The 576716-nt window shown below is 44.4% G+C and overlaps 3 protein-coding genes across 9 annotated transcripts; 1 reads left to right on the top strand and 2 right to left on the bottom strand.

Annotated features, from left to right (window-relative positions):
• Positions 1 to 37207: 37207 nt before the first annotated feature.
• PROKR1 (prokineticin receptor 1) lies at positions 37208 to 45349 on the bottom strand. 3 transcript variants are annotated; one of them, XM_045008327.1, is made up of 3 exons: positions 45198 to 45349; positions 42972 to 43632; positions 37208 to 38511 (listed from the first exon to the last, which is right to left on the bottom strand). In XM_045008327.1, exons 2-3 carry the CDS (start codon positions 43457 to 43459, stop codon positions 37815 to 37817), a joined length of 1185 nt encoding a protein of 394 aa, XP_044864262.1. In that variant the 5' UTR covers positions 43460 to 43632; positions 45198 to 45349; the 3' UTR covers positions 37208 to 37814. The 3 variants fall into 3 exon arrangements, with proteins under 3 accessions (XP_044864262.1, XP_044864263.1, XP_044864264.1); XM_045008328.1 differs by having other exon boundaries at positions 42972 to 43605; XM_045008329.1 differs by having other exon boundaries at positions 42972 to 43514.
• A 142230-nt stretch (positions 45350 to 187579) lies between these two features.
• BFSP1 (beaded filament structural protein 1) lies at positions 187580 to 318616 on the top strand. Of its 5 annotated transcripts, none has more exons than XM_045008325.1 (9): positions 187580 to 187598; positions 201436 to 201550; positions 284112 to 284172; positions 302873 to 302968; positions 304033 to 304125; positions 306831 to 306938; positions 311442 to 311662; positions 315474 to 315559; positions 317277 to 318616. In XM_045008325.1, the coding sequence occupies exons 3-9, from the start codon at positions 284140 to 284142 to the stop codon at positions 318197 to 318199; spliced, it is 1560 nt and encodes a 519-aa protein (XP_044864260.1). In that variant the 5' UTR covers positions 187580 to 187598; positions 201436 to 201550; positions 284112 to 284139; the 3' UTR covers positions 318200 to 318616. The 5 variants fall into 5 exon arrangements, with proteins under 5 accessions (XP_044864260.1, XP_044864256.1, XP_044864257.1 ...); XM_045008321.1 differs by lacking the exon at positions 187580 to 187598 and adding an exon at positions 200440 to 200595; XM_045008322.1 differs by lacking the exon at positions 187580 to 187598 and adding an exon at positions 201015 to 201139.
• A 3832-nt stretch (positions 318617 to 322448) lies between these two features.
• On the bottom strand, positions 322449 to 515021 carry PCSK2 (proprotein convertase subtilisin/kexin type 2). Its single transcript, XM_045011505.1, has 12 exons — positions 514604 to 515021; positions 483100 to 483204; positions 422749 to 422862; positions 420680 to 420788; positions 416990 to 417027; positions 372921 to 372997; positions 365529 to 365617; positions 358420 to 358595; positions 337699 to 337914; positions 335879 to 335979; positions 333829 to 334056; positions 322449 to 326085 (listed from the first exon to the last, which is right to left on the bottom strand). Exons 1-12 carry the CDS (start codon positions 514778 to 514780, stop codon positions 325599 to 325601), a joined length of 1917 nt encoding a protein of 638 aa, XP_044867440.1. The 5' UTR covers positions 514781 to 515021; the 3' UTR covers positions 322449 to 325598.
• Positions 515022 to 576716: the final 61695 nt, after the last annotated feature.

Genomic DNA, 576716 nt, shown 5'->3' with positions numbered 1-576716 from the left:
CACCAGTCTGGGATCCCAGCCACGGGAAAAGGTTCAGAAAAGGGCAACAAAAATGATTAGGGATCTGGAACGGCTGCCTTATGAGGAGAGATTAATAAGACTGGGACTTTTCAGCTTGGAAAAGAGACGGCTAAAGGGAGATATGATTGAGGTCTATAAAATTATGACTGGTGAAGAGAAAGTAGATAAGGAAGCGTTGTTTACTACTTCTCATAACACAAGAACTAGGGGCCACCAAATTAAATTAATAGGCAGCAGGTTTAAAACAAATAAAAGGAAGTATTTCTTCACACACACAACGCTCAGTCAACCTGTGGAACTCCTTGCCAGAGGATGTTGTGAAGGCCAAGACCATAATAGCGTTCAAAAAAGAACTAGATAAATTCATGGAGGATAGGTCCATTAATGACTATTAGCCAGGAAGGGCAGGAATGGTGTCCCTAGCCTCTGTTTGCCAGAAGCTGGGAATGAGTGACAGGGGATGGATCACTTGATGATTCCCTGTTCTGTTCATTCCCTCTGGGGCACCTGGCACTGGCCACTGTCAGAAGACAGGATACCGGGCTAGATGGACCTTTGGTCGGACCCAATAGGGCCGTTCTTATGTTCTTATGTACAAACCGCAGCCTCCTCTTTGTGACTTGGCCTTCTGGACAGATCACTCTTGTGGTTTGCCTGTTCGGAGGGGGTGGGGTAGGAAAGTCTCTTCTCACAAGCAGGCCCAGGCAGTCTTCTTACTCACTGCTCTCCCGTCCTTCTCTGGATCTGCCAGTTTCACCGCTCCCTCCTCCCAGGGAGCAACTGCAGCTTACACATATCAGCAGCCTCCAAACACTCCTCTCTCTTCCCAGGGAATGACTGCAGTCTTTCCAAGCAGTCTCTTCTGTTGCCAGCTTCCTGGCTTATATAGACCCCGTCTCTTCCTACACAGGTGAGCTTCTTCTAATGAAGGTTTCTCTCCCCGTCTTAATTCCCCCTAGCTTGCCGCCTAATATGCTAATTGGCCCATCTAGTCTGCCTTAACCCTTTCAGGGCAAGTGAGGGGAGGACACCCCATCACAAGGTCCATTTAAAATGTTAACATAATTAACACTTTTACTGCTGATCCCACAATCCCAAACTGTCCTTACACATCCCAAAGAGCTAAAATCTCCAATTGCCCCCAACTGCCAAATCTTCAAGTTTCCCCTCCTCCCCCTGGCCAAATTGCCACCATCTCCCCTGACGCTGTGTCAGAAGAGACCTTGCACACTGCCCTAGTAGCTAAGGCATACCCAGTGGATTGGCAAGCGGATGGATGCAGTGGATGGATGTTTTTTAAATGAAGAGGTGATCTGGCAAATCAATATTCAGAAACACAAGAGCAAAAGCAAAGTTGAAAAAATGTTCAGCTACGATACCACTAAAATCCTTTAATTCCTTACTTTCTTTCAAGTCACAAGCGATATTACACGATTCTGAATTAAAATGATCATTCTGCTTTCTGGGAATAAAACTGCAAAGACGGAAAGACATAATCTCATTGTCTGAATAATGCAATCGGAGCCTCTCTGAATTCCCAGTTTTATCAGGAGCTTATCAGTTTTGTTCTTGGTCTAGAAAATGAATATGAGTAGCATTCATATTAAAGTGCAACACCGATGAGCTAAATTTGCCCAGCAAGGGACCATCTTCAAGGAAAAATGAGAGTGGATCTATTTATTGCTTTCCAAAAAGACTAAAACATCTGGCTTGGGGAAAAAAAACAAATCAAGTTAGGGATCAGGAGAACCTAGAATTTATTGAGATTTTGTTTCTATTGTTAACTGAAAGTCCTGAGGTAAAAGCCAAATTTGCGTTTACCTGAACTTGCACATTTTGCCCAGTGCTGCGACCGAACAAAGAATTAAAATCACCTACAGGTAGGTTAAAGGAGAGAACAGGCTATAGAAGATTGAAAATTACATATAACATGAATATTGTGGGCCAACCTGGCTATCCTGTGCCAGTATATTATGGTGAGCTATCATCCTCAGGTCTTGGGCTCAGTTGGGGGAATTTTATCTTGGATGTTACAAGCCACCCGGAGAACGGCGTTCACTGGAAAATCTTGTGTCATCCTTGCGATATGTCCGAGAAGTATATGGAGCTGCTTGCAGACAATGGCCCCAGTAGTCTGTAGACCCAAACGACCATAAACATCTGCATTACAGATGAAGTCATTCCACTTAATACCCCATATACAACGCTGACATTTTGTGTGGAAAGCCTCCAATTTTATCCAGTCTGCATGGAGTAGTGTCCGTGTTTTGCAGCCGTACAACAATATGGGAAGGATACAGCTTGAATAAATCCTAAATTTAGTTGTCATACTAAGATTATGTTGATTCCATATCCGTTGTAAATGACCTATGGCAGATGTGGCAATGCCAATCCGATGGAGAACCTCTGTGTGAGAACTGGAGGAGCTGGTAAGTACAGAACCCAGATAGCAAAAGCTGGAAACTGATTTGACAGTTTCATTGTTCAAAGAGATTGGAGTCGTGGGTGGACCTGGTCCTAGATTTTGCAGTTTTGTCTTTGAGCATGAAACATAGAGACCAATCTTGGCTGACTCCTCCTTCATATGCTGGAGTGCCTCATGAAACCTGTTGGGGCGCTGTACTAAAAGAACGACATCATCAGCGTTGATCTCAATGCCTGTGGACCTGACGGAATGTTGCGTTATGAAATCCATCGCCTGATAAAAGAGTGCAGGGGCCAGAACGCAACCCTGCCTAATACCAGATACTGGTTTAAAAGGCGCTGACATCCGGTTCCCCAGATGAACACTTGCAGTGGTTCCATTATGCAGCTCTCCAATCAAATACAGCAGTGTGGTAGAAACACCTATGCACTTTAAGACCTTCCATGACAAGACACGGTCTACTGAATCAAATGCAGCCTTCAGATCAATATACACTACGTGCAGAGGTTTCCTGAACTTGTGATGTATCTCTGACAACAAGCGAAGGGCCAAAATGGCATCTAATGTGGACCTGTTCTTTGTAAAGCCTGACTTTTGGGAACAACACTTCCAACATAGCAAAGGCTCCAGGCGTGCCAGCAAACACCTTCCCTGGAATGGAGAACAAGGTGATTGGCCTGTAGCTCTTACATTCACTGCGTGGTCCCTTGCCCTTATAGAGTGAGATCACAATACCGTCCTTCCTGGCCGTTGGCAGGGTTCCAGTTCTCCACACCAGACAAAAGATGGCCAGAAGTGATTCTGCTACAGGATCAATAGCACATTTTAGAAGCTCTGAAGGGATACCATAAGCACCATCTGTGCATCCGTTTTTCAGTTTAGAGATGGCACACTTCACTTCATCCAGTGTTGGTGCATCAGTACAAATGTCTGGATCCAGAACCACAGTGACAAGCGGCAGTTGGAGGATGGTTCAGGACATTGTGATAATGTTCCACCCAGCGTGAGAGAATGTCAGCATCCAATTTACATGGATGGCCTTGGCCGTTGTTCAGGATGCCATCTGTAGTGACTACCAGTTGACCGCTGAGGTTGCGAATGGCACGGACTGCTGGCTTCAAGTTGCCCTGGCTAAGCCAAATTCAACGACATCAACCACGTGGTTATAATATGCCTCACGATCATGGAGTGCCAGGGTGTTAAATTTTTGCTTCATATGATTACGAGTGCGCTTATCACCACGCTGGTGGACTGTGGCTTTCAGATTAATTACGTAGAAGGCCTCCTCCGATAGCCATGGTCGGCGTGCTGGATACTTATAGCTAGTAATAAAGGTAATAATTGGAGATATACCAATCTCCTAGAACTGGAAGGGACCTTGAAAGGTCATTGAGTCCAGCCCCCCACCTTCACTAGCAGGACCAATTTTTGCCCCAGATCCCTAAGTGGCCCCCTCAAGGATTGAACTCACAACCCTGGGTTTAGCAGGCCAATGCTCAAATCACTGAGCTATCCCTCCCTCAGCTAATCATCTGCTCAGGGGATTGGTTGAGGGTAGAAGTGAACAGGGACCAGGCAACCTCCACATCGTCTGGCAGATTATCTAGAGCCAAGAATCTGTTGCTGACATCCATACAAAACCTGTTGGCTAAACCTGGCACACAGAGCGCGTCAATGTCAAACTTTTTCATCATTGCAGAAGGCTTACCTGCTCATTGGCGCATCAACAACATATGGGCAACCACTAGATGGTGATCTGTGTTCACCGCACATTCCGAACCAAGATATACTCTACAGGAAGCAGAGACGCCTATCACATGAAATGATGTGGTCCAATACCCTCTGAGTGACACCATCATGAGAGATCCATGACATCTGGTGTATGCATCACCGCTTGAACCATGAGCCAAGAATGGAAAGATTCTGGGAGGCACAGAGTGTAAGCAAGCAGTGAGAGTTATCATTGGGTGTGCCTGAACCATTATGACCTGTTCAAACCCAGTTTGTAGGGAGCCAGTAACTGCATTTAGGTCACCCAGGATCACGAGATTATCTTGTGGAGGGACTGTGCATACTAGATGTTCCACTTGATCATAGAAATGATCTTTAACTGAGTCAACAGATTCCTCTGTCGGAGCATAGACTACTATGACAGTGAGGTAACCATGCCAATGTTTAAGACGTGCAATAAGTAAACGAGGAGATATGGGCATAAAGGTTGTCAGGGAGGACTTGGCCTCACCTTGCAGTAGTACTGCTACCCCATATAAATGGTTGGGGCTGCCAGAATACAGAAGTAAAGAATCTTTCACCTCGTGATGTCCGTGATCTATCAGCACCCCTCCTGAACCTCAAATCCCTCATCCATGGCCCCAGCCCAGAGCTCATACCTCCTCCCACACTGCAACCCCCTGCCTCAGCCCAGAGCCCCCTCCCATACTCTGAAAGCCTCAACTCCACCCCCACCAGCCCGAAGCCTCCTCCTGCACCCCAAACATCTCATCCCTGGCCCCATCCTCAACCCCTCCTGCAACCGAACCCACTGACTCAGCCTGGAGCCCCCTCCCACACCCTGAGCTCCTCATTTCTGGAGTCCACCCCCCCCCAGCCAGAGTCCTCACCCCCTCCCACACCGCAATCTCCTGAGCCAGCCCGGTGAAAATGAGCAAGTGAGTGAGGGTGGTGATAGCAAGTGACAGAGGGAACGGGGGAATGAAGTGAGCGGGAGTGGAGCCCCAGAGAAGGAGCGGGGCAGGGGAATGGCCTCACGGGAGGGGCAGGACAAGGGTGTTCGGTTTTGTGCAAATAGAAAGTTGGCAATCCTGTTTCCAATACTTCTACTTGTCACTACTTGAATCTCAGTCTTTGTTAAATAAACTTATACATGACTTCACTGTAAACATACCTAATTGCTGTGTGTTAAGCTGAGCAGTGATCTGAATGGGAACTGGTAAGCTGAGGGGTTCTCTTTCTTTGGAAGCTGCGGATCAGTGAATACTGTGAATGTCCAGAGGCCCAGCGGCTCGACAGTCCAGGGGCAGACATTTGGAGGGCTCGCAGATTGGGGTGTGCCAATCACTAACCTGTAGAACATAAGAACGGCCATACTGGGTCAGACCAAAGGTCCATCTAGCCCAGTATCCTGTCTTCTGACAGTGCCCAATGCCAGGCGCCCCAGAGGGAATGAACAGAGCAGGTAATCATCAGGTGATCCATCCCCTGTCGCCCATTCCCAGAGTAACAGCAGGGCCTGTGAGGCCTAGGGGAAGTGATTGTGTTGCCTGTGGTGAGTGGAATTGGGGAGCTGACCCAAGGCAGGCACAGAAAATGCTTCCTCATGTTAATGGCAGGTGGTAGTGAGCTACCACACAACTCTGGGTAGCCCCAGGAAGTATAACACACTCATCTCCTGGGACAGGAGGGTGGGAGAGAGGGGGCAAGAGGATCTGAAAGGAAACTGTGTGGGAGGGGGAAGTATCTCAATGCATTTAATTTGCACAAAACATCCACATGAAGCTACATAAGACTGAGCAGCTTTTGGAGTGATGTGGGGGGATTTGTGCTGTAGAATGTTTGTATGGTTTGCCCATGGTTGCCATGTGGTGTGAGGTCAAAGGGTGATTGGTTGGGGAGGTAGGACAGAAGTGGAAGGGTTAGAAAGCAAGGTAGGACTGTGTGCAATGCTGGTCTCTCATGTTTAAGAAAGATAAATTCAAATGGCAACGGGTGCCTAGACAGGATACTAGAACGATGAGGGGAATGGCAAACCTATCTTACAAGAAGAGACTTAAGGAGATTTGCTTGTTTAGCCTAGCAAAACGAAGGCTGAGGGGAGATATGATTGTGTGCTATACATACACCAAAGGGATAAACACCAGGAAGGGAAAGCAATTATTTAAGTTAAGAACAAATGGATATAAACTAGCCATCAATAAGTTTAGGCTTGAAATTAGATGAAGGTTTCTAACCATGAGAGGCGTGAAGTTCTGGAAGAAGTCTTCCAAGGGGAGTAGTGGGTGCAAAAAAGACTAATTTGTTTTAAGTCTGAGATTGACAAATTTATGGAGGGGATGGTAATGATGAGATTGGCTCCAATGGCATGTTGGCCACCTGCAGCTACTATTAGTGAATAACTCCAAAGGCCAGACATGGGACCCTAGATGGGGAGGTCTCTAAGTTACTACAGAGAATTCTTTCCCAGGTGTCTGGGTGTTGGGTTTCACCTACATGCTCAGGGTCTAACTTGTCACCAGAGTCTAACTGGGCTCAGGAAGAAATTTTCACCCAGGTCAGTTTGGCAGGGACCCTGAGAGGTTTTCACCTTTCTCTGCTGTGTGGGGCATGGGACACTTTCTGCTTTTAACTAGAGTAAATGGTAGATTCTCTGTAACTTGAACACTTTAAATCAAGATTTGAGGCCTTCAGTAACTCAGACAGAGGATATGGACCTACTATAGGAGTGGGTGGGTGAAGTTCTATGGCCTGCAAAGTGCAGGAGGTCAGACTAGATGACGCTGGTGGTCCTTTCTGGCCTTAAAGGCTCTGAGTCATTGAGAGAGGGTTAGAATGAATCCTTTTGTCTCTCACTTCAGGGGAAATATAATCTTCACCCAGTGCAGCTGGAGAAAACATTTAAATACAATTAAAAGCCCAGACCAGGTTAGTATTCACAGTTTAGTGAACCACCGTTCACCATACGTTTTCAACATTTCCAAGTTCTTTTAGTATCAAGCTTCAGGTCCCACAGGAACTTCTTGATGACAATCATAATACTTCTTCATGAAGGTGACTAATACATTATATTTCATAACATATAAAACTTTCAATTGAGGCCTTTGTAATGTTGACCTGTGACCCCTGACCAGAACTAGAAAAGGTCTTTATGCAGGATTAAACTAGAATTCATTTGCTAAAGAATGCTAAAATATTTTAAATAGTAATAACAGAAGCCATTAAAGCTGTAATGCAGGCAGAGAAACATATTTACATTTACAGTAGGCTTTCCAAAAGGTGTGAGACCTATGGGGCCTTGTAGTTAGCATAAGGTCTAAATATTTAGCATGAATGCTCGCCCTAGGGTTATGAGATTTAGCAAGCTGTATCTTGTGTCAGACAAATAAACTGCACAAGAACAGTTTATGCCTCAAATCATTGAATTTTAGGGGCTTTTTTGGTATTGTAACCATGGAGCAAAATCACATTAACATATCAAAACCATTGGAAAATGTGTTGGCGCAAATAGCTTATGATAACAGTGGGAACCCTAATTATGGTCTCCCAGAACAGAAAACATGGGCAAAGGGCTGAGTGTCATGTCCTGCTCAGGACATCTTGAACTGGGAGCGACTGTGCTACCACTCTGCTTAGCAAGAGTGAGTGCTTTGCTGCTGCTAAGCGGTGTTTCAGTTCCCTGGTACACCAGCCTGTCTGCCTTGTCAGCAAATTCCTCAAGATTCTACCCATCTATACCTTGCCTGGTAGTAACAACCAGTGAACCCCAGTTCCCGAATTCCCCAGAGACGTCTTCCTGCAGTGTCCAGTCCCTGTCACAGTCCCTGTCCCTGTAACCTGTCAGGTTACAATCTTTTGCCTCATCAGTTTCTTGCATAATGTGACCAGTATCCCTAGCTCTCCAAACAGGGAGATCTAACTTTCACAGCTCAAAGGGTGCTGTACCCTATGTCCCTTCAGTGAAGGATAATTAAAAGGTCTTTTTGCTTCCCTTATATTACTCAACGTTCATTGTCTTTGCCTCAAGAGCCAGGAAGGTTTCCTGGGGTGCAGATTCTGTCCCCTGGTATGAGCATGAAACAGTCTTTTCCGCTGCTTGTTTAGGTCGATGGCTTTGTTTACCTTATATGTAAATGGACTTTTATTGTCCTTTGCCCGCAATTGGACCAGTTAGACATGTAAATACATATTCCTTTGCCTAGGGCAGGCTGTTTTTTTGCACTCTTTCCCAAACACATATTTCCAGCAGACATATATAAATGTGTGCCACTGTACACACATCACCTAATGATTTGGGGGACCAGTTTGTCACCAGTTTACATATGACACCTGAAAAGCACACCTTTGAGATACATATTATGACAACAGTGTGTTGTGGCAATGAGTGTGTCAGGCCTGATGCGAGTTACAATATGTGGGGGGGCTCTCTGCCAGTTGGGACACTGAGACCAAATCAAATATGGTCCCAGATATAAGGAGGTGTAAGAACAATAGAGTTATAGAAACTTGGCAGACCAACCCTAGATGGGGACATTTGGATGACAGAATGGTGAAATCTGGATTGTCATGCACACCTATTGTGTTTCCTCCACTGACTGTTTTTCTGTCTTCACTTCAGTGGTCTCTAAAGAACGGTGAGTATGCAAGATTCAGTGGTGGTTACTTTAGGCTTGATTGCTCGGCTATATTTATTCCAATATCTATATTTCTATAATTGCAATTATGCTTGTTAGTGAGGAACTGAATGTCGTCTTGTCTCTATTTGTGTGATTCACCAAGTTCAATATCTATTGTAATTTTTGTGTAGCTGTCTGAGTAAGAACCCATTATTAATGACTTGTGCAATTTTCACTCTAAATTAATCAAAGCCTACAGTAAGCTTAAGTGCAACACTGAGCCATATATAATTTTTGAGAGATGATGAATGCAGTGACTAAATACTTGGGTGCTCTCTGGAGACCAACAGATTCTTTAAAAGATTTTGATAAAAACAATGCTTTGATTCAAGGAATTTAGTTGATATTTTGTGGGGGTGAAAGGATTAAAAAACAATTCACAGCTGTTTTAGTAATGTCTTCGCAGTGTCTTGAGTAACTAGGAAACTCAGATGATTTGCAATGGAAGATGGAGATTTTCATTGCCAAGTTGCTGGCCTGAATCTAGTTCAGAATGATAGTGACCAAAAGTGGATAAGTATTTGGTGGTACATGAAATGAACTATGCTCTACCCCTTATAGGGAGAATTCCAGTTAAGGACTGGGGCACACTTGGGTTCAGTGTGAGAAAGTTTGCATTGCTTCTAAGGGTATGTCTACACTACGAAATTAGGTCGATTTTATAGAAGTCGATTTTTAGAAATCGATTTAATACAGTCGATTACGTATGTCCACACTAAGTGCATTAAGTCAGTGGAGTGTGTCCTCACTACCGTGGCTAGCATCGACTTACGGAGCGGTGCACTGTGGGTAGCTATCCCACAGTTCCCGCAGTCTCCGCCACCCATTGGAATTCTGAGTTAAGCTCCCAATGCTTGATGGGGAAAAAACATTGTCATGGGTGGTTTTGGGTACGTGTCGTCAGTCACCCCTCCCTCCATGAAAGCAACCACAGACAATTGTTTTGCACCTTTTTTCCTGGGTGCAAAGCATGGAGCCCGCTCAGATCACCATCACCGCTGCTGTTGTGGGCAAGTTTACTGTGGGGGCTGCTGTGATCCAAGTAGCTAATGCAATCATTGACATTCTGTTATCAAGGGTAGTGACTCTGGGAAATGTGCGGGCCTTTTTAGATTTTAGGTGCATCATATTCCTGTCCTTTGCCACTGGTGAAGAAGTCTTGCAGCTGTACATTCCAGTCTGGTTGGCACAGTAACACCCTATATAGCACTTCTGTGGTTGACACATGTAACAGCTCCAGGGCTCTTGCTCTTTTGCCTTGGCCGAGGTGTCTTGCCCTACCTAGACTTCCAAGCATTCGACACAGAAGCACCTGCAGCAGCTGGCATTGCTACACAGCAGCAGTTCCTTGCCTTCACAGCAGACGGTGCAGTAGGACTGCTAACCATCCTCGTCGGACATGTAGCTTGGCCGGGGGTTCTGGGAACGTCTTCCCTGCCCGGCTCCTAGCAACCTCCAGGGCATGGTGTACAGCTCCACCACTTCCGCTGCAACTCTGCTCTCCTGCAACTCTGCTCTCCTACTCCCCAGCGACAAGCTCAGGGGATCCGTTCTGGTCCTCCTGGGTGCTGCTGGCAGCAGACGGTGCAGTAGGACTGCTAACAGTCCTTGTCCACCGCTTCCGCTGCAATTCTGCTCTCCTGCTCCGGAGATCTGTTCATGAAGCTTCGACAGTAGTAAGGAGCAGTTCAACTGTAGGCTGAGCAAGTGCAGAATGGTGGTAGAATGTGCCTTTGCACATTTAAAAGCTCACTGGCGCTGTTGGTCAGACCTCAGAGCAACCAACATTCCCATAGTTATTGCTGCTTGCTGTGTGCTCCATAATATCTGTGAGAGTAAGGGAGAGACGTTTATGGTGAGGTGGGAGGTTGAGGCAAATCGCCTGGTGTCCGATTTTGAGCAGCCAGACACTAGGGCGATTAGAAGAGCACAGCAAAGTGTGCTGCGCATCAGAGAGGCTTTGAAAACCAGTTTCATGACTGGCCAGGTTTTGTGTGTGTTTCTCCTTGATGCAATTCCCTGTAAACCAACCACCCTCCCCCCTTTGAAATAAAGTCACTATTGTTTTGAAGCCATGCATTATTTCTTTATTAATTAAAAAAAATGAGGTAATGGACAAGGTAACCTGGGTGGGGTGGGGGAGGAGGGAAGGACAAGGCCACATTGCTTATTGTAGCCACACTAAAAATCAAACTGTTTGAATGACAGCCTTCTGTTGCTTGGGCCATCCCCTGGAGTTGAGTGGCAGGGTGTCTGGAGCCTCCCCCCGCCCCCATTCTTGGGCGTCTGGGTGAGGCGGCTATGGAACATGTGGAGGAGGGTAGGAGTGGATGCAGCGGGGGTCTGTGCTCTTGTTGGCTTTCCTGCAGCGCCAACAGATGCTTCATCATGTCAGTTTTCTCCCCCAACAGATTCATAGACTTTAAGGTCAGAAGGGACCATTATGATTATCTAGTCTGACCTCCTGCACAATGCAGGCCACAGAATCTCACCCACCCACTTCTATAACAAACCCTTAACCTATGTCTGAGTTATTGAAGTCCTCAAATTGTGGTTTGAAGACCTCAAGCTCCAGAGAATCCTCCAGCAAGTGACCCGTGCCCCATGCTGCAGAGGAAGGCGAAAAACCTCCAGGGCCTCTGCCAATCTGCCCTGGAGGAAAATTCCTTCCTGACCCCAAATATGGCGATCAGTTAAACCCTGAGCATTTCGGCAAGACTCACCAGCCAGCACCCAGGAAAGAATTCTCTGTGGTAACTCAGATCCCACCCCATCTAACATCCCATCACAGACCACTGGGCATACAGACGCTTCATCATGTCCGTTTGCTCCCCCATTAGCCTCAGCATCGCGTCCTGCCTCTCCTCTTCGCACTCACTTAATTATTTCCTGGCCTCTGCCACTGAATGCCCCCATGCATTAGGCTGTGCCCTATCATTGTGGGAGGACTGCATGAGCTCGGAAAACATGTCATTGCGAGTGCATTTTTTTTGCCTTCTAATCTGTGATAACCTCAGGGACAGAGATGATAGGGGGAGCATAGAAACATTCTATGCTCTACGATTCTGGGGGGACTGCACGGTCACCTGTGCTGCTGAGTTTGCCATGCTGACCAAACAGGAAATGAAATTAAAAAGTTCCCGAGGCTTTTCCTGTGTACCTGGCTAGTGCATCAGAGTTCAAAGTGCTGTCCAGAGCAGTCACAATGGAGCACTCTGGGATAGCTCCAGGAGGCCAATACCGTCGATTTGCGTCTGCACTTCCCCAAATTTGACCCAGCAAAGTCGATTTTAGCACTACTCCCCTCACTGGGGAGGAGTATAGAAGTTGATTATAAGAGCCCTTTAGGTCAACAGAATGGGGTTGGTTGTGTGGATGCATTCATTTTTAAATTGACCTAACGCGGCTAAATTCGACCTAACCCTATAGTGTAGACCAGGCCTAACTGTGGTGTACTTCACTGTTGTCTAGATAGAGGACTGCATTCACTCCAGATGTGGCCTCACCAGTGCCGAATAGAGGGGAATAATCACTTCCCTAGATCTGCAGGAAATGCTCCTACTAATGCTGCCCAATATTCCATTAGCCTTCTTGGCAACAAGGGCACACTGCTGACTCATATCCAGCTGCTTGTCCAGTGTAATCCCCAGGTCCTTTTCTGCAGAACTGCTGCTTAGCCAGTCGGTCCCCAGCCTGTAGCAGTGCATGGAATTCATCCATCTTAAGTGCAGGACTCTGCGCTTGTCCTTGTTTAACCTCATCAGATTTCTTTTAGCCCAATCCTCCAATTTGTCTAGGTCACTCTTGACCCTATCCCTACCCTCCAGTGTATCTACCTCTCCCCCCAGCTTAGTGTATCCACGAACTTGCTGAGAGTGAAATCCATCCCATCATCCAGATCATTAATGAAGAGGTTGAACAAAACCGGCCCCAAGACCGGCTCCTGATACCGGCTGCCAACTAGACATCGAGCCGTTGATCACTACCCGTTGAGCCCAACAATCTAGCCAACATTCTATCCACCTTATAGTCCATTCATCCAATCCATACTTCTTTAACTTGATGGAAAGAATACAGTATCAAAAGCTTTGCTAAAATTAAGGTATATCATGTCCACTACTTTCCCCATATCCACAGAACCAGTTATCTCATCATAGAAGGCAATCAGGTTGTTCAGGCATTACTAGCCCTTGGTGAATCCATGTTGACTGTTCCTAATCACCTTCCTCTCCTCCAAGTGCTTCAAAATGGATTCCTTGAGGACCTGCTCCATGATTTTTATGGGGACTGAGGTGAGGCTGTAGTTTCCTGGATTCTCCTTCCCTTTTTTAAAGATGGGCACTATATTTGCTTTTTTTCAATCGACTGGGACCTCCCCCAATTGCCATGAGTTTTCAGAGACAATGGACAATGGCTCTGCAATCACATCAGCCAATTCCCTCAACACCTTTGGATGCATTAGATCCTGCCCCATGGACTTGTGCATGTCCAGCTTTTCTAAATAGTCTTTAACCTGTTCTTTCACCATGGAGGGCTGCTCAGCTCCTCCCCACACTGTGCCACCCGGTGCAGCAGTCTGGGAGCTGACCTTGTCTGTGAAGACTGAGGCTAAAAAAGTATTGAGTACTTCAGCTTTTTCCACATCATCTGTCACTAGGTTGCCTCCCCCATTCAGTAAGGATCCCACACTTTCCCTGACCACCTTCTTGTTGCTAACATAACTGTAGAAACCCTTCTTGTTACCCTTCACATCCCTTGCTAGCTGCAACTCCAGTTGTGCTTTGGCCTTCCTGATTACACCCCTGCATGCTTGAGCAATATTTTTATACTCCTCCCTAGTCATCTGTCCAAGTTTCCGCTTCTTGTAAGCTTCCTTTTTGTGTTTAAGCTCACCAAAAATTTCTCTGTTAAGCCAAGCTGGTTGCTTGCCATATTTGCTATTTTTTCTGCACATCAGGATGGTTTGTTCCTACACCCTCAATACAGCTTCTTTAAAAAACAGCCAGCTCTCCTCGACTCCTTTGCCCCTCATATTAGCCTGCCAGGGGATCCTGCCCATCAGTTCCCTGAGAGAGTCAAATCCTTTAGACAGCTCTGACAATCTGAGCCATGAAGTATTAGTTATTTGGTAAATTATCTAATCTTTTCCTCCTTTTTATGGTTCTTTGACTATAAAAGCTCCTTCTCCCTCCTGCCTATTGCTACAAGCTAAACTGCCTTTTTCAGTAGAGCAGGGGAAAATGTTTCAACCAAAAAATTTTCAGCCAAAAATCCAGATTTGGGTCGACTGAAACATTTCACAAATTCACGTTGATTTTGCTGAATTGTTTTGGTAGAATACAAACAAACAAACAAAAAATCCCTAAATATCTAAGCATTTCATTTTGGTATTTTTCAAACAAAGCATTTTGATCTTTTGATTCAAAATGGCTTTATGTTTTGCAACTTCCTTCAATATTAGGAAAAAAGAGAAAAACAAAAGCAGAAAAAAGAAAAGCTCAAAATTGAAACTAGACTTTTTTTTAACTTCATCCCAGAACTTTAGGTGATCTTTTAGTATACAGGGACCAAATCTTCGAGTGCCTTAAACATCAGGGTGGAGTCACTGAATTTGGCATGATACTCTATGGAAATCTAGTGTAGTGGGGAGCAGGTTTGATGAGCTCATGGGAGCCTGGGCTGCTGAGGAGACAGACGATGATGGAATTTACACTGCCTAAGGAGCTGGCCCTGTATATTTGTTGTTATATTTTAAAAAATGAATTGGTGGTGTCCTTTTTAAAGCTGGACTTTAGGACTGACTCTTTGGCCATCACTCATGAGTGGAGGTCAGATTGTGTGTCAGCTTGGATTTTCAGCACAGATTTTCAACAATTCTTACTTTGAGTTTTAGTCATCCCCTTAACATTACTTAAGCAAACACACACACACACACACACATTCATGGCTGAATAGAAGAGAAGCATTTGAATGAGGTTTATGTAACCTTGTCATCGTCAGATAAAATATGTGGATATAACCTGTCAGACAGTCTAAAGTATGCTTTGGGCACACAATGTTTAAGGACCATATGTGCACTGAATTATGTACAAGCTGAACAAAAATTCAACTCACAATTGATGCACAGTGTTCTGTCAGAAGGGGGGAAGCATCATCCCAAGAGGAGTCTGTCATATCACTAGGCTAATTATTTCTGTCAAGAATTCATCCTTTCATTTTATAGGGAAAAGTCTGTGGTTTAATGTCTAAAATAAATTGTTTCTCATCAAAGTGACATGGCAGGTTTTTGACAGAATAATGAGTTATGTTTGGTGCCAGTCAGTTTGCCTGGACACCTTCTGATGCTATCTAATCACAGCAGAGCCCAGGAAATGTTGTGTATGACGAACAATATAGCCATGAATATTCAGGACATAAAGTGTGAAATGAAAGCAGCAAAATATGAAATGTACTGTACATGGCTAAGCCTTGTTTCAGCAATATAGCACATAGCCACTGCCTGTCATGGAAACATTGGTCTCAACAAAAGGTGATGAAATTCCCCCTCCAATGCCTAACAGCACATTATCTGGAAAATGTGAAGTCTAACAGCTATGTTAGCATCTATTATTTGGTGTAAGTCTCTCTTCTTCCCATTCTACAACTGGCATTTTGGACTGGTGAGAGCACAGTGCAGTAAAGAAGGCAACATAAAGTGAGGTGCGAGAGAGAGATGGAGGAAAGGCATGCACGAGTGCAGGAATAGTCCACTTAAGGAGTATGGCGGCACAGGGTAGCAGGGAGATGGGATCTTGATTAGAGAGGCAGGTGAGGTTGAAGGACAGTTTCATCAAGAAGAGGGCCGTTAGGATGAGACTCCCCAAGGAAAGGGAGGGATTGGTGAGCACACAAGGGAAATCAAGGAGTGGGAGTGAATGAGATGAAACAAAAAGTCTCTATGGACTTAGAGGAGCACAGCAAGAGAGAGAGAGATGGGAGTCCCATAGATGGGGACAAGGATCCTGTGGAGGAAGTAGGGGAGTAAGGGTCCGCAAGGGAGGAAGGAAGAGAAAGAAGATAGTTTCTGCCAAGTGGTATTGATTTTACCCTTGAAGTCCATCTACTGAGCAGAGGAATAGAGAATTTGAGATAAATCTCGGTCATACTGTCCATTCTTAACAAAATGCTGTCCTGCTGATTTCACAAAAGATTTTAGCATGAAAATTGACTACTCCATATTAGTAAGTTAATGGCCAAGCTGAGGCTTTAAGCCACCGGCCACACTGCTTGTGGTGTGATGGAGCTGAGCTGCAGGAGTCTTTGGAGGGATTCGGGCTGATTCAGACATACTTCTCGAAATGACCTGTAGGAAGTGGAGTTCCAGCACTATGTTACAGTGTGCAGATTGGGTTTCTCAAGGCTGGCTCAATGCCATTGGCAGAAGAAAAGGGTAAAGCTGGGGCTGTGATGCCACACTCATGCCAACTCTTCCAGTTCAAGAAGGGGGGACACTAGTGTCACTATTGGTGCCAGCCTAGCACAGCTCCTTTGCATCCCCCGTTGATTGCACCTGTTCTCTCCATAGGAGTGGCAAGAAGAGGGAGAGATAATCCTTGCAGCAAAGCTCTTTGCTTCTTTTCAGTGACTAAGTAATACACTTTGAAATCTTCCTCATTTGATACCATATAGATACTATCATTGAAATTGGAATTGTGAGGATTTAAAACACAGGCTCAGACAAACACCTGTCAGGGATGGTCTAGGTACACTTGGCCCTGCCTGGGCATGGGAGGCTGGACTTAACTTTTCGCAGCCCCTTCCAGCCCTACATTTCTATGATTCTATGGTTGTATTGTACATTGTTATAAAGATTTGTTAGAAACATACAATTCTGCTTTCAGTGCTATGTGATTTCTAAGAGTCTCATTCTGCCCTTGCCCTTAACCCATACTGAGTGTTTCCTTATTGTGCAAGTGGTCCCATTCATTTTAATGGGACAGCTCCCAGAGACAGGTGCTACTACTCAGCATGATTAAAGGTGGCAACATTTAGCCCAGTACTATGATATGTGAACAGTTCTATTTTAAAGAATGTTATAAATATATTGAGGAGTGTTCATCTTTATTGCAGTTAGTTTTCCATCCCAGTCACTGTGTGTAGTTTGTGATGCTTACAATCAGTGTGGCTCAGCCATACAATAAGTGACCTTGAGCCTTCGTTGCTAATTAAGTTGTTTCATTTTGAACTGAACGGATTTATTTTTTTCAGAGCACAGAGTCATGATGTGACCTATGTCAGGAGATTACATATTATTTTTTTTCCAGGCCCATGGCTCTAGCATTTTCTATTGTGCTGTTTTTAGATATTGTGAATGGGACAGCAGTCTTTGAGTTTAGGCATACTTCTTTAACTTGCTGGAAAGAATACTGTGGGAGACTGTATCAAAAGCTTTGCTAAAATCAAGGTATATCACATCCACTGCTTTCCCCATATCCACAGATCCAGTTATCTCATCACAGAAGGCAATCAGATTGTTCAGGCATGACTTGCCCTTGGTGAATCCATGTTGACTGTTCCTAATCACCTTCCTCTTCTCCAAGTGCTATAAAATGGATTCCTTGAGGAGCTGCTCCATGAATTTTATGGGGACTGAGGTGAGGCTGTAGTTTCCCGGATTCTCCTTCTTCCCTTTTTTAAAGATGGGCACTATATTTGCCTTTTTTCAATCGTCTGGGACCTCCTCCGCTCACCACGAGTTTTCAAAGACAATGGACAATGGCTCCGCAATTTTGGGGCATTTAGGAAAATTGAGTGACTTAGGCCTTGTCTACACTACAAGACTATTTCGAATCTACTTAAGTCGAATTTGTGGATTCGACCTTATGAAGTCGAATTTGTGTATCCACAGTAAATACACTAATTCGAATTTCCGAGTCCACATTAACAGGGCCGGCATCGACTTTCGAAGCGGTGCACTGTGGGAAGCTATCCCACAGTTCCCGCAGTCCCCGCTGCCCATTGGAATGCTGGGTAGAGCTCCCAATGCCTGCTGGGGGAAAAAATGTGTCGAGGGTGGTTTTGGGTAACTGTCATCATCGAACCGTCAATCACGCCCTCCCTCCATGAAAGCGCCGGCGGGAAATCTATTCGCGCACTTTTCTGGTCGGTTACAGCGCGGACGCCACAGCACTGCGAGCATGGAGCCCGCTGCGATCATCGCTGCACTTATGGCCGTTGTCAACTCCTCGCACCTTATGGTCCACCTCTTCCACAGTCAGCTGCTGAGAAATCGGGCGAGGAGGCTCCGGCAGCGCGGTGAGGAGAGTGGCGCAGACCTCTCAGAAAGCAGGGTACGCCGCGCAGTGGAGATCATGGTGGCAATGGGTCAAGTTCATGGTGTGGAACGGCGATTCTGGGCCTGGGAAACAAGCACGGACTGGTGGGACCGCATAGTGCTGCAGGTCTGGGATGAATCACAGTGGCTGCGAAACTTCAGGATGCGTAAGGGCACTTTCCTTGAACTCTGTGACTTGCTGGCCCCTGCCCTGAAGCGCCAGGACACACGGATGCGAGCAGCCCTGAGTGTGCAGAAGCGAGTGGCCATAGCCCTCTGGAAACTTGCAACGCCAGACAGCTACCGGTCAGTAGCAAACCACTTTGGCGTGGGCAAATCTACCGTGGGGGTTGCTGTGATTCAAGTAGCCCACGCAATCGTTGAGCAACTGCTCTCAAAGGTAGTGACTCTGGGAAACGTCCACGTCGTCATAGATGGCTTCGCCGCGATGGGATTCCCAAACTGCGATGGGGCTATAGATGGGACTCACATCCCTATCCTGGCACCAGCCCACCAGGCCAGCGAGTACATTAACCGAAAGGGCTACTTTTCAATGGTGCTGCAAGCACTGATGGACCATAGGGGACGTTTTACCAACATCTTCGTCGGGTGGGCGGGCAAGGTTCATGACGCGCGTGTGTTCAGGAACTGTGGTCTGTTTAGACGCCTCCAGGCAGGAACTTTCTTCCCGGACCACAAAATAACGGTTGGGGATGTGCAGATGCCTACAGTGATCCTCGGGGACCCAGCCTACCCGCTAATGCCCTGGCTCATGAAGCCCTATACAGGCGCCTTGGACAGTGAGAAGGAACTCTTCAACTACCGGCTGAGCAAGTGCAGAATGGTGGTGGAGTGTGCTTTCGGACGTCTTAAGGGGAGGTGGCGGAGCTTACTGACTCGCTCGGACATCAGCGAAAAGAATATCCCCGTAGTTATTGCTGCTTGCTGTGTGCTCCACAATGTCTGTGAGAGCAAGGGCGAGACCTTTTTGGCCGGATGGGAGGTTGAGGCAAATCGCCTGGCTGCTGTTTACGCTCAGCCAGACACCCGTGCCGAAAGAATATCCCAGCGGGAAGCGCTGTGTATCCGGGAGGCTTTGAAAGCAAGTTTCTTCGGAGAGCAGGGTAACCTATGACTCTCCACTTGATTTTAAGAGAAGCTGATCCTGGGCCTGTGTCTCTATGAGTTGAGTGAGATCTGCGGTTACATACAGTGATGAGCTGCCAAATTTTTAACAACGGGTTCCCTCCTCCCTCCAAAATTTTAACAACGGGTTCCCTCCTTCCCCCCCCCCCTCCGGGGGGGGCGTGCCCCATCCAACCCCTCATGTTCCTTGACACACACACTCCAAGACCCCTGACCCATCCCCCCCTTCCCTGTCCCCTGACTGCCCCTTGCCGCCCCACCCAACCCCTCCTCTCATTCTCAATGGCCCCCCAGAACCCCTACCCCATACAACTACCCCTTCTCTCTGTCCCTGAGTGCCCCCACCACCTCATCCAACCCTGCTCTTTCCTGACTGCTCCCCCGGACCCTTGCCCCCATTCAATCCCCCTGTTCCCTGCCCTCTGACCCCCCCACCCCCAAACTCCCCTACCCTCTCTCCAACACCCCCTCCCTGCCCCCTTACCGCACTGCCTGGACGTGGCTGGGCCAGGACAGGAGTCGCGCGGCCGGAGCCGGAGGATGCGGCGGGAGCCCAGCGGCCGGAGCCAAGTGGCTGGCCGGGTGGAGCCAGGGAGGGCTGCGGCCAGAGCTGGAGCTGGGCAGCCGGGGCCGCCGCCATGCCCAGACCCGCGCTGCCGGAGCCAGGCCCCCTGGCAAAACAGCAGGGGCGGCTGGAGCCCTGGGCCAGGCCGGGCTGGAGGTGGGGGGCCGTGTCCAGAGCCGAGCATCCCGGTAGGTGGGGGCACGGCAGGGCCGGGGAGGGGTTCGGGGGGGGTCGGGGACGCGGGGCCGTGCCGCAGCCGGTGAGGGTCGGGCGGGGACCCGGGTGGGGGGGGAGGGGCTGGGCAGGGCCGCGAACGCGGGGGCGTGGGGGGGGACCCAGGGACGGGGGGGGGCGGGTGGCCGGGCAGGGTCCCGGCCGGGAACGCGGGGGCGGGACGCGGCCCGGGAGGGTCGGGCGGGGACCCGGGCAGGGGGGGGGCAGGGCAGGGCCGCGGGGGGGTATGCGGCCAGGGAGGGTCGGGCGGGGACCCGGGGAGGGGGGGGGGCCGGGCAGGGCCGCGGGGGGGGGTAGGCGGCCAGGGAGGGTCGGGCGGGAACCCGGGGACGGGGGGGGGGGGTGGCCGGGCAGGGTCCCGGCCGGGAACGCGGGGGGGGGGGGGGCCGCGGCCGGGGCGGATCGGGCGGGGACCCGGGGACGGGGGGGGCGGGTGGCCGGGCAGGGTCCCGGCCGGGAACGGGGGGGGGGGACACGCGGCCAGGGAGGGTCGGGCGGGGACCCGGGGCCGGGGGGGGGGGCCGGGCCAGGCTGCGGGGGGGGGATGCGGCCAGGGAGGGTCAGGCGGGGACCCGGGGAGGGCGGGTGGCCGGGCAGGGTCGCGGCCGGGAACGCGGGGGGGGAGGCGGCCAGGGAGGCCGGTGAGGGTCGGGCGGGGACCAGGGGCGGGGGGGGGCGGGCAGGGTCGCGGCCGGGAACGCGGGGCCGGGAACGCGGGGGGGGGGGGAGGCGGCCAGGGAGGGTCGGGCGGGGACCCGGGGACGGTAGGTGGGGGCTCGGCAGGGCCGGGGGGGGTGTGGGTGCGGCCGGAGCCGGGCGGCCGGGGAGGGGTTCGGGGGGAGTCGGGGACGCAGGGCCGGGCAGGGTCGCGGCTGGGGAGGCGGGGACGGGCCGCGGCCAGGGACTGGCCGGGGCACACACCTCCCCCTAGTTTCCTACCTTAGGGTCGTCTTCCTGGGCCGGGGAAGCCTGCTTGCTTCTCAGCCCTCCCAGGCTTCCCGCGCGAACAGCTGATTCGCGGGAAGCGGTGGGGGAGGAGAAGCAAGGAGGAGCTTCATGGCAGGAGGTGGAGGTAGAATTCGCAACGGTTGGCACGAACCGTTTGCTAAAATTAGACGCCGGACAGAGAACTTTAGGATCCGGTTCTCTGTCCGGCGTCTAATTTTAGCAAACGGTTCGCACGAACCGTTGCGAACCGTCTGCAGCTCACCCCTGGTTACATACCCCGTTCTCCAAGTTTCCCCCACTTCCAAAACACGTTTTAAAACAAATTAAACGGAACAGTTATTGTTAATAAATCTTTCTTTTACTTTGCATTTCTGTTCAGGGTTTGAAACATGGACGCATACTGTGCTGGGTACGGTGTGCACTGATGTACAGACCGCTTGTACAATACGGGACGGACAGCCTCCTGCTCCTACATAGGTCTCTGGGGTGGGGGACGGTTTCAAGTGGTTGTGCATGTAGGGGTGGGTTTGCAGGAAGGGACGAGTGGTGCCGTCTTTGGATAGGGATTTGGATGCAGGCTCTGGGCTGTGGGTTTGGGCGTAGGAAGGGGTGAGGGGTGTGGGGGAAGGGTGAGTATCTGTCCGTGGATGAGGGCTCTTGTTGGGGCTCAGGGCAGCGGAGAGGATCGCGCCTACGGTGGAAGTGCATGGTAAGGGCAGCATGCCTTAACATTAGGGGGTGGCAGGCGCTAGGACCGTGGACAAGCGTACACATCACAGAATGACCCGGGGCACCATACACCACACAGAGTGACCCTGGTGACTACTGACTGCAGTCTGTGTGTGCCCTGCAGTTGATCCTGCCCCCGATAGTCTGTACCCTGCTAATGTAGGCTATCCCGTGCAATTATAAATCCCCTGCCCCCCCCCCCCCACATACACAGTCTTCTGACACGAAAGACGTGACGGAAAGAGTGAACAACAGCAAACAGCTTTTATTAATCTACTACATAGTGGGGTGATGAAACTTGGATTTGGGACTGGGTGATCCTGTAAGGGAAGCGCTTCTACACAGTTATAGCGTCAGAGGTGTGTGGTACATTAGCGCTCAGCTGTGGTGCAGTGACAGTTCTCACGGCCCCTACAGCCCCTCCGTCTTGTAATTTTCGGTGAGGGGGGGACAGGACTTCTTGGCGTTGGAGGGTGGTTGCAGATACAGTGCAGGGGGGCTCTCTCCTCCTGCCTGCGGTCCTGCAGAACATCAACAAGGCGCCGGAGCGTGTCCGTTTGCTCCCTCATTAGCCCAAGCAGCGTTTGAGTCGCCTGCTGGTCTTCCTGCCGCCACCTGTCCTCCCGTTCGCTGTGTGAGCGCTGCTGCTGAGAGAGGGTCTCCCTCCACTGGCTCTGCTGGGCCGCCTCGGCTCTGGAGCAGGCCATCAGTTCCGCGAACATCTCGTCCCGAGTCTTTTTCTTTCGCCGCCTAATCTGAGCCAGCCTCTGCGAGGGGGATGCCGGGGCAGTCCGGGAAAGAGCAGAAGCTGTGTGATGGGAAACAGTAAGTGATTTCCTTGAACAGATACATGTTTGCGAACAGTGAACACAGTCTAGTCAGTTTCTCTGAACAAGACCATACAGGGCACCAAGTTCCACGAGATCTCAGGACAAGTTCGAGATTTCGGAATACGCTCTCATTGGTGGCGCCATTGCACAGGAGAGTGGACAAGCGGGGAGAGACAGCTGAATCCGTCTTGCAGACAGTCCTGGTAAGCCTTAAAGTAGATAATGCTTATCAGTTAGTGGATAGCTGTGCTCTCCTGCTAAAGGCAATCTGGAAAGCAGAAAGGCTGAGCCTTTTCCAGCCCCTCCCGCCAGTGCACGGGAAAGATCAATGTATGCTTGTTCTCTGTGGCCTCCAGCACGTGGCTGTTAAGCGAGGGTCGTTGTTATGCAACCTAATTTTAAACCATTAACAATAGTAACAATACACTAATTGCCCTACTTAGATGCAGCCTGTCCAGAACGACATCACCCTGAGGTGGGTCACTCGGAGTCAGAGAGAGCGGATGCTAATGGAAGCCCTGCACAGACCAGGACCATATGCAGCAATGCTGGTGGAGGCAATGATTCCTCTCTACATTAGGATGTCCTGGCGCGGAAGAGTGTGCTTCCACGGAGCACCCAATAAGGCACCTCTCCCCAGGAACCTCCTGCGGAGGCTTTTTGAGCAGCTCTCTGAGAGCTTTGTTGAACTGTCCCAAGAGGATTATTGTTCAATCCCTATATGTGTGGACCTACTATTTATATAGTTTGACATTTAAAATTTTGTATATAGTATTTCTATTTTTTCTATACCTGTTTTTTAAAAAATAAATGTTTCCATGTTTATAGCACTTACTGCCTGATCCTTCCCCTGATTCTGAGTCCGGGTTAACGGGCGGGGATGGTTGGTAGGGGATCTCTGTGAGGGTGATGAAGAGATCCTGGCTGTCAGGGCAAGCGGTATTGTGTTCGCTGTCGCCTGCGCCGTCCTCCACAAACCCTTCCTCATCTTCCCCATCGGCGAACATCGCCGAGGAACTGTCCAGGTACACTATGCCATCCTCAGAGTCCACGGTCACTGGTGGGGCAGTGGTGGCAGACCCACCGAGAATGGCATGCAGTGCCTCGTAGAAGCGGCATGTCTGGGGCTGTGCTCCGGAGCGTCCGTTTGCTGCTCTGACTTTTTGGTAACCTTGTCTCAGGTCCTTGACTTTCACGCGGCACTGCATCGCATCCCGGCTGTATCCTTTGTCTATCATGGCTTTGGAGACCTTCTCGAAGGTCTTTGCATTCCGCTTGTTGGAGCGCAGCTCCGAGAGCACAGACTCCTCGCCCCACACAGCGATCAGATCCATGACTTCCCAGTCAGTCCATGCTGGGGACCTCTTTCTATTCTTGGATTGCCCGGACTCCTCTGCTGGAGAGCTCTGCATCGTTGCAGGTGCTGCGGAGCTCGCCCCGATGTCCAACCAGGACGTCAGATTCAAAGTGCCCAGACAGGAAAAGGAATTCAAATTTTCCCGGGTCGTTTCCTGTGTGGCTGGTCAGAGCATCCAAGCTCGGACTGCTGTCCAGAGCGTCAACAGAGTGGTGCAGTGTGGGATAGCTCCCGGAGCTACTAAGTTCGATTAGCATCCACACCTAGCCTAATTCGAGCTAGCCATGTCGAATTTAGCACTACTCCACCTGTCGGGGTGGAGTACCAAATTCGAACTAAAGAGCCCTCTAGTTCGAATTAAATGGCTTCCTGGTGTGGACGGTTGAGTGGTTAGTTCGAATTAACGCTGCTAAATTCGACTTAAAGTCTTAGTGTAGACCAGGCCTTACTTAAGGGAGTGTGGGGGAACCACAGGATACTAGATTAGAATGATTTTCAATGTTTAGATTTAAAGTAAAGCTCTCATGTGGATTCATTTGTAATGGATGATATTCATAAATAGAAGATTGCAGTGGTATTTTATCATTAATATTCCATGAATGGAAACCACTCTCTCATACATGAATCAAGAACAGAATTGGTAAGAAGGGACCTGATCCTCAGTTGACTTCAATGGCGCTACACCAGTGTACACCCATTGAAACTCTGGTCCATTCTAGGTCAGTGTACTGAAAGCAAAATTTGAATAAATCTATGCTGTGATTTTCAAATTAGTCTAAGGAATTAGTCGCCCAAATCCCCCTGGATTTCAGCTGAAATTGTTGCCCAACCCTCTGAGGCTCCTTTGAAAATTCTAGGCTATAGCTTGTGTTTTGCCTGATTTGTTGTGTGGTTATTGATTATAATGACTGTTAAGACTTTCCAATTAGCCACTGGTTCCATTTCTGCGGTTTGAAAGGTTCTAATCCCAGGATCAGGCACAACAGAATTCAGGTTATTAAATTCAATGTCTGGTTAGGAACCCCCACATGCACAATGGTGACACTCTCACTGAAGGCAAAGCAAAGCTTTCCAATACTTTTATTAGCATAATCAGTGAAAACACAAACGTTCCAAACCAAATGAGAAAGTCGCTATAGTGTAATATCAGACTGATGTCCTGCACCACCCCTTACCCATACTCACATCCCTCTCACAGAGACCTAGTGGTGGAAGGCAGACTGTGACCCAAAGGATTCCTACCCTGTCTCGGGAATGCCAAGCAAGTCCGATAGTCAAAATCTTGAGGCTTGATGGCGGTTGGGCTTATTATAGGGGTTGGTGGCTGCTATGAACATTCATATAAATGCCTGGCCTCTTTTGTTCATACCTGACTTTCTCACCCTAATAGTGTCAGGGTGTACTTATTCTATAGATTAATATATTATTAATCTCAATTTATCATATATGTAAACTTGTTGCCCAGGCAAGTTTGTGATTATACATTTGTGGATGTTCTTATACCAAAATATCCAAAGCTGGCATCAGTTTGATTTCCTGCAGTAACCTGGTATCATTTTATATAAGCTTTTAGCAAAAATTATGTAAGCAAAATATTCCCAGTAGCTCCGGGTTACCACTGAGTAACTCACTTATGCTAAGAATATAAGAACAGCCATACTGGGTCAGACCAATAGTCCATCTAGCCCAGTATCCTGTCTTCCAACAGTAGTGAATGCCAGGTGCTTCACAGGGAATGAACAGAACAGGTAATCATCAAGTGGTCCATCCCCTGTTGCCCGTTCCCAGAGGCTAGCAATGCCATCCCTGCCCATCCTGGCTAGTAGCCATTGATGGACCTATCCTCCATGAATTTAGCTAGTTTTTTTAACCCTGTTAATGTCTTGACCTTCATGACATCCTCTGGCAAGCAGTTCCACAGGTTGACTTTGTGTTGTATGAAGAAATACTTCCTTTTGTTTGTTTTAAACCTGATGCCTATTAATTTAATTTGGTGACCCCTAGTTCTTGTGTGATGGAATAAATAACACTTCCTTATTTACTTTCTCCACAACAGTAATGATTTTATAGATCTCTATCATATCCCCCCTTAGTCATCTCTTTTCCAAGCTGAAAAGTCCTAGTCTTATTAATCTTTCCTCATATGGAAGCTGTTCCATACCCCTAATAATTTTTGTTGCCAGTTCCAATATATCTTTTTTGAGATGGAGTAACCACATCTACATGCAGTATTCAAGATGTGGGCATATCATGGATTTATATAGTGGCAATATGATATTTTCTGTCTTATCTATGCCTTTCCTAATGATTCCTAACATTTTGTTTGCTTTTTTGACTGCCGCTGCACATTGAGTGGATGTTTTCAGAGAACTATCCACAATGACTTCACAACTCAAGAAAGTTCTTATTAGCTAATTTAGATCTTTGTAACACTTTGCAGTCTGCTTTGGACTTAACTATCTTGAGTAGTTTTGCATCATCTGCAAATTTTGCCACCTGTTTACCCCTTTTTCCAGATCATTTATGAATATATTGAATAGGACTGGCCCCAGTACATACCCCTGGGGGACACCACTATTTACCTCTCTCTTTTCTGAAAACTGACCATTTATTCCTACCCTTTGTTTCCTATCTTTTAAGCAGTTACTGATCCAGGAGAAGACCTTCCCTCTTATCCCATGAGAGCTTACTTTGTTTAAGAGCCTTTGGTGAGGGACCTTGTCAAAGGCTTTCTGAAAATTTAAGTACACTATGTCCACTGGATCCCCCTTGTCCACATGCTTGTTGATGCACTCAAAGAATTCTAATAGATTGGTGAGGCATGATTTCACTTTACAAAAGCCATGTTGACTCTTCCTCAATAAATCATGTTCATCTCTGTGTCTGATAATTCTGTTCTTTACTAAGGCTCATAGGCCTTAAAACCTTACGCTAACTACTTAAGCTAATGTCTTATAGCGTGTTGGCCTGTAGGTTTCTTGTGTTTCTGCTAAATAAAATACATTTAAACTAGCTTTATGAACTATACTCTTGGGTTGGAGACTGAAAAAGCTGAATTCTGGTATTAGCCTCCTGAGAGCAAGAATTGCTCTTTCCCTGTTTCAGAGTCCTTTGCAGTCACACACGTTTTAATGTGATCTGCCAGGATTTATATTATTTAAATGTGCAAAAGCATTCAGGAAGAGATCCAGGGGAAAGCTTGATAAGCTTGGCTTCTGCCCTAATCCCTTCTCCTGTGTCCACTTCCACACTAGGGGCAGTGAGTATAAAAATGACTCCTCTTCCTAAAGTAGTTGCTGCTGCTGCCCACCAAAAGAGGAGCAAGAGCTTAGATCTGTGGGGCTTCCTTGAATGCTAATCTCTGAAGTTGCTTCCTGCCATGATCTGCATCGCCTCACCAATTCACCCTTGAGAATCAGTTGGAAAGGGGAGTTCACAACGCCAAGGCTCTGTACGCCATTTCTGTGTCATACATCTGCCTTCCCCCGCATGTCATTTCTGCTTGGGAGCAAGAATGTGCTTCAGAAATTGGATTGATCTTATATTACTGAAGTCAATGGTAATTTTGCCATGGATTTCAATGGATGCAGACTCAGACCCTGGAAAGGGGTGGGGATCTGATGTTAGTAAATACAGTGGATTTCATGAATGTTATTGTGGTGTATTGAAAACTTTGTTAAAATTGTGATCTATCACTTTAACATCTATGGGGTTTTCCTGGTCCTGCTTGCAGGCTAGTGGGCTCTCTAGGGAAGCATGCAATCAGTCAATTCAGCTGACAGACAACTTAGAGTAAGGTGGGGTAAGTTGTGGCTCTGTTTTAGGGAACAGCCTGCTTTCTCTCTCTGATTTGTGTGTTATTGGTCTGAATTCTATGAAATAAACCTTCCAGGAAGAATATTCATGTTTTCATCCAACATCTCTGTGTTTATGCCATGAGTATAACAGCTATGAATTTGGTTGTTTAGAAGTTCCCATGGTTTTGTGTTGTGGTATTGAATTGTTGCTGGAGTTGGCTATAAACAAGGCTTGACTTTTCTTTTTCTATCAAAGCTCCTGCTCTATCGGCTTTTTCACTTTGAGTTATGATGTCTCGGGTAGTCCTTAAGGCTTGATTAGTTTAATTACTGGGCATAAAGTTTCTGTTTTTTGGAATATTTGTGGCTGTTATGATGGGGTGCTGAAGGGAGCCCAAATAAGACAGAAGTAGGAGCAGGGAACTCTGGCACAGTCATTCCTGCCTGGGGACCTAGCACAGTGCTAAAAGGAGAGGCAATCACGAAGGAGATTCCTCGCCTTCCCCATTGTAGGCCATTTTCAAAACCTGGGCTACAAGAGGACGCTGTCTCTAGGTGTGACTGCAAGCAGCAACTCTGGCAAGTTTCTCCTTGAAATGCTACTTCCGAATATTAAAGCACTTGAGAATCTAAAAATAGCAACACTGGAATATAAACTAGGTGCTCTAGCTCCTCAGCTGAGCGCAATAGATTTTTTTTTAAAGTGCTCGAAGAGCAAATAGAAATACTCCCTTACTGTTAATATTCATCAGTCTGAGATTGCCAGCACCTCTCTGCTGCCTTGATTAAGGATGGTGATTTGCTTTATAGGAAGGCTGAAGTCCTTGAAAACTTGATGAGAAAATTCTTCCCTTAGGGCATAAGGCCTCCACAAAGAAGCTTTCCTGTATGGGGTTTGTTTATACCCTTATGGGAAAATGTGTTACTTTTCTGAGAGTTAATACAGGTTTTTTAAATTCTATTTCTACACAGAGTAAGAAGCCTGTGTTTTTCTTTCAGGTGTATAACCGTTTAGGCCTGGGATATCTCTGGGATTATTGGGGGGCCCCGTTGTGCAAGGCAATGGATACCTCTGAGAGGTGCTGAGCAGTTTAAACTTCTGTTAACTTCAGTGGGAGTTGAGAGCCCTCCAGGAGGCTCTGAGAACCTGGCAGGATTGGGCTTCAATTGTGTCCATTGTTTCTGCTTGTGACAGAGAATGTGACAAGGACCTGCTCCTGCTCCCATTGAAGTCAGTAGCAAAACTCCAGTTAACTATCAATCCCTCAAAGGCAGAAGGATCCAGACATAGATTTGGAGGACTGGGTCCAGAAAAAGAAGTGTGGAGATTTTTATCAGTGCTTACATGGACAAGAGTTATGCACCTGACAGTAAATTGTCCATTGGACCTGCCATCCCGACCTGACAATTCAGTGCAAAGGTGGACTCTTGCTGTTATCTAGCCACCCCTAACAGAAAGGGTGCTTACACGGCAACACCTTTTCAGTAATATCTTTGCCATTCAGGTACTCAGACTTCTCCGGTAGTTTGGGGCCATCCAGCACAAAACCAAACACTACCCTGGTTTATCTTTGAACCCAAACAGTGAATCTTGGTGTACACGTAATCCAGTTCTCGATCTGAACACTGCCTTGTCAGCCCTGCCCTACTGGAAAATGATTGGAATATTTGTGTTAATTAATGTTTGAAAATTGTACTGTTTCACGAGAGCGGAGTATCAGTATTTGATTTAGGTCTAAATAGCATGGAATCGGATGTAAAGCTTGGTGTCATTTGTGAAGATCCTTTTGCACTGAGATAGTTTAAGTTGAGGCAGATGTAAAGAGGACAGATGCAAATGCCTCATGTACCAGAAACTAGACTATTCTGAATATAGTCTGACCTCATTAATGTGTCCTTGGTATATCCAGATGTCTGGGTATCTGTTAGACTTATAGTATGCATGAATTGTTGCCTAGTTGAAGGGACACTGTGTCAAGTCTATTTTAGTCCCAGAGTTTAAACAACTTACTTTTTTTTTTCTTTCTTGTAAGGTTTAAGTTCCTTATTTTCTCTCTCTCTCTCTCACACACACACCCTTTTAACTAATCCTCAGTAGATCCAAAATTTTTGTTAACACCCATGAGTTGTGATAATAAAGGCAGTTGGTGATTGATGTAGCACAGCTGCATTAGTGGTGACACAAACTTTCAAGATGATTAGAAAGAGAATCTGTCTCGTATGTCCCATGCATCCGACAAAGTGGGTATTCACCCACGAAAGCTCATGCTCCAATACGTCTGTTAGTCTATAAGGTGCCACAGGACTCTTTGCTGCTTTTACAGATCCAGACTAACATGGCTACCCCTCTGATACTTGTCTCGTATTGGAGATTGCGTGGTCTAATCAGAACAATGAAGGCCTAATGGTATGAGAGTATATTCCAGGGCCCCAGGAAGGTAGTGGCCATGATGGTGAGGTTGAGCTTAGCTTAAGGAAGTTCCCAAGGGACAACTCAAAATTGGAAAGTCAGAAAATGGTGGCAAACTCACTGCATCAAGATTACCTAATCAAAACATATTGCTGGTGATCACAAATATAAACATTTCCTTCCATTTCTAAAATCCGTCAGCTCATTATTATGCCAATCTATCATCTTATCAGACCCCATATCAGTTATTTTATCTCAAATCGATCCAGTTTATACCATTCTTACTGCCACAGTTTTTTTCTCATTTTATCAATAATTATATATAATGGGCTTTTGTTGAATTTCACCTACTTTAGATAACAGAATATAATAGGCCACTGCACAACAGAGACAGCTGAGGGGAGTTGTGGGGGAAGTGGGTTTTTGAAATGGGAAGGGGAAATGGGCTGGAATGGTAAACTTAAGTGGAGGAGACTTGGGTGAGTACATGTGTGAGGGGGTGGATGTTGCGAGAGTGCTCTATGGATTTGTTTTGGTAATGTGCTGGTACATGGCACTCAATAGGTAGCATTGTTCCAGGGGTTTATAGGACCAAACTTGTTATACAATGGAAATGGTTTCCTCTGTGCAACTCTTTACACTTACTGGTGGAGAATGGGGAGAGTATGGAATGTGTGTGAGAAGGGTGTAGGGGAGAAGAAAGTATGAAGAGAACAGACGATTAGAGCATGACTGGAAGAAGGAAAAAAGAGAGATGAGGTCTCGAAGGGATGAATACATTGTGGTGGGAGAGAGAAGAGGTGGTACCCTCCCCGTGATACCTCATTGATCACCCCCAACCCATGCCCCAATTTTATCATTTTAAAATTTGGCCAATCTCTAGGGGAAGAATGGTGGGTGTGTGTGTGAGGTGGAAGGTTCCTGCAGCCCCACTGCTTATTTTAGGACATCAGCTACCTCTGATTCAGTTGCTATGGAGGAAATATTTTTTCTTTCTAAGGGTGGCCACTGCAGTCAGAGGTGTTACTGCCGCACCTGTAGACAGGCCTGAGCTTCCTTTGATCTAGCTAGCCTGAATAACAAGAAGTTTGGACTGGCCCCTTGAGGGTTCTAAGTGGGCGTGTACAGCCTGTGCTGCCTCGGCTTCGTTGCTATTGTTATTCAATCTAGCTAGACCAAAGGTAACGCAGGTATGTCTACCCGGGCTGCAGTCACATCTCCACTGCAGTGGAGCTGTGCCCTAAACTAAGACCTATGTCCCCAAATTATGTCATCAAATGATAGAGGCATTGAGATACTGTGCCACTTCTCTGCACACCAATGGTTATCCTTAGAAGCAGTGTTTAAAAGCTACAGGATTCTAACAAGTATTCAATTCAAAAACCGCACTCTTCTGTGCCATTGTCTTCCCTACAATTGCACCAATGGGAGAGAGAATAATTGGATATTACAGTTATCTTAAATTATTACTTTCAGCTCACCCATCAGCATGACTGATCGCAAAGTGTTATAGTAGGCACTTTTTTGCAGAGGGTACTTGTCATAAACAGATAGTTAAGGGTTAAAGTCTGTTTTACCTGTAAAGGGTTAACATGCAGTACCTGGAGACCACCTGACCAGAGGACCAATCAGAGATGAGATAATTTCAAATCTCTGTGGAGGGAAGCTTTTGTCTGTGTTCTGTGTGAGAACTCTTTTGAATCCAAACGAGACCAGTCATGTCTCCAAGTTCTCCTGGAGTAGTTTCTACTAATTAATAGTGAGTATTAATTAGAAAGGCGAATTAGTCTTATGATTTGATTTCTATATTTGCAATTGTGTGTTTGCTAAAGGAAATGCTTTATTCCTGTTTGCTGATATTGCTTTTACTGAGAAAAGGGGGAGAGGGGATTCTCTCCAGAGATTGATAAGGTTATACCCTATGAGTGTCCAGCTTGGGCTCATAGAGATTCTGTACTTTCTTTTTGTTCTCTTAATAAATTCTTTTCTATTAAGGACTTGTTGGTCTTTCCTTGGGTGGATTCTCAGGGAAAGGGGAGGGGGAGGTATCCCTCTGTAGTTGGATCCCGGTATCTCTCCTAGGAAAAGGGAGGGGGGGGAGGAAGCAGGGGGAATGGTTTGTTTCTCCTGGGTGTGAGAACTCCATGGATTTGGGGCTCTTGGAATCCCCTAGGATTTTGGGGAAGGACTGTGTCTCAATCCACATTTCTTGATTGAGTGGTGGCAGCGAGAAGGAACCCCACCCTAAGGGTTAGGGTGGTGGCAGAATACATGCGGGTCCCCATCTTTGAACCCACAAGCTCAAAGTGGGGGTGAGATCCCATGACATTGGATATTACAGTTATCTTAAATTATTACTTTCAGCTCACCCATCAGCATGACTGATCGCAAAGTGTTATAGTAGGCACTTTTTTGCAGAGGGTACTGTAATATAAAAATGTATTACAGGTACGGCAATGTAGATGCTTTCTGTCATCTCAAAACAGTGACATGACATGCTGGAAAGCTGTCTTATTTGGCATAGATTGTTTTTTTACTTCCGCCAAATAGAGATGTCCTTAGTGCATGTAGCATGAAGACACAAGATCCCATATTACATTGTAGAAATTCACAGCCTGGCTTCTCATGGAAAAAGCAATCAGAACTATCCTTTTAAAAAAATCTAAGTAATTCAGTTCTATTCTGGCCTGTAGAGTGTTTTGTATACAAAGAAGTACTGCTAGAAAAAACACCAACAGTTTGAGCAGAGAAAGATATGATTGTGCCAGATTCTGTTCACATTTACACCACTGTAAATCAAGAGTACCTTCACTATAATAAAGGGAGTCTCTACAGATTTATACCCAGTGTGAATTACAATCATATTACAACAGAGTTTTAGCTGCCTAAAGAGTTGAATTAAATAAGAGAGGCAGATGTTTGGCCAGTTGAACTTTCCAGATTTTTTGTGTCAGTGTAAATCAACATAATTTTTCTAAGTGTATGCAAAGTTTCCAGGCTGGGATCTTCAAAGGGGCCTATAGGAATAAGGCACCCAACTACCATTGACTTTCAAGAGGTGTTGGGTCCCTAATGCCTCTAAGTGTAGAAGGTTGGAATGTTGTTACTTTGGTAACACTGTACAGTGCATCTGTCCTTGGAGCTCCAGTGTGCAGTGCAGCCTGCTAATTCAGCAGACCTCGATGTTAATCAAAGAAAGACCTCAGGCACAGTTTGGTGACAAATGCACTCAATCAGGTTTATTGCCTTCAAGGCATAATCCTAGCATCCTGGCTCGGTGGTTACACATGTGCCCAGTGGTAAGGAGTGACGCGTTACCCCACTATGTAAAGAAGCCCTAAGTAATGAAATCAATATACATTTGTTGTCAAGCTATCTTTTTGGATCCCGCACTGGAACAATTATGGGTTAAGAACTTACTCTGTCCTACTGTAACTACTCCACAGTAAAGGTTGAAGCTTCTAATGTAACCCAAATTTTCAACTCCATCTGCTCCAATTTATGCTAGGGATTGGATACAGAATTTGGGAGTTGGCTTTTGTGTCCTCACCCAGCTCTGACCGATTAAACTCCACCACTTGAATAATACCTTCAAGAGCCAGGGCCAGAGATTCTAAATTACCCCGCCTATGATTGTCTCCTCTTGCCGGGGTAAGTATGGACACAGCTTGGATTTTCTGGAATGTTTCCAGTGCAAATATCCCAGAAGAACGTCATTAGCAGGCTTGGTAGAAGGTTCCTGGAGCCTACTCAGAGGGGATGCACTACCTGCCAGAATTCACTGACATTGTTGGGCCTAGTGTTCAGGTGCAGGGTGGTGTTGGTGGCCTGTGATGTACAGGAGGTCAGACTAGATCAGTGATACTCAGACTGAGGCTTGCAAGCTGCAAACAGCTCTTTAATGTGTCTCCTACTGGCTCTTTGCAGCACATGATATTAAAACGCTTTTTGATTTTTAATTATTAACCAGTCAGGATAATAATTATACTTGGTCGGTCATTTTGCTCTGAGAATACACACACACACCCCTAAATACTTCCCTTGTCATACTGTTTAAATATGAATATATATAGTACTATAGTAAATGAAACAATTAATTCACTCTACTGTGGCTCTTTTGGGTAATGTTGATTGCTAATTTGGTTCCTGAACCCACTGAGGTCTGAATATCACTAGACTAGATGATCGGATGATTCCTTCTGGCCTTATAGTCCGATTCTATAAACATAATATGGAAACTCTCAGGTTTTTAGTTAGCTAATAAACAATCCCCATCCCTTCAGATTTCTATGCAGGTCTGTGAAATAAATAGATTTAATACATTTCTAAGTCATAAACTGTACCTTAAAAAGTGAGTTTAATAAGTTTTCATACTAAAACCATGTGAACATGGCTGTAAGGCCCTCTATAGCACTCAGCCTTTAATAAGTGCAGATAATTATAGGAGAATTTGAATACCTTGGGTATTTTTTGCCTTCCTCTGCAGCATGACATGTTTGTCACTTGCTGGGATTATATGGGTATGTCTCACTTTATCAATTCCTTGCCATTGCAGGGGCCTCAAGGCTCTTGGCCCCTCCTATTCTCTATGTGGCACACAATAGTTTAGTGTCCTGCACCCTGTAATACTTTGGTCTAATTTTGGTTGTTGGGTTTAGTATGTTGGTGCTAGGGGGTGTTGGTGGCCTGTGATGCAGGAAGTTAGATTAGATGGCCTTAAACCCTTCTGGCCTTAAACTCTGTATTCCATATTACTTCCATTAGACATAATTGTTCACACTTGTAATGGCCTGGCACTCACCTCTTGCAAGTTTCTGCTTCTGGTCGGGTGTGTCTTCACTTCTCTGCTTATGGTAACCTCTTCTGGCAGTTTCTCTGGTAGTTTCCTGTGACTCAGCCCTCCAGTCGAGTCACTCTCAGTCTGTACAGAACACAATTCAAACAGACCCCTTCTGGGATATTAGTCCAACAAGTCTGTAAGCGCTCCTGACCCTGGTAGGAGGCCATGCTCCCAGGGCTTCCTCCTGGAGACTTTTTGCCCACTCTGGTCTGTTCTGTCCCCAGATCTCCAGCTGGTCCTCTTAACAGTTCAGATCCCCTTCTGGGGATTTATCATTGTCCAATTGGGGGGAGACCCAGGTCCACCCATTACTCTGGATCCCAGCCCAAGGACCCTAAGAATAGCACCTTCATATCCCTTTAACTCTGTGGTTCTCAACACATGGCCCAATCAGCACACAGCTGTGATATCAACAGGGCCATACAGGTAGTATATATAGTGTGGATGTGGCCCACATATGCAGCCCACAATGGTAAATAGGTTGAGAACCACTGCTCTCACTAAACTGCTTTCAGTTCCTTGGGCCACTTCCCTATGGCCCCTGCCTTCACCAATGCATCAACCCTCAGGGCTCTTCTGTGTTCAGGCCCAGCAGCCAGCCAGAAGATCTTTCTTGCTCCCCCAGACCCTCCCAGCACTGAGCTGTCTGTGGTGCACCATCTGCGCTCCTTTGACTCCAACAAATAACTGACTGATCTGCACTGCAGCTCCTTTTATACTATCCTGCAACCCTCTGATTGGCTAGCTCCTTGAAGCCTTCCCCAGATTGGCTACTTCCTGTGCAGTCTGATCTAGGCAGCTTGGAGAATTTAGCTCCACTGCTCCTTTCCTGGGTTCGTTGTGGCAGGACCCTGAGACCTCCAGCAGGGGCCTCTGGGCCTTCTCCACCCCATCACATCACCACTGATCTTTGCTACCAAAATGGTATTATTGACATTTTAGTCCAGTCTTTGATGTAAAAAAATTTGAGTGTGAAAAGCAGTTTTCTTAAAAATAATCTTGAATGCGGCTCAGATTCCCACATTTATTGTTTTATTAAGTAACAGACATTTCTGCTCACTTTAAATTCACAAATAGACGAATTATTTACAAACGCGGTTTCCTTCAGAGGCAGGCAGTATCACACACACAGAAAGGACAAGCGTTCTGCAGCTCAGTAGAAAAGCCTTGATTTCAATACATGAAAATTCATGAAGTGTAGTGACTGGGACTTAAATGAATGTACTTCACTGACAGTATCTGTATAATCACAGTTACTAATTAAACGAAACACTGATCCTTGTGCTATACAAAAACGGAATGATAAAGATGGAATTAAAGGCGATTACACAGAATTCATCTGGACGTGTTGCATGGTGCATGATTTTGCTACATTTCCACGGACATCAAGTGACAGTCAAACAGCAAATCAGTGACAGGTTCATTGAGGGCCAGATTCTCTCTCTCTTACTCACAGTGGGTGAACTTCACCCTTTTGCAGGGCGCCAGCACAAGCCCTAGCCACTATATATGTCCCACTTGAACCCTATTTGAAGGGCGTATGTGGAACTTAGGCAATGTGCACAAGGGTGAATTTTAACCACTAAATAGCTCCTTACTCAGAAAGCAGTCCCATTGAAATGAATGGGCCTGCTCTTGGAGTATGATGGTCATAGCATCAGTGAGAGTGACAGAATCTGGCCCTAAGTAGGCGAGGAGGAACTCCTCTGTGCCAGCGGGAAAATGGAGCCATTCCATTTTCAAGTACCCAAGAGCAAAGTAACATTCTGCATAAATGTACAAAGGGGGATGAGATCAAAGTGTTCTATACAGGATGCCTCAGTAAAGGACGTAAAGGTCTTTGCTAGAGGAGGAAATGGTAGAAAACGGGCCCGGAGGCAAGCAGGGGCGGCTCTAGTGATTTCGCCACCCCAAGCAGGGCGGCACGCCGTGGGGGGAGCTCTGCCGGTCGCTGATCCCGTGGCTTCGGTGGACCTCCTGCAGACGTGCCTGCGGAGGGTCCACTGGTCCCGTGGCTCCGGTGGACCTCCCGCAGGCAATGCGGATGCTCCACTGAAGACGCGGGACCAGCGGACCCTCCGCAGGCACGTCTGCGGGAGGTCCACTGGAGCCGCCTGCCGCCCTCCCGGCGACCGGCAGAGCGCCCCCCGCGGCATGCCACCCCAAGCACGCGCTTGGTGTGCTGGGGCCTGGAGGCGCCCCTGGTGGCAAGGGGCTATGCTGTGGATCAGAAGGCTGTGTGGGGCTGAAATGTCAGTAGGTTGTTAGGCGCTTGGGCACTTGAAGGAGTCTGGACATTTTGAGAGGGTAAAGAGTACCATAAAGCAGCAAAGGCTTGCTTCCCACCTTAGCGAGGTGGAGAGGAAGTGGGGGGCAGGGGGGAAGGATGAGTGCCTTAAAGGCAAGGGTCATGGGCTGGAAGAGGGCAAAGGTCACACCCAGAGTTAAAGGGAAATGGTGGGAATTCTCAGCATCGTTGCTAGGAGAGATGGGGGAATTTCAGACCCAGACAATACAACCTTGCTCTTATATAGAACTTTCCATTCCTAAATCTCAAAGGGATTTACAAAAGAGAAGTGTCAGTGTTCCAGTTTTACAGACGGGGAAACTGAGGCAAAGAGCGTTGGGACAGCAGGTCACTGGTATAGTCAGGAATAGAGTCATGGTCTACTGACTCATAGTCCAGTATTCTCTCCATTAGTTCATATCATCACAGAAAAAGATAATTTTCTGAGGCAACACCCCCTCCTCCCCACGGAATATACATGTCATGACAATAGAACCACAAGAGATTACTTTAATTTTATGCAGTCTACCTCTTCTGTGACAGGCATTGCACTAGTTTTAATGTCTAAATCTACACTAGATTTGCTGCTGTTATATGTAGATCTCCACCTAAGCAACATGATCTTCTTCAAATACTTCATAGTGTTATTCTTTACAGTTACAAAGCACATGGTGTTGATCATGCTGTTGCTCATGGCAATGCACTCAACTATGTAAAAGGCTGTAAGGTAATGCTTCTCTTTCACAAAGACAGTAGGGAAAAAGTCACGGACGATAGTGAAGCCATAGAATGGGGCCCAGCAGAGGACATAGGCAGTTAGGATACACATAAGTACCATGACTGTTTTTCTTCTGCACCGGAGCCTCTTTCTGATCTGCTCTGTCTGGAACCCTGGGACAGTTTTAAACCAAAGCTCTCTGGAGATCCTGGCATAACACAGGGTCATTGTGATTACGGGTCCAACAAATTCAATGCCAAAGATGAAGAGGAAGTAGGATTTATAATACATTTGCTGGTCAACTGGCCAAATCTGGCCACAAAAAATTTTCTCCTGATTTTTTACTATGAATATTACAGTTTCAGTAGCGAAATATGCAGATGGTATCGCAATGAGTATGGAGACTATCCAGACCAAGGCAATTAGGAAAGTAGCTGTTTGATAATTCATACGTGGTTTGAGTGGGTGGACAATGGCCAGATACCTACAAAAGATAAATAACACACTCAGAACAAAGTCAGGAAAGCTTATTAACTAAAGCACATTTCTGAATCCAAGCAGGGTGATTTACTGAGGCGGGGACAGAAATTGTCATCGTTTTAAACAGGGAGAACTTGACAGACATTTGCTTTCTTGAGGGAGCAAGAGGTGAAGAGAAGTCAAAAACGAAGCAGCCTAAAATTGGGCTCCTAAATCCATAAATAAGCATCTGACTGAGTGGCTGGACTTCCTGAGTGGCCCTCTTGTTATTGCTCAGCACTTTGAAGATGTGGCTGTCTAGGTGCCTATGGATTTAGGAGCCAAAGTTTTAGGCTCCTGTTTTTTAAAAATCATGGCTTCATTTCCTCTCAATATGGAAACATTCTTTCTTTAACCCTGATCCCAAGTTATGAGAGAGAGGATGAAAAGAAACTGTACACATTTCTAAGGGTTATTAGGTAACACAGATACAGTACACAGTGATTGATTTGTGTAGTTCTTAGATGGACTAGCTGCACATGCATCTGTGTGAGAATTGAAAGCACTCAGTAATACATCTTTAGAGGACAAAGGAGGAAAATACATTCCTTGGCTGAGAAGTACTTGAATATGTAGGATTAGGGAAGGTTCGGTTACTACCATTGAAACTCTGTGTAAAGACATTTAAAATAATGGAAACACAAATATTTTATAGGGTAATAAAGGTTTGAATTGAAATCAGACCTACTGATGCTTTTAAATATTTACATCTCAGGATGTTTTCATGTAATTGATAAAGGGCTTTATATATAAAGCCTGGCAGTTTACTCTAATGTGGATTTTTGTTTAGTGTGTAGCAAGAGACTATTGGTAATAGGATCTTAAATTTTCTATGCCCATTTAGCTGCCAAATTACTTAGCATGACGGCAGCTGCTTGCACTCATTATTACAATCAATTTGCTGCTGCCATTTACCACGCAGAAGTTAACAAAAGGTAAGGAGAAACCTTAGTATTTTATATGCCAGATGAATCAATTGTTATTGATTCAATTAAGTTAAAAAAGCACAAGGGGCCATATTATACCATTTGTTTTCACTCAGATCTTGATGGGGAGCTCTGCTTAATTGAGGGCACAATTTGGCACAAGAAGATTTGAACCTTCTTTACCACATAAGGAATATTTTGATCAAATGTACTCACAAAATGTGTCTCCCCTCCCAAGCTATCTGTAGTTTTCTATTCCACATCAAGGTGTAACAACTGTTTAAAATAGTGCAATTTATCATTCATTAGAAGGATTTTATGCCTGTATAATATATATCATTGGATCGCTCATTCATAAATAAATGAAGTGTCAGTCAAGTTACTTGGGTGCCCCATCAGGGTTCAAATGCATACCTCAAAGATCTTCTTGGTACAGACAAGGTCCCATGGAATGGCAAAAGTGCTCTCCCCCATAGGAGTGCAATGGAATGGACAACTGTATTTTATTATTAACTGAGTGCTGCTTCTCTTTCCACTAAGTGAAAAGTTCCCCATTTTCAATAAATGCCAGTAAAACAGAAGAATACACCAGCCCAGCTTCTCAGTGCTGGCTGAGAAGTATTTGGCAGAACTAAGGAGGCATAGGTACAAAGGTGACTTAAGCCACCTTCCTGTCCCCTTGATCCTGGGGCTTCTCTGCCTTAATACCATCTCCTTGCACATGGTAGAGCACCCTTCAGGCTGCTCCAAATTGCACTACGTAATCATGGCTGCCATTATGGAAGCTGGAGATTGTGTGGTTACAAGAATGTATGTGCATTATTATGTATCTAGCATTATTATTCCCATCTAGGGTGTCCCAGGGATGCAAGATGGGCTCAAAATGTTGGCCAGAAAAAAATGGAGAGGTCAACATACTGCATTGCCAAATCTCCAGAACTTTGTTCCAAAAATAGTGAACGCTAAGTATATGTATGTTTGTACTTTAGAGTATCTTACTGAAAAAACCTTTTCCTGAAATATCTTTTTAAATAGTGCATCTTAAGCTTGCTTATCACATGATTATCCAAGCTCTCAGATAAACAGAATGTGCACATTCTGTATCTCAATATTAGCAATTTCTTCTTCTTCAGTTAACAATTTTGAACAAAAGAGATATGAATGAATTATAGACCGACATCTGCCCACTCACAGAAATAACCACAGGGGGTTTAGTTGATTGCTATTGGGCAAAAGGAGCTTTTATCATTTTTAAAAAAAAATGTAACCCTCTTACAAAAATAGAGAACATTTAGGCTTTAAAATTGAATATGGATTTATATTAATGTTGTGGCTTAGTTTTGCAATAACTTTTTAAAAATTCTTTTCCAGGATCATTTTAGTAGATGGACTGGGAGAGATGCTGGAAAATCTTTTGGCAGGCACAAGGACTTGATGACAAGTACCTCCTACTGTCTGTTTGGGAACAACTTTGTGTGAGGTGGTGGGACAGAGGAGGTGACTGAATAGGGCTGTCCAAACCATTCGTTATGATCTAAGAACAATTAAATCAAATAGAAAACAGTAATATGCTCAAAACAAAGACATAAAACCAGCTCCTGAACTGGTGCACACAGACTACACTGGAGCTATGCCAATTTACACCAGCTGAAGAGCTGGCTCATAGGGGCTGGTTCGTCTCCTGCTTAAGCCAGTGAAAAGGCTTGATCCAGTTGCCACTGGAGCTAGTGGAAAGACTCTCATTGATTTCAGTGGAGGCTGGATCAATAGTAACTACACTACAGTCAGTGGAGTTAAATCAGTGTTAAACTGGCATGAGAGGAGAATCAGGCCCCCCAAACTGCATAAGTGAGATTATAACTTAAAATGGCATAGAAAGGAAATAGGATAAATTGCAAATATTAAGGGAAAAGAACAATAATACTAATACACTGAGCTGTCCTAAGTCTTCAAAGGTAGTCATGTGGCACTGTGCTATAGGGAATGACTTGTGTTGTGTGATCTTTCTGCCTGGAAACAGTCTTTTGTGATTTGCCTTCCATGGGTCAATTGTAACAGCCTTAACTTTGGTGTCAAACTGGGTCCAGGTATCTGAGTCAGTGGTGCACAGGACCAATAAAACAAAAAGTGGGAGGAAAGAGCAGTAACCACTTGATGTGAGCAGGGCTGGCGCAACTCAGTAGGTGACTGGGCGCTAACATTTGGGGGCGGCGGCCACCCTGGTCGTTGTTGGTATTTCAGGGACGGGACTGTCCGCCACCTCTGTCGGGGGCGCCATTTCGGGGGCGGGACCTTCTACCGCCTAGGGTGCCAAAAAAGCTGGGGGTGCTCCTGGATGTGAGGTCATTGATTATATTTTAAAAATTCCTACAGGGAGAGAAACGCCATACAAAGGTCTCAGGGATGCAAAGTGAAGCAAATTGTGTGGGATCTGGGCATTGTGAGGCACCCATGGTCTCAGAACCCAGTTTGCAGAGGCTCCTTTAATGGAACTGGGGCTTAAACTAGGTGTCATTTTCATAACGGCATGAAAAATGCAAGTGTCTCTGGTTTGATGTCCATATGGGTTCCTATAGGACCTTGATATAGTCCTTTGCCTGGGAAAATATTTGGTATGTGACAGTGCCAATAAATAGGAGAGGATAGTGAGTTATTGATGATTTAGACCCAGAGAGAAGATTTTTGGATGCCTAAAGCTTAGCACCTAATTCTATATTTAAATGTCCAGCTTAGTGCTGCCAAGTGCTTGATTGAGTGGCAGAGGTGGGATCTCAATAGGGCTGGCTGGAAAACAAGAATTCTGGTTCATAACATTTTTTGAAGTGCTGCCATTCATTTTCTTTCCACATCAGAATGAAAACCAGACGTTTTGAAATACTTTACAAGAGAGACCAAGACCCCAAAATAACCAATCGCCCAGTGATCACCAGGTGAGTACCCTAAGCAGTGGACTACAGAGTAAGACTCTCTCTGGCCCAATGAATATGTAATTATATATGAAAAGTGGAATAGCTTCCACAGAGGAGACTGAGAGAAAGTGACTGTATAGTTTAGTGGCTAGGGCTCTCACCTTGGATATGGAAGATCCAGGTTTAAGTCCCTGCTTTAAATCAGGTAGAGCAGGAACTTGAACTTGGGTCTCTCACATAAGTGACCTAACGAGTAGGCTTTTGGCTATTCTGGGATGGTTCTCTTCTCCAACATTCCATCCTGGACCCGAGGAAGTTTTCCTCAAAACTGACAAAAAAATCCCACAACCCAACATTTCATCAAAGAATTCCTGAACTGTGCTTGGCACCTCCCAGGACCAAGCTTTTAAGTGGCCTGATTTTTACAAATCTGCTGGATATCAATAGGGCCCATAGGTGCTCAGCACCTCTAAACATTAAGCCACTTATGTAGGTGGCACCAACACTTGAAAACCTTGGCCGTTGAGAGGGACAGGGATCCCTGGTTTCCTCTCCCCGTATAAATCAAACCATCCATTTCCCTCGCTTACCTGTCTACAGCTATAGCCAGGAGAGCATTGGTAGAGACGTACAGAGAGACGGTGCGTAGGTAATTGACGGAGGCACAGAGCACATGGCCGTGTTCCCAGGACAGCTGCCGCACCACATAGTAGTCCATCTCAAAGGGACAGCAGACAATGGCCACGATGAAGTCTGAGATGGCCAGGTTAGCAATCAGTAGGTTGGTGAGGTTGCGCAGCTTCTTGTAGCGGGCCAGGGCAGCGATGAAGATAAAGTTGCCGATGCCACAGACCAGCATGATGCCGATGAGCGCCACCCCAATCACAATCTTGGCCGCAAAGAAGGTGCGGGTTTTGGTCACATCATCCTCCCTGTCCAGGGGCAAGTCATAATCGCTGTAGCTGAAATTGAATGGGAAGGAGAAATTTCGGAAAGAGGTGAAGTCCCCACTGTGGAGGTTGTAGATGGCAGCGAAGTTGATGTCGAGGGTGGTGGAGTTACGCTCTTCCTGCCCCATGGTGGTGTGTCTGCTCTTTCCAGACAGGCAACTGTGCTGGGCTTGTTAATATCACCTGGAGAGTGGGAGAGGAAGTGGCAGGAGACCTTGCCTGATGCTTTCCCCAAGGAGCAAGTCACCTTCTCCTCCTCATCATCGCTGTGAGGCTGAAGAGCAACAGTAACATTTGTCACCTTTTTATGGGAACAAAAAAGAAGGAAACATATATAGAGAACAAAAGGTGACAAAATTGCTGAGCTGCAGGGAGAGCGTCTTCTCTTCATTAGCACTGCTCCCCTTCCCTCTGGTGATCTGCAGCTGCCTGTACAGATCTGCCCGGAGAGAAAGTGCCCTGGTATGGAAAGATTTCTTTGTGATTACTGTCAAATCTGGTGAAGTCTGACCACATGTTGGATTTTGATCTTAATTCAGCAGCAGCATTTTATTTACTAGGCAGTTGCATTTGCACAGACTGAAATGACGTGGCAGGACTGTGAAATTCATGTTAAACCTCCACTAGCCTCTCTGCCCACAGGCTGTCATATAGCTGAGTGAATATGAGAACTCCTTAGTTTGCTGCGAAACACTCGATGTACCTTTGGATACAGAGGCTTTGTACTCTGCCTAGGGGTCTCTGAAGGGCAGCATTACAGGATAGAAAAGTGGGGGAACTGCCTCACTAGCTTCTAAATACATTAGCTAATTAAATAAGAGCCTCTAGGACACATGAGGGGTGGAGCAGCTAGAAGATTTCTTTTGGGCAACATTTAATTGAGTACAGAGTGCCAAATCCTCAGCTAGTATAAATTGGTGCCGCTCTGCTGAAGTCATGAGCACCTCACCAATTTACACCAGCTGACGATATTGCTCAGTTTTGCTGATCAGAAAGGTCTAATATATGGACAAATGTATCTCTAGGACTGAGGACCCCCTTGAACAAAGAGGGACTTTATTTACATGAAAAGGAACATCTTTCTGACTTGGAGAACAAATGTTCAGAACTGTTGAAAGGAAAGGAAACCCCGTCCATCTCTTTTCTTATCATTTCTACAAAAGATACCGAAGGAACTTCCAATAATTCTGTACACTTTGAAGTGCACCACATACAAACAACCCCCTCAGCTCCCATGCCCATGTGTGCTTTCTGCACCAGGATGCTAACAGAGATGTCTCCTAGAATCCTCTCAACTCACTGCTGGAAGTGATCCAGCCCTCCAGTTACTTATAGTTAGAGGCTCAAAGCGGCACATAGTACTGGGATGAAATTGGCAGGAGCTGCTGCTTCGTTGCATTAAAGCACCAAGTCCCCACAATGTCAAATGTCATCATGCAGGCCCTACTTTGACTGCAGAGGACAATCTGCACAGCGGAGCTGTCCTCCTAAGCTGCATTTTCCACAAAACTGGCCACAGGCTGCGGGGCACTGATGCTGATGGGTTTGTGAGAGGAACGCTCAGGCAAAACTTTCATTTCCAATTGCACTTGGACTAAAAGAGTTGCAAAATGACACGCGCTGTCTAGAACAGCAAAGAAAGTAGATTATCATTTCAAACAGCCAACCGCATCATACAATGCTGCACCCAGCCGCCTGGCAACTGTGCAAATTCAACCCCCCGACCCCAATACAAGAAACAGAAACAATCCAGGTGCACCTGAACAACATGCTTTACAGTGAAAGTGATGATACATATTTCAAACAGTTTTCCTGCAAATAGCAGAGGAACTCCTAAAACAAGACAACCCAGCAACAACTGACTACCTGTGATAGGGCTCAGCTTCATCATGGTCTCTGATGCTCTGGGGGTCGCTTCCAGGGTCAGTCCCTCTTGCAGTCACTGGAACTCAGGCAGAATCACTAGGAACACAGCAGAGAGAGTTAAATAAATGACACTTGATTGCCAGAGCTGGAACAGTGTGTCAGCCCCGGAGCTCAACAAGGAGCAGGACTCCTTTGTCTGCGTGCCTGCATCTAAAGCCTTTTCTTAGTGGGAGGCACCTTGATGCTGGCCGTGCATATGTAATTTTAAAGAGGCAGTACACAATACCACATGACAGCCCCTATGGTACTTTAAGGCTCCCCGACTGAACTGAACACACACAGTGTCCTTGTCACCAAGCTTGTCGTAGGAATGTTGCTGCCGCCCTGGTTGCTGCATGCTGTTTGATCTTTGTTTGTATTGGTCAGTGGTTACTTACCCCAGGAGTGAATGAAGGGCTGGATCCAAGCCCCCACGTTGGGAGGGGACCCTCGAAAGACCTATCTAAACTAAGACCTTCCTAGCCAATTTCCTCGACATGCGACATGGTATGAGAGGAGTGCTAAGCACTGCTGGGACACAGCAATAGCAGCATAGCTCCTTCAGCAGCTGTCCCCCCCTGCTTGCAGTCAAGTAGCCCTGCAGCAGGAGTGGAAGCTGTTCAATAGCTGAAAAATAAGAGGCAGGCTTCATGCAACTGGTGGCAGCCTTGATTCTCTTGTGATTCTGCTGAACCTTCCATTGCCAAGATATAGGACAGGAAAAGAACTTGAGCTACTGTCCACGGAAACCACACTGGGGGAGGGAAATAAATTGAAAAAGAAACTCCACTCCTTGGGTTTGAAACTGTGGCTGTGACAAGGTGTTCATTGATGTGATAAGTTTTGCATTTTTGTGGGAAGTTAGCAAATACACGTGTGAAGGTATGAGAGACACCATTCGACTGAGGTCAGAGGCCAGCAGCTGGCTGGCTGGCTGATTAGCCCCACCTGCTGCACCTGGGAAAAGACCTGCAGCTTAACCGGCTGACTGATAAAAGGAAGAGCAGGAAATGAAGAGGAGTAGCTGTAGTACTTGCCAGAGGCTGGAGGAACTGCTTCCACAAACAAAATGGACAGAAAGGAGACTATGGGGAAGTTCTATTATCAAAAGGCTCTGAGGTAAGAACCAGGAACTTTGGGTTGAGGAACTTATGGGGGAGCGAGGGACAGACTTGGGGAAGTTTTGATCCTGCTTGTTGAGGAGACTTGAAATAAAAGAAAAAGAAACCACAACAACTGACCCTGCTGGAAATTGCCTTCCCTGGACTCAGTGAGAAGGTTCCAGGTAGAAGTCTCCCATGGAGGGCACTGGCTCAGTAAGAACAAGTTGGGTTCCAGTCAGAAGAGGGCGCTATAAGACAGATCCCAATCTCTTACAAGAAGTTGCAGTTCAGGGGAATTGCACCTGTATTTCCCCTCTATGGTCCAGCAAGGGCACCCACTCTAGGCTCCCAGCTCCTCAGCCATTACCTCTCTTGGGTCTGGTCTACACTGGGGGGGGGGTCGATCTAAGGTACGCAACTTCAGCTACGTGAATAACATAGCTGAAGTCAAAGTACCTTAGCTCGAATTACTTACCGTCCTCACGACGCGGGATCGACGTCCGCGGCTCCCCATGTCGACTCCGTACCGCCATTCGCGTTGGTGGAGTTCCGGAGTCGACAGGAGCACGTTCGGGGTTTGATATATCGCGTCTAGATGAGACACGATATATCGAACTCCGAGAAATCGATTGCTACCCGCCGATCCGGCGGGTAGTGAAGACGTACCCTCGGGCAGAGACCTGCATCACTTCCCCTCCTAACCGGGGTTTTTCCAGGCTATGCAATTCCTTGCCTAAACTGTGTTATTCCCAGCAAGCCAAACTGTCTGAACAGGCTAGCACCTGTGCTTTGTTCTCTCTCCAGAGGCTAGCAACAGCATACTGGACAGCTGCTGTAAGTTACCACATAGCCCTTTATAAGCAAGCACATTTATTCTTAAGGGGAAAGCATTACAGAGAAAACATATTAAAAACAATAAAAGAACCTACACGCCAACTGAAAGCTTACCAGAGGTCACCCCAACTGCAACATCAGGCTCTGGCAGGTGTCAGTCCTTCCAACATTTCCCTAAGGACTGGGGTCCCCCATTCAACAGAAAATCCTGTCTGTTTGCTGGCTCTGAAAGAAGACCCTGAATTAGTTTAACAGGGGATAATTATCTAAAAGTCCTTTCTTTGTCTGTTGGTCCTGGAGATTCCAGTTTGAACAAGTAGATGCACATCATTTTGTGGTGCTACCTCTTGAGCGGTGTTACAGCTTGAGTGAATTTGCCTAATCACCCCTCCTGCACCTGTTCCTGAAGGGCTGTGGTCCCTCCACCCGCAAGGAATTACATACAATCTCCATAGGCACAGATTTTATGCAGGGTGCTGGATGCCAGCCCTGCTCTGGGCTGCGGGCGGGGTCCCAGCTGCCAGCTCCACTCCCAGCCATGCATGCAGGGTCCCGCATCATGGCTGCTGGGCCTGCATCTGGCCCCACACACAGGGTTCCAGCTGCTGGCCCTGCACGTGGGGCTCCACTACTGGCCCCACGCCTGCTTCCAGCCTCGCCCCTCTTATCTCTGTCCTTGTCCCCAACTCCTGGAGTCACAGCCTTGCTCCTGGCCTCAGCTCTGAGGGGAAAGCGGGGGACAAGGTAAAAAGTTTGAGGACAGTTTTGCTGGCTTTCAGCTCCCCCACTATAAAAAGCGTTCCAGCGTCACTGATGATCCCTGGCCCTCAATGATATATAAACATAATACAATAAGATCTCCCAAAAGTATTGCAGGAAATTGCTTGCTCTCTCTCTCTCTCTCTCTCTCTCTCACACACACACATTTATTATTGCAAGTAAAATATTTCACGGGGCCTTAATTATAATACTCAGTGTAATAAGTCAAAAGGCATAGGACGGTTTGCTGTTATTACTGTCCTGAAAACATGCAACCAAATAAGGCACAATGAAATTAGATACACTGTATTTTGCCACAAAGCATTACAACTTTCTGTTGTAAAATGTCAGTGCCATGTGTATGAACAAATATAGGGAAAATAAAGCAAAGTTATAATGTACAATGGAATAAGACATCAAACATCCTGACATAAAATAGGATACATGAACCTTGATGAGCTCAAATAAAGATTATTACTGCATAAGGAACTGTTTGGAGCTTTACATTAGAAAGATAATTCTTCTGATTAATATTTTGCTTTAATCTCTTAAATAAAATTGTATAGGATCTCAAATCAAGGCAGGATCCAAATATTTATTTTCCTTTGGTCCAGATCCTCAGTTGGTGTAAATCTGTTTATCCCCAGTGACTAAAAACATTACACCAATGGAGCTATGCCAGCTTTTATAAGCTTAGGATCTGGCCCATTTCTCTCTTGAGCTTACACTGATCTTCCGCTGTATACAGATTAACATTGCCAGTCTAAGTAGGGGTGTGTGTGTGTGTGTGTGTATAAAAGTTAAATCCTTTGAAACTGCCAGTAATAGTGCAATATTACCTTATTTAGAATGCAGAAGAGGAGTGGAGCATTGCCAATATTAAGCAATATTTTGTTGCTCATTAGATAGCAACATTATTGATGCTGAATTACAAATTTAAAAATTAAGCAGGAAAGTGAAAATCAAGTGCTGGGTCTCATTCTTGGGGTACGTCTACACTACGGGACTATTCTGAATTTGCATAAACCGGTTTTGTAAAACAGATTTTATAAAATCGATTGCGCGCAGCCACACTAAGCACATTAATTCGGTGGTGTGCGTCCGCGGTCCGAGGCTAGCGTCGGCTTCTGGAGCGTTGCACTGTGGGTAGCTATTCCCTAGCTATCCCACAGTTCCCGCAGCCTCCCCCGCCGCCCCTTGGAACTTCCGGGTTGAGATCCCAGTGCCTGATGGGGCAAAAATCATTGTCACGGGTGGTTCTGGGTAAATGTCATTAGTCACTCCTTCCTCTGGGAAAGCAACGGCAGACAAGCATTTCGCGCCTTTTTCCCCTGGATTGCCCTGGCAGATGCCATAGCATGGCAATCATGGAGCTTGTTTTGCCTTTTGTGACTCTCACCGTATGTGTACTAGATGCCGCTCACAGAGGCGATTCAGCAGCGCTACACAGAAGCATGCTTTTGCTTTTGCATGACAGCAGAGATGGTTACCAGCCATATTGCACCATCCAAACCCTTCCATAAATTGGAACTAAGATGATCATGGCTACCAGTCCTTTTGTACCATTTGCTGCTGTCATAAGTGCCCCTGGCTGCTCTTAGCCAGGGGCGCAAAAGCCAAAATTGGGAATGACTCCCTGAGTCAATCCCTCCTTTTTGGTATCTAAAAATAGAATCAGTCCTGCCTAGAATATAGGCAAGTGTACTAGAGAACCACTGTATCATAGAACCAGAGAGCACAGCTGCTCTGTGTCAGATCCTGCAGAAATTATGATCTGTATGCTATTCACAGGGGGTGCTCCTGTAACAACACCACCTGTTCATTCCGTTCTTACCCCAGCCTTCCTGGGCTACCATACCATTGTCCCCCCACTTGTGTGATGAAGTAATAAAGAATGCAGGAATAAGACATGGTGACTTGTTAGTGAGAAATGAGTGGAAGGCAGCCTCCAGCTGCTATGATAGTCCAGACAGGACATTAAGCAGTGTGTAGGAGAGAAGCCCAGCATCCCTCTGCTAGTCCAGGGGCAACTGAATCTTTTCTTTACACATGAAGGGTGGGGGCTGATGGAGCTCAGCCCCCTGTTGCTATGATGACGATGGTTACCAGCCATATTGCACCATCCACCACCAGAAAAAATTAGGGCCAGGTGCCCTTGATCGACCTGACGGATGCTAGTCAGCATGGTTACTGCCCCATGTGCCAATAGGCTGATGACGAGGACGGTTACCAGTCCTTTTGTACCATCAGCCACCCATGGCAGGGGGGGAGTGATGATGTTGGTGTTGACGGCTGCAGCATCGTGTCTATCTGCAGCATTCAGTAAAGATAGGGTGACATGTAAAAGAGTCAGAGGATTGTTTTCCCTTTCGCTTCTGGGGGTGTGTGTGGGGTGAGTAGATTGCCAAGCTATGCCCTGACCCACCGCGGACACTGTGTTTGACCCTAGAAGAATTTGGAGCTCGGCCAAGATTGCAAATACTTTTCGGAGGCTGCAGGAACTGTGGGATAGCTTCAGTCCTCCAGTCCATGAGCGTCCATTTGATTCTTTGGCTTTCCGTTATGCTTGTCACGCTGCAGTGCGCTGAGTCCCTGCTATGGCGTCTGTCTGGAGATTTTTAAAAAAGGATTCTGAATTTCATCTTCTGTAACGGAGCACTGATAGAACAGATTTGCCTGCCCTTACAGCGATCACATCCGCATGGTCCGTGCTGGAGCTCTTTTTTTATTTTGATTTCGGACTGCATCGCCACCCGTGCTGATCGGAGCTCCACGCTGGGCAAACAGGAAATATTCAAAAGTTCGCAGGGCTTTTCCTGTCTACCTGACCACTGCATCCGAGTTCAGATTGCGGTCCAGAGCGGTCACTGGTGCACTGTGGGATAGCTCCCGGAGGCCAATGCCGTCGATCAGCGTCCACACTAACCCTAATCCGATATGTTAATACCGATACTAGCGTTACTCCTCTCGTTAGGGAGGAGTACAGAAACCGGTTTAAAGAGCCATTAAAATCGATATAAGGTGCCTCCTAGTGTGGACGGTTGTGCCGTTAAATCGGTTTTACGCTCCTAAAACCGGTTTAAACGCCTAGTGTAGACCAGGCCTTGGTCTACACTACAGAGTTAGGGCAATGGAACGCAGCTTACATTGACATAACTGTGTAAGCTTCTACACTAAAATTTCACTTCCTCTGACGTAACTTGCCTGCTACGCGGACTTAATGCCACCTCTGTGCGAGGTGTAGGGCTTAGGTCGATGCAGTGTCAGTGTAGACACTGTGTTGCATCGACTTTAGTGGTCTCCAGGAAATGTCCCACAATGCCCCACCTTGACCACTCTGGTCACTGTTTTGCACTCTGCTGTCCAGTGGCCAGGTTTTCCCCATTAAAACCATGCAAATTTTTGAAATTCTATTTCCTGTTTGCCTGGTGTGGAGAGCTCACCTAGCAACTCGCGAACATGCCTAGCAACTGCCCAGGTGCCCAAGCCGACTACAAGCCGCAGACACACTCTTGCCTGGAGTACACAGGAGATATTGGATCTCCTGGGCCTGTTGGGAGAAGAGGATGAGCAGGTACAGCTCTGATCCATCTGTAGCAATGTCAATATTTACGAGTAGATCACTCGGGGCTTGGAGGAGAAGGGCTACAAGAGGGACACACAGCAGTGCTGCGTGAAAGCCAAGGAGCTGAGGCAAGCATACCAGAAGGCAAGGGCGGCTAACAGTCACTCTGGTGTGGAGCCACAGACATACCGCTTTTACAAAGAGCTGCATGCCATCCTTGGCAGAGGCCCAATCCCCTCCCCAAGAGCCTGTGGATACCTTGGGGGAGCAGAAGTTACAGGGCCCTGCCGTGAACAATGATGAGGAGGCAAGCAACCAGGGGATCCAGTGGCACGGCAAGAAGGATCTGATTTTGACTCCTGGACAGTCCAGCCAGTCCCTAAAGTCCAACTTACCAGGGGAAGGAACCTCTGGTAAATATGTAGTTTGCTTTGAAATTGCAGGAACACGTCTGTTGATTTAGTCTTTTTTATTTATGCTAGAAGAGGTAGCGAAACAACCAAGAGAGGTAGAGTTATCTGCTTCTCATTCACCTGTACAGTTAGGAAAAGGGGGTCCCGCAGAACAGTTTGTTTATATGCAGCAGGATCTCCTGTGAATCCTCTGTAGAGATCTCAAGGAAATTTTCCTGGATGTAGTCTGCAATCCTCTGCTGAAGGTTTCTAGGGAGGGCTGCCTTATTTTTTCCACCTCAGTAGGATGCTTTCCCATGCCACTCTGCAATTACTTCAGCAGGCACCATTGCAGATCACAGGCTAGCAGTATACAGCCTCAGTCTGCATCTGGACATCTGCAGGAGCTGTTCCCTTTCAGCCTCTGTTACCCTCAGGAGTGACATGTCGGCTAAAATCACCACTGACTGGAAAACAGTGCCAATACTCAGCTCAATTGCCCTACACGCATATACTCATGGCCGTGAGCGACCTCCCCCTTCTTATGGTTCCCCAACTTGCCCCCACACCGTCGCTGGGACTGCCGCCATGTTCTCTGAATCCCAAGAAGAAGTGAGAACGAACTATTTGCAAATTGTGTGGGTCAAAGGGAATGATTTATGCATACCTACTTTCCATTTATCTTGTGAATACACCCACAATGCACAGAAGTACTACTGTATCTTTTGCAGCCGGAAATGTGGCCTTGAGGGTCTCTCCGTCCACACCAGCAGAGTTGCTCAGCCAGATAAGGAGGAGAAGGAAGAGGACGTGGGATGACATGTTCCAGGGGATCCTGCAAGCCTCTGCTCCTTTGGATACCAAGGACAGGGCTTGGAGGATCACCCTCCTGGACAGCATGGCCAGCGATAGGGCGGAGAAGAGACAAGTTCAGGTAAAGGAGAGAGACATGCAGCAGGAGATGCAAATCTCACAGAATAGGGCTCACGCCTTGTGATGATTCGCTCCTTAGGGGTGAATTTCAACCCCGGAGAACAAATTGTGAAAGATGACATAGCTCTGTGGGATCCTTAGGTAACAAAATATAAACCAGTTCCTAATCCAGTCAGAAGAAACCTTTAATCTTTCATTCTAAACAATGAACATTTTGTTTAAAAAAACCAAACGGGCTGTTATAGTTGCTCATGCAGTATTAAAGCAGGGGTCAAAACTGGTCGATAGTCCCGTAGAAGGGTCTTCCCCCAGCAGTGCCACACGTGGAGATTTTAGCAAGATGGGCAGCTCTACAAGGCCAGCGTCAGTTGCAGTCACAAACTTTGTCAACTTGATTTCTCATTGTTTGTGAGAAGTGCTTCTCATTCACAACTGCTGGGTTGAGCAAAGTGAGGGCCGTTTTCTTGTGTGACCCGAAATGATGACTGGGGAGGAAGAAAATAGGGAACAGAATAAAAGAATTTGGAAGAAAATGTTCTGTGGCAGGTTATTAAATTCTTTTCGGTCACCTCGACCGTCTCATCTTCATACAGTGCAGCTCAGTTCAACTCTTTTTCATTTTCCTGCATAATCTCCACATGCTTCGTCGTTCAGTTATAAACCTCAGAAAGATTGAATGGACAAGAGCTGATGACGTTGTTATACTTATTGCCATTTTGCTCTAACCAGTGATGTCAGCAACCCTCACTGTGTGTCCCTCTGCTGTTGCTGACCTACCTCGCCCTTAGATGCTCCGTTCAGACACAGTCAAACAGTGGTGTGTCTGACCCATCGGTAAGTGGATGTGATATAAATGCCTCACAGGCCCAGTGGTACCACAGTATGAAAGGGCAGACACCGAGCAATGTGTCTACACTCAGAGTTCAGGAGTCCCGGGTGAATCTTGGGTGCTCCTGGTCGTCTTCAGTGCCAGTAAACTTTCCCCAACAGACGCCTCCGGTTTCCTCTTCTGCCACTTGCCGCAAAACCACACAGCGCGACAACTCCCCACTTAGCTAGTGACAGCCTCCCTCCTTATTCCCAATGCAAGGTGACGAGCCCCAGTACTAACAGCCCCATACAGCTCTGGGCAGCAGGGATACTAGGTCCAGCTCTGGTTTGTCCTTCTTGGGTGATCCCTCCCTGGCACAGTGCTCCTCCTGGCTCCTGGCCTGGGATGTTCCCTGTCAGCTACTCTGTCCTTCCCTGGCTTAGGGAAAGTTCTTGGATGCTTCACTGTGTGAAGCCCTCCTGTCTGGAGCTCCAGAGACACAGGCCCTGTCACTCTCCCTCTCTCCTTGCCCCTGGAACAATCAGCACTTCCTCTGCCTCAGGACGAGGTTTTAAAGGGGCCATGCTCTCTTAACCCCAGGGAGGTTAAAAAAAAGTAAGGGCCTGCTCCTGGAAACTGTCTGCATGTTAGTAAGTCTCACTGAATTCAATGGGACTATTCCTGTGTGCAAGTGTCTACAGAACTGTGTCATAAGTGATCTATGTAGGACACAGTTCTGCAGACTTGCACACAGGAGCAGTATGGTGAATCGTCACCTAATATACAACTATAGCCCTGTTTTAATAAACAGTATGTAAGCCATGTGTTCTTTTGTACATTGCTAATAGTAACAATGGCCCAGATTCAGCAAACCACATAGCAAAGTTCAAGAGACTGGGTGAAATCCAGACCTCCATTGGGAGTTAGTTTTGCCATTGTCTTCACTGGGATCAAGATTTCACAGTTAACTTTAAGCAGAAGCTATTGCATCTCAGTGAAGTTAATGAGTACTTTGCTGAATCGGGATCTTAGGGTATGTCTACACTGCGGTTAAACACCCATGGCTGGTCCGGGTCAGCTGACTTGGGCTCACGGGGCTCAGGTTAAGGGGCTGTTTAATTGTGGTATAGATGTTATGGCTTGGGCTGGAACCCAAGCTCTAGAACTCTCCCCTTGTAGGGTCCCAGAACCCAGGTTCCAGCCTGACCCCAAATGTCTATACCACAATTAAACAATCCCTTAGCCCGAATCAGCTGACACAGGGCAGCCAGAGGTGTTTAACTGTAGTGTAGACATACCCGTAGAGTGTAAGCTCTTTGGAGCCAGTCGATCTTCTATGAACATGTACAGCACACGGGTACCATGATCTTGATTGGGACTTCTGGGCACTACTTGCAGCCTCATTGCGTCCTCTAGAAATGTCAGCAATATATTTATACCTGTTCTGATCACTGCTTTGTATTAGTTTTCTATAAAACTTCTAGGATGAAATGCAAAATGCAGCTGGATTTTACTGAGAACTTACTGTAAGTTCCTTATGGTTAAATATGTAGCCCAAAGCTTAATACAACACAACAAAAATTAGATAAAATCTGATTGAATTTACAGCTTTAAAACAAAAAGGACAGATCCCACACCATTTCCCAGGTAAATATTAGTGGCAGCATATCATTATTTTAAAGCAATGAAGTACCACTTCCTATGTTACAGCAGCCACCTTCTACATGGATTTCCACAGAGCCCTTTTAGCTTTACTTGAAAGTTTAAAAATAAACTTCTTTGGAGGCGAAAGGTTCAAATCTGTAACCTAGAGCTCAGAAAATGCCTGTTCAAAATATCATAGCAATGAAAGGAAAGTCACAGTAACACAATCAAGGCTCTGGGTGTGAAACCCAGACCTTTGCACAGAGCCAGCATTCTGTAAGCCCCGCTTTGGCCCTCCAAATACAGCATAAGTGGGATTTCAGAGGTGCGAAGGCCTTTTGTGCCCGATGCCCTCACAGCCCAGGGAGAGGACAGGCTAAGTGCCTTTAAGCCACCGTTGTGCCCCACAGATCCGGAGGCGTCTGTTGGGGAAAGTTTACTGGCAATGAAGACGACCAGGAGCGCCCAAGATTCACCCGGGACTCCTGAACTCTGAGTGTAGACACATTGCTCGGTGTCTGCCCTTTCATATTGTGGTACCACTGGGCCTGTGCGGCATTTATATCACATCCACTTACCGATGGGTCAGATACACCACTGTTTGACTGCGTCTGAATGGAGCATCTAAGGGCGAGGTAGGTCAGCAACAGCAGAGGGACACACAGTGAGGGTTGCTGACATCACTGGTTAGAGCAAAATGGCAATAAGTATAACAACATCATCAGCTCTTGTCCATTCAACCTTTCTGAGGTTTATAACTGGACAACGAAGCATGGGGAGATTATGCAGGAAAATGAAAAGGAGTTGAACTGAGCTGCACTGTATGAAGATGAGACGGTCGAGGTGACCGAAAAGAATTTAATAACCTGCCGCAGAACATTTTCTTCCAAATTCTTTTATTCTGTTCCCTATGTTCTTCCTCCCCAGTCATCATTTTGGGTCACACAAGAAAACGGCCCTCACTTTGCTCAACCCAGCAGTTGTGAATGAGAAGCACTTCTCACAAACAATGAGAAATCAAGTTGACAAAGTTTGTGACTGCAACTGACACTGGCCTTGTAGAGCTGCCCATCTTGCTAAAATCTCCTCGTGTGGCATTGCTGGGGGAAGACCCTTCTACGGGACTATCGACCAGTTTTGACCCCTGCTTTAATACTGATGAGCAACCATAACAGCCCATTTGGTTTTTTTTAAACAAAATGTTCATTGTTTAGAATGAAAGATTAAAGGTTTCTTCTGACTGGATTAGGAACTGGTTTATATGTTGTTACCTAGGGATCCCACAGAGCTATGTCATCTTTCACAATTTGTTCTCTGGGGTTGAAATTCGCCCCTAAGGAGCGAATCATCACAAGGCGTGAGCCCTATTCTGTGGGATTTAAGTGGTGCCAAGGTCTTGTAGAGGCTTTCCCCATGGGGGTGAAGGAAGTGATTATCACATCAGTGTGCTGCAGTGGCCTCAGAACTGATTTTGCCATTACCAGGCACCTGGCTTCACTTGTTACACACCTCCTAGCAGAACTGGACTGCAGCAGAAAGTTCCCACTCCATTCTCTTAATGGGGGGGTGTATGGGGTAAGCCATGGGCATAAGCTTTCACGGGTCAAAAACCTCACTTCTTCGGATGCATCCCACAAAACCCACGAGAGCTTATGCCCAAATAAATCTGTTAGTCTTTAAGGTGCCACCAGACTCCTTGTTAACTTTGTCAATGTTTCCCATTACTTTAAGTATTCCAGCTCTTTTTATTTGTATTCTCTCTTCAACTTCTTATTTTATCTGCCTCTGTTATTCAATTACTTTTTGTTTTTTATCCATTATTCAGAGTGAAGTACTGGCCCCATTGAAGTCAGTGGGAGTTTTGCCCTTGACTTTAATGGGGCCAGGATTTTACCCTGTATTTTTATCTCAGCCATAATTCTTCCAACAACTCCCTTCTCTGCAACTTCCAGACCAGTGTTCATACATAAATGGCACAGCTCCCTTTTCTCATTTGTATCCCTTCTCACCCATTCATAACATACGTTACATTATTTAAATCTCCCTTTACAAAGTACCTTTCACAATGCAAAGAGCAGACAGTAGTCAAGAAAATAGGACTGTTCAATAACCAGAACCAACCTGCTGCATTACTTTGAAATTTAACAGTACAGTCTTCTATGGAATGTAAGTAGCAGCCTCTGTGCAGTAACAATGTAAGAAAGGGATTAATTTACAGTGAAAGCCCTGTTGCAAGTAAAGGTTCAAGCCAATATTTCTGTATGTGCTTGAAACAGATCCAACAGAACGCTGTCTTATAACAATCTCATTTGAAAGTCATCAAAACGTGGAACCTCAGTCGTGGTAACAGCTTTTCTTGACTCATGCTAACAACATTTTACCTCTTTTCCAAGACAAGAAGATTCACAACCCCTTTGATATGGCATCCAAAATATACAGCCAAGTCAACCCTTTCTTCACAGTAGTTTTTGATGCATGAAGCTGGAACAGTTGTAGTCATTGTGAAAACATGCCCCTAAAGAAGTCTGAGCAAATGGACGGATTCAGTTTTGTGAATTAATTGTGTGGATGAACCGAGTAATTCTTCCGCTTAAAGGGTGGCGGGGGGGCAGTGCAATGCAATCCTTTCAGAAATGTTCTTTGGAGTAAATTTGGATTTAAATGAGTCTGAAAGTGTAAATCCAAAGCACTCCAAGCAGCAATACTTCATTTAAACCAAGCTGGCCTTTGATGAAATTATTTATTAACTATTTTTGCCATTAAACATCAAGAGTATCAATTGTTCAGATCTCTCTGAACTTGTAGAATAGTGTCTTTCTTTCAGCCCTGTTAGTTATTTGTTTTTGCTGCAGGAAATTCATTTTTTCTTAAGTGAGGGAGGTGACATTCAGAGATCAACCACATGCCTGAACATCAGGCAGTGGGTTTCTTCATCTCATCCCCTCCTTTTTTAAACCTTCTAACCTCCTCCCATTTGGGCATCATATGGCAGAGTGTCTTCCAGTTAGCATCTGGAACACATGGTGTAACTTGAAACTGATAGTGATGCATCTTCATAGACTGAATACACTATACTTTTGGCCCAGGCTGCTCTAACTTGTACTAGGAGATGGTTCAATCCCTGTCCAACCTCAGGATTGGTGGACTTGGTTGTAGAAAGGTGGTGGAAAGCCACCTGTGCCCCTCCCTACCACACTCCTCAGGTGAGCTGAGTGTAGCACCTGGAATCTGCCCCTAGAGGTTTAGGAGCATCATCCAAACAGGTGCAGCACAAAGTGCTGTTACCAAGATATGTGGGTTCAGCAACCGTGGGGCCCAATCCTGCAGTCCTACTCAGACAAAGCTCTCATTTAAGAATCATGGGGATTATTGGGTTAAAAAGGACTGCAGCGTTGGGCCCAGAGTTGCCAGTAAGTAGCACCCCTCTGCAAAGATGTATGGATCATCTGGGCATCACACACTGGTTTCCTATCTAGAAGGATGTTTTTTATCACTGGTTTGATTTTCCTTTTTAGTTTTCAGATGCAGACTGGCCTACCAGAGAATTTACTCTTGACCTTCAAACCACCTGAGATGGATCAGGGAAGGGACACACAAGTGGGCTAATTCCCTGGCTGTATGTCTGCATGTGTGTGTGTGTGCATCTGATGATGTCACTCTCTCTAATAGGTGACTCTCAGATGGAATAAAGGCCCTACTAGTGCTGCCAGTTAAGGAAGGTTTTTCTTTACCTCAAATTGTGTTTCTGGAACTGTATGACCAGGGTTCCCCAGAATATAGTAATGGCCTGTTGTCTAAAGCACGTGGACTTGTAACAGTGGGTCTTGGCATCTTTCCTTTCTGCCCATCCCCTCCTCCTCCCGATCTTCCTGAAGAGATTGTCATGAAGTGAAGCAGTCCACATAACTTAGAGAGAGATTTAACTGTATGATCTGCTCTGATTGGTGGCTCCTCTTTGGATGCAGTTCTACCAGCTATACAAGAATTTGTGGCTATATCTGACATTTCTGCCTCCATTTTAGTGCAATTAACACTGAAGAGAAGATTGAGAGGTGAATCTTCAGTTGTTCCACAGTCATGCTCTAAGCCACTTTTCCGCTCCCCCAATTCTAGGGCTAAAACAGCTTCTGGCATAACTTGGAGCACTCTAAGGGCTATTCTAAGTTGTACCAATTGGAGCAATCCCATAGAGACCCCTCCTGCAGCTGAAGCTCAACAGAATACTGTGCACTATAGCCCTCCCGCCTCGTGCCCATGCAACATTCCCTCCTTACCTCTTTATGCCCCCTGTGTGGGAGGGGAGCAGTTGGCTACAGAAGCTTCATGCCATTCAAGGATTCTCTGATGTAGGGAAATCCTCAGCTGCCCCTGTAGGGTAGCTTTACAGCTACTTTGCACTTCTGAACAGGAACCCAGACTCTGGCCCTACAGCTTCAAAACAAGAAACTAAAACATATGCAGGTTGCTGGCTGTCTCTGGTGAAACCAACACTTCACTTGACCATAAAGTTGAGATACTGGAAAAGATTAGTAAGCAATGTAATATTGACCTCATAGAAGCACCTGGGTTTGATCAAAGGAGATAATCCACTAAGGAATTCACCCATGGTATTTAATACTATATTTGAAACCAAATCTGAGCCTTCTTTTGTCTATAAGCTCTGTCAAATTCTGCCAAAGCAAGTGATCAAATCCCTGCACTTTTAGAAAATGATTGTGACTTTTAAATTAAAAGGGAGTTTTATCCTTTAATCAGCAAAAATGCCATATTGTATTTCAAGGATGATGCCAACATGCTCTCCTTGATATTGCCTGATCTACTCAGGCATGAAGAAAACACTTGACTTCTTTAAAATCAGAATTTTGCAATACTGGACTGACTATTTCTGTGTATCAGCTCTAATGAGCAAGCTGTATTTTTTAGAATGATGATACTTATCAGCTCCTGACAGCTCATTTGGTGAACAAAAAAGAGCTGATGGAATTGGGATTGAGAGCCCATCAGGTTCCAATATGAACTGTTTAGAAATGTAATTGCCCCAGGGGTCTAATGAAATTCTCAGAACATTGATTTCAATATTCAATTTTTCTGAGGAATAATGCTCTTCTTTCTCTTTTTCTTTTTTCCCCCTTGAGACCAGTGCAAAATAAAGACCCTGGGAAAAATCCTGCAGTCCTTTATTCACGTTAAGATTCCAGGCTGAGATTTTGAAAAGCAACTAGTGATTTTGAGAGCCTCCATTTTTGGATGCTCAGTGTGAGATACCTCAAAGGGTTCTAATGTACAGAGGGTAGTTCTGCACTTTCTGAAAGGTCAGGTGCTTTTAACTTGGGTGCCTGCAAACTGAGACACCCAAAATTACGAGTCCCTTTTGAAAAATCTTGGCCCTATTACCTTCAGGAGGACTTTTGACTTCAGTGTGGAGTGCTGTACTTGCCCCTTGGACTGGAAATGAGTATGAGGACTCTTAATCATGTCTTCTTGTTCTATGGTATTAAATCTGTTGATGAAGTGATAAGTGGGAAGGCAGCTTTTGTGTGCAACTGGTACCACAATTTTGTACATCCTTCTTTCTGGATAATTAACTTTCCCTCCCCTCATGGCTTGAGAATCTTGGTCTGGATTCTCGTGCTCTGGGGACATACCACAGGAGGGGGCAAAGGGTAAGAAAAAAGCTCTGAGGTTCCCCTCACAAGGTTGACTTCAAGTCATGCCATGGAGGGGATGGGGTTTGCCCTCCATGTTGAGTCTTCCCCCAAACCACAGATCAAGCAGAGTCTTGGCGATACAAAGGCCCCTTGTAAGGAAGCCTCTGTTCACACTTTGGGAGCCCAGTACGCATTTCCTAATCATGGGCAGGGTAACACCATTGACTTTAACTTAATTACTCTGGATTTCTAGCAGTGTAAATGAGAGTAGAATTTGACCCTACAGAGCTACGCTAACAGGGAGTTTCAAGAGGGATTTTGGAAGGGGAGTGGGAAGGGGGTGAGGATCACTTGCTATTCTTTAACACCTTTAAACTAAACTATAATCAAAACTTCTTGATTTAAACAAAAACCCTACCATTAACCTAGGTCGTTGTAGGAGAGAATGCAGGCAGAAGCCCAGCAACAGAGTGGGGGCTATCCTGTTCATTGCGCTCAGTGTAGCATGTATGATTATCTGCCTTGTGGATGGGTGGCGTATGTGTGCATTCGGTGCAAGGAGCTCCTGGCCCTCAGAGACCGAGTAGGGGCTTTGGACGCCAGGGTGGTGGAACTGGAGGAGCTAAGGGAGGCAGAGAGGTATGTTGATGAGGCTTTCCGGGACACTGTAGATTTGTCCCACCTCCAGTCAGACAGCCCCTGCGCTGTTGAGGAGGATGAAAGGCTCAGGGAAGGAGAACAGTCAACAGGAGCAGAGGGAAACCTTCTGATAGTTGGGACCGTCCTTCCAGATGGTGTTGGGGTTGCCTCTTGCACTGAGGTTACCTCTCCGGGGGAGGGAACTCCAGTCACTAGGAAAAGGCAAGTGTCAGTAATGGGAGATTCAATCATTAGAGACATAGATAGCTGGGTTTGTGGTGACCGGGAGAACCTTATGGTGACTTGCCTGCCTGGTGCAAAGGTTGTGGATCTCTCTAGGCATCTAGATAGACTTATGTGCAGTGCTGGGGAGGAGCCGGTGGTTGTGGTACATGTAGGTACCAATGACATAGGGAAGGGTAGGAGACATGTCCTGGAGGCCAAATTTAGGCTGCTAGGAAAGAGACTGAAATCCAGGATCTCTATGGTGGCATTCTCAGAAATGCTTCCAGTTCCACGGGCAGGGTCAGGTAGGCAGGCAGAGCTTCAGAGTCTCAATGCATGGATGAGACGATGGTGTAGGGAGGAAGGGTTTAGATTTATTAGGAACTGGGGAAACTTTTGGGATAGGGGGAGCCTATACAGGAAGGATGGGCTCCACCTAAACCAAAGTGGAACCAGACTGCGGGCACTTAACATTAAAAAGGTTGCAGAGCAGTTTTTAAACTAAGAGATGGGGGGAAAGCTGACTGCTGCAGAGAAGCACGTGGATCGGACACAGACTTCTCTTAGGGGAGTGTCTATTGATAGAGATTCTCTAGGTTTTAGTCAGGAGGAGAGGATGGAAGAGGATAAAGTGTGGGACAGATTAGATGAGAAAAATTCACATAAAAAGGTATCTGACACATCAGAAAAGGGCAGACAAATAAACAGTGACAAGTTTTTAAAGTGCTTGTACACAAATGCTAGAAGTCTAAATAATAAGATGGGTGAAATAGAGTGCCTTGTGATAAAGGAGGATATCAATATCCTCTATCCTGTTGGAGTGAGGACAATCAATGGGACACAATCATTCCAAGGTACAAAATATATCAGAAGGACAGAACAAGTCATGTGAGGTGTGGGGGAGTGGCACTGTATGTGAAAGAAAATGTATCCACATGTTCCATAGAATCTCTATGGATAGTAATTCCATGCTCTATTAGAATATAACATTAGGGATCTATTATCGACCAACCGACCAGGACAGTGATAGTGGCTATGAAATGCTAAGGGAGATTATAGAGGCTATCAAAATAAAGAACTCAATAATAATGGGGGATTTCAATTATCCCCATATTGACTGGGTACGTCACCTCAGGATGAAATGCAGAGACAAAATTTCTCGATATTTTAAATGACTGCTTCTTGGAGCAGCTCATACAGGAACCCACAAGGAGAGAGGCAATTCTCAGTTTAGTCCTGAGTGGAGCACAGAATTTGGTCCAAGAGGTAACTATAACAGGACCGCTTGGAAATAGTGACCATAATATAATGTGGTGGGAAGAACACCTCAGCAGCCCAACACTGTGGCATTTAATTTCAGAAAGGAGAACTATGGAAAAATAAGGAGGTTAGTTAAACAAAAATTAAAAGGTACAGTGACTAGAGTGCAATCCCTGCAAGCTGCATGGACACTTTTCAAAGACACCATAATAGAGGCCCAACTTAAATGTATACCCCAAATTAAAAAAAATAGTAAAAGAACTAAAAAAGAGCCACCATGGCTTAACAACCATGTAAAAGAATCAGTGAGAGATAAAAAGGTATCTTTTAAAAAGTGGAAGTCAAATCCAAGTGGGGTAAATAGAAAGGAGCCTAAACACTGCCAAATTAAGTGTAAAAAATGTAATAAGAAAAGCCAAAACGGAGTTTGAAGAACAGCTAGTCTAAAACTCCAAAGGTAATAACAAAATGCTTTTTAAGTACATCAGAAGCAGGAAGCCTGCTAAACAATCCTGGATGATTGAGGTAAAAAAAGAGCATTTAAAGACGATAAAGTCATTGCGGAGAAACTAAATGGATTCTTTGCTTCAGTCTTCACGGCTGAGGATGTTAGGGAGATTCCCAAACCTGAGACGTCCTTTGTAGGTGACAAATCTGAGGAATTGTCACAGATTGAAGTGTCACTAGAGGAGGTTTTGGAATTGATTGATAAACTTAACAGTAACAATTCACCAGGACCAGATGGCATTCACCCAAGAGTTCTGAAAGAACTCAAATGTGAAATTGAGGAACTATTAATTATGGTTTGTAACCTGTTCTTTACATCTGTACCCAATGATTGGAAAATAGCTAATGTAACGCCAATATTTAAAAAGGGCTCTAGAGATGATCCCGGAAATTATAGACTGGTAAGTCTAATGTCAGTTCCGGGCAAATTAGTTGAAACAATAGTAAAGAATAAAATTGTCAGACACACAGAAGAATATAAATTGTTGGACAAAAGTCAACATGGTTTCTGTAAAGGGAAATCATGTCTTACTAATCTATTAGAGTTCTTTGCATGGGTCAACAAACATGTGGACAAGGGGGATCCAGTGACATAGTGTACTTAGATTTCCAGAAAGCCTTTGACAAGGTCCCTCACCAAAGGCTCTTATGTAAATTAAGTTGTCATGGGATAAGAGGGACGATCCTTCCATGGATTGAGAACTGGTTAAAAGACAGGGAACAAAGGGTAGGAATAAATGGTAAATTTTGAGAATGGAGATTGGTAACTAGTGGTGTTCCCCAAGGGTCAGTCCTAGGACCAATCCTATTCAACTTATTCATAAATGATCTGGAGATAGGGGTAAACAGTGAGGTGGCAAAGTCTGCAGACGATACTAAACTGCTCAAGATAGTTAAGACCAAAGCAGACTGTGACGAACTTCAAAAAGATCTCACAAAACTAAGTAATTGGGCAGCAAAATGGCAAATGAAATTTAATGTGGATAAATGTGAAGTAATGCACATTGGAAAAAATAACCCCAACTATACATACAATATGATGGGGGCTAATTTAGCTACAACTAATCAGGAAAGAGATCTTGGAGTCATTGTGGATAGTTCTCTGAAGATGTCCACACAGTGTGCGGCGGCAGTCAAAAAAGCACACAGGATGTTAGGAATCATTAAAAAAGGATTAGAGAATAAGACAGAGAATATCTTATTGCCCTTATATAAATCCAAGGTATGCCCACATCTCGAATACTGTGTACAGATGTGGTCTCCTCATCTCAAAAAAGATATACTGGCATTAGAAAAGGTTCAGAGAACGGCAACAAAATGATTAGGGTTTGGAACAGGTCCCATATGAGGAGAGATTAAAGAGGCTAGGACTTTTCAGCTTGGAAAAGAGGAGACTAAGGGGGGATATGATAGAGGTATATAAAATCATGAGTGGTGTGGAGAAAGTGAATAAGGAAAAGTTATTTACTTGTTCCCATAATATAAGAACTAGAGGCCACCAAATGAATTTTAATGGGCAGCAGGTTTAAAACAAATAAAAGGAAGTTCTTTTTCACACAGCGCACAGTCAACTTGTGGAACTCCTTGCCTGAGGAGGTTGTGAAGGCTAGGACTATAACAGGGTTTAAAAGAGAACTGGATAAATTCATGGAGGTTAAGTCCATTAATGGCTATTAGCCAGGATGGGTAAGGAATGGTGTCCCTAGCCTCTGTTTGTCAGAGGGTGGAGATGGATGGCAGGAGAGAGATCACTTGATAATTACCTGTTAGGTTCACTCCCTCTGGGGCACCTGGCATTGGCCACTGTTGGCAGACAGGATACTGGGCTGGATGGACCTTTGGTCTGACCCAGTATGGCCATTCTTATGTTCTTATACAAGTTGTTAAATATTCTTTTGACTCTAATCTTGGAACTAACATGATGTTTGCTGCCATCACATTGTTCACTCTGCTTGTGTGTTCTACCTCTTTCCCCACATGGTCTCTGTCTGGTCTATTTAGGTGGCAAGTTCTTCAGGGCATAGACCATCTTTTTGTTCTATTCGTACAGCGCCTAGCACAGTAAGGTCCTGGTCCATGAGTAGGATTGAATAAATCCTATTCAATTTATTCATAAATGATCTGGAGAAAGGGGTAAACAGTGAGGTGGCCAAGTTTGCAGATGATACTAAACTTCTCAAGATAGTTAAGACCAAAGCAGATTGTGAAGAACTTCAAAAAGATCTCACAAAACTAAGTGATTGGGCAACAAAATGGCAAATGAAATTTAATGTGGATAAATGTAAAGTAATGCACATTGGAAAAAATAACCCCAACTATACATACAACATGATGGGGGCTAACTTAGCTACAACAAGTCAGGAAAAAGATCTTGGCGTCATCGTGGATAGTTCTCTGAAGATGTCCACGCAGTGTTCAGAGGCGGTCAAAAAAGCAAATAGGATGTTAGGAATCATTAAAAAGGGGATAGAGAATAAGACTGAGAATATATTATTGCCCTTATATAAATCCATGGTACGCCCACATCTCGAATACTGTGTACAGATGTGGTCTCCTCACCTCAAAAAAGATATTCTAGCACTAGAAAAGGTTAAGAAAAGGGCAACTAAAATGATTAGGGGTTTAGAGAGGGTCCCATACGAGGAAAGATTAAAGAGGCTAGGACTCTTCAGCTTGGAAAAGAGAAGACTAAGGGGGGACATGATAGAGGTATATAAAATCATGAGTGATGTTGAGAAAGTGGATAAGGAAAAGTTATTTACTTATTCCCATAATACAAGAACTAGGGGTCACCAAATGAAATTAATAGGCAGCAGGTTTAAAACAAATAAAAGGAAGTTCTTCTTCACGCAGCGCACAGTCAACTTGTGGAACTCCTTACCTGAGGAGGTTGTGAAGGCTAGGACTATAACAATGTTTAAAAGGGGACTGGATAAATTCATGGTGGCTAAGTCCATAAATGGCTATTAGCCATAATGGGTAAGAATGGTGTCCCTAGCCTCTGTTCGTCAGAGGATGGAGATGGATGGCAGGAGAGAGATCACTTGAGGGAGGGACTTTGAGATATCATCTAGTTCTCCCCAAGCACCAAAGCAGGACCAAGTATACCTATATCGTCCCTGACAGGTGTTTGTCCAACCTGTTCTTAACAGCCTCCATTGACAGGGATTTTCTCAGAAGCCTATTCCCGTGCTTAACTAGCCTAACTAGTTATATTAGCTGGTCTTTCTCACCAACAGAAGTTGGTCCAACGAAAGATATCACCTCACCCCCTTGTCTCTCTAATTCCATATTTGTTAATTATGGGTGAAAAACACAGACATTTATTAGATTATTAATTATTATTATTTGTGCTGCAGTAGCACCTAGGAGCCCTAAGAACATAAGAAAGGCCGTACTGGGTCAGACCAAAGGTCCATCTAGCCCAGTATCTGTCTACCGACAGTGGCCAATGCCAGGTGCCCCAGAGGGAGTGAATCTAACAGGCAATGATCAAGTGATCTCTCTCCTGCCATCCATCTCCATCCTCTGACGAACAGAGGCTAGGGACACCATTCTTACCCATTATGGCTAATAGCCATTTATGGACTTAGCCACCATGAATTTATCCAGTCCCCTTTTAAACATTGTTATAGTCCTAGCCTTCACAACCTCCTCAGGTAAGGAGTTCCACAAGTTGACTGTGCGCTGCGTGAAGAAGAACTTCCTTTTATTTGTTTTAAACCTGCTGCCTATTAATTTCATTTGGTGACCCCTAGTTCTTGTATTATGGGAATAAGTAAATAACTTTTCCTTATCCACTTTCTCAACATCACTCATGATTTTATATACCTCTATCATGTCCCCCCTTAGTCTCCTCTTTTCCAAACTGAAGAGTCCTAGCCTCTTTAATCTTTCCTCATATGGGACCCTCTCTAAACCCCTAATCATTTTAGTTGCTCTTTTCTGAACCTTTTCTAGTGCTAGAATATCTTTTTTGAGGTGAGGAGACCACATCTGTACACAGTATTCGAGATGTGGGCGTACCATGGATTTATATAAGGGCAATAATATATTCTCAGTCTTATTCTCTATCCCCTTTTTAATGATTCCTAACATCCTGTTTGCTTTTTTGACCGCCTCTGCACACTGCGTGGACATCTTCAGAGAACTATCCACGATAACTCCAAGATCTTTTTCCTAAGGGTAACATGTTGCAGCAGCCTAGCTTTGAGCTAATGGAGACATGAATAATCATAATGAGATCTGCATTATAGAAGCCAGGATTATAGCTTTGGACTAGGACACAGGAGACCCAGGTTAAATTCAGTTCCCAGCTCTTCTGTGCAGGGGCACTGGAACAGCAGGGTCAGGGGGCCATGGCCCCACCACTTTTTACCAGCTATAAGGACGGGCCATGGGGCAGGGGCAGGGCCCCGGGGGAAGAGGTGGTGTGAGGGTGGGGCCTTCGACGGGGACAGACAGTGAGAGTGTTGGGGCTTGTGAAGAAGGGGCAATGCAAGGGCTGGGGCGGCGGGGGTGGGGCAACAGTTCGGGTGCCAGTGCCCCCCCCCAAACACTGCTAGGAAGCTTCCACCACCCCTGCCTCTGTATGACCTTGGACAACCTTTCATATAGTCTCTCTGTGGCATAGCTGCCCGTCTCTAAAATGGAGATAATAATACTACCTTTTCCTATGGTAGCAAAATAGGGTCCTGCCTACAATCAGAGGAAGTATTTATAGCCACCCTAGCTATCTGGGGATCCAAGAGCAGAGAAGAGTCTAGGAACATCCGCAAATTGGAAATCTCTTTGATAACAGGAAAGCAGACAACCCCAAATGAGGGAGTGGTCACAAACTTGAGCAAAGGGGATCATTAACTGGCAACCATCTGACCCTCCTAGTCTAATCTGCCCTGAACTAAAGTCAGCCAGCTTTCTTCCAGGCTCATGTTATATCCTTGGGGGCAGCTGGTTTAGGAAGAAATCACTTGAGGCCAGACAGCAGACAGCTAACAAAACTCCCATTTTATTTACAGTCACAGAGCTCACCCAACCGGCCGAAGCCGGCTGGGCTATCCCCTAATAATCTAACTCAGTTGCCGTAGGAACAAAAACCATGACAACCAAATACACAACATATTCCTCCCCCTCTAATAAGAACATCCCCTAAATAAAACACACACTAGACTAGAGAAGGATGGTAGACTGCCTCCATTCCTGGCTAAACCCTGGGGATTATTTTGCCCCATATCCGTGGGTTCGCCCTAGCTAAAGATCCAGCCGATGAAGAGGCCTTCTGTCTCTAGGTGGATTACAGAGAGCTTCTGGTATTGCACCCGAAAGTACCATGGGCTCAGGGTCTGCAGCACGAACAGGTGAGGAGGTGGTATCAGCTTGTGCTTGTCAAAGGGGTATCTCAGCTACCGGCAGTAATGGAGGAGAACAGTCAGGAACAGGTGATTCGGTGTCTCACCAGAAGAGGTGAAGTCAGACCACTCAACTGCAGATGTGTCCTGAGGACTGGCATGACCTGGCAACAGCTGATCTACATGTCGCCGCCAGATAAGATTCTCTGCAGTCCGGACTGTGTAGGAAACAGGTCCGGTTTGAGTGATGATTGTGGCAGGGACACATTTAGCTCTGGAAGTATAATTCCGAGCCAAAACTAGCTGTCCCGGGCTAAAGGTTCGGTCTTTTGCTCTGGGTGCCCATCTGATGACTTGATATTGCTGCTGATGTTGCACAATTTGTCGGGGTTCAGAAGGTTTCAGCAGATCAAAGCAAGTGCGCAGCTGTCATCCCATCATTAGAAAGGCCGGGGATGCCTGGGTCGTAGCGTGAGGTGTGTTTCTGTAGGAAAGTAAGAAGATATCCAGACGTTTTTGAATGGAGTGTTGTCCTCTTGCTGATTTCAAAGCGTGTTTCATTGTCTGCACAAGTCTTTCAGCTAATCCGTTGGTGGATGGATGATATGGTGCTGACGTGATGTAGTGTATCCCATTTGCCTTCATAAAATTTTGAAACTCCTGAGATACGAACTGCGGTCCGTTGTCACTCACAAGTTGTTCTGGCAGACCAAAATGACTAAAGAGTCCTCGTAGTTTTTGGATAGTACTCTCTGCAGTAGTGGACTGCATTATAGAGACTTCTGGCCATTTAGAATGGGCATCTACTGCCACCAAGAACATACTTCCTTCAAGGGGGCCAGCGAAGTCAATGTGAATACGTTGCCACAGGTTTTCAGGCCAGTCCCATGGGTGTAGGGGTGCCCACTGGGGTGCATTCCTCACACCCTGACATGACATACAAGCTTTTGCCTTCTCTTCAATAGCACTGTCCAATCCAGGCCACCAAAAATAGTTTTGTGCAATTTCCTTCATGCGCACTATTCCACAGTGACCAGAATATAGCTGTTCTAACATCTGTGATCTCAGTGGTGGTGGAATAATGACATGTCTCCCCCACAACAAACAACTAGATTGGACTGATAACTCCGTCCTCCTGGACATGTAGGTAACAAGGTCGGGTGAGACCGAAGAGGTTTGTCGAGATTTTCCATGCATCACCAGGTCCATAACTTGGGACAATACTGGGTCAACACAAGTTGCCTTCTTTATCAGAGTAGCAGTGATGGGTGTATTCTCTACCTGTTCAAAGTAGAAGATTTCCTTTTGGGCACTATCTTGATGTTTGACCGGCAAAGGCAACCTTGAGAGTCCATCTGCATTGCCATGCAGAGTAGATTTCCGATATTTGATTTCATATGTGTGTGCTGAAAGTAACAATGCCCAACGTTGCATACGACTAGCAGCTAATGGGGGAATGCCTGTGTAGGGTCTAAAAATTGATGTCAGAGGTCGATGGTCTGTGAGAAGAGTAAATTTTCGCCCAGACAGGTACTGATGAAACTTCCGAATTCCAAAAACAATTCCTAATGCCTCACGTTCGATTTGGGCGTAGTTAGTTTCTGCTTTGCTTAGACTGCGTGAAGCAAAAGCAATAGGTCTCTCTTCTCCCGAAGGCATAATATGTGACACGACTGCTCCCACTCCATAAGGGGAGGCATCGCAGGCCAATTGTAGGGGTAAGGGTAGATCAAAGTGCGTTAGAACTTCAGAATTTAGCAATGCATCCTTAGCTTTGTTAAATGCAACATCACAGGCTTCAGTCCACTTCCAGGCCTTGTTCTTCCCAAGGAGCTCATGAACTGGTTTTAGCAGTGTGGCTAACTGTGAGATGAACTTTCCATAATAGTTCAGTAGTCCTAGAAACGAGCGCAGCTGGCTTACATTTCGAGGTGGGGGAGCCTCCACAATAGCTTTAACTTTTGCAGGGGCCTTATGAAGACCTGCAGAATCAATGATGTGTCCCAAATATTCAACAGAGGGCTTGAAGAATTCACACTTGTCTTTGCGAACTCATAGGCCATACTCTTCCAGTCTTTGTAGGGTAGCCTCTAAATTCTTTAGGTGATCCTCTTCATTTCTTCCAGTGACCAGGATATCATCCAGATAGCACTGAACTCCTGACAAGCCACACAAGATCTGGTCCATAGCCCTCTGGAACAGGGCGGGAGCAGATGTTATTCCAAAGGGTAGGCGACAGTATCGATAAAGCCCCTTATGAGTCACAATAGTCAACAGCTCTTGGAACTTTTCATCGACGTGCATCTGTAAATATGCTTGACTCAGATCAATCTTACTGAACTTTTGTCCCCCAGCCAGGCCTGCGAAGAGGTCATCGATGCGGGGAAGCGGGTATTGCTCTGCACACAACACTGGGTTGACAGTGACTTTAAAATCACCGCAAATCCGGAGAGAGCCATCTTTCTTCACTATTGGAACGATAGGAGTGGCCCATGAGCTATGGGTAACTGGTATTAGGACTCCATTGGTGACCAGGCGCTCCAGGTCTGCTTCAACTTTTGGCCTGATGGCATATGGCACAGTTCGGGCTTTTAGATATTTTGGTGGACTGTCAGGTTTAATGTTCAGTGTCACAGTGATTCCCTTCATACTGCCCAAATCATCTCCAAAACCAGCAGCATGTTTCCTTAGTATAGGGGTTAGACTGGTTTCTTCTTTAGTCATCCGGTGCACTTCTGCCCAGTTCAGTTGAATCTTCCCAAGCCAAGACCTACCCATTAAGGCTGGGTAGTTACCTCTCACCACAAAGAGTGGCAATTTAGCAGCCTGTCCATTGAGCTCCACCTTAACATCAATAGTGCCCAACATGGGCACAGCTTCTCCCGTATACGTCTTCAGAACAGTTTTTGTTGCCTTAAGCGGAAGATGCTGTAGCTTTTCTTTATACACAGTCTCAGAGACCAGCGAGATGGCTGCACTGGTGTCCAGTTCCATGCGTATAGATTTGCCATCCAACAACGGGGTTACCCAGTATTCATGTGAGCCCACTGCCAAAGACAAAACATGCAGTGGCACTTCCTCTTGCGATGAGGTGTCACCTTGATCATCCTGGGTCTGCTCTAGGGTATGTAGGGTTCCTCTTTTTGTCGGCCAGACCACAGGCCTCTTTTTCTTTTGTTTACAGGCACACTCAATGTGTCCCTTTTTGGCACAGTGTCAACACACCAGGTCCTTACACCAGCATTCTGATGCCTGGTGACCTGGCTTACCACAGCGGTAACATTCTTGACTCTGCACAGTTTTGTGGGTCGGTTCTTGTGACACTTTTTGCACCCTAGGGGATGAACCGATGTATTGCGCCTCCCTTATAGCCAGTTCCATGGAGACAGCAATATCAACAGCCTTCTGTAATGTAAGCTGAGCCTCTGTCAGTAGGCGCTTCCATATAGCTTCACTGTAGAGGCCACACACTAACCTGTCACGCAGGGCATCATTTAACATCTCTTTAAATTCACAGTGTTCTGCTAGCTTTTTTAAAATTGCTACAAATTGTACAACTGTTTCATCTTCCTTTTGGTCTCTTTTGTGGAACCTATATCTTTCAGCAATTACCAGTGGTTTTGGGGAAAAATGGGACCCCAGGATTTCCACAATGTCACTGTAAGATTTAGTCTCAGGCTTAACAGGGTGTAGTAAGCTGCGTAGCAGGGAGTAGGTTTTAGCCCCTACAACACTTAAGAATATTGGCACCTTCTTCGCTTCTGTAATGTCATTTGCAATAACGAAAAGCTCAAAACGCTCAGTATACACATGCCACTGCTCTATATTCTCATCAAAAGGTTCCAGTGGCCTGGTCAGAGTAGCCATGATTTTTAGTTTCACTTTTACAGTCAGTGCAAACAAGCAGTATTTTTGTTTGTTTATTCTTTACCTTGACTTCTACTTCCTTCTGTTACTGGAGCAGCACCGGAATCCCATCCATCGTCGCCACTTGTTATATCCTTTTCGGCAGCCGGTTTAGGAAGCAATCACTTGAGGCCAGACAGCAGACAGCTAACAAAACTACCATTTTATTTACAGACACAGAGCTCACCCAACCGGCCGAAGCTGGCTGGGCTATCCCCTAATAATCTAACTCAGTTGCCATAGGAACAAAAACTATGACAACCAAATACACAACAGCTCATAATTCATCACGAGAGCAAGGGCACCGCTCCATGCCAGATCCAGTAAAAAGGAGATGTGGCGCTGCTGCTGCTGCTGCTGTTGCTCATGCTGTATCATGACTCCTGAGATGTCAAGGAAATGTTGAACAAGAGGCTTGAGAAGATTAATTTTTAGAGCCCTCAGGGAGGAAGAACTGCTGCCCTGTACCACCCTCTGCTTTAGATATTTAGCTTTGTTCAAAGGAAATGTGTGTTGTCACTTTAAAGTTACTCCAGCCTCCCTTGCCAGATTCCACACTCAGCAACAGCTCAAGATCAATAGTTATATTGCTTAAACCAAAGCTCATGGAAGCCTGGGAGTCTTTCCACTGACTTCAATGAACTTTAGATCAAGCCCTATGAGAACACTGATAGATCTAATAGCATGGACATCTGGCATCTGTTCCTTGCCCTTGGCCAACCACTTGATTTATGCATCAGTACACAAAGTTGTATATTTTTGGAAACTTTATCCTCTTTGTCACACAGGCTTTTAATTCAATCTGGGCTGTATTTCTGCCTCTTGGCACAATCACATGACAGACTATGACAGTATCAAGTAAAAGTGTTGTACTGAGTCTACCACAGGAATTACTAACCTTTTTTGTTATTTCTATGTGTCATATACTTCTGTATATTTTCATGCGTAATACTACTGCACCAAGCACCTGTTCTTGCCTGGTTATAAACCTTCACGTAAAATCAATGTACTCATCGGTGTGTTCTACATTTATTGCAGTGATCTGTGCATTGCATTTACAACCACTATCCCTATGAGACACAATATAAAATATGGAATTTGAAGCACCTGAACCTTTTTCCATTGAGATCAATAGTAAAATTTCCCCTGATGGCAACATTGGGATTACATATTATAGGAAAGTTTATTTTCCTGACAGGAAATGATTGTTCTAAAAATTATTGATGTCATTTTAAAACAATGACTAATTCTATATTTGTATGCAGTATTGTTGTAGCTATGTTAGACCAGGTTATTAGAAAGGCAAGAGGGGTGAGGTAGTATCTTTTATTGGATGAACTTCTGTTGGTGACAGGGACAAGCTACATGATTGGTGACTCCCTACTAAGAAGAACAGACAGGCCTGTCACCAGAGCTGATCCAGAAAACAGAAAGGTGTGCTGTCTGCCGGGAGCTAAGATATGGGATGTGGACCTGAGGCTAAGGAGGATCCTAATGGGAGCAGGAAAGAATCCACGTATAGTCCTTCACATGGGAACAAATGATAGAGCTAGGTTCTCTCTGGGACATATCATGGAAGACTATGACAGGATGAGGAAGACACTTAAATAAATGGAGACTCAGATGATCTTCAGTGGGATTCTACCTGTCCCTAGAGGAGAAGAATGAAGATAAGATTATGATGATCAACAGATGGCTCAGGCAGTGGTACTATAAGAAGGGCTTTGAGATGTTTGACCACTGGGAGATATTCATGGACAGAAGACTGTTCTCATGGGATAAATAGGGAGGGAAATAGACTTCTGGGATGGAAGATGGCACAACTGATTAAAAGATCTTTAAACTAGGAACTCAGGGGAGAGAGATGCTTGTGTAATCTCCACGCCTGATTCTAATATTGACCAGTAGGAAAATCAAGAAAGAAAGGATACAGCAGTGAGAAAGGAACAGCAGATGGTAGGAGAATGAACATTAAGAGGAAAGATTATGCCAGTACTAACGACGCTAACAATCAGGTAGGCGATACTGGCAGTAGAATGACTGTACCCAATTGGGCAAGGAAAATGGGCGAAGTCAAGCAGCGACAACTAAACTGTTTGTATATCAATGCAAGAAGCCTGTGTAACAAAATGGCGGAACTAGAATTACTGGTGCAGGAAGTGAAGCCAGATATTATAGGGATAACAGAAACAGGGTGGAACAATAGTCATGACTAGAGCACAGCTACTGAAGGATATGTGCTGTTCAGGAAAGACAGAAATAAAGGTAAAGGCGGTGGAGTAGCATTGTATATTAATGATGAGGTAGACTATAAAGAAATTATATGCGATGGAATAGGTAAAACAGAAGCTGCTTAGGTCAAAATCACTTTGGGGAAGAATGCTACCAGAGGTTCCCCAGGGATAGTGCTTGGAGTAGGCTACAGACCGTCATGATCCGATTTGGATTTCAGTAGCGACCTCTGTAATATTTTTAATGAAATAAATACTACTTGGAATTGTATGATTATGAGAGACTTTAATTTCTCAACTATAGACTGGAGGACAAGTGCTATTAATAACCGGAAGGCCCAGATTTTCCTAGATGTGATAGCTGACTGATTTCTTCATCAAATAGGCACCAAACCAACAAGGTTTCAGCTGGAGTATTGTGTCCAGTTCTGGGTGCTATATTTCAGGAAAGATGTGGACAAATTGGAGGAAGTCCAGAGAAGAGCAACAAAAATGATTAACGGTCTAGAAAACATGACCTATGAGGGAAGATTGAAAAAATTGGGTTTGTTTAGTCTGGAAAAGAGAAGACTCAGAGGGGACATGATAACAGTTTTCAAGTACATAAAAAGTTGTTACAAGGAGGAGGGAGAAGAATTTTTCTTCTTAACCTTGGAGTATAGAACAAGAAGCAATGGGCTTAAATTGCAGTAAAGGAAGTTTAAGTTGGATATTAGGAAAAAATTCCTGTCAGGTGGTTAAGCACTGGAATAAAATTGGCTAGGGATGTTGTGGAATCTCTGTCACTGGAGATTTTTAAGAGTGGGTTAGACAAACACCCGTCAGGGATGGTCTAGGTAATACTTAGTCCTGCCACGAGTGCAGGGGGCTGGACTAGATGGCCTCTTGAGGTCCCTCCCAGTCCTATGATTCTATAAGAGGTGATGCCATTTTAGATTTAGTATTGGTGAGTAGTGAGGACTTCATAGAAGAACTGGTTGTAGAGGACAGCGTTGGATTGAGTGATCATGAGATAATTCAGTTTAAATTGAATGGAAGGATAAACAAAAACAGCTTTGGAACTAGGGTCTCTGATTTTTAAAGGGCTAATTTTAAAAAAATAATGCAACTACTTAGGGAAGTGGACTGGACTGAAGAACTCAATTATCTGAATGTGGAGGAGGCTTGGAGTTACTTTAAGTCAAAGTTGCAGAAGCCATCTGAAATGTCTCAAACAAAGGGAAAACATTCATAGGGAAGGGCTGCAGACCAAGCTGGATGAGCAAGCATCTTGAACAGGTTATTAAGAGAAAGCAGAAAGACTACAAGGAATGAAAGATGGGATGGATCAGCAAAGAAAGCTACCTCTTGGAGGTCAGAAAGTGTAGTGAAAAAATGAGAACTGCCAAAAGCCAAGCAGCATTGGACCTTGCAAAGGAGATTAAAACCAACGGTAAAAGATTCTATAGCCATATAAATAAGAAAATAAAGAAAGAAGTGGGATCGCTAAACATTGAAGAAGGGATGGAGATTAAAGATAATTTAGGTTGCCTCAGCTTTTAATAAGGCTAATAAAGAGCTTAGGGATAGTGGCAGGGTGGCTAATTGGAACGAGGATATGGAAGTGGAAATTATCATATCTGAGGTGGAAGTCAAACTCAAACAGTTTAATGGGACTAAATGAGGATGCCTAGATAATCTTGATCCAAGAATATTAAAGGAACTGGCACATAGAACTGTAAGCCCAATAGAAAGAATTTTTACAGAAATGTAGAGGTCATACCCTATGACTGGGCAATTTCTAATATAATACCTATTTTTAAGAAAGGAAAAAAAATGATCCAGGAAACTACTGGCCTGGTAGTTTGACCTCAATTGTATGCAAGGTCATGGAACAAATATTGAAAGAGAAAGTAGTTAAGGACATAGAGGTAAATGATAATTGCACAAGCGTCAGCTTCCTCCTTTCCCCGGGGATGCTCAACCCCCACTCTGCCCCAGGCCCCGCCCCCACTCCACCCCTTCCCACAAGGCCCCGCCCTGCCTATTCCCACCCTGTTCCACAAGTGCAACCCGTCCCCGGTTCTCCCCCTCCCCCCAGTGCCTCTTGCATGCTTTTGCCCACATGCTCAGGGTCTAACTGAGCACCATATTTGGGATTGGGAAGGAATTTTCCCCTGGGTCAGACTGGTAGTGATCATTGGGGAGGGAGAGCTGGGGGATTCGCCTTCCTCCGCAGCATGGGGCACAGGTCGCTTGCAGGTTTAAATTAGCATACAGGGTGGATTCTCTGTAACTTGAAGTCTTTAAATCATGATTTGAGGACTTCAGTTACTCTGCCAGAGGCTGAAGCAGCTCTCCTGCTGATGTGGCACTGTGCACGTGAGCGCTTATGTCGGGGTAACTTATGTCACTCAAGGGGCTGGTTTATTCACATCCCTGAGCTACATACATTATGCCAAAATAGGCTGTAGTGTAGACATAACCTAAAAATCATGGACCGAATTGGGAAACTGCATTTATGGCTTATTACAACCATCTGTATCCCACTAACAACCCCTCAGTTTGGGCTCTCCAAAGATGTACCGGTAGTTGGTAGCACGCACTACCTTGTGTAAAACTTGACGAATTGAGACCATTTTGATCTGCAGCTCATCAATAGTTTGCTCTCTATCACTGTGCAAAAAACAAACACACACCAAAAAAAAAAAAAGCCACTTTTAAAAATGACCATTTTTGTGGCTTATATCTTCGGAACCCTGACTCAAATGACACTAAATTTAGGTAACTAACTCTGTCCTGCACCTTCCGGAGACACACCAAATTTGAAGGAAATCCAACTAAGCATGTTGATTTTAGAAGACTTAAAAACATCAATCTTTAAACAGATGTCATGATGCAACCTTAACTACAGAGATGATGGTGGGGGGCACGCAGCATCAAGTGCCACCCCAGATTGGCCTGCTGGGGGTGGGGAGGGAGAGGGGCTCTGTCCTTGTCTCCCTGCGCCTCTCCTCTAGCATGTGGAGCGGGAGGCAGCCACTTCTGCCTGAGAGAGTCTGGTTGGGAGGCAGCAGCGGCCTGCTCCCTTCCTGGGCTTGGCTGCCGGGGGAGGTGGGGAGGGAAGATCCATCTCACTCAGCCCCTGTCCCCGGCAACAGGGCCCAATTGTGGGGTCGCCTGCTGCTGCTCCAGCTGCCGGGGACAGGGGCCAAGTGAGCAGGAAACATGCCAGGGGAGGAGAGGGGACTCCAGCTCACTTGGGCCCTGTCCCCGGCATCTGGGGTGGCAGCGGGCCGCCCCGTGGCCAGGCCCTGTTGCTGGGGACAGGGGCTGAATGAGCCCGAGTCCCCCCTCCTTCCAGGCATGCTCAGCCCCTGTTCCCAGCAGCCGAGCCCGTGCAGGGAGCAGGCTGCTGCTCCAACCCAGTCAGGCTCTCACATAGAAGCGGCTCCATCCCAGTCCCTGCCCAGCTGCCAGGGAAAGCGGCCGAACGAGAGGGGGAAGCACAGGGAGAGAAGGAGAGGACCCGCCCTTTGCTCCCGCTGGTAATGTGAGGTGAGGAGAGCACGGCAGCCCCAGGCTGGGCACAGGGCAGAAGGTCACTGAGCAAGGGAGACATTAGGGTGACCAGAGCCCCCTCCCACATCCTGAACCTCTCTGCCCGACCCCCCAGCCTGGAGCCCCCTCCTACACCCCAAACCCCTCATCCCCGGCCACACCCCAGAGCCTGCACCCCCAGACCGAGCCCGCACCCCGTGCACCCCAACCCCCCGCCTCAACCCACAGCCCCTTCCTGCACCCTGAACCCCTCATCCCCGGCCACACCCCAGATCCTGCACCCCCAGTTAGAGCCCTCACCCCCTCCCACATCCAACCCCCCATGCCCCAGCCCAGGGAAAGTGAGTGAGGGTGGGAGAAAGCGAGCCACTGAGGGAGGGGGAATGTAGTGAGCGGGGAGCAGGGCCTCAGGGAAGGGGTGGGGGCATGGCCTCGGGGAAGGGGCGGGGCTAGGGTGTTTGGTTTTGTGCGATTAACAAGTTGGCAACCCTAGGAGACATGTGGGGCGGTTACATGTCCTCCCCTTTAGATTGTGCCCCCTCCCCCTCACCGCGGTATGAAGAGGCACCTGTCGTCTATGCTTAATGATAGTGGCACTCCCACACCACTGTAATAACTGATCTAAGTTACAGAAGAATTAGGGTCCCATGTACCTGGGTTATTCCACAATGTAATATAGAAGAATGGGTTGCATTAACTTCTATAAATGTATAGTATATGTTTAGATTACAGGGACTGTCTTTTTTTATTGTTTGTGAGTGCTGGGCCTCACACAATGGAGACCTCCAATGGGGCTTGATTACCTAAGGGGGGCCTCCTGCTGTTGCAGTAATGATAATAATTAATAATATAATTACTGAGCAAAATAGATTTTCATGAAAAGGAAGTATGATCACAGTGTAACTCGGAGGAATTTGTCCAGGGCTGTAAATGACACTGAGTTCAAGCAATCTTTGAATGTTCTCTGTCTTTTTAATCATTTTTTCCAGGTGCAGCTGGTCGGGCAGCTATATTTATTATCCCTATGGCAAGACAAGTCAACCTGTAAGGTAGTGACTTATTGTGTGACATACCATAGCTCAGTCTTGACAGCACTGTAATATAAGTGTCAAAAAAATGAATTGTTTTGGACTGTTAAGACATAAAAATAAAGGAATGAGTGCTGGACAATTGCTGAATAATCAATATAACAGTGATCTATCTATCTATCTATCTATGAAGTATATCAGTCTGTAAAGTCTTAGGTCGTCAAATGCAAGATTGCGCTGAGAGATCATTTTAAATTGATGGATCATTTCGTTTCTATTCATTTACTAACACAGCAGCCAGAAATATCTCATTATTTCTCTTCTAGATTTATTTTTCTAGGATATTATTTTACTCTTAGTATTCAATCCTTGTGTCATAATATGTCTGTGTGATTTGTTTTTTTCTTTTAAAAATTAGCTACTTGGAAAGTGCTGTGCCATAGCTGTTTCTACAAGCAGTGCAGTTCATATTCCTGAGAATAGGGCAAGAATTAGTCTACTGAAGTTTGGCAAAATAGCATCATCATAATTTCCTTACCAAGAAATTATTTAACATACCTGACCATAATCTTGGGAAATCTTCATTAAGATGTTATAAAATAATGAATAAATAGCTGATAAATGAAACTTCTTGACATAGTTCAACATCTGGTAGTATTCTGAGACGAGCAGAGAAGGAATTAGTTTTCCCATTTTGTGAGAGTTTTCAAGATTTAAAAAATATTTCCCCATCTCAAAAGGCACAAACAGTTGCAGTCTTGAAAATTTAAGAAGTGCAAGAGTGAGTTCTCCACCCCATCTCTCACCTTTTTTACATCTCCCCCCACACACATTTTTTCTAGTGCAAAAACTGGTTATGAGTTAAAAAAAACAGTGAGAGGAAGTTGGAATTTGACTACTATTTCTGTTTTTTGAAAAAACAAACTTTTTATGCAATAAATTTTGTTTATTTAAATCACATTTTTTGTTGAGGAAAACTTTTTTCATCAAGTGAGCCCTGATGTTGACTGGGGACTTTACGCACTACTGTAATACAAATAAAATAATAGGACAGTGTGACAATAAAATGGAAGTTGGACTCGGTCAAATGACCAGAAAAGACTGAGCACAAGAAAAATCTATTATCGTCTACTTTTTGTGATACAGACACATACATGTTAATCTCTTTTCTGAAGGATTTTACTAAAGATGGATGATTTTGTTTGTAAAATAGCAATTAGTTTTTTGTTTGTTTTTTTTTAAATCCACAAATTAAATGTAAAGAAACCTTCAACCCAAGCACTACCATTTGACAGTTAATAATTTCATGAATTTGCCCCAGTGGTCATCAAACTTCTCATTCTGCAACTCGCTATGTCAAAGTGATCCTCTGGCAGGTCTCTCTACATCACATCCTTCCTTCAGCGTCTTCTGTCACTTCTGGTGGTCTCTGGATGAGACTTTGATAACCTCTGCTTTGGGCTTAATCCATGGCTGAATTCTCATTGGCGTAAATGAGAACAGCATACATGGACTGAAAGTAGTGAGTATCCTAGTCTATAGAGGCTACAGTTTCAGTGCTGCCCTGAGGCAGTGTCAAGAAAGGTTTGGAGAACCCATGTAAACAGAATGAGCTCAGTGTGTCTTCTAGAAATCATTCTACCAATCTAGAGAAAAGTCTATAAAGGATTTGAAAGGAAATTGCAGTGTGGGAAATCTTGCTTTAAATAAAATTGTCAGTTACACAGATACATATTATTTAAATTAAACCAATTTTTAGTAACTGGTGAAAAATACAAGGGTAATATCCCTGGAGAGTAGAGATCGCTATGCACAGAACTTCTCCATTATTATAAACACATTTGCTAAACACAAACAATGTGTTTTGCGCTGGACAAGACCTAAATATAGTCGTTCCCTTCTACAAGGAGTTTACAATCTAGACAAAGATAGACATATGGATCTGATTGTCTGCTGGTGTAATCACCACAACTCCTCTGATGTTATACCTATTTGCATCAGCCAAGGACCCAGCCCATATGGCCTGATTCTTCAGAGCTGCTGACTACCCCTCTATTTGCTTGAAGTCAATGGGAGCTACAGATGCCCAGCTCCTTTGAAAATCAGTCCAGAAGAGTTAAATGTATTAACAAGCCTGGACGAATGTACCAGCCCTAGCCTCACTAGAGTTTAGTTCAGTCTCCATATCTATTCCAGGAAGGGTGTCGTCTAGAATGGGACTGACTGCCCCAAACCACATAGGCCACTAAACAACAATCACATATTAGCAGAGAGTCATTTTAAAATGTTGGTTTAAAGGTGCAAGGAGTTGAAGAAAACTGGCTGATATTGTATCTTGTCCAAAAGCTCTACTCTAGGCAATACAAGTGAAAGTCAAGGACCAGGGCCGTATAGAGAGGATAGACACGAAGTGTCAGTTGCAGAAGGTGACTTGACGACAAATGCACTATAGTGCAGGTAAATGTTGAATACTGGGCCTGAGCATAGCCTGGAGAGGGGGATACAATACAGTATGTGCTAAACAATCAGAACAGACTTAGGCATGCTATCCACAGAAGATATTTTCAAACTTTCATAGATTAGAATGTACAGCATGCTGCCCCAGCACCATTAGACATGGCAAACAGAGTAGAGGTTTTAGTGCTATCTAAGGTACTGTGGTGATCTCATTTACAATAACCAGTAATATAATATTTTAGGAACAATATAATGTAATTGCTCTTGAGATTTGTGGTATAGAACCAATGCTGTAATAGCTTTCATCTTAGTCAGGTGGCCCTTAGAATTCCAAATGTCAGGAAAACAACACTGCAGGCCTTTCGCTCAAGAACCTGACCTTTCATGCTGTTTTCCCTATGCTGCCCACTGTGTATCATCCTGGCACTCACACACATGCCAAGAGTGCAGAACAGAAAGCTTAGGGGCCTGTTCTTCCACTTGTGTGCAAATTAATTCACAGAGCTGCATTTACACCACTAGGGCTTCAGCCTCCGCAGCCCTGCATTATTCCCATCTGCATCTGGCCAGGAAGCTGTGACCTTTTCTCTTGAGGAAAGACTTAGGCCTGGTCTACACTAGGCGATTAAACCGGTTTTAGGAGCGTAAAACCGATTTAACGCCACACCCGTCCACACTAGGAGGCACCTTATATCGATTTTAATGGCTCTTTAAATCGGTTTCTGTACTCCTCCCCGACGAGAGGAGTAGCGCTAATATCGGGATTAACATATTGGAATAGGGTTAGTGTGGCCGCAAATCGACGGTATTGGCCTCCGGGCGGTATCCCACAGTGCACCACTGGACAGTGCTCTGGACAGCATTCTGAACTCGGATGCACTGGCCAGGTAGACAGGAAAAGCCCCGCGAACTTTTGAAATTCATTTCCTGCTTCCCCAGCGTGCAGAGCTCATCAGCACAGGTGACCACGCACAGCTCATCTGCACAGGTAACAATGCAGTCTCCTGAGAATCGAAAAAGAGCCCCAGCATGGACTGCACGGGAGGTACTGGATCTGATTGCTATATGGGGAGAGGATTCAGTGCTAACAGAACTGCGTTCCAAAAGACGAAATGAAAAAGTATTTGAAAGAATTTCTAAGGCTATGACAGATAAAGGCCACAGCAGGGACTCAGTGCAGTGCAGAGTGAAAGTTAAGGAGCTCAGACAAGCCTACCAGAAAACCAAAGAAGCAAATGGAAGGTCCGGGGCAGGTCGAAAAACATGCCGCTTCTATGCTGAGCTGCATGCAATTTTAGGGGGCTGCGCCACAAGTACCCCACCCCTGACCGTGGATTCCGAGGTGGGGGTTGTAATCTCTGCCATGGCTGAGGATTATGCAGACGGGGAAGATGAAGATGAAGAAGAGGAGGACGACCTAGCAGAGAGCACACAGCACTCCGTGAGCCCAAGCAGCCAGGAGCTTTTTATCACCCTGACGGAATTACCCTCCTCCCAGCCCTCCCAAGCAACTATCCCAGACAATGATGCCATGGAAGGGACCTCTGGTGAGTGTACCTTTGCAAATAGCAAACATTTTTTTTAAGCAAGCGTTTTTTAATGATTGATTTGCCCTGAGGACTTGGGATGCATTCGCAGACAGTATAGTTACTTAGAAAAGTTTGTTAACATGTCCGGGGATTGAGAGGAAATCCTCCAGGGACATCTCGATGAAGTGCTCCTGTAGGTACTCCAGAAGCCTTTGCAGAAGGTTTCTGGGCAAGGCAGCCTTGTTCCGCCCACCATGGTAGGACACTTTACCACGCCATGCATGTAGCAAGTAATCAGGTATCATTGCATGGCAAAGCATAGCAGCGTATGGTCCCGGTGATTGCTGGCATTCAAGAAGCATCCGTTCTTTATCTCGCTGTGTTATCCTCAGCAAAGTGATATTGTTCAGGGTAACCTGGTTAAAAATCAGGAATTTAAGTAAGGGGGATGGCCATTTTCCTACTGGGTTCGTGGACTGCAGCAGCTTAAAAAAAAATCCTTTCCTGCACGTAGCCAAGCGGGGGGAGGGGAGGAGTGAAATGCCGATGATCTTTTTTGTGTTTGGTAAGCGGGGCTTCCCCAAGCTACCAGCCACGCAGTGGGGTGGGGGGGGGGAAGGGTGTTGATTAGCAGGGAGCTAGCGTGGTATTAGCCATGCGTTGGGGGGAGGGGTAAATCACTACAGAAGCCGAAAGACAGTGGCTTACCATGGCCGCATGCAAGCTGAATTCTGATGCCCGGACCTGTGTCTGTGAGATCTGTAACTCCAGAGCTGCAGGCACTCAGTATTAAGATGAAAAATGCGACCTTGTAGGGAAATCACATGTGCTATGTAAGGTGAATAGTGCTGTTCACTGTGAAAGAGTATAACCATTGTTCTGTAAAATGTATCTTTTTAAATATTTCTCTCCCTCATGCAGCTGCAAATTTTTCAAGCGTCCCTCCTCCATCCCAAAGGCTAGCACAGATAAGGCGGAGGAAAAAGAAGACGCGAGATGAAATGTTCTCGGATATTATGGAAGTTACACGCAATGAAAGAGCTCATCTGAATGAGTGGAAGGACGTGGTATCAAATTACAGGAAAGATGCCAGTGAACGTGAGGACAGGAGGGACACCCAAGATGAGAGGTGGCGGCAGGAAGATCAGCGGTGGCGGGATGCAACTCTGGGGCTGCTGCGTGATCAAACTGACATGCTCCGGCGTCTGGTGGAGCTTCAGGAACGGCAGCAGGATCACAGAGTGCCGCTGCAGCCCCTGTATAACCACCCTCAACCCTCACCATGTTCCACATCCTCCTCACCCAGACGTGTAAGAACGCGTGGGGGGAGGCTCCGTGCACCCGCCCACTCCACCCCCGTGGACAGCCCAACCAGAAGGCTGTGATTACTGTGAAATTTTTTTAATGGCCTTCTCCATCCCTCCTATCCTCCTCCCAAACCACACCCTTACTTCTCTCCCTCTTTTTATAATGAATTAATAAAGAATTCATGATTTTTAAACGAGAGTGACTTTATTTGCATAAGTAAGCTGTACTCGAAGGGGAAGGGTGAGTTGCTAACAGGGAATGAGTCAATCAAGGGGGGGTGGGTGTTCATCAACAAACACAGCAGTCACACTGTACCCTGGCCATTGATGAAGCTCGTTTTCAAAGCTTCTCTGATGCGCACCGCTTCCTGGTGTGCTCTTCTAATCTCCCTGGTGTCTGGCTGCGCGTAATCAGCGGCCAGGTGATTTGCCTCAGCCTCCCACCCCGCCATAAAGGTCTCCCCCTTACTCTCACAGAGATTGTGGAGAATACAGCAAGCAGCAATAACATAGGGGACATTGGTTTGGCTGAGGTCTGAGCGAGTCAGTAATGTGCGCCAGCGCGCCTTTAAACGGCCAAATGCACATTCCACCACCATTCTGCACTTGCTCAGCCTGTAATTGAACAGATCCTGACCACTGTCCAGGCTGCCTGTGTATGGCTTCATGAGCCATGGCATCAAGGGGTAGGCTGGGTCCCCCAGGATAATGACAGGCATTTCAACATCCCCAACTGTTATTTTCTGGTCTGGGAAGTAATTCCCTTGCCGCAGCCGTTTAAACAGAGTAGTGCTTCTGAATACGCGAGCGTCATGAACCCTCCCTGGCCATCCCACGTGGATGTTTGTGAAACGTCCCTTGTGATCCACCAGTGCTTGCAGCACCATTGAAAAGTACCCCTTCCGGTTTACGTACTGGGTGCCCTGGCATTCCGGTGCCAAGATAGGGATATGGGTTCCATCTATCGCCCCCCCACAGTTAGGGAATCCCAGTGCAGCAAAGCCATCCACTATGGCCTGCACGTTTCCCAGAGTCACAACCTTTCGTAGCAGCAGCTTAGTGATTGCTTTGGCTACTTGCATCACAGCAGCCCCCACAGTAGATTTTCCAACTCCAAATTGATTCCCGACTGACCGGTAGCTGTCTGGCGTTGCAAGCTTCCACAGGGCTATCGCCACTCGCTTCACAACTGTGAGGGCTGCTCTCATCTTGGTATTATGGCGTTTCAGGGCAGGGGCAAGCAAGTCACAAAGTTCCATGAAAGTGCCCTTACGCATGCGAAAGTTTCGCAGCCACTGGGAATCGTCCCACACCTGCAACACAATGCGGTCCCACCAGTCAGTGCTTGTTTCCCGGGCCCAAAATCAGCGTTCAATGGATAGAATCTGCCCCATTACCATCAGGATCTCCAAAGCGCAGGGGCCCGCGGTTTGAGAGAATTCTGTGTCTATGTCCTCATCACTGTCATCGCCGCGCTGCCGTATCCGCCTCCTCCTCGCCTCGGTTTGAAGGTCCTGGTTAAACATATACTGCACGAGAGTGCGCGAGGTGTTTAAAACATCCACGATTGCGGTATTGAGCTGAGCAGGGTCCATGCTTGCTGTGCTATGGCGTCTGCACAGTTCACCAAGCAAAAAAGGCGCGAAACGGTTGTCTGCTGCTTTCAGGGAGGGAGGGGTGAGGCTGTACCCAGAACCACCCGCGACAATGATTTTTGCCCCATCAGGCACTGGGATCTCAACCTGGAAATTCCAAGAGGCGGGGGAGGCTGCGGGAACTATGGGATAGCTACGGGATAGCTACCCACAGTGCAACGCTCCAGAAATCGACGCTAGCCTCGGACCGTGGACGCACACCACCGATTTAATGTGTTTAGTGTGGCCGCGCGCAATCGATTTTATACAATCTGTTTTGCTAAACCGGTTTATGTAAATTCGGAATAATCCCGTAGTGTAGACGTACCCTTAGAGTAGTCATTTACACCAGTGCATTGTGGCTATGAAATGCTACCAGATCAGACTGTTAGCATTTTGCACTCAGTTTGTGCTCATTTTTCTCAGGCATAAATAACCAAACAAGGTAAAGGCCTATGGAGAAAGAGTCCTGAGTGCCAGAAACTCATCTCTATGAATTAATTTGTGAGGGTTGCCAGGAATGTTTACAGCACCGTGCTCGCACCCTGGAGAGCAAATAAATCCACACTGTGATGTCTTAATTTTAAAGCAAGCTATACTCAAGCCAGTGGAAAAAGGGTTTTGTAATGCAGCCTTTGGGTGTGAGATGGTAGTGACAGGGGTGCTATTTAAAATCTCCTCAATTGTCTAAAATAACTAAGGTTTGGAGTTAGCTAATCTCAGTAGTTACAGTGTTCTAGGTGAAGCACAAGAGAATAATGCAGATACTCAGATAACCAGATCTGTTTATCTTAGGAAGAACTGGTAAGTTTTTCAATAAAACCAATGTAAACCATTGAGTCCTTGGCCTCTGAGATATGCCAGTGTTAATTACTGTCAGTAATCGTGGTGGTTTGGGGACGCGGTTGCCTATGTCTTGGGGGTGGATTGACACCACCAGTTCACACTGTCAAACGGCTATGAGAGGGTAATAGCTTTTGGTTGCTACTGACTATGGTTGTATTGGAACCATAGCATGGAACCAGCAAAGCCCATACCTGTTTTTCAGCCTTAATTTAGTGAGTTAGTTTAACCTCCTTTGCCACTCAAAGTGCAATGTGCAAACCCAAGCCCCTTGTGAAAAGGCTGTTTAGCTTTCCCTTTGCCTAGCCAGCCTGAGCTGTGCTTGCTGGGGATGTGACTTACTGCCCAGCTTTTGCACCTTTGCAAGGGTGGCATTTAACATGTTGTGCTTTTCAGTTTCTAAATCCCTAAAAAAAATGCTGCACTTTGACAGAATTAGTCAAAGCATTAACTGGTTGAACTTCTAATTCCCTGAAATCTTTTGCATGGGCTATTTTAAACTCTATATACCAGATTATTTGGCCAGTCTGGAGAAATAGTGCATTTCCATTTCTAATGGCCCTGATCCTGTCCACTCAGACTCTCATGAGCAGTCGCTGTTCACGTGAACAGTCCCATCGACTCCTTGTGTCAGAAGTAAGTCTGCCCCACATGAACACAGCTTGGCAGGATCTAATGTATTCCAATTACACAATTTAGAAATATAAAACAAAAATATTATAATAGTTCTTCAACTCAGTGGCTGAATTCATGCAGTACCTAGCTTTGGTTTGACATTGAGAAACACTGAGTTGCTTGGTATACTAAATTTATATTGTGATTGTGAGTTTAATTTTGGGTGCCAAAAATATCTTCGGGAATATTAGAGCAGTAAAATTAACTTGCAAATACACAGAGTTCCTTCACTGACAAAAACAGAATAATAATAGTGCATTGTTCCTTTATTAATCCATAGTTCAGTGCACTTTAACTCCCTCTGCTAATTTTTAAAACAGTTAATGAGAGGAAACATATTGCTTTGGTTTTTGCTTTAAGGATTGGATCTATTCTGTATCTCCGAGATGTCCTCTAAGATTATTGAACGGTTAATCAGAGCAGGAGCTTAGCATTTCAGCTCCAGATGTTTGCAGCAGAAAATACTAGAGGGTCATCAAAAGTGCTCAGCCTAGATAAATGTTCCTTAAAGTGATTCTATTTGATTGTTGAGAAAACAGTTCTCATTTGTCGGAGTTTATTTTGTGTTTTTAGCCCTCATTCCTTGTACCCTGGAGGTGGTGTAGAGCTGAACTGCACCCCGCAATCCGCCCCACGGATAACATATAATTTAATAGACACAACAAGAAATGTTCTTATACATCTGAATATGGGAGCCAGATCTTCAGTTGGTGTAAATCAGCATAGTTTCAATGACTAAAGAGGAACTATGTTGATTTACTCCAATGATTTACCTACCCCTGGGTATACGCACAACCCTAAGCATAATGGTGTAGTTTTATATCCTTTTTTTTTTTTTTACCATTTTTATCCATTCTTTTGTACCTAGTCATAGTGCTTTCATCTCTCCTCTGGCTTCGATGTAATTTCCAGAAGTACAAACTGTAGAAGGGGTGACCCTGATTAGTCCACAACTCCCACTGGATGTTCACTTGAACATTTGCTGCTGTTTTCCAGATATAACTCTTGCTGGAGGTGAACGTTTCAGCTTGTTAATGCATACTAGTAGGTTACTGACAAGAAAACGATGAAACAGGGTAACTCAATACTTGCTCATTTCTAATCTTTGAGGAAGCTAAGGTTCAGATATGTGACATCATTCCCCAGCATTACCACGCTAAGGTGAGCGAGAACAGGACCTCCGTCACCCAACCATCCCCCGCAAAGAATTCCACATTGGCTACTGAAAACAATTGAAATGAGAACTGATTTTTTTACAGTACTTTTCACATTTTTAGAGGTTTGCCCTATCTTTTTGTTGACATTTCACTCCATGTTCCCACCGACCACAATATTCTTGTATAGATCAAAGCAAGAAAATAGCATGGGGTGAAAACCATAAATACTGAACCAATTAATTTGTAGATTTTACCGGGCATGTGATTACATATTATTTAACACTATATAACACTCCAAATTATTTTTTGTGTGTGAGAATTTGGATGATGGGTTACCTGATAAGGCATTTGTGAAACTGAAAATCCTTTAGCAGATCAACTTGCTCCAAGAAAAACGACAAGCTTAGCATGATTTACAAATGGCGGTTATGCTGCTAGGTAAAGAACTATACTTGACTGTGAGGATTTGACTCAATGATGTATATATTGTAATGTGTCAGAGTCCATGTGATATTGACAGAACGCTTGTTAGGATTCTTTGAATATTTATCAAACGACTTCCAAAATTTGGCTATCAACAGTTACCACAAAGAGATCTCCCTGTACTTTGCAATTTGGAAATAACTGTGCAACTTCAGATATGAATGCTTGGTAACTGTTGTTTTTCAATGGAAACCATTGTAAGTGTTCCGTCCCTAACAGCAAGTTTGTCTATTTTGCATTATGTTCACACTCCTCAGATTTTGTTTGGCACGGCTCTTTTGTTTTTCATAAATTGTGGAAATTCATTCCAAGCCACTTTAGCAATAACATTACAGCATTGGATGGCTTAGATTTCTTGTTGTTGAGCTAATCCTTAATAAAGTACCATCTATTAGAGATGGCATTTCATTAATAGATATTAAAAACATAGTGACTGTCTGTTAGTTCAGTGGAATTTGCAAGTATTCTTAGGTAACCTGAGTGCTCCTGCTGTCACACGGGCATTTGCATACCCACTTAACACTAGTTTTATATTCATTTTCTACTAATGCTGGAGATAATTTCATATAAATACCTAGTACATGCTTTGAAATGAAATGTTATTGCCTATCACACTTTCAAATTCTTCACTGTTAAAAACCTGTTTATGGCTCCTCTGCTCTTGAGTTTTCCTCTTTAATTATGGATGAAAATTAGGTTGAGAGAGGAAGCAGTAATTTAGGAACATCTTAGATTCCTGAGAGAGGAGGTAGGAATTACTGAGATGTGGTTATTAAGCTCTCAGAGTGTGTGTATTTGCAAAGATGTCATTTGCTGAAGTTCAGTGAATTGTAAATTGTTTAAAAACTACAGAAAGCACCATTAAGAATACAATTTGAATTAAAAAAATGTAGGTGATTGTTTTTTTCACTCAGTTTTTATGTTTGAATTGTGGTGCATATTTTAAACCTCATTAAAACTGAAAGACATAAGAAGTCGCACAGGGGCAGAGTAACATATGGCTGGGGTTCAGGTTGGCATAGCATTGTGCATTACCTGTAAGAAAAAGAAAAATAGTACCAAGGCAGAAATACCACTTCATTTGATAGACAGCAACGTGAGAGTTATTGTGAACCCTGGGAGATGGTGGATTTTGCCCCAGAAGAGTTTGTGTAACCATTTATATCTCTTTTGAACTATGCAGATTTGCAGCTCTGGAGTGCAGGATTGAACAAACCCAGATCTCAAAATGAAACTCATTTGAAACAGCTGAATTTCATGCCACAACCATGGCAAGCTGCAAATTTTAAGTAATTGCATTTAGAGAAGTGCCACTTTATTAATCTATAGTTATGTGCATCTGATCCTTGGTCCTCAGGGCTGCTCTCAGCTGGCAAGCTACAACAGCCCCTAAGGCATTCGTCAGACACCTGGAGACCCTCAGAGTGCAGCTGCACTCCCACCATGCCATCTTCCCGCTGGCAAAAGCTCCTATATAGCAAGCTTTAAGTTTGCTTTGTATTACCAGAGTTCTGCAAAGCCGACTTAACAGTGCTGAGGATCATGGCCCAGGGTCTATTGCAAGGACATGGGGAGGGGTGGGGATGGTACTAGAGTATTGTGTTGCAGAGTTGGAGTCATACAGTGCTCCCAAAAATTCAGATATTTTGTTTATCTGAACCAGACCTTTGCACCTTTTGATGTTCACCCATTCGCATTCCAGATTCTGCATAACACAAGCGATAGAATTTCACCTAGTAATTCTTGCATCTAACCCAATAACTTGTCATTGAGCTAAAGGATATTTCTTAGAAAGACATAATCTTGACATGAAGACTCCAAGTGATGGAGAATCTACCACATCCTTTTATAAAATTGTTCAATGGTTAATTATCCTTATTGTTAAAAAATTGAGTCTTATTTTAAGTTTGAATTTTTCTGACCAGCCACTGGCTCTTCATATCATAGAATCATAGAATATTAGAGTTGGAAGGGACCTCAGGAAGTCATCTAGTCCAACCCCCAGCTCAAAGCAGAACAAACACCAACTAAAACTAAATCATCCCAGCTAGGGCTTTGTCAAGCCGGGCCTTAAAAACCTCTAAGGATGGAGATTCCACCACCTCCCTAGGTAACCCATTCCAGTGCTTCACCACCCTCCTAGTGAAATAGCATTTCCTAATATCCAAGCTAGACCAACCCCACTGCAACTTGAGACCATTGCTCCTTGTTCTGTCATCTGCCACCACTGAGACCAGCTGAGCTCCATCCTCTTTGGAACCCCCCCTTTAGGTAGTTGAAGGCTGCTATCAAATCCCCCCTCACTCTTCTCTTCTGCAGATTAAATAACCCCAGTCCCCTCAGCCTCTCCTCGTAAGTCATGTGCCCCAGCCCCCTAATCATTTTCTTTGCCCTCCGCTGGACTCTCTCCAATTTGTCCACATCCCTTCTGTAGTGGGGGAACCAAAACTGGATGCAGTACTCCAGATGTGGACTCACCAGTGCCGAATAGAGGGGAATAATCACTTTCCTTGATCTGCTGGCAATGCTCCTACTAATGCAGCCCAATATGCCATTGGCTTTCTTGGCAACAAGGGCACACTGCTGACTCATATCCAGCTTCTCATCCACTGTAATCCCCAGGTCCTTTTCTGCAGAACTTCTGCTTAGCAGGTCCCCAGCATGTAGCAGTGCATGGGATTCTTCCTTCCTAAGTACAGGTCTCTGCACTTGACCTTGTTGAACCTCATCAGATTTCTTTTGGCCCAAACCTCCAATTTGTCTAGGTCACTATGGACCTTATCCCTACCATCCAGTGTATCTACCTCTCCCCCCATCTTAGTGTCATATGCAAACTTGCTGAGGGTGCAATTAGTAGAGTTCCCACCCCCAGAGAGGTATCCTCAGTGTGAGAAGATACCATGACATCATCTGGAAGGAGGGTCCCAACTATGGATCGTTTCCCTCTGCTCCAGTTTGATGCTCTCCTTCCCTGAGACTTTCATCCTCCTGAACAGCACAGAGGCCTGAACAGCACAGAGGGGGACCATCCTCCTGAACAGTACACAGGTGGGACCATTCTACTGTGTCCCAGAAAGTCTCATCTATGTACTTCTCTGTCTCCCTTAGCTCCTCCAGTTCAGCCACTCTGGTCTCCAAAGCCCGTACACAGTCTCTGAGGGCCAGGAGCTCCTTGCACTGAATGCACACAGATGCCACCTGCCGTAGGGCAGGTAATCATATATGCTGCATTGGGTGCAATAAACTGGATAGCCCCCACTCTGCTGCTGGACTTCTGCCTGCATTTTCTACTTACTCCAGCAGCTCGTTCCTTTGTTGATGTCTTTTTTTTATGAGAGGGTATTTTTGGCTTTAAGTTGAAAGAATATTAAGTGTATCTAGCCCCCCGTCACGCTCACCCTGTAAACTCCCTCACAAAACTCCCATTAGCCACTCCTGTTCACTAGTTCCTCTGGTCGCTTAGGAGTGGGCTTTTTAAAGCTCTGGTCTTCCTGAGTAGCCCCACCCCCTGGTTATGGGTTGATGGGTGCTAAAGGGCTTAGGGGCCAAAGCCTTGTTAAGAAGCTCTCAGCCTTGCCTAGCAGGCTGCTAGGCTCAGCACATGGTCCCCCAAACAAACAGACCACACAGCCACAAACACAGACACTACAGACAACAAACTTACCCCAAGGATCACGTAATCGCTCCTCCGTCACCCGAAGAACTCCCTCACAAAACTCCCCTGTTAGCTGCTCCTGTTCGCTAGCAAATATGCCATGGTTTACCCTTTTGAAAAATATGATTGTCCCTGGAGATGCTCACATCTTTGGATTATAAGTATTCTGCCCTAATCTGTTCATGTTCTCTTGTAGCAACCATCAACATCTGTCAATTTTGGGAAAATATATAAATCATTGGAGCCACTTGGCTTGTTTTTATATTTTAATTGTAAACTCAGCTTCTGTTTGTTCTGATTCACTGCAGATTACAAATTGTTTGGCTATATAGTGACTCAGTACCTCTACTAATTTGAATCTGTTTATTGCTTTTGACATATGCTTGTAACACTGCACTGCACATTTTTCTTTTAAGCCTTTTAGGCATACTGAATTTGGGGGAGAATTAAGTAAATTGAGTGATCCAATTGAGATTGAAGCTTGTTGGCTTAAAATGACAAATTTTCTTCCATTCCTTTGTTTCCATTTTTGATATATTAGTCTTGACACATTCCAGGCATTAGTCTTATACTGCCTGAAGTGGAGGTTGACAGACAGCTGTGGACTAATCTAATCATAATTATTATACAGGATCTCTATTTTATTTGGGCAAAGTTATTTGAAATTATCATATAAAAACAATTTTTCATAATCGTGATTCTTTTGCATATTCTTTACAACATTCAGATGGCAGAAGCCAACTTTGTCTGCCATCCTCTCTATCTGTCTAGGAATTTTCATGGTCCCTGTCATGCTATAGAGCAGTGGTTCTCAACCTGCGGTCCATGGGCCACTTGTGGCCCAATCAGCACACAGCTGGCACGTGAGCCAGCCCCAGTGTTGAGGAGGTCTGGATGCTGGAGGGACAGTCCCATGGAGATTGGATTATGGGGGGGGGCAGTCCCTGGCTGGGGGGAGGGTGCCCCGCACCTATCTTTGCAGGCAGGCTCAGCAGCCGCACTCTCTGTGTGCTCAGCCCTCCCACACCACCGGCAGCAGTGCGGAAGTGAGGGTGACGATACACCATGCCATGCCACCCTTACAGTAAATTAATTAATTTTAAAAGTTGACTTATTTTGCTAATTTAAAATGCCCATGGTAGACATATGCCAGTGTTGAAATGAAAGGTGCTGTATCAATTTTAATTGTATTGCTGTCATCACAAATACTAAACTTTATTTTTTTGTAGCTGTACAGCTAGCGTATATATTGTTGGAAGCAGCCCACATAACACTTAGAGATCTGCATATGTGCCCCACAATGCTGAATAGGTTGTCAACCACTGCTAAGGAGAATCATAGTGTGTTTTAAACAGGAGGCGTTTATTTAAGAACACTACTAGGACAACAAGCTTCCAGACCCATCAAGTTCTAGCTTTGTAATAAGGGACCACACCCTATCTGGAACTCTTTACAGCACAGCTACATCTAGTGGCAGAATAAGGTACTACAAGTAAATCCATCATTACAGGTCCCAATACTGTAGTGTCTGTCTATTTAACAAGAGACTGTACAGGCACTGTGCTTGGAGCTGTTTCTGATGATTTATTAGCAAAAGCATAAGCTTCCATGCATGTGTTTTATTAACCATTTTATTAGTGACCCTCTTTAATGTGGTGTTTTAGGTTGTGTTTAGAGATGGGTCTGCCATTATCTAAAAGCTTTACGCTCCGTATGTTGAAATTTCACGGACAACAAATAAACAAAAATCAAGTTACATTTCTGACTACAGTAGAAGAAAATAAGTATCATGTCCCACAAGTGTGGTGATTTATTATTAGAGCACATGAGCAATGCTTTCAAGAACTTCAGAGAGCCTCTGGAATATATGAAAGGGAAACAGATTTCAGTAGTTTAAAATTCTAGAAGGTCTTAATTATGTGGTAATAATTAGAGCTGGTTCATATTTTTGGTTCACAATTTGTGATGAAAAATGGCTTTTCAACAAAATGAAAAATTTTGCATTTCACAGAAATTTTTCATTTTAGTTGGAAACTTCCGTTTTTTCCCCCAATGACAAGCCAGACACTGAAAACTGAAGATTTTACAGTAAAAATTTGACTTTTAGAAAACCAAAATTTGTACTAAAGCCCATTTTAAAACCAAAAACAATATATGAAAACAAAAATAGTTTCATTTTTTCAGTTTTTTTAAAGAACAAAGTTCAATGTTTTCTAAATTAAAAAAATTTTCTGTGAAAAATATTTTTTTTCAATCAGCTGTAGCAATAAGGCTGAAATAGTGTATCAAAAGGACTATTTTTCCATATTGGGATCACTTTACATTTTGGCCTGTTTTATAGATAGTGGGTCAAATTTTTCTCATTCACACCGGTGTATATCTGCTATAACTCCAGTGAAACCAAATGATGTAACAAGTGCTTTGAAGTCAAGGGAGTTACTCCAGATATACAGCAATATAACTGCAAGCAGAATTTGACAACGGTGTATGAAATGTAGGATGCTTTCTGCTGTATCACTTTAACATGTTCTGTAGGACAAGGATATGCCATCTTTAGATTATAAATGCCTCAGATCAGAGGCCATCCAACGTTTATTCAAAGGGGAAACCCAGGAGGTAAAGTCTGCCATGACTCTGAAAATCAAAAGCACTCAAAATATGCAGCCAACAAAACTGTTAGAGAAACATCAGTGAAACTGCTTAAGCAGTTCTATACCTTGCCATCAAAGCTAAACACCACTGATAGCTCACACTCACCAAACTGCTTGGGATGTGAACACTTGGGTGTTGTGAGAAATTTTCAGAATGCATAGAAGTAACTAAGAAATAAATGCAAAACAGTATAGATTTGATTCTATCCCTCACTTCAGTGACTAGATCTTATAGAAGTTTCTTGGGGAAATAGCCTGGAATAGCTATTCCACATCAGCACCCTGTCTGGATACTCTTATTGTATGTCTTGGGTATGTCTATACAGGAGCTAGAGGTGTAATTTCTAGCACGGGCAGACATACCCACGCTGGCTTTGACTGAGCCAGCGTACTAAAAATAGCAGAGTAGCTGTGGCTGTGTGAGTGGTGGAATGGGTCTAGCCATCTGAGTATGTATTTAGGCCAGTGTTTCTCAAACTGGGGTCGCCGCTTGTGTAGGGAAAGGCCCTGGCAGACCGGGCCGGTGTGTTTACCTGCCCTGTCAGCAGGTCTGGCTGATCGCGGCTCCCACTGGCCACGGTTCACCACTGCAGGCCAATGGGAGCTGCTGGAAGCAGCAGCCAGTATGCAGCAGCAGCTCCAGGCACCAGCACTCCAAGCGCGTGCCTGGGGGTGCCCTGCCGGTCGCTGTGAGGGTAGCAGTCAGGTTGCATTTGACAGCTTGCCTATGGGAGGTCCGCCGGTCCCGTGGATTCGATGGTAATTTGGCGGCGGGTACGCTGAAGCCATGTGACCAGCAGACCTCCTGCAGGCGCGCCGCTGAAGGCATCCTGCCTGCCGTGCTTGGGGCGGCAAAAAAGCTAGAGCCGCCCCTGCTAGTATGTCCCTTGGCCCACGCCGCTCCCAGCAGCTCCCATTGGCCCGGAGCAGCGAACCCCAGCCAGTGGGAGCCACGATCGGCCAGACCTGCGGACGGGGCAGGTAAACAAACCGGCCTGGCCCGCCAGGGGCTTTCCCAAACAAGTGGCTACCCCAGTTTGAGAAACACTGATTTAGGGTTTCAGCTGGGATTGTACTTGTGTAGCTAGGCCGTCCCATCACCCATGCAGCCGCGGAACTGCACAAAAGCACTCATAAGGTATGTCTGTACTGGAGGTGGAGGGATCATCAAACCTAGCATGGGTTTGTCTACCTGAGCTGAAAATTATCCCTCCACCTCCAGTATAGACATATACCTTATAAGTGCTTTTGTCCACATTGGAACTTGAGCTGAACAAAGACAATGTTAGTGAGGAATAAGAGTGAGCGCAGAATAGCTATTGTGCTTTAAATTCACACCCTAGCTTATTTCAGCAGAGTGTCCTTGTGTAGACAGGTTGTGATAAATAAAGGGTGGGATAGCTCCCTTTGATGGACACCCAGCCAGCCAGTTAGCTGTAAAATCCCTCTTGGTAGCTGTTCTTTACTTGCTATACCTTTAAAGGGTTAAAAAGTCCCTGGGTAAAAAAAAGAAGTGGGCACCTGATCAAAAGAGCCAATGGGAAGGCTAGAACTTTTTAAGCTGGGGAAAGAAACTTTCCCTTTGTCTGTTGTTCTCTGGGCTGAAGGGATAGAGCAGCCATGCTGTGAGCTGCTTAAGCCAGGTATGAACATAAATCATCAGATAATACCTAGAACTTCTTATCTGAACTTCAAATGTGTAAGTAGATCAGAATGTTTAGCTAGATGCAATTAGGGTTATTTCTTGTATTTCTTATTGACTTGTGGACTTCTCGGTGCTAACCCCAGATGCTTTTGTTTGCTTGTAACCTTTAAGCTGAACCCCGATGAAAGCAATTTTGGGTGCTTGATTTTTGAAATTGCTCTTTTTTAAAATCTAGCAAAAGCCTAAGTTCCAGATGTATTTTCTTTCTTTCTGTTTTTAATAAAACTTACCTTTTTTCAAGAACAGGATTGGATTTTTGGTGTCCTAAGAGGTTTGTGCATGTTGTTTGATTAGCTGGTAGCCACAGCTACTTTCCTTTGTTTTCTTTCTCAGTTCTTCCCCAGGGGGCATGAAAGGGCTTGAGGATACCCTGCATGAAGGAATTCCCAAGTGCCCCTTCCTGAGTTCAAAGGTTTATTTATTTATATATTTATTTTATGTGTTTGTTTATGCATGTGGGTGGTGGCAGCGTTTACCAAGGCAAGGTCAGAGAAAAGCTGTAACCATGGGAGTTTAATACAAGCCTGGAGTGGCAAGTATTATTTTTTTTAAATACTTGCGGGCCCCACTTCTGCACTCAGAGTGACAGAGTTGGGATTCAGTCTTGACATAGGTTCTAAGCAAATTATCTTTTAATAATTTCCTGAGATCATGTGCCAATAAATGGATGTAAACAATCTGTGGCCAGGGCAGTAAGTTACAGTCAGGTCCTGAGAACACCAAGAAGTTTGCAGTTTGGTCTGTTCTCCAGTGCAGTTATCTCAGGAGGTCTATAAATAGATCAGTGGGTACAGATAACTTGTGTCACTTGCTGTCCAGACAGCAGTTTGGGGTCCTTGCATTGGATGGTGCCTTTGGAAAAATTGATAACCATTCCTGATTTAAAATAGAATCAGAGAGGTTAGCTAGGATTTCAGAAATAAAGGGGCCCCAGTCTTCCTTGTTTTACATTTTATACAGAAGGCCTAGGAGTACGAGTGAAAATGAGAGGGCATTATTGCTCTCCAACCTCCAATAACGTCTTCATGGATGGGAGCTGCAGGAAGTTTTCCAAGTGTAAAAATGCTACAGTTGCACTTAGTAAGATATGGACATGCTGCAATCTGCAGGCAAAGTGGCTCGCAGGCAAATCTCCTACTCAATGGTTATGTATGGTAGCACCCACTTCACGCTGAACTTTTTTCCTGTGAGGATTCTTTTAATGGGCTATTTGGTGGGTGTGATTGTAACCCACACACCTTCGGGGTGTGGTGTTCTGTCCCATCTAGTGGGGGTGGGGGGAGAGAGAGACAATGAAAATGAGTCTGCTCTACAGCCTTAGCTAAGAGCCAGTTGTCTTTTAGCTCATGCACTAAGCTCCAGAGGTCCCAGATTCAATCCTGCCCACCAACGACCGGGGTCTGTCCGCGTTACACGATGTCTTAGCTGGAGCTAGGAATAGAACAGTACATTAAACCCAATGCCTCGCCAATGTGCAGGGTACAAGGAGTCTTCTCCTAATTTGTGTGCCCCTGTGCTGGTGCCAGACATAGCTTATGTCTACATAACAGTTTAGGCCTGGGTCTGAGCTTGGTCTCAAGCCAACCCTCCCCTCCCCCTTGCATCCACAATGCAAATGTGCTAACCTAGGTCTCAGACCAAGGGTCCCAACACTCTGAAGGGCTGGAGGATCCAAGCCAGTGTTAAGCTGGGACCTAGAGTTTGAGACCTATTGCTTTCCTCTGTGCACGTGGCCTTGGCATCACTTGGGCCCTGGAAGCCCTCTGGATGTATCCCAGAGACTAGTTCCCGGCAGCAGAACTGCAGGCAGCCAGCGCAGCAGCCAAAAGCGCCTTTACAGCCTGGCTGAGCGCATGCCCCCTTCCTATTCCTCCTGTGATGGCAACAGTGGCTCCAGCTCATCCTCGCTGCTGCACGGAACTTGCCCAGAGCAGGGAGCAAAGCTGACAGGCGGCAGGCAGCTGCCAGGATGTTGGGGGTCATCCCTCGGCCGTGCTGAGCCAGGAGCCCTGCCTCTCACCCTCCCTGCAGGGCAGCAACTTGCTCCCACTCTGCTCTCCGTTCCTAGCACCTGCTCCCTCCCGCACCGTCCCTGGGGCTGTGTGTGCAGGAGCGCCCAGGCAATGTGCTCTGTTAGGGCAGTGAGTGAGAGCCAGCCCCCAAACTTCCCAACAGCATCCCGAGGATCTCTTATTCCTGCCTCCCTGGGGATGCACTTCACCACTCCTCAGCTGGCAGCCAGGCTGGGGTGTGTGTGTTTTTCCTCTGTAACCTACATTTGCTGTCAAAACAGACAAAAATAAATAAAAATAAAAACAACCAAACAAAAGCACCTTCCTTGAACATCCCGTTTTAAAAATTAAGAATTGCAAAGTTTCATTTTAAAAGTTTGACAGCCATGGACACCAATGTCCTAATTATTCTCAGAACAGGGGCAGATGGGCATTTTCCTGCCAATGTGACTCCTAGAGGTGGAGAGCCCAATTCTCAGATTAGATCCGTGGTCCCCAAACTTTTTCTGTCACACCCTTGCCCGTAATGAAATCTGGAGCCACAGTTGGGAGCTGGGTTGGGAGGAGGGCTGTGGTCCAGGCTGGGCCAGGGCCACGGCCAGGAGCAGAGCTGGGAGCCGGGGCTGGGAGCGGAGCCACGGCTAGGTCCTGAGACTGGGGGCTGAGGCCAGGGCCGGAGCTGCAGATGGGGCCACACCTGGGGCCGAGGGCAGGAGCTGGGGGCTGAAGCCGGAGCCAGAGCTGCAGCTGGGGCCGCGGCTGGGAGCAGAGTCACAGTCGGAACTAGGGGCCGCAGCCGAGGCCGGGGCCAGAGCGGGGCTGAGGCCGGAGTGGAGCTGAGTGGCATTTCCTCCCCATCCCCCAGGGGGCTGACCTGGACCATGCTGCACCCCCCGAACATTCCTCCCACCCCACAGTTTGGGGACCACTGGATTAGATGGTAGTTCAGTATAAAGCCTTCTCATACTGCAGTCATTCTACTGAGACAACCACCAAAGAGCTCATTATACAGTTTATGTACTCATGTGCTCCTTATGGGCACCTGAGTCCCATCAATAGCACCTCCACAGTTAGGAAACACGGTGGACAATAGAGTTTTTTTCCCCACAGTGCACCATGTTTCTAGGGCTACAGTGCTGACAGTGGGGCTGAGGGGCTAGGCACTTTGGGATATGTTTACTTTGACTTGGGTCTGTGCTCTGCAGCGTGGGCGCCAGAGCCCTAGGTTCGAGCACAGGTCAAAAAATTCTTAACTTAGGGTTAAAATGCAGTGTAGACGCTCAAGCCCAGGGTTCCCTGACACAGGTCAGCTGACGCAAGTCCCACTAACTCTAGGCTTACATTGCTGTGTAGACACAAGCCATAGTTGTAGTTAGTCCCTGCATATTTATGCAGGTAGGGACTGCTCCCTGCTAATGCCCCCTGGGGTGGGACATAGACAAGTCGAGCTGGATGGCCAAGAAGGGAAGTGAATTGTGAACCCCATAAGAGATGATGCAGACAGTCTACGTCTCTGCACTATCATCACAGAGGGCAGTGCCTGTTCGTATTAGGCACAGTTTGCCTCTAACCCCAGGCCATCTTTGTTACATCCCTATTCTGTAGATCAGTCATTGGGGTTTTCCCCTCTTTCCTTACTCAGAGCTTGCAGTGGAAGAACAAAGCCCCTGCTGTATCTGTCCTCTTTAGAATCTTGGCCCAGAAGAACCTTTGGATTCGGATGCTGCTGTTACTGCAGCCCTCCCTCCTGCTTCTTCAGTGATTCTTCCATGAAAATCTCTTTCTCGGTCTCGTGCAGCTGGGGCCCAGTTCTTCTCCCCCTCCGGATACAAGTAGCTTGCACTGATCTCAGTGATAGTAACTCGTATCCTGCAAGGCAGGAAGAGGCCCTGGGAAGGGCAGAAATAATTGATGAATTTGGGCAGACAAAAATGCTTAGTTTTGCTGCAAAAATGACATGAAAAAGAGAGCATTTATGGCCCCACTGTCTACATTTTATGATGTCTGAGTCCAAGTATTTATTTCCATTGTACTCATTAGTCATCAGTCCCATGGTTGCATATTAGAGATAATCTTTGAGACCAAAGGTACCAGATTATTTATGCCTTTGGGTGTGGGATGCCTTGTAAATATATGTTATTAACAAATAGGGTTTGATGTAGGAAGCATAAATTAGTCTGCAGCAAAAACCTCCAATGGCAATTTCAGAAATTTAATGCCATAAGGTATATGAGGCACGGGTGCTCTTTAATCCCTTCAGCAACCCCGACTTTCTGAAGAACCTTGGTTATTTTATCTGTAGCTAAACTAAGGCTCCGATCCTGCATTAAGCTTCACCCAGACAGAAGCCAGTGCCAGCACTCAACCCCACTGACGTCAATGGTGCTCCCTGCAGATCCAGGCTTCTACTCTTACGTGACTGCGTTGCAGGATTGGGGCCCAAAACATTTAAATGACTTCAGAGAATCAGCCCATGCAGCAGGAGAAGTGGCTATAAGAGGCAGAAAGCTGCCCCGCAATGCACTTTAAAAGCATCCCAAAGCCCAACTGACTTCTCTGAATGTATATGTGATTGACTGTTACTAGTGATAGGTTCAAGAAACATTAGTAGTAGAAATCTGGCAGTTCATAGAATATCAGGGTTGGTGAATCCATGCTGACTGTTTCTGATCACTTTCCTCTCCTCTGAGTGCTTCAGAATTGATTCCTTGAGGACCTGCTCCATGATTTTTCCAGGGACTGAGGTGAGGCTGACTGGCCTGTAGTTCCCCGGATCCTCCTCCTTCCCTTTTTTAAAGATGGGCACAACATTAGCCTTTTTCCAGTCATCCGGGACCTCCCCCGTTCACCATGAGTTTTCAAAGATAATGGCCAATGGCTCTGCAATCACATCCGCCAGCTCCTTTAGCACCCTTGGATGCAGTGCATCCGGCCCCATGGACTTGTGCTTGTCCAGTTTTTCTAAATAGTCCCGAACCACTTCTTTCTCCACAGAGAGCTGGTCACCTTCTCCCCATACTGTGCTGCCCAGTGCAGCAGTCTGGGAGCTGACCTTGTTTGTGAAGACAGAGGCAAAAAAAGCATTGAGTACATTAGCTTTTTCCACATCCTCTGTCACTAGGTTACCTCCCTCATTCAGTAAGGGGCCCACACTTTCCTTGAATTTTTTCTTGTTGCTAACATACCTGAAGAAACCCTTCTTGTTACTCTTAACATCTCTTGCTAGCTGCAACTCCAAGTGTGATTTGGCCTTCCTGATTTCACTCCTGCATGCCTGAGCAATATTTTTATACTCCTCCCTGGTCATTTGTCCAATCTTCCACTTCTTGTAAGCTTCTTTTTTGCGTTTAAGATCAGCAAGGATTTCACTCTTAAGCCAAGCTGGTCGCCTGCCATATTTACTATTCTTCCTACACATTGGGATGGTTTTTTCCTGCAACCTCAATAAGGATTCTTTAAAATACAGCCAGCTCTCCTGGACTCCTTTCCCCCTCATGTTATTTTCCCAGGGGATCCTGCCCATCAGTTCCCTGAGGGAGTCAAAGTCTGCTTTTCTGAAGTCCAGGGTCCGTATTCTGCTGCTCTCCTTTCTTCCTTGTGTCAGGATCCTGAACTCGACCATCTCATGGTCACTGCCTCCCAGGTTCCCATCCACTTTTGCTTCCCCTACTAACTCTTCTCTGTTTGTGAGCAGCAGGTCAAGTAGAGCTCTGCCCCTAGTTGGTTCCTCCAGCACTTGGACCAGGAAATTGTCCCCTACACTTTCCAAAAACTTCCTGGATTGTCTGTGCACCGCTGTATTGCTCTCCCAGCAGATATCAGGGTGATTAAAGTCTCCCATGAGAACCAGGGCCTGCGATCTAGTAACTTCTGCTAGTTGCCGGAAGAAAGCCTCGTCCACCTCATCCCCCTGGTCTGGCGGTCTGTAGCAGACTCCCACCACAACATCAACCTTCTTGCTCACACTTCTAAATTTAATCCAGAGACTCTCAGGTTTTTCTGCAGTTTCATACCGGAGCTCTGAGCAGTCACACTGCTCTCTTACATACAATGCAACTCCCCCACCTTTTCTGCCCTGCCTGTCCTTCCTGAACAGTTTATATCCATCCATGACAGTAATCCAGTCATGTGAGTTATTCCACCAAGTCTCTGTTGTTCCAATCACATCATAGTTCCTTGACTGTGTCAGGACTTCCAGTTCTCCCTGCTTGTTTCCCATGCTTCTTGCATTTGTATATAGGCACTTAAGATAACTCGCTGATTGTCCTGCTTTCTTCGTCTGAGACAGGAGTCCTCCCCTCTTGCGCTCTCCTGCTCGTGCTTCCTCCCGGTATCCCATTTCCCCACTTACCTCAGGGCTTTGGTCTCCTTCCCCCAGTGAACCTAGTTTAAAGCCCTCCTCACTAAGTTAGCCAGTCTGCTTGCAAAGATGCTGTTCCCTCTCTTTGTTAGGTGGAGCCCGTCTCTGCCTAGCACTCCTCCTTCTTGGAACACCCTCCTTCTCTCCGACACCACCTGCGTAGCCATTCATTGACTTCCACAATTCAACGTTCAGAACATAGCAAACCCCATGAGAACCAGACTACAACCACACTGGGCAGATTCTCAACTGGTAAATTAAATACATTCCATGTACTTTAGGAAGTAGCTTCTCCTGCTAATATCCACTGTAGTCAGCCTCAGCTGTGGCATTTTTAGATAGATTAGATTTCTGACTACTACAAAAATACATGCTTTGAGTTAATTTTGAAACATCCATTATTAGTGACTGTCTCACCTTAAAATAAGAGGTTGCTTTCTGTAAGCGTGGCCAATTTAAGCCACTGAGTTCAGCTTGCTTCCAGCACACATTCTCTTTGGCAAACGGAAACTAACTTCAGAACTGCAGGAATGTACATTGTTGTCAGGGCCGGCTCTAGGTTTTTTGCCGCCCCAAGCAAAAATTTTTTTGGCTGCCCCCCCCCCCGCCCCCAGACATGAGCCTCCCCCGCCCACCAGTACCCCCCACTCACACCCCCTGTTGCCCCAGCACTGGCCTCCCCCCCAAATGTGGGATCCGCTACCAGCACACTGCAGCCGAGCCCTGGCCCAGCTGCGACTCTGTCCCCATGCGGGTGGAGCTGCTGGGCAGCACGGAGCGGGAGTACTTCCAGGTGGCGGCGCGGCTACGGGATGGCGCAAAGAACACGGCCCCCTCCCTGGGCTTCGCAGCACTGCTGGTGGCCAAGGTGGATCAGTTCGTGCTCACCGCCCTCACCCTCGACATGCTGGCGGCCAAAGACCTGGAGAGCCCCCTGGACCTGCTGCTCTTCAGCCTCACGGTGCCCTGGCCCAGCCCTGGCAGGAGGGAAGGCGAGGATCTCCGGCTGCGGGGCTACCTGCTCAGCACCGACGAACCCAGTCGGCTGCTCACCTCCTCACACACTCCAGGAGCCCCTCACCGCCATCGCAGCCCGGGCTCGGCTCCAGGGGACCCCGTTTCCCTCCCTCCCCGGCTCCTCACACACACTGGGTAGGGCCGCCCAGAGGATTTAGGGCAAAGCAATTTTGGGGGCCCCTTCCATAAAAAAAAGTTGCAATACTATAGTAACATGTATTTGGAAATGTAAAAAATAACTAGTGAAAATTAATTTGTAATAATTTGAAAATACACCAAATACATTATTTAAAAACATTAAATGCTTTACTGGTCTGTCTACATTTGCAATTACAAAATGGGCTGTTGCTGGGTGATGGTGATGGTTGGTGCCAATGGGCTGTCACTGCCTGGAGGTGGTGCTGCTGTTGCCCAGGGCTGGGTGGGGAGCTGGGCTCTGGGGGGTGCCCGGCTCACAGGGGCTGGGCTCAGGACTGTGAGGAGATGGGGTCGGAGGTTGTCTGGCTCAGAGGGGCTCGCCTCAGAGCGGGGGGTCTGGGGTGGGGGGATGGAGCCGGAGGGTGCCCACCTCAGAGCAGCTGGGCTCAGAGCTGGGGGTCAGGGCAGTGGGGGATGGGGTCGGGGGTGTCCGGATCAGAGGGGCTGGGCTCAGAGCTAGGGGTCAGGGCTGTGGGGGTGATGGGGTGAGGTAGCTTACCGGATCAGTGGGCCTGGGCTCGGAGCTGGGGGGCTGGGCTGTGTGGGGAATGGGGTGAGGGGGGTGTCTGGATCAGAGGGGCTGGGCTCGGAGCTGGGGGTCAGGGCTGTGGGGGGAATGGGGTCAGGGGGTGCCCAGCTCAGAGGGGCTGGGCTCAGAGCTGGGGGTCAGGGCTGTGGGGGGAATGGGGTCAGGGGGGTGTCCGGATCAGAGGGGCTGGGCTCGGAGCTGGGAGTCAGGGCTGTGGGGGGAATGGGGTGAGGGGGGTGTCTGGATCAGAGGGGCTGGGCTCAGAGCTGGGGGTCAGGGCTGTGAGGGGGATGGGGCTGTGGGGGTGCCCAGGTCCTAGGGGCTGGGCTTGGAGCTGGGGGTCAGGGCTGTGAGGGGGATGGGGCTGTGGGGGTGCCCAGGTCCTAGGGGCTGGGCTTGGAGCTGGGGGTCAGGGCTGTGAGGGGGATGGGGCTGGGGGGGTGCCCAGGTCCTAGGGGCTGGGCTTGGAGCTGGGGGTCAGGGCTGGGCCTGGGGGGTAATGGGGTCAGGGGGTGCCTGACAAACACCTCCCTGAGACCCCCCCAATCCAACCCCCCTTCCCTGGCCCCTGACCGCCCCCCCCCCCACAGAACCTCTGCCCCCTCGACTCCGTGCCCCTTAGCCAGCCCCGCCCGCCCCGGCTGCTTACCCCCGGCTCACCGCGCGGCAGCCGCATGGCTCCGGACGGGGCTGAGAGCCGCGTGGGGAGGGGGCGGGGCCGCGAGCTCCAGGCTCAGCCCAGCTGCCTCCGCTCGGCCCGGAGCTTGTAGCCCCGCCCCCTGACCATGCGGCTCTGAGCAGGGCGGGGCTCAGCCCCCCCAGCCAAGCTGCTGCTGGGCTGTTTAGGCCCCGGGGAACAAGCGGAGGAGGAGCGGCCCGTCCCCTGCAGCCAGGCGGGGCCGCGCTACCGGTAAGGGGCCCCCCCTCTCCCCCAAGCGGAGCCGGTAGCGCGGCCCTGCCCGGCTGCAGGGGACGGGCCACTCCTCGGCTCGCAGCGGCAGGATGAGCTGGGGCCCCAGCCCCAGCCTTTTGCCACCCCCTATATTTTGCCGCCCTAGGCAGCAGCTTGTTTTGCTGGTGCCTAGAGCCGCCCCTGATTGTTGTGCCAACCTTCCCGCGATATTATCTGTTTTGGTTATGTTATCTTTCTAAGCAGCAGATGCTTTTCTAGCAAAAGGCACATACGTGCATTCTGCACATGTATGCTATCATAAATAACTAGGTGAACATAAACTGAATTCTGCTCTTGTGTTAAAAACCCCTGTGTATAAAAAAGCTACTTTCCAGTGATGGGTTCTGGTGACAGCTACAATTATGCAAGCAAAGCTTAAGTGGTTCATAATGTCACCAGAACACAGAGACAAATGAAAACAACTCTATGGGTAAATTAATATGAGAGATTTAAAAAAAAAAAGAAAAAAGAAAAACTTCAAGAAGGAAAACTGCATCAAAATGAAAACCTTAATATTGTGATGCACCATAGCTTTTATGAAACACATTGCATTGTTCAGATTCTAACACCAGCTATGATGATTGTATAGTAGTTTAATGCATTTAGTTGTAGTCTACCTTTTGCATTAGAGAAGTTCATTGAAGCTGTGCTTGAAAATCAAAACAAATGTACTCTACATAATTTATTTAATTGTGCCACCTATTTCCCCTGACAGGGTCTATGCTCTGAAGAGAATCAAATGTAGTGTACCTAAAAATGCTTTACTTACTCTGTTGCATACATTTGTCATTCTTCTTACCTGCTAAGGAGCATGAGGGAAGGCAAGCTGATATCTAACAATTGCTCTTCTTTAATTGATTTTTATATATTTTTTTATTGCCGGTGGGATTCTCTTCAGATGGGTTCTTCTTATTCAGGGAACATTCAAAGCAAATGGACCATTCTTCTCCTTACTCATGCTAATATCAAGTGGGTGGCAGGAGACATTTCTTTAACCTCATCACTTCAGTGTTCCTGCACTCTGACTTATCTGTGATCACAGCAGTACAACCAACTTCCAAGCACTTCAGTTAGTCTTACCTATAGCACAACACATAGGTAGAGAGGGGATGTACTGTGCTTTTACTGCCTTCCAGAACTGGAGAGTTAGCTTTTTGCCATGCTAATGTTCTGGCATGGCAGATAAACACTCCAGATATGATCTTATGAACTAGGCATGGTTTACTCCTATACTGATCCTGAATCTGGGCAAACTTTCCACTTTGCGTACTCCAGCTACTTCTGCATTTCCACCTAGCTTCATGGTTGCTATTATGAACTGTAACCAGGAGCGCTGGAAGCTCCCTACTAGTAGAGAGGCTACTGGTTCCTGAACTATGGCTCTGTCCCTGTTCTGCCCCTGAGGCCCTGCACTCGCTTGCTCCACCCCTTCCCCATTGCTCCGCCCACCCTTCCCCTCAGGGCCTGCCATTGTTTCGCCTCTTCCCCCAACGCCCTTCCTCCTTTTAAAAGTGATGAGGCAATGGCCCATGTCCATCTCCCCCCCCCCCCCCCCCCCCCCCGTTCTGGTGTCGCTGACTGTAACTAGTATAGATCTTTCAGGATTGTATTGAATTATTAAAATTAAGGGTGAGATTTTTCAGAGCTGCCTGTGGATTTGGATGCCTAATTCTCATTTATTTTAATTATTTACATTATTAATTGAAAAACCTTGACCTATATTTTTACCTGAAAAAACAAATACTATTCACCTTGTCCCCCCCCCCCCCCCCGGAAAAAAAAAAGCATTTGATTGCAGGGGTGCATACTGCTATTTGGATTGTGAAAAGAGGAGCCTATAGCTTTGAGATTAGGTGATTCACCCTCAAATAAATCCATGAGAGCTTGCAGTTTGTACTAGTTTGCAGATAGGTTTGAGGAGATTCATTCTAATCACATTTGATAATCTGTGACTTTATCATGGAAGTAACATTACCTGATGCTGCCATTCGTATGTGTGTTACTGCAACAGAATGACATGTTGTGTGACGGTGCTGCCATGTGCTTCTGACATTCTAAGCAAATACATGTGGCTCTGCTCTGTATTTATCTCTGGACCAAAAGAGGTTATCTGTGGTTTCCCCTGGCAGAAGTTAGAGAAGCCCTAAGGCACTTGCGAAATAGCCAGGGTATGCCTGGGATTTATAGATGTACTCCCATCTACAGATATGTTGACCATGTTAAGAAATTCATGAGCACTCAAAATTCTGGACCCTTAAATTCCTTCTGTCCTGGAGGAAGTCAAGTTTTTTTGGTGTGTGTGTGTTTTTGACAGGATCTCAATGTTTTTCAATGGGATTCATCCTAGAATGCAAACCTGCTGAAGTACAACTGAGATCCTAAGGCCTGGGGCCTGTTCATGGATTACTAATTTTTTTTCCCCACTATGGAGAGAAAAGCACAGGAGACCATGTCTACACTACTGAATTAAGTCAAATTAAGTTATGTCAACAATCATAAACCGCTGTAATTACATTGCTTGTGCATATTCACACAACACGCCTTGTGTCAATAGAGTGCATCCGCAGTTGGTGCTCTCTCACCAACAGAGAGAGCAGTGCACCGGGGTAGCTATCCCACTGTGCAAATTGCCGCCTTTTGCTGCTAAGAGTTCTGAGAATGGATCGCAGAGCATCATGGGGGCAGGCTCACTGTCCCATGATGCAGTTTTCTCCGTCTCATCATTCCATGGGCATCCAACTATGTTTTGTGTCATTTTTCAACTGCTCCTATAAACTGTGCGTCCGCCATTTCTGCCTGAAATCATGGATCCTGCACTGCTCTCCAGTCTTGTGATGAGTGTTATGAACACAACACAGCTGATCCTGTAGTATTTCATGAGCAGCAAATCTGAAAATGAATCCATGGTGCCTGCCTTGCTGTGTGCCATGGAAAGAAACAATTCCAGATTGATGTTGGCATTCATGGAACAGCTGCACATGGTGGACTATCGCTCAGGAAACAAGCCCTGAGTGGTGGGATCGCATCATTATGCAGGTATGAGATGATGAACAGTGCCTGCAGAACTTTCAGATGCATAAAGCCACCTTCTTGGCCTGTGTGCAGAGCACACCCCTGCCCTCTAGCATCAGGACACCAAAATGAGAGCTGCCCTCTCAGTGGAGAAGTGTGTGGTGATCGCTGTGTGGAAGCTGGCAATACCAGACTGCTACTGACCAGCCATGAATCAGTTTGGAGTTGGGAAATCCACCATGGGGGTTGTGGTCATGCAAGTGTGCAGGGACATTAAATGCCTGCTGCTAAGAAGGACTGTGACTCTGGGCAGTGCGTGTGAAATAGTGGATGGCGTTGCGACAGTGGGATTTCCTAACTGTGGCAGGGCGATAGATGGAACTCATATCCCAATTTTGGCCCCAAACCATCTTGCAACGGAGTACATCAACAGAAAGTGGAACCTCTCTATGGTATTGCAGGCTCTTGTGAATCACTGGAGTTGGTTCACTGACATCAACTTGGTGTGGGCAGGGAACGCACATGACACACGCATCTTCAGGAACACTGGCATGTACAAAAAGCTGCAAGCAGGAGCTTTCTTTCCAGACCAGAAGATTCCAATGTGGGATGTTAAAATGCCCATAGTGATCCTGGAGGACCCAGAGTACCCCTTACTCCCGTGACTCATGAAGCCTTACACTGGAAACCTGGACAGCAGCAAGGAGTGCTTCAACAATAGGTTGAGCAGGTGCAGAATGACTGTAGAATGTGTGTTTGGCAGATTAAAGGATCACTGGTGCTGCCTTTTTGGCAGGCTAGACCTCAGTGAGGAAAATATTCCCATGGTCATAGCAGCCTGCTTTGCTCCGGATAACATTTGTGAAGCTAAGGAGGAAAAGTTTCCCTGGGGTAGAGCGTTGAGGCTGATTTTGAGCAGCCATACACCAAGGCTATTAGAGGGGCTCAACGGGGAGCTATTTGAATTGGGGAAGCTTTGAAGCAGCATTTTGCCAACGAGTCCCAGTAATGTGTCTTTCTGTAATGCATTCAGCCAGGCATTGTTTACTTGCCGCCTTGAATGACCCTTGTAATGATTGCTGCCTGAGCATTAATTGTAGTCTGCAAATGTGCTGATTGCCACTGTGTATGAATTTCTGCGGCAATCACCCGTGTGTGGGGCACAAATAAAGAATAATTGTATTTCTAAGACTGATTTTTTTATTAAACAGCAATACACAGATTTCCATTTCTTACAAGGACATGGCATTGAGCAGCACTCTCTCAAATGAGGCTCTCACAGCTGTGTGTAAATCCAGATATCATTATGAAACATGTCCCTAGGGGTGGAATGCAAGGGGTACTGATATGGGCCGGGAACATGAGAGGAATGTGTGTGGGGAGTTTGGGGAGGTCATGGAACACAGTTCTGTATGGGCTGCAGGGGGAGTCAAGCATGGATGTTTTATGAGTGTAGCACAATCAGAAACCTCAGCATCTCTGTTTGGTCCTCCATCTTCTTTATCATCCTCTCCTGCCCCTGTCTCCTCTCTTGCCTATCCATTATGAGTTTTTCATGTATTGTCTCTCCCCACGCTCTATGCCTGCTATCTGCATGATCAGATGATTGCAGCACTTCTCCAAACACGTCCTCCTTACTTCTCCTCATTCGCCTCCTTATCTGATGGAGGTGCTCTGCCGGTGTGTAGGAGCTGGCCATCAAGGTCACATCTGCAGAAGCAAAAGAAACAGTCACTCACAGCCTTGAATCATAAAAGTTACATACACCCCTTTCTCACTTTCTCTTGGCAAGCACGCAGCACAGTGAGAGCCCTAAACATGATGAGTGTGGCCCAGGGATGGGGAGGGAGGGAGGGAAGATGCCAGATGGGACAAGGGGTCTGGGTGGTTTCAGAAGGGGATCAGTACAAATGCCTAGGGACACTATTCTGAATACTGGTACCGTTTTCCACAGGTGGCGGTGAGCTAAGTTGATATCTCACTACTGAGGGTAACCGAATATGCAAGGGTGCATCTCCTGCATGTATGTGACTTTAGACTGCGTACGTATGCTGCCCGCCTGTATGCTGCTTTGGCTTCTGCAGAAGTAACTGCCGATTGGCGCGGCAAAGTTTCCTACAGCAGGGGAAGAAACAAAGCAGTTCTGCCAAAGAATTGCAGAGTAACTTCAGGAAAGTTTCCTAGAGATCTCTATGGAGGATTCCCGGGAGATCCTGGTGTGCATTTAAAAACCTTTTCCGCAGGGCCCCCACTACATAGCTGCACAAGGGAATGAGAAGTAGATGCAAACAGTACCCGGTGTTGTTAATTTCTATCCCTTCTCCCACTTGCACCATATAACAAAATAAAGGACACCATGCAATATCAAAGCAAAATGAGTACTCACTGGCGCTCCCCGTTCCTGCTTCAGGCACACAAGAGATGGAGTACTGGGACCGGCTAGACCCCTCTGGAGTCAAAAATTGGTCCTGGCTCACCACGCCACCAGACGACCCTATCCCCTGTCCCACATCCTCCAGCAACTCAACCTCCTTCTCCACCACTTTGTCCTTGGCTTGATTCAGTTGGCTGCTGCCTCCAGACCCCTGAAGTATCCATGGGGCTTTTGGCAGTGGAGGTGGGTTCACCGCCGAGGATGGCATGCAACTCCTTGTAGAAGCGACATGTCTGTGGCACCGCACCAGAGCGACGGTTGGCCTCACTTGCCTTCTGGTAAAACTGCCTCAGGTCCTTGACCTTAGCACGGAACTACTGTTTGTTCCTTTTGTGCCTGTAGCAAAGCAACAACTTACCAGTGCAGTGCCTCCTGCTGGTCATCCTGGGAATTAGCTCTCCAGATCTGGAGCACCCTCTGCTGGCCAATGTCCTGCTTGCCGCTGGCCCCCTTGTCCCTCCCGGACTGCGGTGCCCCTTCCCTTGGGGTTCTGCCCTCTGCAGTACCCCCGCAGTCTCTGGGCCTCCCCTCCCAGGGGAACCCCCAACCCTCTATCCCCACCTGGCCGCAGTGGCTACTGCCATTCATCGTCTAGCCCCTGTTCCCTGGGGCAGACTGCAGTCTGTAATCCACTCATCACTGGCAAGGAGGGTTTGGACCTGCTGCCTTTGCCTAACCTGCACTTCTGCCACCCTAGTACCTGATTTAGGCCTTTAGCCAAGCCTGGAGCTCCCCCAGCCCTGCTCTACCTCAGGCCCCTGCTCAGCTCCCAGGCAGCCAAGTCCTTCTCTCTCCTCCGCTAGAGGGAGACTCTCTGAGCTGTTGCCTCACAGCCCTTTTATAGGGCCAGCTGCGGCCTGATTGAGGTGTGGCCCCAACTGTGGCTGTTTCCCCAATCAGCCTACTTTTAACCCCTTCCGGGCCAGAGCAGGGTAACCGCCCCGCCACAGTGCAGGGCCACGAGCAATATGCTTGTGGTTATCAAAGTTACATCGGCTGCATCGGAGCTGTGACTGCACAGCCTCCTCGCCCCACAGACCCAACAACTCTGGAGTACTCCAGATGGGAGTGCATTTGCTGAGTAAAGCTGGCGTGGTCATGTGGAAAGATGCTGTGTGAACTGTCCACGGAACGCAAACAGGAAGTGGAATTTCAAAAATTCCTGGAACTTTAAAGGGGGAGGAGTGCATGGGGAAGGAGTACCTGGCTGCGGGGCAGCAGAGCTGAAACGGATGACCAGAGTGGTTATGATGGGCATTGTGGGACACCTCCTGGAGGCCACTTAGGGCAACATAAACAAGCGCAGTGTCAACACTGACACTGCATTGCACTAACTTCGTTGCAAAAAGCGCTATGCCTCTCATCAAGATGGTTTCATTATGTCAGCATAGTCAGAGAGTTAAATCAGTGGGAATAGCATTGCAGTGTATATACCTCCACTGTTCTGTCAAGGAAAGCTGACTTTTGTCGACAAAACTGAGTAGTGTAGACAAGGCCTCATCACTTTCACTTGATAAACCCTGAAAAAGGATTGAACTGTACTAATTAAAATGCTGGCAAGTCACTGAGATCTCACTTTAGACCACATCCTTGCCCTGATCCTACAAACTGCTGAGCTCCACAGGTGAGGTGCTGTGCACCCTAAAATCACACTGAAATAATGGGGAAATGAGAGTGCTCAGTACCTTGCAGAACTGGTCCTATGGTTGGAACAGAAATTTCTGGTCTTCCCTGCTCAAAAATTCTGACTCCAGGGCATTCTAAACAGCACAGGCCACTGGGCTTCACATTTCTCATTAAAAACTTTTTTTTGTTGTTAGAAGATAAGATGAGAACTTAGAAAAAATTCAAAACTTGAAACAAGGCAAGTTTGCTGGGAGCTCTTCCCTGGAGCACAGAGCAAGGATAATTTTACAGTGGCACAATTTAACGGCTGACAGTGTTTTTAATTAACAACAAAAATTGGTTTAAAAAGATAAACAGGGTTCTTTGGTGCTACAGGCCTGTTTTTTCTTATAGCCTGAGAAATCTCCTTTCTTCACAGATCAGAATATTGATCTGTGAGTTGTCTAGCTTTCTTCTAGGTTTTGCAATATGCTTAGCTGGGTTTTCTAAAACCTGCTGTTCTGAAATGACTTAACTGGGAATTTCAGTACACACTATTACAGCACTCCTGCCCTTTCAGCGACTCTCAGCCTTGATGTCCTTTTATATTAATAAGGTAGATGAGCTTTCTTTGCTTATTGCCTGCATGTCTTTTATTATAAGAACAAACAGTTCCTCTTGAGTAATTTTAAGAGTATTTATGTTGTTCATTTATCTTTGCCATCACTCCAGACTCTGACTATTCAACACACCTATAATATTGGAACACTACTGTCTAGTTACTTTGTATATCTGTAAACAGCAAGTGTATTTTTAGTTCTCTGTCCTGATGACATTTCTAGTTAAAAGATAGATACAAATAAACCTGTGAAACAAGAGATTAGTTAGTTTTTTATCATTAATATCTTGAGGATTTTTTGACACTTTGGAATCCTATGTATAGGAAGGTCTTAATTAAAATTAAACAGGATATTGTTTGTGAAATCTTATTGTTATTTTAAGGTGTCCTTTTGTGTTTTCTACAATGCTGCAAAAATATAAATTGAGTATTGATAAGGCGAAAAAGATACTAGTCAAGTTTGAATTTCATTGGAGTTGTACAGGGACTCCACATCCCTGAGAGGTGGTGGTTATGTCATTGGGAGAAGCCCTCCTGTTGACATAGCACTATCTACATGGTGGGGGGAGAGGTTAGGTCGATATAACTATTTCATTCATGGTGGTATGGCTTTTCCACACCCCGAGAGACATAGTTACACCACCCTAAGTCTGTAGTGTAGACCAATTCTTACACTGCAAGTGATGGAGAATCCATCCCATCCCTAGGTAAGTTGTCCCAATATTTAATTACCCTCATTTAAAATTTTATGTTAACTTAAAGAAATATAATTGGAGTTTGGGTTCATAAGCTTTTCTTAAAGGTTTTATTTACTTAACAATAAATTAATTAAACCAGTTTTTGTGCAATCTGAGGATGTAGAAAACAAACCAGAAACTAATCTGGACGATTAGCTGTTTAGCGGTTAATCAGAATCACTAGCTGAGATCCCCCATCATTCATTCAGCAAATATGAAGTACCCAAATATTGAGCTGGAGGGAGATTATTCTCCTTCTGGGATATTTGAATTTGTGCAAGCTTCTGAAAACTTGGTCCCTAGTAACCACTAGAAGCTTCAGATTCATGATTCTTTCCAAAGGTAAGCGATTACAGTTGTAAATGTAAAGTCTATTAAAGCAATGTTCACAAAATGCATAAATAATATATTTTCTTGGTTTTAAAGGAAACAAGCCACCAGCTGATACTTGAACAAGCGAAAGAGCTAACATCTAAATAATTTCTTCTCAGAGACAAGTGGTTGGCTGTTTCAACTGGTTAAGCTCTTTCACAGGTAATGTAGTATAGTTAGCAATCCATTCTATGATATCTTATTCCAAGCTAGGATTTAGGCAGCTCCTGTGTGGTGACACTGGGGGGGTTCTCGTCACTACCGGCGTAAGTTGACCTAAGTTACGCTACTCCAGCTGTGTCAATAACATAGCTGGAGTTGGCTTAGCTTAGGTCGACTTACCCCGGTGTCTTCACTGTGCTGCGTCGATGGGAGATGCTCTCCGGTTGACTTCTCTTACTCTTCTGGAGGAGTTGGAGTACCGGAGTCAACTGTAGAGTGCTCTACCATCGATTTAGTCGTCTTCACTAGACCTGCTAAATCGACACGTGCTGCATCAGTTGCAGCATCATTGATCTCCCCGGTAGTGAAGACAAGCCGTGGGTATGTCTATCCTTTGAGCTGGGAGCATGATTCTCATCTTGAGGAGAGATACTCGAGTGTTGGCGGCAGATAGGGGAGGCTTTGCGAGGCTGTGACTCCCCAAAAAGCCAGGCATGGCCCTGCCCACACTTCACTGCCAGGGCACTGCTTCAGCGGTGCTGCTAGGCTCCAGGGGCTGGGGCCATGCCACCCACCTTCTTGGGGCTGGAGGGGCTGCGGCGGCACCACACGCTCTCCCTCCCGGCACTCCAGGGCTGGGGCAGGGCCACCCAGAGGATTCAGGGGGCTTGGGGCAAAGCAATTTCGGGGGGCCCTTCCATAAAAAAAAGTTGCAATATTATAGAATACTATATTCTCCAGGGGGTCTGGGGCAAATTGCCCCACTTGCCCCCACCCCGGGCGGCCCTGGGCTGGGGGGGGCTGCAGGCACTAGTCAGCCTGACGTGAGGGCTGGCATCCACAATGTGGGGGGGGCTCTGGGTTCTGGGGCGCTTGGAAGGGGCGGGGCCTCGAGTGGAAGGGGCAGGGTTGGGTGCTAGCATCCCCCAGACAGCGGTTCACACACCACCCATGTACTCAAGCTAGTTCTGATCAAACTAGCATGGTAAAAATAGAGTGTAGTCTTAGTGGCGGCCAAGTTAGCCACCCTGAGTATGTGCCTATGGTATTGGGTAGGTTACGTATTTGGGGCAGCTGGGTCCTGCAGCTGCTTGCTCAATGAGAGCTAATACCAGTATGTCTCCTCAGGATGGGAATTACACCCTGGGCTTGAGGTGCAAGCCATGTCCACTGTGCTGCACGGGCTTGGTCTACACTACAGACTTACGTTGGTATAACTATCTAACTTTGTCAGTCAGGAGTGTAGAAAATCTGTTTTATTTAGGTGCCTAAATATGGATGTAGAACCTTTAGGCCCCCATTTTTTTAAACAATTGGCAATTTTTTTTTAAATTATGTTTACAAAGTTCTCTTGTAAGCTGGGCAAATAGCAAATTTCAATTCAGGCACAGTGTCAACTCTACAATCTCTATCATCTGGTCTAGTAGTTTTTACATCTCCCTTCTTCAATGAGCTGTATGTGCATTCGCACTAAAATATACTGCATGGTCCTATGGTTACATATTGTGAGGTGCCAATTACTTGATTTGAAACCTCTCTTGCATATACATTTTTCTAGAGTACAGATTGATTATAGACTTAATGTTTCTCAATCATCTCTCTAATGTCTTAACAGTTACATTGAAATCTACCCGTTCTGTATTCCTGTTGTCAGTACATTTCCTGTAGCAGACAACCCATCATTTTAAAATTAGCTCCCTGAAATATGTCCCGCTCCCACCCCTTTTGTATGGAAAGGTACTTACAAGAGTAATGAAGTCGGTGCACTGGAAGGTTCCTTTATAATGAATATCAAATGTCAAGCATGCCAACTGGCAAGCCAGTTACGCAACAATACAAAAACATCCTTTCACAATTTTTAAAAAAATACTTGATCTTAATGTATTAAATAAAGACCGTAAAAGTCACCTGTTGACTACACTTTACTAATGATTAATTGATTGCTTTCTGGAATCATTAAGTAGTTATTTAAATGTGTTTTCAGTGACTAGTTCAAATCTGTTTCCTAATGACAAATGATAAATGTCATAGCTTTGTTATGGACTCGGTTAAAAGTTGTTGTTGTTGTTATTGGTCGGGTCTCAGGATAAAGGTGAAGATGCCATTGCAGTCTGGTAGCTGAAATAGGTTAAGTAGCCTTTGCTCCAAATGCAGGCCCATGTTTGGCTAACCTTAAGGCAGATCCAAGGCCCCTCAAGAATTTGAACAATGTGAGTAGGCCTCCATTGGGTAAGGGTGCATGTGCATGTGCGAGTGAGGAGTAGGATAGAGAGACAAAAGCAGTAGGAAAGCTAATCAGACAGTAACAGAAGTGTTGGTAATGTGACCTTGAGAGAAAGCTAAGAGAGAACGCTTTTGGGGGCATAGATCGCTGGCTGGAAAGGCAGGTTTGGAACAACAAGTAAAGGGATTGTTTTCTGCTGTTTGATTCTTACTGTGTTCAGGTAAACAAGTCTTTGAAAAAAACCCAAGATTGCATCAGAGAAATACCTGACTCCATCACCAGTTTCTCCTCCTAACTGGAATAAACTAAAATAGTGGTTCTCTACCTTTTTGGGCTCAGGATCCATTTTTTAAAGTGGATGGCCTGTCACAACCCAGTAAATAGTCTGGGGATGGAGGCCCTCAGGTGGTTTTGGTCAGATCCTGCCCAGCACTCACCCCACAGTAGCAGCTCCTGTGCTGTGGGGCTGTCTGGGCTTGGCTCTCTGCTCCAGGCGTTGTAACCTCTGGGGTTGCAGTGCTGCTCACGTAAGGCCCTGCCCTTTCCCTTGATGCCTGTCATATTATTTTAATAGTTTACATTTAACACAATGCTTTTTTTTAAAAAAATTGATCTCTGCTGCTGCCTGATTGCATACTTCTGGTTCCAAATAAGGTGTGTGGTTGACCGGTGAGTTTTTGTAACTCTAAGGTTCTACTGCACTATCGAAGGCACTGATGTAGCTCCTGTTACCATAGTATCCGAGTGCCTGACAACACCCCTGTGAGGTAGAGCAATGCTATTATTCCCTTTTTTTTTCAGATGGGAAGCTGAGGCAAAGTCACACAGGCAGTCTATGGCAGATCATGGACATACATCCAGGTCTTTCAAGTCTTAGGTAACTGCCTTAACCACTGAACCATCCTTTCTCTCTAAGAGAAAATAGGGAATGGAAGAGGCCCGGTGGATGGCTCAGGGAACTCAGAAGAATATACTGTTGTCTTTGTATGAGTGAGGATTTGGTATTTATTCGGGGAGCCTCTGTGAGATGTAGAATGGAGGTTACGTAGAATATGGGGAACAGAACTTGTAAGATGGCCACTAATTAAACCCAGCCTAAAGTTTTAAGTCATAGATTTTAAGACCAGAAGGGACTATTATGATCATCTAGTCAGTCTGATCTTGTGCATAACATGGGTCACAGAATTTCACCCAGTGACTTCTGCATCTAGTCCAATCATTCGTGGTAGAAAAGAACATACCATTTAGGAAGACATCCAGTCTTGGGTTGTGGAGTTCAGCCTGACCTCTAAATATAACAGGTACACATTTGTATTTGTGCATCTTGGAGCAGATGCCCATCTGGTGTAATAAATCAGCATAGCTCTTTTAACATCCAAGGAGCTACACTGATTCATCCCAACTGAGATTCCAGTTCCTTATCTTCACTAGGCTGTACAAATTAGGGAGGCATTTGTGTGAGAGCCCCAGTTTAGGTGTATAAATGTAGGAGCACAAATCTGATTTATTGCACACACAATGTGGGTGTGGAAAACTGCACATGAAAGAGCCATGAGCATGCAAATTAGGTACACAAGCATTCTTGTTTTAGAGCTCTCTTGAGAATTTGGTTTCACGTGTCTCTGTACACTTGAGAAATGGGGCTAACCTGAGTGTCTCTACACAACTCTCCCCGGTGCCCATTAGTCTTCCTCTCCTATCTTGCCTCTTTCCATGCTACCTCCTATGCCTGGAATGCCCTCCTAATGATAGCTTGCCAACCAACCACCCTGTCTGCTTCAAAGTCCTTCCAAGAATTCATTTCTGCTCTGATGCCCAAGGTGGGAGAGAGAAATATAACTCAGTTAATCCTTCCTCTGGGATTTCAAGAGCTTCTTGTCTTCAATTTAATCTTTTAGAGATTGTAAACTCTTCAGAGCAGGAACTGCCTTCATTTTGAGGCTTTCAAAAAAGCATATTGGTTCTTCCTGACAAAGATAAAAGCAAAGAAATCCAGAGAATAAAGATGCCTCATTTTTGTACCTATTGCTTTGCACACAGACACCTCCTTTTCAGTGTGTTTCATGTCAGTGTACTGCGGATGCTTTAAGATATGCTAAAGATACGATGTGGAGCAGTTCAATGTTTATTTGAAGCATCACGGCATATATTAAAACACTAACCAAAGCAGACTTTAGCAGCTGTTTCATCACTAGAATGGGTGGGTAGTACTTTCTGCTTTGGCCTCACAGAAAGATTGTTTTCCACAGGAACAATGCCTTGCTGGGCCTGGTCCAACTCCAATTTTAGTCAATGAGAGACCTGCCGTTGACTTTAATGGGAATTAACATATTAGGAGCCCAGTGGGCCCTGTTCTTAATCCTACTATGCTACATACTCCCAGCAGAATAAGAGTTGTTCCTGAGGGTGTATGAATGAAAGAAAACAAAAGCACTCCAAGAAATCAGATCGAAACATCAGACTATGTAATGAAAGAACCAGGAAAGAACAGTAGTGGGCTCGAGAATGATGGTTGATTAAGGTGTTCCACTACTTTTCTAAGGAGACAAAAATGTGAAAAAAACTAGGCAAAAAATAAGTCCCTGCCCTTCTGTTCTCTTTTTTGGCAGAGTTTTTTGGATCCTTTGGAGAGTGAACTTCCATAATTAGTTCATTTTCTCTAGTCAGTATAGAAAGTAAAGTATTATTGAAGTTTTAATAAAATTTGCAACAAGCTGAAAGCAAGCCGAGAGTTGGAAATAGAGCTGGCCAATGGTGGAAAGAAATATTTAGGAATAATAAATAGGTATTGGCAAACTGGATCAGTGCAGGAGTCAGGGAGGACAGGGGGCTGAGGGTGTGTGGGAGGTGCAGGAGTCAGGGAGGGCAGGGGGCTGAGGGCGTTTGAGGGGGTACAGGAGTCATGGCAGGGAGTGTGTGAGGGGGTGCAGGAGTCAGGGCTGTTGGTGTGTGAAGGGGGTGGTCAGGGCCAGGGAGGTCAGGGGGCTGGGTGTGAGAGGGGTACAGGAGGCATGGCTGGGAGTGTGTGAGGGGTTACAGGAGTCAGGGAGGGCAGGGGGCTGGGGTGTCTGTGAGGGGGTGCAGGAGTCTCAGCTGGGGGTGCAGGGTCTGGCCAGGAGTTAGGATGCAGGAGGGGGCTCAGGGTTGGGGCAAGAAGTTGGGGTGCGGAGCGCTTACCTCAGCTCCCATTTGGTGTGAGGGGTGCAGGTGGGAATGTGAAGTGGGTCCAAGAGCCCTGTTTGGTGCTCAGCGTGGGGGTGGGGATGTGGGGGGTGCAGGAGTCAGGGCATGGGGTGTCGGGGGGCTGGGTATGTGTTGGTGGTGCAGGAGTCAGGGCAGGGGGCTGGGGGGCAATGTGTAGGGGGAGTGCAGGGGCCCCACCTTTGTTCTGCCCCACCCCCTTCCCCAAGGCTCTGCCCCACCTCTTCTCTACCTCCACCTCTGAGTGTGCTGCAGCCCTGCTCCTCCCCCTCCCTCCGGGAGTGACCTGAGCACAGGCAAACAGCTGTTTGGCAGTGGGGGAGGGGCGGGAATGCGGCATGCTTGGGGGAGGAGGCGGGGGCGGGAGGAGCTTGGCTGCTGGTGGGGGCGGAGCCTGCAGCAGGAGCCAACAGGACCAAGCTTCTGCCCTCATGCCAGAGTACCCTGTGTTTTACTGTAAATCCGCTTCTGGCCCATATATTATTGGCCTTTGAAAAAGCCTTTAATTAGGTCCCCAACAAGGGACTACTGTGGAAATGAATACTCCTCGAGTGAGAGGTCAGGTACTGCCTAGAAATGGAAGCTGGCTAAGAAACAGGAGACAAAGAGTAGGAAAAAGTTTGCAATATCACAAACAGAGCCCCAAGTTTCAGTATCTATTATACTTATATAGTCCCCAATACTATAATATCTGAGCACCGTACAATCTTTAATGTATTTATCCTCTCAACAGCCCCATGAGTAGGGCAGTGCTATCATCCCCATTTCACACATGGGGAGTTGAGGCAGACAGAGACTAAGGCTCAGTTTTTAAATGTATTTAGGTACTTATTTTTAAGGTATTTAAAGGTATAAAGGTCCCATAGACTTATGAAAATGATATTTAGGTTCCTAAATCAGTGAAATATTGCAATGTTGAATGCAGAATATCATAGAAGAATCATAGGGTTGGAAGAGACCTCAGGAGGTCATCTAGTCCAACGCCCTGCTCAAAGCAGGACCAACACCAACTAAATCATCCCAGCCAGGGCTTTGTCGCGCCGGGCCTTAAAAACCTCTAAGAATGGAGATTCCACCACCTCCCTAGGTAACCCATTCCAGTGCTTCACCACCCTCCTAGTGAAATAGTGTTTCCTAATATCCAACTTAGACCAACCCCAGTGCAACTTGAGACCATTGCTTCTTGTTCTGTCATCTGCCACCACTGAGAACAGCCAAGCGCCATCCTCTTTGGAAGCCCCCATCAGGTAGTTGAAGGCTGCTATCAAATCCCCCCTCACTTTTATCTTCTGCAGGCTAAACAAGCCCAGTTCCCTTAGCATCTCCTCGTAAGTCATGTGCCCCAGCCCCCTGATCATTTTCGTTGCCCTCCACTGGACTCTGTCCAATTTATCCACATCCTTCTTGTAGTGTGGGGCCCAAAACTGGACACAGTACTCCAAATGAGGCCTCACCAGTGCTGAATAGAGGGGAATGATCACTTACCTCGATCTACTGGAAATGCTCCTACTAATGCAGCCCAATATACAGTTAGCTCACTTGGCAACAAGGGCACACTGCTGACTCATATCCAGCTTCTCATCCAGGTCCTTTTCTGCAGAACTGCTGCTTGGCCAGTCGGTCCCCAGCCTGTAGTGGTGCATGGGATTCTTCCGTCCTAAGTGCAGGACTCTGCACTTGTCCTTGTTGAACCTCATCAGATTTCTTTTGGCCCAATCCTCAATATATGTCTAGGTCACTCTGGACCCTATCCTTACCCTCCAGTGTATCTACCTCTCCCCCCAGCTTAGTGTCGTCCGTAAACTTGCTGAGGGTGCAATCTATCCTATCGTCCAGATCATTAATAATGACGTTGAACAAAACCGTCCCCAGGACCGATCCCTGGGGCACTCTGCTTGATACCGGCTGCCAACTAGACATTGAGCGATTGATCGCTACCCGTTGAGCCTGACAATCTAGCCAGCTTTCTATCCACCATATATTCCATTCATCCAATCCATACTTTTTTAACTTGCTGGCAAGAATACTGTGGGAGACTGTATCAAAAGCTTTGCTAAAGTCAAGATATATCACATCCACCACTTTCTCCATATCCACAGAGCCAGTTATCTCATCATAGAAGGCAATCAGGTTGGTCGGGCATGACTTGCTCTTGGTGAATCCATGTTGGCTGTTCCTGATCACCTTCCTCTCCTCCAAGTGCTTCAAAATGGTTTCCTTGAGGACCTGCTCCATGATTTTTCCAGGGACTGAGGTGAGGCTGACCGGTCTGTAGTTCCCCAGATTCTCCTTCTTCCCTTTTCTAAAGATGGAAACTATATTTGTCTTTTTCCAATCGTCTGGGACCTCCCCCTATTGCCTCGAGTTTTCAGTGATAATGGCTGTTGTGATTGTAGAGCCATTGGCAAATTCTTCCAGCACCCTCAGATGCATCCCAAATAGCTTTAGGTTCTTTAGGCCTGCATGACTGATGCAAGTCACACAGGATGGCCAGGACACAGCAGGTTTTGAACATGGGTCGACCAACTCCTACATGAGTGCCCTACCCACTGCACCATTCTTCCTCTCTGGGCCCACCTTAAATGCATTTATTAGTGAACTGGAAAAGAAGGGCATTGGTAACAACTGCAGATGACATAAAATTATTTAGGTTAGTACCGTTTAAAGAAGAGTGTTAGGAACTTCAAGGGGAAATTCCCTCCAATAGGTGAATGGATGGCACCGTAGTAAATGCCATTTAAAATTCAGTGATGGCACATGTAAGGCAGTGTTCACTGGAATAAATCACTTCAGCTACTTGTACACCTCACTGGTTCTACATTGAATGGTAAGACGTGGGTGTTACAGAAGCCAGCTCAACGAAAATTCATGCCCAGTGTTTAGGGGCAGCTAAATGCAAACAAAACAGAAAGATGCATAAGGAGTGGGATGGAATACACCACATTTCTGTCTCAATTCAAACAAATGCATTCAAAATATAGTTACATAAAAAACATTTTCCCCCTCATAATTTAAAACTTGAATAATGAGAAGCTGCAGTTTCTGTAAACCAGTTAGAAGATAAATAATAGACCAGAATGCATTTGCTCTACTCTCAAGAAGGGACACGATTTTAACTTTAAAATTAGAGTTAGACATCTGTCTATTCAGGGGAAAAAATGTAAACTGAGGCCCCTTTACGTTTAGACAGAAAGGCCGGACCTTTCACTGGTGTAGTTTGGCATAGCTCCATTAACTTCAAGGAAGCTATTCCAATTTATACCAGTTGAGCAACTGGAATATTTTACTGCAGCTTTTAGCCCTGGCTAAAAGGCCAATGATTCAAAGGTCATGGAGAGTCAACTCTCCTCCCAGGGATTATCCATCCAGGACAGAGTTAAGACATAGTGTAGAGTTGAAATGAAACTTTCACTATTATTGCCTATGCTGTCCTTGCTCTGTAGACAGACTGGTTATTTCAGTTTCTAGTGCTGACAATCCATAATTCATTTTATTATTTGGGGCGGGGGAGCAAAGGGAGACTTTGGAAATAAGGCTCTACCTTGTTTGATTCTTAATTATGTGCCAAGCTTCAGTTTGGGGAGAAACTTTAAAATGAGTTAATATACTTTAAATCCCCTAAAAACAAAGATTTTAATGAAACACCTGGTATCTAATTATGGCAGCCTAGAGAAATTTTTGCAGGACAATGTGAGACAATCCCATTTCACCTACTTCCCTTGCCCAATGGTGAGTGATCAGTTAAAAAATATAAATACCTAAAACCTACATGTTGCCAGTGCTTTAAGGAGACCTACATTGTGAGACCAAATGTCTCTAGAAAATCTACACGTACTCTCTGATTCAGATAAAAAAGACCATCCAAGTCTTTATCTATTAGATCTAGAACACACAAGATTTAAATCTCAACCACCCTGAACTTTGTGTTCGAAATCCAGATCCTAATTTGGCAGATAGCAGAGGTGCCCCTGGAAATTTGTCACCCGGAATGCACAAATCCCACCACCCCTCTCCCAACTAGCTCTCCTGTGCGGGCACTCGCTGAGGCTTCCCTCCCTGTACTTGTAGCTGGTCTTGAGGCTATTGCCGAGTGAGTCTTGCGGGCAGAGCAGCGGGGACATGGACTGCTGGAAGCAGGGTGAGGCCGGGCAGGCCCCCAGGTGGGAGTCCTGGTGCAGGAGCTTGCCCCACAGCAGCGGCAAGAAAGAGAAGTGCTGGCTGCCGCACTACTGACTCAGGTTTGGACCAGCAGCCCCTCCATCATGGCAGAGGGGTGATGGGGCCAAACCTGATCAGGCAGTGGGGCCTCCAGCACTCCCCCTCCTTGCTGCTGCCGTGGGGCCGGTTGCTCCACCAATACCTGACCAGTTGCAGCCAGAGCTCAGGTTGGGGCTCCCCACCCCCACGAATTGGGCTTTGGCTGGGAGGGCCCAACCTGATGACTTGGCAACCCTGCCAAGGGTACATAACGTGTATGGCTGCAGGTGTCACTGGCAGCTAGAATCTGTCTCTAATCAAAGCACATTGGACAGCTGTTTCCTCTGAACATTTATGTCTCTCCTCGCTATGTCTGAAATGTCATCACCTATTTCTGCAGCCACGAGCCTAGCACTTTCCGTGTGTGCAAAACCACGCGGACTAGAGCAACGAGCCTTAACTGTATAGAATTTAGTTTGTATTCTCATTCCTGAAGCTTTGGTAACTCACATACAAGTAGTCATGTCTGCTGGTCCATAGCAGAGCTGAGTTTGCCTTCGCTAAACAGAAAAAATAGAGGCCTGTGTGCCTTTCTTTCCATGGAAAATGCTCTGCACCCTTTTCCCCCCTCACTCCAGTGCTCTTTCCTACCTATGACAGTTACGGACCCCAGCACTGTCGTATCTGAATACCTCATAGTCTTTAATGGATCTATCCTCACAACACTCCTCCAGTCCAAGCCCATGACCAGTGCTCTAACCACTGGACCAGCCTGGAGAAGCCAAGCTGCTTCTCAGTTTCTTCTCACTTTCCTATCTTGTTGCATTGTAGCTATTCTGTGTTTACCTTCAATACACATACACTGTTTAGAATTAACTCTGGTCTGGTAGGTTCACGTCTACTGTAATTTCTCAGATTTCAGAGAAATCTGCCAGGCCCTTTGCAGTGATATAATTTATTTCCAGGCCATGAAACACCCCCCTGCCTCCAAACATACAAACAAAAACAGAACAGGCTGGCCCGATGTGCAGAACAGCAGTAATGAGGTGTAGGTGGATCTGGTACTGTAATTAGCAGCTAATCAAAAGTTTATTTCACTTAGTTTAAAATTCTCAGCCAGGCATCTTCCCACTACACAACAATTGAACCGTTAAAGAGACGCTTCCTTGGCAAAACTTAAATAAACATTTATTTGTGTAGTTCTCAGCAATTACAGGCTGACAGCAAACTACATAGGAAGTGGGTTTATTAGATGTGAAAACTATATTTCATGTTTAAGAGCACATGGTAAATTTTCCTTTCCATTAGGTACATGATATTTACCTCTCATTTCTCTGAGCTATGATGATTTTTTTTTGTATGCTACCATACAGTCTGAAGTGGCTTATTTTTAACTGAACTTGTTTTCGTCTTCAACCTATTACTAAATACCACTAAAATGCAGAAACCAGAAAAAGCAATATGCAGCAACGTCTGGCATATAAATCCTGCTTGTTTGTTCAGCAGCCAAAGGCTCTTCTATTGTAAACAGCATATACCACCGCAAAAAGGCCAACCATTGTAAAGGAAATTGCTTTCAGTTGCCACCTCTTATACAGTAGGATGGGAAAGCTTTTATAGCCATTCCCACTGAAGCTTAAAGGCAGGACTTATAATTAAATTGTAGTGTCAAGTTGCTAATTTCTCAACTTTTGCTGCTAACAAACCACTCATACAGAGCCTTTATTCCTTTAGCATATTCCTGCTAATGGCCTGGTCATTTTTTTCATATTTAATAGGCAAGATATCCCACCTGGTGATCTCAGCACAAAGTTGTGCCAAATAAAGTGCTTTAATGGCCTATTACCTCAGCTGAACGATACTGGCCCAAAGCGCTCAAAGGATGTACATGAATGGAATCAGTCCTCAAAGCTGGACATAATGACATCTCCCACATGGGTTCTAAAAATATTTTGCACCCTGAATATTTGACTCCAGGTGCTAGGGAAAGCATCAAATGGTCTCTTGTTTACCTTGCAGTAGTGTGGAGCACAGAAGAAGATATTTTGGGCCATCTGTTTCACATGGTGGTGCAGGCAGGAGCTAGGAGCATGGACATGGACATATGTGGCTGCAGCAAAGGTAAATGCTTTATGAGTAATAACCTGGAATCGGCACAAGTAAGCGGCATTATTCCTGGGTGTAGAGAGATCTGGATTAGCTGTTTAAGTGCTTTCCAGCACATCATCCTTCTTTTAGCCTGAGAAACACGCGGGCCTAGTTTCGTTGATACTAGGCTTTATATGCAGCTCTGGCTCTGTAAAGTGACCTTAAAGTGGGCATAAATTACATTTACACACACTCTATATTCCCTTTATGCTGCCAGAGCCTGAGACTATTTATAATCACAATACATTGGTATTAAAAAGCCCAATGAGACCTACACTTTTAATTCCAACTAGGAAAACAGGATAGCTGCCTGAACCTTGGAGCCTGCTGAAAGGAATATTCCGTCTCTCATCCATCCTGTCTCTCTTAATATTCTGTGCTTTGCTCTGCTCTGGAGCTTCATTTTTGTCTTGTCTTTGACTCCAGCTTGGCATTTTCTTCCTCCTCCTCCTTGACCTTAATCTTGCCCTTTACAGGGAATAAAGTTTGGCCTCTTTCCTCCTCCTTTTAATGTTCATCCTGGCTTCCTTTCTCTTTGGCTCTAGATTTAGCCTTTTCCTCTCTTTTTCTCTTGTTTTGTTTCTTTCTTTTCCTACCTTCTCTATATTTGCTAGTTCAGGCCACACACAAGGTGCTGGCTCACCGGTTAGAATTTCTTCACAAGAGTGACCACTTGGATCATTTTCTTCTGCATCAGCCAGTCTACCAACAATATGATTTGTTGATGGCAACTCTAAAGCTTTTAGTACAGCTAGAACCTTGTGCTGGGGTCTTCGGAAAGAAAGCTCATTCTTTGCTTCATCAACAGTCTGTGAACTCTGCAGTGAGCTGACGTGTTTAAACACAGAATGGGGCCATGCTCTTTGTTGGGAGACTCCACATTGTTGATGAGCTGACTTTGCAAACTTTTAATGCAAATTTCCTGCAGATTTTAAAGACCAGATGCGGGTGCCTTATTCCATAGATCCTACAAATACATTAGTTCCCCAATTTCATCAATTAATCTTGCACACTGAAGTCACGACACAGTTTTCTTGCCATTGTTAAACCTGTAAAATTGTCAGACAGACAAGTGTTCAGTTATGGCAAACAAGTGTTCAGTAGAGAATAACCCTGCAGCCTGTGCACTCTGGCTCCCACCAGTCGAGCACCTGCCATCCATTGCAGATCAGCCCTGGACTATATGGCGTGACCTTCATCGACTCCACACTGGACTTGGCTTGTCTAGAGATGTGACAGCCAAGTGATGCTTCATCACTGGCCCCAATACCTGTGACTGCAACAGAGAGCCTCAAAATATGAAGCAGCTCCTGTAATGCCAGCTGTTTGAGCACAAATGCTCTTCCAGTGACTTGGTGGAGTGCAATGATTGGGTAAACACGTGCACAGATGGGGTGGGAAGCAGTATGAGGAGATGACAAGATGATCCCCCATATGTACATCAATCATCTCTGTGTGTTACACCAATTGTCCCCACTGCACATCCTCTCTCCCACTCTAATTGCTTCATCTCCCCCATCCCAGTTGATTAATTATCTCCCCTTGCAATTCCGCCCTTCCAACAGTCCATGATCAATTCCTGTTCTATCAGTCCACCTCTATTCCATTACTAGTCCTCTCCCTATCCCAGTACCTCACACACACACAGACTGGGCTGCTTCTCCATAGCACTCTCCTTCTTCCTTCCCTTGCCTCCTCTCCTAACTGCCTTGGGGTCCCTCACTGGAGGATATGAGAGGTGCTGAGGCTGGGGAGGACACTCTTTGGTTGACAAGGGAACAGATTTGCTCCACAATGGTGAAATCTCTGGGGTGTGGGTGAGGATGAGATGGGAAGGAGGAAACAGTGGAAGAGGTTGTGATTGGTGAATCCACAGAGAGGGAGATCCCAGCTGCTGCTCAGCCCATGCATTGTTGGAGGAGCAGTGGACAACCTCTCCGTCCCAATCCACCAGAAAGAGGTGAGGATTCCTGTCCCATCTAAACTGTCTTAGAAGGGCTTAGCGTGGTGTGTCTACAAACTTTTGTTATGTTTATCATATACAAACAGATAAAATAGATAACATAAATGCTCTTGCTAGAAGGTTGCATTGTAACACTACTTCATTTCTTGAAATCCAGGGCCTTAGCAAACAAGAACCACCAGTAGAGAGAGAAAGCAGGCTGCTCCCTAAGGCAGAGAGGCACAACTCATACACCTTGCTCTAGGCTGGATTTTTGCAGACTGTCTGCTGATTGCTGAAAGACCCAGACTGCATGCTTCCCTACTGAGCCCCTTAACCTGTAATCAGGACCAGGAAACCCCTTATAAGTTAAAATGATAGCTTATCATTTTAACAGAATTTTCAATATACCACACTTTGTGCTGGAGGGGTGGGAATTTGGCCCTGAGCTAGCAATTTTCCTTATGAGGGAGCTGCTTTAGCTATAGCCAAACTAGGCAGCTGCCTAGGGCGATAAGTTTCTGTGCACCAGGATAGGGTGGCAGATCTGGCCTGACACTCCTCCATCATGACAGAGGGGTGGCTGGGTCAAACCGAGTGGCATTCTGACCCCGTGCACCAGGTTGTAACACCATTCACTCAGATTCGGCCTGCTGGCCAGGCCAAATCTGCTGCTCTACGCCTATGAGGAAGGGCACACTGACATTTTGCATAGGGTGGCAGATGGTTGTAAGTGGCCTCTGAATAGACTACAACTTGTTCTACTGCAGCACAATTGGCCCTGTAGTGGGGACAACAATACACATTTTTGTCAAATCCTCAACAGATTAATTGGAATGAAACACAGGGAGCAGGTGTGTTGTAGTAACAGGGAAGCAGCTTTAGAGTCATTCTACTGCCCATAAAAACCACATGGGAAGTTCTTTGAAACCCTAGCACACCCAGAAATGTACCTCCCTGGGGGAATAAAACAAGAGAGAGCGTCTAAAAGAAATGGGAATATGGTGAGATTGCAGTGCCCTGCTGTTGGCATTCCTAGCACATTTCTATATTGGAAGAGGACAGGAGAAGTAAATAAAGTGTGTGTGTGTTCAAATGTGTAATGCACCTGGCAGAAACACCGGCAGGAGCAAATAAAAGTTTGACCGGGTTTGTGAGGTTGGCAAATATTGAGCTGTTTGCTGTTATATTGTGGAACATATTCAGAAGAGCTAGTGAAGGACTTAGTTGAGGCAGCTCTTTTTCGTGACAGTGGAATAAATAATATTTTATGTAGTTTTTCTCGCTTTATACTGTAGTGTACAATATTCCCTTGTTAGGTCATTTGCATCAGAGGGCTTAATTATTTGTTGTTGCTTAGCAAAGTATCTGGGGTGGTGAATCAGGCTGGGATGCTACTTAAATGGTTGGCTTTTCTATGCAATAGCAAAAAATGAGCCACTTTGTTTTTGGCTGTCGTCTATACTACTGTTATTGTGACTCTAGTTCTACCTAGTACTGATGTACTTCCCCTGCCTCTAAAGAAAAGCAGTCTTTTCAAACAAATAAATAGTGCACAGAAATAATAGATCAGGAGCTATTCATATTCACCAGACATATAACACAGAAACAAAGTATAGTACATTTTCCACAATGATTATGTCCAATATTATTGGTAGGTTATTTTAACTAAAATAAAAAAAAAATCTCAACTTCAGATGGTTTCAGATACTGGAAATATGTGAGCTGCTGGGGAGCCTGTGTGGGACAGGCAACATGGGGGATGAGGGAGCTAAGATTCTGTCCAAAACCATCTGAAGGAAAGTGCCATTGGAGAGCTCATGAGCAGCGATGTGATAGTGGGAGCAGAAAAGGAGGACGCAAATTCCATTGGGGATCTCTGGAGAGAATGGGAAGCCATTCATTGGGAACTACAGGGGAGGAACATGGCATTTGGAATAAGACACTCCAGGGGATCCAAAATGAAGGAGAAGAGAAGGTGAAGAGTGAGGAAGTGTAGCAGGAAGACACACCTTTAGGATTATGAGCCTGATCCAAAGCTCACTGATGTAAGTGGAACTCTTTCCATTGACTTCAATGGTCAGTGTATCAAGCCTTACAATGATGGGGTAGAAAAGTACTATGGGACTGAGAATGGATGAGTCAAGAAGCTGTCGTGTGAGAGAAATGGCCATTAGAATCTTTGCGGTGAGAAAGTCTGACCTCCTGCACATTGCAGGCCACAGAACCTCACCCACCCACCCTTGTAATAGACCCCTAATCTCTGGCTGAGGTACTGAAGTCCTCAAATCATGATTTAAAGACTTCAAGTTACAGAGAATCCAACATTTACACTAGTTTAAACCTGCAAGTGCCCCATGCCCCAGGGTCTCTGCCTCTCTGACCTGAGGGAAAATTCCTTCCCGACTCCAATTAGCCCACATGCTCAGGTTCTAACTGATACCAGGGTCAAGACCCACCAGCCAGACACCTCTGAAAGAATTCTCTGTAATAACTCAGAGTGCCGCCCTTGTCCCCTACCTATTGTTCCAGCTCTGACCATTGGAAATATTTGCTGATAGCAGTTGCAGATCAACTACATGCCATTGTCTGCAGTCTCATCACACCATCCTTGCCATAAACTTATTAAGCTCAGTCTTGAAGCCAGTTAGGTTTTTTGCCTCCACTGCTCCCCTTGGAAGGCTGTTCCAGAACTTCACTCCTTTGATGGTTAGGAACCTTCATCTAATTTCAAGCCTAAGCTTGTTGATGGCCAGTTTATATCAATTTGTTCTTATGTCCACACTGGCACTTAACTTAAATAACTTCTCTCCCTCCCTGGTATTTATCCCTTTGATGTATTTATAGAGAGCAGTCATATCTCCCCTCAGCCTTCTTTTGGTTACTCTAAACAAGCCAAACTGTTTGAGTCTCCTCTCGTAAGGCAGGTTTTCCATTCCTCTGATCATCCTAGGAGCCCTTCTCTGCGGTATTTCAGAGAAGGTCTCACCAGTGCCTTGTATAATGGTACTAACACTTCCCTATCTCTACTGGAAATACCTCGCCTGATGCATCACATTGGCAGCTCATAGTTGTCATGTGATCAACCAATACGCATAGGTCTTTCTCCTCCTCTGTCACTTCCAACTGATAAATCCCCAGCTAATAGCAAAAAAAATCTTCTTGTTGGTCCCTAAGTGCATAACTTTGCACTATTAAATTTCATCCCTTTTCTATTACTCCAGTTTTCAAGGTCATCTAGATCTTCCTGCATGATATTCCAGTCCTCCTCCGTATTGGCAATACCTCCCAACTTTGTGTCATCCACAAATTTTATTAGCACACTCCCACTTTTTGTGCCAAAGCCGTTAATAAAAATGTTAAATAAGATTGGACCCAAGATGATCTCTGAGGAACTCCATTAGTAACCTCCCTCCAGCCTGACAGTTCACCCACCTTTCAGTATGACCTGTTGTAATTTCCCCTTTAACCAGTTCCTTATCTACCTTTCAATTCTCATATTAGTCCCCATCTTCTCCAATTTAAGTAATAATTTCCCGTGTGGAACTGTATTAAATGTCTTACTGAAATCCAGGTAGATTAGATCTACTGCATTTTCTTTGTCTAAAAAGAGATCAAGCTGCTCTGACATAATCTACCTTTTGTAAAACTGTTATATTTTATCCCAATTAGCATTTACCTCTATGTCCTTAAATAGTTTCTCTTTCAAAATGTGTTCCAACACTCTGCATACAGACTTTTAGTTCCCAGATCAGCTTTTTTCACTTTCTTAAAAATAGGTACTATTTTAGCAATTCTCCAGTCATAAGGTATGGCCCCTGAGTTTACAGATTCATTAAAATCCTTGCTATTACGCTTACAATTTCATGTGCCAATTCCTTTAATCTTCTTGGATCGATATTATCCGGGCCCCCTGATTTAGTCCCATTAAGACTTCCACCTCAGATGTGGTAATTTCTACTTCCATATCTTCATTCCCATTAGCCGCTCTGCCAGTACCCCTAAACTCTTCATTAGCCTTATTAAAAGCTGAGGCAAAGTATTTGGTTAGGTATTGGGACATGCCTGGGTTATCTTTAATCTCCACCCCATCCTCAATGCTTAGTGGTCCCACTTCTATCCTTGTTTCCTTTTTCTTTTTATGTCTGTAGAACCTTTCACTATTGGTTTTAATTTCCTTTGCAAGGTCCAGCTCTGCTGGGCTTTTGACAGTTCTCACTTTATCCCTACACTTTCTGACCTCCAAGAGGTAACTTTCCTCTGTCTCAAGAATTCACTAAAAGAAAGGCAATGATTGAGAACTGTCATAAACTCTGTTGTGCTTGGTCATCCAGGAAAAATTGATAGTTGGTCAGCTGCCTGAACAGGTTAGCTAGAAATCGAGCAGAATCTAAAACAGTTTTTTCCATCACTTCAGGGTTCTTCAGGGTTCCATTTTTAAAAACTTCTATTTTTTCTGGTTCTTATAGAGAATAGAATAAGAGCTCAGCCTTCTTGCCTGAAATGCCTCCTAACCTAAGGCCTGGTCCTGCTTCTGAAGTCAGTGGAAGCTTCGCTGTTAACTCCACTAAAAACTGGTTAAGGATTAGGATTAATAATTACTGAGCTGGTCAGCACCAGGAACCTAGATTAAAGAGGCTGCAAATTTGGTGCTTAATTCCACCATCATAACTAGACTTTTACAATTAAAAACTGCAATTAATAGAATTAAGTAAGTGTGAACATACAGCTTGTGCTGTCTTTGAAATTTGTTAGGAATGAAATAACTGATAAAAATCATCAAAGTCTTCTTTAATTAGCTCATCTTTAAACATGAACCCAAACCCCAGTTCTGAATATCCTGAAATATTGGAGGAGAGGGTGCTTGGAGAATTCACAGATCTAGATCCATATTTTACTAATGTACCATATCTCTATAAGGGGCCAGATCTGCAGTTCCAAACTCTTCCAGGCTTTGGGGAGTGGAGATGAAATCAAAACCCAGATTGTGGTCTGAATGTTGAGGATCTGGGCACAAGGATGAACCCTGGATCTGAATACCTCCAAACTACTAGCCCCAGAACAGCTGTTCTTAATCCCAACTGTATTTATTTTAATAGGCTTGCATGGACTTGCAGCATGGATGGACAGAACAGTAGAACACAAAATGTGATGGGCTCATTTTATTAATGCTTGCAGCACACTTACAGTTAGGGACACTTATTCTGTTGTGCCACTTTGTTAATTAAAAGTTTCTGACTGAGTGAATTTAGTACACGTCAGGGAGTTGTTAACAGCATTGGCTTGATCCTGAGACGGAGCATGTGAAAGCTTCTCCTGTCTGACTATGCCAATGGAACTCAGTTTTAATCTGAAGCAACATCCCCATCCTAGTCTCACTCGAGCAAAGCCTGATAGTTGTGCTGAGTGATGGGATGCTTTTACATAGTAGATTAGGGTGAAACCACCAGATTCATTTTCATCTGTGACTTGAAGTAAGAGTTTAATGCTGATCTCCACTGGAAATGGATAGCATGCACCTTCTAGAACATACCTTCTCAAGGAAATTTTGATGAACTCAAATGGCTTTCATCTGAAGTATGACCCCCAAAATGCATTTAATTGCCTTTGACAATGTTTGTCATTATGTGTCTTATACTGAGAGCATTTGCAAACATGTTGAGCAATTTTGTTTTTTCAGAATACCAGGTGCACTAAATCAGAATAATTATCCCCATTACATTTATGATTTAAGAAGTGTAATTAGGGGTCTAAAGAATAATCTGACAGGAATTCAGCAAAATGTAGTATCAAAATTCCAGTGCTCATCTGCAGTGGAGAATAGCCAGCCTTTAACATTCTTAACATGGAAAGCACCTCTGGCTTCTTTTCACAGGCTGGCAGGCAAAATAACAATTTTCAAATCAATGTCTTGCTTCTGCTGGGGTTTGTTACTGTCAGTGTGGCTGCTAAGAACTTGACAGAGAACTAAGCATGCTAATCAAGAAAGGGAAAGGAAAAACTGCAAATTGTGATGCACAATTTACATACAAAATTGAAAACTTGAGTGCATGTCGCTTAATCTAGAGCTCCTCAGCCTATTGTAGTGAGCAGTAAAATCATGGAGATATAATGGTGTAGTCATGAACTCTGTGACTGCTATTCTCCCAGTACGCTCAGACTGTCCTTTAAGACAGACTTGTTTTAATTAGTACAGTGATGTTTACGTGTTTAATTAGTACAGTGCGTGTTTACTTCTCTGCTTTTTACCCGGGAATATATTCAGTGATGTGTGCTGCAAAACTTTAATAAGAGATATTGCACCTCAGCTGGCAATACAAGAAACATTCCTTAGGTAAAGTAATCTATTCTTCCTCCGCCATCAAAAATAAAACTTGGTCATTTCCATACTCTTTCCCCAGATCCCCAAATCCATCTATCTCTCTACCTCGTCTAGTGCCCCTACAGTACGGAATGGCTGGACTTTTTTTTAGGATGAGGAAAAATCATTCCTATATTAAATACTGCGGTCCTGTGTTTCGTCTAACTTCAGTAGAAACACTAAGTTGATCTCTTCTAAATAAAGATTTGAAATTATTTTATTTCAAAGGGCCTTTTGCATGGCACATGAATAGTTTTAATTTTCTTTATGATTTTAATCTGCATGTACAGATTCTGTGTGGATACCTAGACTATGGGAGATACTTACCTTTAAAATAACATAATTATTATTGACACTGATTATTTTTAATTTACCCAGTTCCAGCATTAAAATATGCAAGTGCTGCTTCAAAAATACATTAAACAACTTTGGTAGGTGAAAAGGATCAGATAGCATATGATACATTATTAACACTCTTCACAGTCACAGGCTCTTCTGTTTGCTCCAAACTATTTACCCCATTTCTAAATGTATCTCTAGAAAATAAATGTCTCTCTTATAGATAGTGGTGTTTTGATTGAGCAGTCCTAATGCCAAGGGTACATTGACTTTTAAAATGTGTCCAGTACTTTGGAGAGGTAGCTGTGGATGTGCTTGTGGAGGGATGGTGTATTTGGCTTTCAGTGGTAAACTGTTCTCTACAGGTTTCAGAGTAGCAGCCGTATTAGTCTGTATCCGCAAAAGGAACAGGAGTAGTTGTGGCACCTTACAGACTAACAAATTTGTGCTCAAATAAATTTGTTAGTCTCTAAGGTGCCACAAGTACTCCTGTTCTCTACAGTTACTCAGTGCATGGCTTGGCAAATGGGCTCTAAAGAAGCCATCTACATTCTCTAATTTGCCAGTCATCCCATGAGCTGTACACTGGTGGAACATATGAGAGTGCTGTAATATCAGTCAGTTAGGACGCATTGTGAAAAATGAAACAATTACAGCTTAGAATGAAAAGGTCTGTAAATGCCCAGTACTTCTGAGAGTCTGCCACTAAATTAACGGTCCAAACTTTATCTTAGCAAGTTGCAAAATATTTTTTCACTGTCGATATGTAAATTCACTTCTTACCAAGAGATAACTGCTATCTCAAACCTGATTGAATGGAAAGTGATTATAATTATAACAAGGCTTTACAAACGCAGCGTTTACCATTGACTTCAATGGGATCAGAGTTTGGCCAATGCTGAATGCTTTAGAAAACCGCACCCCAAATCCTGGAGGTATCAGTTCAGAGAAGGGTTATTACAGTGGAGCACTAGCACCACTATAATTAAGGTTGAGATTAGTTTACTGTTTAACAGCTGATTTTTCTGAGTGCTCTAAAAGCTACATGCTTACTCAGACTGTCTTGAAAATTGCTTTGTCTCATGGAATCTGGACTAGATTTAGTGATCCAAAGTTTGAGGATGTTTGAGTAAGGGGTTCCCAATTTACAGCACCCATAAAAATCATGTGACATACATTTTACTGGTCTCTTTTTTGGAGTGGTCAGAGCAGGCTAAGACTATGGCACTGATCCTTCCCAAATAAATATCACCTGCTTGGGATTCATCTCAGCTAATATCCTGCCTACTCCTTTGGGAAGCAATATTTCACATGCTGTTCAGGGTAAGTTCGAAACTACAATGAGGCTAAGCTGATGAGCCACAGAAAGTCATTTACGCATGTACAGCAGCATGGGGGCTCTGTTGCAAGCCAGAGTGTTTGCAGGCAGCCTTATAGCACAGTAACTAGAATGACAAGCTCAGAATGACATGCGGTGGCCCTTGAACTAAAGCAGTACTTATGTATTATGAGTCTGAATCATGGCTTTCTGAGAATGTGTGTTAGTTGTTCTTTGTATTCAGTAGTAACAGTAGTGTAACAGCAATGGCCTGTTACTGCTGAAAACTTGTGCAGCACATGACCTTCTGATCACCAATACGGTCTTCTGCCTCCCTAACCGTAACAGGACTTCGTGGATGCATCCCCGTTCCAAGCACTGGCATCTGATCGACTATGTCATCATCAGGAGAAGGGACAGACAAGATGTCAGGGTTACAAAAGCTATGTGCGGCGCTGACTGTTGGACGGATCACAGGCTCATAGTATCTAAAATGAAGCTCTGTATCATGCCGAAGAGACGACCACAAGGCTGTAAGGCTCTCAAAAGGATCAACATGTCGAAGCTGAAGAATAGCCGCATCACTGAAAATGTAGCGGAAGTCCTAGAGAATGAGCTTGCTGATCTTCGTATTGAGGATGACGCTGAGAAAGACTGGGACCGATTCCGCAACACTGTCCATACAGCTGCATCGAAGGTATTGGGGCCCTCCACACGCAGGCGGCAAAACTGGTTTGACGAAAATGATGCAGAAATCCAGACCCTACTTGCTGAGAAGCACCGCCTGCATCGTGCATATCAGAACGACCCATCCTCAGCGGCAAAGAAGACCGCCTTTATCAACGCTCGCAGAACAGTACAGAACCGACTGCGCAAAATGCTGGACTTGTGGCTGAGCGCCAAAGCAGATGAAATACAAGCATATGCGGACAGGAACGACTATAAGCAGTTCTATGAAGCCCTCAACACACTCTATGGTCCGCAGTCTTCTGGGAGCATTCCCCTCCTGAACTCTGATGGCACTGTGCTCCTTACAGAGAAGACGCAGATTCTCCAGAGATGGGCTAAGCATTTTGAAGCTGTTCTCAACTGCCCCTCAGTCATCAGTGATGAGGCCATTGACAAGATGCCCCAGGTTGCAGTCAATGACTCCATGGATGCTTCACCAGAAGAGGACGAAGTGAAGAAAGCCATCAACCAGCTGTCAAGTGGCAAAGCCCCAGGGTCAGATGCCATACCAGCAGAGGTGTACAAAGTCGGTGGACCCGTGCTGCTACGGAAACTCACTGAGCTGTTTCAGTCCTTCTGGAAGCAGGGATCCATTCCACAGGAATTTAGAGACACGTCCATCGTGCACCTCTATAAGACGAAGGGCAATCGCCAGGTATGCGACAATCACCGTGGAATCTCACTGCTCTCTACAGCGGGGAAAATTCTTGCACGGGTTCTGTTGAACCGATTGATCGCTCACCTGGAGCAGGGCTTACTGCCTGAATCACAGTGCGGCTTCCACAAGGGACGTGGGACTATTGACATGATCTTCGCTGCGTGTCAGCTACAGGAGAAATGTCAAGAACAGAATCGTGAACTCTACACAACTTTTGTGGACCTCACGAAAGCGTTCGACTCTGTCAGTCGCCAGGGCCTGTGGAGGATCATGTCGAAATTCGGCTGTCCAGACAGATTCATATGAATGGTACGTCAATTTCATCACGGTATGATGGCTTGTGTCCTGGATGACGGTGAAACATCTGAGGCCTTCCCAGTCACCAACGGCGTCAAGCAAGGGTGTGTTTTAGCACCAACTTTGTTCAGCATGATATTCTCTGCCACTCTGACTGATGCCTTTCAACACTGCACTGAAGGAGTAGGCCTGAAGTACAGAACTGATGGGAAACTATTCAATCTGAGGCGACTGCATGCCATCACCAAGGTGAAGGAAACTGTACTTTGAGACTTTCTCTTTGCCAATGATTGTGCTCTGAATGCTAGTACAGAACCAGAAATGCAAGCCAGTATGGACAAGTTTTCATCTGCATGCAACAACTTTGGTCTCACCATTAACATCAAGAAGACTGAGGTCATGCACCAGCCAGCTCCCCACGCGCCGTACTCAGAACCGTCCGTCACTGTAAATGGACAGAGACTCCAGGCAGTGGACCACTTCACATACCTGGGCAGTACCCTTTCCCGAGCAGTGTCAGTCGATGATGAAGTAAACTGCAGAATTGCTAAAGCCAGCTCTGCATTTGGCCGATTGCGCTCCAACGTCTGGGAACGTCGAGGGATCAGCCTACCAACGAAGCTGAAGGTCTACCAAGCAGTGGTGCTTCCAACTCTGCTGTACGCCTGCGAGACATGGACTGTCTATCAGAGTCATGCACGAAGGCTCAATCACGTCCACATTTCCTGTCTGCAAAAGCTTCTAAAAATCAGATGACAGGACAAAGTGCCCGATACTGAAGTCCTTATCAGAGCCAGTCTGCCGTCAGTTCACACACTGCTGATGAGAGCCCAGGCCAGATGGGCCGGACATGTCGTGAGAATGTCAGACGAGCGCATTCCTAAACAGCTCTTCTACGGAGAACTCACCCAGGGAAAGCGCTCCCATGGAGGACAAAAGAAGCGGTTCAAGGACACACTGAAGACCTCTCTGAAGTCCCTCGAGATCAACTCTGCCACATGGGAAACCCTCGCACTGAACCGTCCAGCATGGCGCAGCCTCATTCACACAGGCAGTAATACCTCTGAGGCGAGGCGTACTGCTGAGGCTGAAAGAAAGCGTGAGCTGTGCAAGTCCAGAGCTGCCCGCACATCATCGACAGTGCCATCACATGTCTGTCCGATGTGTGACAGGACGTTCCACGCCCGAATCCGAATCAGTCATCTTCGGACGCACAGAGTCTGGTCATCGAACGAATGAGTTGTTGAGGTCTTCATCGACAACGATGGATGAACATCATTCAGTAGTAGGGGGCTTCTTGTGGAAATTTTTCTTTGCCAGCAAAGCTTCTGGTTTCAGAACTGCCATTTCAAGGTGCTCTAAAAATCCACTAACAAACTCTGATTTACTTCAGAAGTATTGGCATGCTCTTCACCCATTTCTTGAACAATGGGACTGAGTGTGATTAAAGAAAAGCAACTAGCTGTGACTCTCATCCATGTCAATGTGTTCAAAGGGGTAGCTGAACATCAGAAATGCATCCATAATAAAGAGCTGTATTCTTGAATCACTTGACGATTACCTATTCTCTTCATTTCCTCTGAAGCACCTGGCATTGGCCACTGTTGGATGACAGGATACTGGGCCAGATGGGCCTTTGGTCTGACCCAGTGTGGCCGTTCTCATGTTCTAAGAACCGGCACGAAGTCTATATTGACTAATGCAGCACTATTGTCAGTAAATCCAATAACTGATGATTGTCATAAAAAATAATTCCTCCGGTATACACAAACCAAGGGATGACACCAATTGATTTCACCCTTCCAAATGCTGTAATTATTTGAAAAAAAGGAAGTGTCAAATACTAGAAAATGTAAGTCACCTGGCCCTTTTAAACACAATCATAGCAAGCCTCAAATGATATATCCCTTCCACAAACTTGTATGCTACAGTAAGGTCAGAGATAGAGTTTGTGATGCAAATTTGGGCTCATTTTATTAACAGATTACTTTTTTAGATCTCTTCCCACCTTATGACTCTCAGACTTGATGATCACAATGGTCCGTCCTGGGTATGGTGTCTGATTTACTTTTAATTTTACTGAGTTTCTTTTAATTTTCAAAGTGCTGTAAAATTTTCATGAGTTCTGAGATTTCTTGAATATTGTTGTGCAACAACAGGGGCATACTTCTTGATGCAAATTTGGGGTCATTTGGTCAAGAGATTCCTTAGATAAAACTCTCCAAATAAGGAGCTGGTTTTAATATTTTCCAATTATCTAAAACCCATTTGAGATTGTCTTGAAAACTGGTATGCTAAAACAGGAGTTGAGATAAAGGGAGAAGAAGCCCCACTGAGATGAATGGGCGGGTCACACCTCTTTGAGCTATTGTGTCAGGCTGCATTCATCTCCACTGGGTGTTCTGATTCACTTGAGAACATCCGATTTCAATGAATCGACCACTTCACACATTTGCAATTTTCCAGTGCTTCAAAGGGTGTGCAGAGCTCCTCCCTCCTACACTAGCTGCAAAGTGGAAGATGAAGTCTGGGACAAGCTCTCCATTGTCCCTTGCTTCCTCCAGCTGGTAGTTATGCTTCTCACATCCAATCAGTTATCACCTTCCTCCCTCCCTCCCTAAACCCCTTCCAGCACTATTAGAGTCATGGAGGGGCCAGAAGGCTGGCATAAGAACATAAGAATAGCCATATGGGGTCAGACCAAAAGTCCATCTAGCTCAATATCCTGACTTCCAACAGTGGCCAGGTGCCCCAGAGGGAATGAACAGAACAGATAATCATCCTATGATCCATCCCCAGTCCTCCATTCCCAGCTTCTGAGAAACAGATGCTAGGGATGCCATTGACCTTGGCCTTCACAACACCCTCTGACAAAGAGTTCAACAGGCTGACTGTGTGTTGTGTGAAGAAATACTTCCTTTTGTTTGTTTTAAACCTGCTGCCTATTAATTTCATTTGGTGACCTTTAGTTCATGTGTTATGAGGCGTAAATAAAACTTCCTTTATTTACTTTCTCCAGACCAATCATGATTTTATAGACCTCTACCATATCTCCCCTTAGTCTCTTTTCCTGGTTTTATTAATCTCTCCTCAGATGGCAGCCGTTCCATACACCTAATCATTTTTGTTGCCCTTTTCTGAACCTTTTCCAATTCCAATATATCTTTTTTGAGATGGGGTGACCACATCTGCACGCAGTATTCAAGATGTGGGTGTACCATGGATTTATACAGAGGCAATATGCTATTTTCTGTCTTATTATCTATCCCTTTCTTAATGATTCCCAACATTCTTTTCATTTTTTTTACTGCCACTGCACATTGAGTGGATGTTTTCAGAGAACTATCCACAGTGACTCCAAAATCTCTTTCTTAATGGGTAATTTAGACCCCATCATTTTTTATATATAGTTGGGATTATGTTTTCCAATCTGTATTACTTTGCATTTATCGACATTGAATTTCATCTGCCATTTTGTTGCCCAGTCACCCAGTTTTGAGAGATCCCTTTTTAACTCTTTGCAGTTTTCCTGGGACTTAACTATCTTGAGTAGTTTTGGATTATCTGCAAATTTTGCCACCTCACTTTTTACCTCTTTTTCCAGATCATTTATGAATATGTTCAACAGCACTGGTCCCAGTACAGACCCCTGGGAGACACCACTATTTATCTGTCTCCTTTCTGAAAACGGAGCATTTATTCCTGCCCTTTGTTTCCTATCATTTAACCAGTTACCAATCCATGATAGGACCTTCCCTCATATCCCATATTCCTTTGCTTAAGAGCCTTTGGTGAGGGACCTTGTCAAATGCTTTCTGAAAATCTAAGTACACTATATCCATTGGATCCCCCTTGTCCACATGCTTGTTGATCCCCTCAAAGAATTCTAGTAGATTGGTGAGGTATGATTTTCATTTACAAAATCCATGTTGGCTCTTCACCAACAAATTATGTTTGTCTAATTGGGGAGGAGGGATAGCTCAGTGGTTTGAGCATTGGCCTGCTAAACTCAGGGTTTGTGAGTTCAATTCTTAAGGGGGCCACTTAGAGATCAAGGCAAAAAATTGGTCCTGCTAGTGAAGGCAGGGGACTGGACTCAATGACCTTTCAAGGTCCCTTCCAGTTCTAGGAGATTGGTATATCTCCAATTATTATCTTTATGTGTCTGACAATTTTGTTCTTTATTATAGTTTCAACCAGTTTTCCTGGTACGGAAGTCAGGCTTACTGGCCTGTAATTACCAGGATCCCCTCTAGAGCCCTTTTCAAAAATTGGTGTCACATTAGCTATTCTCCAGTCATTTGGTACAGAAGCTGATTTAAATGTTAGGTTACAGACTACACAGCAATTTCACATTTGAGTTCCTTCAGAACTCTTGGTGAATACCATCTGATCTTGGTGACTTATTACTGTTTAGTTGATCAATTTGTTCCAAAACCTCCTCTAATGATACCTCAATCTGGGACAGTTCCTCAGATTTGTCACCTAAAAAGAATGGCTCAGGTTTGGGAATCTCCCTTACATCCTCAGCCATGAAGACAGATGCAAAGAATCCATTTAGTTTCTCTGCAATGGCCTTATCGTCCTTGAGTGCTCCTTTAGCATCTCGATCATCCAGTGGCCCCAATGGTTGTTTAGCAGACTTCCTGCTTCTGATGTACTTACATTTTTTTTTTTTACTATTACATTTTGAGTCTTTGGCTAGCTGTTCTTCAACTTCTTTTTTGGCCTTCTTAATTATAGTTTTACACTTCATTTGCCAGATTTTATGCTCCTTTCAATTTTACTCACTGGGATTTAACTTCTGCTTTTTAAAGGATGCCTTTTTGCATCTCACTGCTTCTTTTAATTTGTTGTTTAGCCTCAGTGGTACTTTTTTTGTTCTATTACTATGTTTTTTTTAATTTGGGGTATACATTTAAGTTGTGCCTCTATTATGGTGTCTTTAACAAGTTTCCATGCAGCTTGCAGGGATTTCACTGTTGGCGCTGTACCTTTTAATTTCTGTTTTACTAACTTCCTCATTTTTGTGTAGTTCCCCTTTCTGAAATTAAATGCTACCATTTTTGGGAGCTGTGGTGTTTTCCCCACCACAGGGATGTTAAATTTAATTATATTATGGTCACTATTACCAAGCAGTCCAGCTATATTCACCTCTTGGACCAGATCCCATGCCCCACTTAGGACTGAATCAAGAATTGCCTCTCCTCTTGTGAGTTCCAGGACCAGCTGCTCCAAGAAGCAGTCATTTAAGGTGTCGAGAAACTTTATCTCTTCATCCCGTCCTGAGGTGACATGTACCCAGTCAATATGGGGATAGTTGAAATCCTCCATTATTATTGAGTTTTTTATTGCTACTCTGAAACCTGTCATTATTATTGAGTTTTTTATTTTTATTGGCTCTCTAATCTCCCAGAGCATTTCAGTCATTGGCAACATCCCGGTCAGGTGGTCAGTAATATTTCCCTACTACTGGCAGAAGTGGTAGCTTGAGTAACAATGAGATGTTCTCATGAAGCCTCTGTATGCTGCCCCCAATCATATCTCCCTTTTTACTACCACTTCTTTACAAAACAAGGAGAATTCACTGCCCAAACACTTTGTTAATGCAGAATTTATACTGAATGGCAGTATCGCATGCCCTTCCAGAATGTCCGATGTCACTTATCCTTAAACCTTGGAAAACTAGGAAATACAGAGTGAAGGTACACACCAGCAAATTGATCAGCAAACATCCAGTGCTTGGATTAGACGTCTAAATCTCTATAAACACCAGGAATGGGGTAGCTCAGAGAGCCTGTAATAATTCTCTACTTCCTTGCGTTAATTCCATCAGATGGGGACCCCTGTATGAGAACTCTCCCTCCAAAGTGCTCTTCTCAGTGCCATATCCTCTGTCACATCACATGCTAACATCTCTTCCTTTATGACATCCCACCACTTCTACTTGGCCTTGGCCTCTCTTTTTCCTTCAGTCTTGATCTGTTGGACTGTCTCACCCACCGGGGGGGGTGGGGGGGAAGGGTAGGGCTGGCTTGGGGGCAGGGGGAAATCTCCCCCCAGCACTCACTGGCAGCGCAGCTGGGGCCGGGTCACTGCACTTCCCACCGCCGGTGAGTGCAGGCCCAGCTCTGCTGCAGTCCTCAGGGGAGTGGGGGCGGGACTTGGGTGGAGCACGGGTGGGGCAGGGGCAGAGCAGGGCAGGGTAGGAACTTTGGAGAAGGGGTGGAGTGGGGGTGGGAAGAGGCGGGGTTGGGGCAGAGCAGGGGCGGGGGCTTTGGAGAAAGGGTGGAGTGGGGGCGGAGCAGGGGTGGGAAAAGGCGAGGCTGGGACTGGAGCAGCACACAGATGCGCACTTTGCGTATGGGCAGGGATGGCCCTGTCCGGGATACTGCATGTCTTGCAATTTGTGGTTGCTCTGAATCCAAAACTCCAAGTGGCTTTAAATGGTGATTTGAGGGCTGACAATCTGGCAAACTACCATCCATCCCTGTTTTGGTTGGAAGAACTAGTGTGGACTGGTGTGTTTCTCACTGCTCTTGATATGGAGTCAAATTCAGAGGTGATGCACATGTTGCTTTAAAATTCATAATAGTAAGTCGTCATAAGCAGGTGTAAATTATGAGCTGAGGGGCAGCAGTGCAGTGTAAGACGGTATACCAGGGCCTCAAATGAACCGGACTTTATTCCACAGGGGCCCATGGTGGCTTGCACTTGTTTACATGTCTCTGTTAGCTGCATTTTCTACACTCCTCTCAGAGAGTAACTTAAACCAATTGCCACGCCCACTTACCCTCATGCCAATTTGCCAACTATGAGGGCAGATATTAAACTTCATTAACTTCAATGGATCTATGCCAGTTTACACCAGCTGAGGATCTAGTCCATTTTAACTGATATCATCATTCACATCACCTCTGAATTTTCCCCTGCCCACAAAGCAGGTAACATTATGGAAGCTGGATTTATCCCTTCTTACTCTGATTTAAATTCTGAACAGACTGGCCAATCGATAGAAAGATTTTTTATTTGCCAGGGGAAACTTGACAAAAGTTATTATTTTGTAGTTTTTTTCTAGTCTCCTTTATTTAAAAAAATACTGCCTATTTTGTTGGGAGAACACATCAGCAATTCAGTATGGACCTGAGTACCCACTGGCCTGCTGTTTGTGAACCAGGCAGCAGAGGGCACTGTTGCATGAAGCAATTTGCTTTCATCTCTTGCTCTGAAAGCTGAATCTATCCCTGTGAACCCAAGTTAGGGTGATCAGATGTCCCGATTTTATAGGGACAGTCCCGATTTTGGGGTATTTTTCTTCTATAGGCTCCTATTACCCCCACCCCCTGTCCCAACTTTTCACACTTGCTGTATGGTCACCCTAACCCAAGTACCAAAGGACCATAATATCAAGGGCACTGACCTTACAGAGGTGTGTGCAAGTACTATTACCATGGCCTTCCAAATACAATTCAATATTAATCTGAGAAAGAGGCATCTCTTTCTGTTGTGTTACTAAGCATTAGCATGTGCAGTGTATGCTCATCATCACAGGTTTGTTCAGGGATGAAGAGTAGCTAAACACCCTTTTTTAACATAGCTGAAAGGGGTGTTTGTTGATTGATAAAACATTCCCAGGAATCAGAGTAGCAGCTGTGTTAGTCTGTATCCAGAAAAAGAACAGGAGTACTTGTGGCACCTTAGAGACTAACAAATTTATTTGAGCATGAATGTGGGGAGTACTTCAGAGGCTTCTTCGCTCATCTCATGTCAGCTGTGAAAAGTTTTAGCCAATGCCTATTGATCTGTAGGGTCCCATGGTAAATCTCTCATATTCATGTACAAGGAGCAAAATTTTCAGAAGCACCTAAGTGACTTTAGGAGTTAGTCATTGACAATGAGTCTCCTTCTGGTTAAAATGCCAGACTAAACACACTCATCCATCATTAGTCTACAGAGAAAGTGAATGATTTGGTTTGAGCACTATGTGTGCTGGATTAGAGCTCAAGACTTTTCAGGACCCAGGTCTGTATTCCAGCCACTACAGTTGTCTCCGCTCCATTGTAATTAGCAGGCAGATGCCAATCTTACTGTAAATAAGAACTTGTCCACATGGGGAATGTAGCTTTACAAAGGCGACTTTACATCTCGAGAGCACACAGGCAGGGGTTTCATGCACTTTAACTTATATACATTAACTTCACACCTTTAGCTGATTTGTCTTAACTTCCCTGAGTGCCCCATTTAGACAAGCCCTGAGGAATGTTATAGCTGCAAAGTGATCACTGTCAGATGTTCATATGACAGAGTGCAATATAACAGGTAAAGTGCTTGCAAGGCTTGGATGGCAATATCACCAGTTTCTGTAACAGCATGAAGAGAAGCTACAGAAATGACTGACCCAGCACTAGTTTTCTAGTTCAAAGCAAATTTGAGCTCCTGCACAATCAGTATTGGAAGTGGTATAACTTTTTGGCAATACAGCCGCATCTAGTACCAGCCTCAGACTTGTTGAGGGTAATTAAATACCTTTCAAGTCCCTATGTATTTCATGGATCTTTCTGTGTTGCCTCTGGCAGAACCGGTGCAACGCAACAGAGGTTGCAGACTCCGGTTTCATGCGGCAACCTTAGTGACTTGGGACTCAAGAGAAAGTAATTTCAGTTCCTGGCTCTGCTAATCTTCCTCTGTGACCCTGGGCAAGTCATTTGGGGTCAGATTCTTAAAGGTATTTAGGTGTTGCTCTGCTCAGTGTTAAAATGCCTACCTGATGTAGGAGCCTGTCTAATTTTCAAAAGAGATTTAGGCACTTCAGAGCCTAAAGCCTATTGACAGTCACTGGGATTTTGGCTCCTAAGTGTCTAAATCCCTTTTGAAAACAAGATATAAGCTCCTACATCCATTAGGCATTGAAATGCTGAGCGCAACAATGCCTAAATATCTTTACAAATCTGGCCCTCTGCGCCTCAGCTCCCTGCTTTGTGGAATAAAAATAACAATCCTTCCTTTCTCGCACCCTTTGTCTGGCTTGGGGATGGCTCATTTGATGATTACCTGTTCTGTTCATTTCTCTGAAGCACCTGGCACTGCCACTGTCAGAAGTCAGGATACTGGGCTAGATGGTCCATTGGTCTGACCCAGTATGGCTGTTCTTATGTTCTTATGCTTGTCTATTTAGATTGTAGGTTCTTTTGGACAGGGACTGGCTCTTACTGTGTATATGTTCAGTGTCCAGTACAATGGAGCTTCAAACTCAATTAGAGCCTCTAAATGCTACTATGAATAATCATGTAAAAATTCCTGGACCATTACAACGTTTCCATACCCAGCACCTGCACTTTTATGGGCTAGTCAAACACCTGAAAGTCCAGCCTCCATTGAAGTCAGTGACAAATGACAATGTTTTTCTTCTAGGGGGTTTCGGGTATGAAGAGAGAATGTCACAAGCAGTCTTATTCATTTTTTATAACATACTGAAAACTGCGACAGCAGGCAAACAAACAATACAGTCTGTATCAATGGGAATGCATTTGCTGTGTGAAATACACATACTGTTACTCCCCAAGTTGTCTTTCAAGCTACTGAAATTATTTATCAGGAAAATATCTTCCTACATGGCAACTTCTGTTCCTGTCCTTCCTAGCTTGCGGGGAGTGGGGGGAGGAGACTTCTTTCACCATCTGTGTAAGTCAGAAATAGGAAAGCAAGTATTGGTCTTATATAGACCTCTCTGCTTTGAGGAGCCCCTGCCAGCACCACAGCAAGTGAGGGGGAAGGGCCACAGGACCCCACATGACCAGGTGTGCCTAGGGCCCTACAGATGGTCTTAGTCCCTCCCTGTGTGGGACCATTCATCCTAGTGAGGATGACCCAGCAGAAAAGAACCCAGCTGACTCTGAGCTCAGGCTGAGTTTGCTGGACAGATAGAGAAACAGCTTGTTACACTTTCAAACATGAGCCTGTTTGTTTGGGGGCTCATTGAGAGATGATCAACATAGCACCCCACAACTCCATTTGTGCAGAGTTGCTTTTCAGAGCAGAACTTCACTTTAAACACTTGCTCCCCTTGTCTATGGAAGTAGCTGAACTTGTCTTTGTGAAGCAGGTTTTTTTAAATGTCGCAATAAATCCCTGGCTAATATAATCAGTAGGTCTGTCTCAAAGCCATCATTTTCCATACTGGCATACTGTGGGGCCATGCGGGTACCCATAGCAGTGCCGCTGATTTGAAGGTATACGTTGTCCCCAAATTTGGAATAGTTATGGGTGAGGACAAAGTCACAAAGTTCTGCCACCAGGTTTGCCGTGACATTATCGGGGATGCTGTTCCTGATGGCTTGTAGTCCATCTTTGTGTGGAATGTTGGTGTAGAGGGCTTCTACATCCATAGTGGCTAGGATGGTGTTTTCAGGAAGATCACCAATGGATTGTAGTTTCCTCAGGAAGTCAGTCATGTCTCGAAGATAGCTAGGAGTGCTGGTAGCGTAGGGCCTGAGGAGGGAATCTACCTAGCCGGACAATCCTGCTGTCAGGGTGCCAATGCCTGAGATGATGGGGCATCCAGGATTTCCAGGTTTATGGATCTTGGGTAACAGATAGAATACCCCTGCTCGGGGTTCTAGGGGTGTGCCTCTGAGTAAAAGAATAAATGGACACAAATCAGACATCAAGAATTATAACATTCAAAAACCAGTCAGAGAACACTTCAATCTCCCTGGTCACTCAATTACAGACCTAAAAGTCGCAGTATTACAACAAAAAAAGTCAAAAACAGACTCCAGCAAGAGACTGCTGAATTGGAATTAATTTGCAAAATGGACACCATTAAATTAGGCTTGAATAAAGACTGGGAGTGAATGGGTCATTACACAAAGTAAAACTATTTCCCTATGTTCCCCCACACACCACTGTTCCTCACACCTTCTTGTCAACTGGTGCAAATGGACCATTTTGATTACCACTACAAAAAGTTTTTTTTCTCTCCTGCTGGTAATAGCTCACCTTAACTGATCACTCTCGTTAGAGTGTGTATGGTAACACCCATTGTTTCATGTTCTCTGTGTATATATATTTCTTCCTACTGTATTTTCCACTGCATGCATCCAATGAAGTGGGCTGTAGCCCACGAAAGCTTATGCCCAAATAAATTTGTTAGTCTCTAAGGTGCCACAAGTACTCCTCTTCTTTTTGCGGATACAGACTAACAAGGCTGCTACTCTGAAACCTGTGTAAGCATGATATCAGGGGTCACAGTGTGAAATGGTTTGACAGGGAAGCGACTGCAACTCTCAGTGGGAAACTACATGTATCAACACTAAATTAACTGGGGGAAGGACAACACTTATCATCTCGATGTCGCTTTAAGTTTCCAGTGCAGTCTGCAGATGTGAACTAATCATTCTTTTTGCACATCTTTATGAAATATGGTAATTGCTATTAAAAGAATCATAACATTCAAAAACCAGTGGGAGAACACTTCAACCTCTCTAACCACTCAGTGACAGACTTGAAGGTGGCAATTTTGCAACAAAAAAAACTTCAAAAACAGACTCCAAAGAGAGATTGTTGAACTCAAATTAATATGCAATTTAGATACAATTAAATTAGGTTTAAACAGAGACTGGGAATGGTTGGGTCATTACACTAATTGAATCTATTTCCCTATGTTAAGTTCTCCCCATATCTTCTATGGGTCATCTCAATTATCACTTCAAAGGTTTTTTTTCTCCTGATGATGATAGCTCATCTCAATTGATTAGACTCTTCCAGTTGGTATGCGTACTTCCACCTTTTCATGTTCTCTGTATGTATAAATATCTCCTGTCTGTGTGTTCCATTCTATGCATCCGAAGAAGTGAGCTGTAGCCCATGAAAGCTTATGCTGAAATAAATGTGTTAGTCTCTAAGGTGCCACAAGTACTCCTGTTCTTCGTTTGGGAAGAGTATGACACAATTATTGCTGCATTTATTTCCTTTTCTGGATATAGGGAAATCCTCTGGTGGCAGGAATTGTTCTCTGCTTATCCCAAATTTCATCCATTTGTGATCATAAGAGCTGGGCTGAAACCAGTTTGACCATCCCTTGAATATTTTCAAGAGTTTGACATTTTTTCATGTTCCAAATCTGAATGAAAATTCAAAATCTTGACAGTATTTATGAACCTAAAAACATTTGTTGTTGTTGTTGTTTCTCAGGGTCAATTGAAACATTGTTTCAGAAATTTAGAAATGTTTCATTTTGATTTCAACCTTTTTTTCTCTTTAACTTTTTAGTCTAAGTACCTTAAACTTCTAAATGAAAAGCCATTTTGAATTGGAAAACGGGATTCTTTTTGTCCATGTCATAAGTAGTTAGTTAAGGGTTAAGTTCTACCTGCAAAGGGTTAACACAGACCTGGTGAAACACCTGACCAAAGGACCAATCAGGGAAGAGAATTTGAAAATCCCAGAGAGCGGGAACTTGGGTCTGTGTGTTCTTTGTTCTGTGTTCTTAGCCGTCTGGAAATACACCAGCCCAGACGCTTAATCAAGCCTGCTCATCTTTCTGAACTAATTTCTTCTATTCAAGCTAGTGAGTATTAGAAGTACGGGGTAATTTCATATAAGAATCCTGTGTCTGCAATTCTGTGTGTTTGTATTGATTATTCGTAATTTTGCCTGTATTGTTTGTACTGAGGAAAAGGGAGAAATTTCTCCAGGGATTAATAAGACTAGACCCTATGAATGTCTATCTTGGATTCATAGAGATTGTGTATTTTTTCCTTTTTTTATTCTTTAATAAACTCTTCTAAGTTCAGGACTTGGTTAAGTTCCTTACCTGTGGATTCAGGGGAAGGAAGCTAGGCGCCACTCTGTGGAGACAAGGGTTGTCTCCAAGCAGAGAAAGCAGGGAAGGGAGAGGGAAGTGAAAGGAATCTTTCTCCCTCTGTGATTTGATCTGTGCTTCCCCAGGAAAGTCTCTAGAAGGAGGGGGGGAGGGAAACAGAGGGGTGTCTCGATTCACCGAAATAATCGAGTGGTGGCAGCGAGAAGGAACCCTACCCTAAGGGTTAGGGTGGGGGGAGAATACCTGCGGGTCCCCATCTTTGAACTCACAAGCTCAAAGTGGGGGTGAGACCCTAGGACAGTCCAAAATGAAATATTTCAACAATTTTTAAACTTATTTTTGTTCAAGATTTTTTTGAGTTCAGAGATTTGTGGAAACTGACTCTGATTTGCAAACAGATTTAGATGAATCAGCATTTTTCAACAAAAAACAATCTAGTAAATACATTTCCAACCATCTCTAGTGAATGAAGAGTAGGATTTTCAACAGCATTCTGTGTTTGTTTGTTCCGTGTTCAGCCAATACCAAGTGGTTTTGCTAGATACAAAAAGGTTAAAAAGGAGAAAGAAAAAACAGAAGAAACCAGAAGCAGTATTGTCAACTCTCACAATGTTATTACGAGTCTTGTGATATTTGGTGCATTTCTTAAAGCCTCAGTTCCTGGAATCCTGTAATTAGATGAAAATATCAGCTTCCTTATTTTTTTTAAAACAAAATGAAAGTTGCTGGCCCTCATGGTTGCAGAGAAAAGCCTAAAATCATGACCTGAATGCACCCTAAAGGTTCAAAAATCAGAAGGCAAATAAAAAGAATGCCAAGTTTATAATTTTTAAAAATCTTGGGATTTTTAAGTCTATCTCATGATTTTGGGGTGCACCGGAGAGCAGGCTGCATCTCCTATAGGGGTGTAGTAAATTCCCCTTCCCTGCCTAGGTGGGCCATTTGTCTGGTTTTAAGGATTTTCTAAGGTTTTTCCCCTGTCCGGGACTGAGGCAGAAACGGACGTGATTATGTCTGGTATCGGACAGAAGATGCCATTTCAAGAATGCCTTGCCCCTCGCCAGCGTGACCTTGCATGCACCGTGTGTACATGTGAGGTCACACCTGCAGGGGCAGGGGCATGCAGGTAGACCCACACCATTCCTGGAAGTACCACAGCATCCTGTGTTCTGGGAATGTGCAAGTAGATGCCCTATTCATGGGACCATCTGAGGCATGATGTCTCTGTGCACTGTCCTGCCCTCTATATGATCCCGATGCTGGGTTGTGTGTGTAATGCACAGCCACGCCCTTAGGGACAAGCACTGGGGATAGCTAGGAGCAAGGGGATGAAATGAAAGAAAAGGGGAAATGTAGCTTCATACCCGGGAGATGGCGTTCTGGCAATGAGCGCTACGAAGCTGTGGAGGCGTCTCCCAAGGAGCCCCACTTCTTGAAACCAGACTGGACAAACCTCTGGACAACATATTGTGCGGAACAATCCTGCATTGGTTAGTAATATTAGGAAAGCTTTGTATGACTGTAGCACCCAATAGGATTGTGGCTCCATTGTGCGTGGTGCAAGCACAGAAGGGAAACCATCCCATCCTGAAGGGGGTGACTAGATGATCTGTCAAGGCTTTTACACCTTTAGATGCTGTGATTCAGAAACAGACTTTGGCACGTGCTTCTTCTGTTGTTTAGCCTTGTCTACGGTCTCGCCATTATTATTATTTTTTTAAGTCTTTTATATGGAATTCCTACTGGTCATGTTGTATGAAAGAGTCTGAATCAGTATAAAAATGTGCACCCAAAGCTATTCAGCAATACTTGGATTAAATGCTGTTCCAAGGGATAAACTTATTTTGGACTGGATCTGTAAAGATTAGCCCGGATGTAGGGCAAAATTGCTCATATTGTAGCTCACGCAGGGGCGGCTCTAGCAATTTCACCGCCCCAAGCACGGCGGACCGCCGCGGGGGGCGCTCTGCCGGTTGCCAGTCCCGCGGCTCCGGTGGACCTCCCGCAGACGTGCCTGCGGAGGGTCCGCTGGTCCTGCGGCTCCAGTGAAGCATCCGCAGGCACACCTGCGGGAGGTCCACCGGAGCCGCGGGACCAGCGGACCCTTCGCAGGCACGCCGGCAGGAGGTCCACCGGAGCCGCCCGCCGCCCTCCCGGCGACCGGCAGAGCGCCCCCCGCAGCATGCCGCCCCAAGCATGCGCTTGGTGTGCTGGGGCCTGGAGCCGGCCCTGAGCTCACGGGTAGCCCTGAAGCAGTTTGTAAATCTACCTGACCCAAATTATCTTCCTTTTCTATTCCCCCATTGCAGTATAGAAGTTGTGTGGCTGTTACTAGGACATCATCAAATAACCTTGTGCATTGTAATGATACTTTTTCCGCAGAAGTATTGATCAGTCCCAAATAAAGTGCTATACCAGGAAATCAGTCTCTGTCTAGCCTGTAGGGCACATACATATTTCTTCTACCTTAGATTCGTTTAAATAAAATGTCCTGCAATTTTGATCAGCATTTATTGTCCTAAAATTCCAGTCTCCCCGATCTGATGTCCTTTTGTGATCTGCCGTCTGGGTTATTGCCACTCTAGGGATGAAACCACACAACTCAGAAAGCTCCAGCTGATACAAAACATAGCATCTTTTCTGCTTAGCAACACAGCTTGTTGGGAACACATCCCCCTCATGTTCCACTCTACACTGGCATTGGCCCCGGCTACCTGGGAGATTGGCTTTCCCTCTGCTACCATGACCTCCCCCAAGAATGTGGAGGCTCACGAGTCATGGCTCCTGGAGAGAGAATGTTTTCAGGAGCTAGGTACACACTATGGAATTTGTCCCCTGCAAAAGACTAGGATGATTACCAACATCACAGCATTCAATGCAAAAGTCAGTTCAGCCTCCACTCATCTCTGTGTGGATGTTAGCTGTCCCGAGGTGAAGCCTGCTGAGTCATGAGGAGGAGACTACAGACGAGGTTCCCAGCTAGATTCACCTGCTGGGATGGTGTTGATGGGGACTCCAGGAGTAGTAGGGTTCAGGATTAATAGCCCTGCTAGATGAATGGGGCAGCTCATGCCTCTCAGAGCTGCTGTTTAGTCTCTCTGCAAATTTAGACACACACTGCTCTGTCTTGCTTCACATCTTGAAAGGATTCTTTGCAACTGTAACTCTGTAAACATACTTTCTTAACATGAAAGCTGGAGTCTGTCACCACTCAACTCCAGGTGCTGGGGACAAAGGCTTGGACCTTTAATGTCTATGTATTTAGCCAGCCCTGCTATTTTTTCCAAACCTGACAAGGAAGGAAGGGAGTGTAATATTCCTGGGTTTTTTTTTACTTTTCATTGATTTGTGAGATGTTCAGCTTCTACTGGTGATGGGGACTATCCATGTAATGATAAATGTGGATGGATAGGCATTCATCTAAAGAGGGTGTTAACTCAGAACCCTAATGATGACTATTTAAAGGGCCACATTTCTAGCCAAGTATCTACCCAGATTCCCCTTATGCACCTGCAAAATTGCACCCACTCCTACATACACTTGCACTTTGCATGCATACCTGAGTGTGCACCAGAGCTAGAATTTTCACCTGCAAAACTCATTTGTCCTAATGTGTTTTGCAAATTAAAATTCTTATACGTTCATATACACAGGTGTTAAAAATTTTGATTTGGGTGTGCAGGTATATTTACCTGCATAATATAACCCTGGTGCACATGTGTGAGAGCAAGTTTGCATTTGCACAAATGTAGGTTTGCTATAGGAATGGCTGGAATTTTGTCCCTTCCTCATGCATGGTGTAGGCTTCATTCCAAACCAGTTTGTGGTGTCAGGAGTGTGAGTTTTGGTTTCCACTCTGTGGCTTACGGAAATTGGATTGAGAGCACCACAATTTGAATCCTAGGGAATCAGACATCAGCACACAGTCATCAGAAAGTAACTGATACATACCAACCTACCTAAGCAATGTACAGCCTAGTAACCAAGAGTCAAAAGGATCCATATCCCTAACCAAAACCTGCAGCCATCTAGTCCCGTTCAGTTTACTTTTAACAGCTAAGGTCCTGAACTGTGAAACTTAGATTATGAAGGGAAAATAAATCCTTCATCTTCTGAAGCTGTCTCCTTTGGTAATTCTTTGTTCCTCTCATTCTGGGATGTTGTCCCACAATGTGCTTTATATTTGTGTCTTTGAAGAACAGTGTTCTAGACTCAGATGACACAGTGCTGTGTAACAGTGCATACCAGTCTGGTATGAGCAAGTGCCTGCTGCTGGAAGCTTACTTTATTGTTTGGTTTCTGTGCTGGATTCAGTGATGAAAAACTCTGCAACTAGGAAAAGTGATATACATGATGTTAGAAAAATCATGAGCAGAGTTCATACATTCTATATTCTCTGTGTGTGCTTGCACAAATGCATGGAAGCACTTTTTTCTTTAGCAACTGATTAAAATTTAGAAAATAATATGTGTTTCAGTTTTATTTTTCTCTTAATGTTTATCAGAATAGAAACCCTCGCCTGGTCCTAGTAAATCATATCGATTGAGAGTTTGATACTTGAAACATACTGTAGTTTCACTATCCTGCCCAGTTATAAAATCATTACTATATAACATTGAAGAGCAAGCTGCCGTGTCATTTATTAACCTTCCTGTTAATGAGTAAGATGTAGGCAGTGTGGCTTAATAAATGGAGCCCTAGCTTAGAACACTGTATTCCTGGGTTCTAGTTCAGGGTCTGCCATGTACTTCTGGGGTAAATCGCTTTCTGTTTCACTATTTGTAAAATGAAGCTAATGATAATGGCCTCCTTTTGCAGTGCTTTGAGATCCATGAATGCAAAGCTCTATATAAGAGCAGGGTGTTTTTATTTAGGGCTAGTCTACACTAGAAGCTCCACAGTGGCACAGCTGTAGTGAAGACGCATTATACTGATAGGAGAGAGCCCTCCTGTCGGCATAATTATTCCACCTCTGTGAGAGGTGGAAGATAGGTCGGTGGGAGAGCAACTCTTGCTGACATAGCGCCAGTGTGGACAGCACTTAGGTCACTGTAACTTGCGTCACTTAGGGGGGTGGCTTTTTCACACCCTTCAGTGATGTAAGTTATATTGACTTAGCCCTGGTCTACACTACGAGTTTAGGTCGAATTTAGCAGCATTAGATCGATTTAACCCTGCACCTGTCCACATGACGAAGCCGTTATTTTTGACTTAAAGGGCTGTTTAAAATCGATTTCAGTACTCCTCCCCCGACGAGGGGATTAGCGCTGAAATTGACCTTGTTGGGTCGAATTTGGGGTAGTGTGGCCGCAATTCGATGGTAATGGCCTCCGGGAGCTATCCCAGAGTGCTCCATTGTGACCGCTCTGGATAGCACTCTCAACTCCGATGCACTGGCCAGGTAGACAGGAAAAGGCCTGTGAACTTTTGAATCTCATTTCCTTTTTTGGCCAGCGTGGCAAGGTACAGGTGAGTGTACAGCTCATCAGCAAAGGTGACCATGATGGAGACCCAGAATCGCAAAAGAACTCCAGCATGAACCGAACAGGAGGTATGGGATCTGATCGCTGTATGGGGAGACGAATCTGTGCTATCAGAACTCCGTTCCAAAAGACGAAATGCCCAAACATTTGAAAAAATCTCAAAGGGTATGAAGGACAGAGGCTATAACAGGGACCCGCAGCAGTGCCACATGAAAATTAAGGAGCTGAAGCAAGCCTACCAAAAAAACAGAGAGGCAAATGGCCGCTCCAGGTGAGAGCCCCAGACATGCCGCTTCTATTATGAGCTGCATGCCATTCTAGGTGGTGTAGCCACCACTACCCCACCCCTGTGCTTTGACTCCGTCAGTGGAGTAGCACGCAACAAGGATGAGGGTTTGGGGGACGAGGAAGATGATAGCTCACAGCAAGGAAGCGGAGAAACCGTTTTCCCCGACAGCCAGGAACTGTTTCTCACCCTGGACCTGGAGTCAGTACCCCCCGAACCCACCCAAAGCTGCCTTCTGGACCCACCAGGCGGAGAAGGGACCTCTGGTGAGTGTACCTTTGTAAATATTATACATGGTTTAAAAGTAAGCGTGTTTAATGATTAATTTGCCCTGGCATTCGCGGCCAGTACAGCTACTGGGAAATTCTGTTAACATGTCTGGGGATGAAGCGGAAATCCTCCAGGGACATCTCTATAAAGCTCTTCTGGATGTACTCCCAAAGCCTTTGCAAAAGGTTTCTGGGGAGGGTAGACTTATTCCATCCTCCATGGTAGGAGACTTTACCACGCCAGGTCAGTAGCATGTAGTCTGGAATCATTGCATAACAAAGCATGGCAGTAAACTGCGCCAGCGCACTTTTAAATGTCCAAATGCACATTCTTCCACCATTCTGCACCTGCTCAGCCTATAGCTGAACAGCTCCTGACTACTGTCCAGGCTGCCTGTGTATGGCTTCATGAGCCATGGCATTAAGGGGTAGGCTGGGTCCCCAAGGATAACTATAGGCATTTCAACATCCCCAATGGTTATTTTCTGGTCTGGGAAGAAAGTCCCTTGCTGCAGCTTTTGAAACAGACCAGAGTTCCTGAAGATGCTGCGTCATGTACCTTTCCCGACCATCCCATGTTGGTGTTGGTGAAATGTCCCTTGTGATCCACCAGTGCTTGCAGCACCACTGAAAAGTACCCCTTTTGGTTTATGTGCTCACTGGCTTGGTGCTCCAGTGCCAAGATAGGGATATGGGTTCCGTCTATCACCCCACCACAGTTAGGGAATCCCATTGCAGGAAAGCCATCCACTATGACCTGCACATTTCCCAGAGTCACTACCCTTGATATCAGCAGCTCTTTGATTGCGTTGGCTACTTGGATCACAGCAGCCCCCACAGTAGATTTGCCCACTCCAAACTGATGCCTGACTGACTGGTAGCTGTCTGTTGTTGCAAGCTTCCACGGGGCTATCACCACTCGCTTGTGAACTGTGAGGGCTGCTCTCATCTTGGTATTCTTGCGCTTCAGGGCAGGGGAAAGCACGTCACAAAGTTCCATGGAAGTGCCCTTATGCATACAAAAGTTTCGCAGCCACTGGGAATCATCCCAGACATGCAACACTATGCGGTCCCACCAGTTTGTGCTTGTTTCCTGGGCCCAGAATCGGCGTTCCATGGCATGAACCTGCCCCATTAACACCATGATGTCCACTTTGCCAGGGCCCGTACTTTGAGAGAAGTCTGTGTCCATGTTCTCGTCACCACGCTGCCGTCTCCTCCTTGCCCGGCTTTGCTTTTGCAGGTTCTGGTTCTGCATATACTGCAGGATAATGCACGTGGTGTTTACAGTGCTCATAACTGCAGCGGTGATCTGAGCAGGCTCCATGCTTAGCTGAAAAAAGGCATGAAACGATTATCTACTGTTGCTCTGGCAGAGGGAGGGGCGACTGACAACATGGCTGTCATACAGAGTGGCCCCCTTAAGGATTGAGCTTATAACCCTGAGTTTAGCAGGCCAATGCTCAAACCACTGAGCTATTCCCTTCCCCCACTATTAACAGAGGGAGGGAAGGAGAGGGGAGCAAATGAATACAAAACAAATCTGGTCTCTTTATTGTTTTGTTCCACTCCATCTCTCTTATACATCTTAGGCTGTCAACAGACGGTGCAGTATGACTGCTGGCCATCGTCGTCTCCCATTTATGTCCAGGTGCCCCCGACCGACCTCACCGAGGCCAGCCAGGAGCACATATATCTGCCCAGGCGCCCCCGACTGACCTCACCGAGGTCAGCTAAAAGAGCACACAGGAGTACGACGACGATGGCTACCAGTCGTAATGTACCGTCTGCTGCCAAAAGGCAATGAGCTGCTGCTGTGTAGCAATGCGGTACCACGTCTGGCAGCACCCAGGAGATATACGGTGATGGTGAGCTGAGCAGGCTCCATGCTTGCCGTGGCATGTCATCTGCATGGGTAACCCAGGAAAAAAAGGCGCGAAACGATTTTTTTGCCGTTGCTTTCACGGAGGTGGGGGACTGACAACATTTACCCAGAACCACCCTTGACAATGTTTTTGCCTCATCAGGCATTGGGAGTTCAACCCAGAATTCCAATAGGCGGCAGAGACTGAGGGACCTGTGGGATAGCTACCCACAGTGCAATGTTCCGGAAGTCGACGCTAGCCTCGGTACTGTGGACGCACACCGCCGACTTAATGGTCTTAAGTGGGGACACACACAATCGACTGTATAAAATTGATTTCTAAAAAATCGACGTCTATAAATTCAACCTAATTTCATAGTGTAGACATACCCTTAGACAGAACCTATGAAGAATGAGAAGCAGTGATTAAATGGATATTGTAGAAGGGAAATTAACAATATTTGTGTCTTGTCTATATGAGTAAAATGAAATCAGATGAAAACATTCCCTGTGGGCTGACTTTACATGTGGAGTGAATTTCCAATCCCATGAAGTTCAATGAGAGTTTTGCCATGAGTTCAATGGGATCAGGAATTCACCCTGCTCTGAGGCTTGTTGCGAAGGTTTGGGAATTACTACGCTGTATGTTTAGGGTTTTATGGCCAGAGAATTGTAGTGTGCCTCTGATTTATACTGGAAAATGGCAGGTTAGAGTGGCACCCACAGCTGTAATTTAATATGCAATGTTCTATGAGGCCAGTGTCAACATGCTGTCACAGGAGTGAACAATCATCCAAAGAGAACCAGAACCCGATGACTATAGGAGAGAAAAAAATAAATGCTTTTAAATCACTGGGCTTTCTTGTTATTTCATTTTCAACACCTCTGTGTTTCAGTCTCTTGTGGCTAAGAAAAAACTGCAAATTGCCTAATAATTTCTCTCATAAATTATCAAAATTGAGTATATAAATATAAATTGTAATTGCCTTCTTAGTTGTGTGTTGGTAGGAAACAGAAAAGAATGGGCTAGTGATGTCTAGGAAGCAATTATAGCATTTAAAGATGTGTGAGCAAGAAATTAAACGAAATGACTGGAAATAAAGAACCAATTTATCAAAATAAGCCAGGGTGATAAATGAGTTTCCACCCAAAGAATGTTGGGTAAAATGAAGGAAGCGAAAGTTAATAAGCCTGAGTTGAAATGTCAGAGGCACATTGTAGTGTCACCTCCTGATCTCCAGTGATCAATGTGAATAAATGATATTATACTGTCAGGGAGAAATAAAGGGTGAAATTACATTTACTACATTTGAAGCAAACCTGGTGTAATTTATTGAAAGCAGTTCTTGACTGCCTTGCAGTTTCATTATATAATAGGGCCCTTCAGCTCACAAATGGTTGATTATTTATCAACACAGGAAAGTGAGGCGAGGCGAATTCTTCCTGCTAAATTAATTTGTATTGATTTTTGGTTTGGTTTGTCATCATTAGCAATTAGCTCGCTAGATAAATAGCTGCCACAAATCTCGTGTGCATAAAGCAACAAACAAGTGTACAGCAGCTTTTGCTTCTATTAAATTTGTTATCCTTCTTTCATGAAACAAAGGAACCAAATAGGTTTGTAGGTAGCTGACAGTTTGATTGCACAGATATTTGCTTTGGATGCTGTTAATTTACAGTGAAGTTATTCTAGACATTTCAATATAATCGTATCCTAACACAGCACTGGTGACTTTCAGACAAGATTCAAATCACTGGGAGTCTTCCCATTATCTCCAATGGCCATTGCTTCAGGCCATTAATGGGCAGGCCTTTCCGGTCCATAGAAACCAGGAATACCACTCACTTGATTTTTAGGAAGACACCAGGGATGAGATCCTGATCCCACTGAAGTCAATAGGAGTTTTGCCCTTGATTTCAGTGGGGTCAGAATTTCATCCCAAATCATTCTGCAGCTGTAAGAGGGTAGGGTGCACAGTCTGTCATCGATGGCCATAGCACTTTTGCAGCCTTTGTACCAGCTGGCTGTGCTTTACTGCTGAGTAGCCAGTGTGACCTCTGCCCATACAGAAGGAAGTTCGGTAGTTTGAGGAAGGAAGGGCTAATATATATGGAGATATACCTATCTCATAGAACTGGAAGGGACCCTGAGAGGTCATCAAGTCCAGCCCCCTGCCTTCACTAGCAGCACCAAGTACTGATTTTGCCCCAGATCCCTAGGTGGCCCCCTCAAGGACTGAACTCATAATTCTGGGTTTAACAGGCCAATGCTCAAACCACTGAGCGATCCCTCCCCCACTAGGAACAGGCCTCTGAAAAAGGTACTCCTGCATTCTAATCCTAACTCTGATATGAATTTACTTTGCAGCCAGCATGAACAGCTGGGCTCAACTCCTGCAGCAAAAGGCTGGGAGACTTAGAGAGGCCTCTTCTTTCCACTTTCTATGATTTTGCACTTCCTATGTAAAATCTACTTCTTGTTCTTCTAGCTGTAGTCCAACCTATATGGGGTTGGCTCGTCAAATCCTTCTCTATTCCAGTGTGTCTTGAAGCAGTTCCTTGGAAACTCCACAGCTAATCAGTTCCTTTTGTATGATGTCCATCCATCTAGATTTGGGTCTTCCAACCCCCTGCTTCCTGTATGTTCTTCCAGTCTTCTTTTTACATGCTCAAGCCACTTAACCCTGGAGTCACTCAGCTTTTCTATAATTGGTACCACCTTTGCACTTCCACTAATTTGTTCTTTTCAAGCATGGTCCATCTTAGTAACTCCAAGCGTTCTTCCTAACATTTCCATTGCATTCAAGATCTGCTCCTGTCTCTTCCTCAGGGCCCAGCATTTGAAGCCATAGAAAAGTACAGGCATAACTACCATCTTACTTTTTGATTTGATAGGTATTTTCCTGTCTGTGATAAATGAAGGGGCAGGAGGTAGCTCCCTTTTATGGACACCCAGCCAGACAATAGCTATAAAATCCCTCTTAGTAGATGTTCTCTAATTGCTCTACCTGCAAAGGGTTAAAAAGTCGCACTGCTATGCATAGGTAAAAGGAAGTGAGTGGACACCTGGCCAAAAGAGCCAATGGGAAGGCTAGAACTTTTTAAAATTGAAAAAATGACTCCCCTTTTGTCTGTGTGTGGTTGTTCTCTGAGGGAGAGAGACATGAGAACGTTATGTTGTAAGAAGCTTGGGCCAGGCATGAAAAATCATCAGTATCATACCTAGAAACTACTCATCTAAAACCCCAGATATGTAAGTAGATCAGGAAATGTTTAGGAAAACGCGATTAAGTTTATCTCTTTTTATTTCTTTATAGCTTGTGGACTCCTCTGTGGTAACCCCAAATGCTTTTGTTTTGCTTGTAACCTTTAAACTGGACCTCAAGAAAGTTATTCTTGTTGCTTAATCCTCGTAGTTGCTCTTTTAAAAAAAAATCTAGCAATAGCTTGAGTTCCCAGATGTATTTTCTTTCTCTTTTTTATTATTTTTTTTTTACCTTTTTTAAGAACAGAATTGGATTTTTGTGTCTTAAGAAGTTTTTGCGCATGTTGTTTAATTAGCTGGTGGCAACAGCTGATTTCCCTTTTTTTCCTTTCTCAGCTCTTCCCTGGAGGGGGAGTGAAAGGGCTTGAAGGTACCTCACAGGAAAGAATTTCCAAGTGTGCCTTCCTGGGCTCTCAAAGGGGTTCTGCACTTGGGTGGTGGCAGCATCTACCCATCCAAGGTCAGAGAGAAGCTGTAACTTTGGGAGTTTAATACAAGCCTGCAGTGACCAGTATTAATTTTTAGAATCCTCGCGGGCCCCCACCTACTGCACTCAAAGTGCCAGAGTGGGGAATCAACCTTGACGCTGTCGCTGGCCATTCTTCTCATCTCACACTTACCTACTTTCTGTGTAAAATAAGGCAGTTAAATTTAGGATATGTCCCAAAAACCAGTCTCACCAACCTTTCCACTAATCCCTTGGCTGATCCTGCAGAGTGAGGCAATCAGAGTGATGGGAGTTGGTTATGTTGGGAGTAGGTTCAAACTGTTTCACAGAGCTGTGCAAAATGGCAGAGTATGGCTATGAGTGTGTTGCCCCTTAAGAGGGGGCAGTTAGCATTCTCCACCATGGCTGGAGAACAGTGCTGGCCAGTGCAGAAGAGGATGGATGGAGTCATGCCTGCCTCCTCCCCATTCTCTTGGGATAACTAATCTTTAGGAGCACTAGACTCCCACACCTCTTGTGCCAACAACTGCAGTTGTGCTCGGCCCCTGCATAGGTGTGCAAGTGGGGGAGGCTATTTTGTACACCTGTGCGGGGGTAGGGCACAGTGTAGGCCTTAACATCTCTCTCCCCACAGTAGGGCCACATCCTTCAGATAGTGGACCCTCCAGGGCAGGGATTGCCTCTTTCTATGTTTGTGCAGCACCCAGCACAGGAGGGTGGCAAGACTGATTGGGGTCTTCGGGCGCTACCATAATATAAATATTTAATAATCAGCCCTTGCTGTTAGTTACCCCTAAAGGAATCTCACTGTTACAGGTCTAGCTGCACCTCTGACTCCTCCTCTGATCTTTCTGAGAACACCCCACTCAGATGACAGGCCTCATGCTTTCTACTCTCTTCGTTGGAAACATGTGATTCTCCTACTCTATGACCGGGTTCAGGACTACAATGCCTTGTGTACTAATTATGATTGCTACACAGGTCCATCACATATCTGCAGTTTTTCCCTTTAGGAGCTTGTGACCAATGGTTAATTATAGAATCATAGAAATGTAGGGATGGAATTGACCTTGAGAAGTCATCAAGTCCAGCCTCCTGTGCTGAGGTAGGACCAAGTAAACCTAGACCATTGCTGACAGGTGTTTGTCCAACCTGTTCTTAAAAATCCACCAGTGATGGGGATTCCACAACCTCCCCTGGAAGCCTGTTCCAGAACTTACTACTTGTATAGGCGGAAAGATTTACCTAGTGTGATACTAACAGCCCCCAGTCGTTAGCAGACAGGATTGAACCAGGGATCTCTGGAGCTTAGTGCATGAGCCTCTACCACATTAGCTAAAAGCCAACCCGCTGTTAGCTAAAGCTATAAAGCAGACTCATTTAACTCTCTCTCTTTGAGTGGTCTCGGTGCCACTAGATGGGACAAACCACCACACCCAGGAGGAGTGTGGGTTACAGTAGCATCTAATTTAAAATATCCCTTGTTGCAGATTAAGCCTATTACTTCTTGTCCAACCTCCAGTGGACATGGAGAACAATTGACTGCAGTCCTCTTTATAACAGCCCTTAACATATTTGAAGTCCGACAGCAGGTCCCCCCTCAGTCTTCTTCTCTCAAGACTAAACATGCCCAATTTTTGTAATCTTCCCTTATAGGTCGGGTTTTCTAACCCTTTAATCATTTTTGTTGCTCTTCTCTGGATTCTCTCCAATTTGTCCACATCTTTCCTAAAGGGTGGTGCCGAGAACTTGAGGCCTCATCAGTGTCCGGTACAGTGGGACAGTTATATCCCGTGCCTTACATACAACACCCCAGAATATTAGCCTTTTTAGCAACTGCAGCACATTGATGACTCATTCAATTTGTGATCCACTATAACCCCCAGATCCTTTCCAGCAGTACTACCAGCTATTCCCCATTTTGTAGTTGTGCATTTGATTTTTTCCTTCCTAAGTGTAATACTTTGCACTGGCCTTTAAAGAATTTCATTTTGTTGATTTCAGACTAATTCTCAAGGTGACCAGACAGCTTTCTTAGACCAATAATAATCTTAACAGCCAGAATAAAGTATAACATAAGAGAAAAAGATTTTTAAAACAATACAAGGTTTACATGGATGTCTATCTTACCTAAGGTTTACCACTCCCCTGGAAGCTTAGAAAGGCCCAACTTTTCAAACCCTGTCCACGAGAGCCAGTCTGTTCCCCTGCGAACAACTCGCTGACAGCTGCCCCCATCCCTTGGATAGAGGCTGAGTTTCTAACTGTTATGGTCTTTTTGATCTGTCCCCAGTCTTGGCAAAACAGCTGTGGAACTTTGGCTGGAGCCTAGAAATCTCATCTTCCCAGCTAATAGCTCAGGCAGTGTCACCTAAGGACCTTCCTTTTTAACCAGAAGATTGATTATGAAGCTACTGTATTGTTTCCTGCTTGTTTCCCAGCAGCATTTCTATTCAGCTAATCCAACATATGCACATGGTAAACATCCCAATTAGCCACTGTAGCCATACAGTAACTATCCCAATTACCAGCTCAAACACCGTCTTCATACATTTGATCAGTCCTACATCCTTCACTGGCAGCAGGTCCTGAAACCCTCTGCAGTGGCCAGTGGAGTGGATCAAGGCAGCCGGGTGATGGTGCATCCTATAAACCCTGGGGTGCTCTAGGAGACCGTGCCTGAATCACCTCCCTTAGGCCAGGGCTATAAGGCACAATCTAGCCCATGGTATGATTAGGGTGTAACCTTGTGTTTAATTTACACACTGGTTTCAAGTTTCAGATTTTTTAAAATGCCTTTAGTCTGGGTTGCTCAAGATAGTTAGGACCAAGTAAATGGAACTATGCAGATTTACACCAGCTGAGGGTCTGGCCCTCAGTGTCCCAATATAGAAGAAAGTCTCTACTGCTATTGGTGCTTAAACTGCTCGCATCATTGGTCGCTGGTATCATGCTGCTCTGCTTGCTGTCAGCAGGAGATCCAGACAGATTAATGTAATCACCACTCAGCACTTGGCTGGGCAGCCAGGGTCAGCTCTCTGTGGACAATGCATTAGCATTCAGAGCAGCCAGAGATTTAATCTCATCTAGGCCAGCCTAACAGTGCTCTCCATCCTCCCCCACACTGGCCATTTAACTAGGAAGCATAGAAAAGCAATTAGTGCAGAGGGATTCTGGAGTAGTTCAGATGTAGTTCATTTGTAACCCTTCTGCCAGGTGGCATCAGCAGCAACAAGGGCCAGGTTCAATATCTAGGGGTTCCTTTTAACCGTATAAAACAGAACCGGTTCAAGCCCTCACCCAGTAATCTGGGAAAGATCAAAACCACCCCTGGGTGCCTCTTAAGAGGCAATACTTCTCCTATTGCAAAGACTCTGAGTATGTCTACACTACAGGATTATTCTGATTTTACAGAAACCGGTTTTTTAAAACAGATTGTATAAAGTCGAGTGCATGAGGCCACACTAAACACATTAATTCGGCGGTGTGCGTTCATGTACCGAGGCTAGTGTCGATTTCCGGAGCGTTGCACTGTGGGTAGCTATCCCATAGCTATCCCATAGTTCCCGCAGTCTCCCCCGCCCATTGGAATTCTGGGTTGAGATCCCAGTGCCTGATGGGGCAAAAAACATTGTCGCGGGTGGTTCTGGGTACAGCCTCACCCCTCCCTCCGTGCAAGAAGCAGACAACCATTTTGTGCCTTTTTCCCTGGGTGAACTGTGCAGACGCCATAGCACGCTAGCATGGACCCTGCTCAGCTCAAGACAGCAATCATGGACGTTGTAAACACCTCGCGCATTCTCGTGCAGTCAATGCTGAACCAGGACCTGCAAAACCAGTCGAGGAGGAGGTGGCTACGGCAGCGCAGCGACAAGAGTGATGAGGACATGGACATGGACACTGAATTCTCTCAAACTGACGGCCCCTGCGCTTTGGAGATCATGCTGGTAATGGGGCAGGTTCTAACCATTGAACGCCGATTTTGGGCCCGGGAAACAAGCACAGACTGGTGGGACCGCATAGTGTTGCAGGTGTGGGACGATTCCCAGTGGCTGTGAAACTTTCGCATGCGTAAGGGCACTTTCATGGAACTTTGTGACTTGCTTTCCCCTGCCCTGAAACGCCAGAATACCAAGATGAGAGCAGCCCTCACTGTTGAGAAGTGAGTGGCGATAGCCCTGTGGAAGCTTGCAACACCAGACAGCTACCGGTCAGTCGGGAATCAATTTGGAGTTGGAAAATCTACTGTGGGAGCTGCTGTGATGCAAGTAGCCAAAGCAATCACTAAGCTGCTGCTACGAAAGGTTGTGACTGTGGGAAATGTGCAGGTCATAGTGGATGGCTTTGCTGCAATGGGATTCCCTAACTGTGGTGGGGTGATAGATGGAACCCATATCCCTATCTTGGCACCGGAGCACCAGGACACCCAGTACATAAACCGCAAGGGGTACTTTTCCATGGTGCTGCAAGCACTGGTGGATCACAAGGGACGTTTCACCAACATCCACGTGGGATGGCCGGGAAGGGTTCATGACGCTCGCGTCTTCAGGAACACTACTCTGTTTAAACGATTGCAGCAAGGGAATTACTTCCCAGACCAGAAAATAACAGTTGGGGATGTTGAAATGCCTGTCGTTATCCTGGGGGACCCAGCCTACCCCTTGATGCCTTGGCTCATGAAGCCATACACAGGCAGCCTGGACAGTGGTCAGGAGTTGTTCAACTACAGGCTGAGCAAGTGCAAAATGGTGGTAGAATGTGCATTTGGCCATTTAAAGGCGTGCTGGCGCACATTAATGACTCGTTCAGACCTCAGCCAAACCAATGTCCCCATTGTTTTTGCTGCTTGCTGTGTGCTCCACAATCTCTGTGAGAGTAAGGGGGAGACCTTTATGGTGGGGTGGGAGGCTGAGGCAAATCACCTGGCCGCTGATTACGTGCAGCCAGACACCAGGGCGATTAGAAGAGCACACCAGGAAGCGGTGCGCATCAGAGAAGCTTTGAAAACCAGTTTCATCACGGGCCAGGGTACGGTGTGACTGTTGTGTTTGTTTCTCCTTGATGAAACCCCCCTCCCCTTGATTGACTCATTCCCTGTAAGCCACCCACCCTCCCCGTTCGATTACCGCTTGCTTCCTAAGGAAATAAAATCACTCTCGTTTAAAAATCATGTATTCTTTATTAATTAATTATAAAAAGAGGGCGAGAACTGACAAGGTAGCCCGGGTGGGGTTTGAGAGGAGGATAGGAGGGAAGGAAAAGGCCACTAAAATTTTTTCAAAATAATGACAGCCTTTTGGTTGGGCTGTCCACTGGGGTGGAATGGGCGGGTGCACGGAGCCTCCCCCCACGCGTTCTTAGTCGTCTGGTGGGTGAGGAGGCTAAGGAACATGGCGAGGGGGGAGGGCGGTTTATACAGGGGCTGCAGCGGCACTCTGTGATCCTGCTGCCGTTCCTGAAGCTCCACCAGATGCTGGAGCATGTCCGTTTGATCACGCAGCAGCCCCAGAGTTGCATCCCGACACCTATGATCTTCCTGCCGCCACCTCTCATCTCGAGCGTCTCTCCTATCCTCACGTTGGTCCCTCCTGTCCTCACAGTCACTGGCATTTTTCCTGTACTTTGATACCATGTCCGTCCACTCATTCAGATGAGCTCTTTCATTGTGGGTCACTTCCATGATTTCCTAGAACATTTTGTCTCGCGTCTTTTTTTTCCGCCGCCTTATCTGAGATAGCCTTTGGGATGGAGGAGGGAGACTTGAAAAATTTGCAGCTGCAGGAGGGAGGGAAAAAAGGGAGAGAAGTATTTAAAAAGATACATTTTACAGAACAATGGTTACACTCTTTCACGGTGAACAACACTATTCACCTTACATAGCACATGTCGCATTTTGCATCTTAATATTGAGTGCCTGCGGCTTTAGTGTTAGAGATCACAGACGCAGGTCCGGGCATCAGAATTCGGCTTGCATGCGGCCATGGTAAGCCATTGTCTTTCGGCTTCTGCAGTCTTCAAATATCCAGCGCCCTCCTTTCCCAAATAGCAAGCAAAGCCTGTTGAGTGCTGCTTCTTTCCTGTTAACGTGCAGCACCAGAACCGCCCCCATCCAATTCTCTGGGATTACCTCCCCCCACCGCGTGGCTGGTAGCAGGGAAGATCCCAGCTAGCCAAACGCGAAAAAGCTCAGCGCCAATCCCCCCCCCCACCCCCCGCTTGGCTAAATGCAGGGAAGGATTTCTTTTAAACCACAGGCAAACAGCCCAACCATCTCTGTCCCCTTAATTAAATTCCTGAATTTCAACCAGGTTACCATGAACGATATCACTCTCCTGAGGATAACACAGTGAGATAAAGAACGGATGTTGCTTGAATGCCAGCAAACACCGGGACCATACGCAGCTAGGCTTTGTCATGCAATGATACCAGATTACTTGCTACATGCATGGCGTGGTCAAGTGTCCTACCATGGAGGATGGAATAAGGTTGCCCTGCCCAGAAACCTTCTGCAAAGGCTTTTGGAGTATCTCCAGGCGAGCTTCATGGAGATGTCCCTGGAGGATTTCCGCTCCATCCCCAGACATGTTAACAGACACTTCCAGTAACTGTACTGGCCGCGAATGCATCCCAAGTCCTCAGGGCAAATTAATCATTAAAAACGCTTGCTTTTAAACCATGTTTTATATTTACAAAGGTACACTCACCAGAGGTCCCTTCCATGGCTTCATTGCCGGGTATAGTGGCTTGGGAGGGCTGGGAGGGTAATTCCATCATGGTGAGAAAAAGCTCCTGGCTGTTGGGGAGAACGGAGTGCTGTGTGCTCTCTGCAAGCTTGTCCTCCTCTTCCTCCTCCTCATCTTCCCCATCCGCAGAATCCTCAGCCATGGCTGAGATTACCACCCCCACCTTGGAATCCACGGACAGGGGTGGGGTAGTGGTGGCGGACCCCCCTAGAATTGCATGCAGCTCAGCGTAGAAGCAGCATGTTTTCGGCCCTGCCCCGGACCTTCCGTTTGCTGCTTTGGTTTTCTGGTAGGCTTGTCTGAGCGCCTTAACTTTCACACGGCACTGTACTGAGTCCCTGGTGTGGCCTCTCTGCATCATGGCCTTGGAAATTTTTTCAAATGTTTTTTCATTTCGTCTATTGGAATGGAGTTCTGTTAGCACGGAATCCTCTCCCCATACAGCGATCAGATCCAGTACCTCCAGTCCATGCTGGAGCTCTTTTTCGATTCTCAGGAGACTGCATTGTTACCTGTGCTGATGAGCTCTGCGTGGTCACCTGTGCTGGTGAGCTCTCCATGCTGGCCAAATAGGAAATGAAATTCAAAAGTTCGTGGGGCTTCTCCTGTCTACCTGGCCAGTGCAGCCGAGTTCAGATGGCTTTCCAGAGCGGTCACAATGCTGCACTGTGGGATAGCTCCTGGAGGCCAATACCATCGAATTGCGGCCACACTAACCCTAATCCGACATGGCAATACTGATTTGAGCGCTACTCCCCTCGTCGGGTATAACAAAAGAAAACTTTTATTAAAAGTGAAAGGGAACCCAGCATTAATTTGGGAAAGCACCCCGACCAGGAGTCAAAAGCATGTAACCATAAGCAAACACCCACCCCACAGTACACTGGACAGTGTCATCTGCCTCAGTTTCCCACCTTACAATGTGAAAGTCCAGTGAACAAATGTCCCTGTAACATGTCACTCACCTTTCCCTCCATTCCACCCCATCCACAGCTGGCTGTCCTTGGTCAGTGAAGACCCAGCATTCAGAGATGTATTCACATGGGTTCACCTCCCATCCCTGGAAAAGGTGGGCAGGTGTCAAGCAATGCCTCTACTGCTGTCACCGCCTCTGCAACTGGTTCCCTGCTGCTGCTATCTCCATCACTGCTGGCTGCTTGCTGCCACTACGCCACTGCTCAGCTCTGCTGCTCGCTGCACAATGCCACGGCCTGAGGTCCCACCACTTAGCCCAGCTCCTAGTGATTTCACTGGGTCATGAGAAACCTCTCTGCTGCTGTTTCCTCTTTGCTGTCTGTCACTGCAACTCTGTCCCCACACCCGGTCTGAGGCTTAGCCCCTAGACCTGCTCAACACTGATTTCAGCTTTAGTGATCACTTTCTCAGTTGAGTCCACTCAACTTTAAACACTGGAGGGGAGGGGAGGGGAGAGGAAGAGAGCAGGAAGGTCGGAGCAGGGGTCAAATGGTGTCTAGGACTCTTTAAGCAGCGGCCACACCACCAAGTACGAACTCCTGTCCCACCCACTCTGACTTTCCCTGGGATTCGGCATCTGCACCCCTTGCTTAGCAAGCGATGTTCAATTTAGAGTGACCCCCTCAAACAGGGCATGCGAAGTACCGTTCCGCTGCCCTTTACTCATACAATAAGGGTAGCAACATCGTTATCCCTGCATTCAATACTAATGTGTATTTTAACTCAAAACAGCCACAGTTGCTTACTTGGGAAAAGCCGCTCTACCTGCTGAACACTTAGGCAGAGTAGGTGTATCCCTTCAGGTATGGTCTGCTCTTGAAGTCCTTGTCAGGAGAGAACTCATTCAGACCCTGCTTACATGTTTAAGAACCAACTAAGTGGGATGTTTGTCTGAAGCTTACTCAGCCCACTTGAGACTGCAAAATTTGGTTGGAAATCTCAGAAGAACAGGCTGACGTTAGATTTTGGTCTAAAATTCTGTGTGGACAGGTTTTCTCTGGCCTCCTGGAGACCAGGAGAAGAGCAGAGGTGCCCCAAATCAATAATAATAGGGAACTCCTATTATTGTAATAGGGAATACCACCCTCAGACACAGATGTGCGCGCATGCACACACACGCACACCGTGTAATTGCTTCAGAAATATCAGAAAGCTGCTGAGTTCAAGATTGGAAGTTTGGAAAGTTTCTGGGTGGCTCTAATTTATTCTGATCCATTCTTAGTGATACAGCTACACTCACAGGACTGCAGCTCAGCAGGGACTCAATCTTGGGAAAGGGCAAATGGTGTTGCCCCTACCTCGCTCCCTGGAGTTCTGCATAGGGTAGGCAACTTTAAGTTGCTTTGGGTGAATCTATAGCATATTGAAGCTGCATGGAAGATGAATAGGCTAAATCAGCGTGTTCTTTATCTCATCCTGGCTAGTTCCTGACATTCAAAGTGGCATCAGTAAGACAATGGCCTCCAAACAGAGCAGGTGTTACTAGTGTCTTGCACATGCTGCCTGTAACTGTGTGGACTCCTTGCCTGGGTTAGAATTGATGCTGAGTGCTGAGTGAATCAAATCTATGTAACTTGGATTGCCTTTGAAGTTTACTGTCTATACTAAAATTATATAGATAATAAAGTGTTGTTTAAAAATACTCGAGTTCAGGATCTTGACTAAAGGAAGAAAGGAGAGCAGCAGAATACGGACCCTTGACTTCAGAAAAGCAGACTTTGACTCCCTCAGGAAACTGATGGGCAGGATCCCCTGGGAGGCTAATATGAGGGGCAAAGGAGTCCAGGAGAGCTGGCTGTTTTTTAAAGAAGCCTTATTTTTATATCAGGAAGGCCAAAGCACAACTGGAGTTGCAGCTTGCAAGGGATATGAAGGGTAACAAGAAGGGTTTCTACAGTTATGTTAGCAACAAGAAGGTCAGGGGAAGTGTGGGACCCTTACTGAATGAGGGAGGCAACCTAGTGACAGATGATGTGGAAAAAGCTGAAGCACTCAATGCTATTTTTGCCTTGGTCTTCACAGACCAGGTCAGCTCCCAGCCTGCTGCACCGGGTGGCACAGTACAGGGAGGAGGTGAGCAGCCCTCCATGGTGAAAGAGCAGGTTAAGGACTATTTATAAAAGCTGGACATGCATAAGACCATGGGGCCGGATCTAATGCATCCAAGGCTGCTGACAGAGTTTGGAGGGAGACAGATAGTTCAGTGGTTTGAGCATTGGACTACTAAACCCAGGGTTGTGAGGTCAATCCTTGAGGGGGCCCCTTAGGGATCTGGGGCAAAAATTGGTCCTGCTAGTGAAGGCAGCGGGCTGGACTCAATGACCTTTCTAGGAGATTGGTATATCTCCAATTATTACCTTTTTAGTTGACTGATGTGATTACAGAGCCATTGGTCATTATCTTTGAAAACTCTTGGCAATAGGGGGAGATCCTGGATGATTGGAAAAAGGCAAATATAGTGCCTGTATTTAAAAAAGAGAAGAAGGAGAACCTGGAGAACTACAAACCAGTCAGCCTCACCTTAGTCCCTGGAAAAATCATGGAGCAGGTCCTCAAGGAATCCATTTTGAAGCACTTGGAAGAGAGGAAGGTGATTAGGAACAGTCAACATGGATTCACAAAGGGCAAGTCATGCCTGACCAACCTGATTGCCTTCTATGATGAGATAACTGGCTCCGTGGATATGGGGAAAGCAGTGGATGTGATATACCTTGATTTTAGCAAAGCTTTTGATACGGTCTCCCACAGTATTCTTGCCAGCAAGTTAAAGAAGTATGGATTGGATGAATGGATTATAAGGTGGATAGAAAGCTGGCTAGATCATCGGGCTCAATTGGTAGTGATCAATGGCTCAATGTCTAGTTGGCAAGCGGAGTGTCCCAGGGGTCAGTCCTGGGGCTGATTTTGTTCAACACCTTCATTAATGATCTGTATGATGGGATGAACTGCACCCTCAGCAAGTTTGCAGATGACACTAAGCTGGGGAGAGAGGTAGATATGCTAGAGGGTAGGGATAGGGTCCAGAGTGACCTAGACAAATTGGAGGATTGGGCCAAAAGAAATCTGATGAGGTTCAACAAGGACAAGTGCAGAGTCCTGCACTTAGGACAGAAGAATCCCATTCACTACTACAGACTGGGGACCAACTGGCTAAGCAGCAGTTCTGCAGAAAAGGACCTGGGGATTACGGTGGATGAGAAGCTGAATATGAGTCAACAGTGTGCCCTTGTTGCTAAGAAGGCTAACAGCATACTGGGCTGCATTAGTAGGAGCATTGCCAGCAGATCGAGGGAAGTGATTATTCCCCTCTATTCAGCACTGATGAGGCCACATCTGGAGTATTGTGTCCAGTTTTGGGCCCCCCACTACAGGAAGGATGTGAACAAATTGGAGAGAGTCCAGCGGAGGGCAACAAAAATGTTAGGGGGCTGGGGCACATGATGTATTTAGACTATTCTCAGTTGTACCAGATGACAGAACAAGGAGTAATCGTCTCAAGTTGCAGTGGAGGAGGTTTAGGTTGGATATTAGGAAACACTATTTCACTAGGAGGGTGGTGAAGCACAGGAATGGGTTACCTAGGGAGGTGGTGGAATCTCCATCCTTAGAGGTTTTTAAGGCCTGGCTTGACAAAGCCCTGGCTGGGATGATTTAATTGGGGTTGGTCCTGCTTTGAGTAGAGGGTTGGACTAATTGACCTCCTGAGGTCTCTTCCAACTCTAGGCTTCTGTGATTCTATGAAAAGAGGTGTAAATGGTTACACAAACCCTTCTGGGGCAAAATCCACCCGTCTCTCAGGGTTCACAATAACTCTCACACTGCTGTCTATCAAATGAAGCAGCTTCTGGGGCGAAGCGCAGTGTTGGAACAGAACAGGTAGCTTGGCAGCACCGCCGGTGGGACTTTTAATGTCCCTGTCAGCGGTGCTGACCAGAGCAACCCAGTGCCTGACAGTACTGGGTCGTGACCCGCACTTTGTAAAACGCTGGACTAGATGACCTCCTGAGGTCTCTTTCAACTCTAACCTTCTATGATTCTATGATTTAACTCTTGCCCTTTATGCTGGCACTTCCAGCAAAGGGCCATTTGTGATGGTGGCTTTTATAATGTGGGCCTCTGTCCAGCTCATTTCACTCAGGCCTCTGACCAGCTGTAAGATGGCAACAATTTTATGATCACTAGTGATCTGTCCTGGATTTGTGCCCTCTACCAAAGAAGGAAAGCAATGTAGTTTTTACAAACCCCACCTCCCTCCCGAGGTATCCACGAGTCACCCTTTGAATGAATGAACTGGGGAAGTATTACTCGAGTTCCGTGTGTCTTCTTATCAGTATTAATTGAAATATCTGAATGTGTTGCCGGCAGGAGTTCTCGCCTCCACAACACCGCTTTCATCTTGAGATGAAAACACTGTGTATTATGTATTTCTTCTCCAGGGTATTTGTGTCAGAGACCTTTTTCCTCATCTAGCTTTAACACAAAACCTAGTGTGGGCGGTCATGCCACAGAAGCTGAATCATGGACAGAAATCATAAATAAGAGATGATAAACCTCAATAAATAGGAGAGGCAAGATGCTTGCGTGTTTGGCTGGGATCATGCAGGCAGAGTCTGATGCAGATTAGTGAATGGGTGCCGAAAGTCATCTGGATTCAGGCAAGTATAACTAATATGAAGTTACTATGTTAAGTTCTATGGCTTGTAGTTATACAAGAGGTCAGACTAGATGCTCACAGTGATCCCTGATATGTTCACAGCATGCATCCAGACAAGTGAGAGAAAAACCTAAATGCTGCATCGCAACACTACTGCATTTCATAGAATTCAGAACAATAAGACACAAGAACCAAAACCAAAGAGAGACAAAGCAGACTACTTCCGAAACCAGAGAGGCACAACTCACCCCGCTGTGCTATAGGGTGGCTGGCTGCAGACTGACTGCTGCTCCGAGACACTTCACCGCAGAGTCCCCTGCTCCCACTCTTCTAATGATAGCTTGAGGTTCCAACACTGTTCTCAGCATGCCACAATCCCTCTAAAAGGTAATATGCCTGTGGGGTGTCCTCCTGGGGAATGTTTAGTCTTGCATTTTTATGGTACTCTGTGTTTCAGATTTAATGCAACGTAATGTAGCATTTCACCCCGTCCTGGCTTTTCCTTCGCTCTAGGTTATTTTGAGAAGGATCTCTGTGTATTAATTGTCATATTATTTATAGCTACTCTTTATGCTAGTGAAAAGTATGCTCCGAATTGCTATATGTGGTCAACAGCGTGAGCGGGTCAGAGTAATGATGATAATCACTAAGATCCCACTCCTACTTTAATAGTTTCACTATTGCTCTTTGCAAGTAATTAACTTTACCATGGCATTTAAAGGAGCAACATTAATCAGGCTTGTCACTCGGTATCTTTGAAACCTTCACTATTGTGATTGCAAGCCTTAACTTTACTTTGGCATTTGAGGCAGTAACATTAATTAGGCAAAAGGCAACATTGATTAAACAATTAGTGGTAACCATCTGCTATATCTCTAACTTTCTGCATAGTGTATTTATGCTCCCATCACTGCTGGGCATGATTGCCTAGCAAAATTAACAAACAGATTTGGGTATTTATTGTGCTTTCTCTTCATTGAGTCATAGAACCATAGGGTTAGAAGGGACCGCGATGGTCATCTAGTCTAACTCCTTGCCAAGATGCAGGATTTGTTGTGTCTAAACCATCCAAGACAGATGGCTATGCAGTCTCCTTTCAAAAACCTTCATTGAAGGAGCTTCCATGACCTCAGTAGTCGGTCTGTTCCATTGTTCTACTGTTCTTACAATTAGGAAGTTTTTCCTCAGATTTAATCTAAATCTGCTGTGCTGTAATTAGAAGCCATTGCCTCTTGTCCTGCCCTCCTGTCCTACAAAAGAGAACAACTTTTCTCCAGCTTTTTAATGGCAGCCTTTCAGGTATCAGATCCCTCCTTAATCTCCTCTTTTCTAGTATAAACATACCCAGTTCCTTCAGCCTTTACTCATATGGCTTGCATTCCATCCCTTTTATCATCTTTGTCACTCAACTTTGGATCCTTCCAGTTTCTCTACATCCTTTCTATATACCAAATTTGGACACAATACTCTATCTGAGGCTTAACCCATGCTAAGTAGACTGGTACTATCACCTCCCATGACTTGCATGCTATGCCTCTGTTAATGCAACCAAAAATTGCATTTGCTTGTTTTTGGAACTGCATCACATTGCTGATGCATGCTGAGGCTGTGATCCACCACAGCTCCCAGATCCTTCTCAGCAGTGCTGCTGCCAAGTCAGTTCCCCCCCATTCTGTTTTTGTGCATTTGGTTTTTCTTCCCTAAGTGTAGCACCTTACATTTGTCTTCGCTGAATTTCATTTTGTCGTCTATAGCCCCGTTCTCCAATTTATCAAGATCCCTTTGAATTTTATCTCTATCCTTCAAAGTATTTGCAACCTCCCATCCCCCAGCTTTGTCTCATCTGCAAATTTGACTGCTATGCTCTCTATAGCTACATCCAGGTCATTAATAAAGATGTTAAACAACACTGGAACCAGAACAGATCCCTGGGGAACTCTGCTTGAGACCGCCTTCCAAGCTGACATCATTCCGTTAATAGTTACTCTTTGTTTGCGGTTGTTTAACCAATTACGTATCCACTTCGTAGTACTGCCAAACCTGCATTTCACCTGCTTACTTATCAAAATGTCATATGGGACTGTATCAAAAGCTTGCCGAAGTCCAGTACATTATGTCCACTGCATCCCCCGTTGCTTCCTTGCTTCCCTGAGCATTAGAGTCATATTTTAAAGTTCAGCTGGAAAAAAATAATTATCACTTGGTATTTTAACATTGCAGTCAGTTTCCTAAGGCAGACAGCTGTCACCTACTTTTGTTACTTCACGTAAGTTGCCTATTCCTCACTTTATTTCTCGCTCTTTGCATTCACAAGAAGTTGTGGTCTTTTCTATTAGATTTTGAGTTATTTTCTTCAGTAAGTAACCTTTCATCCTCATATTTTGATCCTTTAGTATATATTTCGGCTTCACTATATTTGCCAGCTGCTCCCCTATCCATTTTCATTATTGTTGGCATTCCTTTGTATCATGTTATTTTCTTTTGCAGAAATCTACATGATATTCTATGCCATTTGCCAATACGACCAATCTTGAGGTCTAGCACCTTCATATTCGGCTGACTCCCGTACAGTCTGGATTGCACAACATCTTTCCTCAGATATTATAACACAAATATTTAATGCGGTTTCTTCTGATCCCAAGTGAGATGATTGAATACTGTTTTGGATCTCGGATTTCCTCTGCTTTCTACTCTTATATGACATGAGGATTGTGTGATTCTTTCCTCCAGTCATAGTTGGACTAATTTATTATTATTCATTCAGTTATGTAATAGTGTAAGTTTACGCTGCACTCTCCAAACATAGAGTAAGACAGAAGATATTGTCCAGTAGTTCAGCTGAAAGAAGGGGTGAAGATTGTTTGGGAGGAACACAAGGCGGGAGGATTACTCAAAGAATTGAATTTAAGCAGGTAGTTGAAAATGAAGAATATGATCATGTTAAATGTAGTGTGATTCTCATTCTCTGTTAAAGTTTTGCCCTCTTGTATGATATCATTACAAAGCTTATAATCTACTGAGTGTGATCATCCTATTTGTATAAATATACCGCTCTTGTATCTGGGACTAGAAATATGAAATATAACTCTGAGGGCCTTTTATAATTATGCAAAGTGTGGGCCATTAATGGTGGTCTGGAATCTTAATGGCTCCCATCAACCAGGACAATGGACTGGGGCTCTGTTTGCAAGCAGGCTTTCCTGTGAGTCAGGCTGGGAGGAATGAAGGCTTGGGGTCTTACAGCGACATGTGATCATGTCACATGAACTGGAATCCATCTTTATCTTGGTGCTTTTCCCGTGAGGTGGGGTGGAAACCCAGAGAGAGACAAAGGATTCCCGCCTTATGCAAAAGATATATAAAGGGGTAGAAGAGAACAAAGAGGAGAGGAGCCATCATAAAGAATCCCCTAGCTAGCACCTGAGCTGGAACAAGAGCTGTACCAGGGGAAAGAATAGTGCCCTGGCCTGGAAGGTGTCCAGTCTGAGGAAAAAACTTACTGAAGCATCTCTGAGGGTGAGATTATCTGTATTCAGTTTCATTAGACATAGATTTGCGCATTTTATTTTATTTTGCTTGGTGACTTACTTTGTTCTGTCTGTTACTACTTGGAACCACTTAAATCCTACTTTCTGTATTTAATAAAATCACTTATTACTTATTAATTAACTCAGAGTCTGCATTAATACTTGGGGGGCAAACAGCTGTGCATCTCTCTCTATCAGTGTTATAGAGGGCGAACAATGTATAAGCTTTATACAGGGTAAAACAGATTTATTTGGGGTTTGGACCCCATTGGGAGTTGGGCGTCTGAGTGTTAAAGACAGGAACACTTCTGTGAGCTGCTTTCAGGTAAACCTGCAGCTTTAGTGCAAGTAATTCAGATCCTGGGTCTTTGTTGGAGCAGACGGGAGTGTCTGGCTCAGCAAGACAGGGTGCTGGGGTCCTGAGCTGGCAGGGAAAGCAGGGGTAGAGGTAGTCTTCGCACATCAGGTGGCAGCTCCCAAGGGGGTTTCTGTGATCCAACCCATCACAAGATGATGCGCTCAAGATGGCAATTTGCTTTGGACTCTACCAAAATAGTTCTGTAATAGTTGACAATAAAAAAACAGCCTCCCAGTACTTCTAAAAGTCCTTAGGGTACTGAAGGAACCCTAGGAGATACATCCACCTGAACTCAGAAGCTCAGTTGTGCCATTGTTCGCTGTCACGCGTGTCTGAGATTAAAGAGGAAACATTTTTAAACTTTCACTGAGAAGAAACAGCACAGTTTTACAAACAGTTAAGGGTTTGTAATTAAGCAATAAGCACTCTGCTATGTGTGATGATTTATTATGCTGAAATGAAGTTATCCTAGCCAATCAGAAACAGGAGTGTGATATATGCAGTTACTGAGGTGCAATTGTTCACTTCTCTTCCCCATTATTCAATTCTTTGCATTCCGATTGTGGTCCATGACTGCTGTGCTGTTATGTCTCAGTAACTGTATTGTAAATACGCAAACCACTCTCCTCTGATTGGCTGCTATAATACCTCTGCCCTGATTGGCTTCCAATCAGATTTTTGAAGTCATTTGCAGGCAACAAAGAGGCTTCTCACACTCTTTATCTGAGAGAAGAAAAGAAAGCCATACAGCAAAGGAAACAGGGCAACAAAACCCAAAGCGGGAATGGCTGAAAGAAATGTTACAAAATCCTTTGACTCACAATAGAAAAAGACATAAAAACCACTACCTTTAAAGAACATAAAGGTTGCAAAGTTAAGCACTCAAAAGTTAGTAAATGCCAGACTTAAGGTTAGCCCATGCAATCATAATTTGTTCCCCTTGTGTGTATGCATTATGATGCAGTCTTTAATTACATGATCTCATACTATATTTTCCACAAGACCCATGCTCCATTCAGTGCACTGTATAAACTGTCTTCTGGGGATCAGGGCCGGTGCAAGGATGTTTTGCGCCCTAGGCAAAACTTCCACCTTGCACCCTCCCCCCCCATGTCCCCGCCCTGAGGCGCCCCCCCCAGTGGCAGCTCCCCCCTCCACCCTGAGGCACTCCCCTGCCCCAGCTCACCCCTGCTCCATCTCCACCCCGAGCACACTGTCGCTGCTTCACTTCTCCCGCCTCCCAGGTTTGCGGCGCCTAAGCTGATTGGCGCCGCAAGCCTGGGAGGCGGGAGAAATGAAGCAGCTCACCCCTGCCCCGCCTCCTCCCCGAGCATGCCGTGGCCGCTTCACTTCTCCCACCTCCCAGGCTTGCAGCGCCAACCTGCCCCGCCTCCACCCCGAGCACGCCGTCGCTGCTTCACTTCTCCCATATCCCAGGCTTGTGGCACCTACCTGCCCCGCCTCCACCCTGAGCATGCTGTCGCTGCTTCACTTCTCCCGCCTCCCAGGCTTGCGGCACCAATCAGCTTAGGCACCGCAAGCCTGGGAGGCGGGAGAAGTGAAGCAGCCACGGCGTGCTCGGGGAGGAGGCGGGGCGGGGGTGAGCTGGGGCGGGGAGTTCCCCTGCGTGCCGTGCCCCCCCTTACTTGCTGCAGGCGGCCCTCCCCGCGCTCCCCTGCCCCAGCTCCCTCTGCCTAAATGCTGGTGGCGACCGGGGCGGCAGAAGATCTGGCCACCACGGTTGCTGCCGAAGAAAATGGCACCCCCCAAATCCTAGCGCCCTAGGCAACCGCCTAGGTCGCCTAAATGGTTGCACCGGCCCTGCTGCGGATGAGCAAGGGTTTTGTAGAGAATGAGACTGTTTTCTGTAGGGCCCCTGCTTCGTTTGTTGCAGAAGTTGCAAAGTTTGTGGCAAATGAGGCAGGAATCTGCAGGCAGAGAAAGGACAGTCTTATGGTTAAAGAAGTTAAGTGCTGCCCTGGAGATCTGTCTGTTCTTAGGCAAGTCACTTCAACCAAAATTTGCCTGGGTGGCCTCTAGCTGAGTCAGTTCCTCATTTTCTGGATGCCTAACGTGAGAGATCCAGAACAAAATTTGCAAAAGTGTTGCGCACTCCCAGCTGCAACTGTAGTGCATTGAAGCTCAGCTTTGGCCATATAAAGTGCTAGAAAAGTGAGAAGTACCCTGAAAAATGAGGCCACATGTGTCTTAAGTTTGGCACCCAAACTTAGTGGGGAGCAATGTTGATGAGGAAATGAATAATTTTGTATTCAGTGCAGCGTTTGGATGGCGTGTGTTAAATAAGGCCTGGGGCCCCACATTAAATGAGGAGGATTATGGGGAATGGGACGGGGTTCTCTGGAAAAAAATGTATCACAATGCATATACATTATACTTAGAAAATGAAAACCAGCAGGATCAGGGGATAAGGCAATATGCTGCGTTTATTGTGAATACAGAAAGAATCAGAGTAAGCGATCAGTTATAGCTATAACATTCCGTTCACTAACACATTCATACACACACACACACACACACACGTTTTGCAAGGTTGTTATTACAATTACCAGCCTAGGAGTTGCTCATGCCAAATCACTGGCCAGGTGGCCTGGACACGAGGATGGAGCCGGGCCTTGTCAGATGCGCATCCAATGCCCCTGGAATTTGGTTGCAGAACCAGACCCAAAGTCCTCAGTCTTTAGGGTTTGTCTTTATAGGGATCCATCCTCATACAAGTCTATGGAGTTTGCCTCGTCATGCTGTTCTCACATTTGAAGTGATAATCAATCACTCAGATGGCACAGCAATGACAGTTTGTTGTTATCTTGTCTGCCTCGTCTTACGTTTGAAGTGATAATCAATCATGCAGATGGCATGCAGATGGTTTTCTTTGGTTCCTCGGCCCCCCCGTCCTTGGGGCGGTTGGGGGTGGATTCTGGTGTGCCCTATGGTTATCGCCCAGCGCATTCTTCGGCCAAACGGTCCTATCGTTTATTATGATTCTAAGGTTGGCACCTCAACCTTTTATTACCCATCCAAACATACAGCCACACTCACACTCTATTTCACTTCACATATTTTCTATCACATCTACATTTTATTACCTATTCATCCTTTAACATAGCCATTCTAAAATCATTGAGGCATGACAGGCTCCAGTAGACCCAGTCATACCACTTGTTACATATGAAAAGGAAACAAGCAAGATAAAAATGCAAGAGTGGGGATTAACAGACCTCATTCCTGAGTGCAGGAAAACAGTTGCGACAGCAGTCGTCCTTAATGGTAATCTTATCACTTTAGAACAGGATGTTTCGGGATGTGCTTCTACAATTAACACAGACCTACAGACCTTGTAAACTGACAGGCCTATTTCAATTAGCACAGACTCAGCAAGCTGAGATGCATATTTCTTTCTAATGGTCAGGCCAAATCCAGGGTCTGTTCTGGGCCATTCTGTCTCACATTTTCCCATAACATAGATGGATTAACTATTACTTTAATCCAACACACACAAAGGGGCTGAGCTAAGGTTGCACAGGCAACTTGTCATTTCCCAACGTTTGAGTGTTTGACTTTGTAACCTGAAGAGTTCTTTTAATGTAGTTTTGTTGTGGTAGAATCCCAAAATAAGCTTGCTGATTTTAAAGAGCCTTGCAGTAAGTCAATTCTGAATGAATGTTGCTCAAGGCACAAACTAATGAGGACAGGCAACTTCCTGTGAGAAAAATCCAACACTATTCTATATTAGACAGAATTTCTGAATTCATGGAGATGAAGACTTTCTCGCCAACAAGAATTTGGCAAAATATTGAAAGATCTTATTGGATCAGGAATAAAGCAAAAGGGATGGTCAGAAACATAAATATTTAAGCTTAAGAAGGAACAAATACACTCAGTTGTTTATAGCAACATCAATGTGGCCTGTTGATGATCAGACACTGAGGGGCTTGTCCATATTCCCAAACCATCAGACCACATCCCCTCAATACAGTTTGTGCTGGAAGGTGCTTTACATGGGCCTTCAAAGGAAGTATGAGTGGAGATGGGGATGGAACAGGCTTTCTAGAGCACCCATGCAACCTAGGGCAGGATTTGACCATAAAGATCAAATTGTATCCTGACATACAGCACATCCATCTCCATTGAATGCACGGAAGCAACGCCAGTGCAGAGGGATACACTGGTTTAACCAAAATCATATTTGAAGTAATTTTATTGGGTTTATAGGCATTACTCCAGATTCACATATATGTAGCTGGGAATAGGATTTGGTCCAAATTTGGGAACAATAAAGTAAGCATAGTTTAGAATTATTTTCTTAAGTGGATTCTTGTGCCATTGCTTCTGAGGCATGTATGTTCTATTAGCCACAGCCAACCTAGAGGCAGAGATGGGCGAAAAGCAGGGCCTTGAATCCAACCTCCCTGAGCTTTTGGTGTGTCCAAAATCTGGCCCTGAACCTAAATTAGATCTTTCTGTCTTGAGCTCCATTGCTGTTGAGGACACAAATGAAACATCTTTAATCTTTTTCTACTTACTGTAAAAGTAATTTCATTAGACAATAACATACTCAGTTGAAGTGAAATGTTTTTATATGGGTGTCCAGAGTCTGACATACAATATTAGGGACAAATCTCTTTATACAGAGTGAAACACATTTATTTGGGGTTTGGACACTATTGGGAACTGGGTATCTGGGGGCTGGAGACAGGAGCACTTCTTAAGCCTTTTTCAGTTAAGTCTTCAGCTTTTAGGGGACGTGGTTCAGACCTGGGTCTGTGTTTGCAGCAGGCTAGCGTATCTGGCTCAACAAGACAGTGTACTGAAGTCCCAAGCTGCCAGGGAAAATGGGCTCAGAGGTAGTCTCAGAACATCATGTGGCAGTCCGAAGGGGGTCTCTGTGACCCAGCCTGTCACAGAAACTCAAAAAACTTGGCTTGTTTAGCCTAACCAAAAGAAATCTGAGGGGAGATATGACTGCTCTCTATAAATACAGCAGAGCAATAAATACTAGGGAGGGAGAGGAGTTATTTAAGTTGAGTATTGAAATTAGATTAAAGTTTCTAACCATCAGAGGAGTGAAGTTCTGGAACAGCCTTCCCAGGGGAGCAGTGCGGGCAAAAACTGAACTGGCTTCAAGACTCAGCTTGATAAATTTATGGAGGGGATGGTATGATGAGTCTGCCTCCAGTGGCATGTAGCCGATCTGTAACTGCTAGCAGCAAATATCTCCAATGGCTGATGATGGACACTAGATGGAGAGGACTCTGAGTTACTGCAGAGAATTCTTTCAGAGGTGTCTGGCTGGTGGGTCTTGCCCCCATGCTCAGGTTCTAACTGATACCTAGGGTCTAACTGGAGTCAGGAAGGAATTTTCCCTCAGGTCAGATTGGCAGAGACCCTGGGGTTTTTTCCACCTTCCTCTGCAGCATGGGTCACTTGCAGGTTTAAACCAGTGTAAATGGTGGATTCTCTGTGACTTGAAGTCCTTAAATCATGATTTGAGGACTTCAGTACCTCAGCAAGAGATTAGGGGTCTATTACAGGAGTGGGTGAGTGAGGTTCTGTGGCCTGCAACGTGCAGGAGATTGAATGATCATATGGGTCTCTTCTGACCTTAAGGTCTATGAGATACCCATCCTGCTAGAACAATATTGCTGGAATCCTTGGCCAATGTTTTTGAATTTATTTTCAGAACTGCTGAGCAGCCACAAATCCCAGTGAAATTCCCAATGGAAGGTAAAGAGCACAGCACCTTTGAAAGTCAGCTTGTTTTTATTTAAGTGAATAGGTGTGGATTTAGTTGTCTAATTTTAGGCATCACGGTTAGATCATTTGGGACATAGCATTTAAACACCTGCTTAAAGCAAAGCATATAACCATGTGCTTAAGTGTGTTGCCGTGGGCCCTTAATCCATGCTTAGCACCTAAAAAAGTGTCTTGATATTCACAGGTGCATAGTACCCACTGTTCCCATTGAACTCTAGCCAAATACCCTAATTTATGCTTTAGTTTCCTTCATAAACTCTCCTTGGAAAAAGCCTAAAACTTTCTTCCAAACTCTTATAACTTTCGTTTTGATTAAGATGAGAGCTGATTGATTTTAATTAACCCCCCCTTTTTTTTTTAGCTGAACGCTCTTCTAATTCATATTTCAGTTGTTAGCCTCTGCTGAGGAGCGGCCTCTGGGCAATCCTGCACACAGCCCCTCGCCCAGTTTCCTCTCTTGGATCCCCAAAAAAACTCCACACAGTTTTTCCAGTCCAATGATGATAACCCTCCTGAAGGTCTGATTTATTAACTTCAATAAAGTTCAGAACTAAACACTAAAGTCTTTCCTCCAGCCGGGTACAGACCAAACTGCCCTGGTTGGGTCAGAGTCCTTCCTGCCTTAGCAGGCTACTCCCAGCTGGAGCAATTCCCCTGGTCTCAGGGTCTTCCCTGAGAGGAGCCTCTCTCACTCTGTAGTCTAATTACAGCCTCCTGAGCTGCCTCCTTACCGCAGCCACCTGCTCTTTGTAAGAAATTGCCCAATTCCCCTCAGGTGGGGCTTGTTCTGTAATCAGGGCTGGCTTGGCCCCACACTCTGCAGCCCCAGGGCAAGCCACTGTATTACAACCTCATTTCATTTATTCACAGCTATAAAATATAATTAGCCATTTTTCATAAAAATAAAAGGCAGTTTCATTGTGGTTTTATACACCAGGCCTGCTGGCTGTCTGCTTAATAGACAGCTCCATGTATATTGCATCCCTAAATTGTGCTTATTATTTTATATATTTCTAACTGAAATATTCATATAGTACGTCTGAGCAATTCTAGAAGGCATCCATTATAGATACAGGTTCTGGGTTCATTCAGTGCATATGCTTGGTTTATTGCCTTCAATGGGCTTTAGAGTATACACAGGATCTCTTTATTTGCGCCTGCCTTTCATTGCTCCTTTGCGCTAGCAAATTTCCTGCAGCGCTTGATGTCAAATTACCCTGACTGACGGTAGCTGTAGATTTTTTGTAAAGAGAGGGACTTACCATCCAAGCCACACATTAGGAAAAGTTAAACTTTTGCAGTACTCCAACTAGTGCTTAGATGGAGATCTTGACATCATAGGAACATAGGAATTGCCGTACTGGATCAGACAAAATGGTCCAGTTAGCCTAGGATCCTGTCTCTGGAAGTGACCAGAGGAAAACACCCTGCAGTTGGCAGCTAAGGGAAATGCTATCACCAGAGAAGTTTCCTTCCTTACAGTCAATAGCTCGATGTTGGCTTATATCTCAAAGCTTGAGGGTTTATATCTGTTCCAAAGCAAGTTTGGCCGCCTTACTGCTCACTCTCTTGTACAGATGGCTAATGAATATTTATAGCAATAGGTTAATAGCATTAAGTGGAATATGCAGGGGTTGATTGTGCAAACGGCTCATGCCTCATAATAAAAGGACAGTGCCAAATGCCACCGAGGGCATTCTCACATTCTGCTACAGCCCCTCCCCCCCTCATAACTAGCCTGATTTGTCGTCTGCCACATAGGAAGGGGTGGAGCCAGGGCTCTGCCTTCTCCCTATTTTTTCTGTCTCCCTTTGGGGTGCCACAGGGGACTAGGTCTGGAGAGAGCAACCTTTCATCTCCCTTGAATGTAAGGACCGGAATTCTGCTCAGCTCTTATGCGAGTCACACAAGGAAGAGAGGCTCCTTCTTGCACACCCTCATAAGGAGCAGGAACAATCTGGTCTTCAATTAACAATTCTCCCTTCTGCAGTGTTATTTGCTTGGTGAGTCATAGAGTTTCAGGCCAGAAGGGACGGCCAGATCATTTCTCAAATGCGGCCACGACAGCCTCCTGGGAGGTGATGGGGGTGGGGAAGCAAAGCATCGGCCCCTCCCTCTCCCTCTTTGTTGCTCCTGGATGCGCGGCCCTGCACTGCCTCTGGAGAGAGGTGGGGCACAACGCTGCAGGAGCAAGGTGAGTTCTTGAGTTGACCCCACCTTGGGGGAGGAGGGTTGGGCGGCAGGCTCCAGCGGTGGGACCTCAGGAACCTGGCCATGCGGCCTCAGGCTCAGATCATGGGGCAGCAGGTACGGACCCCCCCGGCTCTGGCCATGCGGCCCTGCCTTCAGCTACAGGGCTTCAGCCTCCGGCCCCTGGTTCCAGCTGCATGACAGCAAGTGCTGGCTCCAGTCATGGGCTGCGGCTGTGCAATGGCAGGCGCTGGCCACAGGCGCCGACCCCCCCAGCCCAGCCACACGGCAGTGGGCTCCAAGCACAGGGCTTTGGGTGCCAACCCCTGGCTCTGGCTGCAGGGCCGCAGGTGCTGACCCCGACCGCTGTTGGCCTCGGGCCCCCAGTTCTGGCCATGCGGTGGCGGGTGCTGACCCCAGTCTCCAGCCATGCAGCCCCAGCCCCTGGTGCTGATCCCCTGCCCCAGCTGCACAGCAGCAGGCGCCGACCCGCAGCTCTGTTCCCAGGCTCTGGCCATGTGGTGCCGACCCCTGGCCCTGGCCACGCAGCAGCGAGCGCTGGATCCAGCCACACAGCAGCGGATGCTGACTCCTGGGCTCCGGCGCCCAGCTCCGGCGCCCAGCTCCGGCGCCCAGCTCTGGCACCCAGCTCCGGGCTCTGGCCGTGTGGCGGCAGGCACTAGCCCTGGGTGCTGACCCACAGCTCTGGCAGCAGGCTCCGATCCCCTGCTTCAGCCACGCAGTTCCTATCCCCAGCTCTGGGTTCTCACTGCGGGCACTGAGCCCTGGCCCTGGCTGCATGGCAGCAGACGCCAGGCCCTGGCTCTGGCCACACAACAGTGGGGCTCATCACCCACCCCCATCATCCCTCGCCCCCACTGCCTCCCAAGCTCTGTATCCATCCTCCCCTCCCAGGACCCTGCTGCCTTCCTCGCCTCGCATCCATCCCTGCCATTGCCCCGGGCCCCCACTGCCTCACCAGCCCAGCATCCATCCCCCGCATTGTCCAAGGCCCCCCAGCTTCCTCTGGCCCCACATCCATCCCATCATTGCCTCTGGCCCCTGCTGCGTCCCCCTTTACACCCCCCGCAATCCAGGGCTTAATGGATCCCAGAGTTTGCTGAGATAAGTGATATTCACAAACATGCAAGTATCACTTTTCAGGGCAGACTTACTAGCTATCTGTGAAAAGTGATACTTGCATGTTTGTGAATATCACTTATCACTTTTCATTAGCCTCCCAGGTATCCAGGGCCGGCGCTTCCATTAGGCAACCCTAGGCGGTCACCTAGGGGCGCCAGGATTCGGGGGGCGGCATTTTGTGTGCTCCCCCCGGGGTGCACGGGAGCTTCCGGTTCCGTTCCCGTCACGCCGCCGAAGAAGGACCTTCTGCTAACATGCCGCGGAAAGCAGTGGCAGGCAATTGAGCAGCTCAATGACTGCTGCTGTCACCTGCGGCATTTCAGCAGAGGGTCCTTCTTCGGTGGCGTGATGGGAGTGGAACCGGAAGCTCCCGTGCGCCCCGTGGGGAGCGCACAAAATGCTGCCCCCCAAATTCTGCCTAGGGCGCCAGAAAGTCTGGCGCCGCTCCTGCAGGTATCTATTAAGTGTGATGTGATATTAACAAATATACAAATATCATTTTTCACAGGGGAAGCCCCAGGACACACTAAGCCCTGGATGGCTAGAGGGGGGCTGAAGGTGAAGGCAGCATTATTTTTGTTATTGAGTCTGCCCAAAAACCCTACAAATATACATTACAATGATTTGGATGTGAATCTGTGCATATTTAATTGTTTTTCTAAAATTAATTAAGTATTTTAGGAAAAATTTGTCAGTGCAGCCACCAGTGAGAGTTGGTGGCTGCACTCTGAGGCCACCAAAAATTTTGTTGTGAGAACCCCGATCTACCCTGACCTGCTGTATATCGCAGGCAACCAACACCACCCAGCACCAGCACACTAACCTCAACAACCAGAATTAGACCCAAATGTTACGGCCTTGTGGTGGGGCAACACCTCCCCAGTGCAGTGCCTCCTGCTGGTTGTCTAAGGAATTAGCTCTTTTCCAGCTCCAGAGCACTCTCTGCCGGCTAATATCTCACCTGCCACTGGCCCCTGTGTCCTTCCCAGACCCCGTGCCCTTTGTCCAGGGGTTCTGCCCTCTGCAGTACCGCCTCACTCTGGGTCTCCTTCCCAGGGGAACCCCCTATCCCCACCTTGCCTCAGTCTCTATTTAGCCCCCACTCACTGGAGCAGACAGCAGTCTGTTAACCACTCATCATTGGCAAGCGGGGGGTTGGACCAGTTGCCTCTGCCTATTCCTGGGCCACCCCTCTGCATCCTTAGTACCCTTGTGGGCCCTTAACTCAGCCTGAAGCCTGGGACCTAGCTAGACTGGAGCTCCCCAGCTCCCTCTACCCTTCCCCAGCACTGCTCCATCCTAGGTACCCTCCTCAGCTTCTCAGGCAGCCAGGTCCTTCTCTCTCTGAGAAGCTAAAGAAAGTATCTTTCTTCTGGCCCACAGCCCTCTTGTAAGGACTGGGGGTGATGCTGCACTCCCTGACTTGAAGTGGTTTCCATTATATGCAGGGTTTACAGTTTGGTCTCAGCACCCCCACTATCAAATTGTTACAGTGCCCCAGTACCCAGACAGACTTAGCATGTACCCTGCACCCTGTGCTGGAGAGGAAGGCGACCCTCCAACCCCAACAAGATCCCTTCCACTATTGCCTGGGGGAATATTCCTTCCCATCTCCAAGCATGGTGGGGAGAAATCTAAACACTGACTCGGAAAGAGAACTCCTGGGTGCTGTAGTGATGTGTTTGATGTTGGTTTGTGACACTCTGCAGTAGTTAAATGGGAGAAGATTGTTTCAAGGAGCCCAGTGAATTTGAAACCCATCAATTTCACTTTCACCACAAAAGTAGCTCAGCAGCTCTGAGGGGCTTGTTTTGCAATGGATTTGTGTTACAAGCATCCATCCCCCAATAACTGAATATTAAATCGATCTGGACGTGGGTGTATCTCAGAAGATTGACGCAGGTTGTTCAAGCTTCATTGTCTTTGTAGGTCCCCAATTTCATTAGCAATGAGTGATGTGGCAGGCAGGGAGAGTTATAGGAAAGAGGGTGAATTGTGCAGTACGGTCCCAACCCTCCTCCACATGCCCCGCTCTCCCTGCTCTCTCTCACACGCACAAACAAGAGCTGCACATCGGATCTGACTTGACTGAACCCATCTTGCAGTTCCGTCTCTCTGTTGGGACCAATGCTGACTTTGTTTCATATATTATGTGTTTTATGTGCACTGATAGAAAGTGCCAAATCTCACAAGATTGGAAGGGGAGAAAATGGCCCAGCAGAGAGGGACTGGAGTTCTGTTCAGCCTACACTTGGCAAGCTGGTCAACTGACTGGTGAAGTAATGTCAGTTAACCACCTATTATGTGATCAAGTATTATCAAATATTCCAGCAAAAATGCCTTGACATTTTTGGTTACATCATGGTGCCGTCTGTTGGCAAGCCTATTAATATCTTGATCTCTCATTTTACTACATGCTTATACCACTTGTTGGGGAAAAGATGAACTAATTGAAAACTGAGCTCTTGATTGGCTGGAATCTTTTGAACCAAACATTGTCTGAATGTATATCGTTAGATATATACCAGGCCATCAATGTACATGGTGGTTTACAAAGTACATGAAACAAGTTGAAAGCTTACAATCTAAAATGACTAGACAAAAGAAATTAACTCAGAAGGGAGTGGGGAGGGAGAAGAGGATTCACAGTTATTAAACCCACAGCACAAAGAGCAAAGATGCACAGGCCTTAAGCTTCACAGTTATTAAACCCCCCCCCCCAGCACCTCCCCAACCCTCAACAAAGAAAACAACGTACGTTAAATGCCCGTGCAAATAAGCCTCCACTCTTTCATCTCTGAAAGTGAAGTTAATTCCATTTCTTTATCTTCTAATAAGAATTTTGCTACTCTGTCTGCTTCAGCATCAAAAACTCCTATTCCAGGAAAACCTTCAGATGTTCAGCAAATTGGTATTAAGAGGTTTTTAGCTAGAACACCTCGTGACTTGAAAAATAAACTTGACCGTGTGTTTGCTAGCAGTATTTATGCCAGCAGTATACCATTTCATATAGATGAAAACATTTATGCTAGAACTTTTTCATAAATTGCATCCAATTTACAAAATACCATGTAAATTAATGCTTTAAAATATTTTACCATTTTTGAAATTAGTTGACCAATGTTTGCGCAGTCAATCAACCAATTATTTTTCGGATGGTCAAATGCCCAGCCGCAGCTGAGCCCCATTTAACAAGTACAAGTGCAGGGGCTATGAACTCTTTTTTTTTTCCGGAGTAGAATTCCAGTCAGAACTTTCAGCGGCTTTCAGAATTCACATAACCCCATAAACAGGGCAGGAGGAAAAGCTAGTGGAGACTGCTGAAAACAGTGCTATCTCCAATCTGGACCTGCTGGAGAATTAGCGAGTCATGAGCAGTTAATTCCTTTCAGTGAAGCAGTGGTAGAACTTGGGGGGTCTGTTGGAGGCCTTCCTGCTTCAACATAATATCAGGATGCTCAAAAGGGGGCTATTAGAATCCTGCATAGCACCACCAGAGCTGCGGAGTGTTCACCAAAAGGAGGAGTTATACACATCCTTGGGAAATTTGGCCATTATGTGACATCTGTGAATTGTCACATTTGGTTACCCCAGACCTGTGAAGAAATTGACAAGAATGGCGCAAGAAATTAAAGCTGGAAATGAAAACACAGTGCTATCCTGCTGTTTAATGAATGATTTATTCTGTGCTTATCAGAATGCTTCCAAAGTGCCTTCATCTCATGTGTGTTATCAGTCATTAAGAAGGGTGCTTGTGCAATCCCAAAAAGCTATTAGTCCTAGTCATTGGAGTGAATTCAAGATACAGCATAGTCATCCAATTTTTCCTTTTTTTTAATAAAATAGTGCTTTTGGATTTTGAGTCTCTGTTTGAGGAAAACTCTTTCAATAGACTATTCAGCTATGTAAAGAGACTGAACATAGAAGGCCGGATCCTCAGCTGGTATAAATTGGCATAGCTTCATTGACTTCCATGAAGCTGCAGCAATTTACATCAGCTGAGCACCTGGTCTTTTCAGATTCCTTTTAATTAACTCTTTTCATACAGTAAAGCATGTAGCTCTCCTGAACTTTTCACTTTAAAATATTGTAAGCACTGGTAAAAATTCTGTTAGATTTTCAGTTGCAGAGACTCAGCAGCATCTGGTGATAGTAATTACCTGTGACATTGCCTGAAGGGGCATAAAAAACAAATGAAAGGCATTTTCTCCATGTTTCAATGGAATAGAAGCATCTAAGAGCAACTAACTAAATCCTTTCTCAATTTTCCAGGCTTGACATGGCACTAAGATTAAATGACATGCCTCCTCCTATCAGCTTATTTAACATAGCTGGAAATCATGCCCTTCTGCAACAAAGCAGGATAAGGCAGTGCAAAATAACAACAAAAACAGTTTGAGGAAAGATGGCTTTTATACCTCTTACATTTTTTAAAAGGAAATGAAACCGCCTCAATTACTTTTCTGTGGAAGAGTGCACTTGGGCCACTGGCTATTTTCCCCTCTCTTCTTGGTAAAAGAACATTCATTTCAATGGCTGGAGTAAAACCCCAGTCTTTAAAGACAGGTCCTCGTCCTTTAAGTTGCATGGCGTATATGATTTTTATGGGTATTACAGTAGCACCAGAAGCCTGAGCAGGTATCAGAAGCTGGGCTCCATACTAACACATAGTGAGAGGCAGCCCCTCCACGACGAGCTTACAGTCTGAAGGGACAAGATAGAACAAAAGGCAGGAACGGAAATATCATTTTACAGCTACAGAACTGAGGCCCAGAGAGATTTAAGGGTAAAATGTACAGAAGTGCCTAAGTGACTTAGATGCCTAAGTCCAATTTTCAAATGCAACTAAGGGCCATATTGTCAAAGGCATTTAGATACCTAAAGATGAAGGTAAGCAGCAAATGAGTTTTTGAATAGCACCTAAACCAGTTAGGCATCTAACTCACTTAAGTGTCTAGGGGGGTTTTCAAAAGAGTCAATCTGCCTAAGTGTCTTTGAAAATCTGACCTTTTGGCACTTAGGCTCCTAAGTCCTTTTGACTTTCCCATTGACATGGGCTCCTAAGGGCCAGATGCAGGTATTGAAAGATGCAGATAGGAACCTAGTGGGATTTTCAAAAGTGCCTAGATGCCTAAGTCATTGATTTTCCACTAGGCATCCATTGGGTAGGCATCTATCAGCATCTTTAGGCACCTAAATACCCTTAACAATCTAGTCCAAAAGTACTTAACTCCCATTGATTTTGGGAGTTAGACACCTAGACCAAGATTTACAAAAGGATTTAGGTGTCCAAGTTTTAGGCTCTACTGTGATTCACAAAACTCTTGCTGAACCCAGTAGATGCCTAAACTCACTTGGTGCCTACATTTTTGAAACATTCCCTAGGGTGCCTACATTTTTGAAACATTCCTGCCTAAGGTTTATGTCTCTGGGCAAACTGGAAAATGCTGTCCCCTCACACAACATTTTGAGGGCCAGTTTGGTGATGCGAACCCTGTTGCAAAGACATGAGGGCAAGGAAAGCACTCATTTAAGACTGTAATTATGGTTAATTAAAGAGAGGTGGGGTGCTAGGGAAGGGGAAGCCAGAAGCCTTCATCTCCTATCCAGTGCCCAGCCTTACTTGCAGTCTATACACATCCTGGGTCACGGACTACTCCCTGCTAATACCCTTGAGATCTAAACCACCCCTAAAGAGGTGGGCAGGAGTCGGGCTGTCTCAATACTAGCAAAAGTGTTCAGCCATGGAGTGCCCAGAATGTGCAGAGAAAACAACATCCATAGAAGGATACTCCTGTATGTCTATTCTAAGAACAAATGGATAGCCTGTTAGAACTTCTCTTTGGTGTATAACAACACTGCAGTCCTGCCTGTTGTCAGAATGCAAGAAGGGCTGTGTTGTGTTGCAGCCACATGCCTGACATCACAGCAGATGCAGAAAGAATCTGTTTGGCTCTGATTCCTATGACATGCTGTGGTGGGGCAGCTGCCCCATACAGGTAGATGGAGGGTTAAAGCAGTCCTCAGGGAGGCTGTGCAAAACCCAACCAATGGGAGGAGGGCGTGTAGAGAGCCAATCAGGAGAAGGTTTGTTGGAGAAGCCAATCAGGGCCAGGGAGGACCATATAAGAAGGGCTGGAGTAGTAAGGAGAAGGCCTGGCTGCCTCAGAGGAGTACTTTAGATAGAGCAATACTGGGTAGGGTCAGGGGAGCAATAGGGAGCTCTAGACTGAGGCCCCGATATAAAGAGCTGGGAAGGTGCTAGGGCTATAGGGAAGTGGCCTAGGGAAATAGGCAGTGGGAGTTAGAGGACCAGCAGCATGTAGCCACTGACTATAGGGTCCCTGGGCTGGGGCCCGGAGTAGTGGGCAGGCCAAGGCTTTGCGCCCCCCCCCCCACTTGCCACAGGGAAGTGGCCAGTATTTAGACTGTAGTTTGCCCCTTGAGGTGAGGGGCTGGACTGAAGGCTACAGTAGGCTGCACCAGCAAGCAAATGGACTAGAGACAGCTGGTTCCCCCAGAATGGGGGAGAAATCAGAGTGGGGCACAGCCAGAGAGCTGTGCCCAGAAGAGGATGCTGTGGTCTGGGGAGCAATGTGGTCTTAGAGGTGGAGCAGAAGTGATGGCAGTGAGACACCACTAGAGGAAGGTGCACTGGCGATCAAGAGCTAATTCCCAGGATGGCCACCAGGAGGTGCAGAGATGGTGAGTCCCATCCTGTCATATATACTAAGCACCCCAGGGAGGCACTGATTGTCCTCATTGCATACTGTTTTCAATAGGAATTGTGCACAATCAACATCTCACAGTATTGTGTAATTGTTAATAATGGCTAAACTCCTTAGCCTATTCTCAACTGGAGTTCGGTTGTTGACTTAAATGGGACCAGCAGCAAGCCAACGTTTGGAATTCATTTTCTACTTTGATAAGCATCCAGAAGTTTGGACTCTTATTCATACTAGGCAATGCTCCTGACACTGAAAAGCAGGGCTAGAAACAGTGATACCAGATTTCCCCCTCAGGGTATTTGTTATTTCTTCTGGTCATGGCCAGAAACACCACAAGAATGATCTTCCTCCTGGTAGTTTGAAAGTTCTATTTCCACCCAGAAACCTGGAATGAAAGGCACATGATACCCGAAGGTTTTGGAAGCATAACAGTGATTTGGGTTGAGGTCTTTTCTAGAAATGGGTGAGGCTCCATTGGTGCTTTTTTCTCTTTTTTTACTATATTACAAAATTAGGTAAAGATGGCTGCATGTTTAATGACGCAGTTTCTCTTTAAGAGCTAAATGCCAGGTTCTGCAAACATTTTAATGATTTTATTCACTTGAGTAGTTGCACTGATGGGGGCATTATTCATGTGAGTAAAGTTAGGCATATGGGTAAGAATGCAAACACTCAAAAGATAAATTTAAAACAATTCAGAATAATGTGGGACATTGGCTGTAATATAGGGCAATCAGAATATTTTTTCAATATTCAGGATCAGGAAAGCATGTCTGTTTTTTTTAATCATATGAAATGACCTCTAGCATCAGATTTGGCTAACTACAGCAAGGATGAATTAGGACATGGAAAAGACAGATCGGCTGCTGAGAGGATCTGCTAGATCAAGTAACAAGATCAAAAGCTGACATTAAAACTGAATGGGCAAATACCATGCCCTTTTGGAGTATGGTATGAAAGGATAGATATTAATCTGATGGCCATATCACTGTGCTTTAGTGGGTCACAGCTGACAATACCAGATTCAGGACAAACCCCTGAGAAATAGGGTAGACTCATCCCAAACTGGTGATTATTCTATCATTAGATATATCAAGCCAGTAACAAAAGTAAACTTCTCACCACACTGTTAACAAGAAATAAAAAATGCAGTCTCCTTAAGCATTCCAGTCCTCATCTCACCACCCCTGACATTGGACTCTATGATGAGTGGTTTTTGAAAACCAGTTTCATCACATATCCCACACAGCCAGGTCAATATATAATTCAGATCTCACCAATAATCACACTACTGCCAATCCTTTAGTAACTAAATTCTAAAAGTTTATTAACAAAAGAAAAGAAGAGTTAAAATAGTTAATAGATCATATACGTACAGTAATTGCAATTATCAAAGGGTTAGCCATGCTAGTGTGTATCCACAAAAACGAGTCTGGTGGCTCCTTAAAGACTAACAGATTTATTTGAGCATAAGCTTTTGTGGGTAAAAGCCCACTTCTTCAGATGCATGGAGTTATTGCTATGTTCTTACATCAGGTTTGTAGCAGTGATGTTACAGACTGTTAGCTTGTAAAGTCTCTCTAGTAACTTCCAAAAGATTGGAAGATCCTCAGTCCATAGTTCAATATGCCCCTTTTAGTTGTAAATCCACAGTCCAGAGAATCAGGCCAGGAAAGAGGCAAAATGGAGTTAGCCCCAGGATCTTTTATACCTTTTGCCATGTGCCTGGAAATTTTCTGGTTCAAACATGGCTCACAGCCTCTGTTTGTGGAAAGTTACTGGTCTAAGATGGAGTCCAGAATCACATGAGAATATCACATGTCTTTACATGGCTTGATGACTCACAGGGGGTAGCCATTGGTCCCTTGGAGGCTGAGGCATCTGCAAGAAGAGAGATCTGGGCAAAATGAGTTTCTTCTATCACCCATTATGGGAACTAGGTCTCTTTGATGGGCTATCAGGCATGAATAGTCCATTCACAATAAGCTGTCCAGACTGGATGTAAACTACCTCATGGGATTACCCTGGAAATACAATCACATGTATATGATACAAATACCTGGCCAATATTCATAACTTCAGATACAAAAATGATACATGGATTTAAAGAGGATAATATTTAACAAATCATAACTTTTCCATTGCCACCTTACATGACTTGCTTTGTACAAGATTTGTTGCAATTGTTTAACAGTGGCAATATCAATTATATGAATGGTCAGACTTCAATCATACAGCATCACAGGCCAGCACTACTTCCCTTAGCAAAAGACTATTTGTTCATGTTTTGGAGCCATTGAAATTAGAGATTTCAGTATTTACTATCCTGCAAGACTTAATTAGTTTTCTTTCTCCCTGGTGCACAGCTGGTTAAAACAATTTCTGTCTTGTATATTGCAGCTCCAGGGAATCTCAAATGGATAGAATGCAGTGGATGTATTTGGTATTTTTTCTGTGCTGGCAAACCAACAGTCCTCATGACATTAAAGCCTGGATAAGAATGGGGTTCTGTGTGTCAAACCTATTCACAAAAATGCTACAATAATGGATGGGCCAAGGACTTGATCTTAGAGTTCCTCTGCAGAAAAATCTCCTGCTGAAGTCAGGCGTGTCTTTTATTGTACAAGGACTGCAAAACTGTTCCCAAAACATTTATAATACTAAGCATAAAACACACTGAAATTGCAAACAGGACAATTCTTTTAGTGTGCAGATGTTGTGACAAGTACTACATGCATGTTTAAAAGGCTTGTCATAGAATCACAGAAATGTAGGACTGGAAGGAACCTTGATAGGTATATCTCCAATACTTAGTCCTGTCTCAATGCAGGTAGTGACTAGATAACCTATCTCATAGAGCTGGAAGGGACTCTTAAAAGTCATTGAGTCCAGCCCCCTGCCTTCACTAGCAGGACCAGGGACTGATTTTTGCCCCAGATCCCTAAGTGGCCCCCTCAAGGATTGAACTCACAACCCTGGGTTTAGGGGGCCAAAGCTCAAACCATTGAGCTATCCCTCCTCTCTAGTAGCTAGACCTAGATTATCCCTGACAGGTGTTTGTCTAATCTGCTCTTAAAAACCTCCAATGATGGAGATTACACACCCTCTTTACATAATTTGTTCCAGTGCTTAACTACCTTGACAGGAAGTTTTTTCCTAATATCTCACCTAAATCTCTCTTGCTGCAATTTAACCCATTTCATCTTGTCCTGTCCTCAGCGGATGAGAACAATTTATCACCCTCCTCTTTATAACAACCTTTTACATACTTGAAGACTGTCATGTCCTCCCTCACTCTTCTCTTCTCCAGATTAAACAAACACAGTTTTTTCAATCTTCTTTCATAGGTCATGTTTTCTAGACCTTTAATCATTTTTGTTGCTGTCCTCTAGACTTTCTTCAATTTGTCCACATCTTTCCTGAAGTGCAGTGTCCAAAAGTGGACACAGTTCTACAGTTGAGGTCTTGTCAGTGCTGAGCAGAGTTACTCCTGAGAACATTCTTCATGAAAACATTTAAAATTCTGCGCTCAATATTTTAAAATTCTGCATGTTTTATTTGCCAATAAATAAATGCAGAGGCTCCAGCATGGCAGTGGGGAGCACAGGCCACTGGCTGCATGAAGGTGGGAGATCACCCTGCATTCTTCCCCACCCCACCCCAGGGACACGGACTCAGCGGTGAGGCTGCACCTGACCCTGACACAGGAGCACAAGGCCTGGGCCTGCTCCAGAAACACCTTGGGGCCCTGCCCATCTGCACCAGGCACACCAGGTGTGGGGCAGGTGGGCTCAACCAGGCAGGATCCAAGTGTGGAGGGGCTCAGTGTGGGGGGTATCCAGGTGTAGGGTGAGAGGATTCTGTGTGGGACAATCTGGGTGCAGGTAGTTCAGTAGGGGCTCTAGGTGTGGTGGGATCTAGATGCACAGAAGCTCATTGGGGGGGTTCCAGGTGCAGGGGCAATGGGATTGTGCAGGGGCTTCCAAGTGAAGGTAGTTGGGGTTCAGCGGAGAGGTCTAGGTGTAGGGGTCTCTTGAGGGGGTGGGAGCCTGGGTGCAGCTAGTTGAGGGTCTGGATGTGGGGGCTCTGGGTGGTGCAGGAGGTGTGGGGCATCAGGGTGGGGGTTTGAGTGCAGGGAACTCAGTGAAAGGTGGTCTGGGTGCAGGTATGGGGATCCAGAGCCAGCGGGACTGGGTGCAGGGGGGCTCCGGATGTAGGGGCTGAGGTTCAGTGGGGTAGGGTTCAGGTATGGAGTGCTAGGGGCATTCTGGATGTACTGGGTGAGGTTTGGCAGGGGAATCTGAGTATGGGAGGTCCAGATGCACAGGGGTTGGGTAGATGGGGGAGCAGCTCCCTGTACAGTGACCCCTCCCCCAACAGCTGAGAAGTGATGGGGGCAGGAAGCAAGGGAGGATGCTGAGCTTCCTGCAGCTGGGGGGAGTTTCTGGGGGTGGGTCTGACACAGCACCAGACACTCCTTGCAGGGGAAGGCTCAGGGTAGGAGCTACTGGTTGGGTGCTTTACCTCTCTTCCGGGTGCCTGAAACGATGTACCTGCTCTGTTAGGGAGTGGTGCATGATTGCTCTTTCAGCTTCCCTTTGCTTGTTTTGTGTGAGAAGAAGCTATAAGAATGGATCAAGGCAAGATCCTTCATCTCTGGACTGTTTGGACTCTTGCAGGAAAGTGTATCAGATGCAAAGTGACACTCCCCAGAGACAATCTGGGTACCCTGAAAAGAATTTTGGGAAACTGGCAGTTTATTACATCACTGCCACCATTTGGAATTACAAACCGTGATTCACCTGTGCATATGTTTTACCTACTTTATCCTCTTCATTTACTCACCTTTTCTTGGCCAATAAGTCTTTAGTTAGTTTATTATAGAATTGGCTACCAGCATTATCATTGGTGTAAGATCTAAAGTACCAGTTGATCTGGGGTAAGTGACTGGTCTCTTAGGATTGCTCACCACCTGATGTGGTGTGATTTTTGGTTTATCTGGATGGCAAGATAGACTAGAGAGTCTGACACTCTATGGTAAGACAGGTATAGTGAGCCAGGAGTTCACATTTGTTGATGGCTAGGTGAAATCTAATGATAGAACATACCACTAGTGTGGGGTGTCTGCCCTGTTTTCTGACAATCTGCCCTCACAGTTGAAAGCCATTCCAGACCACATGACACCATTAACAAGTAAAGAACTTTGGATAATTATTTACTTCTTCCTTTTGTTTACATTCCCCTAGCATTACTTTTCCTTTCACTATTACAGTAACCATTGATGATACATTAATCAATTGTGAGGTTGCAAATTGATGTCAGAAGTAAAAAAATGCACATCTAGCCAGTTAACAGTGAAGCTTCCAGTCTTTGAGAAGTAATTTATAAAGGCCGCTTTCTGCTATGTTTCCTCATGTCGAATTACGACCGATTCCACCAGTAGTTCAAATGACTTCTGTGGAATTAATTTTTCATGGGATAAGGTACTGTTATTATTCAAAGTGAATTACAGTTTCAGAACGTGGCCCTAAACAGCTTATGTGGACATTAACCATTTCTGAAAACTTCATAAAAATGGAAACCAACACTCATCCCTTTTGAAAATATTTGAGTCTTTAGTTCAATAAATCTTGAACATCATTAAAAACATGTAACTTGCTGCTAGCACTTTTATTTTTAGTCAGACGTTCTTGGCTAGCCTTAAAAACAGATTGCATTTAGTGTAAAATATTGTGATAATGGATTGTATTAATTGTTAATGTTTTCTTTCAACTTCTAGAGAAACATAACCAATTAGTGCTATGCACGTGAGTGATGAATCCAGCTGCAAAAGAAAATATGTAAGCATTTAAAAAAGAAACACTAAAGCCCGGATCCTGCCAACCCCTACATAGGTGAGTAATTTTGCTTATGTAGAGTCCCTTTAAGTTCAATGGGTAAAACTAACCACATGTTTAAATTGTGCAGGATCAGCCCACAGGTCTAGATATTGCAAATGCTTGTCAGTGGATGTATTGCTGTTGCCTTTAACTGCAGCAGGATCAGGGGCTAACTTTTTTTATAAAGTATCAGCTGACATAATGGTAGCAGACTAATGACATTTCAATAAACACTGATTAACTTATACAAAACAAGGAAACAATCAAAACAAACATCAACTAAAGTAATTAACATAATTATCTTTAAATCTCTGTGGGAGCAAATATGCACAGTCCGTGTTTTCCACAGCACGTTATTTATGGTTGCTGTGATTCTCTGAGCTGTCTATGTACTGGACAAGCAAACTAAAAAAAATGATCTTTGTTGAAAAATTCCTAAAGGCAAATGTAGTAGTTTAAAATGTACTTTAAAGTGGTTTAGGTGATCAGCCTTGTCAATATTCTGCTGGGCCTATGGTATGCCTCCTATTTGTGCTGACCCTGAATACAATAATTGTTGGCTATAAAGAACAAGCCAGAGGAAATCACTGAAATGTGAACATCTGGGGTTTCTGAAAGCCAAAGCTCCAGTGGGAGTCCTAGAAGCATCATAAACAATCCTGCAACACAAATCTAAACTGAATGTGTTTTACTTTTATTTTAGATAAACGGGGTTGGGGTGGAGGTGGAAGAAAAGGGATAATTGACAGCGCTGACAAAGGATTAAAAGGAAACACTGAAAGGAGGAAGGGAGAATGAATAAAGGTGAAAACTTGAAGCATTCAGGCCAGAAATGATGAACATGTACCATACTCATACAGAACTCTTGCTGAAATGGAAGGCAGCTTTGCATGACTTAGGCAAAAAAGTGTTGATCCTTATTTAAGTGGCAGAGAAGTAAAGAGGAAGCATGACTTCATCATTCTCAACCTTGAGCAGTCAAGTCATCATGCATTGATTTCCTCCTCCAAAACCATGAGATTGATATAGAAACATTACAATAAAAAATTGGGTTCTAGTTCTTTGCCTTCTGAGCTTTAAGGTTCAGCGGGGTCATGTTTTCAGGCTTTTCACCACAAACGCAAAAGATAGAATTTTTTTTTTTTTTTTTTTTTTAGTGAAACCTGAGGTTCTCATGCATTCACTGATTCCAGGAGCTGGGCTTTGAGAAAAACACCAAATATCACTCTGACTTTATTTTTAGCTCTTAGCCTAAACAGCCACAAGCTCAGAACCAGCTCAGCAGGGAATTAATTGACAAGCAAAAGCACTTTACAGCTCCCTAGGTTGGCTCCTAAAGACGGTCCCCACAGCTAGGGTGACCAGATGTCCCGATTTTATAGGGACAGTCCTGATTTTGGGGGCTTTTTCTTATATAGGCACCTATTACCCACCCCCAGCCCCTGTCCCAATTTTTTTACACTTGCTATCTGGTCACCCTACCCACAGCAGAGACATAGGGCTGGATCCTCAGCGGGTATAAATCAGCATAGCTCCATTAAAATCAGTGGCGCTACATCAGTTTACATCAGTCTGGAATCTGACTCTGAATCTATTTTAAAAAGTCCATGCCACAAGCCCTCCCCCCCAACCAAATATTAAATCTAATTTCTCGAGTCCAACTGAAGATATCTGTGCTGTGGACAAGAGTTGCTTTGATTCTTTCTTTGGCTCCATCTAGGGCCCTGCCACGTGTTAGAGCAGCACCCAGCGCAATGGCCCCTAATTCTGATGGGAGCTTCTGGATGTGTTACAGTAACACCAGAAATGTCTTATATCCGGGGTCTAGACAGTCAAATAGGCCCAGTTCCTTGAGGCTATTTAGGCGCTGCTCTGCTCAGCGTTGCAATGCATAACCCTTACATGGCCTGCTGGCTAGTGGAATTTTCAGCTCTGAGTTAGGGCTCCAGGCTCTTCATACAATGCATAAGATGGGAACCTGCACCTATGCTAGCCAGGAGTAACATGCTGCGGGTGGGGGAGGGGGAAGGTTTTAAAGTGCCACAGGGTGGTACTGCAGTAATAAAGAATAAAATGTATTAACCCTCAAAGGTCATGTATTTTATTTAACTGTGGCAAATGTAATATCCATAAGCTTTTATTTAATGAGATCTACATATAACTCAGTGCAAGTCCCTGTAGATTAGAAATCATCTTCATTTTATTTAGTTGGTTCATATCACCACACATGAGAGAACTCCGTGAAAAGAAATAGCTCTGAAACCAAGAGAAGGCTGCAGCGTTTTATGATATGGCTCTCAGTCAAGACACGGGCAGGTCACTGTGAGGTTTAAGTGAACATGCCGCTACCTAGATGGCAGGTCATGTTTAAAAACCAGGTTGTGGAATGCTTTTTGCATCACAAAGAGGAATTCCATCTGCCATGAAACGCTGCAAAATCTTGCAGTCTGTATTGATGAGAGGCAGGCATGTGGTATGCCTTATCTTGGGGATTCCAGGCCAGCAGTCCTGCCTGCTACTATCCTAGAAACCCGGCTCCTGCTACAATGGCTAGCCTGCATGCTCTCCCACCTAGATACAGACTATGCACCCAGCCAAGACTTACCGTCGGCTGGCAGTTATTCTCTCTGCATGGGGGCAGAGGGAAGGAGCTTGTCATCCCTTTATCGGATCTGTGTAAAAATGTTAGGCAAAAATGTCAGTGCCCCAAATAAATATTAAAACAACCTCCATCTCCAAAGGGATTTGACTTTACAGTTCCCATTGCCGCTATGTTGCTGTTTAGTATTTATTATGAACATTGCGATAGCCTCTAGAGCAGGGGTCTCAAACTCAAATGACCACGAGGGCCACATGAGAACTAGTACATTGGCCCGAGGGCTGCATTACTGACACCTCCCCCTTGCCACTGTGAGCCCCACCCCCACTCTACCCCTTGCATGAGGTCCTGCCCCCATTCCAACCCCTTCCCCGAAATCCCCATCCCATGTGACAGGGGCTCAGGGAAGGGAGTTGGGGTGTGGGTTGCAGGAGGGGTGAGGGGTGTGGCAGGGGATCAGGGTGCTGGAGGGAGGTGGCAGGGGGCTCAGGGCAGTGGTTTGGGGTGCAGGGTGCGGCAGGGGGTCAGGTGCAGGGTGCGGCAGGCGGCTCAGGGAAGGGGGTTGGGGTGCAGCAGGGGGCTCAGGGCAGGGAGTTCGACTGCAGGAGGGGCTCGGGGGGGCAGGCTCTGTCCCAGCACGCACCAGGGGCAGGGCAGACTCCCTGCCTGTCTGCCCTGCCCCCGCTCCGCTCCAGAAGCGGCTGGAACGGAACGTGGGGGAGGAGAGGTGCAGGAGTGTGTGTGTTGCTGTTGCTTCAGGCACCACCCCCAGCAGCTCCCATTGGCTACGGTTTCTTGTTCCCGGCCAATGGGAGCTGCTGGGGACAGTGCCTGAAGCAACAGGAACACGTTCTTTCCGCTTCCCGGAACAGCACGGGGGCAGGGCTGGCAGGCAGGGAGCCTGCCCTGCCCCTGATGCGTGCTGGGCCAGAGCCGCTCTAGGTAAACGCTGGTGGAGGGCGGGGGGCCCGTGGGCCACATGTTTGAGACCCCTGGTCTAGAGAGAGACCAGGATGCTGTTGTGCTAGGTGCTGTACAAACACAGCAAAAGATGGTCCCTGCCCCAAAGAGCTTGCAATCTAAGCATAAGACAAGAGACGGCACGTGAATGTAGACTTTCTGATTGGGGAGTACACACAGGACAGGTGGTGGCCTCAGCACATCAACTGTCAAATTGTTGTCAGGTTAACTGTAGGCATCATCAGAAAGGAGGGTAGTGAGTTTTGCGGATGTTTATGGGAAGCTCCTGCCAAGTATGGGGGGCAGTAAGGGAGAAAGCACAAAGGTGTTTGTTTGAAAATGCAACAAGTGTGTGCTGAAGGCTACCCTGGTAGAGTGGCGCCCGGAGTCGATGTCTCAATAGGTGGGACGGGTGTAAGCCAAGAAAAGTAGCTTATCTTTGATGTGATGGAGAAAGGGGAGGGATGCAAAGAGAGAGGTGACATGGTCACTAGAGCAGCATTGGAGTGCCCAGTGTCAGAGTGCTGGCTAGGAATTGCACCCTCCACAGATCATCAGTGGAGGGGAGGCAGTGTTAGAGGGCGTGGGGATGAGGGTGTGCACAGGCCAGCCATGATGAGCAGCACTCCTCATGGGCATGTGCAGCTTTCCAGAGTGCTTGCAGAGAGTGGCCATAATGGGTTACTTCCCAACAGTGTTGCTGTGTATTTTGACCCAACTCCAGGGCAGTGGGCTGGAAATGCTGCAGCAGCATCAGGTAAATTAAAAACGGAGGGACTTTAAAATTTGAATTTAAATGTGACCAGGAATAATGCAGTCAATACAGTATCCCTTGTGTTACTTGATGGGGACACTGTGCTAGCACAGCCTTCCTCTGAGCCTCAGTCACATGGTTACATTTCACTGATTACTTAGTGCATGTATAATAGGTATTTTCATTCTGGGCAGAATGAAAGATTTGCTAACGTTAAAGATATTGTCTTCTGTATCCATCATTCCATTTTTCAGAACATGTCTGTTTTCTTTGGGACTGAAGATGTTTCAGTTCTCTTTAAATGCCACTGGCCTTGAGGCTGTCATTTCTTTCCTCCCATTTCATCTTTTCTTCCTTTGAAGATTCCTCTGCAGGCTTTTAGTTGCTTGAATAGAAATAGCCAAGATTATCTCTGTTTATGGTGGTGTTTTTTATAGAAGATAATCAAGCCAGTCTGCTGAAATTTAACTGAGTTAGACCTATGTTTGCACAAACAGAATTCGTAGATTAGAGTGAAATCTTTAATCTTTCAAAGTGATTCTTTTAAACTCATCATTATTAGGAAATAATTTCCAGATGACTCTGGACTAATAACAAGGGTTAATTATATACTATAATGATCATTCAGTTACAAAGACATATGGGGTATTCAGAGACTGTAGAATACCAATTCTGAGGGGAAGCTTTTTTAACCTTTTGCTAGTACCTATTTGAAGCCTCATATACCACCAGTACCTGAAAAATATTCATGACAAAATAAAAATGCACATAAATCTCATCCAGAAACTGGCAGGAACAACCGGGGGTGCTGATACAAAAACTCTATGGACCTCTTCACCTACCCTGTCTACTGTACCACAGAATATTGCATGCCCATCTGGACACACAGTTCCCACACATCACTTGTTGATTCTCCACACTGTCATGCAGATTGATTTTTATTGTGCCCATAACAATGACAGGACACAGCCAAAACACCTAGCCACTCAATAGGAAGTAGCTGAACAACTGGAGTCAACTTGATTCCTGGAGTCAGGTAATTATCTGGTAATCTCAGCTTTCAGTGAAAAACACCAACAGTAAAACCAAGTACATTTCTATGGGCTTGTCCACACAGTGCCTGTGTCGCACACTAACTGGCTCCCGTGGACCCTGTTGGATACATTAACAGTTCCCTAGTGCACATTACTGTAATACTGTTTGAAATGGGACTATGTCAATGTGTGCTAGGCCAGGGATTTCTCAACCTTTTCTTTCTGAGGCGCCCCACCCCCTAACACGCTGTAAAAACTCCAGGACCCTGGGAACGGGGAGGGAAATCAGGGCTTCAGGCCAGGAGTGGGATCCTTGGGCATAGGCCTAGTTTGACTTCTCAGGGTGCACAAGCAGGGGGTAGCTAGGGACTGTGTGTACTGAGGGGTGCAGCTCAGGGTGCACAGGCAGGAGATATCTAGGGGCTGTGTGCAGTGAGGGCTGTAGCTCAGGGTGCAGGCAGGAGATATCTAGGGGCTGTGTGCAGTGAGGGCTGTAGCTCAGGGTGCAGGCAGGAGATATCTAGGGGCTGTGTGCAGTGAGGGCTGTAGCTCAGGGTACAGGCAGGGGATATATAGGGGCTGTGTGTACTGAGGGGTGTAGCTCAGGGTGCACAGGCAGGCGGTAGCTAGGGGCTGCGTGCACTGAGGGATGTAGCTCAGGGTACAGGCGGGGTAGCTAGGGGCTGTGTGTACTGAGGGGTGTAGCTCAGGGTGCACAGGCGGGGTAGCTAGGGGCTGTGTGTACTGAGGGGTGTAGCTCAGGGTGCACAGGCAGGGGATAGCTAGGGGCTGTGTGTACTGAGGTGTGTAGCTCAGGGTGCACAGGCAGAGGATAGCTAGGGGCTGTGTGCAGTGCAGGGTGTAGCTCGGGGTGCAGGCGGGGCTAGCTAGGGGCTGTGTGCAGTGCAGGGTATAGCTCAGGGTGCACAGGCAGGAGATAGCTAGGGGCTGTGTGCAGTGCAGGGTGTAGCTCAGGGTGCAGGCGGGGGTAGTTAGGGGCTGTGTGCAGTGCAGGGTGTAGCTCAGGGTGCAGGCGGGGCTAGCTAGGGGCTGTGTGCAGTGCAGGGTGTAGCTCAGGGTGCACAGGCAGGGGATAGCAAGGGAATGTGCGCATTGAGGGGTGTAGCTCGGGGTGCAGGCAGGCGGTAGCTATTTGCTATTTGTGCATGGGAAGAAGTGGTTGAAAATGCAAAATAGGCAATTGTACTTGCAATTGCTGCTTTTAAATCAACAATATTCATATGCAAATTTTGGGTTTGTAAGCACGATGGATGTGCACATGTTTTGTGCACTTCACCTGTTGTGTATGTTAATGAAAACTTGTCCCAAAATACAGTTTAAAAGATTTGAGGGGTATACGTTTATAGAGCTAGAGTAGAGCTCTGTTTCCAAAGAGAAACTAAAGTCTTTGTATATTTAATTTACACAGATGAGGATGGATGAGCCCTTACTGAGGGGCTGGAAAGGGGGAAGCAAAAGAATTTCATACTGTGGCAAATGTAGCATATACTCCTGCTTGATTGTGCAGTTAACAGAAATAGAGCTGGAGAATGACTCTACAGATGCATTTTGTAGTATCAGAGGGGTAGCCGTGTTAGTCTGGATCTGTAAAAGCAGCAGAGAGTCCTGTGGCACCTTATAGACTAACAGACGTTTGGGAGCATGAGCTTTCGTGGGTGAATACCCACTTCGTCGGATGCATGTAGTGGAAATGCTTGCTTGCTTATATATACCTGTCCCTGGAAATTTCCACTACATGCATCCGACGAAGTGGGTATTCACCCACGAAAGCTCATGCTCCCAGACGTCTGTTAGTCTATAAGGTGCCACAGGACTCTTTGCTGATTTTGTAGTAGTTTATCTGTAACATTTTTGCCAAAAAACGCATAGGAATTGACCCATAGAGCGAGAGATACATTGGTTTTGATTCTTCACTGCTATGCAGCTTATGCCTCATTTGCACTTGAACAAAGTGAGCTCTAGAGTAGATAGAAAATAGTTGACATCCATGTTACACTCACTATGCTATAGTTTAAATAAATACACGAAGTGCAGGACAGTAAAGAATCAAACCCAGTATTTTCCCAATCTATTGACAGTATGAGCTTGCATGTAAATAGATTTTCAGTTGGATCTGGGGCGGGGGGGGGGTGGATGGAAACTTTTGACAAAAATCAATTAAATTTGAAAGTTCCCAGCCTGGTTGACATCTCCCTGGAGGCACCAGATCTCCCCTCTTGCTAAGTCACCACAGTGTATTATGGGAGACCCTGGTCACAATGCATCATGGAAGATGTAGTCTGATTGGGGAAGCTGACCCATAGAGGAGAATAGATGCGTGAAGCACCCAAACTACAACTCCCATGAGAGACCACAGCAACATTTCCAAATAGGATTTTTAGGGGGTTTCAGACACATTTTTTCAGTTTGAAAGAAATTATTTATTTTATTTTGGTTTTCAGGTGTTCAGCTTTTTGACTAAAAGTTGAAAGCAGACTCTTCTTGTGAAATATTTTATTTAGGCAAAACTGAAAAATAGTTTTGATAGAAATCTTTCAACTGGCCCTAAATTTTGTCTTCAGTCAGAAATAGAGCTGAACTGTCTGCATGGTGGAGTACAGTAAATGTTCACATTTGGCTCCCATTCAGACAATTGTTAAGTGAGATTTATATTTGAGCCAAACTAGGGGAAAAGTTTCAGCTGAAAAATTTCACTCAACTCTTCCCCTAAGCCATGTAGCCCTCCTCAGAAATAGTCTAATTGCTGTTACGTATTTCCTCAGCAACTGATTTGTAAGTTGAATATACATCAAAGTTTCCAAACCCTTTTGTTTCTTACAATGACAAAGGGAATTTGTTTTAACTAAGGATTGTTTGCAAAAGTCATTCTTCAATAAATTGTCATCTAGTGAGAGAGAGGCCCAGGAAAGACTCTAGCCAACATCAACCCAACAATAAAAAATATTGAATGGATTCTGATAATTTTTGTAAAAGGGCCTGTAATTGGATAAGCTTTGGCCTGATTCATGTTAGAAAGAAAAAGCTTAGATACTATATTATTCTCTTGTCCCCATCTTTCATATTTTCAGATGTGGCTTAGATAATTGAAACCGCTAGTAACCCTTAACTTAAGACGTCGGCCATCCCCTTACAGCCCCTCCTTACCTGTCCTCTAAATAAATAGTTTATACTACATGGTGTAATCCAGAGCCTTATCAGTACTGCTCTGCTTACTCATCTGCAACAGAAATATTAATATCTCCCAATGGGATTTCAAAGTTTACTCTTTTATTTTTGCACCTGCTTATTAAAATATGAAAGCCTGGATTGCATGAACATTCAGAAAACCACTATTTTACTGTTTGCCATTGGTGGTGATTATGCTGTATGTCTTCCGTGTTTTAAATGTTACTTTTTGAACATTAAAAAAACCCAACTTGCCACGTTACGTCCCTGAGGTGAGATAAATGCTGCCATTCAAAACGTAAGTGACAAAAGCTGCGTGACATACATAGAAAGGAGTGACAGCAATTGTGCGGATGGTATAGAACTGAAGACTTCAAAGAAAATGTTAGTGACAAACATGCCAGAAATACAAAGTCCCAACTGGCAGTTCCTCTCTTGAGGCCAAGCTGTCATTTAAATTAAAAGGTCCTTCTATTTAGGCAGCCTGTTTAGCTGCTCTCTTTGATGGTATATGAAAATGATGTTTAACTTATGTAAAATCAAATGTAATTGTCCTAGCATTTAATCTCTATGAACTCTCCTAAATGGTTTCAATTCTTTACTAGCACTTCTAATTGTAAACAACGTCTGCACATCCCAATGAAATTGAAATTTCCCTTAATACAGGCAATCACTTCGCTAACTTCAGCACTGTGAAAATTATTGCATTTAGTAAGAACACACAGTCAGCAGCTCAATTAAGAGGCGATAGAAGATACAGCACAAAGGCCACACCTGTCATAATTGAGGGTTGCAACGCCTCTGTTTACGGTGAGATCCTCACACCCACTCCAACCCCTCTATTCCAGGTCAAAGATCCAGAGTGGCATAAAAGGGCATGCTGAAATGCTGCATCTGGCCGGGGGTGGGTTGGATGGTGATTTCCTTGGCACAGGTGCAGTGGAGACAGCTATAAGCCTGCCTCTTGAGGACCTCCTTGCAAGCCCTATCAAAGGGAGCATGTTAGAGGCAGGAGGGTGTCAGTGAAGAGGTTGCAAGTCACAGAGTTACAGAGATTCCAGGCACTGCTGTGGCCCATACGGCAGCTTGAGGAGGTTGCCTAAACTTACACAGGCCCAACTGCTGTCCCGTGTTATGCCAGTGCATTTCTAGTCCCTGGAAGTGCACAGGATCGGGGAGGTCCGAGCGCGGTTTAAGGCTGCAAGTTCTGTGTGGAACACCTTAGGCTACAAGTACATTGCACATCATTGGCACCAACGGGTAGAGTATGTGTAGCTGCGCGCTGCAGTGAAAGGCAGGTTGCATCCACGCTGCAGTGTGGAGCCAGCGATCCCTGTCAGTGAAAGGCTCTCCCTGCAAAGCTTTCCCTCCTGCCAGAGCCTTTACCTGCTTCTTGCATCTTTCCCTGTGGCAGGGGTGTCATAAATAAACAGATCAGGGTTAAGGTCTCTTTTCCCTGGAAAGGGTTAACAAGCTCAGTAACCTGAGAAACACCTGACCAGAGGACCAATCAAGGAACAGATTATTTTCAAATCTCTGTGGAGGGAAGCCTTTGTCTGTGTTCCCTGTTTTGCTCAGAGAGCTCTTTTTGGATCTAAGAGAGGACAGTCATGTCTCCAAGTTCTCCTGGAGTAGTTTCTACTAATTAATAGTGAGTATTAATTAGAAAGGCGAATTAGTCTTATGATTTGATTTCTATATTTGCAATTGTGTGTTTGCTAAAGGAAATGCTTTATTCCTGTTTGCTGATATTGCTTTTACTGAGAAAGGGGGAGAGAGATACCTTGATTCAAACTCCTTGAATCTCACACACACAGGGAAGCAGCCCACTTCCCCCCCTCCCTCTCTCCTAGCCACTCTGGAGAGATACACACCGATTCAACTCTGTGAATCACCCTCAGGAGGAACTCACTCTTCCCTCCTCCCCTTCCCTTGAATCTCCACAAGAGAAGGAATTAACCAAGTCTAAAGAAAAGAATTATTAAGAGAACAAAAAAAAAATACAGAATCTCTATGAGCCCAAGCTGGACACTCATAGGGGATAAGCTTATCAATCTCTGGAGAGAATTCCCCCTCCCCCTTTCTCAGTAAAAGCAATATCAGCAAACAGGAATAAAGCATTTCCTTTAGCAAACACACAATTGCAAATATAGAAATCAAATCATAAGACTAATTCGCCTTTCTAATTAATACTCACTATTAATTAGTAGAAACTACTCCAGGAGAACTTGGAGACATGACTGTCCTCTCTTAGATCCAAAAAGAGCTCTCTGAGCAAAACAGGGAACACAGACAAAGGCTTCCCTCCACAGAGATTTGAAAATAATCTGTTCCTTGATTGGTCCTCTGGTCAGGTGTTTCTCAGGTTACTGAGCTTGTTAACCCTTTCCAGGGAAAAGAGACCTTAACCCTGATCTGTTTATTTATGACACGCCCCCCAAATCGCAGACAGTGGGGGAACCACACTGGCGGTGATTTCCTTCTAGAACTTTAAAATAAACAGATTAACAAAACACATGCACTATTACATATACTACTAAGTATGTAAACAACAAGGTATTTGACATTGAACAACACTTTTTATGCATTTGACCGGACATATTTGGCAATGTCCTTGCCCATTGCCTCCCAGTGGAAGGACTTCCCCAACCTATCTTTGGTTCTGTTCACCCCAGAATGACCACTGGGATGTCATGGCCCAAGCTTAAGAGCTTGTACCGGTACTTAGTTGGAACTACCAACTGTTTTTGAGGATTCTGGCCTTTCTGGTGTCCACCAGAAAGAATGTCCTTATATAAAAGTCCTTGTTTTACAACAAACTGGAATTGGGTAGAAGAGCTGAGAGGCGGTGGGTTGCTGCGTGCCGCCGCCCAAGCTTTCTTAAGGCTGTCATTGGCTTCCTGCTCAGTCTGGAACTGTTTCCTTGAAGCTGGAGACACTAGTTCCTCCTTAGACTGTGGACTTGGGCTTGGTCCCTCTGGAAGCGATGTAGGTGATGAGGTTGTTTCCATTGACTGTGAACTGCTCTCCGCTGGTGCACAAGGTGATATTTCAGGCTCTGGCTGAGCCTCTTGGGTAGAGTTGTCTGCTGCTTCTGCCAGTTCAGGCCCGTTGGCGCCCCCTGGCGGTGGAGTTGCAAGCGCTGGCGTCAGTGCTGGTGCTTGTTCTGCCGCTGGTTGCTCTTCCAGTTTCGGTCCTGGGACTGGATGTACTATGGCTGCTGTAGTTGTTGGCATGGGATCCGGTTCCACCACCTCTGTCTGGGTATCTGGTAACACAGACCGGGTCTTGGTGGATGGCTCAGGAACAGGGATGGGAGTGCCTGCTTGTTCGGCCTGGCTGCGGGTGACCACTCCCCCCTCTTGGCCAGCTGCACATGGTTGGCCAAGTCTTCCCCCAGTAGCATGGGGATGGAATAATTGTCATAGACAGCAAAAGTCCACTTTCCTGACCAATCCTTGTACTGGTCTTCAGGGATGCTGTACCCATGGCAGGTCCTTTTAAAATTTTTTCAAGAAGGCCTCAGTGTTTTCACCTGCCATGTAGGTGGGAAATTTCTTGGGATGGGGAACAGTGCCTTCTGGTGTTGGCCACACCCCTCTGCAGTCAGTGAATTTTATGTGTGGCTTGCTGGTGTTGCTTTTTGGTGCTGGTCACACCCCTCTGCAGTCAGGGAATTGGGTTGCTTGCTTCCCAATTCCTACCCTGTCTACTCGCGATTGAATAGAAAGAAACAAAAGCTTTTGATTTGCAAATGGTGTTTGCTTGTTTGCTGGCTTACAAGAAACTAGAAAATCTGGTTTGGTAACTTGCCTTTAGCAATTTCTAATGCTCTCCCAGTAGGGGTCCTTCCTAACAAAAGCCTTGTTAGAAAAACCTTACAAGAAAAAAGGGAAAAAAAAGAAAAGAAGAAGGAAAAAAAAAGTCTTTTCCTAACAAAGTCTGTTAGAAAACATTACTTCCCTCAGCTAAACCCAGCTGAAAATCTGTTTCCAAAAAAAAAAAAAAATCTCCCCCTCCTGGCTTTCAAGAAGGTGGAAAAACCTGTTTTGCCACTGTCTTTTGCAAATTGCTAAGTACCCTCTCAGTATGGGGTCTCCTATAACAAAGCCTTGCCAGAAAACCTACCCCTCCTTTTCCTCCAAGGTGCTTTTCTAAGCCACCCGAAAGAAAAACTGCTTCCAACAAAGCCTGCTGGAAAACTTAATTCCCTCCAGCCAAACTGCTGAAACTGCTTCTAACAATACCAGTTAGAAAAGGAATACTTGTAAACTCCCTCTTCTCTCAGGTTGCTTTCCTGCTCTAGAAGAAGAGAATAGCTCCCTTCAGCGTAGCCCAGCTGAAAAAAACTCCTTCTAACAATGGGTTCGAAACTCCGCTGCCACCATGTCCTAGGGTCTCACCCCCACTTTGAGCTTTTGGGTTCAAAGATGGGGACCCGACTTGGTTTCCTGCTTCTTGCATCTTTCCCTGTGGCAGGGGAAGGCTCCAGCAGCGGGGAGGCAGCAGAACACCACACTGCTAAAAATAGCACTGTAGATGGAGAGGCAAGGCTTGGGGGTGTAGGGTATGTATTTCTCTACATACCCACGCCTTTCTTTACTCTACTCACCTAAGCTGTACCTCCTGGTCTACACTGCTATTTATATCTGTGCGAGGTGGACTACGCAAGTGTGTACACTACATGCCGCTGAAAGAAGTGTGCAGTGCAGATGTGCCCTTATAGAGACGGCACAGAATCTTACCCCTAATATCGTGCAAAGATATGGGCCAGATCCCTAGCTGGTGGAAATCAGCCTACTTTCATTGACAATCAGTGGAATGCAGAATGAGGATCTGGCCCATTCTGTTCAATATCATTTAAGATGTTAAATAACATATTGTAAATAATACTGATTCTTGCAGAATGTGCACGGAGACACTTCCCACATTCTGATATTTCCTGTTCTCATACACTTTTTCCTGTTTCTCAGTCTGTTTTCAGTTCTTCATCCACTGATTTCCTATCCATGCTCCTTTGGAGTAATAATGGAGGATAGGTCCATCAGTGACTATTAGCCAGAATGGGCAGGGACGGTCTCCCTAGCCTCTGTTTGCCAGAAGCTGGATCACGTGATGATTACCTGTTCTGTTCATTCCCTCTAAAGCATCTGACATTGGCCACTGTCCTGAACCATTTCTTTCTCCACAGAGGGTTGGTCACCTCCTTCCCATGCTGTGGTGCCCAGTGCAGTAGTCTAGGAGCTGACCTTGTTCGTGAAGACTGAGGCAAAAAAAGCATTGAGTACATTAGCTTTTTCCACATCCTCTGTCACTAGGTTGCCTCCCTCATTCAGTAAGGGGCCCACACTTTCCTTGACCACCTTCTTGTTGCTAACATACCTGAAAAAGCCCTTCTTGTTACTCTTAACATCTCTTGCTAGCTGCAACTCCAAGTGTGATTTGGTCTTCCTGATTTCACTCCTGCATGCCTGAGCAATATTTTTATATCCTCTCTGGTCATTTGTCCAATCTTCCACTTCTTGTAAGCTTCTTTTTTGTGTTTAAGATCAGCAAGGATTTCACTGTTAAGCCAAGCTGGTCACCTGCCATATTTACTATTCTTTCTACACATGGGATGGTTTATTCCTGCAACCTCAGTAAGGATTCTTTAAAATACAGCCAGCTCCCCTGGACTACTTTCCCCCTCATGTTGTTCTCCCAGGGGATCCTGCCCATCAGTTCCCTGAGGGAGTCAAAGTCTGCTTTTCTGAAGTCCAGGGTCTGTATTCTGCTGCTCTCCTTTCTTCCTTGTGTCAGGAGTAGTTTTGTATCATCTTCGATTGTTTATGAATATGTTAAATAGGACTAGGCCCAGTACAGATCCCTGGGGGATACCACTATTTATCTCTGTCCATTCTGAAAACTCGCCATTTATAAGCAGGTAGACCTTAATGCCGCCTTGGACAGATGAAAATGGCTGACACTTGCATGATGACCTGACACCAGATGATGGGACAAGGGGAAGAAGAAGATCCAACTTGAGTGGCCCTGCAGACTGCATTTGTGGCAGTATGTCACAAGGAGAGAGATGATCCCTGAGATAATTTGTTCCCAGGCCATTTAAGGCTTTATAGGTCATAAATAGTAACTTAAACTTCATCTGGAAGCCAATGAACAGTGCAGATTCCAGAGCACTGGAGTCATGTGCTCCCAGCAAAATGCTTCTCTCAGTAAACTAGCTGCTGGATCCTTCACCAACTTTAATATTTGAATGATTTTAAGGTGTAGCGCCATGTAGGGTGCATTTCAGCCATCTAAGGTGACAAAAGCATGGATAGCAGTGGGAAGTTCTGCATCTGAAAGAAAAGGTTGCAGCTTCCTAGCTGGATGGAGGATGCTGTAATGTGATTATCAAAGAGCAGCTGTGCATCTTGGGATACTCATTTTACCTTTCTGTGATAGGAAATCAGAGTCCAATTGTTCCATTGCTGCCCTCTTTCCTGCCCATCTTAGCTAATGGTTTACTGCTACTATTTCTAAATGTTTTTCTGATTTGGAATATTTCCAGACATCCTCTGAATATTAGGAAGGTCCCTGTTATGCTCTGATGCACTCCAGAGCAGCAATACAGTTCTCGGTGTGACATAAGCATGAATCAACATTGCACTAATCTTGATATTCTTGCAGTTTTGTGAGTAATCATGGCAACATCATGAAATTTGGTGGTGGGAGGAATCCTTACTATATCGAAGATCAGCTTTTAAAAGCCTGGCAGAATCAAAGGTGACATTCAGGTTTCTAACGTTATCTTTTATTGGTCTGATAGCCATTTATGTGTCACTCAACAGGAGACAGCATTGAAATACAAATAATAATAATAGCTTTGGAAATCTAAGTAGAAAGGATTTTATTTTATCTGCAGTTACTCAAAAGAAATGATCTTGCATCCGCACTTTTGTATTTAGCAGCTGATAGAGAAAGCTGTGCTGACATTAATGAGTGATATGGAAACCTGAGTCTCAAAAGTATATCAGTTAAAGCAAACTCCATGCTTACAAATGCCTGGCACCAACATTTATATAATGTAGACACTACAAACAATGGATCAGAATACATTCCCCTAGAGAGCCCACACAAACAGTAACAGGAGCAGCAGAGTCGAAGAACAGATAATCTTCTAAAACAAAGTGACATCTGCTAAATTAAGAGCAAAACCATTTTTGCTGGTGCCAGCCACTCTCACAATTTGAGCATTAGCTCAGCAAAATGCTATAATCTCCTGTATCAAAGGCAGAGCTGACATCCAGGAGAATTAAACAAAAGAAAACAAGCCAAGTTCGCTTCAGTAAATCATTAAAAATCAGAAGTAAGGCAATGGGTATCAGTTGTGTGAAAACCCTGAAATGCCTCATAAAGATTGTTGCTGTTTAACTGTTGAGAAAAGAGTTCTTTTAAGTACCTTCAATGAGAATACTAAGCTTAAGCTATATTAGGTCTTGGGGTGCAGGAAAAACTCCTTCTGCATGTTTGCTTTCATACAGTGCTGTAATTAGATGTGTGACAGCCAAAACAATGACAAATGCGAATACAATTTTCTATACAGCCATAAGTATATGACTTTTTAAAATCATTTGCAGTCTAGCAGTAGCCATGTTGGTCCCAGGGTACCGGAGAGCCAAGGTGGGTGAGGTAAAATGTTTTATTGGACCAGCTTCTGATGGTGAGAGAGACAAGCTTTCAAGACACACAGAGCTCTTCAGGTACCTTACCCAGAGCTTTTCTTCAGGTCTGGGAGGCTTGAAAGCTTGTCTCTCTTACCATCAGAAGCTGGTCCAGTAAAAGACGTTACCTCACCCACAGTGGCTCTTTCAATTAATTTTGAGAGAGGGAGCGTGCACCACCTGAAATTAGCCAATAGGGTGGTAGGACATTCTCTTGGGATGTGGGAGACCCAGATTCAAACCCCTGCTCTAAATTAGGCAGAACAGGGACTTGAACTTTTTCTCTGGGCTTGTCCAAAAAGTCTATCCTGGACCTGAGAAACCTTCTCAAAGAAAGCATGGTCAATACCAATATGTTCCCATGTAAAGTTTCAATTTTGACCAATTGGAATTTTCCAACAAAGAAACATTTTGTCAACAAATTCCTGACCAGACCCACAGTCTGCTAAAGTCAACAGGTGTCTTTATTATTATTTCAAAACTCAAGTCCACCACCTTCAAGTTGAATACACAGTGGGTCAGATCCAAATCCATTAAAGTTAGATTATTTCCAGTGACTTCTATGGGTTTTGGATTAGACCCTTTGGGCCTGTTCCTTTTCTCAGCGAAGTTGATCGGAGTTTAGCTCTTTACTTGAATAGTAGTAGGACCAGCCCCTTACACTATGGACTATTTGACTTGAAGATAATGGGCTTGAGTTTTGAAATAACATTAGTATGGGTCACAGGGCCTTTCCTATTGGCTTCAGCTATGGCTCCCACTCACCTTCCATTCCCATTCAGAGCGATGAGGTCTTCCTGTAGTGCTGAGCACAAACCCTCTGAAAATCAGGCCCATTGAAGGTGTCTCAGGTTGAACATCCCAAAAACAGACACATCCAAAATCACTAGTCACTTTTGAAAATGTGGGCCATTCATACCAAATAATAAAATAACAAGTAGTGAGTAGACTAGAGACTTTTTTTTGGGAGGGGGAGAGGTGAAAAGACATTCAGAGTTCTTTTAAAGTGGGGAATGATGGACTGAGACAAATATCCAGGGAGAAGATGGTGCAAAACCAAGGAAAAGTCAAAACAGCCTGCATACAATTTTCACTCAATATTAAAGAAAGCTTATAATAAAATAAATAATTGCTGACTGTTGAGGTGCTTATTATAATGTATTGTTTGTTTATAGAGCATTATGCACATGGTACTTTAGAAACACTTAAAAAGACAAAGGCCAAGAGTTTCCTCAATCGCCTAAAATTAGGCTTCTAAATCCATAATTATGCACCTCTGCTTTTCAAAAGCATCCAGCAGCTCCAGTTGGCTTCTGTAAGAACTGATGAGTACTCAGCACTTTGAAGAACAGGCCATTTATATATAGGTGCCTAAATATGGCTCTAGAAGCCTAATTGTAGGCAGCAGTGTTCCAAAATCTTAGCCAATGTCCCTGCTGGAGGAACTCAGTACAACTCAGAAACACAATAGAATTGTAGAAGCTAGAGAGGTGGGCGAGGTGGTATTAACATATGGATAGACACAGACCTATGTAAAAAAAAAACCTATTAGGACACTTAGTCCTACAGGGTTTAGTCAATACAGGATTCTTCCCTATGGAACATTTTCTAGTGTCTTTGTTAAGTCTAATTTTTGGCATTAACCACTTCCCTTGGAAGCCTATTCCATATCTTAATAGCTTGTTCGCTCCATTTTTTTCAATTATATCCCCTGGTACTGTCTCTCCTTTTTATTTTGCTTATGAAAATTATGCGTCACTACATAAGTGTAGCTACAGACCTCCCATCCCAGTTCAGTCCCAGCCCTACCCTCATTGGCTTATAGGGCATTACAACAAAAGGTGGTATAGCTACAGGATTTGTAATAGACGCTTGTTGTGATTTAAGACAGATGAAGCGATTAATCTAATGGGGTCACATTTCCATTATAGCCATGGATATTATAGTCAATTTTCTTTATGGACAAATAGCAGTTCTTTTGAGATGATCCCTCGGAAGCTACAAGCAAGCTTTCCTACTCAGATCCTGCAGCGATGGGGGCAGATAGACAGATAGAACGATGCATTGGCTTAAAATCCAGAGAAACAATTATGAAGAGAGACTCTGCCCTTATCAGCTGTGGCTGGAGTCAAGTGTCATCCAGACAGAATATCTTCTTGAAAGAGGCTTGCCTTAAAGAACACCCATCACATTTTAGTGTAAGGGAATGAAAGCTCAAAGCATGACCAGAATTGGCTGTGAATTTTTGTGATGTAGTCAGGATACCAAACCAAAACAACCTTTCAGCATGAAGGGAAAAGACTGAGAGTAAAACCGGATGGGTTAGCAGCACATAACGTAGTATTATTATAGTTAGTTATCACTTCTTATAGGAAGATTAGAGCTGGTCAGGAATTTTTAGATGAAACATTTTTGTCAGAAAACACCAATTTGTCAGAACTGAAACTGTTCGAGAAAGGGTTAGTTTTGGCAAACTTCTTGATCCAAAATTTTGGAATCAGAAAACTCCAGTTTTACTATTCACAATGAGTTTTTGTTTCAAAATGTAAGCTAATTATGGTGGAACATTTTTAAAAAATCAGAATAGAAACAAAATGTCCAACATATTTCAGTTGACCCAAACAATTTTTTTTGTCAATTTTCAAAAATTCTCAAGATTTTTGTTCCAATTCAAGATGGGGGAAAAAAATCTCTTGAATTTTCCCAGGACAGGAAAAACCTTTCCTACCCAGTACTAAAGCAGCACAGTTCCCACTGCTTTCCAGTGCACCCACTGCTACAGGGATGCAGCATATGCCCTAGAACAGTACAGTGTAGAGGAAGAACCATGGCACCACTTTTTACCACCTCTTCATGTATCGTTTGGGGCACTATATGTCCTTAAGGTAATATGGAGGGAGCAGTTCTTGTGCTTCCTTCAATTCTTGTGCCTGATTCTTTTAAGAGCCTTGTAACTAGGAAGATGGTTCCTTCCACCCTCTGTTGCTCAGCACGCCTGCTTAAGGACCAGACCACTATCTAGCCACTGGACATTCATAATGGGCTCTTCTCTTGCATCTACTGAATTATTGCCTTCAAGAAATTCAATAAAATAGCCCCTTTTGCAATCCAGTCCTTCCTAACTGTGCCAGTAGAGAAGATGGTTATTCCATATTTAGGTAAATTTACATAAATTGTTCTGGTTTTACCCAGCATCATATCCATCTGGAGCAACGCAAACATTAAAAGGGAAGGTAGTTCTCTTTGCTGATAGATGTGGAAAATGTAAAGGATTGTTTTGCTTAGGGATTTATATCTGAAGTGTTTACCAGCTACTTTTCCTTCCTTGCTGAATAATTTTGCCTTGGGAAGTAGTCAACAACTGAGTTGCCATCTCATTTCTGATTGCTTCTATTTGTGCTTGCCTAGAACCCATGCACATATGCAGGTGTTAGATTGTGTATAATGCATGCAGACGTTAATATCTTTCCAGTGCTTAGGAAGATGTTTAAACCTGCAAAGAGAAGGGCACACATTCAATTGTTACTGTTAAAAATGTACTTGTTTTGAACTGTACAGAGCATCTTGGATAATGCTTAGGAAATTACATGAATTCACCGCAGAGGCATTCCTTCTTCTAAGCATAGGAAAATTACTGAGATAACCCTATCTATCAAAGGCAACACGGCAAGATTTTTAGTGTGACTGTTTCGTAGTATATGCCTATGCAGTTTTACAGATTGGTGAAGACACAAGTGAAAATCTACCCCAACATACCCCACCCTTTTAGAGCAATTCTAACTAATATTGTATATTTGATCTGCTTGGCTTGTATTTATTTCACAAATGGTGACCTAGGTGGGGAAGACATTCCACATAAACCCTTTTTGCTGTTTCACACCTGGTTTCAACTTAGTGGTCACAAAACATGCAAGAATGTCATTCTGGGAAATTGAATAGAACTGGCATAGCAGATGCAATGGCAGTTTAAGCTTCCAAACACTGCCTTGCCAGCGTGCCACATCTTCAAGCTGAAACAGCCATTTCTATGCCAAATGAATCCTTGACCTTTGAGATCTATTGATGCCCTTTGTATCAGAATGCTTTGACATCTAGGATGAAAAGTGCTTTAAAGAGCTAGGTATTAGTTATTTATCACTAAGGCTTCCCAAAACAGGTACCAATTCTGGTTGTGGTGTTTTGTTGTTGTTTTTGTGATGTGGATAAAAGTCCACAAAGAATTGGCTAGACACTACCATGCATTTTGTTTGGTTACCAAACAGGCACCAACTAATAAATAGCATTATTCACATGACACCCAAACGTGAATTGGACAGGCATCCTAAATTGCTGCATTACCATTGAAAACCTTTAAAACCATTCATTTCCCTAAACTCACTCCATCAACTTTTTCATTGTGCAGTATGTTGGAGGGAAACATGTCTGACTCTGCCATTTTAATGATAGTTGTTTTTTTTAAATGTGGCCATGTTACATGTTTGCATGTTAAAGTATTGTGCCTAGAAATTATTTGTTGTTGTATTATGACACATCTGATTTTTGTCTGATTGTTGTGAGTCAACTAATGCAATAACATCTCCAGGATCAAAGAATTCATGACAGATTATCCTTGCTAAGAATTTATAGGCATTCTTCCTTTTTTAATGATAATAAAGACCGCTACAAGGAATTTTTTAAAATAATAAAGTAAAGAATTCAATCATCACAGAATATCATAAGAAAATGCCTTTAAGAACTATACATAAAATAAGGTATTCTTTTGAATAGATAATTCAGCATTGAAATTGTATGATATCTGGTACTAGTAGATTAAAGACTGTGAAACTAAAATATATCCTTATCTGTTGTGTTTTTTCTACCTACATCAAACACAGGAAATTTTCCATTCATGATTGCATGAAAGGAAAACAGGGTGTTTTCTTAAGTCAAGTATCTCTCTCATCACTGCATGCTTATGTACACTTATGAAGAACAAAAATGATATGAAACTTTCCTTTCAACTCCAGAAACTCCTCAAAACTAATTTTAGTCTGAACCTGTGGAAATAAAATAGTGGAATATTATTCTGCATGAACAAACTAGAATCAAAGGGTTGTTTTCCAGGCAAAATGTTCAAAATGGGCACTGATTCTTGGTGCCTCAGCTTCTGGGTGCTCAGCTTAAGACAACTTGGGCCTGATTTTTCACAGGTACTGAGCTTCTACAACCAAAGTGAATTTGTCAAACATCACAGACATACATGGAAGCTGTTAAACTTGTAGCACCTCTGTGATAGCTACATCCCCTTCAGTGACTAGTGTGGAATGTGGCCTTATTAAGGGGCATGTCTTCATCACAGCACTAAATCGGTGCAGCAGCATCGATTTAGCAGGTCTGGTGAAGACACCCTATGTCGATGGGAGAGTGCTCTCCTATCGATATCTGTAATCCACGGAAGCTGTCTCAACAGGAAAGCGTCTCCTGTCGACATAGCGCAGGGTAGACACCACTTTAAGTCAAGGTAAGTTACGCCAACTTAAGTTACGTAATTTATCTAGTGTACCTTAGATTGACTTAAAGCGGTAGTGTAGGCCAGGCCTGAGACGTGAACTCAGAAATGTTACCTTAGATAATTTAAAATGTTGTTATTGGTTTGACTTTAGCCAATAACAAAATAGTGAGACAGGAATAGTCAAGCTTACTTGCACATGCTTAATTTAGTGGTTAACAATTGTTATTTTTGGCATTATCACCAGTACTAGAGGTTCTGAAGGTACAATTATATCACTGGTTAGATCCCCATTGTCTTCAATTATGTCTTTGATTATACCTGTGTAATCTCATTGCTACTGATGTTAAGATGGGAAAGCAAAAATGTGTTTTCCAATCTGGTATAACAGCACAAATATTTAAGATTCTGCTGATAAAATGTAGCTCATTACAATCTGTAAAACAGAACAGAATATGGCTCACATTCCTATAGTTGTTATGACTTTGTAGCATGACAGGACCAAATAGGAGTACTTATTTTAGGTTGGGAATTTTCAAAGGACCTGAAATTAGGCACCCAACTTCCATTGAATTTCAATGGGAGTTGGGTGCCTCACTCCCTGGCTTTCCTTTGAAAATCCTAGCCTAAAATCAGCAGATATAATCTTGCAAGTGTACTAGGCACAGTTCTGTTGAGTAAGTAGGTACCATTTTTACATTGTCACATCTCATTGTGGAACTGCACATTAATAAGGCACTATGATTGGGCTTAAAAAGTACATTATTAATTACATCCGTTTTATGTTCTGCAGGTGTCTGTACTGTGATGTGAACAGTACTTGTAAGTTTCTTACTGGAGAGTGAAAAGATTTCTGAGATTAAGACTCTGAAGAGCATAATATCAGTTATTGAAACAGCATTCAAACTAAGCTCTTTTAACTGATTTGAGTCAATTTTTCACGTTATGTTGAAAGATGTAGTAGTATCCTCAAAGTACCTCAGAGAAATCCCTGAAATTAGAATAAATTATACCAGCTTGAGCCAGGTTGTCATCAATTGCTTTAAATAATCTTTTAATCGCTGCCACTAAATCCACTGTCCTCATCACTGCTCCTCAATTGTACAAAGTAAGGATGCTGGAATTTTTCTTCATAATATGCCTAAGGATATAGTTTGGATGTAGAACATCACAGCAGAATTTTAGTAGAGGAGGTAAGTATAATTTGTATATTACATACAAAACCAAATACATTAAAAAGAATTAAGGTTGCAAAGTCAAGCTGTCAAATGTTAGGAAATGCCAGAATTAAGGTTGTCTGTGCAACCTTAATTTGCCTTGCTTGTATGTATGCATCATAGTAGTCTAATTACATGATCACATACTATTCCCCACCCTTGTCTCCTTGTGTCAGTCTCCCTCCTCTGTGGCTTCTGTCCCAGTCTCTTTGCCCAGCCAGTCCCAGTCCTCCCTACACCCTGCCTCCTTGTCTGTCCCTTCCCTACTCCCTTCCCCACCCACACACACTTTTTCCCAACCTCTTCGCTTAGCTAGCACTAATCTCCCCACCCCTAGTTTTCAGTCATGGTCTCCTTGCATAGCCAGCCCCAGTCTACTTGTCCAGCCAGTCCAAGTCTTCTCCCCGACCCCTGGCACGTGTCTCTTCTACATTTGAGTCACATGCTTCCTTCTTCAGACTGCCCGGGCACCAGCAGAGGGGTCATTTAAAGCACAGGAGAGACAGACTTCCTGCTCTCAAATATGATGCCTGACCACAGCATCACAGCCCCTGTGAGCCCTGGGCTGGCACATGCACAGTAGCTCTGGCGGGAGGCAGGAAGTCCAGTCGCATGTAGGTGCTGGAAGGGGCTAGAGAATGTTCAGTGCAGGTGGAATTTTGGGGGAATTTAACTGCCAAACTCTAACAAGTCTCTGCTGACCACATGTGAGTGGTGGTTTTTAAAAAAAATCTTACCAACTTGGCCAGATTTGGGTGGATTTTCATAGGGACAGCAAAAGGTATTTCCATGACACCAACATGTCTCCCATTCAACTCCCCTCAGCCAAATTTCAAGTCCCTGCTCCAAAGCTGGAAGGTGCTACAGCTCCCAGAGAAAAGGGGTCACCGGAAATATTTTTACATTGGCAAAAAATGTATTTTCCCTAATCTCATTATGGTTGAACCATTTTAGCTGACACTGCCGCCCAAAATTTCAGCCCGAGGTAAATACCCAGCATGGAAAATTTCAGTGCAAACTGTTAAAGTTTGGCAAAGTTATAAGCAACTGGAATCAAGGTGTCTATCACAGGAAGTTTTAGGCAGCCTTAACTAAAGGCTTTGCTACCTGCACTGCATATAATTTAAAAAAATCATCTGATGCAATGTTGTGCAACTGTAATATAAATAATAATAGATTTTTCACAATGGCTTATATGAGAACAATGTCATATGTATGCACAAATGCCTGAAAGTTTGTTAACAAGGATGGCAAAATATTGAGCTGAGGGGTCTGTAGGGGGATGGTACAGGAATTGATACTAGCTTTGGCCTTATTTAACATCTCCCTTACTTATCTGGCAGAGGGGGTAAACAATACGTTAATGAAATTGGCAGAAGTCAGATGGGGGAGTGAGAACACCAGTGAGGACAGAAAAATAACTTGAAGATACATAAAGTTGGACAGGAAATAAAATGAGATTGAATTTGGAAAGGTGCAAGATACTGCATCTGAGGAAAAATAATTTCAGGCAGAGCTTTTCAGTGCGAGAGAAAAAGCAGAAAACCTGAAAGCCCTACCATAGAGGTGGTAGCGGGCATCAAAGTTGGGTACAAGTTTTCAGCGTTAATTACTGGTCAAAGTGGGTTGGAGATTCCTGGGGAGCAGTCTGTCTGTATAAAGCAAAGGACAGGTGTTCCTTTTATTTTTCTGAAAGTGTGTATGAAGCAAAATAAGTAAATGCCATATGGCAGCAGAAAAAGGCCAGTGGAATGTTGGATTGATTACACAGTGGCTTCATGCTGTAGATGAAGGAGTGATGACAATATCTACCTACCTGGCTTTAGTGCAACTGCACCTGAAATATTGCAGTAATTTCTGAACAGCTAATTAGCAGAAAGATATTGACAAACTGGAGGATATTCTGAGGAGAGAAACAAATATGTTTGGAGATGGGGGGAGGCTGGAATTTATGAGGCAGGATTAAGAGAGCTGAAAATCAGTGATGTATAGCCACTCCTTTGGGGATTAATTACTGACATTGAATGAACTTCAGATGGCCATTTTTATATTAAAAAGTCTAATGGAGAAATTTTCAACCAGCTCCACATAAAATATATCAGTTGTCCCCAAAATGTTCAAACTTGGGTGCAGAGGCAACCATCCCTTCTTTTGCACTCCCTAGTCACTGAGCTTCAGGGAGTTTGCTGGTTATCTGTTCTCTTAATCTTTGCTTGATTAAAAGAAAGAATACTGTCATTCATCATCATGTTAAATTGTTGTAGGCATAAAATGAGGCCAAAACTGATATCTAGTAAATTCTATCTACCATTTCAGAAGCAAAAGAAATTGGCTTGGAGAGTGTCCCGTTGCAGAAACATGTACTGTGCCATGAGAAAAGAGGATTCATTCTGAGATTACTGAGATTCAGTGAGGGAAGGATCTGGTTTCCCACCTAGGCACTCATGTATGCTTGAGGCTTTTGTACCTTTTACTGTGTGCTGGCCCTTACAGCCAGCATGCAATTGTGGGAGAAGTGCAAGGTGGGAAATGGAGGCTACACCTCATGGGCAGCACTGCAGCATTCATTGGCTAGGGGTGGGGGTGGGGAGCATGCTTTCTAGTTAGGAAGGACCTTATTGGACAATTCTTGGTGCCTAGAAGAGGCATTGGAATTGTTTCAGCGGGGACGCGCATCTCTCATATACAGTTGGGCAGAAGCAGGCACTTCCTTTCTTGACCATGTGTTACCTGCTGCTCTCCTCGCTGTTGCTAGGACAGGTCCCTTTTCAGGAGTTGGACCTGATTCTTCTCTCACACCAATGTAAATCCAGAATAACTCCCCTGAAGTCAACGGATGTTTACTTTGGTGTAAAACCACTGTGAGTGAGTGGAAAATGAGGAATATCCTATGTACGTTGTGTGTGTTTGGTAAATAATGTTATAGTCACTTGGCCAAAATCCAGATGTCCGTTTCCATCTAAATTGGCCTTCTCCATTTGTTTGAAAATATGTTTGTATTTAATTTTGAGGTGAATGTTTGTTTTTCTCCTAGAAGAGGGCTTAAAGTATTGATAAATGTCCTCTGTTATCCACAGGATAGATGCAATACAGGCAGCAGTCGTATAGGTTTACTGACATCACCAATTTACTTCATTTTTCACTTGGAGGAACCAAATTCTTCCTAGAAGCATGGAAGGATGGTCTTACTGTTTTAGCACAGAACTGGGAGTCAGGCAATATGGGTTTGTCACATGTTTCCTGTGGGACCTTAGTCAAGTCATTTAACCTTTCGTCGCTTCAGTTTCCCTATCGATAAAATGGGGGGAAGGGACAGAATGTTGTTAGACTTAGGGCTTAATCAATTGCCATTGACTTCAGTGTGTGCAGTTTGTTTTGTTTTTTTCTCTGCTGGCGGATCCCCTTCCCCCCCCAGGTGTCCCGATATTTTCTTTCTCTCATCTGGTCACCCTAATTGTTGATGATATTATTATTATTATATTTATTAATCATGATAATCAGTTCCCCCTGTATTCATACATTTTTAGATATTAAGGCCAGAAAGGACCACGATGATCATCTAGTCCAGGGGTCAGCAAACTTTCAGAAGTGGTGTGCCGAGTCTTCATTTATTCACTCTGATTTAAGTTTCACGTGCCAGTAATACATTTTAACATTTTTAGAAGGTCTCTTTCTATAAATCTATAATATATCGCTAAACTATTGTTGTATGTAAAGTAAATAAGGTTTTAAAAATGTTTAAGAAGCTTCATTTAAAATTAAATTAAAATGCAAAGCCCCTCGGACCGGTGGCCAGGACCCGGGCAGTGTGAGTGCCACTGAAAATCAGCTTGCGTGCCACCTTCAGCACTCGTGCCATAGGGTGCCTACCCCTGGTCTAGTCTGACCTCCTACATAACACAGGCATAGACCCTCACCCAATGGCCTAGCCCAAAGCCCACTGGTTTCCCCTCTGAGAGGTCTATCAAAAGATATTGATTAGTGAAGGGAACAAAAAGGCATGACAATAATGAGAAATATTCAAGATGTGGAGCAAAATAATAAAAATAATTATTAAAAGGCATCTACCCCTGATCAGCACCTTCTTCCACATCTCCAGAGCCTTTGATGTAATGAAGATAATATGAATGTGATCAGATAGGTAAAATTCAATCCATTATCCAATGTGATAAATAGGACAGTGATTGAGGAGATCAAAGCAGATGAAAAGTCTTAGTGGAAAACTAAGCACAAAGCATTTGAAATCAGAATTTCTCAGAAAACCATCACCATAATTAAATCCAGGGAGGGCATTCTGAAGTGAGAACGAAGGGCCTAAAGAAAATTCTGAGCAAAGCACCCAGCTCAATTGGGTCCTGGTCCATGATGGGCTCCTATGGGCTATTGCAATGTAAACATTAATAATAATAAAGACAAGGACAGAAATAGCAGGATGCATTATTAGATGTATGAGTGGTACTGCAGCCAACCAGCATTTCTGGGTGATGTTCATGGTGTTTTTCAAGGAAATGGTAGCTAAACGCTGACTTGGTTGCTAATCAAACACATACCTGCAATAATGAGAAATTATTAAAATAATACAGAGAGGAATCAAATCACTAACGAGCCAGAATGCAGACAGAGCTGCTACTGCATTCATTAGCTTTGTCGATGAAATTTGAAGTCATGGTAACAATCCAATCACTTACGTGTTCCGTACACAAGAGTTTGCCTTCAGTGACTTGTTTTAATTTTCAAAGGTTCTACCATTTCTAGTAAACTGGCTTTAGAGAACTGAAGATACACTAGTGCATTTTCATTGTCTGTAATGGAGTGACTTCTGATTGGGAATCAGGCCTTTAATCTGTTAAGCCTTAGTACAAACTGTTCTTGTCCAGTAAATAAGGGATGTATTTATGTGTTTGCTCATAAAAGTCCATATTATGCCTGTGAATCATGTCTACAGCACCACTGATGTTAATGGGAGTTTACAGCACAAAGTATGGGACCTTGAGTGTTTGTAATTTAACATTTTTCTTTTTTACAACCAAAAGTTTCAATAAGCAAATCTCTACCCTTCCTAGACAATGGGACAAACTCTTCTGGTTTCAAAAACACCTTTTCATCCTGGACTATCGTGCTCACTAGGAGGACTCACTATTACACAGTTGTAGGAGTACAGGAACCCATACTGCCACAGCAGAAAAAAGAAGGAACTGATTGAGGTGTTTGCTGATTTGCATGCACAAGTCACTGCACTGGCTACTCTTTATTGACGGCAGCATTATTAATTTGCATTCTAAACATGGTAAGCAAGGTATCGTTTTGTTCTGAGTTGGGCTACGTTTCCCATTTGAGTAGGGTGCATTGTTGTACTGGTCACCCTAACTGCTGGAGAAATGCAAGAGGACTGAGCCTTACAAGTGGCAAGCAGCAAGCTGCTGCAATGTGAGCTGGTGCTAACTTAATGCAGAAAAAGGACAGAGAAACTGAGCCAGATAATCTCTGTCCCAGAATTATCAGAGAATAGGAAAGCCATTTCCTCCCTAGCTCTACTTAAGAGTACAATAGTGCAACTTCCCAAAGATGGGCAGGATCCTTAGCTGGTGTAAATTGGCATCGCTTCAGCTGAGAATCTGGCCCAATGTTTTTTTTTCTTTATGACCTGAAGAGCAACCCAGCTAAGTAGCAAATGTAGTTTCCCTTTTCCTATTAGCTGTTTAAACAGTCTAAGCCCTGGTCTACACGTAGCCCCTAATTCGAACTAGGGTACGCGAATTCAGCTACGTGAATAACGTAGCTGAATTCGAACTACCCTAGTTCGAAAACTTACCCATCCAGACGGCGGGGAAGCGAACTCCGCGGCTCCAGGGTCGACTCCGGCAACTCCTCCTGCCGCGGTGGAGTACCGGAGTTCGAACTAGCGCTTCCGGAGTTCGAACTATCGCGTCTAGATCAGACGCGATAGTTCGAACTCCGAGCAGTCGAACTCGCCGCGTCGACCGTCCCGGTAAGTATAGACGTGGCCTAAGTCTCAAACCTTGACTAAGGAAGGTAAGGTATGTTTTATGGAGTGTGCTGGACTGTCCACCTGATTTGGATTGAGAAAAATATATTTAATATGAAGGACAGATTGCATTTGAATTACAGGATAGTCTTAGTTGCTGAGAGATCTGCTAAACTACAGTGCAAAGTTTCATTTGTATTGGTTGGCTTTAGTAACGACTTATTGTATTAGGGAGAATAGCTCCAAGGGATATCTGCAGGGTTGACTTCCTAGGTGATCATTAGCTATGTAGGAGCAAAATAGGCCTCTTCTTTTAAATCTCAGTTCAAACAGCTTCTTATCATTAAAAATCCCAAACATCTCCCACATCTCAGAGAAAAAGAGAGCCTACAGCCTGAGGTGTCTGCAGAATAATCTGGGAAAAGTATCAAATGTGGTCTTGGTTTAGGTGGTTAAATGCGTTATTCATGTTGCCTCACCTCAGAACAAACCGTTCGTTCAGCTCGTAAAAATTTGTTCTCTGTGTAGCCGGAGTTTTCTGATGTGAACCATTCACATCATTCGGCAGAAAATTGGGCAGTATCAGCAACATAGACAACAATTTGGTGCTTGTAAATTATTTCTCCCTACCAATAACTAATTTGATTTGGCTTTATGTTGCTGATGCCACTGAAGGGAATTTTTTTAAAAAATGGTAACTTCAAAATGTTGACCTGGTTAGTGAACAAAGAGTTTGGTATGTATTATTTAGGCATCAACGTCCCACCATGGGTGCTCCCAGAGTTTGGTACAGTGCGGTTGGGACCACTGTTTCAGAATGCTCCCAGGAAGCAGTATGGTACTAGGAATGCTGATGCAGTATGTTTCCCTGCTCACTTTATGAATGTCCAACTGGGGCTCATGCGGGATCTCCCTCACCCTCCATCCTTCATAGCTGCCACTGTGCGGTTGGGGGAGGAGGCAGCCACTGGTGATATACATTCAAAAGCAGCCACACTGCTAAGGAGGAAGGGAGCCAGCTGGGCAGACATGAGAGCTACTCGACCTATACAGGTGGCTTTCAACACACTGGATCAGATAAATGAACATTAGTGGCTGGGAAAAGCGTAAGGGAAACATTTCACAGTGACTGACCGCCATCCTGTGTTAAATTTAAGGTCTTGCAGAGTTGGCTGGTTAAATGTAAATTGCTGATTTGTTTTGTATAGTTTTCTTGGGTTGGGCGGACCTTGTGCAGTCAAAGGTTTTTTGCAAACTACCCAAACTGGTTTTTTTTGGGGGGGAGGGGGGGAGTGGTTGTAAAACTAGGTTGAGTTTGTGAATGCTTTTTTTCTTGTAATCTGAACCCCAGTTGTTTTCATGGGTTCAGATAGTATGACCTCTAACAACTAGGCTGGTATAAGAAGCTGCCTCTTATCGCTTGTACATACAGTGTTTATTGTTCCATTCAAAGTTGTTGCTGATTCTGCTAAATTACTAATCCTTTTAATGGCTCCTGACATGAGACATAGTACTTAGACATCCACATGACCTTAACCATGCCCACTAATAATTGTATTTTGGACTACTGCATGGTCAGGTCAGAATTTGAAGTGCAAAATCTGAAGCCAGATTTTGAACATTTGACCTGAGAAAAGATGGTAGAAAGTCTTTGCGGAACTTAAATCAGAAATGTGTTAAGATTTTTCTCATTAATTTGACTTTTTATTTCTTCTTATTTGAGGATACCTTAGAACTTGAAAAGTATTTTTTAAATAATGTACTCCCCATGGGCTTGATCCAAAATGATTGGAGTCAATGGAGCTTCAGTGGGCTTCAGAAGATAGTTGACAATGTGGACCAGATCCTCTAAAAATTATTCATGCCTTATTCAGGTAGAACTCCCATTGAAGTCAATGCAAGTTGTGCTTGACTAGCATCTGGTTGCTTTAGCCCTATTGTTTCCACAGAAAGATACAATACTTTATTTATATTTTGATTTACCATGCAGAGTTCTGGTGGCATGTCCAAGAATTAACTAATACACACAAAGATTGGGACCAAGGTTTAAAATATAAGGACTATCCCAAATTAAAACTCTCCCGCCATCTACTACAACTATCCCAGAAAATACATGGGGAAAATATTGTTATATATTCCATATGCAGCTGTCATTCATATATAATTTATAACTTTCTTTTTTACCTCATCAGTATCTATTGATTCCTGCCAAGAGCATGATTATAAATATACTAAGCTTCATACATTTTCATTGATCGTTGTAATACCTTGGTTCTTCTTGATGGAAACTATGATGGAAAAATGTTGCTAGATAAGAAGGATGAGCAAATTCATATAGAGTTTAAAAAAAGACCTGTTTTCACTCAAAATTCAAAATGTACTTTTTTAACAGTTTAAAAAAAAAAAGTCCGATTAATGATTTTTCTCCTTTAACATCTCTCTCTGCTTTCTGAATTCTTGCAATATGTACCACCTGGACAGAACATGGCAAAATTTGAAATGTCACCATACACAGTTCTCTGGAGATAATCAAGACAAATCTTTATCTAGATTAAACCTTCTGAATTTGACTCATTTATTTATTTATTTATTTATTTGCAGCAATACCACTTTGTGTCACCAGTTCAGTACATTGCTACTTGGGATTGATATATTGATTTTCATGGAGTGGAAAGATAACTTATTTGGAAATATATGTAAACTGCTCCAGCTCACTATATTATTATTATTCTTTCATCAGTATGGAATAGTTTCCAGCCATCTCTTGCATACTTGGCCCAAAATGCTTTAGTTTAAAATCTAAATATAATATATGACTGTGATAGGATCCCCGGGGTGCAGCCTGGGACTGTGGGACCGCTGTGCCCCCTTAGCTCTCCAGCCTGGGCTATCTCTCACAATGCTTTGCTAGTGACAGGCAGCAAACCCCTCCAGGTGCTGTTATCTCTCAGCACAACAGCATGTGGAGCGCCACACCCAGCATGAATGCTCCCAGAGCCACTCATGAATCACACAGAGAAACGCACCGGCCAAATCCCCCCAGCTCCCGGCACCGTACCTCAAGAATATACTGCTTTGCACTGTTCAAGACAAGCAGTGCAAATTTATTAATTGGTTCACCACTTCATCAGTGGAAAGTGGATATACACCAGCCTTTGCAAACCTGAGCGGATTTACCACACATTCAATCAATCTCACTGGTAAAGATAAACAGTAAAACAAATTTATTGATACAAAAGATAGATTTTAAGTGATTATAAGTGATAGGCAAAAAGTCAGAGTTAGTTACCAAAATAAAATAAAATAGAAGCATGCAGTCTAAACTCTCAACCCTATTAGACTGGGCAACATCTAGATTAAGCAGTTTTTCTCACCCCACTGTATATTGCAGTACTTAATACACAGGTTTGGCCCTTAAACCTGGACCAGTCTCCACTGTTGGACTCTTCAGTCTTCTGAGTGTCCTTGTTGCTTGCAGCATAGGTGGGGGCAGGATAAAGGCCAAGCATGGGGCTTCTGTTCTGTTTTAATCCCTTAGTCCATGTGCTTGGAGAACACAAGTCCAGGCATGTCTGTTGGGCATTGCTGAGTCCCCAGGCAAGGTTGAGCAATTCCCCAGGTTGGCCTTATGCAGGTGAGTCATTGCATTGTAGCTCCCTTGCTGGACAGTGGCTATTGATGGGTTGTTTGACACCCGCCTGGGCGTTGGTTACCTCCCTTGTCATTGTCTCCGGAGAGCTAATATCTGGGCACTTCCCAAACCCACAGCATATTTTAGTGACAACCATACAACACAATTCTCATAACTTCATATGCACTAATGATATCCATATTTAGATAGAACAGTGACTTTCAGCAGATCATAACCTTTCCCCGGATGACTCTCACAAGGCATGCTTTATATGCAATATCACAATTGTATATAAATGAGGAATACGGGGATTACAGGATGCTCCCCCAAGCTATAGACTGACCATGTGTAAAAAGGCAAGAAAATGAAGACACTAGGTGCTGCTTATCCATAAGGAAGTAAGGGGATGTCAGATAAATGTGCAGTTCAGATGAAATTGAAAGATACAAGACACCTTTCATCTCCCTCCTTTGTGGTGGATTAATGATTTTGCCACCCCTAGGCCCTGAAATAATTGCCACCCCCGGCCCCATATGAACTTGTTTTAGTTCTTTTACAAATTTGTTTGAACTGAAATGAATCTTAATATCATTAAAATAATTGAACATTTACAAGTTTTATTATAAATAAAATTACAATTACAGCGGACCCTTATTTGAACGCACGTCTGTATAGCGCGATTTCGCTTATAGCGCAGGACCATGCATGGATCCAAAACTGAGAACTGCTTAATTTCTTCCTTCCTGTCATATTACTAACATTTAGGATTCTTGTGAGTACGTTTACTAAATGGCATTGCGCCGTCATTGGTGGTTTCAATACGCGCTATGATTGGTAGCATCGCAGCGTCACTGCTGCTATTATAAATTTGCCGCCCTAGGCTTGCCAGAGGTCCAGCCGATTGCTGCTCCTACTGGCTGCGGGATGTGCTGGCCATGGCTTCCCACCGCCCCCATTGGCCCAGAGCAGTGGGAGCCGCGATTGGCCGAACCTCTGGCGAGCCACGTGCCAGAGGTTGCCGACCCCTGGCCTAGGCGATAATACGCTGCTGGATAGGCTACTCATTGCTGTGGGTTCAGGACATGATTCAGAATGGTGGGAGAAGGCTGGGTAGACTGAGGAGGTGAAATGTTTGTGCCAGGACAGTGTTGTTTCAAACAGTGTTGAAAGGCACAAAGATACAGAATAAAAGCACACAGATTAATGTGGTCAGACCCTGGTCTGTGTTTTCGTCTCTTTGTGCCACCTTGGCAGTACAAAAGGGCCTGGAAAATTGTTCTAAACAAACAGCTGAGAATTCCCCCACCAGCAGCACATCACCCTCACTTGGAAACTCCAGCAAGAGATCAGGCCGGGTACCATGGAATTGATCTCCAGCTGGCGTAATGGCCTGTAGGGGTCTTCTATTGCAAATTGGTACAACTCAGTGTAGACCAAGGCTTCCCTGATTTATGCCAAGGACTGAACTGGTCCTCAGCTACCCCAGGGGGTGAAAAGGAGCCACATTTCCCTCTCCCCTCCCCATTTTGGGTCCTGCATCAAGTGAAGCTTGACGGGACTTAAAGGTCAGGACCTGTAAGTTATACTAGAGAGGATCATAAATCTCCATGAAAAAAGTGCAGATTCTCACAGATCTGTATCATTAACAGATGGATAACTGAGGCAAATAGTACTATAGTTCAGGCATTGTTTCACTTGCTAGTCCTAGTATGCAGCAGTTTGGGATGAATTTATGTTTTGGATATTGGTCTTTATGGTCTCTGGGGAAGGGATGCTTTTTAAAATATAGTACCTACTCCACCACCTTTCTCTTCAGTTCTCTCTTTCCTGAACAGCACACATCCTTCAATACCTGTACTCTAACCATATGAAGGAATTTTCCCAGAGTTCAGATTGGCAGAGACCCCAGGGTGTTTCACCTTCCTCTGCAGCATGAGGCACAGGTCACTGACAGGTTTAAACTAATGTAAATGGTGAATTCTCTGTAACTTTAAGTCTTTAAACCACGATTTGAGGACTCCAGTAACTCAGCCAGAGGTTTGGGTCTATTACAGCAGTGGGTCTGCAATGTGCAGGAGGTCAGATTAGATCGGCGTTTCTGAAACTGGGCTCCGCTGACCCCTGAGGGTCCCGGAGGATACTCCAGGATGTTTGCAGGCCCCGCTGATCAACTCTTCCCCTCCCTCCACAACTCCCCCTCCCTCCCAGCACCTCCTGCTGAAGCCAAAAGCCTGGCGGTGCATCAGGCTTCCTACTTGCCTGGAATTGGGTGGCATGTCCCTGCGGCCCCTGGGTGGGGGCAGAGAGGGGTTTCTGCACACTGCCTCTGCCCCAAGCACCAACTCCGGAGCTCCCATTGGCCAGGAACTGCAGCCAATGGGAGCTGCAGGGATGGTGCCTGTGGGCAAGGGAAGTGCATGGAGACCCTCCTGCCTAGGAACCACTGCCAGAGGGATGTGCCAGTTGCTTTTGGGAGCCATTCAAGGTAAGCGCCGGCTGGAGCCCACACCCCTCACCCCCTCCTGCACCCCAACCCCCTGCCTCAGTCCAGAGCTCACATTCCGCACCCAAATTCCCTTCCAGACCCAACCCCCTGCCCCAGCCCAGAGCTTGCACCCTGCATCCAAACTCCCTCCCAGAGCCTGCACCCCTCACCCCCTCCCACACCCCAACCCCCTGCCTCAGTCCAGAGCTCACACTCCGCACCCAAATTCCCTTCCAGACCCAACACCCCTTACCCCAGCCCAGAGCTTGCACCCTGCATCCAAACTCCCTCCCAGAGCCTGCACCCCTCACCCCCTCCCGCACCCCAATCCCCTGCCCCAGCCTGGTGAAAGTGAGTGAGGGTGGGAAAGAGCGAGCAGCAGAGGGAAGGGGGATGGATTGAGCGTGGGGCAGGGCATGGCCTCGGGGAAGGGAGTGGGACCAGGGCTGAAGGGGGGGCGCTTAGGGGTCCCTGAAAAATTTTAAATCAAAATGGGGGTCCTCAGATTGCCAAAGTTTGAGAACCGCTGGACTAGATGATTGTGATGGTCCCTTCTGGCCTTAAAGCCTGTGAGTCTACGGGTCTATAAGTTAGAATGGGAATACGTGCCTTATGAAACATTCATTTTTGTGTCATGAGGCCAAAGGAGACACTTAAGCAGTAGCTTTTGGGGTGGCTTTATTGACACCTCTGCCGCCCTAGTGAAAGTGATTATCATTAAGAGCTTTAGAACATGGTGGTGATATGAAAAGAGTTAAAGTGTTGGAAATAAGGTAAAAATACACAGTAGGCCAAATTTACAAAAGGCAGAGGTCTACTTGTACTCACAAAAAATGCATACAGTTGCATAGGCACTTACCATAATTTCATAAGCAAAGGAGTAAAGTGACCAACCATTTGAATATGCAATTATAGTACATGGACATGCATATTTTTTATAAAGACCTGCACTATTTTTTTTTTTTAATTTGGCCTGTGGTCTTATGGAGCAGTGATGGAAAGAAACATTCTCTTGCTGGAGATTTTGGAGTGGTGAGCTGCACAATACTTTTGGTAATATGCCTGTTTAACACTAGTTTGTGGGGTATTACAAGAACCTATAAATAATATAACAATAATAATAATACTGAGCTCTTAGTCAGCACTTTTCATCAGTATATCTCAAAGCCTTTTCCAGAGGAAGTCGCAATCATTATCCCCATTTTAGAGATGGGGAAATTGAGGCACAAAGAGATTAAACTATTTGCCTAGGGTTACACAACAATGTAGACCAGGGTACAATATACTCTGTCAGCTTTCATTTTCTCTCCCTCCCATCCCACTGGTGGAATTTAAACTTTTCCAGACACTCAGAAGTCATGCCTCCAAGAACTTCCTCACTTGCAGTACCCTCCTTTCAATTGGTACAGCAAAGGACCAGAATGATATTGTCTCTAAAATAGAGAAGGATGGAATGTGATGTGAAAAGAGAGACTGTCATAAGGGAAAAGGTTAATACTGACTGAGCCTTTTCTTCATCAGTTCTGAAAGGGGGAAAAAATCCTCTATAATAAAAATGCAGGTCATTCATCCTCAAAGCCTTAAATGGAACCCCAATTGCAGTCTTACAATTGATATATCAAAAAATAATAATAATAATACAAGTAAATACATGTCAGAATTCAATAGCTGATAGAGTTGGGATTCAGTTAGGGATGGGAGAATCCAAAAAGATTTCTCTGACCTTAGTTCATATTGCCTCAGGATTTGAAGAAATTCTTGAATGTTCATATTAAATGGGAACTCTTAATATTCTGACTTGCATTATAAAAGTAAAAAGAGTTGATTTTTCCCCCCCTCAAAGGCACTCTACTTTGCTTTTATTTAGCAAGACAGTTTTTTTGATCCTTTTCATACTGTGCTTTGTTATCAAATGATGAGTCATAAAAATTTCTGATTTAAAATAGACAGGTTTCCTTATTTGTTTTTTTATTTGCATATTTTACAATGTACAACTCCGTCTCTCAGAGTGTGTGTTTGTGATCAACCCACCTTGACCTCTTTAATGAGTCGGGTTGGACCATATTGTTCACGCATATGATTTTGCTGAAGTTAACATTTACACCGGGAGTGCAGATTTGGTTCAATATTTTGCTATGATTGACTTACAGTAACACTTCAGGTAATTGCTAAGAATTTAAAAGTAAGGTAAATAAGAAGTTCAAATCTGTGTTACGTTCATTCCAGGCCATGGACTGAAGGATATGGAACATAGAAAGGAGATTGTAAATGCTTGAATGATATTAAATTAGACTGTTAAAGCATTTAATTTTGATTTATTCCATGGCATATACTGGGGAACCAAGTTGCACTCATTAAACACAGGTCAGAAGTGGACCTTGATGGTTTTATACATATGTAAATGAATACTGAAAACAACTATTTTGTCCTCTCAAAATGAGGGTGGATTTATATGTTTATGTGGGCGTATAAATATACAATTTGTTTTCTTAAAGTCTGAGCATATATAATGATTCTGATTCTCCCCTCTGATAAACCATTTTTAAGGCAGTATAACTCCATTGACTTCCCCATCCCCTGGCAGCAACTTCCATATTCAGGTATATTCAAATGCACTGATAGTTCTGTCGAGCCTACACTTCAGTTTGCCATTTTCTCCTGTTTATGTGAAACTGCTAAACTCATTTGTCATGAAGATATTTAATCAGACAATGCCTCAGGCAAGGCAGTGCGCGGCAAGTGCAGATTATAGGGAGTAACATGATTCATGCAGTGCCCAGATATAGAGTCAGTCTGCCTCTAACGCAGGCAGAACATAGGAACAATGGAATTCCCATACTGGATCAGACCCCAGGTCCAGCTAGTCCAGTTCTCTATCCTGAGACTATGTCCAGGCAAGTAATGACTCTGAAAAAGACTTGGTAGTCAAGGTGGATAATCAGCTGAACATGAGCTCCGAGTCTGATGCTGTGGTCAAAGGGATAATTCAGTTCTTGGATGTATAAACAGGGGAATATTGAGTAGGATTAGGGAGGTTGTATTACCTCTATATTTGGCACTAGTGCAACCAGTACTGGAATACTGTGTCCGGTTCTGGTGCCTACACTTCAAGAAGGATGTTGAAAAATTGGAGAGGGATCAGAGAAGAGCAACAGTAATGATTAAAGGACTGGAAAATATGCCTTATAATGAAAGACTGAAGAAGCTCACTCTATACATTTTAGCAAAGAGACTGCTAAGAAGTTATTTGACCACAGTCTATAAGTACCTGTGTGAGGAGCAGAAATTTGATAACGGACCTTCAGTCTAGCAGACAAAGATCTAACAAGATCCAGTGACTGGAAGTTGAAGTTAGACAAATTCAGACTACAAATAGGGTACACATTTTTTAACAATGGAGTGAGGTCTTGACTCTTCCCTCCACACCAGGCTGGTGAGAGCAGCTGAGATGACACAGAGGGGAAAATCATATGTGCCTGGTGAAGTTCTGGCCCAGAATATTTGCTCCTAGAGGCAGGGGGAACCAAGGAGACTCTCGGTCATAATTTGGTCCCTGGTCTGCTTCTGCACGCTGCCCCTTATGGAGGGCGAGTGGTAGCTCACAATCTAATGTCACATGAGAAAAGAGAGAAATCAGTACCACATGCATAAAATCTCTACATTTATTTAAGCAAATTTTGCTGTCTTGGGGCTTAATTCATTTTGAACTGCTACATTTTAAGATATTATGTTGCAATGAGCTAAATATAAGCTGACAGTTGAACATAGCTTTGGGCAGTCTTCTTTCTGTACTTACACATGGTCAGTAATTTATCTACATCATTTCTTTCATCAATTTGCTAAGTGTTAACTATATAAATCCTGTTTTAACATTTTAAACGGTTTTAAAAAATAGACGAAATTTAAAGAATTTCATTATAAACATGCCTCCAGATGCAGTTTAGAATAATTGTGATGTTCTAATCCCATATAAGCCTTTTTTTTCTTTGATGCATAGATCAATACACTTTGTTAGAAAAGGAAACATCTAAAGCTAAAGTCTACATTAAATGGCTGCAGAAAACTATGTAGCAATTGCTTTGCATAAATTCCCTGTTTTCAGATTCACCAAGTTAACCTCCAGAATAATTTTGCATTAATTTGGTTTTAACACTGGATATTGTACTCAAGAGGAGTGAATGGGGAAAAACAAACAAGCTGGCTATTATATATGAAAATTAAAGTTAATTTCTTAAGATGCGTATGATGCTCATTATAAAATCAATGCTTCACTATCAAAAAATGGATACTTTTTGGATGCTTGTTAAAAATTAAAAATATCCAAAATCTAATATTTATTTTCAAAATTATAGAACTTAAAAAATAAAATTAAAACCACTCTGAATAAGTGTTTCAATCAGTAGTCTTTTAAGCCTTATGGTAAGGTGCATTGGATGTAAATCTAAGAAAATATTTTCAACCTAACTGTCTTCATTGAGAGTACTTGTGGGTGTAAAGGAAACAGGATTTGACTCACAGATAGCTCTAGTGTGAGATAGTGAGATAAATATGTAAGGGTACGTCTACACTACGGGACTATTCCGAATTTGCATAAACCGGTTTTGTAAAACAGATTTTATAAAATCGAGTGCGCGCGGCCACACTAAACACATTAAATCGGTGGTGTGCGTCCATGGTCCGAGGCTAGCGTCGATTTCTGGAGCGTTGCACTGTGGGTAGCTATTCCCTAGCTATCCCATAGTTCCCGCAGCCTCCCCCGCCCCTTGGAACTTCCGGGTTGAGATCCCAGTGCCTGATGGGGCAAAAATCATTGTCGCGGGTGGTTCTGGGTAAATGTCGTCAGTCACTCCTTCGTCTGGGAAAGCAACGGCAGACAAGCATTTCGCGCCTTTTTCCCCTGGATTGCCCTGGCAGATGCCATAGCATGGCAATCATGGAGCTTTTTTTGCCGTTTGTGACTCTCACCGTATGTGTACTAGATGCCGCTCACACAGGCGATTCAGCAGCGCTACACAGAAGCATGCTTTTGCTTTTGCATGACAGCAGAGATGGTTACTAGCCATATTGCACCATCCAAATCCTTCCATAAATTGGAACTGAGGATGATCATGGCTACCAGTCCTTTTGTACCATTTGCTGCTAGTGCCCCTGGTCAATCAGCCAGGGGCGCAAAAGCCAAGAGTGGTTACTAGCCATATTGTACCTTCCATCGTTTTGTACCATTGGCTGCTGTCATAAGTGCCCCTGGCCGATCAGCCAGGGGCGCAAAAGCAAAAATTGGGAATGACTCCCTGAGTCAATCCCTCCTTTTTGGTATCTAAAAATAGAATCAGTGCTGCCTAATATAGGCAAGTGTGCTAGAGAACCACCTGCTCTGTGTCAGAGCCCGCAGAAATTATTATCTGTATGCTATTCACAGGGGGTGCTCCTGTAACAACCCCACCTGTTGATTCCGTTCTTCCCCCAGCCTTTCTTGGCTACCGTAGCATTGTCCCCCCACTTGTGTGATGAATTAATAAAGAATGCAGGAATAAGACACACTGACTTGTTAGTGAGAAATGAGTGGAAGGCAGCCTCCAGCTGCTATGATAGTCCAGACAGGACATTAAGCAGTGTGTAGGAGAGAAGCCCAGCATCCCACTGCTAGTTCAGGGGCAACTGAATCTTTTCTTTACACATGAAGGGTGGGGGCTGATGGAGCTCAGCCCCCTGTTGCTATGATGAGGATGGTTACCAGCCATATTGCACCATCCATCCACCAGAAAAAATTAGGGCCAATAGGCTGATGACGAGGATGGTTACCAGTCCTTTTGTACCATCAGCTGAGGCTGATGATGAGGATGGATTTCCATCTTTTTGCACAATCAGCTTATGCTGATGATAAGGATGGATTTCCATCATTTTGTACCATCAGCCGCCCATGACAGGGGGGGAGCAAGGATGTTGGTGTTGAGTGCTGCACTATCGCGTCTATCTGCAGCATTCAGTAAAGATAGGGTGACATGTAAAAGAGTCAGAGGATTGTTTTACCTTTCGCTTCTGGGGGTGGGTGGGGGGTGGGTGAGTAGATTGCCAAGCTATGCCCTGGCCCGCGGGCACTGTGTTTGACCCTAGAAGCATTTGGAGCTCAGCCAAGAATGCAAATAATGTTAGGAGGCTGCAGGAACTGTGGGATAGCTTCAGTCCTCCAGTCCATGCGCATCCATTTGATTCTTTGGCTTTCCGTTACGCTTGTCACGCTGCAGTGCGCTGAGTCCCTGCTATGGCGTCTGTCTGGAGATTTTTAAAAAAGGATTCTGAATTTCATCTTCTGTAACGGAGCGCTGATAGAACGGATAGAACGGATTTGCCTGCCCTTACAGCGATCACATCCGCATGGTCCATGCGGGAGCTCTTTTTTTTATTTTGATTTCGGACTGCATCGCCACCCGTGCTGATCGGAGCTCCACGCTGGGCAAACAGGAAATATTCAAAAGTTCGCGGGGCTTTTCCTGTTTACCTGACCACTGCATCCGAGTTCAGATTGCGGTCCAGAGCGGTCACTGGTGCACTGTGGGATAGCTCCCGGAGGCCAATACCGTCGATCAGCGTCCACACTAACCCTAATCCGATATGTTAATACCGATACTAGCGTTACTCCTCTCGTTAGGGAGGAGTACAGAAACCGGTTTAAAGAGCCATTAAAATCGATATAAGGTGCCTCCTAGTGTGGACGGTTTTGGCGTTAAATCGGTTTTATGCTCCTAAAACCGATTTAAACGCCTAGTGTAGACCAGGCCTAAGTATGGAGAAGATAGCAAGAAAGTCTGAAAATCACCAAAATTCATTCATTAGAGCCCTGGATTTTGCACCATTAAAGTCAATGAGAGCTTTGCCACTGACTTTAATGAGCATAGAATCAAACCCCTTTGTGAATGAAATTGTCTGTAGAATGGGACACCTCCTTTATTGAAAGTCAGATTGGAATAATATGCAACATTCCCTCCCTGACTTTTCCTAGGCTCATGTGAACCAAAGACAGAAGCTGGAACACCAGTTTAGTTAAATCTGTCAGACAGTGAGTTCTTGGTGTAATACAAGCACATTCAGAGGCTCTGTGATTAAAACTGCAAAAATGACCCTTGATTCTATTTCTTTATTTGGATCAGTTTGTGTCAATCTTCATATAATCTATTTACAAAAGAAAAATTATATTATTTACCCTTGAAAGTTTTCCCCACTATTCTGCCATTGATCATATTTAGATAACAATTGCATTTCTGTGTTCTACACAATCATGTTCAGAGAAAGAAAGCATCCACGTACCAAAATAGTCTCTGTGTAGCACACTTCAAAACATTCTGTCTTATTACAATACATCCGTTAATTTAAAATCCAGAAATCTGATGAAGATGGTTACCAAAGCAATAACTTCCATCGTTCAGATTTTTCTTTTGAAAATTACTTAAAATTGCCATTTTCTAGAAATAAATATTTAAATGTGTCTGTCACTGTATGAAATATTAAAAATGTAATATACTTAATTACCTGATTAACATCTGTGTGTATGAAATGTGGAGACACTACCAGTGTGTGCAACAGATCGCTGACCTCCAGAATGGTAAAATTAAAAACACGCTACTTTTCATAGAACCATAGGGTTAGAAGGGACCACAAGAGTCATCAAGTCTAGCCCCCTGCCAAGATGCAGGATTTGTTGTGTCTAAACCATCCAAGACCGATGGCTACCCAGCCTCCTTTCGAAAACCTCCAGCGAAGGAGCTTCCATGATCTCCCTAGGCATCTGTTCCATTGTCCTACTGTTCTTACAGTTAGGAAGTTTTTCCTGAGATTTAATCTAAATCTGCTACGCTGTAGTTTGAACCCATTGCTTCTTGTCCTGCCCTATGTGGAAAGAAAGAACAACTTTTCTCCATCTTTTTTTATGGCAGCCTTTCAAGCATTTGAAAACCACTGTTGTGTCAGCCCTCAATCTCCTCTTTTCCAGACTAAACGTATCCAGTTACTGAAGCCTTTGCTTGTATGCCTTGCATTCCATCTCTTTGATCATCTTTGTTGCTTGCCTCTGGACCCTCTCCTGTCATCCATGAGTTTGCAAATATTCCTGCCAATGGATCTGAGATTTCTTCAGCTAATTCCTTTATTACCCTCAGGTGAATAGTATCAGGCCTCACTGATTTGAATTAATCCAAATTGGTCAGAACATCTCTGATGTGTTCTTTATTTATCCCGATCTGCATCCTTTCCCTTTCATTGTCTATGGTAACTTCATTTAGTCATCCAGTCACATGTTATTTTTTTGTGAGAAGACTGATGCAAAGTAGGCATTGAGCAGTTCTGCCTTCCTATCATCTTCCGTTACCAGCTCACCTTCTCCATTGAGCAGCAGACCCACACAGTCCTTGATCTTTCTTTTTAGTCAGATATATTTGAAGAACCCCTTCTTGTTGTCTCTAACATTCCCTGCCAGCTGTAACTCATTCTTTGCCTTGACTTTCCTGAATTTGTCCCTATACACTTGTGCTGTTCTCATGTATAATTCCTTGGTGACATGCCCCTCCTTCCATTTTCTGTATTTATCTCTTTTGGTTTTAGATTGCTAAAAATGTGCAACCACATTGGCCTCCTGTGGCTCTTCTTATCTTTCCTTTGTACTGGAATAGCCTACTATTTCACTTCACTGGAGATTTCTTTTCCAGTTGTGCGACCTGTCATGGAGCACATGCCAACAAGTTTTTCAGTAATTTCAAAGTTTTTATCAATACCTCTAATAAAAATAAGAAGTTGGGCGGTGTCTTTTAAATCGGTGCTTTCATCCATAGCTAGGGAGTAAAAGCAGAATTCACTGACTCTCTACTTTAACTGATCACTTAGATTGGTAGAAATGCAGCTATTCTTCTCTGTACAGTCATGCGTGATAGACTGACATTCTCAAATATTCCCCTCTTTTCTGGACATAACTCAGATACAGCAATAAACATACACTTTTTTAAAAACTTGCCTTCTGTGAAGCATTTCCCAGCAGCAGCAATTTCCTTAGAAATTTGAAAGCTTACTTTAGTAACCGTATCGTTCTCAATGCTCACTTTCTTGAAAATTTGCTGTTCTCTACTAAGTTTTTCGTTAAACTGGCTGCTTTAATTATTTTTTCATTTGGGTTCAATTTGGTGAGATTGGGATGTTTAGTTTCAAAGTGCCGCCGAAGGTTGTATTCTTTCGGAACGGCTAACGTTTCATAACACACAAGGCACAGTATTTTGTCTTTGGAAACAGTACATAAGTATTTATTCATCCGTTCAGTGTTGAAAACTCTGTACTCTGATTCTATTTTTCTCTTTTTCTTTTCACTCATGGTAACCATTATGAAGCTCAAGATTTTGTTGAATAAATTCACCCACAAGGGAAACACTCACAGTCACACACAAAGAGAAGAGATATCTCATGGTGCGTGGCACACTAGCAAGGCACTGATGATGTGTGGAAGCCTGTAGAGGGGGAAAGAAACGGTGCGCATAGGGTGACCAGATCACAGCAGTAAAATAGGACCCTCCCCGCTCAGCCCCACCATCACACCCCTCTTCAACCCCCCAGGGGGTCACTATATTACTGCACACAGCAGTACCAAAAATTAAAATACTGAAAATGGATGCCTCTTTCCAGCGACCAACTTGCCGCTCACCTCCCCCTCGCAGTATAAAGCCTCACCACCACTGCCCGCCCGCCTGCCCACTTGGTTCATCATCTCCCCATGAAATAAGGGGAGGGGAAAAGGGGGACAGTTTGAAGGGATTTTCTGGGGCTATGAACTAAGCAGGGGAGGGGAAAGGGGGGCAGTGTGAAGGGATTGGATGTACCTGTCCAACACACAAACACAGGGGCCGCAGGGAGCCCGGGGGGGGGGGGCAGTGTGATAGGGGCCAGGGAGGGGGACGGTCCCTGGACCAGGGAAGGGAGCAGCAGTTGGGGGAAGGGCAGATGCAACACACACACACACACACACACCCTACCTACCTACTTTCCTGGGGATTTCCTGGCTGCCCACAGACAGTTCAACCGCCCCCACCCCCATCACTATGGAGGTCACCCTGGGAGCAACCAGTGCAGTAGCCACCCTGCCCTGCCTCCAACTGAAGGGGGAGGGTTGGGGGGGGTCTCGGCCCAGTCCTCCCCCTGCCCAAGCTGCGGCTCGAGCCCAGGCTGGGTGCCCCTCCCCTCACTCGGCACTTACCAGCTCTGCCTCGTGCCCAGCGCTTCCCGCTTCAGCAGGTGGGAACACCCTTAACTTACCTCACAAGCTTTGGGGAAACAGGGCCCAGTGAACCAGACAGAGAACCCAACTGAGGGTAACACATCCCTAGGGCCGGGAGCAGGAGAGATGTCAGTAACGGTGGACGCCATCCCCAATGTTAGCTGTCAGGGATTTGCAGCCACGCCCTCTCTAGAGAGCATAAGGAAATGTACACTAGAAGGAACTCCAGGAAGGGAGGGGGGCTGGACATTTTTTTGAAGAGGATGGGAAGTTGTATAAAGAGGCCCCTGTGGGGAAATAACAGAGGCCCTGGGCAGCCGTATACGCAGTTGGTTGTATCCAGCCAGCACCGTGGGGAATTGATGCTATTACCACATGATAGTCCTTTTGCTGGTCACTTGGGGGTACAGAAGATGTATGACAGGCTAAAGAGGAATTTTTACTGGCCAGGAATACAGAATGATGTGAGAGACTATTGCAGGTCTTGCGCAGTGTGTCAGGAGAGGAAACAACCCGGTGGACCCCAGAAAGCTCCCCTGCGTCCCTTGTCTGTGATACAGGAGGCATTCCTGAGGGTAGCAACGAACACTGTAGGCCCCATGTGGCGTCCCACTCAGAGAGGTGGTGGATTTTGCCAATAGGTAGGCTGAGGCGGCCGCTCTGTCTAATATAGGAGCTGAGAATGTGGCAAGAGCCCTTCTCACTACATTCAGCAGAGTGGGTTTCCCTAGCAAAATTTTGTCTGATCGGGGGGCAAATTTCATGTAGCAAATATTCAATGAGCTATGGAAGATGTGTGGCATGAAACAACTTAAGACTGCCCCCTATTGCCCCCAGGCCAGTGGTTTGGTGGAAAGATTCGATGGAACCCTAAAATCCATGCTGGGAATGTATGCCAAGAAAAGGGGCCAAAATTGGGATGAGTTGTTGCCCTTTCTGTTGTATGCTTACAGGAAGGTATCCCAAGAGTCCACAGGGTTTTCTCCATTTGACCTTTTATATGGGAGAAAAGTAAGGGGATCCCTCAATCTCATTAAAGATTCATGGCAAGGATGCAGTAACTGAGTATGTTCAAAGGTTCAGGAAGGCGTTAAAGGACATGATGGAAGTTGTCCAAACCAACCTCCAAGACAGGCCAAACAAAAAGCTTTGTATGACAAAAATACTTGTAAATGCACTTTTGACATAGAGGATTTGGTGATGGTACTCAGCCCCGCGAAAAAGTTCAGAATGCAAAACTCTTGGGATGGGGCCTTCGAGGTGGTGGAAATGACAAATGTGGACACGTATCAAGTTAAGAACCCCCATGATGATATTGTCCACCAGCTGGTACACGTAAATCAGCTCAAAGCCTATCACAGCAGGGAGCCCGTAGTAAACAGGATCTGTTCTGTGGAAGGGGAAACTGAGGCACACCCACTCATTGATTTGATGACTCAATACCAAGGTGGTTCAACTCTGGAAAGCATTGAAATCTGTGGAGAATTAACACCAGTTGAAATGGGGGGGTGTTAACAGTGCTGCAAGGATACAGTGGGGTGTTTTCCAACAAGCCAGGAAGAACACACTTGCTATCCCATAAAATCCTCACCAAATGGACACTGCCTCCCCCTACCAGGCCTTACAGGGCCACTGGCAAGGTGCAAGAGCAAATTCATGTGAAGATACACAACATGTTGGACCTGGGAGTAATTAAGGAATCTTAACAGCTTTTGGGCATCCCCTGAGGTTTTGGATGGCACTGTAAACTTTTGTGTGGACTATAGAAAACGTAATGCTGCTACTGTAACAGACACATACCCTATGCCGAGAATTGATGATATGCTGGATGTACCAAGCCAAGCCTTTCACTTTAACTAGAGGTTACTGGCAGATTCCCTGTTTAGTAAGAAATAACAAGCATAGTTGTAGAAATCAGGATCAGCTAAAGAAAGATTAATGAAAAGGGCTGTATTTACTGTGGGCTTGTCTATGTGGGGGGTGGAGGAAGCTGCAGTATCTGCTGCATAGTAGGTACTCTGCACTAACCTCCCAGGCACTCTTACAGTGCATTAGCTTAATATGCTTTGGAAGTGTACTAAGCTAAACTGCACTGTAAGAGTGCCCATGCGGGGAGTTAGTGCGGAGTAGCTAGTCCACTTTAAATTCACATTCTAGCTTATTGAGCACTAACTTCTCCATATAGACAAGCATGGGCGCCAACTTATATGGGCTCTTGGAGCTAAAGCCCCAGGAATATTCATAATCAGGGGCTCTGCTCCACCAATATTTGGAAATATTAGATTTTTCCCCCTCCCCGGAGTTTCCCTGCTTGAATGTAAAGAGAGCACACAGCATGTCTCTCTCTCTCTCTCCTTTGCTGCTGCTGCCGGTAGCCTAAGGGCTGCAGCATTAACATAAGAGGAATGTGCTAAGCATTAACATAAGAGGAATGTGCTAACGATTGCTGAAGCACTCAGGAGGGGGAGGGGAGTGGAGGGGGCCTCCCCTCCCCTCCCCTCCCCTCCCGCCCTTACCTGGAGGAGACACAAACGGGCCAGGAGACAGACATCATTCACCTTAGCAGCAGTTGGGACTTCCGTGAGTGTTTGACCCTATGATTTTTTATTATGTTTGAGTGTTTGACCCTATGATTCCCCCCCTGCCCCAGCCCCAGTCCCAGCCCCTACTCCTACCCCCAGTGAGGCACAGGAGGCTGCACAGGGGAGGCAGGAAGCCACATGTGAAGGCAATGCCCCCTCCCCCAGCACCCACCAACCCACCCGCCACAGGAGGGATGGGAGAGGGAGGCTTCCTAGACCTGAGCAGCTGGGGCTTGGGTGAATTTTATGACACCCTGCTCGCCCACCCCATAGCTAGCCACCACCCTGCCTACCCCACTTCTGCCCCATGCTGGGCAAGGGGCAGCCCCATCCCCCATCCACAGTGAAGTTATGGTGAGGGGCAGCATGGAAGGCCACCTGTGCCCCCCCCCCCCCCAGTACCCATCATAGGGGAGGGGAGTGAGCTTTCTGGACCTGAGAGGGGCTCTAGGAGCATGTGCAGAGTGTGTGTGCCATGGGGGGCAGGAGGGATCCCTCCCCTGGAGCTTGCTGCTGCCAGTGGTGGTGATGGGGAGTCCTCTCTGGCCCTAGCCCTGGGGCGTCTGCACCCCAAGTTCCTCATCCTCAGCCCTTCCTCACTCCAAAGCCTGCACCCCCAGCACCGAGCACGCTCCTGCACTGTGAACCCCTTATCCCCAGCCCCACCCCAGAACCCTCACCTGAGGGGAAAAACATGCAACTTAAATTTGGTGGTCAGTTTGGAGTATCATTGTATTTAGCACAATATTTCATTATTTTACACCCTTCAAAGTATGTAACTGGTCGTATACAGGTGTTTTCTCTGAATACTGTCTGTGTGCCTCAGTTTCCCCAATGCATTTCTTAAGGCTCTAGATGGTGGGATAAGGGGGTGTGATTGTTGTAAAGCCCTAGAGGGCCAGTGTGATGCTGTCTGCACAGAGAATGGCTGACACCCTGTCTCCAGGCAACTGATGGCCTGGGCCACTCTCCTGCAAGGTGCCAACTGAAGGTGTTGGAGAACAAAGAGATCAGGTGGCCTCCTAATGCTTGGAAAAGAGACAAAGGCCAGAGGAGGGAGTGTCAGTGCCTGTGCAGACTTCCGGGAAGCGCATGGTGTGGAAGGGGATGCTGGGATGCTTTGGAACAACTCCATACAAAGCCAGTCAGGACTCTGGGGGAGCCTCCTCTCTGAGCATACTGTCTCCAGGGCAAGAAGCTTACACCTTCCTGGGTCTGACCTCGGAGCATTTAGCCCTTCCACACCATGCACTTTCCACAGCGAGTCTGCCCAGGCAGGTCCTGGAGCAACCAGAGGTCCCTGCACCCCAACTCCGCAGTCAGATGTGACTCTCAGCCAGACAGTAAAACAGAAGGTTTATTAGATGACAGGGATACAGTCTAAAACAGAGCTTGTAGGTACAGAAAACAGGACCCCTCAGTCAGGTCCATCTTGGGGGGTGGGGAGCCCAGACCCAAGTTCTGGGCCTCTCCCGATTTCCCCAGCCAGCTCCAAACTGACACTCTCTCATCTGGCCTTTGTGTCTCTTCTGGACAAGGAGGCCACCTGATCTCTTTGTCCCCAACACCTTCAGTTGGCACTTTGCAGGGGAAACTGAGGCACCCACACCGTATTCAGAGAAAACATTAAGAACATTCCCACTTTGTCACAACAGGTGCAACAAAATTTAATACCGTATATTAGGTATTAATAGGCAAGTGCTGCTTCTGACTTTCCACTTTTAATTGACCCTTGTAATCTTGTGGTGCTGACGCATTGTAGCTTCATTTTATATCAGCTTACAGGGTGAGAGCGGGCGGGGGGGACACCACCATTTTAGGCCCCACCAAAAATTATATGAACCTGCCGCCTATGTACAAGCCCTGCAACTCAGGTCACATGCCCACGCAAGGGAGTAAGAACTCCCCTTTATAGCCCTGCATGAGCTACCCAGACCTTTGGTCTAGTCATATGGAAGTAAGCAGATGGTGAATGCACCATGGAGAAGGTAGGCAGGGATTGGGTGGAACCTTGGCTCCATCCCCACTACTCCCTGGCCAGCAAAGCTGAGCCAGTGTGAGGGGACATCATAATTCATAGTCTAGGCTATCCATAAGTTTTTACCCACCAGGACAAAAAAGAAGCAGGAGAGGACCCTGAAAAAAGTAATTGGGCAATTGAAACCAGGGTTTGACCTGTGTGCTTGTAGGCTGGTTTTTGGTGTCCAGGCTGTGAGCCACAGCAGGATAGCATTTAAGGCACCCAGAATCGCAGGGCAGGCAGTGATACAACCCCTCACTGGTCTAGGTTGAACCTCAAAGGGTCCCAATCACTCCTTGCTCTGGGCTGGGCCTAGTCACAGGGTAGCCCACAATGAGTATCCCTGTGCATTAACAATTATAATTTGACCAACTCTGTAGGTTCTTACAGACTGTGAACAAGTTGCATCTTAATCTTCTTTTTGATAAGGTCAATAGTTGCTGCTTCTTCAATGTCTCAACTTTGTAGCTCTTCCCAAGTCCCATCTAATTTTCAAATTCCTTCTTAATGTGTGGAGGTCAAAACTTGACACAGTATTCCTGGGATGGTCTCATCAATGCCATATGTAGTACTACCAACTCGTGAATCTGACTTCATATTCTCATTTATACACCTAAGGACCCAACTATGTTATGTCAACAGAGTTACCTTTATCAAACACATTTGCAAGTTTGTCAAAGAGTAATATCAAAGATCCTCAAGAAAACCTTTTTGCCTAGAAGCCATGTTGATTGGCCTTCATTATACTTCTGTCCTTTACTGACAAAGTCCTGTATCACCCATTCCATTATTTTGCCTGGTCTAACCAGCCTGTAAGTATCTGGAATCATCTTGTTTACCCTTTTAAAACATATTGGAACAATATTTGATTTCTTTTAGCCCTCTGGAATTTCCCCAATTTCCCCAATTTCCCCAATTTCCAAGATTTATTAAAAGTTTTGATAAGAATCTCTTGACATCAGTGTTCTGTTCTCTTGATAGGCTCTTTCAGAAGGCACTAAACTCTCACCATGTTCCATGCACATAAGGGTTGCAGAATATTTTAGTTAAGAACTGACATGGACTGGAGAGCAGAATTTTTCTCTTTATGTTGCAGTCAACCTCATTTGGTTTGGCCTGTTATCAGAAAAGTGTTCAACGAACTGTTCCCCCCAGAATAAATATTTATGAGCAGACCAAATTCCTTGGAGGAGCTCAGTTCAGACTTGGGCTTTATTTTTCTGATGTCCCATATGTATCCAAAAGTTATGTCTCATCTCTCATTCTGATATCTGCAAATTAAAGTGGTAGCTCTTTTTCCATTTTCCTTAATAACACTTACGTGCTAAGAAACCTCAGCATTGTGCTGTTTATCATATTTAGTGATGACAGAAGATGTTATCTGCACAGCATCTTGACACAGCTGGCTGTGCCTTCCATAAATATTTTAACAGGGTTTTTGGAAAAAGAATTTATAGTGATTCCATGGTGTGCTTCTTACACTGCTATTTACACCTGTTGTAATATATATACAACATGTGTGAGGGATAAAGAGTTCATTGAGCTGGAAGAAGTTGAGAGGAAAACCAATATTTCTTCAGTGTGTGATATAATAAATACACTCAAGTTTGTTTCCTTCATAAGGAACAGACGCAATGCACATCATACTGTGAGCTTCTTCAGTATAATTTTTTTTGGCACAAATTGTTAGAGCTGGTGGAGTCACATCTGTGCACACTTGATTGTTACTGTTATGTGTTGTTCAACATTATTGCCAAGGTTTAGACCTCAGCACGGCACTGTCACTGACAAATAATAGCTTTTACTATATTCAGGCTTCGAGAAATTACTGGCATTTATCTTCACCTTCAAATTACTGGCCATGAAATCTTCTACAGTGGCTGGAAAATATATGTTGCTTTCAATGAGCTTGATTATGACTTGACTTACCCAAAGTGCAGGGATGCCAAGGCAAAGGATTCCCCATTACATCCCTATGTGAGCTACCTGGACCGGAGATGTTAGGGTTCATGTATATGTGGGCATTATAAGTGTGTTGCTACCCCTATCCAGCTGGTGGGTAGGAAAGAGTGGGGAGGCAGCAAAATGCAAAAAACAGCTGAGTGAAGCCAGCCCTGAAGATGATTTGCTGATGCTATGGACTAGCAATAAAACTACAAACCCCCCCCCCCTCCCCAGGAGCAAGGGAGTGGCACTGCAGGAATTGAAACTCTCAAAGGCATTAATTACTTATTAATTACTTCCTGTGCTGCTCTTGAGAGAGCCCAGCTATGCACTGCCCCCTACAGTAAGCTTGTGGCAAAGCCACAATCTAGCCTTAGGTTACAGAGTTGGATTGTTGCTGCTCTTATTTGATTTCAGCCCCAGCCCTGCAGGGTGCTGATGTAGAGCTGCCAGGTGTCCGGTTTTCAACCAAAATGCCTGGTTGAAAAGAGACTCTCGCAGCTCTGGTCGGCACTGCTGACGGGGACGTTAAACGTCCGATTGGCTGCTGCGGGGCTAAGGCAGCTCCGTGCCCAGCTCCGCGTGGATCCTGGGAAGCGGCAGAAAGTCTGGCTCCTAAGCGGAGGGGTGGCCAGGAGGTCTCTGCGCACTACCCCCACCCGCAGGCGCTGCCCCGAGTGCCAGCTCCACAGCTCCCATTGGCTGGGAATCTGCAGCTGACGTGAATCCGGCTAGGAGCTGGAGGAACATGCTGCCACTTCTCGGGAGCCATGCAGACTTCCTCCGTCCCTGGGAAATGCTGGGGCAGCACTGGTGTGGCTGCTAAGGGGCCGCCTCAGGTCAGCACCTCCCAGAGCCCCTGCAAACTTCACCAACCAGAGCTGTCCAGAGCCTGCACCCCAAAGGCCCTCCACACCCCAGACCTCTGCCTCAGCCCAGAGCCCCCTCCTGCACCCCAAACCCCTCATCCCTGGCCCCACCGCAGAGCCTGCACTCCCACCCCAGAGCCCTCATCCCCTCCTGCACTCCGACCCCCTGCCCCAATCCAGAGCCCCCTCTGTACCCTGAACCCCTCATTTCTGGCCCCACGCCCAGAGTCTGTATTCCCTCCCACACTCCAACCCCCAGCCCATACCCTGCTCCTGCACCCCTAACCCCCTCTTATATCCCCAGCCCCAAGCACCCTCCTGCTCTTCCAAGCAACTGCCCCAGTTAGGTGGCCCTGCTCCCCACAAGTGGCCAGCGGCAGTTTGGGGAGGAGGAGCCAGGTGGAGATGCTCTGAATTTGCAGCTCCCTTCCCCAGTAGTCCCTCCCTGGGAGCCTCCACTTCAGCCCCTCTGAGCTCTCGAGGGTATGTCTAGACTGCAATTAAATGCCCTGCTGCCCTGGCTTACAGGACTGGGGCTGTAACATTACTGTGTAGACATTTGAGCTCTCCGAGTCCCTCCCCCTTGGGGGTCTCAGTGCTTGGGGGTCAGCTAGCCCAAACACAGCCCCGGTCAGCAAACAAGTGGCAGCCAGCTTTAATTGCTGGGTAGATCACACCCAGCCACACCCCTCCACCCACAGCAGCTGCTAGCCTAGGTGGCCTTGCAGGTGGTGCATGTAGGTTAGTGTGGTTTTGGGGTGTCTCTGTCAGTGCATCCAGCGGCAGTGCACTGGGGCTGGGTCGGCCTCAGCCACTGGGGTGGCCACTGCAACCCACCCAGTCAGCGGGGCACATCAGGAGCCATGCCAGCAGCCAGACATTGCTGTGTGCTGGTGGGTGCCCACCGGAGTTTGCAAAAAGTAAGTGGATCATATGGTCTGATGGTGCCAACACCCCAGGCAGCACAAAAGAGGCCTGGCAACAGGGAATGCAGAGCTTCACTAGGACTGATGTTCCTGAAACAGAAGAGCTAGTCCCTGGCTATGGTGATCTCCCTCACACCCATATACAGACCCTTTATGTTTCAAAAAAAGGGCAACTTAGAAATTATAGAAGAAAGTTTATTTTTAAGGGCACCTCCCCAGTGTTTTGTGACACTCACTCATATACAAATACCATTGTAGTACAGTGTACAATGCTTTGCATGATTATTGATGTGTAATGTGGAACATTGGGCACTGAACCAAGGACAAGTGGTCATGCTGTGTGTGACATTTCCTCTCAACCTGCTTTGGGACAAATCTGGAACACAGTACAGGTGAAAACCCTTGAAGAACACCAGAAAATCTCTTGGCTAGCAGGATGGTAAAATAGGGAGGGGTCAGTGTTTGCAGCATGAATTATATTTTATGTAACTTCAATTTCTTAACATTAAAGATCTATAATGAATTCATACAATAACATCAATACAATATTAAGGTTATAGATTTAAACATGTGTCAGGAAATGTTAACATTAACACTCTCATAACATTAATTTATCCACATGGCATATATTGTCTATTAAAACATACATTTAAACAATTGAACTAGTCATTAAACATTGCACCAGCGTAACTTTCCCCCCTGCTATATAGTCCATTGTCAAGTAGGGAAGGAGTCAGTCAGTGGCTGCAGCACTACTGGATCCCCTACCAGGACAGTTGGGTGAAGGCAAGAAAAATCAAGCTCCTGCAATGGTCTCTTTAGTCTCGCTCATTGCGAGTGAGTGGGACTCTTTTGGAGGGCAATTAATTTTACAATAGTGTGTAAAATCTCTCCCTGGTGAGGTGAAGGGTGTTTGAATCATACATGCCATCTCCCACATTCAAAATGTGGCACATCCTGGTGCCTGCTTGGGCCTTGCAGTAAAAATGAGTGAATGAGTGAGGGTGAGGGACTAGAATGAGCGGGGGATGGTGCCTCAGGAAGGGGTGGAGCAGGGCAAGGATGTTCCGTTTTCTGTCATTAGAAAGTTGGTGACCCTATGCTGATGAGGGCTTCCTACAAGGTGTCGAGAGTGCTTCCTACAAATGAGTGAAGGGCTTGAAACCTCTTGACAATCATACCATAAAAAATTCTTTGGCAGTTAATAGGGAAAGTTAAGGGACTCATTTCTCACAAATACAGAAGAACTCCTAATGCCATGTGAAGCACTTTCTCTGTAGAGCATGTCCATCTTAGGCCTTGTCTACACTACAGGACTATTTCGAATCTACTTAATTCGAATTTGTGGATTCGACCTTATGAAGTCGAATTTGTGTATCCATACTAAATACACTAATTCGAACTTCTGAGTCCACATTCACGGGGCCGGCGTCGACTTTCGAAGCGGTGCACTGTGGGAAGCTATCCCACAGTTCCCGCAGTCCCCGCTGCCCATTTGAATTCTGGGATTTCCCCCCAATGCATGCTGGGGGAAAAAATGTGTCGAGGGTGGTTTTGGGTAACTGTCGTCATTGAACCGTCAATCACGCCCTCACTCCCTCCCTCCCTGAAAGCGCCTGCGGGCAATCTGTTCGTGCACTTTTCTGGTCAGTGACAGCGTGGACGCCACAGCACTGCAAGCATGGAGCCCGCTGCGATCCTCGCCGTTTTCTCCTCCTCGCACTTTATCGTCCACCTCTTCCACATTCAGCTGCTGAGAAATTGGGCTACTTTTCAATGGTTCTGCAAGCACTGGGGGACCATAGGGGACGTTTTACCAACATGAACGTCGGATGGCCGGGCAAGGTTCCTGATGCATGTGTTCTCAGGAACTGTGGGCTGCTCAGACGCCTGCTGGAAGGTAGTTTCTTCCCGTACCATGAAATAACTGTTGTGGATGTGCATTTGCCTATAGTGATCCTCGGTGACCCAGCCTGCCCGCTAATGCACTTGCTCATGAAGCCCTATACAGGCGCCTGGGACAGCGACAAGGAACTCTTCAAATACCAGCGAGCAGCGAGACCTGTGACTGTTCAGTTTCTTTACAGAGAAGCTGAACCTGCCCCTGTTTCTTTACCCAGTTACTGTTGACTCTCCTCTTCGGTTAAATACCCCGTTCTCCCCGTTTCCTCCACTTCCAAGACACGTGTAAAAATAAAATACATGTCACACTGTTACTGAGGAGAGGTTTCTTTATTCATGACTTTTCGTTAAAGGGTCGAAACTGGAACGCAGACTGCGGTGGGTAGGGTGTGCGCTGATGTAAAGACCGCCTCTAAACTTAAGGAATGACAGGCTCCTGCTCCTACAGCGGTCCGCATTGCCGGACTGCTTGTTTCAACGGAGCCTGCCATCCCTCCTTTTTGGGATTCTGTGTGCGGGCGGCTATGTGGCCTTGTGGCGGAGGAGGACGGATACAGATTCCTCTGCTGCGTGACTCAGCGGTCCACAACAAGGACCGCTGTATAAGATCTGTACCCGACCTCCCCCGCTAAAAAGTCACATCCCCACCGCCCACACAGAACCTGGAAACCACCTCCCATACCGACCACGGTGCCTGCTGACTGCACTGTGTGTGTTACCCGCTGCTGATCCGGCCCCCGTGTCTGTACCCTGCGAAAGGTCCCTGTCCTATGCAATTAGCAACGCACTTCCCCACGCACCCCATTCAAACACAGTCTTCAGTGAGGAAACATGACGGAAACAGTACTTAACAGCAAAGTATTTTTATTACTTAAGTACACAGTTATGGGATGGGACTGGGATTGGGACTTGTTTGAGTCCGGAAGGGAAGGACTTATGCAAACGTAGGGTATGAGAGCTTTTGGTTACTTGAGCACTCTGCTGGGGTGCAGTGACAGTATTCACGGCCCAGGGCGGGCATCCTCCTGGTTATTTAGGGTGAGGGGGGTATGTGACTTTGTGGCGGGGGAGGGCGGTTGCAGAGATACTGCCGGGGGCTCTGTCCTGCAGCGGACCTGCAGAACATACACAAGTCGCCGGAGCGTGTCCGTTTGCTCCCTCAGTAGTACAAGCATTGCTTGAGTCGCCTGCTTGTGTTCCTCACGCCACCTCTCCTCCCATTCGCTGTGTGAGCGCTGGTACAGAGAGACTTTCTCCCTCCACTGCCTCTGCTGGTCCGCCTCGGCTAGGTAGCAGCCCACACATTCATCGAAAATCGTGTCCCTTGTCTTTTTCTTTCGCCGCCTAATCTTCGCCAGCCTCTGCGAGGTGGATGCTGTGGAAGGTCTGGAGACAGTGGAAGCTGTGAGATGGGAAACAGTTAGTTAATTCCTTGCAATGATACTTTTTTGCGAACAATTAACTGAGTCTAGGCTGTCTCTGTGAATTTTTTGTTGAGACCCCTGTGCCTGCTGTTGCACAAATCATTTGCGCGGTGGATTCTGGGTAAATGTCGCCAGTCATTCCTTCCTCCGGGAAAGCAAGGGCAGACAATCATTTCGATCACGTTTTCCATGAAATGCCCTGGCACACGCCATAGCGTGGCAACAATGGACCCTATTTTGCCTTTTGTGTATGTCACCGTATGTGTACTGTATGCCGCTGATAGAGGCGGACCAGCAGCGCTACACAGCAGCATGCTTATGCTTTTGCATGACAGCAGCGATGGTTACCAGGCATACTGCACCGTCTACCATACCATGAACTGGTAAGAAGACGGTAATAAGATGGTCATGGTTACCTGTCCTTTTGCACTGCGCCATTTGGTGCTGTCATAAGTGCCCCTGGTCGATCAGCCAGGGGCGCAAAAGCAAAATTTGGGAATGACTCCCCGAGTCAATCCCTCCTTTTTGGGTATCTAAAAATAGAATCAGTCCTGCCTAGATTATGTGCAAGTGTACTAGAGAACCACTGTATCATACAACCAGAGACCACAGCTGCTCTCTGTCCAATCCTGCATAAATTTTGAGCTGAACGCTATTCACAGGGTGTGCTCCTGAAACAACCCCAGCTGTTCATTCCGTTCTTCCCCCAGCCTTCCTGGGTTCCAATACCATTGTCCCCCCACTTGTGTGATGAAGTAATATAGAATGCATGAATAAGACACAGGTAGTCGTTTGTGAGAAATGAGTGGAAGGAAGCCTCCAGCTGCAATGATAGTCCAGAGATGACATTAAGGGGTGTGGAGGAGGGAGCCACTCATCCCTCTGCTAGTCCAGGGGCAATTGAATCTTTTCTTTACAATGAAGGGTGGGGGCTGATGGATCTCAGCCCCCTGTTGCAATGATGAGGACGGTTACCAGCCATACTGCACCATCTACCATGAAAAATTAGCAACAGGCGGCCTTGACCGACCGGTCCCAAGCAAGTTGGTACGGTTGTCATGGTTACCAGCCCTTTTGCACTGCCCCATGTGCCAATAGGCTGATGATGAGGATGGATTTCCATCGTTTTGTACCATCAGCCATCCATAGCGTGGGGGGAGCAAGGATGTTGGTGTTGAGTGCTGCACCATCGCGTCTATCTGCAGCATTCAGTACAGATACGGTGACATGTAAAAGAGTCAACAGAGGATTGTTTTCCCTTTAACTTCTGGGGGTCGGGGGGGTGCGTAAATTGCCGAGCTATGCCCCGACCCACCGCGGACACTGTGTTTGACCCTAGAAGCATTTGGAGATCAGCCAAGAATGCAAATGCTTTTCGGAGACAGCAGGAACTGTGGGATACCTTGCGTCCTCGTTCCCCCCTCCCTCCATGAGCGTCCATTTGATTCTTTGGCTTTCCGTTACGCTCGTCACGCAGCTGCGTGCTGAGTCTGTGCTATGCCGTCTGTCCGTTTATTTATTAAAAATACTTTGGACCAGGCGTAACGTAACATTTCTTCCCCTACTTAGATGCAGGAGTCTCCGAGCGAGATCACCGTGAGGACAGGCACTGAAGGAGATAGAGAGCGCATGCTGCGTGAAATCTAGCACGAACCACGGACCTATGCAGCCGTGCTCTGGGAGGCAGTGCTCCCTGAATACCGCATGAAAGCCTCGCGCGGAAAAGTGTGCTATCACGGAGCACCCAATAAGGCAGCTCTCCCCAGGAACCTCCTGCTGATGCTTATCGATTAACGGCAGGAGAGCTTCGTGGCGTTCTCCCAGGAGGATTTCTGTTCTATCACCATATATACAGAGACCTCCTTTTCACACACTTCAGATTCCTGTTATATTAAGAATAAAAGTTAACATGGTTAAAGCACTTACCGACTGCTTCTACCCCTGATTCAGGATCCGGGTTCCTGGCCGGGGAGGGTTGGTAGGGGATCTCCGTGAGGGTGATGAAGAGATCCTGGCTGTCGGGGAAACCAGCGTTGTAAGCGCTGTCGCCTGCCTCGTCCTCCACAAACCCTTCCTCATCTTCCCCGTCCGTGAACATCGTCGAGGAACTGTCCGTCGACACTGTCCCATCATCAGAGTCCATGGTCACTGGTGGGGCAGTGGTGGCAGGCTCCGTAGCGTCCGTTGGCCGCTTTGATTTTTTGGTAGCCTTGTCTGGGGTCCTTGATTTTCACGCGGTGCTGCGTTGCATGACGGCTGTATCCTCAGTCTGTATCATGGCTTTGGAGACCTTCTCGTAGGTCTTTGCATTCCGTTCGTTGGAGCGCAGCTCCGAAAGCACAGACTCCTCGCCCCACACACCGATCAGATCCAAGAGTTCCCGGTCAGTCTATGCCGGGTCCCTCTTTCTATTCAGAGATTACATGAACTCCTCTGCTGGAGAGCTCTGCATTGCTGCCGGTGCTGCGGAGCTCGCCCCGATGTGCAACCAGAACGTCAGATTCAAACCGCCCAGACAGGAAAATGAATTCAAATTTTCGCGTGTCATTTCCTGTGTGGCTGGACAGAGAATCCAAGCTCGGGCTGCTGTCCAGAGCGTCAACAGAGTGGTGCAGTGTGGGATAGCTCCCGGAGCTACTAAGTTCGATTTCCATCCACACCTAGCCTAATTCGAACTAGCCATGTCGAATTTAGCGTTACTCCACCTGCCGGGGTGGAGTACCAAATTCGAACTAAAGAGCCCTCTAGTTCGAATTAAATGGCTTTCTGGTGTGGACGGTTGAGCGGTTAGTTCGAATTAACGCTGCTAAATTCGAATTAAAGTCCTAGTGTAGACCAGGCCTTATATACAGTATCATATTCTGAAGTCAATGAGAGCCACAGGGCTTGGTGCCTCTGAGAAGCAGGTTACTTTTAATTATGAGACTAAATACAGAGTTAGGCACCTAAATTCTGGCACTCAGGTTTAGAAATTTGGGCCTTAAATCTTTGCTAATGACCACTTGTTGCTGTGAAAATTAGCATGTTTTGATATTAAAAACAAGATTATGGGTTTATAAAAATCATGTTTGTGACTTTTCTTAAAGCTCCCCAGGGATATTTTCTTAAGAGTAAAGACATTAGTCCAAGCATCTTGGCCAAACACGTATTTGAGTAAGTAGATTGATCAGAGAGACCAGAATCCTCCATGAGGTTCACCTCACAGAGATTCTGGCAACTGAGTTTGGTGGCAGAATGTAGGTGAGACTAGAGGTGTGTCAGGTAGGAGTCAGATGGGCAAGAGTGAAGGAGAACGCAGTAGGAGAGCTAGTAAAAAATTATGTATAATTTTGGTGGGAATTTAAAAAAAAAATTAGATTTTTTATTTCCCACAAAAGAAATGTCACCTTTTCCATGAAAATCAACTCCCCCAAAATTTTCAGGTTTTCAAAAATATCTGGCAATTTTTTTTCTGTGTTTGAAAACCAAAACCTGATTTTCTTTTTGCCCACAACAGAGTCAAAAGCTGAACATTTTTCTATAAACATTTTTTTAATGAAAAACTGGAAAATTTCAATCAAAATGAATATTTTCTGAGAAAACTTTCATCTTGGTCAAAAAGCCTTTTTTTTTGTTCAAAAAAAGATTTTTACCAAAAAATAAAAAAGCAACCATTTCTATGCAGTAGTTACTGGTGTTGCCGAAATATTCTCTAAGGCCTGGTCTACACTGGGGGGGGGGGGGGTTTCGATCTAAGGTACGCAACTTCAGCTACGCAAATGGCGTAGCTGAAGTCGAAGTACCTTAGTTCGAATTACTTACCCGTCCTCATGGCCGTTTGCGGTGGCGGAGTTCCGGAGTCGACGGGAGCGCGTTCAGAGTTCGATATATCGCGTCTAGATGAGACGCGATATATCGAACTCCGAGAAATCGATTGCTACCCACTGATATGGCGGGTAGTGAAGACGTACCCTTAGGGCTTGGCATGTCTACGCAGGGAATTGTCCTGTAACAGATATTCCTAATTGACTATTCCTGATTAAATCCTTTTCTGGAAGTTCTAAATCCACTTTGGAGTGGATTAAGCTAATTTGGAATAAGGCACTCTTATTCTAGAATAAAAGCATCCACATTAAGTGTTGTTAATCAGGAATAGTTGTTCCACTTTAAATTTACACCCTATCTTAATCTGAATTAATGTCTCCATGTAGACAAATCCTTTCACTGAGAAAAATAATTCCCTCCACTGCAGGAATTTTGGGTGAAATTCTTTGGCCTGTGTTATACTGGAGATCAGACTAGACAATCATATTGGTCCTGTCTGGTCTTAAATCTCTATGAATCCAGTCCAAGCAGGAAATCACCAAGATACAGACATGGGCTTTGACAGTTGACATGCAGTGGAAGGAACAAACTTTGATGTTTTCCGGGGAGAATCAATAACATTTAATGTAGGGCATAAAGGAAAGACAGGATAATGTTAATGTTGCCACTCTGGAATACGGGGAAGATGGTGGTTTAGGGTCTGCTTGTGCTGCTGTAGTGAAATTATTGAGACAGCAAAGCCAGCATCAAGATGCATCCTGATGTATTTCCTTCTAGCTTTGGAACTACTTTCTTGCGCTGGTGCTCTTATTCAGAGACAACACACATACCACAAGATTTCCACCATGCTTAGCATCGTCCTTATTCTAACACATTTTAGGACCTTTGCTCTTGGCTGTTGTTAGAAGCTTGTTTTAACCCTATATCCAATATTGTATTCTGGGCACAAATAGCAGTCTGCCTGAATGTGGCATTTCCCATTCTGATTATTTCATCCACATTCTCATGTTACAAGTGATGCCTTCCTGCATCAAAAACCACATGCCGTTACTTGGGCATTATTCAGTGTTTTGCTCATTCTCAGTACCGTGGAATTCAGCAGAGTCCTTTGCTTCAATTTCCTCTGCGTGCGGGGCATGAAAATGTCACCTATGAAACCAAGCATTTCTGAATAGCCATCTGCATGACTGTCAGAAAAATCAGTTTCTCAAGGAACCATCTAGTTTGATCCGAAAGTCACAATGCTCTGATGGCATTTTATACAAGAGGGTTGTGAATTGTGTTACAAACTCACCTTCAGCTTAATCTCTCATGCGGAATAAGAACAATCCAGCTGTTAGTAGTTCTTGCAAGATATGTTGCTGCAAACTGGTGTTATCCTTTCAGGGAGTTTATTGTAGGCTTCTTTGCTGAAGTGTCACATCTAGTTAGTGAGTAAATATTGGCATCCATGAAAGTTACCACTGCTGGTGTAGTGAAGGATACTGCTCTGCGTAGGAACGTCTACTTACGGTGTACTGAGCCTGCTCAGTACATCTGCTGAAGCCACTGCCCTTCACTTCATCTCATTTGCTGCCAGACATTCCACAAAGGTGGGCCATTATTCCACTAAGTAAACTTACCTTACCAACAATTCAAAGTAGCTATTGTAGACATCCCTTCACTACATGTTGTGCAGTGCTGGGTTGGGTTTGTTTGCAATTATCATCACCAATTACATTATATATTTTTTTCAATCGTGTGGTTTTATCATTCTTGTTAGCAACAGAGTCCTTTTATAAAATGTGTAGTTTGCCTCCAGGGATAAGAGGGTAGCTTCTAAGCTGGTGCTAATTGCTGCAGCTACATTAATTTCAGTGGAGCTTTGATTTACACCAGCTGATGAGCTCTCCCAAAGTATCGGAGACTTAATTTTGTCCCCCTTCTGTTATGTGAAACAATTTAAACTCATTTAATTTTGTCTCAGATAAAGTATGTTCTGGCTGAGCCTAGTGTTAATTCTCTGCTCCCTTAAATTTACCTTTATAATAGGTTCCTATCTCTAAAATGCCTCCTTGAGAACGTTACTAAATTTGCTTCACTACATAGCCTGGTGATAGCAAAATCACTATAGAATCTTCTTGCTTGCAAAGAACTATAGAGCATTAGAAAAACTAGTCCATCTCTTATGCATCATGGTTCATTGATCTGTATACAAAATAAAACTCAGTTTCAATTTTCTAAGCGAGCCTGAAGCAAAGTCATTCCATTGCCCCTAAAATTTCCATTGCTGGGGTTTGGCCATAGACTGCTAATGTATCCTCTGTAGCTCCTGTTGGATATCTGGCAATGTGCACAGTGTATGATTTTTTTTGTACTACACCAGTGCCACCAAGATTGGGGCCTCATTGTGCTAGGCACTGTAAAAACACGTAATAAGAGAAGTCCCTGCCCCAAGACAAAGGGTGGGAAACAGGAAGTATTATCTCAATTTTATAGGTGGGGAACTGAGGCATGGATGGATTAGGTGACTTGCCCAAGGTCACACCGAAGTCTGCAGCAGAGTGTGGAATTGATTGTAGAACTCTTCATGAGTCTCAGGCCAGTGCCTTGACCACCAGACCCTGGGGTAAACAGTGCCCCCCAGGCATCAGGAATATGATCTGATGCACCTGGTTTATTTACAGGGCACATAAATATACTGTGTGATTTAAGGAGAATGCAGTTAGTCTCTCTCTGTCTCATGTACACTGTGCTGAAGGCATGCGGTAGTTGTGCAGTTTATAAGTGAATGGGCTGGCTTCCCCTTTCATTATGCGTAAGTCAGGAGTCACTCCATTGTGTGTAAAACTAGTGTAAATGGGAGACCTCTAGTTCTTAACCTAGGACATTGTTACAGCATACTCTTGCTGTAGTGCTATAGCCCTGGGATGTTGGCTAGAAGACATTTTTTGAGACTAGTTATGTATCAGCACTAACTAATGCACTTGTATCGTCACTCAGGGCTGTCCTTGGGGGGTGTGGGGCCCGGGACAAATCAGCCCTCGCCAGCTTGGGGGCCCCACTCTGCATCAGTGGCTAGGCTGGCGAGACAGAATCGGCCTGGTGCTGGGCCGCCCACTGCTACCGCGGGGCTGTTGTTGGCCATAGCACCACAGCGGCTCGGGGCTCCAGTCAGGGCGGGGGACTCGCTGCACCGAAACACGGGCAGCCAAGCTGGGCGCTGTCTCTGCTAACTGCCAACAAGATGTCGGGCCCTGCAGAAATGGCAGATTCGTCTTCCGGGACTGACCGCGCCGGCCAATCTCACTGGCCCGCGGGGCCCCCCAAAGTGTGGGGCCCAGAGTGGTCACTCCGATATGCCCTACCCAAGGGGTGGCTCTGTAGTCCCTGTTGCCTTTGGGCCACATTGTCCCTGGCCCTTTTGTTGTGCCTGGGAGGATGGAAGTATTCAAAGAACTTATGTTCTTCTCCCATAGCACATACTGTACAAGGTCCAGAAACACTGCACAATCCCTCTCTGAGCTCCTCTGGCACCAGTGCTATTCTGCTCAGCCCTAAATAAAAGGCAGCCCCTCACAGGCCCAGTTGAGTCATTTAAGAGCAATAACACTTATTGCTGGGCCAATTCTCTGCTGATTACATTTACTGGACTCCACTGGGAATGCATCTGCTGTAAGTCTGCCTACAGTTTGTCCTGCTGTTTTTGTGATAGTGTGTTGCAATTTAGACTCCCTCAGCAGCAAGTGAGTAAAGTTCAAAGCAATCTAATGCACAATGAAAATTGTTCATGAAGTGAAGTAGTATGAGCTCGGCAGTGGCTTTGCCACAAGCCCCAGGTGATAAATAGTGCTGATGAAAATATGAATCTTATGAAATTGATGGGACACCTTGCATGAGTAAGACTTAGTCATCTAAATAATAGCTTGCAAGATCAGGTCCCTATGTGAAAAAAAAATGCTCATGGAGTCTTTGTTATGCTCTCAGTTTCCATTCAGCGAGACTTTATTGGCATGATGAACTTTATTAGAGTAGTCTACTATGAAGTTTGGATCCAGGATTTAGGGATATACAGCTGTAGGGCACTGAATCGGGCCCCATACAAAAAATATACATGCACACATGCATCTTTATGTATTAAAGGAAATGTTCAGTTTGGAAAATAAAAATAAAGAGCCCATCTCTTCAAGTCCTGATTCAACTGTTGTTCAGTCCTGACGTGGCAAGTTGTAGTTGATGTCAATAGAGATTTTGCCTCAATGAGGACAGAGTGATAACTGGGGTCTTTGACCTGCTGCCCTGTGGTGAATGATGGTGGTGCGTGGGGAAACAGGAAGAGTGCAAAGAGCTCCACCCTTTTGCGGTGCTGTTCAGCAACAGGGGGCATCTGTAGCCCTGGCACTCCCCAGCGTGCACATACCATTTCCTCTATGTCCTCTTGTACATAAAACCCTCTAAAGAGACAGGGAGAGAGGTAGGGCCAGGCAATGGCCATCAAAGCTGGCCATTTTGATAGGAGACTGTGTTTAATGAATGAGGGGTGTAGCAGTGGACAATCTCTCTGGGATCCAGACAGCTCAAAGAGGAATTGCACCTGGGCTGGCGCATCCTAAACATGGAATTGTGCCTTCAAGGCACAACAGAGCCCTGAGCAAGGACTTTAGGACTGGAGCCCATAACACTTCACGCTGGTACCTAGTGCTTTTCATTCTCAGAGCTTGAAACCTGACCACAGCTTCATTGGAACAGTGAATCTCGGTTGTCAGCTTGACAGACTTTGACCAAGCTGATGCTTGTTCTTAGGAGAAAGTGGAAAGGGATGAAAGAGAAACGTGGCTTGTGTTGGCTTAACTGAGTACGAAGGACTGCAAGCAGATTGATGGTGCTGTCAAGAGAATGCTAATGCCACATTTCATTGGAATGGTCACGGAGCTCAGTTATCCATCCAGCCGGAAAACACATTAGCAAACAAACCAGTTTAATAGGGATTTCCTCTAATGATGTACAGCACTTATTAAAACCCAAAAGAGGGGGGAAATGGAAAATACCCATTTTGGGGACCATGCTGATAAACTCATACAGTACATTTAAATACAAAGCACTGGTCTGAATAACTTGCTACTCTGCTGTTCTCAGGAGGACTAGCGAGAAATAATTTGGGATGCTGAAGGAAAGATACAAGTGGCTTGTTTTAAATAATTTTCCTTTTTGATATTGCAGGTCATAGATCAAAAGGATATATATGCGCAGCACACCGTCTCCAAAGAGAGAGACGGATTTCACACACTTCCCGGTAACAATTTTCCATACATTTCATTAATGAACACACAGACAACAATGACCTTTCAGAGATTTAGAGCCTTGTCTGAAAAGAGAACCCATACAGAGCCCAAAGGTGGATGATGTCATTGTTAGGGAGCTACCAGGAGTGCCATTAAAAACAGTCCAGCATGTAATGTGGTAGTTTAATTTCCTATAGTATTTGTGATGTTCCCCATTTGAAGCAGAGGGAATTCTAGTACTATGGCACAGTGAAATACTGTGGCACCGAATGGACTAGATCTCAGCTGGTATAAATTGGTATAGCTGCATAGAGAGAATGTAGATAATAGCCAACCCTTGCGGCCAGAGCTGTATGGAAATCAGTGGTCTCTGCTCAGTATTATCTTTGAAAATCAGACCCACAGTTGTTGTTTTTTTGTTCAACGTGTCTAAAAATCAGGCATTGTATCATTGTTAATATGGTGCCAAAAATATGAATGGTGCTTTACATGCTGTGTCAAATAAATAGCATCCTTCTCCCAATAAGCATACAAACCAAGGACCAAATTTTCAAAAGAGCTCAGCACTCAAAATTGGGGCCAGATTTTCAAGAGCCCAGCTTCTAAACTTGCATCACAGTATTTGGCCAGACTTCCAGGAGAACACTGGCTGTGTGGTGGGTGCTGAGCAGGTTTGAAAATCTGGCTCTTATTTAGGTGCCTAAAAGGGAGCTGAACGCTTGACAATCCGGGGCCCAGATAGGGTACATTAGAGTGAGGAAGTGAGGGCAGCCCCAAGGGATTGATCCTGTGCAGCCTAAGTGTGGAGTGCTGTGCATGTAAACACCAGGGAAATGATCAGGAGCTGAGGCTTATAATTGCAAAACCTAATTTTGTATCTTTATATGATTTAGAACCCAATTTCCAGACTTATCCCTCTCAGGTGCTTCCACATGTGGGCAGCTAGATTTGCACTTAGTTGCCTGAAGCGGCTCTTAGGGTACCTCAGTGTTGATGAGGGTTCTCAGGTGTACAATCTGGGCCTATAACATAGATGTGCCCATGTTTGAAAAGCAGCCTCTGATAAAAGGATTATTGGCAGAGGCCTGCTGAGACACCATCATAGTCTCTGAATCCCTCACTGTGATGTTGGGTGTGGTTCTGGAGCACAGAGCATAGGACAAGTCCTATTTTGCCACTGGAAAGAGAGAAAAGCATTGGAGTCAATGGGCTTGGGTACACTTGAAAGTTGCAGCGCTGGGAGTTACAGCGCTGGTCATGCAGCTGTGCAGGAACAGCACTGGTGTGTGGCCACACTCACAGCTACCAGCGCTGGTGTGTGGCCACATTTGCAGCATTTGCAGCGCTGTTGGGAGTGATGCATTATGGGCAGCTATCCCAGCGTTCAAGTGGCAGCAACGTGCTTTTCAAAAGAGGGGGGTGGAGTGGGGTCTAGTGTGACAGGGAGCGGGGGGAGAGAGAGAGTGGATTTTTGGAGCCAACACTGTGTGTTACCTTCCTGCCTTGAAAAATCAGAACATGTTCCCGATCCCTTACCCTTAACTCTTAACTGCAAACAGCCTGCATCCAACACGACTCCCCGCTGTTTCACTCACTCCCTGCCTGCCTCTCATTTGATTGTTTACAGCCAGGTACAGATTGATCAAAGCAAACAGGAGCTCTGTTTGTTTTTTTAGATAAGCAGCACCGGCAACGGAGCTCCGCGCGGAGCTCGGAGTTCACAACAAAACAAAGAGAGGCTGCATAACAAAACAAAGAGAGTAATTTAGTTAAAAGCATTCTGGGATATCTCCTAATACCCTGAAGGCCAATTAAAGCGCTGGTGTGTGGCCACACTTGACGAGCAGCGCTGGATCACCAGCGCTGCACTCATTATACCCCAACCAGACCAGGTGTACAGCCAGCGCTGCAGCCAGGGAGTTGCAGCGCTGGATGTGCCTTGCAGGTGTGGACAGTTACTAATTGCAGCGCTGGAAAGCCTCCACCAGTGCTGCAACTTTCAAGTGTAGCCAAGCCCAATGTTTCCATTGCTCACAGGGCAGGGCTCATTTGCACTGTCCTTCTGTAGGCAGCTCCCCTTTTGTTCTGGAACAATCACAAAAAACATTAGACCAGGCAAAAGGTAAACATGACTCTTGCTCATCCCCTCATGCAAAACCCCTGATTCAGCAAAAGGATTCCGTACACTGTCCTCGTACAAACAACCCCAAGCCCAAAAAACCCAGCCACCAAATGCTTTGAACTCAAGCCTCTAAAACTGCAAAGTCTTTGTTTTGTGGTCGCTTTATAGCGTTCTAATCCACCGACAAAAGCTGGACGCCACTCTCTCTCTTTCATACTGGCCACACACAATTGCAGCTCATGGAAAGAAAGAAAACAGTCCCTCAAACTGCTGACAGCCTCTGGAAAGGCAGAGAGGAATGAGGCGGGGCTATTTGATTTTATTTAATTTGCTGCTGGTGGCTGGCATTTAGTGCCACACACTGCCGTGGAGAGAAGTCATTGGCATTTGAGGATGGGGGGCCTAGTTTCTATTTCTCCCCCCTAAATCCCCCAAACACATTTCTGATCCAAACTGGAGAGACAGCGACACACAGAAGAGGGGATCTTGGGCCTGCATAGCCTCCCCCAAGCCATGTATAGAAGTAGCTACCTGCGAGAAGTGCGCAAGGAGAAGTATGAGCGATCTGATGCCTATGATGAGCTCCGGGGCACCTCAGACTTCAGCAGCCTGGCCCAAGCCCAGGGCCTGGAGAACCTGCAGGAGCTCAACGAGAGGTTTGCCAACTACATCAACCGGGCCCGGATGCTGGAGCAGCGCAACACTATCTTCCGTAAACAGCTGGAGACCTTCCAGCGCGTGGATGTGCTGGCTGGCTTGGAGGAGGCCTTTGCTGAGCAGATTGAGCTGAACCGCCTGCGCGTCCGTGAGCTGTCTGCCGACCGGGCCAAACTGGAGCGTGAGGACAAGGATTCACAGCGCATGCTCGATGAATACCGTAACAAGTAAGCCAGCCAGAGTCAAGGGGTGCTGCCCAGCTCCTCACTCTGGGTGTCTGTTACCCTTACATGTTACCACTTTCTAGGGGTGTTTATCACTGTTAGGGGGAACATACCATCTTTCATCTGAAGAAGCATTTTGCTCTCAAACAACAATTTCCCCTTGGTCTGGCTCTAGAAAGCTCTCTAGTTAGATGCATTTCTTTAGGGAAGGGGGGCGAGTCCCATTTCTTGTTTCAAACCTCCACAGCCCCTGCTTTCAAATTGTGTTATTTGCTTGCTATCCCATACTAGGAGAAGGCCTGGCTGACAGCAGCATCCTCTAATTGCCTAATGAGTCCAAAAGCCATAAGACATAGCCCATGGGGCCAGGATCTGTCCTGGATGTTGGTGCATGGCTGCTATATTGCCCTCAGTGAGCCCAAGAGCAGGGGCATGCTCAAGGGGGAGGGGGCAAGCTGGGGCATGGGCCTTCCCAGTACTCGTCAGGGCACAGAACTTCTCTGGCCCCGGGAACACGGAGGCAGGGAAGAGCAAGCTCCTGCCGAGGTGCAGGGAAAAGCAAACTCCTCCCGGGAGTGGGGTGAGGGAGGGGAGGGTTGCGTGAGTTCCAGCTGGGGCTGGGGCAGGGAAGCATGAGCTTCTGTCAGGACCGGGGCAGGATGGGGGAGGAAAGAGCGAGCTCAGGCCGGGGAATGGGGGGAGGGAAGAGTGAGATTTTGCCAGGGTGGTGGGGGCACTGAGCTCCTTCCAGGGTGAGGAGTGGGGAGAGTGAGCTCCTAGGGGGGCACAGAATATGCCCCTCCAAAAAGAAGAAGAAAAGTGATGAACGTGACTAGGAGCACCGGGGAACCCCTAGGCTGCATTTCATGAGAGTACTGCTCTGTGGGCACCAGTTACTCCTCCTGCCTATTAGCAGTAGCATGGTCTTTGCAGGGAATGCATAGGTAAGCACCCTGTTAGCTTTATGAGCATCATGCTTATGCCTGCAAGAAGCACAGTAAAAAAGGCACAACCCAGTTGGGAGGCTGAGGGACAAAGGTGACTTTTGTCTCATGTATTTTCATGTCTCTCTAGCACAAAGCCAGTTTGCTGGTTATTCTTAGATGGTTTAAATCTATTTGAAAACTCATTCATGAGCTCTGTGCGAAGACTTAGATTGTGAGGAATAATAATTATTAATGATTTTGGCCAAGGCCCAGTCATGCAGCCAATAATGCAAATTTACTCCTGTACTAAGGTTATATTTACTATGTAAGCCCTCAAAAGGGGGTATATGGTGCCTAGTCCTTTGATCTTCTGCATAGCAGTAAATTTTACCCATTAAGGCATTAAATCTATGTGAGATGGTTGTCTTCAAAGGCAGATAGCACCTTGAATGGACATAAGGCTTCTTCCGTATGGGATGGTTAGGCAAGAACATCTCTTAACTCAGGCACTAAGATCCGGTCAGTTAGGAGCTGTAGAAGCAGAGACCTAGACCCAGCTCTGCAGATGTGCTTATTAAGGAGAGATGGTGGCCTCTCATAGCTAAGATTACAGTTACTCTACAGGACAATTGATGAGACTGATTTTGATCTCATATACAGGAGAAGAAAGAGAAAAACAAATCCTTGTACTTTCAAATGTTTAGGGTTAAGTCAAAAATAGGGATAATGTTACTGACCCCTCTGTAAAGTGCTTTGAGATCTCCTGATGAAAGGCACTAAAGACGAGCCAGGTATCATTGTTATTATTACTAAAAAAAAAATGAAGTAAATCAAGAACTTTTTGAAACTTAAATAATGTTAAATGTCTCCTTTTTTATTCCTCCCCCCCCAAGTGCCTAATGCTTTTTCCTACCCCGTCTCCTAGTTTTTGAATACATTGGGAGGTAGATTGAATCTATTCTTAGCTATTAGTGATATGTAAGAATTACTATGAAAAGTATGTTTGCTTTATTATATATACAGTAGCTTGTATTTTATAATATTTAAACATATATGTTAATTGTATCTTCAGATTCATAAAGTTATTCTCCCTTAGTAGGGTCTATGGGGATCTTGGACTGTCTGGGCTTGGTTCTGCAATCCCTATTCACATTGAATAAAACCTCTCAGGAGTAGTTTTGCTGAGATCACTAGAAATACTCACATAAGTACATGCTGCCCATTGTAAGGAATGCGGCAGTGCACCCTCCTTTTTGCGTCTCTCTTTCTGGGATAGAGATCCTTGAGTAACTACACCGATTGCTTTTGTCCTTCTGCCTCGGATCCTCTGGATTTAGCTTCTACCTGCATGTTGTGAGTGCTCACCATGACCCGCTAGAGAACTACAATCCAATGCTCCAGCAGAAAATACCAGAGCCCAGGAAAGAAAAATAGCTGATTAAGGATATGATAGGCACTAATTCCTTCAGGCAAACTGGGAAAGAATTTAAGACAAATAAGCAAACAGATATCCCAACAATATAGATTTGCAAAAATCAAGGCATAGTGCTTCTGGGATTTATATAAAGGAATTCAACCTGGATAGTTGACACAAGAACAAAACAGCATCACTAGAGAAAAACAGTTGCACCTGAAGACGTCATTAGAAACTACCATCCCTCCTGGTCCCCCCTTAACAATACAGGAACAAGATGAATCCTTTCAGAAACTCATACCTATGTAGCCCAAATAGAGCAATAGACTCAGACTTGGTTGCATTACAGGAAAAAGTGCTGTATTCCATTTACACTCTAAATCACTCCTCAAGATCAACATCTTTAACTTCCTGATCCTCAGAGCAAATAAATCTGCCCAAAGGCACAAAATACTCCAGACATTAATCCGATATCTAGAATACCAGTATACAGGTCATTGGGAAGAACCAATAAAAAAAAAGCAGCAAGCAAGATTGCTACAGAACTATCAGGCCATCAGACTAGCTCACTACAGTGAAATGTACAAAATGGAAACAGACTCTCCTTGAATACAGAATGTGACCATAAACTAGAGATCAAAATAGGGAGGCACAAAGCAGTCCAAACCCAGAGAGGAGTGACTGTGCAACGATTGTGACAGGGAGTGACAACAAAAGAATGGTCACACTGGGTCAGACCAATGATCCATCTAGCCCATATCCCGTCTTCCAGCAGTGGTCAGTGCCAGGAGCTTCAGAGGGAAGGAACAGTGCAGGGCAATGATCAAGTGATCCATCCCCTGCCATCCAGTCCCAGCTTCTGGCAGGCAGAGGTTTAGGGACACCCCGGAGCATGGAGTTGTTTCCGTGACCATCTTGGCTAATAGCCATGGATTGACTTATCCTCCATGAATTTATCTATCTTTTTTAATCCAATTATACCGTTGGCCTTCACAACATCCCCTGGGAATGAATCCCACAGGTTGACTGTGCATTGTGTGAAGAAGTTGTGTGTTGTATTGAGAAGTACTTCCTTATGTTAGTTTTAAACCTTCTGCCTATTAATTTCATTGTGCTGTGTGAAGGGGTAAATAACACTTGTGTATTCACTTTCTCCATACCATTCAGAATTGTAAAGGCCTCTATCATATCCCTATTGGTTGTCTCTTTTATAAGAAGAACAGTCTCAGTCTTTTTAATCTCTCCTTATAAGGAAGCTGTTCCATGCCCCTAAACATTTTTGTTACCCTTCTCTGAGCCTTTTCCAATTCTAATATATATATTTTTAAAGATGGAGTGACCAAAGCTGCATGTAGTATTCAAGGTGCTGTCGTACCATGAATTTATATAGTAGAACCATCATATTTCCTGTCTTACTATCTATCCCTTTCCTAATGGTTCCTAACATTATGTTAGCTTTTTTCACTTTTGCTGCACATTGAGTGAATATGACAGAGAGGCACTCTGCTTCAATGTGCAAAGTATGAAGGTGTATGAGGAAGACATTTCCTAAACTGACAGGAATCATGAAAAATCTCTAATAAAAAAGCAATAAAGAAAATCGGTCCTTAACCCTGGGAGAAAGGAGGGAAATGATAGAGATGGGATCATGCTCATGTAGCCCCCTGGAATGGAAACTGCTGACAAATGGGAGCATGGAGCTAGCCTGAGTGAATTGTACCTACCTCTGACAGATATTTAAGGGGTCTGTCTGGTTGTGGTTTGTTTTTTACTCTTGTATAGCTTTTCACGCCAATGGAGTCTCACTTTGCTGAATTGTGTCCTGTCTTAGCTGCTCTATGTTTGGTTTCTACTGGCTGGACTGTCCAGTCACTGATGTTTTTCTACCACACCCACTAATGTTACCCACAACTTAAATATGTTTTATGTCACTTTTTTGCAGTATAGAATACTTACTTCTTTCTGTGACCCAAAAGAAAAAATAATTGCTACAACTGGCACATTTGATTACCTGTTTTCAAATATACCACCTCCCCCACACTCCCCCACCTCTTACAAATACAAAGATTTTAGCATCCTGGCACTCAAACACACACACACACTGAATTTATCCTATTGACTTGCAGTGGTTTTCAACCTTTTTTGATTTCTGGACCCCTAAAAAATTTTGAGTAGAAGTGAAGACCCCTTTGGAAATCTTAGACATAGTCTGTGGACCACATGTTCTGTGGACCACAGGTTAAAAAACACTGTTCTATGGTAACCACAACCTTTCGCAGACCCCTTAGACAAAGTCTACGGACCTCCAGAGGTCTGCGGCCTCAGGTTGAAAAACCACTGAGCTAGATCACATGTCCTTCTGCAGTTACATTTTAAATGCACTAGGACTGCTACACTATTTGCAGAATTAAATCCTGATGAACCACTTGAAAACAGATCTTACATTCAAATTTATTTTTTGCTTATCTTTAACGGGATTCACATCTCTTTATATTAGCATGAATAATTCAGACTCTATGTATCAATGAATAATTTCTCTAGAACTCACTTAAGTATTACTGCGGACTGCCTACCACAGCTTGCAATACCATATTGCTAATTATGTTAATTGTATTAAGTATAATTATCATAGCAGTATTATATTATGCATGTGGGAAGGCTGAAAATACAGAGTATATTTCTCTCTCTCTCCATGGTATTCAGAAAGTTATTACAAACTAGATTATTTTAATGTCAATGTTGAAGCATAAGTAATTTTTAACTGAAAAAAAATTAAAGGTTTACTCATTAAAAAAGAGTGTTTCTTTTAAAATATATCCAAAGATAGAACTCATGGGGTTTGTGCATAGTGTAACTTCCTGGAGATTGTTAAGTATAAAGCTGGGCACTGGAATCCTCAATAATTCTTCATAACAATTTTTGTTATGATTAAATCTAATTGATATTTCTCCCAAACTGGACCCCTTTTGAGAAGCCAGGGTGACCATGTAACCGGTAATCAGAGGTACGGGGCACATCTCTAGTAACACAACAGCTGGAATGTGTGAGATAAGAAGCGCTCCATAGTCGGTAAGCATCTGCAAAGCCGCTTTCCAAACCCCATCTGCAGAAGCCATTGCTTTTGGTTTCCTTAGAGTGAGATGCGGCCAGGGCGTATGGCATTGCTTAATGCTCTGCTGTAAGGTGCTCAGATTCTTTGGTGATGAGCTCAGTAAAATAACCTGAGTAGAATAGAATAGAACAGAAAAGTAGACATGTCCTAGCTCCAGTCTTCTTACTCCCCTGTTACCTATGACTTGTTTGATGTACATACATGGTGACTGGATCCATCAAATGCACCATGACCGGAGCATCAGGCACTGGACAGCAGTGAGCCTTAGTAAGAGGTTGGAGGAGGTGGCTGTACATGTCTTCAAAATGTCATCCAGCTAAACAGTCCCAGACCATCCTGTACACATTCTGCTGCCCTCAACATCCACTGACCCATGTAACCCTAACAGCCTCCCAATGCAAGAGAGCAAGGGGCTCACTGATTTTTTGGTAGTATGTGTCAGCTGGCCTGACCAATTCAGTGTACCCCAACTCACTAATTTCATAAGCTGTATCTAATGGTGTTATGTAAGATATCAACAGAAAGATAATGACATACTGATCATTAATATTAGTGTGTGGCATATGTATGGAGGACAACTTTCAAATTATAAATATATTAGAAATAATGTTATCAAAGTACGTCTGACAGGCAGGGCTAGACAAAGGAATGTAATTCTGCCACCTGGAAGATATTTCCAAGGTACATTAAGAGACAATGGGCACACAAATTCCATAGACGGTCAGCAGGACCATCAAGACAGCAGGGGGAGGAGATTGCAGGAAACAGATAAATTTGCATTTAGCAAACTCTAGAGCGGGAAGAAGCCAGCATGAAACTCCCTAGACCAAGAGACTCTGTCGCTTTCCTCATAGCTTGAATGAATGTTACTTTGATGGGGGGAACCTTCAGAAGAATCCATTTAAAGATTCACTGGACTACAAAGGAACTAACAGAGAACCCCAAGTTATATTTCACCTATGAAGACAAAGGAACTGAGCACTTTGGACTTTGTGGGAGATCCTTGACTTGAGGGGTTGGTCAGCCATCTTGCTGGAAGGTAGATTGGTAAGAAAACTATCATGAACAAAGGCTGTAGCCTGTTTTGCTAAGTCTTTGCATTTTTCTCTTTTGTTTGCTAACTTTGTCCTTTATACGTGAACTCATTTATTTTCTATCTCCTTTTGTTAATAAACTTGTTTTACTTTTAATCTAAACCAGGCAGTGCTTTGTTTGGTTTAAAGTGAATGCTAACTCTGGTTAATGTGGCAAACTGTTGGGTATTGTGTCTTTAAAGGAACAAATGAACCTTAGTATCTGTCTGCATGGTCCAGGAGAGAGCTGGACATTGCAGATCACATGGTTTGGGGAAAATCCAGGACTGGGGGGTGATGGGTCATTTTGCCAGGTGTAATCAAGGCTGCTGGAGTCCACGGAGGGACAGTGTGTAACAAGCAGGCTGCTGGAATCAGAATTGCTGAGTCAGAGCTGCTTAAAGACATTCAAGTGCATGGTTGTATGCTGGCTGGAAGCATCCAGACAGAGCCACAACTGCAAAGCATTCTAAGGCAATCAAGTTACAGGAGAGGCGGTAACACCACCCCTCAGGGGGTCTATATTGCACCCCAAAACATGACACCACCTAGAAGAGGGGTGCCTTTGCACACAAGACACATAATTAGGGCCCTACCAAATTTTCGGCCATGAAAAACACATCACAGACCATGAAATCTGGCCTCCTCCCATGAAATCTGGTCTTTTGTGTGCTTTTACCCTATGCTATACAGATATCACAGGGGAGATCAGCATTTCTCAAACTGGGGGTCCTGACCCAAAAGGGAGTTGCAGGGGGGTTGCAAGGTTATTTTAGGGGGGTTACAGTATTGCCACCCTTACTTCTGCATTGCTTTCAGAGCTGGGTGGCTGGAAAGTGATGGCTTTTGGCCATAGGGTGACCAGATGCTAAGTGGAAAATATCGGGACCGCCACAGGAAGGGTGCCTTTTTAAGTGTTACATTCACCCATCCGGGTCTTCGGCAGCAATTCTGTGGAGGGTCCTTCAGTTGCTGACGGTTTTCGGTGGCATTTCAGGCAGGTAATAAATCTTGCTGCCAAAGACAGAAGCACCTGACACCGAAGATCGTCAGCGACTGAAGGACCCTCTGCCAAATTGCCCCCGAAGACCTGGACATGTGAGTGTAAAGGAAAAAAAATGCCCGAAACAACATATCAGGACAAATGGCGTCCCAACTATACTTCAGTTGGGACGCAGGACAAACTCCTCAATATCGGGACAGTCCCGATTTTATTGGGACGTCTGGTCACCCTAGTTGGCCAGGTACCCAGTTCTGAAGGCAGCGCCCCACCAGCAGCAGCACAGAAGTAAGGGTGGCAATACCATACCATACCACCCTTCCTTCTGCGCTGCTGCCTTCAGAGCTAGGTGGCCAGAGAGTGGCGGCTGCTGACTGATGGCCCAGCTCTGCAGGCAGTAGCACCGAAGTAAGGGTGGCAGTACCATACCATGTCATCCTTACTTCTGTGCTGCTGCTGGCGGCGGCCTCTGCCTCTCCCAACCAGCAGCCACTGCTCTCCAGCTGCCCAGCTCTGAAGGCAGAACCACTGCCAGCAGCAGCGCAGAAGGAAGGGTAGCAGTACCACAACCCCGCCCCTACAATAATCTTGTGACCCCCCCAACTCCTTTTTGGGTCAGGAACCCTACGATTACAATACTGTGAAATTTCAGATTTAAATAGCTGAAATGATGAAATTTACTATTTTTAAAATCCTATTACCGTGAAATTGACTCAAGTGGACCATGAATTTGGTAGGACCCTACACCTAGTGGAAGGGCACACCCGGGCCCTAGTGGACTGCACTACCAAAAGGGGCAGCACAGCAGTGACACTACTTCATTGAGAGTGGTGTATAGTAAGAACTAAATAAGGAAGATTTGGGGATTGGGCTCATTGTTCTTGTTAATACAAGTAGTAGTCAGTACCTCAGAGATAAGCAGTATAAGCTATGTCATGTATATTCTTAGTCTGCCAATTACAGGTACTGCAAGACGAAATGCAAGTATTTTAGGCTTGTGCATCATCCTGGTAGGACTTGCATTCCATAGTTTGTCTTTTCTTTGGCAGAGGTATCTATTGGGAAGAAGGACTTACCAGCCAAAGCATTGCTGTTTCTATTCAGAAAAGGTTAGTGAAAGTACGTCTCCTTCTTTGTGCCATAAGGAGACAAGACGTGGGGTCATCCTGACCTCCTGTACATGAGAGTTCCTCTGCTGCTCATCCTTTACTGAAAATGTTTTGTCTCCAGCTCTGGCAAGCTTCATCCCAGGTACCTTCCTCTTCCTTGCTGATTTTAATATTCTTGGAGTGAGTCAAGGGAGAGGCAGCTTTCAGGCATCTAGGCACGTTGAAGGCCAGGACCAGGACCATGAGTTGAATCCAGCACTGAGTGGCTGAATGCTGAGTAATGTGGTGATGTTTTCTTGTCTACTGTTCTGCTTAGGAGACAAGATGCTGCATTTTGAGCCACACTCAACTCCTGGAAGCCTCCCAGTATCAATGCCAGGGAGAGAACATGATTGTAGTCCAGCCTTGAATAACAAAGATGTGGATCATTGTGGCTAGGTCTACATCTGTGAGGAATAGGTTCACTCTACTTAGCCACTGGAGAAGGGAATAGATATTTCTAGCCACTGCTGAAGTCTGGCATTTCAGAAATGGAGACGAGTCCTGTTATAACTCCTAGACTGTACATGTCCCTCATATTCAATAGGCAGATGCCATCAGCTAACAGGAGTGCTCATGGATTCTGCTAAATAACTGAACTCTGGGGTGCGGTGGCAGAATTCGCATATTGGTAGCTCTCTGACAGCTGAAAGAGGAAAGTAATGCGGTAGTGGATCTTGTAAAGGTTTGCTCTAGCTTACTTGAATCAGGCAGCTTCTTCAAAGGACACCTACTAGCTTTTCCCTACTCCTATGGCAACTAATACTCTATATGCAGCAACACAAGTGAAGCAGCAGCCCCTCCATTGCTGACTTCTTCTGCTTGCTGCTTGGCAGCAGACAAGGCATGAAGAACATTGTCCTGTTCACTGTCCAGCCCTGGATCCACACTGCCAGCTAAGGATCACATTTATATTAGGAATAAGGATCTTAGTACCTTTATCTGCTTCATGAGGGTCAAAAGATGACTTTGCAGACCTTGGCCTTCAGCGCATCAGTTTCAGCCCCTCACATACTTACCATATCAGCACAGGTACACCAGTCAGTCTGTCCCCTGACTGGCTTGCCCTTTCACTGTTCAAGATTTTCAAAAGTGACTAGAGATTTTGAGTGTCACAATTTCTGGGTGCCCAACTGGAGGCAACTTAAAGGGGCCTGTTTTCAGAAAGCACTGATTTCCCACCCTCTGAAAATCAGATCCCTTTAAGGTGGTCTCCAGTTGGTCACTAAAAAATGGCATAGAAAATACTAGTCACTTTGAAAATCTTGGCTAGCATATGATTTGTTCACCTTTGGGGATAGTCAACTGGTCATTGCACTTTTTCAGCAGTTTCCCATGTATTTTTTTATTGATGCACATTTTTGCATGATTGGGCTCCACGATAGAAGAAACAGCTCGAGAGAAAGAGAATAGAATATGATTTTATTTTCTATCACGCCTTTCTTATGGGAAATGTACTAATGAGCTTTATAAGGCAACAAATACCATAAGATCCTGGCAGTATAGTGAGTGTATAAAGCCAGTGCAGTAACCATGCATTTAAACATGTGATATCCATGTGTATGTGTGAAAGACTTTTTCAGAAGTCGCATAGATCTCTTAGTGTACAGAGAAGAGCAGAACAGAATGGGGATTGATTTAAATCTCTTCCAAGAGGTGGTCACGCTAACATCACAATATATTGAGTGTAACGCTTTATCCCTCAGATGATACATGAACTCACAAGGGAGTGTGGAGTGGAGTAACGTATGTGTGTTATAACAGCCTTCTTATGCCATTAGCTTTTGGGCTAAAGGACAATGATGGAAATGGCTGCTAAATATATTTCAGTTAATGGGACTATATGGAAATTCAGGCAATGAGCCAGAATCAGATATCTCCCCTCCCTGAACTGTGGTGGGGTTGAGATCTGGATTCAGACTCTGTCAGCCTCATCTCTATTGAATTCAGTCAGTTAAATTACTGAGAGAGCAGCATTTTACCATGGCTGTATGATTTTCATGATGTGCTATGATTTTCATTCTTTCCCAGTTGCCAGAATATATCTATGCAAATTAATGAACTGTTTGTTGCCAACTGCACATTGAAGAGATTTACAAGGTCCAACAAAATTTGTTTTAGGTCAGCAATTTAATAAAGCTCCATAATGAATATGGTCTTAACTCAGAGGATGAATGGCTTTGCTGGTGCACTGGGAAACATTTGGACAGCTATTGTGATTTACTGACAAGCTCTGCTTTAGGAAGCTACAGAACAGCATTTCAGCAGAAGAAAGTCATGAATGTACGGAAGCGAGAGTGAAACTGTGCAGCCTTTTCATTTTTTTTTTTACCAGTTTGCTAGCAGTTCCCAATTCACCACTGGCACCGAATAATAGCGTTGTGTCCTGCACTTGCAACACTGTGCAGGGAGTAAAGAGGCTTATTTAGCCCCACCCCATCCCTTTGTAGACTGTCTGTGCTGTGTGGAAGTGGGGGGCTGCAGAGAGATGGCCCAGTTGCGGGATGCTAGCTTAGGACATGGGGCAACCCGCTTTCAACTCCCAGTTCCACCACAAACTTCCTGTGTGACTTGGAGCGAGTCACTTGGGGCTAGACCCACAAAAGGTAGTTAAGCTCAGCAATGTGATACTTAACTTCAGGCACCCTGCCACCTCCTGGAATCCTCAGCCTCGAGTTCGGCACCCAGACACCCCCACTGAGATGCATGGGGAGAATTAGGAGCCTTAACAATGGGAGGCACAGAAGCCACCATGCTGAGCAGGGAGCTGCCTAAGTTAGACAGTGGTAAATGCCAAGGTGAGGAGTGTGACCTATGCCCCACCCCCACCCCCTGGGCTGGAGGGGGTGCCTTCCTCTGCTCAGGATTCATAGCTGTGAAACCTTTCCTGGAATTAGGTGCCTAAGCCAGATCAGTCCTTTCTCAAGAAACATTGAGAAGGAGGAGTCCCCTTATACTCAATAGCCCAGTGGTTAGTCCACTCATGCAAGATGTGGGAGATCAGGGTGCAAGTACCCATGCTGTCTCATTGGGAGCAGAGTCTTCCTCCTCCCAGGTGAGTGCCCTAACCACAGAGCTGTAGGGTTTGCCGGGATGGGTCTCTTTCTCTCTCTCAATAGTCATTGGGTCAGAAAGAGGGCGAGAATGACACTCTGGCCTAGTGGTTAGTGCACTCTCCTGGGAGACCCACGTTCCAGTCTCTGCTCCAATGAATATTTAAGAATTTTATACAAAGTGGGACAGCTTCCACAGGAGAGAATGAATCTAGCGTTGAATGAAAGGAATTTCCCAGTGACTGGACAAGTGCCTTGGAAACCATGAATTCACCTGGAAGGAAGTGATGATTTTGGGAGAGATTTGAAGGATTAAATTATTAGGACGAGAGAACATTCTTCTAACTCTTTGATGCTTTCCTCCTAGGTTAAGCCTCAGACAGTATTCACTACCATAGCCTATGTTACACCTACTCTATAGATAAACAGAAGATTTCCATTCCCCGGGCTAACTAACCATATTTTAAAATGTTTAAAGTAGATGATGAAAAGATGGCAATTTTGTTTTCTGTACTTCTGTAGTAGAAATTACTTCAGGGAGCGAGGAATAAGCAGCCAGGCTGTGTCTATCTCACTCTTCAGCCACCAGCAACAGCCTGACTTTGATGAGCAATTTGTTCGATGTTTGATGATAAAATCTGGTTGCTCAGGATTGTAATATGTTTCTAATTGTTTTTTTTAATTGCAACATCTCATTTAATTACTTCTCTGGTTAAGCAGCTTATTTACAGTCTTGCTTTTCTTAAAGGAAAAGAGGAGACGACTCTGCAACAGGGTTCTTCTGTGCCATCTCCAAAGAAAGAACTACAATCAATCAGTCACCCTTTAAGGGTGGTGGGGGTGGTTGTTTCTTTCCATGAAAAAAATCTCTTTAGGAGAGGATTCTTTGTACGTTACAATACAAAGCTGACATACTTAAAATATAACCTTTTATGCCATGTTTATCTTAATTCAGAGAGAAATAAAGCATAAACTACATCATTGTGTTATTTATTTATTTCCAATTTTTCTCTAATATAGGAAATTTCGCATATACATATGTGTGTGTTTCTGTACATATACATAGGAGTATATTATAATGGCATATAAAAGTTCATGCGTTTTCTAGTTTCAGCAGGCAATGTTAAATAATGTGCTCATTAAAATCTGCACTGGAGTTTATGAACAATATAAAATGGTGGGTAATATTAAAAAAGACCCAAACCCCAAGAAAATCAAAATGTATCCTCATTCTACACTTCTTACTCAGATGAAACTCCCATTGAAATCAACTGTGCACCACAAATTGCAACATTAGTTACCATGGGCACAACTAAAATGTCAACATTTATCAGTAGTTACTGAACCATACCAGATTATCCCAGATACACTGTCACAGTTATCTCCTCTAACAGCAGAATGAAATATTGTGATATCTCAGCTATCAAGTCTGGTAACTATTGGTAAATAGTGACTTTTAAATGGTGAGCACTGTTGTCTGATATAGTTTTGTATAATGTAAATTACTGACATTTTGTTGGAAAAGATCTATCCTCAGACTTTCCTTGGAGAAGTCATGGCAAATGTCCATCCACTTCATTGTGCTTGTTGTTTGATGAAATGACTAGCGGGACCTAATCAAAACAAGAATTACACTCACCATCTGAAGCCAAAGATCTATGCTTAAGTTATGAATAAACCTTGTGGGCCTGGTCAAGATTCATAGTCAACTTAAATGTGACGCTTCTATACTGCAAGATATTGTAGATGTAGATTCTATACTGCAAGATACAGTATGTGAAGAGATAAGCCACTCAACTTCATCTTCTTTGTCCTATTTGCAGGTACAGAAATGAACGTGAATATCAGCAGATGCTAAAAGAGACCCTTGAACGCCTTAATAAGGTGAGCCTGTTACAGTAGAAGTGTGCTGTTTGCATCAGCTGCTTCCTTTCATTTCATTTACTAGACAAAATTGCTTTGACGTCCATTCAGTTTGGTTCGATTAATTTTTAAGCAGTTATTTTAGTTCTGATGGAATTTATTTTGGTAATATTATATAATATTACTTTTTCTCCCATAGTCACACGTACTGGTGCCCCCACAAATCATGAAAGGACAGTTCCCATCCTCTCTCCTATTTCTGGCCATAAGCTATTAGCTTGTGCAGGTAACTTTATTGTCAATAGCATTAAGAAATCGGAATCTAGGATAGTGCGAGGATTTGGGACCTTTCCTCATTCTCCAGTCCTGGGTGATTTCTTTTCATCCTGTAAACTCTGAAGGGGAGCCCTTCGGCACAGATTTCCAAAGGTTGATTTCAATGTGATTAGGCACCTAACCTGCTTAGGCCCTTATGAGAATGCTATTAGGTGACTATCTGCATCTTTAGGCACTTAAATACCTTTGAAAATCTGGCCCTTAGAGCCTGATCTTAAACATACTGCAGTCTGTGGGAACAGGTTTTGGATCAGGCCCTTAGAGAGAGACTTATCTGATCATTAACTGAACTTCCTCTTTCCTTTGTTATCCTGCACATCCCATGGAATATAAACTTTGTAACTGATCCAGTGACACAGACCCCTTTAAGTTACAGTTATGTGCATTAGTAAGTGTTTAGCTGGATTCGGGCTATTAGGCATGATTCTGAGTTTACTGAAGTAAATGGGAGTTTTTCCTGAGAACAGAATTCAGGACCAGGTCGGTAGAACAGACGATGGCTGCACTGATTTACAGTTGGAAACGTTCATTGTCAGTAGGGTTCCTTAGTATCAAACCAGATATAGTACAAATCAATAAATAAGAGAAATGAAAGCCCAAGAGAACAGATTTTAAACTCATTTCCTCTACAGATGGGTGATTTGTCTTGTGTGTTTTCTCATGTAGTCCCTCATTTGCCTGGGATTTTTTAAGCCCTTGACAGGCCTTTATGGCAAGCTACACATCTTGTAAGGATCCTTCACTAAGAATTGCCCTGCAAAGCATTCCCACTGCATATCTCTTGCTGTTGTGTGCCTCTGGCCACCTGTGGGAGAGGTCTACTGATATGATGATAACGATATAGAAAAGCAGAGCAAAGATAGTTACATCTAAATATGAATATGTATCATTTTGGCTATAAGGCGAAGAGAAATAAAAATGATTGTTCTGGTTGCTGTAAACTGTCACTGTCTGCATGGTTGAAAGCACCATACCAATGAGCTCATTAATAAAAGAGCTTCGGGCCAGAGGCAAGCAAAGTGATCATAGAAAAAGGGCTGTTTTCCCTAATCATTGTTTTGTTCTTTTTGCATTTATTGACCACTAATAGCTGAAAGCCAATGCTGTTACCTTGGTGTAATCTGCAAAGTCAGGTGTGTAAAAAAAAAAACAAAAAACGAAAAATGGCTGAGAACTTAAAAATTGGATGATAACAGACCACAGATCCCAGTGATGATTGAACTGGTGATATTCTAAACAAAAATTGCTCTCAGCCATGCTTTAGCTATTTCCATCACTTCACACTGACTCAGCAAACCTTCTAGGGTTCAGAGTGACACACGGACAGAATGAGACTTCTGGAATGTTGTTATATAGATTAGCAGTTCTTCTTACTATGGAAGGGATCTCACTTAACAGAGATCCCATCTTTATGTGTACTGTCATGTTTTTTAAACATTCAGTTCAATGATCAAAGAAATCCCTTTAATCTGGTGTATTGTAATTATTGAGCTCCTGGTCAGAGAAAACTGCATGAGTCTCTCCACTCAGGGGTTTGTCAGTTCTTTGTCAGTCCTGTTATGACAGTCTGGGAGCTTATCTGGCTTTGAGGATTAAAACTGTATCCTATCCTGCAGGAAAAGGTCAAGTCCATTAAACAACACCAAGTTCCCGTTCACAAAAAAAAATAGATATTTCATTCCTCGATTTCTGCAGATTAAGAGGATTTTGAAGGGCCTGATCTCTGGTATACCTTGAATGCTGTTGTAATCAGAACCCTTGAGCAGAGGCTTACCTTTAAGGAGGTGAACAACTGATGGGAGCTTGATTTTGGTTTTGGAGTGCAAGTGGGTCAATACCTACAGAAAGCCATAACACCGTTCTCCATCTTGGCCTTGTACTAGTGTTGTCCTTTTTCCATGACAAAGAATAATACCTGGTCCTCAAACTGTGCTAGACAATCATGAGCCCAAGATGTGGGACCCAAATGTAGGCAGAATGCTGAAGCTATTCTGTAAGTCATACCGTTTAGCCAAATGGTGATAAAATGAACATAAGACTATTAAGGGAAAACACAGAAAATAGCAGATGAATATTAAAAAGAGCTAGTGCTAAGCTCCCTAATTCTTATCACAGAGATAACAAATGACTTTCATTTGTAGAGCAGTTTTTACAGTGCCACAAAATATGTTAGTGGTGAACAGCATAATGACTTGAGCTGGGATTTATAAAGTACAGTACCATTCAAAATCAGTGGGAGTTGGGTGCCTAACCCTACTGCCATGGTGAAATCCTGGCTCCATTGAAGTCAATGGGAGTTTTTCCATTGATTGAGGTGGAGCCAGGATTTCACGCCTGGTATTTAACGGCAAAGGGCCAGAGTCAGCCCGACTCTTTTGCAGGTTCTCAGTGATGGGGAGGCCACAAGCAGCTTTGTTGCCACTTGTCTGATCCTGACTTGAGACATGCAATATTCCAGTTCCTTCATTTAAGCAAGCACAGGGACTCCCAACTTACTCCCCTAGGAACAGGGAGATGATGGCCTTTCGCTGCCCGTCTCCTAGAGCTACCAGTGGATCCATCTGACTGCACAGTAGGCAGTAAAATGCATCCTAAACAGGGGGTATAGTAGAGTGCATGCAGCTCAGCGCCTGCAGGAACTCTAGTAGTGAGAGTGCTTCCCAGTGCTCCCTCTGGGACGGTGTGATTCTGCACCAAGTCCAGCTGTTGGACCACGGGCGGTACTAGGCAGGGCCGCCCAGAGGGGGGGGCAAAGGGGGCAATTTGTCCCGGGCCCCGGGCTCCGCAGGGGCCCCCAAGAGAACAGCGGAGGCTCCCGCCTCCGCCCCTCTCCTGGAGCCTCAGCGCATCAAGCGCCGAGTCTCCGCCGGGGCCCCTGAGCCCCGCCCCGCTCCGAGCCGCATGGTGAGGGGGCGGGGCTGGGAGATCCGGGCTGAGCTCAGCTCCCTTCGCTCGGTGGGGAGCTCCCAGCCCTGCCCCCTCCCCACGCGGCTCTGAGCGGGACGGAGCTCAGGCCCCGCCGGCTACATACTGCGGCTGTTCCGGCGAGGCGCTGAGACTCCGGGTGAGGAGGGAGCCGGGGGTAAGAGGCTGGGGCCGGGGCGGGGGGGAAGCGGGACCCGCCGCCGAAGCGCAGCCCGGTCTTCGGCAGTGGGGGGCCCCTTCCGTTCCGGGAGCCGCTGCCGAAGTGCCCCGAAGACCCGCGGTGGGGACCCCCCCCACCGAATTACCACCGAAGACCGGGCTGCACTTCAGCGGCGGGTCCCGCTTTGGCGGTAATTCGGCGGCGGGGGGTTCCCACCGCGGGTCTTCGGGGCACTTCGGCGGCGGGTCCCGGAACAGAAGGGCCCCCCCGCCGCCGAAGACCCCGGGCCCCCGGAATCCTCTGGGCGGCCCTGGCTCTAGGCATTTTGCCGCCCCAAGCATGGCAGGCAGGCTGCCTTTGGCGGCATGCCTGCAGAGGGTCTGCTGGTCCCACGGCTTCGGGAGGTCTGCCAAAGCCACGGGACCAGCGGACCTTCCGCAGGCAAGCCTCCGAAGGCAGCCTGCCTGCCGCCCTCGCGGCGACCAGCAGAGCACCCCCAGTGGCTTGCCGCCCCAAGCACGCGCTTGGCGTGCTGGTGCCTGGAGCCACCGCCCCTGTGTTGGACTGTGCCTCTGAGGCACAACTGAGCCCTGAATTACTAGTGCTGTTTCTAAAGAGGTTAAAATGTAACATTTCCTGGCAACTTTGTTTCCTGGATTCTTCTGTCTTCAACTACCGTCCGACATTTAAACATTTCTTACTGGAAACAGCTAACAAGATATAATAGCACCTCCGTACCTCACAAGGGTGTTGTAAGGAGAAATACATTAAAGATTATAGAGCACTCAGATATTCCAGTAATGGGGGGCCAAGCAGGGGCAACAGATAGGTACAAAAATTCTGAAGTTTCTTGCTCTAGCCAGTTTTTTCCGTATCCTTTATCCCTTAGAGAAGAAATAAGTGGCTGTGTTTTCCCCATTCCCAGACTTGCCCCTGGAAACAGTAGACATGATTAGATGGGAACGTGCTCACAGGGGACATCATATGCAGTGCCATTTAGGCCATTCATACTAACTTGGTGGCGTTATGATGCAACTGTACTATACTCATAGTACTAGCTTTAATACTACTTAGACTCTATTGGAGAGGAGGGGAGGTTCTGCTGTCCAGCCTGAAGTTATTTGTTCTATAAAGTATTCAAGATAATGTTTAAGCTGATCCTGAGTAGCCGTTTATCAAAAGACAGTCAATTAGCAGCCCTTTTTCCCCCATCGATTTTTCTTTCAATGCTGTGATCTAAGGCTATGTCTACACTGCAGAGTTTTGTCACCAAAAGTTAGGCTGTTGTAATTAAAGCGCTTTAATTAAACCACGGTTGCATGCCCACATTATGCTCCTTGTGTCGGCAGAGTGCATCTGCACTAGCAGCTCTTGCATCGACACAGAGAGCAGTGCACTGTGGGTAGCTATCCCACTGTGCACCTGGCCACAGGGTGCCTTGGGAAGGGTTTGCAATGCCTCATGGAGCAGGTACAATGTCACATGATGCAGGTTTCTCAATCCCATCATTCCATGGACATCCTAGTAGATTGCCAGCCGCTTTTCAACTGAAGTGGGTGGGGGAAGGGGAAGAGTGTGTAACAGGGAGTATGTGGGGGAGACAGAGACAGAGTGTGTGTTGGGGGAGAATGTGTGTGTCCACATGCTGTCTCTGTAAGTTCAGACAACCACCAGAAGCAACCAATCCTGACATCAGCCCCCACCTCCCTTCCTGGCTCAGCACAGCAGCCTCTCTCTCTCTCTCTCTCTCTCTCACAGGCACACACACATCTGTCCCTGCCTGCCTGCCTCTGTGTTCCTAGTGTGGCAGAAAGCAGGAGCATTCCACATTAATGATTTGCTTTGTTGCCCAGAGTAGAGCGGCAGGCTCAGCTGTCAGAACAGAGCTTTGAAAGGGGAGCAGTGGTGATCTCCGTGGAGAACCGGTTGTTAAAGGGCCAGGGGGTGGGCAAAGAACTCCAGTCCGCCGGCCGGGCGGACCATCCTGTTGCTCCCAGGATTCCCAGCTGGGGAGGCTGAGGCTCCCTTGGCCCCTCCCCGCTTCCCTCCAGCTGCGCAGCATGGCCAGCCACCGGCACCAGCTGGGCAGCTCAGCTGAGCTCGGGAGGAGTCCTGCTGCTGCTTTTTGAACAGCCTGGCAAGGTGTGTGTGTGGGGGGGCTGCTGCAAGCTCCAGGGCTGGCCGGAGGGGAGGGGGCAAGTGGGGCAATTGGCCTGGGCCCTGCAGGGGCCCCCGGCCCCACGAGGATGTCTCCTCCAGGCCCTCCCCCGCTTCCGCCACCCCGCAGAACCTCAGCATGGCCAGCAGCTGGGCAGCTCAGCTGAGCTCCTGAGTCATCCTGCTGCTTTGAGCTGCGGAGGGGAGGGGGGGGGAATGTGAGCTCCAGGGCTGGGGGGGGCAAGGCAAGTGGGGCAATTTGCCCCAGGCCCTGCAGGGGCCCCCGGCCCCATGAGTATGTCTCCCTCAACCCCGGCCCCTCCCCCGCTTCCCCCCCCTTAAATCAGAACTTTTTATAGGGAACCCGTTGTTAAGATTTTGACAGCTCATCACTGAAGGGGAGGAGTGCATGCCCGCAGGGCTGATGAGTTCAAAACAGTGAGCAGAACAGTCATGGCAGGCATCATGGGATACTGGGGGAGGCCAGTTCTGGCGATATAATGAACGGCAGTGTCTACACTGACACTTTGTCTTTTTAACTTCGCTGCAAAAAAGCTCTGTGCCTCTCGTCAAGGTGGTTTTATTTTGTCATTGAAATGGAAGAGTTTTGTCACCAAAAGTGGCATTGCTATGTGTACACGCCACTGTTTTGTCACCAAAAGCTGCCTTTTAGCAACAAAACTCTGCAGTGTAGACAAGAGCTAAGGAAATTAAACATCTACCCAGAACATAACTCTGTCAGACTGATCCACTGTTTATGTATGCCCCTGAAATCTTAAACTCTTCTCTAATCATATGCAAGTGGATTGCATACATTCATAATGTTTAAGGCCAGAAGGGACTATTATATCATCTGCTTTGGTCTCCTGTATGTCACAGGCCATTAAATCTCACCCAGTTACCCCTTTATTGAGCCCAATAACTTGTGTTTGGCTAAAGCACATCTTCCAGAAAGGCATCCAGTCTTGATCTGAAGACATCAAGAGATGGAGAATCCAGCCCTTCCCTTGGTTGTTGGTTCCAACGGTTAGTCAGCCAGACTGTTAAAAGTTTGAGCCTTACGTCTAATTTGAGTTTGTCTGGCTTCAGCTTCCAACCATTGGTTCTTGTTTTGCCTTGCTCTGCTAGAATGAAGAGCCCTTTAGCACTCAGTATTTGCTCCTGGTGAAGGTACTAGTACACTTTAATGAAGTCACCTCTCAATCGTTTTGATAAACTAAACAGATTGAGCTGTTTACGTCTCTCTATAAGACATTTTCTCCAGTCTTCGAATAATTTCCGTGTCTCTTTTCTTCAACTTTTCCAATTTGTCAACGTGCTTTTAAAAATGCGTGCACTGGAATTGCATGTAGTATTCCAGATTCAGTCTCATCAATAACATATACAGAGGTAAAATCACCTCCCTACTCCTATTTGCTACTCCCCTGTTTACATCTCCAAGGATCACATTAGGGTTTTGCCACCATACTGTACTGGGAGCCCATGTTGCTTTGCTTGTCTACAATATCCCTGAATCCTTTTCTGTCACTGTTTTCCACGGTCTTCTCAGCAAACTCTTTCAGGACTCTTGAGTGCACATTATTTGGGTTTGCTGATATAAAAATGGTTTTCCCAATTAAATATCGTTTAACATCATCCTTAGTTGCTAATAGAATATCAGTGTTGGAAGGGACCTAAGGAGGTCATCTAGTTCAACCTGCTGTTCAAAGCAGGACCAATCCCCAGACAGATTTTTACCCCAGTTCCCTAAATGGCCCCCTCAAGGATTGAACTCACAACCCCCCAATGAACTAGGTAGTATTTCTTCATTCTCACATGGTACAAGTATATCATCCTACTGGTTTCCAAATACAGAACAAAATATTTATTGAACACTTCTTCCTTTTTTGCATCATTATTAACAATTTTACCATCTCCATCTAATAATAGACCTATAACTGTACCATTACTAGAATTTCCTTTGTTTCAAATATATTTTAAGAAACTTTTAATTGACCAGAGCCCTGCCAGCCATGAATTTTTCCCTGGTGTCTTTAGATTCCTTGTCAATTTTCTATATTTCATAACATCTAATGTATATTGATTGCTATATATTTTCCCTTTTTGCCATTTGTTATAAATTGTTTTTATATTTCTATTTACTGCCTTCACTGCATCACTAAATAGGATGGGCTTTTTAGTCAAAGTTGGTCATCTATGAACTCTTTTTAAATAACTCCCAATTTTCCTTCCCGTCTTTCTGTCCAAATTTTCCTTCCCAATCAATTTTATTCATAATTTTTCTTAGCTTTTGGAAATTAACCCATCCTGACTGTCCTCAAGTGGTTGTAACAGTGCTGTGAACATTTCAATCATGGTAATTGTCCCTGTAGGTTTTAGTAATAATCAATTATATCCAATTTCTTTTCATCAATGAGACTTTCCAATTTCTCTTACTTGTAACCCAGTCTCCTAATATTGGTATATAAGCAAATGAAAAAATTCTCCTCTTCACATTCTTTGTCACATTGGATCAATTTGGCTACAACACACAATTTGGCTGCAACAGTTTGCACTGTTTTAAAGAGTTGTATTCAGTCCTAATTGGAGCGGGGGAGGAAAGAGAAAAAAATCTGGCCTAGTATTTCTAAATTAAATCATCCACTCTATTCATATTCCATGTTATCTAATAACTCAAGAAGAGGGAGTATCAATGTGTGTTCTCCTAGCCATGTTACTTAGCTTTCGGTTCTGCTCCCCTTCCTCATGGTGAATGGTACCTTCCTGGGCAGGCAATCATAGGAATGTGAAAGGGACAAGAGAACCAAGAAATGGGAGCAGACATTGGGCCAATTACTTCTGGAATCCTTTTCTACTTGAGATCAATAGGAGTTTTGCCTTACTACTGGCAACAAACCAAGGTTAAATCAACATTGACACCATCGAGGAAGTGGGTGAGAATCTATACATAAAGACCGATGTATTAGTGAATTCTTTATTCATTTGTTCTGGCTATTTTTTATTGTTGAAAGTAGAAGGAAGATCCCGGTGTCAGTTGCTTGGCTGTCCTAAGTCCATTTTAAGGTATCCCGGGCACTAAGGTAGCAAAGAATCCTCTGAGAAATCTATGTGCTTTCTAAATAGGAATCTGTTCATAGAGAACTATGCTACAGAGCAATCAGTAACAATCAGCTACCTTCCTCACAATCTCTTTTACCTTATGGACCTTTATTTCTCTGATTTTAGTGAATGTGTGCTCTGCAGACCCAGCACCTATGAATAAGAAATAGCTTTGTTAGCAGAGGATGTAAAGGCAGAAAAATAATTAAGGTATCAGAAGTGGCAAAAGATTGAGTAGCCTGTAGCTCAGCAGTTCCCCCAACTTATCTCATCAAAGCAACTAGTTGCTGTTTACTATGCACTGAAGAAAACTACTTCCTGTTTTCTGAGTCCCATGTAAATGGCTGGATTCTGTCATCCACATACACACTGACTAATACCTTACTCTATGAGACGTCCCATTGATTTCAATAGGATTACTTACCAAGTAAGTTCAACAAGCCAGAGTCTCAGCTGGCTACGCTGATTCCAGTGCTTCGTTTGTAATGAAACAGGTGCCAGGCCTCAAGCAATTAGTTACTGGGGCTCAAGCAATTTTTTTATGTTATTAACTGATATAGCGAACCCAGACAAGCCAGGGCTATGAATTGCCAAGCCTAGAGGTGCCGGGGCTCAGCCCTGGAAAGCCCTGGCACAAATTAAGCACTGACTAATTCATAGATTTATAGATCTGAAGTCCTTAAAGAGACCATTTTGACCATCTGGGCTGCCCTTCTGCATAACACAGGCCATAGGATTTCACCCAGTGATTCCTGCATCAAGCACACGATGTCTGGTTGTGCTAGGCTAGCTAGAGCATCTCTTAGCAGCCAATGCAGTGTCGTTGGTAGTCAATGTAGCTATGCCAGTTTATGCCATCTGAGGCTCTGGCCCAACACATTTAAGGATGGCAGAATCTGGCCCAGTGTTTTTAGAGTTGGCTTTAATACTTTCATTATTCCTTTCTGTGCCCAAAAGAGTTTGTCTTCCGACTGTGTTTGGAGTCAATGCACAAGTAGTCAGCAAAAGTCCATCCACTTGCAAATCGTAAGTTTTGTATCTCTTTTAAGTGAATACCATGCAGTCAACATGTCTGTCTGTCCCTAGATGATGAGTGGAGAAAAATGTTCATTTAAATAGAGCCACAAGGTCCTGATCCTGTAATATGCTCAGCAGCTTCGATTCTCATGGACCTCAAAGAAAACTGAAGGCACTCAGCCCACTGCAGGAGGAACTCAACTCCATCTCAGGATTGGCCCCTCACTGTGCAAATCTAGTTTCCATAGCAAAGGAAGAAAACTGTATGGTTTCTTTTCAGGCGAAGTTTTACCTTAGATGTGCACTTTACAGAATTAAGCCAGTAGAATAAATAATGGTTTGCATGGCAAAGAGTTTGAAAAGTCCATTAACGTCTTTAAAAAAGGTTTTTCAAAGCCAGGTGTATGAAATTAAGAAAAAAAATATCAAATTTATCTTTCTTTGCTGTTTGCATTCTTCTTTGAATTAAGAAAAATAGATTGTCTCCTTCCCCAGCTCTATTTTCATTGCTAATCCTTCATCTTTCATGTTTCTATCCCATTTCTGGCATATTAAACAGTGTTTTTCCTTCCCTCTGCAAAATGCAGACGTGGCTTTGCGCACACAGAGATCATTTGAATGACTTGTACTTTTTTTCATCTACTTTTTAATGTCCAGAACATCCCTTCTCCATATTTCCAAGAGATCATGTGCTTAGAATTTGCCAGTATATTGGAGCTCATTTAGAACGAGTTTTATGGGTATTTTATAAGCTCACCAAATGGAAAGGCAAATCCAGTCATCTCTGGAGGCAGGGAGGTCGCTCCGGCGTCAGAGCCAGTATGGTTCCGCTGCACAGGGAGTGCATTTTCAAAAGTGGCACAGCATGAACCCCAAAATGTGGTTTGCAGCCCCACTCCATTGGCCTACCTGTGACAATGCAGGGTTGGATGGGGGGCAGGGTGGAGCATGAACTGTGTGCTGCATGGATCCTCAGTCCTCCCCGTTCGCAAAGGGTCCTGGGGTGCTAGTTCAGCCATTGGACAGAAGTAGCCTCCTCTGAGCAGCTCTGCAGCCATTCTGCCAGCAGAGGAGAAAGGCTTCTGCTCCCTAGACCCTTCATGGAGATTAGCAACCACTGGTCTGATACAGACTAGGCTCCAATGCCACAGATTCAGAAGGGACCATCGTGATCACTGGGCCTGAACAGGATCTGGCTCATAGTGATAAGAGATGGGTGAAAGTGAGGACACATTTTCACAAAGGTTCATGCAAAGATTTTGTTTAAGGCGGTTTCACAGTTTGGAGATTTGGCTTTTCTGCCAAAAAATGGAGATATTTGTTTTTCATTTAAAACATATGAAAACCTGAAAAACAAATGTGTTGCTGGGAAACATGATGCCTGTGAAGGTGTGAGCAGACATGGCAGGGGTCTGGTGGCCATCTCTGACATTTCTCTCTTGTGCCTTATCGATGAAGAGGAACATAAAAAGAGGAAGCAAAATGTAGCACGCTAATGTACCACACTAATGGATACAACTTCTACTAAACCCCTTCTCATTATCAAAAGGTGAATGTGTGTTAGAGGTCTCTCTCTGTGGCTGAGTCTGCTGGAGCTATAGGTTGAGAGCTTTAGCTCAAGCTATGCACTTAGCTCTGGAGATTCCTCGTGTGTCAGTGAAGATGGCATCTTCCACACAGACAGAAGGGATTATAAATATTAGGTAACGCAATCAGGGAACAAAAACAATCAGCTGACAAAGATGACAAACCGCAGAGAACAAACTATCAAATGAGCACTAGAACGTTCACTGAGGCAACCAGTTTGTGAGCAATCTTTAGGAAGAAATTTGTTCATGCACAACATTCACCGATCCATCTGAATAACGAAGAGGCTTACTGTGTGTTTGCAGACTACTGCTGAATAGGAAAAGGGGCTCAGTTTAGTGAATGATTTGTTGTTTGTAAATTTTGTACCTCTCTCCATTAACAACAAACAGGGATTCAAGCCCTGTCATGAAGGCCATTTTGCAAACAGTTTACTCCATATATGTATGTATTTGTGGTAAAATTCTGTGCCACTGATACATTTCACATGATATCAAATGACATGGAGGATGTTACACATCTTAGCAGATTCTTGAGAGCAGTATTCTCTACAGCAGGGCAGACAGCAGATATGAGATACATATTATGCTGAGAGCAAAGTTCTGGCATTTGATATGATTGCATTGTCCATATTTATCAGTGACACAGAATTCACATCCCCATATCCAGCACGTTATACTTAAACTAGTATTTGGGTACATTCAGGTCAATTTATAAATATAGGAATGCAATGGCTTTTACTCAGAAAGATAAGTCCATTCTGCTTTGCAGTTCATTTTCTGTGCATAATACTCAGGATGAAGCCTGATTGCTTTATATACATGCAGGAATCTTTACTAATAGGGAAGAACACATCAACGTACAGAAGCATTAAACAACAGTTCTGCAGAGCACTGGACTTGTCCTGTCTCTATTTATCAATGGGAGTTAGGTTCTAAATATCATTGAAGATCTGGGCCCTTGATCACTGCCAGGGCCACCCGGGGCAGGGGGGAGGGGGAAGTAGGGCAAAACTATATTCTCATGGGGGCCCCCGTAGGACCCAGAGCCTGTCCCACAGGGGCCCCCATGAGAATATAGTATTCTATGGTATTGCAACTTTTTTTTATGGAAGGCCCTCTCCCCCCCCCGGACCCCAGGCTCCCTGAATCCTCTGGGTGGCCCTGATCACTGCTGGAGTCAGTATCTAAAGATTTTTTTTTAAATGCACATAAAGAATAATGAAAGGATGCCGAGTTGAGAAGAAAATAACTGGATGCTGTGTTGTTTTGATACAACGTGAGGGTTCAGTGCAGGGGCAGCTCTAGGGATTTTGCCGTCCTAAGCACGGCAGGCAGGCTGCCTCTGGCAGTTTGCCTGCGGAGGGTCCGCTGGTCCCGCGGCTTCGGCGGACCTGCCGCAGGCGTGTGGCAGGTCTGCCGAAGCCGCGGGACCAGCGGACCCTCCACAGGCAAATCGCCAGAGGCAGCCTGCTTGCTGCCCCCACGGCGCTGGCAGAGCGCCCCCTGCGGCTTGCCACCCCAAGCACGCGCTTGGCGTACTGGGGCCTGGAGCCGCCCCTGGTTCAGTGAATGCATAGCTAAATCTAGCTTATTTAAAAAGAAAAATGGCGAACACATTTTCTCTCTTGGGCAAACATTTGAAAAGCAGAAGACTAGATGTTGCTCATTACATACAAAAATCCTTGCTAATTGGGGATGTCTGCTTCCCCCACAAGACTCCTAACACTATCATTGTTGTGCTGATCTTTCTCTCAATAGGAAATCATTAAGGCTGCATAAATGCTCCCCAAATGCCTGATGACTGGCTTAGAATATTCTGGTCATGGTCTGTTTTAATTAGTGGCATTTGCTCGCAGTGCAGTTAACTAGCATTAAAGTAAAAAAAGTTCATGGTGGTTTTATTGGTGCATCAGCAAACCTGGCTGGATGAGTCAATGGCATAATGAAAATCCCAAGCATCAACACATTTCTCAATAGCATATCAGCCCTGGTGGTTAATTTGCTGTGCATGTAAAAATGGAAATCCCTCTTTCACCATAGTCACATGCCCTGCCCAGAGAGGCGAGTGTTTAATTCCCTGCACATGATCTGATCATTGTGCCAGATATTTACTTCTGATCATTGAAAGTGGTGAGTTTTAAAGGGATGCCATATGTTTAAAATCTGTTTCTCCCCGCCCCCCATTAAGATCCTATTGTTACAAGCAACATCTAGTGTTACTCTGACTAAAGTTGATTAGGAGAAAATATTTGTTCCCATATTTTCTGTTTCCTTTGTGCATTTGACAGTGCTTTATGCATAGCCAGCATCACATGTTCCTCTGTATAGTCAGTTATTTATTCAGACCATGTCTAGGCTGCAGATGCCACAGAGGTTTAGTTTCGATGCTGTAACTATGTTGCTGTAGTGCCGTAGCATAGACACTTCTCACAGGGATGGAAAGGGTTTTTTTCCATTGCTGTAGGCACTTCACCTCCCCGAGCGATGGTAGCTAGGTCAAAGGAAGCATTCTTACATCAACCTTGGTGCATCTATATTGGGGGTTCAGTGGGCATAGCTGTGGCACTCCCGGGTCTGAATTTTTCACACCCCCTTAGCACCATAGCTATACGGCCCTGTGACAAAGTTCCTCCTCTACCTTGGTGGGTTCTGCGCTTATTGGCAGATTTGCTCACCTCAGTGATCTTCTCCACAGTCTGGATCAACTCCTTCTGTGTCTGATCAGGAGTTGGGAGGTTTGGGGGGAACTCGGGCCCACCCTCTACTCCGGGTTCCAGCCCAGGGCCCTGTGGATTGCAGCTGTCTATAGTGCCTCCTGTAACAGCTGCATGACAGACTCAACTCCCTGGGCTACTTCCCCATGGCCTCCTCCAGACACCTTCTTTGTCCTCAGCACAGGACCTTCCTCCTGGTGTCTGATAATGCTTGTACTCCTTAGTCCTCCAGCAGCACACCCTCTCACTCTCAGCTCCTTGTGCCTCTTGCTTCCAGCTCCTCACACGCACTTCCTCTCCTCTGGCTCCTCCTCACCTGACTGGAGTGAGCTCCTTTTTAAACCTAGGTGCCCTGATTAGCCTGCCTTGATTGGCTGCAGGTGATCTAATCAGCCTGTCTGCCTTAACTGGTTCCAGCAGGTTCCTGATTTCTCTAGTGAAGCCCCTGCTCTGGTCACTCAGGGAACAGAAAACTACTCATCCAGTGACCAGTATATTTGCCCTCTACCAGACTCCTGTACCCCACTGGTTTGGGTCTGTCACAGGCCCTAATGTTTAAGTGTAGATCAGATCTTAGTTTCCCTGGATGATTTTTTAATTGTGTCAGGTTAGGTTTTGTTTGAAGTAAAGCAGTGGTCCTCAAACTTGGTCTGCCGCATGTTCAGGGAAAGTCCCTGGGAGGCCGTGCCGGTTTGTTTACCTGCTGCATCCACAGGTTTGGCCGATCGTGGCTACCACTGGCCGCTCCAGGCCAATGGGGGCTGCAGAAAGAGTGGCCAATATGTGAGGGAGGGATAGCTCAGTGGTTTGAGCATTGGCCTGCTAAACCCAGGGTTGTAAGCTCAATCCTTGAGGAGGCCACTTAGGGATCTGGGGCAAAAAAATTGGTCCTGCTAGTGAAGGCAGGGGGGCTGGACTCAATGACCTTTCGAGGTCCCTTCCAGTTCTAGGAGATTGGTATATCCCCAGTTATTACCTTTTATGTCCCTCGGCCCGCACCACTTCCTGCAGCCCCCATTGGCCTGGGGCAGTGAACCGCAGCAAGTGGGAGCCGCGATCAGCCGAACCTGCAGATGCGGCAGGTAAACAAACCGGCCCAGCCCGCCAGGGTGCTTACTCTGAACAAGTGGCGGCTCAAGTTTGAGAACCACTGAAGGAGAACACACTTTCCTGAGAACTAATCATCAGCCTTTGTATCAACTTTGGGATTATCATAGATGACAAAATCAATTATATTGAATGGGCCTGGTTCTGATCTCCTGGACACCAGTGTAACACTACTGATTTCAGTGGAGATATGCTTGAATTACCACAGAGCTCAGAATCCCGCATGTGCTGGCAAGTATGATATAGGTAGGTTCACAGTGCACATGCTCACTTTTCTATCCCAAATCCTGGTAAGTACTGAATCAGACCTTCTCACTAGCATACTCTTACCTTGAGGAGCTGGCATGAGCAGTGTGGTTGGAATTATGAAGAAAGAAATGAGTCAAGAAAAAAAAGCGTATGCATTTAGAATGTAACTATCTCATAAACTCAGACACATGGGACCTGATTCTAGTCTCTGGTGTAAGGCCCAGATTCAGCAAATCACTGAAGAGCATACTAATTTTCAGCATATGCGTAAATCACATTGATTTCATCAGGAATTAAGTGAGTGCTTAATGTTAATAACTTGTTTAAGTGCTTTGTTGAATGGGGTGGGACTTCTCATGTGCTTAAAATGAAGCATGTGCTTAAATGCATTGGTTAGTTGAGGCCTAGAAAAGGAGGATCTCCATTGACACCAGTGGTGTTACACTATCTAGATGAGATCAGAATCAGGCCCATGAAATATTAGTGATTTTAGCATCCATGGCTACCCCAAAGTTGCTACAAAGCTGATGATTATTGCTGTTGAGCACAACTTACCATTCAAAACCTGATGTTATAGAACTAAAGAGACACCATCACCTTGAAATGTAGTGCATGTGAAAATATGAATTAAATGCACTTTCAGATGTATAGCTACCCTGGAGACTCACTGTCAAATTTTTGATTTTACAATCAGATATTCCTATATTTTACAATTTCTTTTTGCTCTTGCTGGGTCAGAGATGCACTGATACAGCAGGTGGAATGACCTGAATAGCTTCTTGTATTGGGAAATTGTGAAACTATACTTAATGTACTGTCAAACACAGAAAGTAAACAAATTGCAAAAACAATTGAGAAAAGGACTCCCCCCCCCACCATGCCCCATGGTCTCAGGATGTACTTTGTTCTCTAGAATAAGAGCTACTGAAAAATCTATGGGATTTTGTGATATCCTAACAAAACCATTGACAGAGAGAGACTGCAAAGGGCTGAGTTTACATGATGGAAAAAATGTCTCCAGGGTTTTCAGAGAGCTTGTGTTATTTAAAGTCTTACCCACAGACATTTGATCACAGAAGTTGCCAAAATGCATTGATTTCCCGACAAAGAGTTACGTGTAAACAATCCTCCAAAATACAAGGAGTGAAGTTTTTGGGCTTTTTTGCCATTAACTTCAATGGGGGCTAGGATTTTACTCAAGGTCCAGATTACCCTGAGATTGGCAACCTCTGGCACACGGCTCCCCTGGCAGGCCAGGCCAGTTTGTTTACCTGCTGTGTTGGCAGGTTCGGTCAATCGCGGCTCCCACTGGCGGCGGTTTGCCGCTCCAGGCCAATGGGGGCGTCGGGAAGCCGCGGCCAGCACATCCCTCGCCCGCACTGCTTCCCGCAACCCCCATTGGCCTGGTCCGGCTCACCAGGGTGCTTACCCTGGTGAGCTGCGTGCCAGAGGTTACCGACCCCTGATATATACTATAGATGCCACGCCTGCATCTGTTGATATATTTTAATACCTTTTTTTATCACTGCAAGGAAAACTTTTGTCTTCTGTAAATGTCAATTCAATTGTATTGGTGCAATTCAGCCAGCTCAGGTATCACCTATAAAGTCCGTTGAAATTGGTGAATTTCTTTCCCTTGATGTCAATGGACTTTGGATCCAGTTCATATTGCATTTATAGCTTCATGGAAACACCCCCACTTAAGTACATTATAAAATGTCATAGGAACCATTGAGTGTTAGGGAGTTGCAACAAGGATTCAATTGGTCGTGTTCAGGAGTCCTACCAGAAACTAAACTCTATTGGCGCATGATGTACTTAATTAGATGCTGATGTATTAGATAGCAGGCTGAAACTTATCCCCATAGAATTTGTTATTTTCTATTGTGTGATTGAAAGTTACTGGGAAGTATTTTATATTCAGGAGCTTGTTTAACTGAGTAATGAGCCAAGTGACCTCTTAGAATTGAAACGGGAGTTGGATACTGGGCCAGATGCTGCTCTCTGTTACGCAGGTGTAAATCATGGTAATTATTTTGCATTCTGTGCTCATTTCTCTAGACCAACTGGACTCTAAGACTCTTCTGCCTCCTGAATTTACAATTAATTGCAATTTTTTGCCCCCAGACTTGCTTTTCTAGTTTTTGTGGGCCACCATGTTAATAATTATTAGTCCCAGAAATGTCACAGAAAAATCCAATTTTATGATGTGTGTAGCAGGGTGGTTACCCCTGAAGGGCTTAAAACAGCCCTGGGAGAGGGCTGTGGCAGGGGAAAAGCTGGGCTGATTGGCAGAGCATCCGCAGCTGGGGACACACCCCAAATGGAGGAAACTGGCCCTTATAAAAGGGCTGTGAGCCAGGGGCTGGAAGAGTCTCCCTCTAGCTGAGAAGGGAGATGGACCTAGCTGCTGGAGTTCTAAAGGGCACTGGAGTGAAGCAGGGCTGGGGAAAGGCCAGAGGAGCAGGGGAGCTCCACACTGGCAACTCCCCAGGCTGCAGGGCCTGGTCCTAAGCCCACAGAGATGGAAGGCAGCAGGTCCCCTTGCCTATGATGAGTGGCTTTTACACTGCAGTCTGCCCCAGGGAGTAGGGGCTAGTTGGTGACTGGCAGTAGCCTATGACTGAGGCAAGGTGGGGATAGGGGGTGGGGGTTTCCCAGAGAGGGGAGACCCCGAGACTGAGGGGTTACTGCCAGGGGGCAGCATCCCAGATAACGGGCCACCCAAGTCCTGGGAGGGACACTGGAGCCAAGCGGCAGCAGGACACCGGCCTGCAAATGGCGCTCCAGGCTGGAAATTAAGCTAATTCCCTGAGAGACCAGCAGGAGGCGCTGCAGGGCTGAGTCCGCACACTTACAATGTGTGAGACGTCACAACATGAAAAAATTCAGGTTGGCACAGAAATATGGTATGTTCTTTAATGTGATATTTTTAAAAAGTGTCAACATATCAAATGCTGTCACAAATATTGGAGAAATCAATGCCTTATATTGTTGATTCCTCCTGCTTAGAATCAGACACCGTTGCAAGCTTCAGTGATCGGTATTTCATAAAGTGTCTATTCCTTGGCTCCCAGCCATCATAAAGCATATGGTGAATGAGCTGTGACAGCACCACAGTACTAAAATGTATTAACTGTTTGTCTTTATCGGCTTTTTTTAGAAAAATAGTGTATACCACAGGAGAGCCAAATGGATAAAAGTGCATATTGTTTGTTGGTTTCATCATACCTTTCTCCCATTAGTCTTTAATTCTCAACATAGAGGGCTACAAATTTTAAATGATTCACTTTTTTGGATAAGTGGCTCCTCTATTCTTAGTGATCCTGAAGCCGGTACTAAAAGTGTCATGTTTATCTGCACTGCAGGAAGCAGATGAAGCTTTGTTATGTAATCTGGAACTTCAGATTGAATCACAGTTCCTGCAGGATGACATTAATGCCACAAAGGACAGGTACAAGAAGGTAATTGCACTGAATTCCTCACCTCTCAGAGAGGAGTCTGGAAGGTTGAAAAGTGTCATGCTAACCTTTCATCTCTTTCAGTGGCCACTTCAGACACCTACAGAGTAAAGTTTAGTTGTTTTGTTTTATTGTAAAAAGGCATTTTGAAAAGGTTCATACAACTGCAGTGACCCTAGGTAAGACTGGAAATGTTAGTGAACAAAGTACATTCAGTTTCGTATTCTCTAGACCACCAAGTAGCCTGCTGTATTTTATCAAAGGTCACTCACCCAAGATCAGCAGTTGAGAATCATTAACATGATTAACAGGATCTGCTTGAATCTTTTATCATTTAATCTGGGACTCAGAGGATTGTAGTCTGGCATTCCCAGGAAAAGAATCATCATTAAATAGCTTTAGGAGCCATATATAAACTGGGAATAGATTTGGTAAAAGGAGCGAGACCAACGTTAATCCTTTTCCACAGTTCTTTGGAATTGTTTCCACTGATAGCAATGGAAGCTAGATCAGGTCCGTAGGGGCAAAAACTAGAACAGGGTCAATGGTCAGTGATTCAAACCAGATGCTGGACTTGGTCAACCTTTTCTGAGCACATTTACAAAGTGTCATCTGAAAGGAGTCACAGTCCTACACATCGGCCATACAAATGAAAATAACCTCCTTCCACCGGTCTTCATTACGCCATTAACCACCCTTACCCCTTCTCCTCCTCCTCCACTGGTGTCTAGATCAGATTATATTCCCATTTGTTCCTTTAAAACATGAGTCACATAATACTGAATTAAGAATATGATGCATCTCATCAGTAACCCAACAGCTTTAGCAAAGTACTATCTGAATATGGTGATTGGGGTACTAAACTGCTAAGACATGTAGAGCCCAGTTCAGATGAGTAGAAGTCCACTAGAGTCGGGTGGCATGTATTTATGGCAGATTTGAATTTGACCCATACTTTTACAAGTGAAAGAAGTTATCATCAAGAAATAAATCACAGAAGTTCAGTCAGCTGAACTGAAAATCTTGCTTTACTAGTTACTAATTAAAATGATTTTACTCCACCACAGAATATCATGGAAATACAGACCTATGTCAGCATTTTACAACAGATCATCCAAATGACCTCTAGTGTGACCACCATTACAGTTGGAGTAAGTGAGGTAAGTGTTTCACTGAGTAAATAAATGCTATGTCGTGAGCACTCGTAATGTGATAGTCGATATTTACCCTAAGTGCCTGAGATACTCTATGACGGATTGGATCACAGAAACCCCCTTGGGGCTGCCAACTGATGTGCCAAAACTATTTCTGCCCCTGCTTTCCCTGCCAGCCTGGGACTCCAACACCCTGTCTTGTTGAGCCAAACACGCCAGTCCGCTCCAACACAGACCCAAGGTCTGAACCACGTCCCCCAAAGCTGCAGACTTAACTGAAAGCAACTTACAGAAATGTTCCTGTCTTTAACACTCAGATGCCCAACTCCCAATGGGGTTTAAACCCCAAATAAATCTGTTTTACCCTGTATAAAGTTTATGCAGGGTAAACTCATAAATTGTTTGCCCTCTATAACACTGATAGAGAGAGATGCACAGCTGTTTGCCCCCTCCCCATGTATTAATACATAACCTGGGTTAATTAATAAGTAAAAAGTGATGTATTAAATACAGAAAGTAGGATTTAAGTGGTTCCAAGTAATAGCAGATAGAACAAAGTGAATTACCAAGTAAAATAAAATAAAACCCTCAAGTCTAAGGGTACGTCTACACTACGGGACTATTCCGAATTTGCATAAACCGGTTTTGTAAAACAGATTTTATAAAATCGAGTGCGCGCGGCCACACTAAGCACATTAATTCGGTGGTGTGCGTCCGCGGTCCGAGGCTAGCGTCGGTTTCTGGAGCGTTGCACTGTGGGTAGCTATTCCCTAGCTATCCCATAGTTCCCGCAGCCTCCCCCGCCCCTTGGAACTTCCGGGTTCTGTCTGGAGAATTTTTTAAAATGATTCTGAATTTCATCTTCTATAACGGAGCGCTGATAGAACGGATTTGCCTGCCCTTACAGCGATCACGTCCGCATGGTCCATGCTGGAGCTCTTTTTTTATTTTGATTTCGGACTGCATCGCCACCCGTGCTGATCGGAGCTCCACGCTAGGCAAACAGGAAATATTCAAAAGTTCGCGGGGCTTTTCCTGTCTACCTGACCACTGCATCCGAGTTCAGATTGCAGTCCAGAGCGGTCAGTGGTGCACTGTGGGATAGCTCCCGGAGGCCAATACCGTCGATCAGCGGCCACACTAACCCTAATCCGATATGTTAATACCGATATTGGCGCTACTCCTCTCGTTAGGGAGGAGTACAGAAACCGGTTTAAAGAGCCCTTTATATCGATATTAAGGGCCTCTTGGTGTGGACGGGTTGGGCGTTAAATCGGTTTTACGCTCCTAAAACCGATTTAAACGCCTAGTGTAGACCAGGCTTAAGCCTAGTACAGTAATAAAACTGAATACAGATAAATCTCACCCTCAAAGATGTTTCAATAAGTTTCTTTCACAGACTGGATGCCTTCCTAGTCTGGGCACAATCCTTTCCCCTGGTACAGCCCTTGTTCCAGCTCAGGTGGTAGCTAGGGGATTTCTCATGACTGCAGCCTCCTTTGTTCTGTTCCACCCACTTATATATCTTTTGCACAAGGCGGGAATCCTTTGTCTCTCTGGTCTCCCCTCCTCCCTTCTAAATGGAAAAGCACCAGGTTAAAGGTGGATTCCAGTTCAGGTGACATGATCACATGTCACTGTAAGACTTCATTACCCATTTGCCAGCACACACGTATACAGGAAGACTTACAAGTAAAACAGAGTCGTCTACAGTCCATTGTCCTGGTTAAGGGGAGCCATCAAGATTCCAAGCCACCATTAGTGGCCCACACTTTGCATAACTACAATAGGACCTCAGAGTTATATTTCATTATTTCTAGTTTCAGATACAAGAGTGGTACATTTATACAAATAGGATAATCACACTCAATAAATTATACACTTTGTAATGGTACCTTACAAGAGACCTTTTGCATGAAGCATATTCCAGTTATATCATATTCACACTCATTAGCATATTTTCATGAAATCATATGGAGTGCCACATCACACAGTCCATTTCCTATTCTAAGTAGAGGGAAGTCCATGGTATCTGTGAGTAAATGTGGAATTTCTAATGATGACAACAGAAGATCAAAGTTGCAGCTTTGAAAATCTTAAGTGAGCTTTAGGAGCTTAAGTATCAAAAGAGAGGTCAGAAGTCTTGAACAGGGATTTCTGCTAACCAGGTATATTCTGGGACCTATACCAACCCCATGTTAAAAGGCTAGTCCAGCAGCACCAGATGTAGGGATGTGTCCCATCAGAGTAAAGAGATTCCAAGATTTGGGGATGGAGATGTGAGCCTGCTTTGTCTGCTCCCTCTCCAAAGAGGCAAGATGGGGCAAGAGAAAGGGATGAACCCTTGTGAATCAAACTGGTTGGATGAAACCAGGTAAGACAAAGGTGGTGGGTTTCACTTTCGCACCAATGTAAGACAGTACACCAGGAAACAATTGTTGTTTGGGTGTGAATGGCATAAGCAGGCGTTTACTAGTCTGCTCCACACAGCAGCATGGTAAACCTTTTCCTTTCAAATGAAGTGAACTATTTTAAACTAGAAGCAGTGCTTCTACAGTGCCTCCATTGGGAACTTGAGACCATTAAAGTTATGTAGCGAGAGGCTGAGATGTCATCTCATCATTCATTTTGTCTTTTCAGATTGACTGCAGGTAATGGAATCTCTGGTGGCATGTTTACACGATCAGACATTCTTTCTTCTTTTTTCTCAGGAAAGGCTGATGGCAGAAAGGAGAATTCCTATCCTGCAGAGTCAACTGGAAGAGTACAAGAGCATTCTTTGTCAGCTGCAGACTCAGAAATTGAAACTGCAGACTGAGGTACCATACAGCTAACTGGGAAGTCTAGTAACTCTCATTGATTCAGGCTAGTGTAATTGCAACAAATCAACACCTAACATTGAACAACGCAGCAGGCTGGTATTTAATGGGGTTTTGAGCGTATGTGTTATACCTACAAATATGATGGATGCCTGAAAAGGATTTTTTTTATTTGAACTTTACCCATCTCAGCTTCCTCCTTCTGTCTAACAGGCCCAGTATCATGGGATGAAGATTTATGTAGGTAGTTTCAGAGGGTCAGTCATTACTGTGTGATAGCTGCTTAGTAGGCTGAGTAGAATTGATTGGAGGCCTTAATCCAGTATGTGGTGGAACAAGACGCCCAGATCACAACTGGATTGCTGATGGACAGTCTCAGCAGACAGGCCAAGGACTGAAAAGGTCCAGGGAGTCTCCCTTCCCCCAATCCAGTATGAAATGCCTTGGCACTGTGGGATAAAATCAGAGGTCTTCAGACCTGTCAGCTTTCCCTGAGCACTCCACAAGGGCTGGGGTTGATGTGGGAATTACCGGGTGAGATTCTGTGGTCTGTGTCATGAGGCAGGTCAGACTCGATGATCACAACAGTCCCTTCTGGCCTTAAAATCTATGAATTTCCTCAAAGTGCATGTCAGGTTTCACACAGCAGCCTACATATATATCCCTGATAATGATAACAACGAATTAGCACCTCCAGCCACACCCAGGGACCATCAGCAACAACAGTCTCTGTGTCTGTGCAGTGCTGACCCACAGGGCATGAGTTACCAGGACGTTTCCTGCAGCTCCTGCCTGGCCCCAGCCAAGAATTTCATAGTGCGGCTTGTGCCTTCTGCAGCAAGTCATTGGGCTCCGTGATCCTGTCAGGCTAGGCTGAAAACTGAATAGCCACTTAAGTCATGAATGTCAGGACCTATATGCCCACCCCTAAGAAGGACCTAATTAATGGGTGGTTGTGGGAAAGGATTAGCTTAGCACTGCACGAAGGAGCCCTTACTTGTCTGTTCCGGGGATGGGGTGCTGATGCACAGCACCTCCCGGAGATCTTGGGAAGCTTGCTGAGTCTCCACAGCACTTCTGGCCAGCACACAGAGGGGTTGGGCTAAGGCCACACCTCTGCCTCAGTCTCCTGGGGGTGTCTAACACCCTAGTCAGGGCTCAGGGGACAGCATGGACTGTGACGGTGCCTGAGTTCTGCTCAGGTGTACAAGTAGGTGGAGAGAACCTGCCTTCGGAGGGTTAACCCAAGAAAAGATGAGCATGATCTGGCCTTTACCAGTCACAATTTCAGAACGAAACCTAAGTTTTCAAGGTGACACTTTATATTAAGATTCCATTTATAAAAGGTTAATAAATGACAAATATAGCAGTTATACTCATATTGAGAATATCAGTAAAAGCAGTTATAGGGGGTTATAAACCATGGTTATAATCAGCCTATTGAGCTGTTGGAATCTAAGGGTGAAATTTTTCCAAATAAAACAAATCACTCAGGTTCTCTGGAAACAGCTCTCCCTCTCCTCCTCCCTCCCTCCCCACAGTCTATAACAATTGAGTAATTAATTATTAAAGCAATATATTAATGATTTATTAACCCTCTACAGCAGTGGTTCTCAACCTATTTACCCAGCTCTGTGTGTGTTGTGGGTAGCATGCACACAATATATACACTGCCTGTGCAGCCACACAAAAATAACCCAGGTTTAGTATTTGTTACACGACAGCAATACAATTCAAATCACTACAGCACCTTTCAGTTCAACACTGGCAAATGTCTGCCAAGGGCATTTTAAGTTAGTAAATAAGTCAAAACATTAACTGTTAAAATGAATGAATTTACTGTAAGGATGGCATGGCAGCACCGCACTGCTGCTGGCGGTGCAGCTAGGCTGAGTGCACCGCACAGCTGCTGAGCCGGCCGGCAAAGATGGGGAACCCTGCCCAGTGCAGGGTGCCCTCCGAGCCAGAGACAGCCCCCCATGCACCCAGCCCCTCCAGCCAGGGATTGTATCCCAATGCCTCCCAGACTGCCCCCACCCCAGCCAGGGAATGCCCTCCATCATCCAACCTCCCTGGAACTGCCCCCTCCATCATATAGTCCTCCACCCAGGGACTGCCCCCCATGCAGCCAGCCCCCCACCTAGGAACTGCTCCCCAGGAACTGCCCCCAGCACCAGAGCTGAGAGCCTATGAACCAAATGGTAAACCACCCTGTATATGATGGAAACCATTTCACTCCAGGGGGTGCTGCAGCACCTCCAGCACCCCTTGTTCCAGCACCTAGGGCCCGATACTGCACCACCCCATTCTTACACCCTGCAACTTTTCTGCATCTGGGGCAGGTGCCCCTCCTGCCCCTCCCAAGTTATAGCCCTGAGGATGTCACATGGACCACAGCTGTGTGTTGACTGAGACCCACTGCTCTGCAGCCTAGTTATGAATGAACCCTTCTTATAAAGTGTGACTGTTTGTAAAAGAAAGTGCTATAGGAATGACGTAATGAGCTAGGCAAATAACAGCAGAAGTAGCACTTTGCTGCAATTTCCTCTCTTTTTTTTCAAGTGACGCAGCACCATCTTGTGGCCAACTTACATTCCAGTGATGTATTAATAAAAATCCCATTTATATGCAGGAGTCACTGCACAGGCGTTAGTCTACAAGCCAGAATGTTCTGATAACATTTAAAGGAAACTTTATGTTCTGATATTAACATTTAAAGGAAACTTCCTTGGTCATTATTTCACTGGGTGGGGGAGTAGAAATCCCATAAGGATTAGCTGCTGCTTGCTCCCTGTATGTGACTCTCCCCATGTGTTTTGTGAGGGTCAGTGGCAGGCTGCAGCTTGTAATGTTAAAGTTTGTCTTTCGATTACTACGCGTGCACTGCAGCGAGCTGTAACTTGGTCTGCAGCGCTGCACGCTGGGCTCCCACAATGCCTGAGGGATCAGTGATGTCACATTTAGTAACATGGCTGTACTAGTAGCAGTCTCAGAATTAATCATCTTCAGTCGCATGTAGCACCTGTCCATCTAAGGTGAGCTTTACAGTCAGTAATGAGATATGTAAGTATTATACTTCCCAACCGACAGCTGGCGAAACTGAGCTAGAACGAGCTTATGGGCCAGATTTTAGCCACCTCCCCATTGGGCAGAACAGGCAGCTCTAGGCTCCTGTCCAGTCAGCAGCGGTAATCCTTGTGCTGGTGCCTTGGGAGTGCCACGTACAAGGGATGTGTAGCAACTGCAGTGGTGCTACACAACCTGCTGGGGCTGGGGCTGGGTGGGATCTAAGGGGGCTCAAGCCAAGCTGCCTCTAAAGAAGAGGTGGTGCAAGAAGAATATAGACTGAAAAGAAGCAGCCATGAGCCTGCTCCTGCCAGAAGAATTCTGACTGCCTGTGTCTTCCATGGGCAGAATGACTCTGGCCATTGCTGTTGGCATAGTGCATTAATGTGTCCCATTCCCCCGCCCCCACCCCCCGCAAATGCAGCACTGTGGCCACTAAACCAACACTGAAACTCTGAGTGACTTGCCTGGAAACATACATAACATCTGCAGTGGCATCAGGAATTGAGCTCAGTCTATGCTGCAGCCCCCAAAAACCATCCTTCCTCCTCTGATTTTTCAAACCTGCTCCCCTCCTCCCTTTTGTCTGCCAGAGACCAGATTTGCAAAACCCGTCTTCTTACTGTCTATATTAAGGCTGCTCAGGGTAGTGTGAGCTATGATGGGTATATTTATAGAAAGGCCTTGGTCTAGGTTTTAATTTATGGACTAGATGACCATGATGAGAGCAATAGATGTATTTTTTAAATATGAATTCATAACTAAATGAATGTAATGAAAATGCCAATAGGCTTTAATGGTGCAGCATCAGGGCCAATTTTCAGAGCTTGTGCAAGGGAACCCAAGACCTCTGTAGAAGCTATTCATCTGCCCACGTAGATGCCTTCTGGGAGATATCTGCATTGTGAGAGCTGGAGGGGAATTCTCTGACTCAAATACTTTCTCATAGGAAAATGCAGAGTTGTAGACCCCAAAACTGTTTGCAGAAAAGAGTCAGTTTCACCAAAGCTCTCAATTCCAAACATTTCTGTGGAAAAGTTTTGGACTTTATTTAATTTAGACTTTAAAAGGGGTTTTAAAAGATCAAAAGCAAAACAAAAGGTTTCAGAATTATGTTTTGATTTAACCAATCTGATTTTTTTTTCAGATTAGTGGTCCATGAAAATGTTTGAGACTGCAACTTTTCATCTCACTTCAGTATGGGAAAAAATTGAAATCTCATGGGATGGGAAAATCACCCATCTGTATTCACTAGCCGTACATAGTATTGTAGTCAGCTTCCTCTTCAATAATTGTGCCAAAGGATATGATTTATTTTCAGTCATTAGTTTGCTGACATAGAAAAGTATGTCTCGCCATTTAATGATTCCTCTGAAAATGTCTCAGTCCCCACATAGAACTGCTGTATATCATTGCTTTCCATTTCCTTTACTTCAGACAACCATGCTGGAACAAGCTATTAAGAGCACTCAAGAGAGCTATGATGACGAGGTTCAGCTGTACAACGAGCAGATTGAAGCCCTGAGGAAGGAGATAGAGGATGCTGAAAGGACCTTGGAGAAGTACACGAGTGACTGTCACCAGCTGGTGATATATCAGCAGTCCCTGGAGAATGAGCTGGAGCGGTACAAACGTATCATTGAGAATGAAGACAACCGGTAGGGCTACTTTCTGTATGGTGCGTAGGGTGGCCAACTTTCTAATTTGTGAAAACCTGACAATGAGCACTGGATCCTCCCCCCACTTGCTGCACCTCTTCCCCGAGGCCCCACCCCTTGCTCCACCTCTTTCCCTCAATGCTCCACCCCTGTTGCTCACTGCTCTCTCCACCACCCTCCCCCTACTAACTAATGTGAAACAGTGACTGGAACCCAGGTCTCTTGCCTTGCAGGCAAGTGCATGAACCACTGGGCAGGAGGTACCGTGGGGTCAGGTTCTCTCAGTCCTGACTGTTACAGTGGCTCCACTTTGTATAACATTGGGCCAGAGAGAAAATGATTCTCCAGCCTGCTGGTTAGGGCATGTTCCAATCCCCCATTCCACTAGCGATTTAATTATTTATACAAAGAGGAACATGGGAGACCCAGGTTTGATTCCCTTCTCTGCCTGATGTGGTAAAGGGATTTGAACTTGGGTTTCCTGCCTCTGTGGTGAGTGCCCTACTGTGATGGGTTTCCCAGGGTGCAACCTGGCCAGGGGGACCACTGAGCCATCTGTCCCACCAACCTGGGCTCCCTAGCACACTGTGATACTCTTGGCAAGCTACAAACCTCTGACAGGTACTGCATTTATGCAGACATCCAGAGGCAGGGACACACCCAGCTGAGTTACATGAATGCTCCTAGCCATTCATGAACCAACAATAGAGACACTTCAGCCAGTTCCCCAGCATTGCACCCCAGAACTGGCCTTTCTTGTCTGGTTAGAAGCCTTACCAGTGTAAGATCATTTCCCAGTCTGCCCCTCCCTGGATGTGGAGAGGACACACACTAGCCTTTGTAAACTGAGCTGAGATTTCCAAGCACCTCAACCAAAACACACTGTTTTAGGTAAAATAGAAAACAGATTTATTAACTACAGCAAGGTAGATTTTAAATGCTTATAGGTAGTAAGCATATAGATCAAAGTTGATTACACAAGAAATAAAAGTAAATTTGCAATCTGAGTTTTATAAACCAAATAGGATTTGAATCAAGGAGTGTATTACCTTGATGGATGGTACAAACTCCAGTACACTGGCTGGGACACTCCTCCAGCCCAGAACTACCCTCCCCAGTTCAAAGTCTTTATCCTCTAGATGTTTCTTCCAGGTGTTGAGTTGTGGGGGGAGTGAGGACAAGCCATGATGTCACTTCCCCTCTTTATAGTTTCTTCCAACTTGCTGGAAAGATCTTTTGCTTGTGAAAGGGAGTCCGATTCCATTGGCCAAGCAGTCTCCATTGTCTACGTGCTCTCTCTGAGAAGTCTTCTGAAATGGTCGGTGGGCGAGTGGATTCCCTTCATTGGGCCATCAGCACACCTGGCTACTCCATTGTTGTACCTGAAAGGCTTGTTGTGGGTTATCTCAACCTCACAAAATATTTCAATAACATACACATAGCAAAACTTCATAACATTACATACAATGATAGCATACACAATCCAACGGGATATTGATGGTCCACAGGTCAAGACTTTTTAAATGGTACTTCAGAAGGCATGCTTTGTACAAAACATATAATCATATCACCATTGTGACTATGGGGGTGCCAGGGTGCTACTCTGAAGTTCAGAGTGCCACACCTACCCACTAGCCTATAACATCATATGTGCTCACTCTCTTTAAATTAAAGTGCATATTTATTTTTTTATAAACTGTGGACCAGCTTTTTATAAACTGTGGGGGGAGGGATAGCTCGGTGGTTTGAGTATTGGCCTGCTAAACCCAGCGTTGTGAACTCAATCCTTAAGGGGGCCATTTAGGGATCTGGGGCAAAAGTCTGTCTGGGGATTGGTCCTGCTTTGAGAAGCGGGCTGGACTAGATGAACTCCTGATATTCTATGATTCAACAGGAGAGAGTAAGTGACTTCCACTGTATGCATCTGGTGAAGTGGGCTTTAGCCCACGAAAGCTTATGCTCAAATAAATTTGTTAGTCTCTAAGGTGCCACAAGGCCTCCTCATTCTTTTTGCTGATACAGACTAACACAGCTACCACTCTGAAACCTTCCACAGCAAAGTATCCCATAGCTAGTAGTTAGGACACTCACAACGTCACATCCAGTCTCCACCTCAAGCAGAGAGGGGCGTTAAGCCTGGGCTTCTCACATCCTTAACCCCTAGACTAAGGCGTTGGGGGTCTAGGTCTAGCTCCTCGTCTGCCCTCTTCCCTCCCCAACCCCACAGCCATTTGGTGTGGAGTTAGGTGTGCTCTGGGCATGGGTACCAGAACAGGCCCTCCAGGTGGGACAACACCCAGTCTGAAGATCTCGCTGGGGTTTAGGTGTGAGATAGCTGCATCGTTGCTGAGACTGAAGCAGCTTTGCCCATGGTCAATGGCAGAAATGTAGGCACCTAGGGGACTTAATCGTAGCGAGTTAGATTCCTAGGGATGTTAGACACCTCCAAGATCAGAAGGCAGCTGAGCAGAGCTATTGAAGATCACTATAAGGTGAGGTGGTTATGTCACTGCCCCTTGTTTTACACTTTCCTCGATGCTGGAAAAATCCTTGCTGTGTCATGGGGGGTTAGGCAGCCCCATGGTGTACATGCTTGAGCAACTGACTCTCATGTGAATTGCAAATCTCTGTTTAAAACTCCCTTGCTGGTGAATGGCCGATGGTGGTTGCTTAACACCTGGTTGGGTGTTGGTCACTCCTTTGTTGCCAGAGAAGAGCTAGACTGTGCATGTTTTCCAGATCGCAGCATGTTTCAGTGACAAACATATAACAAAAATCTCATAACTTCACATACAGTAATGATACCTACATTTCAACAGGCTAGTAATGTCCAATAGATTATGACTTTGCCAATGATACTTCACAAGGCATTTTTTTTTTACACAAAATATCATAACCATATACAAGTGGTACGTACGGGGTTACAGGTTGCTACTTTGAGGTACAGTGTGTCTCCGTTCCATTATGTTTTCTGACTCAGCTGGCCGGTCCCCACCCACTGTATTTCAGCACTGCAGAAACTTGAGTGGGGGGAAACTGAAAAGTGAACTGATTTTGGCTTTTTTTGACCCGATACTTGTCACCATACGCCTTACCCTGACACTACATTTTGTGTGTGTTCTTGTGAATCAAAGGGGCATTTTGTCCTCTTAGTTCATATGCCTTTGAGCTCCCACTGGGTCATTCAGAGTTGCAAGTGGTATGAAAGGTTAATTGAACAGAGCAGGAACAAGTAGGTGCAGTGCCCAGCTGGTAACACTAGAGGGAGCGTGCATGAAGAAAAATGAGCGGATGGCAAGAGCTGTTGCACTAAGTTAAATAAAGAATCTAGTTTACTTTTATTGACTGCTTTCTTATTTGCATTAAACTGCATATGCATATGGTGTGAGGGCTGTATCTGGTCCTTAGTTCTACGGGGAAGATCGCCAAAAGAGTTAGATACCCAGATCCCACTGACTTCCAGAGGGCATGGGATGGCTAACTGCCCTTTGTGCCTTTCAAAATCTCTCCTTACATCATGAAATTCCCTGACAAAACTAGGGCTGCTTTTTAAAACTGTGTGCTTGCTCTACATGCTATATGTAAGTATAGTAGGCCAGATCCTCTGTTGGTGTAAAGCAGCATAGTTCCGTTGAAGGCAGTGGAGGCATTTGCTGATTTACACCAGCAGGGAATCTGGCCAGTAGTACACGGCCTATGCTCTATATTGATTTGAATGGTATTTTATGTTCCCATTTTGCTGTGAGGCGAATTGTCCTACTTGTTTAAAGTATTCTGGGGAAATTTGACTCATGCAAATTCTCTCTGCCAGGTTAAATTCTGCCATAATTGGAACCCCAGTTGCACTCTTCACACAGAGCTACAGACCCTGCCAGACTACAACCTGGAGGAGGCGAGGTAAACGGCTGATATTCTTTTCTTGTTTGAGTAAATACAGGAACATTTGCATTTTAAACCATTTTCATTGGTCTTCAGCATGGCCCCATTATTGGGGCCTAAATCAGAGCCTACTGAAGTCAATGGGAGACTTTCAGTTTACATCAGTTGGCTTCAGATCTGGCCCTTGAAGGCTGGATCCCCTAACCAATTGGTTCCTTAGCTATACTGGTGGCAGGACATTTAAAAAAAATGCAAAGAGATCACATAGGATTTAGGTTATATTCCAAGTCTGACCATCCTTTCATTATCACTAAACAAAATAGGAACATTTGGGTAGCCCTGCAAATACACCTCTACCTTGATATAACGCTAACCTCGGGAGCCAAAAAATCTTACCGCGTTATAGATGAAACTGCATTATATTGAACTTGCTTTGATCCACCGGAGTACGCAGCCCCGCCCCCCGGCGCGCTGCTTTACCGTGTTCTATCCGAATTCGTGTTATATCGGGTCGCGTTATATCAAGGTAGAGGTGTACAGATAGGCAATTTAGTCTTGTTTATCTGCCATGACCCAGTTTGAGCTGAATGGAGTCACATTCTGCACTGTATGATTGCTCCTCAGAACTATATGATTAATACATTTAGAATTAGGATGTTCGTAAGAGCAAGAACTTTTGAAGGAAAATATCCAGGGCTAAGGTAGAAATGATTTTGTTAACAACAGAGATGGATGGTTTGATACCTAGGTACTTTACATACCAAGTTGATAGATGTCTCAGAAGTATCATGATAAATAGATGGATAATTGGATGTTTTATTGAAAACAAGGCATGTTAGAAAATGAAGATAAACTGTTACATGTTCACATTCTTGGTGTTTTGCCAAATACAGCAGGCTTTAATTAAGTTTGTTAGTGAACAAATTAGCTACTAATACATGGAGACCAGATCCTCAACTGGTGTACATAGATGCATCTACATGGAAGTCAATGAAGCTATGCTCATTTACACCAGCTGAGCATCTGACCCATGCATCTAACTGTGCTTCGGATCATTACCTACAGGACTTGACTTGAGGGTCTAGAGAGTAAGGGAAGAACTTGCCTCTGTGTTAGGTCATGAGTGAGTCTCCTGTCAACATTCACGAGAACCTGATCTGCATTTATGGGGATAGCTCTGGGTGGAGTCTGCAATTCTTCCACAAGGAACAGGGCAGGGGGAATGTTTTTTAACATGGTGATGTTTCCCCTGTCACATCTGGGAGATGTTTCTGCAGCTGGAAAGCCCAGGAGTCCTGTGAAGCAGCCACAGGAACTACTTCCATGTGGGTATGGCCCTTAATCCTGCTACTGATCCCAGATAGTAGTGTTGCACACTCTATTGAAAAGCAGCAGTGAGCCCTAAATGTACCTTCAGAGCATTAGTGTAGTCTTCATAGTTTATAGATGCTGATTTTGTGCACTCAGTTTTGTATATGCAAAAGTTAGTATTTATACATTTTATGTATAAAAGTGGTGATTGTACATGCAAAATGGATACGTGCCCAGTGTCGCACACTCAGAATAACCATCTTCATACATAAAATGAATACATGCCCACCTTTGCAGCTGCACTCTGTTCTGCACACACTGTACTGACAATGAGGCCCTTTGGTTTGGAGATAGATTGCTAAACTGCCTTGGCCAACTCCTTTCAATGGTGTATGCTGTTGCCTTTGTTTTGGATTTTCTTTAGATATCACCCTGGTTATGCAAGAGATTGCAAGTGCGAAACCAAGACAAAAAGGTCTGGCAAAGAAAATTTCTAGAAGAAAGGAGATCACTTCCAAAGACATAGATGGGTTTTCACCTGAAAACAGCTATGAAAGAACTCTGGAAGGCTTTCATCAGGATCAGCTTCAATTTAAACATGAAAGCACAGTAATATGTGAACCTAAGCAGGAAGGATTAGAACTAGATGAGCAAGAAACGGTCCCAGAGGATGTGCCTGATGGAGCTCGGATAAGTAAAGCTTTTGATGAATTGTGTAACACTGTGAGAGAGAAAATTAGATGCTACAAGAGACCCGAGCCTAAGACTGACTTGTCTACCAAAGGGCGCTATGTACTTGTCACAGGGGAAGCAAGCTATGACCATCCTTGCTTCTATTCTTCCTCCACCCCAGCTGGAGGTGGGATCATTGTTTCCACTAGCAATGGAAAGATACCAAATGGCGGGGAGGTGGAGCCAATTCCAGAGCTGCCTGAACCCTCTGAACCATCAGCAAATGAGAAAGGAGAAGTCCATGAAATGCAATATGAGCTTGAAGAGAGAGAAGAAATAAATGAACAGGGCAGAAAGTCAGAAGAAAAAGCCGAAGAGCCCTCAAAGCAGCCAGACGTCACTGAGCCTGAGGCAGCACCTCCATCTGGTGTAGCCAGCCCTTCAGAGCCAGACGTATTTGAAGAGACAGAGTATGACAGAGAAGACCAACGAGGAGGCCAAGCATTCAGAGAACCAAGCATACCCAGTTCCATGAGCTATGAGAAGGTGGAAGTAGTGGAATCCATTGAGAAGTTTTCAGATGACAGAATTCAGACTTACGAAGAGACAGCTATGATTGTGGAGACAACGATTGAGAAGACAAGCAAGAAGAAGCTAGGAGACAAAGGCTCTTAAGTTACATCATTTGATAAGCAACTTGTCTGGCATAGTTATTACATGACGTAATTATTTTTTCCCTGACACAATGCTAACTTAGTGAGACTTTTGCTGTTTGATATAAAACATTGCTACATTAATGGCAATTCTGTCTGGTGTAGATTTAACTTTAATGTAATAATCATTAAAATGTACTTGGGCAACTAGTAGCAGGTTCATTTACAAAACACTTTTTGTGATTAGGACAAGTAGAAAGTAATTATTAAGAAGTTGCTTGTCTAAACCACACCTAAGTAATATGTGCCCACTACAAATTGGCCCCTTGCAGTTTATATTCCTCTAATGATGCTTTAGCTGCCATTAGTTTCCAATTTTCAGACAGCTGCAAATGTTAGCTTGTGACATCTGGTTCATTGAATAAAAGCTTTGCATCCTAAAGACCATAGTCACAATGGGTGTGTGTTGCCTTTAACATCAAACAGTAGCATTAACCAAGCTAGTATTAACCAATTAACAAACTGACTGACATGACGTTTTCAAGGTGAAAGACTAAGCACTTTAGTTCAGTAACATATTTCAACTATCCCTGTTTATACCCTTTATGTATAAGAGAGCTAAGCAGTCATTTCGTTTTAGCTGTGTTACCAAACAAAAATGTGGCTGAATTTGTCATTAAGATCTTACTACATATCATCTAGGCTACTGAGGATAAAATATGCAACGATACCAAAAGAAAAAAAGGGACAGCTTTAAAAAAAGAATGTGTTAAGAATCTTAGTTCAGTCTTTACACACAAACCTCCCATTGACTTCAAGGGGGCCAGGATTTCACTAGGGTTTTCATTTAATTGTGTTTATTTTTAAGCAGTTTGCATCTAATTTTTATGCTTAAATGTCTGTTATTGTCTGGTTTAAAAAATAGCTTCCTTGAACTCTATTTAAAATTCTGCCCGCTGCAAAAGCCCATGTTACTGAGGTCGAGGTCTTTAGTGCACACTGGACTCTCTTCAGAGGATTGCAGACACTTCAAAGATTGTCTGGTTGGGGTATTTTCAGTGTATATATTATTATTTTTTTCCCTCAAATTTGTTGCATTTTAGTGAGCCAGACCTAGAAACCCTATACCTGATCCTGCAACATCTTACTTATGTGAGCAGTCCTATTAAACTCAAGGGGATTGCTCAAGCACATAGGGGGTGAAGGTTTGCAGGACTGTATCCTGTTTTTGACACACAAGAGAAAATACGGTTACAGTATTACACAGTGTGTCAGAAATTGGAATTTCTGTCCTGTGGGAAATGCTGATATTTGTTTTCATGTACAGATAAGCCAAAATATGGACATTTTTCACAGAGGAAAAGTTCCAAAAATTTTTGATTCTGAAGTATCAAAACACTTTATTTCAGCACAGTTGGACGTTCACCGGCAACCTGAACTGCTACAGTGCCTCATGTGAGGGGTAGCTCGGGTGCCTCATGTCTCCCATGCTCCTCTATGGGCCAGGATTGCTGGTTGTACTACAGCTCCCTTGATGCACTACAGTCTTGGGCCTCCCATGATGCACAGAAGCAATTCAACCAGAGAGGAGACCATTGTACATCATGGGAAATGTAGTCCAGCCAAGGATGCCATAGAAGCTAAAAGCTCTTGATGGAAAAAAAAATCTAAATTTTCCTCAGGGAACTTTTGATTTTGGGAAAATGTCGTTTTCCATTAAAAAAATTCAATAGAAAATTCCCTACCAACTCTAATAATTACCCAGAACTACAACTTTATCATTAAATGTTAATGATGCTCCCATATGTATATTGCTTTCTTACTACCTCATCCATATAGGCCAAATCCTGCTCACTTTATTCATGAGAGCAGGGGCGGCTCCAGGCACCAGCATGCCAAGCGGTTGCCTTCAGCGGCTTGCCTGCCTGCGGAGAGTCCATTGGTCCCACAGCTTCGGCAGACCTCCTACAGGCAAGCCGCCGAATCCGTGGGACCGGGGGCAAGCCGCCTAAGGCAGCCTGCCTGCTGTGCTTGGTGCAGCAAAATACCTAGAGCCACCCCTGCATGTGAGTAGTCCCAGCAATTTCAATGAGAATAAAATCTTTCACCTCTAGAACCATAAAAATGTGTGCATAAGTTGGGTATTACTTAAGGGCAAAGGCTGTGGTCCAGCAGAGGACTTAAGCAAGTACTTAAGTGTAAGCATGTGAGTAGCCCCATGAAAATTAAGCATGTACTTAAATGCTTTGCAGGTGTCGGGCCTAAACTGTGAAGGCCTTAACTCAGTTTTTACTCAGACAAAACATGTATTGAAAGGGCTGAATAAAAACTGTATAAGGTCTTCAGGATTTATAAGGCCTTTGGGCTTTAAATTAACAAGAACCTCTGACAAAACTCCTACTACAGCATATCAGAATGTTCTGTATTACATAGGGCTTGAGCCTGTGCTCCCTGCAAGCAGTGATAAAACACCTATCGACTAAGAGGTGACGAGAATCAGGCTCATGCCCCTAATCTGCTCCTCCTTATTACATACTGCAGGACAAGAAGACCCATCTGTACACTTTTTTTCCTTTGGAGCTTGATGATGCATTTTACTAGCTAACCTGCATTCCTATTGTGCTTTTTTATAAAATGGTGTCTTTTTTAAAACAGTGCTAGGTAATGCACACATTAACAGCATGCAGAGATGTTGATAAATTAAGTGAAGACTGAACAGTGAAAAAATAGTTCTAGACTAAAAGGCCAACAAGGTGATTAATCAAATTTTTCTTCGATCAATCTTATAACAGCAGAATCGCTTCCTTGGCAGTTACCAATATGTGTGACTATTACGTTCACAAATCGTATGTGTATGTAGTTTGTGTGTGTGTGACTATTACATTCACAAATCATGTTTCATTTAAAGGAATTTTTGCTGTTGTGTTATTGTAATGCTATGGAGTATATGTCATAAGCTCCTTTTCCATAGCAGATTGCTGTTTTGCAGCTTACTGTAGACAAGGAATCTTTAAATGTAGACAGTGGGCCGGATTCTAGTTACCCTACAGAAAGAAGTGGGGCTTCTCCTAGGTAAATGAGTCCAGCTGAGTGCAGTGTGTGCTAGTGAAACATATTTTGACTCAGTATGGGGGAAAGTCTTCCCTGTGCAGAGGCCTAAGCACAAAGCCATCCGCCCACATAAGCCCTCAAACATAGGGCTGAAGTGGACTTAAGTGGTGCATAGAGCTTGTGCTGTCACCGTGCACAGGGGTGACTTTCACCCTGTGATTAAAATAAATTTGGTTTTGAGGCCTTCATATATTATACAAATTCCAAGTGAAATAAGTTCTGTGCCCCATGTTGTGGGGGAAGCAGTATACTGTACTCAAACAACACGTAATGCACTTTGGTGTTAGTTAAGGGCTAAAGCCTGGGAGATGCTGAACTCCCTGAACCCCATTGACATTAGCAGAAACTGAGGCCATGCAGGACTGGGTCCTAAGTTCAGAGGTATGCGTTCCACAGACCTACCAGTCATGCAATAAAGCGGCCACAAGGGAAGAATGGTATTGTGACCGGCACTGTAGATAGCTGTATAGAAGAGAAAGCCACAATATGAAAGCCCAGGGCTTGTAAATTGTGCATAAATCGCCAGAATTATATCTGTTCTTGCTAACAACGATTGTGGAAGGGATATTAAACCTCAGGAGTTAAGCCAGTCTCTTAACTGAGAATGGGACCTGTGTTTTACTCTATTCTGGCTCCCATGACAATGGGAATTGAGTACATGAATTTCCTGGGATCATTTAGTGCTCCAGTCATGTTGGGTGGCTAGATAGCTGGGTTTCTAATAACATGTGATTTCTGTCCTATAGGAATAAATGGGCACTAAAAACAGGAAAACCTCAAGGAAAGACAAAGGTTCCTTGTGGATCAAAATGGCTATTTGCGGTTGTTTTTTGTTGTTTGTTTGTTCTGCATTCTGAATAGCTGAATGCCACTTCCACTTTCAATAAAGCTGGATCTCATGAAGGCTGGTTGTTCACAGGACAAGCTGTACTGTGTCTCACAGCACTGTTGATCATTCAGGCCCTGATGCAGAAAAGCACATAAGCAGGTGCTTAACTTTAAGCCTTTACTTAATACCCTTTGAAGTCAATGGGACTCAAACACATGCTTACCTTTGACCATGTGCTTAAGCTCTTTCCTGAATTAGGGCCTCAGTTGACAGTGCTCCACTGTATAACACACCTAACAGATAAAACATTGCTGAACAGCTTTAGTTTTACTGCCGTTATGCTGGGATGCCTTTCTTTGATGCAGATATTTACCTCTTGTGTATTGAACATACCTGAGATGTGATTTACATTATCAGGCCTCCATTATTAAAAGTAGAGCATTTTGAAGTGGTTTCACTGAATACACGTCACATCCCCCATGACTTCTGATAGGCAATGATGATAGGACCTGACAGTTTACAACATCTCTTTATTTTACTCAGATTATAAAACATCATCACAGGGCTTTATATTTTAACAACATTCACCTGTTTTAAATCGAGAACTAAATTAGTTCTTCTGATATAAATGCTAATAAATTAATTTTATTTTGCATCAGCGATACCATAAAAACTTATTCTAACTGGACATTTTTCAGTGCTTACCCTGATGCAAAAATTCTGAAGAGTTTGAAGTCTAGCTATATATATATATATTGTATATACACTTGTTTTATATATACGCATATCAAAACTCATAATTTCTGTTAATCACCCCTTACAGTCATCTTGCACTTAATAATTTAAGTCAATATTATGAAAATATGAACACCCATTAAGTTATTTTGCTGCTATATAAGACATTTAATGTTTAAACAGAGAATTGCAAAATTACATGAATGCAATAGGAATTAACGTACACTTTCATTTAAAATTGCCACAAGGATGTTTCTTAATCCAAGAACTTTCCCCATATTTTAGAATACTCTTTAATATGTTTAAATGGTCTGTTTCTTTAGTAAATACATACACACAAACATGATGCATGAGTGTATATGTATTTATTATGTCCATTATATGTAATATATATTATGTATGCTTGCATATATATATTACATACTATATGCATGTTCTATATATCATGTGTGTTTGTGTGTTATCAAATGCATATGTACACATAATAGGGGCAAACTCTTCCCTCTGATATGCACGTGCAACTCCCATTAACTACTGGGAATCACAGGCCCAATTCCAAACCCATTGAAGACAATGGGCGTCTTCCCAGTTCCAAAGACACCCACCTACTGCTTTAAGAATTGGCTCGTTGCCTACATGTGTGTATCTGAGGTTAGAAGTGGGCCCCTTGTGTCCTTTGGTTTATTTTAAGACCCCCAGATGAGATATAGTTGTTGCTTTCCATCTATTGGAACAAATGAACAACAACATGAGTTTAAAAGTCACTCCTATTAGGTGGTATTTTAAAAGTAAAAGCCTGAGAGCCTGTTTCTCCTCTCACTTACACCTGAGTGTGACTCCACTGTCTGCAATGGAGTAACCCCTCAGTTACACTGGCGTAAGGGAATGGAGATCCTATGAACACTTAGGTGCTTAACTTGGCTTATAGTATACATAATGTAAACATAGTTTAAGTAGATAATTTGTTTGGGATTTGAAAGGAAAAGAAAAAAATCCTGTTATGGAAGGATAAGAGATGACTATTCACTTGAGATAATAGAAGAAATATACATTCTGGGGTAAAACTATGCATTTCATAACCTGTTGTCATTTTTAATCATTAGGTAAATACGTATTCATTTTAATTGTAGTTTGCAACTGATTAACCCAAGCAGCTCTTGATAACACACATTTTAGATGCATATGCTGCATATTAAAAATAGAAAATAATCAAGTTCTGAAACTAGTTACTGCCAGCAGCCTAGGCCTCAGTCCTGCAAACACGTATGCACATAACTGTAAGCATGGAGTAGTTCTGCTGAAGCCAAAGTAACTACTCATGTACTTAAAGTTAAGCAAGTATATAAGTGTTTGCAGGATTGGGGCCCGTAGTTACTATTCAGAGATTATTAACTGAGCTCCCAGTCCTGCAAACACTTTTGGGTGTTGTGTTTGCCACTGTGTGTCATCTCCATTAAACCTCTCAGAGCCTGCTCTATCTACTGCCATTGAAATCAATGGCAGTAGATAGATCAGGCTCTGAGAGGTTTAATTTACTTTTTTGGATCAGATGCTAAAAACACTCCTAAGTGTAAGAGTTTGAAGACTAGGTCCTTTAAACAGCAACAATGATTTATGGGATAATTTTTCACAAATTTATTCTTCTTTATTGCTAGTCAAAACTAACTTTGCATTGTGCACATATCATAAAACAATATAAGCAGCTTTTCTTCTTAAATAAACTGGTACAATTCAAAACTGACAAACTCTACTATTTAAAATAAAAAAAATTGAAGTAAAAATTGCTTTTGGACTGAAAGTTCATATGCCAAGTTTCTCCTATAGCAAATTACCAACCCCAGAATATAGGGGTCTGTAATGGAAATCCTGACACAGCCTTATCTTACGCTGCTATAATACATTTCAGTATAAAGGAGAGCAGATGCAAATCGCAAAAGGGCAGCCCTCCATTTTGAATTTCGTTCCCAATGTGATGATTTGGCATAAATTGGATCTGAATTACCAAATTTTAAAAAAATACTTGTGCTTTTAGAACATTTGGACCCTGTTTCCTAATGCACGTCCTTTATCAGACGTTTTGTCTCACTTATTACATACAAATGAATCATCTCTAAGTCAAAAATGTTCTGTGGTGTGTGTAAGTAAAAAGGAAATGGCAATTTCTGAGAGGAGGTTCCCATCTTTCCTCGTCTCTGGATTATTTTTTTCCTTTTAGGGCCTATTCCTATTCTTACTGAAGCCAATGAGAAAACTCCCATTGAAGTCAATGGCGCAGAATCAGGCTGTTGGTCATTCAAAGGCATCTCTAGCCAACTTGTTACTGTTAACATCTCTATCATGAAAGCTGACCAAATGGGTTCATTACCACTAACTGCTAGTTTTAAAATTTACTCCCTCTTTTTTTAATTTTTTAAATACAAACAACATTTACCACAAAAATATGAAGGGAAAAGCCATCACGGTTTTGTTTGCAAGTTATTACCTATTTGTATGACACAAAATCATTTACAGTCACAAACTGTACAGAGTAGTTGATAGGGAACAACATATTTGTGGCTTAGAGTAAAAAAAGATTGCTTCGGTTGTAATTAAAATAATCATTGACAGGATATAAGACTTTAAAATCAATATAGTATGATAATTTGGCTATGGAGATATTGTAATATGTCTAACACAGAGGTCTGGATAGTAGAAAGGTGAGTAGAATGATCTAGAAAGGAAAGAGAGACCAACATGCAGAACAGTGCTAATTCTTGCTCAGTATACTCTTCAGACTTCTCTCTACCGCTTCGTCTAATTCTTCTTCCAGCTCTTCCTTCTTGGACATAGCCAGTTTGGACTGGTAATCTCTTACTATTTGGTCTATATATGGTGCGCTTTGTGTCCCATGTAGCATCAGTGTCCATTCCTTCAGTACTCCCCTCTGTGGCACGCTATCAACAAATCCAACTTCCAGAACCCAAGTGCCTCTGGGGTCTTCTCCCCAAGTGTGTGTTGTCATGAAAGGCCATTTGTCAAAACCCACCTTGGAGTCATCATCTCTTGGACGTCGGCTCAGTAAAATGGATTTAGTCCCCATAGGTGATGTCATGTTGATGTTGAGGTCCCCTCGCCTAGTAGAGTTCACGGTTATAACTGCTTGCACATGTTCTAGGTAGCGGACAAAGTTTTCTTTCCCCTCACAAGCATCTGTTGTAAGTGTTAGAACCAACTTGCCACTTGATGGTATTTTTCTGAGGGTTTAATAACAATAAAATAGGTTACAATGATATATACGGTGAGGCACACCTTATTTTTCATTAAACATCTACATGTGTTTATACAAACACACAAAAATACTATAATAGAATTTGAAGAACATGAATGAGCAGTGAGAACGGAACTCCTTAGACAGGTAGGAGTTGGAGGTTGTGCCATACATGATTTGAAGACTACAGTAAGTGCTCAAGGATGACCTATTGCCTCACCAAGTTAACTATCACTTCATATGGCTCACCATTGTCATCTTCATATTTACTCATCACCATAAAACTGACTCTGGATTAAATACCATTATGAAACTCTTCAGTCATCTACATAATGAAGTGGAAAGCAAGCCAACTCCAGAGATTTAAAGTGACCATGGGCACCAAATCCAGATGGTACTTATTTTAAATATTTGCTAAAATCATTATTTTTCATATTATGTTACCTGTTCATTCCCATAGCCTCCTAATATTAAAGTATGTAACCATTTCCTTCTTAACTCAAAGCAATTTATTGAAAGGAAATAAAGGAGCCAAATCTAGATCGATAGGACTCAAACTTTATCAATAAAATATTGACATTTTAAGGAGCAAGTCAGCACCTGATTTGAAAGTAGTTTACAAAACAGACACAGAAAGAAGGAACATGTTAAGAAAGTACATGCTGAGAGTTAAGAAATAGCAATGTCTATTAAAAAAATTATACATGGCTTTTTTTGCTTACTGGTATTTCTGGTTCTGGTTTAATTATAGGTTATATTCTCTAGAAAAACTGAGAGCAGCTGGTCTTGTGAGACAGTTACTATTAAAGGATGTCAGAAAGCATTTCTGGCTAGAATGACAGGAGGCCATTTCAGAACCATCAGATTCAAATCTGTATCCTTGCCCTAATCTGCACTCAAACCCAAACCATGAGCCCTATCCCTAATTTAGTCTGGATTATAACACACTTTTGTTTGCTCATTTATACTAAAAAAACTGCTATATTTGACATTTATGGCCAGCCTCTGCACGAGTGCAATTTACACTCTTTGGGTGAAATCTTAGCCCCACTTAAGTCAATGGGAGTTTTGCCATTGACTTTAGAGGAGCTTGGATTTCATATTTTGTGCCCACAATTACACTCTTCGTGCTTGTGTGAGCAAAGCAATTGGTCCCCAATTTTCAACCCAAAAGGCAGAGTTGTGGTACACTCCTTTCAGGTGCTAGCCAATGGAGAGTGGTAGCAGTGAGTTCACTCCCCAGGTATGCCTGAGAACTCTGGGAGCTACCGTACCTGAGAAAGCGACAATGCCAATGAGGATTTATGTTGGTGCAGTGTGGCTCCACATTGCCACTAGCACATGCCCAATAGGCACTCCTGGGCCCTGAAAAATTACCTCAGGAATTGCCTCACAAATCATACTAACTACAGAGGTGGTGTAAAAAACTGTGAATGCCTTTAACAGCACCATGCAATGAACAACGTAAAACATTGCCTCTGAGTGAGTGAAGCAGCTGAAAGATATAGGAATTACTTCAGTCATTACAAAAATCCTTTAAATGTAATTATCAAACTCTGTTTGCCTTCTGACCTGCCCAAAAATTCTTCTCAATGTCTAACTTCCATGTCCCCCCCCCATTATGCAATTGTTCATAATTCTATAGTATTGCATGTGCCACTCTTTTAAAAAGTGCAGCACTGGTCATGTTGGGATGAAGAAACAGAATTTCCCTTTTAAAAGTAACGTTTGCAATCAGAAAAATAAGGTTGACATTTTACTAAGTGCTATTGTGATACAGTGGGACTCGAAAGGAGCCTTTATAAGGGTTATTTTTATATGTTCAAAAATTAATTTTTCAAAATGCATAACAGGGTGAAATGCCACTCGGCAGGAACTCATGTCCATAGGAAAAGTGGCACTTAACATGGACTTTGAAAAGTTTTATTTTGTAAAGTTGGCTTAGCTTTTAAATGTTGAAATTCATGCTTTTTCCCTTGGCAGCAAGAGCAACCCCAATGATAAGGTTGTTGACACTTAGCAACCATTGACTCTTTGCAAGAGGAAGCTGCATTTCTGTCCATTATCAAATGACATAATAGTTAAACTCTGGTGTCTTGGAATCTTTCACTGCAATACACCACAGAGATCAAAATGTCTAAAGCATCATTAACTAGTTTAGAGTCTGTATATCCTGTGGCTTCAGTGAGACCTCCTATCTCCTCGATCTCTTCAGACCTCATAGGTTAAGCAGGCTTGGGTTTGAGCAATATTTGGATGGTAAACGTCCCGAAAATACTTTAGGGTTGAAGGAAGTGGTGTTAGTGAGTCAGCAGCTGGCACTCTTACCATTGAGTCTGCACTGAACTCATGTTCCAGTCTGATGTTAGAGGTGCTGTCTTCCCCAGATGAGATGTAAAACTGAGGCTTAGACTACCTGTAGTGATTAAAGCTCCCATGGCATTTTTTTTTCCAGGAGTGAGATTGCTAACCCAGCTGCTTTAAGAGTATGTGAAGTTTGTAAAGTGCTTTGGGATTCTTTAAGAGGAAAGGCACTGTTGTACATGTAAGGTATTCATTGTTATTAATTACTGATTATTAACCAAATTAATTCAGATTAAGAGGGGGCAACCTGGGAAGAAGCATCATTCAGTGTTCTCCCTTTAACTACCATGCACTTTCCAAACCTAAGGTGGTTTTTGTTAAAGCTTTCTGAAATGTATATGAAAATGTGACCTTTTCTTTATTTTAATAATTTAGAATAAAGTTTATTAAAACATCTTAAAATCCAGAACGGTATCCAAATGTTTTGTTTTTTTTAAAGATAAATAGGCTCTGTTCCAACCTAGGTTTTTTTAGTATAGTAAAGTAAGAAGGAGGTAAATTATTACAAGATCACTGTCATGCTGTTTAATAATGTTTTTATTTTGAATGTATTATTTTGATGAGAAATGGGTACAAACTGCTACACCTTTAAATACCACCCTTTTCCAATAATAACAAAATAGCACAATTCTTCTACGAGCAGTAAAGAAAGCATTTCACAAAGGTGTGCCCATAAGCCTGTCTCCTCTCACAAGTGACAGTGTTGATCATGAAGTAAATCCTGAGTCTTAGCTCTTCTCATCATAGATCTCAAGGCGCTTTACAAAGGAAGTCAGGATCATTACCCCCATTTTATAGATAGGGAAACTGAGGCACAAAGAAGCAAAGTAATTTGTCTACGGTAATCGAGCAGACCAGTAGTACAGCTGGGACTAAAACCCATCTCTCCTGAGTCCCCGGCAACTGCACTATCCACTAGGCCACACTGCCTTTCATAGAGCATTACTAATGGCTTTGGGCCAGATTCTGTTCCCCTTAAATGCATGGAGTAGTACCTTACCGGGACTACTTGAGGAATAAGTAAATACTCAGTGTGTATAAAGGGAACAGAATCTTGACCATTGTACATATACATATTGTGACAAAGTTCCTCCTCTACCTTGGTGGGTCCTGCGCTTACTGACGGATTTGCTCGCCTCACAGATTCACCCTGTGGATCAGGAAACAGCCCAGAGACCTTCCCCTCTGGTAGAAGCCACAGTCCAGGTCAATTCCTCCTGTGTTTGATCAGGAGTTCGGAGGTTTGGGGGGGAACCTGGGCCTGCCCTCTACTCTGGGTTCCAGCCCAGGGCCCTGTGGACTGCAGCTGTCTAGAGTGCCTCCTGGTACAGCTGCGCGACAGCTACAACTCCCTGAGCTACTTCCCCATGGCCTCCTCCCAGCACCTTCTTTATCCTCACCACCGGACCTGCCTCCTGATGTCTGAGAACACTTGTACTTCTCAGTCCTCCAGCAGTATGCCTACTCACTCTCAGCTTCTTGCACACCTCTTGCTCCCAGTTCCTCACACACACACTTCCTCTCCCCTGGCTCCCTTTGGCCTGACTGGAGTGAGCCCTTTTATAGCATCAGAGGGGCCTTAATTAGAGTCAGGTGCTTAACAGCCTCACCTGACTCTTAGCAGGTTAATTGGAGTCAAGTGTTCTCATTAGCCTGGAGCAGCCCCTGCTCTAGTCACTCAGGGAACAGAAAACTGCTTATCCAGTGGCCAGTATATCTCCCTTCTACTACTCTGCTGTTCCCAACTGGCCTGGGTCGATCACAATATTAATAATGTTCGAAATAAAGGTATAATGCTATGAAGATTTTATCTTCCAAATCTGATTTGCTACACTGCATGCACCAACTGTAGATGGGGAGGGAGGCTGATTTAAAAGTCACTTAGATGTGAAATATGTTATTCTGCCAGTCAAACTTGAAAAAACTTTCTTTGAACAGTTATAAATCAGCGATGATGCAGATCAAATTAAATCAAGCTCAGGACACCTGGCTAGAAGTCGACACAACCTCCAATGGTGTGGTGTCATTATTGAGGTCTTGTTGGCATCCATATTTCCTCCATTTTGAACCTTAGAGAATCTCAAACTTTAAATACTGATGTCTTTTCGTCACATCACACACAATAGGCTGCAGATTCTTCCCCAGCCTGTTTCTGCTAATCAGCAGTGTTGCTATGGCACACTACGGTCTATCCTGTGCTCACCAACCTAAATATAGAAAACATTGCGGCAGCAATGCCCAACTACAAAAATAAAACAATTATCCATGGCTGAAGCAAAATGTCAGTTACACTCGTCATCGAAGCAGAATCGCTGGAGATGGGCTGGATCCTCTTCATATGGGTTTTGTTTTTATTTTAAAACCCAAAGTATAAAGATGTTGCAAATTATGAATTTTATTATCCACACGAGAGGCATGTCGGATGTGTGGCACCAACACTGTACTATTAGACATTTACATAAAACACAATCAAATATTTTAGGTGAATCATATGTACGCTAGTATTTTCTGGCTTGAGTCCGTAACAGATTAGGGAGACATTTTCAAGCACAGTTACCAGTAAGGTGCCTGACTCTCATTGAAATGCCCTATCATTTGTGCCTTTGGAACCTCCCCCTTAGAAAGCCAGATGTTGGAATTTGTCCGAGCAGTGCTAGGTGTAGCTCAGGAGGATGTGAAAAGGTGGCTTCAAGACACTTCCCCCCCCACAGTTTCTGGGGCTGTTTGGCAAGTTGAGCAGCCACGAAAGGAACGTCTACATTGCAATAAAAGACCTGTGGCATGGGTGCGGTTGGCCCAGGTCAGCTGACTTGGACAGTCCGGGATCAGCTGTGGGGCTATACTATTGCAGTGTAGACGCCCGGGCTCTGAGACCCTATGAGTGGGGCGGGTCTCAGAGCCCCAGCCCAAACGTCTCCACAGCAGTTTTTAGTCTGGCAGACCCAGCCCAAGTCAGCTGACCCAGGCTTTGAGACTTGGTGCAATGGGTTTTTTATCACAGCGTAGATGTCTCCAAAAAGGCTTTCTTGTACCTGGGAATCCCTGGAAAGCAAATACATTCTAGCCATATCCCTTGTTCCCTGGATACCTCCACCGGGGCAAAGCACCTCTTTAAAAATACTTTAGCAGTAAAGAGCACCAACTTTCATTTATTTTGCCATCCCATCATGTCTTTCAGTTGGGGATCCTCATTTTTGATGGGATGACGTTAATCACTGCAAAACAACTGCATACTTCTATCTAATACATTTCAGTAGTGGTAATGTGACTGGGAAATTAAGAAAGGAGGAGACTATTAGGTACAGTACTGAGCTATTTTTTGCTGAATATGCTCACAAGATGTCTCTACAATTTTAACTTTTGGACACAGCGAGATGTAACGGACTAACCTCTTTCATTTACCCCAGTATAATCCCCGTTTACTTTAAGGGTGCTGCATTAAAGTGACAGAGGCAGTGCCGGTCAGAAATTTTTCAACACATTGTTTTTTTAATTTAAAAATGCTGAGTTATCAAAAACTCAACTTTTCATGAAATAGGGTTGCAATTGACAGATTTTCCCATGCAAAAAAAAAGTCAGAAAAAAATTATTAAATGGAAAATTTCGTTTTCCAGTTTGAAACAAATTTTTGTTTAGAAATTGAAGCTAATACAACTGAAAAAGGTTAAAAAGAAAAGAATGATGAAATCAAAACAAAACATTTTGAAATTATCACAACAAACCATTTCAATTGACCCAAAATGGAAAATAAAAGGGTTTTCAGTATGCAAATATTGTTGATGATTTGATTTTTCATCCTGCCCAGCTCTCCTTTAGAGGAGATTTTGGCCCAATTTGTCTTTATAAACATAATCGTTCTGCATTTTAGTTACTCGGTCAAATCTGAATCATCCCTTGGCTTTGGTTTTGCAGAAACAAAATTTAACGGATGAGATTTTGCAAAACCAACTTACAGTCTTCCTGGCCTATCTTAGCTCTGTGCCATGGTGGTACATTGCTTTCTTCTCTTTTTCCTATAAATAATAATGCCTTTAACAAGGGCACTGAAAAGCCAAATTGAAAATGTTATAGACATAAATTGGCCATCATTAGGTTAGTATTTCAAATAATTAAATTCAACTTTAGCTGTTATAGTCAATTAGTATTAATTGATTCACTTGTTGACTCATTCTACTTTGCACATGAAAGTAATCAGAAAATAATTTGCCTACCTAGCTGGCAATTAGAGATGTGGAAAACATAAAACAAACACAATTAAATGCTGTAATGTTCAAACTGAATCTTTGATACCTGTGAGTGATTGTTATAGTTTTCCGGAGTTAAAATTATCCACTAGAATAGGAAATTGCCAAATTTAAATATATCACATTGTAACAGAATATACTCATGTGTTCACACCCACACACTATTGTAATAATTTTTTTACAAAGTATGCTTTTTAAGGTATCATTTGAAAAGTCATGATTTGCTGGTCAGTACTGTCCTGATAAAATATGTGTGGTAACATGGTACGTGAAGCTATAAGATTCTCCTGTATGGTGTTATTAGCACTTTTTTAAACCCCACAGCTCTGCCCAAACAGAAATTGGCAAACAGGTCTGTCCCAAACAAAGGAATATGTGCTCTACTTAATTTGCATTTAAGCAGTAAACAGAGTCATCAAGCAGGAAGGGATGACAAAGGGAGTTCAAACATGTGAGTAAAAGCCAGCAGTGAACATCCTTCCACATAGCTTTTGTGTCCTGTGCCTAGCTGGTAATATTTTTCAAGAGGGGGATTGAAACTACAAAAAGGAGGGAGAAATACTCCAAGGCACCTGTCTCTCCCTGCCAATTGCATTCACTGGACTCAAAGAGACAAAGGAAGCAGGTGTTATACTCTGCAGAGGGGTCCTGACCTGATAATTTGGTCAGTAATCTGCTGGAGCATATAGTGAGACATTTTGCTTGATTCTAGTACAGTTTGTTAAATTAGGCTTTAGGAAACATCTTATCTTTATTTTTCTTGTAACCATTTCTGACTTTTATGCCTTATTACTTGAACTCATTTAAAATCTATCTCTTTGTAGTTAATAAACTTGTTTTACTGTTTTATCGAAACCAGTGAGTTTAAATTTAAGTGTCTGAATAACTATTTGCGATAATCAGGTGGCATATTATTCCTTTTAAGGAGTGATAGACTTAAAATATTTGTGCTGTCAAGGAGAGGGCTGGGCAGTATAGGACATACATTTCTGGGAGAAAATCTGATGCTGAGGGTGTGCTGGGGTCACTGTTTCTGTGTGTGTGTGTCTGTCTGTGATCACTTAAGTGCCTGAAAGGGAACAAACTCCATAGATTGGAAAAAGAGCATTGTCTTCACTTACTCAGGTTCTTGTATTGATCCTCCAACGCAATGGAATCTCTCTGGAACAGTCTTCCAGTCTTTTGCCATTTTAACCATTGCCCCAGCATCGAGGACTCCATAGCCAAACAAATGGTTAAATTCCAGACCAACACCATTTCTACGCCATTGATGGACTTCGTCATGAAGTTGGTTCCTTTTGGAGGTGAGCACTGTCAGATGCTGCATGTCTCTCCACGTCAGATCCAGGCTATGGAAGAATAACATAGAAAAGGTTGTTATTTTGTGGTGTTTAGAAGAAGAATGAGAAAGAATGACATGTCCTAAACTGTCTTCATTCCATAAAACCTGCCTCAGAAAAAATCCTCCGTATCTTTTGGCCCAGAACAATCTCAAACCAAGATTTATTGACACAGTGCAGTGAAGAGGATCTGAGCACCATCATTGCCAGGAGGCGTTGGAGGTGGATCAGTCATGTGCTTCAGATGGAAACTGAATCCATCACCAGAGTAGCAATAAGATGGACACCAGAAGGCAAGTGAAAACAAGGCTGCCCAAAAACAACATGGCGAAGTGCTGTGGAAGCCGAACTGAAAAACCCGGGGCACAGCTGGGGAACCACTGAAAGACTTGCCAGAAACAGACAGGAGTGGAGGAGCTTCGTCACTGCCCTAAACGCCAGAGGCGTAATAGGAACATGATGATGAGGATGATGAAGAGAGGATGGTTTTCTCTTTCCATAATAAGTTTGAAAGGACTGGTGTATTTGAACACTCAGTAAGGTAAATGCACTAAAAATAGAAGCATAGACATTGTGGCTCAGGTTTTAGCTATTTTTAGCATGCTAGCCCAAGTCTATCTGCTGAGACTGCCTACAATGGCATGTGGCCCATGGGTGACTGCCAGTAGCAAAAATCCTCAACTGCTGGAGATAGGACACTAGATGGGGAGGGCTCTGAGTTACTGCTGAGAATTCTTTCCCAGGTATCTGCCTGGTAGGTCTTGTCCCCATGCTCAGGGTCTAACTGATCACCATATTTGGGAATTTTCCACTGGGTCAGATTGACAGAGATCCTGGGGTGGGGGGGTTTCACCTTCCTCTGCATCATGGGGCATGGGTCACTTGCAGGTTTAAACTAGTGTAAATGGTGGATTCTGTATAACATGAGGTCTTTAAACCATGATTTGAGGACTTCAGTAACTCAGCCAGAGGTTAGGGGTCTATTCCAGGAGTGGATGGGTGAGGTTCAGTGGCCTGCAATGTGCAGGAGGTCAGATTAGATTATCACAATGGTCCCTTCTGACCATAAAGCCTATGAGATTGGGAGGCTTGCTCCCAGCTGCAGTGTAGACATACTCTCTATGGTCAGAGTCCCACAGACTGTTCTAGGATTTTAGATCATAGAGACACCTATTAGTCCTCCAGAACTCAAAGTAAAGAGACCCTGTTTGGAGCACAGACCCCAGTCTGCTCACAGCTATAGAAATCAGCATGATGGAGACAGTGGTGCGGTGTAGGCAGTCATTCTAGCCATACCTCTACATCCATGGGTGGGTGGGTGGGGAACTGGGTGCTAGCCAGGGTTTATATTGTCAGGAAGCAACTGGTGGTAAAGCAGAGGAAAATTCAAGAGGTGGCGGGAGTCCATGGAGACACAGCCAGAAGTGGGAACAGAGGAAACTGGAGGAGGGAAACAGGTGAGTCAGCTTGGGGAGGGAGCATTGGGGAGACAGACGGTGGAGTCAGAGAAAGACTATGAAGGGCCCGTCAGCAGGCAGCCAGAGACAAAGCAGGTGGGGAGGGGAGGAAATATCTGTAAAATGAATCAATATATGCAAATAAGGCAGTGCACATTATATACACTATGCAAATTAGGGCATTGCATTATTTACATAAGCTCATCTAAGTTTCTGCACCCAGGGCTTGATTCAAAGCCCTTGAAGTCAATATGAGTCTTTCTATTTATTTCAGTGGGCTTTGGATCTGGCTGTTCTAGCTTTAACAGCCCTTAACTTCAGCATGACAGACAAGTAATTCAAAAAACAAAATATCCCTCTTTTCCTAAACCTACTTAGCCTCCAGTGCCAATGCAAACACGCCAGCTGCCTCAGGTGCAGCTGCAGATGTTCCAGAATGACGTAAGGTACAGTTGCCATATAAATCCGTAGTAGCCTGCAAAAATATCAAAAAAAATGTGTAAGACTAGCTATTTCATTCTCCCTTGTGCTACAGACATGGAACAGCATGGAAGGCAATGCTTGTTGATTAGAGTAATGATATACTTGTCACTAGGAATAGAATAATTACTGCCCTTTCAAACTTCTAGATCACTTTTAAAATAGAATGGGTAGATACACAGGGCAGGTGGGAACACGTGATTGGACAATGACAGTAAGAAGTAAATATTCATCAACATCTAAAATTCATAGAGATATTATATTTCTATAAATGTCACAAAGTCCTGCCAGTCATCAATAGGATTTGAACCCAAGACTTTTAGCACCATAGAAGTCTTCTACTGCTTGAGTTACAGGAGTAGCTCCAATAGCAAGCAGTAGTATATGGTGCTGTCATCTATGAGGACTAGCCACTAGAGGGAAATGTGACAGCCTGCAAGCAAATTGCACAATGATAGTCATGTATGTAATGTAGAACACTTCATGCATACAACTGACCCAATGAAATAAGTCAGTATTTTCAAACTCATACAACAGATCTAGGACAGTCCAGATTGTCTCTATACTCAGAATACGAAATAACCTGGAAAATGTGTAGTATCTGTTGACAAACATTGACCTTTTTATTAAGACACCTGCCTGGCCCTTTTTAAATATCAGATCCCACTCTGGATGATCTGAAGACTATTAAAGTAAGAGACTCCCCACCACACGCTAGCATACTGGGAGGAGCATGCTGTACCTTTCCAAGAGGTGGCATAGTGGAAACATTCCTAGTGCACACCTGGAACTGTGAGGGATTGTACCCCTAGGGTGTGAAGCTCCACTCTCCCTCAACATGGGCCTGCACCTATCAGGTATAATCTGACACCTAATGTGTCATCTTTGGAGCAGGCTCCATTTTCTGTTTTGTACAGCACCTCACACAATGGGTTCCTGGTCCATGCCTGGGGCTCCTACGTGTTACTACAATGCTAATAATAAATAAAATAATAATAATAATAATAATAGATCACTGTTGAATTAAACAATGGGAATTGGTGATGCAAATGTCAAGGTTGTTTATTTAGAGTTTTACACACATTAAAAAGGAGCTTTAATCCTTTGCTCCAGAGGCTTCTTAAGCTATTAAATAAACAACCATTTCTGTAACCACACTCCTAGACCAACCTCTCAAGAAAAACACTAACCAGACTGGCAAAGAGCGAGAATATGCAGAAACCACCCAGGAAGCTTGACAATATTCCATATTTCACTACTACTATGCTCTGAACTTGTTCTGCCAAACATACACAGGGTTACAGACAAATTGGCAATGACTATATTAGCCGAAAATATTCTCAAATTGGAGGTGATGTGTTGTGCTGGGGATTTCAACTCTTCGTTATCATGCAATTACACAAAGAAAGTCTGCCTGGGAATTAAAAATTCTGAGGACATATGACTAAATAAGACCCAGCTTCACTTTCCAAGTTGCATTCTGATAACTAGGGAACACCACCTACATGCAGCCATAAAACACAGAAGCTCATTGCTGCTTTCAATATCGGCCTCCCATCTCATCAGCTGACAATTTGGGCATTGTTGGGTATTGTGAATGAGAAAATATTAGTTTTAACAAAGGAACATCTGCTGCTCCTAAGCAGAAAATGATGCGTACAGACGTGTGTGAGTGTAGGGAGCAGGACAACAACACAATAATATCTGCACTCACCACACCAGCTTCGGGATTTCTCTTCCTCCCATTGCTGAACGTGGAGGCCAAGGTCGAAGAGCAGCTTTCATCGTACAGAGCTGTCCGGCCATCATTAATAGCAGAATTGATGGAGATAGTCCACATGCTTGATGCATAGCCGTCACAGTTACAATCATCATAGCTGCCTCCATCTCCAGAGGCCCAGACATAGATGCTTCCCTTGCCGCCACGGCCCTGTGGAAAAGAAATTGAGTCTGTCAGGTTAAATTATGCATTCAAACGTGAAGCAAGGCATCCATCTGTCAAAGAGAAAACAGGCCCTAGATAAATGTACATCAGTAGCAAGCTGAAAGTGCATGGACTGCTGCAGACTTTAAAAATCCAGTTAACCGTTAATCACAGCCTGTTCTGCAATCTTTTATGTGCAGAGTGTTCTCATTTATCATTTTGTTTGCTTGGCACACCAAAGGTTTCTGTGCTAAGACATTTTATGGATTCATTAGAACCTGGAGTTGATATCAGGCACTAAGCACTATGGAGACATAATACAACAACAGCCATACTGGGTGAAACCAAAGGTCCACCTAGTCCCCAGTATCCTGTCTTCCGACAGTGGCCAATGCCAGATGCCTCAGAGGGAATGAACAGAGCAGGTGATCATCAAGTGATCCATCCCCTGTCACCTATTCCCAGCTTCTGGCAAACAGAGGCTAGGGACACCATTCCTGCCAATCCTGGCTAATAGCCATTGATGGACCTATCCTCCATGAATTTATCTAGTTCTTTTTTGAACCCTGTTATAGTCTTGACCTTCACAATATCCTCTGGCAAGGAGTTCCACAGGTTTTCCATGCATTGTGTGAAAAAATACTTCCTTTGGTTTGTTTTAATATTGCTGCCTATTAATTTCATTTGGTGACCCCTACTACTTCTGTTATGAGAAGGAGTAAATAACACTTCCTTACTTACTTTCTCCACTTTCTCATGATTTTATAGACCTCTTAGTTGTCTCTTTTCCAAGCTGAAAAGTCCCAATCTTATTAATCTTTCCTCATATGGCAGCCGTTCCATACCCTAATAATTTTTGTTTCCCTTTTCCTAACCTTTTCCAATTCCAATATATCTTTTTTTCAGATGGGGGTGACCACAATACACACAGTATTCAAGATGTGGGCATACCATGGATTTATATAGAGGCAACATGATATTTTCTGTCTTCTTATCTATCCCTTTCTTAATGATTCCCACCATTCTGTTCGCTTTTTTGACTGCCGCTGCACATTGAGTGGATGTTTTCAGAGAACTATCCACAATGACTCCAAAATCTTTCTTGAGTAACAGATAATTTAGACCCCATCATTTTGTATGTATAGTTGGGATTATGTTTTCCTATGTGCATTACTGTGCATTTATCAACATTGAATTTCATCTGCCATTTTGTTGCCCAGTCATCCAGTTTTCTGAGATCCTTTTGTAGCTCTCTGCAGTCTGCTTGGGACTTAACTATCTTGAGTAGTTTTGTATCATCTGCAGATTTTGCCACCCCACTGTTTGCCACTTTTTCCAGATCATTAAAATGGATATACTATTCATCTAACTGACCGGGTTTATAAGGTACACTTAAGGTCTGAGTGTGGCTAGAAAACTATGTAAAACTGTCACCATTGTCTTTGCTCAATAGATTGGCTCCCTGGGCATTTTTTACTCATGTCTATTTGTTTTACTGACCAAACTAGCTTGAATTACTGATAGTGCTATAGAACTATGAGAGCAACTGAATCATCAACAAAAGAAAGCACTTCCCAGCTCCCCTTATGAAGCTGGAGACATGGATAGAACCCTCTCAGTAGCTAAAGGAAAAGAGAGTAGTATCCTCCCACATACTCCATGCAACCAGGAAGAGGGAGGGGTTATTTCAGCACCTTACCCCAAGAAAAAAGGGGTAAGGGCTGGATAGAGAAATGTTTTGACTGAGAGTTTTGAAACCTTGGATGAAATCCTGGCTACATTGAAGTCAATAACAAAATTCTCATTAACTTCACTGAAGATTTTACCCTTTGAGTTTTAATCTTAATCCCCCACCCCCGTTTATTTCTGATCATATAAAAGGGAGTAAGAACACAGCTTAATATCTAGCTCTCGGGTATGTGTGCAGTGCTGAAGGTTAGGAAAGCTACCTAGCAAATGTGATCTGGAAGTCATGGAGCACATGAATATAGCCCCCTACAATGTCATTTTAAGAGAGTATGTTCTCTGACTGTACTTGATATCAAATCCCATTTCACAGCAGTGCCTCATCTTTTATCATAACACAGTGGACGATGCAACTTCATTATTTTTAAACGAGTTAGCAAGTAGCATTATAATTCGCTGATATCACAGTGGGATTTCTGCTGTTAGGATGTATTTCTTCTCTGGAGAAGAACTCTTGTAATAAAGATTATGGCACCAGATAACTTATTTAAATCAGCCTAAAGGTACCCATATAGACTCAAGGTCAGTCATTTTAGATATAAGTGACTGGATATACTGTTGTAAACATTTATGTTGTAAGAACAAAAGCTAAGGGACATGGGCTTGTATCTGTCCAACAAGTGAGTCTTTAAAAGCAAAGCATCAAACTAAGATGCTTTTTTCTTCCATTTTAAAATACCCCCATTTGACTTGTAGCTGTTGATTTGGGGAAAAGGAGAAACAGGGACACAGTATCCTAAAGCAAGTGCTTGCCAGAAGGCAATGCTTCCCCTGTGTGGTGAGATTATGTTTGGTAATACCCCAAAACTATTCCCAATGATGACACTGAGATGAGGCCTTTGGGTCTTAGCAGTATTAGTATAAAGAACACCTTCCTTCTTAATTCACAGGACTGCACTTTTAATTGGATAAGAATAGTGATGTTATACTTTAGCCAATTTGCTAACTCCAGAGACGGAAGAGTAAGGGTACGTCCATACTACCCGCCCGGGTCGGCGGGTAGCGATCGACTTCTTGGAGTTCGATATATCGCGTCTCATCTAGATGCGATATATCGAACTCCGAACGCGCTCCCGTCGACTCCGGAACTCCACCACCACGAGTCGACGGGGGAGCGGTGGCGGTGGCGGAGTCGACGGGGGAGCCGCGGACTTCGATCCCGCGCTATTCGCGTAGCTGAACTTGCGTACCTTAGTTCGAAACCCCCCCCCCCAGTGTAGACCAGGCCTAAGTGAGGCTAAGCAGTGTTTTTGTACTAGGAATAGAAGATAGCAGTCACTAATCTCCATGACTCCTTGTTAACTTCCCTATATTTAAATACATCCTTCATTGGGATAGTTAACAAGGGATTCTTCTATCACATTAGCAAAAGTTTGTGAAACATTAATACAGTGTAGAAGAATAAATCACATAAATAAAATAAACAAGGTGATAAGTGCAAGCAGCAGAGTATAAGGCTATAGAGTGCTGGTTGGGACAGGTTCCTAAAAATAATTCATTCATATAAAATATTAAATGCCCTGAGTTATCATCTTCTAGAAACAAGTAAACAATTTTTAGAATTTAAAAAAAGTTTGTTTAACTCCCTCGTCACATTCTCCCCAATTCTCTTACGTTTTTCTCACTTCTCTATTCTAGCCGGGACTGGAAACAGAAGTGCACAAACACCGTGGGAAAGGCTTTAATAGCCCAAATGAAGGACTGGAAATCTCCTCAGAAATCCTGTTCTTTTGAGATTTCCACCCCAATGTGGCAGATTTCAGAGGTTCAGACAGTTTGCCAAGGGAAACTTTTGGTTGATTACTTGAATATTTCAAGTTCTCCTCTTATTAGTGAAGATACTAAAGCTGATCAAAACTTGCATAATAAAACCTGGAAACAGGAAAACGGGGGGAAATTTATCCAGTCTGGAGCTTAATTACAAATCTGTCTAATGCTGAGGTTCTCCTTTTGAAGTCTGGACTCTCACATGTCACACATGAATATACTCACACTAAGCCCATTAACGCTAATGGTAAGCGTTACTCAACATGAGTAAACATTACAGAATCAGGCCATGAACAGAGTAGGAGTAAGTAAATGCTGAACATAACCAAGATACCAGAGGGAGCTTGGAGAAAGACACATGAAGAGAAGAGAAAAGAACAAGGAGACAGTGGAGCTGTTACATTTTTGTATGTTTGTTTCACTCAGTTTCCTGCTTGTTTCCCCAGAAAATACAGCTCGGAGTCTAGCTTCCAGATTTGTGGCTCTTTTGAATCCAAAACTCAAATTGGGAGTTGAGGGTGAATCAGTGTGGACTTGGCACAGGTATAACAAATGTCTAAAAGACACTGTTTATTCCAAGTATACTGAAATGCAATACAGGGGCACATATAAAACATGGAATGTTGTCGGCGGCTACTGTACTATTTTAAAACAATATCTAGCTGAAGAAACCAACAAGTTGCTTATTTGTAATCTTGCGTATACACTACCAGTTAAAATAGGCATGGCTTGCCCACTATGTAACTATGTTTTCCATTTTAACTGTTGCCTTGTAGAGCTCATACTTTCAGAAAACTCCCTTTACTGTTGTCTAGCTAGCTAGACTGTTGGGTAACACTGCAGGCTAATTATTGAAATAGCTCCTTAAATAAAACTCTTGAGATGTCTCCTTATTACTATTAATTCTGTGTGTACTGCAGTAATGTCTAGAGGCCCCAGTCATGGAGTAGGACCCCACTGTGCTGAGCGCTGTAGAAGCAGAGAACAAAAGAATGGCCCCTCCTCCCAACAGCTTACAATCCAGCTATAAGGCCAGGTCTATGCTATAAACCAGAGGTGGCCAAACTTACTGGCGCTCAAAGCCACATACGACAATCTTCAGAAGTTCGAGAGCCGCAGCGCACCTGCTGAGAGCTGGGGCTTCAGCCCCGCTCCTGCTGAAGCCCCGAACTCCAGCAGGTGCACCTCGTAGGCCTGAAGCCCCGAGACCCTTATCCCCACTGGAGAGAAGCTCCTACCCCACTACCCCTCTGCAAGGCAGAGGTCCCGAGCTCCTCCCCTCCCCCAGCTGGTAGGTGGAGAATACAGGGGCGGAAGAGGCTTGCGAGCCACACTTTCATGCGAGTCACAATTTGCCCCTGATATAAACTTATATTGGTATAACTATATCTGTCAGGGGTATGAAAAATCTACACCCCTGAGCGACACAGTTATACCAACCTAGCTCCCGGTGTAGATAGCACGTCTCCCATCAATACAGCTACCACCACTCATGGAGGTGGATTAACTAGGCCACTGCAGCATTTTTAGTGAAGCCCTGCCCTAAGAGACAACTGGTGGACACAGACAGATGAGGATGTACAAGGAAACAATGTGACAATACTTGTCTCAGCACATCAACTGCCTCACTTTGTCAAGAATTTTAGAATCCACGGCAAAAGAGAGTTTTAAGAAGGGACTTGAAGGACAACATGATTGTTTCAGAAGTTCACAGGCAATTTCTCCCATGTGTGAGGGGCAGTATGGGGGTGGAAAATGTGAAGGTTCATTTTTGAAAAATAGAACAAAAACATCATGCAGTTTGAAATTGTTTTCTATGAAGAAACAGAATTTGTCATTGGATTTTCTTTTTCCTTTTCATGCTATAACTGTTAGTACAGATTATTTTTTTCTTTCTTCCCCTTGAAAGAGAGGAAATATTTTGGAATCTCCTGTATAATTTAATAGTAATTTTTGTCCTTGCCATAGAGTTAGGAGGATGTTTTTTTAAAAAAAAAGAGGATATCATCATTCATTATCAAACTCTATAGCTTTTGGAATCCTTTCTGTAGGCCCTTATGACATTTCCACAGGACTATATTCATTTCATTACTGTTAAATTCCATACTGCTTTCCCATAAGAGAAAGTACATTTCTTTCTCGTCTAGTGTTGTAGTTAAGGTTAATGCTTTTATATTGAATTCTATAAACATTTAAATAAGAATTAATACTAACCATGTCTTTAAATAACAACTGTTAATTACATTCAACCGGGGTGTATTGTTACCCATGAGACAACGTGGCTGGAACATGTTGCTCTGCCCGAATGCTTTTTACCAAATTGGTCTGTGCAAGTGACACATCAAACATCTTCCTATCACTCCTCAGACCAAGGTCTGAATCCTCCTGTCCTACACGCGAAGAGCAATCTAGAATCCTGCATCCATCTGGAATAGTGACATGTCTTTATATATCAGGTCCTGTTTGGTGCTGGCTAGTTGGATGGCCTGGATTGCCCGGTCTCTCTTACTAGGGTTGTAGGTTAGCCCTAAACCCCATCCCTGTACTGAAACCTTTTCACTAGAGTTTCAGATTTGGATCATACCTGCCTTAACAAGTGCTTTTGTCTCTTGAGTGATCAGTTTCTAGATTGGATTAGAATCCATAATATAGACAACATTCCATAGCAAGAATTATACAGCCTAATGTAAGGCATATGTGCGTATGGTTTCCCATTACAGCCTAGAGCTATGTCCTTAGTGCTATATTCAAGGAAATCCATCACGGCATCCTTTAGAAAGGACTCAACTATAGCCCTTTGATTTGTCTCCTGAATTATTTATACATTAATTCCGTTAACAACAGATTTTATCCTTCCTGCAAGCACATTCCTGCAAGTATTTCATACATGCAATGCTCTTTGACCAGAAAGGGTGTCCTGCCTATGGAGTTTGAAGGCACAGGCCATATCAGACTTCTCTGCCCACTGAAAGCTTTATTTGAAGTGTTAATACAATTGTTACTATTTAATAATTGATATTTTCTTTAATTAAACTAATAAATAATGAACTTAATGGTCAAGCCATTTTCCATATCTAAAAGCAGCATTAATATGAAAGATGAAAACATAGCTCAATTTAGTTCATACGTAAACAAACACATAAACAGATCTTTCAGGAGTTATCTTCAATCAGGTAGGTCATTTGTAATATAAAAATGGATGAGTTGGTTTAGATAAAATATGAACGGAACTGAATTTTAGACCAAAGCCTCTGAGGTTCAGAAGAGTTCAGATACTGTTTGCTCCCAATAATTGTTCATCTCCATATGCCAGTGCTCTCCTCTACTGTTGTAAATTGGCATCGCTACATTAAACCACACTGATGATGTATATTCTTCACATCGTCCCACTTACTTCAGTGGGATCCCTTGTGAACTTTGGTGGCGTTTAATGTGAGTTAGGATATTTGAGTCTGGCCTTACATTTTGGCAGGTAGTTTGCACCATTCTAGTATTAATTACATTTGTAAAATTCATAACATTCATATTTCAAAAGTAATCCCCCATCAGTGGTTTTGAAACACCTTAGATTATTAACAGAGAAAGGATTTTAAACATCTCATTTAAATTTCACCACTGAATGTATTAATTTTTTCCCCAATCAGACCATGTTATAAATATAGGCCTGTCGGTTTCATTTCTGCATTCTCATGCATTAGTTGAGGGCTGTTTTTTTGTTTCAGTCACCGAAGGGAAATAGCTCCACTCCAATGTTTTCACTTAAAACAAAGTGCACCAAGTTCATGAAAATATTTTGCACCAAGGTTTTGCATTACAAACCGAATGGAATCAAAACTGAATTGGTCCTGTGCCTTTAAACCAATAATTTAAATCCAAAAGGTGAAACATGTAAATCAAGGACCTATCTACATTACAAAAATTACTATGTTGGGGCACTGTGTTGCAACATGGTAACATTCTCTCCCTGTTCCAGCAGTAGCTGGGTCTTGTCTTTATGGAGAAGAAAAGAGTTCAACTGCCCAAACTGTCAACTTTACCCGTGGTAATTAAATCAATGGAGTAACATCAAATTTACAACAGTGTAACGGAGCATGGAATTTGGCCTCAGAGATGCAGCACAGTTCTCTAAGGTTACCATAAAGGTTTATCTTAACGTACACAAACAAGACAAAACCCACAATTACAACCCATAGCTTTGACACTAGAAAAGCTGTAGTAATACATTGGTCCTAAATTTAAAAGAGAATTAGCAAGACTTCCTCTGGAAAAGAGCTAATACACAAGACTGACATAGCTCACCAACTAATTTTTTGATGCCCATTAAACTACTGAGTTGAGTAGGTGGTAGTAGGAATAGCTAAATTTGATAAATTATTGCTCTCAACCTTCACCTTCCAACAAAAGAAGTGCAATTGCCATAGCACTGGATGGGGGGAAATGAGAAATAATTTCTTGCATTTTTAATATGCTCACAGCTTCTTTCACTGGAGAACCCAATTACAATGACATGATTAGCTTATAAATTCTTACTATTTCTCCCCTGGCAATTTCTATTCTCACAGCATTTTCTTAGGTAAAACCACATTATGGGAGCACTAAAATATTCACCAGTAGTGGAGGAATAGATAACATATTGTACGGTCTGGCTGAGCAGGCCAAAGCTAAATAAATTATTTCAAGCCATGACCTATCCTTTAGCACACAATAATATAAAAAAGCCTACATGATAAAAATGCAATAGGCAGAGACTGGCTGTTCTGATTACTTTTTTCAGTCTCTTAAAATCAGACAGCTGAAGCTGGAAGACTGAAGCAGCAAGAAAAAAGCAGCCTATTGGACGCACTCATAAAATGGGGACATATCAGAAAACTTCTAGATTGCAACTATGGCCTAATTTTGGACTAGAATCAGCCCTAGTTCAGATGACTTCACCTGGTTTAACTCTGGGTGCAATCAGGGCTAGCTTTAGGAGGTGCGGGGCCCAATTCGAACAGTTTCAATGGGGCCCCGGGAGGGATGAGTTTTAAAAAAAACAAAACCCACGTGGGGCTTGTACTCACCGGGCGGTGCTCCAAGTCTTTGGTGGCACTTCGGTGGTGGGTCCTTCACTCACTCCAGGTCTTCAGCGGTACTGAAGGACCCGCCACCGAAGACCCAGAGTAAGTGAAGGACCTGCTGCCGAAGTGCCGCTGAAGACCCGGAGCGCCGCCAGGTGAGTAAAAATTAAAAAGGCGCCTCTAGACGAGGAAGGGATTCTCACTGGGCGCGGGGCCCTCTTAGGCGCGGGGCCCAATTCGGGGGAATTGGTGGAATAGGCCTAAAGCCGGCCCTGGGTGCAATGTCCAGGAGGGCTGTGCTATGCCAAGCATCTCATCTGGCCCACCCCCAGCCAGTGCAGCCCTCAAAGTAGGCAAGAACTGGCCCAAAAGGGAGCATCTCATCTTGCAAGACATCTAGTCAACCATGACCTTTATATACCCATCTATCCATCCATAATATCCATCCATGATATCTGCCACTCAATGCCGTGTCTAGGTGTGGTGGTTTGTGCTGACCACTCCTCCTTCTGTCTGAGCGCCTAATGGGTCAGCTGATCAATCCTGAATCTATTGGACTGATCTTTAATTCTATCCCTCTTTTCTTTTTTCTGTGCTCCATATCCATGTTAATATTTATCCCTCAGTTTGGGATGAAATTCTGCCCTAACTCACCAAAGAGATGGGTGTGCTCATGCCTACATGTCCATGTGTGCACAGTAGCATGTAGAGGTGAGGGTTGAGGACCCCTTTTGCCGATGCAGGTCAAGAAAGCTCAGTAGGCAACATGCTCAGCTTACTGCAGATCCAAAGAGAGGCAGCACATGACCTTTCTCACTAAACCCCAGCTTCTGCTGCTGATCACAGATGTGGACAGGAAGGCTAGAGGTCTGCACTGCAAGCCGGATGGCAATGTCCTTTGTAGCACTGGGAGAGAAAGTGTATTAGCCTGGCCCCTTTTTTAATGCTCAAGCGAGTGTCAAGGAGTGTAACCTGTCTTGCTCCTGGCAGGGGTGTTTGGGGAGACAGCTCCCTGTGCATCTTTCCCTCCAGCCCAAACAGGACATCTTTCCCTTGTGCACGACAGGACAGAATTTTGCCCTTACTCTGTTGTGGTCTTTTATTTAGGCACATAGGAATTGCCATACTGGATTAGACCCATGGTCCGACTAGTCCAATGTCCCTTTGCAGACAGTGGCCAGCACCAGATGCTTCAAAGGAAAGCGAAAGAACCCCACAGTAGGCAGCTGTGATAATCTGTCCACTCCCCCACGCCCCCAAATCCCACAGAGTTCATCCTGGTTTCTCACGGTTAGAGATGACTTAAACCCTGAAATCTTGCTTCCCCTCCAATCATGCTGTACCTGTTTTGCAAAAAGGTGGTTCCTAGATAGTGTAATTTAGATCATGCTCTATGTTCTCACCTGTTCTTTTGTGTAAAACACATGCTTGTACTAATTGTCAGCTTTTTCTGAGGTTTAAATGTATGAAATGTAATCAAATTTTTATTCTATATATTCTGCTAACTCAAGAATTAGTTTATTTAGTATTTATTATGTTATTTCCCTTTCTGCTGATAGTAATGAGTCGGTGAACTGGTCCTACAAGCCTACTGATTTCTAGTAAGTGCCGCCAACTCCCATGAAGAACAGCCTACCAGAGTGTGATCAAGAACAGGAAGGGCACAGATTCATTCTGCACAACAGCCCAAATCCATTTACATTAGCATTATTGTTATTCTTCTTTGATATTTGTATTACAATAGCAACTAAGAAACCCACTCAGGATCACGGTCTCATTGTGCTAGGCCAAACAAATAATAAAAGGCTGTCCTGCCCCCAAACGCTTACAGTCTGAGAGACAGATTCTGCCACCCTTTCTTATGCTGCATAGAACCTTACTTGTGGAGTAAAGTGCGTCTTGGTGTGAGTAAAGTTATAGGACTCCGTCCCGTGATTACAACAGGCTGCAAGAATGAGTGTAATAAACAATCAGAAGGAGGAAGGCCAAGCGAAACAACAAGCATGTGTGTATGCATGTTAACACAGCAGTTTTGAGTCACTTCTTTCCTAACCATCAGATAAAAGGAACAAAAAATGAGGTAAGTGTGAGAGATCTCTGCCATTATCTCAATCTAGCCATTATCGGGTGACATTTTACTGCAGAGATCACAGCAGAAGGAGGTGTGGAGGAAGGATTTTAAGGAGGATATGGCAGCATGTGCTGGGGAATTCTCATGAATGTCTTTTCTCCTTGAATTTATTTCCAAGTTGCAGTGGCAACAGGATGAATATTACTTGTGCTTGTCAATTTACTTAATTTTATATCCCTAACAAAAAAAACCCATTATACCACATATCACTCCCGACTATTTATTTTCATTTATTGCATCAGAGAGAAGGATATTAAACTTGCTGTGTGCAGGGGTTCTATTATCTTAAGTTTCCTTCCAGGACGTTGCAAGTATCATTTTCAGTTTAATAGCACATTTAAATTCTTGACAGGTCCCTGACTCACTGCCAACCTTTCAGCTCTCATCATTTATTTATCAGTTACTATCCTAGTGTCTGAGAATCATGCCCTGGACTGCATGTTTATTCATCTTTGAGTCTATAAAAGACATATGACTTTGCTTTTTGATCAGTATTGTACCATTCTGAAAATAGTCACAAATATAGATTTCAGATTGTAGGAGAGAGAAAGAAAGAAAGAACTAACTAACTAACTTCAGGCCTGACATTGAAATGTATTTAATGTAGCATTTAGCATGTAGTAAGGCACCTAAAGGGATTTTCAAAACATCTAAGCAAGTTAGGCCCTTAACACCCATTGCAATCATGTAAAGCTGCCTAAATACCCTTTGAAAATCTGGCCCTCGGAGCAAAAAAACCAAACCAAACCCCAAACGCCCCATATTAATGCAACATTGCAATGAAGAATGGGACGGCACAAAAGTCAGGCTATGCAAAACTATGGCTCTCAGCGCAGATATAGGCCCCAGTCCTCAGAAGCGCTCAAGGAGAGCAGAGCACAGTTGAGAGCTGTGTGCATAACTTCCTTTGTGCTCCACTGATCACACTGCTGGCTGTGTGCTACACTGCTGCCCCAGAGCAAGCAGGATCTCAGCCATCAGGCTGCTCTAATTGATGCCAGCCTCCAATTGCCCCTGGAGCCACTATGGCAACTGGAGACCACTGAAGCACAGAGAAGCCCTGACCATATCCCCCTTTCCCCAGTCACAGTCTCTATGCTGCAAAAGATGATCCTGTACTGGCTCTATGACTTCAGATGATCCAGCCGACACTGGGATGATCTTCCCAGAGCAGCGCCTGAACGCAGTTGAGGATCAGGGTTATAATTTGCCCCACTGAGTATGAATATGATTACACACCCACGGGAACAGGAACTTCAAATGTCCTAACTTGGGTGCATTTATGCTCTCAGTCTTATTGTTGCCTTTCTGTACCGTTTTACAATGAATTTCCCTAATACTTTGCTCATACACTGATCCAATAGCACTTCTCTGAAGCTGTGCCGCTCAGAGCACTGAGTGGACAATCACACATCAGGTGTGCAGAGGAGACAGTTTGCTAATGCCTATCATTTGGATTTCAAACCAAATTTCTCTGGGCCTGATCCAAAGACCACTAATGCCACAAGAATGTTCCCAATAACTTCAATCTATCTAAAGTACTTACCTGGCACCCATCACTGCAGTATCTGAGTGCCTCACAGATTACAATATATTTATCCTCAAAGTACCCTGTGAGGTAGAGAAGTATTGCTATCCTCACTTACAGATTGGGACCTGAGACACAGAGGGTATGTCTACACTGCAAAGTAAGCCAGAGTTGGAACTCAGGCTCAAGCCTAACCCGCCCCTTCCATCTACACAGGGAATTGATGCTCAGTCTCCCAGTTCCCAGGCTAGCATGCTAGCCCCTGAATCATCCTGCTGTGGGCTTTGAAGAATGCCCTATGCACATAAGGAGCTGGAAGTTTTAAAAAGACGCTTCATAGGGCATATGAACTTGAAATTTGCTGATAGGATGCTCAGCTGCAGCAAACACATTGGGTTCCTTCTAATATCATATGAGTGCCTTAGGATTCAGTTCTGCACTACGTTCAAGCAAAGCTGTATAAGCAGCACAAAGTGAAGCAGATTGGCCAAGTGTTTTCTTGCCAGGAAAGCATTTGCAATACACATGAATACTGTCTTGCCCTGGAGGGGTCTACCTTTTGCACTGTAATAAGACAGAAAGAAACTGAGAGTGTTAATGCACGTAATGAAGTAGCTTTCACCAAAGAAATACAGAGTTCTGCTTTTCACCTTCCTCAGCTCCCGTCCCAAACATCAGTTTGCACCAGTCTGATTTAAAGAGGTGAAAATGGAATGTATGTACCACAGCAGAGAGAAAGAGCTGAGGGTCAAACAATAAACTTTGCATTCACAAAAACATTCTCCTTGCCTGCATGTTCAGTATCACAGACTCCGCAGCACAAGAGCTTAGAGCAGTGGAGGGCCATCTGCGGCTCGTGGCCGCACACGGCCCATCAGGGGAATCCGCTGGCAAGACAGTTTGTTTACATTGACCATCCACAGGCACAGCCACCTGCAGCTCCCAGTGGCCGCGGTTTGCCTTTCCCAGCCAATGGGAGCTGCAGGAAGCCGCCAGCTGCAGGGATGTGCTGTTGAGCCTGATCCACAGCCTGCCACGGGACTGGTTACAAGACTCACTTTATGATCCTGGCTGCAGTCAGTCCCCATGCTGGATTCAGGGGCCAGCAGCATTCCATCCAGGGCTGGTGCAACCATTTAGGGGACCTAGGTGGTCGCCTAGGGCGCTGGGATTTGGGGGGCGCCGTTTTCTTTGGCAGCGGCGGCCTTTGGGGGGCGGCCAGTTTTCACTGGCCGGATCTTCGGCCGCCCCAGTCGCCGCCAGCTTTGAGATGGAGGGAGCTGGGGCAGGGGAGCGTGGGGAGGGCCACCTGCAGCAAGTAAGTGGGGGCGGCACACAGGGGAACTCCCCGCCCCAGCTCACCCCTGCCCCCCCTCCTCCCCGAGCACGCTGTGTCTGCTTCACTTCTCCTGCCTCCCAGGCTTGCGATGCTCGGGGTGCTCGTGCTCAGGGTGCTCGTGCGTAGAGCAGGGATGATCTGGGGCGGGGGGGTGCCTTAGGGCGGAGGGTGGGGAGCTGCCACAAGGGGGGGCGCCTCAGGGTGGAGGGGGAGAGGCACCTCAGGGCAGGGGGGCGCAAGGTGGAAGTTTCGCCTAGGGCGCCAAGCATCCTTGCACCGGCCCTGATTCCATCCCAGCTCACCAGGTCATTATATAGCACAGTAGGCTCTGTGCTGGGCACAGTGCCCAGGACCTGGTCAAAATCATCCTAAAATGGGCATGTTGCTGGAGAGTTGCCCTTGGTGCAATTTTATCCTGGGTCTTTTTTAGCATCTTCATTTGTTCCCTGCACTGATCACCAGTCTAGAAAATCTGCAGAGCTGCCAGCTTTTTAGCTATCTGCTGGTATGCGTGGTCACTCCTTGTGATTTTACTGAAGTCCACCGGTTTACTGGCCTCGCCCCACAGATTCACCAAAAACTGGCTGTGCTCTTGTGACCAGGAAGCAGATCTCTTTGCAAAAAGCTTCTTCTGACCGGTCTCCATTGAGAACCCTGCAGACTCTCAGATAGTGTGCTTGCAGACCAGTGTTCAGCAGACAATGGGTTAACTCTGAGCTGAACTGCTGCCGTTTGCGGGGGTGCTGGAACAATTTGTATAGTGGGGGTGCTGAGAGCCATTTAGCCAAATTGTAAACCCTGTATGTGATGGAAACTACTTCATGCCAGGGGGTGCAACAGCACCCCCAGCACTCCTAGTTCCAGCACCTATGTCCGTTTGCAAAGAGAAGTATGGCTGCCATTTGCAATAGAGTGCAATAGGCTGCACCACAGAATTGTTGGCATAGAGAGAACCAAGAAAGTTGCCCCCAGGAACTCTGGGATACGTCCAGAAAACTTCTGGGACCAGAGTGAAGCCAGGTCTTTGTGCATGCAGGAAAGCAATAGGGCTCTGACCCTACGTCCCAGCTTAACACGGGCTTGGACCTTCCAGGGTCCTTGGAACCTAGGTCTGAGCTTTAGGTTAACACAGTTGATGTGTGGACGCAATGGCGGATAGGCTTGCTCGTGGGGTCAAGCCCTGGCTTACATTGTTGTGTAGACATAACCACAGAGATACTTGTGTGACAAGCAAATGGGAGGAACAAACTGGCAAAGAAGAGGTGGCAGGGACGATGTGAAATGAAAGAAGAACAGATAAGTAGTTAGAGGCAGAGTTAAGCAAGGCTTGGAAGGTTAAGCAGAACAAGAAGCTTGAATCTGATGAAATGGAGAAGAGGTGGCCAGTGGAGGGAGTCAGGCCCTGATTCAGCAAAACACGTAAGCAATTTAGGTTTATTCAGATTGCCATAGACACCCCAGTGCTATTGTACTAGGTGCAGTGCAGACATAACAAAAAGATGGTCCCTCTCCCAAAGAGCTCACAATCTAAGTATAAGACCAGAGATAGCAGGTGGATATAGACAGAGGGAGCACAAAGGAACAACAAAATGATACTGTTCAGTATGAGAAGAGCTGGCACAGCACACTATGGTCACGGCTGCCTGTGCCCTGAATTCAACTGGACATACGTCCCTGCAAAGTGCATAAATGCATTGCTGAACTGGGCCTTCAAAAAGAGAAGCAACATAATCCAACTGGCAAGCAAGGCAGATGGTGTTAGCAGCTGCATTTTGTATGCACTAGATGTTGAGAAAAACAGAGAAGATCAGATTCCCCCATATGCTGTGATCAGCACACCTTGGATAGGAATATTTTGATAAGTTCAGCAGCTGCTGAACTTGACACTAGAAGCATTTGTAGCTAAATATTCCAGGAAGACTGGGGAGCTTAGTTGACTTACAAATTCAGCAGGCTGATAACATACATCATATAGGTAGATGTGTCCTGTTATTATTTTCAATGTAAAATTCTAGAAACATAAATATTGATTCCAGACCATAAGCTCTTCAGGAAAGTGATTGTGTCTTCCTTTGTAGCATGCAGCAATGAGTATATGTTGAGTGTAACAACAATATTATTCAATAGTGTTAGGCAACAGAATTGTTTGTATATAGTGTCTCAGTTTAGTCCTTCCTCCGTGTAAATTCTATGAATGTCAGCTAGACGTGTACTGAGATTCCTTTCACACTGATTTTGAAATTTGCAATGACATGGGACGGCATGTAATTTAAAGTGGCAGTGCACCATGTCCCTGCGTAGCAATTATGTTTTTTTAAAGGGAGCTGCTCTCCTGTTTCAGAGGGAAACAAATATAAAAGAATCTGATATGCCCAATGCTCTGATGCTTGGACTGTGTAGAGATAATGAACCAGAAGGGAAAAAAATCTGTTCTTGAACATTCAACAGCCATAAAGCAGGTGTGATGCCAGTATAATTCCACAAAACAAACTGTGATATGATAGCAAGTTAATTAAAAGCTCTTTAAATACCACAAAACTGCACAAACGGAGACTACAAATTCAAATCTGTTTCTCTTGAGAACATAAGATACCTCTATTAAGACTCAGAGGGATAGCCATGTTAGTCTGGATCTGTAAAAGCAGCAAAGAGTCTTGTGGCACCTTATAGACTAACAGACGTTTTGGAGCATGAGCTTTCGTGGGTGAATACCCACTTCGTCAGATGCATGTAGTGGAAATTTCCAGGGGCAGGTATATATAAGCAAGCAAGCAAGCAAGAAGGCTAGACATAATGAGGTTAGTTCAATCAGGGAGGATAAGGCCCTCTTCTAGCAGCTGGGGTGTGAAAACCAAGGGAGGAGAAACTGGTTTTGTAGTTGGCAAGCCATTCACAGTCTTTGTTTAATCCTGAGCTGATGGTGTCAAATTTGCAGATGAACTGAAGCTCAGCAGTTTCTCTTTGAAGTCTGGTCCTGAAGTTTCTATTGTGTGGCTATCCTGCAGCAGATCTTAAGGTGGCCATCCTGCAGCAGAAAAACTTCAGGACCAGACTTCAAAGAGAAACTGATGAGCTCCAGTTCATCTGCAAATTTGACACCATCAGCTCAGGATTAAACAAAGACTGTGAATGGCTTGCCAACTACAAAACCAGTTCTCCTCCCTTGGTTTTCACACCCCAGTTGCTAGAAGAGGGCCTCATCCTCCCTGATTGAACTAACCTCATTGTGTCTAGCCTTTTTCTTGCTTGCTTATATATACCTGCCCCTGGAAATTTCCACTACATGCATCCGACAAAGTGGGTATTCACCCACGAAAGCTCATGCTCCAAAACGTCTGTTAGTCTATAAGGTGCCACAAGACTCTTTGCTGCTCTATTAAGACTAGCTCACATTCCCTTGCCAGGATTATTAGTGCCTTTTCTGTCACTTTTAGATTCGTTCTGCACGTGAATGTTATAATAGAAAAGTTCCAGCCCTGTGCTTGTCTCCTAAGGGCATGATTCTGCTCCCATTGACTTTGGTGGGAGTACAAATCAGACATGAAGACAGTTAATATTTTCCCAGTGGACTCTGATATACTGACCTGGATCCCTGAAGGTATTAGTGTGTTATTTAAATAATAGTCTGCATACCACAAATAAAAGTTACCGTCCCAAAACAAGGGGATGGTAGAGGATCAGGGAAGCCTTTGCTGAAATGTTGGGTAGCTTGCTAAGGTGAAAGAACATAGGAGGCTAGTGCAGTTCTTACTGTTAATGAAGGATTGTTATAGTAATAGCGCTATGCATGCCCACTATAGTGTCAACCATTTGTGAACTAGTATTCATTTTATCAATGTGCATTTCATCTCTTTTTCACTTTCTAAAATATTCATACATAGAAAAGAATCTGCCTTTCATTTTTTATTTTTTTTCTAAAATGCCAGCCCGGCAAGCCTGATTTAGATACTGCAAATATATGTAACAGTCACAGTTTTTAAAACGCATTAACAGCAGACAGGACCAGATCCTCAGCTGATGTAAGCTGGATTCAATGGAGCTTACAGCCACCAAGGATCAGGCCCACAGAGTCTTGTAATGTTTGTACTATAGACTGACTGGATTCAAAGGAAATCTCTAACAAGTTTGCTTGAGTTATTTGAGCATGTTGCTGAATTTACAGCAAGAGTGAGACAGTGCCTACAATTCATCTGCTAAGGGTAAATCACCATAAACTGTGGATTCAAGAAAGCTTTGCTACCTACAACAGTTCATTTTAATTACCACGTCCCAAAACATGGTACACTGAATGTACTCTTCTGAGGACCGTAGTGGAGGGGGGAAGGAAATCTTTCAGCTGGAAAATGAGTAATTACAGAGCTACCACACAAAATCTCCCAAGATTTACTGGGGAAGTTCAAAGAGGTTTACCATAAATACACTGCATACAATCAACTCAGGGGAGAGGTTCAAACTAACTGGACTGTGCTAAGGAGAAGGACATGGAGACAGGTAAGCACATTTCACTCCCTCTGTTCTTCTGCCCTAAAAACATTCTGAACCTCCTACCACTTCCTGACGTCTCTCTCCTTCCTCTAGATCCAGATCTTTTTCTCCCCATTCCATCCATCCTTCCCTCTTCCTCTCCACTTCCTCTTCCTTGTAATCTTTCCCTCCTATTCTTCCACCTTCGCCCCTTATCTGCCACAGCACTTCCTCTCAGAAAACAAACCTACCCAAAACTCTTGGGATCAAATCCCTTCTATGTTCTGCCCATCTTCTTTCTGCCACCAGTTCATCTCCTTTCTGCCGTACACCATATGCTGGTTCCTCCCCTGACCTCTCTCCAGATAACAAGCTCCATCCCCTGTTGGTTCCCAGCCCAGTAGAACTGGGTGTACGAAACCTCATTGTGTGGTTGAGGGGCCAGGAAGAGTTTCCAGGAGCAGGGGGTTACATGAGTGGGTCTCACTACTCTGTCCAATGGTTCCAAACCACCTCTCCTCCTCACCGCTAGAGGTCCACTCCAGTCCAAAACACCTCCAGTCCAGCCCCCTTCCAAGCTGCACAAAGACACAGAAAGCAGCCACTTCCCACATCCCACCGAGGAACTAGACTATTCAGACATAACTATTAGCTTTATCAGCAATATTATCTGCTGTGCAGATTGTCATATTCACCTAGGTGCTTGTACGGCTAAAAATACCAGCCCCTAATTTTGATCAGAGATGGGAACTGATTGACTGAAATAAGCAGAAGATGGTTTTGTAAGTGATATGCTGCATAATCCCCTGCATTACAATGTAGTACAACTCCAGTCTCTACAGCTGTAGCCCACTGTGCCTGACAGAGCTAAATAATGCATGAAATGCTTAGCTAGAACACTAAGGGCCACTGAGGTCACTGGGAGTCTTTCCAGTTACTTCAATGGGCTTTGTACCAGCTCTTAATAATAAAGAAAGAGAGAAATGAAAAGGCACAGACAAGACAAGCAGAGCTGGTTCAAGCTCCAAATTCCCATTCCATGAGAAATTTTGGAATTTGTTTTCATTCCGATTCAGAACAAAAATATTTTTGAAATTTCTCCTGGAATTGAATTTACAAAAAAAAAAAAATTGGAATTTCAAAATGTTTTGAATTTTATTTTTGAATGTTAACATTCTTTTTATTATTTTATGACACATCAGCAGCAGTAGTAGATAAAATTTATTATTTCTTTTTAAAACTATTAAGGGCAGCTGCTGCTACACTTTGATCTAGAAACAGATAAGATATTTCAATCAGTACTAAGTGGTAACTGTCTCTAATTTTTTTAAAATAGCATATTTCAGCTGTTATATTATGCCTTATTAAGACATGTCAGCAGTACATGTTATGTACTACTACTGACATGCCATGAAATAATGTAAAATAACACAAATAATCAAAATAAAAATAAATAAAATTCAAAATGAAATTTCAACATTTTCCAAAACAAAATTTCTGACAAAATTCTTTCAAAGTCCATCCCCCCAGGAACTTTAGTCAAAATCTACCATTTTTCAGAATATTTCAATTTAAATGAAAGTAGCATTTTTGTCAGGAAAAAAAATGGAGAACAGTTTACAGATCAGAACTGAAAATAGATGCCGAGCTGATTCTAGTTCCATAATAATAATGACAATGAGATGTACATACCATCCCGTTAGTATAAACAGGAGCTCTGATTTCCCCTCAGCATTTGATCCCGCTGAAGAAGACTCTTACAGCCAATTCACTTTTGCTCCCTATCCACTTCTCTGTAGCTGCAGTCTCATCCCCTTGCTCTGCCTCTCCAGTCAGTTCTTTCCTAACCAGTACTGATGCATGCTCATAGCTAATGCTCACCTTCCTGCTTATATCTGGCCCAACGGTGGGAAGAAAGACAACATCTGAGAGGTAGATCACGAGAAGGGGTTTAAAGAATGATTCTAGCATGGAGGAGGTGAGTTTATGTCCAGGGGATTGGAGATTAAAACCCCACTGGCCACAATGCAATTACCGTGCATCACCTCTGCGATGAGGGTTATCTATAAATGACTGAAAGACAGTACAACTTCAAAATGTGATAGTTGTGCCAGCTTTACAGGTCATGTGGCTTGTGTTGGAGGACATCTACAGATAATGATCGGATAGGTCTTTCACATTGTGCCACTCGATTTAGAGCGAGAGAGAGATTTTAGTGTAGACAAACTGTGTCCTGAGACCAGGGAACAAATATAAGCAAACACTGGTGCTGCAGAAGGAACCACCTGCAGTGCAGACCATGGCAAAGATTTGTGAGCAATAAATCAATAACTGGGACAGTGTGACATAATCAGATTGTGTTCTGCAATGTTCCTAAGCTATTTGCAGAGTTTTGACCTACCCACCTGCAGTGCTTTCAATGCCCAGTGTGTGTCAGCAATACAGTCATCTTCCCCAGCTTGTTTAACAGAAACATTACCTTGTTCACACCATCTGCCATGGCTTGCAAAGTTAGTTCTCTAGGTCCATCCACAGTCTTTCCGTTATCAGTTGGCCCCCAGCTGGCACTATATATATCTATGACTTGCGGCATGTGACTGATAGAGGAAGCCTCAATAATGTCTGTCATAAAAGGCTGGTCCAGCATTCGGATACCTGTTGATGTAATCAACATAAATATGAATTATGAATTGCCAAAGACAGGATATAGGCTGATGTATACCTGCAGTTTCAGGCATTACAGCTCACTGGTTATCTTAGTTCCACAATAAGTTTGTATGAAAAGTTCAGACTCCAGTCTGTACAACAGAGCGTTATCATCAAAACATACAGCTATAGCAATGAAGTGGGGGCACAGAAAGGAGCGAGTGGTTTATTAGTGATTCTACTAATGAACTTTGCAGTTATACAGCACCTTTCATCAGTGCCGGCTCTACTGTTTTCACCGCCCCAAGCAGCACGCCAAATTGCCGCTGCTGATGGTGGAGGCAGTCCGTGTGCCGTTAGGGCGGCACGCGTGTTTCTGTGGCGGTGGCAATTTGGTGTCAGCTTCCGTCTTCAGCCGGAAGACACAAGCTGCGCCTCCGGGGACAACTGAACATAGAAGCTGCCGCCATGGGCGCCAACTTATATGGGCTCTTGGAGCTAAAGCCCCAGGAATATTCATAATCAGGGGCTCTGCTCCACCAATATTTGGAGCTAGATTTTTCCCCCTCCCCGGAGCTTCCCTGCCTGAATGTAAAGAGAGCGCACAGCGCGTCTCTCTCTCCTTTGCTGCTGCTGCCGTAGCCTAAGGGCTGCAGCATTAGCATAAGAGGAATGCTAACTGCTGCTGAAGCACTCAGGAGGGGGAGGGGAGTGGAGGGGGCCTCCCCTCCCCTCTCCTGCCCCTACCTGGAGGAGACACAAACGGGCCAGGAGACAGACATCACTCACCTTAGCAGCTGTTGGGGCTTCCGTGAGTGTTTGACCCTATGATTTTTTATTATGTTTGAGTGTTTGACCCTATGATTCCCCCCCTGCCCCAGCCCCAGTCCCAGCCCCTACTCCTACCCCCAGTGAGGCACAGCAGGCTGCACAGGGGAGGCAGGAAGCCACATGTGAAGGCAATGCCCCCTCCCCCAGCACCCACCAACCCACCCGCCACAGGAGGGATGGGAGAGGGAGGCTTCCTAGACCTGAGCAGCTGGGGCTTGGGTGAATTTTATGACACCCTGCTCCCCCATCCCATAGCCAGCCACCACCCTGCCTACCCCACTTCTGCCCCATGCTGGGCAAGGGGCAGCCCCATCCACAGTGAAGTTATGGTGAGGGGCAGCAACATGGAAGGCCACCTGTGCCCCCCCCCCCAGTACCCATCATAGGGGAGGGGAGTGAGCTTTCTGGACCTGAGAGGGGCCCTAGGAGCATGTGCAGAGTGTGTGTGCCGTGGGGGGCAGGAGGGGTCCCTCCCCTGGAGCTTGCTGCTGCCAGTGGTGGTGATGGGGAGTCCTCTCTGGCCCTAGCCCTGGGGCAGCCTGTCTGCACCCCAAGTTCCTCATCCTCAGCCCTGCCTCACCCCAAAGCCTGCACACCCAGCACCGAGTACGCTCCTGCACTGTGAACCCCTCATCCCCAGCCCCACCCCAGAACCCTCACCTGAGGGGAAAAACATGCAACTTAAATTTGGTGGTCAGTTTGGAGTATCATTGTATTTAGCACAATATTTGATTATTTTACACCCTTCAAAGTATGTAACTGGTCATATACAGGTGTTTTCTCTGAATACTGTCTGTGTGCCTCAGTTTCCCCAATGCATTTCTTAAGGCTCTAGATGGTGGGATAAGGGGGTGTGATTGTTGTAAAGCCCTAGATGGCCAGTGTGATGCTGTCTGCACAGAGAATGGCTGACACCCTGTCTCCAGGCAACTGATGGCCTGGGCCACTCTCCTGCAAGGTGCCAACTGAAGGTGTTTGGAGTATCATTGTATTTAGCACAATATTTGATTATTTTACACCCTTCAAAGTATGTAACTGGTCGTATACAGGTGTTTTCTCTGAATACTGTCTGTGTGCCTCAGTTTCCCCAATGCATTTCTTAAGGCTCTAGATGGTGGGATAAGGGGGTGTGATTGTTGTAAAGCCCTAGAGGGCCAGTGTGATGCTGTCTGCACAGAGAATGGCTGCAACCCTGCCTCCAGGCAACTGATGGCCTGGGCCACTCTCCTGCAAGGTGCCAACTGAAGGTGTTGGAGAACAAAGAGATCAGGTGGCCTCCTAATGCCTGGAAAAGAGACAAAGGCCAGAGGATGGAGTGTCAGTGCCTGTGCAGACTTCCGGGAAGCGCATGGTGTGGAAGGGGATGCTGGGATGCTTTGGAACAACTCCATACAAAGCCAGTCAGGACTCTGGGGGAGCCTCCTCTCTGAGCATACTGTCTCCAGGGCAAGAAGCTTAGACCTTCCTGGGTCTGACCTCGGAGCATTCAGCATGCCCTTCCACACTGTGCACTTTCCACAGCGAGTGTGCCCAAGCAGGTCCTGGGGCAACCAGAGGTCCCTGCACCCCAACTCCGCAGACAGATGTGACTCTCAGCCAGCCGGTAAAACAGAAGGTTTATTAGATGACAGGGATACAGTCTAAAACAGAGCTTGTAGGTACAGAAAACAGGACCCCTCAGTCAGGTCCATCTTGGGGGGTGGGGAGCCCAGACCCAAGTTCTGGGCCTCTCCCGATTTCCCCAGCCAGCTCCAAACTGACACTCCCCCATCTGGCCTTTGTGTCTCTTCCGGACAAGGAGGCCACCTGATCTCTTTGTCCCCAACACTGTCAGTTGGCTCTTTGCAGGGGAAACTGAGGCACCCACACAGTATTCAGAGAAAACATTAAGAACATTCCCACTTTGTCACAACAGGTGCAACAAAATTTAATACCGTATATTGAAGCAGGCAAGTGCTGCTTCTGACTTTCCACTTTTAATTGACCCTTGTAATCTTGTGGTGCTGATGCATTGTAGCTTCATTTTATATCAGCTTACAGGGTGAGAGCGGGGGGGAGGGGGACTACCATTTTGGGCCCCACCAAAAATTATACGAACCTGCCGCCTATGGCTGCCGCCGAATTGCCGCCACCGCGGAAACGCTCGTGCTGCCCTAATGGCGCACGGACTGCCCCCGCCATCTGCAGCAGCAATTCGGCGCACTGCTTGGGGGCAAAAATACAGGGACTGCCGCCCCTTGCAGATCGCCGCCCCAAGCACCTGCTTGGAATGCTGGTGCCTGGAGCCAACCCTGCCTTTCATCCAAGTGTTACCAAACACATTAAGAAACAATTAAGCTTCACACACTTTGTAAGGAAAGAGTAATTACACATGTTTCAGGGGAAGTTGAGACAGAAATCGTGTGATCTGACCAAGATCACACAGAAAATCAGTGGAAAATTCAAGACTAGAGCACAAAACTCTTACACTGTACTCTCCCTAAATCACATTCAATTACGTTATATACTTCATTCATCTCCCAACAGGCTTTCCCTTGTCTTTCTCCACAATATGGGATAGTGTTTATAATCAGAAAGGAGAGGGACATCTACAAATGTCTTATATGGAAATAATGCCATCTGTACCTTTGTATACATGGACAGTAGGGAAATATGATTATTGTACTGAATTTTTTTTAATAACTTCCAGTATAGGCTGATTTAATTTGTCTCTGAATTCCAGCTCCAACCAAGCCAAAGAGTATGATGATTTGAGCAACGCAAGCCTTTTTGGGGACAACACTAAATCATGATTCATTATAAACCCAAACACAGGCCAGGCTGAGGATTAGCGACCTTTCATTGAGTCTTGCCTGAGACTAGAGTAACCTGGAATGGTTTAAAGTAAACTCATTCCATGTATGGCTTTGGGTGGGAACTCATTAGTTTTCAGTGTTTTAAACTAGGAATGGACTGGAACAACAACAACAAAAACATACAGCTGGGTGGGAAACAGATTTCCTGTCCCTCAAAATATTCTGAACCAGGCAGTAAAGTTGAAATCTTGAAAACCTTGAAAGAATTGGTTGAGGTCAATCAAAACTTTTCATTTCCATAATTGTGAAATGTTTCATTTTGATTTTGACCATTTAAAAAAATATATAATTAGCTTAATTTTTTTAACAAATAGTTGTTTTGAACTGGAAAACTGGATTTTTTCATGTTTTAAATGCTGACGTGAACATTTTGACAAATTTAAAACTTATTTTTTCAAAAATGTTTCAAGTTGAACAATTTTGTTTTCAACAAATTGGCATTCTCTGAAACTCAGGGTGTGAGATCCCTGAAAGAAGCAAAGGCTGGCGTGAATGTCTGTGAACTGAAACTGCTGAATTTCACAGACAATGACAAGAGAGTCAGAGACAGAGCTAAAATGTGAGTCAAGTCATCAGATTTGACTTCAGTACAAACAAGTGGGATTAAAGGGAAAAAAGTTAGCGGCCAGATCCTCAGCTGGCTGTGACGTCCTACGCCACTTTACACCTGTTGAGGATGGGACCCAGAGACATGTCGTAAACATGTCAGCTTCCTCCAGAGGTTTGATGGATTTACTGATTTCCACTGGCCCCTGGGTGGTGCTATAGACCTCAGTAATAAACCAGAGCCTTTCTCAGTTTAGAAACATGAGATGTTGTTTGCCTTAAAATAAATGTACCTCAATGTGGAATTTTGTTAGGAAATTGACAAGTGTGGTAGCTTGTTACAGCTTCTGCAGGACATTAGTACAGCCCAAGGGCTTTGCTATATAGCTTATAAATACCTGACTTGAAGTTAGAGAGTTGCATTAATAGTAGAGTATCAGAGGGGTAGCCGTGTTAGTCTGGTTCTGTAGAAGCAGCAAAGAATCCTGTGGCACCTTATAGACTAACAGACGTTTTGCAGCATTAGCTTTCGTGGGTGAATACCCACTTCTTCGGATTCACTTGCATCCGAAGAAGTGTGTATTCACCCACGAAAGCTCATGCTGCAAAACATCTGTTAGTCTATAAGGTGCCACAGGATTCTTTGCTGCTTCCATTAATAGTAGAGATAGCCCTGAACCAAAACCCCAGAACCGAATGGATGCAAATGTGGGTGTTCAATATCAGAATATAAATGCTGTGTTCCATGCCCTTCTCTGATCAATGTGTGTAATTACTGAACAATGGTGACAATGGTCCCTTCTCAATGCAACGCTACATATCAATTTGAACTTCATGTCTCGCTGACTGCAGAAACTAGAACAATAACACTACTCCTCCCCTTCAGATTTTGAAGGGAAGGGCTGGCATTGCAGTGGAGACAGGCTAGAACAACCTGAAGTCATGAAGACCTGTGCACTTTAATAAGTAACTGACTGAAAGGAAGCAGGAAGTAACAGATATCTCATGACAAACCCTGTTCTTACAAGATTTTCAACTCAATTTATACAGATCCAAGAAGTCTAGCTGCTATTGTGTATTTTCCCATGCACATGCACACACCCACATCTACACCCTCACCACCCCCACCCCTTTTTGGGGTGCAGATCTAAACCAGACTCATCATCCAAACCCTTTAAAGTTCATTCATTGCAAGTAAAGAGTCAGAAGTTGAAATAGCACTTTGTACATGTTAGCTGATTTTTGTTTTTTGAGCTTAAGTTTCCTTAACAAATAATACTATTTCAATTAGTTTTGTAGATCATGATTTGTAGTGATAATTTGCTTGGCATAGGAACACAGGAACTGCCAGACTGGGTTCAGGCCAGTGGTCCATCTAGGGCCACAGGGGGTAACACCCTCTACAGACTGTGATTTCTAAAGCACATGAATGTGTTGTGCATTAATCGGTCTGTAGACTCTGCTGGCATGCACTAAAGATTCGCTAGAGCTCTTTAATGTGGTCCTGTTTCAAATAGCACTCCATGAAAGTGAACCAGGAGGGTTTACACAGTCCAATTAATGCATAATAGGTTAGTGCACTTTAGAAATCACACCCCCATAGAGTGCATTACCCCACCATGTCAACAAGCACCAAGTCCTGAATCTTGGTACCAAGAGCGACTGATAACCATTGCTTCACAAATCTTTGCAAAAAATCCTGCATTAGACAACTTGCCCACAGAAAGTTCCTTTTTAAGTCTCATTAGTCAGAAGTGATTAATTCCTGAAACACGAGTGTTTATATCCTTTCCCTAACTCCTGGCTTTTTATTTGTTTGAAGGGGTTTTTTTGGTTCTATGAATTTCCTTGGGGTTTTCCTAGTCAGGACAGAGTTTTGTACCATTTTGAGTGGCAGATAAAAAACAATACTCCCTGTGAGAGTGTCACTCTGAGCCAATCATAAAACAATAGAACTGTCTTAGCTTAATTGTTTAGTAGAAATTGCTTTGCCATTCCATCACGGAGATTTTGCTTCTGGGCATGTGCCCGATTTGGGAAGCTTATTGTTTTATGGATCTGGATGTGGTGATCATTCAGATATAACAACAAAAAGGGAGGCCAGCTAAACCGTCAGAACAGAAATCACTGTGCATGCACTCCAGGACCCAAACTGTCAGCTGGGGTCAACAACCATCAACGTTAATGGCGCTACATTGATTTACACCAGCTGAGTATCTGGCCCCATGCAAACCTAGAGATAAGTTCAGTGTAATGGAGTGGATTTTTCTGAGATGGACAACTGACAGGAAAAAAATCTGAGGCAGCTCATCTCTGCATCATATTAAGTACAACTACAAGTATATGTCTTCTGCTGCACATTTAGATTTGTTTCAGATGAGACCTACAACAGTACACAAAAGGAGAAATAAGTTAGCTCATATTGAAATCAGTATGAAAACAGGACTTGAAATGAGAATGAGCAGAAGGAATGCCATTCCCCTTGTTAAATAATTAAGTATATTACCAATATAGGAGAGTGCAAAAAGAGAGAAGGGGAGATGTTAAATGTTTAGCACTTAAAACTTCTAAGACAGAAGTACAAATTCTGGACCAAATCCTGCAGTCCTTACCTGGGCAAGGCTCCCATGATCTACAGTGGGAGCCTCACCCAAGGAAAATCTGAGCAAGGAGAACTGGATTGGGGTTTCTCACTGTATTGGTGTCATACCTGCCACCTTTGAGTTGTATGCCACGCCAACTCCACAGATGTTATTGTTTGCTGCAGCCGACACTTCCCCTGCACACCTGGTTCCATGACTGCACAGATGAATAAAGAGAGACCATGTAAATCACTGCTCCTGATCAACATCATTACCCAGTTTGCACATACAGTATCACACACCATTAAGATCAGGCTGGATCGGGCCATTTGGTTAATCAAGACTGGTATCTTTCCTCTTGTCCCAGTTAACACCAGACGCTCCAGAAAAAAGCAAAACTCCATTGCTGCACTTAGAAAAATGCACAGTGCTGTATGTGGAGTAACCAGTTTACCCTCAAAAGCCTGAACAATGTTTATTTTAATACTAGCACGCATAATTATGCTCTATTTAGTTGTAAAGTTATTCAGCCCTTTTTAGAATCCAATTTTTCAAGCAGGCTCTATCTTGTTGGACAGTAGAAATAGCATTGGAAAGAGTGGTCTAATAATAATACTAATAGTTAGCACTTCAACAGTGTAGAGTAATAGTACTTAGCACATTTATTATTTATTTTGCATGTTATGGTAGCACCTAAAGGCCCCCACGGATCAGGGCCCCATTGTGCTAGGCGCTGTACAAACGCACAGCAAACTGACTGCCCCTGACCTGAAGAGCTCACAATCTAAAGAGGCAGCAGATGGATGCAACACACAGATGGGGGAGCATGTGACAATGCAGGTCAGCATGTCAGGCAGCAGTCACGACACACCAGCTGCAAAAGCATTGCCAAGTGAGGCAGGGTGCTGTGTGTGTCTCATCCTTCTTTAGTGGCTAGTCCACAGAGAAGATACCAACCCAGTCCTGCTGGTAGCTAATAAAGTGATTTCTTTAAGCTCATGTAGGACAAGTCTGTGCTTTGGCACTGAAGGCCCCAGGTTCAAAATCAGCCCGTTGTGCTTCAATCATATTCTTCATCTTTAAAGTGTTTTACAATCCGTAACAAATTAATGCTGAAAATATGTGCCAAGTTAGGCTTGGAGACCTAAGCGGGGAGGGAGGGAGGGAGGGCATCTGGTTTTCCTCTCCAATAAAATAAATATATGATTGTTTACTGTTTACCTTGTTTTAGCAGATGGGATATTTTCTACACCTAAATTATATTACCCTCTATGCATATATATTGTGGTATCTCTGTAGTATCCTGGTGGCTCACAACATTAGCGTTACCATATTACAAAGGTCACATACACTCCTATGCTCTATACACTGCGGCAGCTGGATTATTTTGTTTTATTTCTTTTTTTAAATTCAGCCACTATCTTCTTTCTCTCTCCCTCAAAATGCAGGTTGAAAAGGCTGGTACAGAGGTGTGAGAAATCTTGGGACCATGTATTCTTTTTCATGTAATATTTCCTAGCTTATGTTTTTAGAGACACATCTATTGTAGGAAAATGACTGGTTTCCAAATATCCCACCATCGTGAAAATCTTATGCTTGTTTCAGGACCCTTTTCTGAAGGCTCTTTGGGCAGGGAAAAGACTGAAATATGTTTCTTGTACATGTGCTGGATAACTTTCATTCAATAACTCAGAAGGTTTTCCTTGACTGTCCTTGTTAAAAGAACTGTGAAAAAGGTACAGCGCGGCTGGCATTCATTATCTAGTCACCTGTAGGATATAGGGTGTGACACTGCTCCCAGACTGCTCCCGTCACACAAGGAAGCTGCAATGTTCAAAATTTTTCTAAAAATGCCAGGTCACCCCCACCCCCAGATTTCTCCCCTGGTTGTAGGAAGCTCTGCAGATTTCCTCCCCACCACCACCTCCACTTCCTGCATCCATCACTGTTCAGCTGCAGGGAGGAGAGATCCCTGTACAGGGAGCTGCTCTACCATCTGTCCAACCCCAGTGCATCCAGACCCCCTCATGCCCAGGCCCTCCCAGTGAGCCCCCGCCCCCTCCACCTGGACCACCCCGACAAGCCACCCGCACCCGGATCCCAACCCTACTGATCCCCAACCAGCTGCACATGGATCCCAACCCCATTGATCCCCACTCCCCCAGCATCTGGACCCCCCCACTGAGCTCCCCCACTCCCAGACCCCCTGCTGAGCCCCAACCACCTTCACCTGGACCCCCCTGCAGTGTTCCGTTACTGTTGCACCCAGAACCCCCTCAACAAGCTCCTGTGCATCCAGATTCCCCCTGCACCCATATCCCCCACTGAGCCGCCCGCACCCATACAGAGCCCTCTCAACCCACACCTGGATTCCCCCCACACCGAGCCCCTCCACACTTGGATCCTGCATTGCTGAGCCTGCCTGGCCACACCTGGTGCACCTGGCATGGAGGGGCAGGGTTATGTGGTGTTTCTAGGGCAAGCCCGGTCCTTGCGCTGTGTCAGGGTTGGGTGCAGCCTCACGGCTGAGTCCGTGTCCCAGGAAGGGGGAGCTGCACAGTGATCTCTCACCTCTGTGCAGCTGGTGGCCTGCGCTCCCCAGTGCCATGCTGGAGCCTCCACATTTATTTGACAAATAAAATTTGCAGAATTTTATATTGTGCGCAAAAATTAATGTTTTGGTGCAGAATGCCCTCAGGAGTAGTTAATGCAATAGAAAAGGCTGCTGCATCTGTTTATACAAATCCCCAATTATCCATTATGTTGTTCTCATTATATCGACTGAAAAAATGAGAGGGATCACTGCAGGTGTGGCCTTTAATAAACAGAGGTGAAGGGTAATTGTAACTCTGACCAACAAGTTCTTCAGAAGTACTGAATATGTTTGACAAACTAATATCTGGGAGAGGGGGAGGGAACGTGGAGAATATAAAGTGTTAATATTTATAGGGCCGCCTAAGTAGAAATAAGCTGTCTCATAACGATTTATCTATATTACAGTAGCACTTAAAGGCCCCGCCTGAGAAGGAGCCCCATTATATTAGAGCTAAGCAAAAAAATTAGCCAAAACTTTTTTTTGGGGGGGTGAAAAATGCAGATTTGGAAACCCAAAACATTTTGCAAATTTATAATCAGTTTTGCTGAATGATTCATGTAAAAAAAATCCAAAAATGTTGAAATGTTCTGTCGCAACATTTTTGAAATGAAAGATTCTGATTTTTTGTTTTGCAACAACCTTTTGTTTCAAAATGTCCTTCAAATTGATTTAATGTGTTTGAAAGTGCCGAAAAAGACTCAAAATCAAAATGAAACGTTTCATTTGGTCAAACAAATCGTTTATTTCTACCTAAAATGATTTTTTTACTTTTCAAGTCACCAAATTTTTTGAAGGTTTTCATTTTTGGTTTGACCTGAAATGAATCCCAACCCCATCCAATATTTTGGAAGCGCCAGCAAATTGAAAAAAAGCTAATATTTGCACAGCTCCTCTGTATAATACACATAGCAAGAGCCCCTCAAGCGCTCACCTTCAGAACAGGGAGAGAAATAGAGAGGTGACTTGAACAGCATCAAGCAGTAGGTTAGGGACAGAACCCAAGATCTCCTAAATTCCTGGCAAGTGCCCTACACACTGAGCCACACAGCACCACAGACACCCATCCCTCTGGGCCTTAGTGCAGGGTGTAACATCGACCATAAGTTGGGGCCCTCCCAAATTCCCATTCCTCACTATGCTACTGTTTCAGAGACCACTGTTTATTAGAATTAAGGTGACAGATTTTTGGCTGTCTTAAATAGCATGAGTTAGAAGAGGTATCTGTGTTTACAAGCAAAGCAGCTGTGGTTAATGTCATACTCTGAGCATGAACACCTCTCCCTGAGTCTTTTAAAAATCTAATGACATTTTGCACATGCAGCTGCCTGCTAACAAAAGCAGGTTCCTGTTTTTTTTTTTAATTCTCCATTTCCTGTTACAGAAATCACTTAAATTGCTCAGAGAAATATTTTCTTTACGTAAAAAATGATATTTCACTTTGCAGTTCCTTCTTGCATGCATTTAAGTCATTTACCTTATCACTGACTGCAAGAGGAGCAAAATTGGACCCTTATAGTCCATTCTTTGAAAAGCTAACCCTGTACAACTCTTACACCAGCTAAGGATCTGCCCCTAAAATTTACCAAATGCCACCCATCTGCAACAATGAGTGGGGGAAATTGATGGGGCCAGCGGTGAAAGGGGGACTGTCTCAGCAGCAAGGGAGGGACACACTCACCAAGGCACAATAAGTAGCTTCTCCCCCTGGGAGTCTGTCACCCACTGGCCAGCTGGGAGACAAGGGTGCTCATTGGCTAGCGTTCCCCAGTTCCCAGAAGAGGCCATGTGGAGCCTCTTTTGGCTGGTCCAGCAGGGAAGGGGTTACTCACTGCCTCCTACTTGCATCTCATGGGTGGGTAGGCTCCATGTCAGGGGCTGCAGCTCCTGTCCCAGGCTTGGAGCAGAGGGAGCCCAGCTGGGGGGTGGGGAGGGAGGTGGAGAGAATTAAGCAATGAGGAAAGGGGATGAGGGAGAAGAGCAAGTGTGGGGGGACGGGACCCTTGAGGAAACGGGCAGAGCAGGGGCGGGATCTTGAGAGAAGAGGCAGAGCCTCTGGGGGAAGAGGCAGAGCAGGGTGCAGGATTTGCGGGACTGGAGATCAGTCGAGGACCAATGTGCTTGCCACAGGTACAGGAGGAGAGTCACAGGACGAGGGGAGCAGCTGGGCAGGAGCTGAGACCTCTGCGGGAATAGTTCATTTTGCAGATAGTGGTGAGTCAAAAGAGGGTGTCCTTCCTGGTTAGGATCCAGAACCCCTTCTACAGGAGGTGCAAGCAATGGATTCAGGGTCTGAGGTTGAGAATAGTGAGGGTCCAAGCCTCAGAGGTGGACAGAGATGATGAGGAGCGGCTGAGTGACCCTGGACCTGCGCCTCACACCCATAATCTGCCAAGAGCTCTTCAGGCATCCTCAGGATGCAGCGGTGGAGTTTGTCAGCAGCCTTCAGGCACGGAAGGAGGGAATTGCCAATCTCAGCGCAGTGGGGCAAAATGGCAACCCAGGTCCCTCCTCCCTCAGACATCCAGCCCTGGATGTGGGCTGACCTGGCAAAATCATTGGTATCGGTGGCCCATAGGTTGGCAGCCTCCCTGATGAGAGTGGGCCCCTCTCAGATGAGGGGGTAGTACTGTCAAAGGTTTGGGGGGACTGGTACCCCCACAAAGGAATATGGAGCAATTAAGAAGGGACTCCCCTGTTTCCAGGTGGCATCATTCTGAATGAACAAATGCAGGAGACATGACAGCTGATGACCCTAGATCTTATGTGAGATCCACTGTCCACTTGAGAATCATCTGCTTAAAGGGGTTTAAAAAAAAAGATTTGGAAAGAGGAATTTGTGGATTTATCTATCTTGCTGTTCAGGACAGAGGAAGGGAGCACAAAGCATGAAAATGAGAAGGACAAATCCTCCAGGCCTATGGTGCCTCAAACTCTTGAGAACTGGTGCACAGCCTTTCACATTTATGCGAGTATAATTTGTGTGAGGAGCCCCGAGAGGTGTATTTCCTTGTTTAAGTATGAGTAGGGTCCTACCAAATTCACGTCCATTTTGGTCAATTTCTTGGTCATAGAATTTTAAAAATCATAAGTTTCATGATTTCAGCTATTTAAATCTGAAATTTCACAGTGTTCTAATTGTAGGGGTCTTGATCCAAAAAGGAGTTGTGGAGGGGGTCACGGTACTGCTATCCTTACTTGTGCGCTGCTGCTGGGAGGGCGCTGCCTTCAGAGCTGGGTGCCCAGCCAACAGCCACCACTCTCCAGCCGCCCATCTCTGAAGGCAGCACAGAAGTAAGGGTGGCAATACTGTGACCCCCTAAAATAACTCTGCAACCCCCCTGCAACTCCCTTTTGGGTCAGGACCCTCAATTTGAGAAACACTGGCCTCCCCTGCAAAATCTGTATCGTATAGGATAAAAGCACACAAAAGACCAGATTTCGGGGGGGGGGTACCAGATTTCACTGTCCATGATGCATTTTTCATGGCTGTGAATTTGGTAGGGCCCTAAGTGTAAGGACTTGATAGTAGGGGCTCATGCTACATATGGCAGCATGGGGTTGGGGAGTGTGATTTAGAGAATTTAGTCAGAGAGACAGCAGAGGAGCCTGATTTACCCTGGGGTAAAATAGACCAGGACCTTTGCTGAAATGTCTGACTCCTTATCACTCCGCCCAGCTTATATTCACAGAGAGCAGGTTGCCCGTGCCAAAACCTTGGCTTCAACATGCCAATATAAAAGCCAATGTGTGCTTTGCATTTAACGATGGGAAATGTTTTCATTCCCAGTGCAGGTACAAACATCACCATAGGAGGTGCATGGATCAGCATAGAACACTCTCCTGTCATGGAGTAAAGGATGGTTCCGACAGGACAGTAGGAAAGGGGGTCCTCAAGGTCCCAATTCTTCAGGAGCTGCTACAGGGGAGGCAGTAACCATGGAAAAGGCTCCTTCTCCAAGTAAGACACAGGTGTTATGGAACTTGTTTCTGGACTACCCTAAGAAAACAGACACTGCTTACTTATGGAATGGATCTTCAGCCGGTTTTCAAATTCCTTACTGAGGCAGAAGGGGCCACTGCTAAACAGAGAACTTGAACTCCATTAAAGGCTTTGAGTATATAGTAAGGGCAAAGCTCACCTTGGAAGTAACAGCAGGGAGAGTGGCAGGCCTCTTCTGATGGATTCCAGTGCCAGATTTGTGCATATCTCCCCAGGTGTGGTACCAAAGTAGGCAAAGAGGGAATACAGGCTGCTCCATCACCTGTCCTACCCCTGAGGCTCATCAGTAAATGACCATATTGACCCCCTGCTGTGTTCAGTGAGATACTTGTCGTTTGATGCTGCAGTAGCCTGAGGTTAGGGACTGTGGCCATGGGGCACTGTGGCAAACTGTGACATCAATTCTTTGTGGGAACTTTACATGTATTTTCAAGTTGTTCTCAAATTCCTTTCCTGACAGATTTCCCCCTGCTCATAAAATCCCAGCCTCCATATTGCTCCCTTTAAAATAACATGAAGGCTGTGGGTGAGACATGATGATGGAGGAAGGAGAACAATAAAAATAGCTATGAAGCATAAATTCAGACCTGGGTATCATGACTTCTTCAGTTAGCAGACAGAAAATTATATACAGTTATCACCTACACAAACATTTCAGGTATGCCTTCACCTTTCTGGAGTAGCTAACATTTTATATACCATAACTCAGCTGATCAGAGTGATAGAAGAGGTTCCCAGGAGAACACACTAGATAAAAAAAATAAATCAATGTGAAAACAGTAATATCTAATCTTCAGATAATAGCGACACAGCAACTTCTGTGCTGAAAGCCACATAGTTTAATGGAGAGACAGACACTGAAACTATCAGTAGAGCCTTATGATTTCCTAATACCTGAAGTGACAGCTGACTGAGCTCTATTACCTGTTAAACCAGTCATCTGTGTAGCGGGGATATGGGTAGGGATCGTTACTGCTGAAGTCGTAGCTGGCTTTGGCATTCTGGAAAACACAAATATTTCAACGAGTCTGCATGAAAACAGGCCAACAAAGCAAAACAGAATGCGGGAACTTGTAAAATGTTAATAAACTCTCCTTTTTGTTCTATTTTATCCATCTGAGTGTCATCTGATATACCTGGTTTGCTGGACATGACACATCTCAGCTATTATTAGTTACTGCATTAAATATCTGAGATGAACTTTCCTCAAAGTAGTATGCAAGCAGCATAGGCTGGTGTTTAGTACTATTCCGACTTCTGTCTCTGGGTCACTGGATTACCATGGGCAAGTCATGGTACGTCTTTCTGCCTCAGTTCCCCTCAAATGGGGATAACATTTACCCACCTTTTACAGTGCTTTGAGATATCTGTATTACAACTGTTGGGCATTATTATTATTGTTGTTTGTATTAGAGTGGTGCCCAGAGGCCGCACCTGAGAGGGAAGACTCATTGTGCTAAGCAGTGTACAAAAAATAGTAAGAGACAGACCCGAGCCTGAAGAATTTACATCTAAATAGACAAGGCAGACAAAGAGTGGGAGGGGAAACAGAGGCCCAGATCGGTGAAGTGCTCAAGGTCACACAGCATGTAAGTGGCAGAACCAGGAAATGTCCAGAAGCGGAGTTTTTCTTTAGGAGGAGAGGTAGATTCAAGCTAAAAACTCAACCTAGTTTTTACATAAGAACATAAGAACGGCCATACTGGGTCAGACCAAAAGTCCATCTAGCTCAGTATCCTGTCTTCTGACAGCCGCCAAAGCCAGGCATCTCAGGGGGAATGAACAGAAAAGATAATCGTCTAGTGATCCATCCCATTGCCCATTCCCAGCTTCTGGCAAACAGAGGCTAGGAACACCATTCCTGTCCATCCTGGCTAATAGTCATTGATGGACCTGCCCTCCATAAATTTATCTAGTTCTTTTTTGAACCCTGTTATAGTCTTGGTCTTCACAACATCCTCTGGCAAGGAGTTCCACAGGTTGACTATGCACTGTGTGAAGAAATACTTTTTATTTTTTTCAAACCTGCTGCCTATTAATTTCATGTGGTGATCCCCTGATTCTTGTGTTATGAAAAGTAATGAATAACACTGCCTTATGTATTCTCTCCACACCAGTCATGATTTTATAGACCTCTATCATATCTCCCTTAGTCATCTCTTTTCCAAGCTGAAAAGTCCCAGTCTTATCAATCTCTCCTCATACGGAAGCCATTCCATACCCCTAATCATTTTTGTTGCCCTTTTCTGAACTTTTTCCAATTCCAATAAATCTTTTTTGAGATGGGGTGACCACATCTACACACAGTATTCAAGATGTGGGCGTACCATGGATTTATATAGAGGCAATATGATATTTTCTGTCCTATTATCTATCCCTTTCTTAATGATTCTCAACATTCTGTTCACTTTTTAAACTGCCACTGCACATTGAGTGGATGTTTTCAGAGAACTAGCCACAATGACTCTAAAATCTTTTTCTTGAGTTGTGGCAGCTAATTTAGACCCCATCATTTTATATGTATAGTTGAGATTATGTTTTCCAATGTGCATTTCTTTGCATTTATCAACATTGAATTTCATCTGACATTTTGTTACCCAGTCACCCAAGAGGTGTGTGCGATCCTTTTGTAGCTCTTCACAGTCTGCTTGGGACTTAACTATCTTCAGTAGTTTTGTATCATCTGAAAATTTTGCCACCTCACTGTTTACCCCTTTTTCCAGATCATTTATGAATATGATGAATAGCACTGGACCCAGTACAGACCCCTGGGGAACACCACTATTTACCTCTCTCCATTCTGAAAACTGACCATTTATTCCTACCCTTTGTTTCCTATCTTTTAACCAGTTACCAATCCATGAGAGGACCTTCCCTCTTATCTCAAGACAGCTTGCTTTGCTTAAGAGCCTTTGGTGAGGGACCTTGTCAAAGGCTTTCTGAAAATCTAAGTACACTATATCCACTGGATTTCCCCTGTCCACGTGCTTGTTGACCCCCTCAAAGAATTCTAGTAGATTCGTGAGGCATGATTTGCCCTTACAAAAACTGTGTTGACTCTTCCCCAGCAAATTATGAGTCTGACAATTTTGTTCTTTATTATAGTTTCAACCATTTTGCCCGGTACTGAAGTCAGGCTTACTGACCTGTAATTGTCAGGATCACCTCTGGAGCCCTTTTTACAATTGGCATCACATTAGCTATCCTCCAGTCACTGGGTACAGAATCTGATTTAAATGATAGGTTACACACCACACTGCAGTTTCACATCTGAGTTCCTTCAGAACTCTTAGGTGAATACAATCTGGTCCTGGTAACTTATTACTGTTTAGTTTATCAATTTGTTCCAAAACCTCCTCTAATGACACAATCTGTGGCAGTTTCTCAGATCTGTCACCCAAAAAGAATGGCTCAGGTGTGGGAATTTCCCTCACATCCTCAGCTGGGAAGACAGATGCAAAGAATTAATTTTGTGTCTCTACAATGGCCTTATCATCCTTGAGTGCTCCTTTAGCATCTCGATCGTCCAGTGGCCCCACTAATTGTTTAGCAGGCTTCCTGCCTCTGATGTACTTAAACAATTTTTTGCTATTACTTTGAGTTTTTGGCTAGCTGTTCTTCAAATTATTTTTTGGTCTTCCTAATTATAATTTTTACACTTCATTTGCCAGAGTTTGTGCTCCTTTCTATTTTCCTCTCTAGGATTTAATTTCCACTTTTTAAAGGATGCTTTTTTGTCTCTGACTGCTTCTTTTACTTTGTTATTTAGCCACGGTGGAACTTTTTTTGTTCTCTGTTTTTTAATTTAATTGTGAAAGAAGCTTTTCACGACTGTGAGAACTTCAGGGGCTACTGCCAGCAATTCTGCAGCAAAAGCCAGACCATAGGAATTCAAAATAGTACATAGGTGAAGTGTCTAAATGACAGAGAGAAAATGTATTGCCAGTTCACAACACCCCATCTTAAAGTATCAGGATGAAATCCTGGCTCTGTTGAAGTCAGTGGGAGCTTTGCCATTGACCCTCCCTGTTGCTGTATAATACACCGAAGAGAAGTGAATGAGTCAACAGAAAAAGATCAAGTCCTTTCACGTATTAATATGTATTATGTCCACTAATAGTAAGACCAGCTGGACAGCTATCTAGGCATAGTAAAGTCAGAATGAAAATCCTGCCTGTCTATGGGTAATTTAATTAGTTGATAAAGTACACTCTGTACCAATTTCTAGGTTTGTTTCCTCTAGAGAGAAATGCACTTGAATCAGGAATTAAAGAAGTTTCTAATGCTATTGCCATGGATTATGCATGGCATGGATTTTAGGCAAACTGGAGGTAACTAATTTTAATTCAAATCTCATTTGCCTAGCCAGTAATATGAGTATGTTCACACTCAAAACCTAATTTGATGAGTTCTAGGCTTTGCCAGTTCCTCATTTGGTGCAGAATTTCTGACCTTTTTCCCATAAAATTCTCACTTTAGTGAAAATTGCTATTTCAATCTTGGTGTGGGTAGATTCAATCCACTCCCCACCTGCTAAACCCAAAGGAAATTACATGCGGCTAATTTGTCAGGAAGGAATTAGACATGCAGACACTCTTTGTATACTCATCAGCTGCTTTTGGTGTTGGTATCAGACAAAGAAAGAAGGGGTGGAAGGTCCTTCAAGATATATAATTATATAACTATATATTCAAAGTAGGGATGGGCAAATTGCTTCAGAAAACAATCCAACCCACCCTACAGACAGTAGCTCTCCTGTATGTTCAAAAAAATTCCTTTTTAAGAAAGACACCTTTCAAAATTCCCTCTCTCTAATCTACTGTATTCTGGGTTACCCACTAGAGTACTGTATTCACAGAAGCAGAGTATTTTCTAAGGCCTGGTCTACACTACGCGTTTAAACCGGTTTTAGGAGCATTAAACCAATTTAACGCCAAACCCGTCCACACTAAGAGGCCCTTTATATCGGTATAAAGGGCTCTTTAAACCGGTTTCTGTACTCCTCCCTAACGAGAGGAGTAGCGCTAATATCGGTATTACCATATCGGATTAGGGTTAGTGTGGCCGCAAATCGACGGTATTGGCCTCCGGGTGGTATCCCACAGTGCACCACTGACCGCTCTGGACAGCAATCTGAACTCGGATGGAGTGGCCAGGTAGACAGGAAAAGCCCCGCGAACTTTTGAATATTTCCTGTTTGCCTAGCGTGGAGCTCCGATCAGCACGTGTGGCAATGCAGTTAAAAATCAAAATAAAGAAAGAGCTCCCGCATGGACGATGCGGACATGATCGCTGTAAGGGCAGGCAAATCTGTTCTATCAGTGCTCCGTTACAGAAGATGAAATTCAAAATCATTTTAAAAAAATCTCCAGACAGACGCCATAGCAGGGGCTCAGCGCACTGCTGCGTGACAAACGTAACGGAAAGCCAAAGAATCAAATGGACGCTCATGGACTGGAGGACTCAAGCTATCCCACAGTTCCTGCAGTCTCCGAAAGTATTTACATTCTTGGCTGAGCTCCAAATGCTTCTAGGGTCAAACACAGTGTCAGCGGTGGGTCAGGGCATAGCTCGGCAATTTACGCACACCCCCACCCACCCCCAGAAGTGAAAGGGAAAACAATCCTCTCTTGACTCTTTTACATGTCACCCTATCTTTACTGAATGCTGCAGATAGACGCGATGGTGCAGCACTCAACACCAACATCCTTGCTCCCCCCACGCTATGGCTGGCTGATGGTACAATACGACTGGTATCCGTCCTCGTCATCAGCCTATTGGCACATGGGGCAGTGCAAAAGGACTGGTAACCATGCCGACTAGCATCCGTGAGGTCAATGAAGGGCGCCTGGTCCTAATCTTTTTACCAATTTATGGATTGGTAGATGGTACAGTATGGCTGGTAACCATCTCTGCTGTCATGCAAAAGCAAAAGCATGCTGCTGTGTAGCGCTGCTGAATCGCCTCTGTCAGCGGCATCTAGTACACATAAGAACATAAGAACATAAGAAAGGCCGTACCGGGTCAGACCAAAGGTCCATCTAGCCCAGTATCTGTCTACCGACAGTGGCCAATGCCAGGTGCCCCTGAGGGAGTGAACCTAACAGGCAATGATCAAGTGATCTTTCTCCTGCCATCCATCTCCATCCTCTGACGAACAGAGGCTAGGGACACCATTCTTACCCATCCTGGCTAATAGCCATTTATGGACTTAGCCACCATGAATTTATCCAGTCCCCTTTTAAACATTGTTATAGTCCTAGCCTTCACAACCTCCTCAGGTAAGGAGTTCCACAAGTTGACTGTGCGCTGTGTGAAGAAGAACTTCCTTTTATTTGTTTTAAACCTGCTGCCTATTAATTTCATTTGGTGACCCCTAGTTCTTGTATTATGGGAATAAGTAAATAACTTTTCCTTATCCACTTTCTCAACATCACTCATGATTTTATATACCTCTATCATGTCCCCCCTTAGTCTTCTCTTTTCCAAACTGAAGAGTCCTAGCCTCTTTAATCTTTCCTCATATGGGACCTTCTCTAAACCCCTAATCATTTTAGTTGCTCTTTTCTGAACCTTTTCTAGTGCTAGAATATCTTTTTTGAGGTGAGGAGACCACATCTGTACACAGTATTCGAGATGTGGGCGTACCATGGATTTATATAAGGGCAATAATATATTCTCAGTCTTATTCTCTATCCCCAGTCTTATTCTCTATCCTCAGTCTTATTCTCTATCCCTCAGTCTTATTCTCTATCCCCATACGGTGACAGTGACAAAAGGCAAAACAGGCTCCATGATTGCCATGCTATGGCATCTGCCAGGGCAATCCAGGGAAAAAAGCCGCGAAATGCTTGTCTGCCGTTGCTTTCCCAGAGGAAGGAGTGACTGACGACATTTACCCAGAACCACCCGCACCCACAGTGCAATGCTCCAGAAATCGACGCTAGCCTCGGACCGTGGACGCACACCACCGATTTAATGTGTTTAGTGTGGCCGCGCGCACTCGATTTTATTCAATCTGTTTTACAAAACCGGTTTATGCAAATTCGGAATAGTCCCGTAGTGTAGACGTACCCTAAGAAACAGTCAGCATAGTCCACAAAGAGCAGAATTAGGAAGACTAAGAAAATAACTGCAGATTCAAGTATTTATTTCCCTCTTCCTTTTCTTCAGCCCCTTTCTTGAAAACAGCAAGCCTTCTGCAGCCTTTAAGAATAAAATCCTGCTGACACAGTACAAAATACTTTATATTAGAGCTAGTCAGAAGATGGGATTTATTTTCATGGAATATTTTGACTTTAGATGAAAACTCAAAAATCAAAATATTTTGTTGAAAAACCTATGCTGCTTCAGAGCCTCATGGGAGCTGTAGTTTGCATGCCTTTCAGTTTCGGCTACGTACTTTAGTTTTCATCCAAGAATTGAAAACTTCCATTTTGGGGAGTACAGTTTTTTTTTTATTAAAAAACAAGCCAGAGAAAGCAGACACTTTCCCCCTAAAACTTCATTTAATCAAAAACCCAATTTTCCTTTCAAAAAATGGTTTTGGCAGAAAATATTTGATGAGCCCAACTTGATATTATTATAAACAGTACACTCAAAAATAGATCCATTATTATTGCATGGAGAGACTACTTGTCCTGTATTTTAAAGGCCATCTCTAACTTGGTTCCTAACATCCTGCAACCCTTATGCTAATAAGATGCTACCACGTAGCACTGGATCAGAAAGTAACACGCTATCAAACCATAAATCACAGAAAAGTTCATATACAAAGATGAGATTTTGGCCCACCAAGAAAAACAAAATAAATTAAATAAAAGCTTTGACTTGCATTTTTCATGCAGTTGCCCTGTATTTTCTTGTGGCAAACCCTTCTATTGTATAACAGTTACATATGGAAAATACTAAACCAATTGTTTCATATGCTGTTTAGCAATGATTGTGTATCTTGAATAATAATGAACACTTCCTGACATTTTACATGGCTTTATAGGCCTCTAAAGAGCAATGCATAAGCAGCTATGTTTTCCTATTTAATCCAAGAATTTTTCCTACACTTATATGACAGCCCAGGAGGCAAATGTTAAAAGATATGCCTCTCGCTACTAGTAGACTGAATTCATCTATGGGAGTTGAATAAGGATGACTTTGGCTCAGTTTTTTTGGGCTTTATATTTTAACAGTGTTCAGTTCTTTGCTCCCTCGTATGGGTACAATCCCGTATGGAACTGGTCCTATAATTTCCGGTTTTCTCTCTTGACTCCTACACTGACCACAAGACAAAGAAACACCAAGCCTAAATGATGGTGTGTAATGTCTTTGACAAATTGCTTGTGAATACTGTTCAAAGCCATACAGTGGAAATAAATAATTCAGTTGTTGTACATAAGATCTTGAGTGCAGAGGATAAATTCTTCATGAGATGGAAAAGCAAACAGTGTATTCTTTGCCTAAGGGAGTATAACTGAGGGCAAAATGCCTCACTGAAAAACACCCAAACAATGGCACCAAAACAGTGTTGCTATGGGGAAGGCTTCCCCTATTTGCCAGCTGAAGCATTTGCCTTCTGATTGTTTCAAGACTATTCAAAAAGTCCCACAGGGTTCTTGCTGCAAACAGTTCTGGCATGAAGATTTCCAGAGCCCTGGTAACCTTTTATTTACATTTTAAAAGGCATTTATATATAGATGCATAGGAAATCTGCTAATTACGTATACAGTTCATTTTATATGTAAATGCAGAGGTAGTTAATTTGTACAAGTAGAGGTACGGGTGAACATTATAAACACCATTTCTTTTGGTCCAACATTGTTATTTGCAATTAGATGTACCAGTATCAGCAAATGGACACCAGATTTTCAGCCTGCCTGGGGCGCAGTGCAATTTGGTGTTAGCTCTGGGCCATTGCTCTTTGTCCTTATTCTGTGTGTATAGAATATTGACTCGAACCCAGTGATCCTTGATTGAGATTGTCAAAATCAGGCTAGGATTGTCCCACATCTTTAATTTCTTGTATTTTCTTTTGTCAGAACGTGATCACATGACTTTCTTACGTGAGCAACACAATTTCTTTTAAAAGCCTGTTTCTCTTTGGAACAAATGCAGCTCTTTGTTTTCAGGTATATGGGACAGAAGGCAGTCAGATGCTACAGGGATGGGTGACTTTAGAGAGACCTAGTTAGATATCTAACATGGACCCCTGGGCAGGCCTGGACATGTATAGAAACTGAGTTATCCCCTCTGGTCACCCACAGCGATTGGAGATATTTTACTTCATTTTGTTGGTGTTTTCTAGTGTGGAGAATGAGGGAGTTCTGTGTATTATTTTTTATAACCTTAGTTTACGTGTATGATATTTTCCTGGCTGATGATATTTTCCTGATAGAATAGCATTAAATCAGGAGGCTGATGCGGGGGAAGCAAACATGAAATGAAACAATGACAGATAAGTCTCCTTAGGGAACAGTGGGGGAAGCTATGGACTGGGGAATGTCTCTGCTAGGCTTCAGCCAGGCTGGCCAAGTTTACTTTTCCCAGATATCATCCTAAGATCAAAGGGGATACTAAAGCCTTAAAGATGCCAGCTTAAGGAACAAGGTGGCTGTAGTGGGTTGTCAGCAGCTGCCTTGGTGGGGAGAGATTGACAAAGACACAGTGACGGTGAGAGACTCAAACTGTAGCAAGCATGGAGATAATTGGGGTCAAGGGAACATACAAAAGCATTCAAGGAAAGATTCTGGTGTAGGTGAGTCCCATGCGTACAGGCCTTTCTCGTATTAACCCTTTGCTCTGTGTGCTACGTACCTCTGTGTGAACAAAAAATGCTTTGTTTTGAAGAAGTTGGTTTTGAATCATTTTAATCAGCTGCTGTTACAGGCTCATGGAGGTAAAGGCCATACAGGTGTCAAACCCAGGGCCGGGAACCCATTAGGTGACCTAGGTGGTCACCTAGGGTGCTAACATTTGGGGGAGGTGACCGCAACGGCCGGATGTTCGGCCGCCGCAGTCATTGGCAGTATTTCAGGGGCGGGACCTTCCGCCGCCTCCGTTGGGGGCACCATTTCGGAGGCGGGACCTTCCGTTGCCTACGGTGCCAAAAAGTCTGCCAGCGCTTCTGGTCAAACCCAGCTGGATCTGTTGGGTTAACATGGCTGGGAAACAGGGAGGCTGCAGTCCAGAGATCCAGTCTAAGAGTGGTAGGAGTGTGTGGTCCCCCTTCTCCCCAGAGAGGGATGAAGGTGGCAAATCCTATCCCCAACAGGACAACAGATGGGCTGCCAGAACTGGTTTAAATGAGGTAATAATTATACCTAGCTATTGTAGAGTTCTTTTCTTCAGTGGGTAGCATTATATTCAAATTTACAGATGGGGAAACAGACACAGAGAGGTGAAGTGACTTGTACCAGGTCACCTGGCAGGCCAAGCCAGGAATAGAACCCAGGTCTCCTGCAGTACAGTGCTCTATGTATCAGGCCATACGCCTCACCTACATAAATCTCTTGCTCTTTCTCTGCCCCACCCCCCCTTACAGAAAGCACCATCACAATTGATACTAATTAACACCCTCACTAACAGCCTCAATGAATAACGTCTAGGACCGAGTAGGCCAGGGGAGTAAATCTCCTTCTTCTCGCTAGGGATGACCCCCCTGATAAATATGAGGTATCCTGGCAGGAAGATGCCAGTCTTTCATGGGTTCATACCACATCATTCTGTGGATAAAATGAGGACTTGCTCTTCAGTTCTATCTGGTATCTTCCATGAGAACATTTACTAACACAACATTCAAAAAGAAAGGGTATTTCCTGCACGACTCCAGAAGGCAAGAGGGAAAGAAGAAATCCTGTGAACGCAGGGGGAAAAAAAAATTCTATTGACTCACTAACATGCCCCTTGTGGTGTTGGGCTCCTAGTTTCATACATTTTAAGCCCAGAAGGAACTCATTAGATCTTCTAGTCTGGCCCCCAGTATATCCCAGGCTATAGAATTGTATTCATTTATTCATGTATGGAGCCCAATAATTTGTATATAAAATTCCCATCACAGTTAATGCAAGTTCCTTGTGTTCATCTCCAGCACATTAAGAAACAAACCAACCATAACTATTTGCAGCATATTACAGGTTTGTTCATACAAGTGATTTAGTTTGGGCTGAAATGTGATGGAATACTGCTGACCCAGCACAGTCTGAGTTTTCAGACACTGCCGACAGCCAGAACACATCAATAAAGTGAAAAGTCATCTTCAGAAATTCCTTGCCTGTGAATACAATAGTTTGCTTCTAGCAATATCAGAAGCCCCTGTACTTAGTTGTTATAGGTACATCATAAAAGAAGAAGATTCTCAATTAGATAAAACCAGCAGACTTTTAATAGTGAAAGGGCAGCAATCCAATCCTGCTCTCTTTGAAAAGAGCCAGACTATAATAGATTGGAAAGGCATTTGAAAAGGATGGGATATGCCGGCCCTTGGTTAGCACGCAAGCTCACAGACCTACTGATTCTTCTCTACTGCTGATCCAGCTATTCAGTGTTGCCTCAGGGATTTTACTTCTCCTCCCAGGGTGATGATATATTGCGTACTGCCTGTTCTCAGAGCTCACTAATTACTGACAGTACAGTACAAGGTGCAACCATGATTTCAGAATGCAAAGCAACAATCCACAGAGCTTCCAACTGGAACAGCTGCTCTAAGAATTAAGCAGTTTAAAATAAAATAAAACATTGGACAAGATTAGTGTGGAGTAGGACTCCGGCTTGCCACATGTTGTGTTTTGCACAGACATCCACAGATGTAAGCAGGGTCTGAATGAGCTCTCCCCTGACATCTGGTGACGAGCTGGGGGAAAAGCCTTCAGGAACTGACTTTGTTTGCACAGACACACCGACTCTACCTAGGTGCACAGCATGATGGAGCTGTTTTGCCCAAATGATCACTTTTGGCTGGTGTTGGATTGCAAGTCACTTTGATGTTGGGTGCTGAGGTGGTGAAAGGTCCTTGTCCTTGTTGTGTGAGTGGGGGCAGCAGAACTATGCTTGGCATGCCCTGATTGAGGACAGTCACTCTCAATGGAACTGCACTCTCTAAGCCAGGCGTAAGGGGGCCAAAGGCAAGTGGAGAGGAGAATGGGTGGGGACAGGTGCTTGTACCTGGTGGTGTGGTCTCTGCCCAAACAGTCCTAGACGTCATTTGACCCTTTCCCTCTCCACTGTTTAATAACAGAGCCGATTAGACTCAACTCGGCATCTTTTGTTTTGTTATGGATCCACCAGAGCTGAAATAACACTTAGACCGGGCTATCAGTTAAGATTTAGGCCAGCATGTGGGACACGCTTGCAGCATTTTCCCCAAATTAATGCCAAGTTCTTTCCCCCTTTTTTATTAAAAAAGTTTTCTTCTCTATACTCAGACTGACTGCTTATGAGAGGGGAAGTAATGCCTCTTAGAGGTGCCCGGAGTGGTGCATAATTTTCCCAGGTTACTGTGTGGGGGCTTAAGCTCCTTCTGTGTTGTATTGTTAAAAAAACACTTAGATATTGAACTCGGCCCTTGTCGCTGCCAACTCCGCTTGACAGAAGGGTTACACAAACAATATCACATTTCTCTTCATTCTTGTATTCTTGCCAACCAAATTTGGAATGGAGACATGGATTTCCTTAGTTAGGAAATGCATTTGTTGTCTGCAGCAGAGCTGGTCAGAATGTTTTTCCATTGGGAACACCAGTTAATTGAAATTGGAACGTTGAATGGAGATAGTTTGAACCTACCTGGCTCCTTGGCTTGCCTGACTGGTTTTTCAACACCCACTTGGCAGTCTGATGGGAGCCAAGAGTCTGGAAGCCCTGGATTCCAAGAACCTAAGCTCCTAGATCCTTGGCTCCTTTGCAGCTTACGTGGCTACTGTGGAACGGGGCTCCCCAATCTTCCTGGCTGGCCGATGGGGAACCAGGAGCCTGAAAGCTGTGGGAGCTGTGCCTCACAAGCTCTGAGACTCGAAATCATCCATGAAATGGAATTCTCTTTCTGCACAGAGCTTTAGTCCGCAGTCACAAGGACAGCTTAGTTTAATTGGAGCGGATAACAACATTCTGGGTAACATCATAGTAATAGGAATTTGGGAGATAGCCTCAAGACAGTTCTTGTATTAATTTCCTCAAATCAAACAAGTCTGTATTAGGTTAGAAACTTAACTATTTGAGGAACTAGGTAGCAAGTGGGATAAACTGTTTAAAAACAAATCACTGACTTTGTATGATTTTGTATCAGGATGCTGATTGTATTTGCTCTGGCCTATGTCGTATAGTGCTTTGACTCTTCTGTATTTTCTTGTCTTGTATAGGTACGAAAACAACTTGTAATGTCATTTCTGTCTGTCTTCATTAAAATAATATTTTAAAGGTAGCTGTTTTAAAGGAGAACCGCTTCATTGAGAGAATCATAGATTGTGTTCTTCTGCTCTTTAGATCAATTTGTGAAGTGCAAACTCTTCTCTTCATTTCTACTCAGCACTAGAATGTCATGTAGTTTCTTATTATATCTCCTTTTCACTAATTTCTTTCCTACTTTCCCTGAAGACATGGCCAGTAAACCTACATGAGCAACACTGTCAGATGAAGCTTTTCAACCTGGGTGCATCCTCACAAACAAGACCTGTATCCCCAGATAACCTTCCAAACTAATTATTTCACAGAAATACATGGGGCCAAATTCTCAGCTGGTGTAGATCAGCATAACCCCATTGATTTCTATGAAGCTTCACCAATTCCTAGCCGAGAGACTGGCCCATAAATTTATGACATTCTTTGCAGATAGTGTCAGGAACAAGAAATTCTTACAACCCTCAGCCGTGGGAAAATAACCATGAACTCCCTACTTCTCTGCCACACAAAGTGCTAAAGCTTTCCCCACTGCAGTACTCCAAACCATGTGAGCACAGAATGCTTGCCCATAACTTCAGAACCCAGCAGTTCTATCTGCAAAGACCTAGCAGCCTTCTCCACAGAAATCACTGAGAGGCAACAACAGGTGGCACACAACTCCATTAGACTCCTTTGAAAAGACCAGCATTACTCTCTCAAAAATTAGGCCTCTCTGAAATGAGATGACAGCCTGAGTCCAATTACAGAAGAAAATTGTCCACATCACAAACGCAGAACTGCAGCTGTCCCCTTGGTTATCCTTCTTCACAATTTCAGTAGAGGCTAAGGTTGGAATGGACAGGGAGACAGCTATGATATGACCTCCCATGATGATTCCCCTGGAACAGTGCAGAGCCACATTGGTACAGCAGCATGAAGGAAGCATAACCTGCCCCTACTAATGCTGTGTCTGATCAATGGATAGATTTGTCTGGATGGCAGCCATGAGCACTAAAGTAATGGTGCTTCATCCTGACCTCATTTACACCAGTGAAACTCCATTGATGTAGAGCAATCACTCATAATTTAAATGAGACTGGATGTAAACTGACTCACAGTAAGGCCCATAATATCAGTGTGAATGGGGAAATGGGAATCAAAACTTAGATCTTTTTCTTGTAGATTCCAAGCTAAATTCTGCTAGATTCAACCTTACTGACAGACACATCTCTATTGGGACTACAGTAACTGAGAGCAGAATTTGGTTCTCTATATATTCCCATCATTAACAACTACAGTGTATTTCACTTCTCTGGACACCAAATTTCCTGCAACTAATGAGCAAAAATCATCAGTATCTATGATTTGTTGTTAAGGGCTAGCTAGGTTAGGGAGAGGGATAGCTCAGTGGCTTGAGCATTGGCCTGCTAAACCTAGGCTATGAGCTCAATCCTTGCAAGGGCCACTTAGGGATCTGGGGCAAAATCAGTACTTAGTCCTGCTAGTGAAGCCAGGGGGCCGGACTCAATGAGCTTTCAGGGTCTGTTCCAGTTCTGATAGATAGGTTCTCTAAATGAAAGGTGTGTCTATAGTAGAGTTGTTTCCTCAAACTCTCAGTGCCCAGTACTTATAAATACCCTATTGTATTATTACTTATGTTTTGGCCAAGTGCAGAGAAAAATGTTCCCTTCACATCTCTCTTTCATGCCAGCAGAACCATCCTGAATTTATAGTACTTGATAAACTTGAATAATCTGTTATACTGGAACCATAAAAACCTTTTAACCAGATATTTCCTATTTGATTCTGCTTAGGAAGCACTTGCAAGAAAGTGACTATTAGTCTGTATTTATTTAATTTATTTTCTTCTTACAAGCCAGAGTTTTTTCATGTCGTAACTGAACATTTTATTTTTTATAAGAGCATAAGCATTAGTAATAATTGCAATTTTCTTTTGATTGCTTCGCAGTTTCCCATCTCAGTAATTTTCCTCTGCACTGGCTGTGTTTTTAAACTAAGAAGGCTGGATTTTCTTGGCAATATTTCATTCACACTTGTGAGTACATGCCCAGAAAAACAAAACTTTGCTAAGATAGACCAGATACTTTCATTCTAACTTTTAGAAGTGACTATTGATCATTGATTTTGGCTGCCTAACTAGAGACACCAACTCAGTGAAAAGTGGGCCCTTTTAAGGAGTCTCAGCTTGCATACCCAAAACTGAAGCACTTAAAATCACTAGTCACTTTTGAAAATGTAGGCCTACATATTTACAAACTTCAGAAAAAAGGATTTTGACAGAATACTATAGTTAAAAGCAAGCAAGCAAAAACCCGAAAGTTTGCTACATGAGGGCTACACTCTACAATTACTATTCATGCAGAGTAGCTTTTTACTCCTTAGATAAAGGTGGCAGAATCTAGCCTTGATGTCTAAAATAAAATTTAATAATAATAATAATAATAATAATAATGTGTTATAGTAGAAGTTAGATGACACTTTAAACAGGCTTACAAGTTCTTTTTCTTTGTGTATGAATAGTCTTGGGAAGATATGCTGAGTTGTTGTTAGTTTTGTTTATGCAAGAATGTGGGTAGAAGGAGTTGAGTGAACAGGAAATGTTGCTCTCTGCCTGCACCTCCAATTAGAGAGTCAATAACTGAGGCAGAGAAGTTCCTTGAGCACTGATGCTGGGCTGAGATTGCTGAAAGAAGGGATTGCCCTGCAAGCTGTTTGACCACCTTGCGGACTGTTTATTTGTAAATAAAACAAAGTTACACTAAGGGTAGGTCTATACTCACCGTCCGGGTCGACGCGGTGAGTTCGACTTCTCGGACTTCTCGAACGGCGGTGGCAGAGTCGACCTTGGAGCCGCGGAGTTCAACCCCGCCGCGTCTGGACGGGTAAGTCAGTCGAACTAGGGTACTTCGAGTTCAGCTACGCGAATAGCTGAACTTGCATACCCTAGTTCGACCCCCCCCCCCTTAGCGTAGACCAGGCCTTAGTGTATACCTAGACTCTGCATCACCACCACCACCACTCTGCAGAAGCACAATGCAGGGGTCAGAACAGGACACTGGTGTTGGAAGAAGGGGCAATCCTAGCGTCTCAAGCAAGACAAAGTTTTAGGGTTGCCAACCCACCAGGATTGTCCTGGAATCTCCAGGAATTAAAGAGTAATCTTTAATTAAAGATCACGTCAGGAGATGAAACCTCCAGGAATACGTCCAACCGAAACTGGCAAGCCTACAAAGTTTCCAAGATGGCAGATTGGTAGCAATAGTGATAATAACCTTGGATCAGAGCTACTTTGTTTGCAGTTTATAAACTACCTAGGCATAGCTTGCCAAGTTTTTATCTACTTTTACTAAAAACTATTTGGCTTACAGAATTTACAAACCCTGCAAGATCTATCAGAAGTTTATAAATCCTATGGCGACTTCAAGCTTTAATATTTGCACATTCAAAAATTCCATGAACAACTAACTCCAAAATGAGTTACAATTCATAAAACACATTTGGGGTTTCAGTATTGAGATATTTTGGAATTACAGTTTGCTTTTATAACAGCAAGAATGGGAAGACTTTTCAGAAAGAGAAAACCTACAATTTTTCAAAGTCCCTTGCATCAAGGAAATTATTGAAGAGATTCATCTTATGATAAAATGTCATCTTCCTAGAAACCCCCTGGCCTCCTTACTTAATGCTGCAATAAAAGAGCTGCATTTTAAACAGAATGACATTTCATTATTCTTGTTACAACTAGCCTCTGTATTGCACCTTATTGAAACAATGTGATCTCCCCCCCCGCCCTTTATGGAATTGTGGAATTAGAAAATATGGACTGTTCTTGTAACGGAAAAGCTTTCACATCGAGTTGTGCACAAGGGAAGAGCCAAAAAGAAGCCCTAGGTATTTAGAAATCTGGTTACGGTTTCTAGCATACTCAGAGGAGGTAGGCTCTCCAGTTGACAAACAGACTCTTTGTTCACATTCTTTGAATATTAACCTGATCTTGAACAAATAATGTCAGCTGTAGTATGCTAACATTCTATTGTAACTGCCTTAATTTTTTTAAATGGCTTATCTAATTACCCTCAAACCTTCCCTTTCACCAACATTTCTTTGGCTTAAGCAAAAGCATGAGAATTTTTGGCAGAAATCAGTTTTTATTGAAACACACACATGCACACACACAAATTTGGGAATGAAAAAGTATCAAAATGGGGTTTTTAAATAAAGGCAGTGGTAAAAAAAAAAAGTGGATAAACTAACCTAAACTATGCTCCATATTCCCCAGATGAGAAGTGGGTAAACTCAGTTTACCCTACCTCAATTACACTACTAAATAAAGGCTACCTGACAACTTACCCTACTACTATCATGGCTCTGTAATTTTCACTGTGATGTGTAGGAAATCGGAAGTACTACTCCCATTGGTAACAGGATTTGAACAGCTAATTACCTAGCCAGGTTCTATTTACAAATGGAAAAAGAAAGCTAAAATACAAAAGCTGATAACTATCAGTTTGCTTAGCTAGCTACCCTTTAACTTTCAAAGTGGTGCACAATAGTCTTAGAAGTTTGCCCACCATAAAATAAAGGGGAATTGGATGCTTCTAGCATTGCATGTTGCTTTGAAAATTAAAGGATTTATTGTTAAACACTGTCAGAGCAAGCAGCACTTTTTAAAGTTCTTCTTATGCAATGTGCTCTTTGTTGATTTCTTTAAAGTGAAAAGATAAAAGCATCCATATCTAGAAGGTTAGAAATGCAAGATTCATTGATTTATATTTATATATTGTATTTTATTAGCAGTTGGACAGAGCTCAATAAGTTTTACTGAAAAATGTTAAGGACCTACACAGTGGCTGGCATTAAAAAAAATCAACTGTTATTACACTGTGGAATCAGAGATTGTAAGAAACAGGGCCGGATTCTCCCATCTGTTACATGGCTTTTCCATCAGTGTAATCCCTTTGAAGTCAATGGAGTTACACAGGCATAAGATGGTGTAAAAGAGTGGAAATTCAGGTCCATTATCCTTAATTGTATTCCTCCACTTAGAATAAGTAGTAACAGTGCTGTCTTTAAACACTGAACTGTGTTAACCAATAATGAATGCTGAGTTTTAATGGCAGCCATTGCATACCTACACCATCTACAGAGGGATGAAATGGGAGGAAGAGAGGACAGCTGTCTCTTGTATGCATTAGCTAATCTCAGTAGGCCTGATAGAAAGCCCATTGAAATCAATGGAAAGATTCCCATTGATTTCAGTGAGCTTTGGATCATGCCCAGTGTGAAGATCTTTGTCAAATGCCAAGTGGCAGCTGTTTTTTTTTAAAATCAGCATTAGAAAACCCTCCAAATTAAAGGCGTACAGTAAGAAGATAACCATAGTCGTAACTGTGGCAGAATGACATGGTTATGTGGCCAGGATGTGGGGAGACCACACATGCTTATAGGGACTACAGCTTAAATCAAGAACACAACATGGGATAGAGAAGTTTGAGGGATTTATTGTGGCTAACATATTTAGGGATCAGTCTCATTCACACTGATGTCAAAGGCAAAATTCCTTTTGATTTCAGTGGATGCTAGATTAGGCTCTAAATCTATCCATGAGGAAGACAAAGCAAGCCTTTGGGTATGTTTCTAGAGGGGTACTCTACACCAGAAGAGGTCACTCTGGCATTATACATGGTGTTGGTGGAATGCGGTCATCACTTTTAAAAACCTCGCAGTTACAAGATTGATTATAACAAAGTGCAGGGGATAATGCAAATGCTGCTGTAATCTCATTTGTTTCTCTAAAGTAATAATGGCAATATGTTAAGGCTGCATCATGTGAAACTCTGGTCATGTTATCACAAGAAAAACAAGGTAGAAATTAAAACTCTGCAGAAGAGAGAAGCCAGTATGGTTCAGTTTGTTGCAAGTATTAGTTATAGCAGCTTTGGCTTGGCCAATATTGGTTTTTTTTTTAAATAAAAAGGAGAAAGAAAAGCTGTTATAGATCTGAACGGCAGCAAAGAGACTGAAGGCAGTAAACTGGTAAAGACAGTGCATTCTAAAGCTTTACAGATTGAAATGGAAGGAACAAGCCTACAGGCAATTCAAGCAGAGTTTCACTTAAATTGTACGAAGATGGAACAAGATGTAAGGCCATGTAATAATAGTCTTGTAAGCCAATTCCAAATTTCCAAGAGTAAATCAGAAAATACTATACAAGCTACTACCTAGATTTCTTTTGTCAAGGAGAGGAGATGCAGGTTGATTTGCATGCCTTAGGATTAAAAGCTCCTGAGGAGCCACACTGTGTACTCTATTCTATTCTATACAAGTTCTTAGCTCTCCATCTTCAGCCCTGAACGTCTTCTAGTAGTGCATTAAGTGACATGACTAATATTTGCCATGTGTCTTCTCAAGACCTTCAGTGTTCCTATTTATAAACTATTTTCATTTATAAAAAATGTTTTAATGGTTTCTTTTGTATGGAAGCCTATGAAGCCAATGGAAAAATCAAAACAAAATTCTAGGAAGTGGGGCTGAGATTCTGGAACACATATTCACATGCAAGAGCTACTCATGGAACATTTTCCAATTGCTTATGTTCTTGTCAAGAGCACATTATCATTTACATATCATCAAAAGGCTGTTCTGTGAAAGTTTTATAGGTTTGACCATAGCCAACACTTTAACAGTAACTTACTGTATATGCAAATGGGGTATCGATACCATTAGTTGACTGAACAAGAGCTTCAGAATTACATTAATCTGACATGGTATGACTGTTAACTGATTTTGCAATTGACTCAAGTACCATGGAGCTTAAGATGACTTAGCTTCCAACAGGATGTAAGACTGAAACATTATCTAGCATTCAAAATTCAAAGTATACAATCTCTGAAAGCTCTATAGTCTTTGTGCTCTCCAACAGTCTTACTTAAACAAAGAAACACTTGTAAAGTCTAGAACAAAATACAGGCACAGAGTTTCTAACAAGATGCAATGTAAACAAAAACTCGGACAAAGAGTACATGGCAGGATCCTACTATTTGACATACTATTAATGGGATCCACAAATGCTTTGAAGATTATGGGTGAAATCTGGGCTCCATCAAAGTCAATGGCAAAACTCCTACTGACTTCAGTGGAGCCAAGATTTTACTCTATATATGGTAGGCTCTGTTCTATTCTACTATTAATTTTATATTATGTATTGCATCCACCAGGAAAATTGTATAAACTTAAAACTAGTTAAAAAAAAACTGATCTGGGCCAGGCAACCAAACAAAACCATAATTACAAAGTTGTTTAGCAGAGAACAAAAGACATTTATATTTTTATACATTTTTTTCATATTTTGAACAGATACAACCACTGCACATCAGAAATCTTAGTGAGCACTAGGATAATATGGAGAATATAAATGCTGTGGATTAAGAACAATCAATGCAAATAAAAGATCTGTAGCGTCAGGGAGAAGCAGTGGAACAGAAAAACTGTAAGGCATTTCAAGTGAGCAAGAATAATTTACAGATAATAATAATGAAGGGAACGCATTTAAGTATGAAGGGTTAAAATCCATGCACATTTTATATAACAACCACTCCATTGGTATATGGATTGTGCCAGCTCTTTCTCAGACCCAAAGTCCAGAGTTTGGTCTGGAGACCAAAGGCCTAGCAAACAGTAATTAGCTAAGAGAAAGCTGGGGTAAACAGATAATCTTGTTTTTGCTAAAATAGGCCTGATCAGCAAATTGCCAGGTGTTGGAGCTAAGACCTAAATAATTGTGTCTTAGTCAGAGTTGCAAACTGAACAAAGGATCCCTGTTCCTATTGTGTCAGTCTCTTCTGTAGGGAACGTTCTTCCCACAGATCCAACCTTGAGTTTATGAAAAGTTGGCACATGTCAGTATAAGATATGGCATCCTTCCACCTCCCTTCCCAGGGACCAATGCTCTGCCTTAAAACATAAAGGGGACAATCTTTATTGCCATATACTTTCACTATTTCTTCGCTTTAACCCCTAGGAATGTACCTGGTGGACAATCAAAGGAGTTGCTCCATTCCTATGGAACCCAAATCAGAATTCAACATCTATATTTTATACTAATAATATTTCATCAAAGTATTAATTAAATGTTAACTTGAGACCATGGGCGGAGACATGATGTAACCTTTTAACCATTGGCTAATGTGCTATCTTGTCTTGCTGCAAAACCTATCCCGGGGTGTGGAACTGCCTACCCCGTCACTTTCCCCCGCCCATGGAAAATCTATACATTCTATTGTAATCAATTGATTGGCAGGGTCTCTGAGCCTAATAAGCAAGGTGACACTCCGCCAGCGCTGTGTGTAATAAGTTCCTATGCTTGGCCTCTACACGGTGTGGATTTATGTCCTTCAAAGTATGAGAAGCCATCTTTATCTTTGTCTAAGTTATAACAACAAAAAACAAATTATTACCCAATTCCATTAGGTTAAATCAGGAGTACCTCCACTATATCAAACTTGTGCATGGAAGAGGAGAATCAAGCCCTTAGAGCCCTTTGTTAGTTCCCATCTTCCATGCATTACCTGCTCAGTATATATATATTGGCACCTACTGCAATGCATTCCAGAAATCACACACTGTTCTCAGGGGCAGTGAACGACACAAGCTCACATCAGATTTGCAAGGAATGATAGTGAATAAAGCCCAAGGTATGTAAATGTTTGTCGTACCGCTCTCAGGATCAATGTGTTGTCAAGGAACAATCAAACAGAATAGTAAATAAAGATTTCTGCCTTTCTCTTTCCTTAATCAAGAGGAGAATGGTGCAGGTTGTGGATCCAGAAACCATTCCCTCTAGACCAATCCCAGCTGATACCAGATGGAAGTGCTGGGAACTTTATAAGGCGCTCAGGAACTTGCAAGGCACAGGCACAGATGGGTAGTGGCATGGAGATGCACTGCCCCTAGACCTGCTGTGAGAGGTTTGGGCACAGGTAGTGCATAACGAGGGTATGATTCTCTCCACGGCTGGCCAGTTCTACTGGTGTGGCCTGAGAGTGGTGGGGCCATGGTCTCATCTACCCCAAGCCCCTTAAATGGTAGCTAGGGACACTAACCAGTAGCAGATCTTTCACTCAGGACTCTGATTGTGACTAGCCCTGGAAAGCAGGAAGGCTCTTCCACAAGCTTGCATATTCACACAGGGCTTGGTCACAGTCCATCCCTTACTACCTCCTCCTCCCCTTATTTTGTTGCCCATTCAATTACTTTTAGTTCTGAGAACTGAATTTTCCTCACCCAACTTCTCAGTGGGCTTGAAAGACTCCCACTGAGGGAAAATGGTGACTTACTGTAACTTCCAACTCAAACTTGTCTTGTGCAGCTGTAAGCTATGAGGCCAGCATCTAAAATGCATTACCCAAAGGCTAGAGCTGGTTTTTGTCATGAAGCAGGACAAAATGTTGAAATGTCAAAATTTTCCCTTTCAGTGGAAATTCTGAAGATGAAAATTTTTTAATCAAAATGAAACATTCCAACATTCCTGAAACAGAAATGTTTCATTTCAGTTTGTTGAACAGCATTTCAACATTAAACTGAATTTCCCTATTGCCTTTGGGAGTTGTAATTGAGGCTCCTATGCTCTTCTATGGGTCAGGCTCCCTGGCTGGACTACATTTCCCATAATGCAGCCAGAGTCTTGTCACGTCTACGATGTAATGCAGAAGAAATGCATTATGGAAGATGGAGTCCTCCAGGAAGCTTGGCCCATAGAAGTGAATTGGGGCTGGAACTACAAATCTTATAAGGCAACATTCCATAGGAAAATTCAGTTTATTTTTTTTTAACTGATTAAACAAACCTTATAAAACAAAAACAGATTTTGGGTCAGTTAAAAAAGCAAAATATTATGATTTGGATCAAACTGATCCAAAATAAAATACTTACGTTTTCCCAAAAGAAAAATCAAACATTTTCTGGAAAATCAAAATCTTTCTGCAGAAAAATGTCAGTTTTGCAGAAATAGCCTTTTCCATCACAAAACCACTGATGAAAAATTCCTGATCAGCTCTGTCAAAGACTGACTCAAAGTTAATCAACAGATTGAGATGCAAAGAAAAAAACCCCTAAACAACCCAATACTATGTCTCTCCATGAGCACAGCAAATAGTGTCTGCATTTCACCTCTATTCCAAATAATAAAAGAGGTGTGGGGGGGAAATCTTCAAAAATTGAGTCCACAAGACTCATCTGAACAAGCCCAGGAAGTAGTAACAAGCTAAATTCAAAAGCATCAGCTCAGAATTTATGCAGGAGCATCATTTCCTGAACTCCTAGACCTTCTGTACACTTGTGGTAGTGTGTTAGATATGTGTAGCTACACACCACAGTGAAAGTAAGGCTGTGTCCACACTCACTATGGAATGTAGCTACATACTGCAGTGAAAAGATCTCTCCTCACTGCCAGAGCCTTTATTCCGATGCTGGAGCCTTTCACAGTGGTGGGGAAAAGGCTTTGCTGGGAGAGCTGCCAGAACCTTTCCTTGCCACAGTGAGAGTCTGGTAGTGGGGAGCAGCTGCCTCCCTGCTGCCTCCCCTCTGCCAGACCCTTTCCCCAACGCTAGAATCGTTCACTGCAGCAGAGAAAGCCTCAGGAAGCAGAGAGGCAGCGAGTGACTGAACTGCCCAAAACAACAATGTAGATGTGAGAGCAGGGCCAGCTCCAGCTTTTTTGCCGCCCCAAGTGGTGAAGAAAAGAATAAAAGAAAAAAAATTAAAACACAACCAGAAACCCAATTCAGCTGCTGCCAAAGTGCCACCAAAGAGGAAGAGAGAGTGTGAAGGACCCACTGCCGAAATGCCACTGAAGACCCGGACGTGCCGCCCCAATAACGGACGGACTGCCGCCCCTTTCTATTGGCCGCCCCAGGCACCTGCTTCCTTCACTGGTGCCTGTAGCCGGCCCCGTGTGAAAGGCACTGCTTGAGCATGCAGAGAGCCATTTAGGGTATATACCTTAAAAGTTCAGGTGTGTATGGCACTCTATTCCACACACCTAACAGTGCCTCACCAGCTACACCACTATTTATACCTGTGCTAGTTGCACATGCAGTGTCTGTTCTCTATGCACCTACTCCTATACATGTGCATGCCTCATTTGAGCAAACTATAGTTAACTTACTATCCATGGAAGACGCTTCAAGTGAAAAAGAACAGTAGTAGGTAATTATTGAAGTGGTGAACAATCTTGGGCCTCCTCAGGATGCAGTTAATTACTTTAGTTATGTGGAGAAATAAGCACTGAGGACAAAACTGTAGTCTTTAGTTTATCAATGAGCATGTGTGGCACTGAGCTTTTCTCTGTCTTTTGGGGGGGGGGTGGGCGGGGCTTACACAACAGAAATACATTTAACTCAGACTTTCCTCTCAGGTGGATGCAATAAGTAAGAGATCTGACAGCTTTGAGAATCCTGCAGTGCTTTCAGGATAATCTTAGTCCACAGCAACAGTGATATCCAGCTGCCATTTTGCTCCTGAGCGGCTTGAATTGTACACTGAGAATATTTTATAGCCAGATCCTTGCTGGTATAAATTAACGTCGCTCCATTACAGCCATGGATGTCAATGGACCAATGTTGATTAGTACAAGCTGAATATCTGGCCAGTGGCTCCAAATCCTGAAAGATGCCAAGTGGTTTCAGTTTCTCTCATATTGTGCTAAGATCTATGCTTTACTAAAGCAGGTAGAATAATATTTCTGCTCCAAGAAATAATTTTGGTTCAGCTGCAAGCACAGCTGTGAGTGTGACCCAAAATACACTGTCCGAAGCAATCACTCCTTCCTTGAAAGTTGCAGGTTCTTATGCTGAACAAGGCCAGTTCTATCATCTCAGACAATATGAGATGGAACTGATAAGAACCTGTTTTAATCCATTTTGGGGAAAATTTAAACTGTGACTCTCCTGCCATTTTCAACTATTCATCTTTGTAAATGCTTTTAGAGCTAAAAAGCTTTGCTAGTATTTGATTATAATGTAGCTTCATAGTTCATAAAACAAGACGACACTGCCATATTCTTCATAGCAAAGGGAAGCTGTGATGCTATCTCATTAGCTGCGCACATATTAAGTTGCTAGAGAGACAGAAGAGAGGAACTTAACAGTCATCATAATTAATATATAATATTCAAGGCATATTGTAACTGGCATCTGCAAACACTTCCATTGCTGTAGAAAACACTTGTTTATTGGGCCACAGGATGTTTTCCAGGATAAAAAACATTTTCCATGCACAGTAAATTTAGGACAGGCTCAAAGGCACTCTTGAAATCAGCAGTTTCCCACCTCAAAGCAGGTAGACACCCCTGCTTAGCATTTTGCCCCTGGTAAGATGGGTCAGCTATTTCCTACACATCCTTACCCAAATGAAAGGGCTTAGTAGTATGAAGAGAATCAAATCTATTGGTGGGATGAACCTTGGAAACAAATCTAGCACAATCTCAAATGTACTTCATCTTTGCCATACGTTTGTCTAAGACAAAACAAAAGGCCTGATTCTTCTCTGACTTACATCAGTTTTATACTCATGAAACGTCATTGCCTTTAACATAATTGAGTACAGGATCAGGTCCAAAATCCAAAATAATTATTTAGCCCATCCTCAGAATGCCAAGGGCAGCTATCCAGCTGCTAAAAGTTGCCTGAGCAACACAAACTAGCTAGACAAAGGGCTAAGGATCTGGCTGAGGACAGAGGGCTAGATGTCCAACATCATATCTATATCATTCTCTCGGATTCTGTTTAAGCCATCCAACCATCTGATACATTCCACCACCCTGGTGGAAGAGACAGTTTGTGGTCACTTTCTTCCATCTCAACTTCTTCCACTAAAGAATTTTCTGCTGCTTCCATATCTACTATGTTTTACCCCAGCAGAATCTAGCATAGATGCCGTCAGAAACTTGCCAGTCCATGTCACCCTAAAACAAGTTTTCCCCCCATCCTGTACAGTTTGTAGGATAGTGCAAGGTATAGCAGGATGGGGTGGCTTTTATGCAGAAGGCCTGAGATGATTTTCAGAGTACGTGATGTAAATACCTACACATTCACAATAGTTTGCCATACTTCAGTGGACAACACTGTACAAGAAGGGTTAAAGCCACAAAAAGACTGAGGCCACGTCTATACTTACCCGCCGGGTCGACGCGGCGAGTTCGACTTCTCGGAGTTCGAACTATCGCGTCTGATCTAGCTCAAGCTATCTAGCCGATAGTTCGAACTCCGGAAGCGCCGCGGTCGACTCCGGTACTCCACCGCGGCAGGAGGAGTTGCCGGAGTCGACCTTGGAGCCGCGGAGTTCGCTTCCGCGGTGTCTGGACGGTAAGTCATTCGAACTAGGGTAGTTCGAATTCAGCTACGTTATTCATGTAGCTGAATTCGCGTACCCTAGTTCGAACCAGGGGCTCTGTGTAGACCAGGGCTTAAGTATTGCAACACTCAGCCTTGCAACATTTAACTCTTAAGGAACCCTATTGCCCAATGGGATCCTAGGCCCTAAGTTAGGTGCCCATGCTCGCAATACAATGCCTGGAGAGAGTTAGGCACCTAAAAATGGGATTCACAAAATGCAGCAAGCTGCGTGGGTAGCCACCTAACCTAGTCAGTAGGAAATGCCAAGGAGAGGGGTCTAAGCTCTGCCCCTCAAAGTTAGATAAGTGCCTAACTCAGGGCCTTATCTCTGCTTGGGATTCAAGGCCATGAACCCTCTCATGGAGTTAGGTGCCTAAGCCACATCAGCTCTTTTTCATGAAAGAAAGAATCTAGAAATAGAGAAACCCCACCCCATTATAGCCAATAATGCAGTGGTCCGGGCACTCACACTACATGTAGGAGATCTATTTTCAAATCCCTGCCTAATCATCCTCTCTTTCTCTCTTGCATAATTAATATTTTATTATTGATACAAAGTGGAACAGCTTCAACCAGAGAGCCCCATCCCCAAAATACCCTACTGCAGTGGTTCCCAAACTTGTTCCGCCGCTTGTATAGGGAAAGCCCCTAGTGGGCCAGGCTGGTTTGTTTACCTGCCGCATTCACAGATCCAGCCGATCGTGGCTCCCACTGGCCGTGGATCACTGCTCCAGGCCAATGGGAGCTGCAGGAAGCGGCAGCCAGTACGTCCCTCGGCCCGCGCCACTTCCCGCAGTCCCATTGGCCTGGAGCAGCGAACTGTGGCCAGTGAGATCCGTGATCGGCCGGACCTGCGGACGCGGCAGGTAAACAAACCGGCCCGGCCCACTAGGGGCTTTCCCAAACAAGTGGTGGAACAAGTTTGGGAAACGCTGCCCTACACCATTCATTGCTACTATACCTTGCCAATTGATTATTGAAAACTAGGTGGCATAGTGAGATGGAATGTCCTCCCTCCAAGGCTGACTGCATGTGTAGTGGCTTTGAGTGGTTCCTCCCATTCAGGTTCAGGCAGAGCCAAGTGGTCTCTCGCAGACCTGAGCTAGGCGACTGCTTCATGTCTATAGTCTTCTTTCTCCTAACCTTCACCACCAGGTATCTGATGATATTTTGGAATCTTGATGGATTGTGCCAAAGTAGGAGCAAGTCAAACTCTCTTGGCCAGATTCTGATCTCATTTACACCATTTTTAGTGAGTGATCAGATCCGTAGCTAGTGTAAATTGGATAAATGCATCTATGCCAATTTATACTAGTTGAGGATCTGGGCCTGGAATACTTACACTAGAACCAAAACCAGTGTGAGATAAGAACCAATTTCTCTCCCTCTTCCTGTCCTCTTTTATCTCCAAATTCCTCTGCTCTCACACAGGCCTTTTCTCTCAAACAATTTACTGAAATTTGTGAACACAAAACCAACAGCTGCTTTCTCCTTATTTTCCTCTTTTAATAAACAGTTCTCATACACTGCAGTGGATCTTCATTCTTCTTCCTAGGAGATCATTTATCTGAAAATCACTAGCTCTGTGGGTATGGTCTGAACTGAAAGTAAACCATGGAATATATTATGCTTCTATTTTAATTATTAGTCATAATTAAGGGTTCTCATAGTGGAAAAAATAATTTCCTGAAGGCAGAGCCAGTGCAGGGTTTCCAAGGCTTGAAAGAAAAGATTGATACTACATCAAAGATAGTCTCTGCAGTCACTCTGCAGAATGGAAAATTCCAGCTTTGTCATAACTCCCTGACTTCTGGAGAGCAAGTAGCTATACCTATTATATCCAGCTGCACAGGAAAGGTAGCATGAACAGTTTAGGAACAGCAGAATGCTGCTCTCCATGCATATGGAAGGGCTTTCAGACTCTAATGAAAATTACCATTGTAGTAATCAACCTTACAGGGAAGCACTTGAAGCAATCCCGTCTCAGAAGTGTTTGCTCCTGGGAGAGGAGGAGCCCTCTGCCCAGGACAGAACTGGGGCAGGGACAAGACACTGCATGTTCCTTACATTGTTGCTTGGACATTTTCTGCCTGGATATTTAAAAGCATTGTGTATCTGAAAGAAAAAGGATGCTGCATAAGGTATCTTTAAAGCCCCCACCATTCCTCTCTATCCTCACAGTAAAACCCATTGTCTAGACCCTGATTGTTTCTCTGCTCAGCTATTATAAGATCTGGGCCTAAATGACTCTCACATCTCCTCCTTTTCATGGAGTTCAAAATTCAGCTGTAAAAATCATCTTTCTTGGTCTCTCCTCTGACCATGTCCAACTCCCTTCACTGGCTCTTCTTCATCACACATCACATTTCGGCTCCATGGCTTAGCTTGCAAGGCCCTGTACAACTTACTGCTTGTTCTCCTCTCTGCTCCCATCTTTCACTCTCACTTCACTCTCTATCCAGCCCAGGGCCTCTTCCTATCTTTCTCCCACTCTGGACATTGTGCATTTATGCTTTTATTCAGACTAGCATTGGTCGGGAGATTTCCATTGGAATGATTTTCCAATATAAAAATGCAGTTTCTGGTAAACAAAAATTTTCCAGAAGGAATTTGGGATGTTTCCCTACAAATGTTTGATATTCCTTTGGGAAAATCAAAATGAAGTATTTCGAGTCAGTTTGATCTGAACTGGAATATTTCTTTTTTTTTTAAGCAATCCAGAACATTTCATTTCAAATTAGTTCAACAAAATATTAAGATGCCGTTTCCTATCAGCACATTGTCTTATAGGAGTTGTAGTTCTGGTTCACATTCTCTCCTATGGGCCGGACTCCCTGGAGTCGCATAATGGAATGTGGATTTCCCTTTGGCTGAGCTGTGTGATCCATCCTGGGAGTCACATGATGGAGTGCATTATGGGAGATGTAGCCTGGCCCACAGCAAAGAATGGGGCTAGTACTTGGGGTGTGCTACAGACCCCCCAGGATCCAATTTGGATATGGATAGAGACTTCTCTAATATTTTAAATGAAATAAATACTACTGAGAAGTGTGTGATTATAGGAAATTTTAATTTCTCAGATATAGATTGGAGGACAAGTGCTACAAATAATGGTAAAGCCCAGATATTCCTGGATGTGAGAGCTGACTGATTTCTTCATCAAATAGTCACCAGACCAACAAAAAGTGATGCCATTTTAGATTTGGTGACTCCTAGGAGGTCCTCAGTATAGGAGAACTGGTTGTAGGGGATAGACTTGGTTTGAATGATCATGAGCTAATTCAGTTTAAAATAAATTGAAAGAATAAACAAAAATAGCTTTGGAACTAGGGCCCGATTTCAAAACTTTAAAAGATTAATGCAATTAGTTAGGCAAGCGGACTGGACTGAGGAACTCAGGAATCTGAATGTGGCTTGGAATTATTTTAAATCCAAGTTGCAGGAGGTATCTGAAGCCTTCATCCCCAGGAAGGAGGGATGTAAGGAAGGGTTGCAGAGCAGACTGGATGAGAAAGCATCTTGAACAGGTTATTAACCAAAAGGAACGGAAGATGGATCAGCAAGGAAAGCTACCTCTTGGAGATCAGAAAGTGTAGCGAAAAAGTGAGGCCTGCCAAAAGCCAAGCAGAGTTGGACCTTGCAAGGGAAATTAAAACCAATAGTGAAAGGGTCTATAACAATATAAATAAAAAGAAAATAAGAAATGAAGTGGGACCACTAAATACTGAGGATGGGGAGGAGATTTGGCCCAATGCCTAAATTAATACTTTGCCTCAGTTTTTAATAAGAGTAATGCGGAGCTCAGGGGTTGTTTCAGGGTGGCTAATGAAAATAAGGATATGGAAGTAGAAATTACCACATCCAAGGTAAAAGGCAAACTCAGATAGCTTAATGGGACTAAATTGGGGTGGGGGGCTGGATAATTGCTATCCAAGATTATTAAAGAAACTGGCACATGAAATTGCAAGCCCAATATCAAAGACTTGTAATGAATCTGTTAACTCAGGGGTCATACCGTATGACAGGAGAATTGCTAAAATAGTACCTCTTTTTAAAAAGGAAAAATGTGATCTGGGAAATTACTGACCTGTTAGTTTGATCTTGCAATGGATTTTGAAAGAACAAGTAATTAAGGACATAGAGGAAATGGGGATAAAAATTACATGGTTTTACAACAGGTAGATTGTGCCAGACCAACCTGAACTCTTTCTTTGAGAAGATAACAGATTTTTTAGACAAAGGAAATGCAGTCAGTCTAAACTACCTAGATTTCATTAAGGCATTTGATCCAGTTCCACATGACAAGAGGACATTACAATGGGTAATACCGAAAGGAGAACTGTCAGGCTGCAAGGAAGTTACTAGTGGAGTTTCTCAGGGACTGGTTTTGGGATCAATCTTATTTAGCATGTTAATTAATGATCTTGCCACAAAAAGTGGGTGCGTGCTAAAAAAAATTTGTGGATGACACAAAGTTGAGAGGTATTCCCAATAGGGAGGAAGACTTGAATATCATACAAAAAGATCTGGAAAACCTTGTAAACTAGAGTAATAGAAATTGGATGAAATTTAATAGTGCAAAGTGCAAGATCATGCATTAGGGACTAACAACAAACAACAAACTGGAGGCTTATCAATTGGAAGCAACAGAGGAAGAGAAAGGCCTGGGTGTATTGGTTGATCAAAGGATGACTATGAGCCATCAATGTGACGTGGCAGTAAAAAAGGATAATGCAATCCTAGGATGCATCAGGCAAAGTATTTCCAGTAGAGATAAGGATAGAGTGACCAGACAGCAAATATGAAAACTCGGGGCAGGGGATGGGGGGGTAAATAGGTGCCTATATAAGAAAAAGTCCCAAATATCGGGAATGTCCCTATAAAATCGGTACATCTGGTCCCCCTAGATAAGGACGTGGTAGTACCACTTATACAAGGCACTGGTGAGACCTCATACGGACTACTGTGTGCAACTCTAGTCTCCCATTCAAACTGGATCATGTGCAGAGAAGGGCTATTAAGATGATCAGAGGAATGGAAAATTTACCTTATGAGAGGAGATTCAAAGAGCTTGACTTGATTAGCCAGCGGTTCTCAAACTGTGGGTTGGGACCCCAAAGTGGGTTGCGACCCTGTTTGAATGGGGTCACCAAGGTTGGTGTTAAACTTGCTGGGGCCCCGGACTGAAGCCCGAGCCCCACCACTTGGGGCTGAAGCCAAAGCCCAAAGGCTTCAGCCTTGAGTGGTGGGGCTCAGGTTATAGGACCCCAATTGGGGCTGAAGCCCTTGGGCTTTGGCTTTACTGTCTCCCCTCCCCTCTTCCCACCCAGGCAGCAGGGTTTGGGCAGGTCCCTTGTGGGATCATGTAGTCATTTGTGTTGTCAGAAGGGGATCACGGTGCAGTGAAGTTTGAGTACCTCCAGCCTAACCAAATGAAGGCTGAGGGGAGATGTGATTGCTCTATATAAATACATCAAAGGGATAAATACGAGGAAGGGAGAGGAGTTATTGAAGTTAAGTGCCAATGTTGACACAAACAAATGGATATAAACTGGCCATCAACAAGTTTAGGCTTGAAATTAGATGAAGGTTTCTAATCACAAGAGGACTGAAGTTCTGCAACAGCCTTCCAAGGGAAGCAGGGAATGCATAAAACTTAACTTGTTTCAAGACTGAGCTTGATCAGTTTACGGAAGGGATGGTATGATGAGACTGTGTACAATGGCGTGTGGCCCATCTGTGACTGCTACTAGCAAATATCCCCAACAGCTGGAGGTGAGACACTAGATGGGGAGGGCTCTGAGTTACTACTAATTCTTTCCAAGGTATCTGGCTGTTGGGTCTTGTCGACATGCTCATATAGGGAGACATGCTCATATAGCATGTGAAGGCATTTCCCCCTGGGTCAGATTAGCAGAGACCCCAGGTGGGTTTTGCCTTCCTCTTCAGCAGGGGGTATGTGTTATTTGCAGGTTAAAATTAGAATAAATAGTGGATTGTTTATAACTTGAAGCCTTTAAATCATTATTTGAGGACTTCAGTAATTCAGTCAGAGGTTATGGGTCTATTATAGGAGTATAGGTGAGGTTCTATGGCATGCAACATGCAAGAGGTCAGACTAGATGATCATGATGGTCCCTTCTGGCCTTAATGTCTATGAGTCTAAATCAGACTCTTTAACTACCCCTCCCAAAGGCAATGTACTACTATGGGAAAGTTCAGTTTAATATTGAACTGACTTGAAACAAAGCATTTCAGGTCAATTCAACAAACCGAAACAATCTGATTTTGGGAAGGTCATAATTTTTACTTTCGAACAAAGATTTCAAAACAAAACATTTCCGAAGTGATTTTTCAGAATTTTCCTTGTCCAATTTGGGACAAAAACAAGTGTTGAAATGTTGGAATTTCTCATGGAATGGAACTTCCAAATTTCACTCCATTCTCATTCAGACCCTCCAAATACGTATATGTGTGCGTGTGATCATACTCATGTTGAGGAGTCCTATTTAAGTCAATGGATCTGCTGACATGAATAAAGTAACACTTGTGTCTATGCGCCTGCAGGATAGGAACCTTATTTTGGTTACTCAAGAGAGCATTGAGGACCTGAAGTCTGTGGGAGTCTTTCCAAGGACTTTAATAGGTTTGGATCAGGTCCTAATTCTCTATGGGCTCAATCCTGCAAAGTATAGAGGGCTCCAATCCAGCATGTGTTTAACTATGATCACTTGAATAGTCCCACTAAAGTACATGGGATAACTCACCTTTGTAAATGTTCTGTTGAACTGTTGCCAAAGTGTTCAGCACCTTACAGACTCACGCCCATTAGCACCAGATTGTCAACCATGAGCAGCCAGTTCTGAACGAGCATTTTTACAGCAACTCTTGAAACTCATGAAAAACAATATTCCATCAAGGAGATTCCTAAAGGCAATTCTGTATCACACCATCGCACCTCCACTACCTTTCCACATTTCCATCAAATATATAGAACCTTCTGCATTAGAGTTAAGATTTAATGAATGAAAAAGCAACATTTATAAGTCAATTTGCAAGGGAATGGATTGGACAGCTTACTTCCATTAAGTCTTTTTTTTTCCCTACACCATTTGGAACATTCACCATAATTTTTACTTTAAACTGTATTTGTCATTTTTTATTGTGTACTTGATATTTTTTACAGATGTACTTGATTTATTTTTTATTAGAACAAATTGATATTTAAAAAGATAATCTCTATAGCTTCCAGTTGTTGACAGTGCTTGCTCAGAGATGAACCACACATTTTTTCTGGTAATAGCATGGCACACATTCTCACAGTTCCTGCTAAAATCAATCCCAGCTCTCACTTCTCTGGCACGCGCTACCCTCTTGTGAAACTGACTTGAAACAGAAAGCAGAATAAAGATGATAGGGACAGCACAGCTGAGGAACCATGGGGGGGCGGGGCGAACGTGGGTTGGGGGTGTGACATTGCAGTCTATATGATTTTATAAAAATATGCTAAGAAGTGAATATAATGTAAATGGAATAGGCTTCATACAAAAGGTCTCTTGTAAGGTATCATTACAAAGCTTATAATCTACTGAGTGTGATCATCTTATTTGTATAAAGGTAACAGTCTTGTATCTGAAACTAGAAATATAACTCTGAGGGCCTATTATAATTATGCAAAGTGTGGACCATTAAGGGTGGTCTGGAATCTTGATGACTCCCATTAACCAGAGCAATTGACTGAATAGCTCTGTTTGTGGGCAGGCCTTCCCGTGAGTCAGGCTGGGAGGAATGAAGGTTTGGGAGTTTTACAGTGACATGTGATCAGGTCACCTGAACTGGAATCCATCTTTAACCTGGTGTTTTTCCATTGAGAAGGAGGGGGTGGAAACCCAGAGGGACAAAGGATTCCTGCCTTATGCATGCAAAAGATATATATAAGTGGGTGGAACAAAGAAGGAGAGGAGCCATCATGAAGAATCCCCTAGCTACCACCTAAGCTGGAACAAGAGCTGTACTAAGGGAAAGGATTGTGCCCAGGCCTGGAAGGTGTCCAGTCTGAGAAAAAAAACTTACTGAAACATCTGAGGGTGAGATTATCTGTATTCAGTTTGATTAGACATAGATTTGCGTGTTTTATTTTATTTTGCTTGGTGACTTACTTTGTTCTGTCTGTTACTACTTGGAACCACTTAAATCCTACTTTCTGTATTTAATAAAATCACTTTTTACTTTAACTCAGAGTATGTATTAATACCTGGGGGAGCAAACAACTGTGCATCTCTCTCTATCAGTGTTATAGAGGGTGATCAATTTATGAGTTTATCCTGCATAAGCTTTATACAGGGTAAAACAATTTATTTGGGTTTAGACCCCATTGGGAGTTGGGCATCTGGGTGCTAAAGACAAGCACACTTCTGTGAGCTGTTTTCAGGTAAACCTGCAGCTTTGAGGGCAAGTAATTTAGACCCTGGGTCTTTGTTGGAGCAGACGGGAGTGTCTGGCTCAGCAGGACAGGGTGCTGGAGTCCTGAGCTGGCAGGGAAGACAGGAGCAGAGGTAGGCTTGGCACATTGGGTGGCAGCTCCCAAGGGGGGGTTCTGTGATCTAACCCGTCACAGGGGGCACTTAATATGAACAAATATTTACTGTGAATTCTGCTTTTTAGGGGGAGTTGGTGCTGTCAAATATTATTTTAAACCTAACAGAAGCCCAAGCTTGCCTCTTTTGTAAGACAGGATTTCCACTGTAGAATGCTGGATGCTTCTTTTGCCATAGGGAATATTTTCATAACATGTTATTAGACTTCAAAGCTGCTAAATGACTTATTTCACCTTCATTTTAAACCTGTGAAATCCCCTTTGTGAAATGATGATGCGTACAGTAACATTGGGAGAACAATTGTAATTGTGCCCCTTAAATGTCAAGGTAAACATTATGGATTCAGTTAAATGTAAAACCAAAATATTATGGAGGATAGACACAGAGGTTATTTAAACTTAAAGTTCACATAAAATATGTATGGACTGATTTAAATATTTATGATCCTGCCGCCATGGAGGATATGAATTCTTTATAGCATCTGGGCCATTGTGTGGGTCATCTAGTTATAATATCCATAATAGCAGCCTTTTCACTATAGCCATGAAATTCTGAACTTAATTACACCAGTATAAATCAGGAGCAACTCCTGTAAAATCAGGGAGTTAAACCAAAGTAAAACTTGTGTGCAAGTCCAGAATTAGGCAGAGTATCCCATCTGGAATGGCTACACTTAGGCCTGGTCTACACTATAAGTTTATATTGAATTTAGCAGTGTTAAATCGCATTAACCCTGCACCCGTCCACACAACGAAGCCCTTTATATTGGTATAAAGGGCTCTTAATACCGCTATCTGTAATCCTCCCCGACAAGGGGAGTAGCGCTGAAATCGGTATTGCCATTTTGGATTAGGGTTAGTGTGGCCGCAATTCGCCGGTATTGGCCTCCAGGCGCTATCCCACAGTGCACCATTGTGACTGCTCTGGACAGCAATCTGAACTCAGATGCACTGGCCAGGTAGACAGGAAAAGCCCTGCGAACTTTTGAATTTCATTTCCTGTTTGCCCAGCGTGGAGCGCTGATTAGCACAGGTGACCATGCAGTCCCAGAATCAAAAAAAGAGCTCCAGCATGGATGGTACGGGAGATACTGAATCTGATCTCTCTATGGGGAGATGAATCGGTTCTATCAGAACTCCATTCCAAAAGACAAAATGCCAAAGCATTTGAAAAAAATCTCCAAGGCTATGATAGACAGAGGCCACAGCAGGGACTCAGCACAGTGCTGTGTGACAAGCATAACGGAAAGCCAAAGAATCAAATGGACGCTCATGGGAAGGAGGGAGGGCGGACTGAGGACTCGAGCTATCCCACAGTTCCCGCAGTCTTCGAAAACCATTTGCATTCTTGGCTGAGCTCCAAATGCCTGAAGGGTCAAAAACATTGTCACGGGTGGTTCAGGGTATATGTTGTCAATCTCACCCCCCACCCCCCGCCCCGTGAAAGAAAAGGGGAAAAAATTGTTTCTTGCCTTTTTTCAATGGCACCGTAGGTCTACTGGATGCTGCTAGCAGACGCGGTGCTGCAGCGTTACACAGCAGCATCCTATTGCCTTCCCTTCCTGATGGCAGACGGTACAATAGGCCTGGTACCCGTCGTCGGCATCCCGTGAGTGCTCTTGGCTGGCCTCGGTGAGGTCGTCCGGGGGCGCCCGGGCAAAAATGGGAATGACTTTGTGTCCTGGAGATTCAGTCCTGCCTGGAATATCATAGTAGCTGGAGGCTGCCTCAGTTTTATCTCAGTAAAGTCAGTGTTGATTCTTATTCATGCATTCTTTATTACTTCATCACACAAATGGGGAGGATAACTGCCACGGTAGCCCAGGAGGGGTGTGGGAGGAGGGAAGCAACGGGTGGGGTTGTTGCAGGGGCACCACCTAGAATGGCATGCAGCTCATCATTTCTGCAGGATGTCTGGGGCTCTGACCCAGAATGGCTGTTTGCCTCTCTGGTTCTTTAATAGGCTGGCCTGATATTCTAAGCAGGACTAACTCTACCTTAAGACAAAACGTAAAGAAGGGAATGACCTGGGGAGTCATTCCCATTTTTGTCCATGCGCCCTGGCCGACCTCACCAAGGCCAGCCAGGAGCACCCATAACTCAGAACACCAGCTTGCAGAGACCCCAGTGGTTATGTCTAAACCCCATCACGCTTCCAGGACACATGTAGCGGTGAAGGGGTGGCACAATACTATTACAACTAGTTCTGTGCCACATCAGGTTCTCCCATGTCAGGGGCATCCCCATCTGCCAATTAAGGGCATCTTTAATGCCCCTTTGCACTGTGCTGAAACCCCATGAATCTTATTAATGAAAATAGATCCTGCAGGTGTTTTAGGGCCTTCGGAAATCAAGCTACTTTTATTTAGGGGCCTAAATGTAGATTCCCCCTAACTTTAGGCACCCAAGTTTTAAAATGTTGACCAATATCATTAGTAAAAATGTTCAATAGTAATGTTTTGCTAAAAGCCAATTCTCGCTCATGTCATTCTGCTGCTATTGTAAATTTCAGGATAGCTCAGTGGTCCCCAAACTTTAACAACCTGTGAACCCCTTTCACTAAAAATGTCAAGTCTTGCAAACTCCCTCCTAAAAAATGAATATTTCCAGGGATTTTCTCCTTTACCTGAACATATAAATTATATGGAAATATAAAATTTGTTTTTATGACATGCTTATTACACACTATTATTAATTATATATCATTACCGTATTTATTACATTATGAAAACGGTAACACTCTTCCAAGATCTCACTTTCGCAGCTTGAATCTCTTTGAATAAGCCTGTTATAAGACAAGGCTCTTATGTTTCATCCAGGAGTATCAGATGTGAAAAAGCAGGAAGATATTTAAGAAGCCAACTCAAAGAGTTCCTCCTACACAGGTCTCGAGCAGTCCAGGCAAACAACGGATGTTACAACAAAGCTTAAACTTGTTCATAATAATTTTAAAAAACAATACTAGCTGCCTATTTAATTTTAAAAACAGCAAAAAATATCCACCTCCCTTTTCATTTCTTATAAGGAGTCTTGAAGTTTAAATCTCCTCAGTGTGATCGATAGGCTTGCTTTGATCTGCTTAGCTCTTGGAAGTTCAGAGGCTCCAGGCTGCTGGCCCCGTGCTGTCCAGAGTCCCGAGGGCAGGGGTCCCCAACGCGGTGCCTGCGGGCACCATGGCGCCCGCCGAGGCATCTAAGTGTACCCATGTACTGGCCTGCGGACAAGCATCTGCCAAAATGCTGCCGACAAGCAGCATCATCTAGAGGCGTCACCACCGAAATGCTGCCGATTTTGGCGGCATTTCAGTGGCGACGCCTCTGGATGACGCTGCTTGTCGGCAGCGATGCCTATTGACGTTGCCGCTTGTCGGCGGCATTTCGGCAGATGCTTGTCCGCTGCCACAGTCCTCCGTGGCTTGTCGTCTGGTGCCCGCCAGACAAAAAAGGTTGGGGACTACTGCCCTAGGGACAGCAGTCCACCATTAGGGAATTTTCCCTGAGAACCCCCTGTAACATTTTGAGAACCCCAGTTTGGGAACCACTGAGCTAGAAGCACTCAGATCATGAGATGGCTTATTGCAGCCTCAAGAGCCCATACTTTATAAGGCTAAAACAAAGCCCGTGATGTAACAGGCTAGGTGACGTTAATTTAAATATATATATATATATATTGATGTATGGTTTCCATAGGAGAAATAAAGATTTGTCTTACCCAATTCGCCTTTGACAACCTATAATAGTCCAACCTCAAGTGGCTTGGAAACAGCTGAGAAAGTTCACTTTTTAAAGCAATTTTCAGGGTGGGGGAACAAGGTTTCCCTTACAATGCCCACAACATGGAGAGATGTCAAAAACATTCAATTACTTGTGTCTTGTAGGGTTATGATGTGAACTTTTAATTGGGCAAACCTCACTCCCACGCTCTGTCACTATGACAGATGCACTGTACCCAGCCTTGGGCTAATTACTCTGTCTTTCTCACAAAATAAGGGAAAAATCTTTAACTGGTGTAAACTGTCATAGCTCCATTGAATTTCAGGGAAGGCAATGGAGCAAGGTCAATTTACACCAGCGGAAGATCTGGCCCAATATAGTTTAGGGTAAGAGCACAAGATCACATTCTTTACTTTATACAACATGGCATCAGCATTTCTCTCTACAATATTGAACAGCTCAGTTGTCTGTTCACTGAATTTCCTTGCCACACAATATTGAAAGTTTATAGATGATTACAGCAGGTTGGGGGAGAGGGGAGCAAGGGAGGGGCTTTCCACTTCCGGAGGAAATCAGGTGAATCCAGAGTCTGACTGTCTTTAGGAACAATGCTAAACCTACCTCTTCTAAAAGGTCTTTCCATCATAAGAAAGACACTCACAAGCCTGACACCCCCATTCTACCCCATAAACCCCAACCAAGCATACAACAAAGGAAATTAACAAAATCATTAAAAAAGCAGCAGCACCGTTTACCCTGAAAAAGGAGGAGTGCCAGAGACTCCATGAAATCCAGTAGGCACTACTGCTGTCAATTTTATGTAGGAGATGCCCACATGCTACGCTGACGGGCAGTAGAATAAAACACTAGATGTCAGGCTATGTATCATGGTGAGTCATAGATGCTTGGGATGAATAAAGAGCCACCCTACTCTGCAAATGTCACAAGACTCTGAGGTCCTATTTGCAGGAACTCTCCCATCTCACAAACAGGTGACTACAGGTCTTGTGTGAGCCTGGTAATATGAGTGATCCAGTCCCAGCAGTATGATTTAATCTGGTTTTTAGATCTAGATCTGGTCTTAGATCCGGCTTAAAACAAATCTTTGGTGCCTGCTTCAAATTACAACTCACTCAAGCAAAAGAAATTATCTGCATAAGTAACATGTTTGTGCCAGATGACGACATTTTAAAATGGCTTTTTGTTCGTTGGCTTAAATATGATTATTAGTGTGGATCAGGATATTACTGTGCCATGTCCTATATCTCCAGCTAATTCATACTGAACCTAGGACACATGGACCAGCTATATAGACTGTCCTTGCCTTGATTATATGGCCATCATTTTCTGTGGAAGCTCTGAGACATCTTTGAAACACAATGGCTAATTTCAATTTATTCCTCAAGTTTTTAGGCTCTTGTATTCAATGGATCAAGTCTGTGTTGGTGTTTTAGAGGGTGATCTTGTCAGACAGGGACCATGACCTTCCTTGTGTGTTTGTCTTTCCTGCCCTCTGCTCCCCTCTTGTTCCCTTCTCTATCACTGCTGGAAAGTCCTCTTCTCTCTGTTACTCATGTCAACGTCACTTTCATCTCCCCCTTTCCTTCCCCATATTGAGCCTGTCACTCAGTGCTGTTGCTTTTCCTCTACAGCAGTGTTTCTCAAACTTGTTCTGCCGCTTGTGAAGGGAAAGTCCCTCGCGGGCCAGGCTGGTTTGTTTACCTGCCACATCTGTGGGTCCAGCCGATCGCAGCTACCACTGGCCGGGGTTCGCTGCTTCAAGCCAATGGGAGCTGCTGGAAGCGGCGCGGGCCAAGGGACGTACTGGCTGCCGTTTCCCACAGCTCCCATTGGCCTGGAGCAATGAACCATGTCCAGTGGGAGCCGCGATCAGCCGGACCTGCGGATGCAGCAGGTAAACAAACCGGCCCATCCCGCCAGGGGCTTTCCCTACCCAAGCGGCATCTCAAGTTTGGGAAACACTGCTCTACAGCATTTCTAAATTCCACCCTTTCCCCTTATCAAATCCCTTATCTTTCACTGACCTATTCTCTCTCTGTGTGGCTTCCCAGCTCTTTCCCTGCAGTCCATCGAAGATGTCACTGCCAAAATCATCTTCCTCACCCTCTGTTTGGACAATGTCACTCTCCTGCTGACCTTACTGGTGGCTGCTCACATTCCACATCAAGGGCAGCCAGTTTGAAGGCTCTGCACAGCTCTGCTGTTGCCTACCATTCTGGTTCCATTTTTCCTAGATCTCACCTCTCCCCTGCTTCCTTTCTGCTGCCCAAACTCCATTTTTAACACTTCCACGTGGTCCCTTCTCACATTCTTTTGCTTGCACCTGCTTCCATGTTTCTCCTGACTCCTGGTAATGGAGGGAGTCCCAGATGTATTGAGAATCCTCTCTGCATTTCAAATATAGCCTTAAAACACACTGCTGCAAAGTTCAAGGTGGAAGGTCCCTTGAAATGTGTTAACTACTTATGCTAAACAATCTGTTCCACCTTATATATAGCTGTAACACTCTGTATATGTTTCCCAGACCTGAAGAAGAGCTCTGTGTAAGCTCAAAAGCTTGTCTCTTGCACCAACAGAAGTTGGTTCAATAAAAGATACTATCTCTATTCAAAGCATAAGCTTTTTAGAGACAGTCATCTTTCATGTTTTGTCCACACTATTACTGCTGGATAAATTATGATATGTTAATGGTAATAACAACATGCTATTCACTTGGCTCTAGATGTAAAAAACACACATGTAAAGGTCATCTTTGTGTAGAGTACTTTATTTGTTTCAATTTAAATAAACTTCCGGCTTAGTCATTCATTTGGGATAAGCATATTGTAGTTAAAACACAGGATTTAATAACTGCAATCAAGTCATTAAGTAGATTAATAAGGTGTGAAACTGACCACCCTGCACTTTACATTCTTGATTAGCTATTTTCCAAGTGCATTGCCATTCATGGACGCCTCCCTCTTCTACATAGTCCGGGTGAAATCCTGGCTCCGTTGAAGTCAGTGAGAACTTTGCTCTTGACTTCAGTGGAGCCAGAATTTCACCCTTTGTGTGCGCTTGTTATGCTCTTAAATTGCACTGGAGGATTTTGAAACTGTTTTAAAAGTAGCTGGCTGAAAAGAATCCTATGTAAGAATAAATGTATCATCATCTCCCCTATCATTTTTGGGCCAGTGTATGTGTGTAATATCTCTTTAACCATCAATTCTAGCTTTCCTTGTTCGTTTTAATCACACTTGGAAATCAAATCTGTTTGCAATTCTGCTTTCAGGATTCCCAAATTCATAAAATTTGTAACCACACCTTACAATATTAAACAGCAAGAAAACTCACTGTAGTAGCAATAAGTCAATTGAAAAGAATGGCAGTCATTGTCCTGTCTAATGGATGGAGAAAGTGCCAGGGACACGTTGAGATTGTTCAGCAGAGCTATACGTTGGGTGATTTAGAACAGCTGATTAGAGCTGGTCAATTTTACATTGGAGACCGTCAATTCATCCAATTCTAAACATCGCACAAAAATGGTTCAATTTTATCAAAGTTCTGACAGAACAGAGACCGGGGTCTGATGGAATCCTACCTGTCAGCTCATCAACCTGGCTTCTCAGCAGCCCATCTGATCCCCAGCTTACCTGAAGCTTTTAGGCTCTTACATGCTCTGCAGCCCACCAGGCCTGAGTCAGGGCTCCATTCCCTTTCACAGGCGACTGAAATCTTTGGGTTTTGTCCCAACTCAGAATGAAACTAGATTCTGAAATACCAAAATCCTCCGTGAAACTGAATTACCTTTCTCCACATTAGCTCTACAGCTGACCACAGATATAGACATGACAAGGTTACAAGCTGTGTTTATCTTTCACAGCAACTCATGAATATGAAACAGAGATGACATCAATGAACCTATTGTATAGCTAAAGATTACCCAGGACCATGTGACAGGCATAGTGCATTGCATGTTTTTGTATATTCCTTTATTGTGAATTACACCCCAGTGCAGAGAGCCTGAACAAGGTCTATGCACCACTTAAGTCCTGTTTAAACTTACAAAATATAATTTAAATGAGACTTAAGCAATGCATGAGCCTTGTACCAGGCCTCTGTACTGTGGTGAATTTCACCTTTCGTATTGAAAGAAAACTGATACTGAGCTCTCTCACATCTTCTGTACATAAAAATTGGCAAACATTATAATAGCCTGTGCTGAAGCGCAGAGGAACCACCCACTAGCATGGAAGGGGTTAAGGAGAGCCTTTGATTCCAGCTAGCTCCGCCCCATTATATCTGCAACCAATGCCAGGCTTGGAGGGGAGAGACAAGGAGGGAGCCTGGCTCAGTTCGGGGCTGACAGGCGAAGATGCAGGAGCTATCTGAGGGAAGGATCACTAGCCTGCTGGCCAAGACAGTCACCACAGACCCAAGTAGTGACTTCCTGGCCAAAGGAGATGGAGAATGAGACCTAGGAGCACCTGGCCTAAGAGGAACCTGTCTGACTAAAGCATGGAGATCTTGTGGGGGTTCTGATCCTGCCAAACTTACAGCTGCCTTGCCCCGAGGAATCTGGGACCACATCAGGATGTCACCCAGGGTCCACAAGGGGGCACTACTAAGAGACAAGCCACCACAGGAGCTTGGACTATAGGGGCCATGCTTCAAACTACAGGGGCAACAGTAGGAAGCAGCCCAGGGCAATGAATTTATACTCGGGAGGTCCCCTACTCAGGAGTGACATACACAGGGCCCTGGGCTACAACCTGATGGAGTGGGATGGCCCAGGTCCCCCTACTCCCCCGCCTAAAAGACTGAGGCACCTCAACCACAGAAGCAGGGGCAGGAAGCCAGGTACTCTAGACACTAGGCCAACTGGCCCTCCAAGCCCCCACCCCTCTTGTTACATAGCCCTATAACAAAGGCCATGGAATCAATCCCTTACGTGGAATGGAGGGGGGAAAAGTATGCCTGGCAAAAAGACGTTTCAAAAAACGTTCGAGTAAGTGGAAAATGGCACACCCTCTCACCTCGATACGCAATGAGAGCTACAGCCATTGTGTGTGTGGTGTCAAGAAAGTGGCAATACTGGCTACTAAACGCTGCAAAAGCCCCATCAGTCTTACGCTTCTTTGAGCCCCTTTGCACAACAAATGGCCTAACCGTAGCAATCAGTTTCAATGTAAAAAAAAGCATAACACAGAGAGCGGCAACTGAGGGCACCAGCAGAAGCAGGTAGACAGAGCAGTAATGTCAAAAAGGACAGGACAGGACAATGAGAATGGAGTCTAGACTATGAAGAGATAAGAGCCCATGACAATGGAGGTAAATCGGAGGTGAGTTTGAAGAAACAATCATTTTACACTGTACACGGTGTCTGACTGTGCTACAGACAGACAGTTCATGTGCAGGATATGGGAATGCTCTGAAATGTTGAATTTAATCACATGTTGTAAACGAAGTATATGGTTACCGTAGTTTTCAAACTCTCATACACACCACAGCCATTGTGAACAAACAGCAGCCCGGCCATAGCCCACGGCAGTAGCATCTCTGTTGTTCTCCACATAATAGGTGAATTCTGCATTTTAACAGCAAGATTTGGAGCCAATTCCCAGGTTACTCATTTCTGTCCTAAATCCAATATTGCAAACTGCAGCTTATTTAAAGGTAGGCAACACCATCATTCCTCCGCACTGTTTCATTTCTTACCCAGCAAGCTCATGTCTGGCAATTTGCCAGGTCTCATTTTTAGACCACTTGCTTTCTATATAAAATTTATCATCTGCAAGATCAGTAGCTGAGCTGTGCGGTTCCTCCATTCAGTGTGTAAACATTGTATGAAAGACAGACCAAAACAATAAAGAGCCTCACATTTTACAGGAAAGGTCAGTGTGTACTTACATAATTTGAGGCAAGATCAGGATGAAGATAATCAATTCCTGCCATGAGACAGAGACAGAACACAAACCAAAGGTTAACATTAAACAAACCAAACCAAAACCCCTACAACAAACACTTTATAATAAGCATAAAGCACAATAAGAGTCAAATAATACTACAGGAAAAACCATAATAAGGAATAATGCTGGTCTGTAAGCATGCGGACTCACCCTTCCTGGTCTCTCAGGGAATTAGCTCGATTTCCAGCCCAGAGCACCCACTGCAGGCTGGTGATCTGCTACCACTTGGCCTCTGTGTCCCTCTCAGGACCAGGTGCCCCTTTATCTGGGGTGCTGCCCCCTGGCAGTAACCCCTTTCTCTCAGGGTCTCCCCTCCCCGGGAAACCCCCACCCACTATCCCCACCTCCCCTCAATGTAAGGCTACTGTCATCGTCTAGCCCCCATGCCCTGGGGCAGACTGCAGTATCAGCCTAATCTTCACTGGCAAGGTTGGGTTTGGACCTGCTGCCTTGGCCTACCCCTGGGCTGCCCCCTGCAACCCCCAGTACCTGTTGGCCTTACGCTAGGCCACAGCCTGGGGCTTTCCAGGCTGGAGCTCCCCAGCTCCTCTGCCTTTCCCCAGCCCTGCTCCACTCAGGTACCCCGTGTCTAGCTCCCTGCAGCCAGGCCCATCTCCCTCTACAGGGAGAGGGAAACTCTGAGCTTCTGGCTGCCCTGGCCTTCTTATAAGGCCTAGTTGCTCAGTTTGGGGCATGGCCCCAGCTGCAGGATGCTTCCCACTCAGCCTGGGCTGTTCTCTCTGCCCTCCAGCCTTCTTCCAGGGCTGGTTTTAACCCTGCCAGGGCTGGAGCGGGTAACCACCCCGCTACACGGTCTCAAAGCTTGTTTGGCCTGAGAGTGTTCATATGTGGACTTTTAAACTAGGGTACCAGTTCTGCTGTGAGCTTAGTTGGGAGCTTTAATCCATTAAATCAGTACCTAAGTGCCAATTTGCTCCCAAAAGTGTGAAATGAGCCACCAAATGTATGGGATCATATATGGTTAGTAATGGTAGTTCTAGTAATATTTTACATGTATATAGTACCTTTCATCTGAAAGGATCCCAAAATACTTTACAAACATATATATCTATATTCTATTATTAAATATATTGACACACAGATTACTTCACCCACCACTAAGGTGCAGCCACCTCTGGTTAAGAAAACAGCAAATTTTTAAAGGCTTGATTAAAAACCTATTGACTTCAGTGGGCTTTGGATTCAGGCCCTAATAGCATACTGTTCTAATACGCAAGTGTAGGAGAGGAAAGGAAACTATCATAGCAATTGGAAACTGCACAGGAAAATTAAATAAGCAGAATATTACCTAAATTAAAAATGGAAAGATCACTCAGGCAAACATGTCTATTTCCGCAAATAGTGCCAGAGAATTCTTAATGGTGGATCAGATTGGTTTGCAAACTTCTGAATACCATTACAGACTGAGCATTCAGCTTACTAAGGTATTTCATGGTGCTTACTGAGCTTAAAACTAGATGTGTGTGAGATTTAAGACATGTGACATTCAGTTATCTGCTTCTGAATTTGGTTACAAATTAGAAAACCCCCACAGATTCACTCACATCCATTGATAGTTTGAGCAAACTGAGCCTATTTATAGTTTTGCACAAAAACTATGAAATATTTGTGATTTCTCTGTGATTCTGTCCAGAAACAAAGAGAAACTCATAATGCATAAATTCTGGAAAACAAAACAATATAGTCCATGGATTTAATCTAGATCTGTGAAAATAACTGATTTTTTTGGTTCAGTGGCTGAATCAAATAGATTGAAAAAATTTGTTTACACCCAAAACAGCTTAAAAAAATCAAAATGAAAAATCATATAAAAAAATAAAAATGGCATTAAAAATGTGAAAACAAAATTTGACTTTTTGTTTTAGATGCCACCCACCCACCCCACCAAAACAATTCAGCAAATTTGATGTAAATGACGAGGGAGCAAGGGCTCTTGGTAATTTGAGCTGTGTTGGCTGGCCTTCACAGGTCACACACAATGTTTCTGCCCTTTGATTGGATGATCATAACTCTTCGAAGTGCGAATATTCACATTTACAATTTCAGAATTGGCTTTCTGCAAACATCTGCTTAAAATGTGCTGGGTTGGTGAACATTCCTGTAAGTAACTGGCTTGCTAGAATAGTTACAGGGTATCAGTTAATCAGGGGGGGAAACTCCTTCCATGCTCCACTCTCTAAATGCATCCTCCAGCTAACTAGCATTGCCTCAGCAGCCTAATTTAGACTGAGCGTCAACCAGCTCACTGTCACCCAGGTTGCAATTGTGCCCAGTCTCTGAAAATGCAGTCCTTGCTAAATGGGACCAATGAAAAGAAGGAAGAGAGCTGTGAGACATCCACATACTGATGTAACCACAGGCCAATTTCCCTCACTATTTACCCAGCTGTCTCACTTGAGTATGGAACAAGGGGGGGGGTGCCAGAATAGAACAGGGACAGATCCTAGTGGATCACTGAAGATACTGCTGGTTTCAGTCCTCTCTCCTATTTTTAGTATTGTTCAGTCACCATGGCAAGTGTACTCAGCTCCTGCAAAAAGAACAGGAGTACTTGTGGCACCTTAAAGACTAACAAATTTATTTTAGCATGAGCTTTCGTGAGCTACAGCTCACTTCTTCGGATGCATAGAATGGAACACACAGACAGGAGATATTTATACATACAGAGAACATGAAAAGGTGGAAGTATGCATAACAACAGGAAAATTTCACTAGCTCAAAAGCGCTGAGAAAATGTAAGAGACTCCCTGTATTTTGTTTGCAGTGTTGTTGAAGCTGTGTTTTTTGGCCCAGGTCATGAGAGAAGAAGAAGAGCTCTGTAGCTTGAAAGCTTGTACCTTCCACCAGCAGAAGTTGATCCAATAAAAGATGTTGCCATACTTACCTTGTCTTTCTTGTATTTTGACAGTCTGATGAATCCATGCAAAGTACAGCTGTGTTTCCAACATGCTGTATCTTCTCTCCCACTTCCATTTTACCCTAAACTATTAATGTATATAATATGTGGATCATTATGGACATCCAGTGAGAAAGTATTAATTATTTCGGTTCTGCTGTACACGGTCAATATTTTAACAAGGGAAAATGCTCTTATATCTACTGTGTGCAAGGCAAGTGAAATCCCCATTGAAAGCCCACTGAAGTCAATGTGAGTCCTCACGTTCAGCTAATGGCCATAAAAAAGCTGTGTATGTGATTTATAATAATTAGAGGTTACTTAAAGTTGTATAAGGTTTGGATGTTCACATTTCAATGGCCCAATTATAACACGTATGCTTTCCCCTGCCGATCTCAAAGTCTTTACAGAATCTGGAGAGCAGCACTGGCATTATCATTAATCTAGGTTATACTTTATTTCAAATTTTTGAAAAAAGGTTTTGCATAAGATTTTACTAAGTAAGCTATTTAAACCTCTAAAATTGTCTTACATGTCTTCAAAAACAAAGAGGAGTCCGGCGGCACCTTAAAGACTAACAGATTTATTTGGGCATAAGCTTTGGTGGGTAAAAAACCCACTTCTTCAGAGGCATGGAGAGAAGAGCGTTACCTTACAAGTGGAGAGCCAATGCTGAAGGCCAATTTAGTTGGGTGGATTGGAATCCTCACTTACCATCATCCATAATTCCTATGGTAACACCTTTCCCTGTATATCCCAGCTCCCAGGCTTCAGCCACATTTAGATCAAGTCCAGGGGTCCCATCTGCTTGACCAGTGTTGATCTAATACATCAATTGAAAAGCAAAAGAGTATTATTATTTCTTCTTCTTTTGTGTGTGTGCATGGATAGTCTACTATTGTAGTGTGCTGATTGAAACATCTTATATTCTATTCTAGATCAAAGTGTCTCCTGTTTGTGTTGTAATGAAACAGATAGTTGAAATGACCTCTTCCAGACCTAAAGAAGAGCTCCACATAGCTCAAAAGCTTGTCTAATTCACCAATTGGAGTTGGTCCAGTAAAAGGTATTACCTTACTCACCTTGTCTCTCTCATATCTTGGGACCAACATAATTACAACAACACTGCAAACAATATTTGAAATAGTTTAATAGATTGTTTCATGACAACACAAATAGGAGACACTTTGATCTAGAAAAGAATATAATATGTTTCAAATCAGTACTAAGCAGCATCTACCCTTAACGATTTTAAAAAGTAAAATTAAACACAAATAACTACTATATTGTCATATTTGACACATTTGTAGTAGGAGTGCATGTTATGCTCCTCTACTACTGACATGTCAAGAAATAATGTAAAAATAAATATAAAATGAAAAAAATTCAAAACAATTTTAAAATTCTGAAACAAAATATTGAAATTCTGAAATTTAATCCATAATTTTCCTAAATGAAAATTTTCTGAAATGATTTTTTTTGTTTTGACTTTTTCCTGGAATTTTTGTCAAAGTCAACATTTTTTAAAACATTTCAATTTTAAAAAAAAAACATTTTCTTTTGGAAAACAAAGTTTCAACAAAAATGTTCTGACTAGCTGTAATCAACAACTTTCTTATAGCTCCTGAGGTTCTTCCTGTTCCCATTTTGGTTTCTTTCCTATGCGCAACACCTTCAGCTATAGCTGTGCAAATAACTAATTCGCTGGTTCACTGGCAGGTCCAAAAACTTTTTAAAAAATCAATTCAGGGAAACCCCAAACCAATTTTTTTTTAAAATTTTCAGTGAATCAAGAAGTCAAGAAAAAATTGTTTTGATTTCAAGCCTCTTTAACTGTTTTTATATGTATATTTAAAAAGGGAAATCTGGAAGCAAAGAGTTAGATTCATAAGGAAACTATGGTACAACCTCAAAGAGCAGGAGCAGAAGGCGGTGCTCCTCTCTCATACTCACTAGCTAGAGCACTCAGCCAGTCTGTAAGAAACTCAGGTTCAAATCCCCACTCTGCCTGACTTGGAGCAGGGGTTTGAACCTGACTGCCCAAATCCCATGAGGCTATATATAAAAAGTGTGCATGGCTGAATGAATAGTTAATTATTTAAACAAAATGCAACAGCTTGAATGGGAGATATATTTAAAGAGCCATGGCTAGGGCACTCAGCTGGGAAGGGGAAAACCTTAGCAGGGATTCACAAGTGGCTCTCGTATATTTCCAGATAGGTGCCCTGGATATAAAGTGAGCCTCTTTCCCCCCCCTCCCCCTTTCTTAGATTTGTGCCTAAATCCATTTGTGACTCTTTTTGCTGAAAAACTGAAATTTTCCAACGGGGAGGGGAAGACAACATTTTCCAAACAGTTGTGTAACACACATTAATGAGCTTCCACATAGACACTGGTTGCATCCGTATGATTAAGAGCTCCTTAAAGCAAAGCACTGAGACTTGATACTAAGGTACATTATCAATTTTCACAATCCTGGCTGCACTGCATGAGGGCTCACACAACCCCCACTATGGCCCTGATTCAAAGCTCATTGAAGTCAATGAGAGTCTTTCTACTGACATCATTGAACTTTAGATCATGCCCCTAACTCCAGTCCCAGAATACAGTAGGTTCCCTATATATCCTGGGAAAAATTCTCTTGGAATACATTCAAAGTTCTGGTGAGAAATCTGGAGGGCATGTTCCCAGATTATTGCAACAAGAAAGAATAATGTTTAAGTAAACTGTGGGGGGGGGGTTGGTTACTGAAGATCTCTACTAAAAATGACTGATTTGCTTACCAGGTACCATTGCTTTGTAAATAAAGGATCGTTCATGTTTATGTCAATTTCATTGATCTCTCTATAGCCTCGCTTTTTTCTGCCAAAGCCTTCCTGCTGCACAGCCTTCTTTATCTGGAATAGTAATGTTTATATTATTAACACAACATCCATATTTGTAACGTATTTTTTTCCACTTGCTTTTTCTCAGAAAAGTCAAACATTCCTAATCAATAGAAGTCAAGGCTATTTAAGAAAACCCACTCCAGGCTTCAGGTTTTGGTTAAAATAATGACATGGATCTGAACCAGTATTGACTTTTATCCTATGCATTTCCAAAGCCAGCCCTGGTTTCCTGTATCAAAAATAGCACACTGGATACACAGAATAGTTTAATAACACTTCATTTCTACCAAAAGGTTGTGCTATGAAAAAAATAGCTGGTGTAGGAGACTTCATCTGTGCACTTGAGGTTCTAAAATATTTTTTTGTGTGTTGCCAGTTTTTATGAACTTCCTTACTATAAATGCCTGGCCGTAAATTGATTTCCCCTTCAGCACCTGGAAACACTGTAGACTGGTAAGCCTCTGGGTGAATTAAACAGCACACACAGTCTATCAGTGTATCCTCACCAAGTGCCTTTATTGTCACTGTTCTCCCTTGTGCACCAGATAGATCACAGATATAGTAGGAACTAGAAGTCTCCCTTTCTGCTCCCTGGCTCAGCCTTTTATACTGCTTGCCTTCTTTTCCCAGCTATCCCACCCATGAGTTAATTACCTCATCAGCTCATCAGGTTCTCTGTAGGTCCAAGTGATCCCTTCTAACCTTCCAAACCCACCTAAACTACCTAAATCCCTCCTACTCTATTCATACCCAGTATCCTCAGTGTTCTCTAAGCTACCAGGAAGCTGGCTAACAGCACCTTGTCACAATGCCTGACAGTGAACCAAATATATTGCCCAGAAAGACTCCGTGGAAAGAGTCAGCTTTGATGGTTACACGGAGATTGGAAGAAATGAAAGTATTGCTTATTACACAGAACAGATCAAACCATAGATATTAGACACGCTACTGAACTTTGCTGGATATCTGTATTGAGTTAAAGAAAGGGATGAGCAGATTGTCGGAGATCTCTAAAATAAGGTTGGGTGGTGCCATGGAGACAACAGAGAGATGATCCATGATTATGCCTTTGTCAGTCACCACCTCTGCTTGCTATTCCAAACCCCAAGCTGTCATCACATGAAATAAATTAAAGAACAGAAATCAAACTGCATTACAGGAGAATGCCAGAGAAAAAAACCTCAAGTGTTTGTACTCCCACACAAACCCACTGGCTGTACATGACCCACTGCAACAAGGGAAGGAGGAAGGATTTGATATTGTAGGAGCGCGACTCCTTAAACATCAATTTTTCATTTCCATGTCTTTTCTTCAAGATGACTTGAAAAAAATGGTACAGGACACACGAAAATTGGCCCTGAAAGCTTTCACTATTCAGTGTTCCCAGGTCTGACTGGCAGTGAATTGTTACATCTTTATTACGGTCAGAAGAGGAAATATATCAGAAAGGAATGTGCAATGTCCCCCAACAAAAATCATGCTACAGGATGTTTTATGAATGTTTTACATAAAGATGATGCATGCAGTATGTTAAAACCTAAAAATGCAATATTTTTGCTCTAAGGCTTGTGTTCACTAACAAAAAAGCTGTGTTCTTACTAGAGCTGGGTGAATAACAGATTTTTTTGCTTTGGTGATAGTTTCAATCCCCCGCTCAACCCGTGCAAAAAGGGGAAAAAATGGTTCAGGGTCAAACCAAACCAGAATTTTTTTGGAATTTTTGGTGGATTGAAGAAGTGTGCTGTGGGTCTGTTCCAGAGTGGGGATTTGGACATGGGGTTTCTACAGCCAAGGTTGGTGCCCTAACTTCTAAACAACAGTAGCACCACTAACTAGGCCTCCTCCACCAGTTGCTTTGTAAACAGCCAAAACTATTTGTGTCAACTTCATGAAAGCTTCAGATTTACTGAAACTGCATTTTTGTTGAATAAACTATTCCTCTGAAAAATTATGTCCAGCTCTAGTTCTTACCTCATGTGGTACCTAACACAAGGTAAAATCACAGTGGAGAGAATGTAGCTGAAGTTTTTGTATGAATTAGCAGGCCTAAGTGAACCCTAATATCTCCCATGGTCTTTACCTTAACCTGCTAATATGTGTGAAAGCTACAAGCTGCTTTGTCCTTACCAGGATTTTATCTCATATTAGCTAGCCCAAGGCCAGAGTGCACCTTCATCCCACTGAACACACACACAGAAGGTGTAACAATGCCAAGTTCATATGACGACTTCAAATTCATATAGGTCTCAGGAAACAACCAAAAGTTCCCCATAAGACCAAATTCCCTATTGGCATAAGAATGCACAACTCTGATGACTTCATTGGAGTCATGCACCTACGTGGCAGCATGTTAGAGTGTTTTATCCCCTTTCCTAGGGTGCATCTAAAAGAGATGTATTTTCTCTAGATCCCAATAGCTAATACGTTTTAAATCCTAGTGTAGTTGGGAGGAGGGGGGAAGGAGTCTACGGGTCACTTTGACCAGCCACCATATTGAAAAAGATAAAGTTGCCCTGTCTGCACTAGGATTTTAAACATCACCTTGATTGATCGGTCTTTCAGCCCTCGTATAGATTGAACCAATCACAACACATCTTACTTTCTTCTCGTATCCGGGCCATCCTTCTCCATGCATGGCCATGTCTTTTCACAATAAAATCTTCCCATCTCTTTGGAAGTCAGCTGAGTGGTTGTTTCAGTTCCCGTCAGTACCACTCGGTGACAGCTGCAGTTCATCGATTGTCAGTGAGCCTCGCTATATGCCTGGCTCATTGCATTTTACTATGCCAGTTCTCAACAATGACATCCTGCATGCCACTCTGCTGACTGATCACTTCATTGGGAACTCAGTTCCGGATTGACATTCCCAGAATTGTTCTTTCCACTTTCCAGTGTTCATCAGTGCCCATGTTTAAACGTGTTAGCTATTATGTTCTAAATACACATGTTTTTCCTTGTGTAGATAGGGCACTTCTCACAGCAGAGATCTTTGGGTTGCATCAACACATAGGCAACACTAGAGAATATACAGAGCCATTGGGGTACATTCTGATCTCCTTTCTTGCTGGAGTAAAGCCGTTTCTTCATTAACTTCAGGACAGGAATCCTGAAAATGCTTGTATATGCAGTCTCATTGTCTTGCAAACATGCATAAACTTAAGTAGGTAAGACTGTTTGCAAGATCAGGGCCTTAAACTTTTGAAAATGGCATCATGAACTGTTGGCTTTGTGAAGTGTGACAGTCATTAAAAACTAATGGAGAAACAAGATTTGCTTCCTAAAAAGGCATGGTATTTTCATTCTCTCAGAGTCTGGCTCATTTGTCAACAATAATGGCCTCTTGTTACTTTCATTCATTCTATAGTATTTCATTAAGTGCCTGGATTAAACGGTGAACACAATCTAAGCATTTAGATTTTTATTAGCATGTGACTAAATCATTTATGAGTTACTAGCTGGATTCCAATTAGAGAAAAAAAGGGCCATCTATCAAAGATGATAAAATACCTGCAAGGAAAAAAGAGATTCAAGTATTGATTTTTAATATATTTCCACTTATGCATGGCGCATAAAGTAACTTGGATGGTAATAAACCAGCAGGACTTTGATATAGGACAAATTAACAAAATAATCAATTGACTGCGGCACTGCTCCAGGAGGGCCAAGAACCACTGCACTGTGACTGAGTGCCTCTCCCTGTGCAACAGAAAAATGCCAAGAAAATCAGCTCATTTTGAAGGAACAGGGTAAATTGTACTGCTGAGCTCCTGCAGTTAAATGACCATGTGTTACACTAAGCATGAATGATACATATACTAAAATTATTCCAGTGGATACATCTATCACAAAATCAATAACAGCGGAACAGCACATACAACCCCCCAGCCGCGGGGGGGTGAGGGGGTGGTGTTCATCTCAAGAATCAAGGGACGTCTCTGCTCTTGAATTTAAATAAAGGAAAGTTCAGACTGAATCACAGGAATAAAATTCCTGACAGAGATATCTATTAGGTGCTTATTTTTAACTGTGAGGGTGATTAACCATTGGGAAAAAACCCCTGGGAAGTGGTGGATTCTCCATGTCTTGACGTCTTCAGATCAAGACTGGATGCCTTTTAGGATGATAAAAAACGGTTACTTACCTTTGTAACTGTTGTTCTTCGAGATGTGTTGCTCATATCCATTCCATGTAGGTGTGTGCGCGCCACGTGCACATTCGTCGGAAGACTTTTACCCTAGCAACTCAGTGGGTCGGCTGGGCACCCCCTGGAGTGGCGCCACCATGGCACTGGATATATACACCAGCCAACCCACCCACTCCTCAGTTCCTTCTTGCCGGCTACTCCGACAGTGGGGAAGGAGGGTGGGTTTGGAATGCATATGAGCAACACATCTCGAAGAACAACAGTTACAAAGGTAAGTAACCGTTTTTTCTTCTTCGAGTGATTGCTCATATCCATTCCATGTAGGTGATTCCCAAGCCTTACGTAGGCGGTGGGGTCGGAGTGAGATGTTGCAGAATGCAAACTGCTGAGCCAAAGGCTGCATCATCTCTGGGCAGTTAGACCAAAGAGGCAAAGGTCCGGATAGAGGACCAGGTAGTAGCATGACATAGCCCCTGGAAGGGTATGTGAGTCAGAAAGGCAGGAGAAGAAGCCTGAGCCTTGGTGAAACGAGCAGTAAGGTGGCTCGACGGAACATGGGCCAGTCACAGGAGGTGCAAATGCATGATGTCACCCAAGATGGAAAGCTCTGGGAGGAGACAGGTAGGCCCTTCATCTGGTCTGCCAATACAACGAAGAGTTGGGGGCATACAAAAAGGCTTGTCCGCTTGACATAAAAAGCGAGCGCCCTACGGACGTCTAGGGAGGGCGAATGTGCTCCCGTCGCAATGAATGGGGCTTCGGAAAGAAGACCGGAAGGAAGATAACCCGGATGATATGAAAGGTCAACAGCACCTTCGGGAGGAAGGCCGGACGTGGCCACAACCGCCCCTTGTCCTTACGCAACATGGTGTACCGTTGGTCCACTGTGAGAGCCCGAAGCTCGGAGACTTGTCCAGCCGATGCAAAGGCTACAAGGAAAAAGCTGTCCCTCAGGACAGGTATCTCAGTGAGCATGTTGTCAGTGGTTCGAATGGAGCAGGCATAAGTCTGCTTATAACCAGGTTGAAGACCCAGGAGTTGGTGGGGCGGTGAACCTGGAGGCATAAATGCCCCAAGCCCTTGAGGAACCTAGAAACCACAGCGTGTGAGAATATGAAGCGGCTACTCTCCCTTGGGAGGAAGGTAGAGACGGCTGCCAAGCGCACCCTTAATGATGAACTGCGCCCGGTGCTGCTGTTTGAAGATCATAGGCAATCCCAGAGGAAATAGATCGGAACCTCTGTGGGGGAAACATTGTGTTTCGTAGCAGCAAGAGAAAGACTGCCAGTTGGGCAGAAACATTAACCGAGTGGAAGGCTTCCTACCACCCAGGAGAATCCTGTAGAACCGAGGCAGAACAATGTAACTCGGATCGGTTTAGGCCCACAGCAGGCATGCGGAGATGTGCAGGGATTGCAGGTCTAGGTGGTAAAGTTTGCCGTGATCCAGCATTATGAGGTCTGGGCAAAGAGGCAGGGGAATTGGTTGGCTACCGACAGGTCTAGCAACATGGTGTACCAGTGCTGCCTGGACCATGCTGGAGCGATCATGATCAGATGCGCTCTGTCCCTGCGGAGTGTTAGCAGGACCTTGCGAACCAGCGGGAGCGGTGGGAAAGCGGACGGCAGATGGCTCGTCCACGGCATCAGAAAAGCGGCCAAGATCGAGTCCTGGGAGAGGCCTTGGCATGAGCAGAACTTCTCTCTTGTTCCGTTCCCGCGAGAGCGAAGTTCCAGAAACATAAGGGATAACATCCGGAGGAATCAACCACTTGAGAGACCGGAAGGAGCTGCTGAGGCAATCCGCCAGAGTGTTCCAGACCCCTAGGAGAAAGGATGCTACCAGGTCCGTCAGTGGAGCTGTGCAGGAGTCCCGGAGCTGGATAGCTCCCTGCAAAGAGAGGAGGACTGTGCTCCTCCGTGCTTGTTTATGCAGCGGGTGTCCGTTGTGTTATCTGTGAACATCAAGACACAAAAGCCTTGTAGGTGCTGCTGAAGCGCCTGGTACACAAGGCAGACTGCTCTCAACTCCCAGACATTGATGTGCAAGGGCAGCTGTTGAGCCAACCAAAGATCTGGAGTGGGAAACTGACCCAAGTGAGCACCCCAGTCAAGAGATGGGGGTGTCCATCATGAGGGACACCGAGGGTGAGGTGGATGGAACAGCACCCCTGCATACATCAGGGAGGGCGTCGACCCCCAGTCGAGGGAGCCTAGGACGCTCGGGGGGATCGAGGCGACCATGACCATGCTGTCTCTGGCCGGGTGGTACACTGAGGTGAGTCATGATTAAAGTGTACGGAGGAGAAGCCTGGCATGTTCGGTTACGCACGTGCAGGCAGCCATGTGGCCCAGAAAAACTAGGCAAGTTCAAGCCAACGTTGCTGGGAAGGTCCGTAGACCTTGTACAATGGTTACCAACTCATGAAAGCAAGGCGTAGGTAAGCAGGCTGTGCGATACTGAAGTCCAGGGTGGCCTTAGTTAAGTCTATTCCCTGAGCGGGAATCCGGGTGGATTTCGTTATATGGATCCTCAGGCCTAAACGCAGGAATAGGATCTCGTCGACGCCCACACGAGTGGTAACTTGGGCCCCGGTGGCCCCTGGAATGAGCCAAACGTCCAGATACGGAGAACTTGTATCCGACAGTGGTGGAGAGGGCGGCGACTACAGCCAGACACTGTGAATACACAGGGGGCTGGATAGAGGTCAGCCGGGAGGACCGTAAACTGGAAATGACGGTTGGCCACAAACCGGAGGTACCTGCTGTGCGGAGGATAAATGGTGACGTGAAAATACGCGCCGTTCATATCGAGGGCAGCATACCAGTCTCCGGGATCCAAGGATGGGATGACGGTCCCCATGGATACCATGCGGAACTCCAGGTATATCATAACTTGTTGAGCTCCCGCAGATCTAGGATAGGTCTGAGACCTCCCTTCATGTTGGGGATTAGGAACTAGTGGGGTTAGAACCTTTTGTCCCTTTCTACCATGGAACCTCCTCTATAGCTCCGATGGTGAGGAGCGCCCGCACCTCTTGCAAGAGGAATTGCTCGTGAGAGGGGTCCCTAAGAGGGACAAGGAGGGATAGGCTTTTGCCCGATTGGTGGTTAGGAGGACCCTGATTTTGGCCCCTTAGGGGTCCTGACCAACGCCTACAACTGCCTCAGCGTCGCCTGCTGGAAAAGCCCTGTCTTTGTCTAGGCGCAGGGTAAGGGCGGCGAGGCTAGGCGGAAAGGTCGGCGGTGAGACATCGGCATGTACATGCCAAGAGGGAGTGCATAGTGACCTCGCTGACCTTTGGGCCTTGCAGCCTAGGGCCAGTTTTGAGAACAGGCCTTTGTCATTGAAGGACAAGTCCTGTATAGTGTGTAGCAGCTGCGAGGGAAGGCTTGATAACTGGAGCCATGAAATGCACCTCGTGGCAACACCCGAGGCCAGAGCCGTGGCTGTGGAGTCCGCTACCTCCAACAAGGTGTGGAGGGGAGCTCTCACCACTTTGAGCCCTTTTTCCAGGAGGGCATCAAACTCTTGACGGGAGATCTGAGAACCCGACTTCGTAAAGTCTCCCACTAGATGACAAGGGAGCAGGGGGAAAGACGTACATATAGGTGCCCTTCGCCCCTGGAGGATACCATGCACATGCATTCGACTCCCGTGCCTACGGGCGGGATAGTGGCCACTTGGAGATTCATAGTGAATGCCACCCGTCTCGGGAGGTCCTGATGGGCCCCCAGGCCGATTAGGGGAGGGTCCAAGGAGCACGCTTCTGCCACCACCTCATCTGGGGAGGAGGGAGACGAAAAGCCGGGGCAAGTGGGTCTTGTGTGGGCTCACGCTCCTGGACGACCTGCTGATCTGGTGGGATGTGGGAATCCGGTGGCAGAACCGGACTCCCTCCGTAGCGGTCGGAGAGGGACGACTAACTGTCACCCCTGGTACCCAGTGCTCTGACAGAACAGAGCGCGATGGGAGCACAGGTAGCGCGCCCAAGATGTACAGGGCAGCCACTGATGGAGGTCAGGGACCTGTCCTGGAGCACCCGGAAGACTCTGGTGTCCACATCAGAATGGATGGCCATGGCGCTCGACACGGCACCGGGAATCGGTACCGTGAGGCCTACCGGTACCGGGAGCGAGAATGGGACCTGCGACCGGAGCGATGCCGGGAGGGTGGCCGAGATCTCGAGGCTCGACACCGGGAGCGGCTACGTGAGTCCACTGCCTGGAGCGGCGCCGAGAGCTGGATCTGCACCGAGTGTACCAGGTCGGGGAATGGGCCGCTGATCGGTGCCGCGGGTACGACCGGTACCGATATGGGGAACGGTGCCAGGACCGTGAACGGTGCCGGCACCGGGCTTGACGACAGGACCGAGAACATCTGCGAGACTGCGATCGTGAACGGTGCCACTCTGTGGTGCCGACGCCGGGTGGCGTGAGCAAGACAGGCTCGCGATAGACAATATAACCCGCACCGGAGGTACCGGGGGTTAAAGCAGCGCAGGTTCTGCCCTTGCCATTAACACCCTCGCTGTGGAAATGTTTCCTGCGTGGAGGGAATGGTGAGCACAACCACAGCTCGCATCGGGGAGCGTTCAGGTGCTGGACTCGACGGCTCCTGCGTGGCCGGAGTCTACGGTGCTGATACCGTCGGTGCCGCAGCAGGTACCGGCGCCGGGCAGTACGACGTAGTAGGGCGCTCGGGCTGCGGAGCAGACGGCTTGGACGCAGCTTAATAGCGAGCTCGACCACGGTTTGTACGGGGAGCTTTCCAGCACCGGACTCGACGGCTCTTGCCTGGCCGGAGTTAACGGTGCGGATATCGTCGGTGCTGCGGCAGACATCGGTGCCAGGCGATCCGACTGAGCATAGCGCTCGGCTGCGGAGCAGGCTGCTCGGACACAGCTTCATAGCGAGCTCGACCACGGTCCGTACCGGGGAGCTTTCTAGCACCGGACTCGACGGTTCTTACCTGCCTGGAGTTAATGGTGCGGATATTGTCGGTGCCGCGGCAGACATCGGTGCCGGGCGATCCCACTGAGCATAGCACTTGGCTGCGGAGCAGGCGGCTCGGACGCAGCTTCATATCGAGCTCGACCACGGTCCGTACCGGGGAGCTTTCCAGCACTGGACTCGACGGCTCTTGCCTGGCCGGAGTTAATGGTGAGGATATTGTCGGTGCCGCGGCAGACATCGGTGCCAGGCGATCCGACTGAGCATAGCGCTTGGCTGCGGAGCAGGCAGCTCGGACGCAGCAAGGATATTGTGCCTCTTCATCCTCCAGGCCGAGCAGACGTCGGAGCCAGCGACGGTCGGCGCCGAGAAGCCTTGGCGGTACCGGCGATCCGGTGCCGAGGGAGCGCTCCTGAAAATTAACCAGCGCTCGGTGCCGAGAGCGGAGGACCAAGAGCTGCCTCCCTCAGGAGCTGTTTGGGACGAAAGTCCCGCTCCCCTTTGATCTCGGATTAAAGGCCTCACAAATGTGGCACTTATCTATGAGGTGAGATTCCTCGAGGCACTTAGGAGAGGATCTCATGTCGGCATCGGCTTGTGGCCGGCCAAGCATTATAAAACCCTGTGGACCGGGCATCGGACCCGGCACCGGGTGAGGGGAAGGGGATAAACCCCGAACCCCTGTGAAATAAATACTATACTACAAACAAATAAAGTTAACTACAACTATAAACATCTGAACTATATACTTAACGAGAGAAACTACGAGTAGCTAGGGAAGTGGAGGTCAGCTAAGCCGCGCTCCACTGTTCCAACGACCGACACGGGCGGTAAGAAGGAACTGAGGAGTGGGTGGGTCGGCTGGTGTATATATCCGGCGCCATGGTGGCGCCACTCCAGGGGGCGCCCAGCCGACCCACTGAGTTGCTAGGGTAAAAGTCTTCCGACGAATGTGCACGCGGCGCGCACACACCTACATGGAATGGATATGAGCAATCACTGGAAGAAGAACACAAGTTACTGGGTTCCATACAGGAGAAACTGGATGGAATGCCATGGCTGTGTTATACAGGAGGTCAGACGAGATGGTCTAATGGCCCCTGCTGGCCTTAACATTTACTGTGGAATAATCTCCCAAGAGAAGTGGTTGAATTCACAGCATCTGAAATTTTACAGACTAGAGTGAACAAAATACTAGAAAATGTGTTGGCGGGAACAATCCTGGATTGGCTTTGAGATGCTCCTGATTATGACTATTATTGTTATTTTATAGGACACACTAGAATGTGGGAGGTGCTTCACATAAAACATGTGGCTTGAGATTTTCAAAGCAAAGAGATTTGGACATTAAAATTAATAGAAATTGGGAATCCAAATCTTTGAAAATCTCAGTCATAGAAGAAAGGTCCCTGTCCCAAACTGCATATGGTATAAATGATGATCTTTTCCATCTCTAATTTCTATCTACTTCTTAGGACTTGTTTTCACTACTGGGGAGATTGATGCTCCTGCAATCGATGCAATTGGTGTCAATTTAGCGGGTCTAGTGAAGATCTGCTAAATCAATGGCACAGCGCTCTCCGGTTGACTCCAGTACTCCAGATCCCCAAGAAGAATAAGGTAAGTCAATGAGAGAGTGTCTCCCATCAATGCAGCGCAGTGAAGTCACCGCAGTAAGTCGACCTAAGTTGCATCAACTCCAGTTACATTAGTCACGTAGCTGGAGTAGTGTAACTTATGTTGACTTACCCCGGTAGTGTATACAAGGCCTTAGTGGCCACAAACACAGATGTTCACGTCTCCTAACCATTTCTTTTGTCACATTTATGGGTAATAGAGCTAAAAGATCTTTGCTAGAGGAATGTTAAACCCACTCATACCTAGGAGGTTGGCTATTTTATAGCTACCTCATCAGTAGATTGGAAGGAGGCTGTTAAAAACTTACAGAGATGTAACAGATGGGAATTACTCCAAATCTCAAATTGTCTGATGTTTCTTTTAAAGCCCAAGCTAAGCAGTAGTCAGGTTATGTGAGAATCTCAACTTTCATTTAGAACAAAAAGTAAATGTGTAGGCCTCCTCATTGTGGAGAAAAGCATAAAAGCATAACCCAAGTGTAACTAAAGGCTCCAAATCCAGAAGAGAATAAAAAGAACTCACCATTTATTACTTTAAAATCTCATGATTTTTAAGGCAATCTCATGGATTTTTTTGGCCGACTCATAATTTTCAAACACTAAGGCCACGGGGAGGACCATAATATAGCATTTCAAACCTAGGCTTGCAGGGAAACAAAGAACTTGGCAGATAGAGAACAACAACAAAGTCTGGAAGCTGAGTGTAGACCAGCAAACAACAGCTCAGTGGCATCTGCCTCAAGGAGAGGGTACTGTTTAATAGTGCTGATACAGAAGCGGATTTTCCATCCTGCAAAAATTTTCAAGATTTTTTTGGGGAAAAAATCATCTGAAATCAGGCCAAAAAGCCAAAAGTTTTTAGATTTTGACCCTTGTTTATTTTTTTAAAATATAACAATGTAAATTTCAAAACAAAAATTTTGAAATGAAAATTCTAAACTTTTTGTTCCAAAAATGTCAAAACAGGATGTTCTGATATTTTCAAAACATTTCCAGGTTTTTTCTGAACAAAATTTCATCAAAATCGATATGGCTGCACAAAAAAAAAATCAGTTTTGTTGAGCAACATTTTCCAACAGAAAACAGTTTTTACAAAAATTTTCCAACCAGCTCCACTGTATAACACTTTGCCAAGGCAAAAAAGGCTTGGAAAATAACAGGCACACAAGATTTAAGTCATCCAACTCCCACTCCAGTGAGTGGGAGTGGAGCAGTTAAGCCAAATGTAAGCAAACTAAGGGTCCTCTCGATGCTTCGTCTGAGGTGGTGTCGCTGTGTACTGCTCCCAGCATATGGCTTTACCTACATTGCACAATCCATCCCTAAGAACCAGATTTACAAGTGCTCAGCACTCACAATTGGGGCAGATCTTCTGTGGAGTTCCAAGGCACTCTATTGTAGCTATTCCATTGTGACACTTTATGGAAGATCTTTAAAATAATCTAAGCTCTTTTGAATATCTAGTCCTAGTCGTGGGAGGTGAGCTGTGCTGAAACTTTAGCCTTTCATAACTAGAGAACAGCACCTTGGCACAGCACGGGTCCACAAACAGAGCAGGCTTTTTTTTTTTTGCCTTAAATTCAGCTAATCCTGTAAAGTAAATATCTTAACATATTAAAGACAATATTCCATAAATCTTGGTAATGTCATTATCAGCAAATTATCAGTTATAAAAGAAAATACTAAAGTAGCCCATAGTCAAGACCTGCAGACTCAGGAGAATGTAAAAAGTGTTGAGAGATGCAGTTAACTTGTTAGTATTAATTTTTTTTTAAATTTCACTATACCTTTTTTTTTCCTTCAGGAAAGTTCCTATAGAACTAACAATACATCTACAATTAAAGAGCATTATAACTAAGACACTGATCCTTAAGTGTCCGTAGGATTGCAGGTCTAGAAATTTTATTGGATTCTCCTATACCTGCTGAAAAAGAATTTCATCACATTCTGAAAAATTCAAGCCTCTTCTGGAAACTATCCACTCAGATAGTTGAGGAATAAATAGCTGGCTATGAAAAAATAATTTGTTCTTAATTATAGAGGTATGAAATAGTTTGATAATTGTTCTAAGTATTTCCAGTGTTATTTTTTTCCGTTAACATCAACCACTCATCTTATCAAATGAATTCCAAAAGATCTGAGAGGAATCTTAAGCTGATTCTTGCTATAATTAATAAGGTTTCTCTTAAAAGTGCTGTCAGACTGAGTCGGTATAAATCAGGAGTTCCCTTGAGAAAGGTACATCGTAGCAGACAGTAAAGTATGGTCAGATCAGCAAACTACTTCATCTGACATTGAAGAAATAATTCAAATTGACTATCCAGCATCTCATCCTTGATTCACAATATTAAGGGTGCATCTTTTATCACATTAGTAGATATTAACCTTTTTTTCTCTGTATATGAAATTCATTTCCATATTAACTATTATCTCAGAATCTTTATGATATTAACAGCATGTGTTTGAATTCTAAGCCAAGAGCATTGGTTCTTAACCTGAGAGTGACCTGTATTCAGGAATTTTATGTGACTGAATACTGTTAATGGCTGTATCTAATTATCCTCAGCATCTCCAGGTTTGTGGGAAACCAGGTGTCCAGGAAAAAGACTCCTCAAACTAATAAATATGTTTCCAGAAGTATAAGTAGCAAAGAATCCTGTGGCACCTTATAGAGTAACAGATGTATTGGAGCATGAGCTTTCATGGGTGAATACTCACTTCCCACGAAAGCTCATGCTCCAATACGTCTGTTAGTCTATAAGGTGCCACAGGACTCTTTGCTGCTTTAACAGATCCAGACTAACACGGCTACCCCTCTGATACTTTCCAGAAGTATGTTATAAACAAAACTGGGTGATTGATACAGGACACTTGTTATGGCAGATGTTTTCTGGAATGGACCGGGTGACTGATAAGGAATAATTGTTATTACAGATGGATTCTGTAATGGATGAAATAATGATTCATAGAAAGATGTTTTTAACTCATTTGGTTTTCATGGCTGTTAGTAACAATGACTGGATTAGAGGTTCCTTTTTACTCATTAATCAGGTAAACTGAGGACCATAAAAGAAATTCCATCTATAATTAGGACAACAGAATACATGTAAATTTAACTGGGGAAAATATTTGTGTCTCATACCGTACAGAAAGACAGAGGTTTTGGAAGTTAGATGTGGGGTGTGCAAACTGCTGGCATCCCATCAGTTACAGAGCAGAGAGACACAGAGGCCATGGCTTTACTTTATCCCAAGGGTGGCAATGTATCTGTTTATTCTGTGTAGGGCTGTGCTGACCTCTGACTGATAAACTTTGATTCATTAATTCCATTTGAATTTTATAATCTTGAATCACTATTAAATCTAAACATGCAGCAGATGGCACTGCGTGGGCTAACTATCACATCTGCCATTACAGAGGGTTACCAAGATTCCCACAGGAACTAAACTCAGTGAGGGGTATTCTGGCAGATAGCGGGACAGATAAACAACTCCAAAGAAGTACCCCAGGAGGAATATACTGGTTCAGACTGGATTCAAGAGGCCAAGGAGACATTACTGAGGGTCAGCAGCAACTAACTCAGAGACAGGGGCACCATTTAGGTAGAGCAGGGAGGGCAAATTTTGTTCCACAATAGAGATTTTGGTAGGGGTATCCCCCTGCCTTCCCTAAATGGCTCCCCTGCAGGTCAGCTCCATGGTGCAGCATGTCAGGATCCCGCTGCCAGAGCCTGTACCCCTTCTCCAGGGAGTGGCATAGGAAGGAGCTGTACTTAGCAGGATGTGAACTAATCACGGGGCTGCAGATGCTGGATGGCAGCTGGTGGGAAGGGAAGGAGGAGGATGGGCTGTGCGGCTGGTTCCCAGCAAGCTACGTGCAGCTGCTGGAGGTAGGAGATTGGCTTCACTGACCGCCTGGTGAGTGGGTGGCGCAGGGAGGGAGCGCAGGGGGCTAGAGCCACGAGGGAGTGTAGGGCTTAGGAGAGAATGGGGTGCAGGAGGGGTTGGGGAGAAGAGGTGCCTGTCCCCATCCCAGGCTCTGCAGCGGTCACTCCAGCCCCTCTGGGCCCTGCTCTTGCCTCTGCCCCTCCCATCCCTATGTGTGTGAATTTCCAAAGGGGTGGCACCCCAATATTTCCATTGTGGGGGCAGTAGCCCCCCAACCTTCCTGTTATGCCTCCCCTGCTGCCTGGTGGGAGGTGACAGATGGAGGCCTAAGACCTAAAGGGGCACCCTTCAGCAGAGAGGGCAGAGGCGCTGTTATCTTGTGAAAATGGGGCAGGTCCATTTTCAAATTAGTATCAAAAGGAAAAAAAATCCTCGATTATCAAGCAGTTTTCCATTTCACTACACGTATCTCATCCCCCCAGGATGCTGCAAGCTGGGAGGAAAGCTTTGATGAAGTGCTTAAATTAGTCCCCACCCCAAAGGGCGTGTCTTTATGTTGCCTAGCACCATGGGACCCGATCTATTTGAGAGCGCTCTATGCTACTGTAATACAAATATAAATATCAACACACAATAAGGCCATTCTGGGAAACACTGTAGAAAGTTGATCATTATTCAGTCCGTAATAAAATACCAAAGAAGTGCACTTTCTGAGCTCAAAGGTTTCGCTGCTGTCTCCACCAGCAATGTTAATTGCATGAGTTAAACACCTCCTCATTTAACCAAGTTCAGGTTAAGAAAAATGAAATTACTGACTTGGCTGTGCCTCACTTTGTGAACTTTCATTTGCCCGATATTAGCTCAGCGCCTGGTAAATGAGACGTTTTCACCAAAAGGGGCGGGGCAAAAATCAATATTCTGTCCATTTAGCAGAGACTCTCACAGTTCAGTGACATTCAGGCAGTGCTGAGTAAAGAGAAAAGGAATCAATGTGTACAAGGAGGCTGCAGATCGCGTTCAGCCAATTCCGCTGAGGAATCGATAGTGCTCTACTAGCCTCTCCTTTGAAATTCAAGTGAATTGGCTAGGCTGTAATAGCAAGATGAATGAAGAGATTGACGCTGTATTTCCGCATTTGCAATGATAGGAGTCTAAGAGCAATTGGGTAGTTCCAACAATGCCCCCATTGCAAGACAGCAAACCAATTTAATTTGATCAGGAAATAAAAGCTATCAATGAGAATGGAATTTCACAGGAATGGAATATAACTGTATAACAGTAAACACCTACATTCCAAGGATATCTAATTAAGAGCTTCTTCTCTTATGCCAGGCTCCTGGCATAACAATTCTTCATTGCCAAAGCAGAAGGATACCATTTTACATTCAATTTGCGTAGATGTAAATGACTACAGACATTGCCAGGCAACGGAGAATTAGGCCCAATGAGCAGAGATTTTTTTCTGTAAGCTTCATGACCTCACTATTTATTTTGTGAAATGCATTTTTACAAATAGTAGATTTCCATTCCTCTTTCATCCATTGCTACTACTGGTTGGACCCAGGGCTGGTGTAACCAGTAGGTGAACTAGGCGGCTGCCTAGGGCGCCAAGATTTGGGGGCGCCAAAAACCGGTATCCAGCGTCACGGAAGTCAGCTGAGCGGGGAGCGAGGCCTCCATAACAAACCCACCCCTGCAGCGAGGGGTGCCGTGCAGGACGGTCAGTGGGAGCCTGCGGTGGAGCAAGGAGGAGACAGCGGGCCGGGCGCGGCAACCAGCGCTGCCAAGGGACAGAGCCATTGGGGGAGGCAGGACGTGGTCCTCAGCTCAGGTGAGCTTCGCCCTCCAACGCGCCGCACCTGGGGCCAGGCGCAGCTGCCTCCTGGGGCGAGGGAAAGTGAAACTAAATTCTGTTCAATATCTTTATCAGTGATTTAGATGATGGCATAGAAAGTACACTTATAAAGTTTGTGGATGATACCAAACTGGGAGAGGTTGCAAGTGCTTTGGAGGAAAGGATTAAAACTCAAAATTGTCTGGACAAGCTGGAGAAATGGTCTGAAGTAAATAAGATGAATTTCAATAAGAACAAATACAAAGTACACCACTTAGGAAGGAACAATCAGTTGCACATATACAAAATGGAAAATGATTGCCTAGGAAGGAGTACTGTGGAAAGGGATCTGGGAGTCATAAGCTAAATATGAGTCAACAGTGTATCATTGTTGCAAAAAAAGCAAACATTCTCGGATATATTAGCAGGAGTATCGTAAGCAAGACATGAGGAGCAATTCTTCCACTCTACTCTGTGCTGAGTAGGCCTCAGCTGGAGTAGTGTGTCCAATTCTGAGTGCCACATTTCAGGAAAGATGTGGACAAATTGGAGAAAGTCTAGAGAAGAGCAACAAAAATTATTAAAGCTCTAAAAAGCATGACCTATAAGGGAAGACTGAAAAAATTGGGTTTGTTTAGTCTGGAAAAGGGAAGACTGAAAGGGGATATGATAAACAGTTTTCAAGTACATAAAAGGTTGATACACGGAGAAGGGAGAAAATTTGTTTTTCTTAGCCTCTGAGGATAGAATAAGAAGCAATGGGCTTAAATTGCAGTAAGGGAGGTTTAGATTGGTCGTTAGGAAAAATGTCCTAACTGTCAGGATGGTTAAGCACTGAAATGGATTACCTAGGGAGGTTGTGGAATCTCCATCACTGGAGATTTTTAAAAGCAGGTTAGACAAAGACATAACAGAGATGCTCTAGATAATACTCAGTCCTGCCATGAGTGCAGGGGACTGGACTAAATGACCTCTTGAGGTCCTTTCCAGTCCTATGATTCTATGATTCATGGTTGTGATATTGGGAGAGATTTTTTAATTCCAAGGCAGGGTAAAATAATGGAGGGCAGGCTTTGGGGGAATACACTCTAGACTGTAACAAAACATCAGATGCACAAGCTGATCAATTGCCTGTATGAAATGGCCCATTCACCTACACTGGGCTTTACCTTGGGGTGCTGGAGATTTCAGACCTTTGTCTCCTGGACTGTCCTTGGGCTAAGGGAAATGGAGGAGAGTTTGCTAAGATGTGGCACTTCCTCTTTTCTTGGGACAGAGCGGAGTTCAATAGGCCTTGGAAGCTGGTGTGTGAAAGAAAGAGAAGGGATACCTGTTCTCTGCTCAAAGGGCCTGCTAGGCTGGATTAGCTGTTATCTGTGTCCCTTTTACTTAGTGTTGGGGCACTCTCTTGCTTGGATAATGGTCCTTGACAGGAAATACTATCAGCTGTTTTCAGAGTAGCAGACATGTTCGTCTGTATCCGCAAAAAGAACAGGAGTACTTGTGGCACCTTAGAGACTAACAAATTTATTTCAGCATAAGCATTCGTGTAGCCCACGAAAGCTTATAGTGAAATAAATTTGTTAGTCTCTAAGATGCCACAAGTACTCCTGTTCTTTTATCAGCTGTTTTGGGACTCTAGCCTCCTTTCTAGTATTCAGGATGTTTCTGAGAATGGCGGGGAAAGAGGAATAGTCATAGGCTTCCTTTGGAGTCTCTGAGATAACTTCTGGCCCTGGCTGCAGCTGCTTTGGTCCATTCTAGTCGTGCAAAGCTGCCAGCTATCTGGAGGTTCCCCTTGCATAAGGACAGTTATCAAGGCACTGACATCAAGTATTTCAGCATAGAGTCCAATCATGCAGTGTTGAACCTTGTGGAGGAATTTATGTGTGTGTGAAATAGCATATAGGCTACCATAACAGAATTCTCCAATCACATCAGTGGCAGCATCCTCCTACTGCAAGTGACTTCACAAGGTACAAGAAAAGAGAGTCAAGCTCAGTGCCTTTGAAATACAATAGACACACTCTGTCTATCAGACAATGCAGAATTTAGGTAACATCTACGACAATTTAGAGATATTACTTTAGTCACCAGAGGGCTCTCATTTTTCCATTAATACAACAGAAACATACTGTTACTGAATCTCAAAGTCAACGTATGGTCTCAAAGTCAAAGTCAATGTATGGTCTCTCAGGGTGCATCTACACAGAAAGTGGCAGCCTGTGGCAAAGAGTTTCAGATCCCAGGTCTTCAGACTTGGGCTCGCACTGCAGAGCTAAAAATAGCTGTTTAGACATTTGGGTTCAGGTTGGGATACCATACCATACCATACCAATCCATACCATGCCACACTTTCTTCTGCACTGCTGCTGGTGGCAGTGTTGCCTTCAGAGCTGGGCAGCCAGCCAGCAGCCGCTGCTCTCCAGCCAGCCAGTTTTGAAGGCAGTGCACAAGTAAGGGTGACAATACCAAATCACCAACATTAGTTCATATTTCAAAAATCTGTCTGGATGGAGATTGCAGGACCAAGAAGAGGTCATGTCCAAGAAAACCTGGGTTAACTAAGAACTGTACTGAAATACAAAGGATCTAAAGGTTATCACAATATTTTTTGTGATCTTGCAACCCCGTACTCCCTACAATAGCCTTGGGATACTCTTTTGGGTCGGGACCCCCAGTTTGAGAAACTCCGCTCTAGATCATCAGCTCAGGAAGGCAGCAGCTAACCATTGGCCCCATAATACGATGATTATCTTAAATGACTTCAGTGTTCTCTATCCAGTTCTTAGTGAATAAGCAACGATATTGGAAAATCAGCTAATACAATGTGTAGTAATGGGAGCACTTGTCACAGGATGGAGCAGGGACACAAAAGATTGAAAGGGCAAAGAAACTGTCCCCTGCTGCTCATTCTTTGTCTTCAGTAACTATTCGACTTTAGTTTAAAATAAGACAATATAGTTCTTATAATTTAGCTATGCATTTCACCACACACCATAGAGTGATTTTGTATGTAGTTTTATACTAAGGATGTACAGAAACAGACTGAAGTTCCAGTGGCTGAGACAATACTCCAGACTCCCTATTGTTAACTCTATAGCGCCTAAATTAATGCTTGGAGCTCTACAAAATGAAGACACAGGCCAGATCCTTAATGGCACCCAAGGGCGGCTCAGTACAGCTGAAGGCAGTGGTGGCAGTAAAAGGAGGTGTGATGGGGTATGTACCCCACACAGGCAATGAAAGGGTTAACAGGAGTCTGAGTCCAGTTAGGCCCCTTGGTGGCACTTGCCAGGGTTTTAGACAAATAACCCCGATAGAGAGGTGCTGGATCTTCATAAAGGAAGGAGGATAGGCTCAGTCGGAGGAAGACCAGGGAAGAGACCCAGGTGAGAGGTACCTGGGTGTTTCCTCTTCTTGGCTAAAGGCTGAGGGAAGGCTGGGAGGCATAAAGCTTGGAACTAGACCAAGAATGTCTGGAGCCAAGAGGAAGCCTGGGATGCCATGCTCTGAAATTGGAGAAAAAAGAACTTTGCGAGCATGAGGCTGAACCCAGCAAGAAGTCTTGAGGAAGGAGTGTGTGGGACCTGGAGAGGAAGCCTCAGAAGCTGAGGGTGCGGGGAAGGCTGCTAGAGGCCGGAGAAATGCTGGGTATGGACAATAAAAAGGCAAAGGCTACAGGAGATTATGATTCTTACCACGGTGGGCCCAAAAGAGAGTTCAATATGGAGCTGAGACAGAGGGAATACTAAGATGGTGGGATACAAAGGGTTCTCACCATGACATGCTTGAGAGAAGGCCCAGAAAAGTACTGGGAGTTGCTTGAGTTGAATTTTCTTTGAGTGATCTACATTGAAGATCCCAGGGGAGGACACTGGATCTTAGTAACCCCTAGGAAGAGGAGCTGAAGAGACTGGAATGCTAGGTACTGTTCTATGTGGACTTGGAACTGTAGTACCTTGGAAGGGGTGTGGAACTGAATTGTGACCTGGAAGGAGGGCCAAGTGCAAAAAGAGGTGGACCAACACAGAACTCGACTGACCATCAGCAGGAAGTGCTAGACTGGAGAGAACTGCTATGCCATACTCAGCCAAGAAGGGGTAACAGCGGTGAGTCCACTCTCTCACCTTTCCACTCCCCTAATCATGCTCGCTTCTCTGCCAGTCTAGTCACTCAGCACAACTTATAGCAGCATGAACGTGCTGAGCCATCTCATTCACCCTGAGGGCTGCTCTAAAGGTGCCAGAATCCCCAAAGAGCTATTACATCAACCAGGGATCATTGAGGCATAGGGACATCCCAGCCTAGCTTTCTGCATTGGCAGCAGGGGAAGAGCGGGTCATGTAGAAGCTGCTATGGCAGCTCTGCGCTGCCCGAGGATCCAACTATAGTGGGGAAATCCCAGGGCTATCAGGATTGTAGCAGTATTGTACTGGAGGAATGACATAAAGCTGCCCTAATGGAGCCCTGGATCTGCCCAACATCCCTAGGCTTACAATCCAGGTAAGACTAGATGAGGAGAAAGAGATGGAAGAATAAGGTGAACAGTAACAGGATTATATGAGGACTTGAGTCGCTAACACACATTTTTAGTTTTTTCCCTCAGGCTCTTGATCCTTTTTGTTATATTTATTATTAGCAGAAAAATGTGGCCCTCCTAGTGTGACAGCCCGGGAGGATAACGGGGTGCAAATTGCCCCCCATGCCTCTGTGCCAGTTACCTGTATAACAGGTTGCAGTGTGGGAGAAGGAACAGGTGCAGCAAAGCAGTTATTAACCCCTAGTGCAGGCTGGTAGGAAATATTAGGAAATTAGCCCTTAATGCACCTGGTGGCATAGCTGCACGAGCGCACTGGGGAGTATATGCTGCCCCAGTGCGCATAAACTCCCTCCCCCGGCCCGAAGCAGCAGGGACAGTGGGAGGAAGACTGTGATTCGCAATAGCTCATGATCCAAGCCACAGGATTTATCAAGTTCATGCTCTGTCCTGTAACAACAGTAATAATAGTAATGATACACTGCATTTCTTGCATTTTCCACTTGAGGATGTCAAAACACTTTACAAACATTAGGGTGAAATTTACTCCATGCATGGGGCTTGCATGAGACCTCTGACTTTAGCCTCCCAGTACTCATGTGTAGGAAGCATTATTATCCCATTTTACAGCTGGGGAAAATGAGGCACATAGAAGTCAAGATCTTAAATGTAGCCTGTAGATAGTTCAGAGAAAAAAAACGCAAACTGATTCCTAATCCTGTGCTTTAAACCTGGCTTCAAGTCACTGTCGTGACTCTCAGTGTTTCCACTTAACTCTGTACACAATTCTTCCCACTTGACTATCTTCCAAGAGCCCATCTTTTGCCTTGAAACATGTTCTTTGAAAAAATTATTTCTGCTTTTCCCATAAAACATAGACTTGTCCCCCCATTGCCCCAATCAACAATCTGAAATAAGCAGAGGACCCTGCTGTAGTCTCTCATTCATTTAAGAGCCTCACAATAGCCCTTCATTGTATGGGCTTGATTTAGCTTTAAATGCTCATTCCTTGCCTAAATGGCTTCCCATTAGAGGAGACAAATATACTTTTGCACAGCTACCCTAAGAAATAACAGCAGCATTACATTGTGGTGGTGGAGGCTCCATTCATTCAGTATGGCTGAGAGTAAAAGCTTATTTCAGCTGTACTTTGACGTTTATAGCTTTCCGAAGCAGATGATGCTTTCTGGTTGGGAGGTCCTATAGCAATGAAACATTATCATACACAAATGGCTTCAGAATCTGATATTTTCCATTAGTGAGCTGTTAGTCACATGAATGACTGTCCTCGAAGTCAAGAGGAGTGATCATGTAACTGCTCATCAATATAAGTATGGAGTTCACAATCTGGCCTATTACAAGTTGGGACACATTTTCATTTGTTTTCCTACCAAAGCGCTGGCCATTTTTCCCCTTTCCCTGTTTCTTCTATGTTATGAGCAGAGACCAGACCAAACTTTCCTAAAGACTACGTTTAGGCAGTTGGGGGTGGGAGAGAGAGGGGAGAAGGAAGGAGGAAAGCAGGTGTAGGGAGCAGAGTGGCTAATCTGCAGGAGACTAAAAAACCTGAACAAGACACTGGTTTTCTATATTATGAACACCCTGTTCTGAGAGTCATCTGCTCCTATTTGATGTATATATAATAATATAAAGAGAGATGTACCTATCTCAGAACTGGAAAGGACCCTGAAAAGTCATTTTCACAAGACTTTCACTAGCAGGACCAAGTACTGATTTTTTGCCCCAGACCCCTAAGTAGCCCTCTCATGGATTGAACTCACAACCCTGGGTTTAGCAAACCAATGCTCAAACCACTGAGCTATCCCTCCCCCCAACAGAGGGTAGGCACTATGTGGAGGAGTGAACCACTGCACATGGCTGCTTTCTCTTCCTCGTGGAACTCTTGCAGCCTGTCTGCAGGTTTGGCTCTCCACCTCACCATTCAAGCGCATAGGAATCACTGACTATTGTTTAATTGCCATCAAAAATCTTCATCCCATCTACTTCTCTGACAGTGTGAATGAATGAATGATTGAATGAACTTTGCTTTAATAAAAAAAATCCTTATTTTCATAATCCTTCCTGCTTGAAGGATACCCTGACATTCACCATCTTTATTAAAAAAGCCCATCCTTTTTAATAGTTAAAGCTGCATCTCCCCACATGTTTAATATTAACAATAATGAATATATGGAAGCAGGATTTATTATTGGTTTTTTAATACTTTCAGGCCTCTCTGTGACTGTCTCACTCAATGCAAATGAAAGATGCAATCACAGAATGATGGTCTTCATAAACTAATAGCCTATGGGTATTGCAGAGGCTTCATAAGCTTCCCAAGGACCTTCATAACTAGAAACCAGCAACAAAACAAAAGCTGATCTCATGATAAAGGGAAATCACAATACAGGGCTGCTTGTATTAGACTCTCTGCTCACGCATCAGACGGCAGCAGAATTGTTTACAGCAAAGCCACTTCCTTATTCTATTAACATAAACACATTGCATGGTAGAATACAAGGGAGCCCACTAGTACATTTCTTTCACAGTATAATAGGAAGGTACTGAGAATCTGAATTGATCTAGCTGCACACTAGGAAGGCTGCTGGCCCATCAACCCAAAGATGCAGAGATTTATGTAAAGCTATCATGAAACACACTAATAAAAGAGGTGGATAGGAGCTGTGATTTTATACAGCATCATATTAGCAAAGTTTATAGCTACCACAATAACAGCAACCCCACCCCGCCTATGAAGTGACAACAAAGATTGTTTCTTCTGGAATAATTTCCTTATCCAGGGAAAGAGTTAGAAGTGTATAGGGATGGAAAATTGGTTTGAAAAAGACAAAACATCTCATTCCTTTCCCCCAAACCAAATTGCAATTTAACAATATTGACAGTATCCCTCTTCCATAACATTAGCTGTCGATAGGCCACCCCCAGCACACAGAACCCTTCTCTTAACCCTCAAATAGACGTTTCCATTGCTGAACCAGCCACCTTGGAATTGCTTCTGCATAAGAGGAATCCCAGAGTGGCAAAGACCCAGCAAGAGTTTACACTCCCCCACCAGACACGCCAAACCCGTGGGGAAAAAACACAGAAATTGGGCTTGGTTTTGGCTTAATTAGCTTGTGAGTTGCTTGTTGGCTAATTTTTGGCTTGTTGCTTGTAGCTTCTCAGTTTTTTGTTGATCAGCCCCTGGCAAGCAGGGGCATGGGGGGGAGAGAGTCAGGGGTGCACAGCAGGCCCATATTGCATGCCAGGGGGATCTAGTCACATAGAGTGTTGGGGTTCTTAGGGATTGGTTTGTTTTGGCCTTGTTTTGAAATGGGATTCGCTTGATTTTTGGCTTCTTGTGAAAGTCGGGGTGCTTATTTACCATGTGAAAGTTGGCAACTGTGTCCCTCACCCCAAGGAGTAAGGGGCATGAGTAATGGCAAGAGATCTGGCTGGAGCACAGAGGGTGTTTTCAGCTGGTCCCAGAATCCAGAGGCTGTAAAGGTGCCATAAAGCCACTTTTACTCCCCTAACTCTCTGAATTGTGCTGAGCACAGCTTGGATGCTGCTCAGAATCTGCCATAAACTCCAGGTCTTCCCCTGAGTCAGAGACCCACAATTTATTATTTGACAACGCCTGAGATTGGCAGAGAGTAGCTGGCCTAACAGAGAGATTGCAGGCTTGAGACCTATTGATGAAAAATATCATTAAGGAAGGTGGCAAAGAGAAGTGTAGCATCAGCAGAAGGGAAAGAAGAATGATTGGGCTGGCCTGGGAGCAGAGTTTGGAACAAGCTGGTACTTAGAATAGTAAGAAGGAGGGAAAAGTGAAACCTCGGAAGGTTCAGATGAGAATTAAAATTTTGGAGTTTCTCCAAACTGAACCCTTCCTGGGTTCACCCTTTATCAACATAGTGCCACTGACAACAAAAAATTAAGGCTTTATGCTTGCCACAGGCATGGCTTTCTTGACATAATCCTTGACTTTTAGGGCTTTTTCATACCTACACATGTTTTTTGGCCCTCTGTCAAGCCTGTTCCTGAGCAAGTCTGCTCCGTCTCTGACACGTTTGGATCTCTATATGTCCAGCGTGGAGGCCTATGGGACAGCAACCTTGATTTCTAGAGTGCCGAGAATTTCCATTGCAAAACAGATTATATTTGGCTCAAAATAAGATAACCTGGCTCAGATCCTGAACAATGGCTTAGGCACGTACAGAGCCACTCAGGAGAGGGAGTGCACAGATGTTTGTCACCTACTTCTGTGCTCTCTTCATCCTGGATTTTTTTAGTCCCTGGTGCAACTCAGAACACTTGCATGCTCTCAGCTGCACCTTCTGCCAGGAGACTATTTCCAGCAGTCAGGGATCTCTGGATCATGAGGAGTCATATTCATGTCCCCTACAACAGCAGCCAGAAAGGAGGATGCAACCCAAACTTTCCCCTACACATAAAGTTGTTCTCCATGGGCCAGAACCCCCAAGCATAAGGATGAAAAGCCCTAGTGGATCAGTATAAAGCACAGTCCAAGGCCATAATTTTCCAAACATCAGTGGGGCCAGAATTTCACCCCTGGTTTACATACATAACAGGTGCGTGCAAATCTGGGCCGTTCTCCCATCGCATCAGGCTTTGAAAATGTTCCCCTAAAGGTTGTAGTCACCCCCTGTGAATTCATATTAATGAGAGTTACATGCATACATTAAGAGATACCCCTAAAACTACCATGTAGTTTGATGCTGCATGTGTCCCTCATGCTTACTAGATATATGAACTGCTTTACATTCAACTTAAAGTAACAAAAGGGTCATTATGCTAGGAAAGGTTTGAACTGTTGCTGCTTTATTATTGTACTTTTGGCCAGGAATGAAGGAACACATTTTCACCTCAGTAATTAGCATAAAATAATTGGACTGTGGAGTATATTTTTCTCTCAGTGCACATGCATAATTCTTATTAACATTAGTGGAGTTGCTTTATTCACATGCACTGAAAGAAAGATATACCCCAAGGTGCTGAGAAAAACTCAGTCTGAAGTGTGCTCTTGCTTACTGTTGAAGATTTTCATAAACTCTAAATTACCATTCTCGTTACACACTTCTCACCTTTCATGGCTCGCTTCCACTGAGACAGAATGTTTAGCATACCCTGCACAATGACTTGCCCCGGCTTCACACAGTAGATAACTTGGTTCACAGAATTCGCAAACATTTTTGGTTAACCTCAGTTCATGATGGTCAAAATTTCAGATCTTCTACTTACAATAGGCAGGGTTGGTGCCTTGCACAGAAGGGAAATATCAAGGGAAAGTTTCTGCCATGATTTTTTTTGTTTCCCCTCCCCCCGCCTCCCCCAAAAGATGAATCCATGGTCAACTCTACCAGGTGTCTGCTACCCCTAATGATAATGGGGAATTTAATAATCTCAAAATGCCCAATATTAATCTGTGTCATGGGAAACAGTGATTGTCTGAGACTACTACTACTGTATAGAATAATGTAATATAGCTGTAAGGAAACACAATAAAGGTAGGCTCATCTTTATGATGATCTGAACCAAATATATGCGTTTCAGAAATGACACTAAACCCATATCTGCTTTACTTCAGTGAGTCTTCGGACAATGCTAAATAGTCTAGTTCAAAATCAGTCCCTGTCAGCAATACAGTAGTGTCAGTTCTCAAATCTTTTGTTCTGTGTCCCACTCTGTCAGGTGCAGGCCAGTTGTTATACCCTTGGAAGGCTATCACAGAAGAAGAGTGGTGACAATCAGGCCTGGTGCTAGAGATACAATGGATTATATCAGGGATGAAACTTGCTCACCGTATTGCCAAAGTCCTGGGTCTAAATACAGTTTTCAAGGATTATGGGCACCAATAGCATAGTGCAAAAGTAACTGAGGAGCAATGAAAGAGAAAGATGGCTGAGGCACCATGAAGTGGATAAAGTGGCACTAAATTGTGACTCAGAGTCATAGTTTGCTCCCTAGTTTTCCCTTGCACCAATGGAGAAGTCATCACTGCTAGCCCCTCACAACTTCCCCTTGCATGCCAGGTCAGCAGTGCTGGTTGATGCAGTGCGATGGCAGGATCAGCGGACCACTCTTCATCCAGCTGTGCAACCTCAGGGGAGAATATTCTCCTGTCTGCATTGTGGCCGCACTACAGGTAGCTGACACTGGAGAGGTAGGGAGCAATTTACATGCTCTTAATCCCCTACATCAGTGGTCTCCAAAGTGGGGTGCGCAAGAGGATCCTTCGGGGTATGCAGCAGGAGGAGCGCTTTTTTTTTTTTGCTTCAGCAGTTAGGGTGGGAGTCCAAGCAGCTTTTTTTTTTTTTTTTTGCTTGGGACCACAAAAATGGCAGAGCCGGCCCTGCGGCACGGCAGGGGGTGCATGCTCAAAATATTTTTACTGATAGGGGTGCGGGATCAAAAAAGTTTGGAGAACACTGACCTACATAGCCATATAACTCACGTGACAATTTGGCCAAGGATGAGGACGCAGCTCCAACTCATGGAACAAATTAATGCTATACTGGAAGCACTGCCAACAAAACATGCACTCAGGAACAGGAGGCCTGTGTTTACATGAGATCTTGAAAGTGTCCTTTGTATAAATTTCCTCTGACTACAGCTTGATTTTTTTTTCCAGTTAGCTTCAAACCTAATTCTCCTGATTATACAAAGGTTCTCCATAAATGGGTGCACACTTTGGTGTTTGTGGCTAAACAAGCAAACGGAGTTGCGCACAGAGAATTAAGAAAAGGGACTTTTTCAAGATTTCATACATTTGCCCAAGCAAGAATGCAGATTTTGAATCCTGGAAATGTTCTGTGTACATAAATAACTACATGGAAATGTTCTGTCTGAATAACTCCAAAGAAAATCATTTCCATTAAAGGTTATCTGAGCCTCTGACACAGAACAGAGTTGGAAAACAAGTACAGTTTCCCGTTTCTCACCCATACACAACACAGAACAAATAAAGACTTGAGATAAGTCCTCCCTTCTTTTCCTGTGTCTAGCTCCTAACGAGATAAAAACACACCAGAAACAAAAGAAAAATCATTAGTCCCTTTCTTTTTCTGAGTGGAACTAGTAGTTACATATATATTTGTGCTGTATTAATGAGGTTTCAAATCACTTTGGACAATGTAAATAGCTTTACAATTGCACTGTACTTCTTAATATAAACAATAATATATAAATCTGACACTAAAAACACAGCTTTTACATTTCACAGCTTCAATTGCTAAGAAAGCAGCCATTTGTTACTCTGTAAATCATGTTTTCTGCAGAAAAGATTACACACTCAAGGTGTGCATGAGTAAACTGGACCACATTTGATCAAACCACATTTCTAACTCACAGAAGATATGTTAAGTTATCTGATGACTTGGGGGAGAAAATCTATTGGACAATAAAACAAAACACTAAGAAATAAGGAAATTATAAATTAGGTAAGTTTTTTTTTTGGGGGGGTGGGAAATGAGTGTCTCTTACCTTATGTTTGTTCAGTGCCTTGCACAGTGATTTCATTTGAGCCCTATAGGTGTTACCATGATATAAACAATAAGTAAGAACAATAAAACTAGCATATTTGGGCTTTATAGGATCTATACTGACTTGTATACCTTTTTCTCTCTCACTGCTTTCTTATCATGTATCTGGTTGCTGTTGTATTAATTTAGATGGAATATATGGGCCAAAGGTGTTAACGTAACCCAGTTACTGTCCAACATTAAACAGCATTAAGCAAGGTTCAGGGCTTGGTATGCAGAAACCTCAGCCTGCTTAGTACCATGGCATCCTTTTAGTCTTTTATTACGGGCAAAGAAAAGAAGGGAAAACAGTTAAAGCATTTGAAATGTAAAGTATTCAATAAGGCTTTCATTTAAACAACATCCCTTGTTCCTTTTACCTTTAGCTGGAGAGAGTTTTAGAAGGAAAAGCCCCCTTGTCTGACAGTCCCTTAGATGGCATCAAAGATTGTAACAACCATCCTTTTGGGGAAAAGAGAAGAAGTTCATTGAAATGGGCTGGGGCTGTTGTTGTGGCTGTTGTTAAAAAATCCAATCCCATTTCATTCCAGGTGGTGCTTGGGATTCAGCTGGAGCCAGTAGAGGTGGCAATGTCATCTGGGTCCCTCTCTCTGGCCCACTCTGATCTGAACATCTCTAAGGATTAAGAGGAGGAAGGTCCAAGATCTCAGGAGACGGTGCGGGAGGCAACCATGGTGGTAAAGCTCACTCCAGAAGCCTCTGTCTGTTCTTCCATATTTTTCCCCAGAAGTCTCTTTCTTTAAGGACTCCAAAAGAGAGTGATGGGTGGCACAGCTCATCCCCTCATTATTTTGTCTACCCATTAGGCCTAATATCTAACACATCAGTTTTGGTTCATTAATTTCCAAGGCCACATTTTCTTGTTTACCAGGCTTGATCTTATCACAGCTCTTGAATTATGCAGTAGGTCTTTGTAGTTGGAATAATTCAGATTTTCTGTCTCCCTTTCATATCTTTTCCCATCAACATGTTATTTGAGGTTACTGTAACATCTTATGAACTTTACATACTTTTTACAGTAGAGCTCATAATTAGGGTAAATTTGTAGGCCCAATTATCATAACATTGCCCAATACTACACAGACTCCTAGATTCTGCTGTGGCAGAGAACTGGGAGTCAAGAGACCTGAATCTTTGCCAGTGATTCACTACATGATCTCTGGTAAGCTGCTTAGCCTTCCTATCTTTAAAATGGGGAAAATCCACCTTGAGAAATTGCTATGAGATCTATGTATGAACAGTATTATATTATTAGTTGCTAGACTGGCACTCTAAAAATACCTAAAATAGACTGGCTGATCATTTTATTGGGAGTTTTGTGGGTATTAAATTCAGATGTCAGTTTCCATCTCAATCTCTCCTGTTTGGTAAGGAAGCATTTTGCCAAGATCTCATTTACTTACTGGTTTCTATCTGAATTATTCATTGTTTCCAAAGCAGATAGGCCATTTACCCTGCCACTGAGTCTCAAAGACAGTACAAATATGCTATTAATGGATCCTTCAGATATAAACATTAAACATAGAAAAAACTGCCATCTTTTTGAAAAAGGCCCCACTCCATGTCAAAAAATCAACTTTCTAGAATTAATAGTATGATACCTTTAGACTTAAAAGTGCCTCATATACCTAAGCTCCTGGGCCTCTGCATGCCACTTATCTGCATTTGGATTCTACATTTCTTTCAGATACTCCAACTTCCTTACATTCCCCTTGGACCAGATGCTTCATAACAGAGTGACACATTTGCATTATGACACTGAAGTGGTACTGCCGTCAATAATAACACAGAAAAGGCAGAAGGGTAATATAATTAATGCCAATCAACATGGGTTTATGGAAAATAGACCCTGCGAAACTAACTTGATTTTTTGTATCTATTACAAAAGTTTGGTTGAGAAAGGTGTTGATGTAAAATACTTAGACTTCTGTAAGGCATTTTGACTTGGTACCACATGACATTAATTAAAAAAACTAGAATGATACAAAATTAAGATACATTAAATGGATTCAAAGTGGTTAGCAGACAGGTCTCAACATGTAATTGTAAACAGAGAATCATCATCAAGCTGATGTGCATCTAGTGGGGTCGCGCAGGGAACAGTTCTTGGAAGAAAACTTAAAATCATCATTGATAAAGTTTGCGGAGGATACAAAGATTGTGGGAGTGATAAATAATGAAGAGGACAGGTAATTGACATAGAGCAATTTGGATTGCTTGGCAAACCTACTGTAAGCAAGCAATATGTGTTTTAATATAGCCAAATATTGTCTAGGAAGAAAGAATGTAGGCCATACTTACAGGATGAGGGACTCTATCCTGGGAAGCGGTGACACTGAAAAACTCTTTAAGGTTATGGTAATCAGCTGAACATGTGATCTCCCAGTGCAATGCTGTGGCCAAAAGAGCTAATGAAAATTAGTAGTAATAGGGAAATTATATTACCTCTGTATTTGGCACTGGTGCAACCACTTCTGGAATACTGTGTCAAGTTTTGGTGTCAATCAGGGCTGGCTCCAGGCACCAGCCCAGCAAACAGCTGCTTGGGGCAGCCAAAGGTGAGGGGCGGCAGGTCCAGGTCTTTGGCGGCAAGTCGGTGGTGGGTCCCTCACTCCCTCTCGGAGTGAAGGACCAGCCGCCGAATTGCCGCCGAAGACTAAAGAGGTGGCAGTAGAGCTGCAGATCACGATCACAGCTTTTTTTTTTTTTTTTTTTGCTTTTTGCAGCTTAGGGCGGCAAAAACCCTGCAGCGGGCCCTGGTGTCAACAATTAAAGAACGATGTTAATAAATTGGAAAGGGTACAGAAAAGAGTCACAAGAATTATTAAAGGATTGGAAAACATGCCTTATACTTAGAAACTCAAGGAGCTCAATCTATTCAGCCAATCAAAAAGAAGGTTCAGGAGTGATTTGATAATATTTTATAAGTACCCACACATGGGAAACAAAAAGTCAATAATGGGCTCTTCGGGCTAGCAGACAGAGGTCTAACAAGATCCAATGGCTGGAAGTTGAAGCTACACAATTCAGATTAGTCACGAGGCACAACATTTTTGACAGTAAGAGTAATTAACCATTGGAACAACTTACCAAAGGTTGCAGTGGATTCTTCATCACTGACAATTTTTAGATCAATATTGGATTTTTTTTTTGAAAAATAGTATGATCCCCATCTGGGGTTTACCTCAACTAGCTACATCCAGATAAGAATTACCCACGCCTTGTTTCCCCTAGGATTTTACACTGAGATAGCTATCACCAGTTATCTATCTCAGTGTAAATACAGCTTTTTTTTTGCTGTGAAGTCATAGCCTCTGGATAAAACTCTCTCTTGTGTGAAGGGATGCCTCTTGTAAGCCCTATTTTGGGGACTTAAGTGGTAAACTCTGCATGAGGTAAATTTCACTCTTTGTCCTTGGGCATTGAACAAAGGCAGTATGGGCTCAGTTAGGTTTTGTTTGTGGTAAAGTCTTCAGGCGGTTACAGATAGAAATTGCCTCCTAGACTGATACCTAACGAGGTGTAACAAGTTTTCCATTCATATGTCATTGCTCAGCAAATTATTAGTAGAAAATGTTTTGCCTATACCAAGCCTCCTTTGTTTCAAATTCTCAGATAAGGTTCATGGATATAGCCCTGATAAACTTTGTTTGCTTCCTACCACATACAGGAGCAATATAACTTATCCATTTGTGTGACTGTGAGAAACTTGCCCATATAGCAGAGCTATAGTCTAACTAAACCGGTAAGTTCCTATTTCTAGGATTCATGCAGTCTAATACATGGGTCCCATGCTGACAAATCTAACTCAGTGTAAACATGTTTATCTTCTTTTATTAAGATCACAGGCTTATATAGTCATAAGTTATATTGACATGGTGGAGAAGCTTGCATATACTTAAGACCCTAAGAACGATGCCATCTGTAGTCCTGCACTCCTGGTAGGGTCACCCATGGCAGTAAGGTCGAAGGTGAGGTACCAGACAAAGTGAAGCCCAGCACAACACAACCCAGTACAAGACCTCAATGGCAGAGCTTGCGGATGAAGCAGGATCACCCCTCAACGGCTGCAAAGGTGGACAAAGGCTGCAACAGAGGAGAAACCCCTGGTCGTCTTAGACCTCCTTGCCACCGGACACAGGTGCCTCTTCCACCAAGATTTGTGTGGCTGCTGGTGCGCAACATCTCCTGCACATTACATTACTCATGCGCACGCTTCCTTCACAGGAAGAACTTTTTTCCAACCCCTACCCATAAAAGTCCTGTGGTGATGGGAAACTGGTGATGGGGATAGGTGAAGTGATCACCAGGAGTCCCTAGTCACAGACCCACACGCAGGCAGTGACTGCAAGATGGTCATCATGTGCCTCTGGACTGGGTTAGGGGGGCATTTTCGGCAGCAGCAGTCATGACTGAGCAGGCCTTTTTAGGAACCCCTCTGCTCACTCCATATGGGGAAGGAGCTATAAAAGGTGCCCCAAACACAGGCTATCCCACCATACCTGACTGGAGAACCGTGTCCAGAGGGATCACTCCCAATGCGGTCGAAAAACAAAAATGTTTCTTGCAACTTGGAATGTCCGTACCCTGCTAGATGCGAAAGATCCAAATGCAGAAGAGCAATTGTTGCCCGAGAACTCTCAAGGGACAACATCAACATCACTGCTTTCAGCGAAACAAGACATGCAGATGAAGAGGGCAGCGGTTACACTTTCTTCTGGAAAGGAAAACCAGCAAGTGACAGGCAAATACACGGTGTTGGCTTTGCAATCAAAAACCTTCACCTCAGCTGCCTGAGCTTGCCGTCGGCATCAATGAGCACCTTATGACCCTCCGCATTCAAGTGATCAATAAAAGTAATTTGCCACTATCATCAGTGCATAAGCACCAACTCTTGATGCTGAAGAAGAACAGAAAGAATCCTTCTACACTGACCTTGATAACATGTTGTCATCCATTCCAAAAAACAGGTAAGATAAGCCTCTTAGGGGCCTTGAACTCAAGAGTTGACCGTAATTGTAACATATGGAGTAGCACCATTGGGAAAGAAGGAGTGGGCAAGGCCAATTCCAATGGCATCCTTCTACTCGGCAAATGTGATCACAAACGCAATCTTCATAGAAAGCAACAAGTACAAAACAACTTGGCAACACCCCCACTCAAAACAGTGGAAGAACACACGATCTAAGAGATGTCCAAATCACCCATGTCATGAGAGGAGCCAATAATTGCTGAACTGACCATAGCCTAGTGAGTTTAGTCATGTTCATCAGGATTTCACCAAAGCACAGAATGCAATCCAAATCATACAGACGGCAATACAACATCCAAAGACTTCAATCCTCAGTGCACCAAGAGAACTTCCAAACACTCCTCAGTGAAAAACTGGCCATATGCACACCTGGAAATGACAACACAAGAGTTGAAGAAGACTGGGAAGCCCTAAAACAGACCATCCATGAGGTTTGTGAGGAATCCATTGGCCTTGCTACCCGCTACCATCAGGACTGGTTTGACAATAACAACATTGAGATTACAGCCCTTTTGGACCAGAAGAGAAAAGCTTTCTGCGACTGGCAAAACCAACCACTATCCAGTCAGAAGCAGAGCTCTTTCCACCAGCTCAAAGCTGAAGTTCAAAGGAGGATCTGAGAAATCAAAACCAAATCGTGGGAGTACACAGCAAAAGAAATGCAAACATTTGCTGACAGACATGATTTGCGGAGCCTTTTTTGTGAGACAAAGACCCTGTATGGACCAAGCTCATGTGGCCTCACACTTCTGAGATCCAAAGATGGTAGTGCCCTTCTTAAAAAGATAATGAATCCATCAAAGGGCGCTGGAAGGAACAGTACCAAAAGCTTCTAAATCAAGAATCAGCTGTGAATGATGATACCATCGACTCCATCCCTCAGTACCCAAACCTGGGAAACTCTTGCAAACCCACCAACACCTGAGGAGGTCTGCGAAGCAATTAAACAAATGAAGAACAATAAAGCACCAGATCCTGATGGCATACCAGCAGAAGTACTGAAAGTGGGGGGAGAAACACTGACTAATAAGCCTTACTTGCTGCTCCTCAAAATCTTGCGCACCAAAGAAATTCCCTGACTTACCTCAGCTGTGAGGCTCTGTGGAAAATCATGTCAAAGTTTGGCTATCCAAGCAAATTTATCACCTTTCTAAGACTCCTCCATGATCAAATGACTGCCTCCATCCTGTACAGTGGCTCCACCTCTGAGCCCTTTGTCATCTGAGCTGGCCTAAAGGAAGGTTGTGTACTGGCACCCACCATATTCTCCATTTTCTTAGCAGCTATGAAAACATTAACCCAAGACTGTCTACCACAGGGCACTGGCATCCAATATCAGACTGACAGCAACCTCTTCAACCTGTCTTATCTCCATGCTGGAACTAAAGTAATATCGGCAACAATAACTGAACTCCAGTATGCAGATGATTGTGCTGTAGTTGCACATTCAAAGGAGGATCTACAAACAGCCCTTAATTGCTTCTCTGAAGCTTACAAAAGCCTTGGGCTAACTCTGAACATTGGGGAAACAAACGTTCTCCACCAGCCAGTCCCCGGTCAATCATCAGACCCAGCAAGGAAGATCTACATCGACAAAGAAGCACTGGAAATGTAGAATACTTTGTCTATCTTGGCAGCCATCTCTCACAGAGGGCAGACAAACATTGAGATTCAGCACAGAATTAGCTGTGCCAGCCTTGCCTTTGGCAGACTGTCTTGCCAGGTGTTCAACAATCACAACATCAGAACACATACTAGACTTCTAGTTTATAAAGCGGTGGTAATCCCAACTCTCCTCTATGGCTGTGAGACTTGGGTGATCTATAGAAAACACCTGAAAAACCTGGAACACCAGCACCAGCACTTTCTTTGGAAAATCCTCAACATAAAGTGGGAGGATCATCACACTAATGTCAGTGTCTTCACAGAGGCCAACATCTTCAGTGTTGAGGCCCTGATTACCCGAAACCAGCTGAGGTAGAGCAGGTTCTATGTGTGCATGGCTGATGTATGGTTACCAAAACAACTGCTGTACACCCAACTCACCAAAGGAGAAAGGTAGTGGGGAGACCAAAAGAAACGCTTTAAAAGACACCCTCAGGATAAACATCTAGAGATGTGGCATCGACACCACACACTGGGAGACAGCAGCCCAGGATAGGGATAACTGGCAAAGACTTTTCAGAGAAAGAACGTCTACTTCTGAGGAAAATCACCTTGCCCTGGTCGCAGAAAAATGCCAGGAAAGACAACTGTCACGCAGCAATCTCGGCCCAACCCTGTCTTCCAACACCACCTGCAATGTCTGCCAACAAGACTGTGGCTCGAGGATTGGACTCCTCAGTCACTAAAGGACCCATGAAAAATAAAACCTGTGAAAGAGATCATCCTCGACCTCAAGGGATCGCCGACATATAGTCAAAAGAAAATGAATTCTATCTACAGTACACTGAATTTTAATCACAAAACTCGTTGAAGTAGCCAAAATGGTATTTTCTAATAGTGTTGCTCTGGTAAATAATGATAAAAATTTCTATACAAGATTCAACAAAAGAAAAATGTCAAACGAATGTTAGCAAGAGAGCAATGCACAGATGTGATTGTGCTGGTAAAAGCATAGGCAAAATCTTACAGAGTTTCCTACAAACAAGAGTTTAACTCTCACTAACCAAGTTGAGAAAATAAACTGGGAAATTTGTTTTGATGGAGAGGCAATATCCTGACCCATCCCTTAATAATTCAAATAAAAGCTCTGAGAGATGTTCCCAAGTCAAACTGAGATATCAAGGAGACAGCTGTCAGCGGAAGAATGCATGGTCTAAATCTAAAATTATAATCACCCACTTTTGTCAAGGTCTATTAAATCATAGCTCTCAGAGCACTTTATAAATTATTCTTCGGAGGGAATCTACACTAATTCCCAAAATATGGCCTGTTTCTCCTGAATTAGACAGAACAGATCTTGCTGGTTCTATACTAATTAGTAAAGTGAATGACTTCAAAAAGTGTTTGTTTTGGATAAAGACCAAGGAATTGAATGATCAGCTAAACCCTTGTACCACCTGAGGCTGTCATGGACCTCTATTACCCCTCTTAGGCAATAGCCTGATAAAGAAGATTGACAGTACTGATGACATCTGACTTCCTGTCTCAACAGTGGACCCTCAGTTCCTCCCTCCAAGTCACCACATCGACCTCCTACAGGCTTTAATCTTACAACCTTCCATTCAGGAATTCCAGATATGCAGTTCACCCCTACTCCCTGAAGCTCCTTTCCTCTCTAGAATGTATTGTTTAGTTCAGTCCATTTTTCTTCTGGACTTTGTTACACTGTCAGATTCTGCAAATTCTGCTACATACTGGGGCTTGTTCATCCTCAGACTCCATAAAATGTCAGAGAGAGACTTGAAAGTAGAGGCTCTTGGTCTCAGTAGAGAAGCAACTGTTCGTTAGAACACATTTTAAAATTCAGGGGGCCTGGAACTGCAGAGAGTGGCTGACTCTTATGGCAGGGCAGAGGGAGACAGAGATCTATAAAGGAAGGGCCCCAGAAGAAAAGGAGAGGCCAAAGGCCTACAGAGAATACCGAGAGACCAGTCATGATGATCCACTTGAAAGGAAGGAGGAAGCCTGGTTGCAAGAAGACTTATTGGGAATTGCTGAGGCAGAACAAGTGTCCCCTAAACCAAACCCATCCCAATCCTTAAAAACAGGTTCAGGTTCAGTTTAATGAAATGGCTGAAGGGAGGGTGATTCATCCATGTCTATTAGTAATATGAGGTGGCTGAAATTTTTTTAGCCTAGAGCAAGACATTCTTCCAAAAAGTTTCTCATTTGTCACTTCTTTTTTGCACTAGCTATGCATTTGAGGTTGGGATAGAGAAGAGAGACTTAGAACTAAAAATGTTTATAAAATGGAATTTTCTTTTTGCAGAAAACTTTGACATTTTTATATTACTTTCCATTCCAAATCAAAACAAAGTCAAAATATTGATAATTTTAATGAAACAACAAATTCCAAAAAGTCTCAAACTAGATATGTTGAAACAGAAAATTTAGTTTCAAACTAATTGAAGTGATTCAACACTACTAAACCACTTTTTGTTTTAAATCAACATTTCTGAATGTTTAAAATTTGTTTTGTTTCGAAGTGAATTTTTTCTTTGATTCTCTTGAGAAAAATGTGGTTTCATCAAAATCAAAACTTTCCTCATTACAATGTCAATTTTGTATTAATTTTTTCAAATTTTTTCAATAGAATGTTGATCAGCTTTTCTCAGAACATGTCCCTCAGAGATGGAGAAAGATCTCCAGGGGTGATTTAGATATATATTGTGACAATCTGTACTCTTTATGTTCACCCTTTTTGCAAGACTATGATAAAGTTTGTACAAAGTATGCCTTGTGAGGTATCATTTGGAAACAATCTGCAAAGTTTATTGTCCTGGTAAAATATATGTGGCAACATTGTATGTAAAGTTATAAAATTTTACTGTAGAAGACAGGTTCCAAGTCTGGGGAAACAGGTTCAAACCAGTTCCCCAGAGACAAAAGGCAAACTGGCACCTCAGCCAGGTGTCAGCAAAATCAAATGGACAATCACCTGGTTAAGTGGCCATTCTTTGGCAGAAAGAAGGAAGTGAGCAAGAAATTTACACCTTGTCCATGGAGCAGCTGCAGGTTCCCATGTAAACAGACTGGCTGTCACCTGAACACCAGCTGGAGATGATTTTCAAAGAGAAGGAAAAGATATAAAAATGAGGAACAGAGGCCCCAAATCACCCCTCTCCCAGGTCTTTACTCATGGCATCAGCAATGTTTGGAAAACAAAGCATAACTGAACTGGGGGAGAGGTCCTGGCTGAAGGAATCCAACCAGACTGCTGTAAGCATGTGGTGAGAGAAACTTTTTTGTTTAAATTTACTTAGCATGTTAAGTTAGGTATTAGTTTGCCTTTTATCTTTTATTTCTTTGTAACCAATTCAGACTTTTATGCCTCATTACTTGTAATCACTTAAAATCTTTCCTTCTGAGTTAATAAACTTGTTTTATTCTTTTATCTAAACCAGTGTGGTTTTGGATTGAAGTGTCTGGGAAGCTCCATTGGAGATAACAAGCTTTGTGCATATCATTTTCTATTAATAAAATGACAAACTTTCTATGAGCTTGTGTTGCCCAGGAGGGCAGTACAAGATGCACATTTCTGGGGAAAAGTCTGGGACTGGGAATGTGCTGATGTCACACCGCAATATAATTCAGGAGTGGCTAGCTAAGAGCACTCCTATAACAGAGCTGGGAGTAATTTACATGCTAGAGGCTGTGTGAAAGCAGGCCAGGAGTAGTTACTCTCAGAGCAAAGCAGTGTAAAAGGGACTATAATTTGGAGAACTGAGGGGACACAGCAGTTAACAGTCCAGCTTGTACCCTGGGTAATGTTATATATGGGACTAGGTCTGAAATCTAGACAGTTAATGACTCAGCCATCAAAGAGTATCCCTCCTTCAGAAGATGAGAAGCCTCAAAACAAAAGGCACTTTGCTATAGCGAACAAGGAAATTCTTCTAATAAAAGCTCTGGTTCACAAAAAAAATAAAATTGATTCCAGGAGCTGTTTCCCCAGGAGAGAGTTATTGCTCAGAAATGAAAATGCTGTGTTCAATTATATCATCATCTCTGGGTTTAGAGAAACAGACCTCTTGTCCAAACCCGTCAGAGATTACTTGTTGTCCTGCAGTATCAGAAGCATAAAAATATGAGAAGCTGGCTACTAAAGAAATGAAAGGAAAGGGATTCACTTGATCTGTGCTAGAAAATACAACAATAATAATAAGGTAACATTTATAGTGTTTTACATCTATAAAGACATTTTGCAGACATTGTCAGGAAATATGTGCAAGTTTTCCAAGAGGACATATATGCAGCCACAGCTAGAACTGATGATGGCCCGTTACAAAGGAATAATTTCATCCCATATGTAACTATGCTGACTTCAGTGGAGTGCCAACAAGGATGAGTTTGGTCCAGTGGGCCAGACTCTCAGCTGGTGAAAACTAACCTAGCACCATGGAAGTCAACAAAGTAACATGGAACGATTGGGAGGATTTGGCCCATGACGTCTGCTGGATGGTGAAATCCAGGTGGATTGGTACCAAGTTTAACAAATCACCCAACTTCAGAAACAAAACAAACCAGTGTGTTCAGTGGATGTCAGGCATTCGTTTCAGAAGTGATTTTCTGAAGTTCTTGAGAAACATCTACACAACCCATCATTGTGGACTGGTAGCCGAAAAAAGAAAGGGGAAAAATAAAGTTTGGGGCTTCTTCCAAATAAAGCAAGCAGAACTGAGGGGAGAAGGGAGGAGAACCAGTTGTTAATATTCAGAAGAACACTGCAGGATTACATGAAACTAAAGACAAGCAGTAATCCATTTAGCAATTTTGCTGGGAGACCTGTAATATAAAAGACCTAATTAAATCTGGCAATGATTTATTCGGTGGAGATTTCAGGTTTGCAACAGTTGAAGCACACACTATGGCATATCTTTCTTGACCGAGGAAAAATACTCAGGAGAAATGGAGACAGACTATATTAATGAAAGATTAAAATTAACTGTGCATGTGATTATTTATTTTCAGCATTCAGTCTGTAGTTTGGTGCCAATATAAAATATAAAGCAATTACTTAAAGCAATGTGACTATTTTGTTTCCACTTCACGCAAGTAGATTAGATTGTAATATCAATCAGGATCTATTTATGATAGCAAGAAATGCATGGAGCTCCTAACTAGAACAAAACCCTTTCCCACAGAGTTTTTAAGGTACCCATTAGAGCATCATTTCATACTGATTTTCCTGATCAGACCTGATCTGTAAACAGTACAAAAGTTCACAAAGTAAGAAGCATTTGTCATCTTAGATAACCAGTGCCCTTAGATAACCACGTTTGTAACTACTAGTGGCCATTCTGAGCCTACTATTAGAGGCAGCCATCTTGCTATAAAGAACGTAAAACTGAACAACTACTTCAGAAAAATATTTGAAAACATTTCCTAGAATATAACCTTGAATCCATTTGGATGGCATTCCAAGACCTTCCATTTACTTTCTGTGACCTTTTGTAGGAGTGATTTTTGCATGCAAAGAAAATGGTGTGTGTGCTTGTGCAACCTTTTGTTGTACCTATTCATACAAGAAATGTTGGCACAGTCATTAAAAGCTTTATGCATTTGTATGCCACCCAATTAGGAATCAGGAGTAATATTATGTGACGGGGGGACCAGTCAAACTGTACAAAAGGATTCCAAATATAAAATACTTGCAGCAATAGTCACTGGGAATAGAATGCAATCAATCAATCTGAAATATGTTCAAAAAATTATTAATTTTAAACAAGCAAATTAGTAAAAATATGTAAAGTACTGCATGTGTATATAATGAACTAGTTTTTAGCTATATTCAATATATGTCACTTTAAATGCCTGTTAAATAAAGTCAAGGAAGAAGGGGAATAAATTGCCATAAATCTATAATAAGACTTTCTAGGGTATGTTGGGCAACAAACCATATCGGATGCGATTTCTTTTCTAGGTTGACATCAATATTTTATAACTGTAATGCTGCTTATGTAATCTATTTCCAATCTTTTAAAAGACTGTAAAACAGTTTTACAATTCTTCACTAGACCATATTGTCTGTTACAATTAGATATTGACCAAAGCAAACATGAACCCTTTCCAAATTGGGAGACATTCTCATTCTCAAAAGGTGGCTCTGTAACATCTTTTCCTATGTGCTAGATATTAATTAGCTAACCTCAGTGTAAGGTAAAACATGAAAGGTGGACATGAGGATTTAAGAAAGGAATTCTATGAGACACACAATTCTGGATTCCGCCAAAGAATAGCACTGGCCAATCTGTGCATACAAACATGATTCATTACAAATATTCACTTGAATTTGAAACATTATGGATCCTGCCATTATGATACACAAGTGCAGTCAGCGTGGTATGTGAAAAATTACTGAGCCAATTTCAGCAGCATAAACTGAACTAAACTGAGCACTGGTGAGTACAGAGGTAAGTATGCATGATGGGGGTGAGTAGATAGGAGTGTGATCAGGGAATAGGTGATAATTTACAATCCAGTGAAGGCAAATACTGCACGCAGCTGCCCTTTTTAGGATTTTTAGTTACTCTTCTCTCTAACCGTGGTAGTAGCTTAAACAGTGGTAGCAGATTAAATCTCTTTTGCATGTCCACACTATGCTCCTAGTGTCGGCAATGCGCACCCTCACTAACAGCACTTGCATCAATGCAGAAAGCAGTGCACCATGGGTAGCTATCCCACTGTGCAACTCGCCATTATCTAACACAGGGTGTTTTGAGAAGGGTTTGCAATGCCTCATGGGGGCAAACGAGTCATGCATGGATGATTGGGAACATGGTTTCAAAGTTCCATGATGCAGTTTTATCCATCCCATAATTTTATCTGCATCCCATAATAAAAACTTTTCAAAAGTTCAACAACCCACACATTGGCATCTGTGTGAGAAGTATGGATCCTGAAGAGCTCTGCGTTATTGTGATGAGCGTTGTGAGCATGGTGCACCTGATCCTGCAGTATTTGCAGAGCTGCTAGAGGAGCAATCTGCAGGACACAATGGATAGTTTTGCAGCAATGGGGTTCCCAAACAGCGCAGCGTGATTGGTGCCAAAATAGGGATATGTGTGCCATCTGACCACCTTGCCACAGAGTGCATCGACAGAAACGGCTACTTTTCTATGGTACTGCAAGCACTGGTGGATCACCGGGGATGTTTTACTGACATCAACGCGGGCTGGTCAGATGACACGTGCATCTTTAAGAACACAGACCTGTCAGAAAGCTGCAAGCAGGAACTTTCTTTCCAGACCAGAGAATTACCACTGGGGATGTTGAAGTGCCAACAGTGATCATGGGAAACCCAGCCTGCCCCTTACTCTCATGGCTCATGAAGCTGTTCACTGGCCACCTCAACAGCAGCAAGGCACACTTCAACTACAGGCTCAGCAGGTGCAGAAGGACAGTTAAATGTGCCTTTGGCTATTTGAAAGTCCACTGGTGCTGTCTACTCATGAGATTAGATCTCAGTGAAAAAAATATCCCAATGGTTATAGCTGCCTGCTGAGTGCTTCATAACATCTGTCAAGCAAAGGGGGGAAGTTTCCACCCTGGGGGAGGTGGAGCAGCTGTCTGCTGATTTTGAGCAGTCAGATACCAGGGCTATAAGAAGAGCTCAATGGGGAGCTATATGGCTCAGGGAGGCTTGAAAGACTGGTTTAATAGAGAGCTGCTGTAATGCATATTATGGTAATGTGTTCTGCCTGCATTTGTTTTTTGCACCCTGATATGAACCTTGTAAGAAGTGCTGTGTGTGTAGTAATATAACATCGCAACTGCACCTATTGCTGTTCTCTGTGAATTATGTCAGCCCCAGCCAGCATATGTTGTGAACTAACAAAGATGAATTAAGTTTCCATAAATAGACTTTTAGTCCAAACCCAGGCAAACAGACACATTTATAACTGAATAAAATTCTATAAATACAGAGAAAAGAACTTTTGTAGGGGAAAGAACAGTCATTTCCGTTTCACAAACACATACCCTGACCTGTGAGAGACAGGGTTGGTGTATGTGTGGCTGTAAATAGCTGCACTCTCCCCCAGGGTGGAATGGTAGGGGTAGTGCAGCAGCCCCGGACATCACATGAAATGTGGGTGTTAGTAGTGTAGGGAAGTCCTAGAATGCCGTTCTCCATGGATTGTAGAGGGAGGCAAGCAGGGTCTGTTGAACCTGAAGGTCAACAAGAGTCTCCGGCATGTCTGTTTGCCACTTGAGAAGTGCTAGCATCTCTTTCTTTCCTTTTCCTGTGCTTTTCTTCTATCCACTCTGTCCCTGTTCATTTTGTCTGCAAGGGTTATCCTTCAAGCCCTATGCTCGGTATCTAAACCACCAGAGGCTTGTAGGATCTCTTGGAACACGTCATCCCACGTCCTCTTCCTTCTCTTCCTTATCTGGCTGAGTTGCTCCACTGGTGTGGATGGTGAGACCGTCGAGGCCACATTTCCAGATGCAAAAGATACAATACACAGAGGTACTATTGTGAGAGTATTCAAAAAATAAATGGAAACTTGATATACTTAACTCACTCCCCTGGAGCCACACAAGTTACAAGCACTATATTCTCACTTTCCCTTGGGATTCATAGAGCAGGCAGCCGTCCCAGCCATGGTGAGTATGGCCAGGTGGGGAGGGAGCAAGTTAGAACAATAAGGGGGTGGGGGAAAATAGCTCACGGGCATGAGTATCTGTGGATAGGGCAATTGAACTGAATACTTGCACCATTTTCCACAGGTGGTGGTGATTTTAGCTGATCTCTCACTCCTGAGGGTAACAGTGCCAGAAAAGGAACAGCTCCTGCACGCAGCTGGCTGCAGACCAGGTCCGTATGCTGCTAGTCTGTGTGCCTCAATGGCGCCTGATGAACTAATCGCTGAGTGACATGGGAAAGTGTCCTACTGCAGTGGAAAAAATAAGGCAGCCTTCCCCAGAGGATTGCAGACTAGCTCCAGGAAAGTTTCCTAGAGAGCTCTATGGAGGATTCATGGGATATCCCAGTGCCTATAAACTGTTCTGCAGGGCCCCTTCTGCCCAACTGTGAAGGGGGAATGAGAAGCAGATAGCAACTCTCTCTATATTTGGTTATTTCATTATCTTTTCTAGCACTATTAAAAAAGAGTAAATCAACAGATGTGTCCCTGCAATATCAAAGCAAACTACACACTTAGCTGAGGTTCCTTCCCCTGCATCCAGCTTGCCCATGCTGGACTATAGGAACTGGCTCAACTGCTCTGGAGTCAAAAACAGGTCTTGGCTCGCTGTGCCACTGGATCCCCCAGTCTCCTGCCCCCCATACTCCTCCTCATTCAACACCTGCTCCTCACTGTTCACTTTGGGGCCCTTCAAAGTATCCATGGGGTTGTTGGGGGTGGGTCCTCCACCGAGGATGGCATGCAGCTCTTCGTAAAAGCAGCACGTTTGCAGCTCCACACCACAGCAACTGTTAGCCACCTTGCCTTCTGGTATGCCTGCCACAGCTCCTTGGCTTTCACTGCTGTGGCAGGCATACCAGAAGGCAAGGTGGCTAACAGTTGCTGTGGTGTGGAGCTGCAAACGTGCTGCTTTTACGAAGAGCTGCATGCCATCCTCGGTGGAGGACATAGGCAGGCAGGCTTTCACTGCTGTTGTAGCCCTTCTCCTCCATGCCCCACATTATAAATACTAACATTTCTATGGCTGGATTGGAGCTGTGTATGCACAGCCTCTTTTCCCCACAGACCCAGGAAATCCACAACCTCCTGTGTACACCAGGCAGGAGAATATCTGCAGCATGTAGCCCGCATGGTCAGTTGCTAGGTGAGCTCTCCAGGTGGAGCAAACAGGAAATGGAATTTCAAAAATTTGCATGTCTTTAGAGGGGAGGGGCATATACTTGTGCGCCTGGCCGACAGGCAGTGGAATTCAAAACAGTGACCAGTGTGGTCAGGGCATTGGGGGACAGCTCCTGGAGGCTACTAAAGTTGACATAAGTAACAGTGTGTACACTGACACTGCATCGACCTAACCACATCAATCTAAGCACTACGCCTCTTGCGGAGGTGGAGTTATTAAGTCAGCATAGTGGGTGAGTTACATTGGTGGGAGCAACATTTTAGTGTAGACACTTACAGAGCTAGGTCAACATAAGCTGTCTTACATCAATCTAATTCTGTAGTGTAGACCAGGCCTAAGTGTGCTTAAGAGCTGCACTAAAAGGAACTAATAGGAGCTGCTACTGCTACAGAAATGTGCCTCTAGGCTTTTGGGCTTGATCCAACACCGCCTGGAATCAATGGAAAGGCATTCATTTACTTCAGTGGGCACGGACTCAGACCTTTGGAGAAGAGTAGCTCTTACAACCAGACGTTCCATGTTTCATGTCATATGCTGGGTGCGATGTTCTTGATGGTTCAACAACCTGTAGAATCTGCTCCACTCAGCTTACTTCACCCTACTGAATCATTCAAAACTCAGCATCCTACGACTATCTCAGCACTGCTCTCTGCTAACAATAATTTGTACCTCAAGCCAGGGCCGCCCAGAGGATTCCGGGGGCCCGGGGTCTTCGGCAGTGGGGGGCCCCGCTTCGGCGGTAAGTCGGCGGCGGGGGGTCCTTCCGTTCCGGGACCTGCCGCCAAAGTGCCCCAAAGACCCACGGCGGGGACCCCCCTTGGCCGAATTACCGCTGAAGTGGGACCCGCCGCCGAAATGCAGCCCCCACCGCGGGTCTTCGGAGCACTTCGGCAGCAGGTCCCGGAACGGAAGGACCCCCCCCGCCGCCGAATTACCGCCGAAGACCTGGCTGCACTCCAGCGGCGGGTCCCGCTTCGGCTGTAATTCGGCGGCGGGGGGGTCCTTCTATCCCAGAGAGGAAGGACCCCACCGCCAGCGAAGACTGGGAGCGAAGAAACTCCGGGGGCCCGGGCCCCGCGAGAATTTTCAGGGCCCCCCAGAGCGAGTGAAGGACCCCGCTCCAGGGGCCCCGAAAAACTCTCGTGGGGGCCCCTGCTGGGCCCGGGGCAAATTGCCCCACTTGCCCCCCCCCGGGCGGCCCAGCCTCAAGCCCCACGTGTAAATCCCATGACTGTTGCTCCTCATTCCATTATTCTCACCATTATTATTTGTATTGCAATACAGTCCAGCAACCCCAATGAAGGATCAGGGATGGGAACTGCAGAGACAAATAACAAAAAAGGCAATCCCTGGGCCACAAGGTTTACAATCAACATGTGAGACAGGGCACACCAGGTAAATGAAATGGAGTGGGAGGTTGACTGGAGGATGAGGTTACAATAAAACACAGTTTAACAAAAAAGCAGAGTCTGCACTCACTACTTGACTAACCAATGCCAGATAATAACAGCTTGTAGGCATCACAGCAGTGGTAGGGGGGTTTTAACCAATTAATTCTACTTTTTCTAGATACCTACTGAGTTTCAGGGTTGAAGTGTATACTCTTAAGAAGCAAAGCTCACATGAAGTATTTTAATATACTACATATTTCAGCTGCAATTAGAGATGGAGAAGTCTCATGAACTCATGATGTAAGTGTTACGGATAAAGTATAATAACTCTCACGCTGGTTTGTGATGAGTTGTTTTTGGTTTTGTTCATTTTAGACATTGGTGAAAATTAAGCAATTTCCTAGCTTTATCCTGCTGTTTAAATGTCATCTTCAGCAATGACTTGTCATGGTTTACATATGTCACCACAGTATAAACCAACTGTAGTTTATACTGTAGTTTTATTTTTCTTTTATATTATTCATTTATCTATATAGCTATTTCTATATTTTTTGCACATGATGTAGATTAACTTTCTTTGTCCCAGTAATCCTATGTAGTGTTTCTTTGCAATACATTATGTTCACTTTTTCATAAAACATAACCATATAGTGTCCAATCTCAATGTTATTCTTTTCTGTAGCAGTTTTTCTAATTGCAAATCAATAGATTATTTCAATTTAGCAATTAGATAATTCAGAATGGACATGTTTTAACACCTTATATCAGGAATTGTTTTAAAGTATTTAATTTTCTATATTTAATAAGGCGGTGTGATACTCTACATTAGAACGCCCTTGTACATGATGAACACATTGTAAGTATCCAATCAATGCAAGTAGTATTAGGAGTTACACTGTAGTTAACATAGGCGATTCAAACCCAATCCAGGAAACTACTTATGTGCTTAACTTTAAGCATGTGCTTTATCCTATTGGAATCAGTGGAATTATTCATGTGGCTAAAGCTAAGCACGAGTTCAACTGTTTTGGTGAATCAAGGCCTCATTCTTTTTTAAAATGCTTTCACTTTGACACAGTGTAAAAATTGGCACTTGTACAATATATTTATAAATCTAGCTGAACAGAAACTTTTGAAAGCAGTTCATTTTCAGTGACATCCTATTTGCATGTACAAAGCCTCAAAGTGGCAAGAGAGACAAAATACATACAAGAATACTTACTAGAATCTAGATGAAAGCGAGTGAGAGACAGCTAATCAACTGCAAAATGGCCGCTTAAGGGACCTAATCCACACCCCTTGGAAATCAATGGAAAGACTCCCATTGACTTGTTCTTAGGGCTGCAGCCACTTGGCCCTGGCAAATTTAAAGGGCCTGCCCCAGAAAGGCATGCAGTGAAAAAGGTTCCTATAATGTGATAATCCTAGTGGCAGGAGAGAGAGTGAGGATGTGGTAGTGACAAGGGAAGGTTCTTCTGCACAATGTACACCAGCACTCCACCCTATGTATCTATAACTTCATTATTTTAACTTCAACAGCTACAGGATTTTCCTCCTCTATTTGGTTTGTCCTCCTTTCTTTAGTCATGATACCAAACATACAAAATCTCACAGAACAAAAACCAAACCCTGGACCATCTCCCTGATGTGTGACAATATTTCTAGTCTGCTGATCACTGCCAGCAGAATCAAGATGCCAAACCCAGTGAGAGAACTTCCTTTCCATGGCTCAGTCACCCAAAGCACTCTACTCAGCCTTGATTTTTCCTCCACTTCATTTCCCTTATTTGGAATGATATGTATCAAATGACTCAAGCTGACATACTGTATAATAGTTACATTTTTGTCCTGTTGACTGCAACCTTTCTTCCTCCACATTTGATGTGAAGGTTATATTTTGTCCCTCCACATATTGATTCTGATTAGCTCACAGTATTTACATTCTATACTTAAAACTGTGACTGTTGCTTCTTCATCCTTTCACAGAATATCAGTTCTGAACTTGGATAATTAAATGTCTATCATGCTCATAACCACACCAAAATTTACAAATGGTTCAAACATTGTGAAAGCAAAGGGGTTTGTATCTACCTTTAGTGTGTGTGTCCTGCTAGTTACAGAATCTAACAGATTCTATTTTCTAATGCGATGTAGCACACCTGGCATAAAAAGTCTTGCAAGGAGGCTCTGAACTGAGCTATAAAGGGAAATAAATGATGCTCACAATGAAGTAAACTTGATAAAACTCTAAACTCAACACTCAGGCCTAGCTGGAACACTCTCCTAAAAGCCAACCCTCACACAGAGTAGATAAAGCACAAGAGAACCTGACCCAGGAAGACATGATAGATGAAATAGTGCTCCACTTATAATGGAGATATTACTTGTTTCCTGCAGAATACACTGTAATCTGCAACGTGACAGATGAGAAAAATACTTCAGTTCTTGTTTGATTAAAAAAGCTAGCAATATTTTTTATCCAATAGTGTGTGGGTTTTTATAAATATAGGAAAAGAGACATATCCACTAATCTGGTTTCTTTGCTTGTTCATTATTTATTAAAACTACTTAAACAAAGCCCCCCCTTGGTTAATGTTTCATTTCCTTTTAAAAAGATTATGGCAGTGCTCTCTCAATGCTGTCATACAGTGCTATAAAATTTATGGGCGCAACAAACCTTGCCTATGCATGATTCTATTGGTCTGCCACCACAATTAAATCATTCTTCATACTCTACATTAAATAGTCTTAATTAGGGAAGTCTGTCAGCTTCACAACCTGGAACATGAGTTTACGGCATAATTACCCACACAAAAAAAATCAGAAAATGGGAAAGGCCTTTTGTGCTGTTTGTTAATATGGAGACAGTAAGTTCCAAGCATTTGGAAAATTGGCTAGTGTCTCAATGCCAAACATTGCACCCAAGATTCAAGAAATAATAGCTAACCTCAGGACTAATACCTAAAATAAAACTTCTGTAATAGGGCTCGGGTGGCCAAGCAGCCTAGTGATTAGATTGTCTGGTTCTCAGACCCCTGAAGGCTGTGTGGACTCAGTTTTGAAGGCTGCGGGGAGGAGACAGGGACCCAGGCCCTCCCTCTCCACTGGATCCCAACCCAGGCAACTGGGGGTTGGAACAAGGGGGTTGGAGTCCCTCCCAGCAAGGAGTCAAAATCCGCTGCCCTGGGTTACTTCCTACCAGTCTGTTCAGTTTAGGGCATGGCCCCTCTAGTCCAATCTACTGGGAGGTTTGCTTCCCCCAGGATTCCCTCTGGCGTTTAGATAGCGTCTTGCTGGGGTTCCAGGCTACTTCGGGGGGGGAGGGGGAGGCAGCCTCCAGCTGGTGAGGCCAAGTCCCCAATATATCTCTGAGGTTCACTCACTCAGTTCCCTTCTTTGCTGGGGGTTCCTCCACAATCTCCCTTGGCTGGAAAACCAGTGCTACTTCCAGATGGCTGACCTGACTGGCAGGCCAGTGGTCTGTCCCTTCAGACAGGGAGACAACCAGCTCCTACCTGTTTGCCAGCCAGCCCTGAACTAAGCCTGGGAACTGGGCTCCCTTCTTTTATCCTGCCTCCAAGTCTGGTATTGGCTGCCAGTATAGCAGGGCGGGGCTAGCTGGGCCCAGCCCAAAGGCTTTCTTTAACCCCTGCTGTGCTGGGCTGGCAGTTTCTCTGCTTTATCACAACTCCTAAATATAGAAATTAAATATTTCAGCAGAATCTGAGTAAAAAGGGGTGAATTTCACTAGGAATGCCTCTTTGATTTTAGCGAGACAAGGTGGGCGAGGTGAAAGAGACAAGCTCCCAAGCTGCACAGTGCTCTTCTTCTATATTCTGGGCCTGAAGAAGAGCTCTGTGTAACTCGGAAGATTTGTCTCTTTCACCAACAGAGTTGATCCAATGCTTCACCTACCTGGTCTCTCTAATATGCTGGAACCAAAATGGCTACAACCACACTGCAATCAATCAGTTTTAGGAACCCAACCGTTTTCATCCCAGTGACAGACAGCATCCTGGAACATCATCAAGATTCACGTTGCATAACCAATGGTCACATCCATGGTAAACCACTTTTCTGCATCTGCCAAGGCCAAAGGAAATTACATAAACAACAAACAGAAGACACACGGAGAAAGGAGAAGGCTGTGGTGTGATCTGACTCTCAGACAGACACAGCACACTGACCAACGAAGTAATGGATACACCTCCTTTCTCCAACATGTCACCCTCTTGGTTCCAGTACTCCAGATGGATTGCAGGGGTTACTGAAATACCTCATCAGGTGCACCATCACAGGGCAGCTCATGAAGCCAAGGGAAATAACTGGTACCAGTTAACAGACTGGCAAAAAAAAGTAGATAGAATCGCTGGAAGCAAATAAATTGGTATTTGCATATTGATATATTTACTGACTATGCAAAAGGCCCTTTTTCTTAAACAAACCCTATTTTCCATACATATGGTGGGTAGAAAACCTGTATTCCAACCCACTCATCTTTGAGTATTACATACGATATGGCAGCTTTCTTGGGACCACAAATAAAGAAAAATGAGATAAAACTTTCTTCATCCCCTGAAGCCCCAACCTATCCAAGTGTGCAGAGGCTTTTTTGCTTGCCTTTTCCCTTATACATTGTCAGTCACTCTAGACAAACTAAGGTTCCACATGGCATCTTCTGTGCATGTGGTCAGCCCAGGATGAATCAAATACCTTTTCCCAGCAACCTCACTAGACTTTTAAAAAGCTTTTATTTAAAATTGCTACTTGTAGTTTTAGGTATTTCGGACCCCAGCTGCATTACATTTTAGTCTTATGGGGCTGCAGATAGCACTGGGGCTCCTGAAAGATGGATTCAAACTCCCTCACTGCCAGGAAGATTCAATGACCACACAGCGTCCTAATGCAATTGTGTCCTTGATAAAGGCCAAAGCAGGATGTGGGCTAAGGATGATGAAACAATGAATAAATTTCTTTTTGTATTGTTTTCAGCACACGCATAGGGATAAGGGACCAAAGGAAGGAATGTAGGTGCAAAATATAGCCATCGTACTTGTTAAAAAAAAAGGCAAGATGTTACACTCAGTCACATTCATTTATTTTTAAATTTCTAATGAAATGCTGTGGAAGTGTGCTAAGGATGCCAGCTTTTGAGTAAAGACTAGTTAAGGTTTTGATTTTTGCAAAACTGGGGATGTTTCAATCCTGAGTTGTGAACCATGAAGTTTCAATCAGAGCACTTATATTGAAATTAGCTTTGTAACAGAAAGTCTTATAAACAGGGGCAATACACTTTAATATTACAGTTATTCATTTTCAAATGTACCAGCAGTTATGGAGTATTCTATGGCTGTTTGCTTTCTTAACAAAAGGCAACCAGCAGATATTTCATTCATAGACACACAAGGCGTAGTCCACCTCTTGTGATATTTTCACGTGAAGAAAGATTGTGTTAAACAGTTTTGAATTTAAAATATGTGTGAAACTCCATAGGAAGCTGTCCTATACAAGACACTAACGACAAAGAGGCGTGCATGAAAGACAAACAATGCAAAGAATGTGTGGTTCATGTGTATTTGTCACACCAATTTCTAACAGACTCAAATGACGTTGCAAATTCCCCCTATCTGTGGAAATCAAGCCACTTATTTAAGATGCCTGAACACCGGACACCCAAGTTTGATAATTTTGACCTAAGTTCACATTCTACACCGTTTCTTACAGAAATATTGTGATTATTTCCCATTATCCTTCCAATATTTCTCATTTTGCCATCAGACTACAGCTGATGCTCCTACCCTTTGCTCCTATTTTGTACGCCTTTTCAAATTGGTCAATGTCTTTCCACTTCTGAGGTGTGTTTTTACTAAACATGGTCAATTAAATTCTTCCTGTCTTAGGATAGGAACAGGTGGTTTAATCTCAGCCTCCAAGAATAAGACATCCATTAAAACAATCGTTTCTCTTAACTATTTTATGTGCATACAAAAATATATGCAAAGCACTTTGAGTTCTGATAATGGGATACGGTCAGTTAAATATATGCACCCCAGGACAGTACTTGAATATGTTATTTCAATGCAGCTGTTCTTTTTTAATATTAGATAGACAAGAAATCTCCTTTGGCTAATTACAATCAGCCATCTTCTCCCATTCCTATATACAATTGTCCAGAAGGAGAGCAGTAAACCCAGTGTGGCTTTTGGGAAGCTGCTTTTGCAGTGCATTGTGCCCACTGTTAGTGCGCTGTATAAATTTGTTAGTCTCTAAAGTGCCACAAGTACTCCCGTTCTTTGTACAAATTGTAAAGACCTAAGATCCTGTTTCAAAGCCCAAGGAAGTTAATGGGAGTCTTTCCATTCATTTCATTTGGCTTTGGATCAGGCCCTTAATCCTGTGCTTCCCAATCTGGGGACCTGGCCCTTTGGGAGAAACGGCAGACTAGTCCACATGCATGCGTGCAGAGCAGGAGAGGTGCCACGGGGACTTGAAAAGCAATAGGAGAACGAAGATCCACTCTGATCTCCCACTGCAAAAGTGCTGCTGCAGGACAAGTGGCAAGTGATTCCTGGACTGCAGCCTGCCTTCCTTCCCCAAATGCAGCTGGCCACAGAAATACCTTAAACATGCAGGGTCTCAGACTCCGGATGTGTCTACATGGAAATCTCAGGGTGTGTCTGCAGCTCACGCAGACATATGCAAGTTAGCTTGATTCAAGCTAGCTTAGGTACCACAGGTGCCCCTACGCATCATGCAGCTTTTTGGAGAGTGCGGGGAATGAGGGTCACAATCACATATCAAAGCACAGAGATGTACAAATATAAGGACAGAAGAGAGAACATAGAGAAAAGAAGAATGTGACAATTGTTAGATATGGGGGCACCCAAATATCAATCCACTCAAATAGGGCTCCAGCAAAATGGTTGGGCATCTCTGAACAAGCTGTCATATCAATGAGGTATATCTAAAATATAGTAAAAGTGCATAAAACAATGATTTTTTTTAAGACTAAAGGCCAGATTCTCTACATTTATGGCTCCCTGATTTTCTGTCCTTGCCTCAGCCCTGGCAGCATTTAGAGCAGTTTAAGGGCTCCTCCAAACTGCGTCCATTGGTCACAGAGCCCCAGAAACCCTACATGGTTTTCTCCTTCTACCACTGACCCAGCCCTTACACATTTACCCATTAAGGCTCACTTTCTAAACCATTACATTTGGAGTAATCACTGGTAAGTGGCTATTCATCTGGATGTGTGTTTCTAATGGACTCATCACCACAGCATCAAGGCACCATACTCAGAACTGAACGTATGTATCTATGTGAAGCTAGAACCAGATCTCATCCCTATATTAAAGCTTCTTTCTTGAGTGGAATTAATGTACGCAGCTTCCTGAAAGGAGAGACTGTGTGGGAGGAAAATGTCTTCATTTAAAACTTGAAAGAAAACAAAACAATCTTCGATAGAACAAATAGGTTTTAAAAATTGAGTTTCAACTCCTAGTCCTTATATGAGAGGCACTACATACCACCAGCAAAAACAAAAAACTAAAAATTAATTCACCTAAAAAGTGAAATAAGAGCTGTGTATTCTTAACATTCATGTTCATTTTCAAAACATTTGCTAACAATACCTTTAAGCCTCCCAGCAGAGGCGGGATTGTGAGTTCTCTTTTAAGATCTTACAATGTGCATGAAGGAAGGAAAAGCTGTTGTTTATTTGCACCTACTAGGCTGGGAAGGTCTCTGCTCTTGGCACAGTCTCTGCTCTGCAATCAACTCACATTTTCTTTGTTGACTGAAGCAGATTACACTTCAGAGAATCAGGCACCCCAAATAAATAGAACAATAAAAACAATGGTGGTGGGGGAGGAAGATGCAGTTTTACTTTCACTAAAATTGTTATACAACTGCACTTGTTGTATTCTGGCTGGTAAATACCCCAATCCTCATCGTTTGCCTCCTACTCATACTGCTATCCCGAACACTACTGTGATTTTAGCAACCACCATGGGTGAGTTCCAGTCCTTGCACCAGCAGGTTGATATGCTCTTGAAGGGCCTGTCTGTTCACACAAACCTTCTGCCACTCCTGCTTTTGCTCCCAGCCATCCTTCATCTGCCCTGTAATCCTGGCCTTTTCACCTTTGAGGTAAGTCTCTAGGATTCTGGCACCCAAACTGCCAGGAAATGGCTACAGTGGCAGACATCCACAGCTTCTTCACCCAGCAGACATCATTGTGAACAGCAGTGAGGAAGACTGTAGAATCAGCCAGAGCTGTTGAAACCTTCACTAGCAACACCAGCAGAAGTGGATTCTGTGGTCATCAAGACTGAGCGTTCAGGACACAGGGTTGAACCATATCATAGAATCATAGAAACTCAGGGTTGGAAGGGACCTCAGGAAGTCATCTAGTCCAACCCCCCCATATGATTGGCATGGCTTCTCGTATAACCTATAGCCATCCATAAGTCCATCACTGTTCTTTTAGCATAGATGAAAGGATTTGGCATAGGGAGTTGTCTTGGGGTGCACTCATTGCTAGGGGCACCTCCTCATGGCCACTCTGGGGATTAGCTCATTCCAGGTCCAACTCCCTTCTGCTGCTTGCCCTACTGCTGCTGCCTCTCTCTCTCTGTCTGCGACTCAGGTTGCTCCATCTTTGTGGCTTGGCTCTCTAGCCAGATGACTGTTTTTTCCTCTTTTAGGGTATCAAAGTCTCTGCCTCCAAGATGAAGCCTTCCCTTCTCTGCCCAAACCAGTGCCACTTCCCCAGTGGCTTAGAGGGGAACCCAGACCCACCCTCTACTCTGGGTTCTAGCTCAGGGACCCTCTAATCAGCAGCCAAGGTCTGTACCACCTTAAACCTTGCTGCCATTTCCCTAATCCTTTTCCTACACCCTTTCCACCTGGTTTCCCTTCCTTAATCTACTGTCCAGAGAGTGGGTACAGGCTCCCTCACTACAGTTCCATGCTACTGCCAGCTTTCTGGCTTTATCCTAGCCCTGCCTATTCCATTCCAGCTGGGTTCTATCATTACTCAGGGGTTATTAAAGCCAGTTAATTCCCCTCAGATGGGGCCTATCTGGTTAATTGGCCTCTCCTTACTCTCATAAACCCCTTCTAGGCTGGTGTGGGGTGAATAGTCCATCACAGGAGGACACAGAGTTATTGTCTTTCCAGGAGGTGAGCCCTCCCCAACCCATTATCTTCAATGTCCTGAAGGGTCAGAAGAGGCAGCAGGAGATTAAGAAATGGTTCCTTGTTGAATGGGTTCTACTTAACTGCTATGCAACTACTTGGGTCCATCAGGCATGATTGCTGCAGAACAGACAGACAGCTTTGCTGTGCTTCACCATTTGTGATGCCCAGCATGCGGGGGGGGGAGGTGTGGTTGCAGTACAAGATCTTCCCCAAGGACATGTTGTCCCTCTAGAAAAAAATCGTCATAGGGGAAAGCTCTACAAATTCAGGACATGTGGCAAAGTTCACATTGCAGAACGTCCTTGCTATACGCCTTTCCCTTTGGAGAGATAACAGAGGAGGCAGGGAGCAAAGCAATGAGGATTTGACTGAAAGTGTGTCAAATGATTTAGAAGAGGAGAAGCATACACCCTTGTTAAGACATTTCTGTAGAAGCCTATTTCCACAGGTATAACAAACTCTTTTCTCCTCTTCTCCAGAACCAGACAAACAAAATAACCCACCCTAGAAACACCAGCTAATACTTAGTTCTTCATTTTAAATGATGTCTTTCAAGATGCAAGCAGGGTCTGAATGAGCTCTCCTCTGACATCTAGTTGGGACCTGGGGGAGACAGGACCTGACCTTGTGTGCAGCATGATGGAGCTGCTTAGTCCAAATGATCACTTTTGGCTACTGCAAGAATGTGATAGTGTGAATTTCCTTCCTCTGTTTGTTTCCCCTCTCAGCCTCAGTGGTCTTTTCATGATGATACTGTATATGAATCATGAATAAATTGCTAGAATAGTCCATAGACACTTTCTGATTATACTTGGCACTTCTTTTCTACATAATCTTCTTTCAGTGTTTACTGTAAGTATACAGGATATTCAGCAAAACACATGTGAATCCAAGTGTGAATTTTACCTGATAAACATTTTATGGCAGAAAAGTATTTTAAGCAATTATAAATGGATTTCAGGTCTTGTAATCCTTTTGTGATATGCCTACTTTAAGAAATCATCTTTTAAAACAAGATCAAGAGTGGATATCCACCATTCAAAGTAGTGCAATTTATCATGGTACTTGCCATTCTAAGAGAAAGAAATATTAAAAATACTGTGAGGAGGTTTAATACCTTCATGAGCTTCATGTGCCCATTTCTGAATCTTCACCAGTCCCCAGCAGTATTGTGTTCTATAACACTATTGTGTCTACCACCCTCTACTGCTAATACTGCTTCAAACTTCATTAATATTGAGATAGCTGTTGCCAAACAAATGGCAGTAAGGTTGTTCCTCCTAGCAGGAACTGAAGCACTGTTCAAACTCTATGAAGGCATCTTAACATACATTTGAACCCGGCTCTCTCAACAGCAGTGATTTTTGTCATATAAATTCTGAATACATTTGGCATATCTCAAAATTATTTTGGCACCAAACATATAGGACATTTTATACAACTGATCCTTTTCAAGAAGTTTAAAGACATCTTGTTGCATGTGCAGTGTATGGAGATTATACAGTAACCCCTTTTCAGTAGCATTCTGCTGTCTGTCTCCCAGGACTCTTGCAGAATTGACATGGTTTCCTCAAGGGACTTACTTGATTAAAGAACATTAATTAATTGAATGAACATCTGCACTGTTTTCAACTAATAATTAAAATTAGATAGGAATTGTAGTCCCTTCAAACTGAAAAACATACAGATGATCACCAGCTCATACCCACAGATTTTATTTCTCACTTTCTCAAAAAAATTGGGTAGAAATAGATACAAATACAAAATTAATCTTACTGGCTCATCAGAGATTCAGTGGACCGTGTGTTTTGAAGACAGTCAGTTTGCTTTCTGGCTATGCTGACAATTTAATAGCATTTTATTCTTAGTTTCATGTGTTGAATTTATTAACCATGACAGTGCTGACATTTATTCTGTAGCAAACATTGGGGGAAATGGTCTAGAGGGAAGTCATTACACTTAGGTGCACTGGTGGCTGCAGAGATTATTTTTAGAGTTCAGAAGTAGAGTGATGTGTCTGTAGTTCACATTTGCTCTTATCCATGCACATGGCTAGAGCTTTAATGACTGCTCCCACACTGATCATTGTGATCAGAGCTTGTTTTATTTGTGCTCATAACACGTATAATAAAAAGTGACTAACCTGTGCAACTGCTTTCTTATTTTGAAGTCCCACGGGAGCTTTCAGGATCCCCTCATTATCTCATCATTCATGAGGGATGAATTATTATGGCACTGAAATCACACTTTGGAGTGTTAATAATTACTGTTCTCTAAGTCATGGTGCTTTGACTAAAAGCCATCTCGTTAGGAGCCAAAAATCCAAGTTCTCTTGGATGACCTTCCAGCATGGATGGAGAGGAGATACTAGGATGGTGGTGAGAAACATCAAGAACTCTAAGGGCAAAGAGAAGCTTGAAAGGCCAGGAGTTCATTGGAAGAGAATGTCCTAAAAGCACCGGGAGAGTATTAGGAGAGCTGGGAGGCTACACATGAAGTTGCTAGGAGGGCCACAGAGAAAACACCAAAGAGCCTACTGAGCAACACACCAAGATAGGAAAGAATCAGAAAGGTCAGAGTGTGCTTCCAATTTGGAAATTAAAGCAAATCAGCAGTTCTGTCTGAAGCTGAACAGTGTACCAAATATCAGGGCTTATCCATGGCCCTGCTTTGCCACATTTTGGGGATATTCCCAATTATTTTATGATATGGGTTTATTCAGTAAGGGAGAGCAGGTCGGCAAGTCGTAAAGCTAAGTCATCATTACGCTATGTGGCAGTGCAGGAATCAGCAGGACAGTCAGGAGGCAGTGGAAATTAAAACCAAAAATTCAAGTGAATGTGTTGGTTACGAAAGGTCCCAGACTGAGACCCCTGGAGACTGAAGTCCTCTTTACTTCCATAGAATGGATACAAAATAGAGCAGCTCTGAAATGTAGGCTACATGTAATTAAACAATCTCCATATTGACCCACGTTCACATTTGCCGACTCCTGTTCTTTATTAAATAGTTCTTAATAAACTGACTATTTAAGGACTGGATGGTTAAGGAAAATTGGAGACTTTTACATCTCAGTCCACTCATTAGTATCCTGCAATGGGCGCTATTGTCTGAAAGTTCTTACTGTCCAATCCTTGTTTGGTAAATTATATGAAATGAGTTTGAGAATCTCAGTTTAATGCTAAGGGGGCAGGGGTCTGCATCACACACATACCCAACTCTAGCTGTTGCCCTTGCTGGCAGTCTTAGAAAAGAAACCCAGGAGTTAATGGGCACGGCGATCCTTTAACCCTTGAAGATGGTAGTTCAGAGTATCAAGAGACATTCTGCACACCTGACTGATACTGACATAGGACCCATGATGCCTCACTGAACTCTCAGTATCACAACAGAGTGTGACCTAAAGGAAGCGGATGTCGCCAGCAGCTGGCAGTTGCTTGGTTTCAGATAAAGTGGCCGGTGCAACACACACATTAGCAGCTGTCAGATGGGCTGACTACAATTTGGAGGGGTGCCATATTGTCGGTGGATGTGTGCCCAAAGTTATTTTAACCATCTCCTGCAAAGGCAGAGAGAGTGAGCTGGAAATTCTTCAACCCTGCTTCCCAACATAGCAACAGGGAGCTTCTCAGTTTTAGTTAAAATAACTTTCTTCTTGTTTATTTATTTATTAAGTCTGAAAGGTGCTCAGATACCATGATGATAGGCAGGGCAACAAAAACCTAGGTAGAATGGAACAGCACAACTCTTTCCCTCACCAACAGAAATGGAGTTGGGTATTCAGGGGAATAAATTGATCATCTATTTGCTTTCATAAGATGAATGTCAAGAATGATTATTTTCTTTGGGCAGTAGAAACACTTTTGTGCTAGCTGGTCCTGACCAGGCCCTAGTATTTATCTTCATAGAATCATAGAATCTCAGGGTTGGAAGGGACCTCAGGAGGTCATCTAGTCCAACCCCCTGCTCAAAGCAGGACCAATTCCCAAGTAAATCATCCCAGCCGGGGCTTTGTGAAGCCTGACCTTAAAAACCTCTAAGGAAGGTTTTTGTATAATAGCAAAAACTCTGAAGAAGAGAGAGAGAAGAAACTGCTGCTAGATCACTGCATTATGGTAAAGGACCTTTTCTTTCCACCAGTGAGATGAATACTGAGGGGGAGGGGAGAGAAGGGAGGTTGCTTCTTAAAACTAAAAGTTTCATTTGCAAGTGGGACCTGGAGTTTCTAGAATAATAGTCAGAGTCTGCTGGGCTGAATGAGCAGCTGGTCTTGTTTATGTTTGAAACATGCCTTTTGGAACTCATTGACTGCAAGTGAGGCTACTAGCAGAGAGGGCAGTATTACTAAGTGTGAGCAAGGGTGGAAGACTCAAGCTCGGAGCTGTGACTGTTGTTGTCATGTTAAAAATCAAGGCTTAGGTTGTTTTAACTTCTGTACAGCAGTCACAAAGCTTGGGTCAGGCATGGAATTACCTGTGTTAAGACTTCATGGTTATCTGATCCCATACTGCAGAGTTGGTTGGCATGGAAATCATGATTGCTGGATGGCAAATCAATGGGAAAAGCTTACCCTCGGGTCTTTTTCCAAATGAAGCTTGTGCTGAAGACTGCGCCTTCTCCTGGCCCTGGAGATGCCATTATGATAAAAATGGTACCCAGCATCTGTAAAGGGAAGCTGGGGAAGAGAAAGAGCAAATTAAAAAAAAAACCCAAAGCCAAAACAAATACACTTAAGAACAATAGGGAATTTTTTTTAAAGGAGCCTAAGTCCTATTCACTTTTTAAAGACAGGCTCCTAAGTCACTTAGGCATTTTTACCCTATAACATTAGGGTTATTTGCTATGAATGTATTGTTTCACTTGTAAACATTGGTATCAATGTCACTCTGCATTCAAGGTCTGCAGCACCAGTATTTCTGCAGGGCTTCCAAATTACATCAGAATTATTTCTTATTCCCTGAAACATCCAAAATAAAAGGACAAAATTTTCTCTACTGCAAATGACTTAGAATTACCACAAATTGTATTTCAGCAATAAGGCAAGACAGAAATGCTTTTCTGAGCCATTATATTGCACCTAAAATGAAGCTCTAAGACTTAGGGCAGAAAGCAGAGTGATTTTCTCTACCAGATAAAGGCAGTGTCTGGAGTTTCTTCTCAATACTGTGGAATGAAATTGATAAAGAACAATAAGGGGAAGAAAAAAAAAGATGGTCCCATGCATTATTAGCATGGTACAACATTTCTGATAGCCTATCAGAAAGCTCCACTTGTGTCTCAAGTTCTAAAGCCTTCTGATAATTCTATTTTCACAGGCAGAGTCCAATAAATTATTTAAATCTACCAAACGTTTTTTTTAATTCCCCTTTTAGCAACCTAAAATTTTTACTTCTCCAAACAAGCTGTATTTAATGATGCTAATATTTCAGTTTCAGGGACTTAATTTAGCGGCATTATCAAGGGAATAATTAAGAAAAATTACGAACACTCATAGGGGTTTTTAAAATGTTTTAAATCAAAACAAATCCAAAACATTTTTATCAATGAGTCTGTAATACTTATGAAAATATAAGCATGGAAATTATTAATAGTGATTCAACTTTTCTGATTGAAAATTGAGATCAAGGGCCAGATTCCAAAGGGTCTACTCATATCCAAGAGTCTACCGCACTTGATACGTAACATCAAACAGCAGCTCACAGGGCCAAGACTCTGCCTGTCTTTGAGACTTATTTGTAAGTTAGTTTTACAGTGATTCAAGTAAAAATAGTCTAAAAGGGGCACCTTCACAAAAAAGGTAGCTATTTCTCATGGTAATTCCCAGAATCCAGAGTACGATGCTAAATCTTGGCCTTCCAGATGAAAGCCCTTAGACTGATCACACAGGATATATTTGTGTATATCGCAAAGATGTACAGTGAACATAGAGGATAAGCAAAATAGCTGGATCAGTTACCATTTGAAATACACTGACTAGATCGACTTTAATGCTAACCTGGGCCAAGATTGTGCCTACCCTTTCATAGCTGCACTGTGTATGCAGGGGCAGAGCGGAAGGCCACAACAAATCTTTTTTCTCCTTGTGCAAACTACACAAGGGCCTCACTTGACTGCCATCTCTGCATCCCCTACAGCTACAGTATATATGGGGCCTGGCAGTGCATAGCTCCCAAAAGATGCAGGAGGAAGTGAAGTCCTGGACCCATCTCTGCACTGACATCAGCATGCAGGGCAAGTAGGCTATTCTCTATAAAGGGGTGTAATAGGAGTTGCACTCTCCCAGCATTGCTAGGAGGCTCTGGGGAGGGGAAGTCTTCCTCCATTATGTGGATCTCCTCTCTAGACTCCCCCCGAAAAAGTGCAGTTCCACATCGCCCCCATTACAGGGCTGCGCCTCAAAGGTACAGTTGAACCCAGGGACAGTAAAACTGCAAAGCGAGAGAGGGAAAGAAGAGAGCCCAAATTTTGCAGGTGACAAGGTCATCAAGCCAGAGAGGAAGGAGAGGGCATGGAGAACTTCTCACCATTCGGGGAAACGATCTGAGTGTAACACAATGACTAAGTAGATCACACAGCAAATAAAAGTCTTCTACTAGTTACTCCTTTAACTTAAGTGACCTAGACTTGCACTTTTGGTGATGAAGGTCCTGCTGACTCCCCACTGTGGAAGACTTGTTATGTATTTACACTGCCCTCATCTCAACAGAGGGTACTACAAGGATTATTCCAGCTCTCATAAATCCATGGTCAAGTTTCCTCCCTATTTCCCCCAGTGAAGTCAGGTTATTTTTCCTTTTTACCAAGCATCCAAATCAGTTCCTATCAAGAATTCATTTCTGATGCTTTCAAAGAAACGTGTTCTCTTGGCTATTTTGGACACATCTGGAGAGAAATAATAGGCCCCTATGGCTCATTCTATGCACATTTTGTTGGGCTGAGCCTACATATTGTACAGTATAGCAAAACAACTATGGATATGTAGAGGACTTGACCGTAAGCAAAAGCAACTAGACCAAGTCAAGTAATGAAAATCACAGATTCAGGAACATAGTCACAAATGAGCTATTTGAATCTGATTTTTTGTAATTCAGAGAGTGATAGTACCCATTTATTAATAGTCAGAGAACCATCGGTTTCATTATATTTGCGAATCCCAAAAGCTTTGTGAATTTGCATTGGAATTATTCATTATTATTGGTCATTTGTTAATCTCCTGTTGAAAGGCTTCCATCATGGTAAGGAAACAAGACCAAATGACCAGTTGCTTACCAGGAATTGTCAGTAATTAATAGTGGTAGTGAACAATTTGCAAAGAGTTTGTGAACCAACAATTATCTGAAAATTATTTGTCTAAACTCTTCAGTGAACACTTATAAATAATGAAGATCTTGAGAGAAATCAGAAAGAGATCACACACAAAACTAGGCCTAGAAGGTGAAATAGTTTGATGAATATGACTTAACTAGTTGCTCAAACCCACAAACAGCCGTATTGGGCCCTCTGCTTTTGAGATGGCTTCCTGAAGTCCTGTCCTGATTCAGCAACATCTCATTGACCAGTGATACCACAGGGGAAAGTAACTAATGGTACAATATTGCTCTCCACCAGTAACTTGGGGCTTTGCAAATGGAAATGCTGACCATTGCTTTGTAATAGGGTGAAATCAGAATGAAAGGATTCATGTCTGTTACAAAAAAGAAATAAAATGTCAGTATCAGTAACTCCATGACCAATAAGGAGGAAGGACACTCTAGTGCAGTGGTTCTCAACTGGGGGTCCACAACCCCCTGGGGGCTGCAAGCAGGTTTCAGGGGGGCATCCAAGCAGGGCCAGCATTAGACTCTCTGTGGCCCAGGGCAGAAAGCCAAAGCCCAAGCCCAGCCCAAGCCCCTTAGCTTTGCAGGGACCATGGCATGGGGCCATGGGCAATTGCCCTGCTTGCTACCCCCTAATGCCAGCCACAGACTTCCCATATGTCCTTTGGCATGTCTCTTACTCTGCCCTGTCCCTCAGCTCCTCATGTATAAAATGGGCCCTCAGAGAGAGTTGTAAGGATGAATAAGTAGAGTATTAATTATTCTGAGGGTCTCAGATATTAAGGTGATGAGGGCCATGAAAGTACCTACATAGAAGAGAACAGCAAACAGATTAATCTCCACTTGATGTACAAATATAACATAGCACTGAGTACTCTCAATGTGTATCAAGGTGAGAATAAGCCTCGAAGGATTTCAGGCATCTTTTATATTGATCATGTTCAACACTTCCTTACAATCAACTCTTCTGATGCAACCACTCTTGTAAATTTTTAAAAAAGCTCTAAGAGATATTGCAAAATCATGAAAGAGCCTCTCTATATCCTGCTTATCTCGACTCTTCTTTCAAGATGACACTCTCCCAATTTTTTATTCTCCAGTTAATAATATAAACAACAACACGGTAAAAATAAAGTCATGTTTGGCTTCTTCCTTTATCATTACAATTGCAGTCACACCTGCCAGCCCCAATCATGGCCAGGGACTCGCATTGTGCTAGGTGCTGTACAAATACAGAACTAAAAGAAAATCCCTGCCCCAAACTGCTGGCAACCCTGTAAAGGAACCACCTCTAAAAATACATTTTAAAACCTCATTACAAACTAGAAGGGGGAAACAAAGACCATTGAAAGGGAAGAGGCTTTGCTAATGACAGGAATTACTAGAACGTATTTTTAGCCACAGAAGCAAGATTACATTTTACAGAAGTGAAAAGTATTCCACTGGGTGCTGTTACTGCTTGCGTGTGACTCTGGGATGTCTTTGTTGCTTCTCAGGCTACTGTTCCAACTGATAAGCCAGGGAACGATTACATGATTAAAGTCTGTGTAGGAGGCAAGTACATAAGTTATACCTGTCTCAATCCCTAGCTGCACCTTCCTCCTGAAATCCATACTCTGGGAGGTAAAAATTATCTTGGTTTCAAATGGCTTTTTTAATTTGCTCATGAACTTTGCACCTGTTCTGTGATTCTTCCTTCCCAGATGCAGAAAAGAGGGTGAGGAATTTACTGAGAGAGGCTCAGTCACAAGCACACAGCCCATAAAGAAGGGTAGTGCTTAGCTGTGCTGCTACATAAGTATCCCTGAAAGGGGCTGTAACCTACGCAGCCACAATTCTCCTGCTGCTGCCCCATCACTCAAGGAGGGTAATTTGCTGTTGGCCTATCCCATCAGCAAATACCCCCTCTGCAGCTCCAGTGTTGGTTCAGCAGCTGCAGTGTCAAAAAAAGCATGAGGTGGAGCCAAGTCTCCACCCATTCTCTGTCCACTCAATGCCCTCCTCCTTTGAGGAGGGAATAAACAGATGTACTGCACACAGCTGCTCATCTGCACCTGGATCCAACGTGTGGGTGTCCCACATAGGACTGTAAGAGGGTAGGGGAGGTGCTCTTGTTCCTTTTTGTTCCCCTGCACATGTGTAAAGTACAAGTTACAATCCTGCCTTTAACCTTTTTTCAGTCTTTACTTGGATAAAACATCTGTTGATACCAAAAGGGGTTTTTCTTGAATAACAGACAGACTCAGTGCAGATGTTAATGAAAAGAAACCATATAAAGGGTCAAATTCAGATTTTAGATGTGCAATAGCATATTTTGAAACACACACACAGTGCTGTCATGGTGCATGCAAGATTAGAAATTGACCCTATCTTTGATGGTAACTTCCTTATTCTACAGCAGTAGAATTAATTCCTTAACCAGCAAAGGGAACATTAGCCAAGAGGACTGCAAAAGAATTTAGTATAATCAGAATGGAGGTACATGCATAACAAGCATATTATGATGTGATAGCTAAAAAAAGCTAAAGCTCACAGTGGAATCAATATTACTTAAGGCTCAGTGAGAGATGCAGCATTCGAAGTTTGTGACCACTTTTAAGAAGTGACATAAATGAAGTAATTAACAAACAAAGAGAGAGCATGGGTCTCAGGCTTATAATATCCTTAACATTGAATTGTAATGATACATTGCTGATCGGTCAGCCTATCCCACTGTATTATATATCACAGTGTTTTCATTGTATGTTGCCAGTTGTAATGGGGTGCACTCACCTCTCACAAGCACCCCCTGGCCAAGGGCATGTGCCTGCACACTCTCTCTACCTATTTGTGGTGGGTCTTCAGTGACTCAGCCCTCCAGCCTAGTCATACACAGTCTGTCAGTGAGACAAAAACAAAGCAAACTCCTTTCAGAGTACAAGGCCAACAGGGGCCTCTCTCCGTGCCCTCTGAAACATCTCTCTCAAGTTGTCTCGGCTCTGGTGCAGAGTGGTGCTCCAGGGCTCCCTCCCTGGAGGCATTGTCTTCACCCTCGCAGGGCCTTTTTGGCCACAGCTCTCCAGCTGGGCCACTATAGTTCAGTTCCCCTTCTGGGGTGCCTCAAAGTCCAGGTCACTTTCCCAGGGGACCCAGGCATACCTTCTACTCTGGGATCCTACAGATAGCAGCCATCCACCATGTCTTTTTAAATAAACTGCATTGCTGCTACAATTCCCTGGGCCACTTCCCCATGGCTCCAGCATATTCTTCACCCTTACCTCAGGGCCGTGTCCTGGTGGAGTCCCAACAGCCAGCCTGGAGCATCATCCACTCTCCTCCAGCTCTAGCAAGGAACTGATCTCAGTCTGGCCCTGCAGCACGTCCTATACTAGCCTACTGGCCCTGACTGGTTGCTTCCCCTGCAGCTTCTCTAGGCAGCTTGTAGGATCTCTCTACTGCCCTTTTCTGGGGTCGGGTGTGGCAGGGCCACAAGGCTTCCAGGGAGCCTCCGGGCCTAGTCCACCCTGTCACAGATAAACTTAATATAGAGACAAATACACAATCATAAATTGGCCTAAAGAAGTGATATTGATGAGATAAGCTACCAGTCACTCTCTTCAACTTTGTGGTATTGATCACATATTGTAGTTGATGTATTTCAACTGTTTGTCTTCCTCTCCCATCTTGTCAGTTGATAGTGTCAGTTAAAGTCTTTCATTATCTCATGTTTAGGTCCAAACTTCTGTTTTTCTTACATTTAGATGTATAACCTGCTTATTAGTGGTCCAGTCAAAACTCCATGCGATATTAAACTGCTCTCCTTTTTCCTCCTATTTTCCTTATTTTAATATCTTAATGTTGATATTAATTTGGAGCATTGTTGAAGGGTTTTCTCCCTTTCTTAGTATTCAAAAAAAGTTCTCAAACTATCAGGTTTGGTGGCAGGCAATGACCTTCTTCCAGAAAACTACAAGAAGTTCCACCATATTACTAAGCTATCTTTTTTCCTTCTCCCCTGTAGAACTCTAACATGATGAGTTAGTTTTTCTAGAACCAGAATATCCCACATTTTTTATATCTGTCAATAGTTTTAGGGGAGTCACTCCTCTTCCATCACCTTGCTGTGGTAATTCTAGCAGCATCTAGGAGATGAGTGATCAGTTTCTCATGGTTTTTACAAGACTCAGAGTTTTCAGGACAATTTAATAAAAATACTAAGGGATTATCTAACACCTGATTCTGTTATGTCCCTTATGGAGTCTCCAACAGCTTTCCAAAATGTCTTAGTTTCAGGGCAGGAAATAACTACATTCCTACATGTATTCTGTTGTAACAAAGAAGCATCTTTTGGTTCATATGATTGTTCTGCAGGGCATGCAAGAGTTGATCCGGAGTGACTAGGGGATGCAGCTTTGAACTGTATCTGGCAGAAAATGCACTATCAATCTAAAATATAGTCCTGCATCACCTTTTGCCACTGTTCCTTAGAACGGTTGTGTCTGATGTACTCTCTGAGAGGTGCAACTCTGTCTGAGTGGTGAATCAGGTTCATAACATACCCAGATGCAACACAGCCCCTAAACTAAATAGGAGCTTCAGTAGAACTACTTGCACACTTAACTTTAAGCATGTGCTTAACTATTTAACTGAATTAACATCTAAGCAAACACTTGTGCTATGCAACTATTAAAGATCCCTGTTTGAAATTAATTCTTTCTGTGCACTGAGGATTAAGACAGGAATAACATCAAAATCACATAGCACTTAATAGTTGTTTTGCCAGAGCCCAATGCAATCCAAACTTCAAATATCTGAGGTGTTGATCTATATCTCAAACTCATTTTCTGAGTGGGCCATAAATATGGTGAGATAGTTTCTTTCATCCTATTACTTGTGCAACAGTTCCACCCAAAGGAAAAGAAAATCTCTATCTTTCAGTAGTAAATGCATTCAGAAGATGCACATTTCCCCAGTGAACTGACTGGCTCTGTTACAGTTGTCTGAGAACTAGGAACTGCCTTGCAGCAGAAATTAGAAACCTTTTCATCCCACTTACAAAATGCACTGAGGAGGCTTATAAATATTCAATATGCATTTTAAAGCTCTCTCTCACTCCAGTTAGCATTAGCAATTGCTTTACTTTTAAATACACAGATGAAAGCCAAGCCTGAAGCCAAAGGCACTCAATGGCTATAGTGATAAGGGCCATATAAGTATGGAAATAGACAGGAAGGTAGGCACTTTCAGATACAGAAATAACAAAGCAAAGCAAAATTAAGAAAGGACTAAAAATATTGTTGGATAAATTGTTGGGAAATATTACTTAAGATTACTGCTGTTTCAAAGGTTTGCACAGAACTCACCTGAAATCTAATTTGTTATTTGCCATGGGCACCAGATCTGGACTTCAGTTTGGCATTTTATTCAAAACACAGCATCCCGACTGCCCAAAGCTACCTAGCACCATGCTTTGTCATTGTTTTAGTCCTGACTGAGAAGGCAAAACATTGTCAACTCTAAGGATCAGCCCAAGCTTCAGACCCAAACACTTCTGAAATCAGGCAATGGTCAGGTCCAGTTCTGAACTTTGTGACTTGGGCCTACCAGGCATAATTCATGCCATGCCTAAGTGTTCCTTGCGGTCCCCAATATAGCTAATCATCTTATATAATCATGTAATTTTATTATCTATTGTTGTAGTTAACCCATATGTAATCAATGGGTGATGAATAGATTTAAGTTGTAGGTACAAGTATAGAAATATGTAGGATAGTGTTATAAGGATATGGGATTGATAAGCATGTATTATTGGTGAGAGAATAGTAGGTATATAAGTAAGATAAGACTATAACACAAGGCCTACAGGCTTTAGATCTGTAAGATATGCAGCTTGGCCACACAAGGTCTCAGGCCGGAAATAGGTCGGCATGACTAGATGGCCAAGAGATAACCCTGTACCAGTAAACTGTAAGATTATAATAAACAATGTGTTACATGCTGATATTTTGAAAACTATGCAGCAATAGACTGGAAAATATGCCACAATCTGCCAGTTAATATTGCAAGATGCCCCATAACATTTCTGGGGATTCTGTAATAACTTCAGATTGCTATGGTAACTCATTGATGTAGATGTTAATGAGAATAAGGGGAATGATAGGGGTAGCCTATGAGAAATGGGGCAGCCTAAAATTCATGGGTTGTGGAAGTGCAAATAAGGAGAACGGGATTGACACTTTTATGCATATGCGTGGTTGGTGTCAAAGAAATTCAAGATAAAAGATGTTGCCTAGCCCAGGAGGGTAGGGAACATCCAAGGGGATGGCCACCTGATGGTCATCCTACTCTTCTTTATGTTTCCCCAGGGGATGTAAGTATGAAATCACTGATGCTGGACGTCTTATGGTTTGTCTCTATCTCTGTGTATGTTTTAATAGTTGTGGCATTGATCATCTGCTTAATGAAATTGTTAATAAAAGGACTTAGATAACTTGTGAATGTAATACTTTTGGTCATTCTTCCTCATGTGCTTCAAGTCTTCAAACCTAATGATATTCTAATAGTGATTCTCACCCTGCTAATTCTGATACTGTAGCCATTAGGGAGTGTGAAACTTTGGCACAGACCACTGTGGCTTAAGATACCATTGGTAATACCAACCTGTCAGTATTATAAAGGCTACATGATCCAGGTACTAATGAGGCCTGGCCTTGTTTATCTTGGGAAATCTGATATGTTGAAGGGATAGGCTGTAGCAAAGTCAACACTAATCTCATTAGTATTTAACAGAAGATTGTTCTTGCAAAATACTTGCAATGGCATTATATATTTTTATAATATTTCTCCCACAAGATAATTCATAAATGTATGGCTAGTGGTTTATCTGTATTTATAGCTTTATTTAATGTGTCTTATCCAACCCTCCTCTTTAAAAAAAAAGAGTTTCAGACAGCAATAAATATACGTTATGACCTATTTGGTTTAGTCCTATTTGAGCTGTTCTTTTTTTTGCATAAGTCGTCAATGGAAATTGTGTAACATACACTGTAATGTGAAGGTTTGTTATGGTACATCATGATTATCCTAAAAATGCATGTTGGCCTGACTTACAGGCTTGATCCAAAGCCCACTGAAGTTGACAGAAATACTCCCATTGACTTCAATGGGCTCTGAACGGTCCTATACCAGCAGTGGAAAAACTTCTGCAGAGAAAAGCTAATGAGTAGACTCGGAGTCAAAATACATGGACTCCTTGGAATCTTTGCCTTTGGATTTATCTAGTTATGTCCTTTCCCTCACCCCTTCCTCCTGTACATACTATCTCAGGAAAGGTCATGGGTGGCGCAGTTGGTGGACATGAGAAGTTCAGTAAATGGGGGCAGGGGAAGAGAATAAAAAAGAAAGAAATGTCAATTCTTATATTATCACTGATCATCTGTACAGGTTATCCTCTTAATAGATATTTAAAGCCTAATTATCCTCTGCTTTGCATCTTGTGTAGTGATTTACATCTGCCAGGCTGATATGGTTTCTGAATTAAAATGGTTAAAATTTAGGATTCGTTGCTGTGAATCATGTAGGTTCAAGTGCATTTACATTGATCATTTGAATGTTCAATTCCACAGTATACTGGGCACTGGTATAAAAAATTAGCACAAAGGTGGTGGATTACTGATCATCATTATTAGTTTATTGCTGGAGGAAAAAAACATGTCAGACTGTGATAAGTGTTCGTGTAACTTACATAAAAGAATCTGCACAGCTTAGAGAGATTTTTCTATTATATTCCAATAACCCTGAAACTTGGTACTGTCACCATGACCTACAATGTCAAATCAAACCAATGCGAGTCAATAGTTTCCAGGTTGGAGAACATGAGTAACCCCTTTAAGTATTTGTACATAAGAGGTTGACACATTTTGCACTAGTCTTGCACTGTCTATTGATCCAGCAGATCATTGCCTGAAGATGATGACTGTTATCATTGAGTCAAAAACCTGAACTGGAGGCTTAGAAACAATGGTTACTTCTCTGTGCACTGATACCAACAATGTTACAGGAGAAAGAGAATTCTTCAACCATGCCAAGAAACAAGAAAGAGATAGAACACAGAAAAGGGTACGGTCGTTGTGGGTGTCTGATAGGAGCTTCTTCCATTTTTAGCAGCAACATATGGCCACTGGGAATAAGAAAAACAGCCTCATAAAATAATTCAACTGAATGGTTCCATAACTGCTGCATATACAGCAGGCAAACATACTACGTTATTTAGAATAATAAAGTAAATATGATTCCACCAGAAGCTGAAATCAACACAGTTATCTCAAACAGAGGTTAATGGTGCAAAATTTAAGACTGATAATTTTGGTGCATTTTGGTCACTATGTGAACTGAAAAAAGAATGTAAAATGTTTTTCTTAAGATGCCATGGGCATGCTTTCTGATCTCGCTTACACTGATGGTGGTGTCAGTGGAGTTACTCCTCAATTAGTGCACTGTAAATGACATCAGAACCAGAAATCTGCTCAATACATTACCCACACAACCTCTGTTCTTATCTGACTTACACTGTGAAAATTACCCTAAGTTAATTAGATTTTTTCCCCTTGACCCATATCCATAAACAGTCCTTTTACTCTTTTGTATTTCTGGATTCTCTGTTCAACACTTCCACTTGGTAGATCCCAGTACTTAAAAATCTATAACATAGAACTTTCGTCAGTGAGGCCACCACTTGTTGGACCATTACAGAACTTCGGGGTCACCCTGGAAATGCTAACCCATGCTTCAATAATGGCCCAAAGTGATTACTGACATCTCCAAGTCATTTGCAGAAGTCACCCCACTCCTCACAAATGTGAAACTCACCATAGACATATATCCTTTGTCATCTCCAGCAGAGAATATTAAAGTATTCTCCTTCTTAGGCTTCCCCTGAAGTTGATTCAGAAGCTTATGATACATCATGCTGTTCACCGGCTCCTTAATACAGACGCATGGGAGTGAGTAATACCTGTCCTATGCAACATTCCATGGCTACGAATAAGTGGAGAACTTCATGCTCTTGTTAATGATAGAGAACTCTTAAGGACTTAGCAGCAAAGTACCTGTATGACTTTCTTTCATATTCCTGTCCCACCAGGGCAGTTAAAGATCAGTTGGATTATCCTTACTCATTATCTCAAGGTTCATTCTGTACTGAGACTCAGTGCATATGTAACCTAGACACCTCCTGGATGTGGTGTTCTGACCCATCTAGTGGCACCAAGACCACTTAGAGAGAGTTAAATGAGTCTGGTCTACAGCCTTACACCTAAGAGTCAGTTGGCTTTTAGTTCATGAAGTAGAGACCCATGCACTAAGATCCAGAGGCCCCAGGTTCAATCCCGCCTGCTGGTGACCAGGGTCTGTTTGTGTTACAAGTGGGAAATGACTGCCTAGGAAGGAGTACTGCAGAAAGGTAATAATTGGAGATATACCAATCTCCTAGAACTGGAAGGGACCTTGAAAGGGACCTTGAAAGGTCATTGAGTCCAGCCCCCTGCCTTCACTAGCAGGACCAATTTTTGCCCCAGATCCCTAAGCGGCCTCCTCAAAGATTGAACTTACAACCCTGGGTTTAGCAAGCCAATGCTCAAACCACTGAGCTATCCCTCCCCCTCAATAGGAATCTGGGGGTCATAGTGGGCCACAAGCTAAATATGAATTAACACTGTTGCAAAAAAAAGCAACCATCATTCTGGGATGTATTAGCAGGAGTGTTGGAAGCAAGACATGAGAAGTAATTCTTCTGCTCTATTCCACGCTGATTAGGCCTCATCTGGAGTATTTTCTCCAGTTCTGGGCACCACATTTCAGGAAAGATGTGAACAAATTGGAGAAAGTCTAGAGAAGAGCAACAAAAATGATTAAAGGTCTAGAAAACATGACCTATGAGGGAAGACTGAAAATACTGGATTTGTTTAGTCTTGAGAAGAGAAGACTGAGAGAGGATATGATAACTGTTTTCAAGTACATAAAAGGTTGTTACAAGGAGGGAGAAAAATTGTTCTTCTTAACCTATGAGGATAGGACAAGAAGCAATGGGCTTAAATTGCAGCAAAGGAGGTTTAGGTTGGACATTAGGAAAAACTTCCTGTCAGGGTGATTAAGCACTGGAATAAATTGCCTAGGGAGGTTGTGGAATCTCCATCAGTGGAGATTTTTAAGAGCAGGTTAGACAAACACCTGTCAGGGACGGTCTAGATAATAGTTAGTCCTGCCATGAATGCAGGGGACTGGACTAGATGACCTCTGGAGGTCCCTTCCAGTCCAACAATTCTATGATTGTGTGAACCACTGCAGTAATTACTGCAGTGGCTGTATGTCAACCTAACATAGGTCGAGTTAAGTTTATAGTGTAGACATGCCTTCAGATCCTACAGTGCTGAGATTAGGGCCGGAGAGAGAAGTCACAGACTGGTTTCTGTTCCAAAATATTGAGTTTTAGGTCTGAGAGAAAGATTTTTCTGACCTGTGGCCAATAAATGTACACCATCGCCAAGAAACAAGGTGTCAGAGCTGGTAATATTTCTATGCCATACAGTCCGGTCAGCCATGAAGCCTCCAATTTCCTGATTAATGTTCTTCCAGTACTTATTACTAGCTTTCATATTGTCACTCTACTGATTATTCCAATGCTCAGCCAAATCAGAGAAAACTATCGCAGCTCTTGGACACAAATCTCTGATGAGGTCCAAATTTGCTCTCATAGGTTGTATGAGGTGTACACCAGGAATAAGGCCCAAATCACCTCCACCTGAGGGATTCACCAAAAATGGTTTTTCACCATCTCCTAAGTTAGTGGTCATAGATGCTGCAGAGTGGGCAAAATGTGATTTCAATGCAGGCCATCTCTCTCCACCCTGTAGTCAGCAATCCTCGTCATGGTATACTCCTTGCTCTCTCGCAAACTTCTACAACCTTGAGATCCAAGAATTGCCCTGAATCCATACGTTGGCATCCCTGGCAGCACATATATTTTTCTCCCCTCAATGGCCAAGGTACCTGTGCTGTCAGTTCCAAATCTCTGTGCAGGGCATCTTGGGAAACATCACATTAATCTGCCCCAAGATCAGGAAGTAGCCACTTACCATCCCCTTTCTCCCTCTCCTCACCACCCAACAGGAGCTAGTAAAATACACATTTTCTCAAACAACCAATCTAAGCCTTGCCTACCACCCATCTTCATTTCCTGCCCCCTCTGCAGCCACAACCCCTCTCCCTGTCCCTAAACCTCCATTCCATACACCCCCAACCTCCACTATCTCTTTCACATACACACACAAAATCCGCTGTCTCTGACTTCTCCCAACCCGTTCTAACAAAAATGCTGCTAGACCAGCTCCTGACTATTCTGCTGTGCTCACAATAAACCTCCCCATAAGATAAACATGTTATATTATAACAGACACCATGAGTCATTAAATCTTTATTGCACAGATGGAAACACCACTGGCAAGGCATTCACTGATGGGGAATGGCATCAGCATTTTGGAGGGCAGGGGGGAACCAGTGGCGCAGCTGTGGCTGGGTCTCTGCACTTCCCCCCGCCGGTGAGGCCAGACCTGGCCCTGCTGCAGAGCTCAGAGGAGTGGGGGCGGAGTGGGGCTGAGCAGGGGCAGGGGCCCTGGGGAAGAGGCAGAGCAGCAGGGAGCAGCGCAGCGCCCCTGGCGGCCGGAGGAGGAATGACATCACTTGCCGGCCAGCCGGTGCTGATCAAAGCCACAGCCAGGGCCGGCTCTAGGTTTTTTGCCGCCCCAAGCAAAAAAAATTTTGGCTGCCCCCTTTCCCAGCCCTAGGCTCCCCCCCGCACTCCCCTGCTGCCACAGCCCTGGGCTCTTCCCCCCACCCCCGCCGCCCCAGCGCTGGGCTTCCCTCTTTCCCCCCCACCAGTGCCCCCCCACCCCAGCCCTGGGCTCTCCCACCTCCACCTGCACCCTCCTTCCGCCACAGCCCTGGGTCACTGGTAACTCGCTCCCAGGGCGGGTCATTCAGCAGGAATTTTGGATGTGCACAAAACACAGACAGGATTGGTTCCCATATGGTTACAGAGCTGCAGTAAAGTGGAACAATTTTCAGCTTGTGTGATTGGAGGATATCTGGATGCATATTATAAGACTGTCCTCCATAAATGAGGAAAAGTTGAGGAGCCTTTATTATTCTTTTGTTCCACTCTTTCTTTCTATGGGGAATTTGCCAATGCAATATCACTATCTTCCTTTTAAACAAACAAACAAACAAAAAAAAAGGCAATGGCTGTTGAAAATAGCAGTTCCAGTCCTAATAACCACTGAGAAGCATTTCTTGCTCAATTTTATCCTACTTTTTCTACAGCAAGTTTCAGTGGATCAGTATATTTGATTTGGGAGAAATGAAGTAACAGCTGCCCAAACAGAGCTTGAGCACTACTGAATTTTGAGGTGTTCAAATCTGGAAGGCAGGTGCTGGGTGTGTGTGTGTGTGTGTGTGGCGGGGGCTGTGGGCTCTGCGGGGGAGCATGGCAGCATGTATGCAGCAGTGTGTCTGGCGCTGCACGGAGTCAGACACGCTGGTCTGAGTGGCATGGTAAGGGAGCTGGGGGATTGGAGAAGGGGTAGGGGGTTCCGGGGGGGGCAGTCAAGGGACAGGGAGCAGGGGGGGTTGGATGGGGGAGAGGTTCAGGGGGGGCAGTCAGGGGACAGGCAGCGGTTGGATAGGCATGGGAGTCCCAGGGGTTTGTCACGGGACAGGTAGGGGGTGGGGTTCTGGGGGGAAGTTGGGGGGGTCTCAGGAGGGGGCAGTCGGGGACAAGGAGAAGGGAGGCTTAGATAGGGGGTAGGGTTCCAAGGGGCAGTTAGGGGCAGGGGGTCCCGGGAGGGGGTGATCAGGGGACAGGGGGCGGAGGGGGGGTTGGATGGGTTGGGGTTTCTGTGGGGGGCAGTCAGAGGGAGTGGATGGTGGCAGGGTGGGGCTACCCCCCCTCCCCGTGGAGTGTCCTGTTTTTTGAATGTTAAAATATGGTTCCCTACCATCCACAGTGCAACTCTCCACTCACAGCACGCTGATGCATGAGGTCCCCCTCCTTCCTTTCCAGTTGGTAGTGGCCAAGGGAATGCTGGGAAATGTAGTTCTTTCCCTGCTCCAGGGCTGGCTCTATAGGCAGGGAGCTAACCAAGGAACTACAGCTCCCAGAGCCCCCTGTTGGTTCTCAGCTCCCATGCTATCCCTGCCGCCCCTGCAAATGGGCTGCCCCAAGCAGGTGCTTGCTTTGCTGGTGCCTAGAGCCACCCCTGGCCACAGCGCCCCCTTGCACAGCGGCGGGAAGAGGGTTACATGTTTAGCCAGCGCCGGGTGAACATCCCAGACATTTTGGGCACCACTTTTTGTCGCCCTTAAATCTTGGCGCACTACGCGGCCGCCTAGTTTGCCTAGTGATTGCACTGGCCCCGCCGGGAAGTATTCACACGCCTATTTTTCCTCCAGATACTTTGATTGCATTACCCCCAGAATAAAACTACTTTTATCTTAGGTGGGAGGATTGTGATTAATTTATCCTTAGTTATGTTAATTGAAGGGACAGTTCACAGCCATCAATCTCAAGGAGGTCTGTGATTCATCTAGTCATTAGTAGCTCCCAGTTTAACACTACGAGACAGCTGAAGGAAACGGTTTAACCGGGGGGGGGAGCAGGAGGGGAGGGAGACGGACACGACTGTAACTCAGGAACCTCTCAGTGAAAATGACCCAATATTTGGACCCTAACATTACCCCATGCCCACATACAAAGCAATCCAAGTAACGGCTCTGATTTTAGAGTACTTACAGAAGCATATAAAACTCCACCTGTTTTTCTGTATTGGAAGGCACATTGTGAAAAAAATATATACATTTTCTTATAAACCTTCTCAGTTTGGGTCCCACAAAGATTTCATAGAATCTTAGAAGATTAGGGTTGGAAGAGACCTCAGGAGGTCATCTAGTCCAATCCCCTGCTCAAAGCAGGACCTGCATCAACTAAATCATCTCAGCCAGGGCTTTGTCAAGCCTGGCCTTAAAAACATCTAAGGATGGAGATTCCACCACCTCCTTAGGTAACCCATTCCAGTGCTTCACCACCCTCTGAGTGAAATAGTGTTTCCTAATATCCAACCAGACCTCCCACACTGCAACTTGAGACCATTGCTCCTTGTTCTGTCATCTGTCACCACTGAAAACAGCCAAGCACCATCCTCTTTAAACTCCCCTTCAGGTAGCTGAAGGCTGCTATCAAATCCCCCCTCACTCTTCTCTTCTGCAGGCTAAACAAGCCCAGTTCCCTCAGCCTCTCCTTGTAAGTCATGTGCCCCAGCCCCTCGATCATTTTCCTTGCCTTCCACTGGACTCTCTCCAATTTGTTCACATCCCTTCTGTAGTGGGGGGACCCAAACTGGACACAATACAGATGTGGCCTCACCAGTGCCAAATAGAGGGTCATAATCACTTCCCTCAATCTGCTGGCAATGCTCATACTAATGCAGCCCAATATGCCATTAGCCCTCTTGGCAACAATGGCACACTGCTGACTCATATCTAGCTTCTCATCCACTGTAATCCCCAGGTCTTTTTCTGCAGAACTGCTGCTTAGTCAGTTGGTCCCCAGCCTGTAGCGGTGCATGGGATTCTTCTGTCCTAAGTGCAGGACTCTGCACTTGTCCTTGTTGAACCTCATCAGATTTCTTTTGGCTCAATCCTCCAATTTGTCTAGGTCACTCTGGACCCTATCCCTACCCTCCAGCATATCTACCTCTCCCCACAGCTTAGTGTCATCTACGAACTTGCTTAGCGTGCAATCCATCTCATCATCCAGATCATTAATAAAGATGTTGAACAAAACCAGCCCCAGGACCGACCCCTGGGTCACTCCATTTGACTCTCTGGTCTGCCAACTAGACATCAAGCCATTGATCACAACCCGTTGAGCCTAACAATCTAGCCAACTTTCTATCCACCTTATAGTCCATTCATCCAATCCATACTTTTTTAACTTCTTGGCAAGAATACTGTGGGAGACAGTATCAAAGGCTTTGCTAAAGTCAAGATATATCATGTCCATTGATTTAGTGTGTATCATGGACTGCCTTGGATAAAATTAAACAGATTGAGACCTTTTTGGCCTGCGTTACATCAAGAGTTTGATCTCTAGCGCTGCGCCAAAAAAAAATTTTTTTTTTGCAAAATGGCTGTTTTTCCTAGCTTATATCACTGCATCCACTAGCTCAAATGATCCCCCATATGGGTCACTAATCCTGCCCTGTAGCCTTCTGAGGCACACTAAGATTCAAGGAATTTAACTAAGCATGTCATTTTTTTCAGAATTTAGCAAGGTCAGCCTTTAAACAGAAGTCAAGACCCAACCATTATAATGAATCATTGCTTGAGAGAGGCAGTGTTCTCTCCGCTGGACGGAGCCTGTGCTGTAGCACCTCAGTTTCTAATCATGGCTCTGATACTCACTGGCAACTTGGCTATGGTACATAATGGCCTAATTTTCAGATGTGCCAAGCAACCACTTTAATGAGAGTTGCAGGTGCTTAGAGCCTCTACAAATCAAATCATTCACCTCGTTAGATTTCAGTTGTCTTGCCTGTAATACGGAGGTAATAATACTTATTTACCTACGTCACCGGTTAGGATTCACAAATGTTTGTACAGTGCTTTGAAAATATTAAGTGCAAAGCATAATCATTATATTCATATATTCAGGTGCTTGTCTGGCAATAGATATTCATAAATATTTTTAAAAATTTAAATAATACATGACATCAATTTCCTCATCATAACAGCCACATCTGCCTAAAGGAAAAGCCATGTTACTAAGCTTAAGCAATTCTCCTAGCAATTTATCTTCTCAGAATGTAGGGGTACATAATATATTCCTGTCTAAGCAGGAATGGGATCACCAAAACAATGGCCCCCTCCTAGCAATGGATCATTTGACTAGATGACCTTTCCTCCCTTTTCTTTGTTGATGCAAGTGACCTGGTTGTTTGCATAATAAAGCGAATAGATCTGGTGAAAGCTGGGACCATATTTGCCCCAGAATTTATACAGAGGTGGCTTCAGAGATAAGGCTGTTTTCTTCATTCTAGTAAAGTTCCTTGTTTAGCGTTAGAAGAAAGTGATTTACTGAGATTCTTTAGCATTGTCACATTATAACTCCTGGCCAAATTCTGCTCTCATTTACACCGGAATGAGTCTGAAATAATTCATTAGAACCCAAGGGAGTTACTCCAGATTTGCACTAGTATAACAGAGCATCTAACCCTCTGTCAGGAATCACAGTAGATTTAAGAGCTCCTTCTTGGAAGAAACAAAGAAGATGAACTAAACTCTCTGTTGCTGGTGGTTAAGGGGGGGGAAATGCACCCCACCATCAAGAGTCCTTGCTTACTGATTTTTCAGGCAGCTGCAGAATAAGACTTTATTGGTTGTTAATACCAATTAATAAATGTCAGCAGTTTATTGCCATCATAAATTGAGGTTAATCTAGTATGTACTGATACGTTATCTTTCTTAAATTACATCAATCAAGTGAGGCAAACGTAGGCTTTTAATTAGCTACTCAGTATGTTTCAGCCTTTAGAGCCTGGAAAACTCTACTGGGGTACCATGCGCTTTGGATGTAAAACACATTCAGGAAAGACAGGCAGACAGATTGTGTTTTGGAACTGTATGCAAGAGTTTGACTGTATATGTGTCTGAGAGAAAGAAAACAGCTGTTTGTGGGATTTTTGAGATTGGCTCACAATGCAAAAATGTGGATCTGAATCTCAAACACCCAAAATTTCAGGCCTGTTTAGATCTGGGGTTTTGGATCCACCCATTTTAATGATAGAGAACTTAACAAAACTGAGTTTAGATCTGGGTTCTGATTCTGAATACCTCCAACTCGAATTTAGAGGTTCAGATTGAGTGGGGGTTGGCTCAGGCCCATAACTAGACATTTAGTGATGAAGAAAAGTATGATATGTTCATAGTACCGAAATGTATGATTAATTACTTAGGTTGCAGTTACGTGTAGAAGTCCTAGTCAGGGATTTCTATCAATCTAGGCGTTGTATAAACAAGTAAAACAAAGGCAGTCTCTGCCCCAGAGAGCTCGTGGTCTAGGAATCATAATTGTGAAAAGACTCATTAATTTCACACATGTACTTCCACAAAGATTGTCTGAGAAGATGTAGAGAAGGCTGCATAATACATACCCTTTTTTCTTAGGCACTTGGAAGAATTGGAGACTCTACCATCTGGCTCTAGCTTAATATCCAAACAAGGCCAAATAATATTGTCCATTTCTCTCTCTCTTTTTTTTTTTCATTAAGAATTTTTTTTTTTACAACTTTAAATGTTATTTTGTTTCAGGTTTTTAAATCATGGTTATATAATTTTGGCCATAATACAGTGTGGTCTTGCATAGTTACCTTGTACTGAACTGGTGAGTAAATGCTCTAGTTCAGTCATGGGTAGCTGGAACACTCATTGGCTGCCTGAAAACAGGTTATCTATGGGCAGTTAGGTCATTATTTTCATTTGTTTTAAGTGGGCAATGAAGTAAGTTAAGAACATAACATATACATGGAAATTTTACTGGGGAAGGTTGATAACACATGACAAATCTCTTTGTGTCCTAGTTATTCGTGTTTTGGGTGTAAAAATGAAAAATATCCCCACCTACTGTAGGCACACAAAATACAAATGGATAAATAAATGAAATGTGAGAATAATGGGCCAGGACCCAGTTTCCTTATTCAATTATCACTAAGCCTCCAATACTGACTGAAGAGTTCAAGTGGGTGGGTCCAGCTTCATAATAATGTAACAAATCTGTGGTCAACAAGGATTTCATGCTTGCTGCTAAATTGCACATGACAGCCATGTAGAACTTCTTGCAACAACAGGGATAGAATTCAGATCCTCCTAATCCAAAGCACAGACCCTCACCAGCTGAGCTACAATTTTAGCACTATAGAATGGTGAAGGACATAAATTCATACCGTGTAGAGGTTAAGCATAGGAGTTTATTACACACAGTGCTGGCGGAGTGTTACTTTGCTTATAAGGCTCAGAGACACTGTCAATTAATTGATTATAATAGAATATATAGATTTTTTATGGGTGGGGGAAAGTGACAGGGTAGGCAGTTCCACACCCCGGGATAGGTTTTGCAGCAAGACAAGATAGCACATTAGCCAATGGTTAAAAGGTTATATAATGTCTTCACCCATGGTTTTAAATTAGCAAGTTAACATTTAATTAATACTTTGATGAAATGTTATTAGTATAAAATATATATGTTGAATTTTGATTTGGGGTTCATAGGAATGGAGCAACTCCTTTGATTGTTCAACAGGTACATTTTTAGGGGTTAAAGCAAAGAAACAGTGAAAGTATATGACAATAAAGATTTTTTTTTTATGTCTTAAGGCAGGCATTGGTCCCTGGGAAGGAAGGTGGAAGGATGTCATATCTTATACTGACGTGCCAATTTTTATAAACTCAAGGATGGATCTGTGGGAAGAACGTTCCCTACAGAAGAGACTGACACAATAGGAACAGGGATTCTTTGTTTAATTTGAAACATTAGATGAAACAATTATTTAGTTATTGCTTTAACATTTGGCATTTTTACTGACCAAGCATATTTTAGCAAAGGCGATGATTTTGTTTACCCCAGCTTTCGTTTAGCTAATTACTATTTGCTAGGCCTCTGGTCGCTTGACCAAACTTTGGACTTTGGGTTTGAAAAAGAGCTGGCACAATTTATATGAAGTGCACATTGATTTTAACCCTTCAAATGGGATTTTTCAAAAGCAGCCAAAAAACCCAGCATCCCCTGATTTACATTAAGAGCTGAACTCCAAACTTCCTTAGGAACTTTTGAAAATCCCGTGTAGAGAGACTGACAAACAGTTGAGGAGTTTCAGAGTAGCAGCCGTGTTAGTCTGTATTTGCAAAAAGAACAGGAGTACTTGTGGCACCTTAGAGACTAACAAATTTATTTGAGCATTCTTATTCCTGCCAGTAGAGGGAGAGCTATACATACCCCTTAGCCCGGTCATTACACCCTTCATAAAATCATCACATACCCAAGTCCTCTGGGGACCTGACACAATTCATAATATACTTTAGAAATGACTAAGAGGAAAGTGCAGGAAAAAGATCAATTATACCGATAACATATTGCACAGCATTTTTGCATTTGAGATTCTTTCAGCAATTACCAAGATATTATTTTACAAATAGAAACTTCACAAATGGGTTTCTGGTGTATGATATTTTTAATTACAACTGACTGAATCATACCCAATCATTTGATTAATTTAGCTGATTTTGGGGTTAGTGAAATTGGCTCCGAGCAGCTGACAAGTATCTCAGGATTTGTTACTTGAAACAATCCACCAAAGAAATCTCCAGATATAATACAGCAACTACTTTGCAAGTACTTCATTGCAACTATTTGAAATTCGAGCTGCAATGGTTAGGGATTTTTAGAATAATCCTGTAAATGCTTAGGCAGAAAAAGCTTTCACTGTAGGCACCTGTAAAAGTGTAGACCTATACCTGGTCTATGCTTAAAAAGTTTTCTGGTATAACTATGTCAGTAAAGCATATGTCAGTGATTTTTTTACTTAGATAGTTATGCTGGTAAAAGCCTTAGTGCAGACACAATTACACAAGGGTGGGATAGGTGGGTGGGGAATGAGTATTTTGATGAGTGGCTGTCCCTTAGCTGTTGGTGAGAGCACATACCCTTCTGGCCAGCATCTCCCACTGGTAACTTAGGCAGCTCAGTACCTAGCCCTACTGGTTTTTGTGAATCATAGTCTAAGGTGCCTATTTCCCCCCCCCCCCATTTATTATATAGGGAGCCTAGGTGCTTAACTCAGGCTTTGTGAATCCCAGTAATTTTCTAGGTACCTAAAAATTTGTGCATCCAAGCCTAGGTGCTTACCTTTCTCAAGATGCTCCTTCCTGGGAGGACAGGAAACCTCTGAAACAAGGGGGTCACATGACCCTCCTCCAACTCCATCAGTGAAAGCAGTTCTAATGATAGATCCACCTTTCAAAGGCCATCTATAAATCCCAAGTACACAAGCTGGCAGAGCTAATGTAGCCTCAGATCAGTAGTGGTGAACGTTGAGCAGCTTTGCCTGTGGGTGCAGATTCCTCATCTCCACAGAATTCCCCAGGGCACTGCCCGGTTAGCTGGGCTGACCCTGTACTTGGGGAAGGCTCTATGGTTACATACCAAACTCTAGCATGGCTTAGGCAACATTCATTGGGCCTGCTCTTCACCTAATGTAAATAGAACTAGACCAATATTCCAGTTGGGGGTCTGACCCATTGTTTTTAAATCCTCCGTTTATTGGAAGCGTGATTCACATGTTTATATTTCTTCTCTTGAAGGTTTTTTCTCTGACTCTGAGAAAACTGAACACAATTTTGAAGTAAAAATAAGTAGGTGTGCATTCCCAGTTCTGCCCTGTATCATTTAAAAGAAAAGTGAAAAAGAAAAAAGATCCATAGGGTCTTTGCTGGGTCTTTGCCCTATAATCAATTTTGTCAGTATATTGAAAGAGTTGCTATAAATGTAACATTACCGAGAGTCCTGGTGATGTGCAGTAAACAACATCATAAATTCATGCAACTATATAAGCAGCCAGAGTTTTGCATCATTAGGACATCTACATGATTACAAATCTGCAGCACACAAACAATAACAAACTCAGATGGAATTATTTCTAGAAGCAACCTTTGAATGTGTGTATTTTGCTAGAAAACAGAAATCACTCATGTTTCTAAACAATAAGAGATGCAATTACAGAGGCGAACAGCAATAGGGAAGTATGAACTTCTCTTTTTACATTCTATGCTCTTAAAACAAAATTGAAAACTACAGCTGAGGAGATAATTATTTCAACCTTAACTACAGAGTTCACTACCAGTGGATGCTGCATTATTCAGGTCTACAGCAAATGAGAAGTTGTTTCATAGATGTTCTTTATGCTGTGTCGCAAATTCTTCCTTCTTTTTTTCTGCTCTGTGTGTTTGTGCGTGTACATACAATAACTGGTTTGTTTTTATTTGTGTTTGAATAGCAGTTTAAAGTGTTTCCTACTAGTGCTATAGCTGCATCCATGGGAGAATGCAAAAAAAACAAAAAAAATGCCCAGACATTATGGGCCAAGTGCTTTTCCCAGCTACCCCTGTGCCATACTGGACTAACTCCACTAACATCAACAGAATTACTCACTGGTGTAAATGAGAGCAGAAAAGCCCTCTATGCTCTATATCTTGGCCCCATTCAGTGACTGGATGCCAGGTACTAAGAAATGTATTTCTCTAACTGGAAGGATCCCTCAAAATCTAGCCTGCTGTGTCTCTCCTCTCAGTTACTTTCTTCCCAGTTTTTTCTAAAATGGGGAACGGTTCATCAGAACCCAGAAGTGTGCAACTCCAGCAGCCAGATCATACATTTCCTACTGGCTAATTGCTTCCTACCTCTGAGCACATCAGTTCAGACACCAAGAAGCGTGAGTATGCGTCATTCCCTTCTGGACACATAAGAACCCCCAGATTCTTGCTGCTCAGACAATACGTAGGACATTTACTTTTTCATACCTTTTAATGCAGTTTGTATTATTAAATTCTGATCAGTGAAATTAAAGCCCTGGGTTCCTCATGAAATTTAAGTATCAAAGTGTACCTTTGGCTGATCATTTCTTTGTAGTTTTAATGATAGGTTTTCCTATTTTCATAATGAAGGAATATTTGTGTGAATGAATCTTCTAGGATGACATAAAATCAATTATTGAACTCCTATTAGGGTGTGCTTTAGTTTGAGGCCTGATCTTCAGCCCATTGGTTTCAATGGGAGCAGAAACCAGCGGCAGCTCCAGGCATCAGCGCTCCAAGCGCGTGTCTGGGGCAGTAAGCCGCAGGGGACGCCCTGCTTGTCCGTGCGAGGGTGGCAGTCAGGCAGCCTTTGGTGGCTTGCCAGCGGGTACGCCGAAGCCGCGGTACCAGCGGACCTCCCGCAGGCAAGCCACCGAAGGCAGCCTTCCTGCCATGCTTGGGGTGGCAAAAAACCTATAGCCACCCCTGGCAGAAAGAGATCCTCTATTTTAAAACAATACATGTCTATGGTGCACACACAAAGGACTAAATTCCCAAAGATTGGTCTCTCCTTTTGCATCTGAATATATTTTCACCTGCACTTTACAGAGGCAAAGACTTGCTCCCATGATAGTAAACATTCTAACATCTGTACTTTGCCTACGCAAAATCAGCACTTTCTAGGGTTAGAAATGTGTGCAAACTGCACTGGTGCGCTTACCCGCAAAGTGCAGACACAGGTATGTGCACAAAAAAATTGGGAAGGTACATGCACAGAGGCTCAGGTAAAAGTCTGCTGAACACTGACCTCCAAACAGGTCGCTAAACATGAGTACAATTGATAAGAAATTCTCAAGAGCCAAATCCTGCATTCCTTACTCACGTAAAATTCCCCATTTCAATCACTGAGTGTTTTTGGTGCACAAAAATGCAGCACTGAACCTTAAATGTAGAAATAAGGCACATTTTAAATAGTGAAGGTAATTAGCCACTGGCACAATTTTAAAAGGGTTGTGGTGGATTATCCAGCACTGGCAATTTTAAAATCAAGACTGGATGTTTTTTCTAACAGATATGTGCTACTTTAAACAGGAGTTAATAGAAGACCTATGTCTTATGCTGTACAGGATGTCAGACTAAATTATCTCAATGGTCTTTTCTGGCATTATAATCTATGCATGTATCCCCCAAAAAGCCTCTCTCAAGATTTAGGGGCTGATCCAGATCTGACCACTGTGATAACTATCTTTATAGCATTCGGTCTGAAGTGGGAGCAGACCTAAAAATAATTCAGGGCCTGAATACTCAAAGGTATCTGAACAATCCTTGGATTATGGTTTTATTCAGAGAGAAAACACAGAACAGGACCAATGAGAAGGAAGAAGGAGCCTGACCACTTTGGAAGAGGGAGTGGAGGGGATTTTGCCTGTTGTAAAGAGCTTCCACAGCTGCAGATCTGGCAGTCTGCCACTCATCTATATTTCTGCACCATAGAAACTCCTGACCAGGGCCGGCTCCAGAGCCCAGCGGGGCAAGCACCCGCCTGGGGCGGCCCTTTCCCGGGGGGGCGGCAGGCTGGGCCGGCGGACCTGCCGCAGTCATGCCTGCAGGAGGTCCACCGGAGCCCCGGGACGACCGGACCTGCCGCAGGCATGACTGCGGAGGGGGCGCTCGTCCCGCAGCTCCAGTGGACCTCCCGCAGGCATGACTGCGGATGGTTCGCTGGTCCCGCGGCTCAGCTGGACCTCCTGCAGGCATGCCTGCGGCAGCTCAACCAGAGCCGCCGGACCAGCGAACCGCCCGCAGCTGCGGGAGGTCCAGCCGAGCCGCGCGACCAGCGGACCCTCCGCAGTCATGCCCGCAGGAGGTCCGCTGCTCCCGCGGCTCGGGGGCACCTCCCGGGCATGACTGCTTGGGGCGGCCAAATTTGTAGAGCCGCCCCTGCTCCTGACCAACACTCTGTGCTCCTGAAGTTTGTGGCGCGGCTCAAAAGAGGGAAAAGGGGATGTACCACAAGCAGTGCAGTGTAGTCATCGACAGAGCTGCTTGAATAGAAGAACATAAGAACAGCTATCAAGGGTTAGACCACAGGTCCATCTAGCCCAGTATCCTGTCTTCTGACAGTGGCCAAAGCCAGGTGCTTCAGAGGAAATACACAGAACCGGTAATCATCAAGTGATCCATCCCCTGTTGCCCATTCCCAGTTTCTGGAAACAGAGGCTAGGGACACCATCCCTGCCCATCCTGGCAAATAGCCATTGATGGACCTACCCTCCCTGAACTTATCTGGATCTTTTTTGAACCCTTGCACTCAGAGCAAATCCCCAAACTGTGTGCAGCACTTGTTGGAATAAATGAAGACATGCAGCTAGGCCAGCTGGTGTTAAGCAAAATGAGAAGAAAAGCCACTGCCTGCTCAGGTATGTATCTTTGCTTTCCGCACCGGCACAGCTCTTCTACATATTTTCAGCCAATGCAGGATTTGGCCCATAGTTTGGAAGCAGCAAACACAAAATGTTTTGAGATTTTTAGGACACTGACCATCGATTGTTCAAAGCATTTCACCTCTGCGAGATGAGCAAAGGTGGCGTATTTAGACATGGTCGCATTTTGTCATGACTATGAGATACGTAGCTAATGAAAACAAAATGTGAAGGGAAGTTGATCTTACTTTAAAACCGGCACACAAATCTGTAATGATTAGGTGACCTTTGTGACTGCCATCTGCAACTGCCTCATGAGAGAAGAGCTAAGAACTGGGAACGAGGGTGCCAAAATCAAGAAGCAGAATTTAAACATTTGTTTCTCTAATCTGTACTGAGAAAAGCTCTATTGTGGAAAAACTGATATTTTGTGAATCTTGCTTCATTTAATAAACCAAAGTTTAATTTTCTTGACTAGAGAATATGAACACTAGGAAATGTGAAATATAGAACAATCCTGCTTCATTATGGATAGAGATTAGGTGACAATCTTTTTTTTCCCCAGTTACAATTTATTGATTGTGTAATGGACTAAGAGGTATGATATAATGTAACAGTCTTTTCTGTGCAAAGTATAGTAATGCAGAGTTGCCAAGTCTTACAATTTTTTCGTGAGTCTAACAATATTTGCTATTATTCTTCAAGTCCCGGTTACTGGATGCACAGCTTTCATTTCCTAGCCTTCAGGGTTGTGGACAAAAGCATGATAACATGATACAAGAGTGCTTTGAGGGTTCAAAAGCAAATAAAGAGCCCTCCGAACATTTTTGTTTTTAAATCTCATGATTTTTGAATGCTTAGGGTTGGAAGGAGTGGGAATGTGAAGAAATGAATGTGGTTTACAAGAGGGGCCATTTTATGAGAAAATTTAGAGTTGTTTTGGAAGGTGCAGAAAAATTGGAAAGCTCTCAACCTTACAAATCAAAGTACATCATTAAAATGTAATTAAAGCAAAGAAGGGAGTTTGGGATTATTTGAAATAAGAAAAATTCAAGTTAAGATTTTCAAGAATCCGTGCCTAATGCCAGAATCCCAGATCTATATGTAGGCACCTGACTTTCCAGAGGACTGAGCACCCAGCATCTCCCACTGAAGTCCTTGGGCACTAGGCATTAGAAAAAAAATCAAGCCACTTATTTAGGTGCCCAAATATGGACTATAACTAACTCAGATTCAGAGCTGGAGTTAAAGCCCACAGGGGAGCGAAAGATTGAACTTGAGCTTCTGACTAGAGTTAAGAGCCAAGTTGCTGCATCTTCACTGCCAGTTCAGCCTGAATTAGTTAACTAGGATTAGCTAACCAAAGGTAAGAACACACTTTTTTTTTTGGCATTAAAAAAAATGACCTACCCAAAGGGGGTCTGGCCTGTCAAAGAGCAGCTAGAAGGCATAATATTAGCCCTCATTACAAATGTCTCAGTTATGTTTCACTGGAAATCTGCTGCTAAACAACCTGCTATATTATCTCATTTGTCAGTTATGAATGAACCCTGCATACATTGAATTAGATATTTTAAAAAGCTTTCTATGAAACTAATAGCTTAAAATTATTTAAAAGATTATTGTCTGAATCATGTAAAAGGTAAACCACCTCTCCCATATGTATCCTATATTTACATATATGATATTCTGTGCCTGTGAAGAGACAGATATAAGACCAAATAAGTATGACATATTATCAAACGAGGGCTATACTCTGCCAGCTTTACTCCTGGTGAAAAGCACCTCCTCTGCAAGAAACACCCTTGAAATAAATGTGATTACTTGCAGAGTGAGGTGCTATTCAACATGAGTACGGAGGGCAGAATTTGGCTTGAGTGAATAATTTTTCAGACTGTCAAACACAACCCTTGTGGTTGAAGAATGTAACCATGATCAGTGCTATCTGATCTATAGTTTAATATTTTGGGTATTTTCTGTATGTTTCATTATACAATTTAGAACTTTGCAATAAAAAGATCTATTTAAAATATCTGGCTTCTTTATTATTCATATAGTGCCCATAGTTGTAGGTACCTATCCTGAAGAGTTTAGAACCGAAGGCCCTGATTCTGCACAGACATACGCTACATATGCCCTCTTTTAACTTTTGCACTGAGTAGTCCCATTAAAGTTGCCTCTGCAGGATCAAGATCCGAAAGGACACTAGATAAGACCAGTGAGGACATGATAGATAAGAGTCTCCTGAGTTCACAAATACTGAAAAAGCACCAGAACAGCTGGCACAAACCAAAATGAAGCAGAGATAAGAGCACTGAATCAGAGCCATCAAACTCTGTGCCAGACATAGTGAGGATTCCCCCGTCAAAGTGAAGATAGTAATCAGCCTCCTTTGTATTATCCTCTGCTACAGACCTTGCTAAATGCAACACATTTTAAAAACTGCACTGATATTTCCTCTGCCCCGATAGAGAGAGAGAGTAGGGAGGGCGGGGGTGGAAGAAGGCACAGGTTGGTTGGGAATAACATCACGTAACCTAGAAGTCTCTCAGTGCAGTGTGTGAACCACAGCAGAATAGTTTATGAGTGTGATTCCTGGGCATGCACACACATCGCTGTGGGCTAGTCTGCTGGCTTGGCACTGCTTTTGTCTTTTTACCTGGAAGGTTTTCCTCCTAAATAGAAGCACGTTCATGGAATACAGCTCCCTCTGCACAGATTATATGGAAAGCAGGTGCTCTGTTGGACACCTTAGGAGACCAGGAACTTTGTCTTGGCTCTCTGTTGTGAGAGGATCCAAGAATAGGAGCCAGGCTTGTTCTTAATGTAAAATTAATATACCTGGGACAATTCTTAGTATGCACAGGAAATGTGTGAAATTGCACAACCCCGGCTGTGGGTTTCAGACAGGATCAGGATTCTCGCCCCCAGGCTGCTGGGGAGTGGGCCCTTCCCCACCTCCTTCTCTCTCTCCTCTGAATTTTCCCCACCTGGATCATAAGAATATACACATTACAAAAGCAAAGGTGAAAATAAGCACTGCCAGGGACCCACAACCTCACTAGTCAGCACAAGCAGTGACAGGTCCCAGGACATGGTGGTGAAGGAGCAGGCTGGGAAGAACAGGGGCGACTGATGGCCAAAGTGTCACATCCAACAAACCCCAGCAGTATACAGAGGCTCGGGTACAGGATCACTTCCAAAAAGCACCAGCAATGAATTCCTGTTACTAACAGAACGAGGATTTCAGTATTACCAACCAGCACAGTATCAGAGTCAGAGCTGGAATGAGGCCAAAGTGGTAATTTATTTTGCCTTAATTTCTCTAATGAAACCTCAGTGGAGCTGCCACAATACAGCGCAGATGCAGTTAGTTGCTCTGGAGAAGGCAGTCTAACTACACATGGGTTTTGATCTAAACGGAAGGGCCCAATCCACCGCTCCCTGACGTTAATGACCAGACTCCCATTCAATACAATGGAAGTTGGATCAGGCTCTTATTGCATAACTACTGGGAAAACAAAAACACCAAAGAGCAGCAATGCTAACACAATTCCTCTCCCATCTGGGAGTTTATCCTTACCCTGACTGCTACAGTTGTATTGACCTCAAGCATTTAATCAAACCTGTTCCCTAGTTTAATCTATTTATCAATTATACTATTAATTATTATTATTATTATTCAGATAACCCGGATTAAGGGATCCACATCTAGGTTTAATTAACATTTGATCTGGAGAGATTGCCAGCTTGGGTTTGCCTGGGTTGACTTCTCAGCAACCAGAAACAAAACAATGTCAAAAGGTGCTTCAAGTTCTCCGGGTCAACTAACTGTATAGGATCCTGCATTACCTTTTATCGAATTCTCTTGTCTTAAAATCTCACATTGCTCTTAGAGAAAACCATGAATATCGATGCCTCTGTCAGCCTGGCTCTGAATGTCAAAGCAAATGTGAACCCTCACGTGTAAGTTATGTAAGCTCCTTCGGCTAGTTACCTTTAAATCTTTTATAGCGGTGCAGTTTCTAAGCAATTTCAATTAGTGATCAGTGTATGTAGGTTTTAGGACGCGCATGGGTGTGCACCATGTATTCTTTTGTTCAGTCCCAGAAATTGCTTAATAGTATTTCAGGATGGGAGTTAAATTGGAGGATGTTTACACAGCAATTACTAGGTATTAAACTAACCATGCGGGGAAACTCCTTGTTTTTAGTCCAAGAAGCCCTGATCTGAATCATATCATGTCATCGCTGATGAGTAGCGTGTAGTGGATCTTTGCACATCCACTATTTCAATATGTTACACCACAGGGATTAAGGAGCGATTTTAAACCAGCTCTTATTTGTTTTCATTCTTTTACATTAACTTGCTGCTGGGCTGATGGAGGGGTGTGTTCCAACAAACGATTTCCTGCTCTCTTTCTGAAAACTACCAGTTCTCAGGTGCAGAGACCCACAACATTCAAGCATGACCTTAGTACAAATTGAAGGGCATTTTAATTACACAACATAGGGGAGGCGGGGGGACACACACAACCCACCAGGGCTCTGGCTGCAGATGTATCCTGCTGTGTTATAAAATGCGTGCAGAGATCTCATCAACGTGCAGCAGCGGCAGTTATCAAAACAATGCACCACGCCACGGCCTTAATTGTCAATGCAATTAAACAGCGAGAGGCTCTTACCTTCCGGACCCCACTAAAGCCATATTCGGCCGCGAGTTGCTTCGCTTCTGGCTCGCCCCCTCGGTGCAACTCCACCAAAAAATGATTCGTGTAGACGGCTCTTTCAGCGGCTGCCAAAAGGAGCCCCAGCCAGAGGAGCCCAGCGACCGTGCACGGGGCGAGGCAGCCTCCCTTCATGGCTCTTGCCTGGGGAGAGGGAGAGAAGAGACACGCTAGCCCGCCGCCGCGGAGAGCAGAGGTTTGGGGGGAGGCTGACTGCAGCACCGCGGCGTGTGCGCTCCCTCGGCAGCTGGCGCGGGGAGGCGGCGAGGCGGGGGAAGTCGGCGGGGCGGCTCGGGTGGGTCTGCGCGCGGGGGGCTCGCGGCCAGCTCTGCATTGTCAGCTCCTCCTCGCCGCTAGTTCAGCGGCGGCTCCCGGGAAGCACCAACCGGGCCGAGGTGAGATTGCAGCGCTGCCAATCACGTGCGGGCCTGAGGGGGGGGGGGGGCTGGGCTCACCCGAGGCGAGCGGTTCCCGCCGCCGCCTGGTTCAGCACCCTGGAGAATTCCTCCATTTCCCGGGGCAGGGCGAGGGGGACACGCGCGCTGGGAGCAGCACCGGCGCGACCCCCGTGGGGGGTTGCACTGGGGGCTAGCGGCTTGTTTCCCTGCGGGGCCCGTGCTGAGCTAGGCGGCAGGAGATGCTCCAGTCCCAGATGCTGACATCAGTACACCCGGGGCTGCCTTCCTTGCACGGGCTTTCCCCAGCCCATAACCGAGCAGCCCTGCTCTGCTCCCAATGCCCGGCAGCCTACAGTGCACTCCAGGTCCGCCACTGCGCAGCCTGCACTCACTCCAGCGTCTCTCGTCTCCTCATTAGATGAGGGCGCGCTGAGCAGCACAGACAATGCAAGAGCCGACCACGTTATGCCCTGTGCAGAGGGAAATATAAATCCGTGTCAGGGAATGTACAAACAAAACCTCCCTCCCTGAGCCAGTGGAGTAAAACGAAGCGAAACCAATTCAGAGCTTTTAACGAAATGAATGCTGTACTGGCACTTAAAGTAGTAAGGACTTAGATGGTTTCCTCTATGGGTGGCTGCATGAGGAAGCAAACACATGTCGGGTCATGAGAAGTATTCTTGTGACCCAGGTTTCATCACATGATGTGTGTGTGTGTGTGTGTGTGTATAACCTACCTGGATGTATATTCTGTCCAATAAACTCAAACCCTCCAGCACACGGAGAGGAAGAGAAACAAAGCAACAGCCCATGCAACCTATGAGTGTTGTAAGCACCTAATGAGAGATTCCGAGCTAAATTTATGGACAAAATATTTATAAGAATGGATATTGTCATTTAAATAAGGCAATCAAGGATGAGGGGATTGATCCTGCTTTGAGCAGGGGGTTGGACTAGATGACCTCCTGAGGTCCCTTCCAACCCTGATATTCTATGATTCTATGAGGGGGGACACACACAATGCCCAAGCAGGGCTTCATATAAGAGATACAGCTGTAAAAGGGAGTGGAAACTCACTTCTTTAGAAAATAAGCATTAAAAGCCTGCACAGAGTCAATTTTCAAAACTCCAATGGGAATAAATAACACACAAGACTGGATCCTATGATGTTACTGTGTATTTCTGCAGGTTTACACAAATGTATCACTCAGAAAGATAAACTCCTTCAGTTGCCCCATCCTATTGGAAAAAGGAAGAAGCAGCAAAGAATCCTGTGGCACCTTATAGACTAACAGACGTTTTGGTCTATAAGGTGCCACAGGATTCTCTGCTGCTTCTACAGAACCAGACTAACACGGCTACCCCTCTGATACTTAAAAAGGAAGAGACATTCCCTGAGGAACAGAGAAAAATACATTCCTTTAAGATGTAACAATTGTGTTGTTATAGAGAGTGTGTGCAAAGTGGTTATTAATTTTGAAATAAATAGAGCAGTAGACTTGTGGTAATCCATTTTACAAATGGTTATAATGGAGCTGAGTTTAAAACAATCCGCATAAAAGAATTTGTAAAACAGTAAAGATTAAAGGTATATGGGTTGTCTATTTTCATTATCCTAAAATACCCTCAAGAGAAGGAGGGAACAGGTAATCACAGTGATAGAATGGACACTCCGAAAACAATTGATTTATTGTGACAAAATTATTGATTTCCTTCCTCTGCATAAAAATCCCCTACTCAGGCTGAAGAAAAATGAAACTTGGGGCCTGATCCAAAACACATTTAAACCAAACTGAAAGCTTTAAAATGAATTACTGATGCTAAGAAAGGTATGCATTACAAATGGAATATCGAGGAGAAAAGCAATCTCTGCAGCCTAGTAAAGAGTTTATGTCAATGAATTGCAGGTTTTTAGATGCCTGTTCAAAGAGCAGGTATTTACTGCAAATAATGTCACACACTATAAAAAAAAATCCAAGTTATTTTTTTAATTGATCCTGTGACATTCCCATTGTAAATTTTTTTTTTACTACTAAAGCATTTGACATGTTCCTGGGGAGTTTGGGTGCTGGTGAAATTACAGGATGAATAGCACTAATTAGAGCTTGCCAGCGAGGAAGCAAGGACTGTAGAGAAACTGTGCAGTTTCTCAGGTATAGAAGGGGAGATTTCTAAGATCTGCCTGCCTCAAAGGACCCTAACTTCCCTATAAAAAATGTTTAGAAGGGTCCCTGCCCTCTAAAACTGTTCCTCTCATCGACGCTTTCCACTTCACTGCTGACATATATAAGGTGGAGCATCAATAACAAAAAGCTGTTCAGGAGTGGGCATGGCTCCATTAACTCAGCATGAAGAGCTCCCAACACTATAGTCAGGAACAAGGGAACATGGCTTCCTGCCATTTCTGGTTGCCTTAGAGAGTTTGCCAACTGTTTGAGGTGGGGGAGAACAAAAAGGGAGGGATATTAGAAAGAGAAAGGAAGGAAGGGAAAGAGCAAGGAGGTAGAGGGCTTTGTGATTAAGGCACTGGACTTAGACTCAGGATACCTGGGTTCAGTTCCCAGCTCTAAGACAGACCTCGGCCCAGATCCTCAAAAGGTATTTAGGTCGTGGATCTGGAGCTTGCTGTGTAACTTCAGGCAGGGAAAAGTCCATTAAATACTCCCAGTTAAAGAAAAATGGTAGTTATGAGTCTGATCTCAGTCCAGAACCCAGTGGCTTAGTTTCTGTAGCTTAAAAACACCATTATAACTGGCAGCTCAAGTTCAGATGCTATAAATGAATGGACATGGCAACTGAATAACTCCATTGGCAGGGCAAATTGGTGGGGCACCCTGATAAATGTGCACTGCCACTGTACTTCCTCTACAGACAAACCCAGGGTAGCCAGTCCATTACCTATCCCAACAATTAAATTCACTTCATTTTTCTTACAAAAAGAAATCTGGAATTAGTAATGGCCAACAAAATGCTAACATTAGCTAAGTGTTTAGTGTTTTGGGGCAACAGAATTGGATGGTATTGTGCCTAAGAAGGTCCAATATCTCAAAGTAAAATTTAGATGCTTTTTCTCTGCGTGGAAACCAGTGGAGTTCTCTGAGAACAAGATTTAAATTGCTTAAATCTCTAATAGTGCTAGTAAGCATGTGAGCAGTGGCATTTTGAAAAGCTGAAAACAGAACATTACAATAATCCAATAGCATGGTTATGAAAGAATGAATCATCATCCGAGCATCATTTTCAACACGCTTGGGTCTCCCTTGGACATTTTTTTTTCTGAAGTTGCCAAATGAGAATATAACCGTATTCCTCACTGGAATCTGAAGCAGCATCAAAGATAATACCTGGATTTGTAGCAACAGATATAGGGATAAACAAGGGGTTATGGGGAGATTTGAAATGAAGGTATCAAGTGCATCTGAGCAATTAATGGCATGAGGTGGCATTGCTTCACTTTAGAAATCTGGACATTCATGTTAGAAGTTATTATGGCGGGAAGTGAGAAAAATAGCATTTGAAGACAAACTAAGTGCAAGGAGGTATAGCCATGTACCTACTATGTACCAGGGATACTGGAGCGGGTGCCTGGGCAAAGGTTTCCCCAGAGCCACCTAGGGGGTGGGAGACCATGGAGGAAAACTTATGCTGTGACTACTTCAAGTAATGATAGGATCAAAAATCACTTCAAAGCAGTGCTTTAACAAACAGGCTAAGTTTCCAAGAAATGCCCATTTTACCCTTAGTATCACATCTTAGCCAAGGTTATTTTCCTCAAAAAGAAAGACCAATAAGTATCTACTAGTCTCTTCCACTCTTGGCCCAGAGACTCTTCATTCTATCTGCCTTCACTTAGTGGGGGCAGGTTCTCTCTGGTTTCTATCAGTGCTACTCTTCACATCCACCAGATGGGTTCACTAAAAAATGACAGACATTGCCCCCGCCCCCATCCTTTGTGCTTATCCTAAGAGAACAAATTAAAAAAGAGAGAATTTGACCCAGAAACAGCCAATATCTTAAGGTTCACACAAGCCCCTTAAATACTGTTTCAGAGCTGTGTATTGACAGAAGCATAGACTGATACGGGTCCAACAAATTCTGCTATCAGGCATTTACATTGCAGTAATTCCTGGAAGGCTACAAGGGTCAAGGCTGCATTGTGCTAGGTGCTGTAGTAAATTGAAAGACGCCAGTACAATTCCAAGTAGAGAGGTCATCTCTCAAATCTTCTGTACTTTGCTTTTAATAACTAAATAACACCAGCATGGGACTTGCAGTACTTACATAGGAAATGCCTAGAGAATATTATGAATCCAGCAGTAACATTCCTCAGTTAGCAAAGATTTACAACTGGCAACTATTTTTGGTAGTAAAGAAATACTCACATACTTTCACCTGTACATTGCAGATGCAAAATAGTTGAATGCTCACTTTAAATAGTCTAATATTTGTACACGTTCATACTGGCACCTGTGAAGGTCACAGAGGCCAATCGATTTTGCTGGTGCATGTTTTTAAATACGTATGTACTATTTAAAGTGTGCATGCAGGTGTTAGTGGGTGCACAGGTGTCTAAATCAACAAGGGGAAGTTGTATGTATGCATGTATGTAATTTAGTGCATACAGAAGGGAGCACAGACTTGACAAATTTAGACTTATGTATGTTATATTAATAGAACCCTGCTTGGGTTGAGAAGATTTGTCAAAATAAGCACTGATACTAAAACTGTTGTAAAATGGCTTCGGGGACATTCAACCACAACAATGAAGAGAACAGTAATCTGAACAATCATAGCAAATCAACTAATCAAACCAAGAAGTGCTTCTCTAGACCAAGGATCAGTCCTCTAATGTGCTTGGTGTACTTACTCTAGAGGGTTTCTAGAGTGTCTTGCGGCATTTGAAAAACCTCAGGCTGGACTAGTTGGTGGTGTAACAATTTGAACAGACCTCTATTGTTTGATGTTGTTGGACTTTTTGATTATAGATTTATTAATGCTGACAACAGCGTTTAAAGGTAACTGGCTCCTGATTGTCTGCATATTTTGCCTTAAAATAAGCTATAAGTTTACTGTTAATGGGGAGAGGGAGAGAGGATTAAAACAGATAGTGCTTTGCATTTAAGGTGTATGAATCTAAGAGGTTGGCATTTAGCTGGTTCTACAATTAAAATAAGTCCCTAACAGCCCTGTGTAGCATTGGGGGCTAACTCAGTGGTTTGAGCATTGGCCTGCTAAACCCAGGGTTATGAGTTCAATCCTTGAGGGGGCCATTTGGGGGATTGGTCCTGCTTTGAGCAGGGGATTGGACTAGATGACCTCCTGAGGTCCCTCCCAACCCTAATAATCTATTATTCAAAACATAGAAGAACACTTGAAGTTCAGCTGCCCATTAACAATTTTCCAGTCTACAGTTTCTGGGATTCATAATCCTACATTCCTCAGAGAAGGAACCAGCAAAACACAGGATATTTATTGTACAAGTACATACAGGTGCCATGGTGTCAGCTATCTTAGTAACATGGAATTAGAAGTACCAACAGAATGACATGGCAAAGTACATAGTGGAGAATGATTAATGTAATCAGTGAAAGCAGTTCCCCATACCTAATATTATATTTACTTTCACATGCACATGATACAAAAAGATGAAAGGTGGTTTTAAAGATACATTACAGCCTATGTGCCTGCTATGTTCGGAAGGGTGACGAGAACAATGTGAAACACTGTTAAACTATAATCTATACAATAAATTCACAGAGGCTGTGTGCTTAAGCCTTGATTCAGCAAAGTACGTTTTACTTTAAGCAGGAGCTTAAGCCTGGCTAACTTCAATGAGATTTAATTAATGTAATTAAGAATTTTACTAAATAGAGCACAAAAAATAGATGTGATTAGTCATATGTTTAAGAGCTTTTCTGAATCAGGCCCTAAATAGCCAATGCAGAAAGTTACCTTAAAGTGGTGAATTTAAATCATTGTATCTGTATGATGCATTTGTATTAAAAAGATAAGCTTGTCTGATTCAACACTCTTGTATCATTTTTATGACTTGTTAGAAAGAGTCTGCAGGGGAGGTCTGTGAGAGTAATTTTAGACCTAGAATTGCTCAGAGAAATCAGTGAGGCTTGGAGCAGATGGCGTTTCAGTGACATTTTAGAAGATAACAATGGATGAAAAGAGGACTCTTATGAGACTGGAGAATGCTGTGGAAAAGATCAGAAAACATTTAAGGGAAAATAACTTGGTGGAGGGCCAAGTAAAAAGGAAACCCAAAAGGTTTCCAAGACAATGGGGACAATGGTAAGAGGCCAGGGGAAAATTGGAAAAGATACAGGTTGGTTCAGAGAGGTACAGGTCATATATGAGTAAGGTTCAAAGTGACTAAGCATGGAGTTCAGAAGGGGAAATTAGAGAGACCCAAAGAACGGGCTTCTGAGAAAATCCAGCTACCCCGATGACAAAACAGTAACAAATTACTCATTGGTCATCTCTTTTGCTTCAGTAAAGTAGTGTGTATGGAAGCTGCAAGCTTTGCTCTAAAAAAACAACAGAACTGGGATGGGGGGAGGAGGGGTGTGGGGGAATGGTAACATGTTCTAACTTTCCCATCTTTTGTAATTTCTTCTTCCTTTCTATGATAGCAGCAGTGAGGACGAGTGGCATGTAGATAATGCATACACCAATACCTGCTCAACCCAATCAGGACTCTAAACTGGAATCACTTGGATTTAACCTAAATAAAGCCAGTTGAAAAGTTTAACTAAGTTTTTGGTGGGAAAATGCAGTTTTGTCAATATCAAAATGTCTTGCAGAAACATGTCAATTTCTATGAAATTTTCAGTGAGAAAGAGTGAAAATGAATCATTTCAACTTACTGATTTAATTTCAATGATGTCAAAGTGTTTCATATATAATTTATATCATAGTTGTTTTACATTTTCAAAACAAAACAAATTTATTCTGAATTTCTGTTCTGCAAGAAATGTTGACATTTCTATTTAAGCTACTTGGGGCGGGTGCTGTCACTTTTGTTCTGTTTGTACAACCCTTATCTCACTGGTGTCCTGTACCAGGAGTAGGCATTATGATCATACAAATAACTTTTTGTTCCAATTTTGAATGAAAACAAATTTCAAAATTTCAGAATTTTCCTTCCTCTCCCCCGCATAAACTCTAACCTTGAAAAACATGGCACGCTGAAATTACACCTTCCCTCAGTATACACATTAGCTGCCATGATTCAGGAGATACTTATTGTTTGCTTGGAAAGGGATGAGAGAATCTTACTCTTGTATTTGGCCCCTCCCTAGCCAGGAGCGGCACCAGGGTTTTTGGCGCCCTAGGCGGGGGTCCTTCCGCGCTCCTGGTCGTTGGTGGCAATTCTGCGGCGGGGGCATCCTTCTGCGCTCCCGGTCTTCAGGGCACTTCGGCAGCAGGTCCCGGAGTGAGTGAAGGACCCGCCGCAGAATTGCCACCGAAGACCCGGAGCGCGGAAGGACCCCCCCACCATCGAATTGCCACCAAGGGCAGCAAAATGCTGCCCCCCCAAATCCTGGTGCCCTAGGCGACCACCTAGGTTGCCTAAATGGAAGCGCCGGCCCGGTCCCTAGCGATCATCAGATTTTTCATAGCAGAAAAGACAGTAACAGTGGAATTCATATATTTTCTAATGAAAGCAAAAGTGCCTTTTTCCAGATTTTCAGTGTTACTGCACTGTACATGTTGATGTTATCATCAGCCCCTTGTTCCAAGAGCAGAATAGTTTGCATAGCACCAGAGTCAGCATAAGAAGGGAGATATGATAGAAGCTGAATTTTTGTACAAAGAAGAGGTAAGCTGATTCTGAAAGAGCTGGGTACTTATCAGTCAGGAATAAAACACTGAGGAAGAAAGAGGCTCTTCGTGCAATCAAGATCTTCTTGTTAAGAAATCATTGCTTTAGTTAGACAACATGTTTGCTTATGGCTGGGGAGTAAGAAGTCAAATTCATCGTTGGGTTAAGCCCATGAAAATAAACGGAGAGGTGGCAGGGATATATTTGACTCACATCATCAGTGGTGTTTCTTTCCCACACATCTTTTAACCCCGCACAAGTTTAAAAAAAAACTGCTTGAAAAAGGATAAGAATTCAAGACCCTGTAGTAGGTGTTACCCATAAAGCACTGAAACACTGGCCTGTGTCCAGCCAAAATAACTCTCTCTCCCAGCTGTAGAGAAGGGTAAGACAACCAGTAATCCATGGTCAGAAGAAAAGATGGATACTATTGGTACAAGTACTTAGCAGGTGGAGGGGGGTTAAGGTACCTTTTATTCCTCTTCCACCCAATAATTATAGGGAGTTGTGTCCAATTAATTTTTGTGCTGCCTGTAGTTAGAAGATACTCCCAGTAGTTAGAAGATGCTGCAAGATACAAAATGTACAATAGATACTGTATCTCTACATAATCCCTGGCATAAGCTTTGTTGAATTGGTGTCAAGGTTGAGAATACATATCGCTCGGGTAAATTTGCATGCCATCAGTAATACAGGGTCCCTAAAAGGGAAGGAGTCTGTGCTGAGCCTCTTAGAGAGAGAACTAAGACTACGTCTACACTGTGAGCTAGCGAGGTGATTCTCCTGCTCGCATACAAGAACTTGTACTAGCTCTCATTGAGCTTGCGTGAGTACAAGTAGCCGTGTAGGCGTGGTAGTACGGGTATCAGGAGCGAAGGCATGGCTGAGTCACTGCGATTTATACTCATGCTAGCTTGAGAAGAGCTAGTGTAAGTATGTGTACTCAAGTAGAGGTAGAGAAAGCCTAAGGAAGCCACCTTTGTGTCCTGCTCATCCTGAGCTGCTCTAGGAGCCCCAGCCTTATTTAGACAGCCATTAAGACCTGTCATATTTACAACAGTCTCCCCAGGCTGCCCTACTGGCCACAGCCCTTCCAAGAATCTCTCCAGGGCTGCCTGCTGTGGCCCACCCCAACTCACCCCACCCCAACTCACCCCACCCCAGATACTCCCTATGCCAGAGCTTTGCAAGGGGGTCCTCAGAGGCCACTCCCTAAAGGCATCTTCCACAGTGCCTGTACTGTGCAAATCCTCCCTCCAGCTGATGAAGGGCTTTAGGGACCTTTTACAATGTGCCAGCCCTTTTAACTGGCAGGGAGTCTGGAGTGGGGTAAACATCTCACCCAGAACATCTCTTTGCACAGAAAATTTCTAGGTCTGGATCCTAAAGCAGATGTAAATGAAGAAAGCAAAATGGTGCTGAGGAGTCATGTAGCATTTGAGACATTTGGGACTTAAGCCACCTCCCAAACCAATGCTGTGGAGTGCACATTTTTGGTACTCACCCCACCAGGAGTACTAGTGCAGGATCATCACTAGCTGCAGACTTGTTAAAGCCTTTATGAAAGAGGATGACCCAGGGAAGATAGAGGAAGGCAGTGATACAGTTACCGGCATTTTCAAATTTAAGGAGTCTGCTACATGCCTTTTTTAGGCTACAGCCTTTTATATTAAAAGCTAAGAAAACAGTCTGATCAAATGACAAGTTACAAAGCAGACAAGAAGGGAACTCAAAAATGGGAAGGACAGGAAGCCAGGGTCTCTAGGGGGCAAAGTTAAGGTTGTTTGAGTGAAGTAGTTCCATATGTTGAAAAGTTTTTTTTTTTTCAAGTTTATCCTTAATTTTGACTCTCCTGGTTTTCTAAAGGGTCCATGAAGATGTCTTCTTGCTTTCTTTATTCATGTTGGCATAGTGACAAAGATTAAAAAGCAGTTTGGGTGAATATCATTTTAACAGAGATTTACCCTTAAAGCTCAATATTTTCTATTTCAGATAAAATGTCCATAGCTCAGTGAAAATGAAAGGCCAGTGAAAGAAAAATGAACATCCCTCCATCTCTGCTGGCGCTTCTTTGATTAACTCTTGTTCCAGTCATTCTTCTGTCAGTTGCTGCCAGAAGGAACAAGGTATTAAGAAGCCCCAAAATGGGTTGGGGCATGTCTTGGGCAAGTTTGTCCATTTTCTTTTTCATACTGGATTTCACACATTCCCAGCTTAGCTCCCATGAGAATGCTGCTGACCAGCTGTTAGTTTTCCCATCTCGTGTGTGAAAAATCTCAAACAACACAAAAATTGCTTGAAGCAGAATGTCCCAGAATAATAGTTTTCAGTAAGCAAATCAATATTTATTTCCATCATTGTTCATGTCCATTAGCCTCCCTTTGGAGCTGTCTCTATGCTTTGTAGCATACATGGCAGAGGGTCATTGCTGGCACATGATGACATATATCACATTAGTAGATGTGCAGGTAAATGAGCCCTAAGATAGACATTGGAGCAAATGCGGATGTATCTTAGGGCTCATTCACCTGCACATCTCCTAATGTGATATATGCCATCATGTGCCAGCAATGCCCCTCTGCCATGTACATTGGCCAAACCGGACAGTCTCTACGTAAAAGGATAAATGGACACAAATCAGACATCAGGAATGGTAATACACAAAAGCCAGTAGGAGAGCACTTCAATCTCCCTGGATATTCTATAACAGATTTAAAAGTAGCCATTCTTCAAATTCATTTGCAAACTTAACACCATTAATTTGGGCTTGAACAGGCACTGGGATTGGCTGGCTCACTACAAAAGGAATTTTCCCTCTCTTGGTATTAACACCTCCTCATCAGTTATTGGGAGCGGACCACATCCACCCTGACTGAATTGGCCTTCAGCATTGGCTCTCCACTTGTAAGGTAACTCTCTTCTCTTTGTGTGCCAATATACATTTATGCCTGTATCTAATTTTCACTCCATGCATCTGAAGAAGTGGGTTTCTTACCCATGAAAGCTTATGCCCAAATAAATCTGTTAGTCTTTAAGGTGCCACCGGTCTCCTCATTGTTTTTGTGGATACAGACTAACACGGCTACTCCTCTGATACAAGGACACTTCTTACAGCATTTTGGACTTATAGCACTATAAGTGCTAAGTATTGTTTCTCGTAGATTTTCATAGACTTAAAGGCCAGAAGAGCCCATCATGATCATCTGTCTGACTTCCTGCACACTGCAGACCACAGCCAACACTCCAATATCCTCCCCTTTCCATCATCAGTCTTAAGGTTGGATAAATTAATGGGATAGAAGCCAACACCTGCTATTCATTATGGGCCTGATCCAATGTCCACTGCAGGCAATGGATGCCCATTCACTTCAACGGGCTTTGGCTGATGCCCTTCTGCCAGCAAACTCCACCTCCCCAGCGGAATTCAGGCCCCAGTTCAGCAAGGTACTTAGAGCTAGATCCACAAAGGGATTTAGGCATTGCAGGAGAGCCACCTAAAACTGCTATTAGGAAATGCTGCACCCCTCTCAGGGAGTTAGATGCCTAAGGCTGGGGCCAGAGGGAGGTGCCTATCTCCACTTGGGATTCACAGCCTGTCACGGAGTCCCCGGGCGATGTTCTGGAACTGCTCCCCACAAAGCCAGTCAGGACTTTGGGGAGCCTCCTCTCCTTTGGAGCAGACTGTCTTCAGGGCAAGAAGCTCACACGGCTTCACCTTCCTGAGTCTGACCTTGGAGCATTCAGCATATGCCCCTCCGTGCGCTTCCCACAGCAAGTCCACCCAGGTGGGGTCCTGGGGAAGCCAGAAGATCCTGCATGCACCCCCACTTTGCAGTCAGATGTGACTCTTAGCCAGCCAGTAAAACAGAGATTTATTAGATGACAGGAACATGGTCTAAAACAGAGCTGGTAGGTACAGAGAACGGGACCCCTCAGCCGGGTCCATTCTGGGGCCCAGCATGTCAGACAACCCCATCTGCCCTCACTTCCCATCCCCAGCCAGCTCCAAACTGAAACTCCCTCCAGCCCCTCCTTTCTGGCCTTTGTCTCTTTCCCGGGCCAGGAGGTCACCTGATCCCTTTGTTCACCTTTAGCCATCCTCTTGCAGGAGGGGAAGGGCCCCGGCCATTTGTTGCCAGGAGACAGAGTGTCAGCCATTGATGCACGCTGAAGACTTAAGAAATGCATAGGGGAAACTGAGGCACCCACACAGTATTCAGAGGAAACATTAAGAACAGTCCCACTTCGTCACACAGCCATGAACCCTCTCCTGGAGTTAGGTGTCTAAACCCTTTTTTGTTGCTGCTGCTGCTGCAAGAAACACAGCAGCAGCAGCCTCCCCATTTAGCCCTGTGGTTAAGGTACTCGCCCTGGATGTTGGTGACCCAGGTCCGGTCCTCACCTTTCTTCCATTGGGGAGCAGGGATTAGAATTTGAGTTTCCTCCCTCTCAGGAGAGTCTCCTAACCATGGGACTCTAGAGTAATTCTCAGTCACTCTGGCCCAATGCAGATTTAATTATTTATTCAAAGCTTCAGCAGGAAAAGGAAAGCTTGAAAGAGCCCAACACTAGTATAATTACGTAATTAAGGCACTCCCCTAAGATGTGAAAAGCCCAAATTCAAATGCCCCCTCCATGTCAAGCAGAGGGATGAATTGAATCCATGCCTCTTCCATCCCGGATGAGCCCTCTAACCACTGGGCTAAAGGTTATAAGGGAGGCTTGCAAACAAATCATTTTGTATAACAGTGCAGATACTGTTTGTAATTTTTAGACATCAGCCATATTTTGGCATGTCATTTGCAGTCCCTCTACCAATGTTCCCTTGATTAAAACTCAAAATACCTGCTCAGCATCCCATAACTCAGAGTGCAATATATTTTCCTCAACACAACTAAGTGAAGACTACAATCCCTGGCCTGCCTCCTTTGCAGCACATGGGTCTAAGTCATCTGTTAACCTCATTCCAGCTTCTCGGCTCTCATTTCCTTATCACTGGTTGCACGAGTTGTTCAGTTTCTCTGTTTGTGCACTGTTGAGACTAATGCTTTTCATAATCTACACAGAGAATTTATGAGAGTGACACTTGCAGCAGTGAGGAGAGTTTGCGGGCTGTCAAAGATCAATCCAACCATTTCAACAGCTGTGGATGGTTCAGTACTTATATGTGAGATCAAGATGGAAGATAATTGGTGAGAGCAGAATGTCAATGTCACTAGCAGTTAACAATGGTGGAACTGGAAAACTTCTCCAGCTCATTCCTGTGAAATGCCAACTGTCCTTGATGTGGATGTCTGGGCCTTTATCATCTCCTAGGCAGCAGACACATTGTTGTAGCTGATAGAGGCAAAATGCTTCATATTTCATTCACTCCATCATCCGATAGCTGAATTTTGAGGCAAAAAAATTCAGTAGTTTCTTTTTCATTAGAGGAGCAGCCCCAGTTGGAGAACATGAGCCACTTCTCACTGAAAATGATTGAGATTGTCAGAAAGAAGAACTCATGGAGGCACCCCGGGACTATGAAGGCCAAATGAACTACTAATGGTGTAAATAGGATTACTGTTACTTTCTCCATCCCGCCCCATCTGTTTATTCATCTCTTGCATATTGTGTAAAACAGGGGTGGGCAAACTTTTTGGCCCAAGGGCCATATCTGGGAATAGAAATTGTATGGTGGGCCATGAATGCTCACAAATTGGGGTTGTGGTGGGGAAGGGCTTTTGTTTGGGGTGCGGGCTCTGGGGTGGGACTAGCAATGAGGAGTTCAGGGTGCAGGAGGGGACTCTGGGCTGGGGATGAAGGGTTTGGGGTGCAGGAGGGTGCTCCGGGCTGAGACCGATGGGCTCGGAGGATGGGAGGGGGATCAGGGCTGGGGCAAGGGGTAGGGGCACGTGGCTCCCAGAAGCAGCGGCATGTCCCCCCACTGTCTCCTACACAGCGGCGCAGCCTGGAGGGTCTGCATACTGCCCCTTCTGCAGGCACCACCCCGCAGCTCCCATTGGCTGCAGTTCCCAGACAATGGGAGCTGTGGGGGCAGTGCTTGGGGTGGGGGCAGCATGGAGCTCCCTAGCTGCCCTTATGCATAGGAGCCAGAAAGGGGGCCATGCCGCTGCTTCTAGGAGCTGTGTGGAGCGGCCCCCGATCCTGCTCCCCAACTGAAGCAGTTTGCCCACCCCAGTGTAAAATCATAAATTGTAAGTAATCCAGGGCAGAGAGTGTCTATGTTATCGGTTTGTTTGGTATCCAGTGCAATGGGTCCTAATTCCTGCATAAGATTCATAAGTGCTATTGCAATAGAAAAATGGAAAGCAAATATGGAGGATTTTCAAAAGGTACAGGGACCAGGCAGATATTCGAGTCCCACTGAAGGCCAGCAGGAGTTGGATGCTAAACATCTATTTGTGCCTTTGAAAATCTTCCCCCAAAGCAATGATTTTGTCTGGAGATGTATCTGGATTTTTGGCATAAAAACAAACAAATCCCCTGAAAGTTATTTTGGTTGGGTTTGTTTTCACTGATGTCTCTGCTCAAATCACTATAGGATTCCTGAGGTACCAGGAATGTGCACCAGCATATGTAGGCCTACGTTTGTCAGTGCATTGAAGCCAAATGGAACTATTCACAGAGCAATGTACTACTTAACACGCGAAAGGGTAGTCAAATCTGGACCCATATAAACAGAAAGGATGATAAAACCAAAGGGAAGGGAAAATACTTCATTTGTTTCAGACCACTCTTATCTGATCAATATTTGAGGAGGTTCCTTTTAATAAGGAAAACAATGCTTTTTCTCCCTTAGAATTACAATGGGAGCATCCCAAAAATTGGGAATGCATAACTTGTGGAGTGAGTTCTAACTTAAGTCAGTTACAGGTTTCTAACCATACCTACAGGCTGGGCATTCTTGACAAAACTAGCAAGCGAATGAGTGAAAATGATAAAAAGAGAATTCTTCAAAAATCTGGCAATGACAGAAAGTCACAGATATTTCTACCATGCTATCTAATTAGATTTGCAAGCAGAAGCATTTTAGCCATCAGAACTGCAGGGTTAGCATGGAGGGCAAGCTTCAGAATAATTTGTCAGCACTTTGTCATTCAAAAGGGTTGTGATAACTCTCCTTATTCCATTCAGTGTGAAGTGAGAGCAGAGCTGAAAACAATTCAGGGCCAGTGTATGTAAGGTATCTGAGGGCTTGGCTACACTTACAATTTGCAGCGCTGGGAGTTACAGCGCTGGTCATGCAGCTGTGTAGGGCCAGCGCTGGAGTGTGGCCACACTGACAGCTACCAGCGCTGCAGTGTGGCCACACTTGCAGCACTTTCCAGCGCTGTATTGAGAGGTGCATTGTGGGCAGCTATCCCACAGAGCACCTCGTCCCGTTTTGGCGCCGTTTTGGCGCTGAGTATTGTGGGAAGGGGAAGGAAGTGTGCGGGTCATTCCGCTTCCTGTTTGCCAGCGCCCCGTGGTGCATCGCTTCACATCCCAGCATTCACTCTTTCCGGCAGCGTTTGGCGCCATTGTGAGTGTCTTTCTGTTACTCTCTGTGTGAATCGCGATTTCTGTGGCAAATGGAGCCCGATCTGCTGAGGACTCTGCTGATGAGTGTCACCAGCACAACACGTTTGGCAGTCGAGCTATTCCTTCAGCTCCAAAGTGACAGTGAGGAGTCCGACGATGATATCAATATGGATTTGCCTGCCGCGTGTGACACTACAGTGCTCGTGGCATTCACGGAAATGCTCAGCACCGTTGAACGCCGCTTTTGGGCTCGGGAAACAAGCACTGAGTGGTGGGATCACATCGTCATGGAAGTCTGGGATGACGAGCAGTGGCTGCAGAACTTTTGTATGAGAAAAGCCACTTTCATGGGACTGTGTGCTGAGCTCGCCCCCACTCTGCGGCGCAAGGACACAAGATTGAGAGCTGCCCTGACGGTGGAAAAGCGGGTGGCTATTGCAATCTGGAAGCTGGCAACTCCAGACAGCTACCGGTCGGTCGGGAACCAGTTTGGTGTGGGAAAGTCGACCGTGGGAATCGTTTTGATGCAAGTTTGCAAGGCAATTAATCGCATCCTAAGAAAGGCCGTGACTCTGGGGAGCGTGCAGGACATTGTGGATAGCTTTGCACAAATGGGTTTCCCTAACTGTGGAGGGGCGATAGATGGGACGCATATTCCTATTCTGCCCCCCCCCCCCCACCTGGCATCAGAGTACGTTAATCGTAAGGGGTATTTCTCTATGGTTCTCCAGGCGCTTGTGGATCACCGCGGGCGTTTCATTGACATTTACACAGGCTGGCCTGGAAAGGTGCATGATGCACGCATCTTTCGTAACAGTGGCCTGTTCAGGAAGATGCAGGCAGGGACTTTTTTCCCAGACAGGAAGATCACAGTAGGGGATGTCAAAATGCCCACTGTGATCCTTGGAGACCCCGCGTATCCGTTACTGCCTTGGCTCATGAAACCCTATACAGGGAAGCTTGACAGGAGCAAGGACCGGTTCAACTACAGGCTGAGCCGGTGCAGAATGACTGTGGAGTGTGCTTTTGGGCGTTTAAAAGCTCGCTGGAGATGTTTGTATGGGAAGCTAGACTTGGGGGAAAGCAGCATACCTGCGGTTATAAGCGCTTGCTGTACCCTCCATAATATTTGTGAAGGGAAGGGTGAAACATTCAGTGAGGCATGGACCACCGAGGTTCAAGTCCTGGAGGCTGAATATGCACAGCCAGAGAGCAGGGCTAATAGAGAGGCCCAGCACAGGGCTACAAGGATTAGGGATGCCTTGAGGGAAGAATTTGAGGCTGAAAGCCAACAGTAATGTTTGCTGCCTTGCATGGGAGTGAATTGCACTGCTTACACTGTTATTCTATTATCCATAATAATAATATGATTTGTAGTGCCTCTTTCTTTACTGGGCTAAGGTATCTTTCACTATCTGCTATAATAAAGACTGTTTTCAAAGCCAAGAATTGTTTTATTGAAAAGAAAAAAACTTCCTTGACAGACAGACAGACACACAACATTTCATGAACACAAGAGGGCAGGGGTGTGGGTTGGTGAACTGTACAGTCACAAGTTTGCATATGCCCTGTCTGGATTGCTGTTTAATGAATCCTGCACTTCAGGGTTCATATACTGCATGGTGATGGGGGTTGAATGCAGAGGGTAAGGGTGGTGGTAGGTATCAGGGCTGGTTGGGGAACGTACAGGTGTTGGAGGCAGCTGGTGGTGGTAAGAACCTGGATGCTGGGGAAAGGTGGTTTGAGCTGACATTGGGGCACAAGGCACAAAAGGACGGGGCGGGTGGGGGAGTAGCATGGTAGTGCTCTGCTTGCATGGCAACGAGTGACTCTATAGACTCCGCTTGGCGCTCCAGGATGCTTAGCAGCCGCTCCGTGCTTTTCCTCTTGGCCACTGCATTTCTCTTGCGTGTCCTGCTTCCTTTCTCTCGCCAATCCTTCAATTCCTTACTCTCTCGAGCAGACTGATTAAGAACAGTTTTCAGCATGTCTTCTTTGCTCTTTCGGGGATTTTTTCTCAAATTTTGAAGCCTCTGTGATGTTGAACATCTGGGCAGTCCAGTAGTCAAGGTCACTGTAGAAACAGAAATGACAACATTTAACACAGGCAGCATTGTATCCACTATCTCCAGACATGAATTGTTAAATGAGAACTCACTCCCTCAGTGTAAGCATTCTTTTCCCCACACGCATAACACAACAGAAGCCACGAAATGGTGAGTGAGGAGTGATTACTTATATGGGGAGAAGTGGGGCTTGGGTGATAGAGGGGAGCTGGTTGCTTCGGGTAATCTGGAGTGCTAGAGGGGTTGAGTGAAGATGCAGATGCAGGGGTGATCTTATCTCCCTATCTCTTCACTAAAGAGTCTCCCAACATTTTTCACAGGACTTAATCCTGGAAGATGTTTCCCTACTGCGAGTCACTAGGGAACAGCGGGGGGCTCTTTTAGAGCAATGTGGATTCCGCCCGGGACCCTATGCGGCTTGCCTGTGTTCAGAAATGGTCCCCCCACCACTGGCAGAAGAGTGGCGCGGACGCGTCACCGTCACTGGGACAAGGGACACAGTGGCTCTGCCTATAAACCTGCGCAGGCATATTGCCCACGCTCTGGATGAAGCTTTTGCTGAGATAACTGAAGCAGATTACCGCGACGTGATAGACCACATCAACGGGCTATTCCACATCTAGAGGCTGGCATGCATGCATCCATAACCCCCCCTCCTCTCCAGAAACATTTCACCCAGAAAATAAAAGCCGCTTACCGGTAACACGCTCCTCTGCTTGTCCTTCTGCAACTGCTGGCTGCTGCGATTGGGTACTTTCCTCCTGGCTTGAGAAGAGCTCCTGGCTGCATGCCTCCAGGGAATCTGCGGTTTCTTCCCCCATCCCAGGAGCTTCACTCGCGGTTTCCTCTCCCACCCCCGCCGCCTCCTCCGCCTCCTCCTCCTGTCCCCCAGCCTGCTCAGAAGTGTCCATCGTTATCCTGGGATTGGCAGTGGGGTCACCCCCAAGTATCTCATCCATCTCCCTGTAAAAACGGCAGGTCGTGGGAGCAGCTCCGGATCGTCGATTCCCCTCTCGGGCTTTGTAATAGGCACTCCGCAGCTCTTTAACTTTCACCCTGCATTGTACTGCGTCCCGATCATGGCCCCGATCCAGCATGGCCCTTGATATCTGATCAAAGATATCGTAATTCCTACGGCCGGAGCGCAGCTGTGCCTGAACAGATGCCTCACCCCAAACACTGATGAGGTCCTGCAATTCACCAGTGCTCCATGCTGGGGCTCGTTTGCCGCGTGGAGGCATGGTCACCTGTAACTGATTAAAACTGATTGCACTCCACACCTGGCTGCAGCAAACAGGAAGGGGGAGATTTTTAAATTTCCCGGGGCATTTAAAGGGCGGGTCACCTGAGGCAAGAGCAGTAGAGTGCAAACTGATGTGCAGAGTGGCTGAACAGGAATTCTGGGATAACTCCTTATTCCCTGGAGGACAGGTAAAGCGCTGGTGAGTGTCCACACCTGCTGAGCAGCGCTGGATCACCAGCGCTGCACTCCTTATACCCCTGCCGGGATGGGTTTTCAGCCAGCGCTGCAACCAGGGAGTTGCAGCGCTGGTTGTGCCCTGCAAGTGTGGACGGGGTGTTGTTGCAGCGCTGGAAAGCCTCCACCAGCGCTGCAACTTGTAAGTGTAGCCAAGCCCTGAGCAGTCCTCGGATTATGGTTTTATTCAGAGAAAAGCACAGAACAGGACCAATAAGAAGGAGCCTGACCCTGCATTCCAGACACATCCACGTCTTCAGGCATCATGATCTAGTAGCTTAGGGCACTGGCATTAGAGTCAGGAAACCTAAGTGCTATTCCCACCGCTGCCACTAATTGGCGAGACCATGGGTAAGTCACTGCACCCCCCTGTGCCTATGTTTCCCTTCTGACCTTTTGTCAGTTTTGATGGCAAGCTCATCAGGGCAGGGTGGGTCTCTCGCTATGTGCCAGGCAACGTACAGACAACAGATCACCAGCTTGCTGGGCTCTCTGGGCATTACTGTAACACAAACAATACATACTCACTCCTTTGACATAAGTGGTTGGTTTGTACAATGGTTTGATGTGGTCAGTTCTTAGGACCCAAATCCAGCTCCCCTTAGTCAAGAGCCATCCCTTGGAAGTCACTGGAACTACTCATGAGAGAGAGCAAGGGGAACTAGACCTTGCCCAAGGAGTCCACCCATCCCTCAAACCAACACCACCTACGGAGAGAAGCTTCTGAATGGGAAAATTATTGATTCAGTCTTCTAATTCACAGCAGAATATAGAGTAGTTCAAATAAATGATGCTAACAAAGGCCATTATGACTTCATTGAAATACATCTTAGATATTGATCCACCACTAGCAATTCAAGGAAACAACGGAGAATGGCATGAAAGATTCCGGACAAAGCTCATTTTTCAAGGTGCCGCTCCCTGCAGTGTTGTATTGGTGGTACAAAATCTTACATCACAAAAACATGTATGTGTATCACAGTGTATGATCATTGCTGAGATATGAGATAAAGTGCATCCTGAACATTAAGCAGCAGACAAAGGATGTCTGTTAAAGTAAGGGACGGATGGTCACCTTTTACAGGCAGTTTAAAAAATAATGATTTACCACCAGGCTTCAGATGCTAAAACAGATGCTGATACGCTTATGCCTACTGAGTAACAGCATCAGAATCTGGACTTAAGGTGTCATAACACAAGCAGCTTTTGCCTACCCTGTTTTGAGTCAGATACGGTATGATCCACACCCACTGCTATAAACTGGCTCTGAGCAGATTTTTACTTGCCTCCCCCCATTTAGGTGAACAAGGGCCTTACTGGCAAGTAGAGGATGAAGGCTGGAGCCACAGGCTAAGAGCTTTTGAAGTGTCACTATGCTATAAACACACAGAGCCTTTGTACTTATACACCACACACACAAGCCCAGAGGCAGAGAACAGAGGCAGCATATAAGGAGATGTAGCGGTCTTGAATTGAAACACTTTCAATGCAAAAGTAATTCAGTGTTCCTGTGTTCAATACACTGCCCTCCAAGCAGGACGTACAAGCTGTAACCAGGACAGTAGAGTAGAGGAACAGAATCAGCTGAGACATAAAACCAGATTATTTAGTACAACAGTGGCTGAATAGGAACATCTGCAAGCAAAGTCTACCTTAAATAAAGACAATGGGTAATGTCTTGGCCTCACTGAAGTCAACGGCAAAATTCCAACTGACTTCACCCAATGTTCTTTTAAATCCCATTTATGGCCAGGTCAAAGTAAATAGGCAGTGCCACTGAAAAGCGCTTGGAGAAAGGCAAGAAGCAAATGTGAGCAAAGTAATGAAGGGCTTGTCATACTGGATCAGAGGTTGGGCCCATTAAATCCAGAATCCAAAGGTTTAGTAACCAGTAATCTCATGAGGCCATGGCCAAGAGTTTAGCTAATTTGCAATTGACAGACAATCTAGGAAGTTTCTGGAAAGTGTAGGGGACAACTTCCTGGTGCAAGTGCTGGAGGAACCAACTAGGGGAAAAGCTCTTCTTGACCTGCTGCTCACAAACAGGGAAGAAATAGTAGAGGAAGCAATAGTGGATGGGAACCTGGGGGGCAGTGACCATGAGATGGTCGAGTTCAGGATCCTGACACAAGGAAAAAAGGAAAGCAGTAGAACAGAGACCCTGGACTTCAGAAAAGCAGACTTTGACTCCCTCAGGGAACTGATGGGCAAGGTCCCCTGGGAGAATAACATGACGGGGAAAGGAGTCGAGGAAAGCTGGCTGTATTTCAAAGAAACCTTATTGAGGTTGCAGGAACAAACCATCCCGATGTGTAGGAAGAAAAGTAAATATGGCAGGCGACCAGCTTGGCTTAACAGTGAAATCCTTGCTCGTCTTAAACACAAAAGAACAGCTTACAAGAAGTGGAAGATTGGACAAATAACCAGGGAGGAGTATAAAAGTATTGCTCAGGCATGCAGGTGTGAAATCAGGAAGGCCAAATCACACTTGGAACTAGCCGGAGATGTTAGGAGTAACAAGAAGGGTTTCTTTAGGTATGTTAGCAACAGGAAGAAAGTCAAGGAAAGTGTGGGCCCCTTGCTGAATGAGGGAGGGAACCTAGTGACAGAGGATGTGGAGAAAGCTAGTGTACTCAATGCTATTTTTGCCTCTGTCTTCACAGACAAGGTCAGCTCCCAGACAGCTGCACTCTGCAGCACGGTATGGGGAGGAGGTGACCAGCTCTCTGTGGAGAAAGAAGTAGTTCGGGGCTATTTAGGAAAGCTGGATGAGCACAAGTCCATGGGGCTGGATGCACTGCATCCGAGGGTGCTAAAGAAGTTGGCCGATGAGATTGCAGAGCCATTGGCCATTATCTTTGAAAAATCATGGCGATCGGGGGAGGTCCCGGATGACTGGAAAAAAGCTAATGTAGTGCCCATCTTTAAAAAAGGGAAAAAGGAAGATCCAGGGAACTACAGGCCAGTCAGTCTCACCTCAGTCCCTGGAAAAATCATGGAACAGGTCCTCAAGGAATCAATCAATCCTGAACCACTTAAAGGAGGGGAAAGTGATCAGGAACAGTCAGCATGGATTCACCAAGGGCAAGTCATGCCTGACTAACCTAATTGCCTTCTATGACGAGATAACCGGCTCTGTGGATGAGGGGAAAGCAGTGGATGTACTATTTCTGGATTTTAGCAAAGCTTTTGATACAGTCTCCCACAGTATTCTTGCCAGCAAGTTAAAGAAGTCTGGGCTGGATGAATGGACGGTAAGGTGGATAGAAAACTGGCTAGATGGTCGGGATCAACGGGTAGTGATCAATGGTTCCATGTCTAGATGGCAGCTGGTATCAAGTGGAGTGCCCCAAGGGTCGGTGCTGGGGCCGGTTTTGTTCAATATCTTCATTAACGATCTGGAGGATGGTGTGGACTGCACCCTTAGCAAGTTTGCAGATGACACTAAACTGGGAGGAGTGGTTGATACGCTGGAGGGTAGGGATAGGATACAGAGGGACCTAGACAAATTAGAGGATTGGGCCAAAAGAAATATGATGAGGTTCAACAAGGACAAGTGCAGAGTCCTGCACTTAGGACGGAAGAATCCCATGCACTGCTACAGACTAGGGACCGAATGGCTGGGTAGCAGTTCTGCAGAAAAGGACCTAGGGGTTACGGTGGACGAAAAGCTGAATATGAGTCAACAGTGTGCCCTTGTTGCCAAGAAGGCTAATGGCATTTTGGGTTGTATAAGTAGGGGCATTTCCAGCAGATCAAGGGATGTGATCATCCCCCTCTACTCAGCACTGGTGAGGCCTCATTTGCAGTACTGTGTCCAGTTTTGGGCCCCACACTACAAGAAGGATGTGGATAAATTGGAGAGAGTCCAGCGGAGGGCAACAAAAATGATTAGGGGGCTGGAGCATATGACTTATGAGGAGAGGCTGAGGGAACTGGGATTGTTTAGTCTGCAGAAGAGAAGAATGAGGGGGGATTTGATAGCTGCTTTCAACTACCTGAAAGGGGGTTCCAAAGAGGATGGATCTAGACTGTTCTCAGTGGTAGAAGATGACAGAACAAGGAGTAATGGTCTCAAGTTGCAGAGGGGGAGGTTTAGGTTGGATATTAGGAAAAACTTTTTCACTAGTAGGGTGGTGAAGAACTGGAATGGGTTACCTAGGGAGGTAGTGGAATCTCCTTCCTTAGAGGTTTTTAAGGTCAGGCTTGACAAAGCCCTGGCTGGGATGATTTAGTTGGGTTAGGTCCTGCTTTGAGCAGGGGGTTGGACTAGATGACCTCCTGAGGTCCCTTCCAACCCTGAGATACTATGACTTAAACAAAAAAATAAATAAAAATAAATAAAGCAAAAACCCACTGAAAAGGAATAAGCATCCTATTGCCTGTAGTGCTGCTTGAACTGTAATTTTACACAGATATATTTCGTCACTATGTAGTACTGCTCTAAGGTTTGGAATACACCTCTTTACTGTACTTGAAGTCCTCTAACAGCTGGTAAAAGCCTCAAGTTTCACTGTTTTGGTGTCAGCCATCTCCAAGGGTACTACAATAATCACACAGAACTGAAATCTCACCCGTGGAAGCTGAAGATGCTGCATTTATTTATTTATTGATCTATATTAGATACAGAAAGAGCATCTACCCCAAGCTTTCAGCCGTGACCTTCTAGACAATAAAACAAAACAAATAACCCCAACTTCAGAGGATTTTATAAAAGTTTAAACCCTTCAAACCAACACCCTACCCCCTACTCTTCACCCCACTCCTTGTGAACTAGGAGAAAAAAAAATAAGAGTCCTGCAGTCCACATTTGCATTTTGCAGACTGGTGATTGAGAAGGTGTTTTTCCTGATTCACTACACTTTGTACTGAATGCTGGGCTTTGGGATTTGGAGAGAGGGTAAAAAGCAAACTTGTCATTTTTTCCTCTCCAACTGTGTATTGTATGTTAAATCTGCTAATGAAAAACCTGAAAGCAAGAAAAGGTGAAGTAAAAAGACATACCCTTTTGTTGTACTTCTATCCTATGAGTGACATTTTCAATAGCATGTAAGTGATTTAAGAGCCTAAGTCCCACTTTAAAAAGTGATTTCGCAAGACAGACTCCTAAATAGATAACAGTATAGAGAGTACACTTAAAGTTTGCAGACAATACCAAGTTGGGGGTGGGGGGGTTGCAAGTGCTTTGGAGAATAGGATTAAAATTCAAAATGATCTGGATAAATTGGAGAAATGGTCTGGCGTAAATAGGATGAAATTCAATAAGGACAAATGCAAAGTACTCCATTTAGGAAGGAACAATCAGTTGCACACATACAAAATGGGAAATGACTGCCTAGGAAGAAGTACTGCAGAAAGGGATCTGGGGGTCATAGTGGACCATAAGCTACATATGAGTCAACAGTTTAACACTGTTGCAAAAAAAACAAAAAAACAACAACCAGACATCATTCTGGGATTTATTAGCAGGAATGTTGTAAGCAAGATGAGAAGTAATTCTTCTACTCCACTGTGCTGATTAGACCTCAACTGGAGTATTTTGTCCAGTTCTGGGCACCACATTTCAGGAAAGATGAGGACAAATTGGAGAAAGTCTAGAGAAGAGCAACAAAAATGCTTAAAGGTCTAGAAAACATGACCTATGAGGGAAGACTGAAAAAAACTGGGTTTGTTTAGTCTGTAGAAGAGCTGACTAGAGGGGACATGATAACAGTTTTCAAGTACATAAAAAGGTTGTTACAAGAAGGAGGGAGAAAAAATTGTTGTTCTTAATCTCTGAGGATAGGACAAGAAGCAATGGGCTTAAATTGCAGCAAAGGAGGTTTAGGTTGGACATTAGGAAAAACTTCCTAACTGTCAGGGTGTTTAAGCACTGGAATAAATTGCCTAGGGAGGTTGTGGAATCTCCATCACTGGAGATTTTTAAGAGCAGGTTAGACAAACACCTGTCAGGAATGGTCTAGATAATACTTAGTCCTGCCATGAGTGCAGGGGACTGGACTAGATGGCCTCTCAAGGTCCCTTCCACTCCTATAATTCTAAATCACTTGGAGATTTTACCCTAATCCCCATATTGAAAATGGAGTTAGGAGATTGACTTTCTTTGAGAGTTAATAGGACATAGATGCCTCACTGCCTTAGTCACATTTCAAAACAGGACTTAGGGTAAAGTCTCCAAAAGTGACTTAGAGCCTATATCTTGCCTGCTAACCTAAGAGCACGCATCAGAAACAGGGCCATATTCTTTTTCTTGCATATGGTTATTCATTCTGCCTTCTCAAGGGACATCCAAGAAAGAGAGACTGCATTTTCACAACACACACTTGGGACCATTACCTTATATATAGGGTTAACTTTCCACACACACACACACAAACACTTTAATTCTCCCAATGCCAGCTATTTACAGATTCACTCCATCCTTGAGACGCAGCCTCTTGTACACTGAGGGATCCACCCATCTCTGTTTTGATTGACAGGATGAAGATTCTTCACTTTCATTTTGTATTTGACCAACCCTCTGCTTCAAACATCAATGCTCTAATAAAGGGTCAGCAATGGAGAATTTCACAAGACTTACCACCTAAAACCAACTCCATCAATCTTAATAACTGGTGTCATGATCAGCAACTCTTGTCTCTGGAAAGAGTTGGTTTTCAATTGCCCCAAAGTGCAAAGCTGTCTTTTCAGCAGCAGTCTGTGGCCATTTCAGGCACTTTCTAGTGTCAAAGCTAAATTGAAAGCTTTTCTATAATAATAGTAAACAATGCAATGGAGAATATTTTCATTGTCTCCAAACTGGCCTAGGATATTGTTCAAAAGTGAAAGAATACTCCAAGAACAGGTAAATTCCTTCTCCTCCACCCCTCCCATTAAAATGCCCCCCTTGGCCTAGCAGGGGAATGTACACAGGTCCCTTTTCTAGCTAAGGTGAGTGGGGAACAGAGTTTAACTGACTTACCAAAGCTTATCAAGGCAGTTTGTGGCAAACCCAAGTACAGAATGTTGATCTCTAAGCTAGTAGAGCCTGTTTCACTCACCCGGCTGCAATGCCTCTCATGAAAATTGCTTCCAATCTCTGTAATTAGGTAACTACAACTGTACAATCAGGCTGATAGTGCTCACTCATCTTTGTAAAGTACTTGAGCTCCAAGAATGAAGCCGCTCTATGAAAGTGTAAAGCATTCTCCTTAGCCCCATTTGTCAGAGGGGGTAATTAAGACCTTGGATACAGAGAAACATTTTACCCATTTCACTAAATTGGTTTAGAAACTAATTTAGATAAATTGGTGTAACTAAGGTGGACATAATTAATTTTACTACATCAGTTTCTAAACTGATGTAGTGAAATCAGTAAAACTTGGGTATCTATTCAAGACTTAAGCCACAGAGAAGTTCTTTGATTGGCTTAGGGGTATTTTGGGGGTTCCTAGGCAATGGTCTTTCTTCCCTCTTTTCCTCCTTCCCCAGCATGAGTCCTCTGCTGGGTGCTTCTCACCCATTCCACCTACTTCCCACTCAGGGGATGGGTTCCCTTCACAAGGACATAGTTCTTGGAAGAATGATTTTTTTCTGGTTGGTGGATGGACCTCTCCCCGCCTGCTTTGAGAAGTGCCAGTTCCCTTGGTGGGGGGGTCTCTGCTCCAACCCCACCCTTCCATATCAGGCATACACACCATTCCCAATGAATTTGTTGGTGAGCAAGGCTCAGTGTGGATGCTTTAGCATCATTCTACATTATGGACACTAAACCATATTAAGAACCACTGAGGTTCACAGGCATTTTCAACACCTTGGTGCTGTTATATAAGAAGAGGCTGCATATGTGTGCATCATTATTAAGGAATAATAAGGTAATCTGTAAATAGTCTTTAAAAAACTGACTGAGATTAGTATGTCATATTAAAATTATTCACAATACAATCAAGACAATTACTCTGACCAGAGGGTATAAAACAGAAGACCAGTCTAACAATCAGTATGTCCACTCAACTGCAAAAAGAAGCATTATCTTGAGGTTAATGCATGTGAATCAGGAGATCTTCTGGGCCTCTGCCAAGGACATGCTGCCTGGTTTTGGCAAGCCACACAAGATCTCCAGACCTCAGCGTCCTTGCCTGTGAAACGGAGCCAGGAGGGGTGTTGTGAAAGCTTTATTCCTGAAGCGTTCTAGAGTTCTTTGGGATTCTTGGATGGGAGAGTCTGTGAAAGTGTAAAAAAAGGATAATTATTCCTTCAAGAGTTTCCTAACTACATAAGTCAATCTGCTGGCCCCCAGTGCTTTTGTAGAGCTGCACAGGAAAATGGACCTTGTTTGCAAGAGCAAGCCATTCTGAAAGCCATTAAAATTGACCAGTTTGTATGTAGCAAGATGTTTCACCATCCAAAGGCTGACTCACCCCACTCCATTCATATTCTGTAGCAGTTTTCATGAGATTTGATGATATTTAAAGGGTAAGTGATTTGCCCAAGGTCACACGGAGGTCAATTCCATAAGCAGGAGCAGACATAGGTCTCCCAACTCCCACATTACCAGGAGCAGAAGGATGGTTTGGTGTCTAAAAGCATAGGCCAGCTTCTGTACCGATTAATATACTGTGCAAACTTCTTGACCTCAGTAGCATGGGCCAAATCTGATACTGACCATAGCCAATTGACCGTAGAGAGCAGAATCATAGAAACTGAAGCAAAACACTGAGGAGGATGCTGTGCTAATTATAGTACCAAAGGGAACCACCAGGCATATCCAAAGACTGAATTTGTATCTGACATCCAGTATTTATTCCTCTGGTTATAGCAAAGAATGGAGACCCCAGGAATTTGAGTTTCAAACCAGCTCACCTACTTGCTACCCTCTTGCCTTAGGCGAATCATATCTGCCTCTTGTACCTCAGTTGGCCCATTTGCAGGGTGGGTGCAACTTCCACCTTGCACCCTCCCCCTCGAGCCCTGTGGCAGCTCTCTGCCCCCCCCCCCCCCGCCCTATGGCGCCCCCCCACGACAGCTCCCCTCCTGCGGCAGCTCCTCCCCTCCACCCTGAGGCAACCCCCCCCCCCTCTCCCCGTGGCAGCTCCCCCCAGCCAGGGGAGCCGTGTGGCAGCTCCCCGTCCCAGCTCACCTCTGCTCCGCCTACTCCCCTGAGCACGCCACCCCGCTCTGCTTCTCTCCCTCCCAGGCTTGCAGCACCAATCAGCTGTTTGGTGCCGCAAGCCTGGGAGGGAGAGAAGCAGAGCAGGGAGGCGTGCTCAGGGGAGTAGGCGGAGCAGAGGTGAGCTGGGACGGGGAGTGGTTCCCCTGCGTGCTGCGCCCCCCCCTTACTTGCTGCAGGTGGCCCTTCCCGCGCCCCAGGTCCCTCCGCCTAAATGCCAATGACGACTGCAGTGGCCGAAGATCCGGTCGCCGCCGAAGGACCCAAATGCCGCCCCCCCAAATGCTAGCGCCCTAGGTGACCGCCTAGGTTGCCTAATGGGTTGCACCGGCCCTGCCCATTTGAAAGTTTGGATTAAAAGTAGGACTTCATTTTTACACTGCATTTGATGAGCCAAGTTTTTTTGCTAAATAAATTACAAGCCATTATTTCTGTAGTAAAAACACAAGGTGGGATTTATACGTAGTAATTTTCTCACTAAATACATACATTGAATGAAGTGCTTAGAAGTACATTTCAAAACAGTTTGTTGAACACCACTCTTTGTACTGTTAAAATATTTGCTGTCACTACATGGTGGATAAAAGGAGAGGTTGAGAGCAGCATTTTCTCAAAGTGTGACAGTTTTCTGAACAAGTCTATCAGCATGGCATGACAGCCAGCAAGTAAATTACAGCACCCAAGCTCATGCTAGGCAATAACTAAGTTCTGTGGGCTGAATAAATGCCAGAGCTGGCAGCAGATATTTTAAAAATTATAGAATCCTTCCAAATTTGAAGGGCTTCCCTAGCCATCTTGTCTATTATCCCTTCCCTTCTAAGCTACTACCACCAGTCGTGTTCTGCTGCACCCAGCTCTTGGGCAGGAAACCACCACCATCATGTGCAGTAAGATTTACCGTTCCATTTTAACAGTGAGAGTGAGGACAGCTGGGAAGAAAATAAAACCATCTGGTGAGGATAGGATGACCAGACAGCAAATGTAAAAAATTGGGACAGGGGAGGGGGGTAATAGGAGCCTATATAAGAAAAAGACCCAAAAATCGGGACTGTCCCTAGAAAATTGGGATATCTGGTCACCCTAGGGGAGGAAGCCCTGATCTGACTTGTTTTAATGACAGAGGTTTTCCAGCACAGGAGACGGAGGCTTAATTGGTAGCTGCAGTGGTAGCTGCAGAGTAAGGCCCAGACTCTGCAATATGCATGGGCACAGGGGTCTGCCTAAGAGAGCTCACTGCAGGATCACGGCCTCGCTTCGCGGGGACAGTACTGACCAAGGGTTTTGAGGGAGTGGAAATTGCTCCCAGTTTCTACTCTTGCTAGTTGTGAGTAAATATAAACACATACAAGAACCCCCAAGAATACAGCTGGAGAAAGTACTGCATCAAAATAAAGAAACTCCAGGGCGAGTCAGCACTAGAAAAGAAACCATTAAAGAACAAAGCTATTAGAAAACAATGTCATTAGAAAACAACGGGCAGGTGACGAACCCAAAGTGTTCAGGTCCAATCCTAGTAGCAGCAAGGCAGACCCTGCTGAAGTTAATGGGGCTACTCAGTTTCCCTTTCCCATTTTGCATGTCTGTTGCATTTTCCAGTATTTTCTGTGCTGATCTGTCTAGACGATAAAAAAAAAGTAAGAAAAAAATATGTTTCAGAGCACTAAGTACAAGGGAAAAAAAAGATCCTTTTCCGGGAGTCTCTGGAACAGTGGAGGATAAAGACTCCAGTACACCAACTTTTATCTCGGTGTTACTTAAAACTAATAGGAGAATGCAGGTGTAAGCCTCTTTCCTCCCCACCCCCGATCTCATTCCCAACTTTGATGGAGCCTAGAACTATCCAGCACAGCTCCCACTATCTTAATGGTGCCAGAATTTCACATCTATTGCACAAGAAATTTAAACTCTAGCAAAGAAGCCAGCGCTCTGTATATTGTCTAGCCTAAATATTCATATTGCTAGCCCCATAACCCCAGTATGTGGCACAATCATATTTCTCTATAGCCTCTGTTAAACAACAGAGGGGAAAGGGCTTGCTGCCATACTATGCCATAGTGCCACCTACGCCACCCTGTGTACGTGTAAAGGCTAACAGGTAGCACTACTCAATAAACTCAATAAAGCAACTTTCAGTATTTTGAGGCAAGTCTTAGGACTTTTGCAGATTTGTGCACTTTCCTAGAGCCACACGAGGGCTAAAACCTTCTGTTAAATTCACCACATGAATCATAGAGAAGTGACTTGAATTATGTTTAGACTGTGCTGAAAAAGGTAAATGCCAAGGTTCAGGATGCTTCCATCAGCGTTTTATTCCAGGCGGCCAGTTCTGCCTCCCAGCTCCTTCTGAGGGCAATGGAAGTTTCACTGGGATAAGTAAAGCAGAAAAGTTGAACCACTTTCACAGTCTGGCAAACAGATCTCTCCAAAGAGATTGTGGCCCCGATTCTGCTCTCAGGCACCCCTAGGACATCCTCAGTGGGACTGTACCTGTCAGCAGAAGCTGGCACTGCCTGTTTTGGTCATAAAGGAGCCAACCAGTCACTACTGAGCCCATGATAATACCCCAACTCACCACACTAATTTGAATTTGGTGTCCAAATGCTGCCAGAAATGGAGAGAGAAATGTGGAATAACTGAGGTGCAGCAGCCTCCTCGGGTGCAGAGCCAGCGGGAGAAGACAGACAGTGGATACGTTTATTCTATTTCTGATGCATTCTTTAATATGAAACCCCCAATGTAAATATCACCAATTCAGGGGAGGAGCGGAGGCATTTTTTGGAGGATTGTAGAGGATGCTGTTGATCATTCAGTTGGAGAAAATTCTTCTGTCAGGGTCTCAGAGCTTGCCTCCTGTACAACCCCTTCCTAAGAAACAAGGAGTCTAGCCCACAAAGAGCACAGATCCTTGGGCATCCACAGCCATCCATGTGAATTCACTGCACCTTTGCACCGTATCTGGACCCTGTACTGCTCTGCTGCTCAGCACAATGATCTCATTAGAGCTCTGCAGCAGGGGCCCGTCTTTGGGATGCCCTTCTAAGGGGGTTCCTCGTTGTGGGAGGTGTTCCGCAACAGAGTTAACAGGCTGTAGCTGTGTTAACTTGCCTCTACTCTTTCCACCAGATGCAGCAGGCAATGTGGAGGCCCTGGCCCAACCCAGACCTGCCCACCCCGGCACACAATTCCCTATTACTTCATACACATGCACCCTCTGAGTTCTGCAAAGAGCCCCTGAAGGGCAGCGCCATGAACATGACTGACCCTCACCTTCTGCAAAGAGAGGGTTAGGTGCACAGGGAGACGTTAAGGGCACATTCTAACCCTCAAAACTTACTTTAGCATGGCTGGCATTGACGTTCGTGTCCATTTCATTGATGTACAGACTGAGTAAATATCAAGCAGTTCATGCTTTGGCCCTATGTTTTTAGCAACAGAATTTAAACGTTCAAAAGCAGAATGTGTATATCTGTAAAATGCCAAGTTACTTACAAAAGGAGTTTTGGTTTTTAATACTCATCCATTTATTAATTTGATTCAGGAAAAATAATTAGGCCAAGATTTTTCGGATGCCTAGAGTCCAGATCTGAAGTCCACATCTATGTGCCTAAATAAGTGGCCTGGTTTTCATAAGTGCTTAGCATACAGCAGCTTCCACTGATTTTAGTCAGCTATACTTGGCATAAGTAAAGGCAGAATTTTGCCATATACTTAAACTAAATAATTGTCCGAACCAATATTATTTAAAGATGAGAAACACACTCCTGTAGAAATTAAATTGATATAAATTAGGCAGGTAAAGTCTCTTTACCCTGAAATTGCTTTGCCTGATTCCTCTCTCATTGCTAAGTGACCTTTTGATCTTACAGTTTTCTTTTTATCTTTTCCCCTCTGGTAACAGAACAGCAGCAACCCACGTGAAGCAAGACCACTATACACTTTCAAAAAATTTAAGCGCTACTCAGTTAATTAACCCAAAAGGCACTGATGGGCATCAGATAGTGCAATCAGACCCCTTCCCATAATGCTGGAGTAGGATATTCATGTTCCATAGCTTCTTATGGCTCCAAAGCCAGGGCAAAAATTAACATTGGAAATGGCCCCTGCAATCCCAGTTTAGGTCTCCCAATTTACTGTACAAACACATGCCTGGCACATTGCAAAGCCAACCAATGCTGCCGAGCTTTGAAATGCATTTTTCAGAAGAAACAATGAATAAATAAGAATTTTGATTAAACTTTAGGGCTCAGGGGTTAATTGAGACCTGGGTTCTGAGTGCGAAACAAGGATTGTCAGACACTGCTTAGGGAGGGAAGAGATGGCACTGCTCTCCATTGTTCTTCTCTGTGATTCTCCAAACCATTAACCTACTCTCTTAACTGAAGGCAGCAGTTATGCAAGAGGAATGAATATCAAAAAAGGTAAAAGAAAAGCACTGAAGGAAGAAGTAAAGGCAAACAATTTAGTCAGGATTCAATTTTCGATGGTGCACAGCAAGAGGTATTTGACATTTTCATCTTCCAGGATTAGCACTTGCAGGTATTGATTTAAACTAGGATTTATACCCTGACTGTCATTTTTATCAAGCACACAATAAGAGAGATTAACAAGAAATTGCAAAGCATACCAACTCTAATCAATTACAAACTGCTTTCATTTTACATTTGCAGTTGGGCTGTGAAAACACACATGTACATGAAGGAGCAGGAAGTGGACATGATGTCTGAGAAAGACTAAAAATTGTCACCATGACCGGGCTGTTTCAAACAAAGAATGGGTTCACAATTTGTTGGGCCATTTTTAAATAGTATTCCCTAGCCTGGCTTATGATTTTCGTGAAAATTGAATGCATGCCTGTTTACTGTGTATTCCACAGTGAACAGATGTATGCACCCCATCCCAGCAACTCGCAAAGAATAAGTAATGTAGACAGCTGCTCTCTTATCAGTGTGTATAAATATTAGTATTTTACAGATAAAAAGCAAGAAGCCAATTAGACTCATAATTAATGACAATGTCATTTTGTTCATATGATCTCACAGGGTCACTACATACTTTGCTAAACCAATACATTAAAATCACAGGAGAGAAATGTGTAAGCTAAGAATTCCTATTGGCTTCTGTGGGAGTTATGCCTGAGTAAGGAAAATTATAGGACTAGAAGGGACCTCGAGAGGTCTTCTGGTCCGGTCCCTGGCACTCAGAGCAGGAATAAGTATTATCTAGACCATCCCTGACAGGTGTTTGCTTAATCTGCTTTTAAACCGTCTTCCTTGTAACAACCTTTTATGTACTTGAAAACAATTATCATGTCCCCCCTCGATCTTCTCTTCTCCAGACTAAACCCAATTTTTTAAAAATCTTCCCTTTCTAGATCTTTAATCATTTTGTTGCTCTTCGCTGCACTTTCTCCAATTTGTCCACATCTTCCCTGAAATGTGGTGCCCAGAACTGGACACAATAATCCAGCTGAGGTCTAATCAGCATGTAATAGAGCGAAAGAAGTACTTCTCCTGTCTTGCTTACAACACTCCTGCTAATACATCCCAGATTTATTTATTTATTTGCAACAGTGTTACACTGTTGACTCATATTTAGCTTGTGATCCACTATGACCCCCAGATCCCTTTCCGCAGTACTCCTTCCTAGGCAGTCATTTCCCATTTTGCATGTGTGCAACTGATTGTTCCTTCCTAAGTGGAGTACTTTGCATTTCTCCTTATTGAATTTTATCCTGTTTACTTCAGACCATTTCTACAGATTATTTTGAATTATAATCCTATCCTCCAAAGCACTTGCAATCCCTTCCATCTTGGTATCATCTGCAAACTTTATAAGTGTACTGTCTATGCCATTATCTAAATCATTGATGAAGATATTGAACAGAAATGGACCCAGAACGGATCCCTGTGGGACCCCACTTGATATGCTCTTCCAGCTTGACTGAAAGACTGATAACTACTCTCTGGGAAGTTTTCCCAATCTGTTATGCACCCACCTTTCAGTAGCTCCATCTAGGTTATATTTCCCTAATTTATGAGGTTATGTGAGACAGTATCAAAAGCCTTACTAAAGTCAAGATATATCACATCTACCCCTTCCCCCATATCCACAAGGCTTGTTACCCTGTCAAAGAAAGTTATTAGGGTAGTTTCACACAATTTGTTTTTGACAAATCCATGCAGACTGTTACTTATCACCTTATTATCTTCTAGGTGTCTGCACATTGATTACTTATTTACTCCATTATATTTCTGGGAACTGAAGTTAAGCTGACTGGTCTGTAATTCCCCAGGTTGTCCTTATTCCCCTTTTTATAGATGGGCAGAATATTTGCCCTTTTCCAGTCCTCTGGAATCTCTCCCATCTTCCCTGACTTTTCAAAGATAATTGCTAATGGCTCATATTCGTCCTCAGTCAGCTCCTTGGGTATTAGGATGTATTTCATCAGCCCCTGGTGACTTGAAAACATCTAACTTGTCTAAGTAATTTTTAACTTGTTCTTTCCCTATTTTAGTCTCTGATCCTACCTCATTTTCTCCGGCATTCATTACATTAGATGTCCAGTCGCTACTAAACTTTTTGGTGAAAACTGAAACAAAAAAAGTCATTTAGCACTTCTGCCATTTCCACACTTTGTTATTGTTCGTCCCCTCCACCCCCTATTGAATAATGGGCCTACCCTGTCCTTGGTCATCTTCTTGCTTTTAATGTATTTGCAGAATGCTTTCTTGTTACGATTTATGTCTCTAGCTAGTTTAATCTTGTTTTGTGCCTTGGCATTTCTAATTTTGTCCCTACATACTTGTGTTATTTGTTTTTATAGGCTTTTATATTGGCCTCTATAGGAAGGCAGTGCTGCCCCTTTAAACAGCATGTAGGCCTGAAGTTTTTGGTTTTCCCTTCCTCCAAATACCTCTACATTGCTCTGACACACCTTTATTGGATTTGCTTTTAAAAACATTAAAAAAAGGCTTTGCCCCCAGTGAAGACCAAGCTTTTAAAGCATCAGAAAGGGCCACTGGGTCTCAGATAGCTACTGTCTATTCCTGTTTTCTCTCTTGGAAAGTACAATAGAATTTAACAGGCATTGTAGTGATCTTGTTTTATAGAAATGACAGACTCTGTAATAAATACTCTAAAAGCCCATAGGATATAATTCCTCATTACATTCTTTCTATAGGTTTTTTGAACCATCATATAGAATTTTATCAGTAGAGACGGAGTTTTTTAATACACTATATGGGATGGTTCAAAAACCTATGGAAAGATTATTTGCTATTAAGTTCTATAGGATTTTTCCATAAAGGTTTGATGTTCTAAAACTTCATTTTACCTATACCCAATAACGTGGTATGGTAAACTATACAACGTGCCAGTTGTCCTTACTTATACCTGTGCAACCCCATTACGGACAACCGGGAAAACATGTTGTTGGTGCCACTAGGCCTGAGTAAACCAAAGTTGTGACTTTGGGCCTATGTGACCCAAAGTACCTTTATGTAAAGTGCTTTTGTTAGCCTTACTAAACTTTTGTAACCTTTTGTGTTATGTGCTAATTACTGGCAGTGGCAAGGTTGCTTGATACTAGATGTAGCCAATATTAAATAAGATAGGCAGAAAGCAGGTGCTGTAATTAAAGTTATATGCATGAGAACGTAGCCCCCACGGTGGGAAAGTACAGATAACTGATCACAGAAAAGTTGCTAACGAGCTAAGGTGGTTTTTTGCCAAGTATGACTTAACTGCTTCATGTGATTGCTATTGCAAAGTGTATTTGCTGCATGGGAATGAAAGGTGGGGGGAGAGGAGGAGTGTGGGGGTAATGGGAATGCTTAGCTGAAGTTATGTATAAAGAGAGGAAAACCGCTTGTATCGGTGTGCAGGATTTGAGAATGCTTTTCTCCCTGGCACCTATTTGGGCTCAAATAAACCTGGTTTTGCTTCTCCACCCTGGTGTGATAATTAGTGCGACGCACACCGGGCAACTAACCCTGCTGTTGCTCCGCCTCGGGCTCTTTGAGCCGGCAATAATGTCAAAGGCTCCTAAGTGATTTAGAAGCCTAAGTCACATTGGATAGGGGAAAAAGTGGATTTATGCTCCTAAATAACTTAAGTCTCAAAAGCACTTAACCAAAAAATCCATGCACTTAGCTTTAGTTCTGAGCTTGTACAGGTAAAGCTGGGGACAGAATCTGCTCTCCCATTTTGCCTCTGATTTCAAGCAGGATCAGGCCCACAGTCATTATGACCAACCTTTCTTGTTCTCTGTTGAATCACCCAGAGAGAAAAAGTTGCTCGTTGGTGCCTCTCTCCTCTCCTGATTGAAATCATTAGCAGCTAACAAGGATCTTACAATCAAATACAGGTCTCCATACCCACATGTATTTGGAACACTCTACTTTGAAGCATGCTGAAATCAGTAAAGAAGTGCCTTCTAAAGTGCCTTTCATCTCTGGATCTCGAAGTGCTTTACAAACAATCATGTGAGAAGCCTCCAGATACCTTTGTAAAAGTAGGCAATTTTACAGGTCTGGAAATTACAAGCCACAAAGAAGTCATGTGACTTGGTCAAGATCACAGCCACAGTCAGCCAGTGCCAGAGCCAGGAATAGAACCCAGCTTCCCCAATCACCTACTCTGACATGCTGCTGCCCTCACAAATGGCACGTAGATTTCACACCATTCTGAAGTGTCCATAGCTTTCTTATTTCTAGGCTTGGAAGGATTCGATTTTTATCCATAAGAATTGGTAAACACCAGTTTCACCACACACACACACACACACCAATGAAAAAATAGTTCCATCAATAATAATCAAAATTTTCAGATAGGCAAAGAAAGAAAAATGCTGCTTGAGAACTTAGAGTTTGATTTAAGGCTATTTAACTTTGTATATCTTGACATATGCTGAGGACAATGTGTGTTTTAACAATTAGAAAGCTTTAACTTTGAGTTTCAACCTCTGTTGTCATTAAATTATTGTCTGGCCCCCTCATAATTTCCTGCAACTGAAAATTTAAATTGATAACAAATCAGAAAAAAGTGCTTAAAAATAATCAGGATTACCTGTTGAAATTATTAAAAAAAAAGTTCTGCCAATCCTAGTTATTATTGTTTTCCCACCAAGGCAAAACATGAATTTTCCATAAGGACTATATTAGGGACATGCTACACTGGATGCACTTTGAACATCTGACAGCAAATGAAACTTCCCAGCAAAGCATTTTTAATTTGAAAAAAAAAAATCAAACCATCAATTTGCCTCATGCTTGCATCATTCAAAGCTTACAGGCTAGATTTTCTTCAAACTGTCAAAAAAAAATAAAATTACTCATCCCTTTCACCCCTTGAAATGAGTAGGTTTAAAAGAACAACAACTAGAGAAGAACCACCTTGTGAGTGGGATATGGAAAAGTGACTTAGGTGCACAAATCCCATAGAGGAAGATTTTCAAAAGCACAAATGGGTTGAATGTGCCAATTCCCATTGACTTGCAACGAGGTAAGACCTAATTGTCATAGAATCATAGAATCTCAGGGTTGGAAGGGACCTCAGGAGGCCATCTAATCCAACCCCCTGCTCAAAGCAGGAAAAATAATAATTGGAACTATACCAATCTCCTAGAACTGGAAGGGACCTTGAAGGGTCATCAAGTCCAGCCCCCTGCCTTCACTAGCAGGACCAAGTTTTGCCCCAGATCCCTAAGTGGCCTCCTCAAGGATTGAACTCACAACCCTGGGTTTAGCAGGCCAATGCTCAAACCACTGAGCTATCCCTCCCCCCTACATATGTCCTCTGAGTTGTATCTATAAGTAATGAAAATTATTTTGCTGAATTGTTGAAATTACTTTTATGGTACATACTTACTTTTAGAATAGTATTGATCTAATGCAGTGGTTCTCAACCTTTCCAGGCTACTGTACCCCTTTTGAGAGTCTGATTTGTCTTGCATACACAAGTTTCACCTCACTTAAAAACTACTTCCTTACAAAAATCAGACAAAAATACAAAAGCATCAAACCACACTATTACTGAAATATTGCGTACTTTCTCATTTTGTCTGTATGAACATTTTTTACTGACTTCACTATTGCTTTTTATGTAGCCTGTTGTAAAACTAGGCAAATATCTAGATGAGTTAATGTACCCCTTGGAAGACCTCTGTGTACCCCTGGTTGAGAACCACTGACCTAAAGACATAAAAGTACATCTGTTCTGAAAACCTCAAAGTCAAGGGGTTGAACCCAGTGGCTTTGAGAAATCATTACATGCTGTGCAACAAAAGTCTTCAGTTTAGAACCTCACTGACTCACCTGGACCCAGATCCAGCAGAACACTTAACCACAATTTTGACTTTAAAGCACACCACTAATCCCTTTGACTTCAATGGGACTACCAATCTGCTTCATGTTAAATATGCTTGCTTCCTAGGAAGCTGAGGGAACTCAAATGTGTTACAAAAATGGACTTGTGCTATATCAGGGGAAATATGTCCATGCAGCACATGGAAAACTCTTGAAAGTGTGACCCTAGCACGCACACTGACTAAGGAAAGTAACCAATGGGCTAGCCCATCAGCTGTTCTGAAGCACCATTGAAGTCACCTGAGCTACACCAGCTGAGGACCTAACTCAATATTTCTTTTCCTGCTATAGGACCCATATACATAGCTAAGTGCTACCAAGCTGGGGGTCTCTGTGATAACAGGGTAGTGCCTGACCTTGATATAACAACATCATTTGGTTTTGCCTCTGAATAGGACCAAGCCAGGGATGGCAACGTGTTAATGCCCTAAAAAGCTGCTAGTTTCCAAGCTAAGGTTAGTCATGGTTCTTTTAGACATATTTGTAAATTATCCAGATTATCAGGAGAACAATTCTGGAATACAGATCCCAGACATCTACCCGCCCAAGCAGAATGCAGTTTTACTCTATCAGTGCACCAGCCATACTTCAATCATGGATACACAATGAGCTCTGGGGAAACTCAGTAGCTCTTTAATAGCGCATTAAACACAACCATCTAAAGATAGGAAATAGCATTCTCTATCACACCCAATTGAAACTAGGGCCCAACTGATGATGAGAGGAAAGGGAGGAGTTTGGGGATTTTCTTTTGCAGTACATGTGGTTTTTGGCTGTGTTTTTACTGAAAGTAGACAGAATTTAGATTCCCAAATTGGACTTCAGAAAAGACAGCATGGCTAACAACCCAGCGCTCACGAAACACCTGGTTGGAGCTACAGCGATCCTAAAGCTTCTTTACCATTTCTAATTTTGAGTATCTCCAGCTGCATTGTCTCCCTAATGCCACACTGGACACGGCTGCAGTGGTAGTTCCAAGGGAAGAATACTTCCTAGTGCATCACTATGCCTCCTGCTGCAGCACATTCAACATTTCATTAAAGGTCACTTATCCAAGTGTTGGGAAAGCCCAGTCCCACTTAGCTTGTGAGATATGATGCAATTGCAATCCAAGGAATTATCAGCTCTAGACAATTTGCCCAAGGCAGAAAAATACTAGAGATGATCAAGGATGAGGGATCCGATTAAAAAAAAAGTAGGCTGTTATAGATTTTTACCCTAGTACCAGCATCTGGTACCATGTTATACTCACTGAAGTAAACCTAAGCCCCCCCATCATACTTCTCATGCACAGCAAATATTCTTTCACAGAGGACAAATGTACAGCTAGCTTCTTCCTGCTAACCTTTTCAGTGGCTGAATTTCTCTTGTAATTACTGCAGGACTGTTTCCCTTATCCAGCATTACCTTGTTTTGTTTTGCTTTCAGAGTAAATAGCCTCACCTGACAACTTATTCATCACCCACTGATGCCTGTGAACATGAGTGTTGTGCATTCCTGATTTGTTTCTCTTTAGGTTAGATTATAAAATGAGACTAAGGGGGAGACTTCTGAAGGTACAAATGGTAGGTAGGTGCCTAGCTCTCACTCAATTTCAATTATTGAGGCACCTAACTACTATCTGTGTGTCATGTTCCCCGTGTCTCTTCTTGCAGCTCTGCAAATATTGCAGGATCATACAACCTGTGCTTGCAACGCTCATGACAATAATGCAGACCTGTGCAGGCATCATGCTTCTGTCAGAGATGGCAGACAGCAAGGAGGGCTGCACAGTTTATGGGATTTTGGAAAAAAGGCACAAAAATTAGATAGCATTATGGGATAGAGACAGTTGCAAATTGAGACGTTGATCCCAGGCTCTGAGTTACTCATTTCAGCCCCATCATGCATTGCCAAAACTTCCCACAAAACAGGGCCCTGGATGGTGGCAAGCTGCACAATGGGATAGCTACCCAGGGTACATTGCACTCTGCAGCAATAAAAGCACCATGAATATGACACAATGGTGAACACATGCACCACCAACACAAGGAGCCAAGTATGCACACACACAAGCAATGTACTAACTGTGGCAGCTCTATGTCAACGTAACATGAATCAACCTAAAAGTTTGTGGCGTAGACATGGCTTCAGGCACAAGCTTCAGTCCCAGGAGAAACTCTGAGCAGAGTGCAACACATGCTTCTTCAGTGGCCAGCCAGCTTTGCTGGGAGTAAACAAGAAAGAGGCCTCATCTGCCAATAGCAGCATTGGCAAAGGGCTCTTTGGATGGAAGCCCTGAAAATATTTATATCCTCAGCTTGTTTATTAAAGCAAGACTGAAATATTTACATCCCAACAGGGCACAGACAAGAGCTGAGGTTCAGCAACAGACACTGGACGGATGGTTAAAAAAAAAAAATCCAGGGCACAGTAATGAAAACCAGTTCACCTGCACCTCTTCAAATTTGCATCCTGATGCTGCCCGCTTGGACTCCTTCCTACCAGCACCTTTCCTCTGGCCTATTACCCAGCCCCTCCCTGGGCTCTTTGCAATGAGCAACACTTCCCAGGCCTACTCCGCAGAGGTCTGGTTCCTACCTTTCTGTCAGAACCAACCACAGGACTTTGCTCCAGTCCTGTCTCTCCCAGGTATCGTCCCTCCCCAGGCTTTCTCCTCCCTCAAGAGCCTTCCTGTTCCCAGTCTCTCTTCCTACGACCAAAAGAGTGGCTGCAGAGTTCTTACCTCACTCTGTCCCTGCAGCCCTTTTCTACTAACAAATTTCCTCTTTATAGCCACTCCACAGCTGAGCTTCATCTCTAATGAGGGCTGGCCCATGCTTCAGGTGAAGCCAGTTGGGTTAATTGGACTCAGGGCCACATGAACACTTTCACCACTTGTGTGAGGTACACACACACACACTTCCTCCCTCCAGAAAAAAAACCCACCCTTTTTTGTAATGCCCTGGCTTAATGTAAGGTTATATAAGAGTTTGTTTTGCTATGCACTTATCTCCTGGAGGTGGGATGACTGTATTTCAGAATTTAGGTTTAAATTACATTCGTTTTTGTGGCTCAGACATAAACACTGCAAGCTGTCAGCCATTCAGTGAAAACACACTTGTTTTCCTTTAGGCTTGCACAACATTTTTTGTCAATACGCCCTCCTGACAGAGGAGCTAAAGATGAAATATTAATTTGTTGTGCTGCTTGAATTACACTTCATAGCTGGGTGAATCTAAAAAGGTCTTCTGTCACAGATGTGTTTTTGTTACACTTAATTGCTTGTCTTGTTCTCTTTCAGACTCATCAAAACATTTAAGATCTCTGCGTGACTTCAAATATCCCAGTTGCAGCCTCAAAGGCTGGCAAAAGAAAAATGAAATAGGAGTGTGGGCATTTTCCCACCCACACATATTTTCTGAAGAAATAACATTGGAGAAGAAACTCTGGGATCAATATTTTCAGCATGGGGTACCCTGGAGCAGTGATGAGTAAACCTAGGGAAGTTCTGAAATTCAGAACACTTCTGAATCTTACCTGAACTTTGTGGAGTTCCCCCCAATGGGAGCTGAGTGAGTTTGCATCCAGTGTCTCCTGATCAGCCAGCAGAATGAGAAAGGAGACAGGGAGTCAGGGCTAAAAATGGTGGTGTGAATTGGCACAGTTAAAGAGAACCACTTCCTGCAGCTCCTATTGGCCGGGAACAGTGAACTGTGGCCACTGGGAGCTGCAGGCAGCTGTGCAAATGTAAACAAACTGTCTGGCAGCCTGCCAGCAGATTACCCTGACGGGCCACAGGTTGCTCACCACTGATGTAGAGGTTAGTGGGAGGTATGCAATGCTTGAAGGTATTCAGAGTATTAAAAGGTTTAGGAAAGACACAGGTACTTCGGCTAGTAATGGCTATTGGTAAGGGTGGCGGGTATTTTTTATATTGAAGCAAGAGTTCTACCAAACCAGGGTTGTGGGATGTAGGTTTCTCATGCTCCACTCAGATCTATGCCATGAAGGCTGCTGAGTGCCAATGGCAGGTGGCTTTGGGCCTTTTCCTGATCACTAACGCCTTCTGCTGTGCCATGTGGATTTCTTGTCGATCTCAGGTTCTGCTGTCCTGCACACCCAGCAGCACCCCACGGAGTAGGGTGGGTTTCTAGGCTCACACTTTGTCATTTGGGACACTTGTGCTCAGTTCGTTGGAAGACATGCCTCTTGAGCTACTGAGCACTCATTCATGAGCTACGACACTTTCTGTGCAAGGCCTAAACAATCCAAACACCATATTTTGTCTAATTTGAATAAAATATGTCTACCCAAATATCAGTCTGGACAAGTCACCCAGAGGAAGGGCTGACTTGTGACCAGCTTTGGGACAGCTGGGCACAGGAGTTTGTAAGGGAGCATCACCTTCAATCATCTCCTCCAATTTACATGGCCCAGACAACGGCAGATCACAACAGCTCCTGTGAGCCAGCGCTGCTCAGACCTTACTCCATCCAGGCAGGAGATCATCCAGAAAAGGGTGGAGAAAAACAAGAAGGAAGAGGACCAAGACCCCACCTCATCCACACTGTCTATCAGAGTGGAGCCATCAAGGCAGGTGCAGCCCAGTGTAAGGTGCATCATCTCAAAGTATGGGGCACAGTGTATACCAAATAGCCCTGGGAAAAATTTTGCCTCTCTCCGAATGCTCCTCCAAGGGCAGTACAGCTCCACATCGCCCCCTACACAGGAAATCTATAAGGAGCCCACAATGTGCATCTCATAGCATTGGACACTGTCATGGTGTCACTCAACACAAGGCGCCTCCTGCTGGGCTTTTCAGGAATTAGCTCAGTCCCAGCAGGTGCGTCCTTAGGTGGTGCTGGCTCTCCCGTCCTCGCCTCCACTATCAGACCCATTACAGCTGTTTTCCCTCGGCATCTGCTTTATGACACAGCTCCCCTGGCCATGTCACCATCCAGTTCCCCCCCTTCTGAGGGACTCCTCCACCAAGAGTCCAGTCACAGCGACTTGGCAGTCCACATCCGGTCCGCTCCACATCTGGGCGGCTAGTGTGGTGGCAGGCCCACCCACTACTCTGGGCCCCGGCCCAGGGACCCTGCAAACAGCAGCTTCCTGCTGCCTCTTCCTTCCAGCTCACTGTCTCTATTCCCCGGGCCACTTCCCTGCAGCCTCAGTTCCTTCTGCTCCTGCCTCTGGCTCCAGCTTCTTTGCCTTCTTCCCGGGGCCTTGAGCCTGTAAGTCCTGGCAGCCCATCAGGAGCTCTCCCTAGCTCCCCCGGTCCCTGCTAGCACCTGCCTTTCCCCAGATGCTGGTCTCGCTGTAGCCCTCTAGAAAGCCAGTTTTCTCCCCAGGGCTCCCTGCAGCAGACTAACTCACTCTGGTCTGCAGCTTCCTTTTATATTTGCCAGCTGGGCCCTGATTGGCTGCTCCAGCCACTGCCCTAATTGTCTGCAGCCACCACCCTAATTGGTGGTTTCCCTGCAGCCACTCCTTTGTCCACCTGCCACTCAGCCTCCCTAGGCTGGTTTTAACTCTCTCAGCTTCAGTGCAGGGCAGACACCCTGTCACACACCCTCCCCCTCAAGCCTACAGCCCTCAGGGTTTCTGTTGTCTCCAGCTCTGCATCCCCCATAGCTGGGCCCAAAGTTCGTTCCTCTACTCCTTTTAAGAGGAAGCAGATATTCTCCCTCTCTTCTTTGGCATATTGGACCTGGATTCTCTGGAACTCCAAGCTCCCCTCTGATACTTGAAGGGCCTCCTCTGCAGCTGCTAGTCTCCCCTGCAGCTCTTGCACCTGCCCCTGGAGGTCCCCCAGCCCCTTTTCTTTCTTATTTGGGGCCTCCACAGCAGTCTCCTGAAGCCCTGGGTTCACCCCTGTCTCCTTCTGGGTCCTCTTCTCCCCATTACCCCCTACTGGGTGTGGGAGATCACTCTGTGCCAGGCCCACGGTCCTCACTGGCCCATCTCCCTGGTCAGTCCTCAACCTGGCCTGGTTCCTGGGCACCCCTTTCTTAGCCCGTTGCTCAATAAGAGGGCAATGTCTCTTTGGGTGGCCCACTTTCTAGCACCAGAAGCACCTCTTCTGCTTCTCCCCAGCTATGGGTCTTACCGCGCCCTTCTCTTTGTCAGGCTCTTCTGGGCTAGGCCTTGCTCTGTGGCTCTTGTCCAGGCACTGCCTCTTCAAGTGCTCCTATCGCCCACAGGCCCAACATGCCCATCGTCACCCTATTCTCTTCACAGGTGGGGCCTCTCCTGGGCTTCCCCTTTTCCTCTCGATAGGGGCATTCACTCCTCCCAGATCCCAGTCACCCACAGGTATAACAAGGCATCTTCACCACTACTGGGTGCTTAGCTCTGGCGTCCTGCCTTCCCTCTCTATACCTTTGGCTTCCCCAGATCTCCTCCCATAGCAGCTGGAGTATACACAGCTGCTGCTTGGATACCTGGGCTGTATAGGTCCACAGGTACTCTTGGGCCTTGCACTGTCTCTGCCGGGCCCTGAGTAGCTGCCTAAGCAGTGCTTGCAGTCCCTCTTTCTGCGGGGGCTGCTTCTCCGGAGCCCACACCAGGAGAGTACACAAGCCCTTTGTGAAATAGGCTTCCTTGTATTGCGGTTCCATAGTCTCTGAGTCTCTCAATACATTATCCCCAGGCAATCCCCTCACAGTCCTCAATCCTCCCCTCAAATCAGGGGTGACCATGTGCCTGCATTCTCCACCACATGTCACAGGGTCACTCACCACACTGGCACCTCATGCTGGGCATTTCAGGAATTAGCTCAGTCCCAGCAGGTGCGCCCTCCGGTAGTGGTGGCTCTCCCGTATTTGCCTCCGCCAGCAGGCCCGTTACGGCTGCTTTCTCTCAGCATCTGCTTCATGGCACAGCTCCCCAGCTGTGTCACCATCCAGTTTCCCCCTCTTTCAGGGGACTCCTCCACCAGGAGTCCAGCCACTCCTCACAGGGCCTTGGCAGTTCACAGCCAGCCTGCCCCTTCAGCAGCTGGGAGGAGAGGGGGAGAAGAGGGGACAAGCCCACCCACTACTCCAGGCCCCATCCCAGGGACCCTGCAAACAGCAGCTTCCTGCTGCCTCTTCCTTCCAGCTCACTGTCTCTATTCCCTGGGCCACTTCCCCGGAGCCTCAGTTCCTTCTGCTCCTGCCTCTGGCTCCAGCTCCTTTGCTCTCTTCCCAGGTCCTTGAGCCTGTTAGTCCTGGCAGCCCACCAGGAGCCCTCTAGGAAACCAGTCTTCTCCTTAGGGCTCTCTGCAGCAGACCACCTCACTTTAGTCTGCAGTTTCCTTTTATATGGGACGTCTGGGCCCTGATTGGCTGGTCCAGCTGCCACCCTAATTGTCTGAAGCTGCCACCCTAATTGGCTGTTTACCCTACAGCCACTCCTTTGGCTGCCTGCCACTCAGACTCCCTTGGCTGGTTTTAACCCTCTCAGGGCCAGCGCGGAGCAGGCGCCCCATCACAGACACAGATTCTGATAGCCTGAACCAGAGCATTTTGCTACATTTGCCTCTTTAACTCCCTTTGGAAATCTCATTGGAGTTATTCTATTCATTTGAATGGCTAGGAGGGGGCCTCTGTTATGGAGGGTATTCTTTATAAAGTATTATTTATATTCCATGGTTATTTTAGTATTATTCATTGTCTTCATTATATAACAACAACTTCCATCGCACTAGGGTTCAATAAGGTGTTAAATGTATTAAAGTATTTCTAACAATAATTATATTCTAACAGTATAATGGCAATACATTTTAATAATTAGCAATTTACACCCTTATCTGCCATGTTCTAAATGGGGAAACAGAGTCAGAGACCAGTAACTCACCCAAGCTCATACAGCGTGCAGGTGTTAGAGCCAGGGAAAAACCTAGGTCTCATGATTCCTAGTTTGGCACTCTGTCTGTTGAGTCACAGTGCCCTCCAAGAAATCTACATACTTGCATTTTCAAAACATCTTTACTCCAATGCACAACTTCAAGACACAGCTCAGTGGTCTTTGATTAGTATTCAGAATCACCCAGATGAACTGCTAAGAAGTAAAGACATTTATTTAGTTACTATACAGCATGATAGCTCTGGATACAGAATATCTTTAATTGAAAAGATGATCCAATAATCCAAATGCATCCACATGCTTTACTGAAGCTCCCATCAATAATGAAAGTCTGTATGACTAGCAACGGGAATGTGTTCTGTTACAGAGCAGCACCCACTGAAAACACTATGGGCCAGGTTCTCAGCGGGGCTAGGCCAGCAGAGCTCCACTGGCACACACAGAGCTGTGCTGGTTTAAACTAGAGCCACAGCCCCACAATATCAACATAAAATCCCCTGACTTAGAGTTCGGCTTTTAAATTAAAAAAAAATAGTATTTCAATAATGTTAGAGATCAGCATCGGATTAGCAAAAGCTCGGCAATGCAATGCTAGAGATGGACTATTGGCTACCTGATCTACACTACGAGTTTATCTCAAATTTAGCACTGAATTAACCTTGCACCTGTCCACACAACGAAGCCCTTTATTTTGATATAAAGGGCTCTTAATATCGATATCTATATTCCTCCCCGACGAGGGGAGTAGCACTGAAATAGGTATTGCCATTTTAAATTAGGGTTAGTGTGGCCGCAATGACGGTATTGGTCTCCGGGCGCTATCCCACAGTGCACCATTGTGACCGCTCTGGACAGCAATCTGAACTTGGATGCAATGGCCAGGTAGACAGGAAAAGCCCCGCGAACTTTGGAATTTCATTTCCTGTTTGCCCAGCATGGAGAGCTGATCAGCACAGGTGACCAAGCAGTCCCAACATCAAAAAAGAGCTCCAGCATGGACCGTACGGGAGATATTGAATCTGATCTCTATATGGGGAGATGAATCTGTTCTATCAGAACTCTGTTCCAAAAGACAAAATGCAAAACATTTGAAAAAATCTCCAAGGCTATGATGGACAGAGGCCACAACAAGGACTCAATACAGTGCTGTGTGAAACTTAAGGAGCTGAGACAAGCATACCAGAAAGCCAAAGAATCAAATGGATGCTCACGGAGGGAGGGGCGACTGACGACTCTAGCTATCCCACAGTTCCTGCACTCTCCGAAAACCATTTGAATTCTTGGCTGAGCTCCCAAAGCCTGAAGGCTTTGTCACGGGTGGTTCAGGGTATATGTCGTCACCTCCCCACCCCCGTGAAAGCAAAGGCAAAAAAATTGTTTCTCGCCTTTTTTCAATGTCACCGAATGTCTACTGGATGCTGCTGGCAGACGTGGTGCTGCAGTGCTACACAGCAACGTCCCCTTCCCTTCCCTTGTGGACGGCAGAGGGTATGGTAGGACTGGTATCCATCATCGTCATCCCGTGAGTGCTCCTGGCTGGCCTAGGTGAGGTCGGTTGGGGGCACCTGGACAAAAATGGGAATGACTCCAGGTCATTCTCTTCTTTAAGTTTTGTCTAATGGAGATTCCGTCCTGCCTGGAATATCATGGCAGCTGGAGGCTTCTGCCTCAGACTGCTCTCCCCAGTCCGCAGCACTGCGCGGTTGTGCCTACCCCTTGCTACCAGGGCTCACAATCAGATAATTAGACCTCTACATTTTGCTGCAAATAAAAAAATTAAGCTGCTGTTTAGAACTGTCCCCCAACATACATATCCTGGGGCATTTTGCATTTTACCAGTGTCAACCAAAGGCCCACACACAAATGGAGATTCAGTCCTGCCTGTGCTTCTATCTTAGTGCTTGTCACAGATTCCCATTTTCAGCTATCGGCTGAGTAAGTGCAAAATGGTGGTTCACTCTACTTTGCTGTAAACCAACCACCCTTCTCTCCCCCCTTTGATCTCTGCTTGCAGAGGCAATAAAGTCAGTGTTGTTTCTTATTCCTGCATTCTTTATTACTTCATCACACAAATGGGGGGATAACTGCCACTGTAGCCCAGGAGAGGTGGGGGAGGAGGGAAGCAACGGGTGGCATTGTTGCAGGGGCACCCCCTAGAATGGCATGCAGCTCATCATTTCTGTGGGATGTCTGGGTGGAGCGGCCATTTGCCTCTCTGGTTCTTTAGTAGGCTTGCCTGATATTCTAGGCAGGACTGACTCTCCATTAGACAAAACTTAAAGAAGAGAATGACCTGGGGAGTCATTCCCATTTTTGTCCATGCGCCCCCAACCGACCTCACCGAGGCCGGCCAGGAGCACCCATGACAGCAGCAGACAGTACAGTATGACTGGTAACCGTCTTTGTCAACTTGCAAAGGCAAAGGGATGCTGCTGTGTAGCTCTGCAGTACCACGTCTGTTAGCAACATCCAGTAGACATACGGTGACAGTGAAAAAAGGCTGAACGGGCTCCATGGTTGCCGTGCTATGGCGTCTGCCCGGGCAATCCAGGGAAAAGGGCACGAAATGATTGTCTGCCATTGCTTTCACGGAGGGAGAATTGACTGACGACATTTACCCATAACCCACCCGCGACAAATTTTTGGCCCCATTAGGCATTGGGATCTCAACCCAGAATTCCAATTGGCAGGGGAGACTGCGGGAACTATGGGATAGCTATGAGATAGCTACCCACAGTCCAACGCTCTGGAAGTTGACGCTAGCCTCGGTACATGGACGCACGCCGCCGAATTAGTGTGCTTAGTTTGGCTGCGAGCCCTCAACTTTATACAATCTGTTTCCAAAAATTGGTTTCTGTACAATCGGAATAATTCCATAGTGTAGACAGACCCTTTGTTAGGAGGAACATATTTTCACCAAAGGTTACATAGTGTGGGCCTAATTGTGCTACCATAGGTCACTAGAACACATGGAGGGTCTGATCCAAACTCCACTGACATTCATGGAAGTCTTTCCATTGACATGAATGGGCTTTGGAGCAGGCCCTGAGACTGAGGCGAATGTGAAGCTGCCCAACACCAGTGGATTGTGGCTCAGGAAGATGTGGCCTTAGCATGGGGGTATGGAAAGAAATAAGTCAAGTCAGGTGCTCAGCAGCTCTGAAAATCAGGCCACTTATTTGGGGTTAGGGTAAATACGGATTTAAGTGCCTAACTTTCACATGCAAAAGATAGCATATGTCAAGTTTAATGTTCTTGATGGACCCGGCATTAGTAACGGCATATAATGCCTTCTTCAGAAGAATGCCTAACAAGCTACTCCAATATAGAGTACCTCTGGGTCCACAATATAATATATCTAACACTTGCACAACAGACAAATGCTGCATTGTTCCAGGAGGAGTGCCAGACATCCCCACACAGGCTGTTTTTATCATTTCAATATTCATTTATACTCAAGTTCATAAACTGAATTACTCCTCTATTGCTAAATCATAAAACGACAAAATCAAATATCAGCAAAGCTTTATAGAAGCACCGGGACTGTGTTCATTTACTGATATTGCTTAAAAATGGAGTATGCTGAAAAGCACACAGTTTTTTAGCTTTAATTTCCAAGTGAATTTTATACATGTGTAGTAGCCTATAGAGAGAAAGAGAGATCCAAATTATGCCAGGTTAGTTTCAAGTTACTATATTTTACTATTTTATCATATCCAACCTTATATGTCACCAAATGGGAACTGAATATGGATTTTGAAGATCAATTGCCTATCTTGCAAGCTTGTTGGTGATTTGAGCCAGTACATATTTGAATATTTTTGAGGCTTGAGTTTTACTAGGTCTTATTTTCCTAATATATTAGCTAATGATTATTGAACCAGTTCTGGAAATACAGATACTGTGTTTCATCTGAATACATAGGCACAGCCTGAGAGATTCAGAACTATGTTAGAGATGCTCCTATATTATAGGTGGGAGTACTAGTACCACCTATTATTAAGGTGGCCAGAGTCTTCCCTTTATATGCTGGTAACTTTGTAAAACTTTAACAATTTGGGCTGAAAGTTTACATACTGTGTGTCAGCTTCAGGCTGAATTTTGGGGGAAAATTTCAGCCAAAAGAGTTCAGTGGTTTCAGAGTCTCAGAAAAAATGGCAGTTTGGTTGTGTTGCTCGTGTTTTGCCTGTGCAATATTAATTTGGCCCTTTTGTGTGTATGTATTATGATGGTCTTTAATTACATTCTCCTATACTATTTTTTTTCCACAGCACTCCTGCCTCATTCAGTGCACTGCATGGACCTGCTCTGGAAATTAACCAGAACTGTGTTGTGAGAAGGCTGTTGTTTGTAGAACCCCAGCCTCATTTAATGCAGAAGCTGGAAGGTATGTAGTGAATGAGGTAGGGCATTGCAGGAAAAGAGAGAAGGGTCTCATAGTTAGCTGAATGCTGCCCTGGAGGTTTGTATTCTACCCCTGCCTCTGCCACGGAGTTCCTGTGTGATGCCATGCAAGCCATTTAAACTAAACTTTTCACAGGTAGCCATTAATTGTGTGCCCAATTTGAGACTATGGGGCCTGATTTTCTCAACACACACTGCAGCTGAATTCAATGGGCGCTGTGCTTTGAACATGTAGAGTACCGTGTAAGTGTTAAGGACTCTATAAAATCAGGTATTAGGCATCTCATATTGGACACCCAAAATTAGTGGATACTTTTGACCTTAATCTCTCTATGATTCAGCTTCCCACCTGTAATAGGAGGTCACTACTACCCTCTCTCCTCTCAGGAGGTTTGTGAAGATTAATATTTGTGAAGCACTCAGATACTGTAATGAGGAGCAGCAGAGAAAAGCTCATGAGGAAATTAATAATTCGGCCTGCTGAGCAGGGTTTGAATAGCGTGCAGTAAATAAGGCCTGGAGCCACACATGAAACAATGATGAGAAAACAAAATAATGAATAGCTGCTCATTAAGTGAGCATGGTCCATCCTATGCACTGAATGAGCCAGCAGTCCTGAGAAAAAAATTGTGTGAGATCACGTAATTAAAAACTGCATCCACAGAGGCAACCATAATTCTGGCAATTCATAACTTTTGAATGCTTGACTTTACAACCTTAATAACATTTTTAATGCTGGGTTTTTGGTTTTGTTTTTATTTGCATGTATGAGAGTCCATACTGGAGAATGGTCTCATTATTGGTCAAACACCACTTGCTATTTCTGAACTGCATCTATTACCTGATGGTCTAAATTTAAGGCACAGCCTTACATCGATGTCAACGGGTTGGGCACTGCCCCACTAAGAACTCCTGGAAGCATCATGCCTCATGCAGGCACGACATCTCAAGCAACCTCAACCTTGAGGAGGGTGCAGCATTCCCCTCCTGTGGGAGAAGGACCCACCTCAGCCTTGCCCTCTTTGGAGAGACTTGTGGCTGGTATCTGAGGACAGCCCTGGTAGTATTCCTCAACTGAAGGGCAGCAGTTGTGGCCAACTCCCATGCAGGAGTGAGAAGGTGCTTGTGCAATGCCCTCGTACCTCCCAGTGCATCCACACAAGGCCTGGACACAATTTGGCCACGTGTCAACCATGAAAATCATCTAAGGGGTGACCCAGTGTAGATAAAAGTAAGGGTTATGAGTACAAAGCAGGAGTAACAAGACACCAGACATAAGACAAGGCCTAGCATAAAACCATATATCATATTATAACTGAAATGGTTGCATGAGAGAACAGTGTACAAATACTACTGGGGATTCCTCCTGACTTGTGTTCATAAGCTATTACCATTATTTATTGAATGCCAACAGTCTAATCTGCTCTGTTCAGAACAGAGAGGATACTAGGAACTTCCAGAGTGAGCAGACAGATAAAGCAAAAGTCCAATGAGTGATCAGAATATTCTGTGTGGAGATTTCCCCCCAAACACATCCTTCTTGCTTTTGAGGAAATGATCGGGATTTAAGAGCATCATGGTAAAAGCCTGGCACATGGGGTCAAGAAGTTCCAGGCATAGGGAATACTTGAGTGATGACATGGAGGAAAAAGAAGAAACTGTTAGTCCTTGCATATGCTCCCATAGGAACATAAGAATGGCCACACTGGGTCAAACCAATGGTCCATCTAGCCCAGTATCCTGTCTTCCAACAGTGGCCAATGCCAGAAGCTTCAGAGGGAATGACAAGAACAGGGCAATTAATGGGTGATCTATCCCCTGTTGTTCAGTCTCAACATCTGGCAGTCTAAATCTTAGGGACATTTAGAGCATGGGGCTGCATCCCTGACCATTTTGGCTAATAGCCATTGATGAACCTATCCTCCATGAACTTATCTAATTCCTTTTTTGAACCCAGTTATACCTTTGGCTTTCACAACATCCTCTGGCAACAGGTTGACTGTGTATTGTGTGAAGTATTTCCTTTTGTTTGTTTTAAATCTGCTGCCTATTAATTTCATTGGGTGACCCTGGGTTAATGTGTTATGCGAAGGAGTAATAACATTTCCTTATTCATTTTCTCTGCACCATTCACAATTTTATAGACTTCTATCATAACCCTCCTTAGTTGTCCCCTGGAGTGCAAGTATGGTGGTAGGTACAGGGTACAGGAAAGATATGAGGCCACTGGATGGCCCCATGCCAGCAGCTCCACCCCGCTGGAGGACACAGCTCGGGGGGCAGGCCTGCGCTCAGCTCCTTTCCCTGCTCTGCTCCTTTCCCTGCTGCCACAGTGGGGAAAGGAGCAGAACATAGCTAGGGCATTCATTCTTAACAGCACAATACATATCCTAACAAACAAAGGCTTTGTTTAAGTTTGCTAGCATCTATATTGCTGTTTTATGTTGGTCAGGACCAAGTCAAAGGCACAGGAGTTGGTCACTGGTGTCCTTCACCCACAACAGAGCATCCCTGTCAGTGTGATTTGGCAGAAGATACACATCAAACACTAGAGACCACATTTTCCAGATTTTCTTTTGAAAATCCTTATCTAGGTGCCTGTAGTGAGTCGGTGTGGCTCCCCTCCTGCCCGGCAGAGGGAGCTGCCCTGCCAACACCTCAGTGGGCGGAACTTCCGCCCCCAGTCCCCGCCCCCTGGAAGTCAAGGGGCGGGGCAGGAAGTAGAAAAGGCGCATGCCCAAGCTCAGTCAACACCCAGCCGCCGCCGGGAGCAGACGTTCCTGCGGGAGCTCCCGGCTGGGAGCCCTCCTCGGCCCAAGGTAACTGCCCTGCCTGGCCGGAGCTTCCCCTCGCCCACTACCCAGAGGAGCCCCCAGGATTGCCGAGCGCCCGCTATGAGGAGGAGCCCCCTAGGCCCTGCTGTTACCCAGAGGAGCCGCCCGAGCCGTCCTGGCCCAACTTCCCAGAAGAGCTACCGGACCTGCCGCCAAGCCCTCCACCAGAGCCGATGCAGACCGACTGGCCTGAACCGGGTGCGACGGACGAGGTAGGCCTTGAGGGGGAGATGGACTGTAGCCCGGGGGTAGCCGACCCTTGTCCGGCTGAGGGCACTGATGTGCCCATGTCAGTGTGTTGCGGCCAGGATCCCCACTGACTGCAGCGGGTCCACGCCGCTGCTAGGGCCCCGGGCTGGGACACAGTGGAGTGGGTGGGCCTGTGTCCCCCCTGCCACCCCACTCACGGTGGCAGTCTCCCCCCTCAACCCAGCGCTCTGGCATAGCAGCTTGCACTTGGCTGTTGCTGCTCAGCCCTGCCTGAGGGTTTGAGCTAGAGCTGCTGTTTTTGCTGCCCCCGCCCTGACTGAGGGCTTGGGGCGTTGTAGACTTGAATTGCTGCTCAGCCCCTGCCTGAGGGGTCTAAGCTAGAGCTGCTGTTTGCTGCCCCGCCCTGACTGAGGGCTTGGGCTTTATGGACTTGAACTGCTGCTCAGCCCTGCCTGGGGGTCTGAGCTCTGCTTCTTGTTACTGCCCGCCCTGAGCTAGGGCTTGGGCTTACAGACTGAACTATTGTTGCCCTACCCTGCTCCAGAGGGCCAGGGCTTATTGAACTGCTGTTGCCCTGCCCTGCTCCAGAGGGCCAGGGCTTATTGAACTGCTGTTGCCCTGCCCTGCTCCAGAGGGCCAGGGCTTATTGAACTGCTGTTGCCCTGCCCTGCTCCAGAGGGCCAGGGCCTACCTGAACTATTGTTGCCCTGCCCTGCTCCAGAGGGCCAGGGCTTATTGAACTGCTGTTGCCCTGCCCTGCTCCAGAGGGCCAGGGCTTATTGAACTGCTGTTGCCCTGCCCTGCTCCAGAGGGCCAGGGCCTACCTGAACTATTGTTGCCCTGCCCTGCTCCAGAGGGCCAGGGCCTACCTGAACTATTGTTGCCCTGCCCTGCTCCAGAGGGCCAGGGCCTACCTGAACTATTGTTGCCCTGCCCTGCTCCAGAGGGCCAGGGCCTACCTGAACTATTGTTGCCCTGCCCTGCTCCAGAGGGCCAGGGCTTATTGAACTGCTGTTGCCCTGCCCTGCTCCAGAGGGCCAGGGCTTATTGAACTGCTATTGCCCGCCCTGCTCCAGAGGGCCAGGGCTTATTGAACCGCTGTTGCCCTGCCCTGCTCCAGAGGGCCAGGGCCTACCTGAACTATTGTTGCCCTACCCTGCTCCAGAGGGCCAGGGCTTATTGAACCGCTGTTGCCCTGCCCTGCTCCAGAGGGCCAGGGCCTACCTGAACTATTGTTGCCCTACCCTGCTCCAGAGGGCCAGGGCTTATTGCACTGCTGTTGGCCGGTCCCTGCACCAGAGGGCCCGGCGATCTAACGTTGTTCCCCGTGACTCCTAATAGCTAGCAGGCGAACAGAAGTGAGTCGGTGTGGCTCCCCTCCTGCCCGCTGGAGGGTCGAGCCCCGACCGACCGACTACAGTGCCCAAATGGGAGTTGAGTGCTCTTGAAACTCTACCCTGGTGAATGCTGACCACTTAAAAAATCAGGCACTGAGCTCTGAAAATCTAGCCTTATGTGAGCTGTGGTTTCTGTTTAATTAACCTCACCGAGGCTTAAGTGGTAACTGAGAATGGTTCCTAGAGCTGGGAGAATATGCAAAAAATATTTATGAGCATTTATTTGAATGAAAACCACAGATTCACCTTGACAATGTTCACATCCCTTTTAATTCATGTCTCACAACATTTGTACAAGTAACATTTTAATCTGCAAGAATGTTCCTAGACAGTGAAGTTCTCTTGGCTACTTGAGGAAATGCCTTTTCATGAGGTTTTGCGTTGGAACATCTATCTGTCTCAGATTCTGAACAACTTTTCCTCCTGTTTATGGATGCTTCTCATCAAGTCAGGGAGCAGAAAGGATAACAGCTGGGCCCAGAACTTCAAAGATATTTAGGTACCCAACGCCCATAAATAAAATCAAAATCTGTTCATGGATAATTCTCAAACGGGTCAAAGGGATGATCTATGTGCTATAAGTAGCTAACCAAGTTCTAATGGTGACTAAACAGGGCTATGAAGAAGCTGACTGAAATCAGTACGGGCACAGAACTAAAGGACCTAAGTGGCCTGGTTGACTGGATAAATGAAAGATGCACTTTTGGACAGCAGCTCTTGTGATTTTGCACGCTGAGCAGCCTCTGTCCCGCCATATCTGGCTACATGCCTTTGGGGGTTATTGTTTTCTATTCTGCATATGACACCTCTGCTGCTATTGTTTCCAGATGTGACCTTCATGTTCTGGAAAAATATCTGATGATGAACCTGGCATTACAAGATGAATCTAATATCAAACAATAAAACAGGGGAAAGATATAGGTCTCTGTCTAGAATAATATACAAGGGAGTTCAATCTAATTATGCAACAAGAAAGCTCAACTAACCAGTAGTGAAAGAAATAAATTTCCCCTTGTAACAATGGGAGCTATGTTAGACCAAATATAGGACTGAAACACTGGGGGAATTATTATTGTATATAAGCCACGTCCTGGGAACAATGCACTATACCTGGCTGAAAGAGAGAACCCAGAGATCAAGGAAAACTCTCCTATAAATCTTTCCTCTTTACATTTCCTATCCTTTTCTCCATCCATGTCTTCCTTCCCTCTCTGCTCCTTCCCTTTTCTGTATCCTTGTGTGTGGTAGATGTGATGGTTTTATGTTTTGTGTGTATTGTATCTTTCAATTTCTAGGAATTCTTCACATCTGCAGAGCTCGTTGCCTGTTTTGTTCCCAGAGTTCCTTGGCGTGTTAAGGGAAAGTGGGGTGATTGTCCTTCCTATCCTTCTTTAATTTAAGAAATTTTCAATTTGGGGTGTTGCTGTATCCTCAATGACACCTGGAAGTATAGGTGGCACCATGGGCGCAAACCATTATTTTACAACTGCATCTGTTGCAGTTGTAAAATTTTAGATGGGCAGAGGGGGTGTCGGAGGGGACAGGGAGATCATGGGGGTCTTGGGCTGGGAGCAGGGTGGGGAAGAGTCACATGGAGGGTCACGTGGGGGAGGTCACGTGCCCCCCCTTGTGTCCCTCCCAGTACCGGCAAGAAAGGATTTCTACTTTCACCACTGGTTGTCCCTTTTCTAATCTGAACAGCCCCAGTCTTTTTAATCTCTCCTCAAATGGAAGTTGTTCCATACCCCTAATCATTTTTGTTCCCCTTCACTGTAGCTTTTCCAAATGTAATAGATCTTTTTTGAGATGGGCTTACCAGAACTGCACACACCATTCAAGGTGTAGGAATACCATGGATTTATACAGTGGCATTATATTTTCTCTCTTATCTATCATTTTCCTAATGGTTGCTAACATTCTGTTTGCTTTTTTTAACTGCAGCTGCACACTGAGTGGATGTTTTCAGAGAACTATCCATGATGACTCCAAGATCTTAGTTGAGTGGTAAAAGCTAATTTAGACTCCATCATTTTGTATGTACAGTTCGAATTCTGTTTTCCAAAGCACATTACTTTTCATTTATCATCCTTGAATTTCATCTGCCATGTTGTTGCCCAGTCATCCAGCTTTGTGAGATGCCTTTGTAACTCTTCACAATCTGCGTTTCACTTAAGTATCTTGAGTAATTTTGTATCATTGCAAACTTTGCCACCTCACTGTTTACCCCTTTTTCCAGATCATTTATGAATATGTTGAACAGTACTGGTCCCAGTACAGACCCTTGAGGGACTCTGCTATTTACCGCTCTCCATTCTGAAAACTGACCATTTATTCCTACCTTTGTTTCCTGTCTTTTAACCAGTTACCAATGCATGAGAGGACCTTCCCTCTTTACGCTTTAGCAAATTGATTCCTTCACTCATTAAAAGGATGTCTCCTTCTCTTTGTTTTCAGATGCCCCAGTGTATCTCCATCTTCCACTGAGCATCCTTAATCACATAAGCTATTTACAACTAACTAGAGGTGGAAAGAGTTGAATCCTTCCATATTTCTCTGCAATACATCACTAGAACATGTCCCTTGGCTCATGTGTCTGCAAAGCAGACTTAGAATCATAGAATCATAGAATCTCAGGGTTGGAAGGGACCTCAGGAGGTCATCTAGTCCAACCCCCTGCTCAAAGCAGGACCAAACCCAACTAAATCATCCCAGCCAGGGCTTTGTCAAGCCTGACCTTAAAAACCTCTAAGGAAGGAGATTCCACCACCTCCCTAGGTAACCCATTCCAGTTCTTCACCACCCTACTAGTGAAAAAGTTTTTCCTAATATCCAACCTAAACCTCCCCCTCTGCAACTTGAGACCATTACTCCTTGTTCTGTCATCTTCTACCACTGAGAACAGTCTAGATCCATCCTCTTTGGAACCCCCTTTCAGGTAGTTGAAAGCAGCTATCAAATCCCCCCTCATTCTTCTCTTCTGCAGGCTAAACAATCCCAGTTCCCTCAGCCTCTCCTCATAAGTCATGTGTTCCAGCCCCCTAATCATTTCACTTGCTTTGATGATGCACTTAGTGCAGGGATGCTCCCATGATTACCATACAAAGCTTTCTCTTTTATATTAACAAAACATTCCCAACACTCTCTAGTGATCTATAATCAAAAAAAGAGTGTAGGTGGCAAGTCCCTTCTGGAGCGAGGAATGTAACTGCAGCAAATTTGTTCAAAATAATTTAAGGAATCTCTCAAGAAAAGAGAAAGACATGTTTTCACAGCTGTGAGATTAAAGTCAGGACCCACTGAGATGGAAAGACAAAAGCAAAATTACATATACACACACACACACACACACACACATATATATAGGTACACACAGATCTGTATACATATGTATATGCATTATATAATACACACCTTTCCCTCACTAAATTTGCCCGAAAGCATGTGTGACCTTTTTCACAATTCATTTTACGTCATTCACACATTGCATTTTCCGCTATGGATTGAGAGAGGCCATTGCTGGAAGAGTTATATTTAATAACCATGCCTTCAATCATGCTTTTTCAATAAAAGCCTCATCTGTTAGCTGTTGATTCGCTTCGATACAGTACCTGTTTCTCTGGCTGAAAATGAAATGGTGAGCTATTTCTTTCAGAACTCAGATTTGCTATGGGGATATATCTACCACCTCCAAACACAAACAGCACACACAATGCACTGAAGCCTTCAGAGAATTTCATATTGGATTGCTCAGGGTGAACCTTCCATGTTTAATTTTGTCCTATTTCTTCATGATGAGTTCAAGATGAGCAGTGGGGTTTTTCATTATTATTTCTGGGTTCCAGGCTAAAAATCAGCCTATTCTGCCCACTATAATCCCCATTATACCCCCACAGTGACATAAGTGACCTGTGGCAGAGCAGAGAATTGAGCCTTCAAAGGTTGGCTTCCTGAGGAGAGAAGATTGGCACAACTCCTACTGGTTTGGGTAAAGGTCTGTTCCTTTTGATTCATCAGCTTAAAGATGGAAAGTTTTCTAATTCAAACCTCAGCTGGGGTAATGTTCAGACACACAGGCAATAACACCAGCCCCCAGATAGAGGACTATTTTTGAGTGTCCACTAATTTCCAATGCCCTGCTTGAGATAACTAAGGCCTGGCTTTCTGAGGTGTTACAAAACCCACAATTCCAACCCCAAGCCAATAGGAATTTTGGGTGCTCAGCACCTTTGAAAATCAAGCCCTAGGTGTGCCGTGTCGGTTCAATGAAAATGCCGACAGTTTGCTATTCAAAAGTACTGTTATGATCCCCAGGGATACGTGATCACACAGGAATGGCTTAGTAGTATCCAGACAGTGGTGAATTCTGTAAGAGACAGAGAAATAACTCTAATTCACCCTTGAGTTGAGTGAAGGAGTTTTAACAAGAGGCTCCTGTGGCCTTCAAAAGTGGCTCCTCCATTGCATCACTGCAGTGAGCATGTCCCTGCCGGAAAGGAACTACTGTGAAATTACAACAGCAAAAATGTTTAGAGTCCTGGCTGGGATGTTCATGATAAATAAATAACCTGTTTTGCACCATCTTTAGCCAGCATTTTTTTATTTCACTGATTGCTCCCAACACTGAGTGAAAGAATACACAAATTAATAGTAACTTGACAGGAAGCATCTTTGCCCACTTCTTCCTGGTGCTGCCATTAGGAAAGGCTGCATTCCCCTATAGTTAACCCAACTCTTTGAAATTACCCATCATAATTCACATGGTAACCCACTCTCCTGGGCCCCTTCTAGAGGCTGGACTAAATGTATGAATTTGCTATAGCTTGTAGACTAACCAAGCCTGGCTTTTTAGCTCAGGCTGTAGATGTTTGTGCCTTTTTTTTTTAAGCTCTAGAGGTCCTCAGTTCAATTTCCCATGCTGACAAACCCACTTTAGGACCCTTCATTACAACACTGGGGGTTAAATAACCCAAAACTTGTTGCATTAGTTTATGTTTTGAGGAAATCTCAACAGCATAACAGTGAAGGCTTACCACTTGCAGAGTGTTTCACTTTGGAAAACTAAGCGAAAGTTTATTAAAAAGTTATACCATAGCTCTGGCTCTGCTTATCCTACTTGAGAACTGAATGCTTGGGCAATGGAGGCCAGTGTTACAATACCTTGGCTGAAGTTAAGGAAAGGAGCTAATCAAGCCCTCTCCATCTTTCCTTGCTGTTCTTTTCCACCAAGGATTTTTAATGTGTGTTTTTATTTTAGTCATTACTTCCCTTCACTCTACCTGCTGTGACTATCCTCATGTGGCAATGATCATAGATTAGACAGGGAGAGCATCAGTCTTTTAGATTTATGCTGTTCTTTCAGTTTTGCATTCTTTCCCCTTTGTGGTGGAGTAATTTACTTAGGATGAAAGAGTCCCAGCAGAAGAGCTATTAAGGAGTTAATACAGAAGTGTATCCCACTTGTATTAAAATCCTTTCTGGAAAATGACTATCTAGCCTCAAGGGAGACAGAAAGAGAAGCCAGCGGCAAGGTATGTGCTACACACATGGTTTCCATGGAGGGGTACCCCGGGTCCAGGAGAACATGGCAATGCCTGCTGGTGGAGACCATCTTTGATCACCGGACTGGGTTTTGGGCATGAAGCTGATTTATAGCCTCATGTGGTGGCAGGAAGACAGCACTGCAGCCTCTCACTTAGCTGAATGGAGGATTACTAAGTACATGCCTGCTTGCTTCTCAGTGGAGCTCTTCAAGTAGAGAGTGAAAATTGAGGAAGACACAGAACAGTGGGACTTTAATAGAATAACTTTTCAAATTTCAATACAACTGCAGTATTCCATGAAGTTTGGAAAGCTGTGCTCTCCCTGCCCAGCAGACATTTCTTGAGAAGCCAAAAAAGTTCACACAAGAACAGCCATACTGGGTCAGACCAAAGGTCCATCTAGCACAGTATCCTGTCTTCCGACAAGTGGCCAATGCCAGGTGCCCCAAAGGGAATGAACAGAACAGGTAATCATCAAGTGATCCATTCCCAGCTTCTGGCAAACAGAGGCTAGGGACACCATCCCTGCCCATCCTGGCTAATAGCCATTGATGGACCTACCCTCCATGAAATGCCTCCCTGCTTAGCTCTGAGACAACTCTCGTGGGTGAGAGTAGCTATTAGTGCAGTGGAAATATGACACTTGCTGTATTCGACTCTATAATGACTGATAATCTGGAGACAAGTTGGAAAGGTAAAAAGTGAGCTGAATTAGAGCATATGTGAATTGCTCAGGACAGAAAGAAAGTTCAGATCTTTTTCCTCAGAACTCTCCAGCAGTATATCAAATAACACACTCAACCAATGAACCACCAAACTAGTTGGGTCATTCGTTTCATTATTTGTATTACAGTAGCACCTAAAGGCCTTATCTGAAATCAGGGAACACACACACACACACACACACACACAGAGAGCAAAGGATAGTCATTGCTGCATAGAGCTTACAGTCTAAATACGAGGAGGGAATTTGACTTAGGAAGAAGTGATATCAAACAGACTAGTGTTAAAATTCCAAAAATATTGAACAAAATAGGACTGT

The sequence above is a fragment of the Mauremys mutica genome, chromosome 3, assembly GCF_020497125.1.
Source record: "Mauremys mutica isolate MM-2020 ecotype Southern chromosome 3, ASM2049712v1, whole genome shotgun sequence".
In the NCBI taxonomy this organism is placed as follows: domain Eukaryota; kingdom Metazoa; phylum Chordata; order Testudines; family Geoemydidae; genus Mauremys; species Mauremys mutica.
Note: the sequence above shows the minus strand (reverse complement) of the source record. Positions and strands in the feature narration are given on the sequence as shown.

Excerpts from the sequence above, each read along its gene's own strand:
- BFSP1 (XM_045008325.1), top strand. The coding sequence starts at position 284,140 with ATGCTAAAAGAGACCCTTGAACGCCTTAATAAG. Across the intron at positions 306,939-311,441 it reads AATTGAAACTGCAGACTGAG|ACAACCATGCTGGAACAAGC; the intron begins GTACCATACAGC and ends CCTTTACTTCAG. Across the intron at positions 311,663-315,473 it reads ATTGAGAATGAAGACAACCG|GTTAAATTCTGCCATAATTG; the intron begins GTAGGGCTACTT and ends TCTCTCTGCCAG.
- PCSK2 (XM_045011505.1), bottom strand. The coding sequence starts at position 514,780 with ATGAAGGGAGGCTGCCTCGCCCCGTGCACGGTCGCTGGGCTCCTCTGG. Across the intron at positions 358,596-365,528 it reads ATACAACTCAAAGGTGGCAG|GTATCCGAATGCTGGACCAG; the intron begins GTATGACACCAA and ends TTACATCAACAG. Across the intron at positions 326,086-333,828 it reads GGATCAATACAAGAACCTGA|AAAAATACCATCAAGTGGCA; the intron begins GTAAGTGAAGAC and ends TTAAACCCTCAG.
- PROKR1 (XM_045008327.1), bottom strand. The coding sequence starts at position 43,459 with ATGGGGCAGGAAGAGCGTAACTCCACCACCCTCGACATCAACTTCGCT. Across the intron at positions 38,512-42,971 it reads CTGGCTATAGCTGTAGACAG|GTATCTGGCCATTGTCCACC; the intron begins GTAAGCGAGGGA and ends TATCTTTTGTAG.